General features: G+C 42.8%; 3 protein-coding genes and 2 long non-coding RNA genes across 11 annotated transcripts; 4 read left to right on the top strand and 1 right to left on the bottom strand.

Annotated features, from left to right (window-relative positions):
- Window positions 1–115,933: 115,933 nt before the first annotated feature.
- On the top strand, window positions 115,934–213,441 carry SNRK (SNF related kinase). 3 transcript variants are annotated; one of them, XM_030551038.1, is made up of 8 exons: window positions 115,934–116,112; window positions 125,604–125,746; window positions 126,483–126,484; window positions 138,846–139,537; window positions 183,713–183,854; window positions 187,927–188,139; window positions 196,825–196,959; window positions 209,555–213,441. In XM_030551038.1, exons 4-8 carry the CDS (start codon window positions 138,949–138,951, stop codon window positions 210,771–210,773), a joined length of 2,298 nt encoding a protein of 765 aa, XP_030406898.1. In that variant the 5' UTR covers window positions 115,934–116,112; window positions 125,604–125,746; window positions 126,483–126,484; window positions 138,846–138,948; the 3' UTR covers window positions 210,774–213,441. The 3 variants fall into 3 exon arrangements, with proteins under 3 accessions (XP_030406898.1, XP_030406897.1, XP_030406896.1); XM_030551037.1 differs by lacking the exon at window positions 126,483–126,484 and adding an exon at window positions 118,387–118,493; XM_030551036.1 differs by lacking the exon at window positions 126,483–126,484.
- Window positions 213,442–241,639: 28,198 nt separating this feature from the next.
- On the bottom strand, window positions 241,640–512,395 carry ANO10 (anoctamin 10). Of its 4 annotated transcripts, none has more exons than XM_030551033.1 (13): window positions 512,292–512,395; window positions 502,155–502,307; window positions 490,734–490,931; window positions 488,803–488,937; window positions 485,368–485,487; window positions 482,310–482,879; window positions 468,940–468,995; window positions 466,314–466,388; window positions 463,821–464,003; window positions 452,572–452,763; window positions 450,168–450,296; window positions 329,644–329,760; window positions 241,641–242,677 (listed from the first exon to the last, which is right to left on the bottom strand). In XM_030551033.1, exons 2-13 carry the CDS (start codon window positions 502,291–502,293, stop codon window positions 242,615–242,617), a joined length of 1,977 nt encoding a protein of 658 aa, XP_030406893.1. In that variant the 5' UTR covers window positions 502,294–502,307; window positions 512,292–512,395; the 3' UTR covers window positions 241,641–242,614. The 4 variants fall into 4 exon arrangements, with proteins under 4 accessions (XP_030406894.1, XP_030406893.1, XP_030406891.1 ...); XM_030551031.1 differs by having other exon boundaries at window positions 241,642–242,677; window positions 512,207–512,375; XM_030551034.1 differs by lacking the exon at window positions 329,644–329,760 and having other exon boundaries at window positions 241,640–242,677; window positions 512,207–512,376.
- Window positions 301,591–307,152, top strand: LOC115645854. Its single transcript, XR_003998845.1, has 3 exons — window positions 301,591–301,676; window positions 306,752–306,756; window positions 307,141–307,152. It is a non-coding gene; the product is annotated as an uncharacterized LOC115645854 (long non-coding RNA).
- On the top strand, window positions 444,334–454,058 carry LOC115645853. The gene is made up of 3 exons (XR_003998844.1): window positions 444,334–444,459; window positions 447,126–447,128; window positions 454,048–454,058. It is a non-coding gene; the product is annotated as an uncharacterized LOC115645853 (long non-coding RNA).
- Window positions 512,396–526,246: 13,851 nt separating the features above from the next.
- ABHD5 (abhydrolase domain containing 5) lies at window positions 526,247–560,002 on the top strand. Of its 2 annotated transcripts, XR_003998843.1 has the most exons (8): window positions 526,247–526,375; window positions 539,284–539,369; window positions 539,630–540,002; window positions 543,327–543,481; window positions 546,321–546,432; window positions 549,082–549,268; window positions 557,560–557,695; window positions 557,811–557,901. XR_003998843.1 is itself a non-coding variant. In XM_030551030.1 (7 exons), exons 1-7 carry the CDS (start codon window positions 526,260–526,262, stop codon window positions 557,898–557,900), a joined length of 1,119 nt encoding a protein of 372 aa, XP_030406890.1. In that variant the 5' UTR covers window positions 526,247–526,259; the 3' UTR covers window positions 557,901–560,002. The 2 variants fall into 2 exon arrangements, 1 of the variants encoding a protein (XP_030406890.1); XM_030551030.1 differs by lacking the exon at window positions 557,560–557,695 and having other exon boundaries at window positions 557,811–560,002.
- The last annotated feature ends 16,714 nt before the right edge of the window (window positions 560,003–576,716 follow it).

Genomic DNA, 576,716 nt, shown 5'->3' with positions numbered 1-576,716 from the left:
TGTATAGATATTTAGTTTCAGGCTGAAGCTCAGGGTCTGAAGCCCACCCCCTTCCCTAAGCTTCAGAGTCTGAGCTCCAGCTTCTTAAGACGCTGGCTGGATGAGTCCACAGCACTGATGCAGAAAGAGAACTGGCAAGCCATGGGATTTGTTTCCAATCTTAAATGAATACAAAAACAGTTTCTAGTTCACGTCTCTATCTCTTACATGTGTTATTGCACCCTTGCTAGTTGCATGCATCCTGTCCTGAAGAGAGCAGGAAAATAGAGCTTGGTCCTGCAAGGTGGCCTCAGTCCAGTAAAGTATATAAATCAATGGGGTTATTCATGTGCTTATAGTTAATATGTGCTTAATTGCTCTGCTGGATAGGGGCCAGAGTGCTCAGCACCTTACAGAATCGAGCCCATCATTCAGAAGTGGTTCTAGTTGACTCTGCAAACCATGTTTGTGAGGCACAAAGCACAGCTTTGCTTCCACATTGTTGCCCACCTTAAAGATGCCTTAAAGCTGTCTCTTTGGCCCGAGTCGAAAATCCTGGGAGGTATCCCTGAATATTGTAGCTTTTTGTGACTGGGAAACAATTTTCATTTGTCTCCAGCTGTGAGTTAGTCAATTCGGAAGTGTGGGATCAGAAGAAAAACAGAACCATATATCAAAACACCATACTTAAAGTCAAACCATTCTGGAAAAAAAAACAGGCATATTTAGATATGGATCCATTCCAAAAGGATATCACTGAACAATATTTTGAAGCTCTGCATCAACAAAGGAGCTATGTATGAGTAGACGCTCCAGAGGCAAAACAGCTCTCTACTCCCTCTATTGGTGAAAAGGGAAAAATGCTGCCATAGAGAGCTTCATTTGCTTAGACTACCTACCCACAATTCCTGCAGTGACACTTGGGGAACTGCCGAACCTATATATGAACTTGGATTTGGGGAAATAGTGGGCTCCCAGAAAGGCTCAAAGAGGGGGAAGAGGCTCTATTTTGTGACAAACGACTGGGTTTCAGACAGCCAGACATCTAATCAAGGGACCTAAGTGCTCTCGGGGTATGTTTATACTACCTGCCAGATCGGCGGGCAGCGATCAATTCACCGGGGGGTTGATTTATCTCATCTAGTCTAGATGCAATAAATAAATCGATCCCCGAGTGCTCTCCCGTCGACTCCTGTACTCCACCAGAGCAAGAGGCACAGGTGGAGTCAATGAGGGAGCATCAGCAATTGACTCACCGTAGTGAAGACACTGCGGTGAGTAGATCTAGGTATGTCGACTTCAGCTACGTTATTCATGTAGCTGAAGTTGCGTAACTTAGATCGATCCCCCTTAGTATAGACCAGGGCTTGGATCCCTTTTTGTGGGGATTCCGTGTCAAGAGAAATGCAGTGGCTAACAGCAGAGCTGAGTGGACTCTGATGGGGCCCTACTTCTGCAGCACCTTAATAAAACTGAAGCAGTAAGTTGGGTTACGGAGCGGTGCTTCCAGGCAAGCAGGTCCCCTGGGTCCGGACACAGACCCGCAAAGAGACTAGTGCCACCTACTGACCAAGCAGTCAGTGGGTTTTGTTGGAGGAGTGAGGTGATGCAGCCAAGGGACTATTTATTACCTCCAGTGGACAAGGGAGTTAGATGAATGACTAATGACCAAAGTTACTAGGGGGGGTGGTATTCTACTCTTTATCTGCATGTACAGTTGCCACGTTTCCTCAAGTCCATGACTGTTCCCCTTAATAAAGATTTTCTTGTTTGTACACCATCTCAGGATGCTTGTGAGTGGGAAAGATCTGCCTGCTAAGGGCACCCAGGAAGGGGGCGTTTAGTTTCCCCAGGTTTCTGGGAAGTGGCTTGAGCCAGTTTAGTTATTTGCCAAGAAGGATCCTAGCTATATTGAACCTGGCCCTTTTTGCTACCATTGACCACCTGGCAGAAAGGTTACACTACCAAGTACTGCAGTAACATACAGCAGCAAGTACAGGAAACATTTCAGTTTGCTGTTAGTGCTCTAGTAGGAAAAAAAAATCAGTATCCATTCACAACTCTCTCTGTAGATACCTATCCAGCCATTCCAACTGGTTTCCTATACTGTAGCCTTGTACGAGATTTTATACAATTGCAGTTAGGTTTAGCTATGCAGTGAGCGACCCATAGTGCTCTCAGTTTTCATCATTTTTGTGTCTGTTGCATGACTAACCGTTCTATGGGCATTTATGTTAAGTATTCTGTTAACCTCTGTATACATGGAGCAAATCTATCATCTGAAGCAGGTGATAGCTACAAATATGTCTCAGAGATTGAACCAATGGCTATTTAAAGTATCAGTCTTCTACATTTGTTGGATGGAAAAAAATCAAGGTATGCAATAAACTGTACTACACCACACCTATACTATTAGAGGTTTGAAGCCAACCAATCAGTACATATAAAGTGTAAACATTCAGGACAAGCACGAGAGTGAGTCAAGTCTTGTGAAAGGCAATAAACAAAAGTCCCAGGGCTCTGCTACTCTTTGATAAGACTACCAAAAGCACTAATTCAGACAAATACATATTGTACTCAACTGTAAATAAAGACAAAGCCTTAGAATGAGGGTCTTTACAAATGTGCTGTGCATAGATTTAGATTCACTCTGCCAGATGTGGATTAATTGGTCCAAATGGGCATATATTAGATACATGCATTCTAAGCCCACGTCCACACTACAGGGTAAAATCGATGTTATTAAAATCGATTTTATAAAGCAGGCTTTATAAAATCGATTTTGCGCGTCCACACTAGGGCTACTTACATCGAAGTTGAGCGTCCATGTTCCCTGGCGTCCATCTTTTCCCTGAGCGTTGCACTCTGGGTACCTATCCCACAGTTCCTGCACGGGTCCCTGCCCTTTGGAATTATGGGTTACTAGCCCAGTGCATGATGGGATCAAAGTCCCCGTCCTGGGTGGTTCTGGGTACAGCCCCCCCCCTTCCTGTAAACGGAACACAGTCAGTTCGCGCTGTTTTTACTGGCTGCAGTGAGGGAAACGCCATTTTGCAGCAAGCATGGATCCAGGTCTGCTCTTGTCCTTGATCGTGAATGCTGTAAATAATTCACGCATTCTCGTTCTATCACTGCTGACCCATGATGCAGAAATGCAAGAGAGAGTGCTTGAATGCGGGGACGACAGCGATGACGAACTGGAGAATGAGTTTTCTGACACCCCGGGCCCCTGCACGTTGGAGCTCCTGACGGTTATGGGTGAGGTTCTACCCGTTCCGCGCCACTTTTGGGCACGGGAAACAAGCACTGACTGGTGGGACCGCATAGTCCTGCAGGTGTGGGACGATTCGCAGTGGCTGCGGAACTTTCGCATGCGTAAGAGCACTTTCTTTGAACTCTGTGACTCGCTTTCTCCTGTCCTGAAGCGGCATAATACCAGGATGAGACCAGCCCTCACAGTGGAAAAGCGAGTGGCAATAGCCATATGGAAGCTTGCAACGCCAGACAGCTACCGGTCAGTCGGGAATCAATTTGGAGTGGGCAAATCTACTGTGGGGGCTGCTGTGCTGGAAGTATCCAAAGCAATCATTAAGCTGCTGCTTCGAAAGGTTGTGACTCTGGGAAACGTGCAGGCCATTGTGGATGGCTTTGCTGCAATGGGATTCCCTAACTGTGGGGGGGGCCATAGATGGAACCCACATCCCTATTTTGGCACCGGAACACCAGGGTGCCCAGTACATTAACTGCAAGGGGTACTTTTCAATGGTTCTGCAAGCCCTGGTGGATCACAAGGGACGTTTCACCAACATCCACGTGGGATGGCCAGGAAGGGTTCACGACGCACGTGTCTTCAGGAGCACTACACTGTTTAAACGGCTGCAGCAAGAGACCTACTTCCCTGATCAGAGAATAACAGTTGGAGATGTCCAAATGCCTATAGTTATCCTTGGGGACCCAGCCTACCCCTTGATGCCCTGGCTAATGAAGCCATACACAGGCAGCCTTGACAGTGCTCAGGAGTTGTTTAATTACAGGCTGAGCAAGTGCAGAATGGTGGTAGAATGTGCATTTGGCAGGCTTAAGGCGAGATGGCGAACGCTTCTCACTCGCTCAGATCTTAGCCAAACCAATATCCCCTTTGTCATTGCTGCTTGCTGTGTGCTCCACAATCTCTGTGAGAGCAAGGGGGAGGCCTTTATAGCGGGGTGGGAGACTGAGGTAAACCACCTGGCCACTGATTATGCGCAGCCGGACACCAGGGCAATTAGAAGATCTCACCAGGATGCTGTGCGCATCAGAGAAGCACTGAAAAGTAGCTTCCTCATGGGCCAGGGTACAGTTTGAATGCTGATTTTCCTTTCAATTGATTGCTGCCCTCCCCGTCTATGCGGTGTTGCTGCTGCAAGATACTTTGCCTGCAGCATTCCTCAATTGCTTGCTTAGGTTACTTGCGAGAGCTGTCCATTGGAAAACATATAATTCTGTATTTCCCAATTATTACCTACCTCCACCATTAGCTGCTTCCGTCTGCTGCTAGGCACAGGACCTGCAACCTTCCTTAACTGCTTTTTTATTGAAAATAAAGTTACTACTATGTGTTACAAGAATTGTGCTCTTTATTTAAAATCAGACCCTTTCATCAATCAAGCATCATGCTTGTTGTTACAATACTGTGCTTGAAATTTCATAACTCAGCGTTCTATGGGGGACGGAGCGAGGGAGGTTTGGAGGAAGGGGGAGGGAGGTTTGAAAGAAGAAAGTGCATCAGAGTAGACAGAACAAGAATTCTCATGGACCAGGTTACGGTATGGCTGCTTTCTTTGTTTTCCCTTTATTACCCATATCCCCAATTGTCAAATCCTGATGCTGATAACTAGCTTCCGTGCAGCTTTCCAAAGCTGCTTGCTTCAGTTCATTACCAAACTACAGTCACACTTCTTTAATAGCATGACCTGAGAGTAAAAATAGGCAAAGGTGCCATGGGAGAAGTTTGGATCATTAGAGGAGGGAAAAAACAGGACACAAAGGGCTTTTCAATCTAATGAAAGCCTTCTGGTTGGAGTGTCCGCAGCAGTGGAGGGGGCTGGTGTAGAGAGCCTTCCCCCACGCGTTCTTACACGCCTGGTTCTGGAAGGTGTGGGACAGGGTGAGTACTGAGGGAGGTTATACACGGGCTGTAGGGGCATTCTGAAACCACGGAGCTCTTGCAGCATATCACGGAGGATGTCAGTCTGATCACGAAGAAGATCCAGAGTTGCTGCTCGCCAGCGCTGATCTTCCTGCCACCTGACATCATTTTTGGCGTCCCTCCTGTCTTCGCGTTGACTGGCAGCCTCCCTGTACTTTGCGACCAATTGCTTCCAGTCTCCCTGCTGAGCTCTCTCTGTACGGGTCACTGCCATAATTTCGGTGAACATGTCCTCACGCGTCCTCCTTTTCCTCAGTCTTCTTATGATACCCCCCCCACGTGGATGAGAAGCGAGAGGGAGGCTGGAGAAATGTGCAGCTGTGTGTGGGGGGGTGGGGTTTGGAAAGAGTGATAAAAGAATCATGAGACACATTTCACACAACCATTCATACAGTCTTTCTCCTCACTGACCTGTGCCTGTTACCGAACCTTGAACATTTTACTTTACCACAAGGTCACCTTAGGATTCCTTTAATACTTATTGCTTGTGGCTGAGGACAGAGAGTTCTGCTCAGACGCAGGTCAGGGAAGCACACAGACCTTGTCCGGAGAAAATGGGAAGTTAATAATGGCTAGTAATCCCTGTAGTAGATTGTACTGGTAATCAAGCTACTGTCCTTCCCTGCTTTGCTCTCGCGTTCCCCGAACAAGCAGGTCTCCTTGCCTGCGGTTTGCTGGGTGGTTCGGGGAACCGGAGAGCAAACCGCGGCGAAGCTGGTCTCCTTCCCTGGTTTGCTCTCGCGTTCCCCGAACAAGCAGGTCTCCTTGCCTGCGGTTTGCTGGGTGGTTCGGGGAACGGGAGAGCAAACCGCGGCGAAGCTACTCTCCTTCCCCGGTTTGCTCTCGCGTTCCCCCAACAAGCAGGATGGAGACTTTTCTAAAAACCACCTCATGGGTCAGTGTTTTAGGAAAGGTAAAAAAAATTACACTCACCAGAGGACGGTCCCTCAGCTTCATTTTCTGGAGTACTGCCTTGAGATGGCTGGCAGGGAACCTCAGTAAGGGTGAGGAAAAGATCCTGGCTGTTTGGGGGGATAAAATGCTCTGTGCTCTCTGCTGGAGCCTCCTCCTCTTGGTCCTCATCATAATGATCATCGCCATCAAATAAATCTTCCGTAGTTGCAGGAATCACGACGCCCACCTCTGAATCAACAGACAAGGGGGGGTTCGTCGTTGCGCTGTTCCCCAATATTGCGTTAAGCTCGTCGTAGAACCGGCATGTTTTGGGGGCAGAGCCTGACCTGCCCTTTGCTGCTTTGGTCTTCTGATACGCCTGTCTGAGCTCTTTCACTTTCACTCGGCACTGTAACGAGTCCCTGGTATGTCCCCTCTCCCGCATGGCATTAGAAATTTTTTCAAAGGTTTTCTCATTTCTTCTGCTCGAGCGCAGTTCTGAAAGCACCGACTCTTCTCCCCATACAGCTATCAGATCCTGTAACTCCTGTGTGCTCCATGCTGGAGCTCTTTTCCTATTTTCAGGAGACTGCATTGTTCTCTCTGCTGCTGAGAGCTCCACGCTGTGCAAGCAGGAAATGGAATTTCAAAGTTCCCGGGGCTTTTCCTGTTTACCTGGCCAGCAGAAGAGTACCTTTACCTGTGTAGAGCGGCCACTAGAGCACTGTGGGATACGTCCCGGAGGCCATTAACTTCGATGGCCGTCCACACTATCATAAAATCGATTTTAAAAAATCGATTTTGGGGTTACTCCTCTCGTTTTGATGGAGTTCCAAAATCGATTTTAGGGACCCTTAAAATCGATTTTATGCACTCTGTAGTGTGGACGGTTACAGCTTTAAATCGATTTAAAGCTCTTAAAATCGATTTAAAGCTCTAGTCTGGACCTGGCCTGAGAAACAGCAGAATTCTCCAGACTTTTGGTTGCCAGTGTAACGGGTACAATGCCCTGCAATAGAAGGCCAGCATCAATCATACCCACTGCTGGATTATGCGACATCCAATCATAGTTGTGTCATCCAGAAAACCTGCACTAGAGTTTATGGATTATAGAATACTGTCCTGTTCTAGTTTCTGCAAAAGGTGAGGCCAGATGCTTGTGAGATTAAATCTACATTTGCTGCTCAACAACACCACTACTCAAGGTATGTCAACACAGCAAGAGCTGTGCATGAGTTAGCCAGTCTGAGCTAGTTTGAATCCAGCTGGCTGTGTAGACATACTTTAAGGGATTCCCAACTGGAGGAGACAAACTGTGCTAACACTCATTGAGCCAGTTTGCTAAAACCTGCTAACTGCCCAACTATGTACCAATGAGGCCCAGGCAGGTTTCTACTCAGGGAAGCCAGCGCCTCCCACTGCTCGCTGCTGCCCATGCCACCAGGGCTATACTACTATTTTTAGCATATTAGCTTGATGAGTGCTCATGCAAATATGTCTTCTCAAGCTAGGAATCACACCCCCATCTCCAAGTGTAGACTTTCCCTAAGGGTCAGATTGCAGCTGGCCCTATGTACACGTGCTAGGAAGGGGAGTGTACACAAGGTGCTATATGCACCAATGCAGGTGGCAACCATGATCCCAGTATTTCCACTCCCTGAGCACAAGGACTGAGGAAGTGTTAGTGCTGCCAAGGAGTATGAGTACACCCCTGTCCACCTCCCTGCTGGCTGGTGAAAACCAATTGATAGAGAGGGAGTTCACACTATACTTCCAAAATGAAATGCAAGAGCTGCCTCTGAGCTCCACCATCAGCACTCTGCCTCCCATGTGATCTGCAGGTAGAATACTTCCTGAGACTGCCGCTGGTCAATTTTGCCTCTGCACTTGCATTGCGAGGCTGGCTAAGGCTTGATACAGAGCCCAAAGCACTTATGTTAACTATCTGCTAAGGTGTTTATACCCCTCTCATTGGTATGGTATTTGAAATCCAACCCTTCAAACACCTCTATGAGAAGGGGTATATAAATATTTTTATCCCCATTTCAGAGATGGAAATACTGAGATAGAGAACGTAAATGAATTAGTAAAGGTCACATAGCAAGATGTGAAGGTGAAGGTGACAGAAGAAATCCACTTAGCCCCATATTCAATCCACTAAACCATGTTGCCTATGTATGACAATTTGTTCTGGTTCAATGGGCTATAGAAGTCAATTTCACATGGAAATAAATGTAAAAGATATATCAAAGATACCTCTTCAACTGCCATCAACAGTAAGTGATAACCTATGGTTCAGATTCCTCTAATGCAGAACAGTTATCTCCGTATGGTGCTTAAAATGGCTTCCCTCCCTCTGACCAAAAAAACAAAAAACAAAATACAGTAGGCCCTTACGAGCTGACTGGTCAACCACACACTTCATTTGGAACCAGAAATATGCAATCAGGCTGCAGAGATTTAAAAAAAAGCAAATACTGTACAGCACAGTATTGTGTTAAATGTAAACTACTAAAAAAATAAAGGAATGTATATAAAATGAAGATTTGACAAGGTAAGGAAACTGTTTCTGTGCTTGTTTCATTTAAATTAAGCTGGTTCAAAGCAGGATTTTTCTTCTTTATAGTAGAGTTTCGAAGCTGTATTAAGTCAATGTTCAGTTGTAAACTTTTGAAAGAACAACCATAATGTTTTGTTCAGAGTTACGAACACCTCAGGAAGGAAATGTTCCTAACTGTGAGGTTCTGCTGTAAGTGCATTAAACTCGGTTGTATATGCAATCAATACAGAGACATAAGAAAAAAGAATCCCCTGTCACAGAATCGCTCAGAGATTTACATGCTGAACCCTAAGCAGATGCTCCTTTTGGATACAGAAAGAGGCTTATATTGATCTAATACCATGACTAAGTAAAACTTTCCACAACCTAAAAGAATGAGTAGGTGGATGGTAATGACAATAAGCTAAAAAGACAGCAAAACTGAAAGACTCAGTGACAGTCTGCATCAACAGATGTTCAGTAACCCGGTGATAGACAGTATTAGAAGAAGCTTCACTGTGTAATGAAGTAACTGTCTTATGATATATTAGCAATTATTCAGAAGTATGAAAGTGTGAAAGTCTTGTTGCTACATAAATTATCTGAGATATTCTTGTCAATTATAGACTTGCTTTAAGGAGCAGACACTGGTGATCAGGACAATAACTATGTTTTAGTGTCATGTGAATATTCTCAGGCAAGCACACAAATCAATCCTTTCTCGTCTACTCTTAGCGTGTCACCTCATCCGGTGACTTAGCTGATGTTTCTTTACTATTTTTTGTGTTCATTTAAAAGGATGACACAATGATAGATTTAGTAACAGAGGAGGGAAACAGTCCAGTAGAATTTGTGGTACCACAAAAATAGGGATATGTTGATTTAGGACGCAGTGGATTCCATGAAATACAGCCTCTCAAGGCCTGTCCTATAATGTGCTGAGCACCCTCAACTCCCAAGGTCAGTTCTCATAGTTCTGCACATGCTCTGCTTCACACACTGCATTGGAAATTATATGAACTGCATTCACCACCTGCCTTGTTATGCCAAAGCATGCTAGGGTTGAACAAGTCCCCCATCACTGTCAACAGCCCTTAGTGAGACATGGACGAATGGGATATTCATGGGTGAAGGCATTCTTTCTTTCTTTCCAAGTTCCAGCTCCATCATCCTGTCCCGTGGTGTTCCTGCCTCCCACCATCTATCTCAATGAGGGGTTCTTCAGCCCTTTTCTGTCCTGTCCTATCTCCCCACATCTGGATCAAGGTCTCTCAATCTCCTGTTCTCCCTGGCAGGAGCTGCCTCTCCATCCCTCAGCCATTTGCACCAGTTGTGACCCATGAAGTTGTGACCCCTGCTCCCGCTTCCCAACCTGCTACAGTCTCAGCCTGTTTTACCTACTCTCTGTCTGACTAAGCCTGTCTGCCTCTATCCACCATTATTCTCCCCCACATCCAAGCCTGCCTGTCCTTGGATCCCCTATCCTCTGAGCCTCTCCTCACACATACTGTTTTAATAATAAGCCCCGCCGCTCCCGTGTCAAGTGGGGGAATGATTATACAAGAAACCAACCTACTGGTCTGCCAGGGGCCCTGGATGTTATTGAATTGACGCAGCTGAGCCCTTTGCAGGATCCAGCACCAATCTTTCAGTTAGGATTCCTGGGGAGCAATGAGGCTTGTTAACACATATAATTATTGTATATAGTCACTTGACTCTTACAGCCCAAAAACTAGTTGCTTGAAGCTGGAAGTGATGCACTCCTCCAGCTGCACTGGGATACACTGAAAAAATCCTGACTCCCCTTTACCAATGAATAAACTCTCCTTAAGCCCCCAGGACAAATTGCAGGACTTCACTGCCACCTGCACTCTGCATCATGACTCATGAGTATATTAAGAGTAACAACTTACGGACACAGGTACAGCCAAGGAATCACCTATTGTCCTTTTGTATAATACATCCCTTCCATTCTCTCCATCATGTATTGCAAGTTGTTTAGCTATCTTTACGTCCAGAAGAAAAAGTCAGTCATCCAGTGTGCGCAGTTCATCTCGTGCACTGAATGAGACAGGAGTCCTGAGAGGAAAAAATAGTCCATGAGCATGTAATTAGATACCACAGATGTACAAGGGGATGAATTAAGGTTGCACAGCAACCATAAATATAGAATTCACTTTCAAGTGCTTGACTTTGCAACCTAAATAATATTCTTTTAACAATTTTTTGTAAATAATTTCCTAGAGTTTTTTGTAAAGAAAAAGGGTAAAAACAACTTCCATTATTTGCAACTGTAAAAATCCCCTTCCCATCACCAGGAGCCTTTGAACCCTGAACATTCATCACTACCTCAGAGGCTGCTACTACTTGAGCAACAGGATTAACAGCATCAGTGGGTGATAGTCAAGAAACCAGAAATGGTGCTTGTTTGGGAGGGTTGGATTTTGGTTTTTTTTTAATAAAATCTTCACAAAGAAGATAAACCAATTTCTCTTTTCTAAAAGCAACTGCTTCTAGCAAAAGAAAAGGGGTGGTAGATCTTCTGCATAGTTATAACAAGTAAAGAAGGTGTGGTGCAATCCTGCTTTCATGCACTCCACCTTTTGTCTTCTTTGTAAGAATGTCTTTAGTTTATTCATGAGATCCCCAAGCACAGGATTTTACAACTGATTTTCTGCCAACTTGTGGTGGAAAAATATTTTTCTTCCAAAATAATCATGATTGTGCTGTAGCTTCTAAATACCCAGCTGAATCCTTTAGTAAAATTCTGTACAGCTTGCAGGCAAAACTATATTTATGGAAACCTAATTTTAATAGGTGATAGTGACTTTGATTTTTGAGCTTCTGTGGGAATTCTAATAAGAATAGTTTAGAACCATCTGGGGCTGACTGCTGCTGCATGAGGTAAAATATTTGCAGCACATCAAGACACAAAAAGCTCTTTAAACTATACTACTAACTATGGATAATTCAGGCTTAGCAAGACAGCTTGGGGATATACGATGTAGAGATCTCAGTGGTATTACAAAATAAATACTTTGTTTATTTTGACTATATTTTACTTTAAAAAATATAATATTCTGCCTGTGCTTTAAATGCAAACTAATAGTAAGGTAACCACAGAAGAAATATACCACATGCATTTACCATTTCACTTTTAGCTAAACACTTCAGTACAGATGGATGCAATACTGATGACATTGTTTCCAGCCATCACTTTAAGATCACCCACTTGTAATTCTGAGTGAACACTGAAGATGATAGAACCAAAACATTAGAGAGAATTTCATTTTTATTCTATTATAAGTATTTCTGCTGCAGCACATTGATCTTAGCTCCAAGGAACCGAGAAGCGATACTTCTCTGAATTCCCCCTGCAATTCCAGCTGACTATGATATCCTTCACTCATGTCAATTTGTTGTGCATTGCTAAACTGCTGCTTCATTCCAGCCAGACAGCCCTACCTTTTGGTTGCAGTAGAAATTACAGTTACATACAGTACTACTGGGGGGAGGGATAGCTCAGTGGTTTGAGCAGTCACCTGCTAAACCCAGGGTTGTAAATTCAATCCCTGAGGGGCCACTTAGGGATCTGGGGCAAAATCAGTACTTGGTTCTGCTAGTGAAGGCAAGGGGGCTGGACTCAATGACCCTTCAGGGTCCCTGCCAGTTCTATGAGATAGGTATATCTTTATTATTATTGTATACATAAGTGTTGGAACTAGGAGGGCTGGAGGTGCTGCTACATCCGCTGGCTTGAAGTAGTTCCCGTTTCATATAGAGTTTACAGTTTGGTTCAATGGCTGTTAGCTCCCCCATTATATAAATGTTCCAGCACCCTTGATCGTATACACATATTAACCATTTTGGGGTTCTCCAGCATTAAAATAGCGATGTAAATGTAACATCCCTACAAGCCCAATTTTTTCCCATAGATGGAAAAAAATGAGGGGACTGAAAACTGCAAATTTCAATTTCAAGATCCATCAATTGATTTTTCCATTGAGTGAGTGGTGTACCTGAAGAGGCATGGCCTCAGGAAGTCATTTTAGAGATAAGGGAAGCACTCCCCCTGCTGCAGGCTACCTTAACAAACCCCAGGGAACATGAGCCCTCCCAGTTCCCCTAACAGCAGTGCTGTCATAGGAACCCAGTCTACAGCTGTGCCAGTGTGCAGAACAGCCATATTCTTGTCCTCTCCAGCTTATGCATCCGATGAAGTGGGTATTCACCCACGAAAGCTCATGCTCCAATATGTCTGTTACTAGTCTATAAGGTGCCACAGGACTCTTTGCTACTTTTACAGCTTATGACAGAAACTCACTCCAGAAAAAGTGATAGAAGCAGCTATAGCCTGTCTGATCTGTTTCCTTCTTGGCTTCTGAAAGAGAGTGGGGAACATCTAGGACCAATCCTACCGGATATTGTCAATATCTCATTTTAAGATGGAATTCATTCAATGTACTTCCAGTTCTAGAGAAGCCCTCACTTGATGTCAGCAGCCTTGCAAACTACTCCCTTGTTTCCAAACTTCCATGTCTAAGCAATCCAATTGAGACACATTCTCTTCAATGCCACCTCTCTGCTGCCAACATCCTGAATCTCTCCCAATCCAGTTTCCAGGCCTGGGCAAAGGAACTAGATGCTGCTGATTGCACTGGTGGATGTCCTCCTCCTGTCCATTGACGAGGAAGTATCAGTGTGTCCATACTAATCCTGATGGCCCTCCCTTTGGCATTTGATACCACTTCTCTTCCCACCCCAAGAGGTGGCGGCGTGGATGGAACCACTCTACAATGGTGCAGGTCTTTCTTCTCAGACTGAACTAGAAGAGACATAATGGGCAACTGCTCCTCTGATTCCAGATCCCTCCCATGCAGGATCCTGTAAGGCTCATTTTATTTCTTCCATCCTTTTTAATGTCTCCATGAAGACATTGGCACAGCAAGTGAGATAGCAGAGGCTGAAGTGTCAATTGTATGCAAAAGACAAATGAACACAACATTATCTCCAAGCTTGGGCTGCTTTTCTGAGCCCAGCCCCTGAAATGAAGAGGGCGTGACTAAAACTGAACCTTGACAAGGCTGAGGTGGTGCTTGTGGGAAAGGGGAGGCATCTTTAGGAGCTTTTTTCTTCCATAACAATCCCATCCATTGAGGGCATCTGACCCCAGATTGTCAAATCTGCCGACAGGTTTGGGAATGGGCAGGATCCTGGAACAAACATCCCTGATCTTGAGGAAAGTGCCACTGTATCTTTAATTGCTTCAAGTGGTCAAGACCATGGTTTATGTCTCACTGAAAAGAGATCACCTCCAGCAGCAAGTTCCCCTGGGGATTTGACTCAGTACTTATTCAGAGAGAAGAGTGCCAGCTGCCAAATCACCACCACCACATTCTGCAGCACTTCAGTTTTTCTATATCCAACAGCCAGCTTAGCCTGGGAGATCTGGTGGGCTCACAGAACAAGGTGGTATTACTGCAGACTTTGCTTTTGTTGCTGGACCTTAAATACTGTATATGTCATTCCAAAATAGATACTTGCTTTGCACTTCTGCCTCATGTTTTAAACACATTAAACAATAATAATGATTCAGGTAACTGGGAGTGTTCTAATTATTCAAATGATATTAACTTGTCTCAGGCTTTCTGTGAGGATGTCCAGGGTTAAAGATCAAGTAATTCTAGTATAGCACTGAATTTACATGAGTGTGTTTAAAATATGTGGACTCACATAGGAACTTAGGGGAATCACTTGAACTTTGACATCAACGTTATTTATTCTAAGGCAAGAATGAAATCATGGACAATTCCGGAGTGGAAAAAAGTAAAAGGAACATGGTTTTCCTCTTAGAAAACATCACTCTGAAGCTGAAGCCTGAGTTCAGCATTTGAACACTCATGAAAGAATTTACACACTGAAATGAGAGCTTTCCATCTCAGCTGTTTTCTGGACACAGACTTTGGCTTCCTGTGGCCAAAACCAGTAACATTTTTGTCAGACAATGTCTTTCGGGTACAGCATTTGTCTCCTTGCAGCCAGCTCACTGAAAGGCAGAGCAGTCTTCACACAGCATCAGCTTCTTTTCTCTCATCTGTTACCTATTGTAGGTGAACACCCCCCAAACGCTGCCTATCGATGCTCCTATCCAAGAGGAAAATCATTCCCAGCTGAATCTACCCCCATTTCCTTCCAGGTAGGTCCCACTGCAAACAGGAGCCAGGGCACACAAAAGTGACCCTTCGTCCCTTACTCAGGGTCTATGCATCCTATCTCATTCGTATTATTACAATGGTTTCCATGGGATCACTTATTTTAACACAGTCCTTCTGCATCACCCCTGAAATCTTAGAAGCATGGAAGCAACTTTAATATTTCCATATACAAAAGTGATGCATCACATAAAGGATCCTTACATTGAAACTAGGGAGTCACACTTGACAGTTTCTTTGGCATTCCAGACATTTAATCAAAAATCCTTCATTGCAGATGAGTTTTTGCAAAATGTGTAATGAATGTTTAAGCATTGGATTTATTTTAAAAGTGTTACTCCCGTTATTGTACTTCCCAAGGTACAATGCTGTCAGAAACTACTGTTTACCACTCTGGGGCACAAACAATATAGTAACTACATGAACAGTTATTTTACAAGGATTCCTTTGATATGACTGTGTTTTAAATATATGAATTTACTACATCTCAGTAAAATTACTTGATTACTTCAACAATGGCCTTCCTTTCAGCAAGGCTGAACCAAGTCAATGTCAATTAGAACATCCACAGTTACATTAAATAAGATTTTTTAAAAAGAAGTTGAGAAGCTGTATAATCCCTTAGACATCAAGGCATAAGCCAACCACTAACAGGCAAGGGTTATTTATAAACGTCCTTATAAGCAGGTTGTTCTGTAATAATTAGGGCTGTCAAGCGATTAAAAACATTAACCACAATTGCGTGATTAATAGCACTGTTAATAATAGAATACCATTTATTTAAATATTTTTGATGTTTTATACATTTTCAAATATATTGATTTCAATTATAACACAGAATACAAAGTGTACAGTGCTCACTTTATATTTATTTTTGATTATAAGTACTTGCACTGTAAAAAAACAAAAGAAATAGTATTTTTCAATTCACCTTATACAAGTACTGTAGTTCAATCTCCTTAGCATGAAAGTTGAATTTACAAATGTAGAATAATGTACAAAAAATAACTGCATTCAGAAATAAAACAATGTAAAGCTTTAGAGCCTGCAAGTCCATTCAGTCCCACTTCTTGTTCAGCCAATCACTCAGACAAACAAGTTTGTTTACATTTGCAGGAGATAATGCTGCCTGCTTCTTTTTTACAATGTCACCTGAAAATGAGAATAGACATTCTCATGGCACTGTTGTAGCCAGCATCACAAGATATTTGCATGCCAGATGCATTAAAGATTCACATGTCCCTTCATACTTCAACCACCATTTCAGGGGAGATGCATTCATGCTGATAACGGGTTCTGCTCGATAATAATCCAAAGCAGTGTGGACTGATGCATGTTCATTTTCATCATCTGAGTCAGATGCCACCAGCAGAAGGTTGATTTTTTTTTGGTGATTCGGGTTCTGTAGTTTCCTCATCAGAGTGTTGCTCTTTTAAGACTTCTGAAAGCATGCGCCACTCCTTGTCCCTCTCAGATTTTGGAAGGCACTTCAGATTCTTAAACCTTAGGTCGAATGCTGTAGCTATCTTGCGAAATCTCACATTGGTACCTTCTTTGTGTTTTGTCAAATCTGCAGTGAAAGGGTTCTTAAAACAAATAATATGTGCCGGGCCATCACCCGAGACTGCTATAACCTGAAATATATGGCAGAATGCTGGTAAAACAGAGCAGGGGACATACAATTCTCCCCCAAGGAGTTCAGTCACAAATTTAATTAACACATTTTTTTAACAAGCATCATCAGCATGGAAGCATGTCCTCTGGAATGGTGGCTGAAGCATTAAGAGACGTACAAATGTTTAGCATACTGGCGCATAAATACCTTGCAACGCCAGCTACAAAAGTGCCATGCAATTGCCTGTTCTCACTTTCAGGTGACATTGTAAATAAGAAGTGGGCAGCATTATCTCCTGTTTGTCTTGTTTGTCTTAATGATTGGCTGAACAAGAAGTAGGAGTGAGTGGACTTGCGGGCTCTAAGCTTTACATTGTTTTATTTTTGAATGCAGTTATGTAACAAAAAAAAATCTACATTTGTAAGTTGCACTTTCACCACACAGAGATTGCACTATAGTACTTGTATGAGGTGAATTGAAAAACATTATTTCTTTTGTTTATCTTTTACAGTGCAAATATTTGTAAAATTTGTAATCAAGAATAAAATACACTTTGATTTCACTTACAACACAGAATACAATATATATGAAAATGCAGAAAAACATCCAAAATATTTAATAAATTTCAATTGGTTTTCTATTGTGTAAAAGTGCAATTAAAACTGATTAATCACAATTAATTTTTTTAAATACTATTAATTTTTTGAGTTAATCGCATGAGTTAACTGCAATTAATCAACAGTCCTAATAATAATCCATTTCAGAATATTTTGAACCATCCTCAGAAGCTACTGGTGCTGGCCACTGTCACAGATAGGCAGGGGTAAAAGTAAGCTAAAGGACTTACTGGTATGCCAGAGTCCTGGGCAGGGGCATGGCCTCAACCAGAAGAGGCGGGCCTGGAAGAGGCAGGACCTTTACAATCAAGATTCAAAGGCCCCGGGGCTCCTGCTGCAGCTGGGGGCCCTGGGACCTTTAAGTCACCCCCCGAGCTACCAGTTGCAGAGGCGCTGGGAGCCTTGGGGCTCAGGAGCGATTTAAAGGGCCCGGGGCTCTGGCTGCCGCTACCTCAGCAGAGCCCCAGGCCCTTTAAATCACAGCTGGAGCCCTGCCACCGCTACCCTGGGCTCCGGCAGCGGTGCTCAGGAAGCAATTTAAAGAGCCCTGGGCTCCAGCTGCTGCAGGGAGCCCTGGGCCCTTGAAATTGCCAGCCTGGGGAAGCTGGTCGGGTCCATCTGGTACACTGTACTGGACCACACTGGCTTACTTTCACCTCTGCAGATAGGACATTGGTAAGAGATGGACAACTGGTCTATTCCAGTATAGCAATTCCTATGTTCCCACATGTGAACCTGGTGTTTCCAACTCTACTTTCCAGCTTAAAGGGCAGAATTGCCCCCTCTGAATCCAGGGATGAAAGTAACTTAAAGGACTTACCAGTACTCCAGAGTCCTGCGGAGGGGGAGGGGCCTCAACCAGAAGAGGCATTGCCTCTATCAGAAGAGGGGGGACCTTTAAATCCCGGGGCTTTTAAATCATGATTTAAAGGGCTCGGGGATTTGTCTGAAGCTAGGAGCTGGGCCTTTTAAATTACCCCCGGAGCTACCAGCTGCAGAGGTCGCTGGGAGCCCTGGGGTTTGGGCAGAGGCGGAAGTAATTTACATTTCTGACCCATATGGTCCAATTGCAAGCAACCCACCTCCCTTATGTACTTCATGGATCCCTCCCATTGCATGACATAGATAGAGAAAATAAAGCTACTATTACTACTACCAATACTGTCTGTAATAAAACTTTACTATTGGAATAAGCCTGAAAAAGTGAAAACTCACTGTCACATTTTTCTTTGCGTCTTCCCTCCTCCTCCATCCAGGGTGCTGACACTAGGCTCTGTGTTTTCTCCCTGCCTGGCACTCAGCAGCTGCAGGGGGCTTCCCTCAAGTTTGCAGCAGGGAGACTGGCTAAGGGCGGGAGAAGCCTGCCTCCTGCATAAGAACAGTTTAAACTCAATTGTTCCCTGCACGGTTCAGTAACATTTCAAAGGGGATCTGCAAGCAGTTTGGACATCGCAACCATGATCCTCTGCTGGGGAGGGAATGGGATAGATTTGAACTTGGAAATGGTTCCTGATTTTGATTGTGTTTTTTGTATATATGAGATCCCCCTCATCCCGGGAGCAGAAAAGAACTACCCCTGCCATGGTCACACACACCCTCCCCCCTGCAACAACAACAGGGAATGAAATTAACAAGAATGCCAGAAATGGCTTCTAACCCTGGGGATTGAACTGCGCAGGGAACAGCGGGAGTTTAAACTGTTCTTATGCAGGCAGCAGCAGCGGGCATTTCAGCCAGTCTCCCTACTGCTAGCTATAGCCTAGAGGAAAACCCCTGCTGGGGCGGTGGTAGGAGGAGGAATGCAGAGCCTTTTCTGCAACCTGGCTGGAGGAGGGGGAGGGAGAAGATGAGAAACCAATGTGACAGTGAGTTTTCTCCTTCCACCTGCTTTTATTAGCTCTGGATTTAAGCTGTGCAGCCAAATGCTTGTATTTGTTGTGTATATTAGTATTGGAGAGAGATCCCCTCATCCCGGGAGCAGAAAAGGACTGCCCCTGCCATGGTCAAACACACCCTCCCCCCTGGTACTGTGAGTGAAATTAACAAGGATGCCAGAAACCACTCCTAAGCCTTGAGGGCTGAACCACTCAGGGAATAGCTGAGTTTAAACTATTCTTATGCAGGGGGCAGGCTTCTCCCTCCCTCAGCCAGTCTCCTTTTCTTACTGGTCCTCCGTACCGGCCCATACCGGCTTACTTTCGCCTCTGTCTGAATCCTACTATATGTTGTGTACATCTGGTACTCCTCCTCCACACTATTAGCAGAGCTGTAGCTATGCTCCAGAGAGTAGAACAGAAGAGGGGGCAAATTAACTTATTCTCTTCCCAGAAAAAGGGAGGATCAGAGAAGAAATTGTGACTGAGTCTCAGTTCCTTGCCTGTATCTTTTCCTAGGGCAGTACAGCTATGTGCTGCTCTGCACACAAGATTGAGTCTAATAAAAGACAAGTCTAGCCATTTGTGAGTAGTTTGCGGTAAAATATACTATTATATAATAAAATACTAGGGTTTGGTCTGATCTTTCCTGCAGCACAACTAGGTGACCAGACAGCAAGTGTGAAAAATCGGGACAGGGGATGGGGGGTAATAGGAGCCTATATAAGAGAAAGACCACAAAATTGGGACTGTCCCATCAAATCAGGAGATTTGGTCACCCTAAGCACATCTGTCTATCTGAAACAAACAAAAAATACTGGGGAAACTATGCTATGTGGTCTCAGACCCTAGAAAGAAGATGCAAGGTATTAGATCAGGCTTTTTGCCCTCATGGCTGACTACCTTGGTAGCAGAAATCTTAGTTTGGGAATTAAGCCAAAGTCACAAAATTCAGGTGTCACCTCAAAGGGTTAAAATCATGGGGTGAAATTCACCCCTGTTCAAAGAGCCCTCACCAGGCTTATTCGCCACTTATATCCTATTAGGGGGGCTTATACAGTGCCTACTCCTTGTGCTAGGTCCTCTGTATAAGAATGAATTCCACTCCTAGTGCGGGGCGTCATTACAATACCACTATGGGCCAGTTTTTCAAAGTTGCTCAATAGCCACAACTGGGGCCACATTTTCAGAACTCCACTTCTATTTAGACACCAAAATAAAGTGATTTTTTTAAAAAAAATCTGGCCAGAAGTGTCACAATGGGAGCTGCTGAGTACTGAGCACTTTTGAAAATCTGGCCCTTATCTACGCCTAACTGGGAGTTGAGCTCTTATACAACCAGATTTATAAGTTACAAGAATAATATTACAAGATGCCTTTCATCTGTTTAGAGGCCCTGATATGCTTTGTAGTTGGGACATGGCCCCATCAATCTTGCCACTGATCTAGCCTTGCACTGCACCATGGCGGATTTTTGTTTGACTGTTGCATAAATACTTCATATAATGAGAGATGCACTCAGGACTCATTTGCTAGTAAAATTGATCCATACATAAATTCTGATGACTGCAATTTTACAGATGATATATTTACTTTAAAGATATCACTCCCCATCTTCCACAAATAGACAGTAGACATGATGGACACCGTCTCTTGACCCATACTCCTGTAGCAGTCCCATTGAATCCAATTGGGATTACTCATATGGGTAGGGGATAAGCCACACAGGGGATAATGCTACATAAGCATCTGCCTGAAACTCTTTTTCTTAGGCTGTCTCTAGTTTTTGTTGTATATTATCTAAAACCTACTGCCGCACTGTGACTAATCATTTACAGCCAAATCCTGTTCATGAATACACTGGTGCAACTCACTGATTTTCAATAGATTTGCACTGTACTAACTAAGAAGGGCTTTGGCTCTTAGGTATTATTTGTTATGATTTATTATGATACAATAAGTGTTTGTAATGCTTCCCAGGGAAAAAATAAAGGTACATATATAATCTTATATGCTGTTCTTTCATACTACACAATTTTTTTAAACCCATTAATTATCAAAGAAAAGTCAGATTTCTCAGCAAATGGTTATTAGGTTGCCCACTTTCCCAGCCCCTGTAGGCACTATGTGCTTGGGCCATTAAAAAACCCTCAGCCTATCATCCATTTCTGATGCATCCACTGGAGACCTCTCCTCACCTTGGAGAACAATCCTGACAGACAACAGGAGATGGTATACAGCTAACCAGGTAATGTAATGCAAGTTGGTTCCCAAATCTCTTCAGCGGGAGCTATGTGTAGATGAACTTCAGGGTGCACCAAAATCTTGACTAGAGGCTACATCCATACAAGGGAACTGTTTTGTTGGGTATGTAATTTACCATGAAGCGGAACCCCTGTGTGGATGTACTAGAAGAGGGAGAGGCTGCTTTCCCCCTGCTGGCCTACCCATACAGGAAGCATCCATCATTTAGTTGCTAGCTTTCCAAACCTCATTAACTGTGGGAGCATCAAGGTGGAATAGGAGTATGGTCCAGCCTGAGTCTCTTTGACATCTGGCCTAAGCCTGTAGCAAGGGAAAGAGAGAACACAGGCAACACCTAAAGAATTAGATTGAAGTGAGGCTACTCCCAAGCTGAAAGTTAGGCACCTGCTTAGGAATCTTGCTGAACTGAGGCCTTAATGTCTCAGGAGCCCCATACAAGAAGTGCTGCTTCTGTCCCCTCTCAAGTAAGGGTCTCGCTCACAAAACCATCACACTACCCTATAGGTTAACAGTAGTAGTAATCAATGGGTTAATTCAAAGAAAGTCCCTTCAACATCAAGGGCTGAGATGAAGTCAACACATGGAAAGCCAACAGGATGTCCTTAGAGACACAAAGGAAGAGGTTTCATTCTATTACACTCCATCCTGAAGGTGTACCTATTTATCAGTGCCTTGAAAATGGTGTTTAGAAGGTGGAATTTGTGAATGACAGACCCTCTCTCTCATAACATGTGCTTTATACATCAGGATGTTAAGAGATTCACTCATTTCTTATAATTTGATCATTGGGATTTATGTCAGTGAAATGGCATAGATATGTAAATGATTATTTCTGTATTTATTATTTGTATAACTATAGCACCTAGAAGACCCAGCGACAGCCCAGGACCTCACTATGGTAGGTCCTGTATAAAAGAGAAAAGATGTTAGCCCCTGCCCCAAAAGACAACAGCTAGATACAGAGGGAAGAATACAAAGAAACAATGCGATGCTATTAGTCAGCATGACAGGCTGTGGTCTCAGCACACCAATGATCTAATCGTTGTCAAGGTTTTTGAAGGCATCAGGGCAAAGGAGATGTTTGAAGGGGAATTTGATGGTGGATAATGAGATAGAGATGCAGATGTTTACAAGGAGCACCTCCCAGGTGTGAGGGACAGCATGGGAGACAGCACAAAGATGTTTGTTTGAAAGTTTAACAAGTGGGTGATTGAGGCTGGCTTTATGGGCTGATCAAAAGCGAATGTCAACAGCTCGACAGCGAATGAAAGATGATAGGTAGGGGATAGGCTGTAAAGAGACTTGAAAGTGAATTTTTGCAACCACATTCTGAATGGATATGAATGGGACAAGCCTGCATTTACCAAGGCCAGTGAGAAGGCTGTTGCAGTAATCGAGAAGTGAGATGATGAGAGCTTGGGCAAGACTTTTAGTTGTGTGGATGGATCAAAAAAGCCATATCTTAGAGCTGTTGCATAGAATGAATCTGCAAGATTTATACACAGCCTGGATGTGAGGAACTAGAGAGAGGTATGAGTTGAAGATCTGAGTCAAAGATATGCCAAGTTTATGGGCCAGAGTGACAAGCAGGAGGGTGGTATTGTCCTCAGTGATTGAGGAAGAAGGTAGTGGGAAGAGCTTGAGAAGGAAAATTAAAAGCTCTGTTTTAGCCATGTTGAACTTTAGCTGATGGCTACAAATCCATAAGGAGATGTCAGAGAGGCAGTCCAAGATTTTAGTTTGGGCAGAAGACGGAGACAGATCTGGAGCAGAGTGGTAGGTCTGTGAGTCATCAGCATTGAGATGGTAGTTGAATCTGTGTCTTTCGATGAGATTAAAAGATTAAAATGATCATAATGTTTTCTTCATTTCCTGTCCAAAAATTCTGCATAGATTTGTATTTATCACCCATGGCAGGGATGTCTGCATTTCAGTGAAGAGTAAAATCCTGCTAATTATTAGTAATTAGTATATAGTGCATTTAGTATATATAAATACTCAGTACCTCTATACATACACATGCACATACATTAGTAATATTTCCCTCTTCACTAAACACAGGCATCTGTGGAAGAGAAGGTGATATATGCAAATCTATGCAGACATTTTAGACAAGAGATGAATACTACATAATGAGCACTTTAATTTATAAATCCATACTAGAATGCACATCATTGTGTGTATATAGCATGTGTGTATATATTATAAGGTTCTCCTTTGCGTGTGTATGTCCCTTAAAATATTAACACATTTTTGTACTTTCATTTTAAAATTCCTTTTCTTCTTAATCCAAAGTCAGCTAAATAGTTGTGCTTATAAGACACACAGTAAGGTCACAGCTCTCCTTTCTGTGCATCTGTAACCATGGCAACATTGTGGCTGCAGTTTGCCTGAGACTTAATTTAACTTGGGATGGGTAAAATAAAAACTAGCACCAAGTGCACTTCACTTGTCTGGTGGGGATGTCACGTATGGGATCTCTTAGGATACATTTTAATTACCATGTTCACTTAATTACTCTTTCTAATTTCCCTGGAGAGATGCTTTTCTGTAGCTTGAGTGGCATATTATGAAACTAAGACAAATCAGTTGCTTCTTTCGGCTTTTATTCTCTTTCATTGGAATTTGTCCCAGCACAAGCTCCAAGCATTACACCCCCCCACCACAGCACCACTTCAAGAGGGATTGTATTCTGAAAAATGTCATCACAAGGCTTCATATTTCTTGTCCCTCAGTGACTCCAGATCAAACATGCTTGCTTCACAAGTAACATTTTTCTTTTATCTGATTGTCAGCCCTGCACACTCAGCCAAGAGTCTTTCCTCCTCTAGCATTGCCTCCCCCATCCTCAATCCAAATTCTGCCCTCATTGACCATCATCTTCCAATTGACCACTGTCTTCCAGTTATACCCACTGAAACACCTGTGCAATCATATAGCCTTTAATGGGTTTCTACAGATGTGACTGATTCAAACTTAATAAAGAATTTTACTGATGATGCACAAAGACTAGACTCCAGCTCAAACTTTCAGATGTGTTGTTTCAGCAGGATTAGCTGGGAATCAAAGGCAGTAAAAACTTATTTGTGTCATTAAAATGATCAGATATGACTCTGAATTCACTCAAGGCACAATTGTGACTTGTTCTGCCAGACTATGCAGGTTAATATGGGGGTGTAAACCAATGGGCATAAAAGAGGCTACCCATATTACTGCTCTGAGCATGAGGGCAAAGTAGGTTCTGCAAAGATGCTTTTCCCCTTTTCCCTCAGAGCTGGGCATGGAACAGGGAAAGAGAGAGAGAGAGAGGTGGGGAATGAGTTGAGTCTTGACCCCTCCTGTCCTGTCTCAATTGACCAGCGGAGGTGAGCCCGAGAAAGTTATCTTTTGCTGCTCTAAGTCTAAGGCAGTGCCAGATTATTTCCCCTTGGAGCACTGTGAGAGCCAGAGAGGGAACTGTGACAGTGCCTTCCCAAGTAAGTTTCTGTGATGTCCTCCCTTACCCTGAGCTAGAAGCAGTGTCAGGGGCTAGCCCCCAGTGCCTAGATCTGTTGAGTCAGGGAGTGCCATTATACACAGTCATTTTTCAAAGTAGCTCTTCACTTTAAGCCTCACATTAAGGAGTAAGCTAGCATGAAGGGCCTTGTGCAGCCCCTCTGTCTGCACTGGGGAGAATCTCTTCCTCTCTCAGAGAGTCTTGCCTCAGTGACCTGTGCATAGTCATCAAGAAAGAGGTGGGGTTTTCCCGAGATATTTCACAGACACCTGCACTCATTCAGTGGAAGGGAAACATTCATATATGTTTCAAAGCCTCTCAGAACACATTGGGCAACTCCCACCCTAGGCTGCACGACAGGAATCCTGCTGTTTGGGCAGGATTCCACAAGGCAGGCTATAAGGAGCACTCTTTGCTGCTCCTCTGAGCATGAGCACAATGTTCACCCAGTTGGTGCTTGGCGCAGACAGAGATATGCAAGTTGAACTAAGCAGGACCTGGACAACTCCTAAGCTACAAAGCATGGCTCTCTGGGGATGTATCCTGGGGACTGGTGAATTAGCCACAGGAACCCTCTCTTTTGATCACTATAAGAAATTACGGCCTGCTCTTGTGCACTGGCACAACAGAGACCAGGGTTTAGCCCTTTGCTTCATGGATACAGGGCTAAGAGCCATCCTCAATTTCCTCCAAAGGAAATAATTTTTCCTGTTGTGTTAAGTTCTCCTCTGTGCAGAGGGTCAGACAGCACAAGACCTATGCTACACTAACCAGCAAGAGTCAGTCAAGTGGGACTTCAGCAGTGCACAGGCCTTGCTCCAGCACTCTGCCCAGATACCAGTATGTTACATTAACATCATAGCTATGGGGGGTTTGCCTCTTTCCCCACATACTGAGGAGGGCCAGCCTGAATTTAGCCTCTGTGAGATAAGAGCGCAGTTATCCTGAATGTCTGAATTTCGATAAAGAAAATTAAATTGCCAGTTATTTCATTAAGAACAGAAGCTAATGCATGTTCTCATTCATTCTTCCCAATTAATTTGAAAGGAATACAAGCATGACTGCGTCACATAGTTTTCCTAGGTAGTGATACTTTTTTAGAGCCTCTAAACCTCCTGTAACTTAGAAGCCCACTGTAAATTAACCACAGCCAGATCTGTTAGACTGCCAACACAAGCAAATGAGAAAATTGGAAGCATTCAAACAATAGTTAAATAGCCAGGGCTTAAATTCAGCTGGAGCTGTCTGGAGCAGCTCCCCTGAAGTCTTCATACTGGGGGTGAGTGGGGGGGCGTGCTGCAGGAAATGCTCTATAAGAATTTTAAGCCTGTCCATAGGTTTTATGTGCTTGAATATGAGATTAGGAGTGCTCAGCTGTTAAAAAAATAATGCAGTAATTTGATACATTATTGTAAAGAGAATACAAGTAGTTTATATACAGTATTAGAAAAAAATTACTTAAGAGCAGTACTGCTAGATTTCTGACAGAGGGCAGTATTTAGTCTTTTATCACAGCAGAAAGTATTTCTGAGCTCTTAATAATTATGCATTTCAAGATGAAATTGAAACAGGGATTTTAATCATGATAGAAGCAACATTTATATTGCAATCCTTACTTGTTGCCAACAGTGCCCACAAAGCAAGGCTGCCACTATAGTTAAAGTGGGGGAATGGTATTTCCATGCTAAATTCTGTTCAACAGAGATTAGTTACTCAGCTGTGAAAATGTGCTTTGTGTTCCCAGTAAAATTAGTAACAGTTTTGCCTTGGTCTTCAACAGGCACAGAATCAAGTCCAAGGTCTTTAAAGTGTAATTCAGGTCAAAAAAGCGGTATTGTAAGAACATCACTTTATTAACTCATGGATCAGTGCCCAGCCTGTACTCAGCAACAGCTTCTTAGTTAACAGAATAAACAAAGGGTTATTCTGTTGCTGTTTTACTACTATCAGTTTTGCAGAGCTAATACGAGGTTTGATTCTGCGAGGTACTGAACATCTGCTGCGAGGTCCAGAGTGCTCTTAATTACTGTCGACTCGCAGGGAATTATGAGAGCACCTCACAGAGGACCAGATCTGAAGCTCACTGAAGTCAATGGGCGACTTTCCATGGATTTCAGTGAGTACTGGATCAGCCCAGAAAGCACTCTGGACCTTGCAGGATAGGCCCATATTTAAATACATGTGAGCTCCATTCAATTGTAAATCACACGTCAACAGCCAGTGAGGTGATGTTTTATTTTGAAACGTTAAACTGACCACTAAATCAATTTAAAGCTATTCTCTCTGCTCCCTACCTTAGACTGGAGAGTTGTTTGGATGTAGGATGCAAGCGAGTGGCCTCCCTGAGCCTACAACAGGTGTGAGGGTTGTACGCCCCAGGCCAGATATATGTGCTCAGGGGCAGAGAAGGGGATATGTGCCAGCCATGAAAGCAGTTGCGCTGTGGCTTCCACAGTCAGCTCAGCACACACACATAGGCAGAGCTGCGTCATGGTGCTGCCGTGGTAATAGATGAAGCATAAAACATTTCATCGCTCATTTTAGATGCAAAATTTACTCCAACCCACACAAGCCTGGCATTAGCTCACTGTGCATTACTGTAAATTATTGATATCAGAAATGTTGGCTCTTGAAAGTGAAATTATAGGAAACTTTGTGCATGTTGGCAAAATGAATCCTACAGCATGTCAAACTTCTGGGTTCAATTTGCCAATTTTCCTGCATGGCCTCCCTACCACCCACTGTGCAATAAATCTCATTCTTGGCAGTACGACTGATATTAAGAAGTTGCTCTTCAGTCCATAACCACATTAAGCACAGCTTGTGGATAGATTTCCGGGGTTTGTTCTGTTTCTTGTTTGGGATAGAATAGAAAGATTTCAATACTTTTACAGTAGATCCAATGAAAATAAAATGGCTTGGATAATGAACTGATAACTGGCTGACAAGAACATCGGTGCATCCTCACCCCACCCCACCCACAAATCAGATTCCTCCCATCCCCTCCTCTGAATCCAGACCTTCTACGCCCATTCCCTGCACCCATCACCTAGACAGCTCTCTCTCATGAAACCTCACTGCTTCCAGATCCCTCCAGACAGTTTCCACATGGACTGCTCTGTTCCATGGGTTCCAGACCGTTTTCTTCCCACTTCTAAGTCCATCTGAGTAGCTAGCTCATTTCCATCTGCTAGCCCATTCCTTCTCACATTCCTCTTCACACACACCCAAGTTCTTCCTCCTGTTTGTTCCCACCCGCTGCCCAGGTTTCTCCCACCACCCTTCCCAAGTTCCAGATCCCCTGCTCCCTCTCCCTTTCCCTCTTCCTCCTGCTTCCTGTCTCTTACTCACTATTTGCATTTGTATTCAGAATACATGGTAAGTAATGCCTAGCTCAATGGGACCACTACCATAATAAGTGCATGGTATTCACATAACAACGTTTACTGTTCAGCCCCCAGTATCCTGTACAGTGGGCACAGTTTCTCACCACTACAGATCTAATTTCAAGCAGTATTTTTAATAAGCCATTCATGCAGCCATGTAAATTGACATTGTACAGACATAGGACCCATCCTGGGAGCTGTTGAGCCCCTCCTGTATGGTGCTGAGCAGAGTTAAGGGTGCTCAGCAACTAATAGAAAATCTTCAGCCAGTTCTCCTTCTAGATAAACTTTTTCCGAACAAAATGACCTCTTTTTTCTCCTCTCATAATACAAGTTTTTACAGCAAATGTTTAGCTCATCAGATGTTTGCCAATGAAAACTAAAAGTTTTTCAAAAACCAAAATTTTACCAAAACCTGAAAAGTTCAGATTTACTTAAATTTTTTGCTTTCTTTTGAAAATTTTCCACAGAAAATACTATTTTCTGGTGCTCTCTACACAGAAGACATTCAGCAGCTCCTTCACTCAGGCCAAGAGATAAATACACCTAACGGTAGATGCTACCACCTGACCCACTCTGAATGACTACCTAAGAAGAATTTGAATTTGACACTCAGACTTACTCCTTTGTTCCCCAGTTGTCAGAGGCCATGGGGAGCAGAGGATTATAGGGGCCCGAGAGAGCACTCTGTGTTGCTCTCTAAGTGATGCTCCCTCTGGCCATTTCAAGAACGTCACCAACGGACTCTAGAGGTTACTGTATCCAGCATTATACAATGAGAGCAGTAGAAAAATTGATGCAGCATAATGATCTAAAGGGACACACAGGGGAGTAAAAGTCAAATTGGGAGTGGAGACATCCTGCTGGACCAAGAGTCTCTTAAAAGAACTGTACTGGAGATATGGGGGCTGGCATAGTTCAGCAAGAATAGCAGCCTTTCTTCAGATAGTCCCTGGGCTAGAATAAAAAGTCTGTGCCAGGTCAGGACTGGCCCTCATGTGGCTAAGCTTGCATTGTGCAAATCCCCCTGCCCTCCTCTACATTTACACCAGGGCTTTGAGTTGCTATCTCTCAAGACCATTGAATTCACTCAGGGTTTTTATTAAAAGTAATAAAACAAAAATGTTCTCAATCAATTTTTATGAGTCTGCCTTACCCTTTGTGTACTAAAATCCATTGCTCAGTGCTCTGGCTCTGTTCCCCAGGCTGTCTTTGTGTATCTGTTTGTTTAATGGCAGAGAGACGGAAGGAAGGAGATTTGAAAGATATTTGGGCACAGTGAACATTGATAACATAAAAGGAAGGTTTTAAAAAGAGATCACAAGGCAGCATAACAATGGTGAGGCTTGGCTTGCTCACAGTTAATAAAAACCATAAATTCTGTAGGAAGATTATAACTGGGCTGGGTTCTTTATCAGAGATTAGACAGTCTATCTTCCTTAAGTACCCAGATCTCTTTTCTGGAAACAGAGGGAATCATTTCTTTTAATAACTGAATGGCATGCTTTATAGTTAGAGGTCGTCCTGAAGTACAAAATTCAGATCAGTGTCTGGACCTCAATTTTCCTGAAGTTTTGGGGTGTTTCAATACAGGGGTCCTCTACCTGCAACAGAAGTGGTGGATTGCAGTGACCTGGCAAAACAATGTAGAAACCCAGAGCTTACTGTTTTTCAGTGGGACAAGTATATTTAAAATATAAATTTAAACAAATGCTCTCAGATGAAGTGGGCTTCAGTATATTTGAGTGATCCCCAAACGACATACATGCATGTATGTTAATTGCAATGGATCCCAGCTCCCAGTGAGCGTTTTCATCAGTAAATTTCAAAAGGAATTGCTTCTTACTTCATTATTGCATTGTCTCATTTAAATGCATTCATTCTTTAATGCACTTAATGCTGCGCCCTGCACAAGAATGAATTAAAAAGCAGACAACACAATAATAGAGAAAAAAGATCATTCTTTAATCTTTTCTTGGTGGTGAGCACATGGTAAGTGAGGTAGCTAGCTGGAAATATTCAAATATCTGGAAGTGTGTCTATGAATTCTGACACCTTATTTCTCTTCGGGGACTGAAGAGGGTATCAAAACCACCAAAAACATCAAGCTGATTAAACAAACAAAGCTAACACACACAGTTTCAGAGACGATATCAGTCCTAGACAGATTAGTGGCACCTTTGAAAGTCATTGAGGGTTGTTTTATTTATCTAAAAACATGTCCGACTGTGCCGAAATATTTATATTCCCCCGCATTGCTTAAAAATAATATTTTAAAGGCCTTTAGTCACATACAGTAAAATTTTCAAAAGGAGTCTAAGTCCCATTTCAACAATGACATAGATGCCTAAATCCCACTGACTTTCAATGAGATCTGTGCTCTTAAATCACTCAGGTTGCCTTTGAAAATATTACCCTGACCCTAAGCAATGAATTCAGAAGATAGCAACCATCCGATCTGCATGGATATATGTCTCATAAGCATTGTAAAACTCAAAGACAACAGGGCATTCAGCCAATCAATGAGAAGGGAGGATATTCCTATCAACATGCCTCATTCTTCATGAGGGATGCCAATGTATTTGAAATTTTATTTACAAGTCAGTTTGAAGGGTCACATCATCCCATGATCCATGCGCCCATATTCTATTAACATCAGCAGGAACGGCATTCAGTTTTGACTGGAGTTTTTCTGCCCTGTGTGGACTGGCTGTTTGCTCCAGTGTTCTTCCTCTCCCTCCCTCCACCGCAATTTCATTCCACATCAGCCCATTACCTTCTCTTCCCCTTCCCTGTCCTTCTTGCCCCTTTCCTTTTCTTTCCTGATCCTCTCCCAATGAGAACTATCTCCTTTCCCCTGCCACAGAAAAAGGAACTAACATGTCATTTGCTGCCATCACATTTTTCTCCCTATGTTCTATACCTACCCACAACCCTGTGCCTATCTTGTCTATTGAGACTATAAGCTCTTGAGGGCAGGGACTGTCTACTCCCCTGGGTTTGCACAGTGCCTAGCAGAGTGGGGCCCACTTTTGGCTGGTACTTTCACACTACTGTAATAAGTGTGATTAATACATAAATGGCCAGATTCATCCCTGTGCTGCTGGTGCCTCCCCTGTCCTCAGGTTGCCAAAAGCCAATTTAGCTCCCCAGCGGAAGTTAGGGCAGCACCTGTGCTCTGGCTGGGATGGACCTTGCAACAGCCAGAGAATAGCTGGGGTGCATGGAGCTACCCTCCCTCCCACTCCCAGAACACTCTGCCATGGGACCTGGACTGGGGTTCTTGTGCGGGAGGAGCATGTCAGGCTCTGCACCTTTTGGGGAAGCTCTCAGAGCTGGGTGTACTCCCTGGAGGAAACTTATTGTTGCTTTGCAGCCACTCTACACCAGAGTGGTCGGTATGAAGTGGCCGCAGGGCACCTATGAATCGTACCCTTAGGGTACAAGTTGGCCCCTTCCCCAACAGCAACTAAATATGACACACATCTTCAAGAGGTTGCCCCTCCCTCCATTCTTTGTACATGGACAAACATGATGCTGTAACGTAGGCAACGCGTCCCAACGCTTGCAGGTTAAAATGGATCTAAACTTTGCTGGCTTAACACATTTCTCCTGCTACTTAAGCCAGCTTGGAATTTGTTTTATAAATTTCTCTCACACACTATTAAGAGCAACTGTAAAGATACAGGAGAGTAACCTTTCCTTTTTCTTCTCTAGCTGAGGTGTGCTATAGGTATCTCTAGGACACTTCCTAAAATTTTCTTCTGTGAACATTGCATTTAGGAGAGGGAGGGAGACCTATTAGTATAAGGGACATTGAATGAAACATTTTAGCCCCACATACTTGACTAGAACTGCATGGAAAATATAATATGCAACACACACTTGATTGTTTTCCCCTCACAGACATACACATACTAAGTTTGCCCTACACACACGGCCTGCCAAGGGAGGGGTAAACTGGTGCCCAGTCTGTCAATAGGAGAACATGGTGTAGTTTGTTGATGTGCTGTGAAAACGGCCATTTAACATGGCCAGGAAGAACAAACAGGCAAAGCAAAAGGAGGCATCAGTGGTTACCAAGACCTGACAGACAGGTCCAGCACAGCACCCACCCTGCTTACAGGCAGCATTTAACCAGAACGTGACCACACATCAGCAACAAATTGGCCTGGAGCAATCACACAGGCAATCTGGCATGGCAATGGTTTGGTGGGAAGTGTGGGATGCATGGCAGATTTGCAGATCACACAGGAACCTGGTATGTGAGGCAAGAGAAACAGCAGAGTGACGCTATGGGCACAACATAACATTGCTCATCGATGACACATTCTGGGAAACATGTTTGATCTGTGGTTAGGCAAGGAAGCAGCAGAGAAAACTACATTAGCTGGAATGGCAGAAGGCTGGCAGAAGGCAATGTGAGGAACAGGCACACAAATGTCACAGGAACAATGTTCATTGAAAGGAAGGCATATAAACCACAGGATGGCCCCGTGAGTTATTGGCATTAGTAATGGATTATTCTGCTAGCTCCTCTGTTTCAATCCTCTCTTCTAGCACCTCCTTACATTCACTACACATTCCTACTTAATGTATTCTATCTATTAACCTTGTGCTCTGCCACTCACTCCATTTTCTGCTGGGCCCTGCTGCCTACCTCATTACCACATAACTGTGCACTTGGCCTCTGTATAAGCTAAAGCATCCAGATCCTGCTCTACTTTACCCACTGATCGTGCATTTGGTAAACATACGCTGTTGGGAAGAGGATACAACATTAGGTTTTTCACAGGGCCATGCCTCCTTTTCATTGTGTCACTCCCACCTTGATGTTCTGTGCATCTCCTCAAAGCCCAGCATCCAGTGCGTAATTGAGGAATATAACATCACAGGAGTTTTGATGTAACTTCCAACGGCTTGCACATTTTGGACCAGATCCTCAGCTGGGTTAAATCAGCATAGCTACATTGACTTCCATCAATCTGGTCTTTTAATTTATTACAGGGATTTATATGGCGCCCAGCATTCCACGCATTTTATATGGCATAAAGTCACGTCTATTCATGTTTCCCAAGAAGAGGAGCAGATAGGCCACTTCAACCTTTCTCCTACCCTTTGTGCATTGTGCATGAAGGAGCAATCAGACTCACAAAGTGGTAATCAAACAGGGCATGAAACTATTTTAATGGTAACACTATGCTGCCATGTGACACACAAGGACAGAGCGTGCTTTAATAACTGAGATCAGAAGAAAGTGATTCCATCTATTCTCTGGGAAAGTCCTGGGTGTTGCGGTATCATAAATCTTGCATTTGGCACATAAAGAATCCTTTTAAAGTTAGCAAATATTCTGATACTTTGTTGCCAACATCCTCTTGTGACCTATAACATTCTATCGTTAGAGCTATCAAATTCCAGGTTACTAATCTGTAATAACTGACTCAAATGAGCTGTGGATAAGACAGCTAGCAATAGTACGATGTCACAGTGCAAATAAAGCATTAAAACAATGGGGCTGTTCAGACTGAAATATGTGTCACATTCAGAGAGGTGGTTACAGATTGACCATCCACTAACCACAAGTCCATGGTGCCATTCAAAAAGATGCACCTTATTTCAAGATGACTCTGCCATGTTCAGTCCTGGAATTATTAAGTAACAATAATATATTGTGTGGTGCTCACTATCTAGACAGGCCAGACACCATATCAGCTCTGATCCCAACAGAGGCATGTAAAATAATACAGTAGGTCAGGGATTCTCAAATGGCATTGCACTGTGACCCCCTTCTGACAAAAAAAATTACTACATGACCCCAAGACGGGGGACTGAAGCCTGAGCCCACACAAGCCCTGCCCCCTCGGGTCAGGGGCAAGCCCAAGGGCTTCAGCCCCAGCCAGGGAGCCTGTAACCTGAGCCCTGCCACCCAGGGTTGAAACCCAAGGGTTTCAGCTTTGGACCCAGGCACTGGGGCTTGGACTTTGGCCCTGGGCCCCAGCAAGTCTAAGCCAGTCTTGGCAACCCCATTAAAACAGGGTCACGACTCACTTTGGGGTCCTGACCCACAGTTTGAGAACTGCTGCAGCAGAGCAAAGGATACAGTGTTAAAAAAAATCTATATTGCATTAGCGTAATGTCATTATCAGTCACTAGGTGACTGGATTTGTCACTGGATTTGTAATACTATTTTACAGTTCTGTAGCTAAGGATCCCAAAGCGTTCAGCAAACTTGAATGAATCCACCTGTGAAGTGTGAAAGATAGCTTATTCTCCCCTCTTTTACAGACAGAGACGGGGGCACAGAGCATTTGAATGGCTTGTGTTGCATGATGACTGAGACAGAGCCCAGATCCCACTCCAGTGCATTACATCACTTTCATGCAACAGGAGGTGACTGACCCTGCTACAACCTGTCATTTCTTGCACATATCCCATGTATGATGAAGTGTGCATGCCCTATAGAAACATGGGATTTGCCACACTGAATTGGTTCATGGGTCTATCAAGTCCCCTGTCCTGCCTCTGGCAGCAGCCAGCGTGTGATGCTTCAGAGAAAGGGGGGGGGGGGGGAATTCTTAATGAATCCAGCAAACAGTACTGTGCATGGATATGCCTATAAAACATAAGGGAACATACATTCCTATGTAGCTGAAAGATACACAGAAACAATATGGATATAGATAATATAATCTGTGTGTATTGAAACACCAATCTTCCCTAACAGAAACTACAGGTGGAAGCTTTTAATAAGTAAGATGCCGAACTTGGCACAGGCCACAGAATTAATTGACTTGGTAACCATTAAAAGAGTCCCAGTAGCCGGTGAAGATTCCCATGTAGTGAGTTTCTAATTGCACAGAGAGAAATAAACTCTTCCTGTATTTATTTTATTATGACCGGCTGTTAGTTATGAAGATTTATTAAGCCCTGCTGAACTGCCTCCAAAGGCTGCTTTATCATTTGCTGCTACCAAAACGGTTACAAATGTAAAAATATTGAGCATATATGAAGTGACAATTCAAACATGGCATGTGTATGTTTTGTTACCATTACATGGTCCAACTTGGAGTGGCACATGCTGTCAGCCCAAGCACTAGGCCGGGGGTTATGTCATGGGATTTTCAAGATTGTGGCTATAACAGACAGTAATGATTCTAGAACAGGCCCCTAGCAGAGGCAGCACATTGTAGTTTGTTGCATTCCTAGCAAACTTCATATTTTTTTCCCCACAATTAACATTGTTTGTGAAAGGTGGCACACTGACGTTCTTCCATCTGCTTCTATCATTCCTATCACCATAGGGTCAGCACCTCACCACCATTAAAGAACATCACCCCTGCCATTTAGGGGAGTGTCATCTTCATTTCATACATGGGGAACTCAAGCACAGAGCTTAGTATGGCCCAATTTTCAGAGATACGGACCAGCTCCAAATACTGTTGAAATCAGTGAAAGCTGCTTTGCAAAAACATATGTATTTAAAATACAAATATGTTGGATTTATATATAGCTTCTTATGCATATTAGGCCCACAAAGCATATCTCTGGCTACACTTTCTGCATACACTATGTTGTGTTATAAATATAAGTTTTTCCTTCCATGACCTTGCCTGGATGCTACATGCTCCAACTCTCTGCATTTTTAAGCAGAGATTAATGTGCAGATGTGCTGGAGAACAAGAAATAAGCCATCACAACTAGGGCCCAGTGTTTTGAAAGATCCAGGTTGCGTTTATTCTTATTCATCCGCTCCACATTCATGGGTCACTGCATATTTATTTTCATGTCCTGAGGGAATCTCTGCATAGATCAGAGAACCTCAAATTCAGTCAGAGTGGTAACACAAGATATTTTATTTCAAACTTTGTTGAGAGAGAGAGAGTTATTGATTATTAGGAAATAGAACCAATGATCTTGTGGGTTTTAAATAGATGCTGCTAATAAGTGTAACCCTTCTGCCCATCTGAGTTGGCAGCAACAAGGGCCAGGTTCAGTATCTAGGGGTCCCGTTTCAATAACACAAAACAAATCCGTCTCAAGCCCCCACCCAGTGACCTGGGACAATTACATACCACCCCCCGGGCGCCTCTAAGAGGCATTATTTCCCCTCTCGCAGGCATGGAGTCTAAGTGTGGCAAATCCTTTTAATAAAGGAGGGAAACAATGTGGCATTATGTTGGGGAAACACCACAAACAGGATTCATAACACAAACCATGAGCAAAAGACCCACTCCCAAGTAAGTTTGGCAGTATCCTTTTCCCCTCAGGTTCTTAAGTTCAGCAACTTAAAAAAATCACCCAGAGTCCCAAAAGTCCAACATCCCAGAAGTCTCTGTCCCTGGTCAGTGCAGCCCCAGAGTTCAAAAGTTTGTCTGCAGAGTTTTACCTCCCAGCTGGGGTTGGGGGGGGCAGCGATGTTAAGGGGCACCTTACGTGGTCTGAGGCTGACTGCCCAGCCTCTCCATGGGATTCTGCTGCAGCCTTCAACGCAAGCCGCTCCACCAGCCATCCCGTGAGCTGCTCCTGCAATTCCACAAACTGCTCTGCTCCACTAGCTGCTCCGCTTCACCAGCTGTCCCGCAAGCCACTCCAGTCATCCCGCAAACTGCTCTGCTCTGCCAGCTGCTCAGCAACATAGTTTCAGACCCCCACACAGCACTCAGTGATTTCATCTCTTGAGTGATTTCAGCTTGTAGTAGGGGAGCCTCAGTGCTGGTGCACCATTGGCTCAAAGTGAATTCAGCTCAGCAGCCTGTAACTAGACTCCTAATGGAATTAAAATTAGCTCTGATATTTCACAGTAGAGAGAGGAGGATGTGCAGCTGGTATTTCAGGCCCTCAAAAGGAGCCCATACTATCAGGTACAAATGCCTGTCCCCAGCCTCTCTCAATTCACTAGGTTTTGGAACCCATGTCTTTTGTCTAGTGAGTGCTAATTAGTTGATGGTGAGTCCCTCTGTCATAAAATAGTTTAATAGAATCACAGAATCATAGACTTTAAGGTCAGAAGGGACCATTATGATAATCTAGTCTGACCTCCTGCACAATGCAGGGCCAAGAATCTCACCCACACTCCTGTATCAAACCTGTGTCTGAGCCATTGAAGTCCTTAGATCATGGTTTGAAGACCTCAAGGTGTAGAGAACCTTCCAGAAAGTGACTAGTGCCCAAGGCTGCAGAGGAAGGCAAAAAACCCACAGGGTTTCTGCCAATCTGCCCTGGAGGAAAATTCCTTCCCAATCCCAATTATGGCAATCAGCTAAACCCTGAGCACGTGGGCAAGACTCACCAGCCAGACACTAAGGAAAGAATTCTCTGTAGCAACTCAGATCCCACCCCATCTAACATTCCATCACAAGCCATTGGGCATATTTACTGCTAATAGTCAAAGATGAATGAATTGCCAAAATTAGGCTATCCCATTATAATATCTCTCCATAAACTTATCAAGCTTAGTCTTGAAGCCAGATATGTCTTTTGCCCCCACTACTCCCCTTGGAAGGCTGTTCCAGAACTTTACTCCTCTGATGGTTAGAAACCTTCATCTAATTTCAAGTCTAAACTTCCTGATAGCCAGTTTATATCCATTTGTTCTTGTGTCCACATTGGTACTGAGCTTAAATAATTCCTCTCCCTCCATGGTATTTATTCCTCTGATATATTTATAGAGAGCAATCATATCTCCTCTCAGCCTTCTTTTGGTTAGGCTAAACAAGCTCTTTGAGTCTCCTTTCATATAACAGGTTTTCCATTCCTCAGATCATCCTAGTTGCCCTTCTCTGAACCTGTTCCAGATTGAATTCATCCTTCTTAAACACAGAAGACCAGAACTGCACGCAGTATTCCAGATGAGGTCTCACCAATGCCTTGTATAACAGTACAAAAACCTCCTTATCTCTACTGGAAATACCTTGCCTGATGCATCCCAAGACCACATTAGCTTTTTTCACAGCCATATCACATTGGCGGCTCATAGTCATCCTGTGATCAACCAATACTCCGAGGTCCTTCTCCTCCTGTTGCTTCCAACTGATGCTTCTGCAGCTTATAACAATAGTTCTTGTTATTAATCCCTAAATGCATGACCTTGCACTTTTCACTATTAAATTTCATCCTATTACTATTACTCCAGTTTACAAGGTCATCCAGATCTTCCTGTATGATATCCCAGTTCTTCTCTGTATTGGCAATCCCTCCCAGCTTTGTACCATCCACAAACTTTATTAGCATATTCCCACTTTTTGTGCCAAGGTCAATAATAAAAAGATTAAATAAGATTGGCCCCAAAACCGATCCCTGAGGAACTCCACTAGTAACCTCCCTCCAGCCTAACAATTCACCTTTCAGTATGACCCGTTGTAGTCCCCTTTCACCAGTTCCTTACCCACCTTTCAGTTTTCATATTGATCCCCATCTTTTTCAATTTAGCTAATAATTCCCCATGTGGAACTGTATCAAATGCCTTACTGAAATTGAGATAAATTAGATCCAGTGCATTTCCTTTGTCTAAAAAATTTGTTACCTTCTAAAGAAGGAGATCAGGTTGGTTTCGCATGATCTACCTTTCGTAAAGCCATATTGTATTTTGTCCCAATTACCATTGACCTCAATGTCCTTGACTACTTTTTCCTTCAAAATTTTTTCAAAGACCTTGCATGCTACAGATGTCAAACTGACAGGCCTGTAGTTGCCTGGATCACTTTCTTCCCCCTTTCTTAAAGATAGGAACTATGTTAGCAATTCTCCAGTCATACAGTACAGTACAGTAAAACCCCTGAGTTTACAGATTCATTAAAAATTCTTGCTAATGGGCTTGCAATTTCATGTGCCAGTTCCTTTAATATTCTTGGATGAAGATTATCTGGGCCCCCTGATTTCATCCCATTAAGCTGTTCGAGTTTGGCTTCTACCTCAGATGTGGTAATATCTACTTCCATATCCTCATTCCCATTTGTCATTCTACCATTATACCTAAACTCCTCATTAAAGACTGAGACAAAGTATTTGTTTAGATATTGGGCCAGGCCTAGATTATTCTTAACCTCCACTCCATCCTCAGTATTCAGTGGTCCCACTTCTTCTTTCTTTGTTTTCTTCTTATTTATATGGCTATAGAACCTTTTACTATTGGTTTTAATTCTCTTTGCAAGGGAAAACTCTACATGGCTTTTGGCCTTTCTAATGTTATCCCTACAAGTTCTGACCTCAATAAGGTAGCCTTCCTTGCTGATCACTCCCGTCTTCCATTCCTTGTAGGCTTTCTGCTTTTTCTTAATCACCTCTCTGAGATGCTCGCTCATCCAGCTTGGTCTACAATTCCTGCCTATGAATTTTTTCCCCTTTCTTGGGATGCAGGCTTCTGATAGTTTCTGCAATTTTGACTTGAAGTAATTCCAGGCTTCCTTTACCTTTAGATCCCTAAGTTCTTCAGTCCAATCCACTTCCCTAATTAATTTCCTTAATTCTTAAAGTTAGCCCTTTTGAAATAAAAAACCTAGTCACAGATCTATTTTTGTTTATCCTTCCATTTAGTTTAAACTGAATTAGCTCATGTCGCTCAAACCAAGGTTGTCCCCTACAACCATTTCTTCTATGAGGTCCTCACTACTCACCAAAACCAAATCTAAAATGACATCCCCTCTTGTCGGTTCAGCAATTGCTTGGTGAAGGAATCCATCAGCTCTCACATCTAGGAAAATCTGAGCCCTATTATTATTACTAGCACTTGTCCTCCAGTCTATATCTGGGAAGTTAAAGTCTCCCATGATCACACAATTCCTATTAGTATTTACTTCATTAAAAACATTAAAAAGGTCTCTATCCATATTCAAATCAGATCCTGGTAGTCTATAGCACACCGCAAACACTATCTCAGGGGAGGCTCTAGTAGCTTTCTTCCCAAATGTGATTTTTGCCCAGACAGACTGTCTTATCCATTCCATCCCTTCTTATTTCTTTACAGTCTACCTCATCGTTGATATACAATGCTACTCCACCACCTTTGCCTTTATTTCTGTCTTAAACAGCACATACTCTTCAATACCTGTATTCCCGTCATGACTACTATTCAACCATGTTTCTGTTATCCCTATAATATCTGGTTTCACTTTCTGCACCAGTAACTCTAGTTCCTCCATTTTGTTACCTAGGCTCCTCACACTGGTGTACAAACATCTTAATTCTTGCTGTTTGGCTTCACTCACATTCCTTACCCAACTAGGCCCAGATGTTCTACCACCAGTATCACCTATTAGAATTGTATCTACAGTACCCTTCCTCCATATGTCCATTCTCCTACCTATTACAGTATCCTTTCTTGCTTCGTTTTCTTCTCTCTCAATGTTAAAATCTGGCGTGGAGATTACCTGGACATACCCAACCATCTCCTCCCAATTCCTAGTTTAAAGCTCTCTTAATCAGTTGTGCCAGCCTCTATCCTAGAAGTCTATTTCCCTCCCTACTGAGGTGAAGTCCATCCCGAGAGAACAGTTCCCTGTCCATGAATTCCTCCCAGTGAACATACATCCCAAAGCCCTCCTTATAGCTCCACTGCCTGAGCCATCTGTTGATCTCCATAATCTTGTCACACCTTTGTTGCCCTTCTCTAAGAACAGGTAGAATCCCACTGAAGATCATCTGAGCCTTGATTTCCTTAAGTGTCTTCCCCAGCCTGTCATAGTCTCCCTTGATACATTCAAGCGAAAATCTAGACATATCATTCGTTCCCACATGAAGGACAATCAGCGGATTCTTCCCACTCCCGTTAGGATCCTCTTCAGCCTCAGGTCCACATCCTGTATCTTAGCATCAGGCAGACAGCACAGCCTTCTGTTCTCTGGATCAGCTCTGGTTACAGGCCTGTCTATTCTTCTCAATAAGGAGTCCCCAATCACACAGACCTGTCTTTTCCTGGTGACAGTGCGATTCTCTGGTCTATCCCCTGTTCCCTCTGGCTGCATGTCAATTGATTCCTATTCACCTTGCAATCCCCTGCAACCCATCCTGTATTCTCCTGGGGCTCATGTTTGGTGTTGTCTCCATTGACTCATCCCCTCTCCTTATAGGGCTAGCTGCTCTTCTCTTCTTCCTTGCCCTCTCAGCTTCAGTGACACCTGCTGTGCCCCTTTTTTATTTTCCAGCTCCGCAAACCTGTTCCTGAGGTCTATTGTTCCTTCACTAGCCCATCTTTTCCTCTGCCTGGTTCACTTAGTCACGTGCTTCCACCATCTACTTTCCTCACCCAGCAGTCTCCCCTCAGAGTTCTTTGGTCCTGCTTCCATCTGCAAGTCTGAGCTTTTCCCTTCAGCATCATCATGTCTTTGCTCCCTCATCTGCTCAAACCCCCTTCTAAACTCAGAGTTTCCACCTACATCTCCAGTCCTCGGATCTTTTCTTCCATCAGCTCTATCAGGCAGCACTTCATGCAGACAAACCTCTTTTCAGGTACCCCCTCCAAGATCATGTACATGCTACAGCTTCCACATCTAGTCATCTTAATTGTGTCTTTCACTGCTTGGGTCACTACAACTGCTGCCTCTGTATTTGTCATAGGCTTCCCAACTAAATCCTGTAAATCTGGGAAACACAAGCCAACCCAAAAACATCACCACCCACAGCAAAACAAACCCCCAACAAGCACCAAGACACTGCTAGAACACTGCACACTCTCTTCAATAGCCTGTGTGTTCCTCTGCCTGCCTCTCTTAGTCTTCCCCCAAACTTCCCCTGTAAACTCCCACTCCCCTGTTTACAGCTCTGATTGCTGGCTCCTGTGCTGCTGCAGCTGTCTTGATTCACTTAATCAGGGTAACACCACTTTATTCTTCCTGCCCCAATAACAGAGAAACTGGGGATCCCACAGCAGCCACAGTGACCATTTGGGCTGCTGTGGGTTCATGCTAGGTGGGGTGGGTGTGCCTATGCAAACAAGATCATTCCCTGAAGTTCTTTTCCACAACTTGCCACAATTCACCACCAGATGTCAGGATAGAGCTCATCTTGACTGCTTACATTAGCATCTCCTCCTGGATCTCCTTTGCCACTGCTGCATCACTGCTTGTCTTTCCACAACGCAATTCGTCAATGGTCAGCAGCACATAAAGGACATTCTGAACCTTGCTTGGCAGTGCTCTTGAGAGCAGCTTTTGGAACTCAAATATAGTGTTAAAGGCCTACATCATTCTCTGCACGCAAGGAGAGGGTCTGGGGAGGAAATTCTTATGAAGATCCATTCACAGAGTTCCACCCCCTATCAACAGTCAGGGGTTGCCTCCCCTGTGGAATAGGTTTACAGTCATGTTTTGAGAGGCCATATTCCTCCACTCTGGCCCTCAGCAGGTCCTTGGCCTCAGTTGTATTTTCTTCTCAGCTTCAGTTCCTCAAGTCCCTGTGCAGATCCCGAGAGAGGTGTTCACTGGTTCCAGAAGAGAGAGCAGAGGACAGTGCTATGGAGGCAGATGAACTCTCAGATGGAGATTGGTATGTGGGGAATCCCCTTCTTGTGTGGCTCTTTGAATAGATGGTCCCACACACAGTGTGTGGTGCACTTTCTCCATAAAGAGGTGGGGGAAGAAGAGCAGAGAGAAAGCACTGGGCATTATGATGTATTGTAGAGGAGGGAAATAAGGTCCTCTTACTGATTTAAAGTGTTGGCTTTGCCTAATATGATTATCTTTTTAAGCATTCTCAGTAACTGGGTGGGGGCACCTCAAAGTGGATATGCTGGATTTAGCTGTGCCTTCTTTTCTAGGTTGCAGATAAAGCTGGCCCTGAAGTACACATTTCAAACCTGGATTCCAATCATTCCAAAGGCTGGAGGTGTTGGTTTGGGGGGGGGTTGGCTTGTTCCCACAGGAGGACAGGGGACAGCTTTGGGAAAATCAGATCCGGATTGAGATGCAGAATCCAAAACTCCTCCACCAAATTTTCAGAAGATATCTAGATTCAAGAGTATCAATTTGAGTCCATTGCTAGTTGCAAAGAGAGGCCCCAATCCTGACAAAAGGTAGCACATACATAAGTATTTGCAGGATTGAAGCCAAAGTCAATTCCCCTGTGGAAATTTAAATCTAAAACTGATTCTTTATTGCTTTCTTCATTAACTCAAAGGTGTAAAAATGTAGCTATAGAACAGGCTGCAGGGTAACATTTCAAAAGCACCTAAGTGACAAAAGGAGAGTTAAGCTCCTCAGTCTCTTTTGAAAGTGGGACTTAGATAGGTCTGCAATCCAAAAAAAACACCTGCAGCAGCGAGTCTCAGACCCGGGGTCAACTGACTTGGGTTTGAAGGGCTCATGCTATGAAGCTAAAAATAGAAGTGTAGATGTTTGGGCTCAGGCTGGAGCCTGGGCTCTGAAAACCAGCCCCCTCCAGATTTCAAACTCCAGACTTCAGCCCAAACCCAGACATCTACACTGCTATTTTTAGCCTCTTAGTGTGAGCCCAAGTCAGTTGGCCCAGGCTCAGAGACTTGCTACTATAAGGCTTTGAGGGGTTTTTTGACATGCAGTGGAGACCTACTCTGAAGCATTTTTGAAAGTTTTGCTTGTAAACTATATTCTAGGGCTAAATGAAAAGAAAGGCGTTGAACTGCCCTCGCACAATTCGTATTTCAACAACAGGCAACTTTGATCTTCTCTAAGTGCAGTACTGCAATCCTCAAGTTCTGGATTTTGGAACTAGTTACTGTAAATCAGGGAACAGTGTCCCAGTCACATACCCTATTCACAGTCTTGACTAATCTAATTTTGAGCTCTGTGCAAGTTTGTCACCTCAATGCTCACCTCCTTTTCCAGATTGTTAATAGATACGTTGACCACCACCTGCCCTTCCACTGGTTCTTGGGTCCAGGGCCGTCTTTAGGACGTGCAGGGCCCGATTCAAAAGAGCTGCCGCTGAAATGCCGCCAAAGACAGCAGCAGTGATTGAGCTGCCGCCAAAGATAGCGGAATCAATTCGGAGGCAGCTCAATTGGTTGCCACTATTTCCGGCAGCACTTTGGCGGAGGGTGTGGGGCCCCTCTTCCGGAGGCTGCGGGGCCCTCTTCGGTGCGGGGCCCAATTCCCAGGATCGGTGGAATCACCCTAAAGCCGGTCCTGCTTGGGTCATTCCCGTGGTTAGCCTTTTACCATGACGAAAAAGATTCCTACTCTTCATTATCTGTCATAGTTTCTCATCCAAAGCACTTTGGATTACATCCCATGACATGATGATACTTTGTCTTTCATGATTGGACATGACATGATAGCAGTCAAGGCTTCTCACTTCCTATGAGAGTCAGGATCTTAGTTTCCTTACTAGACTCCTGTGAGACTTTGGCAAAATCCCTCCTCAGCCCCAGGTGATTGACTTTCAGGTTATGTGGAAGGCTCATCTGTTTGTCCAAGTTAACATGGCAGGGCATGTTTTTGGGAATGATCTGAAGAAATAGAAACACTGTTAGTTCCACTGGGCCGGGTTAATAATGCTTAGGACAGGTTTTACCTTTTGTACTGGTCTAATCTGGAATTGTTTCATAAAAGATTGTACATATGCCTAGACCAAGGGATAGGCAGATTTTATAATCAAAACAAACAAAAACATCACACCTGCCAACTAGTTCTATTTACATAAATGTTCCTCCCTCATTATAATACCAGTCTGCACTGGGCAAGCAAAAGTAAGTGGTGGAACTATAACAAGGGAAATTATAAATAAAGTTGGAAGTACAGTAGCTGGTAGCCAGCAGTATTATTTTAGAGATAGTGTTGTCTCATGACACTGTCTTCAAATTACTCTTTTTTATTTTGTCCTGTGGGCAGCATGAGAGCCTAAGAGTGACATGGCAAGTCTGACTGCTGTAGCTTTTTGCATATGTATACCCAGCATGAAAATTAGGCATTACTCTCATAAGTAATACCACTAACAACCACAGCTACAGTACATTGAACAGCATTATAATACCACCACCTGCTTTCATGCTTCATATGTGCTGCATAGGAATTGCCAGAGTGGATCAGACTCGAGGTCCATCTAAGCCAGTATCCTGCCTGACAGTGGCCAGGAAGGTGCAAGGAATACTTCACAAGGCAGTTATGAAATCAATCATCCCCAGGGATAGTTTCCTCCGAACTATCATTAGTCTGAGTGTGGCTTATGTTCCAAAGCATGAAGAGTTATAGCCCTGCCAAAACTTTTGGATTTTTAAGAAATCCTTACCACTGTGAGTCTGGATGCTTCATCCATAGAAGAATTCACAAAAGGGACTGGACATTTATAAGCTTTTGGTTTCATTGATATCTTGAGGCCATGAGTTCAACTGATTCATTGTGAAATGTGTTTAGCCCCTTTTTCTTTTATAAATTTTAAATTTGCTGCCTTTCAGTTTCATTGACTGTCTCCTTGTCCTTGTAAAATGGTACCGTAATGAGGTACCACACAAACACAAAACACCCTTAGTTATTTTTGGGCTAGTGTGTGATAATAAATCTACTTGTGCATCAGTGAAACTTGTATTACTTACTTCAAGTTCCTTCTTGACATTTAAGTTTCTAGTTTTACCCTTGGTACTAAGAATGAATCTCTTATGAAACTGCTTGATGTGTTCCAAGTCTATAGGGATCCCTCACCTACCGATGTCAATGGTAAAACTCTCATTGACGTAACTGAGGCAGGATCAGGCACTTGTTGAACTCAATGGCAAAAGACTGAATTAAATAAGATTCTAGATAAGACTTCCAAAAAAATAATAATGAGCAAATCTCTGGCATATTTGCAGACATTGCCGTTTTCTGCCTTAGCAGGCCCATTGTTTATTTGGACTGGTGCCACCTGGCCATTTCTCCTACCTAAAGCTGAGGTGGCAGTTTGGAAAACTCCACTGAACCCAGACTAGGGCTTCTAAATGTACAATGGCAATGGGACAAACCTTTGAAGAGTCAGGGCAGCCCAGTGCCAGTTTTAGAAGTACTGCTATCACAGAGCTCCCTTCAACCAAATCTTTTAAGGTCAGGAATAAAACCAACTGATTTTTGTTTGTATTTTTGCCTTAAAATACAGTTTATTCTGAGACTGAATTTACTGTTTCCTCAGCCCTGCCTCACTTCTTGCAGACAGCAGACAGCAATGGGGAATGGATAGCTCAGAGGTTTGAGCACTTACCCCCAAATGTAGGGTTGTGAGTTCAATCCCTGAGGGGGCTATTTAGGGATCTGGGGTTGGATAAATGACTTCCTGAGGTCCCTTCCAACCCTGATATTCTATGATCTCTTATTGATACCTCCATCAGCATGACAAAATGGGCAACTACATTGTCCCACTCCCACCTTAATAGTTGGGACACTAAGACAAACAAACTAAAATCCCTCCCTATTGCCTCTGTCTCCAAAAGGGTGGCTACCAGATTCCCCACAGCTAAACTGGGAGCCAAAGAGCTCAGAGCAGCAAACCAGGCTGTTGTCTACCCTTAGTCCTGGAGCCATGCAGGCTGCAAGGAGGACATTGTATCACTATTGTTTATGGCAGGGAGCAAGCTTGCTGTGAAAAGGGAGAGTGAAGACAGTATCGTGTATTTATAACTTAAAAGTCCATACCAACTAATGAATTTGAATTAGAGTGAAGGGTGGATTCTCTGTAACTTACAGTCTTTAAATCAAGGACTTCAGTAATTAAGCCAGAAGTTATGGGTCTATTACAGGAGTGGGCAGGGGAGGTTCTGTGGCCTGTGATATGCAGGAGGTCAGACTAGATGATCATGGTGGTCCCTCTGTGAAGTACATAAATGATCAAATAAGGGCCAGCTCCTCAGTTGCAGTAAGTCAGCATGACCCCATTCAAGTTGACAGATTTGTACCTTTCTACAGCAGCTGAGGATTTGGCCCTGGGAGCAGAAGGGAAAAGCCAAAAATGTTTTTTCCAACCTTGTTCCATATCACGTATCTTATAATTTCATAAAACACTGTGACTAACTTTCCCTTGTGTATTAAAGAGGAATTAAAATGTGTATTAAATAGGAGTCAAAAAAGCCTTTTGCGATCTTCATCCCCGAGCAACAAGGACCATTTTCTTTTTCTAAAGAGCAATCACACGCCACTGCACAAAGGAGCAGCAGTAACACCAGCTCATTTGTAGATCCTGCATATCACATTTTCTTTGGATGCACTTAATGGAAAGTATTATCCCCACACACAAAAGTATTATCCCCACACACAAAACAAACTTTATGAGGATAGATCCAGATCCATAAGTGTGCCAAGAACTGTTGATAGAGACATATGCTCATCATGGGGGTATAACTACACAAGTTGTGGATTGAATCGCTGAAGAAAACCAGGTGAGCAGCATCCTTGCCTGAGTTGAGAATACATCAAGTCATATGGGCTGCAAGGCTAGGGGCTGGGTGGCTGGGTGGTGCACCTCTCTGTATAATTCATGAGTGGCTTAGAGAGCCTTCCTGCAATATAGCTGGGTGTAAGGCTCCACATGCTGATGTCTGAGTGATAACAGGGCCTGCAGGGGTTTGCTGTTTGTCAGGCTACGTCTACACTACAGCATAAAATCGAAATTACTAAAACTGGTTTTATAAAACCGATATTATAAAATCGATTTTATGCGTCCACACTAGGGCACATTAATTCGGTGGTGTGCGTCCATGGTCCTAGGCTACCATCGATTTCCGGAGCGGTGCACTCTGGGTAGGCACAGTAAAAGAATGAGACCAATAACTTCGATTTCCGTCCACACTAACCCTAAATCGATATAGTAATATCGATTTTAGGTTACTCCTCTCGTTGGGGAGGAGTACAGAAATCGATTTTAAGAGCCCTTAAAATCGATTTAAAGTGCCTTGTAGTGTGGACGGGTACAGTGTTAAATCGATTTAACGCTGTTTAAATCGATTTAACTGTGTAGTGTGGACCAGGCCTCACAGGCATAGCTTTGTGAGAGATTGCCCAGGCTGGAGATTTAAGGGGGCACAGCAGTCCCACAGTTCCAGATTGTACCACAGGGATCCCATCACAAGCACTAAAGAGAAAACATTAAAAACAATAAAAGAACCTACACTCATGCTAACAAGCTTACCAAGTATTACCTCACTCTTAGGGTTTCTTTCTGGTTATAAAGTCATTAGAGCTTCAGCTCAGAGCAAACACCCAGTCTTATGGGGCCTCAGTAGACCCATATCCTTTCAACCCTTCCCAAAGCATTGGGGCCCTCCCTGGACCAGAGGTCCTGTCCATTTGCTGGATCAGGAAGAAAGCCAGGAGTCAGGTTAAACTCCAGGCTTTTATGCAAAAGTATTTTCTTTGTCTCTGGAGAATCCAGGTTGAACTAGTATATGCATTTATCCCAAGGGGATGGTTTCAAAGGCTTTTGATGACAGAGGAAGTACATTAGCATCCCCTCCTACTGGAGACAGTACATACAATGCCGCATACACAATTTCATTTTTAATGCAATGCACCCCAAAGATATTAATCCTAATTCAATAGGTTTTAATTTAAATCAGTAAAGTTTATCTGAATTTTGCAAGGTTTGTTCAGGATATTATAGGATACTATCAGTCTGTCAGAGCAGGGACTATACCAAAATTTGCACACACATTTTCTGGAATTATCCTTATTTCCTGATAAGTCAAATGTAAAATGTGTCTGATGTTCCTAGAAAAATATCACTTCCTCCCTAACACCAGGAAAAAAAAAAAACAGCCTGGAAGCTTTAGGTGCATTATATTTAGGTGCATTATATCTACATTAACTCCATTAGGTTCATGAATAATAGAGTAGATTCCTTAGCAAATGTGAAGCACGTAATCTAAGGAACACATTAAGACATTTTCAGCAACGTCCTCTCTTTTGATTATTTTAAATAATCTGAATATGCATTGTGTGTGCACTACTGCTAAATCTTCCCCTTCCTTGTGTGACTTTAGCCCAGTGGTACTCAGACCTCAGTGGCTTAGGAGCCAAATTAGCGTCAACACTACCCAAAAGAGCCACAGTAGTGTGAATGACGGGAAATATTTAGTTTGTATATATATAATTCTCATAGGAAATAAGTTAACTTAGTGAAAATTGATAACTTAATTGGTTAATAACATAGTAAAAGCATCCTGATTGGTAATAACTTAGACTGGTTAATAATTAAATCCCACAATGTTTAAATATCATATGCTGCAAAGAGCAGCAGGAAACACTATAAAGAGCTATATGTGGCTTGCAAGCCATAGTCCGAGTATGAGTGTTAACCCTTTCTAATTCTGTGATGTCAGGTGGCCTGATTACACTCCAATCTCTGCCTTGGTGTATTGTAGTAGAAAAACAAAACACAAAAAGTTCTTCTCACGTAATTGACAAAGTCTTCCTCTTTCAGGTCTTTAAAACAATATAAATGCATGTTGATCTAAATTTTATGTTGGCAATTTCCAGTTACAATAATATTGAACACTCAGTCCTGAATATTGAGTCAGGAAGGCAGTTGAACATGTCCTTAACTTTAAACTTCTGCTTAAGTTCCATGTACATTAGTGGCTTTGGTGGCATTTAAGCACATGCTTAAAGTTAAGCACATGCTGAAGGCTACCCTGAATAGGGATGTTTTCCTGAATGAGGGCTCTGCTCCTTTCATGTAAAGATCTCAGTAGACTTTGCAGATATATATGTATAATGAAGAGGTCAGATCCTCTGGTCCTTTTCAGACCTCACTCAGGCCTTGGCTACACTTGGAGGTCTGCAGTGCTGGGAGTTACAGCTGTCTTCGTACAGCTGTGTAGGGAAAGCACTGGAGTGTGGCCACACTGACAGCTACCAGTGCTGCAGTGTGGCCACATTTGCAGCATTCGCAGCACTGTTGGGAGTGGTGCGTTATGGGCAGCTATCCCACAGAGCACCTCATCCCATTTTGGCACCGTGGGAAGGGGACGGAAGGGTGCAGGTCATTCTGCTTCCTGTCCCAATGCCCTCGTGATGCATCGCTTTGCATCCCAGCAGTCCCTGTTTTTCCGTCCACGTTTGGCGCCATTGTGACTCTCCCAACAGTTTCTGTGCAGCGTGGTTTCTGTGGGAAACGGAGCCCAAACTGCTGAGGACTTTGCTGACGAGTGTCGCCAGCACATCACGTTTGGCAGTTGAGCTATTTCTTCAGATCCAAAGTGATGAGGAGTCCAATGATGATAGCGAGTCACCTTACGCATACGACACGACATTGCTTGTGGCATTCACGGAAATGATCAGCACCGTGGAACGCCGCTTTTGGGCTCGGGAAACAAGCACTGAGTGGTGGGATCACATCATCATGGAAGTCTGGGATGATGAGCAGTGGCTGCAGAACTTTCGGATGAGAAAAGCCACTTTCATGGAACTGTGTGAGGAGCTCGCCCCCACCCTGCGGCGCAAGGACACGAGATTGAGAGCTGCCCTGCCAGTGGAGAAGCGGGTGGCTATTGCAATCTGGAAGCTGGCAACTCCAGACAGCTACCGATCGGTCGGGAACCAGTTTGGAGTGGGAAAGTCAACCATTGGGATCGTTTTGATGCAAGTTTGCAGGGACATTAATCGCATCCTGCTAAGAAGAACCATGACTCTGGGGAACGTGCAGGACATTGTGGATGGCTTTGCACAAATGGGTTTCCCTAATTGTGGAGGGGCGATAAATGGGACGCATATTCCTATTCTGGCACCACCCCACCTAGCATCCGAGTACATTAATCGGAAGGGATATTTCTCTATGATTCTCCAGGCGCTTGTGGATCACTGTGGGCATTTCATTGACATTAACACAGGCTGGCCTGGAAAGGTGCATGATGCACCCATCTTTCGGAACACTGGCCTGTTCTGGAAGATGCAGGCAGGGACTTTTTCCCCAGACCGGAAGATCACAGTAGGGGATGTTGAAATGCCCATTGTGATCCTTGGAGACCCTGCTTACCCGTTAATGCCTTGGCTCATGAAACTGTATACAGGGAAGCTTGACAGGAGCAAGGACTGGTTCAACTACAGGCTGAGCCGGTGCCGAATGACTGTGGAATGTGCTTTTGGCTGATTAAAAGGGCGCTGGTGATCTCTGTATGGGGGAAGCTAGACCTGGGGGAAAGCAGCATCCCTGCGGTTATATCCGCGTGCTGTACCCTCCATAATATTTGTGAAGGGAAGGGTGAAACATTCAGTCAGGCATGGACCTCCGAGGTTCAATGCCTGGAGGCTGAATTTGCACAGCCAGAGAGCAGGGCTACTAGAGAGGCCCAACACAGGGCTTCAAGGATTAGGGATGCCTTGAGGGAGGAATTTGAGGCTGAAAACCAACAGTAATGTTTGGTGCCTTGCACGGGAGTGAAGTGCAGTGGTTACAATGTTAGTAGGAATCTGTTTTTCCTGAGCTGATTTGTAGTGCCTGTTTCTTTCCTGGGCTAAGGTATCTTTGACTTTCTGCAATAATAAAGACTGTTTTCAAAGCCAAGAATTCATTTATTGAAAAGAAAATAACTTTATTGACAGACACACAACATTTTGGGAACCTGAAAGGACGGGGGGTGTGGTGGGGAACTGTACAGTCACAGGTTTGAATATGTCCTGTCTGGAGTGCTGTGCAATGACTGCTGCACTTCAGGATGCTTATACTGCATGGTGATGGGGGTTGAGTGCAGAGGGTAAGGGTCGTAGTTTTCAGGGCTGGTTGCTGAACGTACAGGTGTTGGAGGCAGCTGGTGGAGGTAAGAACCTGGATGCTGGGGAAAGGGGTTTGGAGCTGACATTGGGGCACAAGGGAAAGAGCTTTGGGACGGGGGGGTTGGCGCGGTAGTGCTCTGCCTGCATGGCTGCGAGTGCCTGGATAGAGTCCACTTGGTGCGCCAGAATGCTTATCAGCTGCTTTGTGCTTTTCTTCCTGGCCGCTGCATTTCTCTGGCGGATCCTGCTTTCCCTTTCCCTCTCCCTCCAGTCCTGCAGTTTTTTATTCTCTCTGGCAGAGTGATCCATAACTGCTTGCAGCAAGTCGTCTTTGCTTTTTAGCAGCTTCTTCTGCAGGTTTTGGAGTCTTTGAACTGTTGATAACACGGGCAGCTGAGAAATCAAGGTCGCTTGAGGAAAGGCAAAAAAGGCAACAGTTAACAGAGGCAGCATTGTTTATATCTCAGACAGTTATTCCCACACAGTGAAGGAGTTTATAGTCTTCACTTTAGCATAATTTTCCCATACCAAAGAGAGCGCACATAACCCACAGGAGCCCCGAAATGGTGAGTAAGGGGGACTGATTGCTTCAGGGCTGTGCAGGGGTTTCTGTGCACTGGGGAAAGCAAACAGCTGCAGGGTGCACCTACACTGAACACTATCCCAACATTATCCACAGGAGTTAATCCTGGAAGATATCTCGCTGCTGCGGGTCACCTGGGAAGGGGGAATGATTGCTTCAGGGCTGTGTAGGGGTTTCTGTGCATTGGAGAAAGCAAACAGCTGCAGGGGGCACCTATACTGAACACTCTCCCAACATTTTCCACAGGAGTTAATCCTGGAAGATATCTCGCTGCTGTGGGTCACCTGGGAAGAGCGGGAAGGTCTTCTACAACAATGCGGATTCTGCCCTGGTCCCTATGCAGCTTGCCTGTGTGAAGCAATGGTCCCCCTACCCCTCGCGGCACAGTGGCACGGACGCGTTAGCCTTACTGGGACAAGGACCACAATGGTTCTCCCTGTAAACTTGCGCAAGCCCATTGCCCACGCTCTGGCTGAAACTTTTGAAGAGATTACTGAGGCCGATTACCGCGACGTGATAGACCACATCAATGGGCTATTCCACATCTAGGCATGCATGCATGCAGCCCTAACCCTCCCTCCTCTCCCGAAACATTTCCATCCTGAAAATAAAAGCCGCTTACTGGGAACCCGCTCCTCTGCTTGTCCTTCACCAAGTACCGGTTGCTGCGACTGGCTGCCTTCCTCCTGGCTTGAGAAGACCTCCTGGCTGCATGCCTCCTGGGACTCCGGGGTGTCTCCCCCCCACCCCACTACCCTCACTCTTGGTTTCCTCCCCCCCTCCGCCTCCACCTCCCCCCCTTGCTCTGAAGTGTCCATCGTGGTCCTCGGATTGGCGGTGGGGTCACCTCCAAGTATCGCGTCCAGCTCCTTGTAGAAATGGCAGGTCGTGGGGGCAGCGCCGGAGAGGCGGTTTCCCTCGCGGGCTTTGCAATAGGCACTCCGCAGCTCCTTCACTTTAACCCTGCACTGCACCGTGTCCTGGTCATGGCCCCTTTCCAGCATGGCCCTTGATATCTGCCCATAGGTATCGTAATTCCTATGGCTGGAGCGCAGTTGTGACTGCACAGCTTCCTCCCCCCAAGCACTGATGAGGTCCAGCAACTCGCCATTGCTCCATGCTGGGGCTCGTTTGGCATGTGGAGGCATGGTCACCTGGAAAGATTCACTGATTGCACTGCACACTTGGCTGAGCAAACAGGAAGGGGATTTTTAAAATTCCTGGGGAATTTAAAGAGCGGGTCACCTGAGGCCAGGGCAGTAGAGTTCGAACTGATGAGCAGATTGGCTGAGCAGGCATTCTGGGATACCTCTGAATACCTCTGGAGGCCAATAACAGTGCTTTTGGTGGCCACACTGGTGGAGCAGCGCTGCATCACCAGTGCTGCAGTCGTTATTCCCCCGGCAGAGGTGGAGTACATGCAGCGCTGTAGTCAGGGGGATACAGCGCTGTATGTGCCTTGCAAGTGTGGACGGTGAGTAAGTTGCAGCGCTGTAAAGCCACCACCAGCACTGCAACTCTCCAGTGTAGCCAAGGCCTCAGGTAAAACTCCCACTGAAGTCAATGGGATTATTGCCCAAGAAAGGACCGTGTAAAGGCCTCAGACCCTAAGAAATTAAGGGTATGGCTACACTTGAAATTTCAAAGCGCTGCCGGGGCAGTGCTTTGAAGTGTGAGTGTAGTCAGAGTACCAGCACTGGGAGAGAGCTCTCCCAGCGCTGCACATAAACCACATCCTCTATGGGTGTAGCTTGCGGCACTGATTACACTGAGGCTTTACAGCGCTGTATCTTGCAGCGCTCAGGGGGGTGTTTTTTCACATCCCTGAGAGCGAAAGTTGCAGCGCTGTAAAGTGCCAGTGTAGCCAAGGCCTGACTCTCACTATAGCCTTTGGTGTAGGTGTTATAGCTCTTGTATAGCTGCAAGTATCTTCCTCCAGATTACACAGCAACCTGTTGACAAAAACCAAGAACAGAACCCATGAACCATATTAATCCCTGCACTGGAGCTGTGTTTTACACCACCTTTACCCCTTCCCTATCCAGGGCTGGCTGGGGGACAGCTTCAGCTGCCAAAGCAGGTTAGAGTGCTCAAGGTCACTCCATGCCTCTAATCAGAGGCAGCTTCAGGCACCAGCACGCCAAGCACGTGCCTGGGGCGGCAAGCCACGGGGGGTGCTCTGCTGGTTGCCGCCAGGGTGGCAGGCAGGTTGCCTTTGGTGGCATGCCTGTGGAGGGTCCGCTGGTCCAGCGGCTTCAGCAGACCTCCTTCAGGCATGCTGCCGAATCCCCGGGACCGGGAACCTCCCGCAGGCAAACCGCCAAAGGCAGCCTGCCTGCTGTGCTTGTGGCGGTACAATACCTAGAGCTGCTTCTGCCCCTAATAGTGCCTCTGCATGCTCCCTGTGACAGGCTCACCTGCACAGGGATCTTAGAGCCAATGCAGCCAGGAAGCCTCCTGGTCAGGAAAATTCCCTGATGACTGGATCCACAGGACTATAGTCCCTTTACAGCAACATTGTCAGTGTAAAGAGGCCAGAATGCAGGGCTTTATTGGGCCCCATAAATCCTCCCTCCCAGTCCTCTGCTCTAAAGAAAAATATCATGTAGGAAAGTGTTCTAATTTTTTTTCTGTGTGTATGGGTGGCTGTGTATAGGGGGAGGATTGCTATGTATTTATTATTTCCTATATTCCATGGCAAAATTATAAAAATGCATCCCAGACTTAGTGTGCAATGCAAATGTCATAGGCAGATAATTTAGTTAGTGTCACAACAGCAATAATGGAAGACAATGAAAACAACCCCAACAAATCTATTGGCTTTACATTTCACATTATGCACCCAATTTGCTCCTGATGGCACAAAAAATAATAGCTGTCATTAATACTTTGTACTGGAGCCAACATAATATGCAGACCTGCAGTAGTAGCCAGCTGATGCAGACTGTTTTTCTACCCAGATTAAGGATGGCAGGCAATTTATTTGCTAAAGGACAACAGAAAATGATTTTCTCCCTGTGAAGCAAATTTGACCAGCATGAGATGTGGCAGTGAAGCAATTAAGTATATTATTATTAAAGCAGAGGGAGAGATTGTAATCGCTTATATATCTTGAAAAGCAAACATGTTTTCCGTCACCTTTGGAACTAATATTCAGGTCTGAAATGTAAAATGATAGAAATTAATTGCTTATCTTCCTTTGTTAATGTATAATCTTTTTTCTTTAATCTTCTGCATTACTTATTCCATTGCAATAAATTTTATATTGATGAAAAGCAGGAAACTTAATTTTATTCTGGTTCATGGATTTTCAGATTTATTCAGATGTTGTGACTACAGGCTGCTTCCCTGGTTTGCCAGATGTTGTCCTAATAGCCTTCTGACCTCATGATCTGGGCTAATCTCTACTGACTGCCAGTTACTTAGTAGGAGCAACTCCTGCATATGGTTACAATGAGACATTCCATACTAGATGTTGTCTGTTGTCAAGGAGATAAATTGTTCAGAATATCAGGCTAAGGAATAATTTGATAAACCTTCAATGAAAACTGTGCTTCTCTTTAGAAAAAGGAATCTGAAATCTTTCACAACATTCATAGCTTTTTTTCTTACCTGGAGGTGCTAATGTTCATTATAAGGACAGTAGACTTTGCATTCTGCAGCAAAATACCCACCCAGACCAGAGAGATGTGCCACAAATGCCTTTAAAAATCAAGTATTAAAATAGAATATTTTGCTCTGCTATAGAAGCTGTAGCAGCAATAGCAGCACAAAAGCCCTAAATAAAATGTAAAATACACTACATTCAAGAAATGTGATTCTGAAAGTCTGTTGAGCAACAACTACTACTGTTAAGATCAATGGGAATTGTGGGTGCTCAGCATCTCTCCGGATAAGTCCCTACAAGACACCAGAGTATTATCTTCTGCAATATTAATTTCATTTTTCTCAAAATAAAGAGGCATAACTTTACAGGAAAGCAGAATGCAAAACTGTCTGGCGGAACAGGTGGTTAGAGTTTCACTAATCAAATGCAATGCCTCTGATACTGAATCCTTTGTTCACTTCTGCATCAGATGGGGTTAATTTAGCATTCAGAAAGAGCAAATTTAGAAATCCCAAAATTTCCCACTAAATGGGAATTCCAGTTTCTACACAGTTCTATTAATAAACAGACAACACTCTGGTATTATCTACTTACGTATGGTATTGGAGAATAAGGTTAAGATTCAAAGTAATAAACAGAGAGAGAGATACTACTCAGTTCTCTTTTAAACTGGGGCCAGTAACGTGATCACATGAACAGTAACAGATTCGACATTTGTTTTTTCATATTAGTGGGGACAGAAACTGAGGAGAATTTCTGTGACTTTGTCTACACTACAGAAAGCACTGTGCAGGAAACAGTTTTGGAAGCTATTGAGTCTTTTGCTCTTTACATATTATACATAATATGAAGGAACCTCACGGAAACAGTGGAATCCAAATAACTGTGTTTACTAAGCATGTTTAACATACAACATGCAAGGCCTACCTATCTATATATGCACTGGAGCTCTGCCAAGCTTCTGATGGCTTCTGAAAACAGTCAGGGCTACTAGAAGGCTCACAAACTATTTAAAAGGATATTACCCAATTCCTGTACTCTATGGATTGTTTAAAAATTGGGCTATGTTGCCTCCTCACCCAGTGCCACTCACATTTTGTGTAGGGATGATTACCCCCAACTTCTACCACCTCATGGAAGAAAGATTGCAGTCATTTCCAATTCAGTACTTCTCCCCAGCAGACTTTCTGATGCTCATGTCCTCTGCTAGGGACCAGCTAGCTGACTCTGTTCCCTAGGATCAAAGAGCATCATCCCATAATCTTTGCACACCCAAGTTGCCCACTGAATTCAAGATGTTGGGGTGTGTAAAGAACACTTGTTCAGGCACAGAATATCCTATCTTCACATATTGTAAATAAATCATTATAGTTTTATAGTCGCATACTCACGTGTCATCTTTTATGTCTTTTTGAATGTTATGTGTCTCATAAAAATGCAGTAGGTCATTAAGGTGAAAGAGAGTAATCGTGCCCTATTTTTAATGCTAACTGCAAACAAATGATGATGCTCAAATATCATCCATCATTCTTTAAAATGAAGTTTATTATGACTAATACTTCAGCTAAAACCTCAGGTCTTAGAGATTCAGGAAAGTATTGTATTAAGCACAAATCCACTCACACAGCACACAGCCTGAAAATAATGGTAAGCTCCATTGTGCAGGTGACAGGTTTGAGCAATCTTCTCTCAACCCATTTGTAAAGCTACTCCACAGCAATTACTACAGCCCTGAGGAAACCATAACCCTTCTGGCTGTTATGTGATCCTTTCACATGGAGAATGGTGAGCAGGAGGATCCACATAACAATGGATTTTTTGTCCAGCCTCATCCATCTCCAGGGAAGCCTCAGAGCCCACAATACATGGACAGAATATACCCCCAAGGTAATATTAGGAAGAGTGAGTCCCTGACCAATATTACAGAGATTCTAAAGGAACATCTTTTAATTGGCTTGCTTACAGGAGGAACAAAAAGTATCATTTTAGAAGCAGTATTGTTGTTATTATTGTTATTTATTATTATTATAGGCAGGTCTGGTAACAATGCCTGTTATTAAGGCTGCACCACACATCCCACTATCAACCCCTGATTTCTGGCCCTCTGCTGCCCCAGCTCCTGGGGACAGGGACCGAGTGAGACAGAAACATGCTGGGGGGAGAGGAGGCTCCAGCTCTCTTAGCCCCTGTCCCCAGCATCTGGGGTGGCAGAAGGCTGCCCCTCACCCAGGCTCTGCTGCAGGGACAGGAGCCAATTGAGCCAGAGCACCCCTCACCCCCGGCATGCTTGGCCCGTGTCCCTGGCAGCCAAGCCCAGGCAGGGAGCAGGCTGCTGCTGTCTCCCAGCTGAGCTCTCAGGCAGAAGTGATTCTGTACTGCTGCTCCCTGCAGGGCTGGGGGAGGCACGAGGAAAGAAGAACAGAGCCTCTCTTCCTCCCTCCCCTCAACAGGCCAATCTGTGAGGATACTTGAGGCCTCATGCCTCCCTGTGCATTGCTTCTGCTTACTGCTATCTGCTTACTGTGGTAGAGCTCTGTGTGGTGGGCCTAAAGGTTTAAACGCTGCTGATGAATCATGTAATTGTCAATATGATACCACATGATGGAATTTCTGTTTTTTTCAGTTTGTTTGGTTGTTTTTTTCAAACCTAGGACACCCGCCTTGTTCAGTGACCAGGATGGACATGCTTTGGGGATGTATCAGGGTTGTGTAGAGAAGGTGACTGTTTACTATAGATTCCTGCTTCATTTGCTGCAGAGTTGAAAGGTTTGCAGTAAATGAGGCAGGAATTGCAGAAAGAGTAAAGATGGTCTCATGATTAAGACAGTTGAATGCTGCCTGTGGAATTGAATTCTACCCCTGCTTCTGCACAGAGTCCCCATATGATGCCAGGCAAGTTAAACTAAACTTTTCACTGGGTAGTCACTTAATTGTGTGTTCCTCATTTCCAGGGTGCTTGATTTAAGATCCTGGGGTCTCATTTGCAGAAGGGCTTACAGCTGCAACTGAAGTCAATGGGAGCTCTTTCTTGAACATATAAAGTGCTGCATAATGCTACATACTTTGAAAAATCAGGTCCTAAATATTTCAAATTCAGCACCCAAAATTACTGGACAGTGTTACTGATTACTGGACTTTAATCATTCTATGTCTCAGTTCTGTATCTGTAAAATGAGGATAACACTTTCTCATCTCACAGGGGTGATATGTGTTGTAGCTGTATTGGTCCCAGGATAAGGTGAGTGAGGGTTTTTTTGTTTGTTTTTTTTGGACCAACTTGTGCTGATTTGAGAAACAAGCTTTCAAGCTTACACAGAGCTCTTCTTCAGGTCTGGGAAATGTACTCCGAGTGTTACAGCGAAATGTAAGGTAGAACAGATTTTTTAGCATAGGTAGTTAACACATTTCCAGGGACCATTCTAGGTGAAGTGGCCCATTAATGCTGCTCCAATCATAGTGGGGAAAGGGAAAAAAAAGTTGGGTGGGGAGTTAAGTGGGTTATAGATTGTTGTAACAAGCCATGAATCCCATGTCTCTGTTCAGTCCGTGATTTTTAGTACCTAGCAAAATTATGAATTTCAGGGTATGTCTACATCTACAATTTTGTAGCGCTGGTTGTTACAGCTGTATTAGTACAGCTGTATAGGGCCAGCGCTGCAGAGTGGCCACACTTACAGCAACCAGCGCTGCAAGTGGTGTTAGATGTGGCCACACTGCAGCGCTGTTGGGCGGCTTCAAGGGGGGTTCGGGGAACGCGAGAGCAAACTGCGGGAAAGCAGGTCTCCTTCCCCGGTTTTGCTCCAGTGTTCCCCGAACCCCCGAGCAAGCAGGTCTCCTTCCCCGCGGTTTGCTCTCGCGTTCCCAGAACCCCCGAGCAAGCAGATCTCCTTCCCCGCGGTTTGCTCTCACGTTCCCCGAACCCCCTGCAAATGGCGGGGAAGGAGACCTGCTTGCTCGGGGGTGCGGGGAAGGAGACCTACTTGCACAGGGGTTCGGGGGACGCGAGAGCAAACCGGGGAAGGAGACCTGCTTCCCCGCGGTTTGCTCTCGTGTTCCCCGAACCCCCCTGCAAACCGCTGGGAAGGAGACCCGCTTGGGGGGGGATTCGGAGAACACCGGAGCAAACCGCGGGGAAGGATACCTGCTTGATTACCAGAGAGGCTTCCTCAGGTATGCTGAGATACCTGCTTATTCCACGGAGGTCAAGAAATGTGCTGGTAAGTGTCTACACTTGATAACCAGCGCTGGATCACCAGCGCTGGATCCTCTACACCCGAGACAAAATGGGAGTACGGCCAGCGCTGCAAACAGGGAGTTGCAGCGCTGGTGATGCCCTGCAGATGTGTACACCTCCTAAGTTGCAGCGCTGTAACCCCCTCACCAGCGCTGCAACTTTGTGATGTAGACAAGCCCTAAGTTCCCAGGCTCATCTTCTGAAGGTGTTGAGCAGGTTTCCTTTGAGGATGAGGACTGAGAGGTCAGATATGGAGTGATTGTTTTATGAAACATGTTCACCCACAGGTGATTGAGTGGTTTTGTCTTTTATCATTTTTCTGTTAATTCATTCATTCAGGTAGTAATTGTCTCATTTCACGCACATAATTATTATTGGGGCATTTACTGCACTGGATGACGTACACCACATGTTGTGACAGGCATTTGTAGGATCCCTGGATCTTGAAAAGTGTGTTGTGGGGGTGCTGATCATCACAGCAGTGGAGATATGTCTGCAAGTTTTGCATCTGTTGTTCTGGCAGAGTCTGGTGCCACAGACCATAGTTTGAGAACTATTGCTTTACTGGGATATAATTTATAGTTGATGGGCAATATATGCTTGAAAAGGTGTCTATTTTTGAAAGAAAAAAAAAAGACTGTTTAGTAGCATAGGCCACAAATCCTGCAGTCCTTACCCAGACAAAACTCAGTTGCAGTCATTGGGAATTTTCCCTGAGTAAGAAGTGAGCATCACTTGACTCATTATGTTCACCTTCAGGAATGAAAAAATGGCGCAGCCTGCTGAAGATTAGTAGTGCATGACTCACATCCATCGATCATTAACAGTCAATAGGCAGATATTTCCCAGACCTTTCTCAACCAAATTGCCTTCTTATAATCAGTCTTATTTTACTGGAAGAACATAAAAAGTTGTCAAAGGAGAGTCTTGCTAATACCTTGTTAATCTCAATACTGTAGGATTGTCATCCTCTGAGGAAGTGTTATGAAGAATATGTGCCTGATTTACAAGGAAGTTTCGCTTACAAGTGGGCATATTGTGACTTTTGACAATTCCGTACCTTGGTCCCAGAAATCAGTTGACTGTAGTGATATGATTAAGCTGAATGACAGAACAAGGGAAATACTCGGAAACAATTCTAAACCTGTTATAATAATACAACTACTAGAGCCACACTTTTGATTGGTAGAATCTACTAGATAAGAGCTCAAGGCAGCATTTTCATTTGACCAAATGAAAGTAAACCCAGTCCTAGGGAGGTTCATAACCAGATTTATTCCAAATGACCTTTTTTTTTTGAGGGGAGAGAGGATTCTGATAACATTATTAGAGGGAAATTCTGCCTCATGGGCCCCAGATGGATTTCCCTGTCCTAGCAGAGGCCCCCACCAGGGACAGAACTGACTCTGACAGCTGTGCCATCTCTGCAGAAATCCCTGCACAGGGTCCATTCTAGAGCAGCTGTAACACTGATAGATCTCAGTTGTCAGCAGGTGGGATCAAACCTGGGAACCTCTGGAGCTAAATGTGTGAGCCTCTACTTCATGCGTTAAAAGCCATTTGGCTGTTAGCTAAGGTTGTAGTAGACTCAATCATGCTAAGTGGTCTCGGTGCCACTAGATGGGACAGAGCACCACACCTAGGAGGGGACAGGCCAAAAAAGAGGGAAAGCAAATTTTCTGTATCCCATTGACTTTAATCCCAGAGTGTCCATTGCAAAAGGGGTGCAAAGTCATCTGGAGCCAAATCACCCCCTGGCAGCCTCAAGACTGGGGAGGCATAAGTCACCTCCCTTTAATTTCTGCATTGGCACAGGGATGAATTGGGATCAATGGTCCTAATCAAAGCCAATGTAAGTTTTGCTACTGACTTCAATGGGAGTAGATCAGACCTTATCCCAGTACAGTGTCCACTGGGTATAGGTGGGCAGGTGCCCCTGAACAAGTGCTGTGCCTGCCAACTATTTTTCTGCCATATAACACTGTACAACCTGTAAAAGCAGACTAATGTTTTAACAGATTTAGACAGTCTCCTTTCCCAATCTCCCTTTACAGGAAGAGTTCACTGTAAGGTTAATAGGCTGCTGAGAAGAGAGACTGCTTAAAATTAAATTATTCAAAATTAAATTAGGTAAAGTCAAGCAACTCAATTGATTCATAAGAACTCATAGCAGTGACCTTAAAAAAAGGCTGAGATTAGAAAATGAAGAACCCGATCCTGCATGTGCCCAGTCCCACTGAATTCAATGGGACTACTCAGGTGCTCAAAATTACTTACACAAGTATCTGTAGGATTGGGCCTTAAATTGTAAACTTTTCAAGGCAGAGTCCTGGCTTCTGTGAAGCACCTAACACAGCTATGAGTGCTTTAAAATAATATGTAACAATAATTAATATGGATACATCAATACCAACTGCAATTAAAACTATTTTATGAAAGTGGAAAGGCTCCCCTCAGATACAAGTAAATTATTCTTTCCTCTGGCATACAGATTTGAAAGGATTTATGCTTCAAAATAGAAATATAACAGGGTGAAGTCTTTACTCAAGAGGTCATAGAATATTTGATATTTTAAATACAGCAAAGCTACAGATGCTATACAGTAGGGGCACATGTATACTTATGCAATACACTCAATGTACCAATTCCTCTTTCTCTCTTCATATAAGGTATCCTCATATTATTTTATAGTCTTCTCTCTTTTTTTCTGTTTTAAAAAACACGCTCTTTAAAGTGAATAAAGAACATAATCTCCTTGAAATATATTAGCCCCATCACTAAACTGAGGTATGTATATGTATACATAATAACTGAAATAAGATACTAATGCACATATTTTGGTGCACTAATTTGTGCCTGGCTGTGTTGACATGGAATAAATTATTGGACCAAAAATCACATCTGTTAAGTTTTATTGTTTAATTAAGCCATCTGCAGCTGAAAGAAAATAGCTTCTTAAAAGTACTTTTAATCTAACTCTACTGTCTGTGGTACTTATATGGTCCCCATCTATACAGTATCGGAGAGCTTCACATTCTTTAAAGTATTTATCCTTACAATACCCCTGTGATTAGAAAATTATTATCCCCATTTAAGGATGGAAACTGAGGTAGAGAAAGACATTTAGAACTTGTCTCTACTTAAAACACTACAGTGACACAGCTGTGCTGCTGCAATGCTTCAGCATAGACATCTACTGTGCCAATGGGAGGGACTGTCCCATTGGCATAGATCAGAGGTGGGCAAACTACGGCCCGCGGGACCCTCCTGCCCGGCCCCAGAGCTCTTGGCCCAGGAGACTAGCCCCCCAGACCCTCCCCCACGGTTCCCCCTCCCCCGCAGCCTCAGCGTGCCACCAGTGCAATGCTCTGGGCAGCCAAACAAAGCAGCTGCAGAGCCCAGCCTGACTCAGTGTTCTGTGCTGTGCTGTGGTGTGCTGGCTCCAGCCAGGTGACGTAGCTGTAGCGCTGCCAGCCACCGATGCTCCAGGCAGCGTGGTAAGGGCACAGGAGATAGGAGGGGTTGAATAGAGGGCGGGGAGTTTGGGGTGTGGATAGGAGTCGGGACAGTCAGAGGGAAGGGAACAGGGGGGTTGAATGGGGGCAGGGGTCCGACATAGTTAAACTAACCTAATTTTCTAGAGTAGACCAGGCCTTAGTGACTTGTATAAAGTCAAGCAGGGAATTGAACCAGGTCTCCTAAGACCCAGGCTAGCATCTACCCAGGGGAATCCAGTAGGGCTCAATTTAAAAAGGGCTTCAACCAGAGCTCCATCTGTAGATGTGTAACTTGGAAAGCTTAAATTATTTCCTGGGCAATTTCTGCATGCTATCCCTTGTGTACACGGACAATGGATTTTGTGTGTGTAAATTACACGGTTTGTGTGCACAAATCATTATGCATGCACACAAATGGAAGTCTCAGTCTGAAAATTTGGCCATGTAGGTTTCCTTGTACAAAATCAATCTGCTCTCCACTCCTGTACTACCCTCACCCCGCCTCACCAGCTATATTTACACAGACTTAATTGGAACAGATCATCCAGAAACTAAAATCAATATCTGAAAGACATTCAGTTCCTGAAGTCCTCATATCTGAAAATGGGCATCAATTTACCTTTGAAATATTCCTAGCATTTGCACAAGACTTTGCTCTTGCTAATACACTGTTCAAAACCAAAGGGGAGGTGGAGTGAGCAAAGCACTGTAAAAGACTTCTGTAAATATCAGTGGACCCATATGAAGCATTCCTGGCATATTAGTCAACACTGCTTGCACCTGGACTATCTCCAGCAGAACTTCTGATGGAAAGACAACTATGGACACATTTATCTGTTGCACTAATACAGATTAATCCTAAGTGGCCCAGCCTGAAGCAATTTTAGAAACAGAATGTTGAAATAAAAATTCAGCAACAACAAAACTTCACTGCTTGTCACAGAACAAAAGCACTATGCAAACTGAGACCTGGGAACAAGGTTTGGCTGAAAAGCTAGCAGAGATTTGTAACTGTTAGGAACTTGGCTCCTGAAGACTCCAGAAGGATTTCTTCAGAGGAACCAGATTCATCTTCAATAGTTCCCAACACTACAAAGAGAGAATCTGGGTCCTCTAGGTAGTCTGTCAGGAAGCGAGCCCCCTTCACAGAGAACTCCACATACATATTCAACAGAAGAGAGAACACAGTCTGGAAGACTGATCAGACCCCCTCCAAGACTTGATCTTTAGACTACTGCTCAGGATCATTTAAATGCAATTCATCAGGGGACATACTAGCATAAATAGTTTTGAGGAATTTGAAGTTTATTTTGAACTGTTGGGTGCATATACATCAGTTTACACAGGGCCGGCTCCAGGCACCAGCTCAGCAAGCAGGTGTTTGGGCAGCCAAGGGGAAGGGGCGGCACATCAGGTTCTTCGACGGCAATTCGGCGGCGGATTCCTCTGTCGTTCTCGGAGTGAATGACCTGCTGCCAAATTGCCTCCAAAGAAGAAAGCAGCGCGGCTGCTACCGATCACGTCTTTTTGTTTTTCCCGCCACTTGGGGCAGCAAAAACCCTGGAGACGGCCCTGGGTTTACAATTTAAGTTTTCATCTTTTATTATAAAGAAAAGGAGATGTGGAATGGTTATAGAGTTCCTGGTCTCCACAATTACCTGAGAGAATGTATTTCAGTGGGGAGCTGGGTAAACGTAGGAACTTCCTGTTTTGAGAGCAGTCTAGTTGCTGCTTAAAGCACGTGTTTATGTCCTCATATTATCAAGAAATTTCTACCCCTTTTGTACTCTTTTTTGTTCTCCACACTGAGTAGTAAAATCATAGACAGTACCATTATACTGTAGCAGCAGTTTAATGTTTGCAGTTCATTATATGACAAATACCTGAGTGACACACTGTAAATTAAAGTAAGATGGATTTTATTTTTTTTAATTAAAATAAAAAATAATTTTAATTCTAAGTTGTTAAGAAGATATCTATCAGGGCTGGATTCTGCTTTCGCTTACATCGGTGTAAATCAGGAGCAGCTCTACTGAAGTCAATGGAGCTATGCCAAAAAAAAAACAACACAGTGAAAATGAGAGCAGAATCAGACTCGTATATGTTAATTCATATGTACGGTAGGAACATGTTTTTATTGTACAAAAGGATCTTACAGCACTATTGAAATTATGTTACTGCCCATTAAAGCAGAGCCAAAATTGATCAAGATTTAGCCATAATACATCTCATAGTGGGAGATCACTTTTAGTGGACAGCCCCAGTAATTCTAGAAGCAATCACTGCAAAGGTTGGTCTGGTGAACTAGTGCGGCACAATGTGACATGCTGCCACACTGGGCCTGGCTTTGCTTCCTCATCTCATCCCCATGCTGAAAAAGGGTTAATGCTTTGCACAAGCCGTGTTCTCCAGGCATTGATCTGTAGGGAGCCCCTTTGGATGACAAAAAGAAGAGCACTGACAGACTCCAGATGATTCAGCTCTTCTCATCTGGAGCCATTGACTTCAGTGGGAATAGGATCAAGCCTCTAGAGAGAAGGTTGCCGTGTTATGGGATGCGTGTGGGTTTGCAAAGTAAATGGTGGGAAAAAGGAGATAACCTAAAGGATAGGATAATCTGAAAGGAGCCTCAATATTTGTCATAATGAAAACACAGACTAAGTGACAATGAGTCCCTCTGTCTCTGGAAGCCAGATTCCAATATTGTACTATTAGAGATGGCAGTAATTTGAAAGCCAACCAAAAGCTTTGCCAGTAGCCCAGAGTACCACATTAAATAATTGAAAATGAATAATTAAATCAGGAGGATTATTTCCCACAGACAAGCAGAAGAATGCAACCTGCAAGTCCTAGGATGGCGGCTTCTGCAGTTCTCGCAGCAAGCAGCATGGTGATATGAATCTCTTTATTGAGAGAACTCATGACTATTTCATTTTTCTGGCTCCCAGTTTATCTATAAACTGCTTTTCCAAATATTGATTTGGGGAAGAAGGGAAAGTAAACTGGTAAATACTATACTTTATTTTATTCATGAATACCACCCTGAGGTGTCAATTTATATATGGATGCATGAGTGATATACAAAGATAATTCCCATTGGCTTCATGTTAGCTAATATATATTTGTAGAATAAATTTCTGTTATTTCTCCTTGATTTACTTTTTTGCTGGATACAGAGATATGTGCACATTTTTTTCAGACACTACATAAGTACAATACTCTGTGGCATTAATTTTTTCCCGTAAGATGTATATATCTATGTTTGAACAGTGGAGATGACACATTGTGAAGTTCTGTATTTTCAGTGAGCTATAATTAAAAATGAATAGCACTTGGTGTAGGCTAATGATATGGCAATATACTCCAGTCTTCAAAGAAATGTAAGCAGGTGACATGCTGCTTGTGTAATGATATTACATTTATACAGCACTTATTTTTCCTGAGTATTTGAAAGCACTTCATAAACTGATGTACAAACTACACACATCATCACATCCCCCATTGAAATGCAGCCACCTCTGGGTTTAAACATATCCACTGTTAGATTGTAGCAACATTACAGAAACCCTCCAAATCTCCCTCACACCCAGGCCTCTTTCCTAACCATCTTATTTGATCCCTCACACTTTTTGCGCCTTCTTCATACTGCCTGGAATCTTTTTCCTTCCTTGGTGTGCTAGGCATCCATTACCTCATCTTCCAAATCTCTTCTTAAACACACTTCCCCAATGAAGCAACATTAATTCACCAAAGAATATTCATATTTACAACAAGCAGTTAAAAAAAATCTCACATTGCTTTGTGATAAATCCCTCTATCTAGGAGCTTAAATAGTCCCAAGCAGCTGAGCTCCTGACAATTATTAATGAATATATTCTTACAATGCTCCATTTTATAGATGGAGAAGTGAGGCACCAAGAGATTAAGCAGAATTCTAAAGGTCAAACAGGAAGTCTGTGAAAGAGATGCCAGTTTCCTGATTTTCCTTTCAGTGCCTTAATCACAAGACCAGCCTTCCTCTTCTGGCCATCAAGTGTGATGTGTTAGAACTGTATTGTTTGTCGTGTTAGACTGTAAGCATCTTGTGACGGGAACCATTTTTGCCATACATTTTGCATGACGTGCACAATGTCAGTATCAAATAAAAATAGTAAATGGAGCAAATTCTGGTCTCACATTTGAACAGTGGATTTCAGCTCAGATATTATTCATTCTCAATCGGAGATCTATGCAGATAGGGAGATCAGACCTCAAGAGTTGAGATTCACCATGCAAATATGAGAGTAGAATTTTGCCTTCAAGGACAAATTCACATCTGGGCAGAGGGGCATCACATGGTGTACACACCACTGAAGTGCCACTAAAGCCTTGTGCTGACTTTTTGCACAGGAGAAAAATGTCACCCTTTTTGAATTATGCAATGTAGTTAGAGCTGTGTCAGTCCCAGGATACTAGAAATACAAGGTGTGCGAGGTAATATCTTTTACTGGACCAACTTCTGTTGGTGAAAGAGAGACAAGTTTGCAAGCCAATAGAGCTCTTCTTCAGGTCTGGGAAAGGTACTCCCAGCGTCAAAGCTACATGCATGGTGGAACAAACTGTTTAGCACAAGTAGTTAGCACATATTGTAAGGGACAAATCAAGGGCCTGTTAACACCTCTGCAGTTATAGGATAAAAAATGGGGGGGCTAGTGGGTTACAGATTGTAATAAGTCATAAATTCAGTGTCTCTCTTCAGTAAATGATTTTAGGTGTCTTGCAGATTAATTTAAGATCCCGGCTTGTCTTTTGAAAGGGTTGTGCAGCTTTCCTTTGAGGAGGAGTACCAAAAGTTCAGATATAGAGTGATGGCTTTGTGAAAAGTGTTCACCCACAGGCGATGGGGTGTTTTTGTCTTATTTTCCCGTGTGAGTTCATCCATAATAATCCCTTACAATATGTGTAACTGCTTATGCTAAACAATCTTGTGTCACTAACACCCTTTCTGAAGTGAAACAAAGGAGAAATACATCTAGTGCTTAATTTGTAATTAAAGAGGTGCCAGGGCTCAAGTAATATTTTTACATTCATAACTGATGCAGCAACCAGAGGTGCCGGGTCTATGAACTGCCAAACCTAGAGGAATCGGGGCTTAGCCCTAGCAAGTCCTGGCACAAATCAAGCATTGGATACATCAAATATTCTCTACAGACAAAGCACAATGCCAACATGTGTTTTCAACTTTTCCTAATGAATATTGTTAAAATTGTGAATAGCAGCACAGTGCATATTGGTGAGAAGATATCCCAGTGTACCTTTTTAGCTTCTTACTGCTAAGTTTATGTTGGGGACTGGTAAATGCAACTACAATTATTGTAACTGATTATTTAATCAGCAACAGGCTACAGAACTGATTACTTAATCTATGCCAATAGTAATATTTGCACAAAAAATAGTACAAATGTACAATTTACTTCGTTGTATTGCAGAAAAAGTTGAAAGTTCCCTATCTATGTTAAGTGGCCTACCAACAAGGTCTTTATAGAAACATAACCTGAAGCCATATGAATAGTAAGTATAATGGACTAGATTCTCTTTTGCCCTGACATCTGCTCAGCTAAGTAGAGATAGAGAACTATCTTTGTCCTGCAGGGCTTCAGCTTCAACTCCAGCTCTGGCATAGGTTAGAAGAGCCTGCAGGATGCTCTAATTTATTGGTTTTAAAACTGTGGTCTGTGCACCCCTGTGAACATTTGCAGTGGCCATAGAACAGTGGGTTTCTATGTCTATATTTTTATGACTATGTTTAAGATTTTCATAGGGGTCCACACATCCCTTAAAAATTTGTAGGGGTCTGCAAATGAAAAAAAAGGTTGAAAACCACTGCTCTAATCTAAGCCATCTGGCAACAGTCCCTGCAGGACCATCCTCCAGCTTTGACTTGCCAGAATGCTGTTAGCTGAGAGCTCCCTGCTGTCAGAGTAATTCTCAGCTGGCCAGCTATGGCCAGATTCCATCTCCTTTGTGCTTCTAGAGTAGCCAAAAAGAGCTAGTTCAGAGGAGAGCATTTGACTCAGTATCTTTAGGGAGGCATTCACTTTACATGGTTTGTCAAAAAGCACTCAGCACTGGTTTTGCAAAGGTGTGTCAGGCACCATAATTTAATCAGTTAATACTGCATTTACATAGCACTTTGTATCTTCAAAACAGTTTAGTTTACCTTCAGTGGCCCAAAGACTCCTCTCATTAGTAACCAGGCAACTATACTGAAATCAATGGGGTTGAATAAAGGCAACCCAGAGCAGAATCTATCTCACTAACTAATAAATTAAACCTTGCAGCATCCATTAGGGGTGCGTACCAGTTTTATTATTCCCTTTTGACAGATGGGAAAATTGAGACCAAGAAAGACCACATGACTTACCCAAGACTTTCCTGCAAGTCATTGCAGAGCTGGTATTTGAATGAGTTTCTAATCCTGTCCTTAAGCCAATCTGCCAGGCTGACTTCCTCCCCAGTTCATTATATTAAAACATTTATATGAAGAACAAACAATTCCCCTCTATTCTAACTTCTACTGATAATCATTAAACCGTAGTATTATGCTTCTCGACTCATAGTGTGTACTGTGTAGAGCTTGAGTTGCAGAAAGGGAGACCTTTGATTTTCTTTTTTAAATCAAAATTTCCCTCTAAGCACCCATTTCCTTACCCCTACATGTCGTCACAAACAAAATGTTTTGTTAACCAAGAGTTAAAGTTGAAAGTGCTTCAGAGGAGTCTAGCTAACACCCTAAACCAATGGGTAATGAGAAATGCAGGAAAAAAACAACATAACCTTGTCCTCAAAATATTAGTCAGATTGAAATATGAGTCTCCCAACCCCTCAGGGCAAAATGCTGCTTTCGGAAGCACACGGCACATCTTGCCTCTAATAGACTGCCTGATGTCAATGGAATGAATCAATGCATTTAAGCCCAGATCCAAAGTCACTGAAGTCAATGGGAGATTTTCTATTGATTTCAGTGAGCTTTGGATCAGGTCCTTAGAGAGAGCATATTATCCAAGGCAAGATTTGCCATATGGCTAAGAACAGAATTTTGATGTATGGGCATGAGGCAGTGCTTTGAGCAGCCACTGAAAACAGAAATATGAACCTTTTGCTATTGATTCTCCATTCCACTCTGTGAAACTACTATAGCGCTTTGCACAATAAGTATAATTTACTGACGGATTTGTATCACTGCAAAGGTAGCAAGCTCGGATTTAAAATCTCTACACACAATTATTAATTATATGATTAATTTGAAACTGATCTGCTGCTAAGCTATTTCCTGCTGTACATACTGAAAAATATCTAAGTGGCTGATAAATTTGACACAGCTGATTTTATTTTTTACTTTTGGAAAACTCTACCCCAACAGATCTCAGAGTCAAGCTACACATCTGTCACTCCCTCCAGTCAAATCCTTGAAATCCTATATTCGTAGTCTTATTTCTTCTATGGTAGCAGCCAGATCCAATGCTTATTAAAGTCAACAGGAGTCATGCCATTGACTTCAATGGGTTTTTGAATTAGGACTAGAAGTGTTATGAAAGTGAAAATCATTACTGAAAAAAAGGGATAAAAAAAGTTCTATGTGAGACCCATCCAGTAACAGAAATATTATGTATTGTTATTCGAAAACATATTACATGTGTATTCCAGACCCAGCAAAGAAAGATCTCTGGACAAGGAGATTACTTGAAGAAAACATTTTATTAGTTATGTACAACACTTCACATTCCTTGAGCGATCAAAACTTCCAGTGAAGTCAATGGCTCTTTTAATTGTGCAAGAAATGTAGGTAAAGGCTCTGCTATATGCTATTTTTATGTTAAACTCTGGTGTATACGTTTATTATCTTTTATCACAACAAGCACTTAATCATGATCTGTGTTTAAAAACAAAACAAAAAACCACTGCAAGATTAAAAGCACTCAATTTGCCCTTTAGGTTTGCTGAGATTCCACAAACCGCTGATAATATTTCCCACAGAAGTTTTTGTACCAGTCAAATTTTCTTCAAAGATGGCAATAAAACATTATTCTTAGCTAAATGCTGGCAAAAATGTCTATGAAGCTTTTGCAGGACATTTTTATCTTTTGAGATGGGTTATGTTAGATTTCATCATCTGGCTGAAATTAGTCACCCTGTAGTCTGATATGTATGTGCCAGGGGTCACAGGCTCAGTTACCATGAAGGGAAAAGACAGAAAACCACTCAGCGGCAGCTAATATATAGAGAAAAAATAGTTTTCTAAAAGTATAAGACCTGTAAGAGATTAAATAAGTTACAAAAATTCACATAAACAACTTCATTACAGTTGTCAGATAAAAAATTTTTTAAAAACCCCAGGGGCTAGAAAAAAAACTTTGTCTAGGCTAAAGAAAATCTTTTCAGGCAGGTGCAAGTTCTGCTAGGCTTCTGGAGTAAATTCAGTCTTGAAAGACTGAAACAGGCCCCTGCCTAAACCAGCTTAACTAAGGCCAGGTCCAGACTAGAGCTTTAAATCGATTTTAAGAGCTTTAAATCGATTTAAAGCTGTAACCGTCCACACTACAGAGTGCATAAAATCGATTTTAAGGGTCCCTAAAATCGATTTTGGAACTCCATCAAAACGAGAGGAGTAACCCCAAAATCGATTTTTTAAAATCGATTTTATGATAGTGTGGACGGCCATCGAAGTTAATGGCCTCCGGGACGTATCCCACAGTGCTCTAGTGGCCGCTCTACACAGGTAAAGGTACTCTTCTGCTGGCCAGGTAAACAGGAAAAGCCCCGGGAACTTTGAAATTCCATTTCCTGCTTGCACAGCGTGGAGCTCTCAGCAGCAGAGAGAACAATGCAGTCTCCTGAAAATAGGAAAAGAGCTCCAGCATGGAGCACACAGGAGTTACAGGATCTGATAGCTGTATGGGGAGAAGAGTCGGTGCTTTCAGAACTGCGCTCGAGCAGAAGAAATGAGAAAACCTTTGAAAAAATTTCTAATGCCATGCGGGAGAGGGGACATACCAGGGACTCGTTACAGTGCCGAGTGAAAGTGAAAGAGCTCAGACAGGCGTATCAGAAGACCAAAGCAGCAAAGGGCAGGTCAGGCTCTGCCCCCAAAACATGCCGGTTCTACGACGAGCTTAACGCAATATTGGGGAACAGCGCAACGACGAACCCCCCCTTGTCTGTTGATTCAGAGGTGGGCGTCGTGATTCCTGCAACTACGGAAGATTTATTTGATGGCGATAATCAGTATGATGAGGACCAAGAGGAGGAGGCTCCAGCAGAGAGCACAGAGCATTTTATCCCCCCAAACAGCCAGGATCTTTTCCTCACCCTTACTGAGGTTCCCTGCCAGCCATCTCAAGGCAGTACTCCAGAAAATGAAGCTGAGGGACCGTCCTCTGGTGAGTGTAATTTTTTTTACCTTTCCTAAAACACTGACCCATGAGGTGGTTTTTAGAAAAGTCTCCATCCTGCTTGTTGGGGGAACGCGAGAGCAAACCGGGGAAGGAGAGTAGCTTCGCCGCGGTTTGCTCTCCCGTTCCCCGAACCACCCAGCAAACCGCAGGCAAGGAGACCTGCTTGTTCGGGGAACGCGAGAGCAAACCAGGGAAGGAGACCAGCCTCGCCGCGGTTTGCTCTCCCGTTCCCCGAACCACCCAGCAAACCGCAGGCAAGGAGACCTGCTTGTTCGGGGAACGCGAGAGCAAAGCAGGGAAGGACAGTAGCTTGATTACCAGTACAATCTACTACAGGGATTACTAGCCATTATTAACTTCCCATTTTCTCCGGACAAGGTCTGTGTGCTTCCCTGACCTGCGTCTGAGCAGAACTCTCTGTCCTCAGCCACAAGCAATAAGTATTAAAGGAATCCTAAGGTGACCTTGTGGTAAAGTAAAATGTTCAAGGTTCGGTAACAGGCACAGGTCAGTGAGGAGAAAGACTGTATGAATGGTTGTGTGAAATGTGTCTCATGATTCTTTTATCACTCTTTCCAAACCCCCCCCCCTCCACACACAGCTGCACATTTCTCCAGCCTCCCTCTCGCTTCTCATCCACGTGGGGGGGGTATCATAAGAAGACTGAGGAAAAGGAGGACGCGTGAGGACATGTTCACCGAAATTATGGCAGTGACCCGCTCAGCAGGGAGACTGGAAGCAATTGGTCGCAAAGTACAGGGAGGCTGCCAGTCAACGCGAAGACAGGAGGGACGCCAAAAATGATGTCAGGTGGCAGGAAGATCAGCGCTGGCGAGCAGCAACTCTGGATCTTCTTCGTGATCAGACTGACATCCTCCGTGATATGCTGCAAGAGCTCCGTGGTTTCAGAATGCCCCTACAGCCCGTGTATAACCTCCCTCAGTACTCACCCTGTCCCACACCTTCCAGAACCAGGCGTGTAAGAACGCGTGGGGGAAGGCTCTCTACACCAGCCCCCTCCACTGCTGCGGACACTCCAACCAGAAGGCTTTCATTAGATTGAAAAGCCCTTTGTGTCCTGTTTTTTCCCTCCTCTAATGATCCAAACTTCTCCCATGCCACCTTTGCCTATTTTTACTCTCAGGTCATGCTATTAAGGAAGTGTGACTGTAGTTTGGTAATGAACTGAAGCAAGCAGCTTTGGAAAGCTGCACGGAAGCTAGTTATCAGCATCAGGATTTGACAATTGGGGATATGGGTAATAAAGGGAAAACAAAGAAAGCAGCCATACCGTAACCTGGTCCATGAGAATTCTTGTTCTGTCTACTCTGATGCACTTTCTTCTTTCAAACCTCCCTCCCCCTTCCTCCAAACCTCCCTCGCTCCGTCCCCCATAGAACGCTGAGTTATGAAATTTCAAGCACAGTATTGTAACAACAAGCATGATGCTTGATTGATGAAAGGATCTGATTTTAAATAAAGAACACAATTCTTGTAACACATAGTAGTAACTTTATTTTCAATAAAAAAGCAGTTAAGGAAGGTTGCAGGTCCTGTGCCTAGCAGCAGACGGAAGCAGCTAATGGTGGAGGTAGGTAATAATTGGGAAATACAGAATTATATGTTTTCCAATGGACAGCTCTCGCAAGTAACCTAAGCAAGCAATTGAGGAATGCTGCAGGCAAAGTATCTTGCAGCAGCAACACCGCATAGACGGGGAGGGCAGCAATCAATTGAAAGGAAAATCAGCATTCAAACTGTACCCTGGCCCATGAGGAAGCTACTTTTCAGTGCTTCTCTGATGCGCACAGCATCCTGGTGAGATCTTCTAATTGCCCTGGTGTCCGGCTGCGCATAATCAGCGGCCAGGTGGTTTACCTCAGTCTCCCACCCCGCTATAAAGGCCTCCCCCTTGCTCTCACAGAGATTGTGGAGCACACAGCAAGCAGCAATGACAAAGGGGATATTGGTTTGGCTAAGATCTGAGCGAGTGAGAAGCGTTCGCCATCTCGCCTTAAGCCTGCCAAATGCACATTCTACCACCATTCTGCACTTGCTCAGCCTGTAATTAAACAACTCCTGAGCACTGTCAAGGCTGCCTGTGTATGGCTTCATTAGCCAGGGCATCAAGGGGTAGGCTGGGTCCCCAAGGATAACTATAGGCATTTGGACATCTCCAACTGTTATTCTCTGATCAGGGAAGTAGGTCCCTTGCTGCAGCCGTTTAAACAGTGTAGTGCTCCTGAAGACACGTGCGTCGTGAACCCTTCCTGGCCATCCCACGTGGATGTTGGTGAAACGTCCCTTGTGATCCACCAGGGCTTGCAGAACCATCGAAAAGTACCCCTTGCGGTTAATGTACTGGGCACCCTGGTGTTCCGGTGCCAAAATAGGGATGTGGGTTCCATCTATGGCCCCCCCTCAGTTAGGGAATCCCATTGCAGCAAAGCCATCCACAATGGCCTGCACGTTTCCCAGAGTCACAACCTTTCGAAGCAGCAGCTTAATGATTGCTTTGGATACTTCCAGCACAGCAGCCCCCACAGTAGATTTGCCCACTCCAAATTGATTCCCGACTGACCGGTAGCTGTCTGGCGTTGCAAGCTTCCATATGGCTATTGCCACTCGCTTTTCCACTGTGAGGGCTGGTCTCATCCTGGTATTATGCCGCTTCAGGACAGGAGAAAGCGAGTCACAAAGTTCAAAGAAAGTGCTCTTACGCATGCGAAAGTTCCGCAGCCACTGCGAATCGTCCCACACCTGCAGGACTATGCGGTCCCACCAGTCAGTGCTTGTTTCCCGTGCCCAAAAGTGGCGCGGAACGGGTAGAACCTCACCCATAACCGTCAGGAGCTCCAACGTGCAGGGGCCTGGGGTGTCAGAAAACTCGTTCTCCAGTTCGTCATCGCTGTCGTCCCCGCATTCAAGCATTCTCTCTTGCATTTCTGCATCATGGGTCAGCAGTGATAGAACGAGAATGCGTGAATTATTTACAGCATTCGCGATCAAGGACAAGAGCAGACCTGGATCCATGCTTGCTGCAAAATGGCGTTTCCCTCACTGCAGCCAGTAAAAACAGCGCGAACTGACTGTGTGCCGTTTACAGGAAGGGGGGGGGGCTGTACCCAGAACCACCCAGGACGGGGACTTTGATCCCATCATGCACTGGGCTAGTAACCCATAATTCCAAAGGGCAGGGACCCGTGCAGGAACTGTGGGATAGGTACCCAGAGTGCAACGCTCAGGGAAAAGATGGACGCCAGGGAACATGGACGCTCAACATCGATGTAAGTAGCCCTAGAGTGGACGCGCAAAATCGATTTTATAAAGCCTGCTTTATAAAATCGATTTTAATAACATCGATTTTACCCTGTAGTGTGGACGTGGGCTAAGCCTATGTCTGCACTACACTACAGATCTTACAGCAGCACAGTGCTGCAAGTGCGCTGCTATACGGTCTCCCATTTAGCCGCTCTATGCCGATGGGAGAGAGCTAGCCCGTCAACATAATTAAACCATCCCCAATGAGCGGCAGTAGCTATGTCAGTGGGAAAGCGTCAACACTGTGGCAACACAGCGCTGTCCACACCACTGCTTCAGTCAGTTAAACTTATGTCGGTCGGGGTGTGTTTTTTTCACACTCTTGACAGACAAACATTTTACCAACAAAAGTGCTAGTGTAGATGTAGTCTTAGATTTCCAAAGGCGGAGCAAGCCTCCTAAACTAAGGGCTTGTTTACACACACAGTGCCACGGTGGTGCAGCGGCATTGATGCCGCTGTGCTACTGGAGTGTGTCTGGTGATAATGCTGTGCTGTGCAGGTCTGCTCACCTCCAGCTCTGCCACCCAAATGAGCTAATTCCCTGTCTTTTAATTCCATCAGCAGATGGTGCATTTGCTGCAGGTGTGGCGGAGCGGGGCTGGCTGAGCCCCAAAAAATCCCTTAATCCCTTGTTGCTCAGTGTGAGGTGTGTACACCCCATCACAGATGATAGAAGGCCATGGAGTTTGGAGGGGGGCTTCCATAGGTTTGGATAAATCTTCTGATAAATAGCCAGACTTCTAGATGATTTTCTGAACGTTTAGAGGTTCCCTCATAAACTATCTTCTCCTTCCCGCACAGCACTGAGACTTGCTTATATTTTTCCATGTATCATGTGATGGGGAAGCTGTGTATTAAACCCTATTTCATATAGATGGGCAATACTGACAGTTTTTATATACAGGGAGAGGTTGACTTACCATGTGCTTAAGGAGACACTGTGCCCCTGAATTCCAGGAATGTCTATGCTAGGGTGCTTGATGGTTTTTACAAAACTCAGTATTTTGTCCCAGTTTTTGCAGCCTCATGAAGTCAGTGGCCAGCTGAGCCAATGAAATTAAGACTAGCCTGATTATGCCCATTGACTGTAATGGGGCTTTGCTGATTCGCACAAGCTGAGGATGTAGCCCATGTGTCTCAAGAGCTAAGGCATACAAAGCTTTTCACAAGACATCCTCTTGCCCTTTCACCTCTACAAGTGTGCTAGAAACCCTGATTGTTTAAAGAATATGCATTTTCATGCATTCAGGAAGCAAAGAGCTACACACACACACACACACACACACACATACACATACACACACACATCTTGTCTAGACGCGATACATCAGTTCCCGATAGATTGATCACTACCCGCCGATCCATAGTGTCCAATCCAGAGCATCCCTGCAGCAGAGTCAGGGCCTGAGAAGGAGGCCTGGAACCTACAAGAAACAGACTGTGAACTGCCCTCAAATTCCAGAGACACTGTTTGTGATGTTCCCTGGCACAGAGTGGGGTGATGTGTTTCCTTCAATCTTTCCCATTTTTCCTTATTCCTTTTAAAACGAATTGTTAATTAAATAAACTGTATTGCTTTAAATCATATGTAATGATCAGTGGGTCAGGAAAGCATCCAGTGCAGAGAGAGTACCCCGGAGTGGGGACACCCTAGCCCCTGACCTAAGTGACCACAGCAAGGTTGGGGGTCGACTCCCCTAGGAATCCTGGGCCCAGCCTTGTTGGGGTTACAAGGACTCTGCCAGACAGAAGAGTGGAAGGGAAGTCCTCGAGGGCAAGGAGGCCTCTGGGTAAAAGAAGGGGGAGTGAGGACTCAGATCCTTTTGCTAGCCTACTTCACCGGGGTAGTGCAGAAGCCAGGAAAGTTCCCCACAATAGTGGGACCATGCCCTCACTTACATATGCATGAGCATTCTGGTGGCCATCTTGCAGCCTTAGGGCAAGAGCAAAAGATTTCTTCCCAAGGAATACTTTTGTAAGAGATTAATATTAGAAATTAATATGTCCTCTCCCCACCTATAATGGCAGAGACTGCAAGTATATTGATGATTTTCAATAAACTTCATTTACTTTTGTGCAAAAGTATAAGAGATTGATAACCTATTTAAAGTTCCCAGTGCAAATTGGGAAATAATTTTCACTAGGAAGTGATTGGCTGATGAAAGTTCCAGTTGTGTTGGTACCTGGTAGAATTACAGCTGTGGGGATTGGCTTGTTAAAGGGCTGGAAATAGAACACTGAGCCCTACACTGCTGGATCACAGTGTGAATATCCCAGAGCAGCACTGATTGCAAGGCACCTTTTGATGTCCTGTATGAAACACGTTACTAGGGCTCATTCCAGTCCCTAAAGAGTAAGAGCCATTGAAATCAAAGGGAGTTTATCCCACTAGACACCTATCTGTATCTTTAGGCTAAAGCCCAGACCCACAAACGTAGTTAGGTGCCTAAACCTCAGATTTAGGCACCTAAGTCCCAATATTGGTTTCACTGCAATCCACAGAGTTCCCACTGAATGCTGTAGGGGCCTAAACTCACCCAGCACCCAAGTTTTCAAAGTAGGCATTTCCTAGATGCCTGAGTTTCAGCTTCTGGGCAAATGCCCTGCTGACCCACTTTAGGCATCAAGATACCTATCTCCCACTGAAGCCTCAGAGTGATCCACAGAGCAGAGAAAGCTAGGCATTTGGCCACCTAACTCACATACAGGGGCTAATCTGGGAGGTATGCCCACAGGCAGCCTACCAAATCAGGCCAAGGAGGAGGTGGTGACACCCACCATATTTATCCCAGCAATTAGAACACTTGCCTGGGAAATTAAGATTCAGCTCTCCCTCGCTGGGGGTAGGGAGAAAGATTTGAACAGGGGTTTCCTACCTCTCAGCTAAGTGCTCTAATCACTGAGCTATGGGACAGTCTGCTGGGAGAGTCCCTGAGTCCTGCCTTCTGCAGCTACACTGAGACTAATTAATGAAAGAGTAATTGGAGCAGAGGGACTGGCCCCAGGGTCTCCTACCTGGCAGGTGAGTTTCCTAACCACTGGACTACAGTGTCTCTCACTCTTGCCCCATGACTTTTCTACTGTGAAAAAATATTTCAACAGGCATTGGGCCAGAAAGCATGAGAGAAAATGACTCTGTAGTGCTAAGAGCACCCCCTTGAGAAGTGGGAGACCCTGAGTCCAGTCAATCATCCTTTTATTATTTATCCACAGTGAAACAGCTCAAATCATCCTTTTATTATTTATCCACAGTGAAACAGCTTCCACAATGGAAGCCCAATGTTAGATTAGCCCAATAGTTAGCAAGCTCTCCTGAGAGGTGGGAGACCCTTTGTTCAAATCCTCCCCCCAACCCTCTGCCAGTGAGGGGAATTGAACCTGGGGCTTCCACATCCCAGACTAGTGTGCTAACCACAGAGCTAAAAGTTATAAGATAGGTTTCCCCCACACCTATTTTGTGTGCAGCAAGGCAGGGACCAAATTCATTCCCTCAAGAAGTAGCTTAGGCAAATAAGCCACCTGAATCCAGGTGGTGGGTTCCCATTTGTGGATCATTAAGCACAGATAGGTGCTTCCCTGCAGCCCAGATTTATGTATCTATCTCCAAGAGAGGGGGTGGGCTTAGCGCACACCCTTGTTGTCAGCACCTCCCAATGGTTAACTTAGGCAGGGAGACTCCAAGCATAATAGCTTTTGTGGATCGCATTCTTAGGTGTCGGTCTCTCCCCATTCATAGCATAGGGAACCTAGATGCCTAACTCCGGCTTTGTGGATCTCAGTGTTGTTCCTGTGAACTTAGGCGCTGTGATATTCAGTGTTACAATGCTTTAGTCCCTTTGTGTATCTCACTCAAAGTGTCCACATCACAATAACCATAATTACAATGGACATTAACTGGCTCATTTGTTGGTCTAAGATGGAAGTAACATTAAAAACTAAACTACCATTTTATCACTCAGATACATCATTTATTCATGAACATTGATTTATTCATCAAGATGTCTGCCTTCAGTTATCATTTAACAGCTTTGCTAAACATGATGTTTCATTTAAATGATAAGAAACTCTATACTGGATCTTTATCTATCTAACAAGGAATGGCAGGGGCCTTATTAAATAAGGGCTACAAATGGACTAAACAGAATTCAGGATTTGATAGGCAATATTATATAGCAAAGAGTAATTAAGTCCACTGCAGGAATTATTGGGTGAAAATCTATGGCCTATATTAAGCAGGAGGTCAAATGGTTATAGTGGTCCTTTCTGGCCTTAAAATATATTAATTTATTCACTTTGCAGTAAGAAATAATTCAATCTATACCTATTGGATTAAGACCAATTAATTTGCTCATCAGGAAAGATTATTTTAGGCAAGTTTTCTTTATTTATAAAATGAAAATAATGAGTTTATAAATTACTAGTTCATCCCAGCTGTGAATCCCAGGTACATTACACAATGTGGTGGCAACCATGCAAAGAAGACTTCTTTTTTTTACAATTTTTTATATTGTGTTGTGAAACTGAACCACAAGAAGAATTCTCAGTCCAAGAAAACTAAAAGTAGCTATGTAAATAGAAAAACTCCTCCTATTTGTTGTTCCTGCCTATTAGAGAAATTAATAATATTGGATTTCTAGAACTTCAACAAGGGTCTTTGACAATGCAAAAGAAATATGCCGGTGGCAATACCCAGGGAATGATCGAGGAAAACCTGGATTTAAGAAAGTTGCCCCCTATATTGTCTCCTACAGATTGGACACTGTGCGTTAACTGATCAATCTACAAGTTTTGGGAAATGATGGAACAAAGTAAGATGGAACAAAGCTTATGCACATAGTAAATACACATGAACATTTGTTATACATCCTACCTTCTTAAAAATGCCAATGTCAATTTTTTAAACAATGGTTGGCATATTACCAAGAAAAAAAATGCCTACCATAATGTTTAGAGTGAGTAAGACACTAATCAAACATGCTGACATCAACTAAAAAGGCTAATCATCAACCCAACCCTGCCTTTTACAAGCCTTATGAATATAGTGTGTTGATGTGAGGCAATATTTCAAGAGATCCTGCCATCAGACAATAAACAAGATCCCAGGCAGCCCCTTTTGTGAACCATGAAGTTCAGGATTCTCTCTTGGTTCAGAAAAAATGTTTGCTGGTATGGTGCATGGAAGATAAATTAGACTATGCAGCATCTGGTGGTCCAAGCAGTGCAAGCGATGATGATAAACAAATGACTCTTCCATGTCCCTTCTTTTCTTTTTATATATTGTATTTTTATTTCATCCACAGTTGTGCAGTGACATTAAGTAGAACAACAGCATTCAGGTAATTGGTCTGCTTATACAGTACCCAATCCACGGAGACAGAACGGTTACAGATCTGTTTTAACAATAAAGACAGATTTGCAAACAGGCAAAACTGGTTAAAAGAGAGTGAAGGTTGGAAGTGTGCTCCATCTAATACCCAAAAGCAATATTACATCTGCTCTAAAACACTTTACACCTTTAAAAAATGAATAAAAACAAAAAACGTAGAATGTCTGGAAATGAACAACTAAAAGATCCAGTCTAGTCTCTGCTGTCATATAGCCTTTCATTGCTCATGTACACTATCCACTCAGATTTAACTTTGCCCTCTTATTTTGTTCTGTTATGGAAATATGCTGTAGGGTGTATACAGTAGATGCTGTTGCTACTGATGTTGCTGCTTGCAGGCAGGGATACAGATTGTAAAACCCAGATCTAAGGAAATATCTAATCTAACTATCTGCCTACTTTTCCCTCAGTTGTTCAGGTGAAATTGATGTCCCCCTTCAGGGAATCCCTCCTTTAAAAAAAGTCTTTCACATGAGCAGAGATCTGAAAATAGTTTAAAACAATAACAAACAAAAGCCTTAAATCAAAAGTCAGTACACTGAGAATGCAATCATACAAGAATGGTACAGGCTTTTATTTCTTTCCAGCCAAGTTTGACTGCTTATTAGAAAGAAATGTGGAGGGAAATGTTATTTCTATGAGGTATCACGCTGGGAGTTTCAACCTTTTAAGTTCTGAGCTCCCACTGTTCAGAAAGATGCCTTGCTAAGTGGAATACGATATATAGAGCTAAATTCCATTATCATGACAGGGACTGCATGTGTATAGGTGCGTGGAGAATTTGACCTACTGAGTGCGCTCTGATTTACAAACATTTAAGTGCCAAACTTTCTAACTATCCTCCAAAACCTAGCTTATGTAATACCCATTTTTACATCCAGAGAGAGTGAGTGGAAACACAGTTACAGGATTTGTATAGGTTGCACACATCAAATTTCATGTTCACATTTCACAGGTAGTGTTTGAAAATCCAGGCCTAAACAATCTGCGGAGACCTCATTTTAAAGAATTGTAGAAATGTAGAGCTGGAAGGGAGCTCAAGAAGCCATCAAGTCCAGCATCCTGTGCTGAAGCAGGACCAGGTAAACCTAGACCATCCCTGACAAGTGTTTGTCTATCCTGTTCTTTAAAATTTCCAATGATGGAGATTCCACAACCTCCTTTGGATGCCTATTCCAGAGCTTAATTCCCCTTATAGTTGGAAAGTTTTTCCTAACATGTGAGGTCTCCTTTGCTTGATTAAGCCCACTATTTCTGGTCCTATCTCCAGTTGACATGAAGAACAATTGATCACCATTCTTTCTGAATCAGCCCTTAACATATTTGAAGACTGTTATCAGGTCTCCTCTCATCAGTCTTCTTTTCTCAAGACTGAAAATGCCCAGTTTTTTTAACCTTTCCTCATAGGTCAGGTTTTCTAAACCATTTATCATTTTTTGTAGATCTCCTCTGGACTCTCTCCAATTTGCTCACATCTTCCTAAAGCGTAGACACAGAAAGCCAGCTGAGGCCTCACCAGTGCCAGGTAGAGCTGGACAATTACCATGACCCATGTCTTACATAAAATATTCCAGTTACTACATCTCATAATAATATTGGCCCTTCTCACAACTGTATAACATTGCGGACTCATGATCAATTTGTGATTCACCGGAACCCCGCATGCTTTTCAGCAGTACTACCGCCTGGATAGTTATTTTCCATTTTGTAGTTGTGCATTTGGGTTTTCCTTCCTAAGTGTAGTACTTTGCCCTTGTCTTTATTTAATTTAATCTTGTTGATTTCAGACCAATTCTTCAATTTTTCAAGGTCATTTTGAATTCTAATCCTGTCCTCCAACATGCCTGCATCCCCTACCAGTCTTCTGTCATCTGCAAATTTTATAAGCATACTCTCCACTCCATTATCAGGTCATTAATGAAAATATTGACCAGTACTGGATCCCAGACTGACTCCAGTGGGATCCCACTAGATATGTCCTCACAGTTTGACAGCAAACCATTGATAACTATTATTTGAATATAGTCTTTCAACCAGTTGTGCACCCACCTTATAATAATTTGTTAGATCACATTTCTCTAGTTTGCTTCTGAGAATGTCATGCGGGATGGTGTTAAAGCTCTTACTAAAATCAAGATATATCATGTCTGCAGCTTCGCCCCAACCACTAGTGCAGTAACCCTGTCAAGGAAGTAAATGAGGGTGGTTTGGCATGATTTGTTCTTGAAAAATCTATGTTGGCTATGATTTATTATCCTAGGTGCTTACTTCATTCCAGTATCTTTCCAGGTGTCTAAGATAGGCTGACTGGTTTTTAATTATCCAGGTCCTCTTTGTTTCTCTTTTTAAAGATAAGTACTATATTTGCTTTCTCCAGTCCTCTGGGACCTCACTGCCCTATACAATATAAGGTTTATGAAGATTAAATTGATATGCCAAATGATATAATAGGACAAGTCTGTTTGCAAAAAAAAGCCTTACAGGATGTAGCATCAGATCTGATGCTTCTGAGGCTTTCATTCTGGGTATGAACATTAATTCAGTGGCTACAATACATTTTTAGCCATTTCAGTTAGAAAGCTACAGAAAGTGCTCAATTCTTGACAGTTCTATTCTCTGGGAAGAGTAGTGTATGTAAACAGCTGGCCATTAGCTTGGTTTTAACCAAGACAAGTGACTATGGACCAGTCATGTGCTGTCCCCTGCCAGAGAACCAACCACCTTGGCACAATTTGCCCTAAGAAGGTTCCCTGATGAAAGGGAAAAGAAGTGAGTTCAGACCTCCAGAGGTTGTCCAGAGAGGCCTCCCAAGATCAGCTGAATGCAGAACTAGAGAGAGTTGGTCCTCTGGCACCTAGAAGGGCCAAGAGTAGGCAGAGCCAATCAGAGCCCAACAGGCGAGCTAAAAATGTTTGTTTCCTTTAACTAGGAGCCCTAGTTCTGGGTGAAGCCAAAACAGGACAGGGCAGCAGAGCCTAACCCAAGTTACCTGGCCAAGTCAGGTTCTTAATCTTGGTAACGTTGACCTTGCGTTTCTGTGAAGGACTAGGGTTTTTATTATGGAATTTAACACCCAAATGGCTATTTTGAGTTGAGATTTAATTTGTCTTCCACTAATCCTGGAAGAGGTCTGGACTGAGAGCTGATCTGACTGGAAAGTTAGACCATGGAGCTGGCAGACCAGTGTGGAACCAGGACATGAGGCGGTGCTAGAGAGGAAGAGTTCCTGTGATGCTGTGTCCTTCCACGAGGGGGTGCTGTGTTGGTCAGTGCACACTATAATAGGAAGCCTTTTAAAAGTTATCCCGTTAGTTGTCATTGCTTGCACTGAATATATGGAGCCACTTGAAAGCACGAGTGTTCTTGCCATCTCCATTGAGACTATCAGGTAACAAAACCATCAATATCACACTGAGCTAATTTGACAAGATAAGAACAAAGTTGAGTGTCAGTCAATGAGATGCTGGAGTAGAGATGTCTGTCTTGAATTACCCATTAGGTGCTTCTGTCCATTACCTGAAGAAAAGTGGAACATCTGTTTGGTATCAGACACACTGTCAGCAAAACCCTAAGGAAGTAACAGATCTAGTTCTGTGGTACTGCTGTTTATATTGCACAAAAATTTCTTTAGGGAAAAGTAAGTCACAATTACAATTAATTGAAAGATGGTAATTAATTGACATATTCACTCCTTTATCAGTGACAAAAATGTTGCAGTCTGGTATGGGAAACAGACAAGGATCTCACACATGATCACAGGTAATTTTAGAACTTTGTTAATCTTGTGCATTAACTCAAATGGAAAGTGTGTTTATTGCAAATACTTCAGTTCAGGCCTGCATAAATTTTTCTGCTCTGATTCCAGCATAGCCTGCAGGAGACATAGTCAGTGAGGGCAAGCCACATCTTGCAAATCATGGATGCACAAAACAATGTTGCTTGGCCACCTCTATCATGATCATTGCACAGTATACTGATACTGCCTTTTAATTGGGTGTATGCTTTGGGAATCCCAGTAACAGCTGTACAGTCAATAAATGGAGTGTTGAGTAGGCACAAGATTCAGTGCAAGATAAATGTTTATCACTGAACACATCCTTGCTGAGGTTTGCTGTTTGACTACAACTAACCCATTTCTAAGAACTGTTCTTGCTCTTTCAGAGCTTTCCACATATTTTGATGTAATCTAAGCATGCATTTTAGTGGAGTCCATATTTCAATAAACAAACATTTCCATTTAAGGCAAAAGTAAATCTCCCATTGGTTCCAAGGGGTGCAAGTTTGAGCCCAGGCTGTAGATGTTGTGCCAGCAGAATTCCAACAGATTTAGTTCAGATAAGCTGAAAAAAATTTCAGACACTTATCTATTTCAAAAAAGAACTAGGTAAGTTCATGGAGGATAGATCCATCAATGGCTTTTAGCCAGGATGGATAGGGATGGTGTCCCTAATCTCTTGTTTATCAGAAGCTGGGAATGGGCAACAAGGGATGGATCACTGAATGATTACCTGTTCTGTTTATTCCCTCTGGGGCACCTGGCATTGGCAGTCGGAAGACTGGATATTGGGCTAGATGGATCTTTGGTCTGACCCAGTATGGCCGTTTTTATGTTCTTATACTTTTGGGTCTGGAAACTAGGCTGGAAGTACCATGAGAATATCCTCTTTCACTGTATTTTGGCTCTTCTATTTCCATCAGGAAACTCTTATGTATCTTAGAAATAATTCAGTTTGGTTCAAGCTGTGAATGAGTGTTCAGGTCAGTGTTGATTTAGATGAACAGATTTTATCCTCCCTAACCGATGCATTTATAGGAAGAGAGACGTAAGCAGTGGGACTCAGATTCCACCTGAATTATAAGAGCAGCTCTGATCAGTTTTCTTGGTGATAGAAGGCCAAATCCTGTGCTCCCACGCACTTGTACAACATAATGGAATTGCCTGGTTGTAAATGAGAGGAGGATTTGACAGGAACTTTTACCTGATGTTCCTTATAATATTAAAGTTGTTAATGGAGGTTGGGGGAAGTTTTTATAATCCATACATTACACTAATGGCTGGTCTACATGGGGAGTTCATTGGGAATAGCTATTAATTCCATGTATGGACTCTCTTAATCTGCAATGAGTGCCTTGTTCCAAATTAGTTTACAGATTAAGCTAATTCAAAATAAGGGCATTCTTATTCCAAAATAAGCATCCATACATGGAGTTAATCAGGAATATTTAATCTACTTTAAATTCACACCCTGCCTGCCATATTCCAGATTAATTTTCATGTGTAGACAAACTGTCAAATATATCTGAGCCAAGATTAGAAAATCAGATTCTAGACTATAGTCGTGTTACCTCAAAGTTTAGATTGCTATTAGAACAAAACAGATCACTCTGTTCAACAGTAGCAGTAAAAAAGGCATGAATAACACTATCATATACTGTAACAAGTTTGACCATTACTGTTAAATCTTACAGTATTGTTATAAGGGATGGGTGATATTAGATTTAAACTCCAGGCTGAGTTGCAAGAAGCTGCTGTTCATACACGTGATAAACAACCACTAGCCAATATCATTTTTGGAGTGTTGCCAAGAAAAGCAGTTGCCTGTTCGAGCACATTAGCTTGAATGGGTGCAGACTAATGTACATCATCTGCTTAGCCACATTGTGAAAGGCAGGTGGGAAAATGAATATTATGGGATATATATTATGTATAATCAGATCTCAGCATATGTGGCAACAGAGGTGTATGTGTATATATATATATATATATATATATATATATATATATATATATATATATATAAAATGCAAAAGTAGTATATTATCCAATCAATAGGCATATTCTATTTATGTACTTTATCAGTATTATCTTGTATAACAGCTGCATCCCTTTGATTTTCTTTGGTTTGCATCAGGTTAAAATTTTTTAATCAACATTAAAAAAATGAACAGGAACTTTGATCCAGGCTTTCAGCTAAAAATATACAATTTCTGTTCATAAGGGCTGACGGTTTTCAAGGGTAGCCATTGATTTTGAATGCCCAGCCTAAGACATCATTTTCCAGTGTGCTGAGTACATGCAGCTCCCACTGACTTTAACTGGAATTGCAGATGTTCAGCACCTACTTGAACATTTGAATTTGGGCACCAAAAATTACTGTCCACTTTTGAAATTTTTGGCCTAAATCCTTTCTTCCCAAATTATTGCTTGTGTCTAAGGAAACAGTATAAGAAGTTATTTTGCAATTATTTACTAATGACTTAGGAAACCAAGCATATAGATGACTTAATCTTAATTGTACGGAACCTATATCTCTCATTAGCATATTGCCATTACCATATTCCATAATGAATAGGTAAAGGAAACAGAAAGCTTTGATTCGTTGTTCAAAAGGTTGCAACTCTCTTACTTTTAGCAACAAACAAAAAAACACTCTAGCCTGGCACGTATACATAACATACATACCTGCTTTAAAACAAGGAATTTATCTCCTAAACTAGAGCACTAGCATTTATCTCCTAGACTGTTCACTGTCCAAATCTTGGTCTTGGTCTCAGTCTGATTCCCCAGGCCAACAGTTGCTGAAAGTGCTGCTGAGTCAGTACACTGGTCAGCTCTGAAAAGGGAAGGCATGCCACTCAACGGCAGCCCCTCAAACTGACTAAACTTCGGGTGGAATCCACAAAGAGATTTAGGTGTTGCAATGATGAGCATTTTGATGCCTAACTTTTAGGTACCTCAAAAATCACAGAAACAACACAAAGCCAAATTAGGTGCCTAGCTTCCTACACAATGAATGGGGAGAGATAGGCACCTAAAGGCTGGTCTACACTGGGGAGGAGGTGGGATTGATCTAAGATACGCAACTTCAGTTACACTATTTGCGTAGCTGAAGTCGAAGTATCTTAGTTTGACTTACCTGGCCATCTTCATGGTGGCAAGTTGACCGCCGCGGCTCCCCCATCGACTCCACTTACTCCTCCTGTCCAGGTGGAGTACGGGCATTGATTCAGGGATCGATTTATTGTGTCTAGACAATCAATCCCCGATAGATCAATTATGACCTGCCAATCCGGCGGGTAATGTAGATGTGGCATAAGAGATCCACCAAAGCCAGCACACAAGGCAGGGAACCACCTAAGCTAGCTAAGAGGACTGCATCCTAAGCCCTACCCCTCTCTCAGAGAGAGATACCTAAGTCCACGCTTCAGAGAGGTGCCTAGCTCTGCATGTGCTCCATGAACTGGGAGAAGATAGACTGGCTAAACAGCATGCAGGACTTGAAACAAAACAGCTGGGGCATGGAGAGAAGCACTCTTATAACCTTTAGCCTACTTGGGGACACCTCAGGTACAGTCCCTCTCCTCCTGAGCAGAAGAAGGGATTTGAACTAGGTGTGCTACCACTAAAGAGCATGCTCTAACCAAGGCTATGAATACTCTAATGTGGGGTTCCTGCAATCTCCCCTACTGAAGTTGTTTCACTGTGATTAAACAATGGTCTACTTAAATGTTAATTGGGCCAATGAATGAGTTAGAATGACTCTGTAGCCTAGTGGATGCTGTGGCCTGAGTGATCCCAGATCAAATCCCCTTCTCCTGCCTTAAACTGGAGGTCTCCCACATCCTGTGTAAATACTTGATCCACTAGGCTAAAGATTATAAGGAAGGTCTCCCCATTGCCCCTTCGTTTTTTTGTGTGAACTTGCCTGAGGGCCTGATTCAGTAGGCACCCTCTGAGCATGACTACTAGATTGGGCCCCTGCATGCGATTTAGGTGGCCGAATGCCCCTCTTTCCTGGTTTGTGAATAGCTCTGGGGCTTAGACAGGAGAGAGGCATCTGGACACCTATCATGAAGCACCAGTGCCCATGCTCAGGCAGGAGATAGGTGCCTAGTATGAGGTTGCAGCATACATGCCCAGAGGAAAAAATTTAGGCACTAAGTGAGTTTAGGCATCTGCCAGATCAGGTGGCAGCCAAGCAGGAGTTTTGTGGATCGCAGTGGTGCAGTTAACATGGACGTAGGCAGGTCCATGTACCTTTGTGGACTTAGGCAGGTCCATGTACCTTTGTGGATTGCACCCTTAGCCTCACATTGCTTAAATAGCTCAGTTGACAGTCTCCAAGGCCCTGGCTACACTTACAGCTGTACAGCGCTGGGAGTTACAGCTGTCTTCGTACAGCTGTTTAGGGAAAGCGCTGCAGTGCGGCCACACTGACAGCTACTAGCGCTGCAGTGTTGCCACATTTGCAGCATTTGCAGCACTGTTGGGAGTGGTGCATTGTGGGCAGCTATCCCAGCGTTCAAGTGGCTGCATCATGCTTTTCAAAAGAGGGGAGATGGGGTGGAGTGTGACAGGGAGCATGGGGGAGACAGAGAGTGGATTTTTGGAGCTGACACTGTTGTCAGCTCCCTGCCTTGCAAGTTCTAAGGACTGGAAGACACACAGCACTTACCTTCCATCATTTTAAAAGTTTCGACCCCTTCCCCCACCACTCTCTTATTCATTAAATGCAAATTATGCACTCCTAAATAGCCTTCAGACCACATAAGCAGCTGCTCAGTACGGACTCCTCTCTCCACCTCTGCCGTGTGAATTCTCTCCTCAAGCAAACAGCTGTGAACATTCCAAAGCAATTCCCCTGCCTGCCTCCGCTCGCTCAAGCAAACTGGATCTCTGTTTGTTTTTTAGATAAGCAGCTCCGGGGAGCCCAGAGTTCAGCCACTCTTCCAGTTTGTTGTGAACAGGCATTCTGGGATACCTCCTAATACCCTGGAGGCCAATTACAGCGCTTTTGGTGGCCACACTTGACAAGCAGTGCTGCATCACCAGCGCTGCAATCGTTATACCCCAAGCAGACCAGGTGTACAGCCAGCGCTGCAGCCAGGAAGTTGCAGTGCTGGATATGCCTTGCGGGTGTGGACAGTTACTAAGTTGCAGCGCTGTAAACCCACCACCAGTGCTGCAACTCTCCAGTGTAGCCAAGCCCCAAGTGTAGTTTTGTTCAGTCCTTCTTGGATAGCAGAAGAAATGTGCGGTTTCAAGTGTGGTGGTGGAAAATGAAAGGAATGTTCAGTGCTCATCAGGGAAAGACCCAACTCCCAGGGAAGCTAAACATAATTAGTTTGAGACAGTTGTGCTGTATTATTGCATGAGATCACTAGTCGCTCTGTATTTGGATACAAGACAACACAGTTTTGCTACCTCCAGTTTCCGTTCTGTCTTGCCAGGGTAATTGTTGCCATTATATTCCCCATAAGACAAGCACTGGCAATCATGCCAACTAAACCAGATTAGTGTTCAGGGGTATTTGCTGTACATGATGCCAAATCCATCCTTGATCCTAATTATATGAAATATGCTCCAATAATTTTCCACTAGGTGAATAAAAATAATGCCAGAACTGTTGCCTTTTACTAAACCTCAGTTAAAGAGGCAATCACTAATCCCAAGACATATCATAGCTTCTTCCTTTATGATTACATTCCTTTTTTATAAAATGATGTTTCCCCCAAAGGCATAGGTGGCAGGTTTGTATAATTTTTGGTGGTGCCCAAAATGGTGATGCCTCTCCCCAACTCCCGCCCTGTAAGCCGATATATATATTTTATTAAATAGTGTAAACAGGGACTGGAAGCCATAAGCATTTAAGTTTCTCTTTATTGCACAATATCACTATCAGAAAAATCCATTGTTGATTATTAGTGGTCCTACAACATTCAAGAATTTGTTGCTGGGATAAAATGAATCTACAACACGTCGGCGCCACAAGATTACAAGCGTCAATTAAAAGTGGAAAGTCAGAAGCAGCACTTGCCTGCTTCAATATACTGTACTGTATTTTGTGGGAATGTTCTTAATGTTTTCTCTGAATACTGTGTGGATGCCTCAGCTTCCCCTGCAAGGTGCCATCTAGAGGTGTTGGGGACAAAGAGATCAGGTGGCCTCCTTGTCTGGAAGAGACACAAAGGCCAGAGGAAGGAGTGTCAGTTTGGAGCTGGCTGGAGAAATGGGGAGAGGCCCAGAACGTGGGTCTGGGCTCTCCACCCCAAAAGATGGATCTGGCTGAGGGGTCCTGTTTTCTGTACCTACAAACTCTGTTCTAGACTGTGATCCTGTTGTCCAATAAACCTTCTGTTTTACCAGCTGGCTGAGTCACACTGCAGGGACCTCTGGCTGCCCCAGGACTCCACCTGGGCAGACTCACTGTGGAAAGCGCACAGTGTGGAAGGGCATGCTGAATGCTCTGAGGTCAGACCCAGGAAGGTGTAAGCTTCTTGCCCTGGAGACAGTATGCTCAGAGAGAGGAGGCTCTCCCAGAGGCCTGACTGGCTTTGAAGGAGTGGTTCCAGAGCATCCCAGCATCCCTTTCCACACCATGCGCTTCCCAGAAGTCCGCACAGGCACTAACACTCCCTCCTCTGGCCTTTGTCTCTTTTCCAGGCATTAGGAGGCCACATGATCTCTTTGTTCTCCAACACCTTCAGTTGGCACCTTGCAGGAGAGTGGCCCATGCCACCAGTTGCCCGGAAACAGGGTTTCGGCCATTGTCTGTGCAGACAGCATCACACTGGCCCTCTAGGGCTCTACAACAATCACACCCCTTATCCTACCATCTAGATTGTTAAGAAATGCATAGGGGAAACTGAGGCACCCACACAGTATTCAGAGAAAACATTAAGAACATTCCCACTTCGTAACATCTGTATACAACTAGTTATATACTTTAAAGGGTGTAAAATAATCAAGTATTGTGCTAAACACAATGATACTAGTTAGTAGGAGAAGCAAAAGTGGATGGGAACCTGGGAGGCAGTGACCATGAGATGGTCGAGTTCAGGATCCTGACACAAGAAAGGAGAGCAGCAGAATATGGACCCTGGACTTCAGAAAAGCAGACTTTGACTCCCTCAGGGAACTGATGGGCAGGATCTCCTGGGAGAATAACATGAGAGGGAAAGGAGTCCAGGAGAGCTGGCTGTATTTTAAAGAATCCTTATTGAGGTTGCAGGAAAAAAACATCCCGATGTGTAGAAAGAATAGTAAATATGGCAGGCGACCAGCTTGGCTTAATAGTGTAATCCTTGTTGATCTTAAATACAAAAAAGAAGTTTACAAGAAGTGGAAGCTTGGACAAATGACCAGGGAGGAGTATAAAAATATTGCTCAGGCACGCAGGAGTGAAATCAGGAAGGCCAAATCACCCTTGGAGTTGCAGCTTGCAAAAGATGTTAAGAGTAACAAGAAGGGTTTCTTCAGGTATGTTAGCAACAAGAAGAAAGTCAAGGAAAGTGTGGGCCCTTTACTGAATGAGGGAGACAACCTAGTGACAGAGGATGTGGAAAAAGCTAATGTACTCAATGATTTTTTTGCCTCTGTCTTCACAAACAAAGTCAGCTCCCAGACTGCTGCACTGGGCAGCACAGTATGGGGAGGAGGTGACCAGCCCTCTGTGGAGAAAGAAGTGATTCGGAACTATTTAGAAAAACTGGTCGAGCACAAGTCTATGGGGCTGGATGCGCTGCATCTGAGAGTGCTAAAGGAGTTGGTGGATGTGATTGCAGAGCCATTGGCCATTATCTTTGAAAACTCAGGGCGAACGGAGGAGGTCCCAGATGACTGGAAAAAGGCTACTGTAGTGCCCATCTTTAAAAAAGGGAAGGAGGAGGATCCAGAGAACTACAGACCAGTCAGCCTCACCTCAGTCCCTGGAAAAATCATGGAGCAGGTCCTCAAGGAATCAATTCTGAAGCACTTAGAGGAGAGGAAAGTGATCAGGAACAGTCAGCATGGATTCACCAAGGGCAAGTCATGCCTGACTAACCTAATTGCCTTCTATGAGGAGATAACTGGCTCTGTGGATGAGTAGAAAGCAGTGGATGTGTTATTCCTTGACTTTAGCAAAGCTTTTGATATGGTCTCCCACAGTATTCTTGACAGCAAGTTAAAGAAGTACGGGCTGGATGAATGGACTGTAAGGTGGATAGAAAGCTGGCTAGATTGTTGGGCTCAACGGGTAGTGATCAACGGCTCCACATCTAGTTGGCAGCCGGTTTCAAGCCGAGTGCCCCAAGGGTCAGTCCTGGGGCCGGTTTTGTTCAATATCTTCATTAATGATCTGGAGGATGGCGTGGACTGCACTCTCAGCAAGTTTGAAGATGACAATAAACTGGGAGGAGTGGTAAATACGCTGGAGGGTAGGGATAGGATACAGAGGGACCTAGACAAATTAGAGGATTGGGCCAAAAGAAACCTGATGAGGTTCAACAGGGACAAGTGCAGAGTTTTGCACTTAGGGTGGAAGAATCCCATTCACTGTTACAGACTAGGGACCAAATGACTAGAAAGCAGTTCTGCAGAAAAGGACCTAGGGGTTACAGTGGACAAGAAGCTGGACATGAGTCAACAGTGTGCCCTTGTTGCCAAGAAGGCTAACAGCATTTTGGGCTGTATAAATAGGGGCATTGCCAGCAGATCGAGGGACGTGATCATTCCCCTCTATTCGACATTGATAAGGCCTCATCTAGAGTATTGCATCCAGTTTTGGGCCCCACATTACAAGAAGGATGTGGAAAAACTGGAAAGAGTCCAGTGGAGGGCAACAAAAATGATTAGGGGGCTGGAGCACATGACTTATGAGGAGAGGCTGAGAGAACTGGGATTGTTTAGTCTGCAGAAAAGAATGAGGGGGGATTTGATAGCAACCTTCAACTACCTGAAAGGGGGTTTCAAAGAGGATGGATCTAGACTGTTTTCAGTGGTAGCAGAGGACAGAACAAAGAGTAATGGCCTCAAGTTACAGTGGGAGAGGTTTAGGTTAGATATTAAGAAAAACTTTTTCACTAGGAAGGTGGTGTAGAACTGGAATGGGTTATCTAGGGAGGTGGTGGAATCTGCTTCCTTTGAAGTTTTTAAGGCCCAGCTTGACAAAGCTCTGGCTGGGATGATTTAGTTGGGAATTGGTGCTGCTTTGAGCAGGGGGTTGGACTAGATGACCTCCTGAGGCTCCTTCCAACCCTGATAGTCTATGATACTCTAAACTGACCACCAAACTTAAGTTGCATGTTTTTCCCCTCAGGTGAGGACTCTGGGGTGGGGCTGGGGATGAGGGGTTTGCAGTGCAGGAGGGTACTCAGGGCTGGGGCTCAGGGTTGGGGTGCTGGGGGCACAGGCTCTGGGGTGGGGCAGGGCTGGGGATAAGGAACTTGGGGTGCAGACAGGCTGCCCCAGGGCTAGGGCCAGAGAGGACTCTCCCCCACCCCTCCACTGGCAGCAGCAAGCTCCAGGGGAGGGACCTCTCCTCTCCCCCCACCCCGGTCACTGCACATGCTCCTACGGCTCCTCTCAGGTCCAGAAAGCCCACTTGCCTCCCCTATGGTGGGTATCGCGGGGGAGGGGGGGTTGCCATCACATGTGGCCTCCCCTGCTGCTGCCCCTCACCATAGCCTCACTGGGGATGGGGCTGCTCCTTGCCCAGCGTGGTGCAGGAGCAGGGACTGCAGAGTGGTGGCTGGAGGGGGCAGGGTGTCACAAAATTCACCCAAGCCCCAGCTGCTGAGGTCTAGGAAGCTCACCTCCCCAGTGGTGTAGCCAGGTTCTAACATCAGGAGGAGCAAACACATAAAAAAAGGTGCCACCTGACACATCCAATTACTAATCAGGTAGTAGTGTTTACAATGCTATAACAAGAGATTATGCTATTACCATTATCCAGTCAGCTTGCACACTACTATTTTGAATTAGTGATAATTCACAGAGAGAAAAAGAAGAAAGCTGAATTTAGAGAACAATTATTAACCAGATTCCTGGTTATCCACCAGCCATTTTGCTCCAGTCCATAGCACAAAGCACCATAAACCCAGTAGAATCTGGCCAAGAGACTATTCACTTCAAATTGGCATCTGCTACACTCCCCCCACCCCCCTGACCCCAGTATTCAGGAGATAGCTAAGTGAAAAGGTGGCATTGCTGAGGCATTTAGCAGGCAATTGAAAACTCTTACAGAGCACTGTACAGTCCCTGAGAACATTGCTGAATTCTGAGCATTGGGTCTGCAGCTAGTCAGCAGTGAGACTGAGGAGACATAACTGGCACCTTAAAGCACCTTTACCCCCCTTCCTTCACAAGCTGCACTAGGCACAGTTTCACAGCCCCAGGCACAACACTGGGGGGGGGTTAATTACAGGAGGGCAATAATCCAAAATCGCTCCTTTGCCTCCTGGTCCTGCTGCTCCCTCAGCCCCCTCCGCTGAAGAGAGACCACGAGAAAAAAACATCCCCCCTCCCCTTTTCCTTCCTTCTCCACCCGCACCAGCTGGGCTTCAGAGCCCCCTTCCCTGCTGCGCGGCCGCCTTGCTCTGCACGGGGCTGCCTGGGACCAACGGGGCTGCTGCTGCTGCTCCTCAGTCCCCCGCCACACCGGGGGGCTGCACTGCCACTCCTTCCCCTCCCAGCAGAGCCCACCCTAGCTCAGGGAGCCGGGCCCGGGAGCCCGGCAACCAGCGGACGCTGCCTGCAGCCCTGGAGCCAGCGAGCAGGGCTGGGGATGCAGGAGGGCGGTGCAGAGCGGAGAGCCAGCTGGCAGCCACATGGAAAACCCGGCTCCGGTCCCCAAGTCTGGAGCCCAGTGCTGGCTGCCTAGAAAGATGTGGATTTTGGAAATGTGCTCAGAGGGGAGCGGCCGCTTCCCCCACACTATGCTACTGGGTGGGAGGAGGGATGCTCCGGGGTGGGGAGTAGTGGTGGTGGCAGGGGCCAGTGCCCACTCCAGGCAGGGCCAGGAGAGAAATCCAGCTCCAGATATTGGTGGAGCACAGCATGCAGCCCTGAATATTCCTGGTGCTGGGGCACCTGGAGCCCATATAACCTGCCGCCTATGCCCAAAGGAGATGATTAGCTCTGTTCTTGGCACCAAAATTCTAGGGAGAGAGAGAAGGAAATTATTTCAAGCCTAATTTGTCTGGGCCAAATCCTGAAGTCCTTATTCAGGCAAAATCCCATTGACTTCAGTGTTCTTTTGTAGGTTGGTGTTCACATACAATTTAAACCAATAAAAATGTCAAGACACACTCCTCTATTCAATACTTCTTCCTGAATCAAAAGAAGGAAAAACACCTTAACTTGGGAAATAAAATCAAAATACACAAATTAGCATTTAGGACTTAGCATTGGTGAAATTGAAAATGCTACATGCTGAAGCCAATTCCAAAATTGTATTATGGAAATTATTTGCAGCTACTGACTAATAAGGACAATGTTTTTAAAAGCAAGTGTTCAGGAATAATTATTACAAAATATAAACTCATAGGCATTTTGGTTACACAATGAAATGCTTAAAATACCCCTTTATTGCCATTTGAAAACTTTTCTTTGGTACATTAAATGTTGCACCTGAAATAAACTTGCTGTGAGAAGGGGAACCCATTTACCAAAACAAACTGATAGCAAATTTGTTTTTACAATGTATAATCAACGTAATTACTACTGCTTGCAGGATCTGTGAAGAACAGTGCCTATTTAAGATTAAATGGGAAAATTTACCTTAAAGCTATTTACCATTCACTGCCAATATAAGTCTCTGGCAACTTGGAGGGATTTAACAGTATTTGACTCTCCTGTTCTTTAATTTTGCTATTACCCTTTTTTGTTTTGTTTTGTTGATAGTCTAATGAATGTAAAGTTGTTTTACTGACATAGACATCATGTTTTATAACTTCTTTCAAACCACTTGAAACAGCACAGCAGAAATAAGGTAAAGTCAGGAACTGATAAGTTAAAAAACAAAACAAACAAAAAAAGCCAAAACAAAACAACCCCCCAGAAAGAATAAAAACTCTTAGGCATGCGTAATATGATGTACTTGAGCAGAAGTATTGCCTGAACTAAAGAACAGTTTAAATGGCACTAAATTTGTTACTATGGTAGATGAAAATAGTCAAGGTATTGATAAATCTAACACTTAATTTTGCGTCTAGGCACAGCAGCAGTAAAGAAAGCTAATAGGATGTACATGTGACCAGTTTTGGTCACCATATTTTTAAAAAAGATAAAATTGGAGAAAGTACTGTACAGACAACTGCAGTAACATGAATGTAATGGAAAGATTTATATATGATATGAGACCAACAGAACTGAGATTTAGTCTTCAGAAAAGAAAACTAGGAGGTGAAATGACTTAAGGATTTAAATTAGCTGAAGGTTATAAAATTAAACTTGATGATCTGTTTGAGACAGCTAGGCAGACCTGAATTAGGGGACATAGCTTTAGGTTAAGAAATGGGCTACTCATTTCCTAAGTAGTGCATCACACAAAGAGCATGTATGTTACACGATTAGCCCATATTCTGTGTTGTGAATGGGTTTTCAGGGGGAGAGCTTTAAGGCTGGTAGTCCCATGATTAGCGTGGTAGCTTAGCATTTACAAGAGCTGGGTGCTCAATTTGCTACTCTGCTGCCTGTGTCCTTGTAACTATCAGCAAGTTACTTGGTCTCTATGTCCCACTTCCCCATCTGTAAAATAGGAATAACAGTACTTTCCTTCCTCACAATAATGATGTAAAGATAAGATTGTGAGGTGCTCAGTTGATAGGTACCTTAAATAAGCATTGGCTTCACTACATAAACCCCTAAATGGTTTGGGAACTAGTTACTTAGGAAACCTCATTTTCTCCACAGTTATGAGCACCAGAAGTCCCTGGTCTAACCTCCTCTCAGTTAAATGGGAAGAGGCTCCTGGTAAGACAATATCTGTGGAAAAATGCTTGACTTTGAAACTTGCTTCTCCCTGGATTGACCAGAGCCCAGTTTGTGAACTGTGAGCAAATAGCAAAGCCCACATTTTCTGGTGGACATCTGGCAAGAAGGTAGGGTTGCCAACTTTCTAATCACACAAAACTGAACATCCTATTCTGGCCCCTTCCTTGAGGCCCCGCCCCCACCTACTACATTCCCCCTCCATCGGTGGCTTGCTCATCCCCCCACACTCACTTTCACTGATCCATTGATCCACTGATCAGTCTTTCCATTGATCAGTCTTTTAACCCCTCACCAAGTTGATGAAAGGATTTTTGGCCTGGGAGTAGTTTTACCTTCTTCTCGCACTAAAAGAAAATATTTTAACAGCTTGAGGTTTTAAAATGTATATGTGATCGAGACGGGAGAGCCTCATTACATTTTTCCAAACAGAAAGGGTCTGGGGTCTGCTTCTGGTTCAACACCCATCCTCCTTCAGAGCCTGGGGCTAGACAGATGAGTCTTGTAGCATGCCTGGAGATCGACAGATTTGTACTGGTTAGACCAGGGATCTCTAACTCAAATGGCCATGAGGGCCACATGAGGGCTAGTTCATTGACCTGAGGGTCGCATCACTGACACACACCCCTCTCGCTGCCCCTGGCCCTGCCCCCACTCTACCCCTTCCATGAGGTCCCGCCTGTTCCCACCCCTTCCCTGCCTCCACTCCAACCCCTTCCCTGAAGTCCCCACCATAACTCCACCCTCTCCCTGTCCCCAGAGGGTGCATGAGGGATGTGGCAGGAGCTCACGGCAGGGAGTTGAGGTGCAGCAGAGGGCTCAGGGTGCAGAAGGGATGTGGGATGCAGCAGGGGGCTCAGGGCAGGGGGTTGGCATGTAGGAGGGGTGTGAGATGCGGCAGGGGGCTCAGGGCATGGGGCTGGGGTGCAGCAGGGGGTTGGGGTGCAGGCAGGGGGATCAGAGCAGGGGATTGGGGTGCAGAAGGGGTGTGGGATGCAGCAGGGAGCTCATGGCATAGGCTTGGGGTACAGCAGGGGACTCAGGGCAGGGGGTTGAGGTACAGCAGGGGGCTCAGGGCAGGGACTTGGGGTGCAGCAGGGGGTTGGGGTGCAGGCAGGGGGCTCAGGGCAGGGGATTGGGGTGCAGAAGGGGTATGGGGTGCAGCAGGGGGCTCAGGGCACAGGGTTGGGGTGTGGGGTGCAGCAGAGGGCTCAGGGAAGGAGGCTGAAATGCAGGTAGGGGGCTCAGGGCAGGGAGTTGGTGGGCGGAGTGCAGGAGGGCTTCAGGCTCTGGGGTGGCAGTAGCACACACCAGGGCCAGGGCAGGCTGCCGGCCCCAGCCCCACTCTGCTCCAGGAAGTAGCTGGAACCATGTCCCTGCGGCCCCTGGGGGAGGGGGATACAGGGCTCCGCGCGCTGCTTGCCGTGCCTCCAGGTACCTCCCCCAGAGCTCCCATTGGCCGCGATTCCCCATTCCCGGCCAATGGGAGCTGCAGGGGTGTGTGTGTGTGTGTGTGTGTGTGTGTGTGTGTGTGTGTGCGCGCGCAACACACAGATAGAGGCCTCTCCTCCACCCCAGCCACAGAGAGTGATGCCAGCCGCTTAAGGGAGCAATGCAGGGCTTGAGGGGGGCAATCCTGCAGCTGTAGTTTACCTACCCCTCCCTGGAGGTAGGCTGGGGGGGTGAGCGCAGGCCACTTGGCGGGCCGCAGGAAATAGCCCCGCGGGCCGTGTGTTTGAGACCCCTGATTTAGACCAAACAGCAGGCAAATTGCAAAGTTGAGAACTCCTCACAGAAAATATCCTGCCAATTTTGTACCAAGAAGGCTCCAGACCAGGCACCTCCATGGATCATAGGTAAGGCACTGCATGAGAAGAGAGGTGATCTCTCATGTAGGCATGTTCCAACCATTTAAAACTTTACTTGTCATAACCAATACCATCTGGAAACCAATAATAGATCCTGTAACACGGCTGTCATGTGCTCATGGTAAGAGAGTTGCTGCATTTTGCACTAGTTACAGTTTCTGGTATGATCTAAGGTATAACCCAATATAGAGCATGTTACAGGAATCTAATCCCAAAGTGACAAAATGCATGTATTTCAGTAACAAGGGTCTGCATCCAAAAGAAACTGTCACAATCTCCTCGTTTCACCACCGAGACATGAGTGGTCTGAACCATAGGTGCTGGTACAAGGGGGAGTGGCACTATATGTGAAAGAAAATGTAGATTCAAATGAAGTAAAAATCTTAAGTGAATCCACATGTTCCATAGAATCTCTACGGATAGAAATTTTATGCTCTAATAAAAATATAACATTAGGGATCTATTACTGACCACCTGATCAGGACAGTAATAGTGATGACGAAATGCTAAGGGAAATTAGAGAGGCTATCAAAATTAAGAACCCAATAACAGTGGGGGATTTCAATATCCCATATTGACTGGGAACATTTCACTTCAGGACGAAATGCAGAGATAAAATTTCTCGATACTTTAAATGACTGCTTCATGGAGAAGCTGGTACGGGAACCCACAAGGAGAGAGGCAACTCTAGATTTAATCCTGAGTGGAGCGCAGGAGCTGGTCCAAGAGGTAACTATAGCAGGACTGCTTGGAAATAGTGACCATAATACAATAGCATTCAACATCCCTGTGGTGGGAAGAACATCTCAACAGTCCAACACTGTGGCATTTAATTTCAAAAGGGGGAACTATGCAAAAATAAGGGGGTTAGTTAAACAGAAGTTAAAAGGTACAGTGACTAAAGTGAAATCCCTGCAAGCTGCATGGGTGCTTTTTAAAGACACCATAAAAGAGGCCCAACTTCAATGTATACCCCAAATTAAGAAACACAGTAAAAGAACTAAAAAAGAGCCACCGTGGCTTAACAACCATGTAAAAGAAGCAGTGAGAGAGAAAAAGACTTCCTTTAAAAAGTAGAAGTCAAATCCTAGTGAGGCAAATAGAAAGGAACATAAACACTGCCAAATTAAGTGCAAGAGTATAATAAGAAAAGCCAAAAAGGAGTTTGAAGTATGGCTAGCCAAAAACTCCAAAGGTAATAACAAAATGTTTTTTAAGTACATCAGAAGCAGGAAGCCTGCTAAACAACCAGTGGGGCCCCTTGATGATCGAGATACAAAAGGAGTGCTTAAAGATGATAAAGTCATTGTAGAGAAACTAAATGGATTCTTTGCTTCAGTCTTCATGGCTGAGGACGTTAGGGAGATTCCCAAACCTGAGCCAGCTTTTGTAGGTGACAAATCTGAGGAACTGTCACAGATTGAAGTGTCACTAAAGGAGGTTTTGGAATTAATTGATAAACTCAACATTAACAAGTCAATGGGACCAGATGGCATTCACCCAAGAGTTCTGAAAGAACTCAAATGTGAAGTTGCAGAACTATTAACTAAGATTTGTAACCTGTCCTTTAAATCGGCTTCGGTACCCAATGACTGGAAGTTAGCTAATGTAATGCCAATATTTAAATAGGGCTCTAGAGGTGATCCCAGCAATTACAGACCGGTAAGTCTAACGTCGGTACTGGGCAAATTAGTCGAAACAATAGTTAAGAATAAAATTGTCAGACACATAGAAAAACATAAACTGTTGAGCAATAGTCAACATGGTTTCTGCAAAGGGAAATCGTGTCTTACTAATCTATTAGAGTTCTTTGAAGGGGTCAACAAACATGTGGACAAGGGGGATCCAGTGGACATAGTATACTTAGATTTCCAGAAAGCCTTTGACAAGGTCCCGCACCAAAGGCTGTTACGTAACTTAAGCTGTCATGAGATAAAAGAGAAGGTCCTTTCATGGATTGAGAACTGGTTAAAAGACAGGGAACAAAGAGTAGGAATTAATGATAAATTCTCAGAATGGAGAGGGGTAACTAGTGGTGTTCCCCAAGGGTCAGTCCTAGGACCAATCCTATTCAATGTATTCATAAATGATCTGGAGAAAGGGGTAAACAGTGAGGTGGCAAAGTTTCCAAATGATACTAAACTGCTCAAGATAGTTAAGACTAAAGAAGACTGTGAAGAACTTCAAAAAGATCTCACAAAACTAAGTGACTGGGCAACAAAATGGCAAATGAAATTTAATGTGGATAAATGTAAAGTAATGCACATTGGAAAAAATAACCCTAACTATACATACAGTATGATGGGGGCTAATTTAGCTACAATAAGTCAGGAAAAAGATCTTGGAGTTATTGTGGACAGTTCTCTGAATATGTCCACGCAGTGTGCAGAGGTGGTCAAAAAAGCAAATAGGATGTTAGGAATCATTAAAATTGGATAGAGAATAAGACTGAGAATATATTATTGCCCTTATATAATTCCATGGTACGCCCATATCTCCAATACTGTGTACAGATGTGGTCTCCTCACCTCAGAAAAGATATACTGGCACTAGAAAAGGTTCAGAAGAGGGCAATTAAAATGATTAGGGGTTTGGAGAGGGTCCCATATGAGGAAAGATTAAAGAGGCTAGGACTCTTCAGCTTGGAAAAGAGGAGACTAAGGGGGATATGATAGAGATATATAAAATCATGTGTGATGTGGAGAAAGTGGATAAGGAAAAGTTATTTACTTATTCCCATAATACAAGAACTAGGGGTCATCAAAAGAAATTAATAGGCAGCAGGTTTAAAACAAATAAAAGGAAGTTCTTCTCCACGCAGCGCACACTCAACTTGTGGAACTCCTTACCTGAGGAGGTTGTGAAGGCTAGGACTATAACAGCGTTTAAAAGGGAACTGGATAAATTCATGGTGGTTAAGTCCATTAATGGCTATTAGCCAGGATGGGTAAGAAATGGTGCCCCTCGCCTCTGTTTGTCAGAGGATGAAGATGGATGGCAGGAGAGTGATCACTTGATCATTGCCTGTTAGGTTCACTTCCTCTAGGGCACCTGGCATTGGCCACTGTCGGTAGACAGACACTGGGCTAGATGGACCTTTGGTCTGACCAGTACGGCTGTTCTTATGTTCTTAAGTAGTAATAATAAACACCAAATACACGGCTTCTGCCTTCCACACCCCACTAGAAAAATTGTTTCAGCATCACTGGTCTGATCTAGTGGTCAAAGCAGGAGTCAGGCTGGATCAGATACTAGGAGGTCAGCATGCAAGACAGGCCAAAGGGCAAACTGAGAGTCGAGCATCAGGAGGCAGGCGGGTGCAGGTTACTACAAGATCAGCGGCAGAAGTCAAACTTGAGAGCAGAACCACTGATCAGTAACCAGAGCCAGGTCTGGTCAGGATACCAGGAAATCAAGCCAGGGGAGCAGGAACAGGAAGCACAAGGCACACAGTCAAGAACAGGGTGGATCCAAGATGAAGAGGGGCCTGGCAGCCACATGGGCTTCTGCAGCTGTGCTCCCCTGCCAGCCCAGCTCTGGAGGCCGGCGCCTGGGGTTGAACCTTGCAAGCACTGCAGAGTTCCCGCTCTTACAGCAGCTGCAGATGGCCTGGGGCCCCTTCACTGGCATCCAGGCGTTGCCATCTTGGCTGAAGGAGCAGGCTTTGGTCAAGGGATCTGACACTTGGGCGGCTGCCATGACCTTCAGGTGACAGGTGATGTAGATCACATTCCTGGAATCACCAGCAAATCTGAATGCGTCAGTCATGAACCAGAGGACATCCTATCAGGATTCGAGGGGTTAGGAATGCTGAACTCCTGGTATCTGACCCAGCCCAACTCCTGTTTGATCACTAAGTCAGACCACCCACATCCTAGTCATGACAGTTTACATGAACAACAGGTCTGGTCCTGTGCTGAGTTTAAACAGGAGCTTTGGACCAGTCAGGACCCCCAGCATCCTGCCAATCAGGTTCCAGGACTGGAGTCCTCTATCAGGTTTCAGCTTCTGTCCTAGCAAATGTTAGCAGGTTGCTGGGTGGCAGGTTGGTGCTTACTAACTGCTACAAGTTCTGTAGACCCACGTTTAAGACCTGCAGTCCCTGACATCTGGCTAGCAAAAGATGAGAAAAGGACTTCCTAGAAATTGCCACTCTTTGTGTAATGGCAAGTAGGAATTCAATAATAACCCTGAGACTGCAAACCAACAAATGGCAAGCACACATCCTCAGTATTAAGAGGAAGATATCTTTGCCATATCTTCTAGTTGCCTCCCCTAACCTGCTAGCATCACCTCACTCTTATCTGGCTGAGCTTCAGCCACCGAATTCTTGTCCAGGACTCATTCTCCCTCAGACATTCAGCTAGGTGTTCAACAGCACTGCCCTTGTCATGTGAGCTAGCAATGTAGAGCTGGTTGTTGCCAATAGACTAGAAACACTGCTGCAACTTACTCCTGCAAATCCTCCTAACAGCCCTGTGTACTAACTGAATAAGAGGGGAGGCAAGATGGAACTCCACATGATAGCATTCAGCACCACTGCTGAGAATGCTCAAAAAGGAAGGAGTGGAAGAACCTGGAGAGCAACTCCCTTTGCTCTTGTTGCTGTCCACAGGAGACTCAAGGTACTCCATGATCAGTGGCATTGTAGGCTGCAGATAATAAATATTTAATACACCTTTAACAATATTAGCATGGACACTGGAGTTTATGAAAAGTAATTCATTTATGTCTGTAAAGAGTTACAAGATCCTTAGACAAAAGGTGCTATAGAAGCATGAAGTATAGGTATTAAATATTACTTTTTACAATTGACTGTTTACCTCACACACTGTAATAACCTGAAGTCTGCCAGTGGAGGTGAACTACAGCAAAGATCAAAACAGAGCTGTCAGGAAGCAATTTTCCCCTGGAGAGAAGAGAGGAGCATTTCTTTTCTTTAAAATCTCCTTTCCTGCTGGCATCCATTGAAGCTTCTGTTGGAATGTTTGCACTTCAAATGCTGTATCTGGTGTAATACACTCTTAGGGCTTCCCCATGTATCGGACATGCTGGGTAAATCTGAAACAGTTAAAATGAAATTAAGAGTTTTATTTTAATCTGCAATGGCCATGGAATTATGGCCCAATTTTAAAACTTGAATGCCCAATGTTAGCCTCCTAAATTCATCTTTAGACTCCTAAATCTTCTATTTAGTAGCCTAACTTTAGGCCATCCAAGTTTGAAAATATTGGCCTGTATGCTTAGTTCACTCTGTTATATCTAGATGTTGCATGAGTCTCTAAACAGTGGGTGTTAAGAAATACCATATGCTGCAATACCAAGTTTCAACAGGGTGAGCTAAGGACAGAGCGTCATCCTTAACTTAGAATTTCCTTCTCTTTTCGGAATGGTGTTACAACTTTTAGCATTACTTAAATTCATGTTTTGTGCTTTAATTAACTTCAGGCACAAATGTTTTATCTAATATTAAAGCTGACATACAAAAAATAATGATGTTCACTGTCAGCACAAATAAAACTGAAAGACAATGAATCATTGACTTGTAAACTGTAATCAGTTAAAGTTATTTGCTTCTATAAACTTAGATCTTTAAAAAGCTAAATGTGATTTTAAATGGTTACAAAAAGAGAGTAGAGATACATTAAATATGGATGACAAAAATGAGGAATAAAACCAGTGAAGGAAAAGCCTGTATGTTCACCATATTCATAAAAGATTTGGAACAAGGAGTAAACAGTGAGATGGCAAAATTTGCAGATGATACAAAACTACTCAAGATAGTTAAGTCCAAAGCAGACTGCAAAGAGTTACAAAGAGATGCCACAAAACTGGGTGACTGGGCAACATAGTGGCAGATGAAATTCAATGTTGATAAATGCAAAGTTATGCACATTGGAAAGCATAAAATGATGGGGTCTAAATCAGCTGTTATCACTCAAGAAAGAGATCTTGGAGTCATTGTGGATAGTTCTCTGAAAACATTCACCCAATGTGCAGCTGCAGTCAAAAAAGCTAACAACGCTGGAAATCATTAAGAAAGGGATAGATAATAAGACAGAAAATATCATATTGCCTCTATATAAATCCATGATACATCTTGAATACTATGGTCGCCCCATCTCGAAAAAGATATATTGGAATTGGAAAAGGGTCAGAAAAGGGCAACAAAAATGATTATGGATATGGAACAGTTTCCATATGAGGAGAGAATAATAAGGCTTGGACTTTTCACCTTGGAAAAGAGACAACCAAGAGGGGATAGGATAGAGCCTAGAGGTCTATAAAATCATGATGGCTGTGAAGAAAATAAATAAGAAGTGTTATTTACTCCTTCTCATAACACAAGAACTAAGGGTCGCCAAATGAAATTAATAGGCAGCAGGTTTAATACGAACAAAAGGAAGTATTTCTTCACACAACACACAGTCAACCTGTGGAACTCCTTGCCAGCGGATGTTGTGAAGACTAAGACTATAACAGGGTTCAAAAAAGAACTAGATAAATTCATGGAGGATAGGTCCATCAATATCTATTAGCCAGGATAGGCAGGGATGGTGTCCCTAGCCTTTTTGCCAGGAGCTGGGAATGGGCGACAGGGGATGGATCACTTGATGATTACATATTCTGTTCATTCCCTCTGGAGCACCTGGCATTGGCCATTGTAGGAAGACAGGATACTGGGCTAGATGGACCTTTGTTCTGATCCAATATGGCCGTTCTTATGCTTCATTACACGAAACAGAAGTGACAGTGAACACTAAGCAAAGAAGTTTTTTACAAACAAAACCATGTCTCTGACCAAGTATCTCTGTCCATCACTATCCATCTAATGCAGATGCAGTATATCATAAGTATTACAACAACTTCAGAAACTTTTCATGTCATAGATTGCAAATGACTAGGAAATATATTGTACACGTGTCCTGGCTCCCATCTCTTCTTCAGGTGGAATCAGTAAAGCCTCAGTCTGTCTTGGTGAATGTATTACCTACATCTGTGACCAATAAGTGTAGAATTGACAACATGAAGATGCACATCAAGTCTATGTCTGTGGGGTGGGATCTCAGAGCCTCATCAGACATGTGAATACTATGTATTTAGGCTGATCAAAATGTTTCCATCACAACATAATTTCTCTCAAAAAGTGTCAGTTTTCTGCATAATATTTTGAGTTTTAGTTAAAAAAAACAAAAAACTTTTTGGCCAAACCCCAAAATATTTTGGTTTTTGAGGTCAAAATTTTGTGCAGAAAACAAAACCCATTTTTCAAACAAGTCTAGTGTGTATACACAGGAGGATGGATAGGGTAGGTTGAGTTCTCTGTCTCACAGTGGATGGGAAAGGCACTGTCTCCAGGCTTTCTACGGAACATAAGAAGTGAGTGATTGTGATTGCTGTTCCATATGAGGAGTGTGGGTTATGACGGATTTGGGTCTGTGGAGAGTAAAATACAAGATGTTGGTATCTCTGGCCTATAATGAGCAGGTGGTCAAGAGAAAGGCTGCTTGTACCTTGTATGTAGTGGTTGAATGGTGGTCTACAGGTCAACAGGATAACTGTGGGAGCAGGTAATAGGGTCTGTAGCCCATATTGGAAATGTAGAAGGATTAGCTTAGGTATGGTTAACGAGGTTTCTGGCTTACAGAGGAAGGCTCTTGAATGTTACAGAAAGAAAATCAGCTTTCTATGTTCAGTAATTTATTTTACTGCTTTAGAAATTTGAAAGACTAAGAAATGCAAATGTACTTTTGATGTGCTGATTACTTTGGGGTGCACAAAAACATGAAAAGTAACTGCAATGAAATATCTCCTGGGTGTCTTGGAACATACAAAGGGGATACAGGAGGAGTTCCCTAGGACACAAGAGATACACTCCCAAGCATTTTTAAGCTTGGACAGCTGACAGCTAGTCAATTGAGCTCTGAACATCATTGCTAGAAGGTATGTGATTCAACTGAAAAGTGTGGTTGGTAGGGTTAAATGTGGAGAGCCTTAGGTTTCTGAGAGAACCTACAAGGAAAGCAGGCTGGATAGATTAGTGTCCATAAATCCTTTCTGAAACCATTGAGGGATAAAAGGCTGATCAGTAGTTTATCCAAGAAAGATGGCACCTTGAATAACTCTAAAAAAAGATTGTAGGGCACAATTCTGCCACTTAGGTACAGACCACATTGGAAGCAGCAGAAGTCACACCATTTGTCCTGGAGCCCCCTGATACCCAGGGGGAGTGTGTCAATTGCACCATACTCTGGCAAGGTGTAATATGCTCTGCTTCCTGTAGCTGGTCAGCTCAAATCCATGCAGAGGGGAAGAAAATATCTTGCTGGCCAGGAAGAGGGTAAATACAACTTGTCCTCAGTAGTTTTCAAACAGCTGTCTGAGTGCAATCAGTGGTCCTTGGAGTCCCTCTTGGCAGTTCACAGTATGAAACATTTTAAGAATCAAGCAGTTGGAGTTTGGGATGTTAGGAGAGGAGGTGATCTAGGAGAGATGCTCTCATTTACAAAGGTGTCACAGAAGTGAGAAGTTGGAGAACTATTGCTCATAAACTCCCACACCTTGTTCCGTGATGGTTCCTGCTTAGAAACAGATGTGGCACTAAATCAAATACAAGTAATAAATGCATTTAATAGCTAGATCAGTATAATTGCTTGCCTAGTCAGCTAGTAAGCAAAGAGCACAAACAAGTACCATAAAAGTTTTACTACATGTTCATGCTTGTGTTTCCTTGAGACGGATGATGTAAGCAAACTGTATGATACAATACACTTCAAACAAGCTGTTAAAAATAAGAGTTCGCAACAAACAATTTAAAACAAATGTTGGAAGAATTAGGACTTCAAGAAATCTTTTCCAGGTTAAGCTCCAATTATATTTTACAGATTTGATGGGGAAAATAAGATGATGTGAACCATCATACAGGATATTAACATTTAGAAAGATTTCCTTTAAATATCTTTTCTCTTGTCTCCTTGTAAGATTTGTTTCAGCGAAGTAATATATACGACTATCTGTTAAATCATCAGGCGTGACTCTGTATGGAAACTTTTTGCATGAGTGATTGGTTGTGAAATATCTTCACTCTTTCTTAATTCAAGCAACATATAAGGAATGTGCTTCTCATTTCTCAAGTAGAGTATTTTATTTCTTGCAGATAAGAGTGTAACATTCTTTTTTAAGTGCTTGAATATTAGTAAGTTATAATTGAGATGTAAAATATATTTCTGACAATCTACTATGGTTTTAAAAATATTGCATCGGTTATTACAAGGGAATGCATCTTTGATGTTACATCAAGATATATTAGGCTGTTAAATCATGTAAAGTAAGCCCTTAGATTTTGTTCATTTTACAGCACAGCACATTGTGCGTGTTATGGTGTACTGTAGGGGAAGTGGACAAGAAAAGGCTGAAATAGTCTGCCAAAGTCAGATTTTTACTCAAACTAATGGGTTTTTACTGATGTGAGAACAAACGTTGACCCTGAAGACAGATCTTTGAGTAAAATTTCACCATCAAAAGCAATATAGCAAAGTTTAAAAAACAAATTCTTGTAAAATATTTCTAAAATGAATACTGTCATAGTCCTGTGGGACAAATACGGCTACACAGATGGTCATTAATTAATTATATATATATATATATAATATGACCATCTGATATATAAATAAATAAAGCAAGGGTTGAAATAGAGGGCCTGATTTTTCCACTCTTATACTGGCTTAAAACTGATGTAACAGAATGGAGAATGAAGCACTCAGATTTTGCTGGCTAAAACTAGTCATGGACTTTCTCTGGATCAAAGGCAGAGGAATTGCTTCATGCTACAACTTGCTCAATTTTAGCCCTCAAAGAAATTTTTCTTTTTGAATCATAGTTGTGTAGTTGTGGGGGAAAGAACTTATAGGGGCTCGGTATGATATCAAAGTAGTGTCAACATCACTTTTGAGACGTCAGTGATGCATGCATTTCAGATATAGAACAGTCATGCAAAAAAAAATTCACAAATTTATCTTCAAGCTTGACAACCCGTTAAAATGAATGAATAGCCCAGTTACGAATCAAAACATCCTGTTTCTTTTTTTATATCATAGCTGTAAATGGACAACAAATGCTAGTTGACAGTGATTGGACAAGAGGTTGTTACTGTTTTAAAGTAGAAATGGAATTTAAAGTTCTGTGTTTAATTAATTACTTTTGGCTTTGCCTTTTATTTTGAATTAAAAATGCCTTGCCTGGAGATTTAAAAGAGAAAATGTGTAGCTTTCACTATTATTTCACTTTGTAGAATGTGGGTGTTAAAGAATATACACAAGAGTAAAAGATTCTTTGAAACATAAGAAAATGTAGTTTTCTTTTAGCTGTTCAAATAAGAAGGTATTGTACAAGGTTAATTATTTTGCTTTGTTTGAATTTTCAACTGCTACAATGTGTGTCAGATTTTATAAATTAGAAGTCTCTGCAGTTGCATTGCTTTTCAAAAAAGGATATTTCTTTCCAGCAGTTCTTTCCTTTTTTCTTTTTCACTTTACTGAATGCCTACTCAGAATGTCAAGGCCATAGTCGCTGCAGTCATTTTAAGAAAATCGAATTATTCCTTTTCAGCCTGAATTGAGAAAATGTGTGTATCTACTGGCAACTTTGTAAACGAGACTCTTGCAGAGTAGGCCAACTGCATTCTTCTAATATCCCACACACCTAAAGGCACTTACAGAATGAGACAGAATGAAAGAAATGAAACTAACTAAAGGGCTAAATTAAGACACAGCCCAGCTTGGGAGTGAGGTGGATCTAATTCCTCCAGGGCTTCTAGGGAACACAGGCCACAGCAGGAGCTCTGCTACCCTTTTAGAGAGTGCAGCTAATGCCTCCTTAAATTATTGAAACTGAATACCTTAACTTGCTTTCAGCATTTCATTCAGTTTGGAGAATGAAACAATTTCACTTTCACTTTCTGGTTCTCATGCACTAACACTAGCTAGTCTCATGACTAGCTCTTGTGTTTACATTTCCAACACCGTAGGGGGATGTTTAGTTTTTTTTAAAAAAATGATTAAATATAAAACAAAGCAAACCTTTCTGTTTGTATTATGTTTTGTAAGCTCCCTCTTTTTTTATATTTTAAAACCTAACAGTTAAGCCTATAAATTACCTGATGCTGTCCCTTTATGGTAAATATCAGCTATATCATGAAACACTTTTTCCTGTGTAAGACATGATTACTGTTGCTGCATGACTATAATTACACTCAAAGACTCAGTTCCAGCATATCAAGCTTTCTTTCTAAGAAACTGCTCCTTTTTAAATCAATGATATTATGTTGTTTGTTGAGATGTGAATTACAAGGATTCAGCCACACATCTTCATGCTCTATCTTGTCATTTTCTACAGTGCACTGTATCTACTTAAAAGTTTCTGACAGGTCCAAAAAAAGAACTGATGCTGTTAAAGCAACCGTGGATCTTGGACAATGTCCTGAGGCCACTTCATTAATTAACACATGTTTCCTTATACCTAAAAATAAATAACACTAATAATATTGTAAAAGATTTTAAATATTTGCCTTAATAGGATATGTTGATCATATGTCATTTACAAAGTGCCACCGTAGTGTATATAGGTCAGATCTTAGCCACTAGCACTTATGCCTCAGTAACACACATTGGGGTTAAGTGACTTGTCATATGATCAGAATTCTAATTTTCTTTCTTTCCTGCTGTAGATTGCCACGTACTTTTAGGGGCGAAAGAAAAATGCAGAGCTGTTATTTACCAGGCTGCACGTGGCAAAAGACTGTATAGGTAAGGGATGCAGGGAGGGTCTGGGTCACGATGCAAACTGCAGGCACGCACACAACTAAAATTAATTAATTAAAAGTTTTATTGGGGATAGTTACAAGGGGTAGGGGAGCAGCGTATGATTAGCTAATAGGGTTAATGGAACTTAACACATACAATGGCTAAAGTATTTACTATCAAACAATATTTATAAACAAAGATGCAGTAAACAATATTTATAAACACGGATGCAGCATTTAGTAATAACCAATACTTAGGAATACAAACCAACTCATAACAACCGGCAAACGTAGAAACTCTGCTTAAAACACGTGAGCTGAGAGAGGCTTCGAGGTGATCAGGCTCGGTTACGGGTGTGTACAAGGTACACAGGATTCGTTTTTCTTTCTCCTCTTCTCCCTGCACATGGCAGACCAGCCTAAAATACCCACTATGACATCATAGAAGTGTCATAGGGGATGGGGCCCAAAAACTGTGTGTGTTCGTTTCTGATTGGTACAAGCAAAGTTTACACCAAGTAGGGGAGCAGGTGCCTGAAAGTCTGGCTTCGCCCCCAAAAGGTGAGGAAATGCATATAGTTCAGAATGTCTTTAACACTGACTGACAAAGGAAGAGGCCAGGGCAATACCGGTATGGGCAGGTCTTTAGGATGCAGACAGGAACTTATCCTAACACCTGCTTATACGAAAGACATTCACGTAAGCCTGATTAAAAAAATTAATTGCTATTGTTTGTGTTGGAGCAACCAACATACTATTGATTACTTCCTGCAGTTTAGTTTAGTCAACTATTATTTTACTAAATAAATATAAATAATCTTTGTCTTTGTTACAGTTCTTTTTAATTGTTATAGTTTATTTTTAATGGCTCCTGCATTTGCTCTTCAGAATCCTGAGGATTCACCTTAATTTCCTCTACTAATGTTATATTGCCTCCTTCCTTCAGAGTCTATGCTTTGTTAATCTTCATTCTGGCCATGGAGAACTAGATGGGAAATATTGAGGGGCACATTAGGAATCACTGAATAGCAATGTGTTATCTCCCTCAGAAGTCTTTTCAAACTTTCCAAGATCAGGAAACGAAAGACAGTACTCCAGAATCACACTCATGGCAATATATCAGTGTTGGGGAACTTCCATTTCCACAACTGGCCTCTACGTTTTCCTTAGTCTGACTTCCCAGGAGCGTTATTGGGAATCCTTCTTAAATAATTGGGGCCCAGCCTTAGATCATAATTGCAGTGAAATGCAAATTACCAACTACGGAACCATCCCTAACTTTACCATGTTTAATTAGTTTATCACGTCAAGCACTTTAAGGCATGCCTGTGGACACTGTTTTGCCGTCTTCCCTTAGAAGACCATATGCCGCAAAGCCTCAGCCCAAAGAGATAATGACATCATACTTCTGGGGTGAGAGTATTCTTCATTCTTTATGCATCTCATTTGCGGAGGCTACCAACCAAGATGCCAATTTGTACTATCTTATGCTGGTTTTGGTAACATGAACTCCTGTTAGCTAGCAACTGGACTGAGACTACAGGCTCATTTCACATATATCACTGAATGGCTGTCAGAGATTAATGACTTTTTGTGGTTACTCACCCCTAATTCAGACTAGTAACTTTGAGATGAAAGGTGGCCCATTTCCTGAGTCATTCAATTTCCACTCCCATTGTGTTACTTCATATCTTCTGTGTCTTGCAGATTTTCAGTATATATCCAAAAAAAGGCACTCTATGATTCTTTGGATATTTACTGCAGTTCCTGCTATGCCATTAAAGCCTGACATGCTAAGAATTAGTAGTTCTTGTGACATTTTCAAAGCTACTGTATGGCTGGGTGTTTTACTTATTATTTGCATACTTTGGTCATTGTTGCTGTGTTTTTCCAAATTAATACTACATTCCCTCCTCCCTGAATAAAAGTTTTCTTTGTATTACACTGTACTTGTGAGTGAGGAAGTATTGCCTATTAGGGGAGGTCAGGAGAGGTATTTAGTTTTTCCAGGTTTCTGGATGGGGGTTCAAGACAGTTTTGTTTTTCTAGTTTTAAGAACCCCCAGCTATTGAACCTGGCCTTGTTGCTACTGACAAGACCTGGCAGCAGGTTTACGCTTGCACACACTGCATCAGTGGCAAAGCTGAGAATAGAAGCTAAGGGTGAAAACCTCACCCTGACTCCAACTCCTTTACACCAATTAAAAGAGGGAGTGGCATGAAGGTGCCTCAAAACTCTATATCAGGGGGCAAGAACGGGGGAGTCTGGCTGCCAGTGGGTGCACAGCACCCACGGAGAAAAATTAGCAGGTGCTCTGCACCCACTGGCAGCCAAGCTCCCCCCTCCTTGCCTCCTTCTTCCCACCCAGTGCGCTGTATCCCCGCTTCTCCCCCTCCCTCCCAGTGCTTCCCACTCCACCCCTGCCTAACAGCTGTGCAACAGCAGTAGGGTGACCAGATGTTCTAATATTATTGGGACCATCCTGATATTAGAGGCTTTGTCTTATATACACAACTATACCCCCCCTCCCAAAAAACTCACCCATGGAGTCGATGCCTATGCATGACAGCACCTTCCTTCTAATCCCATGATCTTGTCAAAAGCCTTCTGAAAGTCCAAGTACGCTATAGCCACTGGATCAAGATGCTTGTTACCCCCCCCAAAGAATTCTAATAGGGATGGTGTCCCTAGCCTCCTGCTGTGGCCTGTTTGCCAGAAGCTGGGAATGGGCAACAGGGGATGGCTCACATGATGATTACCTGTTCTGTCCAGTCCCTCTGGGGCACTTGGCATTGGCCACTGTCAGAAGATACTGAGCTAGGTGGAGCTTTGGTCTGACACAGTATGGCCGTTCTTATGTTAAAAGATTGATGAGGCAAGATCTCCTTTTAGAAAACCATGTTGACTCTTCTCCAACATACCATGTTCATCAATGTGTCTGATAATGCTGGTCTTTAGTATAATTCAGGTGACCCCCAACGTGGTGCTCGCGGGAGCCCTGGCGCCTGCCGGGACGTTTAAGTGTGCCCGAGTACTGCCCTTCAGCTGAGAAGCCACCAAAATGCCACCAAAATTCGGTGGCATTTTGGCAGCGACGCCTCCGGATGACGCCACTCGTCGGTGGCATTTCGGTAGATGCTCATCCGCCACCACGGTCCTCCGCGGCTCATCTGGCGCCCGTCAAACAAAAAAGGATGTGACCACTGGTATAATTTCAACCAATTTGCCTCATACTGAAGTTAGGCGTACCAGTCTGTAATTGCCAGGATTACATCCAGACCCTTTATAAAAATCTGTGTTACCTGAGCTACTTTTTCTTCTAAAAGTCTCACACCTACTTTTAAAAACACACACACACACACACACACACACACACACACACACACACACACACACACACACACACTCTTACCATATTAAGTAAACGGACCTTATTCCATAGTAACGATCCAACACGTGGTAATACAATGCCGCAATGTTTGGCCATCTACAGCCCGCCCCTCCCCTAGCCGATCCTTTCCCCACGCTCCAGCTCCCACCACCCCTACCCCGCCCAACCCGCTACGGCCTCTCAGCCGGGGTGTGACGGCACGACGGTGGCACCTCCCTCCGGCGCATGCGCAGCGGCGACCCTTTCTCTGTGCCGGTTGCCCCTCCCCGGCCCCGCCCCCAGCTCTCGGGAGCTGCCGGCCGTTGTTGTCAGTGCGTCGCGCTCGGAGTCGCCGCAGCGGTAGCAGCCGGGGACGGAGCAGGCGGGCGACGCCGGGCGCGGGCACAGGTCGAGCCGCTCCCGCCGCTGTTTCGCTGCCCCGCGTCTCCCGGGGGCGCCTCCAGCTCCCAGCGGGGGGAGCGGCCGGTGACAGGGGCAGACGCCGCTGCCCATGTGGGGGGTGGCGTGCGGAGGAGCCGCTGCTGCGGGGGTAGGTTACTGGCGCGGCGCGGGGGGTCGATGTCCCGCGGCTCCCGGTCCGGCTGGGCTGGCGGAAAAGTGGGAGCCCGTTCCCCTGGGCCGGCCTTCCCGCCGGGGCCCTGGCTCCCTCCCGGCCGGGCAATGGCGGCCTCGCCCCGGGGAGGCTGCGGGGCCCAGCGGCGGGGCAGTTGCCTGCGCCTGAAGGTCGGTGCTGCCCGGGCTGCGGGAGCCACATCTCGTATCTCCTTGTCCCGGCTTAGGCCTGCCGGGTGCGGGTTGGTGCGGGGCTGGAAGTGCCTGGGCAGGCGGGTGTGTCACACCACGACCCCCCCCCCGTCCCGCCGCGCGCGTGTGTCACACCACGACGACCCCCCCGTCCCGCCGCGCGCGTGTGTGTGACACGATGACCCCCCTCCGTCCCGCCGCGCGCGTGTGTGTGACACGATGACCCCCCTCCGTCCCGCCGCGCGCGTGTGTGTGACACGATGACCCCCCTCCGTCCCGCCGCGCGCGTGTGTGTGACACGATGACCCCCCTCCGTCCCGCCGCGCGCGTGTGTGTGACACGATGACCCCCCTCCGTCCCGCCGCGCGCGTGTGTGTGACACGATGACCCCCCTCCGTCCCGCCGCGCGCGTGTGTGTGACACGATGACCCCCCTCCGTCCCGCCGCGCGCGTGTGTGTGACACGATGACCCCCCTCCGTCCCGCCGCGCGCGTGTGTGTGACACGATGACCCCCCTCCGTCCCGCCGCGCGCGTGTGTGTGACACGATGACCCCCCTCCGTCCCGCCACGCGCGTGTGTGACACGATGATCCCCCTCCGTCCCGCCGCGCGCGTGTGTGACACGATGACCCCCCTCCGTCCCGCCGCGCGCGTGTGACACGATGACCCCCCCCCCGTCCCGCCGCGCGCGTGTGTGACACGATGACCCCCCCCCGCCCCGCCGCGCGCGTGTGTGTGACACGATGACCCCCCCCGTCCTCACGCACGCGTGTGACATGACGACTCCCCCTTTCGCCCGCGCGTGTATGTCATTTGTGGTACTATCATCCTCAGCCTCACAACCTGTGAAGGACAGGGAAACCTATAGTGGTTTGCCTGTTCTCTGTTTTGTGTTAAAAGGGTGAAATCCTTCTAGCTAGAGAAATCCTTAAACCATAATCTTAGGCACATTTTTTGGGGATGATACTGCCTCTAATTCTTTCAAACCAGAGGCATAACCAACAGGTTTGTTCAGCACATGAGCTGGCATTCTTTCTTTGCTTAGAGGGAGTACCTCTGACAGACAGACAAACTGTAGCTGTCTCTTATCCTTTGGCAACAGTTGCATAGTCATGCCAATAACATTATTTCATTGAACTGCTGTGTCCAGTTTTCTGTAGAAATTAATTTGACAAGTAGCCCTGTCCTGGAGAATGGCTTTTATGGATCTTAGTGGCTAGGTTCTGACACCCAGAAGCCACCCCACTAACTACATCCATTGATGAAATGTGTCTTTTAAAATCTATTTTAGTGATTTCTGTTATTCATGAAGTCCTAGGGTAACTATGGTAAAATCCATGGTATCTTGAACATTGTGTGCAATTCTGATTTTCCCATCTCAGAAAGATGGAAAATGTTGCCCTTGTACAAAAATTATTACGGGTATGGAACAGTTTCTATATGAGGAGAGATTAAAAAGGCTGGGACTGTTCGGCTTAGAAAAGAGATGACTAAGGTCATGTCTACAATTACAAGTACAGCTGTAAGATCACTCATGCATTTGTGTTATGACTACAGGAGAGAGCTCTCCCACCGACATAATAAAACCAGCTCAACAAGCAGTCCAGCTGTGCCTGCAGAAGAGTGCCTTCTGCTGATGTAGCACTGTGCACAAGAGCACTTATGCTGGCAAAACTTATGAGGCTCAGGGAGTTGCTTTTTTCACACTACTGAGTGACAGAAGTTTTGCTGACATAAGTGCTAGTGTAGACATTGCCTAAGGGGAGAGGATATGATAGAGGTCTATAAAATCATGAATGGTGTGGAGGAGGTAAATAAGGAAGTGTTGTTTATCCCTTCACATAAAGGGAAATATTCCGTAGTGACCTGAGGGATGCTGGACACAAACCTGACTTATCTCCAACTAGATTTTTTTTACTGGTTCATATGATAACTGGAGCATCTGTGGAAGGGAGCTTTCTGCACACTCAAAGGTTACCAAAGGCAGAGAGGTTTAAATTGGAGTATAAAAATGTTTGCTCAATTTTACATCCTCCTCCCACTCTGTGCATCCTGTTAGAACTCAAGTGACTTCCTCAGTGGTACCAGAGCAGTTCCTGAAACAATGGAAGTGTGATCTAAGACTTGTAGCCATCTACTAGTGTGGATAAATTGCATCCAAATGATGTGAGTAGAGATCTGTTTATGCCCCCCCTCTGTGGTGTACCTGCTACTTAGTTGTATAGATTTTTATGGGGAATGCTTTTAGATTTTTTTTTCTGTTTAGGGGGAGCAAGAAAATAAGAATCTTAGTAAAGTGGAATTTAAAGATATGTGTTGAGACTGATTTATAGATTACAAAAGGGTTAAGTGCATATTGCAAGAAATGTGCCACCAAGGAATTGATTATTACTGAAATATTGTTGAAATCAGCTGAGTTTTTGTTTTATGTAATGTGCTCCAATTGTCAGCTACTGGGACTGAGGAGTCAATTGATTGTAGTGAGTAGCAGTGACTGTTAGTTCTTGTAGGACTTGAAACAGATCAAACATTAAAATATTATGCAGTAACATATGAGTCCTCAGAGCTGCCGACAAAGCCAAAGAAGACCAGATTAGACATTTCAGATATATTTAAGGTAATAAAAAGCTGGAAATCTTAAAACAAACAAACCACCCCCACACCCTTCCTGTATTCTTTGTATAACATAAAGCAGCTTTAAAAGGAAAAAAAAAAACAACCAAAAAAACCCACAGACCTAATTTATTTCCTTAATATGGTGGGTGACATAAATTGTATTTTAGTGATATTCCTTATATTTTAATCCTGTTAGAACTGAGGTGAACTTTTTAAGTGTGCCCAGTGTAGGTGACTTAATGCTTTCTTTTTTGTCTGGTTGTGCGGTAGTTCAAACAGTTTAAATTCTGGTAACTGAAGTGAATGCAGCGTGAAGACATATTGGTACATCATTTTTGAACTGGACATGTGCATTTGTTATACTAAAACCTCTAAACCTCACCTTTCTCTCCTTCAGTCTATTCATGATGTTACAAAGAGAATCTTTCTCACATACTGCTCTGACCACCTCATTTTCTCTTCAAATCCGTCTAACTTCCTGCCTTCTGAAACAAGTTTAAACAGCTCTTCTCCAGTCTACATCTTCGTTTGAATCTTGCTCCCTTCCCTCTTCAACACCTTGTGTCTGACCACTTTCTCTTTATCCTTCTTGCTTTTTTGTCTCTCTTTCTATGCTGTCCCTTATGCCTAGTATATCCTTGCTGTCATGGTGCTGCAAGCTTCATCTCTTTCCTCTTTCATATATGTCCTCAAAACACACTTCTTCCATGACACTTAGCAGTAATACCCCCCCAACTGTCCTGCACTCCAAGAAATTCCTGGATTATTATGGCATTATTATAATAATTTAAAAACTTTTTTGCTGTACTGCGGTGCATCCAATCAGCAGGTGGTTTGTGTTATTTTAGAGGGTAAGTTCCTGGGGCAGGGTTATATCCTTCTGTATGTTCTGTACAGAGCTGAACTTACTGTGTGCAGCAAATAAATAAATACTATAAGGTAAGTTAACAACTTAAGTGGTAGTTGTATTAGTATGTTACATTTATAGAGCCTTTCCAAATTACTTCTGAAATGTGATTAACATTGAAATGCAACCACATCTGTAGTGTAAAGTAGCTGCTGTTTAAAGAAGATGTGACAATAGTACACAACATCTCAAGCATGTGAAAATTTGTGTATTTAGTTGGAATTTCAGAGAATGCAGCTAGTCAAAATGTAGACACCCACAAAGAAATTTGGCCAGGATGATAGGGTGGAGAACCCTGTTGCAAAAAGAAGGTGGCATGCAATCTTTACTAATCACTAATGGAAAAGATGTCTCTTTCATCTTAAGCCTGGTCTACACTATGCGTTTATACCGAATTTAGCAGAGTTAAACCGATTTAACCCTGCACCCATCCACACAACGAAGCCCTTTATATTGATGTAAAGGGCTCTTAAAACCGATTTCTGTACTCCTCCCCGATGAGGGGAGTAGCGCTGAAATCGGTATTGCCATGTCGGATTAGGGTTAGTGTGGCCGCACTTCGACGGTATTGGCCTCCAGGCGGCATCCCACAGTGCACCATTGTGACTGCTCTGGAATGCTATCTGAACTTGGATGCACTGGTCAGGTAGACAGGAAAAGCCCCGCAAACTTTTGAATTTCATTTCCTGTTTGGCCAGCATGGAGAGCTCATCAGCACAGGTGACCACGCAGAGCTCATCAGCACAGGTAATAATGCAGTCTCCTGAGAATCGAAAAAGCGCTCTAGCGTGGACCACACGGGACGTACTGGATCTGATCGCTGTATGGGGAGAGGATTCCGTGCTAACAGAACTCCGTACCAAAAGACGAAATGAAAAAACATTTGAAAAAATTTCCAAGGCCATGATGCAGAGAGGCAGCACCAGGGACTCAGTACAGTGCCGTGTGAAGGTTAAGGAGCTCAGACAAGCCTACCAGAAAACCAAAGAAGTAAACGGAAGGTCCAGGGCAGGGCCGAAAAGGTGCCATTTCTGTGCTGAGCTGCATGCAATTCTAAGGGGGTCCTCCACCACTACCCCACTCCTGTCCGTGGATTCAGAGGTTGGGGAGGTAATCTCAGCCATGGCTGAGGATTCTGCGAACGGGGAAGATGAGGAGGAGGAAGAGAAGGACGAGCTTGCAGAGAGCACACAACACTCTGTTCTCCCCAACAGCCAGGAGCTTATTCTCAACCTGACGGAATTACCCTCCCAAGCCACTGTCCCACATAATGAAGCCATGGAAGGGATCTCTGGTGAGTGTACCTTTGTAAATATAAAACATGGTTTAAAAGCAAGTGTTTTTTAATGATTAATTTGCCCTGAGGACTTGGGATGCATTCGCGGCCAGTACAGTTATTGGAAAAGTCTGTTAACATGTCTGGGGATGGAGCAGAAATCTTCCAGGGACATCTCCATGAAGCTCTCCTGGAGGTACTCCAAAAGCCTTTGCAGAAGGTTTCTGGGCACGGAAGCCTTATTCTGTCCTCCATGGTAGGACACTTGACTACGCCATGCATTTAGCAAGTAATCGGGTATCATTGCATGACAAAGCTTAGCTGCATATGGTCCCGGTGATTGCTGGCATGCAAGAAACATCCGTTCTTTATCTCGCTGTGTTATCCTCAGGAGAGTGATATCATTCATGGTAACCTAGTTGAAATTCAGGAATTTAATTAAGGGGACAGAGATGGCCATTCCTACTGGGCTGTTTGCCTGTTGCTTAAAAGAAATCCTTCCTTGCAGGTAGACAAGCAGGGGGGTGGCGGGGGGATTGACGCTGAGCTTTTTCGCATTTGGCTAGCAGGGATCTTCCCTGCTACCAGCCACATGGTGGAGGGGGAGAAGGGCGGTGTTTAGCAGTGATTTTCCATGATACCAGCCACGTGGTGGGGGGAGCGGTAAAGCGATCATCCCAGAGAATTGGATGGGGGCGTGCTTTCTGCTGCTGCAGGTTAACAGGAAAGAAGCAGCACTGAACGGGCTTTGCTTGGTATTTGGGAAAGGAGGGCACTGTGTATATGAAGGCTGCAGAAGCCGAAAGACAATGGCTGCATGCAAGCTGAATTCTGCTGCCCGGACCTGCGTCTGTGAGATCTCTAACACCAGAGCCGCAGGCAGTCAATATTAACATGCAAAATGTGACCTTGTAGTGAAATCACATGTGCTATGTAAGGTGAATAGTGTTGTTCACTGTGAAAGAGTATAAGCATTGTTCTGTAAAATGTATCTTTTTAAACACTTCTCTCCCTTTTTTCCCTCCCTCATGCAGCTGCACATTTTTCAAGCCTCCCTACTCCATCCCGAAGGCTATTTCAGATAAGGTGGCAGGAAAAAAAAGACACGAGACAAAATGTTCTCGGAAATCATGGAAGTGACCCGCAGTAAAAGAGCTCATCTGAATGAGTGGAAGGATGTAGTATCAAATTCAGGAAAGATGCCAGTAAATGTGAGGACAGGAGGATCGCTCGAGATGAGAGGTGGCGGCAGGAAGATCAGAGGAGGCATGATGCAACGCTGGGGCTGCTGCGTGATCAAACTGACATGCTCTGGCATCTGGTGGAGCTTCAGGAACAGCAGCAGGATCACAGAGTGCTGCTGCAGCCCTTGTGTAACCACCCTCACCATGTTCCATATCCTCCTCACCCAGACGTGTAAGAACGTGTGGGGGGAGGCTCCATATGCCCGCCTGTTCCACCCCTGTGGACAGCCCAACCAAAAGGCTGTCATTGTTTTGAAAATTTTTTAGTGGCCTTTTCCTTCCCTCCTATTCTCCTCCCAAACCACACCTGGGCTGCCTCGTCAGTTCTCTCCCTCTTTTTATAATGCATTAATAAAGAATACATGATTTTTAAACGGTAGTGAATTTATTTCCTTAAGCAAGCTGTAATCGAAGGGGGAAAGTGGGTTGCTTACAGGGAAGGAGTCAATCAAGGGGAGGGGGTTTCATCAAGGGGTAACACAGCAGTCATACCGTACCCTGGCCCGTGATGAAACTCGTTTTCAAAGCTTCTCTGATGCGCACTGCTTCCTGATGTGCTCTTCTAATCGCCCTGGTGTCTGGCTGCGCGTAATCAGCTGCCAAGTGATTTGCCTCAGCCTCCCACCCCGCCGTAAAGGTCTCCCCCTTACTCTCACAGAGATTGTGGAGCACACAGCAAGCAGCAATAACAAAGGGGACATTGGTTTGGCTGAGGTCTGAGCGAGTCAGTAATATGCACCAGCGTGCCTTTAAACAGCCAAGTGCACATTCTACCATCATTCTGCACTTGCTCAGCCTGTAGTTGAACAACTCCTGACTACTGTCCAGGCTGCCTGTGTATGGCTTCATGAGCCATGGCATCAAGGGGTAGGCTGGGTCACCCAGGATAACTACAGGCATTTCAACATCCCCAACTGTTGTTTTCTGGTCTGGGAAGTAATTCCCTTGCTGCAGCCGTTTAAACAGAGCAGTGTTCCTAAAGACGTGAGTGTCGTGAACCCTTCCAAGCCATCCCACGCTGATGTTGGTGAAATGTCCCTTGTGATCCACCAGTGCTTGCAGCACCATTGAAAAGTACCCCTTGCGGTTTATGTACTGGGTGCCCTGATGCTCCGGTGCCAAGATAGAGATATGGGTTCCATCTATCGCCCCACCACAGTTAGGGAATCCCATTGCAGCAAAGCCATCCACTATGACCTGCACATTTCTCAGAGTCACTACCTTTCGTAGCAGCAGCTTAATGACTGCTTTGGCTACTTGCATCACGGCAGCCCCCACAGTAGATTTTCCCACTCCAAATTGATTCCCGACTGACCAGTAGCTGTCTGGCATTGCAAGCTTCCAGAGGACTATTGCCACTCGCTTCTCAACTGTGAGGGCCGCTCTTATCTTGGTATTATGGCGTTTCAGGGCAGGGGAAAGCAAGTCACAAAGTTCCATGAAAGTGCCCTTACGCATGCGAAAGTTTCGCAGCCACTGGGAATCGTCCCAAACCAGCAAAACTATGCAGTCCCACCAGTCTGTGCTTGTTTCCTGGGCCCAAAATCGGCGTTCAATGGCTAGAACCTGCCCCATTACCATCAGGATCTCCAAAGTGCAGGAGCTCGCGGTTTGAGAGAATTCTGTGTCCATGTCCTCATCACTCTCTTCGCCATGCTGCCGTAGCCGCCGCCTTCTCGCCTGGTTTGCAGGTCCTGTTTCAGCATAGACTGCACGAGAATGCGTGAGGTGTTTACAACGTCCATGATTGCAGTCTTGAGCTGAGCAGGGTCCATGCTTGCTGTGCTATGGTGTTTGCACAGTTCACCCAGGAAAAAAGATACGAAATGGTTGTCTGCTGCTTTCACAGAGGGAGGGGTGGGGCTGTACCCAGAACCACCTGCGACAATGTTTTTTGTCCCATCAGGCACTGGGATCTCAACCCAGAATTCCAAGGGGCGGGGAGACTGCCGGAGCAATGGGATAGCTATGGGATAGCTACCCACAGTGCAACGCTCCAGAAATTGACACTAGCCTCGGCACATGGACGCACATCGCCGAATTAATGTGCTTAGTGTGGCCTCGTGCACTCAACTTTATACAATCTGTTTTAAAAAACCGGTTTCTGTAAAATCGGTATAATCCCATAGTGTAGACATATCCTTAGACTGCATCTTTCAACTTCACAGTATATGCTGTTACCATGATGGGGCATTGGTATTATGTGAAGTTGTATGGAAAAGTTTCTATTTATTGATTCACGAACGTGACTCCTGCATCATCTTGTGTTTTCTTCAGCAGTCTTGCATCCCATTAGTGACCAGGCATAACCAAGCTCATCTTGAGATATAAGATTACAGCTCAGGATTTTATGGCTGCAGTTCATATATATTAAGGAATGATAAATTTCAGTTTTCTGCCAGTTCTTAAGTAACTTAAGATGTTAGTAATGAAGTTGTAATATACAGGAGTGGCTCTAGACATTTCGCCACCCCAAGCAGGGCGGCATGCTGCAGGAGGCGCTCTGCTGGTCATCTGCGGTAGGTCCACTGGAGCCATGGGACCAGCGAACCCTCCGCAGGCATGCCTCTGGGAGGTCCACTGGAGCTGCCTGCTGCCCTCCCGGTGACCGGCAGAGCGCCCCCCGCGGCATTCCGTCCCAAGCACGCGTTTGGCATGCTGGGGTCTGGAGCCGCCCCTGGTAATATAGAAGCTGAGTAACTGGGTGGGGAAGAACAATGTTATTGAACTTTAAGGAAAAGCAGATTTTAGCTACAGGTCTCTGTGGGAAGGTTCCAGTATTATAAAGGCATACGTGTCCAAGCCAAGTTGGTATTCTGAACACTTAAGGTATCAGACATTTATTAAACCAGTGATGCTCCAGGATTTAGTTCACATGCATACTGTGGAAATCTTTCTTTGACAGGTGACAATGTGGCTTACAATAGGTTTTATATGTATTTGTCTCCGTAGTCAGACATGGGACAGCATTTGACACTTCTATCTCAGTCTGTGTGGATAAAAAAAATCTTGATTTGTTCTTGTTTATTAATGTTACCTTTGTCTGAGTGTGCTTACAATAATGGCTTAATCTCATTTGATTTTTTTTTAAAATTGGTTCACAGTGAAGTATCAGCTGAACATCTGTTGAAATTCAAGTATTAGTATCTTTTATCTTCGTGTATTCAACAAATATTTAATAGCCTTCCAGTGGAGGGAAATAATGTTTTTTTTAAAAATCTCCGCTTACCTAGGAGCGAGGGAAAGAAGAATGCAAAACTGGCCTCAGTACCTGATATGGAAACATCATTAGACATTTGGAAAGGATGAAGAAAGTCTGAGACTTCATGAACAAAGAACAAACCCAGATGATATCTCTGAAAGGGGCACTGTCAAGGTTGGTGGAACCCAATTTTGATCAGTGGTTTCCTTCTGTTACAAAATCCTTACAATTAACTTTCTCAAAATAAATGTTTGTTTTCCCCATTTAAAAAATAATCAGCGCCACCATTCATGACCAGATCTACAATAATAAAGGATATGCATGTTGCAGAAGGGTAGACTTTCATCAGAGTAATACATCATTCCAAACAGTTATTATAAAATGATGGCTTGGGAGGAGGAAGAGGGAAGCTGTTGAGGGATTTATAATTCTGAAGTTTAGGGAAAAATACTTGGATAATGCCAATTAATCTTCAAAACAAATCTTGGTTTGAGAAGTTTATATGGTTTTATTTCTGGATTCAGGAAAGACTGACCAAAATGCTTGGTTTCTGGGCTTCTTCTTAGATTTGCTTTTTCTTTGTGGATGAATTGTTGTCAATTAATTGTTGGTTGGATTATGGGTAGCTGAGGTCTACTGTGGGTTTGTTGTGCTGGGGGAGAAGCTGTTTGCTGCTCTAGTGGGTATTATGGCATGCTGCAAAATATGTTTGAGTATGTGAACTGTCAAAATGGATTTAGTTTGGTACTATTAAGATTTGATATAACTGAAGAAACTTTATAGCTAAGAATTTCTGGGTCTGGCTGTTTACTAAATAATGGACCTTTATAATTATGTCATCCTGACTACAATCTTGCTGTCTCCCCTGCTCTGTTACTTTTGCAATTACTATCTTGAGAGGTTGTATTAGATGTTAGTAGTTTACACCATTAATGCTTTACTTTTTGGAAAGCTTTCCAACCCTTCTCTGTAAAAGTCTGTGATAAATCTGTCAAAACTGAACTGTGGAGAACAAATTATGATCAGAATTGTGGGTATTTTCTGGTTAACTTTTTCAGCACACACAGGGCGTATAAATGAAGGATATAAACTGCTGGAAGTTGAGATTCCGAGCTTTCCAGTGGTGGTATGACATTTGTTTCTAGCTGTGGTGGTCCATAAGATATCAAACTTTAATGTTTTCTAGATTGGGTGACCAGTGAAATAGAGTGGTGCTTGTCTAGGAAAGAACATAACAATTCTGAGACTTGCAGAATTTTCATTCTTTGCTGTTTAAATATAAGACTACAGCACTTCATGTGCCTAGGTTTGGTACTTGGAATTCTCTTCCCAAACCATTTGTATAAAGAGGGCTGGGTAGCAATGATATCAACTGATGTGCGCCTCCCTCTGTTGATTCCATGTGCTATTCAAAATATATTGGTGATCAGTGAGATCATGAAGAGTTGGACACTTCCCTTGTTACATCTAATCTGATTTAGTTCCCTGTGGTTGACTTTTGAATCAAATTTCACCTGTTGCTTCCTTCAGGTACTGTAAGAAATCACTTTTTGGGTGGAGTTGGCCATTGCAATGGCCAAAGGTGAAAGAGTGTTTCAATCAATTGGTTAAAAATCTCTAGTTAATCTTCCCCTTTTTGCCTTGTTGGTATATTTTGGGCTACACACAGTGGTCTTCCTGAACCTGCTATATCAGAGATACCTCTATTTCCATCCCTTTTACCCACTGAAAAATACCTATTAATGCTGTTACTTTTAGACTGAAATAAAAACTAAATACATAACAGGACTCAGCAGTGTTTATCCTGCAGGATAGTTCTCCAGTTTTTCAAACAAACTTGCAATCAGGAACATCTATTGGATGATATGTTTGACAGTCCTCTCTATTTCCAGTCAAAACTGGGTTTTGTTGAGCAAAAAATCCCTCGTAATTAAACATTAGCTTTGCATTTATGCCACTTTAACCACATAAATGTAAGTCATATTTTCTCTTGAGCTATCTTGAAAGCCATGTTTTGACCAAGTATATTTTTTGTGTCCCTGTCATAAACAGATAAGTAAGAGTTAATAAAACACAAGTACTTCATATCCCTTTTGCCTGTAAAGGGTTAACAAGATCAGTGAGCCTGGCTGTCTCCTGACCAGAGGACCAATCAGGGGACAGGATACTTTCAAATCTTGAGGGAGGGAAGTTTTTGTGTGTGCTATTAGTGTTTGGTGGTTGTTCTCTCTGGGTTCTGAGAGTGACCAGACGTGCAACCAGGTTTCTCTCCAATCTCCCTGATACAGGTTCTTATAGATTCAAAATAGTAAGTACTAGGTGATAAGGTGAGTTAGGCTTATGTTTGTTTTCTTTATTTGCAAATATGTATTTGGCTGGAAGGAGTTCAAATTTGTATTTTGCTGAAAGGATTTTAATTTGTACTTGTATACTTAGGCTGGGAGGGTATTTCCAGTGTCTATAGCTGAAAGACCCTATAACATATTCCATCTTAAATTTACAAAGATAATATTTACTGTTTTTTCTTTCTTTAATTAAAAGCTTTTCTTGTTTAAGAACCTGATTGTTTTTTTGTTCTGGTGTGAGATCCCAGGGAACGGGGTCTGGATTCACCAGAGACTTGGTGGGGAGAAAGGAGGGAAGCGGGAGAGAGAGGTTAATTTCTCTCTGTATTAGGATTACTTTCTCTCTCAGGGAGAGTCTGGGAGGGGGAGAGAGAAGGAGGGGGGAGGTGAATTTTCCTCTCTGTTTTAAGATTCAAGGAGTTTGAATCACAGTGATCTTCCAGGGTAACCCCAGAGAGGGGAAGTCTGGGAGAGGCAATGGTGAGGGAAAGGGTTTACTTTCCTTGTGTTAAGATCCAGAGGGACTGGTTCTTAGGAGTCCCCGGGCAAGGTTTTGGGGGGACCAGAGTGTGCCAGGCACTGGAATTCCTGGTTGGTGTCAGCGCTACAAGTACTAAGCTGGTAATTGAGCTTAGAGGAATTCATGCTGGTACCTCATCTTTTGGACGCTAAGGTTCAGTGTGGGGAATTATACCATGACAGTCCCAGTTAAGTACAGAAAATAAGACTTATCTGCTAATGGAAAGCATTATCCATTTCCTTTATCAAAGCACTTTACAAAGGAGTTAAGTTTCATTATCCCCATTTTGCAGATGGAGAAACTGAAGCATACAGTGGTGAAGTGACTTGGCCAAGGTCACCCAGCAGGCAAGTGGTAGAGCTGAGAATAGAACAGAGATCTCCTGAGTCCCATTCCAGTGCTCTTAAAAGCATTAATGAAAGAGTAGTAATTGCATTTTTCAAGCTTAGAATATTTGAAATTTTGGTGGTGCACACATGTAGTGATATTTGTGTATTATAATAAATAATAGTGTGCCTGTTGGCTACTAATGAATACTTTTCTTTTTCTGCCAAACCTTGTTAAGTTTACAGTTGATGTCCTATGTTTCAATTTTCTAAGACTTGGTTTAAAAATGTAGATTAAAAAGGTTGCTATCAGTTAGGAATGCATGACTTTAGATTAAGTTCACAATTTTGGGGTAATCTATTGCTGGATTTGCAACTCAGTTTTAGCTCGCCTGTTGTGTAAAAATAGGAAACAAAAATACAGCGTTAATATGGAAAGTCTTTGTTCTTCTTCGAGTGCTTGTTCATGTTGATTCCAATCGATGGCCGGAAGATTTTTCCCTTAGCAGCATCCGTTGGATTGGCCTGGGCTCCCCCTGGAGCTGCGCCTTCATGGTGCCTAATATATAGCCCTGCTGACCCACTACCCCTTCCATTCCTTCTTACTGCCAGTGATGGTGGCTGGGGTTTCCCTCGGCTCTTGCTCGGCAAGTTTCTTCGTTATTCCGCGTATATCGCTAATTAGTTGTTGGTAGTACTCCAGTTAAAGTTTAGTACAGTATAGTAGTTGGGGGAGGGCGGGGTTCCCCGCACCCAATGCGACCCCGGCACTGTGGCATGCTGTGGTCCCCGGGATTTAAAAACTGTGTGGCTTATGCCAAGCACATGCCTAAGAGTGATCTGGGGGAGACCCATCAGAAAGATCATTGCAAGAGCTGTCGCGAGTTCCGCCCGAGAACACTTAAAGAACGGGAACAGCAGCTAAAGGTGATCCTCATGGAGGTAGCCTTGCACGCGCCCCCCCCATTCTGACCGGGCTCGAGAGACTGACCCCTATGTCATCGTCCTCGACGCGGAGTTCCAAAGGCGCCAAGGAAGAACTACTCCAGGGATGCTCGGCACCGACACAGCTCCTCACGGGGGCCAATCTGATAGTAGGCACTGCTTCCACTCACCGGTGCCTCAAAAGAAGAAAAAGCCGGACGACTGTTCTCTGGCTAAGCCTCGAGAAGTGCGACCCCAGGTGGGCCACTCCTCGGCATCTCCTTCCAGGGCCCTATCGACTCCAGTCCAGGGGAGGCAGTCGAGTCTAGCCCCACCTCGATCTCTGGTGCCTACACAGCAGCTTCAGCGGCACCATTCTCGCCTGCCAGGGAGGAACCCTCAGCATTGATGGAGCCCCATCCTCTGGTGCATTCTAAGGGAAAGCCTGCTATGATGTTGAGGCACTCCCCTTCGCCTTGTCCATTGGCACCTACAGGCTCCGACAGAGAGCCTTCCCGCTCCCTGAGCTCTTGACGTTTGAGGCATCGAGGACTGGCTCCTCCATGGTCTTCAGTCTCTGAGAGCTCAGAGTTGGAGCCCAACTCCTACCGCTCAAGTAGGAGCAGAAGCCATAGAGCGAGGCTGGGCAGAGATGGAAGGGAGCAGCAGGCGTGGCCTCCGCAGTGGCAGAACCCGCCTCAATGGCCCTCCTGGACTCCCTGGGCTTATCACCAGGGCCAGGGAGGAACCCAGGGCCCACGCTTATCAACATCTTCAGTCGCTTCTGACACTTTTGTGCTGCCTTCCACGGTGCATACGCACCTGGCGCCTACAGTCCCAACGCCTTTCCCTATGGCACCGTCATCAACTCTGGTGTCATGCTCGGCTCTGACTTCAGCACCGGCCTTCGCAACGATGACACACTCGTCTCCCGCACCTACACCATTGTTGACGTCGACCTCAATGCAGGCATCTACAGCTCAGGTGCTGATGTTGGCACCTGGCCTCCGGACCCCGACAGCTTCTGTGAACGTGCCGATGCAGCTCCCTCCTGTGAGACTGATGCAGACGTTGACTACGACTCCTGCGGCCCTGGCACCGATATCGGCACCACCTCCTCCAACGCTGCCCTGGGAGTCACGTGACCTGTCCGGGGCAGATGGCAGGGAGCTTCCACCACCGACACACATTTCCTTGTCCTTGTTGCTGGATGAAATGTTGGCAGGGACATCCAAGCTCCTGTGTTAGAGGACAATAGAGTTCTGCAGCAGTTGCTCCGCAGGGCTGCCCAAAGTTTGGGCATTAAGGCTGAGGAGGTGGTTGAGGACATGGATCCCGTGGTGGACATCCTAGCACCCTTGGGACCTTCATGGGTAGCATTACCCCTCATAAAAATGGTGGTGGACACCACCAAGACTCCATGGCAGACTCCCTATCACCCACTGCCAAACACAATGAGCGCTGGTATTTCGTCCCTTCCAGAGGCTTTGAGCATCTCTATTCCCATCTGTCTCCGGACTCACTAGTTGTCGATGCGACTAACCAGCGGCCATTGTCAGCTGGCACTCTGTACTTATAATACCTGCGCTTCCATGGCAGAGTTCACAGAGCTCGTCCCTTTAGACTCTCGATCAGAGTTCACCACCTTGGTGGATGAAGGGAAATTAGTCTCCCATGCTTCACTGCAGGCAACCTTAGATGCTGCCTACGCTGCCACAAGAGTCATGGCGACAGGGGTGGCTATGCGGTGGGGGACCTGATTGCAAGTCTCAGAGTTACCCTACGAAGTCCAACAAACAATTCAGGACCTCCTGTTTGAGGGTGAAACTCTGTTTTCAGAGAAGATGGACAAACGGCTCCACAGCCTAAAAGATTCCCAAGCCACCCTTAGACCCTTGGGCTTGCATACCCCCGCCACACAGCGGAGACACTTCTGCCCACAACCTTCTCAAAGGTTCCTGTTGGAGAACCACCAGGACAATTCTAGAAGGAGGAACTGGAGTGGTAGGAGAAGGCAACATCCCTTTACTAATCAAGGCCAGCCCAAACCGCCCTCTGGCCCTAAATCGACCTTTTGAAGATGCGGTCGAGGACGGCGCACCAGACCAGAGACTGGATTCACCCTGCCTTACCTTTTCCTCCTGACTACCCTTTCTACCATGCATGGTCCCATATAACTTTGGACTGCTGGGTGCTTCACACAGTAGAGAGAGCATACTCCATCCAATTTTGTGCCCTTCCGCCCTTCCACCCCATTTCCCCGTCCCTCTTCAGGGCCCCTTCTCATGAGTAACTTCTCATTCAGGAGGTGCAATCGCTCTTAGCACTAAGGGCGGTGGAGGAGATTCCGGAACACAGGGGCGAGAGTTTCTATTCCCACTATTTCTTAAAACCGAAGGCCTAAGGCCTGTCCTCGACCTGCGCAATCTCAACAAGTTTGTGAGGAAACTCAGGTTCCGCATGGTCTCCCTGACTCTCGTTATCCCTTCACTGGATCCAGCAGACTGGTATGCTGCCCTCTATTTGAAGGATGCATATTTTCATGTAATGATTGCGCACAACCACAGAAAGTTCCTCAGGTTTGTGGTCAATGTTTCCCATTACCAATTACTGTCCTCCCTTTTGGCCTGTCATTGTCGCCTCGAGTCTTCACCAAGTGCATGGCAGTTGTCGCCACCTTTCTGTGGAAACATCAGATACAGGTGTTCCCATACCTCGCCAACTGGCTGATCAGAGGCTGATCGAGGGCTCAGCTGGAAGCTCAGGTGGCATTCATCAGAGCCACTTTCAAGAATCTAGGCCTCCTACTGAATGAAACGAAATTGACTCTGTGCCCCGGTCCAGCGGATAGAGTTCACAGGGGCGGTTCTGGACTCAGTCCAAGCCAGAGCATTCCTCCCGCAGGCAAGATTCCAGGCCCTTGAAGCCATGATCCAGTGACTCAAGCACTTTCCCACCACGAGAAATTGTCTCAAACTTCTCAGCCACATGGCGGCCTGTACATACGTGGTTCGGCACGCCAGACTCAGGCTTCGGCCGCTTCAGTCGTAGCTTGTGTCAGTGTATAGACCTGCCAGGGACAGCTTGGACAGGACTGTGACCCTGCCTTGCTCTATCCTCGACTTGCTCCTGTGGTGGACGGACACTTAGCAGATGTGCTCAGGAGTCCCCTTTGCTGCCCCACAACCATCCTTGACGCTAGTGACAGACACGTCAGACTTGGGGTGGGGAGCTCATCTGGGGGACCATAGGACGCAGGGCCTCTGGGCACAGACAGATCTCAGTCTTCATATCAAAGTCAGGGAGCTCAGGGCGGTATGCCTAGCATGTCAATCATTCCACCCATATCTAGCAGGCCAATGTGTATCAGTCATGACGGACAGTACGACCGCAGTATTCTATATCAACAAACGGTAGCGCACGCTTCTCTCCCCTATGCCAGGAAGCCCTCAAGTTATGGGACTTTTGTATAGAGCACTCAGTTGATTTAAAGGCATTTTACCTTCCAGGGGTCCAGAACAAGCTGGCGGATTGCTTCAGCAGATCTTTTCACAGCCACGAGTGGTCCCTTCGCTTGGATGTCGCATCTTCGCTCTTCCAGAGGTGGGGCTGTCCCCTGATCGACCTTCTTGCCACACGACTCAACAGGAAGTGTCTGCTCCTTCCAGAATCACAAACTGGGCAGCACAGTGGACATGTTCCTCCTCCATTATGGGGGACCGCTTCTATACGCCTTCCCACCCATACCACTTATCCACAAGAGCCTGCTTAAGATCCGCAGAGACCTGGCTCGGATCATTCTCATAGCACCAGCCTGGCCTTGCCAGCATTGGTATACGTCTCTCCTAGACTTGTCAATCAGAGCCCTGATTACCCTGCTGCTCTTCCCGGACCTTCTTACGCAGGATCACAGACGGCTCCAGCACCCAAACCTGCAGTCGCTGCATCTCACAGCTTGGAGGGTCTATGGCTGACTATGTTCGAGCTCTCTTGTTCAGAATAAGTCAGACAGGTTCTCTTGAGTAGTAGGAAACCCTCCACTAGGGCCACATACCTGGCGAAATGGAAGAGATTTTCAATCTGGTCAGCTCAGCACAACTTTCCCCCAGCACTAGCCTCAGTGCCCCAGATTTTGGATTACCTTTTCTACCTAAAGCAAGAAGGTCTCTCCTTGTCTTCCATAAGAGTACATCTAGCTGCCATTTCAGCTTTTCACCCAGGGGTACAGCGCTGCTCGGTTTTTGCTAACGCATTGGTCAGTTGCTTCCTGAAGGGCCTTGACAGGTTGTACCTGTGTTTCTGCCAACCGGTTCCTGCTTGGGCCCTTAACTTGGTCCTCTCTAGGCTCATAGGGCATCTGTTCGAGCCTCTAGCAACATGCTCCCTGCTCTACCTCTCCTACAAGTTCGTGTTCCTGGTGGCAATAACTTCAGCCTGGAGTGTGTCGAAGCTCAGGGCTCTAATGTCTGAGCTGCCCTACACCATGTTTTTGAAGGACAAGGTTTAGCTCAGACCCCATCCGGCCTTCCATTTGAAGGTAGTGTTGCAGTTCCACATCAACCAGGACATTTTCCTTCCGGTATTTTAGCCCAAACCTCATGCGACTAGCAGGGAGCAGAGGCTCCACAGTCTCGACGTCTGCAAAGTGCTGGCCTTTTACATCGAAAGGATGAAACCGTTCAGGAAGTTGGTACAACTCTTCGTCGCAGTAGCGGACAGGATGAAGGGCCAGATTGTTTCGACATAGTGCATTCTGTCATGGATTGTGGCCTGCATTACTGAGTGCTACAATCTAACAGGGATCCCAGTGCCCCCGATAATGGTGCACTCTACAAGGGCGCAAGCTTCATCAACAGCTTTCCTGGCTCAAGTCCCTACCCAGGAAATTTGCAGGGTAGCCACGTGGTCATCAATACACACTTTTGCCACACACTATGCAATTACTAGGTAGGCCAGAGATGATGCGGCCTTTGGTAGAGCAGTATTCCAGTCATTGGACAGCTCTGACCCTGCCTCCTAAATTTGCTTGGAAGTCACCTGATTGGAATTGACATGAACAAGCACTTGAAGAAGAAAAACTGGTTACTCACCTTCTCGGAACTGTTGTTCTTTGAGATGTGTTGTTCATGTCCATTCCAATACCCACCCGCCTACCCCTCTGTCGGAGTAGCCAGCAAGAAGGAACTGAAGGGATGGCAGGTCGGGAGGGCTATATATTAGGAGCCATGAGGGTGCAACTCCAAGGGACGCTCAAGCCAACCCGACGGATGCTGCTAAGGGAAAAATCTTCTGGCCATTGTGCACAAGCACGTGCACACACTTGATTGGAATGGACATGAACAACACCTCTCGAAGAACAACAGTTCTGAGGGAGGGATAGCTCAGTGGTTTGAGCATTGGCCTGCTAAACCCCGGGTTGTGAGTTCAGTCCTTGAGGGGGCCACTTCGGGATCTGGGGCAAAAATCAGTACTTGGTCCTGCTATTGAAGGCAGGGGGCTGGACTCGATGGCCTTCCAAGGTCCCTTCCAGTTCTAGGAGATAGGTATATCTCTTATTATTATTGTTGTAACTGTTTTTTATCTTCTCCTTGCTCTGACCCTATTTTTCCTTCCCTTTTTGTGAACATTTGTCCCATTGATTGTGCTATCTTTTGAATATTTCTCAGTAACTAAGGCATAGCTGACTTTTGATCAAAAGCTTTTTGTAACAGGTTGAAGTTTTAAAGAGAAACAGTCACCTTGTAATCAGATTTTACAAAAGTGAATAGTTGCAGGTACAACTTTTGTTCTTGAGCTCTTCTGCCAATCGTTCTCTTTTCTTTCTCTGTTGCTGTTAGTGAGATGCACAGAGATTAGGGGAAAATCTCTCTTCCTGTTTGTTCACTTTGTACATTTTCAGAACCATGGCATATAGTCAGTTTCCCTATTTTCTCCTAGTGTTTTAGTTATAGTAATCTTAAATGCAGTAGTACTTGTTGATTTAAGTCTCACCCTTGTCTTATCTCACTGTCTGCCTAGGTTTTTACCATGCCCTACCTTTGTGGTCTGAGCATTTCACACAATTAAAGTGTGTGTGTATGTGTGTGTGTTTGTTTAATGTGTATATATAAACTTCGCTTTCTCCTCCAGTGTGCAGAGAATGGACTTTTTTTGGATTTTTCTTGTTGATGTTAGTTCAACATGGATTTTGTATTTTTGACCTCAAGGTTAGCTTTACCTCATGCAGCACCAAGATCTAGTTTTATGGGCCGATCACCAAGAAATGTATTTCCCATGCACACGAGGCACATTCCGGAATTTGACATTACTAGTGGAATGTAGCTTAAGTGATGATCACTGAGTGAGGTGGTCAGATGATTTGAGCCAGTCACATGGAGGCTTTGGGGGAGGATGACCAAAACCTTGAGTCTTTTGCTATTTCATAGGAAGCCAGCAAAAAGAATAGAGCACTGGGGTAATGTGCTTTGGCAGGTTGTGTTGCTGAGCAGTTAGGTTGCTATGTTCTGAACCAATTTTAGCTTTTTTTTTTTTAAATTTAAGGTCATCAGTTTCAATCCTAGACATGAAGGAATAAAACGTTCTCTGTGGGTACGTTCAAATTAGATAGGAGGCACACAATGCTTGTCAACTGTATTTAGAAATGACATTTTTTTTTATGGCTATAGGCTATTTGCATATACACAAGCAGTGGTGGTGAGTTCTTTACCATGCTTCATTCTTCTTGTAAGCATAGCTTTAGTCTTTTTAGGATTTAGCTTCCGATAGCTGCTCTAACACAAGAACTAGGGGCCACCAAATGAAAGTAATAGACAGCAGGTTTAAAACAAACAAAAGGAAGTATTTTTTTTCCAAACAAAGCACAGTCAACCTTTGGAACTCCTTGCCAGAGGATGTTGTGAAAGTCAAGACTATAATAGGGTTCAAAAAAGAACTAGATAAATTCATGGAGCATAGGTCCATCAGTGGCTATTGGGCAGAGATGGTGTTCCCAGCCTCTGTTTGCCAGAAGCTGGGAATGGGCTGCAGGGCATGGATCACTTGATGGTTATCTGTTCTGTTCATTCCCTCTGGAACACCTGGCATTGGCCACTGTTGGAAGACAGGATACTGGGCTAGATGGACCTTTGGTCTGACCCAGTATGGCTGTTCTTATGTTCTTCATCCAGTTGCTGGTTGTGCTGTTTACTATCTTCATATAGATGTGCTTAATGGCTTCATATAGATGTTGAACAGATTAAGGGAGAGGAGGAATCCACATCTGAAGGCTATTGAGTTGGAGGAGCATATGCCCATCACAGCTTAGAGTTTGATATGAGATGAGCAGTTGAAGCCATCTGAAATCCAGAGCTGCTAACCATGCCCACATATGAAATGGGGAGCAGGATTTTTGATAGGAGTACAAATGTTTCTTTTTCCTGGTCAAGAAGAGCTCATTCATCAGTGACACCATCTCTCTATTCCATGTCCAGCCCTGAAGCTTAATTGTATGGGGCCCAGAATATTGGCAGAATCTAGGTGGAGTTGGAGGTGATCTCTGCAAGCTTCTCAGTTACTTTGTTCAGGAACAGAAGGCTAGATACTGGATAGTAATTTCTTAACTAATAGTCAGATTTTGATGTGATTCAGGAAGACTGTTAGGTCTCTTTTTAGAGGAGGTATTAATGAGCTCAGTTAGAGGGCAAAGACTTTCTCAATACTTTGACTATCTGACAATGACATGGATTAGGGTTGCAGCCTCCCTGATGGCTTAATTTTCTTGCAGTACTTCCTGTTTGTCTGTGAGCATAGACTGAATTTGGAGAGGGTTTCTTGTGTTTGATTCCTCATGTTGTGAATGACTTTCTCGAGAAGTAGGCTAATTGTTCTTTGAAGTGGGAGGTGTTGGTTCTGGAATTGAGTGGAGACTTTCTGGGTTAGAAGACTCCTCGTCCCCTTATTGACTATGTCCTTTCAAGACTTTCTCTGTTTCTTTTACTGTCCCATGGCTATGTTTTTGTTGTGCTTTTTTAAATATCCAAATACACTTGTTGAAATTCGAAGTAACTTTTTAAATACAAAAGGGACTTCCTTTGCAATAAAAGGAGATTTTACTATTGACTTAAATGGCGCTAAAGTTTGACACTTGGTTTTTAAAAGTGAAGTGAACTTGGAGTTACCTTTGGGGTGAAGTGCCTGAAATCCAGTGACTAAAGGAAAGCTATCAGAGGGGAGCAGCCTTTTTTTTTTTTTTAACCTATGGAGTTGGCACATCTACTTTTGAGCTTCAAGTTTGTCCTGTGGGTTGTTTCACTTGTAAGGTTTTAATTGAGAGCCAAGTGACAATGTCAGATTAAAAATTATTTTTTAAAAAATAATTGTCCTTTTTACAGTGCATAAACATATCAAACACTTAATCACAGCCTTTTAATTTTTCAATTGCTTTAGTTTGCATGTTGCTGTTCTATTGGTAAACAATCATTACATTTATGAGGTAGAAAGTGAAATCTAGGGCCTCATTCTGAGTTGTGGTAAATGGGAAATTTTACCCAACATATTTCAAAGTCACTGCAATAGAACATTGATCCAAGAAATGAGTGTGTTTCACCTCATTTTTTGGCATATTTTAACTCTTGTGTTGCAGCACATAACAGTTGTTGTGTGATTTGAAGTTCTATTGGCATGACTTTCAATTCTTATGATTATCTCCCCTGTTTTAACAAGAACATTTGGGCTTCTATAATTGACCATGTTTATACTGTAGTCATGTGGAAGAACTAATTTATCCAAACTACAGCTTCCTTGAAGTGTTAATCACACATTGTATTTTCCAAATCCAAGGCACATCAAGGGTATCCAGTTTTCAAGAGAAGTTTTTGGGTATCGTGAGGTTCCTCCAATGCCCTTCGAGTAAATTTCTCTTGAAATTCCGTTACTCTTTATCTCATTGTGCCTTTAAAACTCACTTTCTTCAAACACATTAATGGCATGGTTTTCTGACCGATGCTGGTCAGCAGTGCATTGCTTTAGTTAGGGTCTTGGCAAAACATTCTTTTTGAAGAACTCACTTGCTGAATAACTTCAGAAGTATTCTATAAAGCCCACGTTGCAATTATTTTTTAATGGCTTACACTAAGGAGCAAGTGAATATATGTAATCTTGTTTCTCTTTCTATGTTTTAGATGTTTGGCAGTGAACATGGATTACTTATTTGGAACAAATATTCTTATATGAGAAGATCCCAATTCCAAACAGTTTAAACATTATTCCTTCTTCAGGAACAGTATGGCAGGCTTCAAACGAGGGTATGATGGAAAAATTGCTGGATTGTATGATTTGGATAAAACCTTGGGCAGAGGGCACTTTGCTGTGGTCAAACTTGCCCGGCATGTCTTTACAGGTGAAAAAGTAGCAGTGAAAGTAATTGACAAGACCAAACTGGACACTCTGGCCACTGGACATCTTTTCCAAGAAGTTAGATGCATGAAACTAGTGCAGCATCCTAATATTGTTCGTCTGTATGAAGTGATTGACACCCAGACCAAACTTTACCTTATCTTGGAGCTTGGTGATGGAGGAGATATGTTTGATTACATCATGAAACATGAAGAGGGACTTAATGAGGACCTGGCTAAGAAATACTTTGCTCAGATAGTTCATGCTATATCTTATTGCCATAAACTACATGTAGTTCACAGAGACTTAAAACCAGAAAATGTTGTCTTCTTTGAAAAACAAGGACTTGTGAAATTGACTGACTTTGGCTTCAGCAACAAATTTCAGCCTGGAAAGAAGCTCACTACCAGTTGCGGATCTCTAGCATATTCTGCTCCTGAAATTCTGCTTGGGGATGAGTATGATGCACCAGCAGTGGGTAAGTCACTCTTCTTAAATTTGACTAGTAATATTAACTTATGTACCTCAGCATTTTACCAGTTAGATGCTTTCCCTTCCAAAATAATGCCATCCTTATAAGACAAGAAGTCATATAGTAAAGGTCAGATCACTGAGTCAACGTTGCAATAGCTTTATTTGAAGGAGACAATATGTAGCCTATTTAAGAAGAACTTTCAAACTGCTTGTTAAATCTTTTATTTTTATCTTAAAGCTCATAAAAATGGAATCCCATGCAATATATGCACTGGGTTAAAATAAGAATAGTAAGGTGTATGCAGTGTGCCTTCTGGTATATAGTGATTCAAACAAAATCCAGCTCCTTCCATAGGGAACAGAAAGGTAAAATTAAAAACAAAACTCCCCAGATCTAAACACACAAGAATCACTTACCTCACAAACAGAAGTAAAGTTTGAGAATGAGCAGTTCTTCTTTTGAGTAGTTGCCTGTGTATATTCCATTCTTGGCGAGCATTTGCTTGAAATCCGAGTCTCTTGGCCAACAATGTCTGAGTGCTCTCATGCAGCCTGAGGGCCTTTGTGCTCCCACACCAAGGGCATGCAGCATGGGACGTACTGCCACTCAGTTCCTTCTTACTTCCTGTGGCTTTGACACAGTGCACCCAGAGTCCATGATCACTTTCTCTCTTAATAAGGAAAATTTAGATTTAGTGTATATATTAGTACAGTAAACTTGGTTTAGTTAGTTGCCTGTTGGCACCACCTCTTTGATAGGTTTCACTTAGTTCTGAGAAGTCTTTAATACTTGCACATATTCCGAACTGGGATCTTTCAGTACCCAGTGCTTAAAGATGTTGCAGCCAAAGTCTCCCGGATTAAAATTTGCCCCATTGTGAGGCAGCACTTCCCATTAATGATGGACTCACAAGATCTCATTGTTTGGAGGAGTCAAATTTCCCCTTAAATGCACCATGTGCAAGTCTTTTTCAAGAGGACTTTGAAGCCTGAGAAGCGAAGCTTAAAATGTTTCCACTTTACCATTCCATGCAACCTGCCTCACATCCAGGTTGGTCTGACCCATTCCTGGTGATCAGTCTGTTGTGTCCAAAAGTGCCAGTGTCAGCTTGGCTCCAGTAAGCAAGCTGCAATTCCAGAGATTTTGGTAGGACTATCCTTGTTAATGTTCCGGAGGGAAAGGAACATTGCTCCTCCTCTAAAATTAGTCAGTTCTCATATTGCTAATGTAAAGAAGAGGTCAAAATGGCCTCTTCACTCCCGATCTAAGGAGTCTCCACAGCTTGAACTGAGTACTGGAGGAGATTCAAGGGAACAAGGTACTGGCTGATTGATACTGCACACTGCAGGTTACAGTGTTCTTGAGTAGTACCAAGACAATGGCTATTTAGGTTATTTCGGCACTGTGTGTGTCTTTATTGTTTGCTAACTCTTCAGCACAGATAAATATATCAGTACCAAGCATGTCAATACTAAGTGAATTGACTCTGGCTACCCTCAGGGCTGCACATTAGATTTGAGATTTGCAGCATCATATATCTTGGTACTGATGAGGTACACATAACTGAAGAACCTCTGCGTTATGGAGGAGCCTGAGTCTCTCTTACTGTCCCTTGAGCTTAATGTTCCATCTGTCCTCATGCCTGCTGCTTCAGTGGTAAACTGTGTCTTCAGTACCAATCTTGTCTTCAGCAGCACCCGCTACTGAGTTACAACCTATTACTCCTGCCTCAGCAGCCCCATCTTTAGCGATGAAATTTTTGTATTTTTCATCTGACTCTCAAAAAAATGAGGCGGTTTCTCCAACTGTTCCCCTAGGACTCCCTTTCCCAAGTTCTGTGGATCAGAAAGAGAGTCTAGGGTCTCCTGTGTTTAGATCTGTAGGAGTTAAGAGGGTAGCCTGATGCCCTAGTACCCTTCCCTTTCGGCCTATACTCCTTTTCCCTGTACTGTTCCTGCATGACTATACTGGAAACCATAGGGTCAATATTGGTGTATCTCTTATGCACCATCTCAGAGAGAGAGCTACTTAGAGGCAGAGATCACTGTAACCTCAGACATCCCCTAATGACCCTCTCCTGCCTGCAGAGGAAGAACTGCCCCAAGACAAGATTAGGACATGCAGGCACCGGTGGCTATCTCCTCTTTGTTTCCAAATGTGTCAGTAATCCTTTCATCTGGATGTCTATAAAGGCTTCCAGTATTTGGTGAGGAGGGTAGGTGAATCACTCAATATTCCATTTGAAGAGGTGGAGGAGACCCCTCATAAGTTATTGAACATTTTGCACACTTCGGTGCCATTAACAAAGCCCTATTGGAATCTCCTAAAATATCTGGCAGACACCAACAGCTGTTGTCCCAATTTCAGAAAAGCAGGTGAGAGATAGTATGTACTGTTGGTAAGAACAGAATATTTTTTCACATCTGCTACCAGGGTTTTTTAGTTGTTGCTGCTGTGAATTGAAAGCATAGGCTAAAATGACTCCATCTGAAATGGAAATGAAGTGTCTAGATCTGTTCAATTGTAAGAGTTACTTTGGAAAGTCTGAGAGGTAGAATTTCAAACTATCAGGCTCTGCTTGCTCTCTGATGTTAAACTACAGTAAGTTTAGGCTGGAGAAACAAACTGCCACAGAGAGCAGACTTCAGGTCCCTGATTGCTGTGGGGCAGTTAGATGCAAGTACATCTCTGCAGACAGCACTGAATGCTGTGGGTACCACTACTTGATTCACCTATAGTGACAAGGCGCTTTTCTGGGATCTCAAGAGAAGTACAGTCTACTGTGGAGGATGGTTCTGTTCATGGGCTCCAGTTTGGTCAGTGGAAAGATGGATGATGCTCTTCACATCTTGAAGAATTCCTGTGCCATACTTTGTTCTTTAGGAATCTGTATGCTGCAATGAAGAGATAAGAGCAGATCCCGTTCTTACTCTAGTCAAAAAACAGCACCAAGCACTATCCAAGGTCCTCAAACTTCCTTGAAAGTGTCAGTGACTTCAGAAGAGAAAATTTTTTATAGCAACTACTTCTGCCTCCCAGTTGGCTTCATCAAGTAAGCAGTCCTTTTGATGGGCTTGTGGAGAAATGCAGATTAATCACTTTTGATTTTTCTTCTTTGCTTCCATTTTGGAAACTATCTCTTCTTTTGGGGGGAAGGGGGAAAGGTGTTATGAAACTTGGTAACAATGAACAATTGGGTTAGACAGAGTGTTTAAACAGGCTATTCCATACAGTTCTATTTCCTCATCCCTATTCAGGAACCCTTCTCATAAGAGACTTACCTTGGGAAGTGGAGTCACTAGAGGTTCCTCGACATTGCAGGAGAAATGTTTCTACTATAATACCTCATACCCACACAGTTTGATTGAAGTCATTTATGAATTTGAGTGTGCCCAGTACCTACATTTGCCAGAAAAAGTTTAGAATGGTCACCATAGCCTCCACAATGCCCGCTCTAGATCCAGAAAATTGGATTGCGGCTCATGCCCTCTACAGTGCTTGCTTTCATATGGCCATACATCTTGCACACAAGACACATTAAAGATTCCTGGTAGGTCACAACCACTTCCAGTACAGAGTTCTACCCTTTTGCCTCTCTGTAGCACTTAGGTATTTAACACAGTCTAGTGGTAGGAGGTGCACATAATGGGGTATGTCTGTACTTTGATTAAAAATCTATGGCTGGCCCATGTCTGCTGCCTTGGACTCATGGGTAAAGGGGCTGTTTAACTGTGGTGTGGAGATTTGGTTTTGGGCTGGAGCCTCAGCTCTAGGACCCTGTGAGGTGAGAGGGTCCCAGAGCTTGGGCTGCAGCCTGAGACCAAACATCTACAATGAAATTAAACAGCGCCTTAGCCTGAGCCCTGCGAGCCTGAGTCAGCTGGCACAGGCCAGCTGTTGGTGTCTAAATTCAGGGTAGACATATGCTATTGTCCCCTATCTCCTTAAGGGTATCCACAACTGGCTTATCAGAGGGAAGTCTCAGCATCATCTGCAGAATTCCATCCAGTGCATTCTTCAGCTCTTCATGTCCTTCAGCTGAAAAATCCATTTTGACACTAATGCAACAGATTTTATAAAGATTGTTTTGACTCCAAGACAGCAAGAGCTTACTTACCCCAGGATAGGTTTGAAACTGTGCATGCACATCACATAAGTTCAGACAAATTCTCAAACAAGAGAAGAACTTGTCTGAGCCTGCTGGGGTCACATGACGGCCTGGACTTTTGCTTCACAGCAGGCTAACACGTATTCTTCGTGCAGGCCTTACTAAATCAGTTTACATTCTGAGCAGGCCAACTTGGACATGCCTCAGACATTCAGTAAGATGTTTTCTCCTTGTTGAGCTGTTAGGACCCTAGCAAGGTGTGCACAGGAATTCGCTTCTCTCCACTCTTCCAGCGGAAACTGTGGTGGCAGATGCCTCATGTCTGGGTTTGGGAATGTGCCTAGAATACCAACCAAGCATGAGACAAATGGACTCGCGAGGAGACTCATTCACACAACTATATTGGAACTTGGAGTTGTTTGCAAAGCTCACATACATTTCTTTCCTCTGATTCAAAGACCAAACATTCAGATCATGACAGATAGCACAACTGCCATGTTTTATGTAAACAGTCAGTGAGGGCCATGGTCATCTCCTCTGTGCCAAAAAGAAGTTCAGTTATGAAACTGTTGCCTTAGTTATCTTTCTCTGCAATTCATCTTCCAGGTCTATAGAACATTCTGGTGGATGACTTGAGCAGACACTTTGTTAGACCACAAGTGGATAGAGAATTCACAATTCAGTGATTTCAGTCAATTTTCAAGGAGTGTGATCGTCCATCATAAGACTTACTTGGGAGGGACAGGAAAAAGTGTCAAATTTTCTGTTCCAGAGGTGGACAGAGTTTAGGATCACTTTCACGTGTTTCTCATTTTGTGGTCCAATGCAGTGAGATGTGCTTATCCACTAATTCCACTGCTCCCAAGTGTACTTGAAAGTTCAGATAAGATGAAGGCAAAGTCATCCTCATAGTTTCTGCCTAGCTGAGATAGTTCTGTTGCACAGAAGTGATGCAATTATTTTTCTGTCCTCTGAAACTAATTCCAGACCTGCTGTCTCAGAATGAAGGCGCTATCCTCTGTTCCAACCTATCCACCCTACATCTCACAACATGGTTTCTGGATGGATCTCAGAAATAGAGGTTATGATCAACGGATGTACAGAACATTATAACAAATAATAGGAAAGACTCCGTTAGACAAACTTACTAAATGGAGATGATTTTTGGCTTGGTGTGAACATCATCACTGACAGCCTCTTGAGATATATGTTCCTGCAGTGTTAGATTATCTGCTCTCTCTAAAGAACTCTGGGCATTCACTTTGCTCTGTCAGGGTGCATCTTTCAGCTATGAACACTTACCATTCATCTACAGGGGTATTCTGTTTTAATGTTCAGATTTCTCAGGGGTTTAAGAGTTTTTCTACTTATAAGGGAAGGCAATCCCCACATGGATTCTCATGAGACCCCTGTTTGAGTCCATGGCAAATTCTCTTCTATATCTATCCATGAAAAGCTTCCTACTAGCAATCACATCAGTTAAGAGGATTGACTGGGGTGAGAGGTGCACTCAAGGCATACTCCGTCTGTCCTGTTTTCCATTCTGAACTGGTGTTTCTTAGGCCACATCCTAATTTCTTACTGAAAATATTGTCAGACTTCTGTTTTAAATCAGACTGTCCTACCTATCTACATTTTCCTCAGACCTCAGTCTAGTCAGAAGGACTCTAAACGACATACCCTTAATGATCATAGGGATGTAGCTTTTTACTTACAGAAAACAAAATTCTTCCGGGCCTCCCTAAGGCAATTGTCATTTGCCGAGAGGATGAAAGACTATACTGTTTACTTCCAAACATTATCTAAATGAGTTATTAGATTCTGCTGTGAACTAGCAACATTAGATTCTCCAGTTAATATTAGAACTCATGCCACTAAATGCAAGCAACTTCTGCTGCTTCCTTGAGAAGTAGTCCCATAATGGACATTTTGTAAAGCATCCACCTGGGATTCCATACGTACCTTCAGAGCAGATGCTGCTTTTGGCAGGGATGTTTAGAGTCTAGATAAGACTCTAAGCACCCAGCACCTTAGTTCGGGTTACTGATTGGGAGTCACCAAGAATGAAATATGTACATAGACAAGCACTCAAAGAGTTGCTTTACCTGCACAGTAACTAGAATTCTTTGAGATGTGTAATAATGTGTAAAATATATATATATGGACAATACAACCTGACCTCCTTTCCCTTTGCCAGAAGGTCGAGGTATAAACTGGATTCTGGGATTGGCCCTGCACTGCCCTTTGTGACCAACGGGATATTTGCCGCACATGTGGACCCAATGGGCACTACTGGCCAAAAGACTCCAATCTTGAGTGTGTGGGACATGTGCACCAATAGTAGAAAATATATATATATATATTGTGATATACCCAGGCCAGTTGGGAACAGCAGCGTAGTAGAAGGGAGATATACTGGCCACTGCATAAGCAGTTTTCTGTTCCCTGAGTGACCAGAGCAGGGGCTGCTCCAGGCTAATGAGAACTCCATTAACCTGCTAAAAATCAGATGAGGTGTAAAGCACCTGACTCTAATTAAGGCCTCTCTGACCCTATAAAAGGGCTCACTCTAGTCAGGCTGAGAGAGAGCCAGGGAGCCAGAGGAGAGGAGGTACATGTGAGGAACTGTGAGCAGGAGGTGTGCAAGAAGCTGAAAGTGAGTAGGCATAGTGCTGGAGGACTGAGAAGTACAAGTGTTATCAGACATCAGGAGGAAGGTCCGGTGGTGAGGACAAAGAACGTGTTGGGAGGAGGTCATGGGGAAGTAGCCCAGGGAGTTGTAGCTGTCGCGCAACTGTACCAGGAGGCACTCTATACAGCTGCAGTCCACAGGGCCCTGGGCTGGAACCCGGAATAGAGGACGGGCCCGGGTTCCCCACCAAACCTCCCAACTCCTGATCAAACACAGGAGGAATTGACCTGGACTTTGGCTTCTACCAGAGGGGAAGGTCTCCGGGCTTTTCCCTGACCCACAGAGTGAATCTGTGAGGCGAGCAAATCCATCAATAAGCGCAGGACCCACCAAGGAAGAGGAGGAACTTTGTCACAGTATGGACCAGTGTTTCTCAACACATGGGTGGAAACTCAAAAGTGGGCCATAAGAATGTATGAAAGGGTTGCAAACAAATTTAAAAATAGATCATATTTTGCGTACAACTTTTAAAAAATAGATGCCGCTTGTGCCTTACTGTATGTTAATGCTGTGCATAGCAATGATATTGCCACCCTTACTTCTATGCTCCTGCTGGCAGTGGTGCTACCTTTACTGCTGGGCTGCCGGAGAGTGGCGGCTGCTGGCCCGGTGCCCAGCTCTGAAAGCAGTGCCACCACCAGCAGCAGTGTAGAAGGAAGGGTGGCATGGCATGATACTGCCACTCTTACTTCTGTGCTGCTACTGGCTGTGGCTTTAACTTGTTATGGTTATTTGTTTGTTTATTTATTTATTATTACATGTAGTAGGTAATAAGTATTTTGGGACCAAAATACTTGTTTGTTTTCTACTTAAGCTATTTACTAGGTTGGAACTGGCCGTCAGTGTTTACAAATAGGTCCTGGTCCAAAAAAGTTGGAGAACCACTGACATAGACAACACACTGTAAGCTCCAGTTACTGTGTACAGATGAGAAATTTGTCTTTCACATGGTGACTGTTGTGATTTGTCTTGGAGCCTAATGTAATAAAATCTCTTTCTATTGTCAAGTTAGTCATAGAGAGTTAAGGAAGGAGTCATTGGATTCGTACTAATGTATCATAATTTCTGTGGTGTCTCTGTGGTAGGGTGACTCGCTTCCAGCTCTCGGTCGTCGCATTGGTGGAAATTTTGATAATGCAATGTCTTTGGAAATGGGTTGAGTTGGGTATCATCCAGCCCCTTTTCCCCTGATCATAGTGGTACCAAACATGACAAACCTAGAATAGTTACGTAGGTATATATTGGAGAAAATGTTTAAAAATTGAATTTTTAAAAAATTATACTTGAACACAGGTATACATTGCTTACATTAAAAGGACATTGATCTTGCCTAATCCTAGGGAAGTTGTCCTTGACATGTAAGACTGAAAACATTTATTCATCATTCATCAGTGACATCTGTCTGGGGCACCACTACTAGACATGTTGTCATATCAGTCCTTGTCCAAGCCGTACTTGCACATCTCCATACAAAACAGGGTGCCAGCCAGACATTTGCAAGATAGTGAGCATCTGGTCTTTGCACATGAGTGTTTGATTCACTGAAAGATTGATTTGGGAGTGCATAGTATTTCACATATAACTGGTGTGATTAATCCATCCTCCAAGACCCATCCATGTGCGATAGCGGAGGGTAATTTTGGATGCGGTTGATCATCCTCAAGCCATTCTGTTGCTTGATAAATTTCCCTCGTATTAGCAGCAATAAATGCACCTTTGTCCATGGTAACTTTTCTGCTTTTGTCTGCTTCTTGGAAAACATCCACCAACTCTGGCAGTGTGATAATGTTGGTTTTTAAATGGTAAACTTGGTATGTGAATGCTTCAAGTGCATTTATGGCCTCGTCAGTGACTGTCTCAGCCATTCCAAGCAGCCTCAGAGTGAGGAGAGAGTCTTCAGAGGCAGAATTGAATGCCTTTCAGAAAGATAATTTTGGTCTTTCCAGGCAACTTTCCAGTAGTGTCACATGCTGAAAGGTCGTGGAAACCTGGCAGTACGGTGGCTTTTAACAGTTTGAGTGATAGGAACACATCTCTGAGGAATATACAGGAATTCTGTTCCTCAGCAGCAAGCACAAAAACAGAATCTTGCAGAAGTCGTGGGTAGCATCTCAGAGAGAATACTGTAACATCTGTCTTGTACAAAAAATCTGGAGTTGAGTTGCACTTTTCTCTGTGGCATTGATAGCATGTGAAATAATTTTATCATAAGCCTCCTTATTGGAACTATGAGGAAACTCCGCTGATCACTGTGAGGCAGCAGCTTCATTATGCCATGTGACGATGAATTCTTTGCATGTTAGAGCATTTTTCCTGCATGGTGTGTAGTTAACTCATCCTTTGTGGGTATATGAGGCAGTAGCTTCTTCATTGTGAGATTGGAGAAGTTTGTGGAGTCAGTGTTTTTTTGTATTGGACAGGTGTAATGTCATGGAGTCACTACTTTCTGGTAATGTTTTTATTTGAATCCTCTGCATACATGTCAACTATGAGGTAGATTTTGTCGTAGGCCCAGTATTTTCTCTGTAGCCTCGGAATGAAATGTTCAGCCAAATCTCAGCAGTTTCTGATGTATTGAGAGCTTGTTCCTCAGCTATACTATAGATGATTGCTAAGTCCTCTGCTAGCACAAGGTACTGGTCACATTGTCAGTAAGTGCTGGCTTAGGAAGACCATGTAAATTGTACATTAGTTTGCTTTTTGCCTGTCACATGTGCATGCAACATATGTTTTGTCACATTCAAATGTCAATACTGGTGTCACAGATAACTCATAGTTTCCCAGAGTCTCATGTTGCTGAACAACATGCTGAGATCTGGATAATACCAGGAGCTGCGCCAAGAATGACCTGTCTGTGGTCAGCCCTATAATGGTCCCTGCCACCTTCACTCTGACATTCTTTGCATTCAAGCACAGCTATTCTCTGTTCTTCTTAATTGGAGCCCATAGAATGATGGAGCCATAGATAATTCTTTGGGTTTTGAAGGCTTCATACAATCATAGCCCAAAGTATTCATTTGACTGACATCTTAGCTATCTCATCACTGAAGACTGTTTTCATCATGATATTAATGAGCTCCAGTCTGTCGTAGGTGAATGGGTTGCTGATGCAACTAAGCTCATCCTGTATCTTTAAAATCACACCCCCGCTCCCAGCATTTAACACCACTTAATGAGTCTAGATGTGCTTGGTTACTTGTGAGGAAGTCGTATAAACTACATCCATATCCCAGAGATCATCTTCAATAAGTACTTTAAGTGCCTTTCTTCTAAGCGTTTGTTCCTCTTCAATCCTGATCAAAGCACATATTTCTATGTATTTAGCCTCTGTGTCAGTCATTGCCACTCCTTTAGAGCCTCTGCAAGAATTATGAACTCCAGCTGAGTCACACAGTTTGCAGTAGTAAAGTCAGTGTTTGTTTCTGTTGCTTCTACCTTTTGATGCATCACATTACATATGTTTATGGTGTAGCACTCAGAATGATATGGAATGTGGTATGTGTGAGTGTCTTTTGGGTCAGTTGCACCCGTTTTACTTTTCATGCATTGTTTTTGCTAAGAGTGACTGCTTCACAGAGTTTCTCACCCGTTGAAACCATATTTAATGAATGCTGTTGGGTTTCTGGGTTACCGCAGAAAGGTGGGGTTCTTCTCAAAATGCATGCCATGGGATCTACTATAAGGTGAGTCTCACCACAGTTGACACCTGTCCTGGCACTTTCAACTCTTTCCTGATGCTTGATGTACTTCCTCTCCAACCTTGCCAAATGCAGTTTATGGGTGTACTTCTTATCATGTAAGGTGCCACCAAGTGTTGTGTTTAACCAGGTCCTCCATGATGGTATTCTCCAAAGATTCAGCAACTAGTTCATCTGTTCATCTCCCCACTGATGCCTAAAAATGATCAAGATCAAAAAACCCAAGCATTTTCTAATAAATTACTTGGTAATCATAATTAATTGTTGTGTTATGTAACTGTGTATACCATTTGCAGATGTATTCCACTAATTTCTGCCCGGATACTGACTTCTTAATCACTCATTACAACTCTTTTACATCATAAAGCTGATAATCAATATCAGTGAGCTGCTTCTTTTTTGCTCATGAAGGCGAATCAGCTTGAAGCACACCTTCCATTTATAGTAATCTGTAACATTAAAAAGTTTGTGGATCACGTTCTGAGCATTAATTGGTAACACAGTACTGTCAATCAAGGACTACAATTTAATTTCGTGAAAGCTGCATATTTGACATGCCTGTGTTAAAGTATAATTAAAGTTGATGTTTAAACATTTTCTCAAATATATATCTACAAAATTGTTCTAGGTTTGTGTTGTTTGGTACCATTGTGATTGTGGGAGAATGGGCTTTCGAATGATATCCAACTTGACCTATTTCCAATGACATTGTAATATCAACATTTCCACCAACTAGAGGACCTGAGGGTGAGGTGGAGCAAGTCCCGCTGCCCATCACGCTGCAGAGGGTGATGCCATTGAAATTATAATTTTTTACGAATCAAATGACACCTCCCTTACCTTTATATCATTAACTTGCCCACAGAATTACACATGCTCCCAGACTGTATGATCTAATGGGAACTGGGAACCAGCAGTTTAAGGATGAGATGCTGACCTGACCTTTAAAAGTAGCAGTGCAGGTACAATTAACTAAAGAAAAACAAAAATAACAATGAGAAAGCACTAATGTCTAAAAACTGAACTATGGAGATGGTTAGTTTCTCCTACCTGCTGGAGGTGGGAATAATTGGAGCTTGCCAGGGTGTCAAATGCTAATTATAGTTACTGCCTTCGGAAGTTCTAGTTTTCTTGTTTCCTCCTACTGGAAGGGAGGGATCATGCTAGGTATCTGGACAGACATATTAAGAAAGGTCAGAGTTCTCTCACCCAACTTCTGATATTACTCCTCTGGGAATTCTGCGCCAAAAAAATAAAAGTTACGTGCACAATATTGCAAAATTCTGCAAATTTTATTTGTTAAATAAATGTGGCTCTAGCATGGCGATGGGGAGCCTAGGCCACTGGCTGCATTGAAGTGGGAGATCACCCTGAAACCCCAACGCCCCCGACACAGTGCAAGGGCTGGGCTGCCCCAGAAACACCCCAGATCCAAGTGTGGATGGGGCTCAGTGTGGTGGGATCCAGGTGTGGAATGAGAGGTTTCTTTGTGGGGCAGTCTGGATGTGGGCGACTCAGTGGGAGATCTGGATACGCAGAGGCTCTTTGGGGGATTCCGGGTGCAGGGGGAATGGGACTCTGCAGGGGATCCAGGTGAAGGTGTTTTGGGCTTGGGGGACAGTCTGGGTGTGAGAAGATGGGGCTTGATGGGTGGAGGGGGAATGAGTGAGAGGGTCCAGGTGCTGGGGGAGTGGAGCTTGATGGGATGGGGTTCCAGATGCAGCTGGTTGGGGATCATGGGGGTGAGGGTCTGGGTACGTGGGTCTTGTCGGAGGGTCCAGGTGTTGGGGGGTAGGGCTTGTCAAAGTTCAATGGGCCTGCATAGTGGAGGAGCCAGCTTCTGTCGAGAGGATGCCGCATGCTGGGCTCCTGTTTCCCTCCCACGATTCCCCTCTCCTTCTCCATTCCCCTCTCCCTGCCGTATTTCACCTCCCCTTCTTCCCCTCACCCTCCCTTCCCTCATTTTCTCCAGCCCCCTCCCTTACTCAGCCCTGCTGCGAGTACTCACTGTTGCACAGAATAGAAAACAGGAAGGCTCCCAGCACCTAGAAGGGGCACACGACTGGCACTAGGACTCAGGAGGCAGTGTTCAGCTGCAGAGTCAATGGAGCCCAGACACAGCCTCCTTCAGCTGGGCATCTGTGTGCTTGCAGAATGAGAGGGGGCAACGACATGTAATCTCTGTGCCCCCCCAGTGCCTTGCCTCATTTGGAGGGGGGCAGTCCCCCTGAAAATCTGTGCCAGTGGTCGCCCCCCACAACCCTCCCCCTGTACAGATTCCCTTTGCTTCCCTGCTGTTTTTTGCAGGGAAAAGAAGGAAATCTGGAGGGGTGGGGGGCGTGTTCTGCTGGCGTGCAGTCACTCAGAATCCCCCCAGGAGTAGATACTAAATGTACTGAACTTACTTGTCCTTTTTGGGAGATAAGTAACTTCTATAGCTGTATAACACCTTGGAAAAGGAGATCCACTATGGTTCACTGGGGTCAGATATAGCTCGTCCATGTCCACCATATGAAGCATGAACACTGGCTCTCTTTTTTTTTTTTTTTGACATGTTACTCTGAAATTGAGAACATCTGAAAAAGAAGGTTTGGCATATTTTGGATGTTTTGAAACGTATTTAATCATAGTTAAATATCTCCTGACCTTGCATGCCTGATATGTTACTTTACTTTTTTTAATAGTACACTGTAGAACTGCATACATAACCCAGCATAATCAAAGTTACCTCTTTCAGGGGTGAATTTGTGATGTTTGTAGGCAACAAATTGAAGGCTGCTTCACTGCTTGCTTTCAGAAATGTTGTGATTTTTTTCTGATAAGTAAAACTTGCATATTATCCTAGGTAAAGGAGCAGTTGCTGTAGTGTGATGGGGACATTATTGAAGAGTAATGTTTATAGGTCTTAGGACTGATTTTATTGATTATTTAGCATATCCGTATTCAGACTTCAGGGTAGTGTAGTTATTGATTTCCATCCTAGAGCTGGGACCCAGTTATTCAAGTTACAAATCCTGTTTGCAATTTTGGTAGTTACACCTAAGAGTTGATGACCAATTAAGGCCTTTCTTGCATAAGTCACCTCGTTAATTATCTGAATTTCTTGAAATACAGGTTGCAAGTAAGTGGTCAGAGTAGCCTGTGACAATAGAGGAAAAACTTATCTGTTGTGTAAAGTCCATTGCAGGACAGCTGATTTGAATCTAGTTTTTTTTTTTCTTATACGGAATGGAGAGAACAGAAGCCATACTGCAGATGATTGAGGAGGTAGTTAGAAAAAGAGAAGCCTGAGGCCCTTGCAATACAGCTTGTTCAAGGTTTTGGAGATAAAGTGGATGAAAGAAATGGCATGAGAGATGTGAGGAGGACTTAGAAATAGCAACATGCTTAAATCCAGAGGGAAAGGAAATGGTTGTTAAGAAACCATGGAGAAGAGTAAAGGGTAGAAGGTAAGGGATGAAGGACAAGAAGTTGGGGGTGCAAGTGTGACATCAACGTTCAGAGTTTGGGGTGCTTGACAATCTGAACAGGGCAAAGCCCTAAAAGAATGGAATCAAAAGATAGGTGCATGGTGCTGTTTTTACATGGCCACTTTTCTGACCATATTGGTAGTTTCTAGATGCTACATTGCTTTCATGTTTCATTACCATCAGTGTCCTTTTGCAGGCCCTATTGCATTTTTACAGTGCACTGGAAGAGAAGTAGTGACCAGCATTGAGCAAACAATTTGCAATGGTGGTTCAGTGTGGTTCGTAATGACTGGCTTAAAGTTCATTTAACAGAAGAAAGTGACTCAGAAGGGTTATTGGATTATATTTTGGACTAGATCAATATCATGGAATAAGTAGGGGATCAGATTGGGTTTAAATTTCTGGGCATTGCCCTTTTAGAAGCAGATATTGTAAAATCAGTATATTTACATTCTCTGCTCAAAACTTTATGTAGGAGGGCAGGCTAAGCTCTCCTGTAAGGTAGTCCATGAGCTACCTGTATCTCCAAGTTGATTGTCAGAAACGAAAATATGTTCCAGTGTTGTTTTGCAAGAGACTTTTTTTCTCATCTCCGAAGTACAATGTGGAACTTTTAAAATACAGTCTTTTTTTAAAAATACTTATTGGTGGTCTGATCCGACCTGCAATTAAAAATGTTAGGTGCATTGAATGACCATCTTCAGATGAAAATAGACCTCACATCTTGTATCTTGTAAATGCCATTGTACCACTGAAGTCCTATACTTGTACATTGTAGAGAAGTGCCTATATAACTAGCTATGCACATTATTCCTAAAGGGCAGTATGATATGCAACTGGTTGAGCTGATCCAGAGCAATGGAGAATCACAAAAACAAACCTTCAAGGATTATAGTTCCATATGCTAGAAGATGTGGCCAGAAGAAAACTAAGTCTATAGAAAAACTTGAGCAGGGAACTAGTTCTCATTTTTTAGTCTCAGGTTAATATGTCAGCCAGTTGGTGACCTAGGGATTTTAAATGGAAGTCAACAGATATTACTTATTGTCTGCCAAACTATATTTTACTTGTCTGGGCTGCTGGACAATAGGATTTTTCCTAACCTTGCAGAAGGATTACTAATTTTGTAATAAAAACTGTTCATGTCCCACTTTTCATCACTTTTAAAAAAGATTTTATAGTGCATTACAATGAAGAGTGCTGTCACTGATCTTTCCTGTATGGCAAATGAGTCTAGGTTGCCTGAGAGGAAATGCAGATTTTACCATACTGATTTTTGGATTGCATAGACCAGTATTTTGCCTCTGTCACTGACCATTAACTTGTGCTTCAAAGGAAGGTGTAAACCCCCAAAATACAACTGGCTAATTGTGCAACGCTGTGTGTGAGTGTGAGTGAGAGAGAAAAAAAATGGGGAGAACGTTCTTGACCTTTGCAGGTGATAAACTTTCATGAGACCAGCGTCCTGTTATGGTGACCCTAGAATTTACTACAGAATTGGTGAAGATTATTTTTTTAAAAAACCAAAAACTTATAGCCTTTATAGGTGTAAAGAGAACATCCAAATGTGAACTGAATGTGAACTAATGCAGTGTTATCTTTCTGAGTTTGCACGGAGCCTGAAACTATAGCAAAGCAGCGTGAACTGCTCCCATGCAATGGCAATCAATATCTAATTGTTTCACTGCAAATCAGTGTAGCAGAAAGTTCAAATGTTGGATACAGTGGTGACTAAGGGCAGTGGAGTATTAATAGTTCAGCCTCCTCTCTGGATTTCAAGTCACCTCTACCCCTGCCCATGATAGGGTTGCAAGAGGAGCTGCACTCCACCCCAAAACCTAAACTGTTTCCTTGGTGCTGAAAATCCAAGACTCATTTCTTGCCTTCCTGGATGTCAGAAGTTCAAACCGTTGCCTACTTGGCTGCCAAAACTTTCAATTCCCTCCACCCCTTCAATTTATACAGTGTGACTGAGTTCTCATTTCAAAATCTACAGTACAATTGGGGGGCAGTATAAATGAATGTAAAGTTAATAAAATAAAAGAGAAAATGAAATGGGGGTAGTATTTGTCTTCATACTTCAGTATAAATCCTTCCTCTTTGAATTTACCTGAAGTTGCTGTCAAATTTAGCAGTAATTTATGTAGACTTTGCCGCAGATTATATAAGGACTTAACTATACTTTATAAGCAATGCTGGGACTAATTAGTAAATAAAAGAAAAAATTATATACTTGGTGCAGTCTCTCACTGCCAAGAACAAAGTGTTTTTCTTGAGAGTAGAAAGAGGTTGTCCTTATATGAAAAATAAGCTGTGCATTACATAAAATGTTTACTTTTGCACTATTAAATATATAATAATTTTGGATTGCATAAGTAAACTGAATCAATTAGCCCAGTGGAGAATAATCTCCAGATCACTACTTTATAACAGTTGAAACACTCAGTTTGAGTAATGGCTTTTTTTCTTTTTCTTTCTTTTAAAGCGCGTACACTGATCCCTAGAGATATCAACACGTTTTCAAGTTAAGGTTGTTAAGGTATTGATTCTGTGAATCCAATAACATTCCCTTTGGTGTCTGAGGTTGCAAATACCTAGAAGAATAGAAAGCACTAGTCAGACCTTCTGTAGGATTACATCAGGATTTTTACTTGCTCATAAACTTTCTGAAAACTTTTCTGGGGCTAAAACTTTTCATGTTTTTCGTGTTTGCAAAATCTATGGAACTGTTGAGTCATGGAAAGGTGACTGAAAATTCTTTGCCAATGTATATGAAGTTTAAGGCCATTTCACACACAATGCAAATGCTAGAACTTTAGTTAAAAAATGTCAAGTTTTTCTATGAGTGTTGCATGTGTCTATTCCACTTCAGGTATGTTTGCACGTAGTGCATTGAAGCCAGAGATTTTTCCCACAGTGGTACCTGTTGCGCCGGCTCACGTGATCACTGCAAGCTCATGCTCTTAGCTGGCGGTATAAAGGAGTGGAACCACCCTGATCCTCCCTTAGTTCCTTCTCACTGCTTGTGGTTGGTAGTTGGAGCACATATGCTTCCTTGCACAAGTCTTCCTGTTTTTCTCTGAGTGAATTTCATAAAACTTTATAAATAAATTAGTTGTTTAGTGTTAGTTTAGATAGAGGTACAGTACTAGTTACTTTTATTTTTGTTTGATTTTGGACTTGCACTTAGGCATGCCTCAGTACCGAGCATTAACAACACTAAGTCCCTAGCCTGCCAGTCATGACCCTTACTCTTATTGTCTAAAGTGTTTGGGTGAGAGCCACATGCTATTTCCCGAGTATCAAGAGATAATGCCAGATTTGGGTGAGCTATGTTGCATTCTTTGTTCAGGCAGACTCTGAAACCCTCCTTGCCAAACTTCTTGTGAGTCACCTGAAGTGGATTGGACATATGCAATCACTTGAAGCAAAAATTGTTGTTAACCTGTTCTGTAACTATTGTTCTTCAAGATGTGTTACACATGTCCATTCCATGACCTTCCTTCCTTCCACTCCATATTAGAGTCTAAGTTATTGTTCTCTGGTAAGATGGCACGAGCGTGCAGAAGGTGCATGTACCACCTCAGTGGGCACTGCTGTGAGGAAAAAGGTCTCTGGCTTCAGAGTAGTGGCCGTGCACACACCTGAAGTGGAATGGATGTCCAGCATATCTCTTGTGCCCAAATAAATTTGTTAGTCTCTAAGGTGCCACAAGGACTCCTCGTTGTTTTTTCTGATGCAGACTAATACAGCTGCCACTCTGAAACCTGACTGGTCAGTGTAAGGTAAATTTCAGTGCTTGACTAAAAGTGATGGGAAGTAATAATAACAAATGATCAGATGCAAAATAAGAATATAATATGAATATTTTGAATTTTGGGAAGATTTTAGTGATTATGTTTGAAAAAGTGGCTATTATGGAATTTTAAAACATTCGTTGCTTTTGTCTCAGTTTTGAAATAATTTACATGTAGTATGTTTAAAAAAAACATGGGCAGTATTGGTATAGATTTTTTTTTTTTAAAAGAGTCAAGATTTAACCAGTTTCAGTACATAAACAAGTAATGGAATTGTTGGTCTGAGTGAAGGGGGAACCTAAATTTCACCTTAATACAGAAAACTCTCTTCTTTCATGCCGCCTTATCTGAACCTTCTTTATTGATCTAACAATGCTCTTTATACAGTTTTGAACAGTTTGAACCATTAAGGCAACAGATAATAGTGTCTAAGATGTATACAGTATCTTTTACTCAAATCACTAAAAAATGTACGTAGAGATCAGTCCATGCACCATTAAATTCAGCCATCATCTCCAGGGGAAGTGAAGAATAACTTATTCAAGTGAAACGCTAGAGGAAACTTTTCAAAGCCGTGTTTAATTACCAAAGTTAAATTTAGCCAGTACACCAAGGCAGTCCCTTCCTCTTGCTTATCTTGTACTAAAAAGGAGTTCTTCCAAGAGCACAATACATCCTCTTGCTATTGTGGAGCAGTGATTCCTTACAGAGAATACCAGATTAAATTGTATCTTGCAAACATACATTCTTATTATTTTATGTAAGACTGCTGACAACATGTTGCATATGTATGTCTGATAGTATTATAGAGCTTATAATTTGAATATTCATATTTAGAAATCTTAAATGTCTCTTTGTTTAATCCTTCAACATGTTTAAAGTTGTGCAATTGAGAATCACAAAAACAAACATTCAAGGATTATTGTTCCATATGCTAAATTTTTAGAAAAGAGTACTTTTCATATTTGTCACAAAGTCAAACAAATTTTCAAATTGCCTTATGATTGCTGTGAATAAGCTTATCTGAATCTTTCAACTAAATAACATCTGCTATATATGTTTATTTCTTAAGAAAAAAAGCCAAAATGAAATGTTTGCTCAAAGCTTTTCATATAACATGATGTCTTTTGTTATATCAGCTCAATATGCCTGGGGATCTACTCTTTTCCAAGGAAAAACTGCTCCCACATTTAGTTTAAAAATTCATATTCATAGAAAAATTAATTTGTGTACTGGAATAATAAAAGTAGCTGGAACATCATATAAGGTGAAAATTTGCACCTTTTCAAATTATTTAATTATTAATAAACTCAACATTGTGTGCCTGGACAATAAAAATCTATGAAAACTGTGTAGTTTCAACTGCAGAACTGCATCATGAATAGGAACAAACAAATACCACCACTTTAGTCTTGCAATGCGAACAGCTTGGGAATTAAATGGGGTTAAAAAAAAAAAAAGGCAGGCAAGTCCCTTGTGTAAGTTATTTTTGTTGATAGTTTTCTGTAAACATGCCCTTTATGGAATGTGAGCTATAGATGTAATTGGATTATGAGTCAAAAGTGCTTGAGTAAAAACATGAACTGTACTTCTCCCTGTTTTTAAACTAATGGTTTGATATAGGCTCTTTGATGACAATTTTAATTTTTATTTATTTTATTTATCTATCTACCTATTTATTTTTTCACCAAAGACAAGTAATGTTTGTCAGTTTGTACCGAAAGCAGGAGCTGCTTATAAAGGTGGAACTGATCACCTGGATATTCAGTCATGCGCTTCAATAAGTAAAAAAGTATTTTTGCTAGGGTACAGAGAAGCTAATCACCAAAAATATTAATCTGGTGAGCTTCAGTGCTTCTTTCCAAAGGGATTGTATCTCAGTTCTCTTGGCTACTAATCCAGCTAATAGTGATTGTTTAAATTGTAGCTTTTTAAAAAAGGAGAAAACCCTGCAACTGATGCCTTTTGAAAGTGTGTGTTAGAGTGGAGAACATACCTAACTTTCCATCTCCTCGAAAAAAACAATTTAAACCCCTGCCTTTTTACAGGGACTAAAATAAACAGCTGAGTTAAACATGAGACTGTCTCTGAATTATATTGATGTTTTGGTGTGTGCATGTTTGAAGCATTTTTAAACAAAGAAAATTCCTGCCATCTAAAGATTTTGTGTATTTGCAAAAACAGCAGTATTAGAAGTTGTTTAAATGGTGGTGTTAAAAAAGATGACATTTGAACTAATTTAGTCCTCTTCCCAAAGTTCATAAGCCAGCACACGTGAAGTCTGAGTATTCAGAGATCCTATCTGTGTGTGGATGTTATAGTAGAAAAAGCATTTCCAATGCATACTCATAAACTCATAGACTCTAGGACTGGAAGGGACCTCGAGAGGTCATCGAGTCCAGTCCCCTGCCCTCATGGCAGGACCAAATACTGTCTAGACCATCCCTAATAGACATCTATCTAACCTACTCTTAAAATCTCCAGAGATGGAGATTCCACAACTTCCCTAGGCAATCTATTCCAGTGTTTAACTACCCTGACAGTTAGGAACTTTTTCCTAATGTCCAACCTAAATCTCCCTTGCTGCAGTTTAAGCCCATTGCTTCTTGTGCTATCATTGGAGGCTAAGGTGAACAAGTTTTCTCCCTCCTCCTGATGACACCCTTTTAGATACCTGAAAACTGCTATCATGTCCCCTCTCAGTCTTCTCTTTTCCAAACTAAACAAACCCAATTCCTTCAGCCTTCCTTCATAGGTCATGTTCTCAAGACTTTTAATCATTCTTGTTGCTCTTCTCTGGACCCTCTCCAATTTCTCCACATCTTTCTTGAAATGCAGTGCCCAGAACTGGACACAATACTCCAGTTGAGGCCTAACCAGCGCAGAGTAAAGCGGAAGAATGACTTCTCGTGTCTTGTTTACAACACACCTGTTAATGCATCCCAGAATCACGTTTGCTTTTTTTGCAACAGTATCACACTGTTGACTCCTATTAAGCTTGTGGTCCACTATGACCCCTAGATCTCTTTCTGCCATACTCCTTCCTAGACAGTCTCTTCCCATTCTGTATGTGTGAAACTGATTGTTCCTTCCTAAGTGGAGCACTTTGCATTTATCTTTATTGAACTTCATCCTGTTTACCTCAGACCATTTCTCCAATTTGTCCAGATCATTTTGAATTTTGACCCTGTCCTCCAAAGCAGTTGCAATCCCTCCCAGTTTGGTATTTTCCGCAAACTTAATAAGCGTACTTTCTATGCCAACATCTAAATCATTGATGAAGATATTGAACAGAGCCGGTCCCAAAACAGACTCCTGCGGAACCCCACTTGTTTTATACTTTTCCAGCAGGATTGGGAGCCATTAACAACTACTCTCTGAGTACGGTTATCCAGCCAGTTATGCACCCACCTTATAGTAGCCCCATCTGAATTGTACTTTCCTAGTTTATCTATAAGAATATCATGCGAGACCGTATCAAATGCCTTACTAAAGTCTAGATATCACATCCACCGCTTCTCCCCTATCCACAAGGCTCGTTATCCTATCAAAGAATGCTATCAGATAAGTTTGACACGATTTGTTCTTTACAAATCCATGCTGGCTATTTCCTATCACCTTACCACCTTCCAAGTGTTTGCAGATGATTTCTACAGTGGCTGCTATTACTGTTACTATTAACAAAAGGTTTACAGTATATTGTCTCGATGTTCAAAAAGTCTAACAGATACTTCCTGCCAGGAATGCAACTTTTTTTTTTAAAGGAATGTGTTTTGAACAACGCATGATGCAAATATGCTTTCATTTTACTCTGAAGAATAAACTTACTTACAAAAAGCATATACCAAGCAGTATTTGTATATTTCAGTTCTCAAAATTAATCAGCATTTGTCCACATATTAGATTTTCTGTATTTTTTTTTAATGTTCTGTTCAGTTAGAAAGCTCTCACTTTCTACTGATTGGGATGCTAGGATCTAATCCTGCCCCTTTAAAGAAAAAAAACTCATGACATTTTGGCTGATCAGACACCTTAAGGGCAGTTGAACGTGCACCAAAATCTATCCTTTCCTTCATTCTCTTTTGCAACCCTTGGTTTGAAAAAGATTTGCCTGTTTACACTCCTTATAAATATGGTCAGCCATGCCCCCCCCCCATTTTCATAAGTTTTCAACAGCTGCTCTAAGACGCGCGCCTATGCAGCCATTCAGTATGCCACCAAGGGCCATTCACTTAACTCCCCCAGCCCTGGAGCTGCTGCGGCAGGGATCGGGGTGGGGGGAGTCCTCTCTCCCTGGCCCCACCCCAGAGCCTGCATCCCCAGCTGGAGCCCTCGCACCCTGCACCCCAATCCTCTTCCCCAGCCCTGAGCCCCCTCCCACACTCTGAACAGCTCGGCTCCACCCCTGCCACACATCACCTCCTTGTTGGTGCACATAGCAAAATTAATTCTGCACATGGATGGGAAAAATTAGAGGGAACATTGTTGCCAATCCCTGTGTCCAATTCTGGCTGATCTTTCTAGCACTAACTACCTGGTTATTTTTACTGGCCAAGGCCTGGTATAGTAACTGATTTAGCTAACAACTTTCAGCTGAAACTATAAGGTCTAAATTGCTTAGAAAAGCAGTTCCCAAACTTGAGTGGTTCATGTACCACTTTATTAAAAAAAAATGATGTTTGATGTACCACATGCAAATTTCTTTGTGCACATTTATTTTATGCCTTAATATCCTTGTGTATTTGCAGACTCATAGTAAAACAAGCATTTAAATTTGGCTGGTGGAAATCTACTTGGGAGAAATTAGATGGGATGGGAGTTTGGTTGGGGTAGTCCAGGTAGAAGGGCTAGAGAGTATGCGGTTTAAAGCTGGTCAGGGATCTTTTGATAAAACAAATTTTTGTTGGAAAATTCTGACTTACCTAAACTCATATTTTGCAGAAACCTACTGGCTTTGATGAAACTTTCATCAGGAAAGTTTTCTCAGGTGTGGAGGATGAAATTTTTGGTTGAAGTAGAGAGACTAATGCCAGAAAAGCCTGGTGGTAAGGGCACTCATCTGGAATGTGGGCCAGACCCAAATTCAAGGCCTTGATCTGTCTAATTCAGATGAGTATCCTGACAACCAAACCATTGGCAATTGTGGGGTGGATGGATCTCTCTCATTCTATTGCTGTTTTGTTGTGGAAAAACTTCAAAAGGTCTCAGTTGCATCCTGATGCAGATTGGGAATTCCTGAAATTATGAGACATTTCACAAGACAGGAAAAGAGTTTCCTGCCCAGCTCCAACAAGGTTAGACAGAGGGTAGGGATTGTGGCTGGGGTGAAGAGAGGATTAGAGAGGTGGGAGAGCCTTATCTGGAAGTGGGGAGTTTTACCTGGGCATTGAACAGTTTCCGTTCCAAGTAAGCCTTGTTTCCAGTTCTCTTCCTGTTCCCTCTGAACCATGGAGTTGTGTGTGGTTGCCCTGCACTCTGGCCTGTCTGGAAATTCTTTTCCACATTTCCTTCTGTCTTGGTCTCACAACGCTACAGGGCTTTTTCCTGGAGCTGCGCTCTGAATTAAGCCTTCCCAAGCTCATTAGTATCCAGATTCCAGCCCTATTCTATGGAGCCTCTTGGTCCTTGGACTCTCACATTTTGTCCTCTTGATTCTGGGGCCCTACAACCTTCCTTCCTGGGGTTGAGTTGTGATTCAGGCAGCCTTTCCCAGCACGCCAGTCTCCCTTCTGATTTCCATACCATGGTATGTGTGTCTGGCTTAATGTTGCCCTGCAATTCTGCCCTCCAGGCTGTCTGCCCTCTCTATTTTTAATCTTCCTGGAAGTCATCTTGACAGCTGGGTTTTATCTAACGGTGGGACCTTCCTCAGTTAGTCTGCTGTTCCCTTGATTATCTTGTTCTTTAAAGGGACCGTATAGTGGGGTTGGCTGGCCCCAAGTCCCTTATCTGTTAAAGGGGACAGACCACCTATTACAGCATACCATAAACTCATATACCGCAAGTGATACACATACTGCAGTTTCAGAATCTTAAACACCAGGAATGACCAGAAAATGTGAATATATTTGCTCCCATTTTTTACACTATTTCTAAGTGCAATAGCAAAATATGTAAAGTAATATAATGGAAGTATAATATACAACACAGAGATATGCAATGTACTTGACCACTATGTTGAGGAATTACATTTTATTGCTGAAGCCTCCATTTCACCTTCCCACTTCCTTTCAGAATGTTAGGATGTTCTGTTTCTATTGCCTGCCTTCTTTATTTTTCAGTCAGTAGTGCTCCCTCAGTTAGCCAGAGATGCTAGTTGGAGTGATTCATGTCATATCTTCTCTTTCTTCAGCCTTTCCCCCTGTGCCATGAAGGTAGAAAGTGCTTTCTGTACCGTGTTTCTTCTCTCTCTCCATCTGGAAGGAAGGGATTGAAATTGGTTAATTTGAACTATCATTGGACTATCTATACAGTTCTACTTCCTATTGTCTCAATAGCATGTGTTCATCTCCTCACACTTTTTTGTTCTTTCTCCACTCTCCTGTGTGTCTTAACCCCTCCTTCTACCTTTCTGGATCTCTGCTTCCTCAGGATTGCATCTATGCTATTGCCATTACTTCTATAACAGTGGTGAAGTGATGCAGTCAGTCCTAGCCAGTTTGCTGGGAAAGCACTAGGCAGGAATAGTACTGACATAAAAGCAGCCCTCCATTGCTGCAGGCCTACTGCAAGAGAAGGGGGGGATTGAAGGGAAAAAGGCAATATTTTGTCCACATTCCAAGAAAAGAACAGTGGGGAAAAGAGTACTTGTGCCATTGTCTACTACTAGCAGTAGGTGAAACTGACTGACAGTAGCTTCACTTTGCTCTTGCAGTACTGCTGCTGTGTGAAGGAGCAGAAACACAGCCGTGATTCTTCTCTGTGGAAAGAGTTCTGTAATATGGGATTTCTATGATCTCCATGCCAAGTTAAACCCTTGGTAGCTTACATCACTTTTGTAAACTCAAGTTCTGGTCTGCCTTTTCTCACATGAGCTGAATTAAGTAAAATGAATTGGTTTTTGTTGTTTTTTGTTTTTAATGAAGAATAGTTATTAATAAAACTGGTATGTATTTGCTTGCTTACTTAAAATTAATCTGAATGTTTAGTGTAATAGATGAGAACTTTATTTATAGACTCTGTTCACAGCTACTCCAAGTGTTACTGAGTAGTATATATTGGCCTTTGCTTTACCCAACTGAAAGTTTGCCTCTATCAACTATACATCTAAGGCAGGGGTGGGCAAACTATGGCCCGGGGGCCGGATCCAGCCCACTAGCTGTTTTAATCTGGCCCTTGAGCTCCCCCTGGGGAGCGGGGGGTCTGAGGCTTGCCCTACTCCAGTGCTCCAGCTGGGGAGCAGGGTTGGGGGCCGGTCCATGCAGCTCCCAGAAGCAGTGGCATGGCCTTGCTCCAGCTCCTACATGTAGGGGCAGCCAGGGGGCTCCACTCTGCATGCTGTCTCCTCCCCAAGTGCCACCCCTGCAGTTCCCATTGGCCGTGAGCTGCAGGGGTGGTGTTTGGGGAGAGGGCAGTGTGCAGAGTGGAGCCCCCTGGCTGCCCTTCTGTGTAGGAGTTGGAGTGGGCCATGCTGCTGCTTCTGGGAGCCACTGGAGGTAAGTGCTGCCCAGAGCCTGCACCTCTGAGCCTCTCCCCATGCCCTAGCCCTGATCCCCCTCCAGCCCTCCAAATCCCTTGATCCTAGCCTCCAGCATCCTCCTGCACCCCAAACCTCATCTTCAGCCCCAACCCAGAGCCCGCACCTCAGCCAGAGCTGCACCCCAACCCCCTGCCCCAGCCCTGATCCCTCTCCTGCCCTCCAAACCCCGTGGTCCCCATCCAGAGCACCCTCCTACACCCAAAACTCCTCATCCCAGCCCCACTCCAGAGCCTGCACTCCCAGCCAGAGCCCTCACCGCATCCCAACCCCAATTCTGTAAGCATTCGTGGCCCACCATACAATTTCTATTCCCAGATGTGGCCCGCGGGCCAAAAAGTTTGCCCACCCCGATCTAAGGTGTTGAAAGAGCATTGCCTGTTCCAACAAGAGTCTGGAATAAATTGCTTTAATAAACAGACTCCTGCTTCACTCATTTCATGTGGCTGAGTGGGAATAATATGACTGCTTTGGCTAACCTATGCCCATTTTGTGAGACCTGCGATCACAAATGTACCAATATTATATGATGGCCTATAACTTTTGAAATGTGGCAGAAATTCTAGCAGATAAGCTCTTGATACAGAAGCCACAGACAGCCTTTGTAAATCATAAACTGTTACTTTCAGAGAGCCATGGTGAGGACTAGATCATGCCCTCAGAATGGAATAAATGTTTACGTTAACTTTAATCAGATCCTGGAGTTCTGTTTTTAAGCAATATGAAAATGGATACCCTTTATGGATTCTATGCACTTAAATACAACAGATGTGCTCAACTTCTCTCTGGTGCTCACTTGATCTGAGGCAGCCAGTGACGTAGCTTGGTTTCCATGGCAGTGACTCTGTGTTATGTAAGGAAGTTGAATGTACACTGCCCTGGTTGTTATGGTTCTGAGAATCTTTCTTGGACAATCCTTTCCCGATGAACCTTTTAAAAGAGCATTAAAAGTATGTGGAGTGTTTCAGGATTTTTTTAAGAACTGGAAGGGACCTTGAAAGGTCATTGAGTCCAGCCCCCTGCCTTCACTAGCAGGACCAAGTACTGATTTTGCCTCAGATTCCTAAATGTCTCCCTCAAGGATTGAACTCTCAACCTTGGGTTTAGCAGGCCAGTACTCAAACCACTGAGCTAACCCTCCCTCCAATCCCCATTCTGTTAGTTGGTTAGTAATTAGAACCCCTCACTTCTATATTTATGTTAGTAATTTCAGCAGTGAATATTTAGGTCAGTGGTCCATGGTTCTAAAGGTCAAATCCGACCCTGAAATCTGCACTGTGGTTTTCACTAGAAAACCTTGATGACTGTGTGTACACCTTACAGGAATTAATAAAGATTTAGCTTCAGTCTACCTTTCTGAAATCAGTGTATATTTCCAGTCCTGTAGCCCCTGTATTAGTGCTGTAAGCATCAAAAGGTGCATCCTAAATTTCACAATTTACTCCCTCTACCCTCCCCCACCCCAACTCCTCTTCTCTTGCATCCATTTCTGAGGAGGGCAAATTAGTGTTAACTTGGAAATGAAAAATGTACTCATCATATATCCTTCTTTTGGCTCGTCACTAAGATGTTAACTGTTTTTGTATATCACAGATATTTTTTAATTTTCTTATTTAAAATTACAAATTTATTATAAAATTAAAATTTATTTAAGGCTGTGTAATGTGCAAGTATGGACCCGTGGATGCTACTAATTCAGATATCTGGTTGAGAGTGCACAGGTGCGCATGCATCCTACAGTGGATGTCCCATAGGAAGAAATGGTTACTTACTGTAACTGTGGTTCTTTGAGAAGAGATGCAGCTGTGTATTCCAGTTAATTGTGTGCACACCCAGTGCACCAGAGCTGGATAAGTTTTCCTAGCAATACCCATAGAGCGGCAGCACTTGCACCTCATGGCCATAGTGCCTCCTCTGGCTACGTGAGGTGGCACTTCTCCAGTCCTCCCTCACTTCCTTCACACCAAATGCTTGGAAACAAGACTCTGATGCAGAGGGGAAAGAAAGTGGGTCGTGAAATACACATCTGAATCACATCTTGAAGAGCCATAATTACAGTAAGTAACCATTCTTTTTCTTTGTCTAGATGCAGCCATTTAGTCCCCTTAAGTGACTCTCATAGTACTGCCCCCAGGAGGTCGGGTTCAGAGACTACCTGAACAAGGACTGCTAGATTGGTCCACCTGCTTCCTCTAGTGGGGTCTGTTCCCCTTTCTGGGGTAGTCCCGTTGATTTGGAGGAGGGAAAGCCTGGTAAATGTGCTGCAGACACTGCTGCTGCTGTTGCCATTGTTGAATGCTGTAGTGGCACCTCTGCACCACTGGTGTGTACATCCCTCCACCAGAACTGCAGGATAGCCCTGGAATCCTTGAAGAAGTATGGCATCTCATCAGTTTTGTCTGAGAACAGTGGTTGGCCACCAAAGGGCAAATCCTCAACGGCTTGCTGGACATCAGGGCAGTGCCTGAATTCCACAGCAAGAAAGCCCTTCTCATGGTGTGTACAGAGGCTGTCACCCTGGCCGAGGTGTCTGTGATGTCTATCACAGACCTCAAGGACATCTTAGCCACCAAACAACCCTCAGTGACAAATGCCCAAAATGCCTCTCATGAGGCCTCAGCAGCTGGTCTATGAACTTTGATGTAGCTGTCCAGTTAACAAAACTGTATTTGGACAGCAAGGCTTGCTCATTAGCAATTCACATCAGTAAGGAAGAGGAGGTGTAAATCTTCCTGCCCATGAGGTCTATTCATTTAGAATTGCTGTTCTTAGGGGTGGACTTAAACCTTCCCTGTTGGGCTCCATCATTCACTGCAACTAGGGAATCTGGGACTGGAGGGGAGTAAAGCCCCTCAATTTGTGGGTATTCTCCTGCAACAACTTTGCCTGGGTACCGAGGGAAGCAGCTACATGCTGCAAAAGATCTTGGTATTGGTCAAAATCTGCTGTTACAAAAGGGAAGGATGAACCAGGCAGCATGGAATTGTTCAGAGATGAAGGGCCTCCTGTTTTAGGGCTTACAGACCATGGTGGGATGGCCCTGGAGGCTTTGCAGAGAGAAGGTCCGTCAGTGCCTGGGCTTGTGGCAGATGGATGTTCACCACCACAAATGTGGCCAGCAGTCACACCTTAGAGCGAGACAAAGAGAGGGACCTCCATGACTGAGGAGCATCCCATGGATTTCGTGGAGGCCACTGGCACGGATAAGGCATTGATGGCCAGTAGGCACCAGGCCAAGAGCCTCTGTCCTGATCATGAGACAAGTGCCAATCCTTGTACCCATAATGGGCCAGTGGTCCCCGATGTGGTTGGGTGATGGAGAGTGGGAGGATGGTGACTCAAGTCAGATGCTGAGGAACTTGGGATCCTGGAGATAAGGGCAGAGCGAGACCAGAGGGAGTGAGTATCCAGTCGGACTTGTCCATCATCCAGAACAACCCTGAAGTCAGCTGCATTATTGGAGCACCTGACGGTACCAACATTGAGGGTGGTGAAAGCCATCATAGTAACATTTGCTGTGCCGACTGCAGGAGTGCCAAGGAAATTTCTAGTACTGAGGTTCCCCATGCCACTCCCAGTACTAGCCTTGCTTCTACAACCTGTGGAATGGAAACATTGGGGTGCGATGCTGACACACCATGGAGTTCAGCAGCTTATTCAGTTGATGGGGCTATAGATGTCACAGTCCTGGCAAAGTCCTGGACCAAAGGAGGTTGGGACTGAAAGGCACAGAAGGTCTCTAGCTACCTGGTAAGCTGCAGACGTCAAAACAATCGATGCTGACATCTTCCTCGTCAGTACTGGACTCAACAGACATCTGGGGGCTGGAACCAGAGTCAGTGTTACAGGGTTTCTAACCTCCTTACTCTGTATCGGGGAAGTGTTAGAGATACCTGCACCATTCTGTGTGCTGGGACCAACTCCATGCCTGTCCATGCAAGTGGAAGAGTGCCCCCTGAGACCTGGAGTGGTCTATATTGGTCTTTTCCTCCAGTTCTTCAGAGAGGCACCTGCTGCGGAATGCGAAGCGGCAGCACTCTTGGAATCGAAGGGCAACCTCTGACCCGACGAGGTCCTTGGTGCCAAACCAGACCCAATGGCCTGTTCAAGCTGGTGCTGCGTCAGATAAAGGTCTCAAGCCACTTGAGTCTGTCTTGAACATCTGCAGATTGCACGCTTCTTAACATGGGCCTTGCCGAGACAGAGCAAGCACGCTCCCCCACATGAAGGACAATGTTTAAACTCCAATGAGGGCATTACCGAGGAAAACGTAAACTATTACAACTAAAACTAATCTACCTAATACTAAGGGTACTACTAACTATATACAACAAGAGAAGACTAAACTAGTTGAAAGGTTATAAGGTTAAGACCACACAAAGCTCTGACTCCAGCTACGGGGGTAAGAAGGAACTGAGGAAGGCTTAGGGTGACACTGCCTCATGTAGCCAGGAGGGTGGCTATGGCCACAAGGCACGAGCACCAACACTCTACCTTTATTGAGTAAGCCTCACAATTTACTCATGTGCATAAAGTTTAAATAAGAGTTTAAAAATCTAGAGCTCATCTGTAGATTCTGGAAATCTTTGTCTGAAAAAGTGGGGGAAGAAAAAGATGGGCCATTTATTCACTTATATAACTTTTTTTTTTTTTTTTTTTTTTTAAATCCAGCCTTGAGCCAAGTCATTCCTAAAAGTATTCATTACTTTGGAGGAGGGAAAGAAACCTTTAATTCTGTTTATAGACAGTAACCTGTTACTGAAACACACAATGTTTTTTCTGTAATGTATCATTGTGCTGTAGAACAGTACAGTAAGCAACTGTCAGTCTTGAGGATAATAGAAAAAATATTTAAAGAAATTACAAGATTGTGTGGTAAGCTAATGTGCTATATGGAATGGTAGGCATCTGTAAGAAGATTCCAGAAAATGCGTAGCAGTGCATTTTGTCCGTGGCATAGAAAGGGCTGTTGATTTGATATTGCTGGCAAGCTGTGCTGTTATAAATATTTTGGGTTGTGAGTTCTAGTAAGAAAAAGTCTGTTTCAGCTCTTTTCGGGAAAGGTGTTTAATGGTGTGTCCCATTTCAAGCTATAGATGGCTAAAAAACAGGAAAGAAAAAACAAAACAAAAAAACCAAGTAGACCTAAAATCTCTAAATGTTGAGAGACCAGCATGAGTTTTACTCTATTAACTACCTGAAAATGGATGGCGCTGGAGCGTCGGGCCCATACCCAGCCGTCGCCGGCAACGACCTGGTGCCGCTCTCGGGGGCCCAAGTCCTTCTGAACTACACTTGATCTTAGCTGAGAACAGCTGAGAAGTGGTAATTTGTCCAACATTTCTTACAATATGGAAAAAAGGGCAGACATCTTTCTAAGCTGTGTGTGTGAAAAGATACCATTTTAACCAGAGGATCTTGTTTGATGTTGGGGTCATTCATTGCTCTTTGACTAGTTGTGATAGATTGAAATTAATTCAGTTCTATGCAACAGGCTCTTCCATTACCTATTTTGAAGTGTCTTTGTCTATGAAGTTACTCTGAAGAGTTGTTAAACATTTCCTGTTTTTCTTCAGTTTTTTACCACTTCCTTTTGCATTCTGCTAATCGTCTTTTACAAGGTGTTTGATGTGAGCAGTAAATATAATATTTGATCTGTTTAACTGTTTTCTATAACACACGGTCTTAGCCTGATTTGAATGGAATCTTTGAACTTTATAGGCTCATATTGCCTGACTTTTATTTTTTGCTGTGCTCTCACACCATTTATCTTTGCCAAATAGACATTCCTGTGATAAATGAACTGGGGGAAGGGATAGCTCCCCTTTTGATGATCATCCACTCAGCCAGTTAGCTGTAAAATCCCTCTTGGTAGCTGTTCTCTGCTTGCTTTACCAGTAAAGGGTTAAAAGACTCCCAGGTAAAGAAAAGGAATTGAGCACCTGACCAAAAGAGCTAGTGGGAAGGTAGAACTTTTTAAAATTGGGAATGGAACTTTCCCTTTGTCTGTTGTTCTCCGGAGAAGGGGACACGGAGCAGCAATGCTGTAAACAGGAATGCTGTGTAAAGTTTGAACCAGATATGAAAATTATCAGATCATATCTAGAACTACTTTTAGCAACCCAAATATGTAAGTAAATTAGGAATGTTTAGAAAGACGCGATTATGTTTATTTCTGTTTTATTTTTTAAGGCTGGTGGACTCCTCTGTGCTAACCCCAGATGCTTTTTATTTTCTGGTAACCTTTAAGCTAACCCCCAAGAAAGCTATTCTGGGTGCTTAATTTTTGAAATTGCTCTTTTAAAATCTTAGACAAAAGCCTAAGTTCCAGATGTATTTTCTTCCTTTTTGTTTTTAATAAAATTTACCTTTTTTAAGGACAGGATTGGATTTTTGGTGTCCTAAGAGGTTTGTGCATTTGCTGTTCGATTAGCTGGTGGCAGCAGCTATTTCCTTTGTTTTCTTCCTCAGCTATTCCCTGAATGGGGTGTGTGGAAAGGGCTTGAGGTACCCCACAGGGAGGAATTCCCAAGTGCTCCTTCCTGGGTCCAAGGTGTGGATGTTTTTTTGTTTTTTTTTTTGGCATTTGGGTAGTGGCAGCGTTTACCAAGCCAAGGGCAGAGAAAAGCTGTAACCTTGGGAGTTTAATACAAGCCTGGAGTGGCAAGTATTAATTTTTAGAATCCTTGCGCCCCCCCCCCCCATTCTGCATTCGGAGTAACAGAGTGGGGATTCAGCCTTGACAACTCCTAATGAAGCCCCATATACTATATTGGGGGCAAGAGAGGAAGAAATTCAGTGAGGTCTGTTACTGTTGAATAGTCTAGTAAGAGTAGTGGAAGTCTCAATGGTTATTTTAACCCTAAACTAAAAGCAGTCAATAGTATACTGTATGCAACAGTCCTTCCCTTTTGGAGATAAGTAAGGTAACCCAACTGGTGTTTTTCATCTGTGTAACTGTCCCAGTGATCCCATTTTTAATGTTTTAAATTATTCCTTTAATGGAAAGTGAAAATGAATCTGAAGACATAGCACTTTCAATAAATTACTGATGGATGGTATATATAACAATTTTAGATTAACGTCTGAAGCTTAGTCTTTTGTGGTCAGCCACCAGAAGCCCTAGTGGAATTATGGTATGATGAATAAGTAAGAATCATTCTCCCTTAATTTCTTTCTTGTAAAATGAAATCTGCATCATTGACAAGACCAGGGTTTCTCAAACAGGGGTTGCCGCTTGTGTAGGGAAAGCCCCTGGCAGGTTGGGCCGGTGTGTTTACCTGCCCCATCTTCAGGTCCAGCCGATCATGGCTCCCAGTCTGCCTTGCTTGGAGTTGGTTGTAGCAGCATGCTCCTGCTCCAGTGTGTCTTAAATTTTCTCTCAATCACAACCCAGAAAAAAATAGAAATGGGACAGGGAGAAAAGACTCTCAAGGTATTTATTCAGTCTGCTAAACAGTTAAGTGAAGATAGTCTGAAACACACTTGTTAATGTGGGTGTTTACTTCAAGTAGCAGCTTAGGCTATGTCTACACTACGGGATAATTTTGAATTAACATAAACCGGTTTTATAAAACAAATTTTATAAAGTCGATTGCACGCAGCCACACTAGGCACATTAATTCGGCGGTGTGCGTCCATGGTCCAAGGCTAGCATCGATTTCCAGAGCATTGCACTGTGGGTAGCTTTTCCGTAGCTATCCCATAGTTCCCGCAGTCTGCCCTGCCCCTTGGAATTCTGGGTTAAGATCCCAGTGCCTGATGGGGCAAAAATCATTGTCGTGGGTGGTTCTGGGTACAGCCTCACTCCTCCCTTCGTGAAAGCAGCAGACAACCATTTCACGCCTTTTTTCCTGGGTGAATTGAGCAAACACCATAGCACAGCAAACATGGACCCTGCTCAGATCAATAGCGCAATCGTGGACATTGTAAACACCTCGCGCATTCTCGTGCTGTCTATGGTGAACCATGAACTGCAAAGGCAGGCGAGGAGGAGGCAGCTACGGCAGCGCAGCGATGAGAGTGATGACGACATGGACACTGAATTCTCCCTAACCGTGGGCCCCTGCGCTTTGGAGCTCCTGCTGGTAATGGGGGAGGTTCTACCCATTGAACGCCAATTTTGGGCCCGGGAAACAAGCACAGACTGGTGGGACCACATAGTTTTGCAGGTGTGGGACAATTCGCAGTGGCTGTGAAACTTTCGCATGCATAAGAGCACTTTCTTTGAACTTTGTGACTTGATTTCCCCTGCCCTGAAATGCCAGAATACCAAGATGAGAGCAGTCCTCACAGTGGAGAAGCGAGTGGCAATAGCCCTCTGGAAGCTTGCAACACCAGACAGCTACCGGTCAGTCGGGAATCAATTTGGAATGGGAAAATCTACTGTGGGGGCTGCTGTGATGCAAGCAGCCAAAGCAATCATTAAGCTGCTGCTACGAAAGGTTGTGACTCTGGGAAACGTGCAGGTCATAGTTGATGGCTTTGCTGCAATGGGATTCCCTAACTGTGGTGGGGCGATAGATGGAACCCATATCCCTATCTTGGCACCGGAGCACCAGGGCACCCAGTACATAAACCGCAAGGGATACTTTTCAATGGTGCTGCAAGCACTGGTGGATCACAAAGGATGTTTCACCAGCATCCACGTGGGATGGCCAGGAAGGGTTCATGACGCTCGCATCTTCAGAAGCACTACTCTGTTTTAAACGGCTGCAGCAAGGGACTTACTTCCCAGACCAGAAAATAACAGTTGGGGATGTTGAAATGCCCGCAGTTATTCTGGGTGACCCAGCCTACCCCTTGATGCCATGGCTCATGAAGCCATACACAGGCAGCCTGGACAGTGGTCAGGAGCTGTTCAACTACAGGCTGAGCAAGTGCAGGATAGTGGCAGAATGTGCATTTGGCCGTTTAAAGGCGCGCTGGTGCACATTACTCACTTGCTCAGACCTCAGCCAAACCAATGTCCCCTTTGTTATTGCTGCTTGCTGTGTGCTCCACAATCTTTGTGAGAGTAAGGGGGAGACCTTTATGGCAGGGTGGGAGGCTGAGGCAAATCACCTGGCCGCTGATTACTTGCAGCGAGACACCAGGGCGATTAGAAGAGCTCACCAGGAAGCAGTGTGCATCAGACAAGCCTTGAAAACGAGTTTCATCACAGGCCAGGGTACGGTGTGACTGCTGTGTTTGTTTCCCCTTCATGAACCGCCCCCTTTATTGACTCCTTCCCTGTAAGCAACCCACCCTCCCCCTTCAATTACAGCTTGCTTAAGAAAATAAAGTCACTATCGTTTAAAAAGCATGTATTCTTTATTAAAAAGTAATTATAAAAAGAGGGAGAGAACTGACGAGGCAGCCCAGGTGTGGTTTGGGAGGAGGATAGGAGGGAAGGAAAAGGCCATTAAGCACATTTCAATGTAATGACAGCCTTTTGGTTGGACTGTCCACGGGGGTGGAGTGGGCGGGTGCACAAAACCTTCCCCCACGTGTTCTTACACGTCTGGGTGAGGAAGATATGGAACATGGTGAGTACTGAGGGTGGTTAAACATGGGCTGCAGCGGCACTCTGTGATCCTGCTGCTCTTCCTGAAGATCCACCAGACGTCGGAGGATATCAGTTTGATCACGCAGCAGCTCCAGCATTGCATCCCGCTACCGCTGATCTTCCTGCCTACACCTCTCATCTCGAGCGTCTCTCCTATCCTCACGTTCACTGGCATCTTTCCTGTACTTTGCTACCACGTCTTTCCACTCCTTCAGATGAGCTCTTTCATTGCGGGTTATTTCCATGATTTCAGAACACATTTCATCTCGCGTCCTCTTCTTCCTCCGCCTTATCTGAGCTTGCCTTCGGGACGGAGTAGGGAGGCTTGAAAAATGTGCAGCTGCATGAGGGAGGGAAAAAAGGGAGAGAAGTGTTTAAAAAGATACATTTTACAGAACAATGGTTATACTCTTTCACAGTGAACAACACTATTCACCTTACATAGCACATGTGATTTAACTATAAGGTCGCATTTTGCATCTTTTAATATTGATTGCCTGCGGCTCTGGTGTTACAGATCTCACAGATGCAGGTCCGGGCATCATAATTCAGCTTGCATGCGTCCATGGTAAGCCACTGTCTTTCAGCTTCTCCAGCCTTCATATACACAGTGTCCTCTGATGCTTCTTTCCTGTTAACAAGCAGCAGCAGATGCCAACCCCTCCCCTCCCCAATCCAATTCTCTAGGATTGCTTTACCCCTCCCCCCACCGCATGGCTGGTATCATGGAAGATCACTGCTAATCACTCTCGTTTTCCCTCCTCCCTCCCCCGCGTGGCTGCTAGCTGGGAAGATTTCTGCTGGCCAAATGCTAAAAAGCTCAGCGCTTTCCTTCCTCCCCTCCCCCCGCTTTGCTACGTGCAAGGAAGGATTTCTTTTAAGCAACAGCCCAGTAGGAAAATGACCATCTCTGTCCCCTTAATTAAATTCCTTAATTTCAACCAGGTTACCATGAATGATATCACTCTGCTGAGGATAACAGAGTGAGATAAAGAACGAATGTTTCTTGAATGCCAGCAATCACCGGGACCATACGCAGCTATGCTTTGTCATGCAATGATACCCGATTACTTGCTACATGCATGGCATGATAAAGTGTCCTACCATGGTGGACGGAACACCTTCTGCAAAGGCTTTTGGAGTACCTCCAGGAGTGCTTCATGGAGATGTCCCTGGAGGATTTCCGCTCCATCCCCAGACATGTTAACAAACTTTTTCAGTACAACCAGCATAGACTTCTCTAATAATATATAGGAGTCTCTCCTCTCTTCTTAAGTTGTCTCTGTATGATAGACCGTGGACACTCTTCTATGACAGACCTTGCTTTTCTAATCATAGCAGCCTTTGGGAGCAAGTTCTGAAGTCAGGCCCTCCTGCACAGTTTCTCCTACCTAAAATAAGTAAGCCAGCTGTGGCTTCTAAGGCTCCAGCCCATTTTTGTTCAGCCTGCCACGTCACCATCTTTAGGTCTGTTAGACTGAAAACAACAGATTGGTAGACAGAATACAGTAGAATCTGAGAGTTACGAACTGACCAGTTAATCACCTCATTTGGAACCAGAAGTACAGAGTCAGGTACAGCAGAGACTCAAATGAAAAAAAAAAAAAAGCAAATATAGTACAGTAGTGTGGTAAATGTAAATTACCAAAAAAAAATAAAAGGAAACCACAATTTTTCTTCTGCATAGTAAAGTTTCAAAGCTGTATTAAGTCAAGGTTCAGTTTTAAACTTTTGAAGAATAACCATAATGGTTTGTTCAGTTATGAAAAACCTCCATTTCTGAGGTGCTCAAAACTATAAGTTTCTATTGTACAAGATGGTTCTTGTTACTGGGAAAGTCATCATCTACCATGTTCAGTGAGGAGACTGAGTCTTTGTAACTGAGGCTTTGTCTACACTGGAACTTCGTTGGCAAAACTTTTGTCATTCAAGGGTGTTAAACGACAAAAATTTTATCAACAAAAAGTGTGAACAGTGCTTTGTTGGCAGGAGCGCTCTCTCCTGCCGACAAACAGCAGCTGCACTGCGTGCCTTTAAGCGGCACGGCTGTAGTGACACAGCTATGTTGCTAAAAGGTGCGTAGTGTAGACGAAGTCTAAAAGAACTACATTTCTTTAAGCTATTCATGTAAGACCATTTGATTTTCTTACGTAAAGTTATCACCAAAGCAAAATTAGTAGAATCAGATTGACTAACTCAGCCACTGATGTAGGGGGAACTTGCCTTTTGTTAAGTAACTGGAACTGGACAGTCCACTCTCACTTCATCACTTCTCTAATGTCATCAGTATGCCTGTGGCAGCACCTGAATCAGAGTTTTCACTACCCATCCATATTGCTAAGCTCCCTCTATCTCTTGAAGTACTTAATTGCCTCTCATTGCCATGGTATTTGAGTGCCTCACGGTCATTAATGGATTTTATTCTCAATGATCATTTTGTAAGTGGGGAACTGAGGCAGAGGGTAGATTAACTGACTTTCAGAGCCACACAGAAAGTCTGTGGCTAAGCTGGGAATTGAATTCAGGTTTCCTGAGTCCCAGTCCATGCCCTAACCACTAGACTATCCTTCTCTCTTTTTTCTTGTTAGGCAAAACTTTTGGTTGTAAAGTCTACTAATTGATATCTTTTTCATGAAAAGTATGCCACTCTGTAAGATTCCTGGAAAAGAAAACAGATGGGGCACTGAAAAGGTCTTCTGGATTTGTTTGTGGGTCAACTTACCACTTCTTTTCATTCTCTCTGTGGCATGATCACTAGTTGAGTGTTTAAGTGAAGGTTTAGCCACCTTAAGAAGGAAGCACTGAAATCCATTTTGCCGGATGTCCGCACTTTTTGATCGTTTCTTGCTACATCTCTCCATGTAGCCCACAATTCATTCAATGACTGACTATTACCCTAGTAAAGAGAGATTTCTAGTAATGTCCTTGCATTGGAGGGGCGCTTTCAACCTCTTAGCTCTTGGGGTGGGATTCCCTCCAAGGATGATTTTTCTTTTTTTTGTAACAACTCAGTTCTTCCAGCTCCTCTTGTCCTTGCAGTAGACTGATAAGAATTTTAAGCATTCTTCTAAAGCCATAGTTTTGGAAAGGTCTGCTCCCTCAACAGATGCATTACTTTCCCTGCAAAAGGCTGTAGACAAAAGGCCTTGCTTGTCAGTAAAGTGAGTTCAGGCCTCAGTTCTCTATACCATTAAAGGAGGAAAGTGTGCCAAGTTGTTCAGTGGTCTCGTATCTTCTTTTACGAGTTAAGCTTAGGCTTCCTTTCAGATATATTATTTCCATTTAGATACTGTTGCTAGTTCTCAGAAAACTCTTAAAGTTCAATTCAAGCATGTAATTTGTGTCCCTGAGACTCCTGGCTAAGTTATTTTGCCTGTAGCTTCTGATGTGAAGAGCAATGAGCTTTAAGTTCTGTCTCTTCAACCACAGTTTCTATAGAGAAAGAGGTGGGAGTGAAAACTGCATCTTTATTTCTACCCGCAATGATTTCCTGGTTGCATTAGAACACAATGTGTTACAAAACTCAGAGTAAAAAAGTACAGATTGTTATGAGGAAATAATATCACATTTGCCTGGAATATTTCAAAATACAGCATTGTTAATTAAGTTTGGTATAGTTTATAGTTCTGAACTTTGACAGCACAGAATTATTGCAGCTACCATGTTCAGAGAAAGTGTTAAAGTATCTCAGCAATGCAAAAAGTTTTCAAGCCCTGTTTTTGAATCTTTGTTAAACCTGTTCTTTGTTTCGTCCATATGTGAAAGTGATGGCTTCCTTAAAAACATAAAAGTATGTAATGCTAAAAATATTATGCAGGCAGTTCAGTACTTCATTGATGTTTGACTATGATCAAGAATTTGTCTTGTTTTTTTCATTTGATGGTATTAAAAACCAACCTTTTCCAACTTAATTACTAGCAGCTTTTATTAGGGCTGTCAATCACAGTTAACTCACGTGATTAACTCAAAACAATAAATTGTGATTAATCGCACTGTTAAACAATAAAATACTAATTGAATTTTGTTAACTATTTTGGGTGTTTTTCTTCATTTTCAAATATATCTATTTCAATTGCAACACAGAACACAGAGTATACAGTGCTCAATCTATATTATTTATTACAAATATTTGCACTGTAAAAATGAGAAACAAAAGAAATAGTATTTTTCAGTTCACCTCATGCAAGTACTTTAGTGCAATTTCTTTATCATGAAAGTGCAACTTACAAATGTAAAAATTTTTTGTTATGTTACTGCACTCAAAAACAAAACAATGTAAAACTTTAGAGCTACAAGTCCACTTAGTCCTACTTCTTGTTCAGCCAATTGCTAAGAAAAACAAGTTTGTTTACATTACGGGAGATCATGGTGCCCACTTCCTAATTACAGTGTCACCTGAAAGTGAGAACAGGCGTTCCCATGGCAATGTTCACATGGAGTCGCAAGATATTTACATGCCAAATGCACTAAAGATTCATATGCCTCTTCATGCTTAAGCCATCATTCCAGAGGACATGCTTCCATGCTGATGACGCTCATTCAAAATATAATGTGTTAATTAAACTTGTGATTGAACTCCTTGGGGGAGAATTGTATGTCCCCTGCTTTGTTTTACCTGCATTCTGCCATATATTTCATGTTATAGCTGTCTTGGATGATGACCCAGCACATGTTGTTCATTTTAAGAACACTTTCACTGCAAATTTGACAAAATGCAAAGAAGATACTAATGTGAAATTTCTAAAGATAGCTCCAGCACTTGACTTGGGCGGGGAGGAGGAAGATGTACTATTTGCTTAGCTCTCTTAAAATGCTAATGAAAATATAGAAATACAGAAAAATCGTAGATAGTGTGTTTTAAACAAGATTTTTAGGCAATGTTTTAATTAAAACATTTTAGTAGTACATTGAAGGCTCATGAAAATGAAGCAGTTGTCTGTTAATGAAACGCATGAACTGAATGTACTCTGTGCATAAATAGAAATGGGTTCTTACAATCTGTATTTGTGTGTGGGGAGAAGAATACTCCATGACGTCCTCTTCAAATTTATTGCAACTCAACTTTATTGTGAAAGAGAATCACTTGTTTAACTTACACTAGGAAAGCATTCACTACAAATATATCCTGTAGAACTTTTAGAGAAGTTAATGTTGTAGGGGTTGATCCTGCAAAGTACTCAACACTGAACCACGTTAATGAAATGTGGGTTCTCATTCATACGGAAAGGAAAGTTTGTTGCATAAATAAAGTGGGCAATTTTTTCATCAATTACCTTTTTGTAATCTGCTGGTTCTTATCACAAATTTATCTATTGTTGTTTCTGGATGAAGGAGTTCTTTTTTTCTTTTTGCTACAGGTGATATATACTGTGGCTATGTGACATACATGATGTGACTGAAACACTATCATTGGCAGATAACTCTATAACTATAGAAAATGATGGTGATCTTGAAGGTGGATAGTCTTCAGAATCCTGTATGTTGAGGATAGATTCTCCTAAACAAAATAAGTCAATTCCTTTATTTAATTATTATTACCATACTGCTCATTTAGTATTACTCATTGCATTCACTGAAACTCAGTACTACCTTAAAGGTGAAATTGTAAAAAGAAGATCTGCCTATTCCAGCTGTTTATTTTTTATCACAACTGCATCCAAAGTGATAGTACCGTAGAGTAACAACTATATTTTTTGCTCAAACATAAGAATTCAAGAATAGTCCAGAAGAAACACAGGAAGTCCTTAAGAAAGAAGTATGAAATAAAAAAGTTTACCAGCCTGAAGATCCTGCATGTTCAGACATGTTTCTTTCATCATCTTCAACGCAGCTTCCTCCTGAGAAGGAACACTTCTCATGATGTTGTTTCATTCAGACTGCCAGGCCTTGCATTTCTTTGTTGCACTATTTGCATTTTGCATGCATGCCTGTCTTACCCACTGTCAGGGTCTCTTTCCCACTTTGAACTTTAGCGTCCAGCAAGTGGGGACCTGCCTGTTCCCTTCTAAGCTTAATTCCTAGCTTAGATCTTATCACGCTGCCACCAACTCAAAATATAGTGTTTGGGTACACTCCCTGTCCCCCAGAACCTTCCCTGGGGAACCCAAGACCCAAACCCCTTGGGTCTTAAAACAAAGGAAAATAAACCATTCCCCTCTCCTTCCTTTCTCCCAGATTTTCCCCTCCCTGGGTTACATTGGGAGATCACTGTGATTCAAACTCCTTGAATCTTAAAGCAGAGAGGAAATTCACCTTCCCCCCCTTCTCTTCCCCTCCCAGACTCTCCCTGAGAGAGAGACACCGATCCCAACTCCTTGGATCCTAACACAGAGAGAAATTAACCTTTCCCTCCCTCTTCTCTCCTTTCCCCCACCAGTTCCCTGGTGAGTTCAGACCCAGTCCCCTTGAGTCTTACACAGGAATAAAAAAAAAAAATCAATCAGGTTCTTAAAAGAAAAGCTTTTAATTAAAGAAAGAAAAAAGTAAAAATGATCTCTGTAAAATCAAGATGGAAAAATGTTTACAGGGTCTTCAGCTATATAGACTAGAGGGACTCCCTCCCCCTAGCATAAAATACAAGTTACCGCAAACAGAGGTAATATCCTTTCAGCAAAATACACATTTGCAAATAAAGAAAACAAACAAATCTAATCCACTTTCTATCTATTACTTACTATCTGGAAACTGAGAGTCTGTTTCAGTAAGATTGGAGAAATCTGGTTACATGACTGGCTTCTCTTAATCCCAAGAGAGAACAGAGAACAAAGAAAACAGCAGAAAAAAAAAAGACTTCCCTCCACCCAGATTTGAAAGTATCTTGTCTCCCGATTGGTCGTTTGGTCAGGTGTCAGCCAGCTTCACTGAGCTTGTTAACCCTTTACAGGTAAAAGACACATTAACCTTTAACTATCCATTTATGACATCCACAGGTGGAGGAGCTTCATTAAAATATTCCCAGACTGGGTTTCTTTTATGGCCTGCTGCCATTACAAGTTTTCCCTTCTAGTGAGAGAATGGTATGGTAGAGCTCAAATTAGTGAAGGCTACACTCAGAAAGACCTGAAGACTTCTGGAATATGCTGCTCAAACAGTTCCACTTTTGTTTCTACTGCCTGTCTCTCCCTTCTCACATTTATCTCCTTGTCCAGATCTATTCCACCCCCAACAATCTTTTATTCATTGAACTTTTTGAAACTTTCCACTTGTAGCGAGAGGTAAGGGATTGACTCTGTGTACACAAATTTGCAGAGGGACAATAGCGTTGATGTCTGTTATTTCCCACTTCTATATTTTTATTTATTTAAAAACATTTTTTGCTGTTAACGAGCATGTTATCTCTGGAGACACAAATCCACAGTTTTGAGAACTACAAAAACTAAGCATCTCTGAGGGTATCTCCTAGACTAAGCACTGAGTACCATTGGGTAGATAGAAAGATTAACCTAAATAATCTATACAGAAGCCCCTGGAACCTCATAAGATTGGGTCCCTAATCCATGAACTACTGGAACTCATTTACAAAACTTTTCTTAATCATTACATGAATATATGGTCTCATACTATAGAATTAGAATTTATAATCCCTACTCCATGATGTATCTTTGAGCTATAATGTATCTTAATTAAAACTATCTTTAGATAGGTTTTTCCTCAAAAAGCATTTTATCAAAAAATCTGATTTAAATAACAAAAATCTGATTATTTTTTTTTTTAGTTAAAAAAAATTTGTTTTTTATCCACCCTGGTAAAGCTATGGGGCAAAAAATAGTTGTATAGATGTTCTTGCTTGGGCAGGAGTCTAGGCTCTGAAATCCAGTGAGGCGGGAGGGTCTCCGAGCCTGGGCCTGACTGGGAATGCCTACGCTGCTGCTTTTAGTCCCATAGCATGACCCTGTGTCAGTTGATCTGGGCTCTGAGGTTCACTGCTATGGTGTGGTTTTTTTTGTTTGTTTGTAGTATAGTCGTACCCGAATGAAGCCACAGAAAATGGAGCATTTTTTTGGAAATCTTAGAGTATTGCCCTCGCTCCTATGTATAATCTGTTAGCCAATACTATACATATCTCCTGTTTTCTATAACACGTCAGATCTCTTTGCTGACTATCATTTGTCTTGTGAAGTTTCTTAGTAGTGCTTCCTTCTGAGTTAACTTTTTAAAATTCACTCAATAGATTGAAGCATTTGCATGTTGTAGAAAAAAGTGACATAATGCTCAGATTTGCTACTATGATTACTTTTATTCTTTTGGTGTATGTCACCTTATCAGGAAATAAGAAAATTAATACTGTTTTTTCCTACAAGATGTAACTGGAAGGTGTTTACTAGAAATCCATGTGTTAACTGCATTATATGTTTGGCTGTTCCTAAATAATTTAGAAAAATTTAAACCCAACTGCGTAAAGGAGATGATAATACCAATTACAAGTAGTGAACTGGATTAAAATATTTATAATAAAATGAATAGAGAAATGTAATTTGGGATTTACCAGTAAAATAAAAAACATAATTCCTTATTATCCCCAAAATCTTAAAAATGAAGGTTGTTCCAGTGCTTCATCCAGTAACATGTAAATATTGAAAACTGTTTATTTCAGACCTCCGGAAGGGGCAGATACAGTAGCTACAAACTTGGTTTTCAGTAATCTGTACTTCTATAAATTCTCTAGTTTTGAATGGGCAAACTATTCTCTGACTTTGAATAAACATTTGCCGCAAAATGAGATGGGATTCTGTTAACAAATTCAGAAGTTTTACTCACAATTAATTGTAATCATGAGCAATCATAAAGCTTTAACCCATGTAAAAAAAAAAACCAACTTTTTTTTTGAAATTCAGTATTAAATGCAGCAAAAACTGAGGTGTCAGGAAATAGATATGTATTTAAGATTGTAATGCACTCCCATATTTTCCTGCATGGCTTTAAATCAGTTTTGGTCCTTCCATCCAAAATCATAAAGCTGTCAATAAAATGTAGAGCCTACTCTATTTTATACTTTATTACAAAGGAATTGTAAATTTATTACAAAAGGAATTGTTAATTCCTGTAAAGACAGTCTGATGATAATGTTTAAATTAGTTAGAAACCTTAATGGAAATTTAGCAAACACTTTACATTGGCAGTATTTTTTCTGTCTCAAGCAATAAGTTTAAAACATGTATTGTAATTTACAGATATATGGAGCCTGGGTGTTATCCTATTCATGTTGGTATGTGGACAGCCACCATTCCAAGAAGCAAATGACAGTGAAACACTGACTATGATCATGGACTGCAAATACACAGTGCCATCGCATGTGTCCAAAGAATGTAAAGAGTAAGTAAAATATTAAGTAATTTGATAGCATTCATAGAAATGTTGTATACTACCAACACATTATCTAGAATCTGGTTTCTCGGGTGCCAGGAAGTTTTTATTGATATTATTTTTACAGAGCTTCCAATGCTAAAATTCCCTGCTATGTTACCAGCAGTTTCCTTAACTTGTTAATTTTTCTGTTAGTACTGATTAAGTAGCTTCTTGCGCAGTGTTACTACGTCTTCAATCTCGTGGCCTCTTTCAGTCTTTATCAAAGTTGATTGAATTTGTTCCTTTGAAATGTTTTGAGCCTGAGACTCTCCACACATTTGCATTACACAAAGTTGTCACAGATTTTTGGGTTTGGGCGGTGGTAAATTAAACCATTATTTGAATAGTTGTTCAAGGATATTGTCACTAGTTGTTATGCTCAAGAAGACGGCATCAGGCTTTTGTTTATCTCCTACTAAGGGCTTGTCTACACTGGCAATTTACAGCGCTGCAACTTTCTTGCTAAGGGGTGTGAAGAACACCCCCCCTCCCCCCCAAGCTCAGCAAGTTTCAGCACTGTAAAACACCAGTGTAAACAGTTCACCAGCGCTGGTAGCTATGCCCCTTGTGGAGGTGTTTTTTTAGAGCTGTGACTACACAAGCCATGTTAAAGCGCTGCTGTGGCAGCGCTGCTGTGGCAGCGCTGTAGCGCTGCTAGTATAGACTAGCCCTAAAATTGCAATCTCAAAATCAACATACCAAGTGTCGAGGAAAAAATATCTATGCAAATAGCACATGCCACTTAGGAATCATGATTCATTTTGAGATGCTTATTCTGGAATATTCACTGCAGCTCTTCGATGATTTTGAATTGTTCAGTATTTCCCATATGTTGAAGTCAGGTTGATGCATGGAGCTTCAGCCCCTAAATGTTGATCCCCATGATGTGATTCCCTCTTTCTGAGTTAGAATCTTTCTTCAAGCATAGAGTTCTCAGTAAATGGCAGAATATTTTATCACTCCATACGTCTTGAATATCCTAGTGCAGGGGTGCCCAAACGTTTGCTTTAGTGTCTCCCCTTACCAGTAATGTAATGTGTTGGCGCCCCTCCAGGCCAGGAACAGATTCACAGGTGGTCTGAGAGTAGGGGATGGGAGCTGGGGCCAGGAAGGGACCTGGGACTGGGGCAGAGCAAGGCTGGATGGTGCTCTCTCCCCATCCCTGTGCGCACGGGGCTGGGCCCTGCTCTGTCCCCCACTTTGGGGACCACTGTCCTAGTGCCTGTATAAGATTCCAGGAGATTTCCTTCTATGCCAAACGCTGGAGCTCAAGCAGAGCCTGATCTTTTGTATGGACCAGATGAATGTCTTCCACTTTCTGGTGCCTGCTGTAATAGCCATACCTGTGTTCATATATGACCTGTGTAGTCTAGTGCATTTTTTTAGTGCTGCACTCAGTGTCATAGGTGAGCAATAGTTATTTTTTTTGTGCTCTGCTGATTCCACTGACTTAGCGTAATCAGCAATGCAGAAAAGCTGTTGCTTTACATGTTTTAGAAGTATTGATAGTTAACAATCCAGGAGAGGTATACAAGAAAGAATTAATCAGCTGAGCACTGCTAGAAGAAATCCCTTGAGACTCCATAAATCAATAACTATTTTTCCACCCTTCCTATGAATGTATTGAGTGAAATTGTCACTGCCAAAACCAGAATTGTTAGGTCTGATCATTCTGTGCACCAGTCTCTCCCGCTCCCCTGTCTTTTTCTTCCCCCAAAAGATAGGATTTGGTATGCCATATTTACTAGCCTCTGGTCAATAATCAGTATCAGGAAATACCGGGTCCTGCATGGGTGGGTTTCAGTTCTAAATGTGCAGTAAAGATTGTGATTTCTTTTTTTCACCACTTCTGCCCATTTTTCTTGGGGAAGAGATGTTAAGAACCTTAGTAAGTAATATAGAAAGCACAGCAAAATTGATGGATAAGCTCAGAACCCCTTTGTACCTGCAATACTAAGTAGAGTGAAAACTTTGTGAACCTACGATCTATGCATAACACATCTTTTGGAGACAGAGACCATATTGGCAAAGGAGAAGAAAGCTGTCCTTTATTCTCCTGTAGTCCACCCAGCTGTCCTTTTTGAGATTTAAAAATTAAAAGAGAAAAAGACAGACTAATGATATTCAGTATATATCCCTCCTTTTTCATGGCAGTTTTTAGGAGTCAACAGTGTAGGAAATATAGGACCTCCTCTTGCCTTTGTAACGCTCTTTTCTCTACTCATATTCCTATATTTAAAAAAAATAAACCTGTGGTATACATTGCATTATAACATGTAGTTAGATTAACCATTGTTGTCTTGCCTAGCATGCTTGCTACATGAGTTCAAGCATTCCTTCATAGCTGTACCCCTTACCTTTTCTGCTATAGTTCCAGTGGAGCATCAGCACTAAACATCCTCAACCACCATGTCCTGTGCAAAGCAGGTAATTTGGGGCAAATGCTGTCATTTGCCATGGCATAAACTGAAGTTCTGCATACATTACACAAGTAGAAATGTGCTAGTCATACAATATCCATTCTCTGTACATTCTGTGACAGTTTGTGCTTGGGTTACACTTCTGCCTGCCAGCACTTGGAGACATATCACTTGATTTAGCATCTACCCACAAAGAAAAAGCTTGTCATTGCAGAGTCCTCAGCTCTTTCTCTCTACAGATGGGACAGCTCCCCTTCCTCTTGCTGATACTTAAGAACCTAGAGCCTGGTTCCTACTTTAAAATAAATCACATTTTTCTTTGTTGGCAGTTTTATTGTAGCTGTGTTGTCCCACGATATTAGAGGCATCATGGTGGGTGAGGTAATATCTTTTATTGGACCAATTTCTGTTGGTGAAAAGGACAAGTTCATCTGAGAGCGTAGTGATTGTCTTGTTTCATCCACACAGTTGTTGTTGGAGCATTTAGTGTACTCGATGAGGTGCACCACATGGTGTGATAAGCACATATAAGACCCATGGATCTTGAAAGGTTTGTTGTGGGGGTATTGATCATTATAGAAGTGGGTCTATGTCTGCAAGTTTAGTATCTGTTGTTATGAGAGGCTGGCGCCGCTTAGAATTGTTATGTCCTGGTCTGTGGGTGACACGAGACAGTCACTATGCTCTCAAGTGAACTCACACAGAAAAATGATAAAAGATAAAAATGCCCAATCACTTGTGAGTGAACACTTTCTTCACAAAACGATCACTCCATATCTGACTTCCAAGTCCTTGTCTTCAAAGGAAACCTGCTCAACTCCTTCAAAAGACAAGCCTGGGAACTTAAATACATAACTTTGCTTGATACCAGAAATCATGGACTCAATGAAGACACTGGATTTATGGCTCATTACAACAATCTGTAACCACTAATCCTCCTTTGTCCTATAATTGTAGAGGTATTAACTAGCCATTTCACCTTGAAAGGTCTCTTGCAACATGTTACCTTCTTATCTCTTCCACCCTTGTATTTAGTTGTGACACTGAGTACTTTTCCCATATCTGAGGAAGACCTCTGTGTAAGTTCAAAAGCTTGTCTCTTTCACCAAGAGAAGTTGGCCCAATACAAGATATTACCTTTCCTACCTTGTCTTTCTTACATTTTTTGTAATTCCTTACTCTTTATGACAATAGCAAAAAATGTATTAATAATAATAAACAATATTTATATTGGAGTAACACCTAGATACCACCTAGTTTGGGGCATGACTGTGAAAAGTACTGTGCCAACCAAGAGAAAATGAAAGTCAGAAGAGTGTAGAGGTGAAAGAGCTCAAGTAAATCAAATGGAAATGGTGGAGTTTACTATGTCTGCAGTTTTTATGACTCAGTTTTATTCATTTCAGTTTTGCATTGTCATTTAGAATACTTTTGTGATTGCAGATTCAGTTTCCAGTCGCACTGTACTTGCATTATTTTTACTGGAAGGTCTTTAAAGAGGCTACTATGAGCTGATAGTAACAATATGAAAACAGTCCTCTTCCTAGTGTTGCTGTTGTGATGGCTACTTTCTGAACATATTAGTATGTTTTGTTTATAGATTTATTTTTTTTTCCTAGTTTAATTACACGGATGTTGCAGAGAGACCCAAAGCGAAGAGCGTCTTTGGAAGAAATTGAAAATCATCCATGGCTCCAAGGAGTTGACCCATCACCTGCAACGAAGTACAATATTCCTCTGGTTTCATACAAAAACCTTTCTGAGGAAGAACACAACAGTATAATACAACGCATGGTCCTTGGTGATATAGCAGATCGAGATACAATAGTAGAGTAAGTTACCAATTTTCTACATACAATTTGACACTTTTTTAACATTATATTTAACTTGAGAACTACAAAATTTAATGCAATCACAGAAAAATGACTTTCTGCTTCTTTCTAAATGCTGAGACAAAGCCTCACATTGAGCCTGTGATAGAGTTCTTTATTTGAAGTAGTGTAGATTTAATCTGATGAATTAATTTTAAGTGCAGTTCTACTCTGAAAAATAATTCTGTAAAGACACTATTGCAGGATTCTGTTTTTAATGTCTCACTTACTCCTTATCAAATCCATTCAGTTTACAAATAAAAAGTATCAAATTCACCATGAGTGCCAGGTAAATTGGGTTCCTCTTTGAGTGCTTGCTCATGTTGATTCCAAGTGGGGGTGTGCGCACAATGCACAGTCATCAGAAGGTTTTTCCCCTAGTGGTACCCGTCAGGTCAGCTGTGGAGCCCCTTAGAGTTGCATCTTCATGGCAGTGTATATAGGTCCCTGCTGACCCGCTGCCTCTTCAGTTCCTTCTGACCGCCAGTGATGGTTGTTGGAGCAGCTCTTCTCTTGCTATGGCAAGTGATCCCCTGGTGCAGTGTTTCCCAGACTTACAACACTTGCGTACCCCTTTTGAGACATTTGTCTTACCGGCGTACCGCCTTATCCAGTGAAGATAATTTTGGGGGGGACAGGACAGATGGTAGTCACATTTTTATAACACCCTCCTAATTTATTTAATTCTGGATTAAATGTTCATTAGAAATTAATACAAAATTATATTAGGTACAAGTTTAAACAAAAGTTTTAATAGAACTAATAGTTACATATAGAAATAGTACTAGAAATAATTAAAATAATAGAAGCGAATCAACAGTCTGGCAGAACAGTGTGTATGTATATATATATAATGGTGAATTCGTATCATGCTGAAATTAAAATACTCTGGTTTGGTTAGGTTAGTGAAGAAAGCACTAGTTTTAATACTTAATATTTCGGTATTGAAAAATTCAGTACAAACCAAACTATTCAGTGCGAGGGATGGAACTACTTTTGTCCAGACACCACTGCAGGAATATCTGGCTCAGTGTTTGTGATCTTAAGATGAAGATGGGGCTCCACGTCAATAAGACAATTTCGATTTTTTGTTTTGATGCCAATCAGCACAGAGAATCCAGTCTCGCACAAATACGAGATGGGAAAAGGCAGAAGATACTTGACAGCTTTGTCTGATAGAGCTGGATATTCAGAGCTAACTCCCAACCAAAATCATGTCAGTGTATTTTGCTCAAATTTTGTTTTCAGGAAGTTATCTGAAGCTAGCTCCAATAGCTGTTCTTCTGAAGCAGAGAGATTATTTGGCAGTGTTTGAACGTTGATGATAAAAGGGTTCCTTACCCATTCAAAGGTGCTGTCCAGTTCAGGGAAATATTTACAAAGATCTTTCTGCAAGCTTTCCAAATGCTGCTTCATGGTTTGCAACACATCACTATCGAGTTCGTTAATGGAGTTTATTACTAAGTCATGAAGAGATGGAAAGGAATCCAGTTCATGATGACTAAGACGTTTATGCACAGTTTCAATTTTGCGACCATGGTGCTCACTTTGTCTTAAACCTGGAATATGGATATGAGTTTCCCTTGCAAGGATAGACTGAAGTTGTTTAAATGAGCAAAGAGATCTGTAATATATGCTAGTTTGCATAGCCATTTCCAGTAGTGTATACAGTCTCACAGGTTAAAGGTTTCATCTAAAAAACCTTGCAGTTCTTCTCACAGCTCAAACAGGCGATTCAGAACTTTTCCACGTGAAAGCCAATGCACTTCAGTGTGAAATAGGAGTTGTGTGTAATCACTGCCCATCTCATCACTAAGCTGAGAAAACAGCTGGGCGTTCAGAGGGCGGCCTTTCACAAAATTGATTATTTTCACAGTTTCATCCAGTACTTGCTTTAGATCTGCCTGCATGTTCTGGGTAGCGAGTGCTTCCGTGTGAATGCAACAATGAGTTGATTTTGCTTCTGGCGCAACAGCTTGAATACGCGCAACATCTCCTTTCTTCAAACCAATCATGGCTCTGGCGCCATCCGTGCGTATTCCAACACAACTCCAATCCAAGTCACTGTTTTTGATAAAGTCATCAATATCTTTAAAAATAGCTTCTCCAGTTGTATGTGTTGGCATAAGTTGGCAGAACAAAATATCATCATGGACTTCTTTATTCAGCTCATATCTGACAAACAACAAAAGATTAGCTAAATTCACAACATCAATGGATTCATCCACTTGCAGTGCATAGTAGCAACTCTTTTTTGTACTCTTGACAATAATTGCTGCTTTACATTTTTGGCCATATCTGTGATTCTACGATGAACAGTGTTTTTTGAGAGGGGAACATGATGTATAGCTTTGCTAGCCTTGTCTCCAGTCATCACTTGCACCATTACTTTGGCTGCAGGTTTTACCAAAGTCTCGCCAATCACTTCAGCAGTTCTGGACTTTGCAATTAAGTACTCCACACTATATGAAGCTTCCAAAGCTTTCATATTTTCACCTCTCATCACATTATAAATTGTTTTCTGGGACTTTTGAAGATCTTTGCACCTATTTTCGAAGACTTCTACAGGTTTTCCCTCATATTCTTTGTTTGCTATCGAAATGGTGTTTTAGGTTGGATGGTTTCATACTTTCATTTGTGAGAGTCTCGTAACAAATCACACATAGTGGAACAGGCTCCACCTCTTCGCCAGTCCATGAAAATCCCAGTTTAAGATATTTTTCAAAATATTTGCGGGCTTTTTTTGTTTTCTTTGCCGCTGATACATTCAGTAAACTTACAGATGGTTCAAACGGTTCACTAATTTTGTCATCACAATTGTCTGATGTAGCCATATCACACTGCATTTTGAAGCATAATTATCACTACCATCCATATTTCCTTCATAATTTTCTTTTGTACATTCCAAACTTCCCGTTTTTAGCCAGTGATCCATTGTAAATGGGTTAAACAAAAAGAGAAATGTTGTATATTAATACACACCAAGTATGTACTTGTCAGGAGTAGTTATTCATTTTTATCCGTCAGTATGATTTCTGCGCATGCCACAAAGGCACGTGTATTGCCTGAGCTGTGGTTACAGTACATGCGTGGTTTGCGTCGGCACGCCAGCCGATTTTTACTGGCACACTGCCACCCGGGGTCCCAGCCGCTGGCCTGGCTCAGCCCGCTGCCGGCCCCTTGCCATCTGGGGTCCTGGCTGCCGGCCCAGCTCAGCCTGCTGCTGGCCTGGCTGAACGAGACCCCCAGTCGGCAGCAGGCTGATCGGGGCTGGCAGCTGGGTCCCTGGCTGGCAGGAGTCGGCGGACAGAACCCCAGACCAGCAGCGGGCTGAGCTGCTCAGCCCGCCGCGGGTCTGGGGTTCTGTCCACTGGCCCCACTCAGCTCACTGCCGGCCCCTTGCCAGCTGGGGTGAATGGGTTGCTTACCCATGGAAACCCTTTCACTTACCACCAGAGGTATGCGTACCGCACTTTGGGAAACACTGTCCTAGTGGAGTGTTTCTAGTGTTTCTTTATAGTTAAAAACTTAGTATCAGTTAGGGCTTTTTGGTGGGGAGCACACTTAGGCAGACTCAAGGCCTTTGGTCCCAGGCAGAACTTTTGTTGCAAATCAACATCAGGAAGATAAGTGCGGTCCACCTGGCTTGCCAGATGTTCCAGGCTCATCTGGAGTGCAGATGTGTTATTGGTCAATACCGATACACATCATCAGTGACATTCTATATAAACAGACAGGGTGGTTCTTGCTCCTCTCCCCTGTGCTGGGAAGTCCTAAAGCTGTGGGTCTTCTGCATTGCCCATTCGCTACATCTAGAGGCATTGTACCTTCCAGATTTCCAGAACGAGCTGGCTGATCATCTCAGCAGGTCATTTCATAATCACGAGTGATCCCTCTGCCCGGATGTTGTTATCAACATCTTACAATGGTGGGGGTTTCCCCAAATAGATTTGCGTGTGATGAAGTATAACAGGAAGTGTCACCAGTTTTGCTCCTTTCTGAATCACAGCCTGGGTTCACTTGCAGACACTTTTCTCCTCCCTTGGAAGTACCACCTGCTATATGCTTTCCCACCCTTCCCACTTGTACACAAGGTACTGCTGAAAATCAGAAGGGAGAGAGTGTCAATAGCGTGGCCTTGCCAACACTGGTTTACCATGCTTCTAGACCCGTCGGTGGACATGCCAATAATTCTGCCCCGGTCCTGGATTTGATCACCCAGGACCATGACTGCCTCCAGCATCCCAATCTGTAGTCGCTCAATCTCACGGCATGGAAACTCCATAGCTCCATAGCTGAACCCCTTGGAGCTTACATACTCAGATCCTCTTAGAGAGGTCCTCCTTAAGAGCAAGAAGCCATCCATGAGGGCCACCTATCTTGCCAAATGGAAAAGATTCTCCATTTGGGCATTACCAAAGCACACTCAGGCATCAATTCCCTTTATCCTATACTTTTTGCTGCATCTAAAACAGCAAGATCTGTCAAGATCATCAATAAAAGTGCACCTGGCCACTATCTCAGCTTTTCACCCCGGTGCGGCCGGTCGGTTGGTTTTTGCGAACCCAATGGTGGGCTGCTTCCTGAAGGGACTGTAGCCTCAAGTAAAACAGCCAGCTCCTCCATGGGATCTCAACCTTGTGCTCTCTAGACTGATGGGACCTCCTTTTGAGCCCTTGGCAACATGCTCCCTCCTCTGCTTCTCCTGGAAAGTAGCATTCTTGGTAGCTATATTTTCAGCCAGGAGAGTGTCTGAGCTTGAGGCCTTAACTCGGAGCCTCCATACGCAGTCTTTGATAAAAACAAGGTGCAGTTGTGACCACACCCAGCTTTCCTCCCGAAAGTAGTTTCAGAATTCCACACAAACCAGGACATTTTTCTTCCTGTGTTCTTTCCTAAGTCCAAAGTTAGCAACAGGGAACGAATGCTCTACTTCCTGGATGTCAGATGAGCATTAGCCTTCTACATTGAAAGAACAAAGCCGTTTTGAAAATCAACACAACTCTTCATTGCAATTGTGGAGTTTATGAAGGGGCTTCCAGTCTCGTTCCAAAGGATCTCTTCTCGGATCATGTCCTGTATCCGCGCGTGCTATGACTTAGCAAAGATACCTTCCCCCCTGCTGACAGCACACACCACAAGGGCACAGGCAAATTCAGCAGTGTTCCTGGCTCAAGTTCCTATCCAGGACATCAGCAGGGTAGCAATGATCCACACCTTTACATCGCACTACACCATTACACAGCAGGCCAGAGATGATGCAGCTTTCGGCAGAGCGGTGCTATAATCAGCGATCCTATAAATTCCAACCCCGTCTCCTAGATAAAGCTTGGGAGTCACTTGCTTGGAGCTGACATGAGCAAGCACTCGAAAAAAACAGTTACCTACCTCTCATAACTGTTGTTCGAGATGTGTTGCTCGTGTCCATTCCAATACTCACCCACCTCCCCTTTGTCAGAGTATCTGGGAAGAAGGAACTGAAGAGGCAGCGGGTCAGCAGGGACCTATGTACGCTACCATGGAGGCGCTACTCAAGGGGGCTTACAGCGACCTGATGGGTACTGCTAGGGGAAAAACCTTCTGACGACTGTGCATGTGGCATGCACATACCCACTTCGAATGGACATGAGTAACACATCTCAAAGAACAACAATTATGAGAGGTAGGTAACCGTTTTTTCTTTCTCTCTCACACGTAGCCAGTAAAATATTTTGTGGGCCATAGGATGTCCTCTTACATTTCTTAGACCCCAGTGAAGACTGATAGCGTACAGTGTAACTAAAGGCCTCATTTAAAGCCTGATCCAATACCTACTGAAGTCAATGGAAAAGACTGACTCCAAGTTAATGGGAAGACAAGATTCCTGTTGAATTCACTGAGGCCTTTGAAGATAACACGGATTGCACAAACGTTAACTGAAGGGAAAATTTGGCCTATAGAATGTGTTTTGGTGATGTGTGAGAAAGGAAGAACACAACTTAACTGCCAGAGCACGCAGTACATTTTCAGGGCTGGTAGTTAAATACAGTTGTTAAAATTGCTTGCCATCTGAGAGGATTTGATAAGCATTGATGAAGCAATTGGGTCACTTTTTGGAGTAGAACCACAGTTTAACTGTGGTGTCTGGTGCATTTCTTCAATTTAGGATTGACCATCTGTTCTACTTCCATTTTTCAGCCAAAGAGACAAGTTTTAAAATTATGCTGTGTTATGAACCAGTTTCTGACAAGTGAAATTTATGCATGTGACTGGTCAATAGAGTAAATTTGATACATGTTTTATTAGATATTTCTAATACTGTATTACAGTTTTAAGGTATCTTTCAGTTTTAAAGCTGTGTGATAGATGCTGCTATAAAACTTTTGTAGACACTTTTAAATTCTACTTAAGTCCAATTTAAGATTTCAAATTTTGATCACAAAAGCAAAATAAAGTATAACTTAGTTACACCACAGGAATTATGTACTGAATCTCTACAGAAATGCTTCTATCTAAATCTTAATATTTTTTATCAAAATGGCAGTCTTGCCTCACAAAACTTTTTTGTTGTCATAATTAATCTCTGGAGTTCACCCTGCAAATAATCTGTTTTGTGGATTTTTAACACTCTGGTTGTAAAACTAATAAAATATTACTTTGTACTTTAATGTCTAATTATAAAACAGTTTAGTTTGTTTGTTGATATTTTATATAATTAGTAATATTAAATACATTATGTGCTCACCATTTCAATGTTGGATGGATGAATAGATTCCATCCCTCTTTTCCCCACCACTATATCATATCATATATGGCATATTTTGTTGAGGAAAAATAACAATTAGAAATTTCTCAATGTTCAAACTGAGTCCGTAGTTATGTTGGTGCTAACGGTCTTGGGAGTGCTAATATAGACAAGCGATCAGCATTTTAAACAACATCTCATTTAGATCTGAATAGTGTTCAGTCACGTGGTATGCTGATGGCTGCCTACAGTACTGTCTACACTAACACTCCCCTGAGTATTATTACTAATGGAGCTTAACAAGTATTTATAACGATGGGAAATTTTTAAGAGAAAATGGCTACTATAGACACCGACTCAGAATAAAGATTTTAAAAAATCAGTATAAAAGATTTCTGTGGTTTTAAATAACTCTTAGATCTCTTTAAAATGTAAAATGCTTATTCTGATTTGTATTATATCTGTCACCTTAAAAAGCGAGGCTGTTTTTGTGCAACTAGTTTATTTTGGGATAAAAAATATAGCTTTCCTTCCAAGTAATTTTTGAAAACGTTGCTTTGTTATACAGTGTTACGAAAACTATTACTCATCTAATGATTTAAAATTAAAATTTTCTATTTTTTTTCAGAAATTATTAATATGTTATAAAAAAAATAGAATTTGTTATCCGGTCAAATTGCAGGAAAGCTATCTACTTTGCACCAGTAAAACTTTTTTAAAACAGTGAACGTTTAACAGCCTTCTAAGGGGCGCGGTGGGGAGAGGGGGACAGAAAGCCTAACTGGCTTCAAGACTGGGCTTGATAAGTTTATGGAGAGGATGGTATGGGGAGATCACCTACAATGGCAGGTTGCCTAGTGACAACTGCCAGTAGCAAAAATTCCCATTGGCCAGAGACAGGCACTAGATGGGGAGGGCTCTGAATTACTACAGAGAATTCTTTCCCAGGTGTCTGGCTGGTGGATCTTGCCCACATGCTCAGGGTCTAACTGATGGCCATATTGGGATTAGGAAGGAATTTTCCCCCAGGTCAGATAGGCAGAAACCTGGGCTGGGGGCTGCCTGCCTCTCCAGCATGGGGCATAGGTCACTTACAGGTTTGAACTAGTGTAAATGGTGAATTCTCTGTAACCTGAAGCCTTTAACCAATGATTTGAGGACTTCAGTAACTCAGCCAGAAGGTAGAGGTCTGTTAGAGGAGGAGTGGGTGGGTTAGGTTCTGTTGCCTGCAATGTGCAGGAAGTCAAACTAGATGATCATGATGGTGTCTTCTGACCTTCAAGTCTGAGTCAGAATTTTATTCATAAAAACAAAATGTCTTAAGGACTTTCCGGGTATTAAAAAAAGGCAAATTTAGGATTTAGAAGCTTTAAATGTTTTATTTCTAAAAATATTAAATGTATGCAGTAGCTTCGAAAAGGCCTCTTAAACTTTCAAGGGCCCTGGCAGACCCCATTATACTCATTATTTTAGATCTTCTGGTAGATTATAGCATCTAGGAAACTCCTTTAGTAACCTTAAAAGCTCAATTATGTTGCAAGTTTGCTATGACAACACTGGGGGAATGTGAGAGTTTACTCCAACTGCTTCAAAACTAAATGTTTCCACTTCACCTCAGCATTTATCTGTCAGTGGAACACACATTCATATTTGATTATTGTTATTGCTTAAATATGTGTAACAAAAAAACTTATTTAGCCTTTGGATGCTTTCCTAAATGTATCCAAATCTAATGATTGAACTTGCCATTTGGTTGCCCAGATTCTAATAAACCAAAAGCCGTGTTTCAAGATGTCAAAAATACTAATTTCTATTTTCAGGAACTTTTTTTTGTGGGAAGCACTCTAAGTTGTGTCAGCTATGTGTTCGGTTTTAGAAAATCACTGGTGTGTGATGTGTTCCATTTTTTTTGTTTCCCTTAGGGCTCTGGAAACTAACAAATACAATCACATCACTGCCACTTACTTCTTACTAGCTGAGAGGATTCTGAGAGAGAAACAGGAGAAAGAAATTCAAACCAGATCTGCAAGCCCTAGCAACATCAAAGCTCAGTTCAGGTGAGAATTTAGACACTTCAATGATTTAGTCAATTTAATCAGAATGTTTTGAAATTCCAAGATAATTTTGTTTAAAAAAAATAAATTCTTTCGTTGCTTGTTCCCAACGTCTTGGGAGAAGTGTAGCTGAACTATAAACAAGCTTCAGAATAGATGTTCGTATCTGCCATGGGAAGGTCATGTTCAGAGTGTCATACCTGTATTAGGTCTGATAGAGAAATGATTTGGTATGATTTCCTTCTGTTGGTGGTGTTTACACTTCATTAAATTCCATTTTGTAAAAATTATTCTGATGGTGTAATTCCTAATTGCATTCCAGTGCTGATGGGGATCTGTCATAAAGGAAAAGCTGAACTGACGTTTACATAAGGATTTAATTGTTAGGTTGTGTTCTGGGCTTCAGTAAATCTAGGTTAATTCAAGTACTTCTCAGGATGAAGCTCTTAAAAAGGACATCCGTTTTGAGAATTTTAAAATAAGTTAGATGTATTTATTGATTAAGGAAACATGTTGAAATGGCTGTCTTCAATCTACTTGATTTATTTCTTAGCTAAACTGATTTTTAGTAATAAAAATGTTTTAAATGTAGATCAGTAAGTTTAGTTTATCTGTCAGTGTTTCTCAACAGCTGTTTCATGGACGGGTGCTGGTCCCTGTGATTTACCTGACACAGTTTAGGAAGGCAGCAAGCCAGTCCCTGATATCAAAAAGGTTGAGAAACACTGATCTAAATCAGGCCTGCACAACATATGGCCCGCAGGCCACATGCGGCCCGCAGAGGCTCACTGTGTGGCCCACGGTGGGATTCAAAAGGCTCTGAGCTGCCCGCAGCGGCGGGCAGCCCAGAGCCATTTAAATCTCAGCCGCGGCTGGGATTCATAGGGGTCTGGGCTGCCCGCAGCGGCTGGGAGCCCAGAGCCATTTAAATCTCAGCCGCAGCCGGGATTCATAGGGCTCTGGGCTGCCCGCAGCGGCGGGGAGCTCAGAGCCCTTTAAATCTCAGCCGCGGCCAGGATTCAAAAGGCTCTGCGCTGCCTGCAGCGGCCGGGAGCTCAGAGCTCTTTAAATCTCAGCTGCGGCCGCGATTCAAAAGGCTCTGGGCTGCCCACAGCCGCGGGGAGTCCAGAGCCTTTTAAATCTCAGCCGCAGCCGGGATTCAAAGGGCTCTGGGCTGCCCGCAGCTGCAGAGAGCCCAGAGCCCTTTAAATCTCAGCCGCCAGGGCCGGCTTTAGGCCAATTCAACCAATTCCCCTGAATCAGCCCGCCCCTAAGAGGGCCACATGCCCACGCCCCAGTACGGTGTACCGGCAAAAGCCAGTGCGCTGTAGCGGGGTGGCTGAGCTTCCCCAGGGGGCAATTTAAAAGGCTTGTGGCTCCCAGACCCTTTAAATTGCCACCAGAGCACCACTTCTGGAGCCCTGGGGTAGGGCTGTGGGGCTCTGGGGGCTATTTAAAAAGTCCGGGGTTCCCGACGCTTCTACTGCCCCGGCCCTTTAAATAGTCACCGGAGCCCCACCACTTCCCCAGGGTTCCCGTGGCTATTTAAAGGGCTGGGGTGGTAGAAGAAGGGGAGCCACGGGGTCTTTAAATAGCCCCCAGAGCCCAGGGGTAGCGAGGGGGGGGTGTCTCCAGATGCCTTTGCTGCCCTGGTCCTTTAAATAGCCCCTGGAGCCCTACCATTTCCCCAGGGCTCCTGCAGCTATTTACAGGGCTGGGGCAGTGGAAGCAGGGGAGCCTCAGGCCCTTTAAATAGCTCCTGAGCTACGGGCTGCTACTGCTACCCTGATGGGGGAGGTAGGAGGAGGGGGCACTCACCATACAGGATGGGCTGTACCCCCTGTACCTGCACCAGTTGCCCGCAGCCAACCCCTGCCGCACCTCCTGCCCTGCCTGCACCAGTTCCTGTCTGCAGCCAGCCCTGCACCCGCTACCCACAGCCAGCCCGTCTCCTGCCAGCCCCTCACCCCATGCCTTGCCTTCAGCCCTGCACCAAGCCGTCTCCAGCCAGCCCTGCACCCCCTTCCCTGTCTCCAGCCAACCCCTGCCGCACCCCCCTGCCTGAAGTCAGCCAGTCCTGCACTCCTTTGTCTCCAGCCCTGCTAACCCATGCCGCACCCCTCCTGTGGCCCTGCCTGAAGCCAGCCAGCCCATCCCACATGCCGTCTCCAGCCTGCCCCACACCCCTTGCCCAGCCTGCAGCCAGACCCTACCTCCAGCCACCTCCCCCCCACCTCCAGCCAGCCCCATGTCCACTGGTGCCCTGTAGTTCCCAGGGAAGTAACCCTGCACACCTGCTTCAATGAGGTGGGCAGGGAGCAGCTGGGACCCACACGTGCATCCTAGCACACCTTCAGGGAGTGGTGGAGTTCATTTCTAGTTCAGACACATCTTTTTAAAAAAGAACTTTAGGTAGGGTTAACATACATCTGTACTTTCCCGGACATGTTAGGCTTTTTGGATCTTAAATCGCCATCCAGGAGGAAAATACGGACGTATGGTAACCCAATTGGTACAAAAAATACATACTGCGGCAGAACTTTTTATAGGGAACCGGTTGCTAAGAAATGAAAGGCTTTTTTTTTACATTTTTTTTTTCTTTCGTCATCCCTGCTGGGCCCCGCCGAAAATGTTCGAATTGGGCCCCGCACTTCCTAAAGCCGGCCCTGCCAGCTGCAGACGGGATTCAAAGGCTCTGGGCTCCCCACAGCCCTTTAAATCTCAGCCGTGGCCAGGATTCATAGGGCTCTGAGCTGCCCGCAGAGATTCTCGGCTGTGGCTGAGATTTAAAGGGTTCAGGGCTCCCCGCCGCCATGGGCAGCCCAGAGCCCTTTGAATCCTGGCGGCGGCTCCAGCGGATGCGCTGGGGCTGGGATTTAAAGGGCTTGGGCTCCCCTCAGCAGCAGGAGCTCTGGGCCCTTTAAATCCCTGCCCCAGCCCCACAAAGCTCTGGGTTCCTGCAGCCGCTGGAGCCCCGGGCTCTTTAATTTGACCCTGAGGGCTCCCAGCCAGCTGTTCAGCTGGGAGCCCCTGGTTGATTTAAAATCAAGTATCACCTCCCCACCCCCAACCTTCCTTTTTGGCCCACAGCTGTTTTGGTGGGGCGGCACTGGGAAAGGAGGGTTTGTTTCTGCAGGGCTGGGCGGTGCTGGGGCACAGTGTTTCCGCTGGGCCGGGGGGGGGGAGGGGAAATGTTTCCGCGGGGCCAGGTTTCTGCCCTCAGCTGTTTTCTTGGGAGTAATGTGGCCCTCGCCGCTTTACGAGTTGTGCAGGCCTGATCTAAATAATCCTATTAAAATTACTCCTGGGGGGATTCTGCAGGACGGTGCGCTTGCAGAAAACAGTCCTCCCCCCCCCCCCGCAGATTTCCTTCTTTTCCCTGCAGAAAACGGCTGGGAGGCAAAGAGAAGCCACGTGGGGCTTGACCATGTGCAGTTTTTTGGGGGGAGCGGGGGGAGGTTGTGTGAGAGGTGAAGCATGGGGGGGCACACGGGGTTATGTGCCACTGCCGCGTCCTCCCTTTCTGCAAACGCAGAGCTGTCCAGCTCTGAGGCTGTGTCTCTGGCTCCTCTGACTCTGCAGCTGAACACATCCTCCTGGGTCCTAGTGCCAGTTGGGCTCTCCATCTGTGTACTGGGAGCCTTCCTGTTTTCTGTGGAACAGTGGGTGCCAGCGGTGGGACTGGATAAGGGGGTGAAGGGTGAGGGAAAGAGGCAGTGGGGAAGGAAGAGGGGTGGAATAGGGCAGGGGGAGGGGAATGTGGCATTGAGGGGAGGGAGATGGAGAAGAAAAGGGGATAGGGGAATCAAAGGGGGAAGCGGGAGTCTGGCATGTGGCATCCCCTCGCCAACAGCTGGGACTCCCCTGTTAAGCAGGCCCATCAAACACTCACCCTGACAGGCCCTAGCCCCTACACCTGGACCCCTCCAATAAGCCTCTCATACCCAGACCCCCACCCCACTACGTCCTAACCAGCTAAACCTGGACTCCCACTCCCCCAGCATGTGGACCCCCACTGAGCCCAACCACTATCACCTGGATCCTCTGCAGAGTCCCACTTCCCCTGCACCCAGAACCCCCCAATGAGCCCCTGTGCATCCAGATCTCCCACTAAGCTTCCCGCACCCAGGCTGCCCCACACAGAAACCTCTCACCGCACACCCCCTTGATCCCCCCCACACTAAGCCCCTCCACACTTGGATCCTGCTGGACTGAGCCTGCCTAGCGATGCCCGGTGCACCTGGCACAGAGGGGCAGGACCCCGGGATGTTGCTGGGGCAGGCCCAGCCCTTGCACTGTGTCAGGGTCAGGTGCAGCCTCACTGCCAAGTCCCTGTATTGGGAGAGGTGGGGACTTCAGGGTGATCTCCCACCTCAATGCAGCCAGTGGCCTGTGCTCTCCACAGCCATGTTGGAGCCACATTTATTTATTGACAAATAGAATTTGAAAAAAATAGCAGAATTTTAAAAAAATGTACACTTAATTTTTTGGGGAGAATTCCCTCAGGAGTAAAAAATTTAATAACCTTCATAAGGCTTCTGAAATCTGTGATAGCTCCATCTCATGTGGCAAAGATAGGAGAAATCTGCTTCTGCTTTTGTGTATATAGCTGGTATCAGTTTGTTCACCCACCCTGCCATTTGCTGCAGACCTTCAAGTAACCTGAAAGCCTTTAATTCTTTTGCATTTTCAAGTTTAGGTTCAAATTCATGCTGAAGAAAGAAGCAGAGAGGATTTTAGTATGAACGTGCCAAATTGAAAGTTTCCGCTATATTTAAAATGTTCCGAGGGGGGAGGGGAATAGGTCCCTTCTTCCCCTAAGCTCTGAGTTTTGTTTGGTGGCATTAATGTGTTGGATGAGATTTAAGTAGCAAGCCTGCTGCTGTTAGGTTCCCTGAGCAAGGATCTGTTGACTTTGAGAATCATCTTTGAGTTATTGCCCTGTCTTGATTATCATTTTTGGAAAGATTACGGAGGTTGTGCTGAGGTAGTTCCATCAATATTTGTATTCTTTAAATCTTTGGTTCCCTCCCTTCCCCAGTGACTGTCTCTTTAAGGCTGAGGTATAGTAGAGAGTGGTGGTAGTTAACCTCCTTCCAGTGATGGATGAAAATCAGGTGCCTGTGCTGATTCTTTTTGATCTGTTGCCTGCCTTCAGAATTGTTAACCCAGGTCTGGACTCTAATGGGTGGAAATGAAAATACTCCTGAGAGGCTCCATACTTTTATCTCCAAGGATGATATTGGGCAATTGTTCTTCTGTTCCAAGGGTTTTGTCATGCAGGATTCCATTTTGTCAACATATATAGGGAGTCAATAGGAAGAACAATGGGGAGATGTGGATTGTGATATCTTTCCATTTTATATCCCCATTTCATTGAAGCCAGCTGGTGCAGTTGAGGGCTAATTAACTGAGACTCAACCCATACAAGGCTGAAATTGTAGACTGGGGGATACATTTGAAGAACTAGTTCAGTTCCTTTGACTGGAGGAGTTTTCCTGCTGTTTCTGATCTAGGTTTACAGTTTTGGTGGCACTACACGCTGTATGCAGCTTCTTCCAAAGCCTACTGAAAACTTCAGTGAGCTCGCTTAGTGGTCTTTGCTGCAGGAAACATGCTTGTACTGTATGGTCTGCACTGGCTGACAGTTTATTGCTGCATGCAGTTAAGTGTTCATTTTTATCTATAAACCCCTAAATCATTTTAATTTTGCTGATGAAGAGATTACTTCTCTCCTACTGTGGTACCATGGCCTTTCATTCTGACACTCCCAGGATACCCTATTCTTATTTTACATGAACTAAGATGAAAGAATCTGTGCATTTTTCAAAATAAATCCAAATAGAATACTCAATTTTTTCAGTGTTTACTGTTAGAACATTCAAAAAAACTTAACACCATAAACTGAAAGCCCTGAATATGCCTTCAAATGACAATGTTGTTAAAAGATTAAGTTTTATAGCACTGACTTTCAGACCTCCCAACAATCCTGGTTTTTGCAGGACTGTCCTGCAAAACTCCAGTCCCAGTTGAAGTGGCTCTTGTCCTCTGGAGCTGATGGGATTTGGTTCCCTGCTCCAGGCGTTGCAACCTGGATGTGGCACATGGAGTTGCAGTACCACTCACTCAGATTTGCCCTGGCCATATTTCTCTTTCTCCCCCAACACTCCCAGGCCAACCACTGGAGAGGGGAATTGAGCCCAGGCAGCCCCATGGAATGGGACAGCTGTGGGGTGAGTGCAGGATAGGCTTGCAGTGCAACCCCTCCTCCTCCGGCTGCAGTCAATTCCCCACCCATCAGAGGCAGGACCTGTCCTGCTTTACCAACCTGAAATGTTGGGAGGTTTGCAGTTCTGGAATTCTGAGTTGAAATATTTTTTTTGGTCCATATTAATATTTCATTATACCTGGTAGTGTCTGCTTAGATGTCAAGAACTGAAGTAAGTAAGGTTCTTTTATATCAAGACTGAGGTGAGTTGGTAGAAATGCTTGGAGTAGTTTGCTTAATGCCTGCCCTGCAAATATTCCTTTGCTCCATGTGACAAGCAGAGCTACATACTTTTACGGATAGTTGGCTCTTACAGTTCCAAGTAGTTTTGAGAGCGTTACTAGTTGTGTAGATATTGTCCTCGTTCCAAAAGATCTACCAAAATAAAGACCTTGTAGGGAAGAAGACAGACTGTTGCATAACTTAGATTTTGCATTTAAAAATGTTTCCAAATAACTTATCTGACCCACAGGCTGGAGCTTTTCTCTCATCTCAAACCTATTGGAAATCATAGAAAATAAATAAGAAAATTGTTGTAGAAATTATACAGTAGCTATTTTCCTGTTGTAATTCATGACAGTAAAATGTTGCCTAGTTATATGATGGTTATGATGATGTTACTATCAAGATTCCATTGTTCTCCTTTTTATCTTTATCGCTTACAACACACAATGTCTCAAAGCTCCTATTTCATTGACACCACAGTCCATTCTGAAATCACTGTATGTTTTTGCAGATATTTTAGATATTCGTTTTCTAGATATTCATTTAGATATTCATTGTCTCTAGTTTATATTTTAAGCTCTGTTTTGTAAACTAGTGCTGTTTGTAGAATAGCATTTTAAAATACCCTGCATGCAACATATCAGAACTCTAGCTTGTTCTTACTTTAATTAAAAGTTGCTAACAGAATGAATGGCATGTTACAGGCTAGAGGGAGACCTTGATAACACATACTAATACTAAAATTGTATTGAGGGCCAGCTCCCCAGCCAGCTCCAATAGTTCTCTGTTGAGGGAAACTTCCTAAATAGCGTGAAGCCAACATAGGGGTTGGGAGGAGGTAAGGCTGCAGCATGCTCCCCAGTGTGCTATTACAACCTGACACAACGTAGGGGGACTTTGTGACTGCGGTACTCAGGGCTCAGATTCAACTGTTACAATGTAAGGGCCCTTTCATACTGTCAAGGTATTATTCCCACTTTGAACTTTAGCATCCAAAAAAGTGGGGACCTGCATGTACCCTTCTAAGCTTAATTCCTAGCTTAGATCTGATAACGCTGCCACCAACCAAAACAGGGTCTTAAAACAAGGGAAAATAAACCATTCCCCCTCCTTTCCCCCTCCCAGACTTTCCCTGAGAGATCACTGTGATCCAAACTCCTTGAATCTTAAAACAAGAGAGGAATTAACCTTTCCCCCTCTTCTTTCCCCCCACCACTCCCTGGTGAGTTCAGACCCAATCCCCTTGGGTCTTACACAAGGGAAAAAAATCAGTCAGGTTCTTAAAAAGGAAAGCTTTTAATTAAAGAAAGAGAAAATAAAAATTATCTCTGTAAAACCAGGATGGAAAATGTTTACAGGGTCTAAGCTTATACATAGACGAGAGGGACTCACTCCCCCCTAGCCTAAGATACAAGTTACAGCAAAGAGGTAAAATACTCTTCCAGCAAAATACACATTTGCAAATAAAGAAAACAAACATAAATCTAATCTGCCATTTCTAACTAATACTTATTATTTTGAACATGAAAGACTATTTCAGAAAGATTGGAGAAACCTGGTTGCACGTCTGGCCTCTCTTAGCCCCAAGAGAGAACAAAGAACAAAACAAACAGCACAAAACAAAGACTTCCCTCCACCAAGATTTGAAAGTATCTTGTCCCCCAATTGGTCCTTTGGTCAGGTGTCAGCCAGGTTCACTGAGCTTGTTAACCCTTTACAGGTAAAAGAGACATTAACCCGTAACTATCTGTTTATCACACATACTTCCACCTTGTTCTTGAAAACATCATTAATGGGTAGTGACATTTTCCTAAGTTTGCAGATCCTGAAACAACACCTCTGAGAAGTCTGAACTGTCCCATTCATCTCACTGAGTGCTAACTCAGTTGCCAATCATACTTTAAATGTCAAAGTCACTAAAGTACATCAGAAAGGAGAAGATTCTAGTCTGAACATTTCCACAGGAGCACCCCCCAGTGAGTGGCTTTGGAAGACATCACCACTTTTTCTGCCCTCAAATAAAGGAGGAGTCTAGTAGAGCTCATTGGACCCCACTAAATGGAGCTAAGCAGAGAGAGCATGCATACACATAGTTCGAACATCTGCATAATCAACTGTGTCCAGTGTCTGATGCGGGTGGAGCACAGAAGAATACCACTACCTCCCCACCTCCCAGTTTGTGTCAGAAAGCCACAAATGTAACCCATCCTCAGGTGAACCAAGGACTGCTCTGATGCACTGAGAATCTTACTGGGTCAGACCAATGGTCCATTTCCAGTAGCCTGTCTTTCACCAGTGGCTGGTGCCAGATGCTTCAGAGGGATTGAACAGAACCGTGCACTTTACTGAGTGATCCACCCCTGGTCAAACAATCCCAGTTTCTAGCAGTCAGAGTTTAGGGACATCCAGTGCGTGTGGTTCCATCTGTGACCATCTTGGCTAATAGCCATTGATGGACTTATCCTCCCTGAGTTTATCTAATTCTCTTTTGAACCCAGTTATACTTTTGGCTTTCACAACATTCTCTGGCAATGAGTTCCACAGGTTGACTGAAGAAGTACTTCCTCATCTTTATTTTAAATCTGCTTATGAATTTCTTTGGGTTCTTATTTACTTTCTCCATACCATTCATGATTTCATAGACCTCTATTATATCTCCCCTCAGTTTTCTCTTTTCCAAGCTGAAAAATCCCCAGTCTTTTTAATTTGTCCTCATGTGGAAACTGTTCCATGCCTCTAATAATTTTTGTCACCCTTCTTTGTACTTTTTCCAATTCTGATATATCTTTTTTTCAGATAAGATGACCAGAACTGCATGTATTAAAGATGTGGGGATACAATGGATTTATAGACTGGCATAATATTTTCTGTCTTCTTATCTTTCCCTTTCCCACTGGTTCCTAATATTCTGTTAGCTTTTTGAATTGCCACTGCACACTGAGAAGATGTTTTCAGAGACTATGTATGATGACTCCAAGATCTTTCTTGAGTGGTAACGGCTAATTTAGACCCCATCATTTTGTATGTATAGTTGGGATTGTTATTTCTAATGTGCATTAGTTTGCCCTTATCAACACTGAATTTCATATGTCATTTTGTTGCTCAGTCTCCCAGTTTGGTGAAATCCCTTTGTAACTCTTCACAGTCTGCTTTGGACCTAACTATTTGAGTAATTTAGTATCATCTGCAAACTTTACCACCTCACTGTTTACCCCTTTTCTAGATCATTTATGAGTATGCTGAATAGCACAAGTCCCAGTACAGATCCTTGTGTGTGGGGAGCTGCTATTTACTTCTCTCCACTTTGAAACTGATCCTTTATTCCTACTCTTTGTTTTCTGTCTTTTAATCTGTTAATGATCCATGAGAGGACCTTCCCTCTTATCCCATGACTCCTTACTTTGCTTAAGAGCCTTTGGTGAGGGACCTTGTCAGAGACTTTCTCCACATCTCCCTTGTCCATGTGCTTGTTGACCCCCTCAAAGAATTCTAATAGATTGGTGAGGCATGATTTCCTTTTATAAAAACCTTGTTGACTTTTCGCTCACAGGTTGTGTTTATCTATGTTAATTCTGTTCTTGACAACAGTTTCAACCAATTTGTCTGATACTGAAGTTAGGCTTAACTACCTGTAAGTGCCGGGATCACGTCTGGAGTCTTTTTAAAATAGCAGTGTCACATTAGCTATGCACCAATCATCTGGTACGGAGGCTGATTTAAGCAATGGGTTACATAACACAGTTAGTAGTTCTGCAGACTCGTATTTGAGTTCCTTCAAAACTCTTTGATGAATAACATCTGGACCTGGTGACTTATTACTGTTTCATTTATCAGTTTGTTCCAAAACTTCCTGCACATCTATCAATGTGATGTATGCCATCATGTGCCAGCAATGTCCCTCTGCCATATACATTGCCCAAACTGGACAGTCTCTACGCAAAAGAATAAATGGACACAAATCTGACATCAGGAATCATAACATTCAAAGACCAGTAGGAGAACACTTTAGTCTCTCTGGTCACTCAATAAGAGACCTCAAAGTGGCAATTCTTCAACAAAAAAACTTCAAAAACAGACTCCAACGTGAAGCCGCATACTGGAATTTTAATTTGCAAACTGGATACCATCAGATTAGGCCTGAATAAAGATTGGGAGTCGTTGGGTCATTATAAAACCTAAACCTAATTTCCCCAATACTAATTTCTCCCTACTGTTGCTCACACCTTCTTGTCAACTGTCTATAATGGGCCACTCTCTTAACACTTCAAAAGTTATTTCTCCTCCCTTGGTATCCTGCTGTTAATTGATTTATCTTGTTAGACCGACCTCACACTTGGTAAAGCAACCCCCATCCTTTCATGTATTTATACTCGCTCCTATATTTTTCACTTCATACATCTGATTAAGTGGGTTCTAGCCCATGAAAGCTTATGCCCTAATAAATTTGTTAGTCTCGAAGGTGCCACAAGGACTCCTCGGTTTTTTTGCTGATACAGACCAACACGGCTACCACTGAAACAATCTGAGACATTTCCTCAACTTTGTCACATAAAATGAATGGCTCAGGTGTAGGTATCTCCCTCAGATCCTCTGCAGTGAGGACTGATGCAAAGAATTCATTTAGCTTTTCCGCAATGACATTGTCTTCCTTGAATGCTCCTTGACCGTTCAGTAGCCCCATTGATTGTTTGGGAGGTTTCCTGTTTCTGAAGTACTTAACAAAAGAAACTGCTATTAGTTTTTGTGTTTTCTTATAGTTGTGCTTCAGATTCTTTTTTGGCCAGCCTAGTTATACTTTTACACTTGACAGAATTTATGCTCCTCTGTATTTTCCTCAGTAGGATTTGATTTTCAATTTTTACAAGATGTCTTGTTGTCTCAAACTGCCTCTTTTAGCATGATGGCATTTTTTGATGGTCTTACTGTTTTGTTTTTTTATTTGGGGTATATATTTAGTTTGAGCCTCTTTTTAAAGTTTCTGTGCAGTTTGCAGGTATTTCACTCTTGTGACTGTTCTATGGTACTGTGATTAAATTAGGATTTTTACTATATTTGACTCTCTGTTCTCTTTCATATATAGTGTCACTCCCCTACCAGTGTAACTTACTCTGTCATTCCTATATATTTTGTACCCTGGCATTACTGTATCTCATTGATTATCTTTGTTCCACCAAGTTTCTGTGATGTCAAGTATATCAATATTCTAAGTTCACCCATCTTAATATTTATCTGTCTTCACGGGATGTAATTGAATGGGACTCTTTTTTCGTTGTTGACTGTTTCTATTGAGCTCCTACTTGTACTTTATCAACTTCTATCCTCTCTTCTTTACTGAAGTAACATCCATTAGAGGAGTATTTATTAAAGGGGTGTCTGTCCTGACCGTGTGCTCCTCTGCACTTGTTGGCTTCCCCCAACCTTTAGTTGAAAAACTCTTCTGCGACCTTTCAAAGTGTCAGTTCTTTCATAACTGCTTTGATTTGAGGTTCACGCTGAATACATTTGTTTTACATTCAAAGTTCCATTCACTTACAGATAAAATGTCTTTGAAAGTATCATATTTTATTTGGTGCCTGGGCTCATATGACTTGTTGGTTGAATATTGAAATGACTAGCAGAAATTGATTTAGTAAAACTCGCAACATGTCTGAGCAAATATGGCTTTTATATTGTTGAGTGAAAACTGGGAAGAATAAAAAAGCTCCAGATTAACCTTGTCTACAATACCATCAACCTTAGATTGTGTTTGAAAAGCTCCAAAAACAGGACCCTCCCTGCTTAGTCCCTACTGATTCTAGACCTCCCACAAACATTTGATTTAGTGTTTTCTGTGACTTTAAAGAAAGATTTTTTTCCATTTTTGTTTTCTGAGAGCTGTCATGGATTTTTCAGATCTCTAAATTGGCAACTTAAATTATACTTATCATTTTTCTTAAGTTTTCTTTAAAATAGATATTTATAAATTGTACTGGCTTGCCAAGTAGGATAATTGCTATGGCCTTTATGATCTCTATGTACTGTGAAGATTTGATATTGTGTATTCTTTAGCTGTCAATCAAATCTAATTTTACTCCTTTTTTTTCCCCTTCACAATCTCTTACCTAGGCAATCATGGCCAACAAAAATCGATGTACCACAGGACCTGGAGGATGACCTTACAGCTTCTCCTCTCTCCCATGCAACTGTTCCTCAGTCTCCAGCTCGCACTGCTGAAAATATTCTTAATGGTCACAGAAGTAAGGCACTTGGCGATTCAGCAAAGAAAGAGGATATCCCTGAATTAGCTGGGCCAGCACTTTCAGTGGTTCCTTCAGTGAGCTTAAAACCCACTACTAGTGGGCGGAAGTGCTTGTTTAGAGTAGAAGAAGATGAAGAGGAAGATGAAGAAGATAAGAAACCCATTTCTCTTTCAACTCAAGTTGTTTTGCGCCGCAAGCCTTCAGTTACAAATCGTCTCACTTCCAGGAAGAGTGCACCAGTCCTCAATCAAATCTTTGAGGAAGGGGAGTCAGATGATGAGTTTGACATGGATGAGAACTTACCCCCAAAGCTTAGCAGGTTAAAAATGAATATTGCTTCACCTAGCACAGTGCATAAGCGCTACCACAGAAGGAAAAGCCAGGGTCGGGGGTCTAGCTGCAGTAGCTCAGAAACTAGTGATGATGACTCAGAAAGTAGGAGACGGCTAGATAAAGATAGTGGGTTTACATACTCCTGGCATAGACGGGATAGTAGTGAAGGGCCACCTGGAAACCAGGGAGATGGTGGTGGACAGAGCAAACCAAGCAATGGAAATGGAGGTGTAGACAAAACAAGCCCTAGTGATAACAACAAAAATGGGGGAAGTCCCTCCACGGGCTCCGGTGGTAGCACTAATAACACTTCAGGTTCTACTCGTAGATGTGCTGGATCTGGAAACTCAATGCAGTTATCTTCTAGAAGTGCAGGCGACCTTGTTGAAAGCCTAAAATTGATGAGCCTTTGCTTAGGTTCCCAGATTCATGGCAGCACTAAATACATTATTGATCCTCAAAACAATCTGTCATTTTCCAGTGTGAAAGTGCAAGAGAAATCAATGTGGAAAATGTGCATAAGTTCTAGTGGGAGTGCAAACCCAGCTTCATCTTTGGGCAGCATAAAATTCTTTTCTGAACAAATGTCAGACACAGCAAATGAGTTGGAACGGATAAAGAGTAAGAACTTGAAAAATAACGTGCTACAACTACCTCTCTGCGAAAAGACTATATCTGTGAATATTCAGCGGAACCCCAAGGAGGGACTGCTGTGTACCTCCAGTCAAACTAGTTGTTGTCATGTCATTTGACAATGACCTGACTTAATAGCTCGATCTACTTGACAACACCATTCTTCCTGTTCAGAACTGTGAACACCTTATTTCAATGAACCCCATTTTTTGTCTTAATATTTTAAAGTGGGTTTTATGAGCAGTTATTTATTACATTTTAATTTTGTGTTTGCTTGATGGTATGACAATGCATGGTCTTTGTGCATGCTGCTAGCCAATACATCTTTCTTTCCCAACATAATAGACTATTTTATTGTGTAATTTTTACATGTATAATTTTACTATGGAAGATCTGGATTAAATTAATGTATATCTGGATCCTAATGTAAATTTGGCACTTGGAAATTTCATCTTCTGCACTTAAACTAGAGACAGAGAGAAGCTTTTGTTTGCTTGTGAAATGTTAATTCTTGTTCTGACCTTCTGTGATATCTAAAATATGTGGCATACTTCTGTGTGTCTGAAACAGAACCAAAGCAATAATGTTTTGATGCTGAAAACTCTTCAGGGAGCTTTCACATGTTCCAAGGCTTGTACAAAGCAAAGATGCACTGAAAATTAGTGATCTTAAACTATGATTTTAAACCCACACCTATTTGTCTTAAGCTATATGGTTAAAATTGTGGCTCAAAATCAAACTGAAAAGATCTTGTTTTTCTATAGGCAAGATTTTTTAAAAAGCAACTAGATTTGTAAGGCAGCTTTTTCCCATAGAAATATGTTGATATTACATGCAGACAATCTTTTTTAATATAACAAAGGTAAGTTATAAAGTCTACTTCTGAGTTTTTACATTCTAACTGAAAATAAATAGTTTGTATACATTATCTCCGTTATTAGTAGTCTATCATGACAATTACCTTAAATATTTTAGCATTTCTTATTCTAAGTGTGACTCTTAGATCTCAAAATGCAATAAAGAATGGAAAATGTTTAAATAATTGGATGCAGATTTAAATTAATCAGTATTGTCTGATATAAATTTTCCTCATCATTAGACTTTTTGGCCTTTGTCAGGACTTAATATGTTGTGTTGTCTCCTGTATTTACTATGTTCTGTTAATTTCCCTCAATAATCTTGTTTTCTATTAAAATCAAGTCCAATATGTACAAAAACTAAAAATTGGCACAGAAGAAAATATCCTTCTGCATTCTTTAAAGCTATTAGCTTTTCCATTTTGTGTCCCCATTGCCACTGAAATAATGGCAAATTCGTGCTTTAGAATATTTCTATACAAAAGATTACTTTTGACCAGATGAACTAACTTTTGTGGAATTTTATTATCTAGAATAAAATATATTGCAGATCCCTAATTTTGGGAAGGGCAAGAATGTTTGTTTTATTTTTTCATGCTGTGCACTGGGTCTTCAAAGCAATGCTAGTAAAAATTGGTGGTATTATGTAGCAGCACCCCAGCCAGACATTGAATGTCTGAAAGGAGTTTACACTGTTTAGCATATTGTAACATTTACGAAATGGTCAAATACAATGCATTTCATGTACACTGTAGAGCGAGTAGAGCACCAAAGAACTGCATTACATTTGGTCATCATTTCTGTAGTTCACACTGGCTTTTCTTAATTAGTATGATACATTTTGTTAGGACAGTCTACATCGCACAGGATACTTTTACTGCCTAGCCTAGCTAGGGATTATAGATTCTGCTCCCTAAACAAAACAAGTGATAAACATTTTACTTTATGGAACTTTTCAGTTTTAAGCTACAGTTGCAGTTCAGTGAGTGTGATATTTATAAATTGAAAGCTACAAGAAGAGATGTGTGGGTGAAGCCATAGAACACATTTGCTTGATATTTTTGAACAGGGATCTTATAAAGGGCCAGAAATAAGATGTGTGGTTCACAGACAGTGAGCATAACATCTTTATTAAAAGTAAGAGAGAAGTTTATAAAGGGCATTGGCAATAAACTATTGCAGCTTTTTTTTCCAAGTATTGTAAATACTTTCCTGATATTATGTACAGCCTTGGAATGGCACCTTTTAACTAACCCCAGGTGTATTTTGTTTCCAATGTTTTTATATACAGATGTATATATGGTGCTCACTTTAGAACAGCAGTGTTGACCATTTATGCTGCATAGCTGTATTAGAGCCTTATTAGTTGTGTATGGTTGGTTGAACTTCTGGGTGTACAGAAGTTAGTCTGAGTGTTGTCCTTTTATCCATTTGTTCATAGGTGAATGATTGTGCATGTGTTGTATGTTATATTATGTTGTCATGTAAAAGGAAGGGCGAGAATAACCACTACATTAAAATAATATTGGACCAAACTATTTAGAGCAAGTAAACAGTTTCTTGTACCCCTTAACCTGTCTTTAAAAGTTGCATATAGTTATGGTAGTGTATAAATTTAAATATTGTGGAAAAACAATTAGTCTTGTATTTTTCTCCGTGTGTATATATAAATGTACCTTTAGCAACTTTATCTGTATTTAAGATGTGACAATCTTGACACAGAATTTTAAGAGTAGCAGTAAAAATAAAATAGAACAGAATTAAATAACTTCTCACCAAGAAAGAATGTGTGTGTTAAGAGGGTACAGAAATATCAGCTGATCTTGTCGGTTGCTTCCAGCAATGTTTGGCTTTCTTCATTGTATAAACATTCATGATGTGTGACAGAAATGGAAAATCCAGTTAATAAAAATGACATCTTGATTGGTGCATAAACTTTGTTTTCCATGTCAACTTTATATACTGCTAATCAGACTATTCATTCTACACTGGGGGGTGAAATAAAATCTCTTCTGCTCTAGTATCACTTATCAAACAGTGATGGTGGTTGGTTGAAACAGATAGGAACGTTTTTTGCAAATCTAGCCTTAAGAAATAGTTAGGCAGTACTGACATTTACAAAACCATCACTCAGCTGCCCACTATTCCTCTAGGTGCCTAAATTTCTGCTGGTTGGGTATGCACAATGTCATCTAGCTGCTCAGCAGTGGAGCTCCTACTTAAGTCCTGACAGGACTGTCACTCGAGGCAGGGCCGGTCCCAGTAGAAGTGCTCAGTGCATGCTTAACCTGCACAAGAAACAGGGAATTTTTGGGTCTGGCTGGTGGCTGGGGTACTTGGGATGAGGGAAACCCAAGTTTGAAGCCCTGATTTACAACATGAACTTGAACCTCACTCTTCCCATAGCCAAAGTGAATGCCCTAACCACTAGACTATCAATCACTCACTTTTCTTCTGGCCCCATAAATACTTATTTTTACAGCACGGAACAGCTTCAGAAGAGACTGAGATACAGAGTAGCCAGGTGGTTGGGGCACACTCCTGGGATGTGGGAGACCTGGTTTCAAGTCCCTGCTTCAAATCAGGCAGAGCAGGGACTTAAAAACAGGTCTTCCATGTTGCAGGACACTACCCTAACTACTGGGCTGTAAAAGGGATAGGCTTTCATTCTCTATTCTCTCTTCCCCCTCCCCGTGCAGCTGAGCTGTCTTAGGTGCCTAATTTCAGCTGAGGATTCATGTCAGAATTCTGAGCAAAGGAGACGGCATCTCCCTCCAATTTGGAGTTAGGCCCTGCCCCTTGGCATTTCTTATTGGCTACTTAAGTGTTCACAAGCTGAGGGGGGAGCTGCCTATCTTATGTACCCCTCCCCACACAATGCATAGTGAGTCTGGGTGCTTATCTTGGATCTGTGAATTCCAGTGCATAGCAGGGCACTTGATGAGTTGCACACTGCACTTGTGTACTCTTAATATGGAACACCATTGTTAAGGCTATAAAAGAGGTTAGTTATAAATCCTTTGTTTTCACTTTGAGCTTCCACCAACACAGATGTGTTAGTTTAGTTACACTGGTGTAAATTTGGTGTGTAGACAAGACCACTATATTTTGTGCTTAAAATATCTATGGTTGCCAACAATTGAATGGTAACTTTAGCTATTTGAGGCTAAAGACAAACCCTGCAGGAGTAATGTGTCACCTGTGACAGACCCAGGGCAGTGTGGTACAGGAGTCTGGTAGAGGGCAAATATACTGGTCACTAGATAAGTAGTTTTCTGTTCCCTGAGTGACCAGAGCAGGGGCTGCACTAGAGTAATCAGGAACCTGCTAGAGTCAATTAAGGCAGACAGGCTGATTAGAAAACCTGCAGCCAATCAAGGAGGGCTAATCAGGGCACCTGGGTTTAAAAAGGAGCTCACTCCAGTCAGGTGAGGGAGAGCCAGAGGAGAGGAAGTGCCTGTGAGGAGCTGGAAGCAAGAGGGTGTGCTGCTGCTGCTGGAGGACTAAGGAGTACAAGCGTTATCAGACACCAGGAGGAAGATCCTGTGGTGAGACTAAAGAAGGTGTTTGGAGGAGGCCATGGGGAGTAGCCCAGGGAGTTGTAGCTGTCATGCAGCTATTACAGGAGGCACTATAGACAGCTGCAATTCACAGGGCCCTGGGCTGGAACCCGGAGTAGAGGGTAGGCCTGGGTTCCTCCCAACTCCTGATCCAACACAGGAGGAGTTGACCCAGACTGTGGGGAAGATCACTGAGGTGAGCAAATCTGCCTATAAGCGCAGGACCCACCAAGGTAGAGGAGGAACTCTGTCACACACCACACTCAAACATCTGAACTTTAAGAATATAGCACATAATTGTTGGTCTCAGATATTCTCCCATGAGTAAGTTTGTCAAAAATTGGCTAATGTATTGATAAATTGGAGAAATGGTCTGAAACCAACAAGCTGAGCATTAGTCCTTGTTTTGCTTGCCAATCATAGAAATGCAGGGCTGGAAAGGGCCTCAATAGATCACCTAGTCCAGTCACCCCCACACTGAGGCAGGAGCAAGAATACTAAGACCATCCCTGACAGTTTTGTCCAAAGTGCTTCAATGGTGGATTCCATAACCTTCCTTGGAGCATATTCCAGTACTTAACCATTCTGACAGTTAAAAGTTTCTCCTTGCTGCAGATTAAGCCATTTCATTCTTCTCCTGCCTTCAGAGAACTTGGAGAACAATTCATCACTGTGAACTGTCCTCTTTGTAACAGCCTGTAACATATTTGAAAATTTTATCAGCTTCTCTCCTCACTCTTCTCAAGACTAAATATATCCAGGATTTTTTTAAAAAAACCTTTCATTATATGTCAAGTTTCTAAAGCTTTTATCATTTTTGTTTTTCTCCTTTGGTCACCTTTGTGTTTGTCCACATCTTTAAGGTGTGGCACCCAAAACTGTACACAATACTCCAGCTAAGGCCTCACAAATACCAAATTACTGCCAATATCTTACATACAACACTCATGTTAATATATCTGAGAATATTAGCCTTTTTCATCTTCAATTTGTGATCTACTATAAGCCTCAGCTCCTTTTCAGCAGTACTACCATCTAGCCAATTAGTCTCCATTTTGTATTTGTGCATTTGATTTTTCCTTCCTAAATGTAGTTCTTTGTGCTGGTCTTTACTGATTTGATACCAATTCTCCAATTTGTCAAGGTCATTTTGAATTCTAATCCTGTCCTCTCCGAAGTGGTTGCACAATCCCTCCCACTTCTGTGTTATCCACAGATTTTATACTCCATTATCCAAGTCATTAATGAAAATGTTGAATAGTAATGGACCCAGGACGGACACCAGCAGGACCCCACTAGATATGCCCTCCCCATTTGACAGAAAGTTACTATATCTTTTCAACCAGTTGTGCACCCATCTTACAGGAATTTCATCTAGACCACATTTCCTGAGTTTGCTTATGAGAATGTAACCTGGGACTGTCTCAAAAGCCTTACTAAACTCAGGATCTGTGATGTCTACTGCTTCTCCCTGTCCACAAGGCCAGTAATCCCCTCAAAGAAGGAAATTAGGTTGGTCTGGTGTGATTTGTTCTTTACTAGTCATGTTGGCTATTATCCTCTAGATGCTTATACATCGATTGTTGAATAATTTGTTCCAGTATCCTTCCAAGTATCAAAGTTAGGCTGACTGGTCTATGATTACCCAAGTCTTCCTTCTTCAGTCCTCTGGGACCACACCTATCCTCCATGAGTTTTCAAAAAAAATAATTGCTAATGGTCCCAAGATTGCTTCAGCTATCTTCCATGGGCTCCTACCTTCCTGTCCTCTGAGTTAGTTAAATCTCCTTTTTGAAGACCATTGTCCTTATTCTGCTGCTCTCCTTCCTTTCTTTAGAATCATGAAAACCATCATTTCAGGATCACCTTTCATCCAAACTTCCTGGCACCTTCACATTTGCAACCAATTCCTCCCTGTTAGTCAGAATCAAGACTGGCTGTCCACCTGGTTACTTCCTCCTACTTGCACGCTGAGAGGAAGTAGTTAGTAAGAGCAGAAAAGAGCTCTGAAATAACGCTAGCAAAAATTAAAATGCATCTACAAATAAATACAGAATACAGATTCTATCTAAGATGGAAAAAAGAGGGACCAAATGTGAGTCCAAAAAGTGGAAGGAATCAGCCAACTTTTCCACCCTTCAAGAGATTTTAAATATAGCATTTCACTGTAAAATTAGCCCACCAAAGTACTGCCAATCCCAATGATCAATTTCAAGATATGTAGGCAATTAATTATCTATACCTATCTATATAAATCAGTAATTTAGACTGACAAAACTGTGTCTCAATTTCTATGTCTGAAGCCTAAATCTTGAATTTACTTTTGTAATTTAAGTTTAACAAGAGGCTGAGGCCTGTAACTGTTCCTATATTCAGTCACATCTTTTCTTTAGTAGCCTGAAGTATGAGTCTCTTCCCATTAACTGTTTTCTGTTAAAGATTCAGTTATGAGAAAGTTTCAAATCTAGAGCACATATTAATGTGCTTTATTTCATCACTGATTTAATCTTTTATCTAATGTGCACTATACTTTGATTTCCACTGTTAAGCTAACGAAGGATGCCAGGGGCTTTTTACTAACAAGGTAAATCTTTCTAAAAAGTTTAATTGATTCAATTTACTACTGGAACCTCTTCACAGTGCATGTAATCCCCAAAGCTGGGTCCCAAACTGCAGTGTGTAGTATCCCTGACATGTGGGAGAATAATTCTTCAGGAACAGCTGATCTAGAACACAGTAAACAAGCACTGAACCACGAGGATGATTGAAAAACTGAAATACTCAAGATCAAATACCATGATGGCTTGCATGCACTGTTGTGATTCACCAACTCATTTATTTACCGGGACATCTGCTTTAGGTTTAAAATGTCTGTTTCAAGTGTATTTGTGATCCTCGTTAAATGACAGCAAGTCACATTTATTCCTATTGTATCATCACGCTGAATTACACCAGGGAGGAATTTGGCCAATTAACTCTTCACATGTGTAACACAGAATGAAACTCTGACTTTGTTCACATTAGAAATCAATCTATTAATTGCTTTTCAAGCAGGAACGATTTAAAGATGTAGCTTGTTTTTTAAAAAGTGATTTCCAGTTTTGAGTAAAGCCTTGAGCATAAATTGACTCTCCCATAGGTGCGTCAGTGAGCTTCTGAAATGAACAGTCAGAAATAAATCAAAGAAATGCTAGTTTACTGCTGTCATGGTACAATTCCCCACTCTGAACCTTAGCATTCAAAAGATGGGGTACCAGCATGAATTCCTCTAAGCTCAATTAGGAGCTTAGAACCTGTAGCGCTGCCACCAACCAGGAATTCCAGTGCCTGGTACACTCTGGTCCCCACAAAACCTTGCCCGGGGACCCCCAAGACCCAGACCCTCTGGATCTTAACACAAGGAAAGTAAACTCTTTCCCTCACCGTTGCCTCTCCCAGGCTTCCCCTCCCTGGGTTACCCTGGAAGATCACGGTGTGATTCAAACTCCTTGAATCACAAAACAGAGAGGACAATTCACCTTCCTCCCTCCTCTTTCTCCCTCCCAGACTCTTCCTGAGAGAAAGTAATCCTGGCACAGAGAGAAATCGGCCTCTCTCTTCCTCTTCCCTCCTTTCTCCCCACCAATTCCCTGGTCAATCCAGACCCAGTCCCCTGGGGTCTCACCAGAATAAAAAAACAATTAGGTTCTTGAACAAGAAAAGCTTTTAATTAAAGAAAGAAAAAACAGTAAAAATTATCTTTGTAAATTTAAAAAAAAAAAGGAATAGGTACAGGGTCTTTCAGCTATAGACACTGGGAATACTCTCCCCAACCTAAGTATACAAGTACAAATTAAAATCTTTTCAGCAAAATACCAATTTGAACTCCTTCCAACCAAATACACATTTGCAAATAAAGAAAACAAACATAAGCCTAACTCGCTTTATCTATCTAGTACTCACTATTCTGAATCTATAAGAGCCTGTATCAGGGAGATTGGAGAGAAATCTGGTTGCACGTCTGGTCACTCTGAGCCCCCAGAGTGAACAACAACCAAAACTAACAGCACAGCACAAAAACTTCCCTCCCTCAAGATTTGAAAGTATCCTGTCCTCTGGTCCTCTGGTCAGGTGACAGCCAGGCTTACTGAACTTGTTAACCCTTTACAGTCAAAGAGATATAAAGTACTTCTGTGCTATTAACTTTTCTTATCTGTTTATGACAACTGCATTCAGACTTTCTGCTACATTCACCTCTGTTTATTTGTATACATTTTACCTATATTTTCCTTTCTGGTTTGGGGAATCAATTCCCCACTAAGGAATGGGTATATTCACTTGTTTAAAAAAGCATCTTTCCACTACCATCTAATCAATATGCTTATATTACAATGTATCAACTCAGATTTATTTTTCTTTACCACTATGAACTATGCTTTTGTAAATTAAGTAGTGTAGGATTTAGTCACTATATTGATGAGCTTTCAGGGATAACCAAGCTCATTGCCCAAAAGCCGACACTACTTCTGGCATCTCAGAATGGTGCTAAGGGGACACTGCTGGCAGACCAGGCATCTTGATGAAGAGATATAACAGAGGTCCTGATCATTTGTCTTATGAGACTGGTTTAACACCATTTTCATGACTAAATCCCTAGGGAGGCATCTACATTGGGCCATCCGAAGAGTTCCTTGTAGTTCCATCTAAATCAGTTTTTTCCTCAGATATCCTCCAGCCCCCACCCCACAACCATTTTGTAAGAGTGCTAGCACAGAGTATCTACCATGTTCTCATCCAAAGTCTTCTGTGCATTGGGGTGGGTGAAATGCCCCTTCTCCTTACATATTGGTTGATCACAGGATGACTATGAGCCGCCAATGTGATATGGCCGATAAAGAAGCTAATGCGGTTTTAGGATGCCTCAGGTGAGGTATTTCCACCAAAGATAAGGAGGTGTTAGTACCATTATATAAGGCACTGCTGAGACCTCACCTGGAATACTGTGTGCAGTTCTGGTCTCCCATGTTTAAGAAGGATGAATTCAAACTGGAACAGGTTCAGAGACGGGCTACTAGGATGATCCGAGGAATGGAAAACCTGTCATATGAAAGGAGACTCAAAGAGCTTGGCTTGTTTAGTCTAGCCAAAAGAAGGCTGAGGGGGGATATGCTTGTTCTTTATAAATATATCAGAGGGATTAATATTAGGGAGGGAGAGGAATTATTTAAGCTTAGTACCAATGTAGACACAAGAACAAATGGGTATAAACTGGACACTAGGAAGTTTAGACTTAAAATTAGACGAAGGTTTCTAACCATTAGAGGAGTGAAGTTCTGGAACAGCCTTCCAAGGGGAGTAGTGGGGGCAAAAGACATATCTGGCTTTAAGACTAAGCTTGATAAGTTTATGGAAGGGCTGGTATGATGGGATAGCTTAATTTTGGCAATTGATCTTTGATTAAAGACGATTACTCACTTTTGTAACTGTTGTTCTTCGAGATGTGTTGCTCATATCCGTTCCAGTTAGATGTGCGCGCTGTGCGTGCACGTTTGCCGGAAACTTTTTACCCTAGCAACTCCAGTGGGCCAGCAGGTCGCCCCCTAGAGTGGCGCCGCCATGGCGCTTGATATATACCCCTGCTGGCCCGCCCGCTCCTCAGTTCCTTCTTGCCGGCTATTTCGACAGTGGGGAAGGAGGGCGGGTGTGGAATGGATATGAGCAACACATCTCGAAGAACAACAGTTACAAAGGTGAGTAACCGTCTTTTCTTCTTCGAGTGATTGCTCATATCCATTCCAGTTAGGTGAATCCCAAGCCATACCTAGGCGGTGGGGTCTGAGTGAGAAGTCGCGGCATGGAGCACTGCTGAGCCGAAGGCGGGGTCATCTCTAGACTGCTGGACCAGGGCGTAATAGGAAGTGAAAGTGTGGACCGATGACCAGGTCGCTGCCCTACAGATCTCTTGGATCGGCACTTGGGCAAGGAAAGCCAGTAATGACAGGGTGCGGTCTCAGCTGCACTTTGTCCTTATGGAAGACCGTATACGGGGGGTCTACCGTGAGAGCCCGGAGTTCCAACACCCGTCTAGCTGAGGTGATGGCCACTAGAAAGGCTGTCTTCCAGGAGAGGTAGAGCAGGGAGCAAGTCGCTAACGGCTCAAATGGAGGGCCCATGAGCCGAGCCAGAACGAGGTTGAGATCCCATGAAGGGGCAGGGGAACGTACCTGTGTGTAGAGACGTTCCAGCCCCTTCAGGAATCTTGCCACCATAGGGTGGGAGAAGACCGAACGGCCATCTCCTCCCGGATGAAAGGTGGAGATGGCCGCTAGGTGAACCCGAAGGGAAGATATCGCCAGACCCTGGACCTTGAGGGACCAGATGTAGTTCAGAATATTGGCGATGGAAACCTCCATAGGGAGAAAACCCTTTTCCGAGCACCAGCAGGAAAACCGCTTCCACTTGGCTGAATACGTAGCTCTAGTGGAAGGCTTCCTACTGCCCAGGAGAACCTCCCGAACCAGGGTAGAGCAGCGTAACTCGGAGCTGGTCAGCCATGCAGGAGCCACGCCGTGAGATGCAGAGACCGAAGGTCCGGGTGACAGAGCCTGCCGTGGTCCTGGGTGATCAGATCCAGGTGAAGGGGCAGGGCAACTGGGTTGGTTATTGAGAGGTCCAGCAACATGGGGTACCAATCTTGCCTGGGCCACGCCAGGGCTATCAGAATCACGCGAGCCCTGTCCCTGCGCACCTTGAGGAGGACCTTGTGGACCAGCGGGAACAGAGGGAATGCATAAAACAGATGGGTCGCCCATGGGATAAGGAAGGTGTCCGCTAATGACCCAGGCTCCCGACCCAGAAAGAGCAGAATGCCTGGCATTTCCTGTTCTCCCTGGACACGAAGAGGTCCATCTGGGGATGACCCCACCTCCGGAAGAGTGAGAGGGCGACGTCCGGGCGAAGGGACCACTCGTGTGAGCGGAAGGATCTGCTCAGGCGATCCGCCAGAGTGTTTCGTACTCCAGGTAGGTAGGAGGCCGTGAGGTGAATGGCATGGCTATACAAAATTCCCAGAGCCGCGTTGCCTCCTGACATAGGGGAGGGGATCTGGTGCCACCCTGCTTGTTGATATAGTACATGGTCGTCGTGTTGTCGGTGAACACCGCGACACAGCGACCTCGAAGGTGACGGACGAATGCTTGACAAGCAAGACGGACCGCTCTCAACTCCCGTATGTTGATGTGAAGGTCCAGTTCCTGGGGGGACCACAGGCCCTGAGTCCTCAGGGTTCTGCTGTGCGCCCCCCAGCCCAGATCTGAGGCGTCCGTCATCAGGGACGCCGAGGGTTGGGGCGGATGGAACGGGAGCCCTGCACACACGACTGACTGGTCTAGCCACCACTGGAGGGAGTCCAGTACCCCCTGGGGGATGGTGACAACTGTGTCTAACGAATGTCTGGCCGGCCGGTACTGCGCGGTGAGCCAAGATTGGAGAGGCCTCATGCGGAGTCGAGCATATGCTGTCACGAACGTACAGGCCGCCATATGGCCCAGGAGGGTCAGACATGTTCTTATGGAGGTCAGGGGGGCCGCCTGCAAGCGCAGAATGATGGCCGATAGCGACTGGAACCTGGGCAATGGTAGCAAGGCCCTGGCCAAGGTGGAATCCAGAATGGCCCCTATGAACTCTATCCTCTGCGTGGGGAGCAGAGTGGACTTGTCCACGTTGACAATGAGGCCTAGGGCAGCAAAGAGGTTGCTCATCCTGCGGACGTGGTCGTGGACCTGCAGCTCTGATGTGCCTCAGACCAACCAGTTGTCGAGGTAGGGGAACACGTGAATGCGGCTGCGCCGAAGATGTGCGACGATGACTGCCATGCATTTCGTGAATACCCTCGGGGCCATAGAAAGGCCAAACGGGAGGACCGCAAATTGATAATGCTTGCGGTCGACCACGAAGCGAAGGAAACGCCTGTGCTGAGGAAATATGGCGATATGAAAGTAAGCGTCCTGCATGTCGAGGGCGGCGTACCAGTCTCCAGGATCCAGAGATGGGATGATGGTCCCCAGGGATACCATGCAGAACTTCAACTTCACCATATGTTTGTTGAGTTCTCGCAGGTCAAGGATAGGCCTGAGGCCTCCCTTGCCCTTCTCGCTCTCTGGAATCTCCTCTATAGCTCCCTTGTCGAGGAGCGTCTGAACCTCCTGACGGAGGAATTGCTCGTGAGAGGGATCCCTGAAGAGGAAAGAGGGTGGTGGTGGGGGGGGGGGGGCGATGAAAACTGTAGGCGGTAACCGGCCTGTACAGTGCGTAAGACCCAGCGGTCTGATGTTATTCGGGTCCACGCCTGGAGGAAAAACGAAAGACGGTTGGAAAACTGTGGGGAAGGATCCGAAGGGGAAACTGGTACTGCGCCCTCGGGTTCACCTTCAAAATGAAGGCTTGGGTCCGGGTGGGGCCTTGGAGGAGCCTTGGTTCTGCCCCCCTTGGCCACCCGACTGTCTGCACCTGATGTTCCTGCCCCGGCGCCTATTAAGGTCCTGCCCTGGGCAGAACTGGGGACACGGCCGGCGTTGTTGCTGCTGGTTTTGCAGCCGGAAGGATCTGCGCTGCGTCACAGGCGCATGCATCCCCAAAGAGCGCATGATGACGCGATTGTCTTTAAGGCTCTTTAGCTTGGGGTCTGTCTTGTCTGAAAACAGGCCCTGGCCTTCAAAGGGGAGGTCCTGGATGGTATACTGGAGCTCCGGTGGAAGGCCAGAGACCTGAAGCCAGGATATGCGGCGCATCGTAAGCCCTGAGGCAAGGGTCCGAGCGGCCGAGTCTGCAGCGTCCAACGAGGCCTGCAGCGAGGTCCTTGCGACCTTTTTGCCCTTGTCAAGAATCGCCGCAAATTCTTGACGTTCTTCCTGCGGCAACAGCTCCTTAAACTTGTCCGCCGCTACCCAGGAGTTAAACGAGTAGCGGCTAAGGAGGGCCTGCTGATTGGAGACCCTGAGCTGTAGCGCCCCCGCCGAATAGACCTTACAGCCTAGGAGGTCCATCCGCCTCGCCTCCTTAGATTTGGGCGCTGGGGCTTCTTGTCCATGGCACTCTTTCGTTCACCGACTGCACCACGAGGGAGCACAGTGTCGGGTGGACGTGCAGAAATTCATAACCCTTAGAGGGGGCCATGTACATCCACTCTACGCCTCGCGCGGTAGGAGGGATGGAGGCCAGTGACTGCCAGATAGTGGTAGCGTTGGCCTGAATGGTCCTAATGAAAGGCAGAGCAACACTGGTGGGAGCATCTGCGGATAGGATGCTGACCACCGGATCCTCGATCTCAGCGACCTCTTCTGCTTGTAAATTTAAGTTTTGCGCCACGCGCCTGAGGAGGTCCTGATGTGCCCTGAGGTCGAGAGGGGTAGGGCTGGAGGACGAGGTGCCTGCCACTGCCTCGTCAGGGGAAGATGATGAGGAGACCCCTGGCAGCAGAGCGTCCACAGGGGGTTCCGTCTGGACCCGGCCCTCTGGCTGCGGAGGGAGCTCTGGGTCCTGGTGGCTGGACATGTCCTCGCCTTCCGGAGAGGGAGGGGGGAGAGATAGTGTCGACTCTGGTGGTCGTCGGTCCGCTGCAGGCCGGGGAGAAGTATGTTGCGGACCCTGGGCTTGATGGTATGCCCAGGGAGTCCAAAATCCCCACTGCTGTGGCCCTTGGTCTTGAGGCGGAGGGTCCTGGAAGAGGGCCGCGTGTCTGTCCGGGCCCAGCGTATAAAAGCTGTCAGCCTGAGAGGAGACCGATGGCTGTCTCGAAGGCCATGGAGGTGCCGAACTTGGCTGATAGGCCTCCCTCAGTCCCGACGCCGACGATCCTCTTGGTGCCGAGGATTGGTACCGGGAGCCATACCGGTGCCGGGATCGGGACCGGGATCGGTCTGGTACTCGGTGCCGGGATCTGGACCGGGACCTGCCTCCAGCACGGTGCCGGGATCGGGACCGCGATCTTTGTCTGATGCAGTGCCGGGATGGTGCTGGGGACCGGGACCTACCACCGACGCGGTGCCGGGAGGTCGACCGGGACTTGCCACCGGCTCGGTGCCGGGAGGTCGACCGAGGAGTTGATCGCCAACGCAAACAGCTCCTAGAGACCCGGTGCTGGTATGGAGACGAGCCAGACCAGGACCGTACCGACATCAACCTGCGCCGCGAGTGCGACTGGTGCCACCTAGCAGAGCGGTGCCGGGACTGCGAGTGGCGCCGAGAGTGCAAGCGTCCACGTCGTCGGGGCCTCAAAGGCGATCGATGCCTGGATTCCAGAGATGGCGCTCTCAATGTCAGCTTGCCTCTGCAGATGACCGGTACCGGGGGTTGAGGCTGGGATGGCTCCGTCAGAGCTATCAAGTCCCGCACCGAGGCGAAGGTCTCCGGCGTGGACGGGACTAATGGCTCGACCCCAGATCTTAAGGGGGAGCTCGGAGGGGCCGGACTCGACGGACCTTCCGGGCCCGGAGTTGACGGCAACCCTACAGACGGTGCCGCGGCAGGGACAGGTGCCAGGCGCTCCACTCGAGCCTGCCGAGATGGTGTCGCAGACGTCGAGGGTTTTTGGTCAGATCCCGGTGCCAGGGATGGGCAGTGCCGGGGCGTCTTTCCGGTGCCGGCGCGGTCCGGTGCCGGTGTAGAGGTGGCCGGCTGCGCTGACGGTACAGGATTCAGTGCCGCTTCCATCAAGAAAGTCCGCAGTCTTTCATCTCTCTCTTTCTTTGTTCGCGGCTTAAAGGCCTTGCAGATGCGACACTTCTCAGCGATATGCGATTCCCCGAGGCACTTCAGGCACGTGTCATGGGGATCGCTAGTAGGCATTGGCCTCTTGCAGGCCGAGCACTGCTTGAAGCCCGGCGAACCAGGCATGGGCCCGGCGCTGGCGCCGGGAAGGGCAATGGCCCAACCCGCGAACAAGTTCTATAAACTATATACACTAACTACTAATTACTATACAACTCTAACTATATTATTAAACTATTTACAACTACAACTATTGACAGTAGCAAAGGAGAGCTAGGGACGTGGAGGACAGCAAGCCGCACTCCACAGTTCCAGCAACCGACACGGCGGTAAGAAGGAACTGAGGAGCGGGCGGGCCGGCAGGGGTATATATCAAGCGCCATGGCGGTGCCACTCTAGGGGGCGACCTGCCGGCCCACTGGAGTTGCTAGGGTAAAAAGTTTCCGGCAAACGTGCATGCACGGCGCGCACACCTAACTGGAATGGATATGAGCAATCACTCGAAGAAGAATCATAGGTTAGGGGTTTGTTATAGAAGTGGATGAGTAGGGTTCTGTGGCCTGCTTTGTGCAGGAGGTCAGACTAGATGATCACATTAGTCCCTTCTGACCTTAAAGTCTATGAGTCTATATTGCCTAAGGTGTTTTGGCATCATTCTGGAGAAATAATATAAACGTGAGGTAATTATGTAGGTTTTGTTCAACCTCAAAGTTTTTGCAAATGTTAACAGAAAGGGTTTGTGGAACAAGCATTGGCCCATACCAAGCTGCTTTTTCATAAAAACAGAAACAGCCCTTGCCCCTAGAGTAGTTTGCTACATGTGAATATTTTTTTAAAACGAAATACACCTCTCCTGCCGCAAATATCAGTTCTACACAGTGTAGGGATTTTTCATGGTACAATGCTATCTCCATTGCACAGCTTCTGCAGAGCACCGTTCTTTATGTCCTGGGATGGGTGGGATTTTCCTGTGGCTCACAGAACAGCTGTATATTTGGCGGAAGTTGGTCAGTGATGGTGGTATCACATCAATGTTCCAACCAAATATTTGGAATTGGACCTACTGGCATAAATTAGTGATTATTTGGCTGCTGCTACATTTTTCAATTATTTCTAAATTACATTTTTATGTAAAGAGCCAACACACATAGCACTTCAGCAAAATGATCCTGTCAGCAGTGCCTTCACTAAATTAAATTAAAACAAAACAAAGTAGAAATAGGAGGGACCAAATCCCCACAGTGTCTGTCCTCTGGCTCTTACAAGAAACTTCTCACATATATTATCTTTAGCTCCTCAAGTTGTATTCTTTTCCATGAGCACTAGACATCATTCAGACAGAATCCCTGTAATATCTTATGGGAGGGGGTCCCTTAGTTCAGGCCCTGTTAGTCAGGATTCCCCAATGCAGTAGGTTCCATCTTCCCTGTAAGGATCTCCATGAAATTCCTGAAGTTTAAGACTCTCAAATAGTATCTTTAAACAAGATTTAATTTAAAAAAAATCAGATTGAAGCAAAATAAATGGTCTGAATTGCACTGCTTTTACTCACTATGTGACTAGTTAAGCCAGACATATTCACAATGTGTTTAACTGAAGTTACAGGCTTACCTTTCTATATTGCATGTTCTCCTTTTCTGCATTTGGCTGTCCAGTGGCACATCTCTTTTGGTTTTGGATGTTTTGGTCTCCCTCCATCTCGGAGCCCAGACTACCACTATTTTTGATGTCAAAAGTACAAGAATGCATTACATCAGCACTTCCACAGTAAATTGTTTGATCAGGTATTCCATCTGGGAGAAGAGTGTAATAGTGCCTATTCTCTGTACAGAGGCCATAGTCCCTTGTATCATCTAACATCCTGCCATGTGGCTCTACTTCCAAATTTCCTTTCTCAAAGCCCTGGCATTTCAAATGTCATTTTGAGGTGTTAGGCTGAGTCAAGCTCCATCTATCTCTTTTTGTATAGTTTTCTCTCACCATTATTTCTATTCTATATCAGTTATGTTATTTGACAGATTAAAATCCATCTGCTACAATGGGAAAAGATTATTCCTGCTATTTTTTTTCAGAGGGAGGTACAAAATAACAACTATACCATGTGGAAAATGAAAGAACCGAACACCTGGGGCACTTTACAGAAAGCACAAAAGTCTAGGTATTCATTGGATCTTCAATAACCTTACTGTCCTCTAACAAATAGGCTGTTCTAGTGTGATTTTAATTAAATAAATAAATAAAACAAGCCTAGTTCCTATTTATATCATAGCAGAATTATGCTGGGTATGAAATCAGATCAAATGGATCATTGCTTTTTGTCAATGGCGATAACCAGAACCTCCATTTCTCTGCCCTACGTACCCAGAGAAATTACTAAGTGGGCTTCTAAGACATTTACAAAAAATAGATGTGATGAGATGACTGGGCTTTGTCGTTTACTTACATTTTATTTTTTCAAGCACAGTACTCATCTTCATCCTTTATCTCCATGCATATTTATATTGGAATTTTTTGAATGGATTTACCAGCCTGTCATATCTTTTGACAAAATCTCCCTAGCAACACTTTTCAGTGATCATATGGTAACCTTCACCTAGCTTCCCTCTTAATACATTGGATTAAAAAAAAATATTCATCCTAATATTTTTAGCTGGCAATACAACTTTATTTTGTTAGGAATTTTCATACAAACTGTCTTCCCAAACTGTTTACAAAATTACATGACTGTTATAAGAAAAATAAAAACAACAGAACAAGAGAGATATTAAGACATATAGGTAGAAAGTATTCTTTTTCCACCAGGTGAGGTATGGATGAAGTTAATGAGGCAAAAATGATACAGTTCCAGAGTTTGAGATGGAGAGAAACTCCTACACCAAAGGGAATGAGACAGGATAAAAGGACAGACTGCAGACTGCTAGGAAAGCAGAGGAAGGGAATGGAAAGAGGTCTATACAGGGCTGGCCTTACCATGAGGCAAACTAAGCCGGCCGCCTCAGGTGCCAGACTGGTGGGTAGAGGGGGAGGTGCCAGTAGGGCCCTGAGTGTAGAAAATTGTGTCTGGTGCTGGTGTATATGTATTCTCTCTGCTCTAGATGCACAGAGTGGTGGAGTGCTGTGCTGGAGGAAGAAGGGCACAAGAGACATAACAGGCAGACAGGAGAAAAGGTGAGAGGGAATAACAGAGAGCTGCAGGGAGAAAGAGGAGGAGCAGCCTCTTATGTACCTCTCTTGCACCCCCAGGAGCCTGGACTGATTAACACCAGCTTTTCATGGAGCTTCCTGTTTCCTGCTGCTTCCCTGAACCCACTTGAGGAGAACAGGCAGTCAACTGAAGTAGGAGGAGCCAGTTAGGCCCTTAAGACACTGATATCTTCCCTCACTCAGGCCCTGCTACCAGCCTGCGTATTTGTCCCCTTCAATTGAGTGTTGAGAGCCATTATAGCTGGCACAGAACAGCAGTTATGAGTGAAAGAAGAAAATGCCCCTCTGGGGCAGCATTCAGAAAAAGGAAAAAAAAAAAAAGCAAAGGAATCTTTTCTATCTAAGCAGGAAGGAGCTCTCCTGAGATACATAGACACAAATGTTCACAGTGACTCTTCTGGCCCCAGTGAGGATGTGAGTGGTGAGGAGATGCCTGATCTTCCAGTTAGTCAGAGTGCAGGTGACCTGGCAGCTACTGCAGCATCCATATCTCCATCTCAAATGGATGTGACCATGCATATTCCTGAAGAAAAGTGTAGATCAAAGAAGAGTGTGGTGAAGGCGCAAGAAAAACTGCTGCTGAGTTTAGTTCCTTAAGTCTAGGTGATCCAGGACCGTGGACCCACTTGAGCAGTAGCCTGAGGGACTTCCTTGGGCCACAGCAAGTGAAAAACTTCATGTTCCCCAAAGACAATGAAAATAGAAGTTTCCATCCAAGATATTACTGGTGTGAAATCCCCAATGGTGACAAAGTGGAGAGGCATCACTTATGTACTCAAAAACCCAGAATGTTGCATACTTGTTTTTGTTGCAAATTCTTCCAGTCTAATATTCCAGCCACACTGGGTTCTACAGGAACAAAGGACTGGAAAAATCTTGCTAGAAATCTGGCATGTCATGAGAAGGCAGCAAATTACCAGAGAGCATTCCACAGGTGGAAAGAGCTTGAGATGAGACTAAGGTTATAGGCCACTATATAGATGATCAGCCTCTTTACGGGCAAAATGTTCTGAAAAGGCTCATTGCCATTGTGAGACTGCTCGCTACCCAAACCCTAGCACTGCGTAGCACTTCAGATCAGCGGTATGTGCCAAACAATGGAAACTTCCTTAAAATTGTGGAGCTGATGACTGAGTTTGATGCTGTACTCCAGGAACATCTACAAAGAGTCACCACCCAAGAAATGTACACACAACACTACCTTGGAAAAATGAGATCATACAGTTACTGACAACAAAAGTCAAATAGAAGATTGTGGCAGACCTGAAGTCAGCAAGCTATTACTCTGTTATCCTGGACTGCACACCTGACATCAGCCATCTGGAACGAATGATTTTAATGGTGCGTTTTATAACAAGAATAGAACCTAGTGAAAATGTCCCTGCAATGGTGACTGTCAGAGAGCATTTTCTGGAATTTATTGACATTGTCATACCAGCTCTTGTAGTATCATCGAAGGTGCTTCTTAAAAAGCTGGAAGATACAGGAATTGCGATAGCTGACGTGAGAGGTCAGGGTTACGATAATGGTGCCAAAATGAAAGGAAAGAACAGAGGAGTGCAGAAACAGTCCGAGAGTTAAACCCTCAAGCTTTTTTTGTCCCATGCAGTTCTCTCATTCATTGAACTTGGTGGTCAGTGATACAGCATCAGCTTCTAGTGAGGCTGCTGAATTTTTTTAATGTAATTCAAAGCATCTATGTAACTTTCTCTGCATCATCTCATCGATGGCAAATTTTGAAGCAACATCTGGGAACATCCTCTCTGACACTGAAACCACTGAGTGCCACACGATGGGAAAGTTGAGTGGAGGCAATAAAGCCTATCAAACACCAAATTGGGAACCTAGATGATGTCATAGTTGCCATTATGGAGGATAATGCTATGACAGGAACTGTTCGTGGGAGAACAGTGGCAGACGGAAATGGAATACATAACTTCAAATTTCTGTGTGGCTTAGTGTTGTGGCATGACATACTGTTTGAAATAAATGTTGTAAGCAAGAGACTCCAAGGCGTTGACCTTGATATATCTGGAGCAATGGAACAAGTGGACAAAGCAAAGTCATACCTACAGTCTTATCGGTCAGATGAGGGATTTCAAAATGTTCTGAAGAGTGCTCAGAAGTTGGCAGAGGAATGTCACACTGAAGCTATTTTCCTACCCATTCAAGAATAGAGTCACCGAAGAAGATGACATTTTGATTACGAGGCATGGGATAATCCCATAAGAGACCCCAAACAACAATTCAAAGTTGAATTCTTTAACCAGATGCTAGATTGTGCAATACAGTCAGTTGAAGAACGTTTCATGCAGCTCAAGGAACACAGGAGTATATTTGGGATGTTGTATCACAGGGGTCGGCAACCTTTCAGAAGTGGTGTGCTGAGTCTTCATTTATTCACTCTAATTTAAGGTTTTGCGTGCCAGTAATACATTTTAATGTTTTTAAATAGTTTCTTTCTATAAGTCTATAATATATAACTGAACTATTGTTGTATGTAAAGTAAATAAAGTTTTTAAAATGTTTAAATTAAAATGGAGAGCTCCCCTGACCGGTGGCCAGGACCCAGGCAGTATTAATGTCACTGAAAATCAGCTCATGTGCCATAGGTGGCCTACCCTTATTGTATCATATTCCAAAACTCCTCACGATATCTGATGAAGACCTTCACAGGCAATACAGGGCACTAGAGACAGTGTTGACACATGATGACATGCATGATATTGATTTAGGTGAGGAACTGGAAGCCCTTTTAAAATACATTTCAGCAGGATCACTCCAAAGGCTGTTCTGGAATATATGTGCACAAATAAGATGACCACCCTCTTTCCAAATGCTTTTGTTGCTCTGCGCATACTTCTAACACTTCCTGGAACAGTTGCCAGTGGAGAACGCAGCTTCTTCAAGCTGAAGTTAATAAAAACACATCTATGCTCCACAATGACACAGGAGAGGCTGGTTGGCCTTGCAACCATCTCAAAAGAGCATGAACTGGCCCAGACTGTGGACCTTCAGGAAGCAGTTCAAATCTTTGCACCCAAGAAGGCACGGAAAGCACCACTTTGATTATTCAAACAGATAAAAATGCCAGTGTTTACTATGCAGACAAGAAAAGTTACATTTGCTGTTCAGATGTTTGAAAGTTAAGTGTTACTTAAAATTTTTAAACAAGGAATTTTAAGTTTGGTTCTCCTTTGTGGTACTGTTCAGCTACCTACCCCAATAAGAGGAGAAGAACAGGAAGAAGGCAGAAGTGAGACCTTTCAAAGTTTTGGCCCAAGCGAGGGGTCGTGGGGGCGTCATTTGAGCTCCCCACCTCAGGTGCCAAAAGGTTGCAAGATACTATTTGAGAGACAAGGTGGGTGAGGTACTATCTTTTGTTGGATCAACTTCTGTTGGTGAAAGAGACAAGCTTTGGAGCTACACAGGTGTGTGTTGGTCCAATACAAGATAGTACTTCACCCATCTTGTCTCTCTCTTAGCCTGAGACCAACACAGCAAACAAAACATAACTTAGCATTTTCTGGGGTAACTAATCCTTCACAGCAACTAAATTTAAAGCTCTTTTTCCACATTTGTATGGCACCTAGATGTCTGTCTGGGGACCCTCTGTGGTACTCTAATATAAATATTAATAATCCCTATGAGACAGGTCATTGTTTCTCAAGCTTTCCAATAAGGGAAGAGCAGGGAAGTCACAACCCCTTGATCCCTGCTCATGATTCCCAGGTTGAGAAACCAAGAGATAGATATTAACCCCATTTACAGATGGGGAAACTGAGGCAGAAGTGACAGGATTTGCCAAGGTCAGCAGGAGAATCCGTGTTAGAACCGCAAGATTTATAACCAACATGTACGCCTCCCCCTGGTGGGCTAGAGTAAGCAGGAGGATTTTAAAGACCAGAATGGCAAGTGAGCAATAGTCAAAAATACTCCTTGATATAAAATTCATCAATGAATATTTTTGTCATGTTCTCCAGGTGGCCAGACTCAGAACCTCCTTCCCACCCATGTATGCTAGAAAATCTGGAAGCTCATAGCCCGCTTCAGTGGCTCATCATCCAAGGTAGTGTTCTCCAGGAAGCCCAAGTCACTCACCCAGATTTCTGGTTTCTCTCCCATTACCACACTAGTTTACACGACTCAAACCCAGCAGAAGCAGGCTTGTGTTTGTGTGGAAGTGTAGAGGGATGGGAACGGAGGATACTTCTTGGCAATAAAGTCGAAATGGTTATTTACTGTAACCGTGGTTCTTTGAGATGTGATGCAGGTATGTATTCCACTTAGGTGTGTGCGTGCCCAGTGTGCCAGAACCAGGCACTTTTGCCTAGCAATTCCCTTAGAGCAGTGGTTCTCAAACAGGGGTATGTGTACTCCTGGGGGTATGTAGAGATGTTCTGGGGGAGTACTCAACTCATCTAGATTGATGTTTTTCAACCTGGGGGTTGCGATCCCCAAGGAATTCACAAGTGCAGTGCAGGTGTTAGGGGGTAGCAAGGACAATTGCCCAGAACCCAACACTATAGGGGGCGCCCATGAAGCTAAGTTACATGCTTCAGCCCCCGGTGGCAGGGCTTCAGACAAGGCTAATTGAAAAACAGGCTGAAGTATCACACAGAAACGTAAGCACAATATATATATTCCGATCGATTTATTTTATAATTATATGGGAAATATGAGAAAGTAAGCAATCTTTCAGTAATAGTGTACGCTGACACGTCTGTATTTTTATGTCTGATTTTGTAAGCAAATAGTTTTTAAGTGAAGTGAAACTTGGGGTACACAAGACAAATCAGACTCCTCAAAGGGAGACAGCAAAATCAGGAAAGGTTGCAAACCACTACCATAGAGGGGCAGTGCTCATGCCTCATGGCTGTGGCCCCTCCCCTGGTTATGTGAGGCAGTGCTGCCCTGATTCCTTCCCCGCCTCACCTCAGTTCCTTCGCATCAAAAGCTGGTAAGATGAGACTCCAGTGAAGAGGGGAATATACATTTGCATAACATCTCGAAGAATGACAGTTGCACTAAGTAACTCTTTCTTCCTGTTCGAGTAGATGCAGATGTGTATTCTACTTAGGTGACTCACAAGCAGCATCCCAATCCAGAGGCGGATCTTGGAGTCTACTGAAACAGGGATCACAGGACTGCCCTTTTGAGACCTTTGTCTGCTTTGCAAGATGCAGTAATAACTTAATTGTCTGTAAATATATGCATGGATGACCACATGGCTGGCCTGCAAACATCCATTATGGAAATGTCACTGAGGAATGCTACCGCTGTTGCTTGAGTCCTCATGAAGTGAGCCGTATTCGCTGAGAAGGTGTAGCCAAAGCTATTACATATGCGGTCTTGATTCAGGATGTTATCCATCTAGAGATGGTCTGTGCAGAGATCACTTGCCCCGTCATGCAGTCTGCATATGACACGAACAAATGAAGTGAAGCACAAAACAGTTTAGTCCTGGCTAGATGGAGGCACTGTTCTTCCAAGGAAGAGTGTGGTTTAGGGGAAAACACAGGTAAATACATTGCCTGACTCAGATGAAACTGAGAGACCACCTTGGATAAAAACTTTGGAATGGTCGAGCAAACACAACAGGATGTTGATGTGGGCAAGAACCTCCTCTCTGGAGCCACCCCTCTGGTAACCAATCATCAAGGAAGTTGTGAATTCCTTTCCTCCTGAGATATGCCAGGACCACAGCCATGCATTTGGTGGAGACTCAGGGGGCAGAAGAGAGGCCGAATGGGAGAAGCATATACTGAAAGTGATGTTCTCCCACTACAAACAGAGAAACTTCTTGTGGGTTGGTAGAATCACCTAGAGGTCCAGGGCAGCAAACCAGTCGTTATGAGACAGCATGGGGAGGACAACCAATAAGAGTGGATCTTGCAGAACCTCATGTATTTGATGAACTCATTGATGCCACAAAGGTTGAGGATGGATCTTATCCCGCCCTTGATTTTTGGTATCAGGAAATACTGGGAGTAGAAGCTGTGGCCGCTGTTCCTGATGTCAGCAGAGACCTGACCTGCTCAATGAGGAGCATCTCGTGAGAGCAGTCCATGAAGAGGGACGGGGACAAAGATGGTGGAGAAATGATTGGACCAATGGTCTGAACTAAGAAATCAAAATGGGTGCTTAGCAGGTGCTGGGGGAGGGTGCCCAAAGTCTGAGCCCAACTGCTTCCTCTTGTGGGATCTATCCCTTTTTCTAGGGTAGTCCCACTGCTTTGGGGTGTGGGGGGGGAAAGGCTGCACAAGGAATGCTGCAGGCGATATTACTGCTGCTGAGGCCCATAGTGGTGTCTTTCTGTGGATGGCATGTACATGCCCAAGGAGCTTAACGTAGCTCTGGAATCCTTAAAGTAGTGCAAAATATCATGTGTCTTGTCCAAGAACATCCATCTGTCGAAGGACAAGTCCTCAATGGCTTACTGGATGTCCAAACCTATCCTACACTTTTGCAACCAAGAAGCCCTCCTCATAATTAACATGAGGCCATCACCCCTGCTGTGGTGTCCACAATGCCAAGGGTGGACTGCAGAGATGTTTTGGCCTCCAAGCAGCCTTCTGCAACAAATGCCTGAAACTCCTCATATAAGGCCTCAGGCAACTGGTCCACGAATTTAGACATGGCTGACCAATTCAGAAAATCATACTTGGACAGCAAAGCTTGCTGATTCACAATCCTCATCTGTAGCTATGATGAGGTATAGCTCTTTCTGCCCAGAACATCCAACTTCTTGAAGTCTCTGTCCTTGGAGGGAGATTTGAACCTACCCTACCGGGCCTGTCATTCACCACCATTACAACCAGGGAATTTGGGGCTGGATGTGAATAGAACTCTTCAAATCCCTGCATGTGAACGAAGTACCATTTCACTTATCTACCAGTGTTACTGAAGCCAGTGTACTCAATAGGGCTCTCGCCAGCTCAAGGAACACATAACTAATTGGGAGGGCCACTCACCCAGGGATGGCGAGCTGTAGAACGTCTACCAGTTTGTGGGTGTTCTCCTGGATGCAGAGAAATGTGGCTACATGGCATAAAACATCCCGGTATGCCTTAAAGTACTCTGGAACAGATGGGGAGGACAAACCAGGCAGCATGGCATTGTCCAGCGATGAGGATGTTGCTCTCATTTGAGCCACAACTGGCTCTTGCTCTCCGGAGGATGAACCTGGAAGGTCGCACTCCATCGGCTCTGCAGGGAGGAAGACCACCTGTGCCTGAGCTTGCGGCTGACCCACAATCACCACAATCAGCATGGTGGGTGACTCCAGCTTTGAATGGGACGAGAAGAGGATCTCCGCAAGCATGGAGCATCCTACTGAGTCCAAGCAGGCCACAGATACCTGTAGCACATTGGTGGCCAGCAGGGGCCAGGACAAGGACCTCCATCCCAGCCATGAGGTGCATTCCAATCCTGGGAGCCATACTGGTCCATTGGTGGCTCTTGGAGCTCACCAGATGCTATCAAGTGGGAAGATGACAACCCTGACTCAGAAAAGTCCCAGGATCTCGGAGACATGGGTGGAGCGATGCCCTAGGGAGCCAATAGGTGACCTAATTCATCCATTGCCCCCAATGATGGTGGTACCATCAGTACCAAGCATGTCAGTACTACAGACAGTATCGGTACCGGTGCTAACAGTTGTACTGGAGCATCCAAGTGCATCAACATTGAGGGCAGTGAAAGCTGCCATGGGAGCATCTGCAGTGTTGAATACAGCAGGGCCAAAGAGGGTCCTGCTGCTGAGGTCTCCCATACTGATTCTGGTACTAGATCCTTCCCCACCACAGAGAAGGGAGCATCTGGGTGCAGTGCTGAGGGGCACGAAGATTCAGTGGCATCCTCCTTTGGAGGGACTGCAGAAGGCACGAGCCTCAGAAAGTCCTGGACCAGCAGCGAGGATGGGAAAAAAAAGCAGAACAGGTCTGCTGCGCCATGGTATGTTGACACAGCGGACACAGTCAGTATTGGCATCGCCCTTGTCAGTACTGGACTCTAGTGCCGATGCTAGCCCATTGAGGGCCCTAAGCAGGAACATTTTTGCCCCCTAACACATACTAATAATTAATAGGGGACCCCCTTTGAGCTGCTTGGGACCTTAAGCAATTGCTTAGTCTACTTATGCCTAGCCCTGGCTCAGCTAGACTCAGCGGACGACTGGAAACCAGAAGTAGAGTCAACAGCATGGGGTTCCTGCCATTCCTCCTCAATACCATGGAAGGGTCAGAGGAACACATGCTGTCTCATATACCAGAACCAGTCCCAGTCAAGTCCACCCTTTTCCTGGGGGAGGAAGAGGAGTCGCCCTGCACCCTGGAATAGTCCTGACTGGACTTATGAGGCTTCTTCCTTGGTGCTGAAGACAGAGAATGGCTCCTTCGCCTCTTTGGAGACATGCCTGTCCCGGAACAAAAAGTGACAGCACTCTCTCAGCCCGAGGGTCATCTTTGGCCCAAGGATGGCCTCAGTACCAGATCAGGCCATGTGGCCTGTTCAAGCAGGTTCTGTCGAGATGAAAGTTCCACATCAACTAAGTCCGCTTCTTGAATGATTTACAGATTGAACAACGCTCCTTGAGGTGGGCCTCACCAAGAGAGATCAAGCACCATGTGAGGGGGATCACTCTTCAGTATCGCTCCTTCACACAAAGGACAATATATAAATCCTGGTGAGGGCATCATTCAGGAACACTATCTACTGACTACTAACACACACTAACTAATTATATACAATGAATTAGGCTGAGACTAAATGCGAAGTTGTGAGACTACAACCACACAGAGCTCCGACTCCAGGCATGGGTGGTGAAAAGGAACAGAGGGGTGCAGGGCCAGGGAAGGGGCCACAGCTATAAGGCATGAGTGCCGCCCATCTATGGATACTGCAAGGCAAAAGTCTCCAGCTCCAGCATGCTGGGCACACACCTAAGTGGAATACATGTCTGTATTTCCTCGAGTAGTAGTTAACCACTGTAATGGAATTTAAGGGTTCTTGCTATAGAGTCTGGTTCCATTATGTGCCATGGAGTACACCAGTCTCTGATCAAAACACTAATTTTATTGTTGCAGTAATTTCACAAGACACTCAGTACTTCACCCATTTCCGACTTAGAAGCTATTTGAAAGAAGTACATTAATGTTTCATGTCAGAGCTTCAAACTCAGTTTCCTCATTCCTCTTCTTCCTTTCTCTAAAAGCAACGGAGGAGCTTAGTCTCCATCTGGTTAGTTTCTTGGTAACACAGGCTGTAGATTGCATGTTTCTGATGGTATTTACTATATATCTTTTCCCTCTACATGCATTTAACTACCATAAAAGTGCCTATGCCACACTCTAGGCACCCTTGCCATCAATGAAAAAGCTTTCCCTATGCAAACAAGGTAATATAAATAAGAACACAAGAACGGCCATACTGGGTCAAACCAATGGTTCATCTAACCCAGTATCCTGTCTTCTGAGAATGGCCAATGTGCCAGATGCTTCAAAGGGAATGAACAGAATGGGGAGATTATCAAGTGATCCATCCCACCATCCAGTCCCAGCATTTGGCAGCCAGAGGCTTTGGGACATGCAGAGAGATGGTTGCACCTCTGACCATCTTGACTAGTAGCCATTGATAGATCTAGCCTCACTGAACTTACGTAATTCTTTTGTGAATCCTATTATACTTTTGGCCTTCACAACATACTCTGGCAATGAGTTCCACAAGTTGACTGTGTGTTGTTTCCTTTGCTGGTTTTAAACCTGCTGACTATTAATTTCATAGGGTGCCCCCAGGTTCTTGTGTTATGTGAAAGGGTTATTCACTTTCTCCACACCACTCATGATTTTATAGACCTCTATCATATCTCTTCTTAAATCAACAACAAATCGCCAACAAACCACCACTCACAGGAACATATTCCAAAACAAAATTATGCATTCTAACATTCACAAAAGAGATCTATCCCTTAGATCTTCAACTCTCCCCCAAATGTCCGTTCAAAGAGCTTGACTTTGCACATACCAAAAACCTTAACAGATCTGGGCTATTTTAGTCCAAAGTGGGGAATAAATTCCATAGCTGAAGGGTCTTCATGGAGAACACCCTGCCAGCAGTTCCCTCTCTTATATGCCAAGGGAGCCCCATCTTCCACTCATCACAGCTGTGGCAGTAAAACAGAGGGAAAGAAGAGTAATCTCAGGTCATTTAGCACTTTACAGATCCAAAAATCAAAATCTTAAACCACACACAGAAGGCTCTATGTTAGCTTAATTGTGTTATTCTGTGATGAGTAACCTTTGTCACAAGTATCTGTCACTTAGGCCTGGTCTACGCTACGTGTTTAAACTGATTTTAGCAGTGTTAAACCGATTTAATGCTGTACCTGTCCACACTACGAGGCCCTTTATATCGATATAAAGGGCTCTTTAAATCGGTTTCTGTACTCCTCCCCAACAAGAGGAGTAGCACTAAAATCAGTATTACCATATCAGATTAGGGTTAGTGTGGCTGCAAATTGACGGTATTGGCCTCTGGGCGGTATCCCACAGTGCACCACTGTGACCGCTCTGGACAGCAATCTTAACTCAGATGCAGTGGCCAGGTAAACAGGAAAAGCCCCGCGAAATTTTGAATTTCATTTCCTGTTTGCCCAGCGTGGAGCTCTGATCAGCACGGGTGGCAATGCAGTCCCAAATCCAAAAAGAGCTCCAGCATGGACCGTACGGGAGATACTGGATCTGATCGCTGTATGGGGAAACAAATCTGTTCTATCAGAGCTCCGTTACAGAAGACGAAATGCCAAAGCGTTTGAAAAACAAAACTACAGGCTACACAGTGCTGCGTGACAAGCATAACAGGAAGCCAGAGACTCAAATGGATGCTCATGGAGGGAGGGAGGGGGTACTGAGGACTCCAGCTATCCCACAGTCCCCAGCAGTCTCCGAAAAGTATTTACATTCTTGGCTGAGCTCCCAATGCCTGTAGGTTCAAACACATTGTCTGGCGTGGTTCAGGGAATAGATGGTCAATTTACTCCCACGTGAAAGAAAAGGGCAAGAAATCGTTTCTTGACTTCTTTCAATGTCACCCTATGTCTACTGAATGCTGCTGGTAGACGCGATGCTGCAGCAGTGAAGAGCAGTATCCACTCCTCTCCCCTCCCTGGCGGCAGACGGTACATGCTTGATTGCTGAATACCCCTGGCTGGCCTCAGGAGCGCTGGGTAAAAATAGGAATGATTCCTGGTCATTCCCAGTAGATGGGACAGAACGGCTGGTAACCGTCTTCATCATAGCAACTGGGGACTGAGCTCCATCAGCCCCCTCCCTTTCCTGTGTAAAGAAAAGATTCTGTCCTGCCTGGACTATCATAGCAGCGGGATGCTGGGCTCCTCTCCCCAGCACCACTTAATATCCTGCCTGGACTGTCATAGCACCTGGAGGCTGCCTCCCCCTCATTTTATCTCACTAACAAGTCAGTGTTTCTTATTCCTGCATTCTTTATTACTTCATGACCAAATCGGGGGGACACTGCCACGGTAGCCCAGGAAGGTTGGGGGAGGAGGGAAGCAACAAGTGGGGTTGTTGCAGGGGCACCCCCCGTGAATGGCATGTAGCTCATCATTTCTGCGGGATCTGACATGGAGCAGCTGTGCTCTCTGATACACTGCTTCTCTAGTACACTTGCCCCAAATTCTAGGCAGGACTGACTCTATTTTTAGAAACCATAAAGGAGGGATTCACTCAGGGAGTCATGCCCAGTTTTGCTTTTGCGCCCCCGGCCGATCTCAGCCAGGGGCACCCATGATAGCAGCAGACAGCATAGAAGGACAGATAACCGTCATCTCATTGCCAAATTACACTGGCAGCAGACGGTACAGAACAACTGGTAACCGTCTCTGCTATCATGCAAAAGCAAATGAATGCTGCTGTGTAGCGCTGGAGTATCGCCTCTGTCTGCGGCATCCAGCACACATACGGTGACTGTAAAAAAAAAAAAGCTGAACGGGCTCCATGGTTGCCATGTTATGGCGTCTGCCAGGGCAATCCAGGGAAAAAGGACGCGAAATGATTGTCTGCCATTGCTTTCCTGGAGGAAGGAATGACTGACGACATTTACCCAGAACCACCCGCGACAATGATTTTTGCCCCATCAGCCACTGGGCTCTCAACCCAGAATTCTAAGGGGCAGGGGAGACTGCGGGAACTATGGGATAGCTACGGAATAGCTACCCACAGCGCAACGCTCCGGAAATCGATGCTAGCCTCGGACCATGGACGCACACCGCCGAATTAAAGTGCTTAGTGTGGCCGCGTGCACTCGACTTTATACAATGTTTTATAAAACTGGTTTATGTAAAATCAGAATAATCCAATAGTGTAGACGTACCCTTACAAATGTAAAAGTTTGCTGTGTAATGAAGTATTCAGGTGACAGGCTCTATTGTGGTAGAATTTTGAAATACATCCAAGTCAGTGCAATTATCTTCATCAGAGCTTTCCAAATAGGATTGCGTAGCTAACATAAAAGTATTTCACATCCAGGGAAGTTGGCTCTGACAGAGATGAAAGTTGTATATCAATAGAAAACAAATTGACTTGAGGCCACATGACCTAGAAGTGCAGATTTTGATCTTATTACTGTCAGAAAACCATTTAAAATTAGGAGAATTACATTTTCATGATATGCAAGAAACAGTCAAATATCTCAGTACATGTGTGAAAGTATCAGACATACAACTATGGAGTGTTCATTTTAATAGCCCTGTTACTATCATTTCAGTTAACAAAAAGATCCATTAATACAGGATTATTGTTCTGAAGAACCACCAAATGGTAATCAGAGTTAATGCTAAATGAAAAGAATACACAATTATCGTTCATCTTTATAAACTACTAATCAGTAATGCCTGTTCCATGACAAATGCTTTCTTACCAGCGTCTGAAAATAATTTAATTGAGATTCTTTATAAAATGAACATGTTGTAATCTCATTTTATAGTATACATTTCCAAATAACTAGCTTTCTGATTGGTCCTACGGGAAAAAAAATCAAACATCACACTATATAATAAACAAAATTTAGATTAATTTCCTAGTAAATGCTGTGAACAGTGTATAATAAGCTGTCTTTGAAAAAAAGATATGCCTTTGGAAATGATTAACTATTCTACTACAAGGACAAAAATGGTTAACAAGCATAAGGAATGGTACACTAAGAATTAAGCATACTAATATACCAGGCACACCTTCTCTTGAAAAGCTACAGATCAAAACTACATTTAGCATCAGGATACCTACACTCTTAAAGATCTGTTTCTTATAATTTTGATATAAAGTCCAGCTGGTTATATTTCAACCAGACCTAGCATAAACTGGAGTGATGCTCTGTATTCTGTCTCACCAGACCACTGTTGAATATTCCATATGAAATGAAGAGGAAAAGGAAAAGGGAAACAATTTTTCATTGTGTCAAGCAATCAGTGTTGATGACCAAGTACAGATAATAGATACTATCTATTGAGTAATACATTGTAGAGTGCAAATACAGTAAGATTTTAAATACTTTAAAAGCATGTTCACGTGCTAATGCTCAATTCATCTTCTTTTCTCCATGTGTTTCCTCCTTCAGTGACTCGGCTGCAAGTTTCATTTGCTGTGAGGAAAAAAAATGGTGTCACTTGTTGCAGCATAGTTTAAATTAAGCAAACAAAACAACGGACTCCAAAGGTAGAACTGAAAAAAGTATCACTTTGAATCTAATCAAATAATGTTTAAAATGACAAGAAATAATTTTAAATTAATTCAAACATTCCTTTGTAAAAAAATTTAAAACACACTGAGCTTACAGCATGCCTGAATTTTACAAGCGAGAGACTGGAAAATACAGTTTTTATTTGGTAACTGCCTGCCTTACCAGATCTGAACAATTGTTCTGTAAGGCTGAAAGTGTCTCTTCTCTCACCAAGAGACGTTGGTCCAATAAAAGATACTACCCCATCCACCTTGCTTTTCTCACCAAAAGACGTAGAGACTGACAGTTCAGCTTATATGTTAATTGTTTGCCTGGTGAACAATACTTATACAGGTCTATAGACATAAGCAAACTCCTTCAAATGGAGTTACTGAGACCTAGAGGTACCGCATGTGGAAGATTAGTAAGGTTGCAAGTTGCAACACTGGATGAGTATATCAAATTAAATCTATTATTTTAATAACTGGCCATGTTTTCAAAAGGACTGGGTGAGGAGTTAAATACAATTTTAATATTTACCTGCCATTTATAATTTCATTGATGTTTTGAACTAGCATTGCAGATTAACTTCTCTTTGCTATAAAGTCTATGAAAAAATATTTCATGGACGTATTGATAAATCACACATCTATAAAATTATATATTTTTAAATTTTAGACATTTTTATTCTTGGAGAATGCATTATCTTTTTAGGGTGTCAATTTATGGCCTTTCTTTGCAAAATTAAAATAAAGAGCGAAGCTAATAGAACCTCTTTCCATTTAAACTAATTAATTAAAAAAAAGCTGTCTCTCAACTGCACCTATGTTTTTTGGAAAGTAGGTCTTAGATCTATTGTGTCCCTATATTTAATAACAAGGTTTCAACCTGCTCACATATCTATAATAAGTAATAGTTAAAATCTTGTTATGTACCACACCATAATATTTACTTCGCTCACAGTATTTCTGGCATTCTGTATAGTTTAAATGAGGAATAACATAGTAACTAGGCACTGCAAGTGTTCCTACATTTCAACATTTGTTGCCCATTGTACAACTCATGCATTTTCTGTTTTCTGTAGTATGGTAAAGAGATTGTGTTGCTTGAAAGCTTATCAGTTTAATTGATTAAAGTCACTATTTTCAGGGAATTGCCAGGCTAGCACCTCTGCCTGCTGATAGCTCAGAACCCTGGGGAACCCGTACACTAAACTACCAGCAGGGCTGTTGCTAACAAGACCTAACTGTGCTCCCAGTTCTCCTCCTCCCATGAACAAGCCTGGCTCTTGCATCCTGACTCTATGCTGGCTTTGATTGCTTATTTGTTCACTTCTCCCACAGCTGCCTTTCTTCTTTCTCCCATGTAACCTCTACCCCATGGAACCACTCTCCCTAAACTAACCCGTAAAACCACCCCCCATCCTCCTTTGAACTCCTCGTCAATACTCACTTCTACTTGACTACAGAGATCTTTCAACTAATAATGGCTCGGCAGAGGGCCAATAGAGATTATGGATATTTTATTTATATTAATATTTTAATGGTATGACCAGATAAAATCTAAATGTGCACACAACTAACCTATGTAGCCTGGCATTTCGATCGCTGTTATCAGAAGTCCCTTAGTTCTACCTCTACTTCTGCCTGCGTGCGTTATAGCTGACGACTGTGTTGTTTGTGTTTACGTAGCCATCATATCCTATGAACAGAGGCCAGAGAGCATGCTGATATCAGGGTTGTAACCAGAGGGGTAGCTTTGGACCTACATAATTGATGAAGAAATCTCTCACATTTAGGAACCCAAACATGAAGCTTTGGTAGCACAGGGTCAAAAACTTATTTATTTTCCTTTTATTTTGATAGTTATATGATGCTTCTTCCTGGGCCATATTTTCAGGTACGTAAAATGGTGACCATGAAGAAGAATTGTAACAAAGTAATCTTAGGTAGGATGGAAAAATTAAATTCTTGGAACATATTCATATATTCTTTGTCATTACATGCTCCATTTAAAAAATGTGAATGGAATTTGCCTGTAGACTGTTAAAGAGGAAATAGCAAGCCTCACTGAATATAAATTTTACTGTTCTGAAGTGTCCTGAATATTGTACTGTATGTTTTTCTTGTAAAATTATTGAAGTTAATCTTTTAAAAAAAATTATTTCTAGTGATAGGCTTTTGAGAGACTCTAGTGCTCAATGCATCACTCACATTGGAGGGCTCCCAATGTCCCTTGGAAGAAGGAGTTTAAGTTCATTTTATTCAGTTCCTTTTCTTTGCCAGGCAATCTGCTACTAAAATAGATGACTCTACTCTTTTGTAAAAATAAAATCTGGAAAGAGGGGCAGGGGTGGTGATTTGTGTTATTCCTGAAGCTACAGTTAAGGTTTTGTCTCTATTACTAGAGAGGGCTCAACATGAAGCAAGGATGACAGGCATCAAAAATATCTGCTGAGGGAAGCTGAAGTCATTATGTGAAGCTTCTCAGTAACAAGACTGTATGCTCAATCAAGGGTCTGTGGAAGCAGGAGACTGGATGAAGCTGAGCCAAAGGAACTGTTCAAGTACCACCTGCAGTTAACAAGTAAAGGTCTCACAATATTAGAAAAATTAGAATTCACGCACGTATACTAAGGCAGTGAATATTGAGAATAAATTCCATAAAGATACACTGAAACAAGAAAGAAATAACTAGCTATTCTTTGGAGAGAAAGGGGATTGAAAGATATAGCCAAAGCAAAGAGAATAGATTGTGATGGACCTAAATGTGAGGAGGAAGGGGAGGGGAGAAGCTAGTTGTACTGAGTGGCATTTTTAGAATTCAAGAGTTCACAGCCTTGAACTTTGCATGACTTAATTCTAGACAATTCTACATACAGGGAAAGAGAAATAGACCCAAACGTTAAAATATGGAAAGCAATCCCACAAGAAAGTAACTTTTACACAATTTCTAAAAGATTACCTAGCCATGCACTTCCCTAATCGTTCGAGTGTTTTGAAAATGCCAGTGTCCTAAAGTTTAAGCTGCTTTCCTATTTTTTTTTTTTAATAGTGTTTGATTTTATCAAATATGTATAGAGTGATATAAAGGCAGGTGAACATAAAACTAAGTGTATTACAGTACTGTCACAAAAACTGGAAATGAATAAACTGCAATGTGTCTATAAAAAGCAAAAATGAAAAAAATTCTGCTCAAAGCTGTGGGGGCATCAGTTGAAAATGAAAGAGGAGAGAAGAGACCTAGGTGTGTTAGTTGATGACAAGATGACTATGAGCCATCAATGTGATAAGACTGTGAAAAAGGAAATGCAATCCTTGGATGTAGAAGGCAAGATATTTCCAGTAGAGATAGGGAAATGCTAGTACCACAGTACAAGGCACTGATAAGACCTAATTTGGAATATTGCATACAGTTCTGGTTATCCATGTTCAGCAAAGAGGAATTCAGGTGCAGGATGATCAGGGGAATGGAGAGTCTGATTATGAGCGGAGATTAAAACAACTTGTTTGTTTAACCTAGCAAAACAAAGGCTGAGAGGAGATTTGATTGCTCTCTGTAAATACATATAGGGGAGGGAGAAGGATAAATACCATGGAGGGAGAAGAACTATTTAAACTAAACAACTATGTTGGCTCAAGAACAACTGATTGTGATCACGGATGGGATGGAAACAATTTACTTTATCTTAAAACAGAGCTTGATAAATTTATAAGGTATTGTATGATGGATTTGTCTACCGTGGTAGAGGGCTGGGCTGGCCCTGGAGCTTCCTTCTGGTTCATGTATTATGTTCCTAAAATCTCATTCTTCAGGGCTTCAGCCCATCAACTGTAGGGTTCAGGAAGGGAACCCCTGAGGCGTTCAGAATTTTTTTTTTGGTCTTCTTTCTCTGAAGCTTTAGAGATGGCCACTGTGCCCTGGGACACTGGACTGGTGCTCTGAGGTGGCACTGAGTATTCTCTGTCTCAGATGCTTGGCTGGTGCTTCTTGCTCATGTACTTGGAACCTAACTGATCATGATCGCCATATTGGCGATCCAGAAGGAATTTCCCCCCATGTCAGATTGGCAGGTATCTTGGGTTTTTCCACCTTCCTTTGCACAACATGGGGCACAGATCACTTGCTAGGATCATCTGGATACAGCTCATGAAATCAATGCCTGCAGTGAAGGGTCCTCGGGCATTGGTACATCTCAGTCTCTCCTGCTTTGCCTGTGGCACACAATAGTCTCCAGAGGGCTGTAATACTTTGTTCTAATTTCGGTTGCTGAGTTTAGTGTGTGTGTGTGTGCTGGTGTTGTTTAGTAGCCTGTGATATACAGGAGGTTAGATTAGATGGTCCTGTCTGGCCTTAAACTCTATGCCACTGAAATTTTAGTTCACATTCTATCCAACGAAATTGGGAAGCCACGATTCATTTAATACAGAAGAACTTTCAAACTTTGCCTCTTCTCTTTGCCTCTTCTCTTTGCCAAATATGCTTAGCATGATATAAGCTAACTACAGTAAATGTATTTTTTAAAATTTCTATCTGCATTTCCATCTAACCTATAAGCAAAATAAAATTAGTTTGCTGTACAAATATGTATTTGTTTTTCCCTAGCAACAATGAAAGAAAGACCATAGCTGAATGATGAGATTCAGAGTCCCCTTCTGTATCCTTGCTGATTCATTTATTGAAATAAATGCCTGATTAAAATTAAGGCAACTTAATTAAAGTGACTTCTACCTCTAATGTAAAAGCATAAGAAAGATTCAGAGAACAGCAATTCTACTCAATTCATGACGCACCAAACTCAAAACTAATTCACTTACACTGAAGTGATTTTCTTAAATTCTCAGCGTTATTGACTCTAGTTTCTCTGATGAAAAAAAAATATCCAGGAGTGTTCGTGCAGTTCTGGACCTGTACATCCTAAACTTAGCTGAATGCAAACCTAATTTCAAAATGGGGACTTCAGCTCTTCTGATCTAAGATACAGTACCACCTCTGCCACCAGCTCTTTATATATTCCATAGATATCAAGACTGCTTAACTTCAATTCCAATACTTCCTGTGGATTTATAGGGAGATGTACTGAAGGGCACACTGAAGAGAGTTAAGTTCATTGATGCTCTAGTAAAGCCAGAGAGACCTCTCAGCTGATGTTGACTGGCTGGGAGAATAAGGCAGAGAAAAGGTACTGGGAACTAAGGCTCTCGCTGAAAAACTGGCCACTGTGGCAGCTTGCCGGGGGTCCTACATGGCACATATTTGTTCGCTGCTGACTGACCTGAGACATGCTACTGAAGAAGGAACTGAGACAGCGCAGGAACTATGCTGGGGGAAAATTAATTCAGGTATCTATTGATTATAAGCCCCCCAAACAAAACTGCGGAAAGTGCTTGGGGGAGGAAAGGTGATGGATGCAAGAAAAGGAGCCTTTTGACTCATATGGGTTTCCTCAAAGTGTTCCCCAAACACCCTCTCCCTGCCAGATGGAGATCAACCTGCAACAGAGGCAGACATGGAAAAAAATCCAGAGGAAAAGAGCCCTCAAGGAGCTAGTGAGGAAATCTCTGCCTCTGAGAATGGCCACAGGAGATAGGGGGGCAATGTCAATAAAGTTCACTGAGTTCACCTGCAGAGAGCAAAGGCAGGCAGACTGGACAGGAGGAGAATGGGGAGGAACTTCTTGCCCATTTCTGAGACTTGGAAAACATGGAAAAATCCAGCAGTTTCAAATCTGACTAAACAGCAGATTCCAATGATTGAGAAAATCACATCATGCTTGATAACTTAAAAATCATGAGCATTTAAAATGTAACTCTGCTCAAATAGTTAATAGCTGCTAATCTGATGGCTGTTAAATGGACTATCTGAAATACCTTGATGGTTTTCAGTTTCAGTTCTGTGATCCTGATACATAATTACAGACCCAAAACCACAGCCCATCTTAGCTTTGTTGTTTGCAGTGTTGTAGCCATGCTTGTTCCAGGATATAAGAAAGTCAAGGTAGGTGAGGTAAAATCTTTTATTGGAGCAACTTTCAAGTTGGCCCAATAAAAAATATTACTTCACCTACCTCGTCTCTCTCTCTCAGCTTTGTTGGCAGTCTCAACAGAGAAGCCATGATCAGTGTGAAGGCCCAAATTCCCTCTCAATCATAGACATAGTCCTTCCAGGAAGGGTAAGAGAGGAAGTTTGCAATCCTTCAGCCTGTACTGTAACTGTTGTATGGATAAAGAAAGTACTTAAGTCCTGGAGACTGCAAATTTGGCACATTTCTCAAGCATTACATTTCCATGAACATTTTAAAGGAAAATATATAAATAGACCAAGTTTATTACTCCATGGAACTGTCACTGAAGGTGCGATACTCTGCTGTGTAATCTTTCCCTTCCTTCTCTACTCAGCAAAGATCCAAGAATTTTGTGGCTAAATCCAAAAACTTTAAAAATTGTATTTAATTAAATTACAGACAGAAATGCTGACACGGTACAAAAAGAGTCTGGAGTTTTAAATAATGCTGTAATGTTGAATTTTCTTCTAGCCACAAATCAATTTTTTCTTTAGGCCAACTGGAAAGGCTTGGGGGAGGGGAATTGATTGGCTTGCAAGATTATTTTTGTACTAAAAAAATCCTTCTCTCCTCCAGGATCACTAATTGACTCACTAATAATCTTGCGAACTTGAATTAACCATTTCCCCCCTCAAAAAAGTGTGAAAGTGAGGAGATCAGCATACTTCCAATATCTGTTTGCAATCATCATCATACGGACATAAAAATCTTGATGCTTTTAGGCAAAGGTGCCAATTGTATTTGATTATAGCTGACTCTGAAAGAAGGGGCTTTTAAATTGTGTAATTTAATACTACGAATAATACAGTAAGTTGGCAAAAGGGAGACAGTTACAGATATAAGCAAATATAAAGAAAGGCACAATTACATTACAAACCTGGATTAAAGGAAAAAAATTGAGCTGCAGGGCATTTTATTACAGCAGTGTCCAGACTTTATCCACAAAAGGCTTCATTCGAAACCTATCTTTAATTTGCATGTTATGAATGGATTGCCGCCATCTTTATCTTTTATATCAAACAGATACTAGAAACAACAGGTCCCAATGTGCAAACTCCGGATCATGCTGTAGAGCAGCATATCCTGATCAAGATGGAATACAATGGGATCTGTAGTCTCATTAGACCACCACTATAGAGCTCTATGTGCTATACTGTGACTAACTCTGCATTACAAATACAGGAAATCTGTGACCTTGGTATAATGGGCTTCTATTTTTGTCAGTGTTCACACCACACATTTTTCACACAATGAGTATGTTCTGATAAACCATTCTCAGTGTTTCTGTGTGGTTTTACAAACCAAAGCTGCAATTTCCTTCAGAATGTTTAGATGCATTTTGTATATATTACTTCTTTTTTCCACTTGCACATAATGATACTGCCCTTGTGCATTTGTTGAGCTCTATGCCATAGCTATGTTATGCCTCATAGTAACATTACATTTTCCAATTTTCTTTTCGCTCTTATGTTCATAACTTATACTGTAGTCAGATTTCCTATAGTTATTGCTACCGAGTCTTACACATTTAAATAGAGAAAAAGGGGCCCCCTACAACAGTTCAGCAGAAGATAAAATTACCTGAAATAGCTAGAAAGAAGAAAATCAAACTGCTGAGCTGAAACTAGACTTCATTGATGCACCAAGTAAATATTTTTCAACACAAAACCACATATACAAATGACTTTAATGGTGTGTTTTGTAACAAGAACAGAACCTAGTGAAAATGTCCCTGCAATGGTGACTGGCAGAGAGCATTTTCTGGAATTCATTAACATTGATGATACTACAGAAGCTGGTATGACAAATGTGCTTCTTAAAAAGCTGGAAGATACGGGAATTGCAATAGCTGACATGAGAGATCAGGGCTATGATAATGGTGCCAACATGAAAGGAAAGAATGAGGAGTGCAGACACAGGTCCGAGAGTTAAACCCTTGAGCTTTTTTTGTCCCCTGCAGTTCTCACTCATTAAACTTGGTGGTCAGTGATACAGCATCAGCTTCTAGTGAGGCTGCTGAAATTTTTTAATGTAATTCAAAGCATCTATGTATTTTTCTCTGTATCATCTCATTGATGGCAAATTTTGAAGCAGCATCTGGGAACATCCTCTCTGACACTGAAACCACTGAGTGCCACACGATGGGAAAGTCGAGTGGAGGCGATAAAGCCTATCAAACACCAAATTGGGAAGATAGATGATGCCATAGTTGCCATTATGGAGGATAATGCCATGACAGGAACTGTTCATGGGAGAACAGTGGCAGAGGGAAATGGAATCACCAGAAACATACATAACTTCACATTTCTGTGTGGCTTAGTGTTGTGGCATGACATACTGTTTGAAATAAATATGTTGTAAGCAAGAGACTCCAAGGTGTTGACCTCGATATATCTAGAACAACTGGACAAAGCAAAGTCATATCTACAGTCTTACTGGTCAGATGAGGGATTTCAAAAGGTTCTGAAGAGTGCACAGAAGCTGGCAGAGGAACTTCACACTGAAGCTATTTTCCCACCCATTCAAGAATACAAGAGTCACCGAAGAAGACGACATTTTGATTATGAGGTATGGGATAATCCCATAAGAGACCTCAAACAACAATTCAAAGTTGAATTCTTTAATCAGGTGCTAGATAGTGTAATAGTCAGTTGAAGAACGTTTCATGCACCTCAAGGTATACAGCAGTGTATTTGGGATGTTGTAGCTGAAGGGTATGCTTGTGTTCATTTTGGATAAAATGTGATTTACAAGGTACTTATGCACAAAGAAGCATACTATGGGCTCATCACCCCAGGAACATTCTAGAAAAGGCCAAGGGGAGGGGGGTGAGCTCAACACGTGGAGTGGAGAAGTATAAGCAAGTGATGAACAAATCCATATACAGAAAGGTTAAATATGATTGGTTAGAGGCTTGTGTTATGTAATTTGTTATGTAAGTGCCATGTGCTATAAAATAGCAATGGGAGAAGCTCCTTGCTGCAGGGACTCTGCCTGATTTTTGTACCAGGGGCTCTCCCGTTGCGCACATTGAGTAAAGCTTTGTGTCCCTGCCTGCAGGTATATGGGATCTTGGGGAGCAATTACCACACAGGTGAGGTGCCAATTAATTTCTTTATTAAAGGAAAAAGGAAGTGGTGGGAATTTAACAATGAAATGCGAAGGGATGGGGTGTATAAGGTGTTTACAATAGACAATGATGGGGGGGGTTCTTACTGAACAGTGTAGGGAGTTTTAACAGTGAGGTACAGTAAGTGGGGTTCAGCACAATGGGATACAGTACAGTCAATAAGCAACTCAACTTTATATAGGAACAACTCTAGATACAGTGTGGAATGCAAAATAAAATGGTAGCTTCTATGTACAAATGGTATACAAAGTATATTAGAAAAATGGAGGCAACTAATGGGGTGTTATAACCACAAGTAAAATGTGAGTCACAGTGCAATAATACAATATGGGTGATAAGTAAAATTATGCAATGTAGAAAATTACTCACTTAATTTGTGAGGCTGTGATAGCAAGAGTGTACCTAAAAGCTGGGTCAAAAGAAGCGGGAGGGGGGAGGGGAGTGAGTGATTAGTGGTAACTAACGAGAGGAGAGTGCATCTGCAAGCTGCGAGAGACTCTGAAGCCCTATGGGGTGAAGCCCAGAGCAGTCTTCAGGAGCCTGCGGGCTGGAGGTACGGGAGACAAGAGCAGCTGGAGCGCACTTAAGGGGAGTCTGGGAGCAGCTAGAGGGGAGGGCGCTGAACATGTAAGCGATGGGAAGGCACGTGGAGAATGGGGGAGACGGCTGAGGGAAGAAGCAGGTTGCAGCAGCAGAGAGCACTTCAGGGAAGTTGTGGAGCAGCGGGGTGAAGACAAACGGAGCAGTGTGATGGTGATCTTCGGTAGGGGAGGGGCAGCGGAGGAGCGGGGGCACGAACACACGGGATACAGGGAGAGGCAGCAGAGAGGTGTAAAGAAGGGCTAGAGGGACACCCAAAAAAAAAATAGGGGAAGAAGCAGCAAAGGGTTCGGGAAGTTACACGGGGTGCGGGGAGCAGCAAGGGGTTACCACAGGGAGACACGGAGAAGTACACAGAGGGGGAGATTGGAGCCGGGGAAAACAGACACGGGAAAGTTCAGGGAGAGACTGGGACAGCGGGAAGACAAATTCAAGCAGTAAAAGCCTTATCTATCCTCTAACTTAATTAAACTTATATAAATTACAAGCAGCTTATACAAAGTAATAAAACAGGTATAGAATACAACCAGGCAATAGTTTTTTTAAATCTATCTTAATCAACAACTAGGCAAAACAACAAATATCACAATTCTAAGCAAACTATAATAAGCAACTATGCAGAGCAACAAAACAGCAAACTATAACAAGGCAGGCGAAACTTACAAGCTCTACAATCTTAGCAAACTATGACTTATTAAACCAAAAAGCAAAACCTACGGTGCACCTTATGCTATGGGGAAGTCACAGAGGGCAGAGTGGTATGTGCCCAGGATACAGCTCCCAAGGCAGCCCCCAAGGAAGCCAAGGGATGGTGGCTGCAGCAGTGGATACAGCTGAAAGCAAGGAGCAGAGCTTAGCAGCGGCACAAGCTTATTTTTAGCAGCAAAGCGACGTGCAGTTTAAGGGAGGTTTTAAGACACAGACCAAGATTTAGCTTGAGTCTGTATGCTAGAGAAACAGAGCCAGCAGCTAAAGTAATGAAATAAAAGTATGGAAAGTTTCACAGAGGGATTCTTACCAGTCCCCAAGGCAGCAGCAAAGGCAGAAGCAGCAGCAACATCAGAAGAAGCATGGAGGGCTCGGTACGGTCTTGATAATCAGGAGATCTCTCAGGCAGCAATTCGTTCTTCGTGGGGGGGGGGTTAAAAACTGGGGGTACGCTCAAAATAAAACGAGAGCGGAGAAAGGACCCTCCCCCCCAAACCCCTGGCTGATCAGACCAGGCAGCAATGCAGGAACCTTTCTGATGTTTGTTTCAAAAATGTCTGTTTTTAAAGGTAAACTTAGGCAGTTTCCCGCCAGTGATCCTGATGGGCTCCCTCTGTCACAGGGGAGAAGGCACAGGGAAAAACTGCAGGTGAGCACAGAGACATGCCTGGGCAGAGTCCTGTGCAATAGGTGACTCAAAAGCACATGAGGCCTATGACTCATGCCCAGAATCTTAAAAACTCAATAGGTCTTGCAGCTCTGGACATTGCCTGCCCTACACCAAGCCCAGGTTCAACAAGATGATAACAGGACTAACCCTTTGAACAGGGCAGTGGTCCCACTTAGCACGCAGCACAAGTGGCCATCCCTTTGAGAAGGGCAATGGCTCTTGGTAAACAACTTAAGGGGCCCTCCCTTTGAGAAGGGCAGTGGCCCTGGTAAACAACTTAACAGCCAGGGAAGGGCAGCCACAGGAGGAGAACAAAAACAAAATGGAGTATGGGGACAGCTGTAAGAAACAAAATGGAATAGGGGGATAGCTGTAACAGACACCCTGTTGAACTGAATCGAATTGAATTGAATTGAATCGAAGACCCTTGATTCTGCCCAGCATCTGAGTCATTGGGAACCACAAAATCCCAACATATCATATTCCAAAACTCCTCACTATACCTGAAGAAGACCTACAACAGCAATGCAAGGCACTAGAGACAGTGTTGACACATGACGACATGCACGATATTGATGCAAGTGATTTAGGTTACTGAACTGAAAGCCCTTTCAGGATATATTTCAGCAGGATCAACTCCAAAGGCTGTTCTAGAATATATGTGCACAAATCAGATGACCACCCTCTTTCCAAATGCTTTTGTTGCTCTGCGCATACTTCTAACACTTCCTGGAAGAGTTGCAAGTGGAGAACGCAGCTTCTCCAAGCTGAAGTTAATAAAAACACATCTATGCTTCACAATGACACAGGAGAGGCTGGTCGGCTTTGCAACCATCTCAATAGAGCATGAGCTGGCCCAAACTGTGGACCTTCAGGAAGCACTTCAAATCTTTGCACCCAAGAAGGCACGGAAAGCACCACTTTGATTATTCAAACAGATAAAAATGTCCAGTGTTTACTATGCAGACAAGAAAAGTTACATTTGTTGTTCAGGCGTTTGAAAGTTGTGTTACTTAAAATTTCTGAACAAGGCATTTGAAATCGTTAGTTCTCCTTTATTGAGTAGGTAGCAGAGCAGTACCATGAGAGAAGTAGAACAGGAAGAAGGCAGAATTGAGACCTTTCGAAGTTTTGGCCCAAGCGAGGGGTCGTGGGGGCATCATTTGAGCTCCTCGCCTCAGGTGCCAAAATGTTGTGGGCCAGCCCTGCAAAGGTGACATTTGTAGATTCCTAGACCAGTACACTAAGTCAAAACCCAGTGTCTTAGCTTAATTTCTAAAAAACACAGGGGAAATGTCAGATACTCGCCTGTGGAGTTACTATCATGATGTGTCTCTATGGTGGAAATAGGTGACATCAGAAAAGTCCTCTTGCTCTACTGGAGTTAATAGGAGTTATTGGGCGCTTAGCACTTTTGAAAATCAGGATATCTGTTCAGGACCTATATATGGAATTAAGAGCCTAACTATAGGCTCCTATTTCTTAAAAATTTGATCCCTGAAAAGAAACATGATGCAACAATCACGTAAGCTCAGAGGCTGGGCACAACCTAAACTGGTATGTGCTCTGTCCTGCCACTATTGCTTAGAAGACCAAAAAAATGTGAAGAGCTCAGGGATTTCCACCTGTCTTGCCCTAGGTGGTTCTCAAGAATGAGAACCACCATGTCAGATGGTATCTTTAGGGAGATGAAAACATTAAACAGTATAAATAGAAAAAAGTAAAATAAAGTTTTAAAATATTCTATTTTAATAATCTGAGACATTCATAGGTGAGCACATTTATTTTTACAAAGTATTATTTAATATCGTCAGTGCTAAGCAAATCTATAACAAAAACAACAGCCTAACTCTCTCCTTTTACCTTTGAGAGCATGACATTTTAAAAAAGTCATGTTACTATTAAAAGTGGTTTTAATTTAAAATTTCTATTACCGTAGTATTTTCAATATAAATTTTTATCATAATAAAGTAGAAGATAAGTATTTTAATAACACTTGTTTTAAACTATCTGGTGAACAAGAAATAGCATCATATCCATCTAAAAGTTACAACAGGCAAGGAATCATAAATTAGCAAAGAAAAAGATCTATTAGGTCATTCAGTCCTTTCCCCTTCCCTGTGCAAGCTTGTTTCCCATACTATATTTTCCCTAAAGCATAATTTTTAGAACTTTCTGCAGTCTATTTTTTTTTTTTGCCTCTAAAGGGACTATTCAACAATCTCAGGGCCACCCAGAGGAGGGGGACAAGTGGGGCAATTTGCCCCAGGCCCCGGGTCCCGCGGGGGCCCCCACAAGAGTTTTTCGGGGCCCCTGGAGCGGGTTCCTTCACTCACTCCGGGGGTCCCAGAAAACTCTCGCGGGGCCCGGGCCCTCGGAGCTTCTTCCGCTCCGGGTCTTTGGTGGCGAGTGGTCTTTCCGCTCTGGGTCTTCATGGCACTTTGGCGGCGGGTCCTGGAGCGGAAGGACTCCCTGCTGCCGAATTACTGCTGAAGCGGGGGCCCCCTGAATCCTCTGGGCAGCCCTGAACAATCTTAGAGCTCTCAGTCAGGAAAACTTTGGCTATTTCTAGTTCTTATATATTTTGCAAATTTTTGGAAGAAACCTATCTTAAAATTTATAAAATACAGCCAGGGGTTGGCTGCAACTGTTTACAAACCAACAACAGCACATCAAACACCATTCCTCCATTTCATCCAAGACACCTTCTACAAGGTGAGTTCCCACACTGCCAAGAGAATTCTAATCCTCAACTTGGAAAGACTACTCCCTCAACAGATAAGAGGTCATTTAGTCCCTCTCAACTAAATGCTGCAGTACTCAGTCCTAATCAGATATAGTCAGTTTATTCAAATTGGCTGTGGTGTCTTTATGATGTGCTCTGCATATACACAAGGGGCACATGTGGGGTTACCAAACTTCCCCTTTTCATGTAAAACATACAGTCAGATATGAATGGTATTCTTAGAGGAATATAGCATGGTGACTAAAAAGAATGTAGGAGAGAGAGAGAACAAACTTTGAACTGGCCTGCAGAGCAATTTTAAAAATAAGGTAAAATATGTGAACTTTGCAGTTTAAAACGGTTTCTTTTAAATGGCAAAATTTACGGATGCTAATGTAGTTCTAAACTATAGTATGATAAATATGTATGAAATTAATAGCATGTAATTTTTAAATATAATTTAAAATGACCAGTCTAAGGGTGAAATCCTGGCCCCATTCAAGTCAATGGCAAAACTGCCATTGACATCAATCCAGCCAGAATTTCACCCTGTTTACAAGGTTATATTAGGACAAAACACTTTGTGCATGTTTTCCAATAAAATGGTGTGAGGGAAACCTCTTTTGCAATAGGCTGCTAGCTTCTTTTGTTTGGAAGCTATGCAAGTGAAAGGATTTAGTGTTTTATTTATATTTGTAAAGCTCCTGTCTGCCTGAATCTTTCTAGAACTATGAAGTACTTTTGTTAGTTACTTGAATAAGGCAAAGTGCAGTAATGAAATGCCCTAGATACAAATACTGTTACTTGATGTGCCTCTTTCAGTGCTATTTCTGCACTGCCACTATGCCCTCTCTGTCTAGCACCAGCCACTATTTTGCAAAGTTTTAGCATCTTGGGAAATTATGTTCTAGGGAAGACAAGTGTTATGGATAGTTAAAGATTTTTAACAGCTACTGTCCCACATCAAATGAGTTTGCATTTTTTAAGTGACTGTGTAACATGAAGAACAGGCTGAATTAGGGTTGCCAGGAGTTCGGTTTTCGACCAGAATGCCCAGTCGAAAAGGGACCCAGGAGGCTTGGGTAAGCATCATTGACCAGGCCGTTTAAAATTCAGGCTTCCTGCCTGCCCTGTCTCCGTGCGGCTCCCAGAAGCAACCGGCATGTCTGGCTCCTAGGCACAAGGGCAGCCAAGGGGATCCCCACCCCAAGTGCCAGCTCCACAGTTCCCACTGACATGCTGGCTGCTTCTGGGAGCCACCTGAAGTAAGCGCTGCCTGGTCGGAGCCCGCACCCCAACCCCCTCCCACATCCCAAACCCCTGCCCCAGGTCAGAACCCCCTCCTGCACCCTAACTCCCTCCCAGAGCCCACACCCCGCACCCCCTCCCACACCTCAACCTCCTGCCCCAGCTCAAAACTCCCTTAGAGTCCAAAAGATGGGGTACCAGCATGAATTCCGCTAAGCTTAATTACCAATTTAGATCTGATAAGCTGCCACCACCCAAAAATATAGTGTTTTGGGGCACTCTGGTCCCCCCAAAAACCTTCCCTGGGGACCCCAAGACCCAAATTTCTTGAGTCTTACAACAAAGGGAAATAAACCATTTCCCCTCCCTTCCTCCTCCTAGATCTTTCCCGCCCTGGGTACACTAGGAGATCACCGTGATTCAAACTCCTTGAATCACAACACAGAGAAATCAGGTTTTTTTCTTCCCCTTCTCTCCCCCTCCCCAGCTTTCCCTCCCTGGGCTATCCAGGAGAGATAGACAGATTCAAGCTCCGTGAATCTAAAGCACGGAGGAAATTCATCTTTCCTCCCGCACTCCTCCTTCCCTTCTCCCACCAATTCCCTGGTGAGTACAGACTCAATTCTCTTGAGCCTCAACAAGGGGAAAAAATCAAACAGGTCTTAAAAAGCAAAACTTTTAACAAAAAGAAAGAAAAAAAGTAAAAGTTGTCTCTGTAATTTAGATAGTAAAAGTTACAGGGTCTTTCAGCTTATAGACACTAGAAAGACGCCTCCCCCCAGCAAAAATACAATTTAAAATACTTCCAGCAAAATACACATTTGCAAATACAGAAAACAATCAAAAAACTATAACCGCCTTTTCTACTTAATATTCACTATTCTGAATATATAAGAGACTGTAGCAGGGAGATTGGCAAGAAACCTGGTTGCATGTCTAGTCCCTTTCAGGACCCAGAGAGAACAAAACAAAACCCAAAAAAACACAAACAAAGGCTTCCCTCCACGGAGATTTGAAAGTATCTCGTTTCCTGATTGGTCCTCTGGTCAGGTGTCTCAGGTTCCCTGTTTGTTAACCCTTTACAGGTAAAAGAGACATCAACCTTTAACTATCTGTCTATGACAGCCCTCCTAGCTGCACTCTACTCCTAATCCCTTGTTGCTTCCTCCCAACTGCTCTGCTCTGCATCCACTTACAGTAGTAGGGAAGGATCAAATTATGTGGCATGAAAAGTACTGTGATCGCTCTGCCAAGCAGAACCCTATGATTCTTATCAATCTCCTCTCCACTGCACATATCTTCCTCTGGCCAGGCAGAGAGCAGAAACTTCACAAAGACACTGAACCAGGAAGTGACCGTACGCTTTTAAGAAGAAGCAGTGGCATGGCTAGCCGGAAGCTGCAGGGAAGAGAGATGCAGGGAGAAAGCCAAAGGGAATTGCATACAGAGCAGGTTGCTGCAGAAGTCAGGGAACTGCTGTGGAGTAGGATGCGTCTGTCAGACATGCAGGTTGGTGTGGGACTTATGGGGAGAAGCAGAGGTTAGACAGGAAGCCAGTGAGGGACCGCAATGAGAGCTAAGCCACTAACTGATCTTGACCTAGAAAAAGATGGTTACTCACCTTTGTAACTGTTGTTCGAGATGAGTTGCTCATATCCATTCCAATTAGGTATACGTGCGCTGCGTGCACGATCGTCAGAAGATTTTTACCCTAGCAACACCCGGTGGGTCGGCTGAGGCACCTCCTGGAATGGCGCCCTTATGGTGCGGGATATATGCCCCTGCCAACCCAGTGCCCCCTCAGTTCCTTCTTGCCAGCTACTCCGACAAAGGGGAAGGAGGGCGGGTTTGGAATAGATATGAGCAACACATCTCGAAGAACAACAGTTACAAAGGTGAGTAACTGTCTTTTCTTCTTTGAGTGTTTGGGAGTTTTGCAAGGGAGTTTGGAAGGGGAGTAGGAAGGGGGGGGTCCCTTGTCAGTCTCATCTGTGATCCATTGGTCCCCTGAACCCATAACCTGAGCCACATCGAAAACCTTTCTGTTTACAGCAGAGAGGAGCGGATAGGGAGCTGTAGACAGGAATTTGAGAGTGTTTGACAGAGGGAGGCTTACAATGGTGAGGAGGACCCGCAACACCTGTGCCAGCACTGCTTCTGTCTCCTCCACCTGCGCCTGTAGCCAGACAGATCACCAAAGCATGGATGCTTTTACCCAGATTCTGGTGTGGGCTTGCAAAGACTGTAATTTGCAATTTCCACTTACTGATATCCAGGCTGGGGGTGGCATCCAATGTGAAAGGTGCCTGCTGGTGGAATCTCTCAGGCAGCAGGTGGGAGAGCTACAGGAGGAGGTGGCCAGGCTGAGGAACATCTATGTCCATGAGCAATTCCTGGACAGTATCCATGTGGAGACAGCTGACGGTGCTGTCCCAGTTGACAGGACTACCGACACACCAGTGGAGGAGGAGGCTCAGGGTGGACACAGCCAGCTGGTTACTTCTAGCAGCAGGCAGTGCTCCACTGCTGCTGCGAACCCTCCTGCTGTGGTAAAAGATAACCATTATGCTCTTCTTGATACAGGAGAGAAGAAATCACCCCCAGCAGTTAAGGGGGTGAAGCCTCGTACCCCTAAGGCTGGGAGGTCTGCTGCCACCACTGATAAGAAATGTAGGGTAGTGGTGGTTGGAGACTCTCTGCTGAGGGGGACGGAGACACCCATCTGTCGCCCTGACCGTTCATCCCGGGAGGTATGCTGCCTGCCAGGGGCCCGTATCCGAGATGTTACAGAGGCTTTGTCGAGGATTATCCGGCCTTCTGACTACTGTCCCATGCTACTCATCCATGTGGGCACAAATGATACTGCGAGGTGTGATGCTGAGCAGATCAAGAGTGACTACAGGGCTCTGGGAGTACGGGTTAAGGAGTTTGGAGTGCAGGTGGTATTCTCTTCGATTCTTCCTGTTGAAGGTAGGGGTCCGGGCAGAAACAGATGCATCGTGGAGGTGAATGCCTGGCTGCGAAGATGGTGTCGCCAGGAGGGCTTTGGCTTCCTCGACCACAGGATGCTATTTGAGGAAGGACTGCTAGGAACAGATGGCGTTCACCTTTCGAAGCGGGGAAAGGCCTTATTTGCGCACAGACTGGCTAACCTAGTAAGGAGGGCTTTAAACTAGGTTCGACGGGGACAGGTGAGCAAAGCCCACAGGTAAGTGGGGAACAAGACCTGGGAGATGGGTTGGAAACAGGAGGGAGCACGGGCTATAATAGCAGAGAGGAAGGAGGGTCAGGGCAAAGCTGGGAGGCAAGATCAAACCAGTATCTTAGATGCCTTTATACAAATGCAAGAAGTATGGGTAATAAGCAGGAAGAACTGGAAGTGCTAATAAATAAATACAACTATGACATTATTGGCATTACTGAAACTTGGTGGGATAATACACACGACTGGAATGTTGGTGTGGATGGGTTTAGTTTGCTCAGGAAGGATAGACAGGGGAAAAAGGGAGGAGGTGTTGCCTTATATATTAAAAATGTACACACTTGGACTGAGGTGGAGATGGACATAGGAGACGGAAGGGTGGAGAGTCTCTGGGTTAGTCTAAAAGGGGTAAAAAACACAGGTGATGTCGTGCTGGGAGTCTACTACAGGCCACCTAATCAGGCGGAAGAGGTGGATGAGGCTTTTTTCAAACAACTAACAAAATCATCCAAAGCCCAAGATTTGGTGGTGATGGGGGACTTCAACTATCCAGATATATGTTGGGAAAATAACACCGCGGGGCACAGACTATCCAATAAGTTCCTGGACTGCATTGCAGACAACTTTTTATTTCAGAAAGTTGAAAAAGCTACTAGGGGGGAAGCTGTTCTAGACTTGATTTTAACCAATAGGGAGGAACTTGTTGAGAATTTAAAAGTAGAAGGAAGCTTGGGTGAAAGTGATCATGAAATCATAGAATTTGCAATTCTAAGGAAGGGTAGAAAGGAGTACAGCAGAATAGAGACAATGGATTTCAGGAAGGCGGATTTTGGTAAGCTCAGAGAGCTGATAGGCAAGGTCCCATGGGAATTAAGACTGAGGGGAAAAACAACTGAGGAAAGTTGGCAGTTTTTCAAAGGGACGCTATTAAGGGCCCAAAAGCAAGTTATTCCGATGGTTAGGAAAGATAGAAAATGTGGCAAAAGACCACCTTGGCTTACCCTTGAGATCTTGCGTGACCTACAAAATAAAAAGGCGTCATATAAAAAATGGAAACTAGGTCAGATCACGAAGGATGAATATAGGCAAATAACACAGGAATGCAGAGGCAAGATTAGAAAAGCAAAGGCACAAAATGAACTCAAACTAGCTATGGGAATAAAGGGAAACAAGAAGACTTTTTATCAATACATTAGAAGCAAGAGGAAGACTAAGGACAGGGTAGGCCCACTGCTCAATGAGGAGGGGGTAACAGTAACGGGAGACTTGGAAATGGCAGAGATGCTTAATGACTTCTTTGTTTCGGTCTTCACTGAGAAGTCTGAAGGAATGTCTAGTATAGTGAATGCTTACGGGAAGAGGGTAGGTTTAGAAGAGAAAATAAGGAAAGAGCAAGTAAAAAATCACTTAGAAAAGTTAGATGCCTGCAAGTCACCAGGGCCTGATGAAATGCATCCTAGAATACTCAAGGAGTTAATAGAGGAGGTATCTGAGCCTCTAGCTATTATCTTTGGGAAATCATGGGAGACGGGGGAGATTCCAGAAGACTGGAAGGGGGCAAATATAGTGCCCATCTATAAAAAGGGAAATAAAAACAACCCAGGAAACTACAGACCAGTTAGTTTAACTTCTGTGCCAGGGAAGATAATGGAGCAGGTAATCAAAGAAATCATCTGCAAACACTTGGAAGGTGGTAAGGTGATAGGGAATAGCCAGCATGGATTTGTAAAGAACAAATCATGTCAAACTAATCTGATAGTGTTCTTTGATAGGATAACGAGCCTTGTGGATAAGGGAGAAGCGGTGGATGTGATATACCTAGACTTTAGTAAGGCATTTGATACAGTTTCGCATGATATTCTTATAGATAAGCTAGGAAAGCACAATTTAGATGGGGCTACTATAAGGTGGGTGCATAACTGGCTGGTTAACCGTACTCAGAGAGTAGTTGTTAATGGCTCCCAATCCTGCTGGAAAGGTATAACAAGTGGGGTTCCACAGGGGTCTGTTTTGGGACCGGTTCTGTTCAATATCTTCATCAACGATTTAGATGTTGGCATAGAAAGTACGCTTATTAAGTTTGCGGATGATACCAAACTGGGAGGGATTGCAACTGCTCTGGAGGACAGGGTCAAAATTCAAAATGATCTGGACAAATTGGAGAAATGGTCTGAGGTAAACAGGATGAAGTTCAATAAAGATAAATGCAAAGTGCTCCACTTAGGAAGGAACAATCAGTTTCACACATACAGAATGGGAAGAGACTGTCTAGGAAGGAGTATGGCAGAAAGAGATCTAGGGGTCATAGTGGACCACAAGCTTAATATGAGTGAACAGTGTGATACTGTTGTAAAAAAAGCAAACATGATTCTGGGATGCATTAACAGGTGTGTTGTAAACAAGACACGAGAAGTCATTCTTCCGCTTTACTCTGCGCTGGTTAGGCCTCAACTGGAGTATTGTGTCCAGTTCTGGGCACCGCATTTCAAGAAAGATGTGGAGAAATTGGAGAGGGTCCAGAGAAGAGCAACAAGAATGATTAAAGGTCTTGAGAACATGACCTATGAAGGAAGGCTGAAGGAATTGGGTTTGTTTAGTTTGGAAAAGAGAAGACTGAGAGGGGACCTGATAGCAGTTTTCAGGTATCTAAAAGGGTGTCATCAGGAGGAGGGAGAAAACTTGTTCACCTTGGCCTCCAATGGTAGAACAAGAAGCAATGGACTTAAACTGCAGCAAGGGAGATTTAGGTTGGACATTAGGAAAAAGTTCCTAACTGTCAGGGTAGTTAAACACTGGAATAGATTGCCTAGGGAAGTTGTGGAATCTCCATCGCTGGAGATATTTAAGAGTAGGTTAGATAAATGTCTATCAGGGATGGTCTAGACAGTATTTGGTCCTGCCATGAGGGCAGGGGACTGGACTCGATGACCTCTCGAGGTCCCTTCCAGTCCTAGAGTCTATGAGTCTATGAGTGCTTGTGCATATCGATTCCAATTAGGTGACTCCCATGCCTTACCTAGGCAGTGGGGTCAGAGTGAGATGTTGCAGAGTGAAGGACTGCTGAACCAAATGCAGCATCACCCTTGGACTACTGCACTATCACATAGTGGGAAGCAAAGGTATGTACCGATGACCAAATTGCTGCTCTACAGATCTCCTGTATAGGTACATGAGCCAGGAAGGCGGAGGACAAAGCTTGAGCCTGAGTGGAGTGCGTGGTAAGGTACATAGTTGGGATACCAGCCAAGTCATAATATGCACGGATGCATGATGTGATCCAGGACAAAATGCGCTGGGTGGAGACCGGAAGGCCCTTCATCCGGTCTGCCACAGCTATGAACAGCTGGGTCGTCCTCCTAAAAGGTTTTGTTCATTTGACGTAAAAGGCGAGGGCCCTGTGAACGTCTAGGGAGTGCAGCTGTTGTTCTCGTCGAGAAGCGTGCAGCTTCGGATAGAAGACCGGAAGGAAGATGTCTTGGTTAACATGGAAGGCAGACACCGCCTTAGGAAGGAAGGCAGGGTGTGGTCACAGCTGTACTATGTCCTTATGAAACACCATATACGGTGGGGCCGACGTGAAGGCTCGAAGCTCCGACACACGTCTCGCCGAAGTGATAGTGATGGGAAAAGTTGTTTTCCAGGAAAGGTACAGGAGTGAGCAGGTGGCCTTCAGCTCGAAAGGGGCACCCATGAGTCTGGATAGGACCAGGTTGAGGTCCCATGTAAGGGCCGGATGCTGAATTTGTGGGTACAGACGTTCAAATCCCTTGAGGAACCTGCTGACCATGGGATTGGATAAGATTGAGTGCCCATTTTTGCCTGAGTGGAAGGCCAAAATCGCTGCTAGGTGTATTCTGATGGATGAAACCGATAGGCCCTGCTGTTTCAAGGACAAGAGAGAGTCTAAAATGATAGGTACTGGCACCTCCAGAGGGGCGGTATTACTTAGGGTACACCAGCAGGAGAAACGCTTCCACTTGGCCAAAACCATGGACCTAGTAGAGGGCTTCCTGCTACCCAAAAGTACATGCTGCACCGAGTGGGAGCAACGTAGCTCAGATTGAGTTAGCCATGCAGCATCCATGCTGTGAGATGGAGGGATTGCAGGTCCGGATGACACAGTTGGCCATGTTTCTAAGTGATGAGGTCCGGCCACAACGGAAGTGGAATTGGAGTGGTCACTGACAGATTGAGGAGAGTGGTATACCAATGCTGCCTGGGCTATGCTGGGGCGATCAAGATTAAGCGGCCTTGTCTCTGCACAGCTTGAGAAGGACCTTGTGGACTAACAGGGATGGAAGAAAGGCATAGTACAGGTGGTCTTTCCACGGTATCAGGAAGGCATCCTATAGGGAAGCCGAGGAGTGCCCCTGGAAAGAGCAGAACACCTGGCATTTCCGATTCTCGCGAGAGGAGAAAAGGTCTATGTGGGGAAACCCCCACTTCCAGAAAACAGAATGGATAACATTCGGGAGAATCGACCACTCATGAGCCAGAAAGAATCTGCTGAGGCAATCTGCCAAGGTGTTTTGGACTCCTGGGAGAAACGACGCCAAAGGTCGATCCAGTGGGCTATGCAGAATTCCAACAGGTGAATGGCTTCCTGACAGAGGAGGGATGATCACACTCCCCCTTGTTTGTTGATATAAAACATTGCCATTATGTTATCTGTGAAAACTGCAACACAATGGCCCTGAAGGTGTTTGCGGAACACCTGACACGCCAGGTGTACTGCTCTCAGTTCCCGTATGCTGATGTGCAGGAATCTCTCTTGTGTGGACCAAAGGCCCTGTGTGTGAAGGTCCACAAGGTGAGTGTCCCAGCCCAGAGATGATGCATCTGTGGTTAGGATCAGGGAGGGCTGCGGGCCATGGAATGGCATCCCTTCACATACCGAGTTGGGGTTCAGCTACCAGACCAGGGAGGTGAAGATTTCCATTGGTACCGTGAGCACTGTGTCTATATTGTTCCAGCCTGGGCGGTACATGGATGAGAGCCAGGCCTGAAGTGGATGGAGGCGCAGTCTGTTATGTCTGGTCACGAAGGTGCAAGATGCTATGTGTCCCAGTAGACAGAGGCACGTGCGTACTGTTGAGGTCAGGAAGCTTTGGAGGCTGTGGATAATGCTCCCCATGGACTGGAAGTGGGTGCGCGGGAGGCAGGCACAGGTGAGATTTGAATCCAGGACTGCTCTGATGAGGTCTATTCTTTGGGTTGGCTGCGAAGTGGACTTTTCGACACTGAGCAGCAGGCCCAGCTGTCTGAACAAGCTCATGGTGAACTGAACATGAGATTGCACCTGGACCTTGGTGCGACCCCGAATGAGCCAGTCGTCGAGGTACAGAAACACTTGGATCCAATGTTGATGGAGTGAGGCAGCCACGACGGCCATACAGTTTGTAAAGACCCTTGGTGCCATGGATAGGCCGAAGTGAAGGATGGTAAATTGGAAGTGTTGTTGGTTGACCACAAAGCGAAGGAAGCACCTGTACAGCGGGTAAATCGCTATATGGAAGTATGCGTCCTTCATGTTGAGGGCGGCATACCAGTCTCCAGGAAAGGAATAATGGTCCCCAGGGAAACCATGCAGAACTTCAATTTTACCATGAATTTGTTGAGTCTGCCCAGGTCTGCCCAGGTCCATTGCTTTGGGGATTAGAAAGTAGCGGGAGTAAAACCCCCTGCCCCTCAGTTCCTTTGGAACTTCCTCTATAGCTCCATAGTTAGGAGCGTTTGCACCTCCTGTAGGAGGAGTTGCTCATGAGAGGGGTCCCTGAAGAGGAAGGGGGTGGGAAGGGGGGGACAAAATAAACTGAAGGCGATATCCACTTTCCATCATACTTAGGACCAGTGGTCTGATGTTATGTGGGACCATGCAGGGAGGAAATAGGAGAGGCAGTTGGTGAAAGATGGGGAAGGATCCTGTAAGGAGACTGGTACTCCACCCTCAGGCACACCTTCAAAAATTTTGTTTGGGCCCCGCCGATGGTCTGGGGGGCCTGGTTCTGGCCCATCTGAGGACCAGATTGTCTCTTCCTACCACCCCGGCCGTGTCTTCTAGATAAGTCCTGTCTCGGCCGGGGGTAGGGTAGGTGCGCTGTGGTTGGGGTCGGAAGGGCCTGTGTTGCATCACCAGGATATGCATGCCCAATGAATGCATGATGGTCCGGTTATCCTTCAGACTCTGGAGTCAGTTTTGTCTGAAAATAGACGATGGCCATCAAAGGGCAGGTCCTGAATAGTTTGCTGCAGTTCCAGTGGGAGACCGGAGACCTGAAGCCACGAAATGCAGCGCATAGCTATGCCTGAGGCTAGAGTCCTAGCCGCTGCGTCTGCCACATCTATTGAGGCCTGCAAAGATGTCCTGGCTACTTTCTTGTCCTCCTCTAGTAAGGCCCTGAACTCCCCCATTGACTCCTGAGGAATAAGCTCTTTGAACTTTTCCATTGAGTTCCAGGTATTATAATTATAGCGACTCAAAAGGGCCTGCTGGTTAGCCACTCTTGAGTTGTAGGCTGCCAGTAGAATAGATCTTGTGCCTGAATAAATCCAGGCGTCTAGCGTCCTTGGATTTAGGAGTGGGAGCTTGTTGGGCGTGTCTTTCACTCTCATTAACAGACTCTACAACGAGGGAACATGGTTGGGGGTGAATATACAAGTACTTATAGTCTTTGGAGTGGACCAAGTACTTCCTCTCCACTCCCTTGAAAGTGGGAGGAATAGACACCGGAGACTGCCAGATTGTATTGGCATTAGCCTGAATGGTCCGAATAAACTGCAAGGCTATATGTATTGGTGTATCGGCAGATAAAATGTCCACTACCGGATGCTCGACCTCCACCACCCCCTCCACCTGGAGGTCCACGTTTTGTGCCACCCTGCGAAGCAAGTCTTGGCGTGCACGGAGGTCTATAGGTGGGGGGCCAGAGGAGGACGTATCCGCCACCACCTCATCAGGTGAAGACGAGGAGGATACGCCAGGGACTAACAGGCCCCGGGGCAATTCTTGCTGGGGGGGTGGGGGCGTCCGGTTGCCGTAGATCCACCATGCTAGGGGCATGGGCCTGAACTGAGGGTAGGTCCGTTGCCTCCAAACTCCCTGGGGGAGGGCAACTGACAGTGGCCTCCGGGACCCAGGGTTCTGAGTGGGCAGAGGGAGAAGTCTCCAAGGAGACACCTTAGGCCTGATGGTATGCCCAAGGGGTCCAAAAGGACCATTGTGGGGGTCCCTGAGCAGGATCCTGCCCCTTGTCATGCCATTGGCTAGCACTGTCCGCGTCCTGGTCATGGACATGGTGGCCACTTTCTGCTTGGGGCGGAATGGCCAAGGTGGAGCCGATTGCTCATGCTGGGTTGCAGTGTCCTGCATTGTCGCCCTGCATCGCGGAGATGGAGATTGGCGCCATGGTCTTGAGCGGTACCTCAACCTGGATCGGAACTGACAGTCGTATTGGTGCTGGGAGGCAGATCTGGATCTCACCAAAGATCTCTGGGCGGAGCGGTGCCAGGATCAACTCCGAGTAGACTGGCACTGGGATCGCTGCCAGGAGCTGGACTGGTACCAAATGTACCGGGAAGAAGATCTCCACAAGGCAGAGCGGCACTGCGAGTGCGACCAGTGCCGAGATGGTGATCGGTTCTGGGACTGCAAGTGGTGCCGTGGACGAGACCAGCGTCTGGATTGGGACTGTGACCGGGATTGAGGCCATCCCGTCTCGCTCGCCAACAGAGGGCGCATCACGGAGGGCTTTCCTTTTGAGGGAACAGCCTGCACCGGCGGTACTGAAGGTTGCGACGGTCCTGGTTCTGTGAGCGCAATCAGGTCGCATGTAATGGAGAAAGTCTCCGGGGTGGAAGGTAGGCTGAGCTCGACCGCGGTATGCACCAGGGAGTTTACGTGCACTGGACTCAATGGCGCTTCTGGAGCCGGAATCAACGGTGCTGGAGTTGGTGCCTTTGCGGGGCAGTCCAGCATGGGACGCTGCTCCAAGGTGGTGCTGGCAACTGCACAGGAGCAGCAGGTTGCTTGTGCTGCTTCTTAGGTCCCCAACACAGCAAGCGGTGCCGTGCTAGTAGCGGTGCTGGAGATGTCCGGTGCCAGGAATCTTTGCTGATACCGGGTCAGGAAGCTGTTGTTTCCGGTGCCGGAGGCATACTTTGGACCGATGGGGTCGGTGCCGGGTCTCAACTCAGAGCCAAGGACATTGGGCTAAGTGCCGCCTCCGTAAGGAGCTGCTTCAAGTGAAAGTCCCGCTCCTTTTTAGTCCGACGCTTGACTGCCTTACAAATGTGGCATTTATCTGATTGATGGGATTCCCCCACGCACTTCAAACAGGAGTCATGGGGTTCTCCCATAGGCATCAGCTTACGGCAGGCCGAGCACGGTTTGAAACCCGGAGACCTAGGCATGAGCCCGAGTACCGGGAGGGAGGGAAGAGGAGAAAAACCTTACCCACAATTACTATGTCCACTAACAACAATAACTACAACTAGAAACTACTAACAACTACTCTATAAAAACTATCTACAAGTATAAATGAGCTAAGAGCTAGGTAAGTGGAGATCAGCTAAGCCGTGCTCCACAGTTCCAATGGCCATCACGGGCAGTAAGAAAGAACTAAGGAGGCGCTGGATTGGCAGGGGCATATATCCGGCGCCATAAAGGCACCACTCCAGGGGGCGCCTCAGCCGACTCACCAAGTGTTGCTAGGGTAAAAATCTTCTGATGATCATGCACGCGGCGCGCACACCTAATTGGAACCTATATGAGCAAGCACTCAAAGAAGAACTTGCAAGTTCCTATTTGCTTTGAGTACAGCCTGGACTGGAGAGGGCACTCCAGAAACTAGGCCTTAAAAAAGCTCGAACCCTCAGATAGACTGCCCTCAGGGGCCCATAAAAGAACTGCTGTTGATCACTTTAACTTGTAACTATTTAAGCCATTGTACCCTAGAGTATTTGCAACCTTCCCTTTCTTGCCAGGCCTAGTAAAACCCTTTCACTTTAGCCAAGTGTCTGAGTGGTTACTATGACCCACCAGGGCTAGTGCTTACAAGGCCTAGTAAGCTGAAATGCTTTCAGCACTTGCTTTTGAATTGTGGTGCACAGTGCTGAGCCACTATAACAATTACAGCATAAACAACCCTCTCCCTGAAGCCTATGCACTACTCCACTTCAAAGAGTGAAAAACATTGCACTTTTCCTTCTCTTCTCACCGCTCTGCTTATTTGCTCAAGAGTAGTGAGAAGGGATGGAGGAGCAAAGTACAATGAAGATTTTTTACAAAACTAACCATCCACCCCCAAACCTTTTGCTATTGTATTGTTTGAGCACCTAAGGATACATATATAGAAGAAAGTAGCAAATTGGTGCCAAGAAACACTGGCTCAATCCAACATGTGTTCTAGACAAACTTTCTTCATTTACATTAGTATGGATTAGAGCTAGTGGTACAGTTTAGGTTAAGGAAGTAAGTATTAAGATCTATGTTCAAATGCCATAATAATTTAATGCTACTAGACCATGAAGCTTAGGTTTGAAAGATTTCTTATGGACTACAAAACATTGGCATTATATACAGACCTTGGCTTACAGATACTTCATTGCCGCAATTCCCTTTCATCACCTTTAACTTAAATATAGTAACAAATATATATCTAACAGGTGACATTAAACATTTGAAACTATCTGTTCAGCCTACCACTATATGACTGTTCTATGAATTACACACTGTAGGAAAACAGAGGAGACTCTACATTACAATTTGTGTTAGAAAATGTAACTCTTGACCTGTAAATTATGTTGGAAGAGCTATCTAATATAGGCGGTTTCATCTGCTAAAATTAAAAAAATACCAGTGTTTGCTGTCAGAGGACTTTAAATAAATGTTTCAGATGTCACATGAACTTGAATCAATACAGTGGATTAACATTATCCAGTGAATCACTTAGCTAATTCACTGTGAATTTATGTGTTGTTATAAAAAGGCAGGTGAATGAATATTTCCACGGGTCCTTCAGGGCAAATCACATAAGCAATCTGGGACAAGACAAATAATTACAAGATATTAACAAGCTGCGGAAATCTATTTTCCACACTTTGAGCCTGATAATACGTCAATGATCACATGTACAGTCTTCCTCTTTTGGCACTATTTAAGTATATTGGAAACAATCATAAATGAAGGAGTAAAAATTCCATGTACCATTTTAGAACCAATGGAACTCTTCAAAATGTGCCAGCTAATAACAACAAAACTTGACAGCTGTAGCCTGGACTTCCTTAGTAATCTCAGCAAAGCTTAACACTTCTCAGACGTAAAGGAAGAATGTAATATTTTCTTTATTAACAGGAAGTGAGAGTGACCAGTTAGAACGGCAAGTACAAATGCTAAAGAAAAATTTACAAAACCGAAGAGAAAGGGAGTCATAGGTGATGTTTAGAATATACCAATGTGAAAATGCAGTCACATTCACATACAAAAGAAACAATAACTAGGACACATGTAAAGATTGTAAGAACAAATAAGGCAGAACTTTGTTTATATGTAAACTGATCAATATTAGTTATTGTTTGCATTTTGGGGCCAACTCTCAACATTATGAATGAGAAATTCCTTACCTAATCATTTTCTATTAGCAGCTTCCCTCCTCATTCATCACTAATGTGATAATACATCCCCTCTGTGGAATTCGGAGGAGGTCCAGTGTTGCTGCTGGAGGCTCCAGGACTAAGCCCTGCTTGTCGCCTCAGTCCAACAGAAGAGTTCTTCTAAAGCTGCGGAAATTCATCAGCAACCAACAATTAACATTAAGACAACTTAATATACAAATAACCTTAAGGCAATCATATGTCCAAGACTCCCTTTGGACAAAAATTTCAATTTGTTATAAATTGTACTCTGGTAATTTACCAGACTACCAGAGAGGGTTGAATGAGGAGAGAAGCTGCTAACAGAAAGAAAATTATCTGACAAGAAATTTCTTATTCTGCTACACAGGTTCTCTCCTTATTCATCATTAAGGAGAAGAAGTGAGCAATGAATCACAAAGTACCAGGAGAGGGGAAGCAGTTTTAATTATAATAGAATAACAGGAAAAAATAGGAATTTCCCCCAAAAGAGAGCAAGAGCTTTATAATTTAAGGAATTATTTTGGGAACCAACCCAGCAACTTATTTCTCCCGATGACTGCCTCTGCAAAGAAATGGAAACTTGCTTTACAAATCTTTCTCAAATGAGGCTCATACACTTTTCCCTCCATAATGCCACTAAGACACATTGTAGAGGGAACCATGATTTGTTTGTAAATACTTTCCCAAGGGCCTCGCATGCCAATTGGTGCAGGATTTTAACATCTTGTCAGCAGCAACTTTCAGGCCCAACTTTGGCATTTTGGATAAAATAAGACGAACAGGGTACAACTGGTGCATATACTCCATATGCTTGAGATATAGCTTCAGAGTTCTAAGCATGTCCATTTCTGCCACAAGCATCCGAAGGAGTGTTGAGAACTGGAACAAAACAATGTGAGAACTATTTCTACTAACTGCGGAAAGAAGAACTTAATTGAACAAAAGTGTTTCTTGATCTACATGAATAACCTTTTCTTTACGACAAAAAAGTATGATTCTTGTATGGACAGAGGAAATAATTAGAAAGTCTGTCTTTTGGACGTAATGGAAGCTAGAAAGGTCAGCCACAGACTTATCTAATCTGTCAGTCTGATTAAACTTGACACATGGTGATACTTAAATGGGAAGTCAGCTGTACCTGCCTAAAGAACCCAGCTAGGGTTGGCTATTCCTACTTTTCTATACTGCTTAGTTGTAGGACTCCAATCAGTCCTGGAGAAACCAAGTGTAGTTGAGATCACCAGAACTTTGTGGTGGTGGTTATCACTTCTACTATCGTGGCATCAAGAGACCAGTACAACTAGAAAGATAGTCCTTGCCCCAGAGAGCTTTCTGTTTCCCCACAAACCAGAAATGTAATTTGACTAGATCAATAAATGCAACATGCTGGTTGAATTCTGTTAGAATATCAAAAAGTATTGATGAAACAAACGGAGTAACCCTGCTGAACTATACTTCTCTTCCAATGTTCGGGCTGTTAACAGCAAGTTGTCCTGGTCCAGATGGAAAAGGATTCCTTCCTTACAAAGTCTGGGGTTTTCTGTAGGTGTAATGTAAGTTTCTTCATCATCTATCAAGTCCAAAGGGCCTTCTGGGCCAGTTGCAGACTATAGAAGGTCTTTAGCTCTTCCTTTTCCTCTTTTCTATCTCCTTTATGTGAACTGTCTTGAAATGCAGCATATTCTTATCTGCCCAGGACATCAATACTTTTATTGCCACAGAGAAGCTCTGACCTCTGCTTATTCCCTGGTTTTGGAAGAGATTTCAACATATGTAATCAATCACAAGCAATATTCTTGCTTTCTTCTAATGGGAGGTAGGAGAAAGCTTTCTGTATGAGCACTATAACAGCTCACTACAGGTTTTTCTTGCACTTTCTTCTGAAGTAGTTGGCACTGGCCATTGTCACAGACGTGACATGACTTGATGCACTACTGTTCTGCAGCTGTGTGGCCATGTCTATGTTTTTGTTCAGACCACTGATAGAGCTATTGAAGTGAACTTAAAGGATATGTACTCTGAGGTTTGGGAGTTTTGTCTTCCAGGCATGCACCCTCTATTCCAAAGCTTGCTTCCACAGTGTGTATGCAAGAGTCTACAAAGGAAAAAATGTGTTGACTGTCAGCATGTTATTTGTACTTACCTGCCCACAAGGGACATTTAAATGTGATCCGGGAATGATACCTAATTTTCCATTGTGTTCAGTGAGTGGTTCCATGTTTTCCCAAAGGATTTCTGGAGGTGCATCGTTAAAAATCCCATTCAGGGATTGACACAGTGAGCGGCACCAACAATCTTGGGTGTTGGAAGTAACCAGCTACAGATGATCATTGCCAGAAAATGGCTGATGCTGTGAAGTTTTGGATCTTTAAAAATCTTTACTGTGGTTTAAAATTATGGCCAGAGCCCAGCCTATTCTGACCCAAGTAAGGAATTTTCTACAGCGATTTTAAAAGGTTCTTGATTTTGAAGAACTGGTGGATATGAATCCCTTCCAGGAGCTGGCAAGTGGGTCTGGGCACAGAACAATGATTAGAATGTTATCCATGAATGGGTATTGATGCATGATTTGTAACCTAAGCCTTGTGGTGACTACTAAAAGCCATTTTTTAGGACTCTGGGTGCAAAGGGTGAATCACAAAGAAGAGCCTTTTACAGGAATTGTAAACTCTGATTGACAAACATAAAAGAAGATTTGTGTTTCTGAAGATTTTGTTGAGGTTTGGGAAGAAAATATATATAGGCTTTGTTGGGAGTTTCTGCTCCAGATTTTTTCCTCTGCTTGGAGAACAGCCCCTCTTTTAATAGCCTTGGTGTTGGTAGTGACCAACAGATTGTTATGGTGGTTCTGACAAGGAGGGTTGAGCCCTCTCTGCATACTCAGCAACTAATTTCTATAATGTCCATATAGCTCCTTACCTGTAAAATTGGAATGTACAAGGTATAGGTTTAGGAAAACATGTTACCATTCATGGGTGCAACATAGCTTCTTTGTAGCCACTGACTTAAGAGTCATTGTTCTTATCCAAAGTCACATCAGAACCTAATGATCTAAGTGCAAGTTCCTTGCTTGTAATGAGCAAGCAAGGAACTTGCACTTAGATGATGAGCCACTTGCTTGCACCTAATGTTTTCCTTTGTAAGCTCAAGAAAAACATTTGGTGTGAATGGCTATTGCTGAGGCTTTGAAACTACTGTGCAGTGTCCTCACTCTTATGGTCTATGGGATCTTTTGGAAGGGAGTTCCCTTCTGAAGGTGTGATTTCATTTTTCATTGGTTGAACTACTGCTGCTGCAACCTTAGGTTTCAAAATGTATGTGATTTCTTTATGTCTTATATAACATTTTAATTTAGCATTTGTTTTTTGTCTGTGGGAGGTGTGGGTTTGTTTTCTTGTTTTTGTTTATTTGGGATGGTGAGTGTGTGTCACTTCCCCTAGCGGTTTGTAGGAAGTAGCACGCTGTTCATCCTGGGCTGGGGACAACCAGGAGTAGTGCTAGTAGGTATACCTCAGTTGTGGGAATAGCACACTAGATAGCCCTAGGAGCCTGGAAGGACCCTGCCTGCTTCCCCAGGCTGGTTAGCACCCATATAATAACTATTATACTAGGGCTGGGTTAAACCTTGTGGAAGTTGGTGGGTTTTATAGTCACCTTTTGTTCAGGATAAATATAAGAAGCATTTAACCACTTTTTTGGAGTAAGATAACTGAAACAGGAGTCACCACCCAAAACACAGGCCACATGAATGGTCAAGCAGGAGCTAAGTCTTGTGGGCAGAGGGGTTTCACTGGGGACTGGATGCAAATGCAGTGCGTTGGGTATTGTTCTGGTGGAACTGAGTGTGAGAGAGTGCAGATGTGGACAGAAATACCACAGAAGCAAACAAGAAGGCAGCCAAAAGCCAAGGATAGCCAGAGAAGCACTTGTAGTGTGACTTTGAGAGAAAACCAAGAGCGTTGTTTGGGCAGAGTGCTGGCGGGAAAAAGAGGCTTGGGCAAGGAAATGCTTTCCTGTTGTTTGAGTCCTACTATGTTCAGGAAACAGGACTTCGAGTACATTGTTTGTAAATAATGAAATTTTCACCAAAGAAATATCTCATTCTATCATCAATTTATCCTCCTAATGGAAACAACACATAAGACCCCAAATGTTACTTAACCACACAGATCAAAAGGCATAATAGTACTTGAGGAGATCTGATACCATTCAGTGCTTTACCTAGTAAAACAGGAGTCATTTTGAACCAGAGAGAGGATTTCTTATTTACCTCTTTGTAATCCCACAATGGTGCAACTGCGTGAGAAATGGAGTCCTCATATGCCTCTGTTCCAGCCACAAACTGCATGAAGTGCTCCTTATGTTTTACATGTGGATACAACCTTGTCATAAACAGATAGCTAAGGGTTAATGTCTCTTACACCTGGAAAGAAGTAATCTGAAACACCTGACCAGAGGACCAATCAGGAAACAAGACTTTTCCAAATCTGGGTGGAGGGTTTTTTGTGTGTGAGTTCTTTGTTCTTGGTCTTCTGCCTGTCCCTCTCAGCTATGGGAAGGATTTTTCTATTTCCTGCTTTTTAATCTTCTGTTTCCAAGTTGTGAGTACAAAGATGGTTTGTTGTTTTGTATTTACATGTCAATAGTTGCTGGAGTGCTTTGAATTGTATTCTTTTTGAATAAGGCTGTTTATTCAATATTTTTTTAAGCAAATGACCCTGTATTTGTCACCTTAATACAGAGAGACCATTTTTATGTATTTTTCTTTCTTTTTATATAAAGCTTTCTTTTAAGACCTGTTGGAGTTTTTCTTTAGTGGGGAACTCCAGGGAATTGAGTCTGCAGCTCACCAGGGAACTGGTGGGAGGAAGAAGTCAGGGGGAAATCTGTGTGTGTTAGATTTACTAGCCTGACTTTGTATTCCCTCTGGGTGAAGAGGGAAGTGCTTGTGTTTCCAGGACTGGAAATAGAGAGAGTGGACTCCCTTTGTTTAGATTCACGGAGTTTGCTTCTGTGTATCTCTCCAGGAACACCTGGAGGGGGGAAGGGAAAAGGTTTATTTCCCTTTGTTGTGAGACTCAAGGGATTTGGGTCTTGGGGTCCCCAGGGAAGGTTTTTGGGGGGATCAGAGTGCCCCAAAACACTCTAATTTTTTGGGTGGTGGCAGCATTACCAGGTCCAAGCTGGTAACTAAGCTTGGAGGTTTTCATGCTAACCCCCATATTTTGGACGCTAAGGTCCAAATCTGGGACTAGGTTATGATAAGCCTACAGAGAGGTGAAAGGGTGGAGAGAGACACTCCTCCTTGCCTTTCAGACTGAGCTCCTTTCCCTGTGAGGTTCCAGGGCTGAGAGCCAGACAGGTACCATTTCCATTATCCTGCAGTCTCAGGCAGAGTTTCACAAGAATAACAGACTTTTCTGCTTGCCTAGACATGCTGCAAGGTGGGGCAGGGTCAGTGAGCCTGATACAGAGCCTCTGTAAAGAAGCCCCAGCAAACACTCCCTCTGGGGGGAAAGACAAAGAAGAAAAGGTTCAAACCCTGATTTTACCCACTTGCTCATTAACACCACTAACCACTGCCTCAGGAACGGGATGGTCTTTTGGGGACCTAGAGTATTTTGAGGGAATTCTCATGTACCTAGTCGAGTCTCCCATGATGGAGTAATAGCATCAGACAGCATTTGAGTCTCTACATGCCTTTCTGACTCAAAGCTCATGCCCTGGCATAGTGAGTGTTGTCTGCTTCTGGCTGCAGCTCACCCTCTCAAGTTCTTACCCTAGCAGAGTGTGAGTTAGCAGCTTGTGGCTGCAGAGCATAGCTCAGCCTCTCAACCCCATACCGTGGCTGAGGGTTGTCAACTCATGTCTGCAAGGCATAGCTCGCCCTTTGAGGTTCCTCAAAGATGCCTGTAGAACCTTTTGGATTTATCCTGATGCTTCCAGGGCTTCTCTGTTGCTGTGTTGTGTGTGTGAGGGGGAGAGTAGAGGGAACCCACTCAATAAATACTGTCCCATAGATACCAGCAGGTGAGAGCCTCAATACTCTGGTAATTCCTCACATCAGGAGTGGGAGAGCAAAGCTAGAAGCCATTTTCATGCAATAGTGACTTCATTTCAAAGTGATACAACAAAATAGTCAGGAGACACTGAACCACCAATGTGTTCTGCTGCCACAAGGAAAAAAATCCGTTGGCATGAGCTGAAGGGTGGGCTTAGTCCCACAGCCTCCACCACATCATCTATCATCTGACTGCCTCTCAATTCCACAAGTTGGCAGTATTATCCATTAGTGATGGATGAGGAGAGAAGCTGTGCAGTCGAAAGTAAAAGTATTACAAAACTAAATGGAGATAAGCATAGTATTATCGTCAAATATGAGATCAACTTTCTTAGGCAGCTTCTGGGTACAGTACCCTTCGATAGTTATAGTTAAGAGTTGGAAGGATTAGATTTGTATCAGTAAATCTCAGTAAACATCAATTTCACCACACACACACAAACCAATAAAAAACTATTCCCAACAATAACTGAAATTTACATATAAGTAAAGTAAGAAAAATACTGCTTGAGAACTTTAGAATTTGATTTAAGGATATTTACTTTGTATATTTTGACATGGGATGTTCACAATTTGTGCTTTAATGGTTATAAACTTAAGCTTTTTGAATCTCAACGTCTACTATAATTAAATAATTATTGTGTGGCCAACTCATAATTTCCTGCAACTGTGAAAATTTAAATTGATAACTTTTTAAAAATAAAGCTCATAATTTTCTACAAGAGTGAAAATTTTAATTAAAAAAAGAGAACTGCTTAAACACTGATATCTGTGAAAAAGCTAAATAAAAAAACCTGATTTCGGTCATGCATACTTATAGTTTTGGTCAACTGAGCCACCTCTGTGGTGGTTTTAAAATACTGTGAAGAGTTCACTAGGAATTTCACTGATACTAGTAATGACAATCTGCTTGTGATCTTGTCATAAATGGATAGTAAAGAGTTAATAGAACAGAAGTACTTCATGTCTCTTTTGCCTGTAAAGGGTTAACAAGATCAGAGAGCCTGGCTGTCACCTGACCAGAGGACCAATCAGGGGACAGGATACTTTCAAATCTTGAGGGAGGGAAGTTTTTTGTGTGTGCTGTTAGATTTTGGTTGTTGTTCACTCTGGGGGCTCAGAGGGACCAGATGTGCAACCAGATTTCTCTCCAATCTCTCTGATACAGTCTCTTATATGTCCAGAATAGTAAGTACTAGGTAGATAAAGCGAGCTAGGCCTATGTTTGTTTTCTTTATTTGCAAATGTGTATTTGGCTGGAAGGAGTTCAAATTTGTATTTTGCTGAAAGGATTTTACTTTGTACTTGTATACTTAGGCTGGGAAGGTATTCCCAGTGTCTATAGCGGAAAGACCCTGTAACATATACCATCTTAAATTTGCAAAGATAATTTTTACTGTTTTTTCCTTCTTTAATTAAAAGCTTTTCTTGTTTAAGAACCTGATTTTTTTTTTTATTCTGGTGAGACTCCAGGGGACTGGGTCTGGATCCACCAGGGAATTGGTGGGGAGAAAGGAGGGAAGGGGGAGAGAAAGGTTAATTTTCTCTCTGTTAGGATTACTTTCTCTCTCAGGGAGAGTCTGGGAGGGGAGAGGAGAAGGAGCGGGGAAGGTGGATTTTCCTCTCTGTTTTAAGATTCAAGGAGTTTGAATCACAGTGATCTTCCAGGGCAACCCAGGGAGGGGAAGCCTGGGAGAGGCAATGGTGAGGGAAAGGGTTTACTTTCCTTGTGTTAAGATCCAGAGGGACTGGGTCTTGGGGGTCCCCGGGCAAGGTTTTTGGGGGGACCAGAGTGTACCAGGCACTGGAATTCCTGGTTGGTGACAGCGCTACAAGTACTAAGCTGGTAATTGAGCTTAGAGGAATTCATGCTGGTACCCCATCTTTTGGACGCTAAGGTTCAGAGTGGGGAATTATACCATGACAGATCTACAATAGTGACATGTTTATCTCTTGACTTTCCTTATAATGTATTATAAAAATGATCTGGCAAAGTAATGTCGTCAGGTACCAAACTTATTTTTCTGATAATTAACACTAAGTTGTAGATATCAACTTTTCTTTAGTTTCGTTTCCCAAATACAACAAACATACTCACATCTAATCAGCTCTTTTCCGATTTAGCTTTCCTTGAATACGGTCATAACATTCCTTTCTGAGCTATAGCACACATGGGTTTATGAAATATGCAGTTTGCCGCAGTCCATGCTATTCTATCACAAGATATTGTACTATGTGTCACACCTGTTCAGAAAAGAACTAAAGCTTGCAGTCTAGTCTGCAAAGAAAACAATTGAATAAAGAGACAGACAATGGCTTTAGATGAAAGTAGGAACTAAAAGCTATTTTAGAGTTGTAGGCAGATCTAGTATTTGAATTTCTTGTACCATATTTTTGTTTATGTCATGTGATTTACGGGAAGCTAATTATAGAGCTGAAACAATAAGAAGTCAATCTCACCTTTTCTTTCCCAGATAATAAGAAAATCAGTTTCCATTTTTTTTTTTTGGTTCCCCTATTTCAGTTCTTGCTTTCTTCCCTAGCTAGGGAGGTTATGGAATCTCTGTCACTGAATGTTTTTAAGATCTAGTTAGACAAACACCTGTCAGGGATGGTCTCTCAATAATACTTAATTCTGCCTCAAAGACCTATCAAGGTCCCTTCCAGTCCTACATGTCTATGATTCACTGTGTATGTTGGGGAGCAAATGAGGCAACCAAGCACAGTGAATGTGACTGGGATATGAAGGACCCCAGCATTATTATCTACTGTAGATGAAAAGCAAAAAAGAGTCCCAGAAAAAGAAAAGACGTATATGAAAAGAATTCCTGGACTTGGCTTGCAGTTTTGAGAAAGGTTCAAGGAATTAAGCAATAAAAATACAAAAAAAGAAGAAAATCCTGTACATGAGAAAAACTAGAGCAACTAAGATAACATGTTATCCAAAAAATCTGTTACAAAATAAAATCCTTCCTTTCTCGAATATATTTAATAGAAAATACAGCCATGATCAATGCCCATTACAGCATTTGTTATCGGCTGAACAATCTAGCAAATCACAAAAGAGTATCAGGTTCGTAAGTGATTTCTGAAGTTTAGACTGTCATCTACAGAAATGAATACAAACAGAGGTATAACATAGTCCCTGTACCTACAAAAGTATATTTTATTCATTTCCCATTCCATTGTTCTGTTTAATTTTCATATATTTTAATCAAACATTTAAAAGTGTATCTATCTGAATGCAGAGCTGCTGCTAAATTAGTTCTTTTGTCAGATTCTTCCTTCCCAGATTTCTCTAAGCAGTTGCTTATGAGCTGGCACCTTATAATGCAGGCTTTGGTATGCAAAGTTTGAACAGTACCATTGAAACTTCCCAACAGCTTACTTCTTCAAAATGAGTAGACATAAACCAACCAAAAACCTGCTTCACTTCTTTACATGGAACCACCTGTCACCATATGCCATGTTTCTTGCAGTAAATATAACTACACAAAAGAGAAGAACATGGATAAATACAATATATCTTATCGAGATCTACATATAGACAAACTGCTCCCCTGTGTAAGTACTCACCTATCTGTACAATATGAAGAAAAGCTTCAAGATGAACTTGTTTTGTGTTTAAATGAATCTGCTTTTGGTGAAACATATTAGCATCTCTATCTGGAGACTGAAAACCTTTATTTATAAATACAGAAGAGAGCAGCAATATGAGCTTGCCACAGTGCACAACCATAACATGCCTACTGCCAATAGCAGTGATGGATATATACCTATGTATAGAGAATTACACTGTGTCTAACAAGTGATTTCACAAAACACGTCAGAACAATACTACTGTCACTAGACAAAAATCAGTGTCAAGAAGTCTGGTTAAATACCTTCTTCAGGAAGGGAATGTTAAGCGAACAACTCCCCTGACTACTTCCTAAATAGGACTAAAGCATAGAATGCATTTTAATACTTCATAATTTGCCAAATATAAAAAAAAATTGCTTCAGATTAAGAGTACAATTTGCATTTCCACTTCAGGTGTGATTAAAAATGGCCATTTGCAGCCTTGCAAATTTATCCTTCCTTCTGTATTTACAGTATGCCCTATAGTACATTTAAGTACAGCAAGTGATAAATATCCTGTTTTCAAATGTCCCCAAGGCATGTTGAAAATGAAATTGCATGCTTAAATAAAGACTGCTGTGTCCATTGGTCCCCCCATTTCATTTTACTTTTCTTTGGAAATGCAACCAGGCTTGTGCTAAAAGTGACAATTGTTGCTTCTCTTCCATGCAAGCATGATCACCTACAGTTCAGCAAAAATGCCATGCTTAACTTGCACCAGATGGGAGAGAGAAAGAAGAGTCTTGAGGCTATCCTGGCAGACTCCACAAATTCCCACATGCTGTTGACGAAGAGCTCTTCAGGGGCTTTCTGCACAGAGGAAGACATGGAATTGGTTGTGCTGTGGATCCATGTGGGGATGAACAGTAAAGTGGGAAGGAAGGTACATGGAGAATTTTTGATGGGGGATGAGGTATGATGCCATATAAAAAGAAAGATGACTAGTTATCCTAATATAGTCACCACTGTTATAAAGTTGCAATAAATTGAATACAAAATATGTCATGTAATGTATCAATGGAAAATGAATTGCTAAGTATTATAATCCTGCTTATAAGATACATCTTTGTATCTGAAGTTATGAATATTGGCTGTGTATTTGTTTCTCAAATATGTGTTGTGTTCCTGGGTGAGAGCCCCCAGACAGACCCTCCAGCTATGTGCTGATGACCCATTAAAGACTCTCAACTCTGACTGTGGGCCATTGAAGAGACTAAACACACCCAATGGGCTTTTCCTGGAGACATTTCAGAAAGCAGTGAGGCTGCCCAGTGACTCATCATGGCATGTAAGTACATGTGACGAAGATATGTGCAATTTAAACAGGTTTAAACTAGTCTTTATTAGGAGTTTGCTGCACTGTAACTAGATAAATTGTTAGTTTTACCAATATAACAATTCTATTGTAGACCATGTCCCAGTTGCAACCATTACTGCCACCAAGCCTGCCAGCATTTTCACTAAGACTCCATCTTTTGACAGTAATTTTCCATGCATCTGTGCTGAAGGCATAAAAAGGAAACTCTGACATCACTTCTTTGTCTTCATTTCCTGCTTCACATCTCTGGACTGGATTTCTAACAAGGAAGCTTTAAACAAGAAACTGAACGACCCCCAAGCTCCTTAGGTAAAACCAGAAAGACTTTTTACAAACTAGCAAATTTAACATCACTGCTATGATCCTGACCTGCAAACTTTAAAAATCAATTGTTATGTATAATATTCCTTAACCATTTGATAATTCTCTTCTTTTCTTTTTTATATGAATAAACCTTTAGTTTTTAGTTACTAAAGGACTGGCTATCAGTGTGATTTTTGGGTAAGACCTGAGTTATATATTGACCTGGTGAAGTGGCTGGTCCTTTGGGATTGGAAGAAGTTTTAAAATGATTAATCTGGTTTTCAGTAACCTCTCATCATAAAGTCCAACTATCTGGCTGGAGTGCCTGGGGGAATGTTGTGGGGCTCTGTGAACTAGTGTAATGATACAGGAGCTCACTTTTGTTACTGGCTTGGTGAAATCTAATGATAGAATAACCACCAGTTTGGGGTACGTCTGCCCTGTTTCTCAGGAGTCTGTCCTGAGTTGGTATTCTCAGCTGTGACCCACTTTAGGCATGGTGACATGAGGTAGATGGGGATTTGTGGTGGAAGAGGGAATAGGCAGGTATGAGAGAAATATGAGATAAAAGATGCATGAGGGAGGTCTGGGGCTTCATCTGGCATGTGCATGTCTCATATGCCTACAAAGACTTTCTTCCTGTTCCCAAACCCTGTACACACTATGCCCCACCTTACAGGCTTTATGACATCTGAATAATGTTCCCAACTCCCTATGTCCTTGCTCAACATGTTCTTCCTCACCTATATCCCCACTCTCCAACAGGCATCCCTCTTAGATTCAGCTTTTCAATTTTGGTACCCATAAACATTTAAAAGCTAAATGTAACCAGTAACTAAGAAGGCACGGTAGGGATGGATATGTTGTGATACAAGGCAGTGGTGAGCTAGACTGAGCAGGGAGGGAGGAATTTTGGGAAAACTGGGAATGGGGAAAGACAAAAATGGGACTCTACAAGAAGATATCAGAGAAGAGTGAATCTCTCCAGGAGAAAGTAGAGTAAGAAGTATAGAAGTGGGAGGCATGGGAAACATTGAGGCTTTGACGAGGAGGAATATTACTTAACATTTATATTGCAGTAGTACCTTCAGGCCTTATGCAGGTCATGGCCCCATTGCCCTGGGCATACAAAGTATAATACCTATAATAGTTGATAGCTGTCAACTGCAACAACTACAAGTGATAAGTATTTTAAAAGATGGGAAATTTACAAAAATGGACAAAAAACCTTTAGGAGAGCTATACTGCAAACGTTATCATAGAATGGGGTGAGGTAAAAGCTTGGACTGTCATCCTGAAAGAGAAGATGGAGGATGGTCTGTCTGGAGGGTGATCAGCTGACAGACTGCAAGCTTGGTGAGGTAAGGGAACCATGTTTGTTGTGGCCACGTCATAACTACTAAAATAACCTTGACCTTGTATTTCATTATCTTGAACAGAACTTGGGATATCAAGAGAGTTGGGGGAAATGCATACAACAAAGATGAAAGGTATCCCCCAGGAAATAGTGGCCCAATCTGCCCCTTGAGCAAAACTGGGAGTACTTCTTGTTCTTGGCTGTGGCGAAAAGGTCTATCTGAAGGATGCTCCAACACTGAAATATGCAGTGGAGTGTAATGGGGTCTATCTCCTATTCGTGGTCTTGTGAGATGAGCCTATTGAGGACATCTCCTGTGATGTTTTGTACACCCAGAGAGTAAACTGCTGAGACATTGATCTGGTTTTGTATGTGCCACTTCCAGAGCCTCACTGCTTTGGCACAGAGAGAAGGTGATCTCACTCCCCTTGACAGTTGATATAAAACATGCATGACATGTCCGTCATGATCTGTCGAGGCTTTGCTGTAGGAGCGTCCCTTGAACAGGCAATTGTCGGGGCATGGGAAATCAGAATTCCTTGTCTATAAGGTGAACAGCTACCAGTGAGTGCACTCTTGAGAAATTCTGGGTACCAAGGAAAGACTCAATGGGAGCATCCTGTACTGAAAATGCTCTTGACCCAGACTGAAGCATAGTAACCTTCTGTGGGAGGGGTGAATCACCGTATGAAAGTAAGCATCTTGTAGGTCGAAGGTCAAGAACCAATCCCCTTGGTGCAATGATGGAATTATTGCTGCAAGAGTTACCATTTTGAACTTCTACATCTTTACAAATCTGTTGAGTAATCTTAGATCTAGAATGGGTCTCCATCCACTGTTCTTTTTTGGAACTAGGAAGAACCGGAATAAAATCCCTTTCCTCTGTGTTGTGTGGGAACTGGTTCTATAGCACCCAAGTTCAGAAGAGGGCCTATTTCCTGTTGTAGAAGATGCTTGTGAAAGGGATCCTTGATGAGGAAAGGGGGTGGGAGGGAGGTAAAGTAGATAGAGTATCCAGTTGAAATTATCTCCAGCACCCACTTGCCCTTAGTGATACGTTCCCAGTCCCAGCAGAAATAAAAAATGCAGTCACTGATGCAAGGGACACATACAGATTGATGCAGCAGAAATGAGTGGGGATGGTAACTCAGCACTTCAATCACCCCATCAAAATTGTTGTTTTGAAGTTGTGGGTTATGAAGTCAATGCCTGAGAAGTAGATGGCCTTGTCTTCTGAAACTATTGTCTCTTATGTTGTGGTTCATAATGTCTCTGGGAGGCAAGAAACTGGCATGGACAAGATCTCTACGCCATCTGAGACTTAATGAATTCTCTCTTTTGTGAAGGGATGTATAGTCCCACAGAATGTAGCGTGGCGCTAGAGTGTTTTAAGTATCCATAGACTCATCAGTTTTTTCCTCAAACAGCTTTGATCTATTGTAAGGAAGGTCCTCAACTGTATTTTGGACTTCCCTCGGAAATCTGGAGAGCTGAAGCCAGGTCTTTCCCATGATTACTACCATGGAGACAGAATGAGTGGCTATGTCAAGGGCATCCAGCAAGGCCTGCAGAGATGTTCTTTCCAGGAGCTGACCCTCTGCGATGATTGCCAGGAACTGTTTCATTTGCTCTGTTGGAAGATGCTCAATAAAGGCATTAAACTTTGAATGGTTTGTGTGACTCTATCACCATGACGACTTGGTATTTTGCCATCCTAAATTGTAGAGCAGCTGATGAATATGAATTATGGGAAAATAAGTCAAGTCACCTTTCATCTTTTTAATGTGGTGTCGATTTAGTGTGGCGTTGTCTTCCACATTCGTTCACTGCATCAACCACAAGAGAGTTGAGGGATAGGTGCAAAAATAAAAATTCCGAGTCCTTAGAAGGAACATAATATTTTTTGTCCAACCTCTTACAGGTAAGCAGTATTGTGTCCAGTGTACACCAAATTATTTTTGCAGGGTCTAACAGAGCCTCATTAATAGGCATTGCAAAGCAGGCAGATGATATTCTGTGCAGAATGTCAAAAAGTTTATGCCATGATTCCTTAATCTCAAGTGGAGTCTGCAAAGAGTCTGCTATTCTTTCAATAAAGGCCTGAAACTGTTTAAAGTTGTCAGCCAGTGATGGTGGAGGAGGCATCAAAACTTCATCTGGGGATATGGAAGAGATACTATTTGTTGGGGGGGGATTTCCTTATCCATTCTCGTTTCTACTCCTCAAATGTCTCCTCCTGTGGATCAAGCACCCTAGAGAGAGAGACTGATGGGCACTGTCTGCCCTTCTCCTCGCAAGAAACACTAGGAACCCTGGAGAATTGTTGGTGATAAGACGCCGATGGGTCCAAATACGGCCAATGAGGTGATGAATATGGCCTAGGTAGAGGCAGCCAAGGATGGCCACATAAGCAGGATGGAGCATGTCTCTCATGGGGATATTTCAACTCCCTGGAGGTCTCAGTGAAGAAGGTTCCCTGATAATGGAAGGGGGAGCCCTGGCTGGAAATCACAGAACTGGAAGGGACCTTGAGAGGTCATCTAGTCCAGACCCCTGCACTCAAGGCAGGACTAAGCATTATCTAGACCATTCCTGACAGGTGTTTGTCTAACCTGCTCTTAAAAATCTCCAATGATGGAGATTCCACAACCTCCCTAGGTAATTTATTCGCAGGCTTAATCACCCTGATAGTTAGGAAATTTTTCCTAATGGTCAACTTAAACCTCCCTTGCTGAAATTTAAGCCTATTGCTTCTTGTCCTATCTTCAGAGGTTAAGAAAAACAATTTTTCTCCCTCCTCCTTGTAATAACCTTTTACGTATTTGAAGACTGTCATCATGTCCCCCCTCAGTCTTCTCTTTTCCAGTCTAAACAAACTCAATTTTTTCAGTCTTCCCTCATAGACTGTTTTCTAAACCTTTAATCATTTTGTTGCTCTTCTCTGGACTCACTCCAATTTCACCACATCCTTCCTGAAATGTGGTGTGCAGAACTGGACACAATACTCCAGATGAGGCCTAATCAGCGTGGACTGGAGTGGACGAAATACTTCTCGTGTCTTGCTTACAACACTCCTGTTAATACATCCCAAAATGATGTTTGCTTTTTTTTCAACAGTGTTACACTGTTGACTCATATTTAGCTTGTGGTCCACTATGACCCCTAGATCTCTTTTCGCAGTACTTCTTCCTAGGCAGTCATTTCCCATTTTGTATGTGTGCAACTGATTGTTCCTTCCCAAATGGAGTATTTTGCATTTGTCCTTATTGAATTTCATCTTATTTACTTCAGACCATTTCTCCAGTTTGTCCAGATCATTTTGAATTTTAATCCTATCCTCCAAAGCACTTGCAATCTCTCCCAGCTTGGTATCAACTGCAAACTTTATAAGTGTACTCTATGCTATTATCTAAATGTGGGAGACAGATGAGAAGTCCCTATCATCTTCCTCCTCCTCATTGCTTGGTAGAAGTAGAACACTCAAAGAGATAGGCAGAGACTCCATCAGTCTCATGAGACTGTCCAAAGATTGAGAGGTCCTCCATACCAGGAACAGTTTGGCGCCAAATGGAAGAGATTCGGGTGTTTCTGTTACCTCCAGGTCCCAAGGAAATCAAAACTCTTGCAGTACTGGAACAAGTGGTGCTATCAATGAGGCAGGTTCAGGGCCAGTGTAACCACTAGGTGAACTAGGCGGCTGCCTGAGGCGCCAAGATTAGGGGGTGACAAAAAGTGGTGGCCAAAATTTTTTTTACACTGTTGCTTAGGGGCAGGTACCTGTCAGTCTCCAGCGCTCGGGCTGCGCCAGCAGCCTCTTCATCTCGGAGTCTCCCCCACTTGCCCAGGGGACACTCCTCCTCTCAGGCTCCCTGGCAGCTACCGCCCAGGAGGAGGCGGGCGGGGGGTGCTGCTGCACAGGAGACGCAAGTGGCCGGGCTTGGCTGGGGTCCTGCAACTGTCGGCCGAGAGCAGCAGGAACTGGGCGCTGCTCAGGGGGAACCAGATGGCCTGAGCCCAGGGCAGCAGCAGCCTCTGTGGCAGCAGGGGTAGGCAGGGAGCGTAGCCTGCCATGGGGCAGGAGAAGCTGCACTGTTGCTGCTGTTTCCCACCTACAGCTATCCTTTGACCTGGTGACTGTCTCTAATGTAGATTTCTCTACCTAGAGAGTTTTAAGATTGCTTTCTAGTGTCTTTTTGAGAGGATTCCTGAGATCTTCTCTTCAATGCTCTAGGGAAGCACTGTGCCAAGGAGGTCGAAGCAGTCGACTTGCTCAGAAACCATTATACAGGTTGGGTTCAGAAGTCAGTTGACGTGAACGCTCCATCCTAGGAAAAGAAAGGTTAGGTTTCCAGTTCTTTTTGTCTTTCAATTGTAATGCCAAGCAGAAATTACACCTTGGGAAATGTGTGACTCCCCAAGGCAACAGACACACTGAGAGTGCCTGTAACTGACTGAGAGAGCCTCTCACACAAAAAAGGCATAATTTAAAAACTGGAGAACCAAGCATGTCCTCACAATGTTTATGTTTCCCTAAAGGGAGAAAAATAGGTGAAAGGACAACATTTTAAAAAATAATATATTTTTAATGTATAGAATGACTATGATTAACTAACACAAAGGAAACACTAAGAACTAACACTGACTAGTAAGATACGAGAAAAAAATACGGTTGAGGTAAGTTCAACTTGGACGCTGCTCAGGCTCAGTCTCAGGCTGAGGCAGTTGAGAAGAAACTGAGGTTGGTTTGCCTGTGCAACTCTATATGGCCATAGTACAGGGCAAAAGGCTGCACAGTGTGCATACATGGGCCAAGTGGACACTGTTCCTAAAATCTCTGATCTGAGGTGCATGAAGCACATGTGCTCCTAGAGGAAACACCCATAAGAACACTATTTGAAGAAGAACACTAGTGCAGTGGTTCTCAAACTTCTGTACTAGTGACCTCTTTCACATACCAAGCCTCTGAGTGCGACCCCCCCAAATAAATTGAAAATACTTTTTTATATATTTAACACAATTATAAATGCTGGAGGCAAAGCAAGGTTTGGGATGGAGGCTGACAGCTCGCAACCCTCCAGGTAATAACCTGGCAACGCCCTGAGAGGTCCTGACCCCCAGTTTGAGAACCCCTGCCCTAGTGTCTCTACTCTGACTTCACCAGCACGTGGTATTTATTCTTACTGAAACCCAGAATAAAAAGTATTATTGCTAGAGTGTACTGCTGGTAAAGACTGTAAAACTGTAAACTCTACTGGGGAAAACCATTATACTGATATTAACAATAAAACTAATATGAGATTTTTACAATATTTTAAAAAATTAGGTTAAGCCAAATACACACCATCTTACAGAAAACCGAGCCCTAGAAGTATTCCGATATGTTCACAACTACTAGAACGATAAAAGATTTATCATGGGATTTTCAAAAGCATTCAGCATTTGCCTAACTCTGTTTCCTTTGAAGTCACTGAGAATTAGGCCAACACTGAGCACTTATGAAATTCCCACCCATAAAATCAAACGATTCCTGACACCAGCTTAGTCATGTCTTGTTTTGCAGTCACAGTTATCAGTACAGGAATGTGAAGTGTTTTTTACTTTCCAAGTTTTTTGTTCTCATTTGGGACTCCAACTGCACAACTTCCTACAAATGAAAATGGGAACAAAGATGATCCAAACCCGTATTGGCCCCAGGATTTTGGTCCAGAAGGAAACTAAATACCGTGGGACTGATTCAGAATTGGATTTCAAAATGTTACATATGGCTACATCACATTCATATTTTAAGTTAAATAGATATCAAAGAAAGATATTTCTTAATATATTATGGATTTTTAAAATAGAAATACATGCAAACAGGAAAGTTTCCTACTACCTTGCTGAAACCAGCACAATCTTCTTTGCAATATCTGCCTGCAATGACCTACCAGCATACAGGGATTTGAGAAAAGAACTCTTTGCAGATTCTCCACTTTTAATATATGCATTTATCAGGAAATTATGTCATTTTCATTAGACTCTTTATGCATCATACGCAGTAATTTTGCTTATATTCACCGATGTGGGACAATTATGCTTGAAATACTTTCTCTCCCTTTTTTGGCCCCATAATGAAAAAGATACTGTTCTAATTTGCTTAGAGTGTAGCCAGGTAATGAAAATTTAAACAATTCTAAAGAGTGCTTCATGAAAAGAAGAGAGGAAAAAATTAGGTGATCAGACTACAGAAGAAAGCTATTGGTGTAAAAAGCAGGATAACCATAGTTTGCTGCTGTGATAAACTTGAAAACATTCACAGTTTCTAGAAATGTAGCTCCCAGAGGAGCCAGAAGAATAATATCTCATGGCAACCAACCAGAGCCGTCTTCTGGCATTTTCTGAATGAGCATTTAGGAGAAGATTAATTCTATACACGGAATGATGAAAAAGCTCTTGAGATCCATAACCGTCTCCCACAAATTACACTTATAGTACAACTGCATGTTTAGAACAAACTGCACATTATCTATATTGAAACAGAACTTTCACAGCAAATTTATGTGAAACAGTTTAAACACACATGATGTGCCATGACATTTTCACCTTCTTTATTCACTATATTTACAAAAATGGGATATATTGTTAAACAGACCAGTGAAGTTTTGTGGGGTATATTTTTAATTTTTTTTATATTTAGAAGCTATTGTAAACCATTTTGCAATCTAACTGAAATCTCTCAGATAAGAGCCATAAATAATTAGACACTCAGATGCTATGATATAGTGTAAAAACAGATAGATATATCTCAAAAGCACTGGCACCTAATAGTTAAGATAAATTGTTAGCAATATACAAATATTCTTTTATACATGTAATTTGCACAGATATAATCAGATTCAAGTGATACTAAAGTACTTCTATTAATAATTATATATCCCTACTTATAACAGTAAAAACACCTTTTTCAGTAAAGACTGCATCTAGCAAGCACCATATAACTCACTTTAAAGACAGGTATAATCTTTAAAAACTGTGTTAGAAGAGTATATTAGGCATCTTACTGCTTCATCAGAATCTAAATCACATATAGAGCCTAATCTTCCATGCAAAAGTAAATTCACTACAGGATTATTTTATTTATGTTTCCATATATTGTGACTGATTATACTGTACAATTAATATCCAAAGTGAAATAAACTTGTTATAAGACAAGATTTACAAGTACAGAAACATCTACAGCAGGTGTAGGCAACCTATGGCACATGTGCCGAAGGCAGCATATAAGCTGATTTTCAGTGGCACTCACACTGCCTGGGTGCTGGCCACCAGTCCGGGGGGGCTCTGCATTTTAATTTAATTTTAAATGAAGCTTCTTAAACATTTTTAAAACCTTATTTATTTTACGTACAACAATAGCTTAGTTATATATTATAGACTTATAGAAAGAGACCTTCTAAAAACGTTAAAATGTATGACTGGCATGCGAAACCTTAAATTGAAGTGAATAAATGAAGGCTCGGCACACCACTTCTGAAAGGTTGCCAACCCCTGATCTACAGGTTAGTACAGCATAAAAGAGCTAGTTAGCTAGTTATATGAATGTAAAAGGGATGCATTCTGGCTCTTCTGAGACCACTAAAGCAGAGCACAGCATAGGAAGCCAGAACTCATGACTTCCAAAGCCAATGCTGCTCCCAACTAGCTCTGTGGCCTTGGACAAGTCTAGATCACTTTGCTTTTATGTCCCCATCAGTGGGGGTAATAATACTTCCCTATCTCAAAAAAGGTATGTGTAGGGGACCCCGGAAGACATTGTTACGGTTTAAGCTAGGGCTTGCGCTTTCTCAAGGAGAGGTTATTAGCGGACAGAAGTTGCTAGCAGCTGCTGCTTTTAACTGGTTAAAACTGCCCTGTGTGGGAAGCCTCGGTGTTTTGGGGAACTGCAGACAGTCTGCAGAAAGTCCCTGGCCCGAGGCCAGGGGAGGCGGCCATTGCTGATGGAAAGTCCCTTATTGCATATGTAAAGGCTAGTATGCATGCTATTAGCATGAGGCTATAATTGCTAAGGGCTAGAGCTTGCGCATTGAACTTCGCACCTGACCGAGCTGTTCGTACGTTGGACTCCCCAAGCTAGTGGCAGCAACGCGTGGAGTTCCCGTTGTGGGTGTGTCACTTAACCTTCATTAAAGCCAAATAATTCACCTGTGTGTGTGGGCCTCATCCTTGCAGAGCATCCAGGCACGTAACAGTATGAAAATCAAAGCTCTTTACAAACACTACCAAATGAATTAAAGATGAATGCTATATAAATGCTTACTATTGAAAGTAACAGCACATCAATGTAAACACAAGCGAGGTAAGATAAAATATACAAAGGGATCTAAAGAAATGATAAAAAGGGCAGGAAAAAAAAACAAAAAATGAAGTTCCACCTATAAATCCATAAGCTTCTAGGAAAAAATAAATCAAAATACAAATATTCAATGAGAGGAAGAAAGCAGTAGAATGAGCTAGGGTTAATAGTGGGTAGAAAATTAGACACTAGTTTGCAAAGCAATATGTTAGTAGATTGGACTATTGCAAGCTTAGGCCACATATGCAAAGCATGCACGGACTAGGAAAGTAATAATTCTTCACACGATTCTGGTCAAACCACATCTGAAATACTGAACAAAGTTCTGGATTCCTCATTACAAGAAAGACAGTAATAAATTGTATGGAGCTCAAAGAAGAACAAGAAAAGCATTATGGAATTTAAATGATACACTTAGTAAAAGATCTCGACTAAACACAACTATATGAGATCTACAGAATAAGAGCACATAAATATCTCAAGGATGTACGCATCATGTATTCAGAAGGATAATATGGCAGATACACAATGTGGTGTATACAAGGAGCAATGGTATGAAATGAACAAGAGATAGTGAAGATGTGAAAAGGTCTTTCAAGGAAAGAGATGGAGTGCCCATTGCTTGAGACATTTAAGCTAAACTAGACAAAACACTAAAAATGTACTATAGAGAACAACTGCACATAGGTAATCTACTCTGTCTCTTGACCAAACAGATTTTTTTTCTCTTGTACTCCTCTGATTCTGTGATTACACTCATTTGAGGAGGACTGTATATAGTACGGAAATAGGCAGTATACTAGTACTGGGATGAGCATCAGATTTGCTTATATCTAGTTTACGATGTAGTCTGGCTTTGTGTTTTCCCAACCTAGCTACATTTGAGAACTGCCATATTCATTGTTGTATTAAATGAGTAGATTTCTAGTAGATGGCAATCATTCACCTGGTACCTGGACCACACAAAAGTGTAATAAAGGAGAAATAGCTAACCAGGTTAAAAATAATCTCAATTAGCATTGATGTTCTGTGTAAAATGACGTAGAAGATTATCTATGGAGTCTGCATTTGGCAGCTTGATCACAGCAATCTTAAACTACACTCGCTGCACTAGTACTGAGTCCTTGTCTAAGACCAGGAGCCAGGACTCTATTTCTGTAGCAAATACTTCCACGTTATAGAATGCCTGTTTTATTATTTTTCTTTTAAAAATTTAAAAATTCCATACAAAGAAGCACAGTAAAAGAATAAAGCTCACAAAGCACTCAAAATCAGTAAATGTCAAAATAACCCTAATACTGTTCTTTTGTATATGCATTACGATAGAGGGTAGGATTTTCAGAAGAGCCAAAATGAGATAGCTTTTTAACTCGTATTTACTTTCAATGCAAGTTAGGATGCCTAACTCACTTAGGCACTTTTGAAAATCCCATCCAAAGTATCTGATTATATGATGACATATTACTGTTTCTGCAGAATCCTTGCTTCATTCATTGCACAGCATAAATGACGGTAGTGAATGAAGCAGACAGGTATTGAATGAAACAAAGGTCTTCTGGATCCATGGCTTATGCTGAGCCAAATTCTATCTGCAAGTGCCACAGTGGACTTAGTCTAAATTTAAGACTGATTTAAGTGAAGTTTTGGATCCTCACTGCACAAGATGGAGAGCGTATTCTGAATAAGTCAGTGTATGTGTGGCAAATAAAGCAGGGGCTCGGAAGATCTGTCATTTAGTGCAAAGTTTAGATTGTGCGCAATAAAATAGGTATGGGTTTGGCCATTAAACACTTAGGATAAATAAAAGCAGAGCTCACTCAGCAGCCTCATTCACTGTGCATCATCCACCTTGTGCGTGGACTAAAGCAGGGGTCCTGCAGAAATAATAGCATGACCTCAGGCAATTCAAGATTGCATTATAATGCATAAACACAAAGGAGCAGAATTAAGGTTTGTCAATAACCTTAACTTTGTCATTTCCTCACTTTTGAATGCTTCACTTTGCAACCTTAGCATTCTTATAATATATACTTTTTTTGTATTGAAAATAGATTAGTGCCATTTAAAGCTTATAAAGTCCTTCAAAATGTTAGATATTGATAGAGTGGTATTGCATACATGAGATGTAAATTAAACTGTAGGCCAGATCCTCTTAGTGTAAATCAGCAGAGCCCCACTGAATCTAACAGGGCTGCACAGAGGATTTAGGGGGCCTGAGGCAAAGCAATTTCAGGAGCCCATTCCATAAAAAAAGTTGCAATACTATAGAATACTATATTCTCGTGGGGGCCCTTGCAGGGCCCGGAACAAATTACCCCACTTGCCCCCCCAGGCAGCCCTGGAATCTAATGGAGCTATACTGATTTACTGCAGCTGAAGATCTAGACTTCTGAGTTTCTGGATTCTTCTAAAAGATAATAAAGTGGAACACCTTTGTATAATTCATCACTTAGATCTCAATGAGAAAACTGCATTTAGTCTTAGTCCTCATATTGTAGAAAAATACTGAGGCTTTCAAAATTATTGAGATGCCAAGCGGAGAGGTATTTTTTGCTGATTACAAAAAACAACAACAACAAAAAACCATCAACTTCTCTCTGTAGAATAAAGAAAATTAAATGGATTACAGTTTTCAAGGTAGTGTACCTTCAGAAAATGAGAAACAGTAATTTGAGAATCTAGTCACTAAGAATTTGCACAAGTACTTACATTATTTAGTAAATTTTCTCTCTATAACACCATCTCAGAATCATTATCTCCCGCACACTGCCCCTGCCCCTACTGCCAGCTCAGCAGCTCCAATTGGTCGGGAACTGAAACCAATGGGACCTGCGGGTGTGAGGACAGTGTGCAGAGTCTCCTTGGCCACCCATGCTCCTAGAGGGCTGCAGGGATCTGGCAGCTGCTTCCTGGAAGACACAGTAAGCCCTGCCGAGACCCCACACACACCCCAACATCCCAACCCCCTGCCCCATCCTGGAGTCCCCTCCTGTACCCCAAACCCCTCATCCCCAGCCCCACCCCAGAGCCTGCACCCCAGCCCAAGTCCTCACCCCTCAACACCCCAATCCCCTGCCTCAGCCCAGAGCCCTCTCCCACACCCCAAACCCCTTATCCCTGGCCCCACCCCAGAGCCCACACCCCCAGCCAGAGACTTAATCCCCCTCCTGCACCCTAACCCCCTGTCCCAGCCCAGTGAAAGTGAGAGAGGGTGGGGGAGACCAAGCGATGGAGGGAGGGGGGATGGAACGGGCAGCCGTGGGGCCTCGGAGAAGAGGCAGGGCAGGAGTGTTCAGTTTTGTGGGAATAGAAAGTTGGCAAGCCTAATTTCCTGCTCATCTGTTTCTCTCACAAGAATCTTTGTTTTTCTTCCAATTTGCCCCTCATGCGTGCGCAAGTTCCCAGTCAAAATCCATAAAGTCAACATCTTATTTTCCACGTCCCACCTTAGAACTCACCTCTACTGTAATGCATACAGAAAACCGACATATAATAATAGTTAGGCAGGTAGTGAGTGGCAATTACTGTTACTTGTGGGCTATGAGTTGTGCATACAGGTACTCTGTACTAAAATATCTCATTATTTTTGTTACCTCATACTTCACATGATCACCTGTTATATCTTGTCTTTTAGATATAAAGGAAAAGGGTCTATAATGGAAATGTTGGACATCCTTAACTATACTCATCACTACTTGAACTGCCATAATCATCATAATAATAAAGTGGAAGTACAGAAGCTGGTAAAGATCTTTATATTTTTGCAGAGATGTGTTTTTGGGCTGTATTTCCTAGGAGTGATTTCTCACTCATATTTGTTTGACTGAAGATTCACTGCAGAACAGCAGATTGTCTGTGCTGTAAAAGTTTTGTAACTCCAGATATTTTTGAATGGCCCAAAATGTTAAATATAGTAACACATTCTCCAAAGGCAACCTTGCCATTTAAGCACTCTCCATGTTCTGAACACAATAGCTGATTGTTGCCATGCTAACAGAGGCTGCTCAACATTATCTTGTAAAGCTAAGTTAAAGGGACCTGGTAAACTTGAAAAATAACAATTCCAGCTGAAGCTTCTGTATTCATTACAACTACAAATAACACTTAAGATTAATAGACTAGAAAGCGATTAGAGGGAAAATATTTGTCTCTATTGTTCCAGTTCATTTACTGTGTGCATTTGACAATGAGCACATAATTAGTTTCACTGCTTTGTTAATGGTCAACTGCATCACTCATACACTGCTCTGTGGGGTGCTCCAATGTACTTTCCTCTGGTTATGGTCCCAAAGGCAACATATCTGAAACTGAAAGTGAAGATGAAGAGGTAGCAGGCATGTGGGTGCACAGAGGAAAAAAGGATGTGTGTGATGTTTCCCAGGTGTATTCAGGGCTGTGAAGCACCTTGCTGCTAACTGCCCTTAGCGCGAGGAAGCCTTGTCTGTACCTACTGGGTGTCAGCTCCCTGACTCCCCCGACCATGGACAACACACAAGCACTTCCCTCTTAGCCTGTGCAGGCTCTTCTGTCCCTCTGAGGGTAAACAAAGGTGTGTTCCAACTCCCAAGTCCTCTGAGCAGATCATTGGAGTGTCCAGCCCCTGCTCTGCTGGACACACAGAATTCACAGATCCACTGCTCCCAAAGGAACAGTATCCCTCAGCTTACCAGTTGCACTTTAGATCACAGCTCTGCTTAAAACACAGCACTTAGATACGTTTATAATGAAAGCAAGTAAAGGTTTATTTAACAAAAGTATAGAGATGTGAGAAGTAGCAAGTAAAAGTATTGGAAACAAATGGTTACATGTAAAGTAAAATAATAACATGCATTCCAGAGCGTAGACTTAATGAATAAAATATTTTTCTGTCTAAAGTCTTTGCAGCATTTTCCAGCCAGGTTGGCTGTAACCTTCCTTTCATAAGGCAGAACACGCTGACACAGTTCATCTCCTCAATGAAGGATCCTGGGAGTCCCTCAGTATCCCCAGTCATAACCCAAAAATCCAGCATCTTTACTCATAAACAGGATACCCCGTGGTGTTTTTGTTTTTTTCCTGAAGCTTTCCTCTCCTTGTGGTTTCACACTTTTTTGATTAGCATCATGCTCAATAATGCAAATATGCCTTCATTGTGATACATACAATGTACAATACATGCTTGACCAGATAGCAAGAAACAAGCATCTCCTACTCTCTGCCTGAACAGAATCTCTCCAAGGCCTATCACCTCCATGTGACTTGCTTTTAACTTCAAGGCTTTAAGAACTTAATTTCCAGTATAAATACATAACTTCTTAAATATTACCTGTGGTGACAGTAAGCTATTGACTCTTAGTAGATACCTTATATGCCACCCTTTGGTGAATTATTATGCCTGTACCTGATCCAGGGGATCCCTGTAAAACCCTATGCATCCCCTCTGTACCTTCTGTCAATTGGCATCAATAGGTCCTAAGGAGAAGGGGTGGGTACAATCATATGAGGCGGTGAGGTTTTTAATCCTAGGCAAAAGACTTACATAAAATGACCAAGGGAACCGAAATACTCATGTTTTTATAGGTGTATGTTTGTTGGGGGAGAACGCATAGATACACACACACATATTTAACAGAATTTTAAAAAATCAGAACATATTATTTTAAAAGAGTACTCTACCAGAAAATAGAATTTTTAAAAATAATTTACAAACAATTCAAATTATGAGCATCCCTTCACACTTTTAGTTCTGCTTATTTTAAATGGGAAGTATATTGATATACTTTGATATACTTTTGTAAATATTTAGATCAAATTCAGATGGCATAAGTTATTCACAAACAAGCCAATTATAAAAGAGCTAATTCTATCCCTTATTTGCTCAAAACATAAATTCATTCATTTTGGTAGAGGGATAGATTTATATTATGGGTCAGATCATCAGCTGGTGTGAACTGGTGTAGCTACACTGTATTCAATTTAACTATGCCAATTTATACCAGCTGAGGATCTGGCTTTCTAACTCTACTATGTCAGGAGTCTTATGGAGCTTTGTTATACTACTTTTGTGTTGAGCACCTTGATCCTGCAGACTGATCTATGAAGACAGTTTCCCTGAAACTTTGTGGAGCCCCACTAATTTCAGTGATACTTCAGATGGATGATACAGGGGCCTCCCACCCGGATCAGACCTCAAGACAAGAATTAAAGTCCCACTCACCCTTCTAAGACTTACATGCTAGTGTATATCTATACTCTGAAGCCAGTGCGACTGTTCATGTGTTAAAATTGTGCATGTGCATAAGTGTTAGCATGATCAGGGCCTTACTTGTACATGCACATAAAAGCAACAATTATGAGTACTTTTTTAAAAACTTGGGGGCGGGAATTATTAAAACACAAAAAGTAGCCTTAATTAATAAAATGAGCAATTAATGTTCGTATTTGTAAGTTTGAGGATTTTTTAATTTTTAAGCAGAGCAATTACACTGCTTGTACTTTTTTACTTTTATCAGTGCTCCTGTCTTTTTCGGAGAGGAAAAAACATCAAAAGGCCTGAAACTGTAAGTACTCATAAAATGCTTCCTTTTAATATTATTTTCACAGTGTAATAATACTGTTAAATAGAATTACTCCATTATTTTATTAATTATTGCATTATTTCCTCAATTTTTTTTGTGACTGTCCTTCTCCTTCCTTTCCAATTGCTCCTTCACAGTGTTAGGATGATACATCCCTCCTCAATTCCAGCTGTCTCTGGGATCCCCACTGGGCTCTGACCCTGACCCCCTCCTAAGAGCCCTGCAACCCTACCTGAACCTGACATTGGGTCAGGTAAGAAAACAACCAGACCTTCTCGGCCAAGCTCTGATCACCTCTTGCCCATAGGGTTGGCAAGGCAGCAGCTGTATAGCCTGCTCCTGCCACTTTGCACTGTGAGAGTGTGCTGACATACCACAGCACCTTTCACTCTGCAGCACACACAGTGCATCAACGCACCCATGGATGGCAGGAGTGGAGAATGCAGCCGGGCTGAGCTGACCCCATAGGCAGGAGGTAGCTGGAGAAGGATTGTGGCCATGCAGTGTGGGGAGCAAGAAGCTCCCACCAGGCCAACCCCAAAGGATGAGGTGGCAGTGCTGATACAGATTATGGGGGAAATGTCAAGCTCGGGTCAGGTCAGAAAAGGATTCGATCACCATACTTGGGTCAGGTTTGGTTCAAATGTGCCAGGGATGAGTCCAGGGCTGGGCATTAAAATTAGGCCCAAGGAGACTTCTACACCTCTTCTCTCTCTCCATTCTATTTCTGGATAACCTCATTCAATTTAATATAAAAGGAGGCCTTCCATTTTGTATATTTAACTGATTTAAGATACAATGCCAGAAAATATTCTACAAAAAGTTCTCCAGGTATATTTTGCTGCTCTTCATTAATGTTTGTATTGCTCCACTGGGTTACCCATATGAATCCCATGGTAGGAAACAGCATTGCTATCAGGAAGTTTAAAAAAAAAAAAAAAAGGAGGTCTGAAAATTGAACACCTTTTATAAACTGCAAATGTCTTCTTTAAATGATTGGACAACTCCCTTTAAAAACAGGCAACAAGTTAGACTCATAGCCCAACATCAGTTTTCCCAGGGCATTATTATTTAATTGCATGGTTAGTAGTATTATTTATCTAGCTGCTGTGTAATTTGCTGATCATCTAGCCAATAATAAAGGCTTTCCTAAGGCCACTGAAGAATATCACCACCTATACGACTGTATGTTGCTTCACTGCATAATTTAAAACAACTGACAAATCTAGATGGTTGCAGTTGTAGCCATGCCAGTCCCAGGATATTACAAAGACAAGGCAGATACGGTAATAATCTTTTATTGGATCAACTTCTGCTGGTGAGAGAGACAAGCTTTCGAGTCACATAGATTTCTTCTTCCAGTCTGGAAGAGATACTCACAGCATCACAATAAAATTCAAGATGGAACAGATTGTTTAGCATAAGTAGTTAGAAGATATTGTAAGGGACCATTCAAGGTAGAGTGGCCCATTAACACCGCTGCAGTCATAGGACAAAAAGAGGGGGTTAGTAAGTTATAGATTGCTGTAATAAGCCAGAAATCCTGTGTCTCTGTTCAGTCCATGATTTTTAGTGTCTAGCAGAGTAATGAATTTACGCTGCCAGGCTTATCTTTTGAAAGTGTTGTGTAGGTTTCCTTTGAGGATGAGGTCAGATATAGAGTGATTACTTTTTGAAAAGTGTTCACCTACAGCTGACAGGAAAATGATAAAAGACAAAAACACCCTATATGTGAGTTCATTTGAGAGTATAATAATTATTTGGTTCCACCCAAATACTTGTTATTGGGGCATTTTGTGCACTGGATGAGGTATACCATATGTTGTGACAAACATGTGTAGGATCAATGGATCTTGAAAGGTAAATAGTAGGGTTGTTGATCAAGGAAGTAGTGGAGATATATCTGCAGGTTTTGCATCTGTTGTATCTGGCAGGGTCTGGTGCCACTTTGAGTTGGTGTGTCCTGGTCTGTGGGGAGCTTACTTCTGATGATGAGCTGGGAGAGGTTTGGGGGTTGTTTGAAGGCCAGAAGTAGGGGTTCAGGAAAGATTTTTTTCAGGATGGGGTCCCCACTGAGTATGGCAGGTAGTTTTTTGATGCTACCCTAGATGGTTCCAGTGCGGGCTGGTAGGTTACGATTAGGGGTGTGTGGTCAGAGGGGTCTGATTTCTGTTTTGAAGCAGGTTGTCTCAAGGTATTTAGGTTGCCTGTTCCATGATGCAATCTCCTTCTCTGGTGGAGTGTCCACATTTGGCGAAGGCAGTTTTAAGTGTGTTAAGGTGTATATCCTGGTCTTTCTCCTCGGATCATATTCTGTGATATCTGAGTGCCTGGCTGTAGATAACAGATTTCTTGATGTGTTTAGGGTGGATACTGGATCTGTGAAGACAGGTGTAGTGATCCGTGGGTTTCTTATATATGGTTGTCTGTAGGGTTCCATTGTTGAAGTTGATTGTGGTAGGGAAGTTGATGCTAGTGTGGGAGTGTTCCAGAGAGAGTTTGATGGACAGGTGGTGGTTATTGAAGTAGTAGTGGAAATTTATGAGGCAGTTTAACCCATCTGTCCAGAGGATGAAAATACTATCAGTGTATCTCAGGTATATCACTGGGTTCATGGTGCATTTGTCCAGAAATTCTTCTTCCGGGTGACCCAGGAAGAGGTTGGCATATTGAGGAGCCATTCTAGTACCAGGGCTGTTCCAATGGTTTGTTGCTGAATGTAAAATTATTATGGGTGAGAATGAAATGGATGAGTTTGACGGTGTGTTTAGGGCAGATATCTGAAGGCTGTCCATTGTTTAGTTTTATAAATATATGAGGCAGGCAGCTATGCCATCATTGTTAGGGATGTTGGTATACCGGAAAGTGACATCCATGGTGGTGAGGATGGTGTTCTGAGGAAGATTGTTTATGTTGCAGAATTTGTGAAGAAAGTCTGCTGTGTCCTGGAGGAAGCTGGCCCTCTGAGTGGTGAGTGGTTTGAGGATGGCTTATGCTAAACAATCAGTTTCACCTTGCTTTTTGCTGTGATGCTGGGAGTACCTTTAGCAGAACTGAAGAAGCGTGCTATGTGGCTTGAATACTTGTTTCTCTCACCAAGAGAAGTTGATCCAATAAAAGATATTACCTCACCCACCTTGTCAAATAGAGATGGGTTCAGCCAAACTTTCAAATTGGGACATTCATTCTGTAAGTGAACTGTAGAGTTACTATGTTACCAAAGTAAGAAAAAACAGCAATACCACCAGCATTCCCATAAAGTATTTGGCACCTATAAGAATTCAGCACAATCAACACTTGCACACAATATTTAGACTACATCTACACTAGAGAGTTTACAGCAACACATCTGTACCAATACAACTGCCCCGCTGTAAGATCTCTTGTATAGCTGCTCTATGCCAACAGGAGAGAGCTCTCCCATCGACATAATAAACCACCCCCAATGAGTGGTGACACCTATGTTGGCAGGAGAAGCTCATAGTGCTGTGCACACTACCACTTATGCTGGCATCACTTATGTCACTCAGGGATGTGTTCTACTGATGTAAGTGGTAGTGTAGACATGGCCTAAGTAACATGATAAAATGCATATAACCACAATACAAAGTCCACAACTGCTCTCTCTTTCTACAGATGTTTAGAGATCCTGATAAAAACTCCAGACAACTTATGTGACCTTTCCTTTATGACTATCTACTGACAGCTGCTGAATGGTTTATCTGCAATGATTTAACATCACAATTACCGCCAAAATCATCACTAGTTCAACCTGCAAACTGATTCAGTAGCACCAAAGAAACAGTAGTTAAAAAGGGAATTAAATATTACACACCTACACCCAGGTATGTTTTGTAAAGTAAAAAACAAAGATGTACTTTAAACAGCAGATATAGTTTCCAGCAAAAGAGTGGATCTGCATTCTCATTATATTTTAACTGCTTAACTGGCATAAGCAAAGGTCGTTTCTTTGTTTTTTAAACAGAAAAGGTGTCAGTACTGCATGACTTCAACATCAATCCAAAATGTAGCAACATTAAGAATCAAGCCAAAGCATATATCTTATGATGGTGCCATACACAACAACCTCTAGCTTCACTCCTCCACCTTTTTCAGCTTTCGTTTTCAGAAGCTTTCAGCATTCAGTTTTGTTTGCATTAGGCTTTCCTCCAAAATCGCACAGTCTGTTCTCACTGTACTACTATTCTTGAGAATCAAGCATTTTGAATGCTATAATGAAATCTGGATATAATGAGGGTAAATTATATACAGTTTAATCTAGTTAGGGGACTAGGAGATTGTGTTCAAACAGAGAATATTGTGATGAAGGCTCAGCACAATTCAGAATAGTCTCAGTCCTTCCTTAGCTTTTTATTTTGATTCCAATAAAATCAATGTAAATGAACTGCATAGGGGGACAGGGTTGGCATTAGTACTTCAATGACTTTTTTAGACTGCTTGTTTTCCTGGATAAATTCCTTTGTTGCTGTATTTAGAGCTATAAAACATTATAATGGCAAGTAAACTGATGTTTTCAAAATACTCACAATACAGGGCCATTTTAAAATGCCTAACAGCTGTTTACAGTTCAGGGTAAAGTGCAATCAGACAAATACTACATTTACTAAATTAGATTTGTGAAACTGGCTGCATATAACCTAACTATCTCTGCTATCAAAGTCATAAATATTAGGATTTAAGTAAACAAGCAAGAATGAAGGAATACAGAATTGAAAAGATTCGATTTAGTAAGAAGTTATTTACAAGAGTCAAACACACCGAAGAGAAGAGAGCAAAAACAAAAGAAAACGAAAACCAAACAACTTAAAAATAAAATGTAACAAAATGTAATAAAAACAAAAGATTGCCCATGCAAAACTCTAAAAAGACGGTTAACTAAGGGGAATTCGTCCAAAAACAATTCCTTGGGGATAAATTTACTCTTCTGTCATCAGCTTTGTTTTTGTCGTCAATCAAAGAAAACTATCCAATATGAGTGATATACTGGGCTAAATATCAAGCTAATTCCCTGCCTCTTGTTCACTTAAAAGCTGCACATGAAAGAATGATTACTTATCTTACAGTAACTGGGGTTCTTCAAAAGGTATTCTTCACATTGTCCCCATAAGCACAAAATTGGATTCTTTTGGTTAGCAGTGTTAGCAGCCACACCTGCAACCTGGATGCTCTACACCCTCAGATGGGGGACACCAAAGGGTGGAACAGACCCAACTGCCATTCAATTCCTTTGCCAATACAGAATCCCAGAGCTATAGGACTGTAAAAGCAGGGTGAGTCATGGGATCTATGTCGACAACAAATCTCAAGAACCAGTTACTGTAATGTAAGTAACCGTTCTTTATTCTTCAAGTAATTGTCTACATAGATGGTGACTAGCAAGCAGTTACCTCTTGGCTTGGAGGTGGGTGCTAGGAGACCCATTTAAATAAGGATTGCAGGACAGCTCTACCAAAGTGGGCACCTGATCTGGAAGCCTCAACTAAGAAATAGGGCTAGATGAATACGTGGACTGATCCCTACATAGCCATCCTGCAAATTTCTGATATAGGGATGCTTCTTCGAAGTAGTAGAGGCTGCCTGAGCCCTGGTGGGCTGCAATAAGCACAGGTGCATCTAACCTGGCTAACTGATAGCAGGATCTTACTGAGTTAGATATGCATTTATATACTCTTAGAGTGGATATGGCCTGACTCTTAACTCTGTCTGCAAAGTCAAAAACAATCTAGGGGAGTTCCTGAAGGGCACTGTCCTATCAAGATAATAAGACAGTGCCCGCATCCCATCAAAAGTGCGTAGTTTAACTTCCCCTTAATTTGAATGGGGCTTGGAGAAGAAGACTGGGAGGTGAGTATACTGATCCAAATGAAATTCAGAAATAATGTTGGTCAGAAACTGAAAGGAGGTATCAAAGTCATCTTATCTTTATGGATCTCTGTGTAAGTTGAACTAGCCTGAGACCCAGAATCCCCTCTACCCTCTGAGCTGAAATTTTGGTACTACGTATTTCATGGACACAAGATATGAGAACAGGTCACTAGGAGCCCACAGGGGAAATATATGTAAGAGGCCCTTGAGGAATCTAGCAACTAGAGGGTAAGAAAATATGGAATAAGGCTCTGAGTAAGAGGGTGATGTGCATAAATTGCTGCTAAATGTACCCATACGGAGTTGATGGAAATCCCTGATTGTTTTAGGGCTGGCAAATAGACCAAAACAGCAGAAATGGAATTTTCAAGGGAGGCAGGTGATGTTAGGATTTCCAAACAAAATACCTTTCCCTTTTGCTTTGAAAGCCAGCCTAGCTGAGTGTACTGGTTTGCGGTTTTTGTTTTTTGTTTTGTTTTTTGTTGCTATAGACCACAATGATCTGAATTTTAGCTGAACCACTCCTTTCTATGGCAGTTCTATAGCATTCAACATCCAGCCTACCACATGCAACAGTTGCTGATTCTGGGTGCAGACAGTCTGCGTAGTTTGATAGACTATGCTTGGCAAAGCAGATAATGCGACCAGAGGCTGCACGACAGGTTGATGAGATCAGAGTACCAGAACTGTCTGGGCCCATCCTAAGTTGATCAAGATCATCAAGCCTCTGTCCTAGCTCATTTTTCTCAGGATTTTTTATATCAGTAGGATTGAGGGGAATGTGTACATCAATCCTTGTGTTCAAGAGACGAGGAAGATGTCTGATCTCCTAGAATTCTGAGTGTCTGGCAGGTAGAGCCATGACATAATCTGATCATGAAACTACCAACCTCAATGTGCCTCGGACTGAGTAGCCATGACCATGCTCTCCCATTTGATGAAACAGTACACGGCCTTGGTATTATTTGTCAACACTTGGATTGTGGATCCCTGGAATGATGGGAACGGGGTGTTATGCTTTGCAGAACATTTACATGTATACAAGCTTCGGGCAGAGACCACATGCCCGGAGTTTGAAGGTGCTCTAAATGAGCTCTCAGTCTTTAAGCATCTTTCATCACAGCCTTGGCTGGCAGAGGCAAGAAGGGTATTATCATCTGTTATTTGTATTAAAGTCATGCCTAGAAGCCCTAGTCATGGACCAGGATCCTATTGCACTAGGCACTGTTCAAACACAGAACAAAATGAGACAACAGGTAGATATAGACATATCGGGGAGTATAAGGAAACAGCAAGACAATACTGGCCAGCATGATAGGCCAGTACACCAGCAACTTAAGTGTTGTCAAAAATATTTTTAGGCATCACAGCAAAGGAGAGTTTTGAGGAAGGATTTGAAGGTGAATAATGAAGTAGTGTTGTGGATGTTTATGGGGAGTGCCTCCCAAACATGTGTGGGATAGCATGAGAGAAAGCCTGAAGCCACAAGTGAGCAATGGGGGCTGCTGTCATGAGCAAAAAACAAACAAAAGGAAGGATTTCTTCACACAACGCACAGTCAATCTGTGGAACTCTTTGTCAGAGGATGTTGTGAAATCCAAGACTATAACAGGGTTCAAAAAAGAACTACATAAATTCATGGAGGGTAGCGCCATCAATGACTATTAACCAGGATGGGCAGGGACAGTGTCCCTAACCTCTGTTTGCCAGAAGATGGGAATGGGTGACAGGGGATGGATCACCTGTTCTGTTCATTCCATCTGGGGCATCTGACATTGGCCATTGTTGGAAGACAGGATACTGGGCTAGATAGGTCTTTGATCTGACCTAGTTTGGCCATTCTTACAAGCCAATTGGAGGCAAGCATTGACAGCTCAATAGTGAAAGAGATGATAGGTGGGGTGGGGATTGACTGCGAAGAGCTTTGAAAGTGAAAACAAGCAGCGTATGTTTGATGCAGTAGAAAACAAGGATCCAGAGGATCCAGAGTCAGAGATACAAAGATAGGCGTGACATGGTCAAAGCAACAGGATAGGAAAATGATCTTTGCCTAAATGGATATGGGCAAGCCAAGACTGCATTTGTCAATTACTACTTTGCAAACCTAACATGGGTCTTTTCATGATTTTAACAGGAGTTATTCTTGTGAGACTGTCGCCTATATGTCCATGTGATTTTTAGGTGAAGTTGGGCAAATTGAGTTATGTAGGTGCAGAAAGCCATATGACTTAGAAGTGTGAGGCACAGTTTCATTAACATCTTTGGACCAGCCTGGAGGTGACTGATAAGATCCAATATAGTTTGTAATCTTTCTTATTGGTGATAAGACCTCACTGACCTTGTTTCTAACACGGCTCCTATGAACTCTAGACTTTGAGTTAGATCAAAGGTGAATTTTTCTCTATTTTGAGGCCTAGAGTAGCAAAGAACCTTTGGATTACATAGATCAAGCTGGTCACCTGCTGGGGTGATTTCCCTCAGATAAGCCAACTGTCAAGATACAGATAGACCTGGATATCTTGCCATCTCAAGTAAGCCCCCATGACAGCCCTCAGTGCTGTGGAAAGACCAAAGGGTGGGACCCTCTATTGGTAGTGAGCATTCCCTACCAGGTATCTGAAGTATTTCCCAATGTCCTGAGTGTATGGGCAGGTGGACACAAGCATCCTGTAAATTAAGGGCCACAAACCAATCTTGATGCTCTAATAAGGAGATTATGGAGGCCACAGTCACCATCCTGAACTTGAAACAATGGACAAACTTCTTGAAATGTCAAAGGTCTAGGATAGGGCACCAATCCCCTTTCTTATTTGGCATTAAGAAAATAATGGGAGTAGAATCCCTTGCCTCTGAACCCAAAGGGTACTTTCTCCACTGTTCCAAGATGCACAAGAGAGTCCATCTCCTACGGGGAGGAATGGGGAACGAGGGTGGAGAGCATGGAACTGTATGCAATATGATTTGCTGATGAACTCTTAAGTCCATTGGTCCTTGATGATGCCAGTCGAGGCCTCCTGAAAAAAGGCAAAACAGTTGTCAAAAAAGAGGGGGGAAATGGGTAGAGATCCTCTGTAGGTTCTGCCAGGTTCTTGACTATGGCATCAAACCTTTTGCCAAGAAACAGATTTGGAGTGCACAGTAGCTAAGGAAGTAGCAGAGGGTCATCAGTAGTGGAATCACTTCTTCCTTGATGGTTCTGGCGCCCTGTGTGGATTATAATACTGTAATAAGACAGCTGATGGCACCTAAATGTGAGCAGCCAAGTCCTGGAGGATCAATGGCCTAGAGGGGCAAGCTAGAAGCTGGAGGATTCCATAACAGTTGGGAAGAGTTGGAGAGTAGTGGCTGACATTTTAACTGTAGCATGTGCGGGGGAGGGCTCCGTGAAAGGAAGAAAAACAGTTATTTACCTATATAGTAACTGTTGTTCTTCGAGATGTGTTGTGCACATACACATTTCACTGCAGGTGTATGCACGCCCAGTGCACTCAAGTTGGAAACTTCTGCCAAGAGTATCACTAGGCAACTTATGTGCCTCTTCACTCTTCATGCACTCGAGTGAGGGCAAAAAAGGGGCTTGGTCACTGCCTCCCTCTCTGTTCCTTTGCACCACTGTATGTAATGTCTGAGGTAGCAAGGAAGGTGGAATGGTCATAGAATGTATATGTGCACAACACATTCAAAGAACAACAGTTACTATATAGATAAGTAACCATTTTTTCTCCTTTTATGCCTTTTCCAGATAGCAGGGACACATGCATTGCCTAGTGGTACTGCCGGCAAAAGTCTCAGACTAGAGTGCACTGAGTTGCACATACACTTGCTGTGGAATATATATGTGAACAATCACTCAAAGAAGAAAGACTGTTTCTCTGGTATAGAGGAGCATGGGCCTGGGAAAAGGACCTGTGAAGGACACTTCTAGCTTGGGACCTCTTGTGAGCACTCTTGATTTAGGTTCACGCATCTTCTGAGAGAAGATGATGGCTGAGTAGCTGAGGAGTAACATATCTCACCAGGCTGGACATCCAGACTGAGCAGACACCAGAGGAGCCTCCTCTCACCAGGCCAGCACATCTCAGATTTATGTACACTTAGGATCAGAGGCCTAAGTGAGGGTGTAAAGATTTTTGGTACCTCCTCAGATAGGGGAAGGAACTGTGCTATTGTTTCACTGTTGTTGAATTCCCTTAAATTTCCCTTCCCTATTACAGCCCATTGTACACCCATTCCCTTGCCTAATATTCTTTCATAAAAATGGTTTCAGGACTCATGTGGGTGTGATTGGGTTTTGGTGACAGGGACTTCTGGACTCACTTAAGCAAAGGGGGCCAGTGCCCAACCCAAAGAGGAACAGGTGCAAAGCTCATTACCTTCGGACATCTACCAGCATCTATGTCCAGCACGGGTCGGGGGGTGGGGAGGGAGAAGTGTTGGAACCCAGCATAGGGCAGAGGGACACTGCCTGAAAGAGCTTTCAGGTCTAGTTTGTTTTTTTCCTTGGGACTGGGGTGCACAAGCCCAGAGAGTGTAAGTTAGCCCTAGAATCTTAATAAATGGAGATCTTTGTCAATCTTGGAATTGAAGAGGTCACAGACCTCAAAAGGCAGATCCTCTATTATTGTTTGAACTTCCCTGGGTACCCCTGATGACTGGAGCCAGAAGGATCTTCACATTGCCCCAGATGTGGCCATAGTGAAGGCAGCAGTCTTAGACACATCCAAAGCAGTCTGCAGAGATGTTCAGGAAATCCGATGCCCTAGAGCAGGATTTACAGTAAGTAATCCTGGCACCAGGTACATGTTTCCTCTTTTGAATGTAGTTGATATTGATGCTGGAATTTGTCACAATTCCTTTGCATGGTCCAACAATCCCTCATTAATAGGCATGGCAATCCTACGAGGCCTGAAAGGATGCAGAAAGTGTAGCAGCTTGTTCTATTTCTCTTGCAAACTACCTCCAGTGGTTTCAGCCATGTGTTTCATCAAATCTTGGAATGCCTTAAAGATGTCCATGAGACAAGACATGGAGGAATTTCCTGCCTCACCAGGAAAGAAGGATGAAATTATAGCTGAGATCAACAGTTCCTGTGTGTTGGCATGGTGATCATCATCACTCTCCTCCTGTTTCTCTAGGATCTGTGACTGCACCAACTGACCTGATTGGGAAGGTCTATACCACCACTTAAACAAGAAGAAGATCTAATCCTATAAGGAGGCGACAGTGAATGCTGGCTTGTGGGAAAAGGGTAGCATACCCTAGGGTTCCGAGTAGGGCCATGATTAATAACCATATGAATACTGGACTGATGGACCCTGGAGGAGGATACGAAGGGGGCTTGTTCATTGTGACACTCATGCATTTTTCTGCTTAAAGAACTATTTCTTGAGTTCCTCCCTAATGCCAAATGTGATACCTACTAAAGAGGCTAGCAAGAGATGATTCCCTGTTACATACAGATGGAAAAATGAAAAAGAGTACGTCTCCTCCATTAGCAGGTCTATTATTTTTGATGTGCTAGGGAGCACTTGGATCCTTTCTATAAGGGCAGGGGAGGGAGTTGTTACTGATGTCATTGGAGAACTCTGGCCAGATCTTTGGAGGACTTTAATAGTGATGTCAGACAAGGCTATATAAACTCAACTGCAGCTCTCTCAATTCCAAATTAAAGGGAAAGGGATACTGAATCAGATTGTAAATAAAGAATGACTTTCTTCTTCCAGTGACTCCAACATAACACCATTTGAAACAGGGCAGTGAAATACAAATATTGTGCTGTACTGTGAGCTTTAGTCTCTGATAAGCCCTTTTTAAACTCAAATTCACTTTCAGTCTAAATGAACTTTTAAAATTATTGATGTGCATTCAACTTTGTTCTTTATTACAAACCATCCTATTACTTTTAATATATTCATAAGAATGATCACTCATTCAAAACTGCTGCTGCTACTTAGGGTGACCAGATGTCCCAATTTTATAGGGACAGTCCCAATTTTTGGGTTTTTTTCTTATATAGCCTCCTATTACCTCCTACTCCCTGGTCCGATTTTTCACATTTGCTGGTCACCCTACTGCTGCTACTACTACTACTGTAGACATCATTTAGGATCATATTTTTTCAGTACATTTTTCTAATATTCTTTAATACTCTAGATGTAATTTGTTTCAAAATAACAGCTAGTGGATTGTAGCACTGGAGAGCACATATATAATATACTTATACATGTTACATAACTTTCACATATTGTGACAGCCAAATGATCTCCAGGATTTTTGACCATCAAAATGCACCTCCCTTTCCTCAGCCTCCACTTTAACTGAGGGATATGAGATGTAAAAAAACAACTGTAAGTACAAATTCAATCTCTCATCAGCCTGGAATCAGAGACGATTCTGATAACAGACTAACCAGGTGAAAACATATTGGGTTGTTGGCTCTGTGTGCAGGAGCTCTTAATCATAGCACAGCCATTGGCTAGAGTTAGAAGAAATCCCTGTTTTTCACAAATGTTTCTTCCCCTTATTTATTAACAATGCAATATTTAGCTGAGTGGATGATAAATATTTGCTAAGATTTGGGGGGAAATCCTTTGTTTGTAACCACTCTTTTCAACAATTAAGGAACAGATTTTGAAAATATCTTTGAGGAAATATATCTTTTTAGTTCAGTTAGTGCTTTTCGCGTTCTGCATGGATATCAGCCAGGTTCATTACTTTTAGCAAAAAAAAAAAAAAAAATTAAATAAAAAAATTGGCTTTTAAAGAGTGACCATAATTGTATAGTATATAATGCTTATTTTTAAAACCATTTCCCCATTATAATCATTCCTTTGAATCTTAAAAATAGCTTTTATTTCCCTACTCATTCATAAAAAATAATTTTTCAGGAAACTGATTTCTCACACATGCCATGTCTACAGGAACTGAATTTTTTTTTTTATTTAACAAAAACTTGAATGTCTATCTTACTTCACTGTGCCAAAGCATTTTTCATATTTGCACCAGCAACATTACATTGATCTCAATACAGTAGAAAGAGAATATATTGCGTTATTGTTATGGGTCTAACAAAAGCAGCATTTTTTTAAGATGTCATTGATCAAGTATAAGAACAGTAAAATCTGGAGGAATTTCAGATTCTAAGTGTCTTATGATTATGTCTGAAACTTGGGCTTTAACTACTACGTATTTTCTCTTTAACTGTGGCAACAAAAAGGCAACAAAGCATCTGAACTAAAAAAAAAAAAAGTGACATTTTAGTTCTAACATGCATGCAAACATGATCACAGGACATGAGATAATTTGACCTAAAAAGCTAAGAACCTTTGAGCTTTAAACCAGAGTTTCCAAAATTTTTATCTTAATGTAACAGTTTTGTCCTCAAAACTATCCAGTATGATAAATGTTTGCTGAAAAACACATAGTACACCAGTAAATAGATACACTTTTAAATATACCTATACCAGGGAAAAGTAGCTGCTAATAATCAGTTGAGCCTTTAAAAAACTGCCTGCTGTGAGTAAAAATACAAATAGTAGTTACACATCAAATTATAGCACAGAATTGTGTCTATTATTCAGACAGTGTGGATTGCAGAGACCTGGCCACAGTACTATATACCATGGAGGTGCTGGTCACAACTTCATAGGTAAAGTTTTCTACTTCAAGTAAGGATTTAACCACTTTGTATTTATATTATAATCTTAAACTTGCAACACTTTATAAGGGATTGAAGTCACAAGGTTTCTGCAAGGAAACAAATACAGTATATAGTCGTTCATAAGCCAATTTTTTTTAGTCAAAAAGGAAAGCACCAGAGAATGGGGTCGGCTTATGAACAGGTATAGAGAGGGAGGAGTGGGACATAGCCCCTCCCCCCAATAGAGGGAGGAAGGAGAGGCAGCAGTCAGAAGAGAAGAGGCGGTGCCAGAGTCTCCCCGCTTCTGGCCATATTGCTCTCCCCCCAGCCTCCAAAGCAGCTGCAGCTCCGGGGCTGGCAGGCTGCAGCCATGCTGCTAGGCCCCACCCCCCTGGGCAGCCTGTGGCCACTCTGCCCCGCCCGCTGGAATGTGCTGCAGCCGTGCTGCCCGGCCCAGCCCGCTGGAACATGCTGCGGCCGTGCTGCCCAGCCCAGCCCACTGGAATGTGCTGTGGCTGCTCCGCCTGGTCTGGCCCGCCGGAGCAAGCTGTGGCCGTGCTGCCCAGCCTGCCGGAGCAGCTCCAGCCAGGCCAGAGACATCCTCCCCTGGCCCTCCCTAGACAAGGTGGGAAGAGATGGATAGGGAGAGTGGGAGGGTCCCGGGCTAGGAGTGGGGTCATGTGGGGGGTGGTCATTGTGGTTACTCCCCTGACCCCCAGCTTCTTCCCTCCCAAAAATTTCCCCACAGTTGCTGTCCTGGCCTGTCAGGGTGAGCAGTGACACTTTGTTTACTTAGATTTACCTCCGTGCCTGTAGATGCTAGAGGTAAACAAACCATCTCGGCCCACTAATGGCTTATCCTGATGGCCCAGGAGCCAAAGTTTGCTGATCCCTGAATTATAGGGTCGTCTTATGAACGGGTCATAAAAATTTTCCATTTTTACTTATCCATGTTGGAGGTGGGAGGGGGGTCGGTTTATAAACAAACCAGTTTATGATCGAGTATATACAATTTTTCTATACATACATACATACATACTATTTCTAGAAAACATTATTACTGATTTGGTGTGAGATACTTAGACACCCAATGTATTTATTTTTGTAGGATAATAAAAGTTAGAGATGGACAAGATTGTATGAGGTCATATAAGCCATCTCCCTACCAATGCAGTATTTTCTCATTGTATATAGTTATTGGTTTTATGTAAATTATACATTTAAATGTCCCAACACCAGCTGATAGGACTTCCGCTACTTTTTGGAAGACTCTTCCATAACCCAATAGATGCCATTGTCAGGAAAGATTATCTGATATGAATTTTAAATATTCTCTTTCTTATTTTCATCTATTTCTAGTTATCCTTCTTGTGCTATCCTCCTCTCTTCATTCTGGGTATTTACATCTTTCAAGTATCTGAAGACAGTTTTATTATGTTCCCCTTAATCTTTTTGACACATTATGTAAGATTAATTTATTTACTTTTTATAGATCATAGTTTTTAAGACCAGAAGAGACCACTATAACCTGCATAACAGAGGCTTAGCATTTCACCCAGTAATTCCTGCATCTGGCTCATGATTCCAGTTGAACTAGAACTTATCTTTTAGAAATATAGTCAATCTTGATATCAAGACTTCAAGTGATGGCGAAGCCACCACATACCTAAGTAAGTTGTTACAATAGTTAATTATCCTTAATGTTACATTTTTACTCTTTACTTCCAGTCTGAATTTCTCTAGCTTCAGCTTCTAGCCATTGTATCTGGTTATGTCTTTACTAGATTAGATTATGAACCTTCCACTACCAGAAACTCTCCCCCCACATAGGCACTTATAAACTAGGATCAAGTTACTACTTCACCCTCCCTTTGATAAATTAAATAGATTGAACTTCTTACATCCCTCATTGTAAGACAGGATTTCCAGAGTTTGAATAATTATTTTATCTCTTTTCTAAATGAACCCTTTCCAATGTCTTCAACATCCTTTTATTATTATAGGGCAATTCTTCCAGCCCTTCTTTTCTCTGAAATCCCACCAATATATCAATATCCTTTTAGTAAAGTACTATCCCAAATTTAATATAGTATTCCAGCTGGGATCACACTTCCTGTTTTATGATGTGATAGCTACAAAATACGAAGTCCTATATTGCATTGGACATATCACATTGCAAACATGTCTAATTTGCTGTTCATTAGCATTCCTAAGTCTCCTTTAATATAAAAGGGTGATGGTGAGTTTTTTTCCTTTTTAATCTTAGATCTATTTTCTAGGGCAGGAAAATCTCAAAACTAGTTTTAGCCTGTGTTCTAGAGAGCAAAGAATAAATTAAATATTTACTTTTATAATCTTCTAAAATAGATAATGAAAAAATAGCTTCCAGCTTTAAGAGAATCAGTGAAAAAATATTTTGCTGTCCTTAAAGAAGTGACCTTTTGTTGCCTACAAAGTAACCATGTCCGTTGTAAATTTAAAACTCTTGAAAGTCACACCCAAACTTAGTGTAGATATCAATTCGGCCACTGGCACATTATTTTTTAAGATTTATTTAAGACGACCTAGTAAAGGACTTTTGGGACATCTTTAAAGTCTCTGTTCACAAAGGACAGTGGTTTGTTAACTGATCTATAGACAAGTGGGGGTCTACAGTGCTGTTTCTGTCACAATGGAGATGCATGTCAGTGATGATTCCTGCTAGCTGTAATACAGATAAAGGCTTTTAGGGCTACCAGAGCTTTTTAAGCCACTACATTTAAAAACAAAATCAGACAAAATCACCTTCACTGCATCATACTACTTCATGTAAGTTTGCAAGTTTTTCTCTGGGGCAAATTCCACAACAATCAAATTTGCAACTGATGCCAGCTTCAGAGGAATAGCAAAAACACAGCAAGGGGACAGAACTAAGCTGTCAGGTGACTCTGAACAGGTTCCTTCAGCGTGGAGGCAGGAAAAGAGTGGAGAATTTGTATTAATAAATGGCTAGTCCTACCCCGAGAGAGAAGAAATAAACAGCACAGATTAAAAAAATAGTGAACATAGTATGGAAGTAACGTAACCAGCCATATCCAAAGTGAGCTTATTTTTATCTTTTCTTAATGTTGTCCTAACATTACTATTTTCAAGTAACCAAGCTCTACAGATATTGCATGCAAGGTAAGGAATTGGATATTGGAGAGTTGGAAGAGAGATGGTCCATAAGAGGATTCCACCATTAAGAAGTGATCCGCAATGAGAGTTTGAGAAATATTTGCATAGGGAATGTGATCCTCAATGAACAATTTGTTAATATTTCTTCGACTGACAACTGAAAACAAATCTAACGTGCTACACGAACTCTAGGTCCTGTGCATAAAGCAATGCATGAACACAGAGTAAACGTTACGCTGTTATATACACAATACATTGTCACTTTTTATTTTTTGTGTTACTTGGCAATGGAATTACATATAATTTCAAAGGAAAGACACCAACTGAAATATATCCCATTCTTGTCGTACTGCCAGGTATAACATCACTGAAATGAAAGCACAAATCTCAGAGTGCTACCTCTTATACAACAAAAATTATACATATCCAGAGTGTCAGTGGGCAAAGCCAGTTTCTACCTTTAAAATAGTTAAAATTATGGTGCCTGCTTTTGCATCATCTGAGATACTAGTTCTTGCCACAATAGTTGGGCAGTGCACTCCTGCTTCTTCAACACATGCATGGACTCAGTCATTATACAAGTGTCAGCACTAATGTAACAGTGATTTTTCTGGCCCTCTACCTTAGCTCTCCTATGGTGACAGAATCAGATAACAATGCAGTGACACCAGGGATTAGCAGAGGTAATTTACATAGAAGGATGAGATGTTTGAACTCTGCTAGGCTAATGTTATTCCCCCTTTTTATAGCATTCTTTTTTTAGGAATCCTGAGGCTTCCTGCTGCTCATCCTCCTGCTGTTTCTGAAGGGGGATCTGCCAGGAAAATGGAGGCCAGGGAAGCAGACATAAAACAGGGAAAACAGGACATTTTGGAAAAAGTCGGAACAATACTGAAATTTTGATAAAAATCCAGGCTCACTCAAATTAAATGCCTATTAATAGTTGGGTGACAACAGTCACTTGAAATCAGAATTCTTGGTGCACTTTATGCCATTTTTATGTGAAATGGAAGAGTTTGCTCCCACTGTGTTCAAGACAGTCAGAATGTAATTGGGCATCCCTGTGGATTCTTAACCTATGAAGTCTGCTGTAACTGCAGAGTGTTTAGGTTTAAGAATAATTTTCACCTAGTCTTACTCATTTTACTCCGCATTTCCTTGTAGATATATTACCAATGCTCTGGGATGTTGGGGGGATGCAGAGGAAAGAGGCTTGACCTTTGTTGAATTCCATTCCTAGGATCTAGGTCAGAGGCTAAAAAAGGTAAGACTGAGGTTTCTCTGCAAGAATGGTTCGCTGCTGTCAATGTGTGACATTAGGAACAAATTTAACTTTGGCAACTATGAGAAAAAGAGCCAATGGGTTGTTTAAAAAATAAAACTAAATTTTCTCGTGAGTCTGCCCCCCATCCCAGTTAACAGCATGTAATTAATCACAATCACATACCATTCATACATATTTCTAATTCTATGCTTATGCAAACATTCTCTCATTACAAATATAAATTTACCTCTATACCACATAGACTCTGTGTCATCTCACTTTTTCAGTTATCAGAAATAGAGAATCATGAAACTGATATTACAGAAAATGCTATAAAGGCTAATGAAGTTAACCCCACAATTTATTTTGGGCTCTCGCCCTGCCCCCTTCCCACCGTTTCTACATTTAGGGTGGTTCCTCCAACGCTTTTATATTGACAGGTTCAGAGGGATGCTCTCAAGAAGGGCTCAACTTTAGGGCATCAAGAATGCTTTGGATTAAAAGTATATTGGGAGAACTATGTGAGCAAGTTTGTGTGTTTCCGCTATGACTGGTTACAAATCTCTCACTTTCAAGAGTGATAACATTTACTAAAAATATATATAAAAAGATAATTATGTTATGAAAGTCTAATACATTTTATGAATAGTCTATCCCTTCTGCTAACAAACACACACAAACCTTGTATTAAAGGATGTCCAGGGGCAAGAGATTACTCATTAGTAATAAACATAAAATAAATAAACAAGGAGAAATTGCCTTTTCAAATTAAATTTAAACAGGTTTGGGTTCTTTCTTTAAAAAATCTGACAGACAAAAATAATTAATAACCATTTTATTTGAACACCATGTATGAGTTTGTGCTTTAATTACATAATCAACATTTGCCTGTATCAGGAAACTAGATTTTTCTCAGAGTACTCCAATATCAGCATGAATCTTTTCAGCATCTAAGACAATAATTCACCATAAGGAAATGCTCACTGAGCTGCAACATCCCCCCACCCTTACTTCACTGTATGCAAATTTTATCTACATCAACTAACATGAGAGTTACCACCAGTAATATACTGAGCTCAGATGACAGCTTTGAGTGATAGTTAGATTTATAAATAATTTGGCTGCAAAACAACATGGCAGCTTTCTAGGTTAAGAAAATATAATAGATACCAATATCAGGTACTCAAACAGTTTGCATAGCAAAACAAATGAAAGAGAAACAAACCAATAACCAATTCTGCCCTCTCCCTCTCCTTTCCTCCACTGTCCTTCACATTCTTCCCACCATCAACAACTCTCTACTTACTATCTATAGGCAGGCAGCACAATGTGTTAACTGCAGCATTGTTGCTGAACGTGCCAGTTACATACATACGTCCAGTAAACACACACCTCCTGTGCTAATGGACATACCTGACACTCTGATATTCTGTTGATTTCAGTGGAATAGAGCACAAACTATTTCATGATTCTGTTTAGTCCCAGTGTCACAGAGGCGGGAATGTTTCTGTTATCCTTTCAATATATTTATTATTTGTCATGGTATAATTCCCCACTCTGAACCTTAGCGTCCAAAAGATGGGGTACCAGCATGAATTTCTCTAAGCTCAATTATCGGCTTAATACTTGTAGCGCTGTCACCAACCAGGAATTCCAGTCTGGTACACTCTGGTCCCCCCAAAAACCTTGCGCAGGGACCCCCAAGACCCAGTCCCTCTGGATCTTAAAACAAGGAAAGTAAACCCTTTCCCTCACTGTTGCCTCTCCCAGGCTTCCCCTCCCTGGGTTATCCTGGAAGATCACTGTGATTCAAACTCCTTGAATCTTAAAACAGAGAGGAAAATCCACCTTCCCCGCTCCTTCTGTCTTCCCCCTCCCAGACTCTCCCTGAGAGAGAAAGTAATCCTAACACAGAGAGAAAATTAACCTCTCTCTCCCCCTTCTCTCCTTCCTCCCCACCAATTCCCTGGTGGATCCAGACCCAGCCCCCTGGGGTCTCACCAGAATAAAAAAAACAATCAGGTTCTTAAACAAGAAAAGCTTTTAATTAAAGAAAGAAAAACAGTAAAAATTATCTTTGTAAATTTAAGATGGAATATGTTACAGGGTCTTTCAGCGATAGACACTGGGAATACTTTCCCAGCTTAAGTATACAAGTACAAAGTAAAATCCTTTCAGCAAAATACAAATTTGAACTCCTTCCAGCCAAATACACATTTGAACTCCTTCCAATCAAATACACATTTGCAAATAATGAAAACAAACATAAGCCGAACTCGCTTTATCTACCTAGTACTCACTATTCTGAACTTATAAGAGCCTGTATCGGAGAGATTGGAGAGAAACCTAGTTGCACGTCTGAGCCCACAGAGTGAACAACAACCAAAATCTAACAGCACACACAAAAACTTCCCTCCCTCAAGATTTGAAAGTATCCTGTCCCCTGATTGGTCCTCTGGTCAGGTGACAGCCAGGCTTACTGAACTTGTTAACCTTTTACAGGCAAAAGAGATATAAAGTACTTCTGTTCTATTAACTCCTACTATCTGTTTATGACATTATTAAAGGCACTTATCTGTCTTTCCCTGTTATCTAATGAGGAGTCTTAAAAATGAGAAACAATTCAACAAGGAAGCTGTCTTCACTGATTTTTCCCCAATCCATACTTTCTTGCAGTTTTATCCTTTTTTAAGATAATAGGTGGAGATTATGGCCACATAACAAAATAGAGCACACCACCTCAAATCCCTCTTCCTCACTGCTTTGGAATACTACTTTCAGCAAGGAACATCGGACACTAATTGTGCAAAATCATTGTCGAAGAGGTAATCAGCCAGCAGATGGGTCTGAACAGAGAAGAGCTGGAATCCTCCTCCAAACCTAGACAACAAGCAATATACTGGTTCTTCAGAGTGATGTACATCTAGTACCTATTATCTCAAGGGAACAGAAGTCCCAAAGCTATTCTCAATCAGGATCTTCTGCAAGAATGGAAAAACAGACCCCTCTTTTAGCATCTCTCATGCATTAAAATAAACGGGGACAGGTCCTTGTGACAGTAGTCAGAAGAGGGATTTGGTATGCACTTAGCACAGCAGTGAGGAGGAGGAAGCTTCCCTGTGACATATAAGCCTAACATTTTTTTTGCTTTTAAAAAAATGTTTTTAGAAAAATCAATTTTAAATTTTGAAGCTAAAATGAGTTAAATTACTAAGATGATGTTTATTGCCAGAAGGTTTATCTATGATTATCTTGACTATTTGAAGCTGAAAGAACTTGAAAATATGCTTTAAAAATAAATGCCTCAGTATCTTTTCATGTTGTCAATGAATTATTTTGCCAGCTGACATCCAGAAAACCAAAGCTGTTTTAATGTGACATTAAAGAATAAAGGCAAGTCTCCACATGAGAGCATTCCATTTCAGTACACTACTTAATACATGACATGTTCAAACTATGAAAGACATAACATGGAATCAGCCAAGGAAAATCTGAAAAGGTGATGGTACTTATTTGTGCATATAATTATAGGTATGCTAAAACTAGCAAGGATTTCTCTATCCTGTAAGAAGATGGAAAATGAAAAGAACTGGAGGGTTTTAGTTCCCCTGAAATGCAGAATTCCCATCTCTCAGTAGGATTAATAAAACAAACCCTGAAGACTTGGGGCTCAGGTACATATTATGGTAATTAATGCATAGATGTGAGGATGAAAGTTTAAGTTTTAACTGCTGACAAATATATTCATATTGAACCACATTCAGTAGATTCCAACTGGCATATTCTAATCAAAGGTGGTTTTATTCACTTGTGCTTAAGGTTTCAGTGGATGAACTAGTTATGCCTGTCTACAAAATGAAAATACAGAAAAGGAGCAACTAAAATAGAGCAGCAGCTCTGCTCTTTAAAATGTTAAGTAGAGGATATGTAAGACTACAGTCAACTCCTGGTAACTTCACAATGAACCCATTAGAGAATTACAAAACTATATTGCGGAGCCTTAGATTCAATTTTAATTTGGATTTTATTTTTTATTGTTTTATTGTGGAAGATTGCCTTGACCTGGATAGGGACACACATCATATAAGACCATGTGTTTTTAATAGTGATGGCAATGTAATATTTCAGGAGTCAGTTTGACTGAAATGAATATAACATTTTGCCAGATATCACAGAAGATTTTTTTTTCTTGTTAAAGTGTATTCTCCAACTTCATTTGAAGATCACAGAGTACGGATGATTACTCACCTATAACTGGTGTACTATAAGTATATTGCCTCTGCAAATCAGTAGTGACCACTGAGACAATGTGAACACTAATGTTGTTTTGATATGAACATTTGATGCTGCTGCCCTAATACATCCCAGTTCATTTCCACTGTATAAAATACCATCTGAGGACTTTGAAGTGGCAGGGAAGAGAGATGAGAGAGTATGAATATGACTTCAACTCTGAAATTTTGGGGGTTTTCCTAACATTGGTTTTGGGTATATTTTTGAGAAGTTTATGCTTGTCTTGTGCTTGTTTCTGTGAAAAGTTATCACATTCATGCACAATCACAGTCCAATACATGGGACAGACAACACAGGGTTAAGTGGGGCTTTTGTTTGTCTCGCTTGGTTTTGCTTTAAATCCTACTCTTAGTCTGACAGAAGATGAGGAATGAAATCCTGTCCCCAGTAAGTCAATGGTAAAAAAGACAGTTACTCACCTTTGTAACTGTTGTTCTTCGAGATGTGTTGCTCATATCCATTCCAGTTAGGTGTGCGCGCGCCGCGTGCACGCTCGTCGGAGACTTTTTACCCTAGCAACACTCGGTGGGCCAGCAGGTCGCCCCCTGGAGTGGCGCCAGCATGGCGCCTGATATATACCCCTGCTGACCCGCCCGCTCCTCAGTTCCTTCTTGCCGGCTACTCCGACAGTGGGGAAGGAGGGCGGGTGTGGAATGGATATGAGCAACACATCTCGAAGAACAACAGTTACAAAGGTGAGTAACCGTCTTTTCTTCTTCGAGTGCTTGCTCATATCCATTCCAGTTAGGTGATTCCCAAGCCTTACCTAGGCGGTGGGGTCGGAGCGAGATGTTGCGGACTGCAAAACCGCTGCGCCAAAAGCGGCATCGTCTCTAGTTTGCTGTACCAGCGCATAGTGTGAAGCGAAGGTGTGCACAGAAGACCATGTGGCCGCACGGCAGATTTCCTGTATGGGGACATGAGCCAAAAACGCGGCCGAGGAAGCCTGAGCCCTGGTAGAATGGGCGGTCAGGGGTCCCGTTGGCACACTCGCCAAGTCGTAACATGTCCTGATGCAGGACGTGACCCAGGATGTGATACGCTGGGAGGAGATTGCCATGCCTCTCATGCGCTCTGCTACTGCCACAAACAATTGCGGTGAACGCCGGAAGGATTTTGTTCTCTCAATGTAGAACGCGAGAGCTCTTCGGACGTCCAAGGAGTGGAGCTGTTGCTCTCTTCGGGATGAATGCGGCTTTGGGTAAAAGACTGGCAGGAAGACGTCTTGGTTAATATGGAAGGCGGAAATGACCTTAGGGAGGAACGCCGGGTGCAGTCGCAGCTGTACCTTGTCCTTATGGAACACCGTGTACGGAGGGTCCACGGTCAGAGCCCGAAGCTCTGAGACTCGCCGGGCCGATGTAATAGCGACTAGGAAGGCCACCTTCCAGGATAGGTACAGCAGCGAGCATGTGGCTAAGGGCTTGAAGGGGGGCCCCATGAGCCTGGTTAGAACCAGGTTCAGGTCCCAAGTAGGGGTAGGCCGTCTGACCTGGGGGTAGAGCCGCTCCAGGCCTTTGATAAATCTGGACACCATTGGGTGAGAAAAGACGGACTTGCCAGCCTCGCCTGGGTGGAAGGTGGATATAGCCGCGAGGTGGACGCGTAGAGAGGAGATCGCCAAGCCGTGCTGCTTGAGAGACCACACGTAGTCCAAGATAGTGGGAATTAGTAGGGCGAGTGGATCGTGGTCGTGTTGACTGCACCAGCAGCAGAAGCGTTTCCATTTCGCTAGGTAGGTGGAATGCGTGGAAGGCTTCCTGCTGCCTAACAACACTTGTTGTACTGCATCGGAACAGCGCAACTCGGCTTGGCTTAACCAACCAGGAGCCATGCAGACAGATGGAGGGACTGTAGATCCAGATGGCGCATCCTGCCGAAGTCCTGCGTGATCAGGTCCGGCCAAAGAGGTAGGGCAATCGGATTTGCCAGGGAGAGATCGAGCAGAATGGTGTACCAAGGCTGCCGCGGCCACGCCGGAGCGATCAGGATGAGGCGGGCCTTGTCTCTCCGGACCTTGATCAGGACTCGATGGACGAGAGGAAATGGTGGGAAGGCGTAGTAAAGGCGACCCATCCACAGTATGAGAAACGCGTCCGACAGGGAGCCCGGGGAGCGGCCCTGCAGAGAGCAGAACACCTGGCATTTCCTGTTCGATCTGGAGGCAAACAGGCCTATCTGGGGAAACCCCCAACTCTGGAAAATGACATAGAGGACGTCCGGGCGGATGGACCATTCGTGGGACAGGAAGGATCTGCTCAGGTGATCCGCCAGGGTGTTCCGCACTCCCGGGAGAAAGGAGGCCACTAGATGAATAGAGTGGGCTATGCAAAAGTCCCACAGACGTATTGCTTCCTGACACAGCGGGGAGGAACAAGTCCTGCCCTGCTTGTTGATGTAATACATGGCCGTTGTGTTGTCCGTGGATACCGCAACACAACGACCGTGCAAATGGCGTTGGAATGTCTGGCATGCTAGGCGAACGGCCTGTAGCTCTCGCACATTGATGTGAAGAGTCAACTCTCTCTGTGACCACAGGCCCTGTGTACGCAGGGTCCCCAGGTGCGCCCCCCAGCCCAGCGATGATGCGTCCGTTGTTAGGGACGCTGATGGCTGTGGGGCGTGAAACGGGAGGCCCGCACACACTTGGGAGGGCATTGTCCACCAGCCTAGAGAGCCTAGAACATTCGGTGGAATCGTTACAATTGTGTCTATGGCATCCCTGCGTGGTCGATAGACCGACGCGAGCCAGGTCTGCAACGGGCGCATGCGGAGTCTTGCGTGTCTGGTAACGAAGGTGCATGCGGCCATGTGCCCCAGGAGAGCGAGGCACGTTCGAGCAGATGTGGTCGGGAAGGCCTGCAGGCTTGTGACCATGGACACTATGGCTTGGAATCGGTGCTGGGGGAGGCTGGCTGTCGCGAGGTTGGAGTCCAGCACTGCCCCTATGAATTCTATGCTCCGCGTAGGCACCAGAGTGGACTTGCCCGGATTGATGGTCAGGCCTAGGCTCGCAAACAGCTCCGTGATGATGGCGATGTGTCCGGTCACCTGCTCTTCCGATGTGCCTCGGATGAGCCAGTCGTCGAGGTAAGGGAAGACATGGATACGACGACGACGCAGGGCAGCAGCGACGACCGCCATACATTTGGTGAACACCCGGGGGGCCGATGAGAGCCCAAAGGGGAGGACCGTGAACTGGTAGTGGTCCTGATTCACCATAAAGCGGAGATACCGTCTGTGCGGGGGGGAGATCGCAATGTGGAAGTACGCATCCTTCATGTCGAGAGCGGCGTACCAATCTCCTGAATCCAGGGAAGGAATGATGGTTCCTAATGTTACCATGCGGAACTTGAACTTTTTGATGAATTTGTTCAGGCCTCGCAGGTCCAGGATAGGTCGTAGGCCCCCTTTTGATTTGGGGATTAAGAAGTACCGGGAATAAAACCCCTTGCCCCTTAGCTCCCTTGGCACTTCCTCTATAGCCCCAATGGACAGGAGCTTGTGAACCTCCTGGATGATAAGTTGCTCGTGAGAGGGTTCCCTAAAGAGGGACGAGGAGAGAGGATGGGAGGGGGGTGGAGAAACAAACTGAAGATGGTAACCAAACTGCACCGTGCTCAGGACCCAACGATCCGAAGTCAGCTGGGACCAAGACGGTAGGAAGTGGCGGAGGCGGTTGCGGAAATGGAGTGGATCCAGAGAGGGGATTGGTAAGCTGCTCTCGGGAGCACCTTCAAAAGTTCGCCTTGGGTCCCTGCGGTGGCTTCTTGGACCAGGAAGTGTTACCCCTTTGAGGACCTGACTGTCGCCTGCGATTTGGCCGGCCTCGCCTCCGGTTGAAGTCTTGTCTGGGTCGAGGCGGGGGGTAAGTGCGCTGATGGTAGGGGCGGAATGGCCTTCTCTGAGTCTGGGGCGTGTGCATTCCCAGAGAACGCATGATGGCCCGGTTATCCTTTAGGCTCTGTAGCCTGGGATCCGTCTTTTCAGAGAAGAGACCCTGCTGGTCGAATGGCAGGTCCTGGATCATGTATTGCAGCTCCGGCGGTAGTCCGGAAGACTGCAGCCATGATATACGGCGCATGGCTACGCCCGACGCCAGAGTCCTCGCTGCTGAATCTGCGGCATCTAAGGACGCCTGTAGCGAGGTTCTGGCGACCCTCCTGCCCTCTTCCAGGAGAGATGAAAATTCCTGGCGTGAGTCCTGAGGGAGCAGCTCTGCAAATTTGCCGACAGCCTCCCAGGTGTTGTGGCTGTAACGGCTCAGGAGGGCCTGCTGGTTCGCCACACGGAGCTGAAGGCCTCCAGCAGAATAAATTTTACGTCCCAGCAAGTCCATGCGTCTGGCTTCCCTGGATTTTGGAGTAGGAGCCTGTTGGCCGTGGCGTTCCCGGTCATTGACTGACTGTACCACCAAGGAGCAGGGTGTACGTAGAGGTACTCATACCCCTTGGATGGTACCATATACTTCCTTTCCACACCTCGGGCAGTGGGTGGAATGGAGGCCGGAGACTGCCAGATGGTGTCCGCCTTTGCCTGGATCGACTTAATGAAGGGGAGGGCTACCCTGGTCGGTGCCTCCGCTGAGAGGATGCTTACTACCGGGTCCTCTACTTCCGGGACTTCCCCTACAGGAAGGTTTATGTTTTGGGCCACTCGCCTCAACAGGTCCTGATGTGCCCGGAGATCGATCGGCGGGGGCCCTGATGAAGATGAGCCCGCTACCGCCTCATCCGGGGACGAGGACGAAGACACCCCAGGGAGAAGCGGTTCTTGCACTGAAGCCTCGTGCAGAGGGGCCTCCGTTTCCCGGGAATCCTGCTGCCCCATGGTATCCATGGGGTCTTCCTCCGTACCTGGGGGGGGGGGGCGACTGATTGTGGCCTCTGGTGCATGACGCTCCGGTGGGTTGGAGCGAGCTTGACCTGAAGGTTCGCCCTGGGCTTGGTGGTATGCCCAGGGCGTCCAAAAGGACCATTGAGGTGGACCCTGGTCCGTGTGGGCGTGCACATCTGAACCCTCGTAAGAGGCGCTGTCCATATGGGACGAAGCGGACGAGTGCCTCGAAGGCCAGGGAGGAGCCGCCGATGACTGTGGCAGGCCTCTGCGCATCCCAACTTCGCTGCGCGGTGCCGGTGAACGGTACCGGGAGTCATGGCGGTACTGTGATCTAGACCGGGACCTGCTACCGGCTCGGTGCCGGGAGGTCGACCGGTGCCAGCCGCTGCCGTGCCGGGATCGGCTGCGGTATGAACGTCGGTGCCGCGATCTAGACCAGTGCCGAGAGTAGTACGACGGCGACCTGGATCTCGAACGGTGCCGCGAGTACGACCGGTGCCGCAGGTAGCGGTCCCGGGACTGCGAGCGGCGTCTAGATCTCGAGCGGCGATGCTGTGAGTGGTCCCTTGATTTAGATCGGGACCGCTGCTCGGTAGTGCCTGGCGAATGCGGCCGTACCATGGCGGGCTTGCCCAGCGATTGTATAACCCGCACCGGCGGTGCCGGGGGTTGGGGCAGCTTGGGCTCTGTCAATGCGATGATGTCGCGTGCCGCTGAGAAGGTCTCCGGCGTGGAGGGCGCGACGAGCTCGACCCCTGTCCTCACCGGGGAGCTGAATGGCACCGGACTCAACGGCCTCTGAGGGGCCGGAGTCGACGGTGCGGCGACGCTCGGTGCCGCGGCAGATGACGGTGCCGGGCGGTCAGATTTTGAGGCACGCTCTGACTGTGGTGCAGTTGCAGGCACCGAAGGAGCCCTGTGCTCTTTGCTCCTCGGGGAGAGGGAGCGGTGCTGGCTAGGGTGCCGGGCTGGTGCCGAGCGGGAAGTTGGAGCCCTCGCCGGCGCCGGGCGGTCCGGAGCGGAGGCGACACTTGGTCCCGGTGCCGGAGTCGGTGACGACGGTGGGGGAGTCAGCGCTGCCTCCATCAGGATCTGCTTCAGGCGACTGTCCCGCTCTTTCTTAGTTCGGGGCTTGAACGCCTTGCAGATCCGACACTTGTCCACAAGGTGGGACTCGCCTAGGCACCTCAGACAGGAGTCGTGCGGGTCTCCTGTTGGCATCGGCCAATGACAGGCCGCACAAGGCTTAAAGCCGGGTGAACCGGGCATGGGCCCCGGCACCGCGGGGAGGAAACAGGGGCGAACCCCCAATCCTCAGTATAACTATTTACAACTATACTTACTTAACTTTATAACTACAACTAACACTATAATAACTAAACTATATACACTAAACTACAGAAGAGTGAAACGCTAGGGAGGTGGAAAACGGCTAGGCGTGCTCCACAGTTCCAACGACCGACACGGGCGGTAAGAAGGAACTGAGGAGCGGGCGGGCCAGCAGGGGTATATATCAGGCGCCATGCCGGCGCCACTCCAAGGGGCGACCTGCTGGCCCACCGAATGTTGCTAGGGTAAAAAGTCTCCGACGAGCGTGCACGCGGTGCGCGCACACCTAACTGGAATGGATATGAGCAAGCACTCGAAGAAGAACTCTCATTTTACTTTAATGGACCATGATTTCACCGAAGATCTCTAAGAACAGCCAAAAATTAACAGATGAAAGCCCACCACCAGAATGAAAATACTCACATGAAAAACCTAAAATTCATCATAATTCACATGCAACTTTCTGGTGGCTGAGGACCCAGCAGTCCCAAATCCCTATTTTTATGGATAATTGGCCTCTGAAATACTTTTAATATTGGCAATTATGAAGGTTAAGATGGAAATCCCCATGTTCAAAAATAAAGCAAAGAAATAAAAAAAGGGTTATTTTCATAAATGATTTCACGCAACATTAGTTTAATTCAGTGTAGACAGACAGCTATGTGCATAATGCTTATTGTAATCAGCGACTGCAGATACTTCACATTTTAGCTTCCAATATTACAAAATTACATTATTTGGTAATCTTTACCCTGGAAGTCTGCTTTCTGTAACTGGATCATTCAGCTAAACATCCTCAAGTCAAATATTTTTCAGAACCTATGGAGGTCCACCCAGTTCCTCCCTCACATAGCTATTCCTCTTTCCACTAGGTCATGGAGTTTCCCTCATGATCTACTTTCTTTGTAGAGGGTAGCCATACAGGCATGTTCTACCTGAGAGATCTCTTCCCACTGCTTGAGGTTACCACATACTAGTTACTTTCAGTTGTGATTTCCGCTACTGTCTCCTTGTATGCATTTGCCTCTATAGATTCTGCAGTACAAAAATCTAGCTAATTGTTTTCCTAAGGGATACATGTTACTTACAACTGAAATGTAAATTATATTAAAAAAAATAATAATGCTAAGACTGTGGTAATACAATGTAATCTAGTTTACCTTTTTCACATAATGTTCATATATTTTTTTGGTAACCTTCCCCCAAAACAAATATTGAAATGATTATTTAAAAAAAAATCCATGCCAAGAGCGCTTACAATAACAATATTCATCCATATAGAGGCCAACTACAATTTACATGTGATGCCAGTACAACGAACACCATTTCTTATAGAGAGCTTCTCATCCATAGATTTCAAAGCTCTTTACAAAGGAAGGAAAGTATCATTATAAACAAGAAAGTGGGTTGTTTTTTTTAATGAAAGATACCTGACCTAATCTGGCAAATTCAAGAGCTGCTGTCAGGTTAAAAATGTTGATCTCTCTGTTACTAAACAATAACTGAAATTATTAGAATTTAAAGTACTTTTTAAAATTTAATTTACTTTTCAGCATTAATGCTGTCTGCTTTTTGCTTTTCAATTGATGTGATTAAAATATACTAATCAATTTCATATTTATTGATAGGCATTTTCTTCTGTTTCTGTTAAACATTGCTTTATTTTGGCTAGAAACAATACAGAAGGATAGTTAAACTCCAGCCAAAAATTGTTTTAATTGGAATGATCAATGACTAAATCACTGAAAGCTTTTGCATCAATAATAAGGTTTTTTAAAAACAATTTGTAAATTATTTTACATTTTAGATGAATACTATGTATGTTCCTTTAAGATGCTAATATTGAATACCAGGCAATTGAAACAGAAGGATAGTACTGGCAATTTCCATAATTTACCTTTTCGTTTGGTCCCCCAAAGTGGTACATTTGTTTCCCCAAGTGAGTTGCCCATACCTGCTGTTTGAGAGCTTCTAGTGATTCAAATTCCAACCTGGCCAGTTTTATCTGGATATCCCGTGGTTTATCAGGAATCACAAACGCCATGACAAACTTCAATGCCAGTAGAATATGCTGGGGAAAAAAACAAATTCAATACTCTGTTGTACAGTTTCTGGCAAGTAAAGAAGAGTAATACAAAAGCGTTCTGCAAATTTTAATTCCAGGATGCCTAAAAATGATTTATTGTTAATTGTGTCAGAAATAGTGATGGCATACTATACCACAATTACGCCTGACTTTTCCAGCTCAACAATTATTTATACTTTGCAAATAAACACGTATGTCCATTAGGTTTGTTTTTATTATAATCTTATATTTTCATTATGTACTGTATCATTCTTCTTTATTTATACATTTGTGATTCCTGATTAAAATCAAACTATTCAGATTGATACTTACCTGGTTGGAATTTGAATCTAGGATAAGAACTGTAGTACATAGTGAAAACATAAGATGTATATGTCACAATAGATTTACATGACATAATATAATGGTAAAATGTGCCAAACAAAAATAAATAACAGAGTTTCTGCCCCAGAAAGAGTATAATCTATAAGTCCTAGTGAGTGGACTACAAAACAATACAACACAACAGGAGTTTAGATTTTACAGCTGGAATGATACACAGAAGCGGTGAACTGGCCAACATTAATTGGGAGGATATTCTAAATATAAGAAGTGGAAGGAATAGACCACATTAGCCATAATTATATAGCAAAGGATTATATAACACTTAACCCAATGAAGACCAGAAAATTCAAAGTTAAATTTAATCCTTGTTCATCACTCCTTGTATTTGACATAAAGATACAGCACACCCTTTAATGCCTGTTCAAACAAGTTCCAAGCTATCAAGACAGGTGTTTATTTGGGGGGGAGGGGTACACAGTTGTTTGCATGAGCATCTAAGCCAGAGTCCCTCAACATTTACCTTACTGAGGACTGGACTGGCAACTTGCCATGAGTCTGATGGCAGCAACTTGGCCCTGATTCAAAAAAGCATCTCTATACAGGGAAATTTAACTTTAAGCACATGCTCAAGTCCCACTGACATCAATGGTTCTTATATACATGCTTTAAATCGTATTTATATACATGTATGTCCAACTTTTTTCCTGAATCAGTGCTCTAATTGTCATAAAATGGAAAAGAGCACTGACTCTCATTTTTCTGAGAATACAAGTCCAAGAAAGTAATGGAACCAGGGCCGGCACTTCCATTTAGGCGACCTAGGCGGTCGCCTAGGGTGCCAGGATTTGGGAGGGCAGCATTCTGCAGCCCTCGGTGGCAATTCGGCGGCGTGGGGTCCTTCCAAGCTCTGGGTCGTCGGCGGCAATTCTGCAGTGGGTCCTTCACTCGCTCTGGGACCCGCTGCCAAGTGCCCTGAAGACCAGGAGCGCGGAAGGACCCCCCGCCGCAGAATTGCCGCCAACGACTGGGAGCGTGGAAGGACCCCTGCCTAGGGCGCCAAAAACCCTGGCACCACTCCTGAATGGAACGCCACTAGCCGTCACTTTCAGCCTCCAACTAAAACCTCTCCAGCGCATCATCAAGGATCTACAACCTATCCTGAAGGATGATCAGTCACTCTCACAGATCTTGGGAGACAGGTCACTCCTCGCTTACAGACAGCCCCCCAACCTGAAGCAAATACTCATCAGAAACCACACAACAAAAACACTAATCCAGGAACCTATCCTTGCAACAAAGCCCGTTGCCAACTCTGTCCACATATCTACTCAAGGGACACCATCATAGGACCTAATCACATGAGCCGCACCATCAGAGGCTCATTCACCTGCACATCTACCAATGTGATATATGCCATCATGTGCCAGCAATGCCTCTCTGCCATGTACATTGGCCAAACCAGACAGTTTCCACACAAAAGAATAAATGGACACAAATCAGATGTCAAGAATTATAACATTCAAAAAACAGTTGGAGAACACTTCAACCTCCCTGGTCACTCAATTACAGACCTAAAAGTAGCAATTTTTCAACAAAAAACTTCAACAACAGACTCCAACAAGAAACTGCAGAAACTAGAATTAATTTGCAAACTGAACACCACTAAATTAGGCTTGAATAAAGACTGGGAGTGGATGGGTCATTACACAAAGTAAAAACTATTTCCCTATGCTAATTTTTCCCCTACTGTTACTCACACCTTCCTGTCAACTGTTTGAAATGGGCCATCCTGATTAATACCACTAAAGTTTTTTTCCTCCTGTTGATAATAGCCCAGTTTAATTGATTAGTCTCATTAGAGTTGGTATGGCAACACCCATTTTTTCATGTTCTCTGTGTATATACATCTTCCTCTTGTATTTTCCACTGCATGCATCTGATGAAGTGGGTTTTAGCCCATGAAAGTTTACGCCCAAATAAATTTGTTAGTCTCTAAGGTGCCACAAGTACTCCTCGTTCTTTTTGTACATACAAAGTTAGAGATTAAGGAAAGAGTTAGCACATCAGCTAAGAGATGGCAAAGAAAATATTTATTTATTTCAACTTGTGCAATCCCACCATCCTTGACAGTAAACACAAGCAATTCAATCCTTAATACTACATTACAAAAAATTCTACTTTGACATCATGTCAACACTGAAACACTCCCTAAATGCACACATTTTCCCCCTTTTCTCACTCAACATGGAAGAATCCATTCCTGAGAAAGTCTAAGTAAACACATAGGTCTGCTGACAGAGGAGGTAAATATATTGGTAAATATATCGGTAAATATATCATTTTTTTCCTAACAAGTTTACGAAGAAAAATGAGGGACAATGCCAGATGAATTCCTTCCAGGGAAAGATGAAATATTAAAGGAGGATAGGATCAGCTAGAACAAGAATTATGAGAGACAATACTCTAGAGCGAGATAAAATCCATCCCAGTACTCAGATGTGACAAGAGATACATTGGAAACATTCAGCTTCGTTATATCTAAAACCATTTTTTGAATACAGGAGAGTTATCAGGGAAGATGCAGAGAAATTACAGACTTAAAATCTTAATAGCAGTAATAGAAAACACACTTGAAAAAAACAGGTATCAAACATAATACAGTAAAAGCTGTGTTATCTGTGTACCAACCGGAAAGCTCTACAAATCAGTATTTCTAATCTTCCTAGAAAATCCGGTTTATAGTGCAGTTGGCGTGGGGCCAGCAGGCTCCCTATCTGGCTCCGTGTGGCTCCCCAGAAGCAGCGACATGTTCCTGATACTCCTATGTGGAGGAACGGCCATGAGGGGTTCGGAGTGTGGGCGGGAGTGTGGGGTGCGAAATTTGGGAGGGAGTTTAGGTACAAGGGGGGTGTAGGGCTGGGGATTGGGGTATGGAAAGGGGTGTGGGGCACGGGCTCTGGGAGGGACTTTGGGAGTGGGCTCAGGGAACGGGGTGCAGGAGGGGGTGTAGGGTGCCAGATCCAGGCAGCGCTCACCTCCGGCGGCTCTCCGTAAGCGGTGTATTGTCCCTGCTGCTCCTAGGTGGAAGTGCGGCAGGTGGCTCTGCAAGCTGCCTCCTCCTGAAGGTGCTGCTCCCTGCAGCTCCCATTGGCCATGGTTCCTGGCCAATGGGAGCTGCGGAATCAGCGCTTGGGGCTAGGCTACAAGATCTGTCTGCTGTGCCTCCGCCTAGGAGCAACAGGGACAGTTTGCCACTTGCAGGGAGCCCCCAGAGGTGAATGCTCCCACAAATCCTGCACCCAAAACCCCTCCCGCAGCCCAACCCCCTGCCCGAGCCCCCTCCCACACCCAAACTCCTTCCCAGAGCACGCGTCCCACACCGCCTCCCACACCCAAACTCCCTCACTCCTGGTTAACTGGAATTTTTCAGTTACCAGCTCCCGATTCCCCCAACATACCATATAAAAAGCTTTTACTGTATGTAACAATTTAGTTAACAGCATTGGGCTAAATTCTGTTCTCAGTTATACTGGTGTAACCTGGAGAAATTGAGTGCCAAGTTACAAAGATCATACCTAAATTTGATCACCATATTTTTAAATACAAAAACATGTATCAGCAGATGAATCTTTTAATAAATGGAACTAGGTTTATAGTCTAAAAATTTCACAAATGCATTTTTACAAGGACCTTTATAATTCATACCTGAGGAAAAAAGTTATTCCTCAAAACTGGAAGACTAAGTACTACTAACTGATGTATTATCTATTTTATACAATACAATATAAAACATATGAGCTTGATAGCGCAGTATGCATAGCAATTTATGTCTTTTTTTCATTTATGGATGACCATTGAGATCATCTAGTCTGACCTCCTGTGTAACACAGGCCATAGAATTTAGTAGCATTTTTCTTTCCTCTTAAAAACAAACAAACAAACAAACAAAAATAGTGAGAGTCTAGAGCAGTGGTTCTTAACCTTCACTGCAGCCTGCACCCCTTTGGGTCTCAAAATATGCTCTCACACCCTTATCAAAAATAAAAATATTGTCTCATAGTCCTTATAAAAATTGTTGAAGTAGGTCAGTTCTTTAAACCTAGATGTATTTTTGTTTGTATATTAATAAATACATAGGTTTGATGAAACAAAGTAGCTGTACTTACACGTCTGGGCTTAATTTGTGTTTTCGATGATTTCCCTTCTAAAAAAATCTGGCATGTCTCGCACCCCCAGGGGGTGCGGGCACCCCAGGTTAAGAACCACTGGTCTAGAAGATAAGATTATTATATCAATTTCCCAACCTGAGAAAATGAGCCACCGTGGAGGACTATTTTTTGAGGGTGCAAGGAGATTGGGGTAGAGGAAAGTAGTGGAAAACGAAAAGCTCCACAGCCATGGATTTTCTGCCATCATCACTCCACACACGGTCTAAGCAACCTGCTTCCACAGCTACAGATAAAGCAGCAGGTGGTTCCTTCAACTTACATGTATAGAGTCAGGTTCATGGCACTTATGCAGCCAGCCCAAACTATCAGATGATGTTTCACACCATGAGCAGTGAGTAGTCATAGATTCACAGATTTTAAGGACCGAAAGGACGTCTATAAACATCTAGTCAAACATCCTGCATAACACAGGCCAAAAATCCCTCACCCAGTAATTTCTGTATCAAACCCATAATGTCTCTTTGAGCTATAGCATATCTTTTAGAAATACATTCAATCTTGATTTAAAGACTTTAAGTGATGAAGACTCCATCATATCCCTATGTAAGTTGTTCCAATGGTCAACTACCCTCACTATTAAAAATTTGTACCTTATTTCTACTCTGAATTTGTCTGGCTTCATCTTCCAGTCACCGGATAACATATTTTACAGCTAGATCAAAGAACCAGCTCCTACCAGAAATTTCTTCCCTAGATAAGTACTTATAGACCATTATCAAGTTACCTCTTAACCTTCTCTTGGATAAACTAAATAGACTGAGCTTTGTTAGTCTTTCACTAGAAGGCATTTTTCCAGAACTTGACTAATTCTTTTAGCTCTTTTCTGAACCCTTTCAAGTTTGTCAGCATCCTTTTTGAAGTGTGGACATCAGAACAGGACACAATATTCTGCAATGGGCTCACTAATGCCACATGCACAGGTAATCTCTGCTTCCACTCAATATGTCCTGCTTATACATCCAAGAACCGTATTCACCCTCTTAGCTACTGCATCACACTGAGAGCTCATGATTAACTGGTTATTTACCATGAGCCCTAAGTACTATTCAGAGTCACTGCTCTCCAGGAGACAGTCCCCTATCTTATAAGTGTGACTTATATTCTTTGTTCCTAGATGTATGACTTCGCATTTGGATGCATTAAAATGCATGTTGTTCACGTGTTTTGCTTTCTGGAGGGTGGGGAGAGGGACAGAAAAGTGGGAGAGCCTAGAAGGCAAAAGGGTGAACAAGAAAAAAAGAGAAAGAGAAGGTTATTAGAAGAAGAACTCATGGAACTAGGGGACATTGATGGATGCAGGCAGGGGATTCATTTGCAAGTATTACAATTTCAGTAAAAAAAGTTTGGGCACCAGCAGGGCTAACGTTTGGGTGCCTGAATCCAATTGCTGTAGGCCCCCTCCAAGGGGTAAACTAGATACATGAAAAAGATAACTATTTTTCATTGTAGAAAAGTAAACTTCTAGCCATTTCCTTGTGAACAGTCTTGAAAATCTAAACCACCAACCGCTAACTACACTTCTACAGCAGGAAGCTGAAAGGTAACCTAAATTTCCTCCCTCAAAGTCTGCACACTTTTAATGTAAGTATGTCAATTAAGTTTGAGGGCAGCCAAAGACTAATCTCATAGTGATTTGATGAGGAAGGATAGGAATTGATTAGTGGGCTTTATAGACTCAGACTTTATGGTCAGAAGGGACCATCATCTAGTCTGACCTCCTGTACATTGCAGGCCACAGAACCTCATCCACCTACTTCTGAAACAGACCCTAATCTCTGTCTGAGTTACTGAAATCCTCAAATTATGGTTTAAAGTTACAGTTCAAGTTACAGAGAATTCACCATTTACACTAGTTTAAGCCTCAAAGTGACCCATGTCCCATGCTGCGGAGAAAGGTGAAAACCCCACAGGGTCTCTGCCAATTTGACCCGGGGGAAATTTCTTCTTGACCTCAAATATGTCTATCAGTTAGGCCCTGAGTATGTGGGCAAAACCCACTAGCCAGACACCTGGGAAAAAAAATTTCCATAGTAAATCAGAGCCCTCCCCATCTAGTGTCCCGTCTCCAGCCACTGGGAACTTTTGCTACTGGCAGTCGCGGATGGGCCACATGACATCATATAGAGAGTCCCATCATACCATCCTGTCCATAAACTTACCAAATTCAGTCTTGAAGCCACCTAGGGTTTTTGCCTCCACTGCTCCCCTTTTTTATTTTGGTTTGGGTTTGTTTGTTTTTCTAGGGAGTGGAGAGAACTCATAGACTCATAGACTCTAGGACTGGAAGGGACCTCGAGAGGTCATCGAGTCCAGTCCCCTGCCCTCATGGCAGGACCAAATACTGTCTAGACCATCCCTAATAGACATTTATCTAACCTACTCTTAAATATCTCCAGAGATGGAGATTCCACAACTTCCCTAGACAATCTATTCCAGTGTTTAACTACCCTGACAGTTAGGAACTTTTTCCTAATGTCCAACCTAAATCTCCCTTGCTGCAGTTTAAGCCCATTGCTTCTTGTTCTATCATTGGAGGCTAAGGTGAACAAGTTTTCTCCCTCCTCCTGATGACACCCTTTTAGATACCTGAAAACTGCTGTCATGTCCCCTCTCAGTCTTCTCTTTTCCAAACTAAACAAACCCAATTCCTTCAGCCTTCCTTCATAGGTCATGTTCTCAAGACCTTTAATCATTCTCGTTGCTCTTCTCTGGACCCTCTCCAGTTTCTCCACATCTTTCTTGAAATGCGGTGCCCAGAACCGGACACAATATTCCAGTTGAGGCCTAACCAGCGCAGAGTACAGCGGAAGAATGACTTCTCGTGTCTGGTTTACAACACACCTGTTAATGCATCCCAGAATCACATTTGCTTTTTTTGCAACAGTATCACACTGTTGACTCATATTAAGCTTGTGGTCCACTATGACCCCTAGATCTCTTTCTGCCATACTCCTTCCTAGACAGTCTCCTCCCATTCTGTATGTGTGAAACTGATTGTTCCTTCCTAAGTGGAGCACTTTGCATTTATCTTTATTGAACTTCATCCTGTTTACCTCAGACCATTTCTCCAATTTGTCCAGATCATTTTGAATTTTGACCCTGTCCTCCAAAGCAGTTGCAATCCCTCCCAGTTTGGTATCGTCCGCAAACTTAATGAGCATATTTTCTATGCCAACATCTAAATCATTGATGAAGATATTGAACAGAGCCAGTCCCAAAACAGACCCCTGCAGAACCCCAGATTGGAACAGATTGGAACAGATTGGAAAAGGGCAAAAAAATAAATTAAAATAAATTTACAGACCTGCTTAAAAATTCTAAAGTCAGCTCTGAAAACCACTAAGTAATTGTATTTACTTTTAACATTTGAACAGTTAAGATTTTTGTACCAGCCAAAAAACCCCTATACTTAAACAAAACTCTAATTTATCAAGAGCTCAGTCTCCAGTCTTACTCCATTTGTAACCTCTTAAAAACAGGAAGTTTTGTTGTTTGTAAACTGTGTAAAATTAAGTGAGAGGTATTTATGATGTGGGTTACTGTCCTTTAAAAACTATTTTAAAAAGAAACAGAAAAGTTTGTGAGCTTAGTTAAAATGTCCTGGACTTTAAGATGGTAATGTCAAGTGCAATTCCACCCTACAGAACCTAGTGAAAATGTTTTAAAACATTCAATACTACCAAAAACTATTTTAGGAGCTACAGCTCCACTTATAACACCTTCCCCCAAAATAAATCCACTGGTTACTGTTAAGCCTACTTATTCCTCCTACTGCAGTCTCCCCACTTCCTAATACACAATTCAGAAACAACATTAGTAAAGAATATGGGAAAATATCTGATAAATCTAATCAAATCCACCACTGTGGGTAGGTTTGAGCCAAGAGAACATTTAAAAGAAAGTGTATCTAATTTCAAAATCTAATCCTTGAATAGAACTGCAGCTAACTCAGGAAGACCAAAGAACGGTTCTAGAAATTTTCAGAAGAGTAAAAAGAAATAGGATGCAGTATTCATTTTATAAAAAGAACAGGAGTACTTGTGGCACCTTAGAGACTAACAATTTATTTGAGCATAACCTTTCGTGAGCCACGGACACTCCTGTCTTTTTTGCCGATACAGACTAACAAGGCTGCTACTCTGAAACCTATTCATTTTATAGTCCATTTTCATTTTAGCATTCCTTAAACAAAACTAGTATAATTTTACAAATCTGACTCAAATACATCCACTTTCAGAAAAACTGTCCCAAAAATATGGTAATAGGTCACACCTATAAACACAGCAAAACCCTTCTTAGCAGTTTACAGTGATAAAATTAAAACAAACCAGGGATCTAAAACTATCACAAATAATGAAACAAAACAAGAAGAGAAAATGTATACTCTGATGAAAATCTGCTACAGAACTAGGCAGAGTTATAGTAACCTCTTTAAAGCATTTATTTAAGTAGCTTCCTAATAATCAAAATTGTTTACAAATGAAAAAATTACAAAACCAAACTGTTATTTTAAAATGAAACTATTAAAATAAGTTGTTGTTTTCAAAAACATATCCCACATAATTATTACAGGGTGAGTGTGTCTTTGTATGAAAAAAACAGGATAATAGTAACACAAGCTGTATACTCCCTAGTGCCAACAGTGAAGTACTCTCCTACTCTGCCATCTGCCAAGCGGGTGAGAAGAGAAATGTCAATGTGTCTCTCACCCTTGATAATTGCAGCACCATCAAACTCTTTGTGGTCTCGTGCCAGGTGCTCAGAAAGCTAATGGAACTGTTCTACTCTGCAAAATCTAGTGGCATGAGCTACAAAGGCAGCTGTGTTTTGCAGCAGTGTCCCCCCAACCTTGTCTCTTCTAAAACAGGAAATGCAAATTAGGGCTGAATTCTTGGCATTTTAAACAGCTAATTTAATTTCTGCAGTGGTATGACTGCAGTAATGCTGTGTTCCAGTCAGAATCTAGCCACCACTGAACAAAGAAATATATGCAAAAGCAGCCTTTTCTGACAGATTACATGACAAATCCCAATTTGGAAAGAGTTTAATGAAGTTTTACATCAAAAATTTGTCCCAGAATGTACCTGTTTATCAATAAATTCCATTAAAATCAGAAATCTAGTAGTCTAGACCTCCAGAACCAGTGTGTGATAGAACAAGGCATTCATTAGTTATACATTAACTGGGAACCCTACACAAGATTCCACCCATAAGGTTAGGTGACTTCAAGGTATTTCTCCCATGAATGTTCAGTACAGAAAATCTTTGGGAGTGTTAATGAATGCACCAGAATATGATCATTTTACTGTCAAAGTACAGAATATGTCATAAATATAAGGAAGTCATGTGATCGTCTACTGTTGCTGCGTAAAACTCAACTAAAATCAGGGCTAAGAACTGATACAGACCAGAGAATAAATTAAGCCCTTTCTGTGGCTTTAAAAATCTGATGACTGGGCTCCAAGTTCTCTTAACTATACTAGATAAGGCTGATATTTTGAAATGCCAGCAAAAAGTTTAAAATAATAAAAAAGAAGTATTTGTGCTTAAAAAAGGAAATCCAATTAAAAGTATAATACAAGCAAAGATTTAATTTACAAACTCCAGGAGTTGGATTACATTTAATTGCTTGAGTAGACACCAATAAAATAAATTTATTAGAAAACATTTTTTGTAACGCATAAAAAGAAAGCATGACTAACCTTTTCTCCCTGCTTTTAAACTAAACTACATTAATTAAAGAGTATTGCTAATTGAGTAGAATTATCACAGCAGAAGGACTCTAATAATAGGGGACTGTCTTCCGCTTCAGTGATAAATGCTGCTTTTAAAACCTCACATCCCCATACATTATTAGAGAATCTTTTTATAAAATGTGAACTGAATCTGCTTTGGTAAAACGGCATGTTCCTCCTTTCAGACCTGCAGCTTATGCAGGAGAAGTTACTTGCCTAATGCAGTAACTGTAGTTCTTTGAGATGCGTTCCCCTATGGGTGCTCTGCTTCAGGTGCGCATGGGCCCAGGTGCCTTTGATCAGAGATTTTTGGTAGTCAGTGTCCATTAGACCTGTGCATTTGCTCTATACAGCTAGTGTCCTGCACCAAAGCTATAATATGCTAATATGCTATAATATGGTATGCTTGAGCATACCAACCTCAGTTCCTTCTCCACTGCAGAGTCCCATAAAGGAAACTCTAAAGCAGAGGGGAAGGAGGGCAGGTAGAGAAACACCCATAGGTGGACACATCTAAATGAGCTAGTTATTGCACAGTGTGAGTAAGCTCTCCTCCTCCTTCAAGCACTGTCTCTAGAGGTGCTCCACTTCAGGTGACTACTGAGAAGTACCCTCATCAGGGAAGGGGTGTTGAAGTCGAGTCTAATACTTTAGATCAGCGATTCTCAAACTGTGGGTTGGGACCCCAAAGTGGGTTGCGACTCTGTTTTAATGGGGTTGCCAGGGCTAGCATTAGACTGCTGGGGCCCTGGGCTGAAGCTGAAGCTTCCCCCTCAGGCCCAAAGCCAAAGGCCTCGGGCTTCAACCCTCAGCCCTGGGCGGCAGGGCTCAAGTTACAGGCCCTCTGCCTGGGGCTGAATCCCTTGGGTTTGGGCTTTGGCCCCCTCACCTGGGGCAGCGGGACTTGGGCGGGCTCAGGCTTCGGTCCCCTGTCCTGGGGTTATGTAGTAATTTTTGTTGTCAGAAGGAAGTCGTGGTGCAATGAAGTTTGAGAACTTCTGCTTTAGATAATATTGCAGAGCCAAACACAGCATCCAAAGCTGTATTATTGATTACTGCACAATGTTTTGGAAAAGCATGTATAGAGATCCAAGCTGCAGCTCTACAGATTTCAGTGATGGAAAAAATCTTGAGAAAAGCCACTGAGGTAGAGACAGACCTTGTAGAATGGGATAATATCCTAGGAAGAGTTTGAATATCGTTAGATGCATAACAAGAAACTACACATTCTGATACCCACCTACAGAGTATTTGGTTGGAAACTGTAGATCTCTTAAATCTGTCAGCAATTGATACTAAAAGTCTGTGAGATTTTCTAAATGAATTACCAGTAAGTTATGTCTAGGTAAAAGGCTAATATAATGTTGACATTGAGTGTGTGTAGTGCAGCATCCTCTTTAATCAAATGTGGCTTACGGGAGAAAACTGGAAAGTTAGTGACTTGGTTAATACGAAATTCAGTTGAAACCTTAGGTAAGAATTTGGGGTGTGGTAGTACTAAAACCTTATCTTTGAAAAATATCATGAAGGGGGTGTGTGCCTTAAAGGTCCCTATCTCTTCAACAATTAGAGTAGATGTAATGGCTACCACAAATGCCATCTTTGCTGATGCATTTAGTAGAGAAAGGGTCACCCCTTGTTCAAAGGAAGGTCTCATAAATAGGGTCCTACCAAATTCACAGTCCATTTTGGTCAATTTCACAGTCATAGGATTTTAAAAATAATCAATTCCACTGTTTCAGATGTTTACATCTGAAATTTCATGGTGTTACAGACCCAAAAGAGGGTTGGGGGGGTTGCAAGGCTACTATGGGGGGGGTCACACTATTGCCACCCTTATTTCTGCAATGCTGCTGACAAAGGCACTGCCTTCTGAGTTGGGCAGCATTGAGAGCAGCGGGCAGCACAGATGTGAGGGTCTCATGATATGAAGGAGCATAATCACTTTGGGGGAGGGGGCCAGGGCCAGCCTTACAGGTGGGCAACTGCCCAGGGCCTTGTGGTCAAGTAGGTGCTGTAGTCCTCCCCTGCCCCCACAGACAGCCCAAGGCCCCTTTTAATCCACAAGCACTGGGTCCAGAGCCAGGGAGGGGCAAGGCTGGAGGGCAAGGGTGCTGGAACCTTTGTAGTAGTGTGTGGGTGGAACTGGGGAAGGCCAGAGGCCATGCCCCCCACTTTTTAACATGGGCATATTTTGGGGTGGCAGGGGATGGCATTGTCCTCCCAAACTGCAAGCCTCAGGCAGGCACGGAGCAGTGCCGGCAGGGGCTGCGCTTCGCAGAGGGGGAGCTGATAATAGTGATCAGTTTCCCCACCTTGAAGCACATCTCCTGCTGGCGCTGCTCCATGCGTGCCCGAGGCTTGCAGTTTGGGAGGACAACACTGCCCCCTGCCACCCCAAACTATGCCCATGTTAATAACTGAGGGAGCATGGATCCTGGCCCTCCTGGTTCCGACACAATTGGCTGGGAGTGCCCCAGCTGAGGGCTCTTACCATGTGCAATTGAGAAACCAAGGATTTAGCTCCCATTCAAAATCTTGTGAGAAACATCTGCTGAGAGCATCTGATATGATGTTCTGATTGACAGGAAGGTACACTGAAAATAGGTGAATATGACTGTATGCACCAATTCCATAGTCTTATAGCTTTGTCACACAGGGAAGATGGTCTCATTCCTCCTTACTGATTGATATAAAACATGTGGGCCACATTGTCCATCATGATCTTGATACATCTGCCTCTGTTCAATGGCATAAAATGGAGACAAGTATTTCTGACTGCTCTGAGCTCCAGTATGTTGATGTGTAAGGTGGTCTTGTGGGGTGACCACCTGCCCTGAACAATATGAGTAACCAGGTGAGCTCCTCATTCCCACACAGACGAGGATCTGTTGTTATTAGATAATAAGTCTAGATAATATGAATGGCCAATGGACTGGACTCTATGACTGAAATGGTCCCTTCCAGTCCTATGTTCTTATTCATAAGCTATACCAGCAAAAGCATTTTTTTTTGCCAATATAAGCTGTGCTCTACATTAGGAGGATTTGCTGGTATGGACATAACTAGAGTGGCAAGCATTTTGAAGCATAGACCAGGACTCAGTCTCCAAGGTTGTCAATCTGGTAATTTTTACAAGTACTAAATTTACTTTAAATAACTATGACTAGTACAACTAAATCAATTCCAGCCCAGCACTCTTGAATAACTGCATCGTAACAAACCCGTGTGCATGAGTGATGAAATAAAAATAGTTTTGAGAACTGGTTATGTTCCTGGTTTATATTTCCAGGAAGTTACTGTAAAAACAGAGAAGTTATTTTTTTAAATGAAAAACAAACACTTTAATATTAGCCTTGTAAATGAGAGGATCTTCTGTCTGCACTCACTTCCTGTTATTAAAAATTTCTAAAAGTGACTATTAGAAAGGAAACAAAACAAGATAACACTTTTTCTGCAACTTATTCCTAAATTTAGAAATCATTCAGAAACATTTCATTCATATAAAGGTTTAACAGACTACATCTGGTGATTTATATTTAAATTAAAATGCATTCCACCAAATGCATGTCAGTAGAGTCCAAAGCATGGATAATCTGACCAATACAATTGTGAAAAGATTACTGCTTTTTCTTATGTTACATCATGCATGCTGTTACTGGGATGGGATGGTTTAAAAAACCACCCATACTCTAAAAAATACAAAGTATTGTAAATAATTAATCAATTGACAAATGTTTAAATCAAAGTTATTGTACATTATAGTCAATCACTCATGAATTAGAGGAAGAATATGGATTTATTAATATTTTAAAAATATTTCTGTGAGCATCGCTGACCTATGATTTTCTCCTAGAGCTATCATTGAGAAACTACCCATATCTGACCTGATCTTCCACCATTGAAGTCCATGTGAATTTTGCCACTAATTTCCTTTGATGCATCATAAAATCTGTAAGACCCTACTTTTCCAGGATTTATACATTTGTTTTTTTAAAAACAGAATCACAGACGTGCAGAGCTGGAAGGGACTGCAAGAGGTCATCTAGTCCATCCCCCTGCACTGAGGCAGGACCAAGTATACTTGGACCATTGTGACTGATGTTTATTGAACCTGTTTTTAAAAACCTCCAATGATGAGGATTCCACAACCTTCTTTGGTAACTTATTCCAGCACCTAACTATCTTTATAGTTAGAAACATAAATCTTCCTTCATGCAGATTAAGCCCATTATTTCTTTTCTTGCCTTCAGAGGGACATGGCGAACAACTGAACACCATCATCTTTATAACAGCCATTAACATATTTGAAGGCTGTTACCAGGTCCCCCCTCAGCCTTCTTTTCTCAAGATTAACATGCCTTATTTTTAATCATTCCGCATAGGTCACATTTTCTAAACCTTTTATCATTTTTGTTGCTCTCCTCTAGACTTTCGCCAATTTGTCCACACCATTCTGAAAGTGTGGTGCCCAAAACAGGACAATTCTCCTGCTGAAACCTCACCAGTGCCAAACAGAGCAGAACAATTACTTCCGCTTTGCACTGGAGTTTTTCATGCTTATTTTCTGCATCAAGATACATCTTTTCAAGATTCTGATGGAACTCCTTTGGTGCATTTTTGAGATATCTGAATATGCAACAAAAGAAAACAGGTTGGTGGTAGAGGAGGGGATGGGCTTGGGAGGCTGGCAGCTTGCTTGTTTGTTTTGATTTAACCAGCCCAGGTATTTTTCCCCCATCCCTTTTTTCATGCTCTGATAACTGAGAAGTGGCTTTTAAAAATCATTAGTAACTGACATATTTGTAAAAGTTTTAATAATAATGAAATTATACTGGTGAATGAACCCTAACCAGATCAGCCACACCATCACTGGTTCATTCACCTGCACATCCACCAATGTAATATACGCCATCATATGCCAGCAATGCCCCTCTGCTATGTACATCGGCCAAACTGGACAGTCTCTACGGAAAAGGATAAATGGACACAAATCAGACATTAGGAATGGCAATATGCAAAAACCTGTAGGAGAGCACTTCAACCTCCCTGGCCACACTATAGCAGACCTTAAGGTGGCCATCCTGCAGCTAAAAAACTTCAGGACCAGACTTCAAAGAGAAACTGCTGAGCTTCAGTTCATCTGCAAATTTGACACCATCAGCTCAGGATTGAACAAAGACTGTGAATGGCTTGCCAACTACAGAACCAGTTTCTCCTCTCTTGGTTTTCACACCTCAACTGCTAGAACAGGGCCTCATCCCCCCTTGATTGAACTGACCTCGTTATCTCTAGCTTGCTTGCTAGCATATATATACCTGCCCCTGGATATTTCCACTACATGCATCTGAGGAAGTGGGTATTCACCCATGAAAGTTCATGCTCCAAAACGTCTGTTAGTCTATAAGGTGCCACAGGATTCTTTGCTGCTTTTACAGATCCAGACTAACACGGCTACCCCTCTGATACAAAATAAAAAATGGCAGTTAACAAGAAGGTGAATTCCATGATTATAAATAGCAATTTATTACACAAAGAAAGTACTTGCTGTCAATCTCTTCACCCACTCAGATTGCCCTCTTTGGATCTATCAACAGGAACCTGACATTCAGCAAGGTCCCAGAAACACCTGCAGAAGCTTATAAAGAGAAGGACCCCAATATCAACGTCTGGTATGCAGTTTTATAATTAATTGCAAACTGGCAATGAAGTTACTCACAGGTATATACACTCAAAATCAAAAAATACTATTTTGCAATTCAACATATTTATTATATTGCCAAAAATATGCCATACTACAGCACATTTGTTAAATAACTGTTCTCTTAAACCCTCTAAAATACATGAAATACACACGAGAACTTTAGCAATACTTTAATACCATATTATTTTCTTCACTTTGATTCAGAGTACGGCCAATTAAAAACACACAAGAACAAAGCACAGTAGGTGTATATCTTTCATCCTTGAAGCTTCTCAGTATTTGTTAACAGTAAATCTTGCAGCACAGCAGTCTATAACACAGTTTGATAATGCACTCAACAGTATATTGCAATTCTATAATCCTGAAATGTTTTGGCACAATCCTTATCTCAATTTATGGATGGTGTTTAATAGGAACCAGGATATGGGTTGCCAAAAGCCAAATTAGCTAATGCTGAATCTAAAGAAGAATAAAGCTTTGATCATGCTCAGAAATAAATTCTAAATGAAAACTGGACAGAAAGATGCCCATGCAATTGAATTTGACATTTGATTAATACCATGGCTCACAAAGTGCCTCTTAGCTGATTGCTAACATTACATATTGGATCCTATCTTGACAGGCATTGTTTATTTTTGAAATGCCCTAATGCTCCACATCAGAAAAAAATGCTTATTGTAGCCTATTAACCCATAACATTTACACTTTCTTCTCTCTCAAACCACACGCCTTGCAATAAGAAAAAAGTATATAAAAGGTAAGGTAAACTACAGTATACTTCATTGTAGTTATCTACTATAAGGAATTCAGTTTGTCCAGATTCAGAAATTTAATCTGACTGGGTGACTCAGGGGATTAGCAAATGGGTTATAAAGCTCTTTATCTCTATGTCAGTAGCTTGAAACTGATACAAGTAGTAAACAAAATTTGTCTTCTAGTGCCGTTTTGGTGGCTTTTGTAAAACAACAAACACACACACACACACAAAGAAAAAACCCCAAATCATTGACAACATCTTAAAGAACCATGTATCAGAGGGTAGCCGTGTTAGTCTGGATCTGTAAAAGCAGCAAAGAATCCTGTGGCACCTTTGCCACAGGATTCTTTGCTGCTTTTAAAGAACCATGTTACTGTAGGGAAGTAACCACTCTTTCTTTGATGTATGTGTCAGCGTGGATCCCATGCAGATGACTGAAAAACAGTACTTCTGAATGATGGGATGAGGACTATCAACTGCATTAGCTGAACACTGACTGTAGTTCTGCTTTCCTGAACTTGACATCTGTTCTGGCAGCTACATCCGAGGTATAAAATGCTTGACAAAAGTCAGTGGGCTAGTCCCCATCACTGCCTTGCAGATCTCAGATATTTTTCTGTTTCTGAAGCAGGATGTCCCTGAAACTCTGACAGAGTAAGGACTTGGCTACACTTAAAACACCACAGCTGCAAAGTTCTAGTGCTTCAGCGTAGACACTACCTATGTCGATGGGCGAGATTCTACCATTGGCATAGGTAATCCAACTCCCCAAGAGTTGGTAGCTAGGTCAATGGAATAATTCTACTTCCATTGATCTCAAGAGGATTGCTCAAACAGCTGTAACTTGAGCCAAGTGTCCCTATACTTGTAGGTCTTGGAGGAAAAAAAGACCAGCACACCAGGCCTCTGTCTGAGATATGGCTCTCCTCTGGACTGAAAAGGCAACAGTGGTATTCATCAGTGAGGGGGGTCTGACCATCATAGGAAAGGCAGGATTTGAACCCTGACAATTTGGTACCTTAACCTTCTGTACAAGGGAATGTACAAGGGGTCTCATTTTACTTTGTATTTTTATATATTTATCTTTTGAAACTAATTTTTCTTGGAATGTCCAAAATAAGGGAGAAGGGTGAAAATATATTTTCTTCACCAACTAACTGAGAAAAGGATTAGTTTGAAGCTCTGTAGACATAGTGGTTTTGACACTAACTGGATTCCATCTTCCTGACATGGGGAGTAAGAAGGGACTGAACAAAGGTCATAGCCACTCTACCATTTATGCCCTCACATGGGAGCTCAAGAAGCCACAGGGTACAGACACAAGCCCGGACACTACTATTCGAAAGAATCCAATTTCATGGGAATTAGGTACATGCATACGTACTGTGGGATATACACTGGCACATACATACTCAAAGAAGAAAAATAAGGAGTTTGTTTTTAAAAAAAAAACAGTTTCTGATCAATTCAAACAGTTCTTATCTTAGAAAAAAATATGTTTCTAAAAGTCAAATTTATTGAGGAGTATAGACTTTCAAATCCTCTATCCAAATATGGACTTCCTAAATGGAAGAAGATTAATCTTAACTAAAGACGTATTAATAGATTGCACAGTGCGAGAGCCATATGATTAGTGGAGTTTTCTGTACATTGTTAATCTCTGTGATACATACTTTTCCCTCTCTTACAAATTCCTTTGCAGCTGTTACTGAAAAGGAGAAATTCCTATAATCTCTTAGCCAACATTTTATCTACTTAATATCCCAAATTGAATAGTCTTTGACATGAAAATTGAATCTTATAGAATCACAAAAATGTATAGCCGGACAGGACCTCAAGAGATCATCTAGTCCATCTCCCCACACTGAGGAAGAATTAAGTATTCCTACACCATCCCTGACAAGTGTTTGTCTAACATGTTCTTTAAAACTTCCAATGACTAGGATTCCACAACCTCCCTTGCTAACCTGTTCCACTACTTAAGTATCCTTATTGTTAGAAAGTTTTTCCTTATATCCAACCTGAAACTCAGTCGCTGCAAATTAAGCCAATTACTTCTTGTACTATCCTTGGTATACATGGAGAACAATTGATCACCATCTTCTTTATTAAAAACATTAACATATTTGAAGACTTATCAGGTTCACCCTCAGCTCTCTTCTCCAGATTAAACATGCCTAATTCTCTCATGTATTATATAGCATATAATTTCTTCATATATCATGTTTTCTAAATGTCTCAGTTTTGTCCTTTTCTAGATGCTCTCCAATTTGTTCATGTATTTCTTGAAGTGTGGTGCCCAAAACTGCATCCAGTACTCCAGTAGAGGTGTCTCATGTTTTAAACACAGTGGAACAGTTATCTCCCTTGTCTTACATATAACACGCCTGTTAATCCCAGAATGACATTGCCTTTTTCACAGCATCGGTGTTGATTCATTCAATTTGTGAACCATTCTAACTTCCAGATCCTTTCTGCAGTATTGCTGCCCAGTCAGGTATTCTCCATTTTGTAGTTACACATTGATTTTTCCTTCCTAAATCTAGTGCTTTGCACTTATTGTTATTGAATTTCATCTTACTGATTTTAGACAAATTATCAAAATAATTTTGACTTCTAATCCTGTCCTCCAAAGTGCTTGCATCCCCTCCCAGTTTGGTATCATCAAATTTTATTAGCATGCTCACCATACCATCATCCAAGAGATTAATGAAAATATTTAATGTATTGGACCTAGGACATACCCCTTCAAGATGCCACTTGATGTATCTTCCTAATTTGACACTAAATCATTGATAACTAATCTTTGAAAATAGTCTTTCAATCAATTACATATACAATTTATAGTAATTTCAGCTAGGCAACTGTGATGGGGTGTCGACCCCACACTGGCCCATAGGGGGTTAAAGCAACACTTTGGAGGCTGCACAGGAGGCAACCAATCAGGAGAGGGCTTATAGGGCAGCCGATGAAGACCGGGCTGTGCCATATAAGAAGGGCTACTAGGCAGAGCAGCTTTAGTCACTCCCTGGCGCTCAAGGACCGAGGACTGTCTGCCTCGCAGAAAGAGGGAAGATAGCACCTGGGACAGAGCAGTGCTGGGAAGGATCAGGGGAACAAGGGTGAGCTCTCATCTGACTGCTGACGGGCTGGGGCCCTGAGACAAGGGTGGAGAAAGTGCTTGGGCTATGTGGAAGTGGCCCAGGGAAGTAGACTGCGAGGTTGAAGGGGACACAGCATGTGGCTGCCACCTACAGGGTCCCTGGACTGGGACCTGTAGTGGGTAGGCCTGGGATCCTCCCCCCCACTTGCCACTGAGGAACTAGCTGGACAGCGGGGAGAACAGAGTGTGACACAGCCAGAAGGCTGTGTCCTGAAGAGGACACTGTGTTCGTGGGGACAACTTGCTTCCTGGAGAAGAAGTGAGGGTGGCGAGACATCACCAGATGAGGGCACATGGGCAAACTAAACTAGTTCCCAGGACAGCCAGCAGGAGACACCACAACGGTGAGTCGAGTCCCTTCACAGCTTGGGGGACTGGGACAAAAGTCTTACTAAAATCAGATATACATCTACTGCTTTCCTTTACTCACAAGGCCAGTTAGCTGATCAAAGGAGGAAATTAGATTGGTTTGGCATGATTTTTTTCCTTGACAATTCCATGTTGGTTACTACTTATCACCTTATTATCCTCTAGGCTGGAACAAAATGATTGTTCATTTCTGGGTAACGAAGTTAGGCTGACTGCTTCATAATTCCCTGGATCCTCCTTTTTCCCCTTTTTGAAGTCAGATACTATTTTAGCCCATCTCCAGTCCTCTGGGACCTCACACATCCTCCATGAGTTCTCAAAAATAATTGCTAATGGTTCACAAAGTGCTTTGGTTGGTTCAACAAGTACTCTAGGGTAGGCTGAATTTCATCATGCCATGATTACTTTAACACATTTAAAGATCTTTAATCTATTCTTTCCCTATTTTGGTCTGAGATTCTTGCCCCTTGTTAATACTGTGTTAAGCATCTGGTTACAATTAACCCTTTTAGTGAAGAATTAAACAAAAAGGGCATTAAATGCTTCAGCCTTCTCTGGGTCATATATTATTTGCTTTCCTTCCACATTAAGTATTGGAGCCACAATTACATTCTTCTTTCACTTATTTCTAATCTATATACAGAATCTCCTCTTATTGCCTTTTATGGCTCTTGCTAGTCATAATTAAGGCTACAATTTAGTCTTGGATATTTTTAGTAAACACCATGGACAGGTCACGGGCAATACACAAAAATTCACAGCCCCATGACCGGTCCTGACTAAATACCCGACTAAATCTTGAGGGGAGGCACTGCTGATAGGGCGCCTTGAGGGGCCACTGCTGGGGCAGGGGGCACCCAGGGACTGCTGAGCAGCGGCTGCTCTGGCCACCCTAGGAACTGCTGCTCGGCGGTCCTGAACCCAGCTGCCTGGGTCCACCTGAGAAGGGGATGGTGCAGCTGGCTGCAGGGCCGCTTCAGCGGCAGCCGGTGTGGCTGGCTGCAGGGCCGCCTGAGCAGCTGGCTGCAGAGTTGCTCCAGCAGTGGCAGGCATGGCTGTCCCTGAGGCCATCTGAGCAACGGGCCCCAGAGCCAGTTACTTCGGTGACCCTGGGGTCAGCCACACTGTCCACTGCAGAAGTCAAGGAGGTTGCGGAAAGTCATGGAATCCGTGACTTCCACGATCTCCATGACATACACGGAGACCTAGTCATAATGCATGTGCATTAACTTTTGTCATTTTGTCCCCACATACTTGTGCTATTCTTTTATACATTGTTTCCCGCTGATATTGCTGATTATTTTGTGCTTAATGTGGATCTTCAAATATGGTCATTTGTACATAAGCCATTGGAAATATAAAACTCATGGTAGATAGTGAACGTAAAGGTTGGTTTTGCCACTGAAAATTATTGCCTAGGTCTTATCTAATATGTTTCCAAGGTACACAGACAGAGCTATTTCTAAAATGATCACTCACACTTCCCCGCCCAGACAACAGTTAAAAGCAAGACTTGCTTTAGTGTTACACACAAATGTTATAAGGAAAAGGTTGTATAAAGTAAATTTTTACTTTAAATCCAGAAGGATATTACCTTGCTTTTATGGGACTGATTAATCTGGTTAGACAACATGGCTGTGCTATGTATATAGTAATTTAAAATCCATTTATATTCTTAATCCTCTTTTGGCATAATAGAAACTTAACTTTTTCAAGCCGGAAGCAATGACTCAGAATACTATATTAGGTAGTGGAGTTGTGGAAGTCAGGTTATAGGTTTTCCATCTACTATTTCATTTCAAGAATATGTTCTCACTGTGCAATGTAATCTCATCATCCTCCCTGTCTCAAAGCAATTGTGGATATAACACTATCTCAATTACTGGGAAAGCAATACACTTCTTTATTGATTATAAAACACAATTCTACAAAAAGCTGCTACGAGATGCAAAAACAGCAAACTAAACCTGCACCTTCAGCACCTATCTGTGATGTTCTCAATCTAGTTCTGGCTAAAGGAGCAATTTCTCCCTGTATCCTTTGGGTCCCTAGCATTACAACACAGTGTACTGCAGAAACAGCTATGACACCGGATACACACATGGTTTCCTACTCTGATGTGGAAAAACTGAAAGCACCTTAAGCCTTTTCAGAATCTGCAGTAACTCCAGATGAAAACCAAAGAAATATCACAAATTGAAAACCCTTGTATTTATTGCTTCTTGCTTTAAATTTTTGTACAGTCACTTCTGCTATTGATCTGTTTTTGTTTCAATGTTGTTATTTTAAAATGAGTTACAAAACTCCTAACATGGTATGTTTAAATGTGAATCCATCCCACAAAACTATTTCTCCTGCCGCGGAGCCCCTTGATACGTTTTTTTTTAAGTTGTCCGGTGAATCTTTCCATGTTACATTTGTTATATTGATCCTATCTCACACACACAATAAATAGGATAAGTCAATATGTGCCAAAAGAGGAACATTTAGCAAGATTCTCTCTCAAGATCTAAGCCATCCACTATTCTTCCATTCACTCCATTTCTGATGTGAAGGCTGTTTACAACTATCATTGGTGACACTTTGAAAAAGTCAGACAGTTTTACTGGCCAGAGTCTGAAAATGAGTCCATTGTGAATCCTCCTTTGTAAACTGCAGTTACTTAAAGAGAAAGGCAAACAAGAAACATGTGGAAGACTTACTCAATTAATAAAGGAATGAGCCACGGTGATGGGGATCGACGCCTGCGGTCCAGGTACCAGGGACATTCCGCTGCTTTAGAGGGTGGTCCAATAAACTCCCTGCCCTTAGATGTCAGGGTCCTTAGTCAGGACCATCGCCTGGCTTGGCATCTAAGGTAGTGGCAAGCCTACTTGCTCTTTGGCCACCGGGCCCGCTTCGGGCATAGATGGCCCTACAAGGGGCTGGGATCCCCTGCTGCTCCTGGGAGTCAGAGGTGGATCCATGGCTGGGCTAGGGGTTCAGACCATAGCAGTGCTCCTGGATAGCTCCGGGGTGCACACACAGGTCCTCTGTCTGAAGCCTCCTTTTCCTGCGGTGCAGTGGGCCCTTCAACTTCTGCTGCTTCTTAGGCACCAGTGAGGGGGAACTGTGCCATGCAGATTCCAGTGCTGTCAGTGCACTGCCCACCGATGCCAAAGTGACAGGCATAGAGTCCAACTGAGAGACTCCCGAGGCAGGACGAAGTGCAGCCTCCATGCAAAGGGCCCTCAAGCAGATATACCGCTCCTCTTGAGTTTGAGGGTGACATTTTTTGCAGATCCTGCACTTGTCCTTTCTGTGGAACTCCCCCAAACACTTCATACAGCTGTCGCGGGGTCACTAATGGGCATCAGCCCGCTGCACGATGAGCATGGCTTAAAGCCTGGTGAATTGGGCATGACCTGCTCCGAGGGACTCTAACTCTTAAACTACTACTCTAACACTTAACATAATGGTCTAAGTAAGTACCTATCAACTAAATACAAAGAAGACAGAACAATGGCTTGTAAGAACCATTAATGCTCTTGTGATGCTTTGACCAACCATCATGGGTGGTAAGAAGGAACTGAGAGGGCTTAGGGTCAGAATATACCAGCACATGAGTGCGGCACTCAAGGGGGCTCCACAGCTAACCCTACAGATACCACTAAGGTAAAAATCTCTGACTGTGCACGTGCACTGCGCACACACCTGGAATGAAATCAACATGAGCAAGCACTCAAAGAAGAACTCATCTTTTTTCCAGAGAAGACAAAGCCAGAGTGACAGAACTGCTTGCTAGCCACACGTGTATAGTTCTAACTTGTATTATATTAAATTTTACAGTGTTTTGTATAGCTCTTCATGGTTCACTGGGAAAGAGAGTAAAAATCTTTATAGGGATGGACTGTATTGTGAAAAAATCCTTCTATTCTCAATTCTCCTGGAAAAGGAAGTGGGGGAAACTTTACTGAATTCTTCACAGATTGCTAGAATTTGTTTTGATCTAGAAAGATAAGGTTCTTTAACCAAAAAGAATTGACTGAATTGTCTAAAACTAAATGAGTTCAGTATTAATTTCAGAAGCTGGAAAAAATATTCATCCTGCAATTATACTGTGTGGTCTAATGATTTATGTAGTATCTGCTTTTATTCTTCCATTCAGTTGCAGGGAAATAAAATATTTAGATTTTGGATGTGTGTGTGTGTTTGTAAATTAACTACACTATACTATATGCAGCTTGAGCTAATTTCTTTGTAGCAGTATCTAGGAACCTAGCAGTTGCTCCATTTTTCTCACGTCTTCCTTGTTATGATTTTTAACTATTGAAAAGTACAGTTTTCGCCTCAGAATATAAATAGAAATTGTAGCAAAACCTTTGGGCTATCAATTATAATATACCCTTATTGAGCCTAAATACCTGAAACTTAATTAAGTTTACAGCCTTTTTAAATGATCAATTTAAAGCCTGTTGAATACGATGAACTGAAGGCTTACATTCTCTTTAACTAGTAGTACAAGGCAAGTGCAGTAGACTTTTTTATGGCATGCATGTATGATTTTGAAAAATCTAATGAGCATACATGCCTCTAAAGGGCAAGCTAGTATAAGATTTGGTAGAAACATCCTGCTGTATCTAGAAAGTACATGCTAAATGCCACTGGAGTTTTCTTTCTTCTTAACATTGATAAACAAAGACGCCTAAGATGTCACTAGTATATATTTCCTCCTGTTGATTTTTTTTTTCATTTACCTGATGGTTACATTTACATACATGCATGTGCACTCTCTCTCTCAACATTATCTTAGAAGCTCAACAAATGGAAAATGCCTGTTTGAAAAGGTAATAAATAAGCAGTACTGTACTTAAATCCTGACAACTTCAACAACATTTGAAGTAAAAGCAGTTACTATATCATATTATTAGCACTGGAAATATTTGGAACACTTCTCCGGTAGCACAATGCAATACATTGCTGTAGATAAATAAAATGTTGTGAATACAACTCAAAACTGTCCAAATTGTTATTGCTGTTGGTAAATTAAAATAAACACATAAGGGGACTGTTTAGTCGCTTTCAGCATTGATCAGGGCTTGTGTTTTATTTTTGTTTATGTATCTACACTACATAATTTCCTGTTAAAGATGGATTTTTGTACTGAAGATTTTATTTTAGTTAGTTTATGACAATAAAACACAGTAATGCACAACGTTGGCAACACCCATATCTTGATGGTCAAGTGATGAAAAAAGTGAATAGTTTTTCCTGTTTAGGCAGTGTAATAACATCAGACATAAGATGAGATGAAGAAATCAAGAGAAGGATACAGCCTGCAAAAAATGCATTCAAAAACTTCCAAAGACTTCTGTATAGTCAGAAGTTAAAACTACAAATCTGCACTAGATTACTGGAGTGCTACATATGGTCAACCCTCCTGTACATACAGATGTGGGAGTTGGAAACTTAAAAAGGACACAAAGATGACTCAGAGTATTTGAGTTTTAATGTTATAGAAGAATGTTAAAAATTAGTTGGAAAACTAATACTTTGAATGACAAGGTGACAAGAAAGATGCATTTAAAAAGAGCACAATTAGTTGAAAACCTATCTTGGAGAACATTTTTCTGAAGACAAGTTGATCACCGATCGCAGAGTGATTTGATTCCAGTTCTTGTACTATCAGGCAAGACCATAGGCAAACCAGGAAGAGGAAGAAAGAGAGCCAGCTATGTTGGAAACATTGCGAGTGTCAAGCATATATCTGAGGGTAGACGTTGACGCTTAAAATATACAAAATCACTTTTAAATCCTCCTACTTTCTATGGCTGCACCCTCCCTTCCTAATCTATATACACATACAGTTCCCTTTTAGAAGAGCATGCACACTTTCTTCAGGCGATAAGATCTGAAGCTATAATGCTGTTTACTGTGACTGCATGCGAATCAAACCACAGTTTTATCTGAGTGTGATAGAAATCCCATGAGACAGGATGAGCTCAGTGAACCATCATGCTCTTCTAATGAGTAAATACTTTTTCTGTTTGTCCTAACCTCTACAATAAATATCAGTCAATCATTATAAACTCTCCCCTTAGCCGAGAATAACACACAGTTTCAAAAAGATTACTTGTTATTCATTTTAAGGAACAAAAACAAAAAAGGACTAATATCAGTCTTCCTATGGTAAATCAAAACCTTTTCATAATTCCACCTTTCTTCCCTTATAGATTCTTCTTCTTCAAGCAATGTCTCAGATACACAAGTTATTGACCACCACCTTCTTCCTTTCACAGACATGACACAGTTATAAAATTTTCTCTCTCCTTTGGATACTAGTCAACTGGAGTTTTGTTTATGAGAGCAGAAACTGGCAAATTGGCTAACAGTTGTGACTGGTTTATTATACAGGTGATATAGGGATGTTGCGTCTCTCTGAGTACGTGTAGAGGAGATAAGAAAATAATTTATATACTTTGTGTTTCTTGTGTTGTTTACTGAGTTGGGTATTTGCCCTTTGCCACCTTAAATGTTTTAAATGATTTTTTGATATATTTGTGTGTATGCATGCATGTAAATGTGCACTCTCACATGTGATGAGAATATTAAAAAACTTATTTAAGTGGCAATTCAGTTCTCACGGTTTATTAAAAGAGTAAAAAGAAATTTAATTGTAATTTTATAAACTAGACTTTTAGGGTTTTTTTCCTTTGGATTATTTGCTCTCAAACCTCTCTGCCACTCTCTTTCTTTGCACGAATAACTCCTTACATCCATGGATCTCATGGCGTTGAGAGGCTATTTGCCCACAGTCATGTAAAGAGACTTGCAAAGCTGATCCAAGACTCTAAATCTCCTTAACTTTCAGTCTTTTTTGACTACTCGATCATACTTATTTTTTTTCTCTGCTTTCAGACAAGCAAGTATGTATAGGAATAATTTTAAAAGTGACTTCTAATGTATCAAACTTGAACAAAAAGAACACTTAAAATAAAAAAAGCAATTTTCTTGGCCTTTCCTCACCTATATTTCTCTACTTATTATTTCAGATATTTCAGTTTGAACAGACTTTCACAACCTAGCCTCTTTATATGAATGATCCTTCAGTGAATTAATCCTGTGTTTATTACATCAGTGCATTGCCATGGAAATGCCATGTCACAAATTCAGCATTCTAGCTTTTGTGAAGGAGATAGTAAGGGGAGAAGATGGTTATGAGACAGGGAAAGTCTTGCCTAAGCACAAATATCTTTAAATATTAAATAAAATTCCTTTTGTGCAAATGATTTTTTAAATTTAGTATGCAAATCTGATGTGGCTCCTTTGAAGGTGACTTCAAAGTATTTAATTCTATTGATAACAAACAGCATAGCAACACACAGTTTTTATTTGCCATCCAGTTGGGTAGTGGGCTTTTTAATCTTCATAATCTCCCTCTCAGACTATGGAAATGACCTATGTGGATCTGCAATTTTAAGTAAAACAAAGGACATGAAAGACTAATTTAATCTCTCTTGTTGTTGGGAAAATCCAGAGATCATCACTCCCTCATTTACCTGAATGCATTTAATATATTATTGGCTGATTAACCTGTACAATTTAAAATGACTATATAAAAAACTCCTTACAAAAAAGTGAGGTTCTCTCTGTGCTGCAGGGTCATTTTAAAGAATGCCTATAAATGCTCTAATAATGCTTAAAAAGTGGTTCTCAGCCACCACTAGGGGTACAGTACTGATACTTTTAAGTCTTTGTAACTAATAGTCTAGGCTAATTACACACTTTGGGTACTTGGAAAGAAAGCATAGTCTGGGGAACCAGAAACTTTGGAATTTTAATCTCAGTTCTGCCTGTGATTTGCTGCACATCCTTGGGCAGGTAACATAACTTTTTTCTGGCAATAAAATGGGGAAAACTAAACTTAAACTTTCTCCCAGTGGAGGAATACCTACTTCATGGTGATGTGACGGTTATTTTGTGCTTGTAAAGAATGTCTGGATTGGAGGAAGACACTTAAGAGGGAGAAACCTCTTGATGGCAGACCTTTGGTGGTCAGCTCCTGGACAGAGGGCTGACTGAAGGCAGGAGCTCCCCAGACAACCACTGCCCAGTGCACCCTCCCTGAAGGAAGGAAGGGCCAGGTGCTAACTCACCTTGAGAGGGAACCACTCTGCTCTGTAAGCTGTGGACTCAGTTTAGGGCCAGAGCCCAACAAGCACCCTCTGAAGGAAGATAGCCATAACCCAACTTTGGTACAACTGATTTGTATTAATTTCCCTTGTTTCTGTTTATGGACTACCCTTTAAAACCAGAAATTTTAAAGTGATCTGGCTGGAGGGCTAAGTCACAAGAAAAGACAGACCACCACAGTGCTGGAGTGGCTGCTGGCAGAAGGCATGAGTACCTGACAGGCCAAGAATTGCCAAGCCATGCCTGATCACAAGGCAGTACCAGCGGTGAGTTCAATCGCTTCCTCAGGAGTAAATTGTGCAATTGCAATTTAGGACTGCTGTTTATGATTGGTGATAGAGCTGGAAAAGAAAGTTTGAGGTCAAGATGACTCCACCCCACAGTCTCTAGGTGACCCCATAGGTCTCCACCACACTCCCCACCCACCCTGCACATTCCCTGCAGCCTCTGTTGGGTTCAGGACAGCACTTGCCAAACTGACTTCAGGATGGCCAATGTGCATGTGCTGCAATTTGATGTACAAATATTAGCATGGAGAGCTTGAGGATGCAGGCTGTGTGGAGGGATCCAGGCCCCCTTCACACTGTGAGGCATCCAGCTCCCAGCATGAGGGGCTCCTCTCTTGCTCTGTCTGCTGCATTCTCTAGCCTGATATGAAGCGCAACGAGCATGGGAGGGGGATGGGGGGGAAACTGCCCTTCACCTGCTCTCCTTAGCTGGTGTCCCTGCCCTAAAAGTTCCTTAATTTATTCCATGGAAGCTGCTGTCTTCCTGCTAAAACAAAGGGGGTTTTTTTTTGTTTCTTTGTTTTTAAAAGGGTCAGGAAGGAATTAATTGTTCCTTTTTGAACTACAACTTTAGAGGGAAGAATTAGAATTTGAATGCCAATTTTATAAACAAAGTTTAGGTAAATGTAGTTTTGCTTAAATTTGTAATGATTATTATTAAACTAGCATCTTGAAGCTGCAGCCATTTTTTGGTAGGTGCTGTATAAATGCAGTCCCTGCCTTGAAGAGTTTAAAATCTAAATAGGAAAGACAAAGAAACATTGTGAGGGGGAGCAGAGGTGCAGAAAGGGATAATGATCTGTACTAGATCACACTTGGTCAATGGCGGTGGCAGAAATAGAACCCAGATCTCCGGATTCTCTGTCCAGTGCCTTGTCTAAACCATATGACGATCCTGTGCCCATGCCCCCACTTTGAGAAATTGTGTGCATTTTATCTATTCCATTCCCTCCTGTTTCAGTTCAGTACACTTGGACCAGACCACTCTCTTCCAGAAGATAGGTGGAGTGTAATCTGAGGTCAGACTGCAGGGTGAGGAAAGAATTACTCTGTGGTCTGAGAGTTCTTAGATTAAGTACAGTAGTAGATTATGGGGAAAGAAATCAAAAGTATGGCATCTCACAGGAGGTTAGAAGCAACAAGCTATCTATCTTAATCTGGAAGGTAAACTGAAAATACTAATACAGTACTGTAGTGCAATCATGAAAGTTGAACTTACAAATGTAGAATTATGTACAAATAAAACTGTTATTTTTGAATGCAATGTAAAATTTCAGAGCCTTCAAGTCCACTCAGTCCTACTTCTTGTTCAGCCAATTGCTCAGGCAAACAAGTCAGTGTACATTTGCAGGAGATAATGCTGGCCGCTTCTTGCTTGCAATGTCACCTGAAAGTGAGAACAGGAATTCTCATGGTACTGTTGTAGCTGGTGTTGCAAGATATTTATGTGCCAGGTGTGCTAAAGATTCATATGTCCCTTTATACTTCAACCACTGTTCCAGGGGATATGCATCCATGCTGATGACGGGTTCTGCTCTATAACAATCCAAAGCAGTGTGGATGAACACATGTTCATTTTCATTATATGAGTCAGATGCCACCAGCAGAAAGTTGATTTTCTCTTTTCGGAGTGTTGCTCTTTTAAGACATCTGAAAACATGCTCCACACCTTGTCCCTCTCAGATTTTGGAAGGCACTTCAGATTCTTAAACCTTGGGTCGAGTGCTGTAGTTATCTTTAGAAATCTCATATTGGTACCTTCTTTGCATTTTGTGAAATCTGCAGTTGAAAGTGTCTTAAAATGAACATGTGCTGGGTTATCATCCAAGACTGCAATAACATGAAATATATGGCAGAATTTGGGTAAAACAGAGCAGGGGACATACAATTCTCCCCCAACGAGTTCAGTCACCAATCTAATTAATGCATTTTTTTTAATGAGTGTCATCAGCATGGAAGCATGTCCTCTGGAATGGTGGCTGAAGCATAAAGGGCCATACGAATGTTTAGCATATCTGGCACCTAAATACCTTGCAATGCTGGCTACAAAAGTGCCATGCAAATGCCTGTTCTCACTTTCTGGTAACATTGTAAAAAAGAAGATTTTTATCTCACGTAAATGTAAACAAACTTGTTGGTCTTGGCAACTGGCTGAACAAGAATTAGGACTGAGTGGACTTGTGGGCTCTGAAGTTTTACTTTTTTTTGTTTTTAAGTGCAGTTATGTAAAAAAATCTACATTAACATTGCACTTTTATGAAAAAGATTGCACTGCAGTACTTGTATGAGGTGAAATGAAGAATACTATTTCTTCTATCATTTTACAGTGCAAATGTTTGTAATAAATATACACTTTGATTTCAATTACAACACAAAATACAATATATATGAAAATGTAGAAAAACATTCAAAATATTTACATTTCAATTGGTATTCTATTGTTTAACAATTAAATTAAAACTGCAATTAATCGCAATTAATTTTTTAAATTGCGATAATTTTTTGAGTTAATTGTGAGAGTTAACTACGATTAATCGACAGCCCTAAAATTAAGTAAAACTTAAAACATGTTTACCTGGAAAAAATGTAAAATAGATTTTGAGACTGATGTTCAAAAACCTATCACTTTCTTTATTGTTTTCAACATAGAATGAATTTCTTAGACCTAGCCCCCAATCTTGCAAAGTCTTATGCACTTGCTTTACTTTACATACTAGTACCCCAGTTCAGTACAGTAGCTAAGCATGTGCCTCACTTTAAGCATGTGTGGTACTACTCACATAAATAAGACTACATGTGCTTATAGTTTGTTTGTTTGTTTAAAAACAGTACCTCACTGAACTGGAGTTCAGAATAGCCCTGTTGAAGCCCGTGTCGATGGCAGGACTAGACAGTCACCTCAGAGAACCCTTTTTGTTAACTAACATATACATTTAAGTTTTAAAAGATGGTTGTTTACAGTATAGTCAGTTCTGAATTTTGAAAAGAAAAACCTCCAACATTTTCCTTTCAATAAAAAGACATGTCAACAGTCCAATACAAATAAGCAATAACTCTGAAAAAAAAATTGGGGGTCAAGGTGGATAATCAGCTGAACATGACCTCCAGGTGCAATGCTATGATGCAATCCTTGGATGCATAAAACAGGGGAATCTTGACAAGGAGTAGAGAGGTTGTTTTACCTCTGTTTTTAGCACTGGTGTGACTGCTGCTGCAGTCCACAATTCAAGAGGGAGGCTGGTAAATTAGAGAGGGTTCAGAAAAGAGTCACAAGGATGATTAAAGAATTAGACAACACGGGTTACAGTGATAGACTCAAGGAGCTTAATCTATTTAGTTTAGAAAAGAGAATGTTAAGGGGTGAATTGATTGCAGTTTATAAGTACCTATATGGGGAACAAATATTTAATAGGATCTTCAGCCTAGCAGAGAAAGGTATAATGTGATCCAATAGCTGGAAGTTAAAGCTGGAGAAATTCAGATTGGAAAAATTAGGCATAAATTTTTAAAACTAAAAATTAAACTTTGGAACAATTTACCAAGGTTTGTGGGGGACTGTCCATCACTGACAATGTTTAAAATCGAGCTTGGATTTTTTTTTATTTTTTTTTTTTCCAAAAAGATATGCTCTAGGAATCATTTGGGGGAAGTTCCTTGGCCTGTGTTATACAGGAGATCAGGCTAGATGTCCCTGTCTGGCCTTGAAATCTATGAATTAGAATGTGTAGTATATGGTAAAAGTTACATCAAACCAATTATTCACCATCATTCAGATCAGGAAAGAAACTATTCAGTGATGTGGACTTTCTTGCACATAAACTAATGGGAATTGTTTATAGCATCTAATCTTGGGAGCTTATCCCTTTTACTTCTATCCTGCTTTCCTTCTTAAGACACTTAAGGGAGTTTTAGGTGTGCACCAAAGATTTGGGCCATCCATTTTCATGGTTACAACTGAAATTGACAAGATACTCCAATAATTGACTAGAAAACCTCTCTCTCTCTAAATCAGTGTGCCCAAATGCTATCAAGACAAATAACATGTCGTTTTTTCTGAAGGGTTTTGTTCTATCTAGATAGAAGGCCAAAGCTCTCCTAACGCCCAAGGTATGCAGCAGTGCACTATGGGGGATTCAGATGTGGTTTGGGATAGAAAGATAGGCAAGTGAATGGTCTGATGGAGATGAAATGCAAACAAAACCTTAGGTAAGAATTTGCAGTGACTCCACAGCGTGACTTGTCCTTAAAAAGCACTGGTGAAGCGGGGTATGCCCATAATTCACCAACCCATCACGATGGCTATCAGGAATGCCATCTTCATTGACAAATGGAGCAGTGAGCAAGTAGTCAAAGGGCGATCTGTAAGGCATTTAAAGACCAGGTTGAGGTCTCATATTGGAATGGGATATTGGACTGGGGGATAGAGGTTCCCCAGCCCTCTGAGGAATCTCACTGTAGTTGGGTGGCTAAATATGGAATAGCCCTTTATTGGAGGATGAATGGTTGTGAGCGCTTGCCAGGTGGACTCTTATCGAGGCCCATTGATAAGCCTGAAGTTTTCAGGGCTAAGATGTAGTCTAGTATATCTTGGAAGCAATGCAGTCATTGGTGAAAAGTTGTCTACAGTTACACCAACTGCAAAATGAGTCTATTTTTTAGACTACAAGCAGTGAGTAGATTGTTTCCTGCAGTATAGCAGCACCTCATTTTACCTCCTCTGAGCAGACTGTCTCTACTCCCATGAGATGAAGCACTGGGATGAAAAATCTTCTCGCACTTCTGAGAGAGGAGATGGGGAGTGCTGCAAAGAATGATTGCAGGGCAAACAGCTAGCTACAGGTGGTAAGGAAAATACATTTGCCTGGGCCAGGTGGCAGATATTAGAATGACCCTGGCTCTGTCTTTACTTTGAGCATAACTTCGGCCATCAGGGGAGTCAGCAGGAATGCACACTGTATGGTTGATGACCACTGAAGGTGAAAATCTCTCCCTAGGGATTGGAAATCTAATCTGCTTCTCGAGCAGAAGTGAGGGCATTTCTTGTTTGCCTGTGTGTTGAATACATCTATCTGGGGGCTACTCCATTGGCAGAATATGTGAAGTAATATGTTGGAATCTATTTCCTACTTATGGTCTTGGAAGAAGTGTCTGCTGAGTGCATCTGCAATCACATTCTGAATACTAGGGAGATAGGCTGCTGTGCTAGTAATCTGGTTTCATATGCACCAGTTCCAAAGTCTGACAGCCTTGGTGCAAAGGAAGGAGTATTTTGCTCCTCCCTGGCAGCTGATATAAAACATGCATGAAATATTGTTGTCATAAACAGATGGTTAAGGATTAATGTCTCTTTTACCTGTAAAGGGTTAAGAAGCTCAGTGAACCTGGCTGACACCTGACCAGAGGACCAATGGGGGGACAAGATACTTTCAGATCTTGGTGGAGGGAAGTCTTTGTTTGTGCTGTTTGTTTTGTTCGTTGTTCGTTCTTGGGGCTAAGAGGGACCAGACGTGCAACCAGGTCTTTCTCCAATCTTTCTGAAACAGTCTGTCATGTTCAAAATAGTAAGTACTAGCTAGAAAAGGCGGATTAGTCTTATGTTTGTTTTCTTAACTTGTGAATGTGGATTTTGCTGGAAGGATTTTTACCTCTGTTTGCTGTTACTTTGAATCTCAGGCTAGGGGGGAGGGAGTCCCGCTAGGCTATATGAATCTGAATACCCTGTAAACATTTTCCATCCTGATTTTACAGAGATAATTTTTACTTTTTTCTTTCTTTAATTAAAAGCTTTCTTTTTTAAGAACCTGATTTTTTTCCCTTGTTTAAGACCCAAGGGAATTGGGTCTGAACTCACCAGGGATTGGTGGGGGAAGGTTAATTCCTCTCTGTTTTAAGATCCAATGAGTTTGGATCAGTCTAGCCTCTCAGGGTAACCCAGGGAGGAGAAAGTCTGGGAGGGGGAAAGGAGGGGGGATGGTTTATTTCTCCTGGTTTTAAGACCCAAGGGGTTTGGGTCTTGGGTTCCCCAGGGAAGGTTTGGGGGAACAGAAAGTGTGCCAAACACTATATTTTGGCTGGTGGCAGCGCTATCAGATCTAAGCTAGGAATTAAGCTTAGAAGGGTCCAGGCAGGTCCTCACTTTTGGACACTAAAGTTCAAACTGGGGGAAAAATACCTTGACAATTGTCCATCATGATTTTTGCGTGTTTGCCTTTGATTAGCAGTAGGAATAAAAGATAGGCATATTTGACTACTCTGAGCTCCAGGACATTGCTTTGTAGCATTGTCTCTTTTGTGAGTATCTAGATGTGCTCCCCACCCTAGCAGAGAGGCATCCATCATTATGACTACCATTGGGGAAGGATTTGTGAATGGAACTCCTGTGCACATGTTGTGAAGGTTCTTCCACCAGTTAAGGGATTATTTCACGAAGACAGCTACAGAAAGAAGTATATGTTGACTGATGGGTGAATAAATGGTTCTGAGCCATCCTTGGAGGCAACACATTCAAAGTCTGGCATATTCTTTCACAAAGGTGTTGGCCGCCATACAACCCAGTAGTTGAATGCAATTCCTGACTGTGGTTTGTGGACTGCATTGAATCATGTTTGCTCCATTGGAGAGAGTAACAAACCTGTGCCAAGGAAGGTAGGCTTTTTCTGTCACTGAACTGAGATGTGCCCTAGAACTCAAGACTCTGTTCTGGGGTCAATGTGGATTTTTGTATATTCAGTTGTAGGCTCAATTGAAGAAAGAGGCCTATGGTCTCAGAAGTTGCCCAAGACATCAGCTCCAGGGAGTGACCTTTTAGCAACCAATCGTTCAGATAAGGGAATACTAAAATATCTTTCCTGCAGAGCTGTGCTGCTACCACCGACATGATCTTTGAAAATACACTTGGATCATGGTAGGCCAAAGGGGAGCACTTGATATTGGAAAAGATCCTGGCCAACAATGAAACAGAGGAATTGTTTGTAGGATGGATGGTTAGCAATATGGAAATACGCATCTTGAACATCAAGAGCTAAAAACTAATCCCTTTGCTTTAGTGAGGGAATTACTGCTTCAAGTGTCACCATTTTAAATTTCTGCACCTTCACAAAAGTGTTCACTAGTATCAGATCTAGGATGACCCTCCAATATCCACTCTTTTTTTGGTACCAGGAAGTACCTTGAATAAAACCCCTTCCCTCTGTGCTGCATGGAGACAGGTTCTATAGCTCCCAAGTGTAAGAGAATACCTATTTCTTGACAAAGCACACTCTTGTGACAAGGGTCTCTGAAGAGGGGACGGATGGGATGGGGGGATCATTGGTGGAAGTTCAATAAAAAGCCACTTATCTGTGGTGATCAACTCCCAGGTTTGCCTGAAGTGGTGAAAGCTGTCACTGAAGGGAGGAAGACTGATGAATCGGTGCCACAGGACAGGATGAGGATGGCAATTCAGACCCTTGACCAACATGTCAAAATTGCTGCTTGGAGATGGAGGGGAGTGAGGTGGAAAGCTGAGAAGCATACAGTTTCCTCCTCTGCCTTCTTTGATATGGCTTATATGTCCTCTGGGAGGGAAGGAAATGGACAGGGTGGGATCTCTGGGCTGTCTGTGACTTGCTTAGCTTTCTCCTGTATGTAAGTGTGTAAATGCCGAGAGAACGCAAAGTTGCTCTGGAATCCTTCAATGTTCACAAGACTCTTCCATAATATTTGTGAACAACTTAGATCCATGAAAAGGAAATCTCAGCTGTGGTCTCAACCTCCTTAGGGAAACAGAAGAGCTGGAGGTAGGAGGCTCTTCTCATTTTCCACCGCTCTGGTGATCGAACAGGTGATGGTGTCAACAGCATCAAGGGAGGCTTCAGATTGTCCTGGCCAGTAGCTGGTCCACCACCACAATTGTTTGAAACTGCTCCCTGTGCTTTGCTGATAGGGGGTCGACAAGGGAGGGAGTTTGGTGTAGTTCACATGGTTATATTTTGTTATCAAAACCTGATAATTTGCAATTCTGAACTGGAGGGATGTTGAGAAGTAGAACATTTTCCCAAGAAGATACAGCTGCTTGCAGTCTTTATCATGAGGCATGAATTTATCATGGTGCCGCCTGCCATATTCGTTCACTGCATCCACTACTAAACAGGGATGGGATGGGATGGGAAAATAAAAACTCTGAGTACTTATCAGGGACATAATATTTATTGTCTACTCTTTTACATGTAGGTAGAACAGAAGCTGGTGTATGCCAAATTATCTTTGTTGGATCTAAAAGAGCTTCACTGACAGGTAAGGCTATATGGATCACTGAAGGTGAATGAAGGATATCTACCAGCTTATAATGATACTCCATAACTGCCTTGTAGCAGAGTGGTGACCCGCTCCTGCCCTGAAGGGCTTGAAATCAGCCCTGGGAGAGGGCTGAGGCAGCAAGAGGGCTGCTGCTGGGGAAAGCAGCAAGCCTGAGTTGAAAGGGGAAACAGCTACAGCTGGGGCCATGCCCCAATCAGGGCTCAGCTGGCCCCTATAAGAGGGCAGTGGGCCAGGAGCACAGAGACTCTCTCTCTCTAGCCTTTTGAGAGGGAGGGACCTGGCTGCTGGGAACTTAACAGGGTACCTAGACTGGAGCAGGGCTGGGGGAAGGCCAGAGGAGCTGGGGAGCTCCGGCCTGGAAACCCCACCAGGCTGCAGCCTAGTGTAAGGCCAAATAGACACTGGGGTTGCAGGGGGCAGCCCAAGGGTAGGCAGAGGCAGCAGGTCCAACCCCCTCTTGCCAGTAATGAGGAGCATTGACACTGCAGTCTGCCCCAGTGAATGGGGGCTAGATCAAGACTGGCAGTATCCATAGTCTGAGGAGAGGTGGGGATAGAGGGTGGGGGTTCCCCAGGGAGTGGAGACCCAGATTTGTGGGAGTACTGCCAGGGGCCAGCACCTCAGCCTGAAAGGGGCACCGGGGTCGAGGAGAGACTCGGGCCCAGCGGCAAGCAGGACACCGGCCTGCAGAGGGGTGTTCCGGGGGCTGGAAATGCTAATTCCTTGGATGACCAGCAGGAGGTGTGGCAGGGGTGAGTCCCACCTCATTACACTCCCCAAGTGGAATTTGCAACTCCCTTGATCAGATCCTGGAAGTGTCTAAAGTTATCCACCAGGGATGGAGGAAGAAGGCATGACTGCTTCATTGGGGGATGAAGAGATGATGTTGGCTGCAGGCAAAACCTCAGCTCTAGCCTCCTACTCCTCAAAAAGATTCCTCCCGGGGTCAGGTTTCCTGGGGGGAGTAGGTGACATTGATTGTTCTTGTCTCTGGTGAGTAGTACTGGATGCTCTGGAGAATTGTTTGCGATAAGCAGCCCAAAGGTCCCAATATGGTCAAGGAGTAGGAGTGTAAGGGATAGGTGGAGGAACCCAAAAGTGCTTGCATCACCAAGGTGTTGGTGGTAATCGTGGGCTGTGAACATTCAAAGCTTCAGTTTAAGCCTTCGGGAAGGGACCTCTGAAGGAGTAAGGTGAGAGCACTGGACAGACACTTGAGAGACCAAGGCAAGGTTTTCATCAGAATCCTTTCTCTGGTTCACTCAGGATCAGAAGAGCACCTAGAGAAATGGGGAGTGAAATAGCACCAGGCACACCTCAGCTGATCTGGATGTCCTCGGTACCGAGAGTCCATTAGAGCCAAGGAGCGGTGAGTCAGGAGTCTCAGATATGGCGAGGTCCAGAGGAAAATGGAACTCTTGTGGTGCTGTGAGAATCATTGGTACCAAGGTTGATGAGTGTGCCGAACTAGTTGTGGCAGGGGTTGTTGATACTGCAGTCTTTGATGGTGCCAAGTGTTTTGTGCACTCTGAGGGAGGCACAGCTGGAGTCCAAGCGGGCTTCTTTGGAGCTGAGGGAGCAGAGGAAGAGCTCTTCTTGCCATCTCAATCAGAGGATGATACTGAGGCTTCTCTCTGGGGCTGAAGCCTTGCCGCCATGCTGTCTAGCTGTACCCTGGATACCAAAGGAACCGGAAGCCTCATCAGTACATGACTGGAGAGTCAGTGGTGCTGGGGTAGTTAGAGAACAGGTGACCTCAGCTTTTTAGAGGTAGAATCTCTATCTGGTGAACCCAGGGCACATTCCTTCGAGAGCCTGTTTGAGGAGTCCTGTACCTTCCTCTTGGGCACCCTGGAACTATGGGGCTCCAAGACAGCAGACTTACTTGGGGACTGGCATATTGGGTGGGAGTCTGGAGTGGTCCCTTGACCTGGACCAGAGGCCCAGTGTAAAGAGTTCTCCATCACAAGGAAACAAAACTTTATTTTTTTGGTTTTACCTGGCTCTTGATTTTAACACCAGGCAAAAGATGCACTTTTGAGTGACCTGCGACTCCTCAACGCAGTGGATACATGAATGTCTGTCACAGACCAGGCTGGCCTCCTGGCACGAGAAACAGCATTTGAAGCCAAGAGAATCAGACATCACCTCAGACAGAAAATGACAAACTATCTAAATAGTATATAGAAAAGAGATTTTTTAAAAAAAAGAAAGGACAGAAGCTACAATAAAGGGAACTATTGACTATTAGAGAATTAACACTACAATTAACTAACAGTAAGAGAAATTAGGAAGGACAACTGCTAGAGGTCTGTCTCAGACCAATGTGGTTGAGAAGGACCTGAGGGTGGTTCAACATGCAGTGCTATATAACAACACAACAGGACAAGAGACTGTCTAACACTCATGTGTGGGCCGAATAGACACTGCTATGAGAAATCTCCAAAGGCGCAGGGGGCACTAGCGCACCTAGAGTGGAGCATCCGTAAGGCCAATACTCTAAGAACTACTACAAATTATCAGTATTTCTGTAGTCTCCATACATTGCTTGGTCCCTAGTTATCATGGACTGTACTTCTATTCAAAAGAGAAGAGTGGCTTACTAAATTATCTTTCTCCATCTACCTGTCAATACAAAATTATTCCCATTATTATATTATCAAATGCTTTATTCAAGTTTTAATGACTCATGCTATGGAGTTTTCAGCACTTTCGATGGACTACATTAGTCCAAAATAATCTGACATACCGGTATATATCACATTTTTTATCTGAGGACTGTCAGCACCTACAAAGGCTGGAATTAGCATTTCTACTGTGTAAAAAAATTGCAGTTTGGATTTTTTAGAGACTTGTTTGTGAATTCAAAACTGATTTTTCTTTGCCTATTTTACAGTAGAAAGAAGGGTTTTGAATCAGTGAAGCTAGACAGCTTTGTGTGATTTTTTTCTCTATTGAGGTTTAAAATAAGAAAAAGATTATAATTTTCTCTCATCTGATATTACACTAACACCTAATCAGAATATAATAATTTTAAAATGACTGAAACTGAGTACATCAAAATATATATCAAGCCTGCTTTCCTAAAATACTCTGATCTCTATTTTGGTCTCAATGTTCTTTCTGTACCTGAAAATATATCACAAGCCTCTTAATATTGTCTCTTGTACAGGCTAAAGGTTTCCTGAACATCTATTCAGTACTATTATTATTATAAATTTTTGAGTGCTAACATTGTGCCCAGGACTATTCAGAAACACAGAGGAGACGTGGTCATTTCTCTGAATTGCTTAAATTCAAATGGTCTGTATCTACAGCCCTTGCTTTTGAGTAGTCTTACTGAAGTCAATAGCTTGCAAGGCTCAGTTTTTCAAATAATTTTTTACTATAAATAGTGCTGGAATTACCTACAAAAAGAAACAATGCCTCATATTTTATACTACATTGGTTCACATTCGGAGAGATGGGGCTTTTGCAACAATAAGGCCTACACATTTTTTTTTTAATTAAAGTTTAAATTTTGGAGAAACTGAGGGTGTGACCACAAAAGTATTAGAATACTGTTTCTGCTCACTTTGACCCTGATTCAGAAGAGCATCTCTGTGCAGGACTGCCCTTAAGCATGTGATTAATTCTAAGAAGGTGCTTAGGTTCCATTAAACCCAATTTCTGAGATTTTTACAATTCTCTTAAAATTAGACACATTTCTATATTTTAATCTATTTTTTAAAAAATCACTCCTGCATCTAACCATGAATGTCTAATCATAATCTTGAGTGTATGTGTAGAAAATTAAAGGGTTAATAGTGTCTGTCTTATCCAGTGACCTGAGTGTCTGAACATCCCTAGGTACTCTCCAACAGTACAAACAGAAATGGAAAATTTCAAATTTAAGTGCCTAACTTCAGGCACCTATGTCCATATTTACACACCTTAACTGGCTTTGGCCTGTTTTTCAGAGACACTGAGCACTTCAAATGAAGTCAATAGGAGTACACCTTATTTCCAGTCAGAATGTATCTAACTTCAACTTCCAGACATTGGATTTTGTTATACATTTGTCTACAAGATTGAAAAGCCCATTAGCAAAATTCTGTTCCCCATATATGTACTTACAAATTATGATAGTCACCCATTATTCTTCTCTTTGTTAAGCAAATACACTGAGTGCCTTGAATCTATCACTATAAGGCATGTTTTGCAATCCTTTAATCATTCTCCTGGTCCGTCTCTGAACCCTCTCCAATTTATCAGCATCCTTCCTGAACGGTGGACACATTTTTAGTTTTGTTCTATCAAAAATTTGTTTTAATTATCAATTTTGGGGGAATTATTCCTTTGTTGAGGGTGTAGGAGAAGTACCGAATTCTTCTCACTCTACATCTGCTATCTCAGTTATTTCATCTGTAAACACAAATTCAACTACCATCTCTAATATGGGCAACTCGCAGACCTATCTCCTTCCAACTTTAGGCCTGTCTCCTTCTATCCAAACTAAAATCTCAACTTGTCTCGGTGACATCTTTTCATGGATGTCTAGCTATCAGCTCAAGCTCAACATGGCTAAAACAGAGTTCATGCTTGTCCTTCACCTGTCCTGTTACCTCCTTTCTCAAGCGCTCTGGACAACACCATTATCCTGGCAATCACTCAGGCCCATAACCTGGATGTCATCTTCGACTTGAACCTCACTCCAGGTCCTCAACATTCAGGCTATGTCAAAATCTTGCAGATTCTTCCTACATTACACCTCTAAGATATGGCCTTTTTTACCGACCCACCCAGCTAAACTCTCATCCAGGCCCTTCTTGTGTCATGTCTTGATTACCACAACCCCTCTCTATGCATCCCTCTACTGGCTCCCCTCTATCTATCCTATCATAGAATCACAGAACTGGAAGGGACCTTGAGAGGTCATCTAGTCCAGTCCCCTGCACATGTGGCAAACATAAGCTGTCTGTATTCACTTTCAAAGCCCTTCAAGGCTATCCCCATGCTACCTCTCTCTCATTCGGTATTGGAAGCAGGAGCTGACCTTTCAATCAGTCTGTCTCAGCCTTGACTACTTGTTAAAATTTCAAACATGCATCTTTGTGCTTCTCCCATGCTGCCCTCACATTTAGGAGGTACTATTCCCATAGACATCCACAAAGCTACTTCATTTTTCCCTTCAAATCCTTCCTACAGGTTTTTTGTATATTGCCATTTCCTAATATCTGATTTGGGTCCGTTTATCCTTTTCCGTACGACTGTCCTGTTGGCCGATGTACATAGCAGAAGGGGCATTGCTTGGCATATGATGCGTATATTACATTGGTGGACGTGCAGGTGAATGAACCAGTGATGGTGTGGCTCATCTGGTTAGGTCCTGTGATGGTGTCGCTGGTGTAGATATGTGGGCAGATAACACTTCAACCTCCCTGGCCACACTATAGCACAGACGTTAAGGTGGCCTTCCTGCAGCAAAAAAAACTTCAGGACCAGACTTCAAAGAGAAACTGCTAGCTTCAGTTCATCTGCAAATTGGACACCATCAGCTCAGGATTAAACAAAGACTGTGAATGGCTAGCCAACTACAGAACCAGTTTCTCCTCCCTTGGTTTTCACATCTCAACTGCTAGAACAGGGCCTCATCCCCCCTGATTGAACTACCTCATTATCTCTAGCTTGCCTGCATATATATACCTGCCCCTGGAAATTTCCACTACATGCATCTGACGAAGTGGGTATTCACCCACGAAAGCTCATGCTCCAAAACGTCTGTTAGTCTATAAGGTGCCGCAGGTCTCTTTGCTGCTTAAACAGAATAAATACTCTTTTAGTGCATAACATCATGTTTTACACAACAAATTCTTTCTGAAACAAGTTTATAATGCTAAAAGAAGAAAAGGGAGAGAAGCAGCTAGAGAAGGAACACTATGCAACATGATCCCCTAACTTCTATGATACTCATTTTGTATACAGTGTCAGCCACCTGAACCTATTTTAGAAGTTTGCAGTTACTTAATAGGTTTTTACTTAATTCTATTTTTTTTTCACACTGAACTGTATTAACGCTATTATGATTTTATTTAAGATGAGACAATTTCACACTGGCAAAATAAGGTGTTTTAACTTCATCAGCTTGCTTCCTGTGTCAGTGTCTAATGGGAAATTTCCACCAAAGAAGTATGATTAGCAGCAACGTAAGAGAAAAGAGTTGCATAAGCAACTAGCAAGCTCATATTTGATTACATCTAGAAAAGAATATTTACAGTGCAACAGAATTTAATTGAAATGTGTTCAAAATTGTAAGTAAAAATAAAAAGGAAGGAAGGAAACAAGGAGATCAGAAAAACACCCCAATGCATTTTAATCCTGTAAAAATTAAGAAACTCAAGTCCAAGTATACTATATCCACTGGATCACCCTTGTCCACCTACTTCCTGACATCCTCAAAGAATTTGAATAAAATCTATCATTATAAATCCAGACTGATGGGGAAACTGGGGCATTGCCTTAATAGCACCAAGCTTTGGAATTTGATATTTACAGATCTAATTATTCTATTACATACCATCTGCACAGTTAATTCAAGAATTTTATATTGCTTCTACAAAATAGTGAGGTTGACAGCTGATGCCAGCCAATCAGGTTATGTGTTCATAAAACTTTTGCATACATATAGACCTTGTTTAAACTATTTAATTCACATTTTTCAATTCCATATATTCTTTTTAACAACTTCTATAATTTTCATTTTATTCCTATTAAATTAATGGAACAGTATAGGATCCCTCTAGTGGTCAAAACACCACCTTTGAATTCCAATGGAGGTTAAATAAAGTCTCTCTAGCCTAACTGGATAAAATATTTGCCTTCTATTTTAAAGCTAGAGAGTTCAAATCCAAGCGAGGTTGTATCCATATTAAAAATTCTTCACACATTTTCTCTCAGTGGCAAATGAATTACTATGTTTTAAAAAAATTATCATTCAGAGACTGTCTGAATATATTACAATACACCAAAATCTGTTGAAAAGGCAAAACATACTATAATATCCTTGGGATGCTGGCATTTTTCAGACTACCAGCCACACACACACACACTCTCCCCCCTCCCGAGGGTTGTTAGTTTTTGGAGGACAAATTTTGCTTAAGGAACATTTATGGCCAGAAACTTATCATCAAGAATTTGGAGCCTTCAGATTAGGAAAATTTTGATAACTGACTTTAACTCTGTAACACTACAGTTTTTATTTCCAGTGTGAACATTTCAATTGCCTTGTGAAAATGAATGGTCTCTGTCTCATGGCTAATTTTAGCCCTGCAGTTTCCAACCATAAATTGGCACTGTGTTTTCACTGAATTTATAATAGTTTTATTTAATGCTAGTGTAGACTAATTCTTAGCCCCTTTCTGAAGCAATTACAAAAATTATATCTGATCAAAATGACTTAATAGGCACAAAAAGCAAATTATAAAAATAAAGATGTATCATATTTATATAGCTGAACCTATAAAATGGCATGTTAGAAGAGTTTTAGCAATTCAAAAATTGCCACATCAGAGATAATTAACACTAAAATTTTCTTGACCCAATCCTATGACTATTACTGGGTGTAGTGCTTAGTTCTGAGGGTAATCTTACCATGACTACTCTATAGTAAATCCTGTGGCCCTATGTGTAATCATGTCTGTAGGATCAAGCCCCTAGTCCCACACCTCAACTCAGAACTGCCATGCTAAATGAAGGGCAAGACAACATTCTCTTTCTAAGGTGACTGTAGAAACCCTGTCTTTGTTTAGCTGAGTTTTATTTATATTCTTTTAACTGTGGCTTTTTAAAAATATGTTACATATTTCTAGTAAGCAATAACTTAACATTAAGGGACAGATTGTTTCTTGGGTAAATAATGTGCTTTTTATATCATTTCATGCTAAACAGCAAGACCAGGGACTCAATGGGTATGTAGATTAAATTATTTTCTAACCCCTCAAAGTGGTCATTCCAGAAAAGAGTTGAGGCATGGACACAGACTGAAGTGCAGGAAGGTTACACTGCTGTTGTTTGTGCTATATCTGTTGTGCACATAGACTACTGTTTTGAATGCTATCAGTTAATAAATTCATATTTAATACCAACCATCACAGGTTTATGGAAAATAAATCTGAAACCAACTAGATTTTTTTTATGAGATTACAAATTTAGTTGATAAAGATATTAGGGTTGATGTACTATACTTCGACTTTTGTTAGGCATTTGACTAGGTTCCGTGCACGAGTATGATTAGGAAACTAGAATGATACAAAATTAACATGGTATATGTTAAATGGATTTTAAAATGGCTAACTGATAGATCTCAAAATGTAACTGTAAATGGGGAATTATCAGGAAGCAAATGTATTACAGCAGGATTAGTTCTTGGCCCCATACCATTAAAGATTTTTTATTACAAAAGATATTTTTTACTGACACACTTTGCAGATGACACAAGATTGGGGGAGTAGTAAACAATACAGAAGACAGATCACTGATGTAGAGAAATCTGGATCACTTGCTAAGCTGGGCACAAGCAAACGATAGGCTTTTCAGTACAGCCAAACGTAAGGTCATACATTCCTCTGTTTCTAGATATGGGACCCTTCTCTATAACATAAGAGTTACCAGAAAAAAAGTCAATCTGTATGAGGTTAGGCTCTGTTGAAAGAAAGACCTGCGGTAAGAAGGGTCTAGTAAAGGATCTTGTTCAGAGTTGTAGGTTTTGTACAGCGTTTAGAGAGTTACATGATTATTTAAAATCTTTTTATCTTTCTTGTGACTAGTACAGTGGGATTTTTCCCTTGTATCCCTTGAGTCTTCGCAATTCTTAAAATCCTGAATCAGATGTGCCAATTATAAACATTAGAACACTAAAAATTATCAGCAATTACATTCAATAAGCCGTTCTAAGAGCAACAACCCTTAGTTGATTTTTTTAAAGTTTAAAATAAAAATTAACCTGGACAATGTTGAACCCCCATTTTCACACTATTGACCCAAACAGATATTGTCTAAAGAGTGCATTACAGTATTTGCCAATAGAGTAAAGAGCTAATTTTGAACAGAGAGGGGAATGAATCATTGCAGGAGACAGTTTCCCTACCACAATGGATATTTACAAAAAAAATCCAGTAAAGTATTCCTCTTTCAACTACGTATCACTTAATCATTTAATTTAGTTTGTAACAGCTAGAAGAAAGTCTCATTTAAAAGGTTATGTTTTATCAGAAGTTTACTCATTACGGATTAAACAAGAAAACTATGAATGTTCAGTTTCTTCCAACTAAGGCGAAAGTGATACTAAAATTAAACTAAAGTCTGCCAAGTTTTCACTATGTAAGATGGTATACTGGTGGATATAAAATAGATCCTTCTTCAAACTACCCTAATAGATTCATAAGTTCTAGGGCTGGAAGGGACCCTCGAGAGGCCATTGAATCCAGTCCCGGCCCTCATGGCAGAACCAAACACTGTCTAGACCATCCCTGATAGACATTTATCTAACCTACTCTTAAATATCTCCAGAGATGGAGATTGCACAACCTTCCTAGGCAATTTATTCCAGTTTTTAACCACCCTGACAGTTAGGAACTTTTTCCTAATGACATAACAATTGATCTGAAGGAGATATGCAACACCTGATGAATGTAATAAAGTAAAAACTGACAAGCAGGCATGTTCCCTTTTTTCCAGATATGTTTTTCCACAATAATGCAATAGCTAACATTTTTGATGTATTAATTTTGGTTTGTAATTCTATTTAGGTGCATATGGACTCTCTCTTATTCTAAGAGCAGAAAGTGTACAGGCATATCAATATATACCATTCAGCTAATTAAAGACTTAGCTGAATGTAGACTTCTTATTTCAAAGAGGAATAAGCAATATATGATGCTTTTAAGACCCAGAAAAAATAATTTTAAAAATCTACTTTTGAAACCAAACTGTTTATATTTCAAACGATGGATAAACCATCTTATTAGCATACAAATACACACACTCATTGGTATGAAACTTAAAAAACATAAAGGAATGAATATCATGGCAATGGAATGTGCAATATTAAAGGTGGGGGGTGAATAACCAGGGAAGATGTGGGAAGCCAAAATACTCAGGGCTTCTTTCATTTAATGATCCTTAAATAGGCTTCTCGTTTCCGATGGCAGCATCTTCTAGGTTGCAGAGAAGAGTTTCATTAGGAACGTAGATGGAAGTTCCATATTCAACATGCAAGTGGAGAAGGATAGTTTCTTCTTCCATGTGCTCAGAATGATTCTTTCATATAAGCTGAGGACTTTTTAAGGTTTGATGGTATGGAGTTGTGCTTGTTATGACAGCTTTCAGCTCCAGTAAGTTTAGATGTAGCTGAGTCTCTCATGGGGTCCAGATACTCTGAGCCGTGTGACAATCCAAGTGAGCACCCCATCCTATAAAAAAGGCATCTATCAAGATGGTAGCCTTCAGTATGTGAGGGCTCAAGGGAGTCCCCAGCATAACTTTATTTGGATTGGACCACCAGGTGAGGGAGGTGAGAACTAAGGAGGAAGCGAAGACTTCAAAGTCTATGTAATCCCTGTTCGGTTGGTAGGTTGAGTGGAGCCAAGCTTGGAGGCACCATAGGTGGAGTCTGGCAAAAGGTGTCAAATAGGTGCATGGGGCTACAAAGCATGACAGAGGGAGTCACTGATGTACCATAGTTTGAGGTCTGCAGTTGATGAGAGAGATGAAGTTATTCAACATGTAAAATCTTACATCAGCTGAGTACAGCCATTCTCCTATAAATTGTCCTTGTGGGTGACAAAACGGACTTCTTTGTTTATGCAAACACCCAAGGTGGCAGGCAAGGAGGCGCCAAAAATTTTTTGTTGCTGTTACAACTTCTTGTCAAGATTGGCCTACCAAAAGCCAGTCATGCAGATATGGAAATACAGTATATCCCTGATATCTCCTCTGGGCTGATACCACTGCAAAAACTTTCATGAACACCCTAGGCACCGACACAAGTCCAAAGGGAAGGACACAAAACTGGTAGTGCTCTTGGCCAGCCATGAAATTCAAGAACTTCCTGTGTGATGGTTGAATATCTACATGAAAATATGCATCCTTCATGTCGAGAGTCACAAAACACACTCCCTCCTGAAGGGAGGAGATTATAGATGCCAATGTAATCATCCTGAACTTCAGCTTTTGGATAAAGATGTTGAGTTGTTGAAGGTCCAGGATGGGTCTCCACCCTCCATCTTTTTTCAGGATTAGGAAATATGGGGAGCAGAACTCTCTCCCCTGGTACTGAGGCAGGACACTCTCTATTGCTCCCTGGTGTAACAGGAATTCCACCTCTTGCTGAAGAATCAATTGGTGAGACGGGTCCCCGAAGGTAGGGTTGAGAAGGTGTTTTGTGAGTATCCCTGATGGATAATCTCCAGAACCCAACTGTCCGTGCTGATCTTATTCTAACTGTGGACAAAGAAAGTAAGCTGGCCTCCAAAGATGACAGGAGGATAAATAAATGACACGGTTAGTGGTATGCGGATCTGGATGTGCATGTCAAAAATGGTCTTTGGCCTGCAGTTGAGATGGAGGGTGCAGCAGCAAAGGGAGACAAGAAACAGGACCTCTGAATCCTTGTTGCTTACGAGGAGGTTCAGGAGGGACACTGGTAATATGGGGTATGTGAAGGGGTACTTGTGGTTGAAAGGGGCTGGAGTATAAATCCCCAAGGATCACAGGGTGGATCTTGAGACCTTTAGAGAATGTTAAAATTCATCTGTCTTTTGATTAAACAGGTTAGACTCATCAAAGGGGAGGTCTTGGATAGTATTTTGGACCTCTTTAGGGAAGCCTGACAACTTGAGGCACAAGTCCCTTCGCATTACCAATCCTGTGGCCAAAAATCTGGATGCTGTGTCTGTGTCACCTTTGCTACCAACTTCCTCTTGGACAGAGAGGACTGGAACTGGGCTTGGTCTTCCATCAGGAGTTTGCTCTTTAAATTCCATGAGCTTGAAGTATGTGTTAAAATCATATTTTGCTAACAAAGCTTGGTAATTAGCTATATGAAACTGGAGGCCTGTGGAGGAGAAAACCTTCTTATCCAGGAGGTCCAGTCTCTTTGACCCTTTATCTTCCAGAATTGATTTTTGGTAGCGTGGTCAAACTCTCTCCATAGCCATCTCTACCACCAACAAAATAGGGCAAGGTTGGGAAAACAAGAAATCAGCACCCTTAGCTGGTATAAAATATCTTTTCACCTTATTTTTTTAGCAAAGGGTCACAAGATGCTGATGTGTGCCCAATTGCTCTGGCTAGTTCTAATATGGCCTTGTTGACTGGAAGGGTCATGCTGGTCAGTCCCTGTGGTTCTAAAATATCCAGGAATCAAGTACGATTCATAAATCATTAGTAACCTTGTAAAACAACTCCTGATATTGCCAGTGGTCATCCAGCGGGGAGGGTGACAAAAAAGTGATGGCATCATCTGGAGATGAGGAGGCCCCCATCAGAACCAATTCTGGTTCTTCCTTCTTGTACATCAATGGAATTTGTTAATGAGAGAGGGAGGAGCAGTACGATTCCTAAGAGGGGTCTGGGTGCCTGTCATAGGGGTCTCAGACCCTAATAAAGCCAGAAGGAAGGATCCATTGGTTATGATGGCCCCCACAGGAATCAATATCAGGTTTCCCCAGGGAGGGGAAGGGGGGGTCATAACTGAAGGGATAATAATATTTTAGATGTGTCAAGACTCCTGTGCCTTTGAAGAGATACTGGTGCAGCTATCTCCTCCAACTCCTCTGATTCCAGGGATGATTCCGTCAGAAACGGTGGTACAGTTAGCACTGAGGTGCTCCTGCCTGATGGATGAGGATGGATCACACCTGAGACAACTGTAACGATTCCTCCTCCAGGGTAAGGACAAGGGTAAGGACGTCTCTCAGGAGAGGAGAGCCTGAAAGGAGTGGAGACTGCAGGTAGGGGAGGAAGATATCCTCTGGCATTACAAAGGTTTCTGTATGTCCCAGGAGCTCCAGTTGAGAGGCCTGAAGTACCCGATTCACCTGAAGCAGCCAGACACTCTTTGGATAGTTGGGGCATACCGATGAAGAATCTGGACCTGCAGTTGTAGATAGGACTGGTGAGTGTCTATCTTTCTGACTCAGTACCGAAGTCACCATCAGAACCCTCTTTCTCCATGCCTTATCCTCCAGCCTGGGGGTTGTCATAAACAGATAGTTAAGGGTTAATGTCTCTTTTACCTGTAAAGGGTTAAGCAGCTCAGTGAACCTGGCTGACACCTGACCAGAGGACCAATAGGGGGACAAGATACTTTCAAATCTTGGTGGAGGGAAGTCTTTGTGCTTTTTGTTTTGTTCGTTGTTCGCTCTCGGGACTGAGAGGCACAAGACATACACTTAGGCTTTCCCAATTTTTCTGAATCAGTCTTTCACGTTTCAAATATAAGTAATAGCCAGGCAAGGCGGATTAGTCTTATGTTTGTTTCCTCAACTTGTAAATGGTCTTTTTGCTGGAAGGATTTTTACCTCTGTTTGCTGTAACTTTGAATCTCAGGCGTGGGGGGGGGGGGGTCCCTCTAGTCTATATGAATCTGAGTACCCTGTAAAGCATTTTCCATCCTGATTTTACAGAGATAATTTTTACCTTTTCTTTCTTTAATTAAAAGCTTTCTTTTTAAGAACCTGATTGATTTTTCCTTGTTTTAAAATCCAAGGGATTGAGTCTGAACTCACCAGGGATTGGTGGGGCGAAAAGGAGGGGGATGGTCAATTCCTCTTTGTTTAAGATCCAAGGAGTTTGGATCTGTGTGAGCCTCTCAAGGTAACCCAGGGAGGGGAAAGTCTGGGGGGAAAAGGAGGGGGATGGTTAATTTCTCCTTGTTTTAAGACCCAACGGGTTTGGGTCTTGGGTTCCCCAGGAAGGTTTTGGGGGAACAGAAAGTGTGCAAAACACTAAATTCTGGCTAGTGGCAGCGCACCAGATTTAAGCTAGTAATTAAGCTTAAAAGTGTTCATAGCAGGTCCCCACTTCTTGACTCAAGTTCAAAGTGGGGAAAAAACTTTGACATGGTGAGCAGCGGTTTGGGATTTTTAGGAACCAAAAAGCAGTAGGATTTTTTTTCTCTCCTTTCTAGCTGCTTGGAAAGCACCCTGAGGGCAGAGGTGTTAAGTTTTTTAACAAGGGTCTTTGTTAAGAGGAGGCTTCAAGCTGTGAGCCAGACAGCCAGCAAAAGGCATTTATGAGTTGAATTTTTTTTTCTTTCTACCTCTTCGGCATAGCTAGTTAGAAAATCTCTGTTAACCAAGCAGCCCTGAGCTGCAGAGGGGTGTGGCCAGCACAAGAAAGCAGAACAATGAGTGCCAGTAAAGCAGTTAAACAGGAAATGGCTAGGCTGGACGCAGAAGAAAAAGCCAAAGAGGCTGCCCACAGGAGAGCTATAGAGAAGAAAGAAAAAGAGCTGGAGATGAAACAAAAAGATATAGAGATAAAAGAAAAAGAGATGGAAGAGAGGGAAAGAGAAAGAAAGCATGAACTGAACTTAGCACAGGCTAAGCAGGACGGACCAGCCAACCCTAACAACCCTTCTCCAGGTACTGCTTCCCATCCCAGAAAACTCCCCACCTACAAGGCTGGTGATGACACTGAGGCCTTCTTAGAAAATTTTGAAAGGACCTGCCATGGGTACAACATCTCTACACACCAGTACATGACAGAGCTGAGGCCGCAGCTCAGTGGACCCTTAGCAGAGGTGGCGGCTGAAATGCCTAAGGAACACATGAACGATTATGAACTTTTTCAAACCAAGGCCAGAATCAGAATGGGGCTAACACCTGAGCATGCCCATCGGCGGTTCAGAGCCCTAAGGCCAAGAGCGCCTGGGAGCTGTTAACTATCTCATAGCATTCCCCATCTCCACCCTAAAGCCTAAAGTGTACCATGTTAATTCTCTCAAGCCCTTTTATTCCAGAGACTTAAAGGTTTGTCAGTTTACAGCCCAGGGAGAAGATGACGTTGAGTGGCCTGAAGGTGTCTACTACGAAGGAAAAAGTGAAGTGAACCTCTCCACAACCTTGGAACGTCTGCAGCAGCAACAGATCAAGAAGCTGTGCGCTAGCTTCGCCCCATTGTTCTCAGCCACCCCAGAATGGATTGAACGGGCATACCACTCCATTGACACAGGTAATGCTCACCCAATTAGAACCCCACCCTACCGGGTGTCTCCTCATGCCCAAGCTGTTGACAGGGATCTTCAGCAGAATTGGTTCCATAGGTTCTATATGCAGCATCTCACTAACCTGGAATGGCTTGGGGAGGAAACTTGTTTCTTTTGGACAGTTCACTTTGGGGATCTGTCCTTATACCAATCTGAGTGTCTCTTACTCTCTCATTGGAAGCCCTGTGTGACGAGTCCTTGGGCTTTGATATTAAGGGCTCCACTCCAAGGCTCATGGCTGGATTGGCAATATTGACTGGCTGAGGCCAAAGTGGGGGGGGGTCTCCCAGGCCCTCACAATCTCTTCCATCAGGAACTTTTTCAGTCAGAGTTCTCAGGACTATCTAGTTCTGGGACAGAAAGATTTACAGATACTGCAGTTTGCAGAGATATATGCCTCACCCAGACAGTAGACACCGGTGATGCTTGTCACTGATGAGAAAGAACAAGGTTAGGAGATTGCGACAGGAGGCTCCCTCCTGGTAGTTCTGGGGATTAGCTCCATGAGGCCAACACCCTCTACTCTAGGTTCCAGCCCAGGGATCCTACAACACGAAGCTAAGTTCTGTTCAGTCCCCAACCTTGCTACTAACTCCCTGGACTGCTTCCTCCCCACCTTCCCCAGGCTCTCTTCTCCCTGCTCTCTTCAAGGCACGCTCTGCCTCTGGGCCAGCCCCCTCCCCTGGGTTCTATTCTTTCCCTGGGTTCCCTCCTTCCCTCTCTGCTAAGCACAGAGTGACCACAAACTTCCTTCCAGCCACCCATGCTACTGCCAGCTTACTGGATTTATCCTAGCCCAGCCCACCTCAGCTCAGATGAACTTCCTTCTAATCAAGGCTCTCAGACCAGTCTGTATCTCTCTCACTTGATGCTTAATAGGTTAATTGGCCCATCTGGCCTCCATTAACCCCTTCAGGGCAAGTGCAGGTTGACATGCCATTATAACTATTTACAATTAATTTTACAGGATCTGCAATAGTGAAGGACACGATTCTGACTCAGGCCATGCAGCAGCAGAAGGAACTGGAGAGGCGCTAACCTGCACGGCCTCTTATACTCTCGGTTGGGAGCATAAGGAGCTTTACTGCGCATGTGCAGGTCAATGGACACTGCTTTGAAGAAATTCTGGACTCGATCTCATGATGTGCATATGTACCTGATGCATGGAATACACATAGGGACCATCACTCAAAGAAGAATGATTCAGTTTGTAAATGGCACCAACTGTGCATATGTACATATGAAAGAAATACTCAAAACTTTATGAAGGATAATAGGTTTCAGTGTGGTAGCCGTGTTAGTCTGAAGGATAATAGGATCACTCAGACCCTGTTCTAAAAAAACAAACAGCGCTCAAGCCATAAAAAAATTAAGCAAGTCTTTGTCATCCCCAGATTAGTCAGCTTCTCCTAATGCACCATTATCTATCTGTAAATTACTAGTACCGTAAAGGAGTAAGTTCAGAGTCAGAAAATGTATTTGATCCTATTGACTTTTAATTAAAATCAACTAAACTTACATAAGACTTCACAAACAACCTTTACATTACCTTTTCAGAAGTTTAAATTATGTTATTCATATATTTAGCAACAGTAGAAGATACATTCTTTGCATGAAATAAGATAATCTTCTTAAAAAGAGGAAGCAATCATATTTTAGATGTAAAATACCCATGCACATCTTAACATAACATAAATTAAGTTTTCTTAAATACTTCACCTTTATGTGTTTTAATTATACTTTTAATAAGTATTCACAGCATACTTGGGGGTAAGAATGTTAAATTAAGTGATCTAATGCTAACTATCCAGAGTTTTACTATGTGTTTTTTTTCTTAAAGAACTCCTGTTTTAATCAATACATAGACACTTAAACAAAAAAAAGTCTCTGTATGATGAAATAAGACAGAATTTATGCATGAAGCCCAGAAATAAGATCATTCTAATATTGTGAATGAAATTTAATTTATTTTGTGATTATTCAGACTCAAAGTCTTATTGTTGTTTGGCAAAATAAACTAAACTGAAAAAATCCACATAATTTATTTAGCAATTTGACAGTATTTCACAGAATCATAGAAATGTAGGTCTGGAAGGGACCTTCAGAATTCATCAAGTCCAGCTGCTGCAAAGAGGTAGGACCAAATAAACCTAGAGTATCCTCGACAGATGTTTGTCCAATCTGTTTTTAAAATCCTCCAATGATGGGGATTCCACAACCTCTCTTAGAAACCTATTCTAGATCTTAACTACTCTTGGAGGGTGTATCTAGAATCCTTCCCACAACCCTGGGTTTAGCAGGCCAATGCTCAAACCACTGAGCTATCCATTCCCCATGTAGTAGGTAAGATCAATATTTTATAAGCCTACTCTCCACTCCATTATTCAAGTCATTAATGAAAATATTGAATACCACCATACCCAGGACTGACACTTGTGGGACCCCCACTAGATACACCCTCCTAGTTTGACAGTGAACTGTTGATAACTATTCTGAATGCAGTCTTTCAATCAATTGTGCACCCACTTTATAATAATTTCATCTAGACCAGATTTCTCTAGTTTATTTATAAGAATGGTCTGTGGAACGGTATCAAAAAAGTCATAGTAAAATCAAGATATGTCTACTGTTTCCCCCCCCTCCTCACTAGGCCAATAACTCTGTCAAAGAAGGAAATTAGGTTGGTTTGGCATGATTTGTTTTTGACAAATCCATGCTGGCTATTTTTTATAATCTATTATCCTCTACATGCTTACAAACTGATTGTTCAATAATTTGTTCCAGTATCTATTTGCAATGCTTCAAGCATATCTTAAAGGTACTGAGGTTCTAGCCTGACATTTCAGACTCTGTTAAGATTGGAAGTACATATGCATTACCACAAATTAAATTAATAATGGTGTAGAATCCAGTTCAACTTTTTGTCTGGATGTGTTTTAAAATAAAACTATTCAAAAACAGAAACTGAGCAAACAGAACACCAAGAATGAGTAGGGAAATGAGACTATTGTTATTTGTTCATTTAAAAAGAAATTAAAAAAACACAATCCTTCATTTTTGACAGCCACCACTTAACCATTTCACCTGCAGCCTCAAGGATGAGTGAGCAGTCTTTAGTGACTGACGCATTAGCTATTCGTGGATGGCAGACAATGACAATTCAGTTTGTTCTCTTCTCCCCAAAGTAACAAGCATACCTTCCTCAGACATTTTCTATCTCCATATACTTTAGGAGCAAGAGGCTCCTAAACTTCTGATTCTGAGTTTAAATTTAACTCCCACAAACAGCTGGACATGATTCTAAGGAACCAGAAGGTTTTCCACTAAAATATAAGTATTTAAAAAGTTCATAAAAAGCAACAGAATACTAGCAAATCCATGCTATTCATACATACAAAATCAACAAATATTCAGTATTAAAAGACAATGCTAAAGCAATGCTAGAATTTGAGATTTTATATCCACAAAAGTCAGAAATTCAAAGTTAATTTTCCCACAGAATTAAGCTTAACATAACTCATGTCTTTCATATTACACACAATATGTTTAACAGGCAAAGGAAGAAAAGAAAAGAAAAACCCCACCAACACTGCAATAATGGATTATATCTCAAACCCTGGTTTTATAGTGACAATTTCCAAGTCTGAAACAATGAAATAATCTAGCTTACACTCTGTGTCTCCCTGCATAAGTCAATAAAGCCACTACTCATAATATGCTGCTATATAAAATAAAGGGCTACAATATCGTTGTTTATACTTATTTCCTTCAACTCATTTACTTTTCCATAAAGAACATTGTTATTTTGGGCAATTGACTGTTTTCTTTTTTATAAAACTATTTCAACAACAAAGTAAAATACATACTATTTAAAATGTCAAGTTGTAATTTATAATATTATGGTACTATTTTTAATGTAATGCATATTTTATGATTTTTTTATATTTAATAAGCCTTTATGTAATGTTCACTGCTTTCAGATTCTATTTTGCACCCCTAATCACCTCCTCCATTATACATGGAATAAGATATTAAGTTTTCAAATACAAAAGGCCATCCCAGAAAGTGTGTAAAAAACAAACTAACAATATACATATACTATCACAATTATAATATATGGAGAGACCACCTTAGATAACAGAGATGAACAAAATTCATTGGACTTGCTTAATTAGGATCCACCTCATTAACCCTGGAAAGCAAGTATGAAAGAGGTTGCTAAAAGCTGTATAAATGTTAAAAGCTGAGGACTTAATGTACTGGAAAGTGGTAATAAGTTATTGCGACCCTTCAGATGTGGACAAACAATCACCTTTCTCTCTACTGTACTGCTTACAATGGCCAACATAGCATGTGCAGTTTAGGATCCTGATATGATCCCCTAATCTCTGTCATACATCATTGATTTTGAGCCCCTCCCAATACTTGATTTATTGCAAGAGTTTGGTATATTTACAGTGAACTGCTGATCGGAGGCAGAACATGGCAGTAAAAAAGCAGCCTATGAAGTGATTCATCACAGATGGAAGGATAATAGGATGCTCAAAACTGTGTGTAAGACATGAAGGATGGGAGCGAGAGGGTGAGAAAAGTATATGGAGAAAGAGCCAGGAAAACTAGTAGCTAAGAACTAATATGTGAAAGGTATATGGCAAGCAGCCAGGGAGAGGAAAGAGGAGAGATCTACTTCAAGCAGAAGAGAAGACAAGAACTCAGCAACTACAGAAGGACCAAAGCAACTACAGAAGGACCAAAGGAAGCTCAGAGTCAGAGGCATTATAATTTAATATAATGCTTTGACAGGAATGGCTAAGAGAAATTAATTTGGGTTTTGTTCATATGTAAGGTGGCAACTCTAAGCAGCTAAAGAATTTTCAGTTTACACAGAAAATCATGTGGAATTTTTTTAAGCATCCGTGACATGTTTTATTAAACTACAGCAAAATATCTTTCTTCCTCTAGCACATTATTAAGCTACTGTACAGGAAAGATCTTCCTCTGGGATTTTATTGCATTTCTCAGAGCATAAGTCTCTGTGTAGCAGTCTCCACTCTACCGATGCTGCATTAGAGTCACCATCTTTTTGGCTAAGGAATACTTGATGAGATTCCCTTCAGAGCCTCTCAATACCGTTTACTTAAGGAGCTGCTCTCTTCCCACAGATTAAATATGTTACCTCTACAGTGCTCCCAAAAAAATTCTACTTTTTATGTTGAATTGCCTTACCTCACATTACAGATTTCATTTTACAAGTTCTGAGAGTTTTAAGTTACAGGAAATAAGAATTTTGAAGCATGCCAAAATGTTGTGTATACCATTTGAATGAGTTGACATGGATCTCATGGGATTGCTAGAGAAGAGCTAAACAGGAACTACTTTATCCTCATACTTGTCGATTATGCGACACGGCCCCTAACATTGCGATGGAGTTAGTGAAGACTTTTGCTTGGATCGGGATCTCCAAAGAAATCCTAACCGACCAGGGCACTAATGTGTCCTCCAAATTAGTAGCTGAGTTGTACCACCTGCTGTACATTCAAACTCTCAGGACCTCAGTGTATCTTCCACAAACTGATGGGGTAGTCAAGCGCTTTAACAGAACTCTCTAGTCAATGCTGCACAAGTTCATAGAAGATGATCCCAGACATTGGGACTCATTGCCAGCTCCACTGTTCGCTGTGTGGGAGGTCCTCCAAGCCTCGACTGGGTTCTCCCCCTTTGAACTCCTGTATAGGAGACAACCTTGGGGCATGCTCAATCTTCTGAGAGAGGACTGGAAAGCACAAGAGACCCAGGTCCTGGGGACTACCCATTATGTGTTACAACTCCATGAGCATCTACAGGCCTTGGGGGCTTTCGCTCGAGAGAACCTGTTATGAGCCCAGCGAACCCAGGAACAACAATACAATAAAGGGACTAAGGTGCACAGCTTTGAGTCCGGTGATCAGGTTCTACTCTTATTGCCTTCCGCCGAATTGAAGCTCTTAACCAAGTGGCAAGGCCCCTTGGAGATGACTTGCCAGGTTGGACCAGTAGATTACGAGATCAGGTTGCCAAGTCAACAGAAGGAAGTATGCATGTATCACATCAACTTGTTAAAAGCCTGGAACGACAGAGAGGCCTTATTCATTGCTCCTTCACCCCCAGAGCCAGGACTGGGACCACTAATGGGAGAATCTCTGGATCCAAGGCTAGTGGTAATGGGAGAAGGCCTTAGCCCTGCACAATAAGAACAGTTACATCTCATACAGGACTTCCTGGACATCTTGTCACACACTCAGGGCAGACTGATATCATAAGCCACCACTTTGCAACAATCCTGGTACAGAGGGTGAGGGATGGCCACCGGCCCCTTCCCAGGAAGCTGTGGGACACCATCCACCAGAAATTGGAGTTGATGCTTGAGATGGGAGTGATGGAAGAATCTCGATGTGAATGGTGAAGCCCAATCATATTGGTCCCGAAACCAGACGGGGCCATCTGATTTTGCATTGATTTTCAAAAGGTCAATGCCATCTCCCAGTTTGATGCATACCCAATGCCACGCATTGAAGAGCTCCTGGAATGGCTAGGGGGAGCCAAATATTTGTTGAAGCTGGATTTAACAAAAGGATATTAGCAGATCGCCCTGGAGTTTGGCATCAGGGGTATGACTGCTTTTCTCACACTATACAGTCTCTTCCAGTTGATAACAATGTCTTTCGTGCTACATGAAGTAGCCGCTACCTTCCAGGAGTTGATGAACAGGGTACTACAGCCTCACAACCAGTACGCGATGGCTTACACAGATGACATCGTGATTTACAGCGGCAGTTGTGAGGACAACCTTTGACACTTGGCCAGTGTTTTCAAGGCCCTTCGGGATGTGGGCCTCATAGCCAACCCTGTCAAATGCCATCTGGGGCAGGAAGAGATGACATACCTCAGATATATGTAGGAGGCAGCAAGTTACGACCACTGATCAATAAAGTGCAGCCTCATCCGATACCCCAACACCGACAACAAAGAAGCAAGTATGCCAATTCCTGGGATTGGCCAGATACTATTGGAATTTCGTGCCTGGCTTCATGACAATCGTGGCCCCCCTCTCTGACCTAACCAAAAGTTCCCAACCCTGGCAAGTGCAAGTGCAAGTAGGCTTTCCAGATATTGAAGAAATGGCTAGCACAGGAATAGTCCTCATACATCCAGACTTCTCAAAAGACTTTATTCTGCAAACAGATGCCTCAGAAGTGGGGCTAGACGCCATCCTATCCCAGGAATACCCCATTTTATATATATAAGCCATAAGCTGTTCCCCAAGGAGACATACTATTCGATGACTAAAAAGGAGGCCTTGGCAGTGAAGTGGGCTGTCGACGCCCTACATTACTACTAGGCTGCACAGCCCTGACTCCAAGGGAAGCCACATGGACTCTGGCCACTAAGCAACACAGCCCTGTACCCGAGGGCCGTCGTATTGACTCCAGCCTCTGGGCCATGCTGCTTTCGACCTAAGGACAGTCCAATAGAGTGTAACCATGGTGGTATCAATACCCCCGACTCACTCTTAAGGAGGACAGGGTGTGCATACTGAACAAGGATGATGGACAATCCTAGCACAATAGTGTGAGTAAAGACCACCAGGTTATATTTCAGGCTGAACCACTAACAAAATGTGTGACATAAAGCAAGTAATTTCACTTCACTGTGCCTCAAATTTCTCCAACTACAAACAGGATTGCCATTTCATTAGTACCTATTTAACATCGGAGTTCTGAAACTTAATTAGTAATTGCAGAGCTCTTAGAACTCGTTGGTTGCATGATGCTGTTGAAATTCAAAGTGTTATAATATAATGGTCGAGATTAAAATATATTCAATGAAATATAGTGTAAAGTTCTCATTAACTATTAAAATTGTGGAGCAACATTTCAAACTTGCTCTTTCTCTGAATTTTTTTCACATCATGATAAATTATGAAAGATAAATGATTGCCTGGTTCTTTCAATAATCTCAGTTTCCTTGGAATTATTCCTGTTTAGCACCAGAGTAGAACATGTTGCCATCCTCGATGCATTAACATCTTCTCTTTCCTTTGACAGATGCTGAGAATTTATTTTGTGTAGGCTGAGACACAGTACGGTAATCACTTTTATCTTAAAGTCACACCATTAAATACAGTAATACATTTGCATTATTCACTCAGAAAGTATTATGTAAAAAACAGTCCATCGAATCAGAAAATTCAGAAAATAAACTCAATTCAGTGATGCAGCATTAAAAATGCTGTCATCTTATATCTTAGTCAGGGATATGACTTAACATATGGACTGTAAAATTATCTCACTCATTATAGACTCCATTCTCATAATTAGCTCTGTACCATAAAGTGGCTCCTCAATCCCACTTGCTAAATTTCCAGTTCTACTAACAGACTGTAAACACATTACCACCACATTTTATTAACCTTGGCTAATTAACCATCAGCTCAACAGTGTCTGCATCTGTCTTACAGATATGTTTGTTTACGGGGCTTTTTTTATATACTGATCTAGAAACAGTGACTCTCAATGAGGTAACATCAATTACTGCTCTCTCTCAATTGGGCAGCCAAAGCTTTAAAATTATGATGGTTGCATTAAATGGAAATTAGAGATAAAGGTGGTACATTTTTAAAAGTTACGCTGAAAACTGTTGCTATAGTTTGGACTGTGTTTCTAAAGTTTTGTCAGTACATCTGTAATTTTGTTTTTCATGTACAGAATTTTTTTTTTATAAATGTGTTTACTGATGGCATGTTATTTTGTATAATTCTATTGCAAGACTTTAGTGTTTGCAAGAATTAAGTCTGTAGTGGATAAGTCAGAAGGGAGTTAATCAATTCAACATAAATGACCAATTTGCAAAAACAAGGATAAGCATCATAGCTACCATCTTAGATAAATATATTTCTATAGATCCTGCAAAAGAAGATCTGAATTAAACTAGGTTTTAAAATGATAAATTAGTCTAAGAAAACACATATTGTAGCTTTAATAAATTGTTTCAGTGCAAATCCAAAGGCAAATAAAATGGATTTTAATTCTTAGGGTCTAATAACAATGATATAATTATGTTATCTAGCTATATTCCATGCTTCTTTGGTTTATCATGTCTTATGGTCATGAACATAAAATCATAGAAATGTAGGACTGGAAGGGACCTTGATAGGTCAACTAATCCTGTCCCCTAACCTGAGGCAGGATGAAGTATTATCTAGAGACCAACCCTGGGAGATGTTTTGAAGAACAGGTTAGACAAACCTTCAACAAGGGTGATTCCACAAGTTCCCTAGGTAATGTGTTACAATGCTTAACTACCCTTACAGCTAGGAAGTTTTTCCTAATGGCTAACCTAAAACTCTCTGGCTGCAATATAAGCCCATGACATCTTGTCCTGTCCTCAGTGATTGAGGAGAACAATTTATTCTTCTCTTTATAACCACCATTTAGGTACTTGATGACTTATGTCCCCCGTCAGTCTTCTCTTCTTCAGCCTAAACAACCCCATTTTTTTTTTCAAACTTTCCTTAAAAGTCATATTTTCTAGACCTTTAATCATTTTTGTTGTGCTCCCCTAGACTCTCTCCAGTTTGTCCACATCTTCCCCAAAGAGTGCTGCCCAGAACTGGACACAGTGCTCCATCTGAGAGTACTGAGTAGTGCTGAGTAGAGTGGAAAAATTATTGCTCGTGTCTTGTTCACAACATCCTGCTAACACATCCCAAAATGATGTTCGCTTTTGTTGGCAACTGTATTACATTGTTGATTCATATTTAGTCTTCGATCCTCTATAACCTCCAGATTCTTTTTCTACTGTACTCTTTCCTAGTCAGACATTTTTCATTTTGTATTTGTGCAGTTGATTATTGAACACGATCCAAATGAATCTGCATAGTGCATCACATGATAATAAATATACTTTGATATAAACCTTTAGGGTTTACTCTGTTCTAACTTTTGTTTCCACCAATTTCCCAATATTACAGTCAAACTTTTATTTTTACTCATTTTCAAATAGACATTTATACTGAGGGTACATCTATACCAGATCAGCGGGTACTGTTCGATGTATCAGGGACTGATTTATCGCATCTCATCTAGACATGATAAATCGATCCCCAAATCGATGCCTGTTCTCCACCTCGGCTAGAGGAGTACGCGGAGTTGACGGGTAAGCCGCGGCGGTCACCTTGCCACCGTGAGGACGGCCTGGTAAGTCGAATCAAGATACTTCGACTTCCGCTACGCGAATAGCATAGCTGAAGTTGCGTATCTTAATTCATGACCCCCTGCCAATGTTGCCCAGGCCTTAGATTTTGTTAAAAAGTTTCCAGATACAGCTAGAATATACACGGTTTAGTACAGTTTGTGTTTTAATATATAGCACTCTTACCACCAAATCACTACTCAAAAATTTATCAGGATGGTGCTAGGAAGGTCTTTACTTCTAATGTGTATGACGTGAACTAAAATCAAGGTCTTCATCATTTGTGATCAGAGATCCCATTCCAATGCAAGAACAGAGGAACTGAATGTTAGCATTAGTAACAAAGCCAAATTTCAAAACGTGTACTTATCTACATTTCCCCTCGCTTCCTATCTGCAAATGTGTTAGTTGATACTCTGGTAAAAATATGTTCTATATTCCACCCCAAAAGAGATGAAATTTTAGTTGTGGTTTAAATCAGTTTTATGGACATACAGCACATATTTAATATTTTATAGAAACATATACATTCAATTATCTATTTATATTGTGCACTTCCCTGTCGTATATACACAAAATCAAAAGTATCTTGGGGCTGATTCTTCTAAATAAAAGACATACATTGGGAAAACATTATCAAAATGTAAGATGTGCTACATTAAATTCAGTTTTCTTTTGTGTTTATTCTTCTGTTCATCCCAAGTATTTCCAGCTAACACTCCAAAGCATGATAATTTTAAATACAACATGGCAATTCACCAGGAAACAAAAATATCAGCAGGGACAAGGCAATCAGTATCTTCCTTTACAATGTGTGAATCCCTAAAGCAAGAAAACCAATCATTAGATAAAAATAGATCAACATAGAGCCAGGATGGCTTCAGGCTTACTCATGGTCTGAATGAGCACAGATGAAAAAAGGCAGTGGCAGAAGAGGTGTATTAAAATAACAGAAATTCTGAATGCATGCTTTTAATTTGACATGGTTATAAAGTGCTCCCTGGTAAGCAGCAGGGAGTAAGAATAATGGAATGAAAAAGCAAATGCACAAAGAATAATGAGTGAGTGATGTGTGTTTGGTCAGTCCAACCCAATGCCAGGAGATCCACCCACTCTGATATAGCTTTCATTTCTGCTACTTATAATACAGTTACATAGCTGACTGGATACGGTCTATGGAAAAAACTCACTTGTATTAAACATGACTCATACTTGGATTACATTCTGTACTAATTTGGTTCACCTGTTTCCACTGGCTCAGGTTGACAACACAATAAACAAATCCCAGTGTATGGAACTCTTTCCACTTTTCTCAGTGAGCAAGTATTTTTATACAGGAATATCAAAACCATGGGTCAGAATGAGAAAAAAAAGTTGTGAATCCACTTCCCCTTTGGGCTGGGCTGACTCAGCAGCTCTTCCTGTGCAGGCTGCGGATTACAGCTGGGCTTAGGCTCAGTTAGATTCTCCTTTACTTGTTCCTCATTTCCTGCTCCAGACCCACATTATTCTACTACTTGTCTCCTCTCAGGCAGGTATATGAGAAAAAGTTTTCAGGTGGGGCTACTATATTCAGGAGTTAATCTACCCTGCCAGGCAGTGGTGGTAGAATCTGGGGCATATGAGGCAGCAGCAAGACCCAGGGATGCTGAACTTTCTGTTCCCAAAGCAGCTAATTGTAGTTTCCTACAGGGATTTTATATTTTGGGTTTGACACCACTTAAGGTTTACGACTCATCAGTTACCAGCTACACAGCAGCGGTGAGGACCCAAGAATTGGAAGCAAAATGGAAGACGGCCAAAAAAAAATACATGTTCATTATATGGCTGCACACTTGCCCAATCCAACTCCTGATCAGAATCTAAACACTATAGTTTTGATGGTTAGCATTTTATATACGGTCACACTAGAGGTTATATACGGTCACACTAGAGGCCCATCGGTGCCAGCTGGCAAAGGGTTCACTACTCTGTGTCAGCAACTCCTAACAGGCCTGACAAACTCCCTACACCTAGCACATGGGCTTTCATAATATTTATCCATAAAGAATATCAATAAGGTACTTAATAAAAGCTTATGTCATACTGATTCACATAATCATTGTGAGATGTATGTACAGATAATATTTAAGGAGTTGTGTATTTGTACTGAAAAGATGTTTTAAAGTCTGTCCCAGGAAGTGTAGACAAACAGATTTCGGGTCAGATAAAGGACAATGATTCACCAGTCTCTCTGTGGCTATGTAAATTAAGCATTGTAAACCAACACAATTAAAGCCAAATCTCCATATGGTGTAAAGGAAAGAGGGGGATGGGACTACATCAGAGACTAAACCACAAAGTCCTGTCCTGTCTCTGGGGTGCAAAGACAATGAACTCTGGGAATATTAGTAGAAGGCAAGAAGTTTTATAGAGCACAGACTTCTTGTATTTTGGGTCTCCTTTTTTTGTTTATTTCACTAGAATATTTGGGTGAGTAGGAGGAGAAAATATTGACACACTCACATCCCAGTACATTGTAAGTACAACAGATCCACACTGTTTTTCCCCATCAACAAATTTAATTAAAATGATCTAAAACAGATTAAGTTCTTTTATTCAATATTTATTACTCTTTCATCCACTTTAAAATGGAACTATAGGTAATTTGATAAATGGACTGAGCAGTTATCTAGTTACAACAGCTTTTCTAAAATGCTTCCATATAATCTCCTGAAGTATCTTTAAAAGAAAAAAAAAAAACCTTCTTGCAGCCATAATCTTAATTGAGAGTCTTTATCCTACTCCTACTCAAGTCTACAGAATTTTGCCTTTTTGTTCAATGGGACTACAATCAGACTAATCACAGATATACCTTCAATTTCAATAGCCAGTGTAGCTGATAAGGAGTAATTTCCCCCTTCTCCAGTCTATGGCTGAGTCTACACTTGGATCTGGGGTTGTGATACCCAGCTTGAGCACACATACTCGCACTAGCTCTCGTGGGACTACTGTGCTTAAGATAGTAATGTAGCTGAAGTAGCAGGAGCAGCAGCAAGCAGCACTGTGGGCTAGCTGCTCCAAGTACCAACCAGCCCAGACCAGGTGGATACATACTGGGAGGAGGGGAGAGGAAGCAGGTCATGCCATCACTTGCCACTGTCTGTGTTACTGCAACTACACTGCTATTTCAGTAGGATAGCTCAATGAGAGTGAGCACGAGTAGGCCTGCTCAAGCTGGGAATCACATTCCCAGCACCAAGTAGCCTACACGTGGGTGAAGTAAAGGAGATGGGCAACAGAACAAGAGTTAATATGGGACAAGGTAAGACAGAGGGATACAAGAAGGTTGTACGTGGGAAATCAGGAAAGTAAAACAAAAGGAAGTGGAAGAGGAAAGATGTCAGCTAAGTATTAGTAGGGGAAGAGGTTAAGAAAATAAACAAATGAACAAAGAAAACAAAAAACAGGAAACCAGAGAGGGGATAAGATAAAAAGAAGAGAAAAATATAAGGATGACAATCACTACGACCAAAATGCCTGTCAGAAACGAGATGCTGCTTCAAGAGCTGATCCAAACATCAGACAGTGCTGGTGGCCATGTTACATCGGTATAACTACCTTGTGCAGGGGTGTGAAAAAGCCACACCACTGAGTGATGCAGTTATACAACCTAAACCCCACTGTAGACAGCCCTATATTGATAGGAGGGCTTCTCCCGTCGACATAGCTACTACCATAGTTGGTGAATAAACTATGCCGACAGGAGAAGCACTCCACTAGGCATAGCAGTGTCTTCACTGAAGCATTACAATGGTGCAGCTTCACTGGTGCTGCGCTGCTGTAGTATTTTAAGTGTAGATCTGACCCAAGTGATCGGGACAGGCCAGTTCATCTGGTTTAACTTCAGAAAACTGGGGAAAAAAAGTCAATGTAAAGTAAAGAAGGAAGTAACTATTTCATTTGTTACATTGCTTCAAGTCTAAGAGACTTAATAATTTGCGATACTAGTAATTTGATACTGAGCCCTTTCACCTCTAGGTTTTTGGTTCTAATGTGACTCAGATAAGTAATGACCCAAAAAATCACTTGATGACCGCGCATTGCTCTGAGTGAAATGAGCAGATGGTATCATCATAATAGTGCAGTGGTCCCCAAACTTTTTCAAACATGCCCCTCTCTTATCCAGTTCGTGCCCCCCCTGGGAGCCAGGGCGGGGTGAGTGGGGCAGGACTATCCCTAGGGGAATGCAGGGTCCGGGACATAGGCGCTGAGTTTCTAATCTGCTGTGAGGGTGCTCCCCCACCGGCTCTGCCCAGGCCCCGCTCCCGCTCTGCCTCTTCCACGCCCAGTTCTGCCCCCTCCCCCGAGCATGCTGCACCCTCGCTCCTCTCCCCTCCCCACTAGCACCTCCTGATGCCACGAAACGTCTGATTTGTGGCAGGCGGTGAGAGGGAGGGGGAGGCGCTGATTGGCGGGACCTGCCAGTGGGCAGGAGGCACTAGGGGGAGGGGGAGGTTTTGGTAAGGGGCTCCTCCCCGCCTGCCGCTAGCCTCCCCATTTGCCTCCTCACCCCGCGTCACCGCCCTACCCACCTCCTCATGATTTTATAGAAGCACGGGATCCGGGGCAGTCACCCCAATTAGCCGTACCCAAGGGACGGCTCTGAAGACGGGATGGGGAGCCACACGGGATGGGGGGTGGAGGGGTGAGTGGATCAGGACAGGGAGGGAGAGCTGTGCTCCGTGGGTGAGGAAGTGAGTGGGGTAGGGTGGGGGATGGGCAGCCATGCTTGGGGCAGGGCACGGGAGCCACCAGTATCTCTCTTACCGGAGTTGTCCCTGAGTGCTCCTCCAGGCTCCAGCAGCAGCACTGCTCTTTCTGCCCCTAGTGGCGGAGTCTGGTTAATGCAGGTAACCAGATAGTGTCAGGCTGACTAGGACTGGGGCAGAACTGAGGGCAGAGCAGGGCAGGGTGGCGCTCCCTCCCCAACTCCCGGGGAGCTGGCCCAGGCCTACCACACAACCCCAGATATTCCTTTGTGCCTCCTTAGGAGGGCACATCCCACAGTTTGGGGACCATTGTAATAGGGTCTAAATGGCACCCTGACAATTTTAATAAATGTACCAATGACTTAATATGTCTGGAGACTGAGATACCCTCTCAAGCTCTATAGACAACCTTTCCAGGACAGCATAGGTAAGCTTGTATCTTTACTATACAGAATCCAGTTTTCAATATCCAAGAATTTCAAACTGGCATCTTTCACAAGCAAGTTTTTTATCAATAGTTGCAAAATTCAAATAATGTTTTCAGGGGGAGGACCTGTGGCTCTCCCATGCACATTGGGCTCAAAACCCTTCAGCAAGTTCATCTCTTGGCATCTGTACACTATTCCCTTTCCACTTTAATATTAATCAGTTGCCTGAAAACTGCTAATTTCAAGGACTTTCCTATGAAATGCAAATGAGGCCCAAACAACCCTCAACCCACTCCTGCCATCTCTGGTTCACCATTTCAAAAATGTGGATCAAGTATTCCTGCAATTCACCACTGCTTCAGGCTTTCAAAGCCCATCATGTCACAGCTTATCTTTACCGCTGTACATCAGTCACACTGCTTTATTTGGTCTTTTCCAAAAGAAAATTAAAAAATATAAAAACAATGGTGTAAAGAAACAGAAAACAGTTTTGATGTAATTTAACCATTATCTTATTTTAGAAGTAATATTAACACAATATTATTATCAAAAGATCAAAGCTATGACATTAATCCTATAAACGTCTGGAATTAAATTAAAGATTACAATCTTAAACCTTCCCTGTATTGCCTCAGATTTGGAGCCAACCTACTCCCCTACTTACTCAGTCATATACCCCTACCCCCATCCTTTCTTCACACTAGATCTTATTTGACACTATCAAGTTTAAGTTTGGTTTTAATAATAAAAAATATATTACACTATGGGGTTTTGGGAGGTCAATATTTTCTTTGTTGAAACAGGATATTATACTTTTTGAATACTTCCTTGGTATGGATTTCAGCTGAACTAAACAAGAGTTCAGAGGCTCTTTACACAGCTCATCATTGCATACCCGTGTCTCTATTCCTCCCTTTACCCATATAAATCCACCTTATGTCCATATCAGAAGACTCACACAACTAGTGGCTACTGATCTCAAAAGTTTGAATCTGTGGTTTGAGGAAGAAGGGACATACAAACACACAGTTCTTTTCAGGTACTTTAGCCATATTCCCAGACAAGCTTGCCTCTTACAAACATTTAAAAGACGGAAATATTTTATAAAATGGAGATGTTGACTACTTTTTTTAAAAAAACAGAAAGTTAGTGCAACATAAAAAGGTCTGGGGTGGGGAATTTATATAAACACACCAAATACTGTATATTTTTACTTCAAACAGAAATAGGTGGCAAAATACTTTCCATTTGCAATAAGGGAGCTTCATACATTGATTTGTATTTAAAGAATACTACTCTCAGAATATGTTAAAAACAAGTGGAATACTTCCCTCTAAGGTAAGTCCCCAAAAAATGCCATGTGCCAACAATAAAGCAGATTCTGAACAAGCCAGCTTTGTATCTCCTCTGTAGAGTATTCTGCAGCTTCTGCAGCAGCCAGCAGTGGAGCCAGCTAAGAGACCAGAAAAGAAGCCAAAGAAGAGGTCAAGGTTTGGGAGCCAGATCTTGGCATTTGGATTCTGCAGCTGTCAGGCACACTCAATGAGAGGCCTCAGTGTTGTCTGCAGCACTTGCAAAATTTACAATGAAGAAAAAGGAAAAGTAATCTACATCAACATTAAGAGCCAAGTTACCGCTGAAAAGGGATATATGCCACCATTTGCTTTGTCACTGCGCTGCAATTCAAACATATCTCATCAGTGGCTAAAGCACTGCCGGCAAATTTACAATTATGTAGCAGTTTGGACCATTAACTTCACCAGGAGATGTACCACTGGAAAAAGCAGTATCAGTGAACAAAGTGGTAATTGAAAAACTAGACAGTTCTTTAAACTATTATGCAAAAAATACAAATACTGGTATTTATTTTGGGTTTCATACACACAAACAAAAGAGTTAGCACGCTGTTGGCTGTCACAACCAAACAAAAGATGGTTACCCAACTTTTAGTAACTGCTGCTCTTCGAGATGTGTTGTTCATGTCCATTCCAAGCAGGTGTGTGCGCGCCGTGTGCACGTAAGCCGGAAGATTTTCCCTTAGCAGCGTCCGTAGGGTCGGCCCTGGTGCCCCCTGCAGTGGCGCCACTACGGCACCCTATAAAGGGGCCCACCGATCCTCCACCCCCTCAGTTCCTTCTTGCTGGCACACAGACTGAGGGGCAGGAGGTTGGGTATTGGAATGGATATGAACAACACATCTTGAAGAACTACAGTTACTAAAAGGTGGGTAACTGTTTTTTCTTCTTCGAGTGGTTGTTCATGTCCATTCCAAGCAGGTGACTCACAAGCCTAAACCTAGGTGGTGGGGTTGGAGTTCACTGCTGACTGGAGTACTGCACGGCCGAAGGCTGCATCATCCCTAGTCTGGTGCGTGATTGCATAGTGCGACGAGAACATGTGGATGGAGGACCATGTGGCCGCTCTACAAATCTCCTGAGTCAGGATCTGAGCCAGGAATGCCGCAGAGGAGGCCTGCGCCCTAGCAGAGTAGGCCGTGACCGGAGGGACAGGGGTCTTAGCTATGCGGTAGCATTCCCAGATGCAGGTTGCGATCCACGAAGAGATTCGCTGAGAGGAGACCAGGAGACCTTTCATCCTATCCGCCACCGCGATGAAGAGCTGAGTCGAGCATCTGAACAGCTTGGTACGCTCGATGTAAAAGGCCAAGGCCCTGCGGACATCCAGGGAATGTAATCTCCGCTCCTCACTGGAAGGGTGAAGTTTCGGATAAAACTCCGGGAGAAAGATATCTTGTCCCATATGGAACTGTGAGACGACCTTAGGGAGGAAAGCCGGGTGAGATCTAAGTTGGACCTTGTCCTTATAAAAGACAGTGTATGGGGGCTCGGATGTTAACGCCCTGAGCTCAGACACCCTCTTGGCTGAGGTGATCGTCACCAGGAAAGCCATCTTATATGACAGGTACAACAGGGAGCACGAAGCCAGAGGCTCAAAGGGAGGTCCTGAGAGGGCGGAGAGGACCAGATTCAGGTCCCAGGCAGGAGCCGGCTTACGAACACGCGGAAATAGCCTGTCCATACCCTTGAGGAAATACCCAACCAGCAGGTTCACAAACACCGAGGTACCCCCCTCTCCCAGATGGAAAGCCGAGATGGCTGCCAAGTGAACACGAATCGAGGAGAGGGAGAGGCCCAGTTGTCTGAGGTGGAGCAAATAGTCTAAGACAATGGGGATTGGGACCCCCAGTGGATTGTGACCTCGCTGACCCGACCATATTGAGAAGTGCTTCCATTTGGCCAGGTAGGTGGCCCTAGTTGATGGTTTCCTACTACCAAGCAGCACCTGTCTGACCTGCTGGGAGCACTGCATCTCCACCGGGTTCAGCCATGGAGCATCCAGGCTGTGAGGTGGAGAGATTCCAGGTTCGGGTGGCAGAGGGAGCCCCGGTCCTGCGTGATCAGGTCCAGGAGCAGGGGCAGCGTTAGGGGCGCCTGAACGGACATGTGCAGGAGCGACGTGTACCGATGTTGGCGCGGCCACGCTGGAGCTATCAGGATTACCCGTGCGTGGTCCCTGCGAATCTTCAAAATCATCCTGTGTATCAGGGGGATCGGAGCGAAGGCATATAGCAGATCGACCCCCCAAGACTGGAGAAAGGTGTCCAACAGAGATCCCTGACTGAAGCCCAGGAGGGAGCAGAATCGTCTGCACTTTCTGCTTTCCTTCGAGGCGAACAGGTCTAACCGGGGAAAGCCCCAGAGCTGGAAGATTGAGTGTACCATGTCCCGTTGGAGGGACCACTCATGACCCCGGAACAAGCGGCTGAGGGTGTCCGTCAGGTCGTTCTGCTCCCCCGGAAGGTAGAACGCCGTCAGGTGGGTAGCATTGTGGACGCAGAAATCCCACAACGCGAGGACTTCCCTGCACAGGGGAGAGGAGTGTGCACCCCCGTTGATATAAAAGACCGCCGACGTGTTGTCCGAGAGGACTGAAACACATCTGCCGGCCAGTTGGGACCGGAAGGTCAAACAAGCTAGGCGAACTCCTCGCAGCTCCCTGACATTGATATGCAACTCGAGGTCCTCCAGCGACCACAAGCCCTGCGTCCTGTGGTGTCCCAGGTGCGCTCCCCAACCTCGATCAGAGGCATCCGTTACCAGGGAGAGGTACGGTTGAGGGCCAGTGAAGGGGACACCCATGCACACTTTCTGCCAGTCGAGCCACCACCGTAGCGAGTGGGGAATGGACACCACTGAGTCCAGGGGGTTCCTGGCCAGGCAGTATACTGTTGCTAAGCAGGACTGTAGCGGGTGAAGCTGGAGTCTGGCATGGCCGTCATGTGACCCAACAGCCGGAGGCAGATCCACGCCGTAGTAATTGGGGCGCGGTGCAGTCTGAGGATGAGCCACCAGCGCCGAGGAGACCGAGGCCAACCTTGATCGAAGACCAAACTCCTGGCCTACCGACTAGTGGTAGGCCCAGGGGGTCCAAAACGGCCACTGCGAGGGGCGGATGCATTGCTGCTGCCACTGTGGGTAATGCTGGTGGCTAACCCCCGAACTGATCTCCTGCTCCGCAAACTGGCTGGAGTGGTTAAGAGTCTGCCTCTGAGTCTGAAGTCTCTGAATAAGAGGACCTGGGGGGAGCAGCACCCGGTGCCGTTGGAGAGTGCTGCTGAGGCAGCGGGAAGCCTCTTATCTGGTCCGGTGCCGCCCTAGCGGCGCGGTGCAGGGAGGGAGGTGACAGCATGGCCGGCTTGTCCCTCGATGGTGTCTGTTCCATTTTGTTTCTTACAGCTGTCCCCATACTCCATTTTGTTTTTGTTCTCCTCCTGTGGCCACCCTTCCCTGGCTGTTAAGTTGTTTACCAGGGCCACTGCCCTTCTCAAAGGGAGGGCCCCTTGAGTTGTTTAACAAGAGCCATTGCCCTTCTCAAAGGGAAGGCCACTTGTGCTGCGTGCTAAATGGGACCACTGCCCTGTTCAAAGGGTTAGTCCTGTTATCACCTCGTTGAACCTGGGCTCGGTGTAGGGCAGGCAATGTCCAGAGCTGCAAGACCTGTTGTGTTTTTAGGATCCTGGGCATGAGTCATAGGCCTCATGTGCTTTTGAGTCACCTATTGCACAGGACTCTGCCCAGACATGTTTCTGTGCTCACCTGCAGTCTTTTCCCTGTGCCTCTTCCCCTGTGACAGAGGGAGCCTATCAGGATTACTGGCGGGAAACTGCCTGAGTTTGCCTTTAAAAACAGACATTTTTAAAACAAACATCAGAAAGGTTCCTGCATTGCTGCCTGGTCTGATCAGCCAGGCGTTCTGGGGGGTCCTTTCTCCGCTCTCGTTTTATTTTTGAGCGTACCCCTGTTTTTTGAAACCCCCCCCCGAAGAACGAATTGCTACCTGAGAGATCTCCTGATTATTGAGACTGTACCGAGCCCTCCTTGCTTCTTCTGATGTTGCTGCTGCTTCTGCCTTTGCTGCCGCCTTGAGGACTGGTAAGAATCCCTCTGTGAAACTTTCCCTACTTTTATTTTATTATTTTAGTTGCTGGCTCTGTTTCCCCAGCACACAGACTCAAGCTAAACCTTGGTCTGTGTCTTAAAACCTCTCAAACTCCCCAGCGCTTTGCTGCTAAAAATAAGTTTGTGCCGCTGCTAAGCTCTGCTCCTGTGGGCTTTGCCTCGGGGCTCCCTGCTTTCAGCTGTATCCCTTGGCTTCCGCCACCATCCCTTGGCTTCCTTGGGAGCTGTATCCTGGGCACATACCACTCTGCCCTCTGTGACTTCCCCATAGCATAAGGTGCACCATAGGTTTTGGTTTTTTTAGTTTATTAAGTCATAGTTTTGTTAAGATTGTAAAGCTTGTAAGTTCACCTGCCTTGTTATAGTTTACTGTTTTGTTGCTCTGTATAGTTGCTTGTTATAGTTTTGCTTAGAATTGTGATATTTGTTGTTTTGCCTAGTCGTTGGTTAAGATAGATAAGGTTTTTGCTGCTTAAATTCGTCTTCCCGCTGTCCCGATCTCTCCCTGACCTTTCCCGTGTCTGTTTGTTTTCCCCCCGCTCCAATCTCCCCCTCTGTGTATGTCTCCATGTCTACAGACAAGGTTTTTGCTGCTTGAATTCATGTCTGGTTTTTCCCCTGCTCCAATCTCACCCTCTGTGTGCTTCTCCGTGTCTCCCTGTTATAACCCTTTGCTGTTTTTTCCCCCACATCTGCACTCTCTCCAAACTTCCCGACCCCTTGCTGCTTCTCCCCCTGTGAAACTTCCCAAACCCTTTGCCGCTTTTTTTTCCTTTGTTTTTGGTGTCCGCTTGTTGCTTAAACCTCTCTCCAGCCCTTCTTTACACTTCTCCGCTGCCCCTCCCCTACCGAAGATCACCATCACACTGCCTCCGTTGTCCTTACCTGCAGGGCTTCAGAGTCTCTCGCTGCTTCCAACCGCACTCTCCTCTCATCAGTTGCCACTAATCATTCATTTCCCCACCTCCTGTTCCTTGACCCAGCACAAATTAAGTCATTAACTTTTCTTTTATACCGTTTACGTTGCATAAGTTCACTATATTCACATTTTACTTGTAATTATAACACCCCCATTGGTTGCTTCCACTTTTCTATATACTTTGTATTGCATTGATACCATTGTGTTACATTGTGTATAAGGCCACCAACCACTTAATACATTCTGTCTAAGATTGTTGACCATTTTATACAGAAGCTACCATTTTATTTTGCATTTCTTTTTGATACGCTTATTGACTGTACTGTACCCCATTGTGCTGAACCCCACTTACTGTACCCCACTGTTAGAACTCCCTACCACTGCTCAATAAGAACCCCCCCATCATTTGTTCTATTGTAAACACCCTATACACCCCATCCCATCATATTTCATTGTTAAATTCCCACCACTTCCTTTTTCCTTTAATAAAGAAATTAATTGGCACCTCACCTGTGTGGTAATTGCTCCCCAAGATCCCATATACCTGCTGGCAGGGACAGATGGTATTAGGGGACGGGTCATGGAAGGCAACTCCCTACTACGGTGCGGGGAGGCCAGGGACGGGAGTCCCATCAAGTCTGAGGCCGCCTCGAATGCCTCCGGTGTCAAAGGGAGGCGCAAGTCTCCACTGAGGTCTGGGGATCTAGGCTAGTCTGGACTTGACCACCCTCTCTGCGGTGCAGGAGTCGACAGAGCAGCCGAGGGCTATAGCCCAGCCTGTCCGCTTGCACCCGCGGACGGCGTCGGCCTCTGAGGGTCCTGGTGCGGTGACTGGTTTCCTCTTCTTAGTGGGCACCGAAGATGGTGAGCGGTGCCGCACCAAGGCCGACTTCCTATGACCCGACTCTGTTCGGTGACGCGTCTTAGATGACTTGGGCTGGGCCCTAAGTCCTGGTGCCAGTGCCAGGGCACTCCACACCGAGGAACGATGTTGCTTGGCACCACCTTGGCCGGTTCCAGGTCCGAGGGTGGCCGCAGGGCCAGCCTCCATCAGGGGGACTCTAAGTCTTTGAGCTCTGTCTTTGAGAGTTCTCGGGCGGAAACCCCTGCAGATAGAGCACCGGTCCTTTTGGTGGCTCTCTCCAAGGCACCTTAAACAAGCAGAATGCGGGTCACTCTTGGGAATGAATTTCCCGCAGTCCTTGCAGAGTTTAAACCTCGGGGACCCGGGGGATGCCCCAACGGGTGATGAGAGCATGGGGGGGGGACCCCCCCAACTACCAAGAACTATACACAAATGACTTAAGTAAACTAAACTATATACAAACTATATACACGGGACTATACACAAGGATAGGACATTGCTAACGTGCTACGCAAGAGAAGTTCCAGCTAGCCATCACTGGCAGGTAAGAAGGAACTGGAGGAGATGGAGAGTCAGTGGGGCCCCTTTATAGGGTGCCGTGGAGTGGCCGCCACTCCAGAGGGCACCAGGGCCAACCCTATGGACGCTGCTAGGGGAAAATATTCCGGGCTGGTGTGCACGCGGCATGCAACACCTGCTTGGAATGGACATGAACAACCACTCGAAGAAGAACAAAATGTTTTTTTTTCTTGACACAGTATCTATGCCCATAGAGACTATTAATAACACCTATCACAACTAACCATACTAATAGCTCCAACTGACCAGATGCAAAATAAAATTGTTATATATAATGTAATACTTTGAATGGTTAGCATCATAGCAGCGTCTCACCACCCCCTGCCAAAGGCAAGAATTAAAGGACCAGTCTAACATTGTAATAGCTCTCATAAGGGATTAAAGTTAATATCTGAGTTTGATTTTCAATTCCGAACCAGCAACATGATTAATCCCCTATCGGATGCAGAAGGAACAGATGTCTGTTGCCTGTTCTGCAACAATAGAATGGCTCTACTGGACTTCTGACAGAGCTAGATACAGGCCTCACCTACAAGGAAAGTGCCTCAATCTCAGAAGAAAAGAGGTGCACAAAACAAACAATAGAGATAGCCAGAAGAATAGTACCACTAGATCCAAGAGATTTTGCTATAAGAATGAAAGATAAGAATTATCTTTCAGCCAAATGGCATAAGAAATTACTGCCAAGCTAATTAACGAAGCAAGACATATGAGAGCCTTATTCTCAAGTCCAGAAAATAGCATTCACTCAAGTGAGGAACACTGCTGTCTTGGAGAGACTAATCACAAGTCTTCAGGGAAAAGATAATAATGTGATCTTCAGCAGTCAGCATTCTGGGACTATATTAAACTCAAGAAGTCACTTCTACCTTGAAGGTCTGGCATCTGTTCTGCGTGTCCCTTTTTGCTATTTTTGTAATTTTATTTTCTGAGGCTACCAGACCCAGTTCATTCCCTTTGTCCAGAATGCTGGGTATGCTCCCTACCTGCCTTCAAAATCAAATATATTTGCATCAATCCTTTTCTTAGAACTCCACGCCATTCCACTGAGATCAATGATAACAGTAGAAGATATAGTGTGGAGCCACCATCATTTTTGTCACTATGGTGTTGTGACAAAGTACCTCCTCTACCTTGGTGGGTCCTGCGCTTATTGGCAGATTTGCTCACCTCAGTGATCTTCCCCACAGTCTGGGTCAACTCCTCCTGTGTCTGATCAGGAGTTGCGAGGTTTGGGGGGAACCCCAGGCCCGCCCTCTACTCCAGGTTCCAGTCCAGGGCCCTGTGGATTGCAGTTGTCTATAGTGCCTCCTGTAACAGCTGCATGACAGCTGCAACTCCCTGGGCTACTTCCCCATGGCCTCCTCCAAACACCTTCTTTATCCTCACCACAGGACCTTCCTCCTGGTGTCTGATAACACTTGCACTCCTTAGTCCTCCAGCAGCACACCCTCTCACTCTCAGCTCTTTGGGCCTCTTGCTCCCAGCTCCTCACACACACTTCCTCTCCTCTGGCTCCCCCTGGCCTCACTGGAGTGAGCTTCTTTTTAAACCTAAGTGCCTTGATTAGCCTGCCTTGATTGGCTGCAGGTGTTCTAATCAGCCTGTCTGCCTTAACTGGTTCTAGCAGGTTCCTGATTACTCTAGTGCAGCCCCTGCCCTGGTCACTCAGGGAACAGAAAACTACTCATCCAGTGACCAGTATATTTGCCCTCTACCAGACTCCTGGGTCTGTCACAGTTGTATACACTTGTTTTGAGCACAGTTAGATGACACGGAAGTAAAAATGCTGGTGCCTTCGCTACGCTAGAACTCCCACTGTTATCATCACTGCTGCAGATGCACCACTCATAGTGCAATAGTGGGAAATTTTAAGGAAAAAACCCAGGATATACATAGACCAAGGGGTATTTACAAGACCTCTAAAGGGGAAAAAATACAATGAATAAGAACAATTCCCTCACCTCTCCACTTATTCCATTTTAAATGTACATGAATACAAAGCCTAAATCCAATATCAATTTTCATGAAACCTATCTGCATCCAATCTGTACTGACAAAGCAGGCCACTGCCAAAAAAAATGTTTAAAAACAAAAACATGCAATCAAAAAGTGCCAAGAAAATATTTTATATCCCCCAATTACTATTAAGGCTTTGTGAACAGGAAGGAGAGGACACTTACACAGGAATTCTGTTAATAAGGCATATTTCTTACTAAAACTCATTCATTGGAAAGTGTCCTGACACACAAAAAAGTGCTCCATAAAATATTTACAACTAAGGAGGATGAATGTGTACTTTTTCATAAAATGGGAGAGATGGAAGCAAAGATAATTGGAGTTCGTCAAAAAGTGGATGTTGTGTTTGCTGAAGAGATGTGTCAATCTTACTTTTTGGAGAAAGTTTCTGCATTTAAAGGATTCACATAGCTTTATAATTCAGTGTTTGAGGAGGATTTATTTCATCTTGTAAAATGCAATTTATCTGAAGCCTTGTGCTCTCTAATATACCTTACCTCCTAGGTCAGAATTATGCAGGAAGGTAGAGAGGAAAGTGTCTTATGAAATGGTCTGCTTGTTCATAATACCTCCTTCATTTGCAACTTGATTTTTTGGTTCCTAGCAGTATGTGTCCCTTCTCTTGTGGCACACATGGAATTACATAGCTAACAATAGTATCCTGGGGGCTAATATTTTTCCTGATGCTAATTTACACCCGATCATGGGATAAAAAATATTTTTTAAAAAATATGCTGCATCAGACCATCCTCACTGGAGCAAAAAAAAGATAACAATTTTAAACATAATTTGATGATTTTTTTTTTTTTGTATTTTCTCCATATTCCCTCACTGTTTACAAGACTCATGCTATGGATTGTTCCAGCAAACTAATTTTATTCCCAAAATTCAGAAAGCTAGTGATTTGAGATTTACTAGGTTATGAAACACTTAACATGGGAATTTTTGGCTTTACTGATACCAATGTTTTTACTATCTCATTTCCATCTCTGGCATTCTTCTCAGGTCCTGTGAATCATTAGAAGGCTCTAAAAATAAAACCTCCTCTCCAATGCACTAAGTTATACAAGTAAACTAAATATTCATGTGCCCTCTAGTGGCAGAGTAACCTTATTTTAAAGTTACTACACTCAGGTTTTCGACCCACCTCCTCTCTAGACTGACGGTGCTTTCCTAACATATCTAGAAGTGAACACTCAGCTCCAGCACCACACTTTTAACTCTCCGCAAAGGTATCCATCTAAGATGACAAGCTTACACTTCAGTTGATTTAAAAGACAGTTACCTTCTTCCATAACTGGTGTTCTTCTCTGTGCTAATCCCAGATGCTTTTTGTTTTGCCTGTAACCTTTGAACTGGACCTCAAGAAAGCTATTATTGATGCTTAAATCATTGTAGTGTTTGGGTTTTTTTTAAATCTAGCAAATGCCCAAGTTCCCAGATGTATTTTCTTTCTTTTTATCATTATTAATAAAGTGTACTCTTTAAAAAAAAAAAAACTGGTGTTCTTCGAGATGTGTTGCCCATGTCCATTCAGTTTAGGTGTGTGTGCTTGTCACATGCACTGATGACAGAAGTTTTTCCCTCAGCAATATCTGTAGGGGACCAGCTCTGGAGCCCTCTGGAGTGGCACGCACATGTCATGGTATACAGAGCATCGTCAGTTCCCCGCACCCTCAGTTCCTTCTTGCCAGAAACTCTGATAGTGGGGAAGGAGGGCAGGTTGTGGAATGGACATGAATAACACCTCTCAAAGAACACCAGTTACAGAAAAGGTCTTTTCTTCTTTCAGTGCTTGCTCATGTCCATTCAACTTTTGTGCTGCTTGGAAGTCACCTCTTGGAGGTGGGTAGGAGTTCATGGACGTGAAGATTGCAACACCGCACTGCCGAACCCAGCGTCATCTCTGGCCTGCTGAGTGATGGCATTGTGAGCCGTGGTCCTTGATGCACATGTTCACTTCACAACTTGACAGATGTTCTGGATCGGGAAGTGTGCCAGGAAGGCCACTGAAGATGTCTGCACTTTGGTCGAGTGGGCTCTGATGATCAGCAGCAGAGGGACTCCCACCAACTCAGAGCAGGCCCGAATGCAAGAGGTGATCCAGTTAGAAATCCTCTACATGAACACCAGGAGACCCTTCATCCTATCAGCTGCAGAGATGAAAAGCTGAGTCAATTTACGGAAAGGCTTTGTCTGATCTAGGTTGAAAGCCAGGGCCCTTCTTACATCCATGGGGCTTAGGGCAGAAGACCGGAAGAAAGATATCCTGGCTCATGTGAAAAGTAGATACCACCTTAGGAAGGAAGGCCAGATGGGGGCTGGAGCTGGACCTTGTCCTTATAGAAGACCATGTACAGAGGTTCTGAGGTCAGGAGTCGCAGCTCGAAGACTCACCAAGCCAACGTCACCAGGAAATCTACCTTCCACAATAGGTGAGACAGGGAGCAAGAGGCCAAAGGCTCAAAGGGTGGGTCTGCAAGCCGGGACAGAACCAAGTTGAGATAGCACTGAGGGACCGGGGACCGAACTTGTGGAAAAAGTCTCTCAAGACTTCTGAGGAACTTGACCATCATGTCAAGGGAGAACACCGTCTGCCCCTGGATTGGCAGATGAAAGGCAGAAATGGTCACCAGATACATCCTGATAAAGGACTGTTCCAGGTTCCTCAAATGAAGTAGGTAGTCTTAAGATTGACTGTACCAAAGAATGCAAAGGGTAGATGCCCCATTCAGCCACCCATGGGAGAACCTCATCCACTTTGTCGGGTAGGTCTGTCCAGTCGCTGACAACCTGGGTCTCCAGACGGAGTTGCTCGAGGAGCCTTCTTCCATGTCCTTTGCTTCATAGCACCAGCCAGGGTGGCTCTGCCCCTTCACGATGGGGTCTCTAAGATCACCACTAATGTCCTCTGGCAAACTCCCTCCTCCCTGCAACCCATCTCCATCAGGGTTGAGTGCAAGTACTTTGTGCCATCCAAAGGCCACAAGTACCTGTACACCCACCCTGCTGTTCCTGACCTGGTCTCTAAGCCAAGATTATCAAATATTCCAAACTTTGTGCTATTTCTGACATAGTCAGAATGACTAGGATGAAATCCCCATACAACTTTGTGACCTACAGTAAGACAGGATAAATATATTTTAGACTATGCAGTAATATCCTTTCCTCTACATATTTATACCCTGCCCTTCATGCTAGTATCCAAGCAACTTCATACTCTATCAGTAATGGCACACAGATGATGAACATACATAAAAAAGACTAACGAAAACATGTTTTAATCAGAAGCAGCTTTTATCACAATTTGTTTTCGCAGTTGTCCTGAAATAAGACTAGTTTGCACATATTTAGCACTCCCTGGGAAACAGAACATCCCACAATGTTTAGCCATATCAGACCTTTCTTTATACTCTGACAGAGTCATTAGACAGACAAATGACTTCACTAGCATGTGGGTGCCATCTTGGAATATATGCATTAATGCCACATTAAACTAGCACAAATGCAGGGTGGATGAAAACCAATTTCTTGAAAACATCAAAAATCTCACTTTTTATTTTGTTACTTGAATTATAAGTTTTTCTTTTTAAAACTAAAGCTGTTTAAAATTAAATCTGAATTTAATAAAAAAATATGTTAAGGCCTAAATTTATAGTCTCTTCAAACATTTAAATAAAAAAAAAGAAATATGCTGAATTCATGAGCCTCTATCAAAAACTTTGAGTTAAAGGCTGCTTTTCCATATAAAGAAAAAAATCAACGGAAAAACATCTAACTTTTGAGGTCAAGCTTTATAAATATGGCACAACAGATCATGTATTGTGTTAAAGGCTTGATCCAGTGGGGGAAGCCAGGGGTTGCACTACTTGTGCAAGAGACCACAAAAACCATCACAGGTGTTAGAACTCAGCTTCTAACTCTAGGAGACACCTGTACCTCATCAAGATCATCTACTGAGCCCACTTGGGTGATCTCAAACTCTTATTTTATAGGTTCTTCTTACCTGAGCTCTGATTGGCTCAGTTCTTGCATTATGAATATTTATGATCCACCCACATGGAAACCTACTCTCCAGCTCATGGAAAAACACTGATCTGCCCAGTAACTACCAAACCTGGCTTCTGGATGGCTCTGGGCACTTCCAGTGAATAACTTTGCTCTGTCTCCTTGCATGTGTATGCAGAGGAACAAACAGAAATCCATTAATTTCTCAAATGCTTCCCTCTCTGTCTCTTAAATAAACACTGTCGTCCAAAAGGCATGTGGGTTACAGTAGCAGAAGTCTTGGATTGTTGTTAGTTCTTTTGCTTTTCTGGGAGTAAGGATGGGGGAGTTACATAACATGGAACAAGGAGCAGAGTATGCAAACAAAGGAGCAACACTGATGTCAAAGCAGGACACTATGGGAAGAAGTGACAACATTCTTTAGGGTGCAGTCTCTAGCATGGATTTCAACACCTGGGAACTGAAGAAAAAAAAACTATCATTGCCGTAGCTTTTAAAATAGACCCTATTGGGGAATATGTTTAAAAAATTCCTGTATCTCTGGGTAAAAAAGGAACATGTGCCAAATGTAAACAGTGCAATAAAGAGATGCAAGGCCTGATTGTCAGAATGAAACGACGACAAAATACCACCCGTCAGAAGACAATGACTTCGAAGATGATGTGGCGATGTCTGAACGACCTGGATCAGCTGGTCAGTAAACTTATTTTTGAACCATTCTTATGGACTGGCTACTGTGTCTTACTATGCTAGTAAATTATCACAAATTTATTACAACAATATAAGTTTTTTGGTTGGATTACCAATGAATTTCAAAATGTGTATGTTCAAAATACAATTGGTATGTTAGTTGTTGGAGTATTTATCAACTGCATTTTTTCCTGTTACTGATGAAATTCTACAATTTTTTTTTTATTGCTCAATATGATCAAACATATTGGAGAGGATTTCCTGATTACATGTAAAGTTCTATAAGCATTTATGAATTTTAACATTTAAACAAATTTTTGTCAAGTTGTTTGGTATGTTGCTAGAGATAAGGGTTTAGATGTAGATAATCCTTCTGATTTATTATTTCCCCTATAAAATTGGGTTTAGAATAAATGATGATATTTAAACAGTGGTAAAACAGCTGCAGTAGAAGGAATCTTTCATTTACAATCTCACTTTTTTAAAGCAGTGAACTGAGTACTACTCAATGAGTGAGTGACTTTCTTTTACCATTTTATTTCATGGTCCATCTTACCCATAAGGGGTTTTGAATGTTCATCACTCTACACCGTCTACAACTTCAAAGTCATCTGCTGGTACCACCAGCAGTGCTGCAACAAAATATATGTCAGACAGCAAATTACCTGTACCAAAAAACCTTCTTCATCATCCAGTAAAACCACTGATGAGTTTGTAATTAGAACCAGCAAATTCCAGAAAAACAGCATAGATGAAAAGACTGGATATATAAACTTCTTGAATCAAGCAAAGTATTTAAGGTTATTTTCATTTTATAAAAATAAATCTTTATGCTGTTTTGTATATTTAATTAAATTCCAGATACCATCCTAATGCAGCCTGACACAAATCATAAGCAAAAAGTTAATTATCTAGTAAATAAGCAATATATCATTTACCATTTTCTAACAAACTAAAAATGTATAACAATCAAGGATCTGAAAATGTTAAGATATATAATTACTTAAATAAATGCATATAGTTATAGTGTACCCTGCTAGGTAGCAAAAAGACAGAGCCTTTATACTAGATTTGGTATATTTAGTTGTAAATAAACACGGTTTAATGGTTATATCAACCAATAAGAACTCATTTTCAGAAAGGAGCTGAAGTACAAATAGAAAAGTTGATTTTAGAAAAATAGATTACTTACATTGAGATTTTTCCACTTGGTGATTTAAATCATGATTTAAATAGACTTGACTTAAATCAATCCACCTGGCACAATGTCATAAGGGAAGAGGAAATACTGAACAGATACACAACACCCTCAACAAAAAAAACTTTGAAACACCCCATAATTTCCTATTTTGGCCTCTGCTCAGAACAGGTAGATATGGGGTATTAAACTACAACCATTACTTCAGAGAGCAGATCCCTATATTTTGTTGTTGGAGTAGGCTCAGGGTTTAATCAGCTGTGATTTGAAATGCAGAGTTCTTCCTCAGAAATGACAGCCACTATGCCACCACCCTGGTTTTTTCCAAGACCAAAAGCAAATGGTGAAATTGTTGACCTGTGTCTGATTATTCCAACGTGACTTTCTATTTCATGCATTTACTCCCGCCATTTCAGTCTGAACCCATTCTGCCACAGCATCAAAATGGTCTTTAAAAACTAACTTTAAAACTTGGTGTGCTACTGCCATACAGTCTATGCAGAAATGAGAGAAATAGGAGTACATACATGAAAGTGAGGTAATAGACAAAAAAAGAACAGAATGTACAATAAAAAGGAATACAGTTTACAGCTATAACCTCTGTATCTTTCTCCACTGTTATGGGCAGCAATTCATTTCACAAATTTGGGTCACCTTTGACTCTTCTTTCTCTCTACACATGCAAGCCTTTACTAATACCTTGTCTACATTTTTTTGCACCGGTATATCTACATCAGTAGAGAGGCACCACTTCCAGTATAGATGCATTGCACTGGTGTACAAATGACTTGTACTCGGGCAGCTTACCTTGGTTTGAAAATCTGTAAAGCCCGAAAGCTGCAGGGATTTTTGCATTACCTTTAAAAAGAAGACCTCATCTACCCTTCCATATCTTAATCACACCACCTTTGTGTGATCTAGTGAATATCCATGTTCTTGTTCAGTGACTTTTAAGATCATCTTCCATAATGTGTGTCTACAGCTCAGATGCCTTCAGAGAGGTCCTGAGTAAAGCTAGATATAACCGTGATTATTAATACACTGTAAAGTAGGTTGGCATTTAAGACACATTGTTTACTGATAGCAATTTTGTTAATGTTTCCCTACTAGAAGTTTTATAAACATTGTCAAGTAGCCATGGATACTTTTATACTTTAGTTTGGAGGAAACATTTCCAGCAGCTATGGCATTAATTGCTGAGGTAGCCCAATGACCCCAAATATGTTACTTTAATTATAAAAATGTGTCCAATTACAGGTCTCAGATCATATATATTTAAACAAAATTTATTTACAAGTGGACAAAAATCAAAGTAAGCCACCAGCATTATCATCCACCCCGCCCTCAAGAATAGCCTGAGAAAGAGATGGGAATTTCAAAATGGCCTAAATCTCAGCAAATGGGACTTGCAAAATAGCCTAAATATCAGCAAATACTGGCTCTGTCTTTGTGAACACAGTAATTACTCTGCAAAAAAGGGACATTAAAGTGACTTCTGAAGTAGTCAATGAAACACAATCAATAAGTGATTATACTCCCTGTGTTTCTCACTGATATGACAGATATTTGCAGTTTGAGCATGTGTGCCTCATTTCTCTCTGAAACCAGTTTCTTGTGGTGATAATTCTGCTTCTATCATTGCCCTCATGCAATCCTGAATTATGCAGAGCAGCATTTTATTCACATGCAGTATCAGAGAGCTGGTAAAATAGTTACTGCACTCTGTTACACCCCCTTTCCCTAGTAAAGGCAAAAAGATTTCCTTTGTCCAATTGTCTGGCCAATTTCTAGTCATCGCTGCAAATTTTCCACGTGAAATCAATATGACCGTCACCAATTGATTTTAGTAATGCCGCTAGTACATTATCTACCCCTGATCTTTTACTGTGTTTCAATTTCACAATAGCACTTACAACTTCAGACCTTGAACTTCAGAAAGCAGACTTTGACTCTCTCAGCGAACTGATGGGCAGGATCCCCTAGGAGGCTAATATGAGGGGGAAAGGAGTCCAGGAGAGCTGGCTGTATTTTAAAGAAGACTTACTGAGGGTGCAGGAACAAACCATCCCGATGTGCTGAAAGAATAACAAATATGGCAGGCAACCAGCCTGGCTTAACAGAGAAATCTTTGGTGAGTTTAAACACAAAAAGGAACAGATGACGAAGGAGGAGACAGATGACTACAGAGGAGTATAAAAATATTGCTCGAGCATGCAGGATGTAATCAGGAAGGCCAAAGTACAATTGGAGTTGAAGCTAGTAAGCTATGTGAAAGGTAACAAGAAGGGTTTCTACAGGTATGTTAGCAATATAAAGGTGGTCAGGGAGAGTGTGGTACCCTTACTGAATGGGGTAGGCAACTTAGCGACCAATGATGTGGAAAAAGCTGAAGTACTCAATGCTTTTTTTGCCTTGGTCTTCACAGACAAGGTCAGCTCCCAGACTGCTACACTGGGCAGCACAGAATGGGGAGGAAGTGGGAAGCCCTCAGTGGTGAAAGAACTGGTTAAGGACTACTTAGAAAAGCAGGACATGCACAAGTTCATGAGGCCGGATGCAATGCATCCGAGGGTGCTGAGGGAGTTGGCTGATGTGACTGCAGAGCCATTGCACATGATATTTGAAAACTCGTGGCAATCAGGGGAAATCCCAGATGACTGGAAAAAGGCAAATATAGTGCCCAGCTTTAAAAAAGGGAGGAAGGAGAATCTGGGGAACTACAGTCCAGTCAGCCTTACCTCAGTCCCCAGAAAAATCATGGAGCAGGTGCTCAAGGAATCCATTTTGAAGCACTTGGAGGAGAAGGTGGTGATCAGGAAGAATCAACAAGGATTCACCAAGGGTAAGTCATGCCTGACCAACCTGATTGCCTTCTATGATCAGATACCTGGCTCTGTGAATATGGGGAAAGTGGTGGACATGATATACCTTGACTTTAGCAAAGCTTTTGATATGGTCTCCCACAGTATTCTTGCCAGCAAGTTAAAGTAGTATGGATTGGATGAATGGACTATAAGGTGGACAGAAAAGCTGCCAAATTGTTGGAGTAATTATAATGAGCTTGCTCAAGTTTGAGTCAACAAAGCAGAAATGTCTACCCACAAGACAGACTGTAAACATTTGTTTTGGAGATGATCTAATAGACCACAATTCCACCTTTAAAATGCAAGTTTTATCACTGGGGACATCATAAAACTCTTGCCTATTTGGTAGAAGGGTGCTCTCATAAACACCCTCCATATTGTCATGGATATGCCCTTGAAGAGGAAAATTACTAACCACAGAATTGTGAAAAACAACTTGAAAAAAACTAGATGAGCTAACAGTACCACATATGAAGTGAAAATACAGAAAAATTTGTTTTTGTCACAGGACAAAAATAGTAAACTCAGATTTATTAAAACACTACACTCTGTTTTCAGACATGCAGGTGCGCACGAATCAGGTGTGTGCGTGTGTGTGGGGAGATAAGCACAACACTTCCTGTTTTTCCACTTAGTAATTAATTATATGAACTATTTCAAATGGTTCCTGGATGGAAAAGTATAACTACTCCCGTCAATCATTTCCCTGTGTTTTATTTTAAATTGTCATATAAAGTCTGACAAAAAAATTATTTACAGAACAAAATCTTTCTGCACTCAACGATATGCTCTTCCAGCCTTGTGTATTTTTGAGACAAGAATTTCTCAAGTTTTATTGTAATATTGCTTTTTCCTAAAACTAACTGTAGGATAACTAAGCCCCTCACTTTTTGGGTCGTAGTATTTTCTGTGTGTTTCACCATATTCAAAAGCACAGCTATGAATTTTGAATACTTAAGTTAGAGGGATAAAAGGCTACTTATTTTCAGACTCATTCAAACATTTTTAGACTCTAATATGCATATGCTGATATGATCCTTAAGGCTCCATCCTGTCTGTTCTTTCCTACCCACACTGAGGATGAAATCAAATGATTCTTGATTCCTAAACTGTTAGGCACCATTACAGTATTTGAATTCCAGCTCCACTTACTGATTCAAGTACACATAAGGCTTGAAGGGGGCTTGATGACCTGGGGCTGTGTAGCTAGTGGGGAAAAACAGAATGTTCTGAGGCTAGTTGGAGAGGGGAGAGCAGATGGTCACTTGCTGAGAGGCCAGTGATGCAGCTAAATCTAAAGAAGCATTGAACAATCTGAAAACAGAGAGCATTGTAATGACCACCTCTACCCATGGAATATTTTCCTACATGTTTTCTGCTTTTTGCAAGACAAAAGGCCATTTGAAGTGATGCTGCAATACAAACATACAAAATAAGGATGCACAAACAAGGCAACTGATTTAGTTTGCATGTCAGATTGGAATCAAAACTCTTATTAGTCTTCTTTCTAGATTTTAAACATGTGTATTTAGCAATGCTGGCACTTGCAACTTGAGAAGCTTCATACTAGACCTGTCACTCCCCATTGGGCCCACTAAATTTCCTCTAACCTGGTTGAAATGGTTAATTTGGTGCTCCCTGACTAGCAAATTCAAACCACTTCTCTGTTTTCAGGTCACTTCTACTCGCTAATATTAAAATACAATTCTGTGCTCCCCTAAAAGGAAATAACAGCTTCACAAGTGTATTTAAAAGGAACATTGTCAATCTGAAAAATCATACTTCTAATTTTTGTTTTTGCCTGCTGTTATGTGTGTCCAGTAAGGCCCACAAGACTCTAGATACGTTCCAAATATAAAAGACAGCACAGTCATTGGCCTGAATAGCTTGTATTAAAAAAAGAAATGATACAGAGAATAGGGGAAAAAGAAATAAGTAAGGTAGCAACTAGGCACTTTCTCGTAATACAAAGATTTAATAAACGAGTTTAAAATATATAGGGTGAGATTTTCAGGGTTTAAGGGAGCTAGTCTCCCAAATCCCACTGAAATTTGGTATGATTTGAGCACCTGGCTCCCTTAGCTTTCTCTGACAATCTCAACCATAACTGTACAATATTACAGTTAGTCACAAGTAACAGCTAAGGTTACTATAACTGAAATATTAGAGAAAAAGTTTTCTCCATTTTTTCCCCATGTACTTATTGTGTTTTACAACACTTAAGCCAGATCCTCCAACAGTGCAGCAGCATTCTCCCACACTTCTCATGAAATCTTTTGTGAATGTCAGCATAAGGATAGGCTTAACTGCAGCAAGGGCAGTTTAGGTTGGACATTAGGAAAAACTTCCTGTGAAGGTAGGTAAGCACTGAAATAAATTGCCTAGGAAGGCTGTGGAATCTCCAACACTGGAGATTTTTAAGAGCATGTTAGACAAACACCTGCCAGGGATGGTCTAGATAATACTTAGTTCTGTCATGAATACAGTGGACTGGACTAGATGACCTCTCAAGGTCCCTTCCAGTCCTTTAATTCTATGATTATCTACCACAACAGAATCACTCTTGTTTAAGAGGGATCTACTGAAGGCCTTAAATGGCTCCAGTGTCATCCTCTTTCTTACTGGCTGGATAGGAAGAATGGCTGGAGGAAACAGGTCATGGCCATGACACACTAAACTGCACCAATCATCTTCTGTCGCTTTCACTTTTAAAGGCTGTTGGCAGTCCTTAAGCTGCTCTAACTACAGCTGGAGACTGGCCCTACATAGCGTACACAAGATTATGCACATGCAGATGTGAGTTCTATGCTACAAGTTGTGTTGTGGGCTCCTTAGACATATTTAAAGATCTGACCCTCCAGGCTTGTGTACACACAGTTTCAGTACCAATTTAACTAAATTGACTTTCTACTGATTTAGTTAAATTGACACACTAACTGTGTGTAAACAAGGCCTTAGCATAATATCTGTATTCTTAGTTTTTCTTTTCATCTGACTACTTTTCACAGCACCACAAGAGAGAAAATGTGACTAAACTATTTTTGCTATTTAAAATGTTTATTAATGATTTATTCTCTCTTTCCAATATATAATTCTCAAGATGCACAAATGCATTAATCCATATTATGAACTACACCTCTCTCTTTCATGCCTCTCTAATCTATGTGGAAACAGGGTCCTCACCACTATTGTTCATCTACACTAATAAATTCATCTTCTAAAAAATGAAGCCTTTTTAAAGTTAGAGCAGCATAATAAAGTGTCTGAATTCAGTAGGTGTTTTGCCTGCCCTGCTATAACTGTAAAAATGTCAACATATTTCTCTTTCAATATTTAAAAGTATTTATTTTCTCCATCAAGGCTTTAAACAAAGTTTCAGTTCACAACAATAGTTTACAATAGTTATAAGATCCTGAAAAATTAATTTAATGAAGATGTAGATACACCCTAAGTTATAATAATTCTAATAAGTCTTGCGATAATGTTCCACATCTAATAAAAGGTTTTAGTATTGGTTTATCCCCTAAACACACACACACACACACACACTTAATTTCTTGTGATAATTTCTGAGATTAACCTTGACCAAACACATTACAGTATATGAATTCTAAGTCATTTCTAACTGTGCCTGCTTTGTATTATCCACTATATAGATTCAGCTGATTACATGCATGCATTTTGAATCTCCTGTGTCTTCAAAAGGACTATTAACTGTATTCATACCTAAAGCAGCTGCATATCTTGTGCTTCTTGCACATTGACACAGTTAATGAAAAATGCCTTTGAGAACTGCACTTCACTCCACTAATTTCCTCTGATCAGAGAAGTGACTTTCCGGATTGACACTTCCTTCAAGTACAGAATGAAAACAGAATTAAATATATCCTATTTCTTTTGACATTTACTTTACAGCATCACTTGTGATGCTATATTAGTCTTTATTGTATAAATCCCTTTTCACAGAGGTTATAAAATCAGTTCTAGAAAATTCACTCTGAACTGTACTCTCTCGGTCCAAAACCCAGTTTAACAAAATTAAATTTAAAAAAAATAAAGTAGTTTAGCAGTTTTAAAGCTCCAGAAGGTGGGTTTTTTTGTTTTGTTTTGTTTTTTATTATTTCATAGGCTTCTTGACACCTAAATAAATCAAAAAGGGATTTTTTTTTTAAGCTGAAGTTTCACAGGCCATTCATTTATAATATAGTTGATGCTTTGGGATTTATTGGGAAAATCAAATTAAAGCAATTAAGATCATTTGTTTCACTTTGATAAGAGGCTATGCAGTAAGTTTCCAACAAATTTTTCATATTTTTAGTATATCTACTTAGCATATATACAATATCATCAGCATGATAAACAGCAATAACTGAAGAAATGCCAGGAGGTTATACTTTGGTAACAGTCTACCAAATTATGAAGTGGTGGAAGCCACTACACAAATGAAGTTGCAACATTTTTCTATTTTAGGCCTTCCCTTCAAAACATGCAAACAAAGAAATGTTGTACTGTAAGTTCTGGAGCCGAAGTGGCTGGACCCATAGTAATTGTATAATATCAAGCAAATGCGTCAAATGAGGACCACAATGCTGTTCTACAAATGTTGACAATAAAAATGTTTCCCACAAATGCAGCAGAGGCCGAATGCACCCTACTTGAATGTGCTGACAACTTCTCAGGAGGTGTGATATACCTTTAGCAGGATAGCACTCCTGAGGGAATTATGAACCAAAAAATTAAAAATTCTGCACACAATATTTTAAAATTCTGCATATTTTGTCAAAACAACACAATATAATCATGTCAGTTTCCATTATTTTGGTAATTAATTTCAGAAATCTGTCAGCAAGTATGTCTAACAGTACAAACTACAAAAAAGATTCAGGAAATGTTTTTGACAACTAAATTCCTTAATAGGCATATTAATACAGAACTCTAGGTAATAATTCATTAAAACTACAATATTAAAATGTATTTCCTGCACTCCTCATAAGCAGTGCAAAAGCTTGAGGAAGTCAGGGATAAAAGAGGAGCTGAGGGAGAGAGAAGTAATTGCTGGGAAGGAGCCTGGGTGTGAACTTGGAGGATTGTTGGGTGTGGGTGGAAAAGTACGGAACAGAGGTTTTTTTGGTTGGGGAGGGATGGTTAGGGAGCCTCCACCATGCAGAACCGTCTGACCCCCTAGCCTCTCTCATTCAGTCAAGCACATCTGCCCATCTCCATTCCTCCCTCTTCCTCTCCTTCCCCCATCCCCCTGCACCCTCCTCCCTGTCCCCATGTGTCCCTGCACCCCCTTCCCCTTCCCCATGTGGTCCTGCACCTCCACTTCCATTCAGCCCCTGCCCCACTCTGTTCCCCCCCACTAGCCCTTCTGAAACTCAGACTGTGACACCCCCCCAGCAGCTCTATGTGCCCCACACTGTCCATCCTCCCATATCCTATGCCCCTAGACAAGGCCCTGTGAGGAAGGCAGCAGCAGGGGCTGTCCTGGGAGCTGCTGCTCTCTGTTCTAGTGCCACAACGGCCCTTGGTGAACAAAGGCATAACTGGAGAACCATTTCAGCAGAATGTAGTTTCTGCAGGGAAAAATTTCTGCACAGCACATGAAATCTGCACATGCGCAGTGGTGCAGAATTCCCCCAGGAGTAACATAATGCAGCTGGCAATCCATTTAGAGAGCCATTTACCATAATAGGGTGGCCTCTCATTAGTTCTGTGTAGAAAATGAAGAGCTGGGAAGAAACCCAAAAGGGCTTTGTTCTACCCAGGTAAAAGAGCTAGTGTTAAGTGCATATCTAAAGTGTGCAGCTTTTGTTCATCTTTGTGAGCATGTGGCTTTGGAAAAAGATGAGTAAGTATACTAACTGAGATGAATATCAGCCGCCACTTTGGAAAAAATCTTAGGGTGCAGCCTAGACTGCTCCTTCCCCTTGTAGGATATAGTATATAGAGGATCTGTTACCACAGCATGTAACTCCCTCACTCTCCTCACAGAGGCAATGGCAACCAAAACCAAGAGGTGTAACATTGAGCAAGAGGCTAAGGCTTCAAATGGCAGTTCCATAAGAGCTAACAACTAAATTCAAGTCCCAAGGCAGAGCTGGATCTCCAACAGGGGGGAACACGTTTATTTAATCCTTTTAGGAACCTGGTTGTCATAGGATTACTAAAAACAATCCTTCCAGCAACATAAGGATGAAAGGCTGAAATGTCATCCAAATGTACCTTAATAGAGCTAACCATTAGACCAGATTCTTTGAAATGTAAAAAAGACAGTCCAAAAACCTTCTGAATTGTAGGCTGTGTAAAAGTCACATCATGACTAGCTGCCCAGATGGAGAAGCAATTCCATTTACTATATTAAGTAGCTCTAATAAATTCTCATGAAGTAGCTCTCATGATTTTCTGCTACTGAGAAGAATATTCTGAACTGCTGCTAAAGAGTGCATCACCACAAGATTTAACCACTGAGGAACACTATCATGAGCTGCAGTACCTGTTGGTACGGGTGCAATACTTGTCCATGATTCTGAGAAATCACTAGTAGCAGAAATAAGAGTTTCCTGCTAGACAATCTGCACACATCTCAGTGCTATGGGAGCCGTTGCCAGGATGGAGCTAGAAGGATCATTCTGCCTCATACTTGCTTCCTACGACTCTGAGAATATGGGGTATTGGTGCGGATGCATACAGTAGGATTTTTTTCCCCATGAAAACAGAAAAAAAGTATCCAAGATGAATCCCAGACTCCAGAACAGAAGTGGGGTCATTTGTATCTAAGTGATTAACAGATTTCAGAGTGTGGCTATGGCTCAATTGGCACGGCTCAATCATATTTATATTGCAAGTGATTATTCTTCAACTTCCATCATGCTAAACAGAGAAGCTTTAATAGAAAACGAAAGCATGGGGGAGAGACTATTAAGAAAGAAGAGCAGATGTTGCATATTTAAACATAAGTTTCATGTGTTGTGAGACTTTTGTTCATGTCCATTGGACTCTTTAGAAGCAGAAGCTGGATGATGAGGGGAAAAAATCTTTACACTTGAGTAACAAAGCAGAATTTCAGCTTGCTTATGCCATAAAAGAGTACTACCAACTGTAAAAAGGTCTGCTTAGCATTCTTTAATACTGAATCTCCTCTTCATCTGGGCAACCCTGTGCCCTCAGTTATTACTATTCAAACTCAAAATAAACAAAAGACCAAAATAAATTGGCATGAATATCTCTAAAGAAACACTAGATGGCAGTGAAAAGATCTAAGATACACCCTTGAATACATTTATCATCAAAAGAAACGTAATATAATCCTAGTGAACAATCAGAATTATTATTTTGATTGTCATTTTTGCCCTTGGTGATATGGCCCCTGAAATTTGCTTCAATGGGCAACAACTTGTTGATCAAATTACATGAACAGATGACAATTTTGACTCACGTACACAAATCTTCCCCAAATTTGAAGAGGCCAAACTTCTTACTGAGGTGATTAAAAAAAAAAAAAAAAGGGAACTGAACAATCTGTCTTCCTCTAATGTCTATAAATTCATATTAAATCCAAGATTTAATAGGTGTTCTGAGTATAGTACATGCACACTATATACATTACACACACACACACACGCGCGCGCGAATTATTGTTTTGGCTTCATTTTAACTGAATCACCCATTGTTATAGAATAGTAGTTTAAAAACAGTACCCATTATTAAACCTTTATATTGCAATAGCACCCAGAAGATTCAACCATGCATTGTATAAATACACAGTGAGTGACTGTCACTCTTTCAATGTTATAACCTTACATAAAATCTCCATATATAAAGTGATTGTTTTTCTTTTACCTGTGTTCAATTTTCTCAAGTTTGAATGTTATGCACAGATTGCTTGGTCTCTGTTCTTTCCTTCATCCTCAGCCTCACAGCTACTATTTGTCTCCATAATAAAAAATGGGTGGGAGGGAGGATTTCTTCCCTACTCTCAGCTAGCAGTGCATTGTAACTTTACTATGGCCCTGATCCATATCATTCAAGTTAATGAGAGCCTTCCCATTGACTTCAATGAGCACAGGATCTAGCCGTATGCACTAACTCAAGAAATAAAAATGAAAAATTGCACAAAGTAGTAGGTCTCACACTCAAAGAACCTTAAATCCCACATTTTATTTTTACCCATTTTAAAGTAAAGAAGATCTATTTTTGCCTTTTCAAGTAGAAATTTCATATACATTAGCACATGTTTCTTATATCATTGTAAGAAGTTTTATTTCTACTTTACTGGCATTTGAAATAAAGGGGAAAATACTCTCATAAAACATTATTTTTGAGGTATTTCAGTTATCAGGATATCTGCCTTGCCAATGGTATTCAACAAAATCTCAGTTTGAAAATATTAGTATCAGTAAGACATATTTTCTATTGCCCATGATTGTTCATTGAGGGGAAAAACCAGCAACCCAGAACTGCAATGGTCTAGCTATCCAGCATAGGGTATGAAAATTTAAATATTTTGTTTTGTTCCATACAGAAAGCATCTGAAAACATGCACATTTTATGTTTTAAAGCAGGACTTTGGGGGTTGATTTCTTAGGAAAATGACATTTGCAGCTGAACTAGAAGGAACTCATAAATAGAAACAATATGTTAATTGAAATCACCAGTGGCTTTGATTAACCTTCCTTAACATTCAGAATTAGTAATGTTGTAGAATTATTTTACATATGTATGTCACTGAACCGTATAATTGCACAATTTCCATAAACTGCATTTTTCTATTTCTCTGCCTAAATTTTACAACTTTCATTACATTTGCAAGCACAGATGTTTCTTGACTCAGATACCTGCTATACTAAGAGTAAAACCTATAGCTTCCTAAAAATTATTTCTTCACTAAGTATGAAAAGTGGAAACACATAGCTGCTACTTTTAGATCATTTTCCATATTTAACTTGTCAAATCCAAATCAAACTAAAATCAGTACAAATAAGAATGAGGTACAAATTTAACTAGCAAACTGCACAGATAATTCTTTCCTACTTTTAAGTCAGAAAATTGAAAAATTAGTAATTTTCAGATATTTAAACCCAGCCCAAAACCATTTTTATACCATTTAAACAAATAAACAAGAAACATACAACCTGCATGTCACAGGGTGGCACTGACGCTTTAGAGGAAAGAGACACCTGTAACTGGTCCAGAAGGCACCCAGGCAGTCACAAGAGTATCGGATAAAGCAGACATGGAGCTCTCTCTGCATACAGCGGGATTTTTTCCCCATGAAAACAGAAAAAAGTGTTCGAGATGGATCCCAGACCCCAGAACAGAAGTGGGGTCATTTGTATCTAAGTGATTAACAGTTTTCAGTGTGTGACTATGGCTCAATTGGCACGGCTCAATCATATTTATATTGCAAGTGATTATTCTTCAACTTCCATCATGCCAGAAGCTAGGAGGACTGGGAAGTGGAAACAGGAGAAATTCCCTAGGAGTGGCTGCCAGAGTCCCCTGGTAGGGAAGGCAGTAGGAACCTCCTGGGGAAAAGCTCAATTAACAGAGCATGGGAAAATCCTGCAATAGGCCCTAAGGCAGGAGGAGTTGAGAGAGGCAAAGGGGAAAATCCCTTGGGAGCTAGTCTCAGATCGGCTGAAGAACAGTGTGGGTTTTGTTGTTGTTGTTGGGGTTTTTTGCGCCTATGTTTGAGAAATGAAATTACCTGAAAAAGAAACTATGGGGTGGCAGTAGGTCCTTCATAGAATGGGGGCAAGCCAGAGCCTTGCATTGTGAGAATATGTACACTGACTGCCCCATGTCACAGAAAACAATGGGATCAGCAAGAAAAGCAAATACTAAGATACCATTGCTGGGGGGGAAGAAATTGTAAAAGAATGGTGCCCCCCTAATTCTCTCCAGAAATGGTCACAATGATTCTCAATTATGATGGAGCAGGTAGAGCAATAATACAGAAAGAACTTGTACTGATACTGAGAGGAAAAAGCAGGGACAATTCCATAATTATATGTGACAAGCGTTGTTCTTGTATCTGAAAAGCGATAGTGGCAACTTGTTAATATACATTTACAGCTGAAAAACTTGGCTCCTACTTAGGCTAAGTCTTCACTACCGCGGTAAGTCAACCTAAATTACGCTACTCCAGCTATGTGAATAATGTAGCTGGAGTCACCGAGCTTAGGTCGACTTACTGTAGTGTCTACACAGTGCCGGGTCAATGGGAGACGCTCTCCCATCAATTTATCTTTTTCCTCTCATTCCCAGTGGAGTATCGGAGTTGACCAGAGAGTGCTCTGCCATCGATTTAGCAGGTCTTCACTAGACACACTAAAGCGACCCATCTAAATCGACCCCTGGTGCATCGATGACAGCAGCGATCCATCCTGCGATAGTGTACACATAGCTTATATATAAGGCTTTATTCACCTCTGTGTTACTCCAGTTTTGCACTGGTGTAATACCATTAATATCAATGGAATTACACAGGTGTAAAACTGAAGTAGTGTTGAATAAGGCCTACTATCGTTCTCAGTTTTTCCTGTTTCCTTCCTTTGTCATTTAATAGAAAGGAGAGGTTACTCACTTTATGCAGTAACTGGAGTTCTTCAAGATGAGACCCATATGAGTGCTCCACTTAAGGTATACATGTGCCCCATGTGTCTGTGATTGCAGATTTTCAGTAGCAAAGCCCGTTTGGCCTGTGCACATGCTCCAGACATCTTTGTGCCTCATCCTGATGATATACAGAGCTGCACAGGCAATCCACCCTCACTTCATTCTCTACTACAAAGTATTGTGAGACAAAACTGCGAAGCAGAGGGGAAGGAAGTCAGATACTAGAGCATCCATAGTGACACACGGCTTGCATACTCTAGTTACTCCACAAGCTGAGTAACCTCTTTTTCTTCTTCAAAGAGTGTCCGTTTGGGTGCTCCACTTCAGATGACTCCCAAGCAATATCCCCAGACGAAAGAGGGAGCTTCAGAGTCAGATCTAACATTGAAGATCTAACACTGAAGACAGCCAACCACAGCACCTAACCTGGAAGCATGAACCATGGCATAGTGTTTGGAAAAGTACTCTAAAAAGAGAATGAATGTTAGCAGCCTCATAACAAGAGATAATACACCCTGATATCCATCTTGAGAGTCTTTGAGCGGAGATGTGGACCCTTAGGATGTGTCCACAAATGAAACAAAGTCTTGGAAACTTTTCAGAATGGTTTGGTTCAAAGACTGACATCCAAGCTATGGAGGGCAGCTTCCTCCCTGTTCTGGTGTGGCTTTGGGAGGAAAAAAAACAGAAGTTGAATAACCTGGTTATAATACAGAGGGTATGTGCAGAGACAGCCCTTCATCAGTGAGGAGGCCATCTCCTAGAGAGAATGAGGACCCAGTCCTCCATTTCTTCTTCTTCTAGCTTTAGCCTGCCCACATTGGGTCAGCTCTTTGAGTCCTTCTGCTCCATTCCAGTCTGTCTTGAAGCAGTTCCTTAGAAACTCTGCAGCTACCCAAATTCTTTTGTATGACATCCATTTATCTAGTTTTGGGTCTTCCAACCCTTCTCTTACCCTCCACTTCCAAGTTTAACACTGTTTCCTATATATTCTTCTGATCTTATTTTCACATCCCCAAACAATCTAAGCCTGGATCCCCCAGGCTTTTTTATAATTGGAAACACCTTCAAACTTCCCCTAATTCATTTGTTCTGAACATGGTCTATTAAGATGGTCCAAGCATCCATCTTAATATCTTCATTTCTATTGTATTCAAGATCTCCTCCTGTCTCTTCTCTCAGTGCCCAGCATTCAGAGCCATTCAAAAGTACAGGCCTAATTACTATCTTGTAGATCTTACTTTTCAATTTAATAGGCATTCTCCATACAGAAGATCACTCTGCTCACTTCTATCCATTTAGCCCATGCCTTTACTGTGCTGCTTATAAGTTCATCACTGAGCTCACTATTATCCTGCACTAAGGAACCTAGATATTTGAACTTCTGTAACGTTAGTAGTAGCTGGCCCTTCAGACTTACAGTCTGCTGGTATTCCTGCAAAGCACCATCAAATCTACAGACCATATACTTAGTTTTATTTCATGCCAGCTCTTTCATGTACACACACCTCTCTCTCTCTAAATCTTCTTCCACTTTCTCTTTTGCTCTCCCCTAGAAGGCTACATGACATTGCAAAAAAAACATGCATCAGGGATGCCACTTTCTGGATAGGAAGTGAAGAAAAAAAAGTTTAATGATGATGTCACTATGCATCAAGCCACCGTAACTGTTTTATCTAGAGGTTGATAGGACCCAGCATCTCTTTGATTGGGGTTATTCAGAAAGCCCAACAGGATGTAGTCAAGATCCTCCTGATAATCTCATACTCATCAATCTTGGTTCTCCAGCATACTAGAACCAATATTGGAACCCACAAGTCCTATTTCCAAGTCTACCATCTATCAGCTCAGAATTGGGTTTGATTCTTCACCTACATCAAAAGTCTCTCAGGTTTACAGTTTGCTTCTGGATTGTTGAGGGCACTGGATCTGCAGTGTTCTGCAGAAGTTCAAAGCCTTTACTGTAAACTGAGGAGGCCTTTGAGAAGGAAGATCTGCTGCATGAATGGAAGTGGACTCCATTTGGAAAACTCAGACAGGAGTAATCCAAGATGGTTCTCAACCCCTTTGATTATCTGCAGCACTTAAAACAGTCAAAGGGTTAATTTTGAGCTTTATTAACTAGCTAACGTTACTACTGCTTTTCAACCTCTGGTGTATGGATTTCAGTTTGTTTCCCCTAGAGAACAATGTCTAAAAGGGTAAACTTCATATATTTTCCAATGTATGAATCAACCTCATCACAGATCTGAAAGTGGATTTTTATGAAGTTTACTGGAGCTATGGTTGGACCCTTAGTATTATACCATCTCACCATTATACCATGGCATTCCTTATAACTATGTCCGCCTAGAAATTAGTGACATCTAGTTCCTGCTACCTGATCCTTTATATCACGTTCTATAAGGACACGGTAAGCTAGTCCTGCAGCCTCATCCCAAATTCCTGTCTATGGTGATCTCTAATGTTCATCTTAAGACAAATAGTTAGGTGTCTCCATTTTTTCCCAAACCACATTCATATACTTGGAAAGTCAGGCTTGATACTTATAGAGGTCATACTATTAATTACTAATATGGCTAATCCACACCACAAATCCCTGGAGTTTTTGTGATCCAGAGATTAGATCAAAGATGGGTCCATCTTCCATACAAAAGCTGTCTAAATGGATTCCTAACATTTGTCTGCTACAGCCTGACAGATGTTTACCTGTCTGTAGAGATTAGGGTACATTTCTTTAGGTCTAAGGTAGACGCCACAGCATGGCTTCACAGTATCTTCATTAATGAATTATTCAAGGATGCTTCTTGGAGTTGTATACACACCTTTATGCAACCATAATTCCTATACTTAGTTCCTTCTTTGGGGGCGGTGGGGGGGATAGTACTGCAATCCAGTTTTCAACTAACATTCTTCACACCTCCTAGACTAGTGATCAACAGTGGAAATCCATATGGAAAATTTTCAAAGAAAGACAAAAATGTTACCTAACATAGTAACTGTAGTTCTTCAAGATGATTGTTCCTATGGATCCACAAACCCCACACACTTACCAAACTTCTTGAGAGTCATTTCTCAGATATTCCCAAATTAATCTAAGAACAAGACGGAGTTTGGGTCCAGTCCCCTTTTGTGTTTGTGCGTTTCTGCACAAAAAGGAGAAGGTGGCTGATGCACTTGGGCTCAAAGGACATTTGAAGGCTCGAAATGTCCAGGATTGCACACCAGGGGCACGTTGGGCACGTTTCCCCAAAGAATGTAGATGGACAAGAGGGATCCAGCGGACATAGTGTACTTAGATTTCCAGAAAGCCTTTGACAAGGTCCCTCACCAAAGGCTCTTATGTAAATTAAGCTGTAATGGGATAAAAGGAAAGATCCTTTCATGGATTAAGAACTGGCTAAAAGACAGGGAACAAAGGATAGGAATTAATGGTAAATTCTCAGAATAGAGAGGGGTAACTAGTGGTGTTCCCCAAGGGTCAGTCCTAGGACCAATCCTATTCAATCTATTCATAAATGATCTGGAGAAAGGGGTAAACAGTGAGGTGGCAAAGTCTGCAGATGATACTAAACTACTCAGGATAGTTAAGACCAAAGCAGATTATGAAGAACTTCAAAAAAATCTCATAAAACTAAGTGACTGGGCAACCAAAATGGCAAATGAAATTTAATGTGGATAAATGTAAAGTAATGCACATTGGAAAAATAACCTAACTATATATACAATATGAGGGGCTAATTTAGGCTACAATGAGTCAGGAAAAAGATCTTGGCGTCATCGTGGATAGTTCTCTGAAGATGTCCAAGCAGTTGCAGAGGCGGTCAAAAAAGCAAACAAGATGTTAGGACTCATTAAAAAGGGGATAGAGGAATAAGACTGAGAATATATTATTGCCCTTATATAAATGATTGGTACACCCACATCTCGAATATTGTGTACAGATGTGGTCTCCTCACCTCAGAAACAATATTCTAGCACTAGAAAAGGTTCAGAAAAAGGCAATGAAAATGATTAGGAGTTTGGAAAGGGTCCCATACGAGGAAAGATTAAAGAGGCTAGGCCTCTTAAGCTTGGAAGAGAGGAGACTAAGGGGGGATATGATAGAGGTATATAAAATCATGAGTGACGTAGAGAAAGTGGATAAGGAAAAGTTATTTACTTATTCCCATAATACAAGAACTAGGGGCCACCAAATGAAAATTAATAGGTACCAGGTTTAAAACAAATAAAGGAAGTTCTTCTTCACACAGTGCCAGTCAACTTGTGACTCTTACCTGAGCAGGTTCGGAAGGCTGGGACTATAACAAGGTTGTAAAAGGGACTGGATAATTCAGGTGTTAAGTCCATAAATGGCTATTAGCCAGGAGGGTAAAGAATTGGTGTCCCTAGCCTCTGTTCATCAGAGGATGGAGATGGATGGCAGGAGAGAGATCACTTGATCATTGCCTGTTAGCTTCACTCCCTCTGGGGCACCTGGCATTGGCCACTGTCAGTAGACAGATACTGGGCTAGATGGACTTTTTGTCTGACCAGTACAGCCGTTCTTATGTTCTTATGTTATGTTCTTATGTGATATGGGCATATCCATATCACAGCTTAAATTTAGCTGTGACACTCGGGAGTACCTTTCTGAAACCTGAAGAAGAACTCTGTGTAAGCTCAAAAGCTTGTCTCTTTCACCAACAGAAGTTGGTTCAATAGAAGATATTACCTTACCCACCTCGTCCAGAGAACTACAGTTATTATGGTAAGTAACTGTTTTAAAGATGTGTTAGGGAATGGCTGACTTTATCCTGCTTGAAGATATTTACTTTTACTCCTTTGTTTGAAAAGTGCACTTGCAGCACTCATTCAGCATCTATCCACACGTGAAAAACAAGACAGACTTTCAATAATTCTGCTGCTGGCTGCTAGTTCAAATCATGTTGCCATGGAAGCAGATGTTGGATTGATGAAAATGGGTCAGCTGCTTTAAAATCACTGCTTCAACACTTTGGAAACATTGGATATTTTAATTCCTTTACTCTGATTTTGCTGATACGATGTTTGTTCCCATAGAAACAGCAGAAAGCAGCATAGTTAGTGGTTTTTAATGTAAAACACTTTTTCTTTTCACAAATATATAAGGGTCTGGTACAGAATGCTTACAATGGTGTCCTGCAACACTGCCTTTAGTATTGAATACTGCCAAATGTTACTATATAAACAAATGAGTTCAGTCTGAAGAATATTTGTTATTCCACTAAAATAAGAACACTTTTTGGGGAATAAAAAAAAAATTTTTTTCTGGTTGCTTGGCTCTAGCCAAAAAGTACAATTTCTTTAGCTTTTAATTAAATTTAATTTTATGAAATAAAAGAAGAACTATTTGACCAGATTCTCATTTACGACATATACACAAATTTTGTTTAGCGACTGTTAAGGTTGAATCTGGACAACTCAAATCTGAAAAGCGTAGAAATACAAATTAAGGGAGAAGTCTCTTGCATTCCTTTCACATTGCCCATCGCACTGGTAATAACACTCCAAATGCCATTAGGCTTTCACTTAGCATCTGTTGGAAATGGAAACAGTAATATATACTCCAACTCTATCAATCACTCTAGCACAAAACCTTAACACAATGACCTCAGATCCTCTTAACAACAGATAGGCACTTCTGACACATTTGGGACAGTTTTCTGCCTTAATGTTGCTGAGATCCCTTTTAAGATTTTCTGCTACAGTGTGAATTTGATGGGTGCTGGTCCTTGACTGCTTTTTAGACAGAGTTCATGGATTTAGTCAATAATAAGGATAATGAGGTGTATGGGACTATAAACTGACAGTAAAGGTGAGATAGGAACTCATAGTTTCCTCATTCCCATCCCAGCCCAAGAAACTTTTCCCTGGATTCAGGAGTATTTGGCAGAGAGTCAGTCAGTCAGTCCCCCTTTTTGCTCTCTCTCGCAGTCAATGAGCAGATGACATTTCACAACATAACTGCTAATAACAACAGTTTGAATTATAGAATCATAGAATCTCCGGGTTGGAAGGGATCTCAGGAGGTCATCTAGTCCAACCCCCTGCTCAAAGCAGAACCAATTCCCAACTAAATCATCCCAGCCAGGGCTTTGTCAAGCCTGACCTTAAAAACCTCTAAGAAAGGAGATTCCAGCACCTCCCTAGGTAACTCATTCCAGAGCTTCACCACCCTCCTAGTGAAAAAGATTTTGCTAATATCCAACCTAAACCTCCCCCACTGCAACTTGAGACCATTACTCCTTGTTCTGTCATCTGGTACCACTGAGAACAGTCTAGGTCCATCCTCTTTGAAACCCCCTTTCATGTAGTTGAAAGCAGCTATCAAATCCCCTCTCATTCTTCTCTTCTGCAGACTAAACAATCCCAGTTCCTTCAGCCTCTTCTCATAAGTCATGTGCTCCAGCCCCCTAATCATTTTTTTTTGCCCTCTGCTGGACTCTTTCCAATTTTTCCACATCCTTCTTGTAGTGTGAGGCCCAAAACGGCACACAGTACTCTAGTTGAGGCCTCACCAATGTCGAATAGAGGGGAATGATCATGTCCCTCGATCTGCTGGCAATGCCCCTACTTATACAGCCAAAAAAGCCATTAGCCTTCTTGGCAACAAGGGCACACTGTCGACTCATATCCAGCTTCTCATCAACTGTAACCTCTAGGTCCTTTTCTGCAGCACTGCTGCCTAGCCATTCGGTCCCTAGTCTGTAGCAGTGCATGGGATTCTTCTGTCCTAAGTGCAGGACTCTGCACTTATCCTTGTTGAACCTCATCAGGTTTCTTTTGGCCTAATCCTCTAATTTGTCTAGGTCCCTCTGTATCCTATCCCTACCCTCCAGCATATCTACCACTCCTCCCAGTTTAGTGTCATCTGCAAACTTACTGAGAGTGCAGTCCATGCCATCCTCCAGATCATTAATGAAGATATTGAACAAAACTGGCCCCAGGACCAACCCTTGGGGCACTCCGCTTGATACCGGCTGCCAACTAGACATGGAGCCATTGATCACTACCTGTTGAGCCCAATGACCTAGCCAGCTTTCTATCCGCCTTATAGTCCATTCATCCAGCCCATACTTCTTTGCTGGCAAGAATACTGTGGGTATTCTTTGGTGCCTTTCTTTTCTATTATGAAGTTACATTGCCAGAGCAGTGTAAATTATCTTATGTAAATGAAAAGTAAGTCCATTATGTTTGTCTCTTTCAATACAATTTAAAAAAAATAAAAATTTACCAATATACACATCTTTGTCCCACAAAGATTTTATACCAGCTAGAGAAAAGACTTTCTTTTAACTCCACAGTCTTCATATAATATTTCTCAATAACTTGTATTATAGAAAATATTGCAAAAGTATGTGCACGCTACAATTGCCTGATTGATATGGCAATGGACTCTTCCTGAGGGTCGAAATGACAGTCTGGACCTATACATTGAATGCTTCCGCCGACATGCACGGGCAGAAATTGTGGAAAAACAACATCGCTTGCCTCATAACCTAAGTCGTGCAGAACGCAATGCCATCCACAGCCTCAGAAACCACCCTGACATTATCATCAAAGAGGCTGATAAAGGAAGTGCTGCTGTCATCATGAACAGGTCTGAGTACCAAAAGGAGGCCGCCAGACAACTCTCCAACACCAAATTCTACAGGCCACTTCCCTCAGATCCCACTGAGGAATACACTAAGAAACTGCAACATCTACTCAGGACACTCCCTATACTAATACCGGAACAAATCAACATACCCTTAGAGCCCCGACCAGGGTTATTCTATCTACTACCCAAGATCCACAAATCCGGAAATCCTGGACGCCCCATCATCTCGGGCATTGGCACTCTCACTGAAGGACTGTCTGGATATATGGACTCTCTACTCAGACCCTATGCCATCAGCACTCCCAGCTATCTCCATGACACCACTGATTTCCTGAGGAAACTACAATGCATTGGTGACCTTCCAGAAAACACCATCCTAGCCACCATGGATGTAGAGGCTCTCTACACGAACATCCCACACACAGATGGAATACAGGCTGTCAGGAACAGTATCCCTGATGATGCCACAGCACAACTGGCTGCTGAGCTCTGTGCCTTTATCCTCACACACAACTATTTCAAATTTGATGACAATATACACATCCAGATCAGTGGCACCGCTATGGGCACGCGCATGGCCCCACAATATGCCAATATTTTTATGGCCGACCTGGAACAATGCTTCCTCGGCTCTCGTCCACTCATACCCCTTCTCTACCTACGCTACATTGATGACATCTTCATCATCTGCACCCATGGGAAGGAGACTCTGGAAAAATTCCACCACGATTTCAACAACTTCTACCCCACCATCAACCTCACCTGGACCAATCTACACAGGAGGTCCACTTCCTGGACACCACAGTGCAAATAAGTGATGGTCACATTAACATCACCCTATACCGAAAACCTACCGACCGCTATGCCTACCTTCATGCCTCCAGCTTCCATCCTGGGCACATTACACAATCCATTTTCTACAGCCAAGCACTGAGGTACAATCGCGTCTGCTCTAACCCCTCAGACAGAGACCAACACCTACAAAATCTCCACCAAGCATTCTCAAAACTACAATACCCGCATGAAGAAATAAGGAAACAGATCAACAGAGCCAGATGTGCACCCAGAAGCCTCCTACTGCAAGACAAACCCAAGAAAGAAACCAACAGGACTCCACTGGCCATCACATACAGTCCCCAGCTAAAACCCCTCCAACGCATCATCAAGGATCTACAACCCATCCTGGACAACGATCCCACACTTTCACAGGCCTTGGGTGGCAGGCCAGTCCTTGCTCACAGGCAACCTGCCAACCTGAAACATATTCTCACCAGTAACTGCACACCGCACCATAGTAACTCTAGCTCGGGAACCAATCCATGCAACAAACCTCGATACCAACTCTACCCACATATTTACACCAGCGACACCATCACAGGACCTAACCAGATCAGCCATACCATCACCAGTTCATTCACCTGCACGTCCACCAATGTAATATATGCCATCGTATGCCAGCAATGCCCCTCTGCTATGTACAGTGGCCAAACTGGACAGTCGCTATGGAAAAGGATAAATGGACACAAATCAGATATTAAGAATGGCAATATACAAAAACCTATAGGAGAACACTTCAACCTGCCTGGCCACACTATAGCAGACCTTAAGGTGGCCATCCTGCAGCAAAAAAACTTCAGGACCAGACTTCAAAGAGAAACTGCTGAGCTTCAGTTCACCTGCAAATTTGATACCATCAGCTCAGGATTAAACAAAGACTGTGAATGGCTTGCCAACTACAAAACCAGTTTCTCCTCCCTTGGTTTTCACACTCAACTGCTAGAACAGGGCCTCATCCTCCCTGATTGAACTAACCTCATTATCTCTAGCTTGCTTGCATATAGATACCTGCCCCTGGAAATTTCCACTACATGCATCTGAGGAAGTGGGTATTCACCCACGAAAGCTCATGCTCCAAAACGTCTGTTAGTCTATAAGGTGCCACAGGATTCTTTGCTGCTTTTACAGATCGAGACTAACACGCTACCCCTCTGATACCTGATTGATATTGATAATTTTGGACTCAGAAGGCTGTAGAGTTCAAATCATATAAAATTTAGTATTTTTTTAAAAAACTGACTACCAAAAAAATGTGTGTCGGGTGTCTGGAAATGTTTAAAAAAGTTTTTAAACATCATTTTTAACATTCTTTTCCTTCTGCTCTTTTGCAGTGGGAGTTGGAGATGACATAACTAACAAAAATCCACATAAACAATCATTAGTTGATTTACTATGCTTTGTTTCAAACTTAAGAAAAAGTACATTCTTAAGCACTTGTGAAAGCTGGCTGACCCCCCCTTAATAGATTACAAGCGGCCAATAGATGGGGGGGGGGAGTAAGTACTGCTCATGGACACAGTAGCTTGCATTTTTGCACTCTCTCTTTTCCTCTGCCTCAAAGCAGGAAGATCCTGCTTCAAACCAGTTAGTTCTACTTAGATAATGGGAACATGAGATTTTAAACTTACCAATCAAGTATTAACACGCAAGGTTCTTTGTCTGAATGTGTATAAAAGGTTTGTGAAATTTGTGTAAGACAGTCTTTTGTACCAAGGTACAGGCTCTCCTTTTTCTGCAGAATAAAGCATTTTTCCTTATCCCTGTCAGGCTGTTAATTGGCTCTCAGCTAGGCAGACCCGATAGTTCAGTAACAGTTTCTGGCGACTCCAGACGGGACTCTCCTAGCTCGGACATTGGACTCCAGATGGCTGCGGCGAACTAGGAGCGGCGCCACTGGGGGGCTTAGCCCCTCTTCCTCACTTCTCCACAGCCCCTGGGGTTCATGATCCGATAAGGTGAGCCCTAATAGGATAAGGAAATACTATCTGGTTCTGGTTAGAGGCGGGCCTCTTATCTGGTTCTGGTGTACTATCTGGTTCTGGTTCTGTTCTGTTTAACCGGTTACTGTTGTTTTTCTGCTCTGTATACATTTGGGCGTTAGGAGTGTGGACGGAACTGAACCTCTCGTTCGTAATTCCTCGGAGTGGAAGCCATGCGTGCGAGGAAGCTCTGAGGTTGTATTGAGATCCTTCTGTCCTGTCCCCTGTAGCATTCAGTGTAATAGAAGTAGGAAAACCTGGATTAGACTGTAATTCCTTCTGCCGTCTGTGTAATTCTCTTTTCTGTTTGAGTGTCAGCAGACAGATTGGTGGGTCTCTGAGTAAACCCTCTAAAGGGGTTTGGATTATATGTTAAGTAAATGGCCTTTACCTGGTGTTCAGAAAGGAATGTCAAGAGGAAATTGAATAGTTAAACGCCAATGGATTATGCGTTTTTGCCCAGGTGGCAAGCCTCACGAGGGAGTCTTGTGAGTAAGAATGTTTAAGGGAAGAGACCAGGAAGCATGGGGGCTAGTTGAGAAGCCCATCCTCCTAACTAAACTGGTAGTGGAACAAGTTGGTGCCCATGGAAGGGGTGGTTCAGCGAGAAAAGCAGGATCGGGCCCAGGCGGGCAGGCAACAGACAGAGAGATTGGAAAACAGGTTGGAAATTCTGAGGGTATAGTGGAAGGAAGGAGTAAGTAAGTGTAAGCATGGGGATTTCAAATACCCAGGACAATATCTTGAAATGGTGATTTGAGTTGATAAAAGTGGCTGTTGGGAGACAAGCAAGTGATTTAAGGAAGAGTGAGAAGTTAACTCTGTAGTTGCTGGAGGGAACAGCAGCTGAACTTTGTAAAATGCTAAAGAGGAAAGTTCTTGGTGTCTTTGAAATGTTTGTAAATAAATTCAGGCAAAGAAATTATTAGATTGCAATCATTTGGCTATGAACAATTTAGCTGAATTAGCTAAAGAAATATATACAGTGCTATGAAATTGAAATTTAATTAGGCTCTAAGGGGCACTATAAGTAGTGATGTTTTCTTTCAGTGTTTGAAAGCAGGAGTTAAAAGTAAAAAGCAATGAAAATTCTGGTAAAGTTAATTGTGTCCCTTTTAAGGCAGGAACCTTTAAGCTGTGGATCGGTTTGGGTCCAAAAGGAAGCCAGAAAGCATCTGTATTAATGCGAATTATCTAACTGATAAGGTAGAAGCCACTGAAACCTGGGCTGCCTATGAAACTAATACAAGAAAATATGGGGTAATTCCTCTGTTTTGCCTGAAATCAACAAGGGTATTTGTATATTTAAGTAATGATTGACTGCCCAGAAGGGGTAGACCTCTGGTTTTTTGTCTTTCAGATAATCAGAGAAAACTGATGCCAGCTGAACAGCATTCAACATATCATGCATTTACTAGCACAATAGAAATTACGTTTTGTGTTCTATGTTCTGTCTTGTGGTGTTTGTCTCGTGGCCGGAATTATTGTGTTTAATGTTTTCATGGGATGGTCTGGTTTGAAATTAGGCAGAGGGGTTGGATTGGAATGCAGATACTTGTTTTATTCAACTTGGAATACAAAGTGTTTGGATAAATCAGGAAAATGTGACATACTAAAGTCTAACACATTTGCTTAAGTAAAAAAAAAAAAAAAAAAAAGAAACTTCATTGGCCAAATCTTTTAATTAAAAATTATTAAAATTTGCATACCAACAGTTTTTGGGAGCAAGGACATGAAAGGTTAACCCACTCCCCATATTGTACATGGGATCCTTCTGGCTACCTCAGATTTCTAGCCAGAGGGCTGGGGATGGTGGGAAGCTATTGGACTAAAGGTTGTACTGAATGAACTTCTCAAAGTGGGTGTGCTTGTCCTGGCTTGTTGCTCCAAAGCTCTGTAATAAAGTTATTTTAGTGGAAGGGTATATGTGGCATACATTAAATAATAAGACTAATGTACTGTATAATGGCAATGTTTGTGTGTTCGTTGTTGGGAAAAGGTATATGAGTGAAGAGTGAAAGTTTCCTTTGTAGATTAAAAGAAGCCAAAAAGGGAGAAGGAAAAAAGAACAGAATGAGTTAACTGGAAAGAAAAAAAATAATAGCTAGCAGACTGAAGATAAGACACTGGCTCCATTCAAGGACACTGCTCACAGCTAAGACTTGGCTAATAACCAAGAAAAGGGGGGGGGGCTTGAATGTGCCCAAGCAGCTATGAGATCTGCAAAACACTGCCAGGCACTAATGAAATGCGTTAGGTTTCTTTTCTCACAGGTAAAGAAGCGCTACCCAAAGACCCTAGCAGCCCTGCCACTCCTTGGAATCAGGAGACTGGATCAATGTAAAGGTCTACCAACAAAAGACTGCTCTGGCTCCACGCTGGAAAGTCCTGCTAACTACCAACACCGCTGTGAAGTGCCAAAGACTGACTGCTTGGACCCATGATTCTCACTGCAAAAAGACCCCTCCACATCGGGAGAATTCTCCTACTGATGATTAGCCTATTTCTCCTGCTAGCTCCACTGTGCCTTCTGGACAGCAGGTAAAAAGTACAAGGTGAAGTGCTAGTAACTTCTCCCTTGTCCATTGACAGATCTACTGTCCTTTAAATTTTTCTAGAAGAATCAAAACCATTGCAGGGTAATGTGCTGGTAACCTCTTCCCTGTAGGATGCTGAACCACGACTGTTTCGGGGAAGAAGGAGGAACACTCACTCCACTAAAATTGCCAAAGTCCAGGGATTCCTGACTAGAAAGGACATTAAAAACTGACCCTGGTGAAGAAACAAAGAATTACACTCTGGCAGAAAAAAAAAAATTTGGGACCCATGCTTGGGATTGTGATATTAATTGGATTTTGGGATTTGTTCTACAGGCTGCGCCCTGTGTTCTGGATAAATCCTTCAGTATGTATTGCTCTCCCTAATTGGATTTAAATTGACAGGTACCACAGGCACCTTGTTGCCCCTGCCACCTCCCCTGTTACTCTGTAATACACCCCCTCCTAGGCTATTAATGTCAATGCCTCTTGAAAGTACCTGAGATTAGTTAAAGGTATACAACCAACAGATGTAATATAATACTACACCAAAAAGATATGTATTAGGATATCAATGGACTGTGATTAATACAACACTGGGGGCTGCCATTAGATTAGCACAACAGAGGGCCTGGGTTATTTCCTCTGGAAGAAGAGGGACCTGACCAGATCCCTATGGGATGGGGCCAATAGTGCAGCAGCCATATGGAATATTATTAAAAGCCAAGAACATGATAAGAAATTGGGCCAACTAGAAAAGGCCACTAGCCTTATTTCTGGAGCTCAGCTAACCCAAGTACAGGCTAGAGTTGGTGAGTTACATGTTATTTCCACCCTTAGTTCTATGACCCAGAAGTTACTAACAGAGATGGTATTGAATATCACCGAGGCTGGGAAGGCATTGCAGTGGAATCTAGTATGTTTAGAAATTCAGGATTTCCTGAATGACCAGCTGATGGCCATTCGGAGTGATCTTGAGCACCAGACTTGGCCCACTGCCCTTACAGACACATCAGGAGTACCATCTGATCTGTGGTCATGGAGAGATATTTGGACACTTTCTGAGTGGAAGTGTGGACATTCACAGTGCTCCTTCCATGCATTTGGACCAGTTGGGGGGTGTGCGCGTCCACATACCGAATCCTGATGGGTCCATGGAGAGGATGCATGTGGGACTGGATTATTCACCAAGACATCTGGGAAATTAGACCACCTGGTATACCTAACTGATTTATAGTCAGTGCCCCAATCCCTTAGTTGTCAGACAAACAGGATTCCATTCTTTTGTCCGTGCAATCATTCCTGAGTTGGGGGTAGCTGAACTAGAGAGAGCAGTTGTAAATAGTTCTGAAGGGCTTAAGAAAGCAGCTAATGCATTAATAGACGCTTTCCAAAAGTTGCAACGAGAGATTGATGAAGTAGCAGAAGTAGCTATGCAAAATAGATGTGTCCTAGATGCCATGAATACTGAATTAGGGGGGGCTTGTGCTCGCATCGGGGAAAAATGTTGCTTTTCTGTTAATCACTCTGGCTTAATTGAACAGGATTTACAGGCTATTAAGAACGCGGCTGTTGTTTTTCATGCTGTATCTCTTGATCATACCTTTAATTTTGAGGACCTTCTCCCAGACCTTAGGTCATGGTTTACTGGCCTTTTCCGTAAAATTGTTAAATGGATTATTTTCTGTCTGTTCTTCCTATGTATTGTTTGGATAGTAATACAATGCGCAAAATATCTGTATAATGCTGTAACCAAAGGTTCTGCTGTCCGTAAAACAACTCAGTATCTGTCTCTTCAGCTTGATCGTAAATTACGTAACGGGCCTAGCAATCTAGGCTTGCCAGGCCCGAAGGGGGGATTGTGAAAGCTGGCTGACCCCCCTTAATAGATTACATGCGGCCAATAGGTGGGGGGGGGGGGGGTAAGTACTGCTCATGGACACAGTAGCTTGCATTTTTGCACTCTCTCTTTTCCTCTGCCTCAAAGCAGGAAGATCCTGCTCCAAACCAGTTAGTTCTACTTAGATAAGGGGAACATGAGATTTTACACTTACCAATCAAGTATTAACATGCAAGGGTCTTTGTCTGAATGTGTATAAAAGGTTTGTGAAATTTGTGTAAGACAGAGTCTTTTGTACCAAGGTACAGGCTCTCCTTTTTCTGCAGAATAAAGCATTTTTCCTTATCCCTGTCAGGCTGTTAATTGGCTCTCAGCTAGGCAGACCCGATATTTTGGTAACACACTGACAAAAGATTTTTAATATTTTAATTTTCTTCTTGTATTTCTCAGACAGTAAAACAATTTGTAGTAATGCAATGAAAAAAACTAAGGGAACCATGGAACCAGTTTGCAGTGATACTTTCAACATTAAAATTTTAAAATGCACAGTTTCTGACAGGCTTTTAAAAAGACGATTACTCATCTTTGTAACTGTTGTTCTTCGAGATGTGTTGCTCATATTCATTCCAATTAGGTGTGCGTGCGCCGCGTGGACGCTCGTCGGAAGATTTTTACCCTAGCAACACTCGGAGGGTCGGCTAGGCGCCCCCTAGAGTGGCGCCGCTATGGCGCTGGATGTATACCCCTGCCGACCCAACGGCCCCCTCAGTTCCTTCTTGCTGGCTACTCCGACAGAGGGGAAGGATGGCGGGTTTGGAATGGATATGAGCAACACATCTCGAAGAACAATAGTTACGAAGGTAAGTAACCGTCTTTTCTTCTTCAAGTGCTTGCTCATATCGATTACAAGTAGGTGATTCCCAAGCCTTAGCTAGGCGGTGAGGGCGGAGCGAGATGTTGCAGAATGCAAAACTGCTGAGCCAAATGCTGCATCATCTTTGGACTGTTGAACCAATGCGTAATGTGTGGCAAAGGTGTGAATCGATGACCAGGTAGCTGCCCGATATATTTCTGAATGGGGACATGGGCCAGGAAGGCAGCAGATGAAGCTTGCACCCGAGTAGCATGGGCGGTGAGGTGGCTAGCCGGAACATGAGCCAATTCATAGCATGTGCGAATGCAGGATGTTACCCAAGATGAAATCCGTTGGGAAGAGACTGGTAAGCCTTTCATCCGGTCCTCGACAGCTACAAAGAGCTGAGGTGACCTTCGGAAGGGTTTGGTTCTCTTGATATAAAAGGTTAAAGCCCTGCGGACGTCCAGGGTGTGTAGCTGTTTTTCCCAACGCGATGAGTGCAGCTTCAGGAAGAAGACTGGGAGGAAGATGTCTTGGTTGACGTGAAAGGCAGACACCACCTTAGGGAAGAAAGAGGGGTGAGGTCGCAGCTGTACCTTGTCCTTATGGAATACAGTGTACGGGGGGTCCGCTGTCAAAGCCCAAATACTCAGATACTCATCTCGCCGAAGTAATAGCGACGAGGAAGGCTGTCTTTCAGGAAAGGTACAGCAGCAAGCAGGTAGCCAGTGGTTCGAAAGGAGCACCCATTAGCTTGGCTAGCACCAGATTTAGGTCTCAGGTAGGGGTCGGGCATCTAACTTGAGGATACAAACATTTCAGTCCTTTGAGGAACCTTGAGACTATAAGGTGAGAGAAGATTGATCGGTCATTTTCCCCCGGATGGAAGGCAGAAATGGCTGCCAGATACACCTTTATGGAAGAGACCGCTAGGTCCTTCTCTTTTAGGGACTAGAGGTAGTCCAGGACAGTGGGAATGGATACCTGCCTGGGAACTAAGTTATGCTGAGAGCACCAACAGGAGAAACGCTTCCACTTGGCGAGATATGTCATCCTAGTGGAAGGCTTCCTACTGCCCAAGAGCACCTGTTGGACTGAGGAAGAGCAACGCAATTCAGACTGGCTCAACCATGCAGCAACCAAGCTGTGAGATGAAGGGACGGCAGGTCTGGATGGTGAAGCCTGCCGAAGTCCTGTGTTATGAGGTCCAGCCAGAGTGGCAGGGAAATCGGGTCTGCCACTGAGAGGTCGAACAATGTGGTCTACCAGTGTTGCCTTGGCCACGCTGGAGCAATCAGGATCAGGTGGGCTCTGTCCCTGCGGAGCTTGAGTAGGACTCTGTGGACGAGCAGAAACGGTGGGAAGGTATAAAGTAGATGCCTCTTCCACGGGGTCAGGAATGCGTCTGAGAGGGAGCCCAGGGAGTGTCCCTGGAAGGAGCAGAACACCTGGCATTTCCTGTTCTCTCAGGAGGCGAATAGGTCTATGTGGGGAAACCCCCACTTCCGGAAAACAGAATGGATGACGTCCGGACGAATTGACCACTCGTGAGACAGGAAGGATCTGCTGAGGTGATCTGCCAGGGTGTTCTGGACTCCTGGGAGAAAAGACGCTACCAATTCGATGGAGTGGGCTATGCAAAAGTTCCAAAGGTGGATGGCTTCTTTGCAAAGAAGGGAGGAGCGTGCTCTGCCCTGCTTGTTTATGTAAAACATGGCCGTTGTGTTGTCCATGAACACTGATACACAACGGCCTTGGAGATGGTCTTGAAACACCTGGCATGCTAGGCGAACTGCTCTCGGCTCCCGCACATTGATGTGTAAAGCCAGTTCTTGAGGCAACCAGAGGCCTTGAATGTGGAGTCCTCCGAGGTGTGCATCCCAACCCAGAGATGACACGTCTGTGGTTAGGGCCATCGAGGGTTGAGCTGGGTGGAATGGCATCCCTGCACAGACTAGAGTGGGGTCTAGCCAATAGGTTAGGGAGCCCAGAACCTTCCTGGGGATAGTGAGCACCGACTCCAGGCTGTCTCTGCGTGGTTGGTACATTGAAGCAAGCCAGGCTTGGAAGGGACGGAGGTGTAGCCTGGCGTGCTTGGTCACGAAGGTGCAGGAGGCCATGTGACTTACTAGGCTGAGGCAGGTGCGCACCGACGTTGTTGGGAAGGTTTGAAGACTTCGGATTAATGAAGCCACTGTCTGAAAATGCGACTGCGGGAGGCAGGCTCTGGCCAGATTGGAGTCCAGAACTGCTCCAATGAAGTCTATTCTGTGCGAGGGCATGAGGGTAGACTTTTCCGTGTTGATCATGAGACCTAGGCTCCTGAAGAGGTCTCTGACGATGTGCAGGTGCTGTAATACTTGCCATTGGGAAGTCCCTCGAATGAGCCAATCGTCAAGATACGGGTAGATGTGTACTCGACGACGGCAGAGGGAGACGGCAACTACCGCCATGCACTTTGTGAAGACACGCAGAGCTCTAGAAAGGCCAAACAGAAGTACAGTAAACTGGAAGTGTTGGTGGTTGATCACAAAACGGAGGTACCATCTGTGTGGTGGGTAAATTGCGATGCAGAAATACCCGTCCTTCAAATCGAGGGTGGCATACTAGTCTCCCGGATCCAGGGATGGGATAATCCAGGGATACCATGCAGAACTTCAGCTTTATCATGAATTTGTTGAGTTCTCGCAGGTCTAGGATCGGTCATAGACCTCCCTTTGCCTTGGGGATTAAGAAATAGTGGGAATAAAACCCCTTGCCTCTCATGTCCTTTGGCACCTCCTCTATGGCTCCCACGGCTAGGAGTGACTGGACCTCTTGTAGGAGGAATTGCTCATGAGAGGGGTCCCTGAAGAGGGACGGGTAGGGAGGGTGGGAAGGCGGGGTTGAGGCAAACTGGAGATGGTATCCCTCTTCCACCATGCGTAAGACCCAGCGATCTGAAGTTAGCTGGGGCCAGGCAGGGAAGAATCGGGAGAGGCGGTTGAAAAAGGGAGGAGAAGGATCCGGTGGGGTAACTGGTGGGCCATCCTCGGGCGTCCCATCAAAAGTTCTGCTTAGGCCCCACTTGTGGTTTAGGGGGCGCCTTGAGGGCCAGACTGTCTCCGACGATTCCCTCTGCCACACCTTCTAGTAATGTCCTGACGCGGCTAGTCTAGGAGTAAGGATGGTGTAGCTGGGGTCTGAAAGTCCTGCGTTGGGTCACTGGTGTGTGCATACCCAGTGAGCGCATTATAATGTGATTGTCCTTCAGACTTTGCAACCTGGGGTCAGTCTTGTCTGAGAAAAGGCCCTGGCCTTCAAAGGGTAAATCCTGAATAGTTTGTTGCAATTCAGGGGCAAGGTCGGATACCTGGAGCCAGGAGATATGCCTCATCGTTACTCCTGACGCCAGAGTTCTGGCTGCAGAGGCCGCTGCATCCAGAGAGGCCTGGAGGGAGGTTCTCACTATCTTTTTACCCTCCTCAAGTAGGGCCGTGAATTCTTGACGGGACTCCTGGGGAAAAAGCTCCGTAAACTTCCCCAGGGACACCGAAGTGTTAAAGTTATACCTACTTAGGAGGGCTTGTTGGGTCGCCACCCTAAGCTGGAGGCCCCCAGCCGAGTATATTTTGCAGCCTAGTAGGTCCATATGCCTAGCCTCTTTTGACTTAGGAGCCGGGGCTGGCTGACCATGACGCTCCCGTTCGTTCACCGATTGGACAACTAGAGAGCAAGGAGGTGGGTGAGTGTAGAGCTATTCGTACCCCTTTGAGGGGACCATATATTTCCTCTCTACTCCCCTTGCTGTAGGTGGAATTGAAGCTGGAGACTGCCAAATGGTGTCCGCATTACCTTGTATAGTGTGGATTAACGGGAGAGCGACTCTAGTAGGTCCATCAGCTGATAAGATGTCCACGACCGTCCTCTATTTCAGGGACCTTCTCCACCTGCAAGTTCATATTCTGAGCCACTCGACGCAAAAGGTGCTGATGGGTCCTGAGGTCAATTGGTGGAGGGCCTGAGGAGGATGTCCCCGCCACCGCCTCATCAGGCGAGGAGGAGGAGGAGAAGAGGCCCTGGACCAAATGGTCCTGTGGTGGCTCCTGTATTTGATGGGCATCATCTGCATCCGGTGGAACCTCGGCGACTGCAGATGGTATTGGCGCCTCGTTCATGCCTGTGGGTGGGGGGCGACTTAGTGTCGCCTCTGATGCCCCGTGTTCTGATGGGGCCGACCATTGAGCCACTGATGGTGCACCTTGGCTTTGGTGGTATGCCCACGGTGTCCAGAAGGACCAGTGATGAGGCCCTTGCTCGTGGCTCTGCCTCTCTGAGAATATATGGCTGGGGACGTCAGAGTCACACTCCTGATGATAGGATGCGCTACCAGCCTGCGATGACACCGATGTGTGTCTGGAAGGCCACGGCGGTGCCGATAGGCCCTGAGAGAGCACCACTGATCTCGACCCTTGGGCCCAGGGTGGTACCGGGGAGCGGTACCGGGAGCTATAACGGTACCGCGAGCGAGACCAGAATCTTCTACCGTATCGGTGCCAGAAGGTCGACCAAGATCTCAAGCCCCTTTATATGGCGCGACTGCGGGATACACGGTGCCAAGATCGGTGCCGTGAGCCAGATTGGTACCAGGAGTATCTGTCCGGTGAACAAGATGTCGAACGGTGCCGCAAGTGCGAATGCTGCCGCAATGGAGAGCAGTGCTGGGACTGTGAGTGGTGCCGAGAGCGGGAACAGCGCGATCGAGAGCGTCTGCGAGACTGGGATCTTGAACGACGTCTCTCTGGTAGACCAACGGAAGGAGGTCTTACCATGGCCGGCTTGCCGATGGATTGTATGACTCGCACCAGCAGTGCCGGGGGTTGAGGCCGTGTTGACACCATCATTGCGATGAGCTCCCTTGCCGTGGAGAAGGTCTCTGGCGTAGAAGGGAGGGCAAGCTCTACCACAGCATGAGCCGGGGAGCTGTTAGGAACCGGACTCAATGGCTTTTGTGGGACTGGAATCGACGGTGCCGAGCTTGGCAGAGCCGCAATCTGTGGAGTCGCAGTCGACGGTGCCACTGCAGATGACGGTGCCGGACGAGCCGTCTTGGAAGAGCGATCCTTCCGTGCACCCGAAGTTGAAGCACTATGTTGCTTCCCAGGTCTCAGGGACAGGGAGCGGTGCCAAGCAGATGTTGGTGCCGGTAAGGGTCAGTGCCAGGACTCCTTCTCGGTACTGGAGCGGTCCGGTGCCGGAGGAACGCTCCTTACCAAAGCAGTCTGTTGGGCGCTCAGCGCCGACGCCACAGGACTAAGTGCCGACTCCATGAGGAGCTGCTTCAATCGAAAGTCCCGCTCCTTCTTCGTCCTCGGTTTAAAGGACTTGCAAATACGGCACTTATCAGGAAGGTGAGATTCCCCTAGGCACTTGAGGCAGGAGTCATGGGAATCCCCTACTGGCATTGGCTTTTGGCACACCGAGCACGGTTTGAATCCCGCTGCCTTGGGCATGGGCCCGCACTGGGGTGGAGGAAAGGGGCTAATCCCCGATCCCCCCTGAACTATATACACTAACTATAAAGATAAGGACTAACTATAACTAAAAGAACTCGAACTATAGACACAGTAACAGTAAAGAACTACGAGTAGCTAGGGATGTGGAGATCAGCAAAGCCGCGCTCCACAGTTCCAACGACCGTCACGGGCAGTAAGAAGGAACTGAAGGGCCATTGGGTCGGCAGGGGTATATATCCAGCGCCATAGCGGCGCCACTCCAGGGGGCACCCAGCCGACCCTCCGAGTGTTGCTAGGGTAAAAATCTTCCGAAGAGCGTGCACGCGGCGCGCGCACACCTAATTGGAATCGATATGAGCAAGCACTCGAAGAAGAATAGTATGTCCTGATTTTTTAAAAATCCTCAAAACAAGTATACGGGTTTTCATTCTCCTCTGTTTGTAAGGGTCTAATCACAATCATGCAAAGTCCAAAAGCACTTTCAAAATTAGATATTCCCTATTATCAAAGTCAAATATCCTATTTTCTCAATTTGTAACAAATTGAGAACATAAATCAATAGACTTACAATGCTAAAGAATGCTATACATTACACAACAAAGTAAAAAATAAGCCCACTTTAACCTTCTCAAATCCTAAGTGACCATGTGTAATCATGGCTAGCCAGTTAAGGGAAACAAATCACGACTAGCCAGTTCTATAAAATGATTTCAGTGTTAATTAAGTGTAAAAAGATTACACTATGCATTATTTACATGCATTATTCCAACATCTTTTATTAATAAAGTCGAAAACAAACAAAAACTAAAATCAATTTACAAGTACAATTACTCTGTTATAAACTTTACAGCACAGAACCAAAATTTACATTTGTATATGAAAAGCAAGAAGAAATAACATTTTCTCTTAAAACAGTTGATCTGTCCTTTTCTGAATGGCTTTCTTCCCTCTGGGAATAAACTTTCCAATCTTAGGACAAGTCTACACTATAACACTACATCAGCGCTCTCCCATCAGAATAATTACTCCACCTCCATGAGAAGTGGAAGCTAGGTCAGCTAGAGAGCATCTCCCACCAACATAGCACCAGTGTGGATAGCGCTTTGGTTGCTATAACTTGCATTGCTTGGGGAGGTGTCTCTTTTTCACACCCCTGAGTGATGTGATTTATAACAACATAAGCAGTAGTGTAGACCAGCCCCCAGTGTCTTCCTACTTCTCTTCTCACTATTTGTTCATCCAGCATCAATCTGCACTCTTACCTTTCACATAATCTGGCCAATTCTAGGATTGGTGCTGCTACCCCAGGACCCTAGCAGCTATCTAAAGGGTCGGGGCCGTTGAGACAGCTGGAGCCCCAGATCCTTTAAATAGCCCCCGGAGCTCTGGGATAGCAGCGGCAGGGCTCCAGCAGCTATTTAAAGGGCCCAGGGCAGTAGAGGCAGCAAGAGCCCCAGCCCTTTAAATAATCCCCAAAGCCCCACCGCCGCTACCCCAGGGCTCCAGCAGCGGGGCTTTGGTGGCAATTTAAAGGGCCTGGAGCTCCAGCTGCTGCCGGGAGCCCCAGACCCTTTAAATTGCAGCCTGGGGAAGCTGAGCCACCCCGGTACACCGTACTGGGCAGTACCAGCTTACTTTCACCTCTGCTTTCATGGTAGGAGCCATGAAAGTGACAAGAAAGCTGGGCAGCTAGAGTCCTGCTGCCCCCACTCCCCTGGAGAGCTGGGCGGCTTCGGACCCTGATCACAGCTGGGGTGAGAAGCCCAGTGGCAGCCCCCCCAACAAGCTGGGCATCCTTGTCAAGTTCACAGATCAGTGAGCAGTGAACTTGACAAGGCTGCCTGGCTTTCCCCTGCTCCACACAGGAACAGGGGCAGGGGGCACTCCTGGTGAGGACACAGTCCACCAACCCAAGGAGGGTAGTGTGAACAAGCACCACGGCAGTCGTTACTGAGGTAGCTGCAAGTCAACCTAATATCTGTCAACGGTAAGTCTGCATTACAAACCTAAGTTTATTCTTGTGTTAGTACTTGTGTTAGTACTATTAAATCCTTCTTGAAATATATAATGCAACATACACTCAGCGCATAGGTGCAACATCCATAGTAGATGAAAGTGCCAAGAATAAAAATTTAAGAGTAAAACAATGAAAAACCCATTCTGATGCTAGAATTTCCATTTCCTTGTAAATGAGAGAAAAAGATGTGAAAAATGACATATTAGAAATTCCAAGTGATGTAAATGCCATTTGCTACTAAAAAAACATGCAGATATTTAAATCTCATACTTACCTCCGCTAATACCACAATCAAAATAAGGTCCGTTTTTGAATCTGGAAAAAGTGCATTTACTTGTGGAGACAATCCAATCAGTGCACAGTTAGTAACTACTGATATAATACTCATAGTTTCAAAAGCCAACTGAAATAAAAGAAAATTGAATATAATTAATACCAATATGTCTACTTCCTCCAGTCCTCTTGGGACAAGGTTTCTCCCACATGTACCAATTTCTGACAGATCCAACATTTTTACCCTCCTTTTTCCTTTAAATTTGATTTCTACTGGATGAGAAGTTGAACAGATTCTATCAGGAACCTATCAACATCTCTCTTAAATGGGTAAGCAGGGTTACACCATCACAAAACCCATTGTTAGCACCCTCCAAACTGTATCTCTACAGCTATGGCTGCCTCTTCTTTGTGTTTGCTGGGGAAAATTCAAGCACTGTTCGTCATAATATGATGACATTTCACATGCCCTGAAAGTTATTTTGGACCATTTACATCTCATAAGCTAGATTTGCAGGATATGAATTCATTTCTTGAAAATCAAAATGAACTAAAAAAAATGGCTGAGTGGCATCCCTATCTTTAGTACTTTCATCTCACCCAAAACGTGAACGTGCAAATGGTAGCACATACTCCTACACATAAGCCATTTGACTGACTGGTATACAGTGTGGTCCTAAGGAAAAGCTACCTCCAACATAATCAGTGTCAAAGGGCAAAATTTTAATCAGGGGTATTTTAGCATTTAAATCTGACTTTAAAAAGAAATATTCTGGTGTTCTATGCTGAGGTTTTTACTGCACCTTCAATATTAAGTACTGGAATATTACATATATGAGAACACCAGGGTGATTCAGAATAAGATTTTTAAACAACTTATTCTGCCAGCCAAAACTTGTTGGAATAAAATGAGACATGTTTTTAAACTCAAGTACAGAGAATCATACGCTTTCATCTGTACATCAAGTATTTACATGTGCATGCCAGCAAGACTAGATGATCATATTGGTCCCTTCTGACCTATGAGTCTATGAGGTGACTGACTTGTTGTGTGCATGTTCCCAGACACCTGGATTTACATAGACATAAATGGATGTGTGTGTTATTTTTTATTTACAGTAGCATACACATGCTAGGTACTTTATATACATTCAAGAAAGATGAATCCTGCACTGAGGAGCTCATAGTCTAAAAAGCATGCATAAGATAGGTACATGCAAATATAACTCCAATACTGTGCATACCTTTGAAAATCTGATCTATGAGAAATCTCCCTGTGAGTAAAGGAGACTGGCAAAACATAGTGTCTGCCATGATGAATCAGCAGAAACTACATTCACAATGACAATAAATCATTGACTCAGCTTGGCCAATACAATAATTCAAATGTTCTTTACATAGAATACCTTTTATCTAATCTAACACCTTACTACTGCACCTCATACACAAAATTGATTACTAAAAGCCCTGAATTTAGTGTTATATTCATAAAATTAAACACATTCCCACAATTAACTGAAAATAATTATATTTAAAAAGCGTAAAAAAAAGAACTAGTCATTAAATTCAATAAGACTTCTAAGAGATCACCTACACTGGGGAAAGGAACAGTGACTTAAAGTGTATTAACTAACATGTTTTAATTTACACATTTTCAAAGACCATTAAACACCTAGTACATACAGAGACAATAATGTTTTAAAATGTTAGCTGGTTGTGACTACTTCTTTGTGGTCAGCCCAAAAGGCATACTGCAAATGTATACCATGTGAAGTTGCTGTCTAGCATCACCCCTTAGTGTTATCTAGCATTATAGTGCTTCGAAATATAACTCTATCCCAGTGAATATCTGTGTGCGTTTCTAATGATTTTTTTCTCAAAATGATTTATTTGCATTTTTTAAAGATTAATCTCCTTTGTTGTTTCCTATTCATATATCTAATTTCTGTCATTTTGCATTCCCCCCCAATATTTTCAACACCTCGCAATTTAAAATAATATACTAATTTAATTGTTGTGCTCTTTGTCCCCCCTTCCACATTATTAGGGAAGATGTTAAATAAAACTGGGTCTAACAGAGACCACGCACTTGACACCACCCATAACCTATTTCATGCTCACTAACAACTTATTACTGCAGTCTTAAAAAGAAGTTGCTGTCTCTTGCAACTGCAATATGAATGTAATATATGTAGTCCAAAAAAACCAAAGGAAGATGGGATTAAGAAAGGTAACTCAGAATGGCAGGTAGTTGCAAATCCTACTAGAAATGGGTAAGTCCCAAGGCACTGAAGAGGAGAGATGTCTCTAGTACACTTTAACAGCAATAGATGGAACAACAAGCAGCCTAAGCTTACGGTGACATACAAGTGCAAACAAATAAAGAAAAGTGAAAAACGGGTTACCTGCCAAACTCCAATATTTGCTGTGGGTTGTGAAAATGGACGTTTGAAGACCCTGCATATTTTTAAGGCATCAGAATACATCTCTGTGATGTTGTTTAGCACTGCAAAGACAGCTGCTAAAGGATACACACATGAGAAAAGACTCACATAGCCGAACTGTAAGAACAACTCCAAGTAATCATCAAAGGTGCCCTGAAAAACAGAGACAAAATAAGCACATTTTATCCATATCTAAATACATGCTGAAAGGCAGAATTAACAATATGGTAACCACATGCTTTCCTCCCCAGCCCCACTCAATTTTTTAGGAAGGAGCAGCAGAGGAACCCAAAGCACTTATCCTCTAAATTACTTACTTTTGGTCTAATCTGGAGTTTATTCTAATCCTATTATGATGGCGGCAAGAGTGTTCTTTCGGTCAAAAGGACTTTCTACAATATTACTCATAAATAACTTTATTATTGGTATAAAACATTAAAAGACATGAACTAATCCTACAAACAGGTTTAAATATTCAATCTTCCCTGTACCACGAGGTAGTAACTACAGGCAAACCACAGTGTAGGTAAGATGTTGCCATGACTTTAAATAGTATGACAATCTTCAAAGAGCTGCATAACAAGCTGTTTGTAGCGTTGTTGTAACAGTATTAATCCCAGGATATTAGAGAGACAAGATGGGTGAGGTAATGTCTTTTACTAGACCAACTTCTGCTAGAAAAAGAGAAAAGAAGAGCTCTATGCAAGTTCAAAAGCTTGCATCTTTCCCCATCAGAAATTGGTCCAATAAGACATATTACCTTACCTACCTTGTCCCTCTAAAAAAAATGTTATCATTTCAGATTGCCAGTGTGAACGATAAACAGAAGCAACTGTAGGCTGATGTACATGTGAACTTTTTCTTGTTTTTCTGAGCTATACCATATTAAAATCAAAAGGCAAAGTTAGTAGCCTGCAGCCTGCTTGAGAGGACAAACACTGAAACTACAGTATGACAAGTCAGAAGCAGTTCTGGCAACTGAATACCAAATGCATGCAAAAAGCGTGTCCTAGGCACATCTGCAAAATGCCCATCAGCTAACCTTTAAACCAACAGTTTGGACAGTTAATCAACCCTTTTATTGTGACAAATTTCACAATTAATAAAATGTTTTTATAAAATATTTTTAAAAATAAAAAATAATAATTTTAAAAATAAAAATCTATCGAAACTATTTTTTAAAAATTAAAAATCATCTAACATTACAAAATAGTAAAATATATTTTAAGAAAAAGTGTCCATTGCATAAGAGAACAGTTATGTTTGCTTCCTGACCATGAAAAGCCATCAAATGGACTCCATTTTAACTATTTCGTGCTATGCAGTGTTCCCTCAGACAGAGACGCATTTAGAATATTTCATTTTGAGAGGGGGGAAAATAAAGATTAGAGAGTATTTTAAATAATTACAGTGAGGATCATGAAAAAAGTAAAAAAGCTATTTTTGGCTCTGTATCAGTAGCATGGCTCTTTTCAGTCTGACTGCTGAAAGTTGAGCTGTCAAGTTGGCTAGCCTCTCTAGTATCTAATGTATTTTCACCAGCAAAACACAGAGAGGCAGTAGAAGCCTACAAGCTCAGAAATCAGCTCATGGATATGGGAGGAGGGGGCCATTTCAGCTACATTCCCCAGTCAAGCTCACTGTTAAGCAGGAGAGCATAGCTGTGTCTGATAAGCTATTTAATTTACAGATTAGACCCCAGGGGAGCTAACTTTTAAAAACCCTGAGATATACCCACAGAAATATTTTACATAAACTCTGAATTTTACTTCCTGCTTGTTTAAGGATACTTGCCAAGTGTCACTCAACTATAGTGGCAGTAACACATTTGCCCCTGTTGTCACAATCACTCAAACAGGGCCGCAGGCAATGAGCAAAGTTTTCCTTTCAGCTCCTCCTCTTGATTACTGCAGGTTACTCCTGGAGCTGCTCCCTCACCCCATCCACATTGTGGCTATGTCTACACTACAGCTTATGTCGGCATAACTTGTTTTGCTCAGGGCATACGTTACACCAACATAAGTGCCAGTGTGGACAGAACTACGTCAGCGGGAAAGCTTCTCTGCCAACATAGCTTCTGCCGCTCGCTGATGCAGTTTTATTATGCCGATGGGTGAGCTCTCACCTGTCGGCATAGGGCGTCCTCACCAGACGCACTGCAGCAGTGCAGCTGTAGCCCTGTACATGTAGATATACCCTTTTAAGACTCACAGTGCAGCACAGAGGGGAGGAATAGGTGGCCACCACTACTACTTCCTAGCTCTAAGCTGCTATGTTTAAGCATAAGAAGATGGATTTTCAGAAGTCTTCATACTGTACACTATTACTTAAAATAGAGATCATCTCAGGGATAGCTCCACTCCCAACCTCCGAGTCTTATTTTCACAACTTTCTTGTGAAAATTACAATAAGCAGCTATATAAGGTAGTAAAATGAGGCAAGTATTAAAGAGTCAAGATGCACTTTAGTGCAATGGGTGTAGCAGTTTGAGTAGGACCGTCTTCCCCTTCCCTCCTATTTTTATATCTTCAACCTAACATAAAGCCCTACACTATTAGTATTTAAGTCTCCTCTTATCCCAACAGCACTCAACAGTTTTACTCTCTCCATGTTGCAGTTTGGATCCGTCTTGTTTGTTTGGTACCCTTCCAATTTTGGATCTGAATGATGAAATTTATGCCTCCAAAAATCCAACAAATATAAGTATGAAGTAACCTGGCAGAACTAAGACATTGGGGTTGAGGACTGTTCTGCTTTTTTTAAGTGTAGCTGGTTGAAAGTCACTGGAAATCCTACAATGATTCTATGCTAGACTCCTGGAAATATCAGCATTTAAAGACAGACAAATGTTTCTCCCTTGTGAAAGATGTAATTCTAGAAATACTCTTGACCAATAGTTCACTGTTTGAAAACCACTGGTGTAATACTGCACTTTCACTCTTACAATACAGATCTATTGTTAGTTTTCAGATGAGAAGTAAAACTGAACCCTTCAGTACATGTAATCTAGTGAACTGAGACTGGGCCTGTGTGCATTAGGGCAAATTACTTAATCTCTCTGAATCTTAGTTTCTGCATATGTAAAATGTGAATAATAGTTACCTTTCTGCCAAGGGTGTTGTGAGGATTAATACTTATAGAACTTTTAAGATGTAAAAATACTATTTAAATATTCTCCTCCTGCTTCTAATTCTGGAGCATTTTATGCAACAAAAGGAGCATTTGATCTGTTGTTCTAGGCAAATTCTAAATTGTATCATGAACTACTGCCTACTAACAGATAAATTACTTAACTGTAATACTTATTCTCTGAAACTATATATTATATAATGCATTAACATTTTTGGTTCTGTGCTTCCAGCATCTGACCAGGCAGGAACTCCTACAAGAAAAAGTTCTGAGCTTCTGGGGGACCCTTAGGGACAACTCACAGAGTTCTGGGGTCAATGCCCTATGCTGTCCTGTCAGTTCCTTACAAAAAAAAAAAATAGGCAGAGGTAATTTCCAAAAAAAAGTCAATTAAAATATAGTTTAAAAAAATATGCAAAAAATTACTGAACACTCTAAACAATGAGAAGAAGGTGGGGCAAGAGCAATCTACTGGGAAATTTCATATATATCTTCAGAGAAAAATAATTACTGATAAGTAATTTTATTTTCTCGAGATGAACTTTCTCCCCGTGAACTCCCACACCCAAGGAGAGTAGAAAAGTTTGAAGGTAGTTTATAAGATTAAAGAATGTATCAGAGACAACTGTCAACAGAACAAGAAAGCAATGCCGTAGACAATGACAACAGCAATAAAGGGAGGAGACTTTCCTGTTCTATAACTAGAGTTCTTAGAGATGCATGGTCCTATCTGTATTCCACTTTGGGTACGGATACACACCATGCACTTGAGATTGAAATTTTTTGTCCAGCAACATCCGTTGGTCCACACCTCTTTGTGCACTGATCCAAGGAAACAATGGGCAGTGAGGACTGACTGCCTCTCCGGTTTCTTCCCCACCACAAATCAAATCATCATATGAAGCGGAGGGGGGGGCAGAATTACAGAAGGGTCCACATATCTTGAAGAACTCTAGTTACAGAACAGGTAAGAACTTCACTTTCTTCTTCAAGTGCTGTCCCTATGTGTATTTCACTGTGGATTACTGAGGAGCAGGATCTATTATGGAGATGCATGCAAGCATAACTGGGGGAAAACAGCCAACTGGAGTACAACAATATTCAGGGAAGCTTCAGCTGTTGAGGCCTGAACTATGGCTTAAATGGCTGGAAAGGGTATGTGTCAAGCTCCACGTGGCAGCTTTGCCGATTTTTCCAATGGGAACAACACTGAAGCTGCCTGGGCTCTGGCAGAGTGAATTCTCACATCTTGTGGTGGGCTAGTGTGGGCTAGCTCATAACACAAGAGGTTGCATCCAGAGATCCATTCAGAGAGCCTTTGGCATAATACAGCTTTACTTCTCATCTATTCTGCTAAATGAAACAATAACCTAGGTTTCTTTCTGAACAGTTTTGTCCTCTGCAGACAGAAAATCACTGCTCTGGGACTATCCAAGGAATGTAGACATATGTCTTCACTAGAAGTGTATGGTTTCTGAAAGAAGGTAGGTAAGTTAATACTTTGAGGTGAAAGTCCGAAATTACCCTGGGAGTAAACTTAGTTGGCAGTCTCAATGTGATCTGATATTTGTATAAAACTGTGTATCATTTATCTGCCATAAAGATTCCTAGTTCTCCCACCCATCTCACAGAGGTGGTGGCTATTAAAAAGGCTACTTTCAAGGAGAGATGCTATAGCAAGCTGGTTGCTAAATGGAGTTTTTGTGAGTGCTGACAGGACAAGATTAAGGTCCCACATTGGAGGTGGTTTGCTTACAGGTGGAATGGTCTGAAGCAAGCATTTTAGGAAGCAGAGTGTAAAACAATGGGCAAAAATTGAGTAGTTATTGATCAGGGAATGGCAGGTACCAATAGGTACAAAGTGAATGCATATTGAGTTGAGAGAGAGTCCCGAGGTCTTTAGGAATAGGAGGTATCCAGGATAGCAGGGATGTCTGATTCCTCTGAAGAAGTGTGCTGGTTATGAGCTCAGATGGAAAATCATTTCCATTTGACTGCATAACTGCAATTTAGTAGACTCCTTTCTACTATTGTTGAGAATAGCCTGGACATTTCTGGATATCTCTCAAGCACTTATTCTCTAGGCTCAATGCTCGTGTAAACACCAGGTTGGCAGGTGCAGTGAGTCTGGATTGGAATGCTTGATTCTGCCTTTGTGTTGGGTCAACAGGTCTGGTAAGGTTTGGAACGTTGTCATGTGGATGAGCTTACAACTGAAAAAGGCTAGGAAACCAGAACTGCCTTGGGCCACTTAGGAGCGGAATCCTACTGATCACATCTTGCCCTGCTGGATTCTTCTTATTACCGCATGTCCTGAGCAGATGGAGGAAAGATGCATATTAGTTGTCCCGACCAGTGAAAAAGAAGCACATCTCCCATGGAGTTCTGACCCAACCCGCCCCTTCCCCCTCACCCCTTGCAATATTTCAGGCACTTTTTGTTCTTGCAGGAGGGGGACCCCCTAAAGATGGAATATTGTCTGTATTACTGAGTTGTGACATTCCCACTCATGGTCCTGAGAGAAGCACCTGCTGAGGCTGTCCACCCAGGTGATGTTTATTCCTGTTAGGAGCACTGCTGATGTTTCATAGATTTCATAGAATATCAGAGATGGAAGGGACCTCAGGAGGTAATCTAGTCCAACCCTCTTCTCAAAGCAGGACTAATCCCCAGGCAGATTTTCGCCCCAGATCCCTAAATGGCCCTCTCAAGGACTGAACTCACAACCATGGGTTTAGCAGGCCAACTGTCCTCTCCCACCCCAATTCCATAATTTTACAGCATTAGAGTGGGTTGGCTCTCATGCCTCCCTGTTGTTTATACAAAACACAGTGGTAATAATGTCCAACATCATTAGAATGTGGCAAGACTATATGAGCGTAAAAAAATGTTTGAAAGCCACCCAAACTGCTCTCAATTCAAGCTGCTTTATGTCCATTCTGTTTTCTTTTGCTAACCATGTGCCTTGAACTGAGTGTTCACCCAGTGAACACCCTAGTCAAATATGGAGGCATCTGTGATGACAGTCTTCTGTAGCAAGGTTAGAGAGAACGGGACTCTCACACACATGTGATCTTCAGTCTCCCACCAACTCAGGGAGGCCCTAACCTCTTGAGGGAGCGAGGTTTGTTCATGACGACTCTGGCTAGTAATTAAACTGAGCAAAGCTGGGCCTGTAGACAGCAAGAACATAACTTCACAAATGGAGTTATGTAAGTACAAGATGACATATGACCCAGAAAGATGAGACGGGCAGATTTGCATCTGTGGGCTCAGTCTGAGTTGCACAGCAAGATGTTTGATAGCCTGGAATCTGTCCTGCAGGAGAAATGCTTTGGCTCTGATCAAGTCCAAGGTTGCTTCTATAAGTCTACGGACTGGGGTTGGCACCAAAGTGGAATTTTCTAAGTGTATGCGCAGTCCTAGTGACTGCTGGAGATTGATCAGTTGGTTGGTTCCTGAAAGCATCTCCTGGCAGGATTTCATGTCAGTAGCCAGTTGTTTAAGCAGGGGAAGACTGACGACCCATGACAATGGAAGGGAGCTGCTATGAGCAAGAGAACTTTGGTAAATTTACCCTTAGTGCTGTTGGCAGGCAAAAGGAAGCAACTTGTATTGGAAATGTTCATTCCTTAAGATGAATCTTAGGAACCATCTGCGAGGGGGTGGATGTCTATGTGAAAACAGGCATCCTTCATATTGTCAGCTGTGAACCAATCCCTTTTGGACAATCAGCAGACAATAGATACCAAAAGTAACCATCCTAAATTTCAGCTTGCAAAGAAAGATATTGAGTTGTCTTCAGTCTAAAACGGATCTCCAGTGTCCTTTCTTCTTTGGTATTGGGAAGTAATTTGAGTTCTATGGCTTCTTGAGAGAGCATCCTGTTGTGAGAGGGATCCTTGAAGAGGGAAGGGAAAGGGGACTTTTGGAGGGGAAAAAGAGAAGCAGCCAGTGATGTAGCCTGAATGTATTGTATCAAGTTCCCATTTGTCTGTTTTGATGGCCTTCCAAGTATGGAAAAAATGGGCCATCACAACAGACAAATGGGTACTTGATATAAAAGAGCAGACTTGGGTAGTGTGAATGGCATCTGTTGACCTGCGGTTGACACTGAAAAGGCATTGCTGGAGGAGTCATTTGTTTACTGTGCTGTATTTTCTGCCTCTTTGGCAGAAGCTCTTAAGCCCATTGATGGAAGGAGGACTTGGAGCACTGTAGGAGATCTCCAGGATGTGGTTCTCTCTTTTCAGGCCTTCGCTGTCAATTTCTAATGAGCATAGGGTTGCCCTTGAGTCTTTTAGTGAGTGCAAAGACTTGTCTTTTTTGTCACTGAAAAGATTATTCTCTTCAGAGGGCAGATCCTCCACTGTAGCTTGTAAATTGCAAGGAAATCGCAAAGAGTGAAGCCATGATGCTCTGCACATAAAACTACTGCTGAAGCCATGGCTCACGATGCTGCCAGCTGCATCTGCGGAAGACTGCAGGGTTGATCTGGATATCAGCTTTCCTGCCTCAATCAATGCCTGGAACCATACTTTGTGTTCCTGTGGGAGTTTGTTTGCAAATCCTTGGAATTTAGAACAATTAATAAAGTTGTATTTTGAAAGCAAAGCTTGTGTGTCAGCTATTCTAAATTGCAGGGTGGCTGATGTAAAGGTCTTCCTGCCCAACAGGTATATCCCTCTATTTGACGAAGGAGATTTGGCATGGTGCTCTCTGCTCCTTTCCATCTTGGCCCGAACAACTGGGGAGTTTGGGGTCAGGTGGGTATACAAAAACTCTCTTCTCTTGATGGCACTTAATATTTTTCTCATTTCTTTTAGGAGGTAGCAGCCCAGGTTGCCAGCATGCGCCAGATAAGTTTAGCTGGCTCCATAATGACTTCATGGACTGGAAGCATGACACTGCTTGGTCCTTCACTTTGCAGGATGCCAAGAAGTTTATGAGGAGTTAGTTGAACTCCCAAATGGTATCTGCAGAGTGTCAGTCACTCTCCTCAGGAAATCTAGAAACCACATGAAAACATCAGCTGGAGATGGTGAAGCCAGTGCCATGGCTTCATCTAGAGACTATGAAAACACTGTCAGTGCTGGTGGTACCTTCAGATCCATCTCTCCTAGTTCTTCCTCCTCCTCAGATGGTAACTGCAAGAGGACTGGTTCCTCCCTGGGTAGAAATGGCTGACTCACACTGTGAGCGAATCAATTCATGGTACCATGCATACAAATCCCTGGTCACCAGTATGGCCGGGGTTTTGGCTTATACACAGGTTGCAGAGGACCCTAAGGCATGGGGTATTACTATTCTGGGCTCAGTATGTCACTATGTGAATGAGAAGGATCCCTGAGGTTTTGGATCCTCTATTCAGGCTGAAGTCTTGTTTCTAAGTGTGGCAGGCAGGTTCTTCACCCACAACTGACTTTCCCAAAGACAAAAACATGGGATGCACCTGTATCCGTCATGCTGTCGGGACAGTAATGATGATGGATCCCACTTGGTAAAATAGATCAGAAAATGGCTCCTGTCACTCCAACCAAGAACCAATGGTGTCAAAATTTCGCTGATGAGAATTAAGTTTGAAATAATAGGAGACTCCTGATCAGGAAGTATAATAAAACCCTCTAGTGATGTGAAACTTTCCTTAGTTTCAGAAAGATGAGGGCTTCTTTCTTTTTGCATCATCAGGAGAAGAATATCAGGTTGTTTTAGTATGTTATTTTCATTGCTGGAGTCTGGCAGAGCCAACAACGTATGACTATCTTTGGACAGTGCTGCTCATTGCTTGGACTTGTGGTCTCGGTGCTTACATTCATTTGGTGCCAGTGGTAGGATTGAGCCCACTGGTACCATCTTGTCTTTTGGAGCCTGCAGATCTGCTGAGGCCTCCTTACAGATCTTCAAAGATCCACGAGCATCTCTTGACTGAGATGGTGTTAGAGAAAAGGCTCTCTTCTCAGGGGGATGAGCTGAACGCAGGGGGTCTCCCCAACTTGTGAGAGTTTTGTACTCTCATATGCAGATTTATAGGAGGAGTCCTTGTCCCTACTTCTGCCTGCCTCCGCATCCAATACGAGCTTGGCAATGTGTTTCTTGGCACTTCTAGCCACTCAAAAGGGAGGGGGCTGTCTAGGCTGGGTCAGACTGCAGCCTCATGGCATGCTCCATAAGGTGTTTCTTGAGTCTGTCTGCCTTTCCCGGTTTGGAGCGGCAGTCGCAGCTGGAAATGACTAGGGCTTCTCTGAAGCAATATAGACACTGCTGCTGGTCATCTGAAACTGGGAACATCCGAGAGTAGGACAGAGATTTCTTAAAGTCGGGATTTGGGACACAATAGACCTAGTATGGAGGATGAGGGGAAGGCCCTCCATCACAGATTTCCATCACAGACTATACTAACTAATGATATAACTCTAATACTATACTAAACTAACAAAAACTATTTAAATGCCCGAAAATTAAATATTTACAATACTTACTGCTCCAAAGAGAAAAAGACTCAGAGGACACTGGAGAAGTTCTGTCTCGGATCATGCAGCAGTAGAGAAGGAACTGGAGAGGCATTCAGTCTGAACCGCCCCTTAAACCCTCAGATTGGAGCACAAAGAGTTAAATGGTATTGGCACAGACCAAGAGGCAGACACTGCTGAAAAAACTCCTCCAGTCTCGGGCACCTGGTAAGCATGCGTACCCAAAATGAAATACACATAGGGACCAGAATTCGAGAAAGTCTTCTTTTAATTAAGAATCTGACCAACAAGGATATGGAAGACCCAGAAATGCTGCAAATTTTGAGAGATGCTGTGAGCCAGACCAACTGCCAAAGTATTGATAAGTCACAGTAGCAGCTCTACTGAAGGCAATTAGAAAGGAATTGACTTTAGGAAAAGGGTGCATGAGGTGCCTTGACAGCTCAGAATATTTGAACTATGGGAGTTCCTTCATAGGCTTTTGTTAGAAGCGAAAGATTCATGAGCAGGAAACCACTGGCACAGGTATTTTTGGAGAATATCATTGCACTGGTGACAGGGATGAGTGCATCGTTAGTAAGCATAATCAGGGACATAGAACAAGAAAAAGGTGGAAATAACTAAAAAGTAAAGAAGTTTTAAATTATGAGATTGGTTACACTTTCTAGACCAGAGTTCTCAAACTGTGGGTCAGGACCTCAAAGCGGTCAAGGCTGGCTTATACTTGCTGGGGCCTAGGGCTGAAACTGAAGCCCAAACGCCTCACCATCCGGGGCTGAAGCCGAAGGGTGTCAGGACTCAGGTTACAGGCCCACTGCCTAGGGCTGATGCCTTTGGGCTTTGGCGTTGGTCCCCTCCATCTGGGGTGGTGGAGCTTGGGCTTTGGCCGCCCTGCTTCCCCCCCACCCTCAAGGGCGGCAGGGTTCAGGCAAGCTCAGGCTTCGGTCCCCACTCCTGGGATCATGTAGTAATTTTTCTTGTCAGAAGGAGTTTGCAGTGCAACGAAGTTTGAGAACCCCAGCTCTAGACATAACCTTTGATTTTTAACAGTGGTAATTATGAAGTGGTAGTAATTAGAACGTTCGTATTCCTAGAGTACACACAAGTGTACTGTGTACCAAAGGCACCAAAAGAATTTAGTATAATGTATTCTAGAATCATCCCTTGGCTATTTAAAATTGCAACATGATTTTTTCAATATCTATTCGCACAACACATCTTAGACTAATAAGTTATTTTACGTACTGCTAGTAAAAAAGTGACCAAATATTTCTGATGCAGCAACTTACTATCCTACTTTATGATGAGACAGAACAGACTGAAGCAGTTGTTACATTAGCAATTTAGCTTTCTCCATGGTTCTATGGTTTGTTTGTATGGGACACATCATGACTAATGCACAAAACCAAAAATGTTTACATCTTCAAATTCCCTTCTAAAATAAAACAGTTCCTTCTCTTCACAAGCCACTACACTACAGTTATCTAAAATTAACATATGGCCCCTTTTTTGTTACCAGTAAATGTCAGAAAAGTTGTACCAAAGCAGCATATGTTCAACTTTGTTGCTTTTACAGATCCAGACTAACACGGCTACCCCTCTGATACTTACAAGATAGGTGCCCATTTCTTTTTCCAGGTTGACTTGCTCAAATAATGAAAGATCGGTATCCACTTTTATGGAGTACACTCTTTTCTTCGCTTTCTTATTATGTCTCTTTTGGAGCCAGTAAGGAAGTAAGGCTTCTACAAATTGATTAAGGATCTGTGAAGTTATCAGCAGAGTGGCCAAGCTCTTAAGAAAATTAAACAAAACAACATTTATTTAACAAAATTGTGATATATCTTAAAATTATTTATTATTTTGGGCATTTAGATAACATTGTCAATGGTTATTTATAACAATAAAAGCAAATATCAAGCCAGTCTAGTGGTCTAGCAATACCACAACACACATGAGGTGGATCCAATTCCCAGTCTTTGCCATGGGCTGGTAGGGACGAAGTGCTGAGCAGACTGTACACTCAGTGCCATGTGGGGAAAATGAATGCTTTGCCAATGTGTAACAACCCCACTGACAAAACTAATAATGGAGCTTAATGGGCTCCAAAGCAAGCCAAATTGTGGCCTTTTCGGACAATGGGTCACTATAACTAGAGTTTGGGAAAATAAAGAGAGGGAAATGGAGGAATTATTGTAGCTCCAAGGACAAGCAGCTCAGAAACCAACACACCAGGAAAAACAAAGGACAATTTCAAACACAAGAAAATCTTAAGTGACACTGTAATTAATGAGAGCAGCATTCCATTTCCAATCTCCCATTAGCGGGGTGAGTAGGAACTCCTCAACTGCAAGAGCCAACAGTTTTCAATATTGGCCTTTGTTTCTTCACTTTCTGCTTTTAAGCTGTCTGCAGACATTTTCTAATTTGTAAGTTTAAACTGTTGCTTAAAATTTACTTACCCACTTAATTACCCACAAAGACAAAAAAATGTTTGTGGTTCTTTATGATATACAGTAACTCCTCACTTAAAAGTCATCCTGCTTAATGATCAATTAGGGAATATACTAATTTAAAGTTGTGCTATGTTCCAATCTTGCATTGTTTGGCTGCCTGCTTTCTCCATAGCTGGCAGCCTCCCTATGCTGCCCCCCCGGACCCTGTGCCTCCTGCCCACCAGCAGCATCCCCCTCCTCCCGCCGGCAGCAATCAGCTGGCTTGCAGTGTTTTGGAGGCAGAGGGAAGGAGTGAGGATTCAGCACCCAGGCTCCCACTCCCTCTCCGGGAGAACGTGGTATGCCAGCTGATTGCCCCGGGAATGAGGGAGGAACAAGGACTTGGCGCACCTCCCACCTGAACACAGCAATCAGCTAGCTTGAATCATAGAATATCAGGGTTGGAAGGGACCTCTGGAGGTCATCTAGTCCAACCCCCTGCTCAAAGCAGGAACAATCCCCAAATTTTTGCCTCAGATCCCTAAATGGCCCCCTCAAGGATTGAACTCACAACCCTGGGTTTAACAGGCCAATGCTCAAACCACTGAGCTATCCCTCCCCACCCTTGCACCATTTGGAAGTGAAGGGAGGGGAGGGAGGGGGAGGAGCCAGGACGCAGCATGCGAAGTAAAGGGGGAGGAGGTGCAGGGGAGAAGAGGCGAGTCAAGGATGGAGGCTTGGGGGAAGGGTTGGAGTTGGTGGGTTGAGGGTTGAGCCCCTCACCCCTGGTGCATGCAGACTAGGGGAAGCTGCCCTGGAACCTAACCCCCGGCCCCATTTACATTAATTCTTATGGGGAAATTGGATTTGCTTAACATCGTTTCACTTAAAGTCACATTTTTCAGGAACATAACTACAACATTAAGTGAGGAGCTACTGTATAAAGAAAACCTAAAATTTTGATTGGATTTATTTTTGTTTTGTTTAATTTATTTTCCACTTGTTTTTAACATTAAAATATCAGCAATATCAAGTCTTGTCTTTCCTGGTTTTTCTGGAGGTCTCCTTGGAGGACCAGAGAACTCAAGTTCAAGGGTTATTAGCTTTAAATCAAAGATTTTTAAATTTTTAAACAATATCTTTTCTTCTAATTTTTCATGCATTTAAGTTAGATAGCTATCAATAAAAACAGAGTGAGTTTTAAAAAGTGACTAAAAATGATTTCCCCCTCAATTCTTTCCAAATGCTTGGTTTTTATGGTAGTCGTAATCCTACTGTTCTCCAGTCATCAACACAGTCCCTCAGGAAAGACAATGCAGACAAGATTGAAAAGTCTACTGCATAACAAAAAAAAAGGCAAGAGAAAAAGGGTTTCAGGCCTTGTTTATATATCAAAAAAAACATTAATCTCCCACCTATCTTTTTCTTCTTTGCAGGTCAAATTGTTTGAAAATATTTTCTTATTTGTAGGTTTTATTTGTGCCTCTTTCATATTGTTTTGATTTTGCAAATAAATTAGAGGCATGGAAATACAGATAACTGGATTTGCCAGAAATTATTAACAGAGGGTGAACATATATCCTATATTAGAAAAGCAATAGAACCCCTCTGAATTCTTATTTCAACTAACCTTATATTTCTTAGATATTTTACAATTTCCAGAACTCACCTGTCGCAGAAGTTTCATATCAAAAAGGACAAAAGCAATGTAGAAGAGGGAGGCAAAGCAGTTTAAAAAGTTGAACTGCAAAGAAAAAATGTAAATAGTATTATTGAAAAGCAAGCTCAAGAGAGAAAATGTAGACTATGATCAATAAATAACACCCAACATAACAGTAATAATTATTTAATTGAATTGTTCAGATAAAAATCTTTATTTACAAAGTTCAGTACCTGTATTACTAACAACTTAGATTTTCTAACCTACTTTTCAATGCCTACATTACTTTTGCATTTTTCTCAGTGAGACTAGACAGCTCAATTTCACTTTAGGCTACCTTGAAAATCTGAGCCTGTTCTCAATGTGCTAATTCCTAGACGCTCCAGTTGTACAAACACAGAGTAAGAAGGTAGCTTCTGTCCCAGACACAACAAAGGAGTATAAACAAACAACTCAAAAGGAGAAGAAACAGTAATAAAAGCATGATGTTATAAATCCCAGCTTTTAGCCTTTTTTTTTTTTTTTTTTTTAAGCTTTTCAGGAAAGCATCCCTATTCAGAAAAGCACTTAATGTGCTTACATGCTTTCCTGGTTTACGGCATATATGCACAGCTATTTTAAACTTATAGAACGTAAGTAAATAAATATAGCAGATAAACATTAAATCCCTACAGCCATCTACATAGCTTTCATCAGTTGGCAGATTCACATAGGCACAAAAATAAAAGAGGGTCTTGAAGAGAGATTTGAAGGACAAATTTTGGTTCTAAACTGAAATGACAATGTTTCTTTAAGTTATGTCACAATGGTGGAAATATGTTAGAAACATATACCTGCTGGGTGTATGTACATGAGATATACAGCAGTTGCACTCTAGGTTCAACGAGTTTTAAAAGATTACATGAGTTTGACAGATATTCCATATATTTAAAATTGGAAATACCACTGGAATTAATATTGGCTCTAAAATAAGAATGAATTTTAAAAGGTGACAACTGTATGCATGAATTTGGAACCTTACTTAAATGAAAGGATATATGTGGCAAGAAGGATACATTTTCTGGATATATATACACAACTCCCAATGGATTGCCCAGCAGATCATCTCCCAAAAATATATCCTGTTTGCCATCAGTGCTGGCAGAGTTCGGGGAGAAAAGGGAGGTCTGTTTATTCCACCCCTCTTCTGGAGCCCCCTAGACTCTCTTCCTTCTGCAATTTGTAAGTACCAATCTGCCACAACAATTGTCATCTGTAAATTTTGCAAGACAAGAGAATGAATCTGTGGAGGGTTCTGTATAGGTATATGGTTGTACATTATTATATAAACTAAATATATGCACACACAAATATAAAATGTAATATTTATTTTATTTTGTGCACACATTACACAAAATAGCCAACATTCCTATTTTCTGACAAACACCTGTAGAAGTAAAACTATATCTGCATAAATGTGATTCCTATGTACAATAAGGCAGCCAATGGTTGTGTATAATATCTTTTTGGTAAGTCTTTCATTAACCAAAGAAAACTAGCCATCTCTAGCTGCATAATGTAACAACACAAGAGTGACCTCCATCAAAAATACCAGAGCTGTATTTTAGGCTACAGAAAAATAAAGAACTCCTACAAAATTAGCAAATGTTAACTGAATTTTTTAAAAACCACAAAAATCAAAACTCACTGTGACGTTCACCTGGTGTTATTTGGACCAGTGATCTGATAGGTCACTCCAATTCTTGACTCTGGTAGCCAGCCTTGCTCTGCTTGGCTGTGAGAACCCCCACTTCTGGGCTGTTCATGCACAGCCTTTGGCATGTAAGCTGCTCCTTGGATTGTGCAACCGAATGACACTAGCCAATATCTCTGGTCCCAGACACAACCCTAGGAACCTCCATCTTGCAGTGTCCAGTTATGCCCGCTGAACACTGCAAGCTTATATGAGTTTGTCAATTTAACAAAGAAATTGATATGCACCAGGCTTTTTATCCCAAGTGGAGTCTCTGACACACTTCAAACCAAATACATTGCTTCAGGTTGAATAAACACATAAAACGTATTAAATACAAAGATAGATTTTAAGTGATTATAAGTCAAAGCATAACAAGTCAGATTTGGTCAAATGAAATAAAAGCAAAACGCATTCTAAGCTGATCTTAACACTTTCAGTAACCTTACAAACTTAGATGCTTCCCACTACAGGCTGGCTGGTTGCCCTTCAGCCAAGCTCTCCCCTTTGATCAGCACTTCAGTTGCTCGGTGGTGTAACTTTCCAGTGTAGATGTGCCCTTATGCTCGTTAATAACTACACTCCTATGACTGCTTATGCAAGTACATTAATGTATTTGAAAAGTGTTTGCACAATCAGCCTCTATATCAAGCATTTGGTAATATTCTTGGATGAATGAATCAGTGAAAACAAGAACTTCTTGATACATATATTTGAACTTATCCTTTTAAAGCAATAGTTTCCAGGTGCAGCAAGGATCACCTAAAGAAAAATCTACACATTTAGACTCCTGAAAGGAAGAAATTCAATATGGGAAAGCTGAAAGCTGACCATTGTGGAAACAAGGGTCTAACACATTATACATTGCCTCCTTAAATAAAACATTACACTAAACATACCTACCACTAAGACCTTCAAAATTAGATGATTCTGATGTGACGATTCCAGTCTATGATTTTCTAAAATATTAAAAACAATCAGTTGAGATACAATACAAAACACAGAACACATATTAGACACTATTGTGTAATAAAAACAAACAAGCATTTTTTCCTCTAGTTAGAGAAATATTTAAGCAAGAGCCTGTGGTGAAAAGTTTGGGCTGTGCCATACCCACCTCAGTGTTTAGCCCATCTTCAAATATCCTGATGCGTATCAAGTATATTAGTATTTTTTCCTATTACAAAAATATTTCTGAATCTCTCTCTCTTTTATGAGAACTATTTTATAACAGAAAAATAGGAGGAAAATTGCACTAAGTGTTAAGCGTGATTGAGGCTCTGATCCTGCTCCCATTGAAATAAATACAAAACTAACTGAAATGCAATGTGAAGCAAGATTGGACCCTAATGACTTGGTACTAATCTGACGCCCATAGAAGTCAATGGAAAGGCCCTCGTCGACTTCCACAGGGCTTTGGATTTGGCTGTTAGAGCTCAAATGGGACTTCGTCTGATACATGAAGTTCTGCACATACACAGTCATAACAGAATCAGGACCTTTAAAGATTCAGGCTTCAGAATTACAATACAGCCTAAACTCTCTGGATGCTTTTTATTTTGTTATTTTAACCATTTTACAAGCTCCTTCCCTTTATGAACTCCACCAGAGAGGTCCTTTGGGGCCATCTGCCTGTCCCAAGTCAGGATAAAGGAGGAGGGTTGGGCATGGAGCTAGCAACTCCACCTCGTAAAAAATCATCCTGCTATAGAAACGCCAACAATAGAGACAGAGACTTTTACCCTGGAAAAAGAACGATCTTCAACTCGAAGATGCATGACGCTGGGTGGTAAAAGCCGTGAGGAAGCCACTAAGCCGATTACTCTTCTTGCAACCAGGAGGATTACCATAGGCACATGGAACGTGAGGACCATGTACGAGTCAGGAAAGACGGCGCAGGTTGCAGCAGAGATGAGGAGCAACAACCTGACCCTATTAGGCATTAGCAAGACAAGATGGACGCAAGCAGGACAGAGACAACTGTTGACAGGAGAGCTGTTGCTGTATTCAGGACATGAAGAGAGCGACGCACCTCACACACAGGGAGTCGGCTTCATGTTGTCCAAGCAGGCACAGAGAGCACTGATTGGTTGGGAGGCACATGGTCCCAGGATCATCACAGCATCCTTCAGAACTAAAATGAAGAGGATTAAGATGAATGTTGTTCAGTGCTATGCTCAAACTAATGACAGCGAAGAGGAGGACAAAGATTATTTTTACAACAGACTCCAGAAAATATTAGAGATTCTCCCAGACAAAGACATCATCATCCTTATGGGAGACTTTAATGCCAAAATTGGACCTGACAACACAGGATACGAACAAGTCATGAGGACCCACGCTCTGGGAGAGATGAGTGAGAATGGAGAGAGATTTGTGGATCTGTGTGCACTTAACAACCTGGTCATAGGAGGTAGCATCTTTCCTCACAAGTGGATCCACAAGAGTACCTGGGTATCACCAGCAGGCATGACAGAAAATCATATCGATCATGTCTGCAGTAGCAAGAAGTTCAGAAGATCCTTGAAGGACGTTAGAGTTAGAAGAGGAGCAGACGCGGCGTCCGACCATCACTTAGTGGTGGCCAGATTGAAGCTGAAGCTGAAAAAGAACTGGATAGACGCGTCAGACAGAAGAAAGAAGTACAGGACCATAAGACCAAGGAAGATTTTGGACTGACGCTGACGAATAAGTTTTCAGCATTACAGGATCGGTCTGAGGAAGAGGAAGACAGTGTACTAAACAGATGGCACAAAGTGAGAGAGACACTTAGGTCAGTATGCCAGGAAGTGCTTAGAATTAAGAAACACCAGCAGAAAGAGTGGATCACAGCAGAGACCTTGATCAAGATAGAAGAGAGAAAGAAGAAGAAGGCAGCAGTCAATAACAGCAGGACTAGAGCAGCAAAGGCCAAAGCTCAAAAAGAGTATGCTGAAGCCCATAAAGCAGTGAAGAGGAATTTATCAGGAACGACAAGAGAGAGTATGTGGATGAACTGGCAGCAGAAGCGGAGCAGGCAGCATACAGCGGTAATATGAAACAGCTGTATGATACTACCAAGCGACTGTCTGGAAAGTTCAGCAAGCCAGAACGTCCCGTTAAAGACAAGCAGGGAAAGTCTATAACAGGAATAGAACAACTGATGAACAGATGGGCGGAGCACTTTGAGGAACGCCTGAACAGACCAGCACCACCAAATCCACCAGATATCAACCCAGCCAACGAGAACCTCCCAATTAATTGCAATAAACCAACCAGAGATGAGATCAGAAAAGCCATCACCATGATGAAGAATAGGAAGACGGCTGGACCTGATGACATCCCAGCAGAGGCCCTGAAAGCAGACCTGGATGCTTCAGTGGAAATGCTGTACCCCCTCTTTGAGAAGATATGGGAAGAAGAAGTGATTCCGGTAGACTGGAAAGAGGGATATCTCATCAAAATCCCCAAGAAAGGAGATCTTAGCAACTGTGCCAATTATAGAGGAATCACACTCCTGTCGGTGCCAGGGAAGGTCTTCAACCGAGTCCTCTTAGAGAGGATGAAGGATGCTATCGATCCACAGCTACGAGATGAACAGGCAGGTTTCTGGCAGAATAGATCATGCACGGACCAGATAGCAACGCTTCGCATCATAGTCGAGCAGTCTATGGAGTGGAACTCCTCGTTGTACATCAACTTTGCTGATTATGAGAAAGTGTTCGATAGCGTGGATCGAGAGACCCTCTGGAAGCTCCTTTGGCACTACGGCATCCCAGCAAAGGTGGTCAACCTGATCAAGAACTCATATGACGGTATACACTGTAGAGTGATCCATGGAGGGCAGCTTACTAACAGCTTCCAGGTGCAAACTGGAGTCAGGCAAGGATGCTTGTTGTCACCACTTCTCTTTCTCCTTGTCATCGACTGGATTATGAAGACATCCACGTACGAGCATAGGAACGGAATCCAGTGGACGTTGTGGACCCAGCTTGATGACCTGGACTTTGGTGACGACCTTGCGCTCCTTTCGCACAGTAAACAGCAGATGCAAGAGAAGACCAACATAGTGGCAGCCACGTCATCACAGGTTCGCCTCAACATTCACAAGGACAAGACCAAGATCCTTAGGATTAACTCCACCAGCAATGACCCAGTCACAATGAATGGAAGCCCCCTGGAAGAAGTGCAGTCCTTCACCTACCTAGGTAGCATCATCGACCAGCAGGGTGGCACAGACACAGACATCAAAGTAAGGATTGGTAAGGCAAGAGCAGCCTTCTTACAGCTCAAGAACACCTGGAGCTCCAGAGAGCTGTCTTTGGCAATAAAAATTCAACTGTTCAACTCCAATGTGAAATCAGTTCTACTGTATGGAGCTGAAACCTGGAGGACAACCAAAACAACCATCAGGAAGATCCAGACCTTCATTAATAGCTGCCTCAGAAGGATTCTCCAGATCCGCTGGCCAGACACCATCAGTAACATCCACCTCTTGGAGAGGACCTGTCAACTTCCAGCAGAAGAAGAAATCAGAAGGAGAAGGTGAGGTTGGATAGGACATACACTACGTAAGCAGCCAACTAACATCACCAGACAGGCACTGCGGTGGAACCCCCAAGGCAGGCGGAAAAGAGGCCGTCCAAGAAACACCTGGCTATGCAACCTTCAGGCTGATAGCAAAAAAGTGGGCTATACCTGGAACCAGCTAGAGCGAATGGCCCAGGATAGAGGACTCTAGAGATCTGTGGTTGGCGGCCCATACCCCGATTGGGGTGACGGGCGTGAGTGAGTTCCCTTTATGTTCATTGTCCCTACCTAAACAATAATTAAATAAGGTGATGTATTTGTACATACTCACTTCTCAGAGTAGAAATTCATTTTACAATTAAAGAGTGGCTATGCATGAATCATCTGAGGGTTTTTTCTAAATCTGAAGCTATCGTTTTTGTTTTTTTAATTATGCAGGCTCAATTGTGGTTTTCAGTAAGGACAATAAAATGGATATTCTCTACAGAAAGGTCACAATTCTAACATTTTTATTTTTTTGGGCAGGCATTTTGTGAGGGCTCAGATGGCTAGGGAAAGAGCTCCTTTGAGGAATGGGGAGATTTTATTTGATTTGTAATATTTTTGATGCCTAGTGATTATGTATGTGGGGAAAATGTGTTGCTATTTTGGTTTTCTATTTATTTTTCTACTTTTAACAGATGGCAAGGGTCCCTGATGGTCAGAACATGCATTCTTGTATGTGTTTGTTTAAATCTGCATAAATACAGTGTACACATTACCTAATTCTGGAGCATGAAGAGATGGGTCAGAAAAACAAAATACAAAACATTTTACTTAATAGCAGTATTGATTACAAAACATCAGGTCCACTTTATTAAAATAATCACCTAAACACAAACTTCATCCTCTATGATACTCCTCTTCTCAGGCCTCTAAATCATCGTTAATTCAATGTAAACCCTCTCAAAAAATCATTCAGTTTTCTCTGTTCATAGTGCAACCCTTCCCCCAAACCATCGTAATCTACTGGAATTATTTTCCTTCTCTAGCATTGCTGCTATAATATTTTGACTCCTTTAAAGATTTCCGTAACTTCCAATCTCTTGAAGGCTCTAGAGCAGGACACTAAATATTTCTTAGCATCTGACATTTCTAACAAATCAGCAGCATTCTGGGAGGCAGCCCACTGGAGAATCTCCTGATAGACAAGTGGAATCTTGGTCTGGACCAAATAGCCCTGTGTAAGATTCTGTTGAGCACCCACCACCTTACTTAGGTCACTGCTTTGGAGTCACCAAGAGTGGAATACATACATATGTATGGACAAACACTTGAAGAAAAAGTTATTTAAGAGGATTTTTTATTGATGGTGTCATTCAAGATGTAGTCCATATATATGTGTTCCACGACCCACCCTTCTTCCCCTCTGCTTCAGAGTCCTATTGTACAGCTGAATTATGTGGTGGAAAAATAAATGAGCTGTGGTTGGCCCTGCACCACCATTTATGGTCTTGGAACAGGAGCATTAGGGCATTTGGGGTGCATGCGCAGACTCAGTAGATGCAGCTGTACAAAAGACTGATCCCGAGTGTATTGGATGCTCGCACATCAGGAGTGGAATATTATATATAACACAACATCCAAATTTCCCAGAACTTTGGTTGCTGTATAGGTAATTTTTCTTGTTCAGTGGAATACAGTGTATGTATGAGATTTTTCTGAAGTAGACTTTTACCAATTGTATAGTAAAACTAAAAAGCATATATTTCCTAAACTTTTTCTTCAGATGTTTGTCCATACATATTGTGATGGGGCAAGGCCAGATGGCTACAGTAAAGTACTGAGGAACAGGTATGTTAGCCCCAGGCTAAACAAATCCCTAGGACCGTGGTAACCAAATGGTAGTTACTCCAGGTTAATCAAGGCACCTGGGGCCAATTAAGATCTTTCTAGAAGGCAGTGGAGATAGCTACATTGATTAGAACACCTGCAGCCAATCAAGGCAGGCTAATCAGGGCACCTGGGTTTAAAAAGGAGCTCACTCTAGTCAGGCAGGGAGGAGCCAGAGCAGAGGAAGCGCGTGAGAGGAGCTGGGAGCAAGAGGTGCAAGGAGCTGAGACTGAGAGGGTGTGCTACAGGAGGATTGAGGAATTATCAGACAATCAAGCATTATCAGACACCAGAAGGAAGGTCCTGTGGTGAGGATAAAGAAGGTGTTTGGAGGAGGCCATGGGGAAGTAGCCCAGGGAGTTGTAGCTGTCATGCAGCTGTCACAGGAGGCACTATAGACAGCTGCAATCCACAGGGCCCTGGGCTGGAACTCGGAGTAGAGGGCAGGCCCGGGTTCCCCCCAAACCTCGCAACTCCTGATCAGACACAGGAGGAGTTGACCCAGACTGTGGGTTCCACCAGAGGGGAAGTTCACTGAGGTGAGCAAATCCGCCAAAAAGCGCAGGACCCACCAAGATAAAGGAGGAACTTTGTCACAATATGTATATATTCCATTCTTGGTGACTCCCAAGCAGTGACCTAGATAAGGTGGTGGATGCTCAACATTTCTTGTATACTGTAAAACAGCTCTGCCAAAAGAAGTGTCCGCTCTGGATGCTTCTGTTAAAGCATAATGTCTAGTAAAAAGATGTATTGCCAGGTGGCAGCTTTACAGATGTCAATTATGGGCATGCTTCTCAAAAAAAAACAGCTAAGGCTGCCTGTGCCCTAATGGAATGAGCTTTAGTACTGTTTGGTGGATCTAATTTGACTAGTTCATAACAGAGTCTAAAATGCCCTGAAACCCACTTAGGTAATCTTTGAGTACAAATGGGGTAGTCTTTTAACCTCCCAACAAAGAACAAGAATAACCTAAGAGAGGACCAAAAACATTTCATTTGCTGATAGTAAAAGGCTAACATTCTATGCACTTCAAGGGTACCTAGCTTAGATCATTAGAATAGGGCTTCACGAGAAAACAATGTAGGTAAAATGCAGGACATCATTTAAATAGACTACTACTTTTGACAGAAATTTGGGCTGTGGCTAAAGAAATACCGTGTTAAAATGGAAAATAGTAGACAGGAGGTCATCCATAAGAGCCCCATGATTCCCACCCTCCCAGCTGATGTGATTCCCACAAGAAAGGAGGCTTTCATAGAGATAAGTAAGAAAGAACATGATGCCATGGGCTCAAATGGGGTATCCATGAGACCTGCCAAAATAAGACAAACATTTTCAACAAACCCCTATGGAATCTGGACATAGTGGGATAAGAAAAGATGTTATACCTCATAAAGATTAGTGATAAGTGCTAATAAATGTGAAGTGCACCCTGACAGAACTAACTGAAACTCTCAAAATTCTTTAATGCAAATAGACAAGAGTGTTAGGATCGGCATCTCAAGAAGTTCATGGTATTCATACCAAGTCAAAAGTGTTCTCCATTTAGTAGATCTTTTTCTGGTGAAGTTTTTTCTGCTGTTATTTAGAGTTCTCTGTATAGTAACTGAACATAACCTCTGTATCTCTGACATCCATTCAGAAACTAACCTGTTAAATGAAGGGTGACTTCATTCTAGGATGCAGGTGTGAGGACAGTGGAAGAAGTATTGGGGGACAGCTCAACAAGCGCATCAGTTCTAGATATCAGAATTGCCATAGCCAGGTGGGAGACATCAGAACAACTCTGGCTGCATTTTGTCTGATCTCTCCAGGTATACCCAGGAGCAAAAAAATCAGTAACTAAGCATACAACAGTGCACAAGACCAATGAATGAGGAACATATCCAATAGGGATCCTGGATTCTGTCCCACTCTGGAACAGAAAGTGTGACATTTCTAGTTCATGTCCATCACAAATAAAAGTCGTCTGATGGATGACCCCATTTCTTGAAGATCAGTTGAATCACTGAATTATCCACTCATGTTCTGATTAAAAATGCCTGCTCAGACTGTCTGCCAGAGTGATTTGCAGACCTGGAAAGTGAACTGCTATGAGTGTTATCAGATGTTCGATGCACCAATTCTATAACTAAACCACGTCCCTGCATAAAGGAGATTATCAACCTTCTTTCCCCTGAGTCTGTTTATATAAAACATGGCAGTTGTCTCGTCTATCATTATATGAATGGAGTGTGCTTGTACTAGACGTAAGAACTCCATGCAAACTTTGCGAACCGCTCTGAGTTACAGAACATTGTGTGCAAGTGGCTTCCCTGGGAAGTCCATTTGCCCTGTACCTGTAGTGATCAAAGCCAGTAGTAAAGCATTCATCAGTATCATCTTGGTTGGAAGGGGTGGGAAGAAAGTTGCTCCCATGGATGCTCTGTTGGTGGTCTTTCTGCCAACTCAGGGAGGAGGGAACATCCTCAAACCATCAGAGCCATATATAAGTTATCTTTGCTCAGAATGTAGAGATTTCAGCCAGCCTTGCATGCAGCATAAGTGTCTTCTGGCATGACAAAAGTTCAGGATGCCATATGACCCAGCAGATGGGACTAGTTCTTATTGTTGTTCAAGGTTTTGTCCGAAGCTAGGAGATGAGCAGTCTCAAACCTGCCCTGAGGAAACTATGTTCTGGTCATTCTGGAGTTTAGAATGGCCCTTAAATATCTATCCACTGTGTTGATAACAAGATAACAGAACAGACTTTTCTCTGACCTTTAGGCCAAGCAACATAAATAGTTGAAAAATAATTTGGATGGAGTTCTGTACCTTCTCATCAAGTAAACGGTCAGTATCCAGCTCTTGATCATCCCATCAAAAGGACTGTTTGCTAGAAGATGCTGACTGAGAGGCCAAGGTAGGTGCCAAAAAGGACTCTCTCTTTTCGAGTTATTAATTTCTAGGCAGTTGTGCAGGTCTTCCAAAGTTGAAAGTGCATGAAGTATTTCTCTGCCCTGAGTAAGTGTGGGTTCTGTGTTTTCTTTGTTTGCAGGCATGTACGCTCCCAGAGAGCACAATGTGATATGAGAATCCTTCAAGGAATGAAGGGCAACATTTTCTGCACCAGATTAATTCCATCTCTCAGATAGAAGATCCTCCACTGCAGAGCGTACTTCTCTCAAGATCCCAGAACTCTAGAGCCAAGTAGAGCACCTTATTACCACTGATGTTGCCATCATGAGGGGATATATGCAAAGCACCCAGTGCCACCTGCAGGGATGTTCTTGCCACCAACAGCACTTCAGTAATTAGGGACCTTAACTACTCTCTATGTGCCTGTGGTAATTTTTTAACAAAGGTTGTAAACTTAATTATAATAAAGGAAATCACATAAAGCAAGTATGACTTGATAGTTTGGAATTTCAAAGTACAAGCTCATACACAATAATTCTTATTATCAAACAGACTGAAACACTTTGTTCCTTTTCAGATCAGGTCATTTTAGATAGGCACTATTTTTCTTGTTTGCAGCAGCCACAACTAGAGAGCCCAGAACCAGATGAGAATAAAGATATTCCACTCTCCAAGAGGGTACATAATACCTCAGGAATAGCTCAGTGGTTTGAGCATTGGCCTGCTAAACCTAGGGTTGTGAGCTCAATCCTTGAGGGCGCCACTTAGGAATCTGGGGCAAAATCAGTATTTGGTCCTGCTAGTGAAAGCAGGGGGCTGGACTCAATGACCCTTCGGGGTCCCTTCTCGTTCTAGGAGATAGGTATATATCTCCATTATTATTATTATAGGGGGAGGGATAGCTCAGTGGTGTGAGCATTGGCCTGCTACGCCCAAGGTTGTGAGTTCAATCTTTGAGGGGGCCATTTAGGGATTGGTCCTGCTTTGAGCAGGGGGTTGGACTAGATGATCTCTTGAGGTCCCTTCCAATCCTGATAATCTATGGAAAAAAAAAAAAAAAAAAAAACCTCATCGGGGGGGGACGGGACATGAGCCATTATAGCAGGGATAAGGGAGACAAGAGAGAACAGAGGGGAAATCAAATCAGTATCTTAGATTTCCATATACTAATGCAAGAAGTATGGGGAATAAGCAGGAAGATCTAGAAATAATAGTTAATAAACACAGCTATGACATTGTTGACATCACAGTGACATGGTAGTACAATACACAATTGGAATATTGTTATAGAAGGATACAGCTTGCTCAGGAAGGACAAGCAGGGAAAAAAGATGTATACAGTTGAACTGAGGTTGAGATGGAAATAGAAGACAGGCTTGTTGAAATCTCTGTGTAAGGATAAAAGGAGTAAAAAATAAGGGTGATGTCATGGTAGAGGTCTACTATAGACTGCCTAACCAGGAAGAAGAGGTGGATGAGGTTTTTTTTAAACAGCTAACAAAATCACAAGCACAAGACTTAGTGGTGATGGGGGACTTCAACTACCCACACATCAGTTGGGAAAATAACACAGCAGGACATAGATTATCCAACAAGTTCCTGGAATGTACTGGAGACTATTTTTTTTATTTCAGAGATGGAGAAAACTACTAGGGGAGAGGCTGTGTAAGAAAGATAGGAAGTATGGCAAGAGACAACCCTGGCTTAAACAGGAGATCTTCAATTATCTGAACAGCAAAAGATTCCTACAAAAAGTGGAAAATCGATCAAATTACAACGGATAAATATAAACAAACAACATAAGCATGTGGGATTAAAATTACAAAGGCCAAGGCACAAAGAAAGATTAAACTAGCTAGAGACATAAAGGGTAACAAGAAAACATTCTATAACTACATTAGAAACAGGAGGAAGATAAAGGACAGGTTAGGCCCGTTACTCAACAAGAGGGGAAAAACAATAACAGAAAATGTGAAAATGGCAGAAGTGCTGAAAGACTTTTTTATCTCAGTTTTCACCAAAAAGTTAAGTAGCAATTGGACATCTGACATAGTGAACACCAGTGAAAATGAGGTCGGATCTGAGGCTAAAATAGGAACAAAACAAGTTAAAAAATATGTAGACTAGTTAGATGTCTTCAAGTCGACAGGGTCTCATAAAATACAACCTAGAATACTCAAGGAGCTGACTGAGGAGATATCTGAGCCTCTGGAGATTATCTTCAAAAAGTGATGCAAGATGGGAGAGATTCCAAAGGACTGAAAAGGGGCAAATATAGTGCAAATATATATAAAGGGGCTAAAGACAACCTGGGGAATTACAGGCCACACAGTTTAACTTCAGTACCTGGAAAGATAATGGAGCAAATAATTAAGCAATCAATTTGCAAACACCTAGAAGTTAATAAGATGATAAGAAACAGTTGGCATGGATTAGTTAAGAACAAATCATGTCAAACCAACCTAATAGCTTTTTTTGAAGCGTAACAAGGCTTGTGGAGGAAGAGATGGGGGGGCAGCGGTAGATGTGGTATATCTTGACTTTAGTAAGGCTTCTGATAGTCCTGCATGACCTTCTCATAAACAAACTATGGGAAATACAACCCAGATTAAGCTACTATAAGGTGGATGCATAACTGGTTGGAAAACCATTCCCAGAGAGTAGTTATCAGTGGTCCACAGTCAAGCTAGAAGGGTGGGGTCCCGCAGGGATTGATCTTGGGCCCGGTTCTGTTCAATATGTTCATCAATGATTTAGATAATGGTAGAGAGAATACACTTATAAAGTCTGCGGACAATACCAACCTGGGAGGGGTTGCAAGTGCTTTGGAGGATAGGATTAAAATTCAAAATGATCTGGACAGACTAGAGAAATGGTTTGGTCTGAAGACAACAGGATGAAATTCAATAAAGACAAATGCAAATCAATTGCACACACAGAAAATTGGAAATGACTTCCTAGGAAGGAATACTGCAGAAAGGGATCTGGGGGTCATAGTGGATCACGAGCTACATATGAGTCAATATTGTAACACTGTTGCAAAAAAAGCAAACATCATTCTGGGATGTATTAGCAGTAGCGTTGTAAGCAAGACACACTGATTCTTCTGCACTGATACGGCCTCAAGTGTCCAGTTCTGGGTGTAACATTTCAGGAAAGATGTGTACAAATCGACAAAAAAGTCCAGAGGAGAGCAACAAAAGGTCTAGAAAACATGACCTATAAGGGAAGATTGAAAAAATTGGGTTTGTTTAGTCTGGAGAACAGAAGACTGAGGGGGGGACATGATAACAGCTTTCAAGTACATAAGAAGTTGTTACAAGGAGGAGGGAGAAAATTGTTCTTGTTAACCTCTGAGGGTAGGACAAGAGGCAATGGGCTTAAATTTCAGCAATGGAGGCTTAGGCTGAACATTAGGAAAAACTTCCTGTCAGGATAGTTAAGTACTGGAATAAATTGCCTAGAGAGGTTGCGGAATCTCCTCCACTGTAGGTTTTTAAGAGCAGGTTAGACAAACACCTATCATGGCTGGTCTACATAATACTTAGTCCTGCCATGAGTTCAGGGGACTAGACTAGAAGATCTCTCAAAGTCTCTTCCAGTCCTACGATTCTGTGACATCTCATGTGCCCATCAAGAACTAGAACTGTTGCGTCGCAAGAGGGGTAGTATTTGAATCCAAGTGACTTTCTATGTGACTTCCTAAAAAGTCCTGGTACCAGAGAAAGTCTGGTGGGAAATGTATGCAAGGGAAGGAAGAATTAATAAGACTTCCCAAAAACTAACTATAATTTATCATAAAATGGGGAGGTGCCAATGGTCAACTAACTAACTAACTAAATAACAAACACTAACATATAATTGATTCCAAAAATCATTAATGAAGAGAGAGACACTGGGAGGTCCATCTCAAGCCACACAGGCAATGAGAAGGAACCAAATGGCAACTGGTCCTGCACTGTCCTTTATACCATTGGTACAGGAGCACAAGGGAACTCAGGGAACATGAGTGGATCCAATGGACACTTCTGGCCAAAAGTCTTAAGTGTGGGAGGCAAATGCACACTAAGACTGGAATGAAAATTTATATACATGATCAAGCATCAGAGAAGTCATCCTGATAACATATCCTTGTCTCAGGGTGCAGCTCCCATCACCAAACTGGTGCCTCCTCCTGGTCATGCTGGAGATTAGCTCAAGGCCAACACCCACATCCACAATTTGCACACCAGCACTTGGTCTCTGCTCCTGCCTACGGCTCCTCTCTCAGCTCCCCAAACCGCAGGGTCTTCTTCTTGACTCAGCCCTTTGGCTAAGTCGTCGTCTGTGCTTCCCCCTTTCAGGGGGAAGGTATCACTGTCCAACAGTTCAGACACTTCCCAGCAGCAAGTGGGGGTGGGGAGAGAAGAGTGAGACCCAGGGCCACTCACTACTCTGATTTCACCCCAGGAACCCTGTATCTAGCAGCCTCTCCTTAACATCTCACCAGTGCTGCTTCAATTCCATGGGCCACTTTCCCACGGCTCCACTACCTTCTTCCCCCTTTTCTCAGGGCCTCAAGCCTGCAAGTCCCAGCAGCCAGCCAGAAGCTCTCTCTTAGCTCCCCTGGTCTCTGGCAGCAGCTACCCTGTCCAAGGTGCTAGCCCTCCTTGGGCTTCCTGCAGCACCTCACAGCATCTGGCCCTGCAGCTCTTTTTATATGGGCATGCTGGGCCCTGATTGGAGAGCAGTTGCAAGGAGCACCCAATTGGCTGCTCCCTGTACAGCCTCCCTAGGCTGCTTTTAACTCCTTCTCTGACACTGTGGGGTGGATGCTCCTTCACAACTAAACAGTGGATTTGTCCAAAGAGTTTTCTTTATGTACACAGCAGTAAGCTTAGGAAATGCCTTCCTCACTAGGAAATGTGTTTATATATATTTATTCTAAATGTTTGGGCTTCTTACTTTCTCATTTAAAAGAAAAGTAGAAAGAAAAAAAAGACAAGTCTTACCCCATGATGTTAAGAATTCTGCAGCATAACGGTAGATGCGGTTCATCATTTCAATCACAATAGCATAGATTATGCTGGGCAAAAATAGCATTAATTTGCTAAAATAAGACTCATTCTCCTCATGAAAATCCAGAGCCCAAGTCTCCAACTCAAAGTAAATCATCATGACATACAGTGAGAAATAGAGGCAAAGGCACACAAATGGCAAGGACACCAGATAAATTCGTATCTGTCTTTTAATACTTGAGTATACCGGCTCCTCCCTGCCAGTGACAGGATTGATTCCCAAAACACCATGAAATCCTGGCCTCGGTTCCTCAAACTGCCGCTTCATCAACAGTGTCCCCCATCTGTAAGTCATAATAGCACAGCAGCGCTTCCAAACTTCAAGGATCACTGTAGACCAAAGCAGATTGAATGAGGCAAACATCACATACTTGTCATAGTCTTCCCATGCAAACACATAGTAAGGAATCCCAATGAAAGCCATAGGAACCAAAGCAAATGTGAAGTATTCCAAGAAGCCAAAATACAGAGCAATCGTTTCACCAAAATAGCAACGGATTTGGTCTGTGGAGAGAGAAAAAAAAACCTAAGCCAAGGAAAGGGGGAAAACACCAAAAGAACTTATTTTTCAAAGCACACAAAGCTTTTTAAAATATTCTGAGACAGAAATACTAAAATCTTCAACAGGAACTGCATTATCTTATAAAGACACAAAAGAGTTATCTGACTGGCACACTAAAAGAAGGAGTGAACATTAGGTTCCCATGTCATACTGGTTGCACTGAAGACAAAATTTCCTTTCAGATATGACCACTAAGTAAACAACTTATCCATTTCACCAAACCATCAGAGGGTTTGTCTACACTACCCGCGTGATTGGTGGGCAGAGATCAATCAAGCAGGGGTCGATTTATTGCATCGAGTATAGGCACGATAAATCGACCCTCGAGCACTTTCCCGTCGACTCTAGTACTCCACCAGAACGAGAAGCGCAAGCAGAGTCGACAGGAGAGCGTCAGCTGTCGACTTACCTCAGTGAAGACACCACAGTAAGTAGATAAGTATGTCCACTTTAGCTACGCAACTCACGTAGCTGAAGTTGCATATCTTAGATCGACCCAGAGTGGTAGTGTAGACAAGCCCTTATTTGATTATGTTAAATAATTCCCAACATAGATCTCAGTGTAATATGAAATGAAGTTTCAGATTAAGACAATGGCCCAAATTTCAGTTTCCTAAACAGAGAAAACCAGTATCATTACTTCTATGTAATTCTTACCACACCTCCAAAACTACCAGAAGGTATATTTGAAGAAAAAAAAAATTGTAGGAAAACCGTAACTACAACTTATCTCAGCATCTACAACTATAGCATTAAATATCTAGTAGAAACAAAATGCTAACATCAATTAAAACACTGTGTTATTGCAAAATTAAGATTGAAGAGTTAGGCATTCAAAAGAAATGCCAAAATTACGGCTAATGCAGAATTTTAGCAGAGCCTCTGCTTACATGTATTAAAATATTGTCTTTATGAAATGACATTTTGACAGAGTGACTGCTGACCAGAGTCTAATGTGTGTGTGTGGTGGGGGAGTTTGCTGGAGTTTAGTGGGGAGCAAGACTTAGAATCTATAAAGCTTGACTCATCTTTGCAAGAGCCTGTTAGCCTTGGACTGAGGTTATCCTAGAAGCCTGTCCAGCTGGAAAGATTTGCTCCAGCCCTGAAAAAGACTGGAAAAAGCTTAGCCTAGGCAGAGGCCTGCTGCAGCTATGAAAGACTGAGCTTAACGTGGAAAGATCACTGAGAACCACCCAGCCCAAAAGATGTTCTTTAGCCTGGGCAAAGACTTGTTCTAATTATGTGGATTTTTTTTATTTTAGTTGAGAGATTAAATGTTCTGAAGCAATCATGGGAATTTCTGTCATTTAAGTTTCTTCAGTTCCTGAGGGACCTTCTTAAGCTTACACACCAGTCAACTACTCAAAAGTATAATAAAAATGTTGAATTTAAAGAATGGATATCCAATCTTCCATGACCCCATGTATTTGCATGTATACATTACAATTTAATCTTTTATTACATTAGCATATAATTTCTCAAATATCAAACATTTTTTCTACAATCTTAGATATAAATGTAGCATCTTCTATTTTGTAGTATTCTGTGTATGCCAGAAAAACAAAGTCCATGACAAACCTTTGTCTCATAAAATTCACACCTTATAACTATAGTATCCAACTGAAAGAGCATTTTTTCCCTTCTCAGTACAATATGTAGTTATGTTTCCATGTATGTATAAACAGTATTATGCATCCATCACTTAAAAGATTGGTAAGGAATGCTAAGTAATGCCTGAAGTACAATTTTCAAACCCTCATAACTGGGTGCTCATATACCACTGTGATGGGCATGATTAAAAAATCAGAACAGAATAGCAATCAAAAACAGTTTTCACCAGAACCGATTTTAACTTTCTCTCCTCAACTACACTGGCACTAGAGTTGTTAAAAATACACTTGCAAGAATTACTTTTTATGATGAAGAAAATGTTTTTCCCCCAACATTCTCCTCATACTCAAAGATTGCTCAAACTAAGCTATAATTAACTACGGCATTTCCTGACTTTTGAGTGTTTTAACTGTGAAACTTTAACACTGCATTAAATATATTCTTTCCTACATTTAATTTTCCAGGTTTTTTTTCCCCTGAGGTGGGTGGGAGGGTGTTAAAGAGGGATACAAACCAGAAGACCTTCTGTTGCCAGTGGGTTCAATCTCCAAAGTCTTGGCTAATGGACTTTGGAAGTTCATTAACCCAAAGAAAATTACACTTTTATAACTTCCCTTAACCTGCTGCTATGCAACATCAATTATCCAAAAGTTTCAGGGAAATAGTTCAGATAAAGGGAGTCAGCAGGATCAGAAGTCTATACTCAGAGACAGCTCTCTTGATTAGAAAAGGACTAGCTTCTCAAAACCTCACTACCACTGGAGCCACTTCTGATTTCAAGACATTTTATTTTTTTCAGTGAAATAAGTGCTAACATACCCAAAGGTTGATAACTAATTTTAACCTGGCCATACCAGGTGTCCCGGAGCTTCTTCAATTCTTCTGTATCATGAAGTGGGAAAATCTGAAGTAGGATACCACTGGTCATCAATCTTCTCACTGAAAGAAAATGGGGAAAGCTATGCTTACATGGCTCCTGTAAAGTCATAGTACAGTTAGCATGCTTGCATTGGGTTACATTATAACTAGCAAACCTAAAAAAGTTTGAAAAAACAACTAATTTGCTACTTAAATCCTTATAATAAACATAATATGTGCATTTAAAAGTTCTTATATATTAATATAACATTATACAATATAGAACGTGCATAATTGGTTAATGTCCCGACAAAGACCTGGACTTAAATGTTATCTCTAAGAGAAACTTGATAGTCCATCTCATCATACAAACTACTCTACAGGCTGGCAGTTTCTGTGGCTTCAACAGCAGGTAGTGTAGCAGGTCAGAACTGAAATGCAGTCATACACCCATGTGGGGAAGCTTTAACAACACCTGCCATTGTGCCTGGTTCTAGCTGATTAACTTATTATTTTCATGAGCACCAAAATTATTAATATTTTTAAAAAATTAAGTCTATCAAAACAAACTAAAAGAAATAGTTGGGGGGGGTTAACTATTATTCCATTGCTTGTGGGAAATTTCCTCTTAAATTGCAAAGCAGCCAAATACAAATGCTCTCTTCATTATAGAAAAAATCTCATATTATGATATCATAAATTTGTCTTCAATTTTGATGACAGAAAGCAAATACTATTTATGTTATGTGCACATCAATATAAGGTGCTCAGGGGGTTGGAATTTTAGAATGAGACTGTGAAAATGGATTTAAAGGCAAATAATTATTCCATCGACCTAGCTACTACCTCTCTGAGAGGTTGATTACCTACATTGATGGAAAAACTCATTCTATCAATGGAGGAAGTGTCTAAACTATAGCACTACAGCATCACAGCTGTGTCACTGTGGAGTAGACATACCCTCAGACTCACCTCTGATATTTGCAACTAAACTTTCTATACATATTTCTTGAGCTATTAAATGACACAAATCTTTCTATTCTGTAGACATTAACATTGAAATATAAAAACAAACTCTAATGATCCACAGATATTAAAAGATATGGTACATTCTTTAGAAAACAACTTATGTGCCAATGGGCTAGTTCCAGCTTTCCTAAAAATAGTACACTCTTATTGCTCCCTTCCCCCATAAAATAGAAGAGCTCCCAAGTCAGAGGAAAAATGATCTACCAAAGATGATTTAAAGAGTTGCAAATGAAACCAAATTTCCTTTCTCAGTAATATAGTACTAGTGGTCTGGAAAAACTATTACTTTTTCTGATACTTTCATAAGGAAACAAACCAAACACATCATTATCAAAAGTGAACCACATCAAATAAGATGCTTTAGCACACAATCCTTCCAAAGCAACAACATATGACATCTATTCCCTGGATAATTAACATAGTTCACATTGTCTGCAATTTGCTAACAAAAACAGAAAGTTACAAGTTGTCATCTTCTACACATAGAGCATGAGTATTTTTTTGTAAATGGTGAGTAAATTAATTAATGTAAATAGATGCTATTCAATGTGCATCTGCTAGCTTTCCCACTAGTGTGCTTTGTGATGGTTCTTGTGGCATGCAAGACTGAAACATGCCATAGTGGCTGGGTGTTAGCTTCCCAATACTAGCAGCCTTTCAGCTACTCAAGCACTCTCCTTTGGGCTATGGCAGCCCTATCTTTGCCTTGCAAGCTAACAATAGATGCACCTCCCGTCCCTGAATCTCTTTGAATTGTTCCCCTGTGATATCCTACCCAACACTAGCTACTCAGAGAAATCCCAGATCCTCTGCCCCAAAAGGACCAGCGTACCCCAAAAAGCAGTCTTACCTTAAATCACTGCTCTTGTAAAATTGCACAGCACTTGTGAGCACTTATAATAAAACAAACATAGCTCTCCATTCTTTCTTAAATAAACCTAACTAGAAAGTATGGTGGAAACAAACGTTATAATACAAAACAAAATCATAAAACTTGAACATGGGTCTACACTTATTACTAGTTAAGTTTCTACTTAATAAAGTAGGTTTCCCCTCATAGTTCAGTACGCGGCAGAGATGGCTGGCTACATAGGAACGAGGATCCAATTTTTCCTGAGATCATCCCTGCTATCCAAGACATCTCCTCAGTGAAAGGATACAGAGTGCCTTTTCTGACTCTCTGTTATACTGAAACAGCATTCTGTCTTTACTCATAGGTAGGGTGATTCTCTGTTGTAATGAGAATTCTCTGTTGTAATGAGAAGCCCTCCAAGAGGCCTAGACTGGTTGCGGAGAACCAGTCAATGAGAGAGTCTGCAGAGAGCAGCCAACCAGGGCCCAGCAGGGCCATATAAAAGGAGCTACAAAACAGAGTAGTAGTCAGTTGCTGCCTGAAGCTGGACGAGAGAGAACTGCATTCCTAACTGGCTGAAAGAGCAGCAGGACCACGGACAGCTCAGTGTGATTGGGAACCTGAGAAGGAAAGGTGCTCCTGGTTGGCTGCTGGGACTGAGTCCAAGACAGTTGCCAGCAGGGACTGGGGGAGCAAAAAAAGGAGCTCCTGGCTGGCTGCTGGGACTAAGTAAGGACCAAGCCGAGGGAGGGCCATGAGAAGACAATGTTTCCAGGGAGGATGCCCTGGGGGTCCGGCCCCATACTAGAGCCAGGATAAGTTAAAGACTGTACATCTCAGAAGGGGGGGTGTTCTGTTTCACATACAATGTGTATGACTCAGCCAAAAACCACCTGAGAAATCACTGACAGGGTTCACCATAATCTGAAAGACTGCAGACATACTTGACCAGAAGGGGGCACTTGCAAGAGGTGGATGCCATCCTGTTACAAATCCATTATGCTTTGCAGACATTTGGGAAAATTTAACATTTCTGCATGCAGATCCTCAAAAGGCAAGAATTTGTCTCACCACATATATATCTTCAATATGCTTTTAAATTCTATTTATTGTAATACTCAAATTTTTCCTGGTAATAAGGTTTGCATATTAAACTAAAAAGATTAAAGAATCTAATCACTAAATTGATTAGAAATGTGAGTAATTAAAAATTTGCTTCCCAACTATCATCCAGCATTTATCCATCCATTTATCTTTTCAGAAGACTACTAGTTGAAGCTTATAAAAAAATAAACAAAAACCCTTCATTTCTTTACACTACTCCAATTCTTAAAGATGAAGAAAAATAAAAAGATACAGTGGAGTAGTACTGGAGTCCTTTTAACTTTTGAAGGATTTCTCATGGCTACAGGAAGTTGTGAACATCCCCTTTATCTTACATATTCACGATGAGCAATATGTTTCAAATATTAGTCAAAGCAACAACGAAGGATACTATAAACTAAATCACTTACTAATTGATTTTCCTGGATACAGCTTTGCCTGCGGGTACCCAGGAATCATTCTTTCATCTTTGGCTCTCAAATTTTCAAGTTCGTGCTTGATAATGTACTGACGCTCTGCCATTGTAAGGAAATCGTGATTGTCCTCTAAATAAGAAAAAAAAATGGTTCATAATACCCTTTCCTTAGCATACCAAAAAAATGTAATGGAGATAATTGCTTAGAACACTAGGGACAAAATAGGCATTAATGACTAACAAGTTCAGAAAAGAAATGCTGTACACCAATATTATTCGATAACACATTTGTGAGAGAAAACTCCTGCCTCCTAAAAGCCTTCAATGATAAGAAACACATTTCAGCTACTGCATATTTAATCTATCTATATGACTTGAGAATGTCAAAAGGGAGAATATTCCCCACTTGCAATTATGTTTCTCTGAAGATATAATTCTGACAATGTCTCACTCCCAGGTTTTAGCACCATAACGAAAGATCAGGCAGGACTTCTCAGCTCTTACAGAATTTTGATCTCTGAGGGCAGCAGTTGTATGTTAGCACACAAAAAAGGCCCCCTAACAACTATTTCACACCAATCCTGCTGGATATAAATACTACCTTCTATTGCACAGCAGGTGAATGTAACAGAATGGTGAAGCAATTCAAAATAACTAAATAATGACCAAAGTAATGAGAAACCTTAAAAAAAAAATCCCAAACTCTAAGGGGGTTTAGTGGGAATCCTGTTGGTACTATATCTTCAGAGAAGCAGAATTACAAATAACTTTCCCTTCTTTGAAGATTCCATCCAACTGCATTTCTAATCTATGTTCATGCAAAGTAGGTACCTTTTAATTCATGCTAGCATAGTCTACACAGGGCAACTGAAGCACAACACTTCAAATCCTCTACAATTCCCAGCTCCATAGTCCAGACTATGGCACGGTCTTCCAATTTCAGGACAGACCGACCATAAAAAGAAATACACTGTAAAAACTATTTGGACATGGTCATCTTGGTAACAGCATTGTCCAGCAAACTGGCATCAAAACATGCAAACAATTTAAAAACGTTTAAGGGCTTCAGTGAAGCCAAACAGAACCCCAAGAGCCTTTTGACACAGAAAATACAGAGAAGGGCCTCACTGAAATGGACAGGTGAAAAAATGCTGATATGACAATAGGCTAATTTAAGATGGAACTCTGGTACTTCCTTGGAAAGCAGGCATTCTGCCAATCTCGCACTATGGAGCTAAGACCCCCTGAGAAAGAATCACTGCATGTGGTATCCTTAAAACAATGCATTATTATTCTTGGTAGTGCCCACAATGTTCAAACACAAAGGAAGGAATGGGCCTTTCCCTGATTAACTCCCAATCTAAAAAATACAACCATGAAATCTATCATTCCCAAGCTAGTGACCAACTGCTTGATGTACAAACATAATGGATCAAAATAGTTTCATTTTTTTCCAGCTAAATGAGATGCAGTTAACCCCAAAAATTTGCTTTCCATGTTTTTTTTAATCAGAAAAGGAGGCAATAATATTAACTAATACTTTAGATAGTGTTAATCATGTACATATTACTAACAAATTTAAGGTTCTTGTTAACTTAATTATAAACTTTCACATCAATAAATGAACATAGAGATACATCAGGCAAAAAAGCATGAAGTAAAAGCACAGGCACATTACAAGATGTGATTCATCCAGAGATAGGAAATACAGATTAATTCCACAATGAAGTCTGAATGTTCAAAGGTCCAAAGGATTACATAGACAATGGCTTATTCTAGCTACTTCCGTTAGCTTTTACTATTCCAAGAAACAGAAAGACAATAAAATATTTGACTAGATAAACTGTGTACTTATGTACTTACAATCTCTGACCACATCTTTTTAAATGATTCAGGAATAGTTCTAAAACGCTTAAGGTACTTTACCTGCAAAATCTTTGAAGGTGTTTCTACTGCTATATGTAAAGGTTCTCATTGAGTTATCATTACACTCTTTTACCAATCCCACAGTTTCAGCTCCCAGCAGCAGCCTTATGTGAGAGGCTCCAACAAGATATACATTTTGATTTCCATCTATTTTTCCTCCATCTTCTTTTACCAAAGGTTTAACCAACAGCTGGGCACCTTTAAAGAAAGGCAACATAAAGTAAGGAACATATAGAAGGCACATATTAAACATTATGATTGTAACACTTATCACCCAGTAAGACCCAATTCTGTGAAGTGCTGAGAACCCACAGTTCTCATTATAGAGACAAGGTGTATGAGGCAGTATTTTTCATTGCACTATCTTCTGTTGGTGAGAGAGAGAGAGAAGGTTTCAAGCGAGAAAAAGATGGCATGCACATTTGACTTTTCCAAGCTGCTTTTCACCCATAACCCACTGCGACTATTTGCTCTGCTATACATAAATATAACTTTAAACCATTTTTATGCAACTGGATTTCTACTAAATTTATATAGTACAAGGGAAAGGGGTTGGAAACAGGGACTTTATTTTGCTTTTTTACCCAGGCAGAAAAATCCAGCTCACATAGCTAGAACACTACTACATACAATTCTCATTATAGTCAGTGGAGGCTAAAGAGCCGTAGCAACTCCTAAGAGGTGTTAACCACTTTGCAGGATTGGGCCCTCATTTAATTTAGTTTCTATAAACACCTGATCAAGTGAGACCAGCAAGAGAATAAACACTGCAACTGACAGCCTGGCACATGGAGGACAGTTAGCACGTTTCAGTCTACTCCTATAAAACGCATACTTACAACATAAGTAATCCTTATTTATGCAAATAGTTCCACTGACTTTAGCAGGCTCCTCATAATAGTAAGGCTTGCAGGATCAGGCCTTTTGACATAATGATCTACCTACATGTGACAGGCCTAGAAACTAGTTTGTGGCCACAATCCAACATCAACTCAAGTCTTAACGATCAATTGATTTTCTACCTGTGTCAAAAGCTAAATGAAGTCCCTGTTTCCAATCTTTTTCCCCGTATCATATACATTTAATAGAAATCCAATTGCATAAAAATGGTTTAAAGTTATATTTATGTATAGCAGAGCAAATAATCACAGTGGGTCATGGGTCAAAATGTACCTTGGGAAAGTCAAATGTTTGTGTCACCTTTTCTAGCAATACAGAAGGTAGATATTTCATATCATATCTAAAATCCCGTGAATACAAATTCTTTCAACTCATAATTTTATGACAGAGCTATTACTATGCTACTGATAAATCTGTTTTAAAGTTGAAAAGTTAATGTTCCAAAAAAGATATTGAAATAATTAGAGCATTATCCAAAAGCTTTAGCTCAAATCTCGCTTTAATAATAGTTATAAAAATGATGCTAAATGCAAATTACTTAGTCCAACATTACTTCACTAATTTTTATTTGCAAAATACACCACTTTTATCCATTGCTTAGAAAATGTTTCAGTGAAAGAAATGTCCTAATTTTAAGAAGTTTACTAAAATTTCCATTCATTTCTGAAATCCTAATGATTCTGTTGCCTACCCTATATGTGTTTATAATAAACTACAGCAGTTTTCCTAATATGGGGAAAGTAAGAGCAACAAACTTAAATGTTGAACTCTGGGAATAATATTTGCATCCTCAATTTTTAAAGTGACATGCTATCTACACTATTAATTTTGACTACAAGGAACTGTTACATTAAAATATTGGTTTACTGTCTGAGTATTCTCTTAGTACTTGGTTACTTGTATTAGATAATCAAGTTGCAAACGGTACCTAACATTCTAATACTTTCTTCCTTCATGTCTCATTCTTCTTCAGATTCTTACTGTTCCCTAATCTCTCTCTTCAATGATCCACTATGCTACCAACAACTATCTTATTTCTCTTAGCCCTACAGTGAAGTTTTGCAGTCTAATATCATCAAGTGTTTGGGGGATTCTGTGGTCAGCCATGTCCCCAACCTATGCGATATGTTAATAAACCAATATGATGGACACATCATAAAAACTTCAAGAACTCATGAAAGGTAGGGGATCCACCTGACCTGTAGGGTTATAACAAAAAAAAGGAGGAAGTGATCCCTCTCCAAAGGTACATTTATTTTTAATTTAAAAGTTTCACGCTGGCACGGGCTTTCTTAAAAAAAGGGAAATACAATCACTGGAGTTTTTCAAGACACGTTATCCTTGTGTGTATTCCACTTGCAGGTGCACATGGGCCCAAATCAGAGATTATTTGCTAGTAGTGTCTGTTTGGTCCAAGCATGTGCCCTAACTATCCTTGTACCCTTTACCGAAGGTCTAAAGGGCAGTACAGGCCCAACCACCACTCCAGTTCCTTTTCTATTGCAGATCACAGAGAGTAAGGAAAGCAGGCCATGGAACACACACCAAGCCAACACATCTCAATGAACTTCAGTTACTGTAAAGACAAGTAACTTTCTTGTCTTCTTTTGAGTGCTCGTCCCTGTGCATACGCCACACTAAGTGATTCGCAAGCTGCCATCTAACTATGGTGATGGGTGTTTGGAGTCCTGTTTAAGACAAATGAACAACTACTCCACAAAAGTGATGTCTGATGAAGATGCCTACATCAAAACATGGTGTCTTGTAAAGGCATGTATTGAACTCCATGCGGCAGCCTTACAGACAACACTTTTCAGAGAGGTCACCGTGTCATTTGAGCTCTTGTTGAATGAGCATTAATATCGGTTGGAGGAACTAATTTAGCTAATTCATAGCACAGAGTAATGCAAAATCCACTTTGCCGATTCTGTGTGGATATCTGAACTCCTTTCATTCCTTCACCATACAAAATGAATAATTTTGGGGACCTAGAGTATTATTTCCTTCTCCAGAAGTAAGTTAGCGCCAATCTAAAGTACGTAACTTGACTTCATCAAAATGAAGGGGAAGCGGGGGTTGGATAAAATTCCAGTAAAATGTATATTCCAATTCAGGTGGAATTTGGACATTATTTTGTGTACTAAGAGAAACTTTGTCCCAGTAAAAGACTGTGTGACTGGGGGTGGGGGATAAACTCAGCCATGAGAGACCCTAACTCTCCCACCTCTTCTCACAGATGTTATTGCTACAAAAAAGGTTTTCACAGATAGATATAGAAAAAAACATGAAGCCAAGGGTTCATACAGACCTGTCAAAATAACATTAAGGTCCCATATTAGGGCAGGTTCTATTATGGGTGGAAATATTTTCATTAAACCTCTCAGGAACCTACATGTGGAAAGGTAGAAAAATACTGGACAGCTATCCAAGGTGAGGGGGAAGGCACTAATAGCTGCTAGATGTACCTCAGAGAGCTGTGTGAAAGACCTGAGGTCTTCTGCTAAAAGATAAGAGTCTACAATGTCAGGTATCTGAGACTCTGGAGGTGCCAGTTAATATTGGCAAATCTGTTTTACTTTGCACAGTACACTTTTCTTGCAGAATCTTTTCCACTGCTGCTCAAGATGGTTTGTACCTCTGAAGAACATGATCAATCCAAAAACCAAGCAGCTAAATGGCGGGAGGGCAGATCAGAATGATGGGTCACTCCCTCATTCTGAGACACAAGATCCAGCATGAGAAGCAATCAGATAGGATGATCAAGTGTCCCGATAAAATCGGGACTGTCCAGATATTTAACCTTTTGTCCTGATCAATGTACCATCGGGATGCCACTTGTCCCGATATTCAGGTAAGGAGGTGAGCAGGAGGGAGGCCCTGACTCTGTGAGTGCTCCTGGGTTGGGGAAAAATTGCAGCCAAGCTGCCCCACTCCTCGCCTCCTTCTCCCCCCGCAGGGCGCTGCATCCGCCCCCCTCACCCAGCACTTCCTGCCATGTAACAGCTGCTTGCCGGCACTCAGCGCTTTCCAGGAGGGATGAGCAGGGATCTGGTGCACTCAGGGAAGGAGGCGGAGAAGAAGCAAGGCAGGGGCGGGGACTTGGGGCGGGACAAGGGCGGAAAGAGGAAGGGGATGGGTGAGCACTCAGCTGGCAGAGGGAAAGTCGGCACCACAGGGGTGAGTGGTGGGCGGGGGGGGGTGAAGAGGTGAGCGGCAGGCGAGCAGTGGGTGGGAGACTGAGGAGGGACGCAGCAAGCCAGAAGCAGGCTGAGGGATGAGGAAGGGTGCAGTGGGGGAGGAGCAAGGAGGGGGCAGGACCCGGGGCAGAGTAGAAGCGGAGCCTGGGAGGAACAGGGGTGGACTATAGGCGGGGCTGATGGCACTCCAATGTGTCCCGATATTTTAGTGTGATGATCTGGTCACCCTAAATCAGATTGGAGGGCAAATGGACAAATGAAAAAGCTGTGGGGAACCCTACTGCCTCAGCCACACAGAAGCTTATAATCTTTGCCTTGTCTTGTCTGATTTTCCTTAACACCCTCAGAAGCAATGGAATTGGAAGATAGGCATATGTGAATATGGGATTAGGAATGCATCTGCCAGGGAACCTGGGCTTTGACCTCATCTGATACAAAATATCCGACATCTCTTGTTCTTATTTATTCTAAACATGCCTCTGCTGACTGGCCCTTCTGGTGGAAAATGAACCAAATCACCAATTTGTGGATTTCCCATTCATGGAAAAGTGCATGCTGAGATTGCCTGCTTACGTGTTCTGGATAACGGCTAACAGGCTGCTGCAATATAGTTTGCACCAGTTCCAGTACTCTGCACAACACAAGGAATGATCTCACTCCATCCTGCTTGTTTATGTAAAACACTGCAGTTGTGTTCTCTTGACATAATCTGAACAAACTCATGAATTATCAGCAAGAAATGCACTTTACATGGCTCTCAGCTCCAGGCCATTACCCTCTGATCCCACTGAGGGTTACCAAAAGAAACCACACCATTTGCTCAAGAAACCCCCTGAAAAAACACAAGAACAAATCCGCACAGACACACCACGAAAACCCCAATCAGGGGTATTCTATCTGCTATGAAAGATCCATAAGCCTGGAAATCCTGAATGCCCCATCATCTCAGGCATTGGCACCCTGACAGCAAGACTGTCTGGCTATGCAGACTCTCTCCTCAAGCCCTACGCTACCAGCACTCCTAACTATCTTTGAGACACCACTGACTTCCTGAGGAAACTACAATCCATTGGTGATCTTCCAGAAAACACCATCCTGACCACTATGGATGTAGAAGCCCTCTACACCAACATTCCACACAAAAATGGACTACAAGCCATCAGGAACAGTATCCCTGATAATGTCACGGCAAACCTGGTGGCTGAACTTTGTGACTTTGTCCTCACCCACAACTATTTCACATTTGAGGACAATGTATACCTTCAAGTCAGGGCACTGCTATGGGTACCCACATGACTCCACAGTATGCCAACATTTTTATGGCTGACTTAGAACAATACTTCCTTGGCTCTCGTCCCCTAACACCCGCTACATTGATGACATCTTCATGATTTCAACAATTTCCATCCCACCATCAACCTCAGCCTGGACCAATCCACACAAGAGATCCACTTCCTGGACACTACAGTGCTAATAAGTGATGGTCACATAAACACAACCCTATACCGGAAACCTAGTGACCGCTATACTTACCTACATCCAGCTTTCATCCAGACCACACCACACGATCCATTGTCTACAGCCAAGCTCTAAGATACAACCGCATTTGCTCCAACTCCTCAGACAGAGACAAACACCTACAAGATCTCTATCAAGCATTCTTACAATTACAATAACCACCTGCTGAAGTGAAGAAACAGACTAACAGAGCCAGAAGAATACCCCGAAGTCACCTACTCCAGGACAGGCCCAACAAAGAAAGTAATGGAACGCCACTAGCCGTCACCTTCAGCCCCCAACTAAAACCTCTCCAGCGCATCATCAGGAATCTACAACCTATCCTGAAGGATGATCCCTCACTCTCACAGATCTTGGGAGACAGGTCACTCCTCGCTTACAGACAGCCCCCCAACCTGAAGCAAATACTCACCAGTAACTACACAACAAAAACACCAACCCAGGAACCTATTCTTGAAACAAAGCCCATTACCAACTCTGTCCACATATCTATTCAAGGGACACCATCATTGGACCTAATCACATAAGCCACTCCATCAGAGGCTCATTCACCTGCACATCTACTAATGTGATATATGCCATCATGTGCCAGCAATGCCCCTCTGCCATGTACATTGGCCAAACCGGACAGTCTCTACGCAAAAGACTAAATGGACACAAATCAGACGTCGAGAATTATAACATTCAAAAACCAGTCGAAGAACACTTCGACCTCCCTGGTCACTCAATTACAGACCTAAAAGTCGCAATTCTCCAACAAAAAAAACTTCAGAAACAGACTCCAATGAGAAACTGCAGAACTGGAATTAATTTGCAAACTGGACACCATTAAATTAGGCTTGAATAAAGACTGGGAGTGGATGGGTCATTACACAAAGTAAAAACTATTTCCCCATGCTAATTTTCCCCCTACTGTTACTCACACCTTCTTGTCAACTGTTTGAAATGAGCCATCCTGATTATCACTACAAAAGTTTTTTTCTTCTGTTGATAACAGACCACCTTAATTGATTAGTCTCGTTAGAGTTGGTATGGCAACACCCATTTTTTCATGTTCTCTGTGTATATACATTTTCCTACTGTATTTTCCACTGCATGTATCTGATGAAGTGGGTTTTAGCCTACGAAAGCTTATGCCCAAATAAATGTATTAGTCTCTAAGGTGCCACAAGTACTCCTCATTCTTTTTGCTGATACAGACTAACACGGCTACCACTCTAAAAGATTCTTCTGGAATCCATTTTCCCTAAGCTAAATGACCACCCAGATGAACTTCTCAAATCAATAAGGATGCACCTATCATTACTGTTCCTACTTGAAGAGGGAAAGCCATCTTTCCACCAATCAAGGATGCATAGGATGTTCTGTGGAACTTACACAAGTACATCCAGACTTTGTATGATCAGGGTGTATGGCGTCTTCAACCCAACTTGCATACAGGGGAGATGTAGTTTTGCATGCTGCATCACAAAAGTGTAAGAGGCCATGTGACCCAGTAGACAGAGACAAGATCTTACTATTATTCAACAGCTCACTTTAGGCTGACTTATCAGACTAGACATAGCCTGGAACATTTCTTGAGGTAAGTGCACTTTGGCTGTCCAGGAATTCAGTTTTTCTCCAATAAAACTCTGTATACTGTATTAGTATCAAAACTTTTCTTAATTTAACCTATGATCAAGCGTCTGAAAGAGTTGAACCATTGTCATGGAATTGTGAACATCTTGCGAGGACACTCCTTTGACTAGCCAGTGGACCAGATATAGATAGACCACTATAATTTGTTTTCATAGGCATATCGCTACCATTGCTAACAATGTCATAAATATCCTTGGTGCCACAGACAGACCAAAGGGAAGAATCCTTATTGATAGTGATTTGGGCTTATCACTAATCACAGGAATCTCTTATGTGCAGGATGAATGTCAATGTGGAAATAAACATATTTGAAGTCAAGAACAACAAACCTACCTCCCAGATATAGCAACAATATACTAAAGGCTAGGGTAATCATCCTGAATCTCAAATAGCTAATGAAAGTGTTGAGCATTCTGAAATCCCCAGCTTCCCATCTCCTTTTTTTTCCTTGGATATGAAGAAATATACTGGGGATAAAAACCGCTCTCTCCATACAGAGGAGGAAGAGGTACTATTGTGCCCAGTTGTAGGAGAGTATCCATGTTCTCGATGAGAACCTTCTCGTGAAAGAGATCCTTGAAAAGGGACAAGAAGGTGAGTGGGGATGGATACAGTGTGAAACTAAATCACAATCAGTTGTAATAATTGCTAATGCCCATTTCTCTGATGAAATAGCATTCCAAGCGCCCTGAAAATGGGAAAGAAAATATATGAAGGAAATCGGGGAAGAACGGGGGAGTAAAATCTGGAGGGATGGTCATTCTGTAGCTCTTGAAAATCCCATCAAAAGGGATGCTTGCTGGTGACCGCTGTGATGAGAAAGTAGAAGCATCAGGTGGTCTTCTCTTTTGTGCCTTTTGACATTTCCTAGTATACAGTGCAAGCAGATGGTGATAAAAAGAGGGTGGAGTTAACCTCTGTCTTGGGTAAGATTGAGGCTCACTGCGTATTCTTTTCATTGCAGAGCTGTAAATACTTAGAGAATATCAAGTGGCCTAGAAGTCTTTAAAAGTGTGGAGAGACTCTTCCATTCTCTCACTGAAAAGATTATAAGATCATACGGAAGGTCCTCCACTTTGGCCTGGACTTCTCTTGGAATGCCCAAGGATTGGAGTCAGGACAAAACTCATTACAGTGGAAGTTGCCACAGAGTATGAAGCTGTATCTGCAGGGTTTAATGATGCTTGTAATAAGGATCTTGCCATTAATTATCTTTACATTGTTAGTAATTAAAATTGTTTCCTATGCTCCCGCAACAACTTGTCTATAAAATCCATTAATTTATTATAATTGAAATAGTCATCATTTGCCATATGAACTTGGTTATTAGATATATAGTACTGCAAACTTGCAGAACCATTTTTCCATCTGAATAGGCCTAAACATTTTGAATCATCATAGGGGGTTGAATAAACAGTACCACTAACACCCCTCATTAACTGCAGCTACTACAAGGTACAGGGAGAAAGTATCTGGCTCCTTTAACAGAAATATACTTTGTTTCAGTCTTTTTTGAAGTCCGAAAACAGAAGTTTTTGTCCAAAAGATCCTCATTAATAGGAACAGCAATCCTTCCCAGCACAGTATTGTGAAGGACATCCAATAATTTGAGTCTCTTGAATCTCCTCTAAAGGAATCTGAAGTGAAGCTGCTACTTTTTTCTATAGCCCCTGAAAGTTTTTAAAGTCATCAGGTAATGAAAGTAAAGCCGGTGTCACTGTCTCATCAGGAGAAGAGGAGAAAGGATATATCCATGCCTCTGTGGGTCACAAATGAGGGTGCCTAATTCAGGATGAACTGCTGAGAAATAGGGCAGATACACCCCAAGACTGGTGGCTAATCCCCCATAGGACATACCAAATCAGCCACAAAAGTAAACTTCTGTTTCACCACACTGGCTAACAAAAAGTCATAGAAGTTTCCTTAGGCATTCCAGTCCTTGTATTACCACCAAAAACACCAGACTTAGAGATGAGTGGTTCCTTACAACCAATCTAATCAAATAAAAGGTTCTTCTGAACCCAAAGGACCAACCACACACCCAGGTCAATATACAACTTACATATTACCCCAAAAATCACACTGTTGCCAGTCCTTTAGTATCTAAAATTTAAAAGTTCATTCATAAAAAAAAGAGAGAAAGGTGAGAGTTAAAATAGGTTAAAGGAATCAAATACATACAGTAATTACAAAGTTCTTAGTTCAGGCTCGTTGCAGTGATAGAATAAACTGGTGGCTTAAGACAAGTCTCTGGCTGTTTCCAAATCATTGGAAGGTCCTCAGTCCATTGGTTAGAATGCTCCTATTAGTTGAAGTTCATAGTACAGAGGCTTGAGCAGTAAAGAAGCTGGAGCAGGAGAGAGGCAAAATGGAGAGGTTTCCAGGGCCTTTTATATTTTCTGCCATGTGGAGGGAAACCTATTGTTTTAAAGAAAAACCTCAGAACAGCTAGTGGAAAATTACAGGTGACAAGACAGTGTTTGGAGACACATGGGCAAGTCACATGTCCATGCATAGTAGAAGCCATTACCTCAAACAGCACTGTTTGAAGGACATTCTGAGTAGATGGGCGTCTCCCATGGTCCATTGTCAAGTCAAGTGTTTCTTGATGAGACACTTAATTTGAATAGTCCCTCCAAGATGTGCTGGCTAACTACTTTGCAAGCGTTACCCCAGAGGCAAACATTTGAAATACAGGTATAGAGCCAATATTCATAACTTCAAGTACAAAACTACATGCCACATTTTGTACAAGATTTATTGCAAATATACAGCAGAGGTTGCAACAATGATCTATATGGTCATACTTTAATCAGATAACCTCACAAAGGACTATGAAAACTGAACTTTCTCAACAGGGTTGATCTTGCTCTTCTGAGGCCTCTTCGTCTTGTTAGATCTGATCAGGAGATTCATATGACCAGATTGATGTCTCTCTCCTTTACTGTCTGGAAGGGTACCTGGGAAGGGTGCTTGTACAGGAACCCTAGTATGGCTCCTGAGGGACATTGTGTGAGTGGAAAGAAGGCTCCCGGGCCATATGGGAACTCTATCTCTAAATGATAGAACAACCTAGACCCTCTACCAGAGCTTAAAGTTGTGGAATGAGCTCTAGAAGAGTATGTGGGTGAGTCACTCTTGCTATGCTGACAGTCAAGTGATGTATATGATACATCAGACTCCAGAGAAGGATCAGCAGGGATATGAGTGGTATGAGGCTGATCCTGTCTTACAGTCAGTACCAGAAAGGAAAACAGTGCTAAGGGAGGCATTGATTCTAGTACCAGAGGCAAATTTAAGCCTCCAGATAATAAGGGGCATTCAGGTTCATTAGAAACCCTCAAATCAGTGTATCAAATCAGCACTGAAGGTTGGAGAGCATTATAACCATGGGGCATACTTGACACCATCAATGTAGTGCTCTGTACCAACCTGTCCTATACTGCAGAAACAGTCAGTGCCAATGATGAGGAAGCAATCAGTGCACACTGGGAGGGTGCCAAGGGGAGCTCAATACCAAAAGATTCAGCGGCAGGCACAATTACAGAGCCCTTTGACATCGAGCCAGTACCCTGCTCCTTCAATGCAACATCTGTACCTGTACCAGGATGTGGAGTCTTGCTTGACTTGGAGGAGAAAGGCAATTTTGACCTATTTTTTAAAGAGTATTTATGAGGAGATGTATCCCTCTTTTCCTTGGGAGGATGCTTAAATTTTCCTTTAAACACTTTACCATGGCTCTTCTTACCAAATTCTTTCAATGAAGGCTTAATTGCATGCACCTTGGAGCTAACTAATTCAGGCCAAGGGTGAAAAGAAGGAACTGAATTACCAGTTGATACCACACTACCTTTTCTGTGTTGGGTATGGGACACAGGGATAGTTAGGGAACATGCACAGACCAAACAGACACTGCTTACCAAAAAGCCTCTAATCTAGGCACATGCACACCTAGAGTGGAATATACAAAGGGACAAGCACTAAGAAAAGAAAAGAAAAAAAGAAAAGTTTATTCTTCCTTTGCTGCAAATCAAATATATTGCTAAACTTGTTTCTCAACAAGTCACTAAGAATTTAACTTTACTATAGCATCAAAACATTTATTTACAATAGACTACCATCAACCAATACAATTTCAAAATCTCTGAAAAGGAACTATTGTATTCACCTCCATTTTTCTTTTTGTCCACAATTCTCTGAGTGAGCCATTCTTTGGTTTCCTCTTTGGCGTCTTTTGCAAGCTCAATAACTACCAGAGGCCTGAAATGATGCTCAAACGTGTCGAATGCAGACCAGCTTTCTTTCATCCTTTGACAACTTGCTAAATGCAAAAGACAACAAACACAACAATGTTAAAAATACTACAGGATACACTCTGCAAAAAAAGGAACTTTGCTACAAGTTACCATTTGTTTGTAGTTAGCGTGTGAATGGAGGCATACTGTGGGTAACACGCTCAGTGCCTGGTGGAGGGAAGGGTTATGTAGCACTTGAATAAACTCCACAGGCTGTCACTCAACATAATGTTGCCAGTCTTTGGTTGAAGCTATATCCCATTCTCTTTATCTAGGATGACTGTTGCCACCATGTATAGCACATTGCTTCCTCACCACCGAAAAAAAAAAATCAAAATAAATGGAAGAGAAAAAGAAAGGAGGACACCTCCCCTTTCCCAACAGAGTAAAATCAGTGACAACTGTTGAAGAGACATTACAAGAGCCTGAAAATGTTAATTTTGCACATTTGTCAGAGAATTTAAAATGTTAATAAAAAGAACACTAATGCGTTTATTCTGTAATACAGTATATTTTGCCCTTACCCAGCTGAAAAAAAAAAAATTGACAGACAGGTGATAAATAACATCACTTGATTTTTAATGATCTTGATAAGGGTGAGTAAACAGACTATGATAAGTTTTCATGAACATTTTGCAAGCCTTTTTTACAAACACTAATTAAAACTTCACAGCACCTCTGTTAGGTAAGTAGGTAAATAGTATTCCCATTTTACAGATGGGTAAAGTAAGGCGCAGTGATTAAGAGACTTGCTTAATTTCACACAGCAAGTTAGTGGCACAGACAGGAACCTAAAGCTAGGTTGCAAAGAATTAAGCACGTGCACAGCTTTACATGAGTAGTCTCACTGACTTGAACTGAAGTTTTATGTTGACATTATTCCTTAAGCACTTGGATAAAATGTGCTGCAAGAATATATCTTTTTTCTATATGCTTCACAGAGCAACTTAGGAGTCGCTGTCAAAAGAAAAATTGGTCATCTGCCTGCTCAGTACATGAGAACAACAGACTAGATATAACCTCATTGGAGGAAATTTTGTTTTGCTACTGACTTGAATGGGGCCAGAATTTCATCCATAGTCTTTGACTGAAAGTACTGTTTCTCTCTCTCTCTCATTCAAAGTCAACAAGATTATATCAATCCTATGCAGAATGTCCATTTTGCACAAAAAGAACAGGAGTACTTGTGGTACCTTAGAGGCTAACAAATGTATTTGAGCATAAGCTTTCGTGGGCTACAGCCCACTTCATCGGATGCATGTAGTGGAAAATATAGTAGGAAGACAGATATATACACAAAGAACATGAAACAATGGGTGTTACCATAAGGAGAGTGATCAGTTAAGGGGAGCTATTATCAGCAGGAGAGAAAAAGAACTGTTTGTAGTGGTAATGAAAATGGCCCATTTCCAGCAATTGACAAGGAGATGTAAGGAACTGCAAGGGGAAAGGGGGAGAATAAACATGGGGAAATAGTTTTACTTTGTGTAATGGTCCATCCACTTCCAGTCTTTATTCAAGCCTAGTTTGATGGTATCCAATTTGCAAATTAATTCCAATTCAGCAGTTGGAGTCTGTTTTTGAAGTTTTGTTGTTGTAATATTACGACTTTTAGGTCTGTAATCGAGTGGCCAGGGAGACTGAAGTGTTCTCCAACGGGTTTTTGAATGTTATAATTCTTGACGTCTGATTTGTGTCCATTTATTCATTTACGTAGAGACTACGTATGTACATGGCAGAGAGGCACTGCTGGCACATGGTGGCATATATCACATTGGTAGATGTGCAAGTGAACAAGTCCCTGATGGTGTGGCTGATGTGATTACACTCCAAACAGAGACTGCTGAATTGGAATTAATTTGCAAATTGGACACCATCAAACTAGGCTTGAATAAAGACTGGGAGTGGATGGGCCATTACACAAAGTAAAACTATTTCCCCATGCTTATCTCCCTCCCCACCCCCAATTCCTTACATCTCCTTGTCAATTGCTGGAAATGGGCCATTTTCATTACAACTACAAACAGTTCTTTTTCTCTCCTGATGATAATAGCTCACCTTAACTGATCACTCTCCTTATAGTGTGTATGGTAACACCCATTGTTTCATGTTCTCTGTGTATATATCTATTTTCCTATTGTATTTTCCACTACATGCATCCGATGAAGTGGGCAGTAGCCCACGAAAGCTTATGCTCAAATAAATTTGTTAGCCTCTAAGGTGCCACAAGTACTCCTGCTCTTTTTGCAGATATAGACTAACATGGCTGCTACTCTGAAACCTGTTATTTTTCACACTAGCTTCTCTGGATTTCTCCATGAAGCATACAGAAAAGGGTATTTCCAGTATAGGTACAGCTACAAATTATAGAGATGAAGTCAACACAGCTCAATTTAAACAGTAATTTGTTCCCTATCTTTTTAAAATATTAAAACTGAAATCATGTTTAAAAATCTAATTTATCATTTATTAGCCTGGTCAGTTTCACTTGCGTTTGAAGTCAGTTTCACTTGCTAGTTCTCATACATGGCATAATCCTGCTGTATTTGGTGTTCACAATGTTGAAATAAAATGTGTACATTTTAAGTTAATATATTATGAATACTAGATTCATAAAAATGTAAATCTACATTTTAGATGTAAATCTGTACAAACAGCATGCTCTAGAACAGGGGTTCTCAAACTGGAGGTCAGGACCCCTCAGGCGTCACGAGGGTATTACATGGGGGGTCATGAGTCATCAGCCTCTACCCCAAACCCTGCTTTGCATCCAGCATTTATAATGGTGTTAAATATATAAAAATGTGGTTTTTATTTATAAGGGAATCTCACTCAGAGGCTTGCTATGTGAAAGGGGTCACCAGTACAAAAGTTTGAGAACCACTGATCTAGAAGAATGAGAATAGGACTGGAAGTCAGGAATTTTAATCTTGGTTCTGTGAGTAACTCAGTGTTGTTTTAGACAAGTTACTTCAACTCTCTGCCTCAGTTTTCCTATTTTTAAAATGGAGGTAATACTTGTCGGTCCCCAAGGGATGTTGTGAAAATTAGTCAATGTTTGTAAAAAGCTTTCAATATGATTAGCACTGGAAAAATGGTAAGTTTTATTAGCTGATAGTATATTTTATTGAAGTACATAGTTCTGCTCCAAAAGTGTCCTGCATAAAAATGGCAGCTTCTTATTCAAAAAGATCTGCTCCTTTTAAGTATTCAGAGTTGTATTTTCTCATTTTAGTCACAAAAAGGATTTATTACATTTCTCAGTTCTGTAATGTAATTAGCATTACAGAACTGAGTAAATAGGAAGATTCTATTCCATACTGTGCTTTAACAAAACCATTGAATAAATTCCAGTCAGTTGCTCCTGTCTGAGATTGCACAAGTGTCACCAAGGAGGTTATCTGGAGGCAACAGGGTTACACAGATGTCACAGAGTATAACCTGGCCCGCAGAACCTTTACTATTTGTGATGACGCACAACATAGGGGAAAAAAAAAACATATTTGATCAAGAAACTAGGGACATACAAATATGGAACTCCCTTACGCTATTTTACAGCCATCCTTCCAAGCAGAATTGCACTCAGTTTCTGTGCAATAGGTGTGTGCACAGCAACTGGCATGTTAGTCTCAACACAAATAATAAACATCCTTCCTACATCAACTACTTGATGGTCCAAGGGGTACATCCAGAAGGTAGTATGGACTACAGTTGACATGCTCCAGAAAGGCATGCCACATCCATTTAGACATGTCACAAATGGTAGCACTCTACGGGTAGGGTGACCAGACGTCCTGATTTTACCGGGACAGTCCCGATTTTAAGGGACTTGTCCCGTGTCCCGACCTCACACTGGTCGGGACATCTGGTCACCCTATATGAGGGGGACCGCGGCAAGCCGGTGCCACCGGCACCACTCACCTTTCCTCCCTGGGCCCTGGGGCAACGCGCAGCTGAGCTCCCGGTGTGGTGGTGCCACCCCACAGGGCCTGCCGCCCGGCCGGCAGGAGCCTGCAGAGCACAGTCCTGCTCCTGTCCCAGGCACACAGAAAGGCAGCGAGGAGGTCTCACTCCACTGCGTGCTGCAGCGAGGCGAGGCTTGTAGACGTGGGCAGCGGGTGCCAGGCAGAGAGCCCCCCCGCCTCCCCTCCCCTCGACCCAACCCGACCCTAGGAAGGAGCCAGAGGGACTGGGAGGGACCTGCCTGCTGGATGCTGGGAGCCGCTCCAGGTAAGCACTGCTGGGCTCACCTGGCCCCCTGGCAGGTCCCTCTGGGGGGGGGCTCCCCTTAGACCCACTGCCCTCAGCCCACACCCTGACCTTGTTCCCTCAGCCTTCCCCGCAGTCCCCCCTGTTCCCCCCACCCTCAATCCACTGCCCTCAGCCCCCCGACCCTGTTCCCTCTGCCTCCCTCACAGTCCCTCCTCTCCCCCAGATCATCTCACCCCATGGATGTGGAAATCTGTCCCAGATTCCAGGCTGTCATTAGTCCCTGGGGCAAAAGATCAGCAGAGGTTTCCAAAGAGAAGTTTGCAGCCTTTGCTCAGACCCAAACATTTTCACTTAAAAAAATTAATTAATAAATACCCAAACCCATCCTGACACCCATCTGGCTCTGTCCAGATTTGCTGTTATCCCTGTTGAGGCCGAAGTGGTTTGAAAAATTAAAAATCCATGACACCATTGTGTTGCTTCCCCCTGCGTTGCTTGTTAATCTGATGGACCTGCCGATAATAAATAAAGATGAATGCCCTGGGAGCAACATATCAGGCAGATAGTTTGTCAAGTAGGAAAGTGAATGCTGAAGCCCTCACAAAATGCAGAGGCTTTTCTTAACCTGAGAACTGAAAAAGAGCCAGACACCCTGCATGGGTTTGAAAGTGATAAGAGCCTAGTGACTGACCAGAGCAGTGCCTGGTTTGAAGTGATGAGGAGGGTCTGTGTCATGAAGTCTGCATTTCCACTGAGGACTCTTCCATCGCCAGCATAGCACTGGTGCAGGTCTGCTGCCCAGCACAGCAATGCTGAGAGGTGCCAGTGCCCATTGCCCTCAGCACCCACCCTGACTCTGTTCCCTTAGCCTCCCCCGCAGTCCCCTCATACCTCCCACCCTGAACCCACTGCCCTCAGTCCCTGCCTCCATTCCAACAGCCTCCCCCACAGCCCCCCTGCTCCCCCCAACCCACTGCCCTCAGCCTTCCCCTACCCCAAATCTCTTCTTCAGCCTCCCCCGTCATCCCACCCCCATCGCTCCCCCTGCTGTCCCACCCCCTCAACTTTTCCCCATTCCAGTCCTGCTCCCCTTTGTCTCATCCCCTCCAGATCCTGTCCCTCTCCCCAACCACCCCAGCCCAGCCCCATTGTCTCCCCCGCCCCACCCCATGCTACACAGCTCTCTCTACCCTGTCCCATTCATGCTCCCCTCAGCCCCTACCCTACTCCCCCATCCCAGTCCTGTCCCATCCCCCTCAGCCCCCCCGACTCCCCCAGTCCAAGTCCTGTCCTCTTCAGTTCCTCCACCGTGCTTCCCCTAGTCCATCCCCACACACCTACCGACTCCCTTGACCTCCCTCCCCACAATCTCACTGCCTGGACCCACCCCCGTCCCAGTCAGGACATGCAGGAAAAGAAGCAATGGGCTTAAACTGTAGCAAGGGAGATTTAGGTTAGACACTAGGAAAAACTTCCTAACTGTAAAAGTAGTTAAGCACTGGACAAATTACCTAGAGAGGTTATGGAATAGCAGTCATTGGAGTTTTTTACAAGGTTAGACAAACATCTGTCAAGGATGGCGTCATAAACAGATAAGTAAGAGTTAATAGAACAAAAGTACTTCATATCTCTTTTACCTGGAAAGGGTTAACAAGATCAATGAGCCTGGCTGTCACCTGACCAGAGGACCAATCAGGGGACAGGATACTTTCAAATCTTGAGGGAGGGAAGTCTTTGTGTGTGCTGCTAGTTTTTTGGTTGTTGTTCTCTCTGGGTTCTGAGAGTGACCAGAGGTGCAACCAGGTTTCTCTTCAATCTCTCTGATACAGGTTCTTATAGATTCAAAACAGTAAGTACAAGGCGATAAGATGAGTTAGGCTTATGTTTGTTTTCTTTATTTGCAAATGTGTATTTGGCTGGGAAGAGTTCAAATGTGTATTTGGCTGGAAGGAGTTCAAATTAAAATCCTTTCAGCAAAATACAAATTTGTACTTGTATACTTAGGCTGGGAGGGTATTCCCAGTGTCTATAGCTGAAAGACCCTGTAACATATTCCATCTTAAATTTACAAAGATAATTTTTACTGTTTTTCCTTCTTTAATTAAAAGATTTTCTTGTTTAAGAACCTGATTTTTTTTTTATTCTGGTGAGACCCCAGGGGACTGGGTCTGGATTCACCAGGGAATTGGTGGGGAGAAGGAGGAGAGAAAGGTTAATTTCTCTCTGTGTTAGGATTACTTTCTCTCTCAGGGAAAGTCTGAGAGGGGGAGAGAGAAGGAGGGGGGGAAGGTGGATTTTCCTCTCTATTTTAAAATTCAAGGAGTTTGAATCACAGTAATCTTCAAGGATAACCCAGGGAGGGGAAGCCTGGGAGAGGCAACGCTGAGGGAAAGGGTTTACTTTCCTTGTGTTAAGATCCAGAGGGATTGGGTCTTGGGGGTCCCCGGGCAAGGTTTGGGGGGGGACCAGAGTGTACCAGGCACTGGAATTCCTGGTTGGTGGCAGCGCTACAAGTACTAAGCTGGTAATTGAGCTTAGACGAATTCATGCTGGTACCCCATCTTTTGGATGCTAAGGTTCAGAGTGGGGAATTATACCACGACAGATGGTCTAGTTGTTATTACTCAGTCCTGCCTCAGTGCAGGAGTTTGACTAGATGACCTGTTGATGTCCCTTCCAGTCCTACATTTCTGTGATTCACACTGAATTGCCTTGTGCCACTGTCTAGTAGTAGTGACACACAGTTCTCTGACATGCAGGTTTATAAAACTGCAGTTTATACAGTTTAGAGCATAGCGATTTTAAAGCTCTGCATGTTCAGACCAACTGAGCTGAAAATTGTGATCTACAGTATTCAAAACTATTAAGATGTGGGCTGAAATAAAATCAGCATGAATAGCTCAACAATATCAACAGAATCAGCATTGCGCTGCTATATATTGTAAAACGTTACAGTGAAATCTTGCAAGTATTACATAGAATGCCCCCTTGGCCAAGTGGTAACTAAGCGTAACGTCTTCCAGTTTCAACATTCTTAACTTGTATCCCATAGCTCCTATAAGTTGTTTTTTTTCAAACACTGAATGCTGCTAAGTTATGAGTTTTAACAGGTTTTTTTTCTTTTAAACCACAGCACCGAATGTTATTCTAAAATTGTTTTCCAAATATTCTTAAACTCCCAGTTTATCCCCCGCTGATATTCATTGTGAAAAGTATTGCAGGTCTAATAATAATATTTGCCACTTTTGTAATTCACTGTCCAACATGAGTTTTGTGCCTTTCTCTGGCGGATTTTTAAGAGGATAATTGTATAGCTACCAGCTAAGGGAGTTATATCTTGAACTCAAGTAGTAGAAGCTCATGCTTTTAAGTCTGGATGGCTCGGGTTCAATCTTTGGTGACTAGCTATGACGGAGGTTGCTACACTTATAATCCCTTTAATCAGAGGTTCTGAATATGCTTTGTTGTAGGCAAAGCTAGCCTATAGTTAAGCAACCAAAAATTTAGAATGGGAAGTATTGAAATGTTAAGAAGCCTTATAATTTTCCCAGTCTGGAACAAACATCGCATCTGAGGGATGGGAGCAGGGAGATAGGAGAGAGAGACAGGACCAGGAAACTGGGACAAGGAATCCAGAGCAGTAGTGAGGAGCGGTTGAAATCAGATGAGGAGCTGAGGGGGTTAGACAGCAATAGGATAGACATAGACTGGAGGGGATGGGGAAGAAGGGTCTTTGACTACTAGAGACCACTCCGTTCAGGAGCCTGGAATAGACCCAGGATTCCTGAGTTTCACAGTTCCTCTTCTGTCAGTAGCAAATATCTGTGAAACCCAGTGGCAAAAAAAGTGTCTCATCCCCCTATAGAGCTGATCTATCACATATAGGATGACAACCTACTGCCTCTGCCATCACTTACTCCATTAGCTCAAGGGGCAGAAGTCTGTGCAGTCTATCTAAAGGTTCATCTGCAGGGTTGGAGCCATGTGAGTTTCACAATGATTCCACATGACAGAATTTCTGGGGCAGTTCAGTTTTGATTTTTACAAAAAAAAGCTGGGGAAATGCATACAGAAATAGGGTGACCAGATGCCTAAATAGGGGAATCTCAAGCAGGAGTAGAGAGGTTATTTTATCTCTGTATTTGGCACTGGGTGCAACCACTGCTGCAATACTGTGTCTCGTTCTGGTGTGCACAATTTAAGAAGGATTTTGATAAACTGGAGAGTGTTCAGAGAAGAGTCACAAGACTGATTAAAGGATTATAAAACATGCCTTATAGTGATCGCCTCAAGGATCTCAATTTATTTAGCTTAACAAAAAGAAGGTTAAGAAATGACTTGGTAATAGACTGTAAGTATCTACATGGGGAACAAATAGTTAATAATGGGCACTTCAGTCTAGCAGAGAAAGGTAGAGCATAAGCCAACAGTTGGAAGTTGCAGCTAGACAAATTCAGACTGGATATAAGGCATACCTTTTCAATGGTGAGAGTAATTAACTATTAACAATATACTAAGGGTCATAGTATTTTTATAAAAGCTTTTTCTAAAAGTTATCCTCTAGGAATTATTTTGGGAAAGTTCTATGTCTGTGCTATACAGAAGGTGAGACCAGGTGATCACCGGATCCCTTCTGACTTTATAATCTCAAAACTAGGTACATCAATTCACATGCAAAATTCTCATTGAATTCAATAGGTGTCCTTGCCCTGTGGTGCAGGCTGCAGCAGGGGCTGTACAACCCCTCTCGCAGCTTCCTAGGGGCCCCTCTCATGGCTCTGTGTGCCTGTGTCTGTCACTGTCGTCCTCTCTCCCCCCCACTCGCCCAGTGTGTCCTGATATTTCACTCTTGTGATCTGGTCACCCTATCTACAGGTAACAGAAGTAGAAATGCAATTACTGTTTAGCTGTTACATGTAATATAAAGGTTTTCAGGCCAAAAAAAAAAAAAAGTATTTGTTCTCCAGTGAAAGGACTTTGTTTACATTATCTACTTCATGATTTTATTTATAAAGTGCCATCAGTATGCTTAGCTTCCAAACAAGCAGACATAACTTTTGCTCCAAGGAGAAAGGATGATCTAAATATTATCATATTGTAATTCAGAAGATACCATTGTACAGACAAAAGGCAGCTGTGAACGGCATCAAAGTATATCTTTCACACTTCAACACACCTGTGAGCGATTCAGGCATGGAGGAGCAAAAAGTGCTCTGGTTATCACAAAAACTAGCAAATCCTAGAAGCGGTCTAATTCACTTGCTCACGTTCAAATTCCAATTAGCACAAACCAATTCTGTGATGTAAAAAAAACCATGGGACCTACTTCGAAAGGAAGACATTTGACAGTTATTAAATGTAGGTAACAACTGATGAGCTACTTCCTTTACAAATCTGAGCAACTCAGCCCTGCCCCACCCCGATCACAGCTCGAGAGCGACAGAGGAGAAGGCAAAGTCGGAGCAACTCCGCAGGGTCCTAGACGAGAATAAGCGTAATGCACAGAACCCTCACCAACGCCCCACGACTCCTGCACCCCTGACGCCTCAGCCCCCTCACCCGAACCCCCTCCCCAGTGCCCAACGTCTCTGGGGTCCCAGCCGTGAGCAGACCCCGGGTCACTCAGGGATGGGCCAGGGAGGCACCGCCTCTCCTGGCGGCGCAGACACGCCGGGGCGGCAGGACTAGCGGAGAGCAGGGGGCTCGCACTCACCCGCTGCCTCTTTATTCCACGTCCGCAGGGAAGGGAGGGAGGGAGCAGAGCGGCTGTGGCTGATGGGAGGGGGCGTTAGACCCACCGTAACAACAGGGAGCGTGCGCCGGTGATAGGGGCGCGGCTGCTCGCGCCAAAAGGGCGGGCCCAAAAGGGGCGCGAGGCGGGGCTGAGGGTAGGAGAAGCGCTCGGGGGAGGCCGCGGGGGCGGTACGCGCCGCGAGGCGGGAGGAAAGCGCTTGCGCGCGTTCGGAGGCAAAGGCGGAGTCGGGGGAGAGAAAGGCTCGCGCGAGCCAAAGGGCGGGGCTATAACGTCTGAGAGCTGCCCCTCCCTTTGCGTAAGAGCGTTTGGCCCTGGCGGAGCTTGTTTAGAGCCCCCTCGAGCGTCTGTTCCATGCAGGGGCCTTACAGGCCTCCTACATCCATGACCAATGGTCCTGCGCCTCTCCCCGCCCCCCATTACCCGTCACGCCTTGGCTTGGCCTATCTGGCAACCGTGTAAGGCAGCTGCTGCTGCTGCTAAAAGTGGCAGTGCCGCGGGGAAGGCAAAGGCTTTGCATGGGAGTGTACAGAGCCACGTATGGTACACACACGCCTAGGCTGCTGTGTGTCTGTACGCGCCCAAGCAGTGCCTCGCTATCCCTGTAGTTGTACCCGTACTGGGCTGGGAGGGGGGGTGCAGTGTCCATATGCCACATGAGGCTGCCAGCGTAGACCTGCTGCATCTGAGTGTGGGGAAAGCACCAGGGTGCTGGGAGTGTGGCAGCACCCCCAGCTTGAAGTGGTTTTCATCAGATGGACAGGTTACAGTTTTGTTTAATGGCTTTCAGTATCCCCACTATACAAATTGTTCCAACGCCCCAGCTCCCCATGCAGGCATCAGAGATCTACATGTCATTTGTGCCCATCTGCTTTGCCCTTCTGTCATGCTGCTCCCTGCCATCCCGTATCCTGCTTTTCACCCTGTAACTCATCCGATATCATGGCTTCCAACAGCAGTAGCTATTCTGGGCTCCTGTACTTTCAGCAGTATCCATTATGCAATAAGAAGTTAAAGAAAACAAACTACTTCCTAATACATACATGAGTCTCCCACTAGCCCACAAAATCTTATTTTCCCCTCCCTTATCCTACCTCTCCTTGCTTTGTTGCCTCCTGTTTGTCCTAGTCTTAATTTAAGGACAACCCCTGCAAACCTGTATTACAGGGTGTAGTATGTACTTACAACCCGTTGATTTCAGTGGGATTATTCACAATAGTAAATGCTAAATCCATTTTATTTACCTATTGTATAATTTCCTGCAATCTGGAAAACACTTTCTGTTTGTACAGGCATCTAAAGAGAACAGTACAGAATACAGTTAATTTTCTAATATTTCCAGTATCAGACTTCAAAAAAATAAAATAAAAAGGAATTGTCACTCTTCTCTCCCCCAAATCCTCAGGAAATTAATACACACACACACACACACGATCATAACAGATGAGTACCAATGTTACAGAAAGAAAAAAATTGCAAGGTCCTTGTCCAGAGAAAACTATTTCCTGACCCCAGATTTGGCATTCAGTTTAACTCTGGGCATATGAGAAAAAATCAGTCATTAAGCATGTAATTCTGATGATACATCAAAATTACTAATTTTTTCCTTGAGTCCTAGTAAAAGTGGATTATTTCAATATGTCAAGGTTCAATTAAAAGAAAATGTAATATAAAGGCTGAACTGGCAAGAGTCACTCCATACAAGCAGGAATTGTTGCCAGTAGCTAAGGATAACAACAGTCATGTTTAAGCCATCTCACACATGAGAGAGACAGTTTAAATAGTTACAAAGAGGATTTGGTTCTCCTTTGTTGCTACAATGTGGTAAACATTACAAGAGCTGTTGACCCTAGGTCCTGCTCAGGGAGGGAAGGTTTAGCTTATCAGAACTTTTTCTGGTCCCAGTCTCTAAGTGGACACCAATGTGTTGAGCCTTATATAAGTACTTTTCATCTGTACATTACAAAAGAAGGTAAACACTTATTACTATCTTCATTCTACTGATGAGGAAACTGAGGCACAAACAGGTAAATTGACTTGCTCAAAGTCATACAGCAAGCCAGTAGAAGAGGACGGGATAGAATCTACATTCATTACCACAGCATAGAGACCATTAGGTCAAATCTGAATCTTATTATAGCTGTAGAGGAGATTACTTTTCCAGTGATATGTAGCCCAATTTTCACAGGCTAGCAGTTGTATTTTCCTTGATATTATAGGGGTTTACAAGAAGCAGCACCCATAGACAGACAGCAGTGCAGAAACAGAGGCTGGGAAATGGAAAGTGGCTACCTATTGTGTATGCATGACACCCACTGGGTGTTTGGCCAGAGAAGAGGGGAAGTTGCTGGGACAGGAGAGTGACTGATACTCCTCGTCAACCAACTGCACCCAAAAATGTCTGCACATGGCTGAGACTCCCAGTTATGCGCATCCAGCCCAAACATTGTTTGGGGGGAAAGTAGGGGAGTTTACTTTCAGAAGTAGAGACAGGTGAAGTTGTTCAGTTGCTCTCTACATGGTAGAAAAGAGGTAAATCCCTTTTAACTCCTCAGTCAGCTATTCCCAAAACAGCTTGGCTATAGCAGGCATTGGGCAGAGAAAAGTCTGTCCCTCCACTCAAGCAGTCACCAGCCACAACATAGAACCAGCAGAAAGAGAGGAGGCCAACCTGCCCACGTGTGGACAAAGGGGAGAGGAGGGAAGCAGCTCTCAGATTACACTGCTCTACAGCCAAAATGCTTCTGAAATAAATGTAGTCCAACTTTACTAATTCTGGGTTACTGAGAACGAAAATGAAGCTTAAAATTGTTGATTGGCTCTAGTTTTCAAGATATGCTATTGGGTCAGTATATACGACCCTTGACTTGGGAATGGCGAAGGATAAGTGAGTTATAAAGGGAAGGGATCTCAATTTAAACCAGAAATGACTAAAATACATCTTTGACTGGATCTCTGAATAAATCTATGACTGGGTTTGGACAGTACTTGCTTTTTAGGCAAAACAATGAATGATGCAATCTGAAGCTGGTATTGCGTCATACGTGATATGAATTGCATCATGTTATTCCTAGAAGTCATGGATGATGCAATCATAACAAAGCTTACATCACTCTGCTGAACAAATTGCCCTATATCAGCTCTAGTAATCATACAGTGTCGTGCTCTCTTATTTGTCAGTGGTTGATTTTGCAAAGGGACACATTTCTGTTTAGCCAAAGTGAGCAGAGATGCTTCGTACTTGTGTGAACAGTGCAGATAACTTCTGCTATGTCTGTAGTGAAGTGACTTTTGCATCACAAAAGCGCAGTATAACTACTCTGGTTAAGAAAGCCTATCACCTTTATTTTGGCTGCAAAATTGGAGATCAGGACAAGAGGTGGGCCCCACACATATGCTGCAACACTTGTGCAACAAATCTTCGCCAGTGGTTGAACAGGAAAAAGGAAATCTATGCCTTTTGCAGTGCCAATGATTTGGAGAGAGCCAACAGATCATACCAGCAATTGTTACTTCTGCATGGTGCCTCCAGTTGGGAAAGGTCTGTCAAAGAAGAAAAAGTGGACTGTGCATTATCCAAACATTCCATCAGCTATACGCCCAGTACCCCACGGAGAAGGACTGCCGGTTCCTGATGCACCAGAATCATTCTCACTTGAGTCAGACGAGGAAGAGGAAGAGGATGAAACTTCTGGTCATGAACCATCAGTGTCACAGGACCCACATTTTCTCCCATCCTCCTCCTCTGAACCACACCTCGTAACACAAGGTGAACTGAATGACCTTGTCAAGGATTTGGAACTACCCAAGAGTAAGGCAGAGCTGTTGGGCTCCAGACTACAGCAGTGGAATCTCCTGGCAGGCTATCAGGGCAAATGGAGCCCATCAATGCTTGCAGACTATTGCTGGACAGGGACAAGAGATGCTACATTTAATGAATACCAGAGACAAGCCAAGAAGCGCCAAGTAGACACTGAATAGGACTAAGCTATGTACATAATAGTTTTTTGCCTTTTGTTTCATAATACATTTTATTTATATAACCCTTTTGCTGATTTTTAAAGTGTTACATAAACAGGACAGGTGAAATATATCATGTAAAGCAACCATAAACACATGAAAAGACCTAGGTTTACAATTTATGATTAAAACTCTACTATCTACACAATATAGATAGACATAAAATGTAAAAACTTAAATATCTTAGAAACAGTAGCCAGATGTTTTAATTGTCATATTTGAATTCAGCACATCAAAATACATAATAAATATCACCTTTTATCTCTGAAGCAGATGACTTCTCAAAAATTGTAGATCAGTGTTACTATCCAGAAGGAAGAGAGAGAATGCCAGCCTCACTTACTAGACCTCCCTAGCACAGGATGTCAAGGGAGGATCAGTATTTTAGCAACACAGAGACCTGCTCTCCAGTCCAGGGAGTAATCTGCCTCACAGTATGTTACTGTACCAACACTGGGTGTGTCTATACTTTGGCTGGAGGTGTAAATTCCATTCTGACTTTGAGGACATATACCTAGATGGGTACATAATTGGAATGGCTAACCCATCATGCAGCTGCAGCTACATTCTATTTTTAGCATGGTAGCTGGATCAGACAGGTACATCTACTCAAGCTGGAATTTATACCTCCAGCTCCAGTGTAGATATACCCAGTGAGTATTTTCACTCTACTCTTAGGGAAATACGCAGAGGTCATTCAAGACCTTGTCTAAGAGACTCAATTAAGTACAGTGTAAAGACAGGCAAAGGAATTACAGAGAGGTGAAGGATAGCGTCAGCACCCAAATGATGGTCAGGGCTCTGACATAAAAACAACTGCACGTTTACTTTTCTTTAATCAGTCTAAAGAGCTCTAACACAACTGACAGTGTGTACATACTGACCAACTGAGATCTGTGGGTAGACTTTAGGGTTGGACCCTCTTTTCTTTTATATTCTGTTTGTAGAATTCAGACTGTATTTAATTATTGGAAAAGATGTGATTATTTGAGGGAAGGGGTGTTTGATTATTGTTCTGGAGTTAACACTTTGGTATCTCTGTTCCCCTTGATTTCCCTGACCTTTCCTTTTATCCTTGGTTCCTACTTATCCCTCTTGACTTCTATTAAAATATATTGTTAATGTCCTATGTATCAGATTGTATATAAGCATATATTCACCTGACCACTAGATGGAGGCACTATGCATTCTATAGATCAACAACCTGAGGTGTGCCATTAACCCAATGGTCCTGTGGTGAGGCAGAGAGTTGCTTAGAAGGGAAAAGCAAGTGGCCTCTTTGGGCATGTCTATACTGCAATTAAAAGGCCCTGGCTCAGGCTAAGGAGCTGTTTAATTGTGGTGTAGATGTTCAGACTCAGACCGGAGCCAGGGCTCTAGGACTCTGCAAGATGCGAGGGTCCCAAAGTGTGGGCTATAGCCTGAGTCAAACATCTACACCACTATCAAACAGCCTCTTAGCCTGAGCCCCATGAGCCTGAATCAGCTGGCATGAGCCAATCACAGGTGTCTAATTGCAGTGTAGACATAACATACCCTTTTACTCTTAAGGACAAGGGGTGCACTAGAAGAGGGCTGCACCAGGAGTTGAAATATTGTAACAAACCCATATACTGCAATCAAAAGGTAATTATTATATAAATAATCCCCAGTGGTGAGCTGTGACTAGATCTCTCATTTTTCAGCTATTAAAAAAAAAAAGAAAGCTTTACCATTTAAATCCTAATAGATTCCTTATCCACTCTGTAAATTGGCCTCTAAAGGGCAACATCTAATGACCTTTAATGGGCAACAAAGTATGAAGTGCCTAATCCTGCAAAAAGGTGAGTACCTCCTAGAAGGTTCTGTGTTTTCTCACTGAGTTCAATGGAGAAGAGGATACTCTGCTCCTCTTAGGTGGGACTCTATCTCATAGGATTGGACCCAAAAAGCAAGTATATTATAGTCTGGCTATTCATACTGACTTACATCCAGAATTCCCCAAATTGTAGTTCTCACTGGTTGTAATAAATCTTACTGGTGAAAGGAGATGGTTTGGTAAAGGTTGCTTTATTTTATTCTTCTAGAGTAGACTTTTTTAAAAACTACATCAAATCTTGCAAGAAAATCTCACAGAAATGAGCACATCAAATTGGTTAAGTGTACATAAAATAATGGGCAACTTTTAGCTAGTATTTGTATAAAAAGTTTTAAAACTTTCTGTACCAATCATCAATTATATTTTAGAGTTATCAAATTAAAAACAGAAATTTTATTTTCTACCAAACAGCACATGAACATTTTGCTTTCCAGACTTTCTTTCTCATTATCTTATTTTTGTTACTGTTGCAAAAAATGACTATAGTAGTTCTAGTTAGTGTAGAAGTATTTTGCGAAAATAAAGAATTTTTTTCAAGGGTCTGTTATATACTGTGTGTGACCAAAGGAAGATCAGCTGCAATCAATAAAATAAAAATTGAAACTTTTACTGATAGATCTTCAATAGCCATCAATTCAGAAATACTAAAGACCACATATTTGTAGATTTAATTACATTTTCCATAAATTCTAATTTATCTTTCATACTGCTAAGTGGTCCACTTAGAATATTAGTACTATCTTTCTGTACAGCAAAATCTTTAATCTTGTCATTAAGTTAATTGACTTTGTCTTCTACATCTGGAGTGTGTTATTCTAAAATCTTATTTGAAATAGAGCATAATTTATACACAAATGTTTCAAACTTAATTTGAAGAGCTTTTATTCCAAACTGTAAACCCTGTACGTGATGGAAACCACTTCAAGCCAGGGGGTGTGGTAGCATCCTCAGCATCCCTAGTTCCAACACCTATGGGGTCTCCCAAGAATCTATACTGGGACCTGTGTTGTTCAACATTTTCATAAATGATCTGGAAAAGAGGGCAAACAGTAAGATGAATAATATTTTATCATCAGTAATCTTTGCCAAGTCCAAAGCAGACTGTGAAGAGTTTCAAAGGAATTTCACTAAATTGGATGACTGGGCAACAAAATGACTGATGAAATTCAGTCAAAAAAGCTAAGAAAGTTAGGAACCGTTAGGAAAGGGATAGATAATAAGACAGAAAATGTCATAATGCCACTATATAAATTCATGTGACGCCCCTGTCTTGAATACTGTGTGTAGTTCTAGCCCCCACCTTCTCCCCCCACATCTCAAAAAACATATATTAGAATTGGAAGAAGTACAGAGAAGGGCAACAAAAAGGATTAGGAGTATGGAACAGCTTCCATACAAGGAGAGATTAAAAAGACTGGGCCTGTTCATCTTAGAAAAGAGATGACTAAGGGGAGGGGAAATATGATAGAGGTCTATAAAATCATGAACGATGTGGAGAATGTGAATATGTGAAGGGGTAAATAATGCTTGCCTAACACAAGAACCAGGGGTCACCCAATGAAGTTAATAGGCAGCAGGTTTAAACCAAACAAACACATAGAGCACAGTAAACCTGTGGAACTCATTGCCAGGGATACTGTGAAGGCCAACAGTGTAAGGGTGTTTTAAAAAAAATGCAGCAGATGACTGACACCCTTTTGGAGGAAGAAATAACACCGGCAGGGATTCAGGTGGACTGCGGAGCTGCATGGAGAATGGAAGTGTGGGAGCACTGGAGGAAATCAACAAATCCCCTTTGTCTAACAGTAATGTAGCTAAATTTGATCCTTTATTTCTAGTTATTAGTCAACAAATATAGTCATATGCTCAGTATTACATCATAAACAACTGAAGAGCAAGTGAGGGCTGGGGAATCAAACTTACAATTTATATTGGTTACTGAACATCTCCAGAAATGTCAGTAACAAACAGTACATGGAGCACATTTTGATAGGAAAATTTTCCAGTCCAAAAATTTAGACCAGTTTTAATCACTAAAACACCATAAGCATTTATACGGCCATACTGTCATTTAGAATAAGACTCCTTTACACCATTCTGGCAATCTAAAGGAGCCTTAAAACTTTTACACCTGTTTTATACTCATGGGGGAATTCGTGAAGAATAATGTGAACAATTCACTAAGTAGGCAGGCTGATATATTCAGCTCTGGCTGAGGGGACAGAGCTTGCCCCACACCTACCTCCTCAGAAACACTCCAACGCCCTGCCTCTCCATGCAGGGTGCACTGTGATAGCAAGCGAGAGGGCCAGAGTCTCTCACTCGCTCACAAGCTCCACCCTACCCAACGCTACTCCTCCGGTGATGATTTACGTCTCCCTCATCTGCTCCAGATGCCCAAACAGATGTGCCCACCCTGCCTAGGAGGGGCATGTGACCGCTCTTGCAGCTTCCTTTTGCTTCCCTGTCAGAATTCATTTTTCTGCAGGGAAGCAAAAAAATCTGCAGCAGACATGAATTCTGTGCGCATCCAGCGGCACACAATTCCCCCAGGAGTACTGTATGGTCATTCTTATGGAGAAGGGTTAATATATATGGTTACACTGAGAACTTGAGTTTCATGTGAGTGGAGTGAATTTTACCCAATACGAATGAGGCTGTGAGGTTGTAAGGGCTTGATCCAAAACCAATGAAAGACTCCTTCTGACTTCCCTGATCCTTGGTTTAGGCCCAGATCTTCAAAAGCTTTTAGGCTTCTAACTAAAATCAGTGGTAATGAGGCATCTAAATACCCTTGGAGAATTTGAGCCTACACCTACTCCTGCTTTCACTACCATCAGTGTCAAATCTCCCATCCACATCAATGATGACGTATCGTGCCCTTAGTGAAGTGTGGATTGTGTTGAAATCATAGATTAAGGCCAGAAGGGATCACTAAAGCATCGAGTCTGCCCTCCTGTAGTCATAGGCCACCAACACCAAACCAGCACCTGCATATTAAACCCAACAACTGAAATGAGACCAAAGTATTAGAATGCTCAGGAGACTGGACTATTACATGTCACAGGACATACATGCCACCCAGTTCTATATTTGATTCATTGGATCAAGCTGGTGCAGTTCAGTGACTTATTCACTGTGTGCAAGAGAAGGAGGAGTTGATGAGGGCTAGCTGGCTGAGTCCCAACCTTGTTAAGACTGAGTAATGCTTCTGCCTGGAGTGCAGGAACCAGGAGATATCTGATCCCCCTACTGAGGAAGTACATATGTCAACTAATCCTTACTTGTTGAATCTTGCTCACATATGTCTACATACTCATTTTAGTTATAGAACTTCTTAGAGCTACTGCCATCTCTTTAAGTGGAGCAGCTTTCCCCATTCACAGCATAATCAGAAAAGAAAGTCAAGAGATCAGATAGGAGTCCCTAAATGTGTATTTTAAACAAAGTATTAAAATACTATGCACAATGTTATGCTAGAGGGTGGGCACCTCCATGAGGGTGTATATTTGATCTATGGGTCATCACAGATCTCAGTGAAACTGGTGGACATGATAGCACCTTCCATTCAGACTAACTGAAGCAGTAGTTAAAATTCCTCTTTTGAAGTGATAGATGAAACAATAAAATGTACAATCTTTGTTTAAAATGGTCATGCCTGACTGTCTCTGAGTCAGGACCTTCCACAGAAGCACATGATGCTGATTCCTCTTGTCTTTCTAGGAGAAAGTTAACTTGGGGTTCTTTGCCCCTCTCATTTATAGTCCAGCGAACGTTTGAAATGGATTCTTCTGAAGGTTACCCCCACAAAATAAAGTTCATTCAAGTTGTGAGAAAGCAGACATGGAGTCTGGTGGTAAAAGAAGTTCCCTGCTGATTTCTTCCCCACTGGTGTTTGGTAAATTGCCAATTGGTTTGTTCCTGCCCCTCCAATGCAAATGAATGGCCACCTGACATGTGGTTGCTAATTGATTCTGACGACACCTGACTGGAGGCATGGGCTTGTCCTTTGTCTGAGAAAAACCTGTTTACCTGTTCCCCAGACTTGTCCGGTAAACATATTTTAGTTCCACATTTCTTTCCTATTATGTTTGCTTGGGTGTTTACTTCACATAAATCACACAAGAATATTAATCATCAGTGTGTTATTAGTTTTCCAGTGATACCTTTCATGACACATCATGTACAATTTATGACATCAATGATCTGGGTACGCTGAACTGGTCAGATCAGTGGAAAGTCACTACCAGATACCAGTGAGCCCTTTTGCCCTCTTGCATTCAGGTGCTGTTAGGGTCACATCCACTCACCAATCCATAAAAATACAAACAAGCAGATAAACAACCAAAACTATAAGTAGGCTTGTAAGGATTAGATTTTTATCAGTAAAAGTCAATCAACACGGAGTTCACTGCACCCATGGAAACTGACAAAAACATTTCCATTGATAATCAAAATTTACAGATAGACAAAGTAATAAATGCTACTTGAGAACTTTAGAGCTTTATTTAAGAATATTTACTTTGTGTATTTTGACATGTGATGTTGAAAATTTGCGTGTTAAATGTTTTTAAAGCTTCAACATTTTGAATCTCAACATATACTGTCATTAAATAATTATTGCCTGATTTCTCCCCCACTATCTCAACTCCCCCCCATAATTTCCTGCAACTATGGAAATTTAAATTAAAGTAAAAATGCCCCAAAATAAACACATATCAGTCAAAATTATAAAAAATAAAAACTGAATTCTGCCAAGCCTACCTAATAAACTAATAAAGCTATTTCTCCTAGATACTGGGAAAGACTAACACATGGAAGGCATTCAGACACTACAGCAAGGGGGGCTATCTAGAGATAATGAAATAGTTAATGTTAACAATTAAGGCTCCAAACTAGCAAACACTTACATACATGCTTGACTTTAAGCATGAATCATTCCACTGAAGTTCCTCTGTGTGCATGTGTGTAGAAATTATTGAAGTCAATGAGATTACACATGTGTTGCAAGATCAGGACCTAAATGATCATAATTAGGCTTTAGACTTAATTTACCATTTAAATGATGAGAAACAACTTGCAGCAGGCAGAGTTCATTTTTGGTTGTCTGTAGATGCAGGCAGACATCACTTATGTCCATTTATACTCTGTTCACATATCTTCATAATTGTAAAATCTAGATACTTAATTTTTTTATTGAAATAAAAGTTTCCACAGCACAAGCAGGTATCCTCCAAAGAAAAGTACTAATTTACTATGCCATTTTAAGGTACTCCAAATAAAACCTTGACTAAAACTATTCTGTGATCTTGACTACTGCATTTGCTACCAAGTACATACTATACACTTGTGCTGTATAGCTGCTTTCATCCAATGATTTCAGAGTGCTATACAAACAATAATCTTGATTATAACCTGGTCAGATATTATCTGTTGTCACCAATACCAAGTAAAGTACGAAGACTTGCCTTATACCATACTATCTGAAAATAGAAGCTAAGACTTCTGAACCCTGCTTCCTACTCACTGAATCATGCTGCCTGACTTCAGGTACAATGTTTATGTAAGTTTAATAATAATAATTAGGTTTAATATTAAAACTGTTGTTTTGCTTTTATGGTTGTATACAGGGCTGGCTCCAGGCCCCAGTGTGCCAAGCGGGTGCTTGAGGTGGCATGCCCGGGGGGGGTGCTCCGCCGGTTGCCGGGAGGGCGGCAGGCGGCTCCTGCGGGAGGTCCACCGGAGCTGCGGGACCAGCGGACCCTCTGCAGCCACATCTGTGGGAGATCCACTAGAGCCGCGCGAGCGGCAGAGCGCCCCCCTGCAGCGTGCCGCCGTGCTTGGGGCAGCGAAATGGCTAAAGCCGGCCCTGGTTGTGTAATGCCTAATAATAAGCCTCTTCCTCCCCCTAATTACTCACCTCCACATGAGGGAGGTGAAACTTAGTGTACATGTGTTGGATTAAATTAATGCTTGTGTGGCACTTTGAAAATGCAAAGCACAATATAAAAGCTAGTTAATCATTATTATGGTCAGAGTTCAATACTTTTCCAATTACACATGTAATAATTGTCAGAGTTTACTTTAAAAAACAAAACTAGCCCAAAAATCTAATTCTAAGCTGCCAGGTTGCTGTTGCCTCTCCTGGCCTCTAATAAACATGCTGGAGAATGCTTTTTCTTGTGAGGGAATTAATACCTCAGTCTGGTGCTGCTGCCTCCCCAGGAATCAGCTTCGGGCTGTGTATGTAAGGGGCTCTAATAGCTTTTCACTGATATTTCCTGATCTATAAGCTTTTGCCTCTTTATTTGATTAACATAAATAATAGCTAAGTGTGTGTGTGTGTGTGTATGTATGCATAGACCCCCTGTTGGTGCTTTTTACCATCTGTGTCTAGCTAGGGTGCCATAACCCTTCTTTTTAGATATAGACATTTTCACTGTGTTACCCATGCCTTTGTTGTCTCAAAATTAGACTGCTGCTAGTGCTGCAACATGCTCTACATGTGGCTACATCTGAAAATCATTTGGGAACAAGCTGGTGCAAAAAGCAGCAGCTTTCTTACTGATCTGGGTAAACACTTAAGGGTGTGTGCTCTGACCTATAAATCCCTAAATGGCTCATGACCCATCCTCCTGAGAGATTCCCTCACTCTTGTGAAATGCTATCACACCTGTGGTAAGCAGAGGTATTTGAGCTGGATCCCACTCATTATAACAGAGGTTGGTGCTTAAAGGGTGTTTTCTGCAGGCTTACTCTGTGCTTGTTTTAACCCCAAACTGCTACCATCTATGCACAAAACCCTTAAACAGATGCTTATAAAAGCCTCAATTCTGTGGTTGCATGCATGACTGGAAGTATGGGCTAAAGTATGTTCACTTTAAGGCATGTTCCTACCTGCCCTCTTTGCAATAAAGATGCATTTTAAGTATGTGTAGCTGACCTTTGTTTAGATTGTCCTAGCTAGACCCCCGATGCCATCTCACAATTCCTGGGTCCTGTATGTTCCCATCCTTCTACCTGCTCACTTCCTAAGTACTAGAACGGGGTTGGCAACCTTTCAGAAGCGGTGTGTTGAGTCTTGATTTATTCACTCTAATTTAAGGTTTCGCATGCCAGTAATATATTTTAACATTTTTAGGTCTCTTTCTAAAAGTCTATAATATGTTGTATGTCAAGTAAATAAGGTTTTTAAAATGTTAAGCTTCATTTAAATTAAATTAAAATGCAGAGCCCCCCAGACCAGTGGGCAGTACCTGGGCAGTGTTTGAGTGCTGCTGAAAATCAGCTTGCGTGCTGCAGGTTCCCTGCCTCTGTACTAGAAACTATTAGCTGGTTTATAGGCACCAGGTCAGCTTTTAACCCTTTGTTCCATGTAGCCTGCTCCATTTTCTGCACAGGGCTCTTGGTCCCTCATTTTGGTCAAAAATAGGCCAGATTTGGAGATCATCTAGGCATGCTGCAAAAGACATCTGTTTGGTAGGGTTTTTGGAGAAGGCTGAGAGTATACTTCCCAGAGAGATGAAGGTGGCGGAAGGGAGTATTCCTGTAGGTGCTTGGTTAGCATAATTCCAGTTTAAATGATTTTAATGCTGCTGGAGGGTTGCTGTAGTACTAATCAGTTATGTAAGGCTGCCTAGAGCCTTGTACTAGACATCTTATTATTTAAATCTAAATAAATATGCATATTTATATTTGCACATCTATGGTGCATGTGAATGTGTCATATTTACACACATAGTGTAGTATGTATTATGTATCACTATGGCCACAGTATTTTGTGCAACCAATACTTTTAAATACTTTTCCCTGAATATCTTTTTAGACATTTTCTTCTTGATTTAATGAGGCACTAATCCTCATCCCTATTCTTCTAATGGTCCCAAATGGAAGCACAATAGGCATGGTGGTTCTTAACAAAATGAAACCAGAAAATGCTATAACATCCAGAGCCGTGCTCGTGAGCACTACAAGGCGCTCGCGGGGCCCTCAGCCCACAGTGCGCGAGCTCCCGCTCAGCCGCGCGCAGCCTATTCCCCTAGTCCGCCCAGGGAGGGGCGAGTCCCCGGGACGCTCTAGCCGCGCGCTCTGTGGTAGGGCGGCCCGGCCGGGATGACGCGGCGGGCGGGTCCCGTGATGGCTGGTCGTGTCGCCCTCGCGCTGTCACTCGCTGCCGCCTCCCCGGCACCAGCTCGCGGCCGCCGAGCCCCCGCCATGGCCGAGGATGGGCACCTGGAGGCCTCGAGCGAAGGGTGAGCGCGGGGTGCGAGGGGGCGGGGAGATGGTGCCACAGGCAGGGGCAGCAGTTGGGGGACTCCCCCCGGCCTATGTACACCTGCCAAGCCGCATAAACCCCCCCTCCAGCACCGCCCTAGAGCGGATCCTCACATCCCAGCTGCTGTAGGTTCTTTGTGTGTCACTTCCTCCATGTTCGTACTGCAAAACCACTGATGTCTTTTGCTTCAGCTACAGCAACTTCCTCCCTCCCGGTCTACTCACATCTCTCGTCTCCTCCCGCCTATACAAACGGCTGTTGCTAAACAATCATTTTCCTCTTCTGTCTCTGTCGCTCCATCTCTCCACTGACTTCCACTTCCCTTCAGCATCAACTTGGAACACAGCCCCTTTAAACCACTGTGCAAATTGGCCTGACCCATATTTCTGCTACTTTTCCTTCTCTTCCCAGGCAGCCCTTCAGAATGATTTAATCATTGTCTTCACGCTTTTTATAATGCTGCACCTTGTGTTTGAAACTATCTTCCACTCCATTGTAGTTTGTGTGCCAAACAAACCTCCCTATCCTTTAGAGAAAGACAAGGTGGGTAAGGTAATCTTTTATTGAACTAACTTCTGTTGGAGAGATTTCGAGTGAATAAAAGATATTATCTCACCCACCCTGTCTCCCTGATGCCGTGGGATTAACACAGCTATAACAACCTATAACATTCTTCTTAAAATACACAATCTGTGAAGCCTCCAGTTGATGATTTACCAAATGAGTTTTAAAATATCCATGCTTCATCCTCTCAAACTTGTTCAGTGCATTGACTCTAAACTGCAATAGTTGCTTAACTTGGCGTGTTAAGTGCTTCTTTGATAGTGTTGAACTTTTGTCATCACACAGCACATTTCAGGATCATGTTCTTAATATAAAGTCCTTGGGGTAGGAAAAAATGGTCTAAATTTTCATAAGGGATTATTGATTATGGGTGCCCAACATGACATCTTTTAAAGGGGGTGTGATTTTCAGAAAGTGCTCAGCATCCACCCTCTGAAAATCAAGCCCTTTTAAGGCCTTTCAGATTGGGCATCCAAAATCACTAGTCACTTTTGAAAACAAAATCCTAAGTCTCCTTTTTGTACATCAAAAAGTGCATGGACAGTGGTGAAATGCTAGTGCTTTGAACAGTTAGCACAGAGTATTTGCATTACTGCATTCTTAATATTGGCCAGTCTTAAAGCTTGGTCATCCTTTCAAGGTGAACAAGCCTGATTAGAGCTAAAGAAAATTTAAGTTGTATAAACTAGTGAATTACACTAATTACTTTCAGATTTAAAATTGGCTTGGTAGAGAAATACCTACATGCTGTTAAAATAGCAGATTGGATACAGTTCTAAATGACATATTAAGTGTATATAAAGGAAAAATCTAAAGTTAATCTTTTTAAAAACAAATACATCAGATAGTAATTCACCTAGTTACATAACAAGTTCAACTAGTTGAAATCTGGCAACATGAGCATTCTGGAGAGTGTAGTGATCACTACAAAATCTATTAATCAAAACATGCTAAATCATACAGCTGTAATCCATAGTCTAATCTGAAGATAAAACTAAATATATTTGGATTGTCAGTGTGGAACAAAGTGTCTAGAAAGTTTGTCAGCGTTCCATATAAAATCACTAAGTACTGCTCAGTTTGCATAAATGTGGGGGAAAGTTTCAAGGATTGAAAACTGTTTTGTCTTTAAGATAGGTGGTAAATTTCTCTAAAATAACTTTGGGTGGTGTTTTTGATGAAATTAGATGGAATGACTTGCAGCAACTAGTTAAAACTAAGAGTGCCTTGGAATAATATATACAACTATTTTGTAGGAAACGTTGCATCTTCAGGATTCATAACTGTTTTTCCATTATCCTTCGAGACTTTTCTGAGTTTGGGTTTTCATTCGTGAGACATGTTGTTGGAGATGATAGACTTTTTACAGTCTCAGAGTGAATGTAGTTTTAAAATCTGCATTGATGAATTCAGTAGGTTTGAACTCATGAAGCACTTCTAGTAAGACACTCAGGGTACTATACTGCATAACATTCGTAATAATTGACTTGCTCTTTACACAGACACTGTCAACTGCAGATTTGTCTGAGTATTTGGCTGACTCACACCTTAAAATTTAAAACAAAGCATAAGCAGGTAGGGTAATGAAACCATACTCCAAATATCTGCACAGTTACAGTTCCTTTGCTCAGTTTTCTTTAACTTAGAAATGAAGATTCAGAACAAATCACCTCAAAACAGTGTCACTGCCCTGCAGGGTCTTGTCTTAGCTCTTGTCTCCCTTGTCACTCACCATCAGCTGAAGCTTGCTCCCTCCCTCTCTCCCTTAAAATGTCTTCCTCTCAAGCTTTCTACCTGATAGTAAAGAGCTCTATGCATCTATGTTCCTCCATGACCCAGAGTCTCTCCTATCTGCTCCCTCCCTAAAACTCTATAAGACTTTTATGTAGCTTCTTGTAAGTCATACGACTAGCAGAGGCTTCCAGTTTTAAAGGGAACAAGGGCAAAAACAGGTGCACTGGGAGGTACACTTTTACTTCAGTGCCCAGTGTGCTATTACACACAAACTAAAGGAAATTTCCCACCTCTTTTTCAGTTTGGCCTTTTACATTGATAGGAGTTTGTGTATAGGCAATTGCCTTTCTATGTCGATCATCGCTTTCACTCTCTGGTATCACGCACTTGCATCATATTCATGTATTGTCCTCAAAACTCACTAATAAGCTTTATTTCAGCCACTCTAGAAGCATGTTTTTATGAAATTTCCCTTCCTCTGCATAGATTTGGGAAGGGGAGCACTGCAGCTTTCACTGAGAAGGTGTCTTTTCTCTGCCACAATGGGGTAGAGCCACAATGGAGACACTGTTAGGAGGCTGTCTCCTCGCCCCTTCCCTGCAGCTGAGAGGAGAGGAGAGTTGATCATGATAGTGTATTCCGCATCCCTGCAGATGGAGGCCTCCCATCTAGAAACTTCCCTGGGAGGAATGATTAACAAAAATAGGCACTAGAAGAGTGATATCCAGCCTTTTCAGTCTGAGGGGTGAACAGATTATTTGCTGCAGTCAGTACTGGAGATGGATTCTCTCTGTACTGCTCTCCTTGTACCACTTAAGCCAATGCTAGAGATTGTCCTTTTGGGGGAGGACTTCCTAGGCTCCTTTAGCCTATGCAGGGGTTGAGGCAGAGACCAGGGATCCATAAGGAGTAGTTGATTCTTGGTTTCTCTTTTTCCCCTTTCCTGAGCTGCCTTTAATGGCCATGTAGGGGAGGAGAACTGAGCCGTCCTTGCTTACATGTTCTTCTAGGCCAGGGGTGGCCAACCTGAGCCTGAGAAGGAGCCAGAATTTACTAATGTACATTGCCAAAGAGCCACAGTAATATGGCAGCAGCTCCCCCATCCCGCTCCCACCACCTCCCATCCAATGGCAGCCCTGCCGATCAGCGCCTCACCCTCCCTCCCTGCACCTCCCCATAGCTGTTTCGTGGTGTGCAGGAGGCTCTGGCGGAGGGGGGAGAAGTGAGGGCACGACAGGCTCAGGGGATGGGGTGGGAAGGGGTGGAGTGGGGGTAGGGCCTGTGGCAGAGCCAGGAGATTGAGCAGTTAGCTCTCCCGCCTGGCACATTGGAAAGTTGGCACCTGTAGCTCCAGCCCTGGAGTCGGTGCCTATACAAGGAGCCACATATTAACTTCTGAAGAGCTGTAAGTGGCTCCAGAGCCACAGTTTGGCCATCCCTACTCTAGGCTCAGGCAGAGCCAATCAAACTTCTTCTATCCTGTTGCCCTTCAGGCTTGCAGAGAAGCAGTCAACAGAGCAGCTGAATTGCTCAACAGTTACAGGAGGAAAGGGACAGCAGCTGCTAAGAGCATTCTGGGCTCACATCACAGCTCCTCCCTGAGCTGTAGGTGGAGCAATGGAAGGCAGTACTTAATTCCTCCTCCCTGTAGTGATGAGTGTAACTTGAATATGCAGTTTAAAAACTGCAGGGCATGTTACACTTCGAATTTGTAATCAAATATTCTATTCTTAAGTCTCCCTCAAGTACTGCAAGGTAGACACTGCTGGGCTAGAGGTTTTCTCCTCCCTCCCTTCTCAAGCCCAATCATGGGCTTAGTGGATGGAAGGGCAACCCCCAGGCTCCCCCACAGGGTTGCGGAAGGCATAAAGGGTCGACTGCCCTTCTTCCCCCACCCTTCAGTAATTCTCTAGTGAGTGCAGTAGTAAAAAGAAAATATTCACATACTTTCAAAAATTTGTCAATTTAAAAAAAAATTAAAGTGAAGTATGTCTTTAATAATCAAACATACCACACTCAGTACTCCGTGCCAGCATGGTACATTTGTGCACAGAGGTATAAAGTCAGGGTGAGATTACAGGGATTGCATACTTTTAAAGTCCTACCATTATGTCAGGTGGAGGATCCTGTTCTCCATGACTAGTTGTCTGAGTCCCTGCTGAGTTGTGGCAGAAATCCTCCACCAGCTTGCTTGGCCAGTCAGTCATCTGGGCTTTAGTCCCTCCCTTCTCAATAAAGTGTCCAGATGGGGAGAGGAAGATGATAGTCATCTGTTAACTCTTGAATCATGTTTAAAATCTTGAATAACAAGGGTAATAGATATTTGGGAGGTAGTGTTGGGAAATCTGCTACTGCCACCCATACTGTAGATAAAATGATGACTTCTGTTCACAGGGCTAGCAGCTTAGCACAAACTTTTCATTAGTACTACACTCACAATTCATTCTGTGCTCAGTAGGGCCATTTATGCAGCAAGGAGCTGCACTAGGAGGAATTGTGCCTTAGGTCCTTTTTGTGATGCAGTATATTCACTCTTGCAAACTGGTCCAACTCCCTGTTGCACTGGGAGGAACAGCATTTAGGCACTGTGAGCCCAAGAGGGTCACCACAATACAGGGCCTTTGGTGGGTGAACTAAAGGGTGGAAAACTGAAAACACAAATGAAGAACCTGCCCATTTAAAAAAAAAAATCTGTAGTCTCTCCTGATTATTCCCTATGGTTACATTTGCAACCTTATTTTCTGGCATTCTTAACTTTTGAGCGCTTGACTTTGCAAATTTGACATTCCTTTAGCATAGCTTTTCAGGGTGTCATTGGTATTGACAGCAAGGGAGAAGAGGGGAAGGAAAGATGGATGAATAGCTCAGTTTTTGCCTTGTTGAGGTTGAGCAGGAAGTGGGAGCTCCAGATGAGAGATTTTGATAACAGGAGAGGTCAGGGTAAGAGAGGTAGATTTGTGAGTCATTGAAGCTGTGTAAGGGGAAGAGGTCACAGTGGGCTAAAGTTAAAGGGAAAAGAGGAGGGATTTAAAGACAAAGTCCCGAGTGACTGACAGTGTGGGAGGAGGAGAAGCAGGAACCTGTAGTGGTTAGTGATAAGAAAATCTGGATAGCATGAGGCTACAGAAGTGAAGGAAGGCTGTAGTTCAGTCCTGTATAATAAGTACTTTCTCTTACTTACTAGTATAAATTTTTTGTTAATGTTCTCAGTTAGATTTATTTGGATTTCAGTGTTGAAATACAAGTGTAAAATAATGTTTTATTAGACAAGATGGGCAGAAAACATAATCTTTATTTCTTATTGCTGGTGCTGTGACTGCTTTGTAAATTACACCTCTATCCCAATATAACGCTGTTCTCGGGAGCCAAAAAATCTTACTGCGTTATAGGTGAAACCACATTATATCGATCTTGCTTTGATCCACTGCAATGCGCAACCCCGCCCCCCTGGAGCGCTGCTTTTACCGTGTTATATCCGAATTCATGTTATATCGGGTTGCATTATATCGGGGTAAAGGTGTATTTTTTTTTAAAGGAGAAGCGTCTGATCTTGAACCTTGTATGTTTCTGCGCCTCCAGAGTTGATAAAATCACAGCAGGAAAGGACTGGTTTCCTAGCCTGTTAGAATTAATTGTCCTCCATGCCTTTGCAGTACTTTGACATGTCTTTTAGATGAAATGTGAGGCAATAAGGCAGTGTTTCACAAGCTGTGGGGGTGGGGAGAAAAGGGATACCAAGCATGTCTGGGGATTTGGAGCACAGGCAAAGGAAAGTGGGTGTGGTCAGGAAAAGCTCAATGATCCCAGATATGTAGGGCCCTTCCAAATTCGCAGCCATGCAAAAAGTGTCACGGACCATGAAATCTGGTCTTTTGTGTACTTTTACCCTATACTGTACAGATTTCATGGGGTAGACCAGTGTTTCTCAAATTGGGAGTCCTGACCCAAAAGGGAGTTGTAGGGGGGTCGCAAAGTTATTGGGGGGATTGCAGTATTACCATCCTTACTTTTGCACTGCCTTCAGAGCTGGGCGGCTGCATGGCGGCAGTTGTTAGCCAGGTGCCCCACCAGCACTAGCACAGAAGTAAGGGTAGCAATACCATACCATGCCACTCTTACTTCTGCCCCACTACTGGCGGGTGGCTCTGCCTTCAGAGCTGGGCTCCTGGCTAGCAGCCACCACGTTCCAGCTGCCCAGTTCTGAAGGCAGCGCCGCCACCAGGAGCAGAGCAGAAGTAAGGGTAGCAGTACCACAACTCCTCCCAACAATAACCTGGTGCAACCCCCCCCCCCCAGCTCATTTTTGGGTCAGGACCCCTACAATTACAATACTGTGAATTTTCACATTTAAAATAGCTGAAATCATGAAATTTACCAAAATGGACCCTGAATTTGGTAAGGCCTTACAGATATGCCTCTCTCATGACCGCAGATGTGCTTAGTGATCTCGTGTTCTCTTATGTCAGCCTGTAGTACTGGACGGCCAGTTGTGTAAGCAGCCTGAGTGTACTGGGATGCAGGCTCAGGCAGCAGTCTGATCATTTAAACTTTGCGCTTGTACTCATCTTAGCTGCAAGAGCACATAATGGTTGAACATATGTGCATCAGTGAATGCCCCCTCACACACCCTGGAATGGAGGGACAGGGAAGTGGCAAAAGAAGGCATCAAAATTAAACAAAAATTAGAAAACAAAAAATACACAAGGGGCGGAAAAGGATGTGAGGAATTGCTGGGAGACAGAAGAGAAGAGGGCTAGGGACATGGTAGGCGGAGTGAGCTAGTACCCATCTGCTGCTCCATTTCAGGTAGGGGAGCTGCACCAAAATTGAGTACCAGTATAACGTTGATCTTCTCTCCTGCCTGAATTTGCAGCTTGTTCCAGCTATTCCTAATGTCATGGTGTACTAGAATATCACTATACTAATCAGAAAAGATTCATTGTGTATGACTTATCTTGTTTACAATCTCTTCTTAGTATATGGGAAGTCGGGGGGCCAATGTAACATGCTGTTTATATGTACATGGAACTTCAAGTGGCAAAATGCAATGTTTCTAAATAATTTAACATTGATAAAGTAGGTACTGACTGTTCTAAATACAAAGTTCAAGACACAGTAAATATACAAGGAAGGCGTTTTTACCTCTGACCTAATGTAGCAATATTCTGTAATAAGCTACCAAGAGACTCTTGTTGAAATCAGGAGGTATGATGTACAGGATGCTTCCTGGAAATATTGTGCAGTAGTTTTCAAAATATTGTGCAGGACTTTAAATGTTGCAAAACAGTTGGATAATTCAGTAACACTAAAGTAATCACAGAATGTTTTGGCCTGAAATTCTTCTGAACAGCTTTATAAATAGGGTGATAATCCAATTGGAAGGGGAAAAAATTGGCTTCCAAGTTAACCATGAAGCAGCTCCATAAAACTGTTGGATCTTGTGGAAAATGCCGAACTGGTATTTGCAAAGGATACTGTCCACCAGGGTTCTCACTTTTTGTGTTTTAAGCTTTCTAGTGTGTTCTCCAAGGCTTCACACTCTTCAGGATTTGTAGTCTCTGAGGGTAGTGATAGTAGGGTAGAACATGAGCTGTAATCCATTCTATCAACATTCATGTGCCACTTCTGGAGCGTATCTCCTGTCCTTGGAATCTCTCATCGAAATTGCATCTGTGGTCACTACATCTAACTTCCAGTCCACATGGGTTAAAAAAACTGGGCATGCTTCGGAAAACAAGACTATGTGGGGGGGCAACCTAGTAAGTGTTCATATATGTTGAGGACTGTTATGAAGAAGATGAGGATCAGTTGTTCTCCATGTCCACTGAAGGTAGGACAAGAAGTAACGGACTTTATCTGCAGCAAGGGAGACTTACGTTAAATATTAGGAAAAGCTTTCTAATAATCATAGAATATCAAGGTTGGAAGGGACCTCAGAAGGTCATCAAGTCCAACCACCTGCTCAAAGCAGGACCAATCCCCAATAAGGATGATTAAGCTCTGAAATAAGGTTCCAAGGAAGGTTGTGAAATCCTTTTGCAGTTTTTAAGAATAGGTTGGACAGACTCCTGTCAGGAGAGGTCTAGGTTACTTGGTCCTGCCTCAGCACAGGAGACTGGACTTTATGACCTGTCGAGGTCCCTTCCAGTTCTACATTTCTATGATTCTGTGTATATAAACAGTCAATCACCCAGGCTGTTGAGGGATGACAGAAGAGGTAGGGATGATATTGTGTCTATGTTGACCTCCATGGCCACCTCAACCACAGTGTACTCCAGAAAGGTGTGTTGGAGCTCAGCTAGTTTGTTTCAGATTCTCTACCAACAAGCATCAGTGCATGTACAGAATGCAAAGTGGATCTGCTGTTACATAGCTAGTTCTGAGACCCTTTGCATTGGGAGTACAAATATTCTCAAACATGTGACTTTGACAAGACTATACATCCCCACTCACTTCTCCATATGCATCCAATCTTGATAATAAAAGTAAGAAATCCCCAGGGAAATAGCTAAAGGAACCTTTGCAGTGCCAGATTATCTAGTCACCCTGGATATTCCAAACTTGTGGCTGTTGTAAAATCATCTTTTCCCTAACCTGAGGATGGTATCTCCTGTTTCAAGTGGTTCAAACTTCCAACCTCACCTGTATTTTACAGCATGAATACTGACAGGTGCACCTAATTTGGGAGGGTGTCTCAGACAGTAATTGTCTCCACACTGCTCCATTCTTAGGTGGCTCATTAGGTTGTTTATTAGATGATATGAAGAACTTTTTGACTTTGATGCCAGGAAAGATGTTAAACCAGGGATTGGGTTGGCAATTAACTTTTCGTAGAGATGAGCTAGATAAAGAAGCTGTTTGAGCTTTCTCTGGGTTCAAATTTGTACTCTTTTGAATGAGACTTACTTATGCTGTGGTTAATGGAGTCCTCATACACTTAATTTTGTTCTTTATGGCAACCTAGTTACATTTCTTCTGACTCATGCGCTGAACATAGTTTTGAAAGCTCTCACGCCTTTCAAGCCCTTAGAGAATTCCTCAAGTTATTTTAAGGTGGTTGCTGGTAAACCTTCACTTGCTTGGAGATTGTGTGAACTGTAGGTTCTGTCCTGCATGGAACCGTATCAATGTTCTATCAAATCAAAGATGTCATTAAAAGGACATTGTCTACTTAAAAAAAAAATACTTCACTGGAATTCTTTTTGCCTATTGGTGTTACAAGGGTCATCAAAAATGAGTACAACTGAAATATTAGAGAGGTTATTTTCTCTTTCTTCCTTTTTGGTTACTTAGTGTATTTGATAGCACTTTGTATAGTGAGTGTTTCTCCTTATATAGACAATATCGGTTGATTTTTGTTTATTTAGTAGCTTCACACAGCAACTGAGGAATGAAAACACTTTTAAAAAAAATGATTGTAAAGCTATATAAATTGACAGGAAGATTCTGGGGAAAGTGTAGGACCTGAAACCACTTTAAACTTTGACTAGATTTCAGATTGATTGTGTCCTTTTAATACATGCTCACTGTTGCCCTCCGCCTGTTGCAGTCAGGATTACATACTCTACGTGTCAAATGGCCTTGTGTGCATCGCTTCTCAACCCCAGCAGTGTTTAATCTTGATAAGTAGATGATAAAGCTACCCTGGCCATTTGCCTGCCTGATCTGGGGTCACCTTTTACTGCTCTGCAGTTAGCTGCTTGTCATATCAAAGAGTTATTCACTCTTCAAAAAAATTTTTTTTAAAGGCTTGAAACTAAAAATCTGGAATGAAAAGTATGAAAAACCTTTAGTTCAGATAAATACAGAGATATACTTGCTTAGTTCTGAGAACGCTAAACACTGAATTTCCTTTAATAATTAATCCACCTGTTGTAGGGTGGAAATTTATTTATCAGAAATTAAAATAGGCAATTAAAAATAAGGCTCCTTTTAGTCATTTAAATATGACAGATTTACCACAGATAGAGGAAACTAAATACTTGTTTTCAGAAGACTGAAGTTTGCCCGTCCTAAAGAAAAGATACAGGTAACAAACAGTATGCTGGGTGTACCAACCCAGCACTGGGCCACTGGGGCCTGATCAATCAGGGAACTAACGCTGAAATCCATCAGTTGGGACAGGAGACCACACCCCTTTACCCCTGCTGCGCATGCTTCAGGTGGAAGGGACAGATAAAAGGAGGCAGCCCAGCTCAGTTTGGGCTGGCTGAGCAGTGGGGAGGATGTGTGCTGCAGGCTCCTGTAGAGGCAACTGTGACTCTCCAGACCATGGGAACTGGGGATCTGGACAACTTGGGGGATAACCAGCAGACCTGCACTGCCACCATTTTGAAATGTTTGTTACAACTGTCTTTAACAGTAGAGAAATTTCCTTATTGCGAAAAATGTTTTTCCCCTTAAAAAAATGTTGAGGTTTTTTTTCTTTAATCAAGATATGACTTAGACATTTATACAGTATCAGTTTGAGGGGGTGGGAAGAAAAGCGATTGGATCATGTGGTAATATTCTTTAGCTTAGTATATCATTAGAAGAGACATTTGACTTAACACGATGGCCCAGCTGATACCAAGGTGTTGTTATAATCTGTTTTTAAGACATTAATTAATTAAAACTAAATTGATTATATCAATTGATAATTTTCATTAAACTGTTTTAAATTTCATGGTACAAGTTGATGGTCAGTGGTTGGCCAAATTGCTTTGTGGAAGAATACTTGACTAGACTCTTCATGTTGGTATGCATACTTCCACCTTTTCATGTTCTCTGTATGTATAAATATCTCCTGTCTGTGTGTTCCATTCTATGCATCCGAAGAAGTGAGCTGTAGCTCATGAAAGCTTATGCTGAAATAAATTTGTTAGTCTCTAAGGTGCCACAAGTACTCCTGTTCTTTTTGCGGATACTGACAGGGCTGCTACTCTGAAATTGACTTCAGTGACATTTGGAAGAGAGCCTTGGGGTCAGATGCAACTTCTGTGACTTAAAATGAGAATCTTTCCATTGACTCTTTTAAAGGGAATTGGATTGGTCCCTTATAGCATTAAGGTGATCCTTGGGTGCAGTGTTCTACAGTCTTTACCATTGGTAGAAGAAATATTTAATTGCTTTATTTTCTTTCACAAATGCCAAGAGTCTGGGCAAACAAAAAGGTGGAAACATAAAGGGGGGAAAGCATAATTGAGGCAAAATGATGTTAAAAAAACCCTGACATGAAAAAGAGTTTTAACTGAGATTTTAAGAGAAAAAGGTTTTTGAAAATGTGTAGTCTTTACTTTGATTTGAAATTCTAATTTAGCTCTGTTGTGTGTTTCTTCCTCAACTGTTAGTATTTAAAAAAATCAACATGCGAATGTATGGCAGACATGTTCGGACATAGGCACCGACTCCCTGGGTGCTCTGGGTCTGGAGCATCCAAAAATGATGGGTGCTGAACCTCAACCCCTATATCAACTCCCTCCCGCCCAGCACCTCTCGCCTGTCAGTGGACCCCACAGATCAGCGCCTCCCACCCACCGTAATCAGCTGTTTCATGGCGTGGGGGGGGGAGCGAGGGTGTGTAATGGGGTGGGGGTGGGGCCTGGGGGAAAGAATGGAGTGGGGGCGGGGCCTGGGGCAGTGCCAGGGGTTGCGCACCCCCCAGCACATTGGAAAGTTGGGGCCTGTGTGTTGGGATGCCAATGTCTAATGAGCTGACTTAAGAGGTAGAATTTGAAAAGTCCACTTGACATAGGGAGTTTGGGAATTTTCCCAGGAGGGTGCCATCACTTTCTGCAGACTTTGACCTTATTTTAAAATCAGTTAATTAATTAATTGGAACCTTGGAAGTTTCTAACCCTTGTGGGTGTAAAGAGACTCTTCCAAACAAAAATTGTAGTTAAAGCAATGTAGTGCAGTCTTCCTAAATCTACAAACTTATGCCATTGCCTCTGCTGCCGTTCAGAACTTCCACAATATGAAACTTGGGATGTGGGATGCACGTTTTACTTTTATTTAACATTTTTTTTAATGTTCTTAAGAGTCTGCTCCTGCAAGATGCAGAGTGCCTTCAGTTCACTGATAGAGCTGAGCACCTGAGAGGATAATATAGTATTTGTTTTGAAACGTGTTTATTGAGAAATTGAACACAACTCCTAAATTCTGATGGTTTAAGCAAATCACTTTTTTACACAGAAAGGTCATGATTCAGAGTGACTGTTGTAAAGGTAACTAAATATTATTGAATGGCAATGGACACAGATTATCAAATCTGAATCCTGATTGACTGTCTTTCCGCTATAATCACCTGCTCTGTGTGTATCTGATCTGTGCTATCTGCAGCTTCACCAGGCACACACATCAGACTTTCCCTGTTGTGTTACTGCTTAAGCTTATGACACAAACCAATAAGTCAGGAGAAGGTAAAGGCTAAAACTCGTGTCATGCTCGTGGTCCTTGTACATAATGGTCTAGTGTACATGTGTGCTCTACTTGGGGCAATACTTGAAGATAATTAAATCTTCAGCTAATGCAGAATGTAGGTCATTTGTTTATACATATTCCAATTTATTTATAAATCTATGTATTTTGTGTTTACTGCGGCTGTAGGTCAGGATGGCTATCTAGTTGGCTTCCTGCATGGTGCCCCACATCACTGCCGCATCTTAAAGAAGCTGAGGAGAAAATACTGAAGTGTAAGTATTTTTTACACATCTGGCGTATACCCAGATCTCATGTAATTTTTCATCATAAACAAGCATTGCTATATTAAATGCATTGCAATGAAGCAAATATAACTGTAATATAGATTCTCAGTGTTCCCTTATTTAAGATCTTTGACCCTGATCTGAAAGATACCTAGTATCCCTGCCCTGGGCTTCCACTGAACAGACTGCTAGATATGACTAACAAAATAAAAAGTATCTGAACTGTTTTTTTTTTTTTTTTCCTTCAGGTATCACAAGCACATACAGTAAACGATATGTCTTCATATCCAATGGAAATAAAATATGGACGCTAACATTCTCTCAGGACTTCTCATATAAAACTCCACTTGTTCTCCTCCATGGGTTTGGAGGAGGTGTTGGACTTTGGGCTCTCAATTTTGAAGAGCTTTGCGAAAATAGGACCGTTTATGCATTTGACATCTTGGGATTTGGGCGTAGTAGTAGACCACAGTTTGACACTGATGCAGAAGAAGCAGAAAATCAGTTTGTAGAAGCTGTAGAAGAATGGAGACAGGAGGTAGGGCTGGACAAAATGATTTTACTTGGCCATAATCTGGGTGGATTCCTGGCTGCTGCTTACTCACTGAAGTACCCATCAAGGTATGTGAAAATAAAGGGATAAAGGAAATCTTTGCTTTCTCTTACTAATGTTAATACTACACATCTGTATTCATTTGAAGTGCAGCAGAATGTAAAACCAAGTTCTTTCTGAATTAGTTTTAGTTGTAAAAATTAGCTCAAGACTTGATTTAAAGAGACACTATCTAGTTTAGACCCCAAATGCAAATTGTTTTTTGTTCTGAGTAGAAAAATATGACTACAATATGAGTAGAAATTCTTTGTTTACATTCTAACCCTCAGCCATTTTTGTTAAACATCCTCTTGCAGTGCTCTGAACCCGAACAGAAGAATCAGTTAATGCATGAGAATCAAAAAAGCAAAACTGCCATCCTGAAGCACGTCTAGTTAGACTTAAATATTATACTATTAATAATCTGCCATAACATAACTTTTAAAGTATATATTTACAAGTTGTTCAGACATCAAAAGCTGAAGATCTATTTGCATAATAAAAACATTAATAACATAACTCCCATAGTAGGTAGGATGAACCAACAAATTAATGACCTCTAGATGATTTTTCTGATTTTAGGAGTCCATTGCCATCTCCTGTTTCCTGATCCTTGTATAAATAAGGGTATCATATGTCTCTTTTTCTGTTTTTAATCAGACTGTGATATTATAGTCAAATACGTTATATTTGAGTATTATGTGTCCTTTTAAAAGTAACCTACGTTTCTGTTTTAGTATTTTTCCCTCTCCCCACTCTGGTAGGTTAACATTAAGGTATAGGGATGGCTGCATTTTTCTCTCCAACTTATCGTTAGTAATCAGAGATTCTTAGCCAATAGGAGATAAATACTTGCTTGGTTTAAACACACAGATTTAACAAGTAAATTACTTTTTAATTTAAATGAAAATACAGTATATTGTTTTACCTCTTCCAATGGGTGAATCTCTTATAAGGGGGATCTTAGTAGGGATGAATCTAGGAAGACAGACCCCACACTCTAATACAGTGCTATGCATATCCCTGGGGGTATGCAGAGGTCTTCCAGGGGTTACATCAACTCATCTAGATATTTGCCTAGTGTTACAACAGCTACATAAAAATCACTAGCAAAGTCAGTGCAAACTAAAATTTCATACAGATAATGAATTGTTCTATATATTATACACTGAAATTTATATTCCATTTGATTTATTTTATAATTATATGGTAAAAATAAGAAAGTAACAATTTTTCAGTAATAGTGTGCAGTGACACTTTTTTGTATTTTATTTCTGATTTTGTAAGCAAGTAGTTTTTAAGTGAAGTGAAACTTGAGGATACACAAGAAAAATGAGACTCTTGAAAGGGGTAAAATAGACTGGAAAGGTTGAGAGCCACTGCTCTAATGCATGTCTAGTGCTGCGGAAACCTGTAATTTAAAAAAACAAATGCTACCGAAATTATTCCAGAGCTGCAGTTATTAACGTTTGGGTGGGAGGACTCTGAAATATTCCTTAGATTAATGTTTTGAGAGGAGTTTTTTTTGTGGTTATTCTCTAGCATCTCTGGGTATCTCCTGGGTTTGTTAAGTGGCTTATTTAAAGGTATCAGAGGGGTAGCTGTGTTAGTCTGGATCTGTAAAAGCAGCAAAGAGTCCTGTGGCACCTTATAGACCAACAGACGTATTGGAGCGTGAGCTTTTGTGGGTGAATACCCACATGCATCCGACGGAGTGGGTATTCACCCATGAAAGCTCATGCTCCAATATGTCTGTTGGTCTATAAGGTGCCACAGGACTGTTTGCTGCTTTTATTTAAAAGTAGCCAAGTTATCAAACACCTTAAACACCAGATCATAGGGTTAGAAGGGACCACAAGGGTCATCTAGTCTAACCCTTGCCAAAATACAGGATTTGTTGTGGCTAAACCATCCAAGATAGATGGCTGTCCAGCCTCCCTTTTAAAGCCTGAGTGGAAGAGCTTCACAGCCTCTTTAGACAGTCTGTTTCATTGTCCTACTGTTCATACAGTTAGGAAGCTTTTCCCAAGATTTAATCCAAATCTGCTATGCTGTAGTTTGAACTCATTGCCTCTTGCCCTGCCCTTTCTGGCAAGAGAAAACTTTTCTCCATTTTTTATGGCAGCCTTTCAAATATTTGAAAACTGCTTTCATGTCCCCCCTTAATCTCCTCTTTTCCAAACTAATCATACCTAGTTCCTTCAGCCTTTGTTTATATGTATTCCAGCACTTTGATAATCTTTTTGTCGCTCATGTCTGAATCCTTTCCAGTTTCTTTACATTCTTTCTATACGTTGGTGACTGAAATTGGACACAGTACTCCAGCTAAGACCTAACCAGCGCTGAGTAGAGTGGTATGGTCACCTTGTATGACTTGCATGCTATGCCTTTGTTAATACAACCTAAAATTGCATTTTTTTGCACTGCTGACTCATGTTTAGGTTGTGATCCACCACAACTCCAAGATCCTTCTCAGTAGTGCTGCTGCCAAGCTAGTTATCCCTCGTTCTGTATTTGTGCATTTGGTTTTTCTTCACCAAGTGTAGCACCTTACATTTGTCTTTGTTGAATTTCATTTTGTTGTCTATAGCCCAGTTCTCCAATTTATCAAGATCTCTCTGAATTTTAGCTCTGCCCTCCAAAGTGTTGGCAACCCCTTCCTCCCCCTTCCAGTTTTGAGTCATCTGCAAATTTGATCAATATGCTCTCTATTCCTACATTCAGGTTATTAATAAAGATGTTAAAGAACACTGGACCCAGCACAGATCCCTTTGGAACCCCACTTGAGACCTCCAGTCTGACATCCTTTCATTAACAGTTACTCTTTGTGATTGTTTAACCAATTGTGTATCTGCTTAATGGTAGTTATGCTAAGCAGCTATTTCTCTAGCTTACTTACCAGAATGTCATGTGGGACTGTGTCAAAAGCCTTGCTGAAGTCCAGATTCATTATGTCAGTTGCATTTCCCCTATCCACCAAGTCAGTTAGCCTCTCACGGAAGGAAATCAGGCTGGTTTGGCATGATTTGTTCTTGGAAAATCCATGCTGGCTGCTAGTGATTACCCCTTCTGCTATCCCCTCTACCTGATTTACAAAGACAAATCTCTCATCTTTCTCTCACAGAATACAGTGCCTAATAGCTGGTTTTGTGTTGATTCTTCTCTTCGATTTTACTTCTTTATGCTAATTTGGGATCAGAAATTAGATCATAGTATATGACAGTGGTGGTGAATAATGTAGATTATTTAATTTTCAGATAGCTAGCTTTAATATTTCTCATTCCACAATAAATTGTGAGAGACTTCAAACCATTTTATATACACTAAACCTCCCAAACCTCTTTTGCCAACAGGGTAAAGCACCTTATCTTAGTGGAGCCATGGGGTTTTCCAGAGAGGCCTGACAATGCTGAACAAGAAAGACCAATTCCAATCTGGATTAAAGCACTAGGAGCTATGTTGAGTCCATTTAATCCATTAGCTGGGCTCAGGTTAGCAGGACCCTTTGGTGAGTGCTAATTAATATTTGTTAAAGTACTATTTCTGTTTGTTTTAAATATGAATACAGAGCAAACACTTCATTAAGATGTTGCCTTCTTATAATTGCTAATTGCCTTCTTATAAGTAGTTTTTGGCCCATCATTTATTTCATAAAGTATCTGGAGCCACATCACCCATCTATCATGAATTTAAAAAAAAAAAAAACAAGTGGACTATCTAGCCTTTGTTTACATTTGAACTACCTGTATTCTTTAAAATATATATAATATAATTTAATATGCAAACTGGAAAGAGGCTTTTGTGTGTTTTAAAAGCTTGACTAAGGTGATTAGCCTTTTGGACATATTAATTTGTTACTTTGCAAACAAGATTATTCTTTGAAGTAGAGGCTTTTATAATTTACATGATAGGACTATTCAGCTATCAAGTAGTTGCACAGAAATAAAGCTAACATGATGCCTCTAACTTAAAAATTCAGTTTAGTTATTCTTAACAGTATTCCACTCTTTTTGGAGAATGTAGAAATTCTAATTTAAAAAAAGATTGCTGTGCCAAAGAAAATTTTCTCTAAAATGCAACCGTTGTTCATCGTCTTTAATAGATGTAAAAAAACCCAACAATCCTAGCTTCTGTTGTAAATCTTCATGAACATCTGTTCAATTTTTTCACATAAGGAATGGGTTTCCTTTCTTCCTATTATATGTGGATTAACTGTAGATTCTGACTTTCTGATGAGGGAGTGAGATTCTTTCTGGTGAGGGGATGAGAATAATTAAATCCATTTATAAGATAGAAACTCCATTATTTGATTTAATGTGGAGTATTCATTTTTTAAATTATCTGGACAGCATGCACAAAAAAGCCTATCCAAAGGTTCAAGTTGTCTTTGATGAACATTAAAAATACAAACCAACTTGATCAACAAAAGCAAATACAGCAGTCTTCTTCAAACTGGAAAGGGAGATGACCCTCACACTCCAACCACTGATCTCAGCACACACCAATATATCGCAGCTCTTTACTTCCTTCTCTCACCCTACATTCTAGGAAAAAAAGATTTGGCAATGTCACCTTAAGATCAATAAACTTGGACTTATGACAGAGTGGAAAGTGTATTCCAGAATTGGGCTTCCCACAGAAAATGCCCTGCTTGTAGTCTCCACTTTATTGAAGTGCAGGCACTTCATTTGTAGCAGCATGGCATACAGAAATAAGCAGTCTCTCAAATACTAGGTCCAAAAGCCAGTTTTGGTGTTGTAAATCTAAAACAGCACTTTAAACTCTATGTAGAATACGATGAACAGCCAGTGTAAATAACCAAGCATTGGTGTCATGCTCATGACTAAAACCTCCACTTAATAAGTGAGCTGCAACCTATTGCATTAGGTTCAGTTTCTGAACTGATTTAAAGTGTAACCCTACATAAAGTATATTGCAATAGTTTGATCTCAAGGTTATAACAACATGGATCATGGTGACAAGGTCTACATAAATGTTCATAGCCCTTTGGCCAGAAACAGGTGGGGGAAGCAGCATTATGATCACTGCTGTTGCTGTGACTGTTTACCAGCATTTGAGGATTGAACCTTACCTCCAGATTATAAACCCAAGTCATAAATGGTGAGGTCACATCTTCAGTTAAAGATGGAGATATAGTCTTCGACTGTCTTCAGTTTGCTACCCCCTTTTACTAGCACCAATTCTGTCTTATCTGGGTTGACCTTCAGCCAGCAATCTCTCATTCATGCCCCAGATACTGGATAAGGCATTTAATAGTGGATTATGGATAGGATTTTCAAAACAACTCAAGTGTCCTAACTTTGCTATCATTGAAGCCAATGGTAAAATGATTATTGGCTTCATTGAGAGTAGAGTTAGGCTAACGCTGTCTCATATGATTACATATACAAAATATGTTAAAATAACGTTCTTTTAAGGTTGCAAAGTTAACCACTTGAAAATGAAAAGAAAGCTAAAAACAGTATCTTAATGTGTAGAAAAGGACAGAATGAGGATTGCATGGACAACTTTAATCGACATTCCCTAATTTTCAAGAGCTTAGTTTGCAACCAAAATAATGTTGTTCATATAATGTAGCTTTTGTATGTAATTTCCTAGAGATTTTTTTTTTTAAGAAAAAGGTTTTTAAAAACCCCTTAAATTCAACTACTATAGTTCCCACATCATCTGTAGGGTTCAGCCGGCAAACCTCCAGCCCAGACATCTGCATCTTGAGCTACAGGACTAAATAAATCAGCTGGCAACAGGAGAAAGGCTGTTCCTCCAAGAAGGGTTTATGAGCCACTCAGGCCATATGCAAGGTCCAGGAGTTAAAGAAAGGAACCTGGCCTGGCTATCTCCTCCAGCACATCCTCCCTGCCAGGAGTTGGGGTGCTCCTACCCCATGTAGAGTCCTCAGGGTGGGGAATGGTTTGTTGGAGCCATGTGCTGGGTCTGGAGAGTTGGCTTAGTGGAGTCTGACCCAGCCCAGTTCCTCTATCTTGACCCCTTTACTCCCTCTCTGCTGCAGCTGCTCTCGGGCCTTCCCCATACAGCGTGTGTGTGTGGGTTGGGGGAATGCAGCTGCTGCTCTGATGCACTGTGGTGCCCATTCTTTTTAGAATGTTTGTGTCCATTTGTTTTGATATGCATGGTTCCAGAATTTTCCTAAGGAATACCAGATGATGGAAGGGGAGATGGTGACTTGTCCAAAGTTATCTCAGCCACAACCTCCAGGACCTTTTTATAATGGGAAAATGTTGGTCAACCTAAATAAAGGAGGTCACTACTAGCTCCCCCATAATTATTTTTTAAACTTCTTTTTTTTCTTTTTTCTTTTTTTACAGGATTAAGCCTTGTACAGCGTTTAAGACCAGACTTCAAGCGAAAATATTCCTCTATGTTTGATGATAACACTGTGACTGAATATATCTACCACTGCAATGTACAGTCACCCAGGTGAGCATAAGTTTGCCAAAATATTTTTGAAATTAATCTGTTTCATAATTCAACAGCCATCCTTCTCCTCCTCCCTCAGTGCCCCCATTAATGCATGCATCCTGGCTTTTTTATTGTAGGGTTGTTTGTTAGGCTGCTAGCATTTAATGTGTTAAAAGCAAAACAATATTGAACTTTGCTTGTTCATTTATCTATTTGCAATCCTAATTTTAGGTCCACCAAGCCTGATTTTGTTTCTCTCTTTTTTTTTTTTTTTTCCCCCTTTGAAATTTGGCTGAACACTTGGGAGCTAAGTTTCAATCGATAGGCTGTTCTCATAAGAACACCCCCACTGGGTCAGACCAATGGTCTATCTAGCCTAGTATCCTGTCTTCCAACAGTGGCCAGTATCAGATGCTTCAGAGGGAATGAACAGAACAGGGCAGTTTTGAATGATCCATCCCCTGTTGTATAGGCCCACCCAGTCAGAGGTTTAGGGACATCCAGAGATGGGGTTGCATCTCTGACCATCTTGGCTAATAGCCATTAATGGACTTATCCTCCATGAACTTACCCAATTCATTTTGAACCCAGAATCTCGTGTTGCAGGAAGTCACCAGGGTCTCACAGTCACAAAATCATTCACAAGCAGCTCAGCAGTGTTGCACACCAAGTCAATATCATTATGTCTCAATTGAATATGTCATCGGAAGGAATCGCTTGCTAGGGATGCTTGGGCTGAGATCACTATAATCTGGCGAAGAAAAGAAGTTTATGGAAGCTAATTAAATATTTTGCTAAAGCCAGGCACATTTCAGAGAGAGCAGCCCATTAGCCAGCACTTGATTTTACCCAAATGTGTTATTTTTCACTGCTCCATAGTAGGCAGTGCATCCTGTGATGCAGAGGAAGATTGCTAATAAAGCGGGCAGGGCGGAGGAGGCAGATTAGTCAGTGAGGAATGCCACACAGATGGAAGGTGGGGTGGGATGAGACAGGACCATGTGCCCCAGTGAGGTGCTGGGGGCACCGTGCCTCCCGGGATGAAGCACTTACTACAGGATCAAAGGTGGAGCTTGCTTGATTTCGTCTCCCCTTTATTCCTTCCCTGGTTTGGCCTGAGGTTAGCAGCCCAGCTGTTTTCAAAAATGAAACCCTGGAAGCGGTGGGATTGGGAAGGGGTCTGGCTAACAGATTTTTGTTTTTAATTCTTCTTTCTTGACTCCCTGCAGCATCGAGCTCAGGTCAGGTGAATGCCCTCTTCCCTCTGGCTCTGGGCTCTTCCTTTCACTAACCTGTCAACTCAAATCAGGGCTGGCAAGAAAGGGAGACTTAGTTGAACTTAATCAACCCCAGCTGACCTGGGATGTGCTACCTACTACAGAGCAGCAAGAAAGAACTCATTTGGGTAAAAACAAGTCTGGCTAACGGGCTGCTCTCTCCAAAGTGTGCCTGGCTTTAGCAAATTATTTAATTAGCCTCCACAAACTTTGTTTCCTCACCTGCAGATTATAGTGATCTCAGCCCAAGAAGCACTGGAATGCAATTCCCTCTGAGGACATGCTCAATTGAGACATAATGACATTGACTTGGTGTGCAACAGAATGTAGTAGTTAAATTTATTAATCTTATTTGGGTTATTGCTGATTATGTACTATATATATTGTATTACTTTTAAACCAACATTTGTACTTTTTAATAATTTAATCATTATACCAGATGTACGGACACTTTCATAACCGATGTATTACATAATTTTAACATTAGCTTTAGTAAAAATTTTAAATCTGTTAAAAATAAATAAGAGCATGGATTGGATTTTATTAACACAATTGAGCTGCTTGTGAATGATTTTGTGACTGTTCTTTCTCTGAATGTCACTGCAATTGGCAGTGAAAGTCACTAGAGTTGTCACTGGTAACTTTGAAACTTATTTTCTCACTGGGGAAACCAAAAAGTCGCTAAATCTAGTGACAGAGTAGCTAAGTTAGCAACAACACTGGTTATACTTTTGGCCTTCACAACATCCCCTAGCAATGAGTTCCACGGGTTCAGTGTACATGAATGAAGAAGTACTTCCTTATGTTTGTTTTAAACCTGCTGCCTGTTAATTTAATTTGGTGATCCCTGGTTGCTGTGTTATGTAAAGGGGTAAATAACACTTCTCTGTTCGTTTTCTCCACACCACTCATGATTTTATAGATCTCTATCATATCTCCCCCTCCTTCCTGCCCTTCCTCCCCAAGTCATCTCTTTTTAAAGTGGAGCAGTCCCAGTCTTTTTTAAATTTCTCATATGGAAGCTGTTCCATGCCCCTAATTATTTTGTTGCCCTTCTCTTGTACTTTTTCCAATTCTATTGTCTTTTTCAGATAAGACTACCAGAACTGCATGCAGTATTCCAAGTGTGGGTGTGCCATAGATTTATATAGAGGCATTACGATATTTTCTGTTTTATTGTCTATACCTTTCCCAATGGTTGCTAACATTCTGTTTGCTTTTTTCACTTTACTTCACATTGAGCAGATGATTTTCAGAGAACTCTCCACAATGACTCGAGATCTTTCTTGTGTGGTAACAGCTAATTTAGACTCCATAATTTTGTATGTATAGTTGAGTTCATTGTTTCTAATGGGCGTTACTTTGCACTTATTTCATTTGTCATTTTAAGTGGTGAAACTGCTTTCAAGAACATGACTGTTCCTTATGGATGGGCAAAAAGGCCAATGTTACAGCGGATCGCTCACATGCATCAAGATATACCTATCACTGTGATTTATGGAGCACGTTCTTGTATAGATGGCAATTCTGGTAGTACCATCCAGTCTCTGCGACCAGATTCATATGTAAAGACAATAGTAAGTGAATTTTTCTAGCCCTTGTTTTTCCTTTTTATAGGTTTGTGTAGATTGTATCCATTCTTTGTCCTATTTGGTGCCAGCCCTGGAATGATAGTCTTACGATTTAAAACTCTGGATAGGATATCTGATCTGATTTCTATACCAGAAAAAGAGTAGGAGAAAATAAGTATTCTTCAAGTGCTTGCACATGTTCATTCCAATGTAGGTGTGTGCACGCCCCAAGCAAAGTTGCCGGATATTTTTACCTTAGTGGTATCTGTTGGATTGGCTCTAGCACCCTCTGGTGTCGCACACTCATAGCACCAGGATAAGGGGCCCTACCCTGCTTCAGTTCCTTCTTACCGCCTGTGACGGTTGCTGAAACCTCTCATTGCTTAGGCAATCTCCTCTCTTTCTTAACCTTTGAGTGCTCATAGTTTTTAGTAGTTAGGTTTTACATAGATTGAACATCTCTGCTCTTAGATAGCAGAGTTATTTGTCCCAGTGCTGAGGCATGCCTCGGTCACCGGGGTTTAAGCCTTGTGCATCATGCAGGAAGTCTGCCTTTGAGCGACCCGCACTCGAGCTGTCTGACATGCTTAGGGGTAGCTCGTAGGAAAGACCGTTAACAAAATTTGTAAAGAGTTCAAGCCCCGGATCCAGAAAGACTGCTCTTTCAAAGGTCTTTCTTATGGAGGCAGCTTAAGAACAGATTCAGAGCCACGCTGAGACTCGGCACCGAGTACCTCTGTCTCAGTGCAGGGTGTTTTTCCATCAACACAAGTCCCTCAACACCGATCATCTTTGCTGGTGCCAGGAGAAGAGCCGGTCTCTGGTGCAAAAGGACAAAGGAGACAGGGAGAGGGCGAGACGTGTCTCTTCATCCCTGGTGCCACATCACCAGGTGCCCACAGTCCCAATATCGGCATGTCCTACGACACCCACTCAGTACCACCAGTACCGGATATTTTGCTATCCCATCGACCTCCAAAGCCTTCACAGCTGCAAGGGATCTTTTAACTCTGCCAGTACTAGGCTCCCTGGAGGGTCAAGACTTGGCATCGTCAGTGCCCCCAAGCAGCAGGGAATTGACGTCAGCATCTCAACCAGAACCATGTCAGATGTCCAAGGGGGAACCCTCGCTGAGACCCTCAAGGGCCCCTAGGCAGCCTTCTCTGGGACCCAGTGGCTTGGCACGGCCCTGGTCTCCCCAGCACACCTCTTAGTCCTCAGCAGACTCAGAGGAAGAAGTGTTCACCCCACCAAAGCAGCTAACTCTCTGCTCCCTGGGCCATTCCCACTGCACCATGGCACTGAGTTAACTGGGGCCTTCGGGTGCATGGCCACCATACCCAGGGGGCCCAGCTACCACACAGTGGCCTTATTGGAACTGTTGGGGGGTTCACCCACCTCAAAGTACCTTTCAAGACGCTCTTATTCTGTCATCTCGGAGGCTAGAGCACCCTGGTACTGCACAGATACTCTGGTACCAAACACTGCGCCAAACCCTAAGAGGAAGCCCTGCAAGCTTCTGCAGACACTGAGCCCAATTGAGACTCCCCATCAGGCTTTAGCCTCCTCATCTTCTCTGGGTGAGGCCACAGTGGCACCCAGGGTCTCTCCACCTCCAGATGACCATAAAGTGTATCAGCACCTGCTAAGACAGGTAGCCTCAAGCCTAGAAGTCCAAACAGAGGTGGTTAAAGAGGTGACACACGGTCTCCTGGATATTCTGTTTCGAGCGGGCCCATCCAGAGTGGCTCTGCTGCTACACAATGCCATCATGGACTCTATTAAAGCCCTGTGGCAAACCCCTGCCTCCCTTCCACTGATGGCGAAATGCTCAGAGCATAAATACTTTGTTTCGGCCAAGGGGTGTGGGTTCCTCTTCTCCACCCCCATCCCTCCCAGGATCATTGGTGATTGTGGCGCCCAATGAACAAGACCACCAGGAACAGCAGATCTCTGTGCCCAAAGGCTAGGACCTAATAAGCTAGACCTCTTTGAGTGCAAGGCTTACCCATTTGCAACTTTGTATTGCAAACCAGCACATCCTGCTGGGGCACTACAACTTCAACATGTGGAAATCCTTGATTAAATTTAAGGATCTTCTCCCCCTAACAGGCATTTTCCTCCCTAATTGAGGAAGGGAAAACTGTAGCTCGGGCCTCCCTGCAAGCAGCCCTGGATGCTGCTGACTCCACAGCCAGATCGAGGGTGACTGTGGTGACAATGCATAGGAGCTCCTGGCTGCAATCTTCTGATCTCCCTCAGGAGGTACATCCAGAGCATCCAGGACCTCCCATCTGAGAGATCGTCGCTCTTCTTGGAGCAGACGGATGCTAGGCTGCATGGCCTCAAGGACTCCCATGTGACCTTGAAATCCTAAGGGCTCTGCATACCAGCAGGTGCAAGGAAGCAAAGGAGGCTGCAGCAGCCAAGCCGTTACTTCCCTCAAGCAGCCTGTCAGGGCCACCAGAAGAGAAGGAATAGAGGGTTTGGGTGAAGGCTGCATCCTCAGTCATCCTCAACAGGCCCTACTCAGTCAGCCTCCAGGCACCCCAGGTTGTCAAAGCATTACTTTTGATGAGACAATCGAGGTTGACATCACAATCTCTTCTGCATCGGATCCAGCTTACACCACCACCACCCCCTCTGTTTTCCAACCAGCTTTGCTATTTTCTGGTTGCCTGGACCTAAATTACTTCAATCGGATAGGTCCTCAGCACCATAGGACTGGGTTATACCATCCAATTCCTGTCCACCCCACCTTCCAACTCCTCCCCTCTGTCCCTCTTCAGGGACCCTTCTCATGAGCTCCGGTTGGAACAAGAAGCCCAGTCCATCCTTTGGGTGGGAGCTGTGGAACAAGTTCCCCCTCACTTGAGAGGAAAGGGGTTCTATTCCCACTATTTCCTAATTCTGAAAGCCATGTGGAGGTGTCTCAAACCTATTTTAGACCTGCGCAGTCTCAACCGATTTCTAAAGAACCTGAAGTTCTGCATGGTCTCCTTGGCCTCCATCATCTCTTCACTGGATCCCAGGAATTAATATTTCACCCTCAATCTAAAGAACGCTTACTTCCACATTTCTATCTTCCCTGGTCACAGACGTTTCTTAAGATTTGTAGTGAACCAAAGTCACTTCCAGTTCATGGTGCTTCCTTTTGGCCACCTTGCAAGTTTTCACAAAATGTCTGGCAATATAGAGTCCATGTGTTTCCATACCTGGACGACTGGCTGATCCAGAACTCAAGTAGAGACCGACATCCATCTCCTTCAATTAGCTTTCTATGTATTGAGCCTTCTATTGAACTTTCCTGATCCTAGTCCAAAGGGTAGAGTTCCTAGGAGCAAAAGTCGACTCAGTGCAAGTGAGGGCTCTGCTTCCAAATGACCGGTTCCTCATGATTGCATCCCTGATGCGATCTTTCCAAAGCTATCCAATCACAGCTGTATGAAAGTGCCTGAGTCTCCTGGGACGCAGGGCATTGTGCACATATATGTGCAGCACGCAAGGCTAAGACTCAGACCCCTGCAAGCCTGGCTAGCCCTGGTCTACTCCCTCTCTCACCATCACCTGGACTCAGTTTTCACGGTCCCAGCCTCATCTCATGACTGGACAAATGCTGACTGGACAGCCCCATGGTATGCACGTGGGTACCCTTCTCAAGACCTTGCCCATTCCTGTCCCTGGAATGTGACACATCAACCCTCTGTTGAGCAGCCCACTTAAGACACATCAGAACCCAAGGCCTTTGGACCCAAGAAGAGCTCTCCCTGCACATCAGTGTCAGGGAATTCAAGGCAATATGTCTAGCGTGCCAGGTGTTTCTACCTCCCTTGACAGGCAAATCTCTTTCAGTCCTCACGGACAATACGACAGCTGTGTTCTACATAAACAGGTAGGATGGTGCACGTTCTCCCCCTCCCCCCCCCGTACCAGGAAGCATTCTGCCTGTGGGTACTCTGCACCGCAGTCTAGAAGCATCCTACCTTCCTGGGACTCAGAACCAGCTAGCAGATTGCCTCAGCTGGTCTTTCTTCTCTCACCACGAATGGTCTCTCCATCCAGACATTGTAAGGGACATCTTCTGATGGCAGGGGATTCCCCAATAGACCTATTTGCTACCCGATCCAACAGGAAATACCATCAGTTCTGTTCCCTGAGGGGCCACAGCCTGGGGTCTCTCGGAGGTGCGTTCCTGTTACCATGGACAAGGCACCTGCTTTTCTTCCTATCCCGTTGATCCACAAATTTCTGATGGAAGATCAAGTGGGACTGAGCATGGGTTATCCTCATGGCCCTGGCAGCATTGGTTCTTCATCCTGCTAGGTATGTCCATAGAGACATCCCTGCAACTCCTGTCGCACACAGACATAATATCCCAGGATAATGGTCGACTGCTGCACCCAAACCTCATGTTGCTGCACCTATCTGACTAGAAGCTCCATGGCTGAATCCAGAGGAGCAAGTTTGCTCGAAGCAAGTCCGCAAGGTCCTAATGAGCAGTAGCAAGCCTTCCACAAGAGCTACTTTCCTGTCAAAATGGAAGAAGTTCTCTAGCTAGTGTTCACAATGACAGGCCCTGGCTCTGCAGTTCTCTCTGCATCTCATTCTAGACTACGTGCAGTCACTAGGATAGCAGGGGCTAGCCTTTTCCACAGTAAAGGTTCATCTAGCGGCCATCTCGGCCTTCCATTCCACGATTGACAACTGTTCTATCTTCTCCCATGACATGGTAGTCTGGTTCCTCAAAGGCCTGGAGATGGTATTCCTCCAAGTTAGGAATTCCCCCACCCCCCAAATGGGACCTAAACCTAGTCCTGTCAAAACTCACAGGACCCCCATTTGGACCACTGGCAACATTCTCACCGTTACTCCTCTCTGGGAAAGTAGCCTCCCTGTTAGCCATTGCTTTAGTCAGACGGGTTTCAGAGAAATGAGCTCTCACTTCAGAGCCCCCATACACGGTCTTTTTTAAGGACACAGCCCAGCTGCCACTGCATCCATCATTCGTCCTGAAAGTTGTATCACAGTTCCATTGGAGTCAAACAATTTTCCTGCCAGTGTTCTACCCCAAATGACATGAGAGCAGGAAGGAATAGCGCCTCCACTCATTAGATGTTGGGTGTGCCCTGGTCTTCTACAATAGCATTCTGCAGATACATTCAGCTGTTCATAGCAATAGGAGAAAGGATGAAAGGTCTCCCCATTTCTGCACAGCGAATCTTATCCTGGATCACTTAGTGTATCAACACATGTTACACCCTCATGAACATTTCGCCCCCCCCAGCTAACTGAATGGCTCACTTTACAAGTTCTCAAGCGTCTTCTGCTGCTTTTTTTTAGCACATGTTCCAATTCATGACATCTGCAAGATGGCAACCTGGTCATCAGTTCATACCTTCACAATGTACTATGTCATTACACAACAGGCTTGAGGGGATGCCAACTGGACATTGTTACAGTCCAGCCTGCACTTGATTTCCAAACCCATCTATGGGACAACTGTTTGTGAGTCACCTACATTGGAATGGACATGTGCAAGCACTCGAAGAAAAAAACTGTTACTAACTTTTCTGCAACTGTTGTTCTTCGAGATGTGTTGCACATGTCAATTCCAAAACCTACCCTCACTCCCCTCTTGAGAGGCAGTTGGCAAAAAGAAACTGAAGGAGGGCAGGGTTGCCAGGGCCCCTTATACCTGCACTATGAGCACCTGATACCAGAGGATGTTAGAGTCGACTCAACAGATACCACTAAGGAGAAAATTTCAAGTAACTGTGCTTGGGGCACACACAGACCTACATTTGAATGGATATGTGCAACACATCTCGAAGACAAACAGTTACAGAAAGGTTAACTCTTTTTTATCTCCATTTTTTTCATGTCGGGGACCTGGGGCTCAACAGAGAGCAAGTGACTTGTTTCAAGTCAAAAGGAAGTTCGGTTGTGGCATTCAGAACTGAGCCACATTTCTTCCTTTATTTCCAGTCCAGGAACTTAACCATAAGGTCATCTTTCCTGTCTAAAAAAGTATGAACTCCATAGTGTTCTAATGAAATGTATTTTGTAAAGAAAAAAGACTTAGTCTAAATTTACATACTACTTAATCAAGGACTCTTCAATGTGATAATTGTTCCAATCATTGTGTGGCGTGTACATTTTTTATAAGTGGTAACTCTTTTCTGCTGAAGTTTTGGAAGTCCCCTCATTTGAATCATTGCATAAATATTCAATTTTGTCTTTCCCCAATGTGGCTTTATTTATATATGTGAGGAGAGCTACTCTTTTTCAGATGTGTGTGCTTACATCCTACATTAATATTTACACACACACACACTGGCCACTTTTCTAAGTACCTAAATAAAATTTACTGTTATCATTCATATTCAGAATCATACTAGACAGCTGTGATGGTTGAATATGGATGTATGAATTACTTTTATGAGTTGGTCAGATCTTGGAATATGCTGGATATTGTATTACTGCTATGTGGTCTTCTGGATGTGATTGACCAGTAACTTGCCCAAATATGCTCTAGACATAATATGTTGTAGGTCATTAAGTTGAACAAAAGATGATAATGCACGTTTATCAGAAGTAGGTACGGGGAGAAGGGAGTGTGGACAAGATAAGATTTTTCTCTTAATTTCCTGGTTCTATAATTCACTCATAAATAGCACCCAGTACTGTATAGGAGGATTAGGGAAAGTCAAATCCTTTTATAGAGCATTTCTACTCTTCCTGAAATGGTGACAACTTTTGATAAATATATTTTTATTCACAAACATATCTGTTATTGCTTAACAAGCAGACTTCCTATAACAGAAGTTCAGTTAGGGAGTGGGGAGTAGAAGGGTAGGACATGCGTGAGTCATTCGAACAGATATAACCAATCTGGTTTGGGTTTTCTGAGGGACAGGAGAGCTAATTTAATGTCCTATTCTAATTCAGGTTAACATTTTGTCAGCCAAGAGGTGGGTTATAAAAGGCAAATGCAACACAGAAAGAAAAATGGGGACACTGAAAGGCATCCTTTAGGGTGAGAGAGAGGCTTCTTCTAATGTCTCCCTGTAGGTGGTATTCCCATTCTTGGTAAATTGTCTCCCTAACAGTGCTTATTCTAATATCTAACTAGATCTCTATATTTCTAATTAAATTTTATTCTGTGAGTTTCTGTAGCTTCTATTATTTATCTTCTTTTAAGATAACTTGTCTCGATTCCTAGAGAGTTAAAAATTCCAAAACAGTAATTATCCCTCTGAAGTGCAAGTGAATTGTAATTTCAGGGAAGAGAGGCTCAAAAGAGGATAATGGCTTCAATATAAAATTAAGTGGAAATTGTTCAGGTGCCTTTCCCATAGAGTACTGTAAAATAGCCTGCTTTATCAGTCTGGGCATGGAGAGAACTACATTACAGAAGTATCAGGTGTGGTTGCAATGGTCCTTAGACAATTTTACAAAAAAAAATGTAACTATTCAGGAGGGTGCTAGCAGACATGATTTTCAGCATCTGACTTGACTTTTCCTGATTATCATAGCAGTTAATTTAGAGGGTTGAAATGACAAGCAAGCTGTTGCCGTAGTCTAGAAAATCCTCAGCAATTAAAGCCCTCAGTCAGTTCTTAATAATCTATTGTAGTGCGCTTTCAGTCTTTCCCAGAGCATACCTTTCATACGAGATGAAAAACATTCAGACATTCTGTAAGTGTTTAGATGGGAAGGAGCCAAAGAACCACTGTCGGATTTTTTGGGGAGAGCTGGAGCTGCATTTTGTTAGAAAGCTTCACATATAAAGCTTGTTTACATGTTAAGTTTGTTTTGCACTTCTACTTAAACTTTGTTGGCAATAAAGCAGGTTATTGAATAAACAGTAGTTTTACTCTCTTTTTTCTTTTGTTTATTCCTATGTAATGATGGTTCCTCAATAGAAAGAACAAACTTTCTTCCTATTTTCCCCCCAGTTTACACCTCCTTTGCAGTTGCTTGTTACCTCCTCATACTGGAAGCCAGTCTCAGCTGAATCAATATGGATTGAGTACAAAAGGCTGTCAGTTTTTTAATCAATGTGCTCATCTAATGCACATTCTAACACGTTAGATTTGTCTGATTTTAATATTAGCACTAGTAATGTAATGTACAGGAGCTGGTGCCAAGATTTAAAATAAAGGAACCTAAAGTTACATAAGCTTCTACATCCACATTTAGACATCTTAAGTAAGTATTAGGGATTTTCAAAAGTAATGAGCACCTACCCGCTCCTATTGATCTCCATCCTTTTGAAAATTAAATCTCTGATTTAGGTGTAAAAACCTGTTTGGAAATCCTGGCCTGGCGTTTTTTGTTCAGAGTGACCAAAGGAACTTGCAGTATGACCAGACATGGGAGACAGTATGGCCTTTTCAGTATGTCATAATAGACTCATGATTATGTGTGAAGGTTTGGATATTTATTTATTTTTTATTTTTCCTAATGTATGTTTTTCCCATGTCCTAATGTTTCAGGATTTGTTGACATTCTTGTTCTGACTTCTCTTTCTACTTCCTCCTCCCAGGCTATACTTGGGGCTGGTCATTATGTGTATGCTGATCAACCTGAAGACTTCAATCAGAAAGTAAAAGAGATATGTGATTCTGTGGACTGACTGAATTCAGCTCTTGATAAAGTCTGATCATACATACAGTTTACTAGCAATATTTTGTAGAACATTACAAAAATTTAAAGACTGCAGAGCTATTCAAGCCGGCTCTGTTTGCACACAGTTTCTTCCAAGAAGTCACCTGCACACTTAAACCACTTAGTGCCTTTTGAGTGGGGACTATTTTAAATGGAAACCTTGTACAGTTTACTTTGAGACTTGTCTTTAAATATTTAGAGATGTTGTTTGCTTGTCTGATATAGTGAAAATATAAATAACTAGTTTTTAAACTGAAAAAAAAATAATTGATTGAAATTTGGAAAATTTCAAACACTTTAAATTATTTTGTATTCTAAATCTACCATAAGAATGTCTATACTCAGCCATTATATAAATAATATACTGTATAAAGATATGACTTGGTTACTTTATAAACATTTATACTTGGTAGGCCAATGCATTCATAGTAAGAATGTGAAATTAAAATATTTCTTCTCTTTCAATCCCAAGACTTTATGTACAATATTTTAACATTGTATTTTGGCATGATGACAGGTTATGAAGTGGGTGTTTGGCAGTTGGCAGGGCCAAAATAATTAGCACGGCTTGTCATTGGGCATAAGGTGCGTTGATGCTTACAGTGCTTTTTTGCCTATTAGATTCTATTATATTCTTCACAAGACATTCTTTCATGTGTCTAATCTCCTAGGGGACTTCAGTTTTAAGAGACAATGGTGTTGCTGACACTCATACTTCCATGAACATGTTTTATCTGTAGAATTCCATGGCTTGAAATACAGAAGTGGCCTGCTAGTTGCACAACCTACTTTTATGTTGATACAATTATCACAAGGCCTGTTGCCAGCCCAAATCTAATGGTTTTAGAAATGCCCATTTTGATTAATACCAGGAAATAACTGTCTGACTAAGATTAATCCTGATATTTTGCTTTCGATATTAAGCCTACCATTTTCTCACAAATATATATTTTTTGAATATTGAAACTAGTCTAATTGGAAATGCAACAGAATATTGGATCTTAGTAGCATCCTTATAGGAAGGGATATTACTGGAATAAATAGTATCAATGAAATAAACAGTAGCTTGCTTTGGGAATTCCTTCTGCAGTTTTTGAACAATTCGGTATTTCACAATTGGAGCAAATCTACTCTCTGGTTCTTTACAGAAGTGTACTGTAGTTTGACATTAGTTTTCAGGTGCTTAGTAAAACACATTGAACAAAGTACTTTGACACTTTAAAGCCAAATTATGTGGTCCTTTACTTTTTTTAAAGCAAGTTTATGTAAAACTATTGATTTTCCATTTGATTGTTGGAATAACTACTGAAAGTGTCTTGATTCTTTATATAAAATATTTAATGTTATCACCTTCTAAAGGTTTAAAAAGAATTTCTGGATAGCTTTGCTTTCCATATTATGATTACATATAACAAATCTTCTCATAGATTGTTTTCCAGTAGAGCACAGTCTTTCTCCTCAAGGAGATGTTTACTTACATGGTGCTATGAGAACATCAAACAGTCCTTGCGATTGCCTTGACTGGTGGTACTTAATACTATACATCTGAATTATTTAATTGCAATAAATTAAGTAAATGAAATAGCATCTTTAATTAGCATATCCAGATTTATATAAAATAGAACAGTATTTTCTAAAATTCGGTGTTCAAAATGGAGATACGGAACACCACATACATTTTTGTACATAGGTCATAAATTAAACGGCAGCATGACTGATTGGTTAATGAATGCCTTGTTAGTGAATTGTTTTTTCCTTAATTATCAGTCTAATTTGCATTGATTAACTGAACTCAGCTGAACATTTGCAATTACGTACAGAAAATGACACCAAAATATATGTATCTCTTTTCTAACCAGTTAATGGTGGAACAAATTTTTAATACTTTCAGATAGCATTAATGTAGGGCGCTTCAGTTTGTCACATCGAAGGATGTAAGGAAGGGGAGAAAAGTTTTATGCCAAACATGAAAATTTCCCTAAATAGCCCTTGTTTTTCCAACTCACTGTGCTAATAAAAATCACTGTTTTATGTAAGTTTTGCACTATTAAAAAAATTGCATTAAACGTTTGTGTGTGTGTTTCTGCTAAGAATATTTCTATTGACAGTTGCTTTTCTAAAGATACTTGTATGACTACTTTTGATTTCCAGAGGTTAATTACAGAAATTGAGCTAAAATGTCCAAAAATATGTAAAGAGGAAATGTAAAGGATGTGTTAATTTTTTACACGTCTCAAACTTCTTAGCATTACTTGGTGCTGAACTGGACACTTGAGTATAGGTTAACAGGTAACTGAAAGGTTCCAGAACTCTAGGTATGCCAAAGGCTATGCCTTTGTTTGTGTGTGTGTGTTCTTAAATGAAAGGAAATGTTTGATCTCCTCCTCACGAAGATGATTACTGCAGGTTTGAATGTAATCCTATTCTGATAATATCTTACCACATGTTGAGACAGTACAGCATAATCTATTAAAGTACTGTATATGAACCTTAAAGAGAGGCTTTTTAGATTATGAAAGCTCATATTTTGGATGATTAGGAGCTAAAACACTTGTAATGAGTTTCTCTCTTGTCCCCTTACAAAGTGTAAAGCTCACCTCCTTCAAAAATAGACTTTGCTTCAATATCTTGAGTAGAGGTTATACAGTAGCTTTAAGTATGCTGTGTGGGGATACTGTACAGTGATAATGCTATTTTTATAAGTGCTTTAAAGGAGCACAAGCGCCACAGGAACAAACACAGACTTTTCTCCTGTAATAGCATCAAAATTAGCACAGACTGCTTACAGCTGCCAGGGTATAATTTTTGACAGTGAGATGAATTAACCATTGGAACATGGGTAGGGAAAAACTACACAATATAAAAACTACCTGTTACAATACTAGTTCTGTATACAAAGCAGTGTAAAAATTTGGCATGCCCACTCTTCTCTCATCCATGTCAGGTTTCACAAGCTAAAAAGACTTGTATCAGATTAGTACTTAAGGATGAACAACCTGACTAGTTTTAAGATAGAGCTTGAGAAATATATGGGATTGTATGATAGGATTGCTGGCACTGATGTGGGGGCTAGGCACAATAGCCTTGAGGGTCCCTTATGGTTCAAGATTTGTTCCTAAAACTTCGTGCTGTGGGGTTCAGTAGCGGTCAGAAAAGAATTTATACACACACCTGCCTTTTTTTCGTCTCCTTCCACTGAAGCATCAGAGATTGGCCACAATTGGAGATGAGGTGCTGGATGGAGTGGATTAATGTTCTGAAGAGGCACTAATAATTCTTCAAGTAGGGTCCCAAATAGATGTCCAATAAAGTATCCAAGTAGCAGGCTGAGATCAAATCAGAGTAGCACCCTTAACCTGGGGAAAAAGATTACCCAGACCCTTAATAAATCTCAAGGACATAGGGTGAGCAAAACTAGAAAACCCCTCTAGTGGAGAATGAAGTACTGATATTGCGATGAGATGACTCTTAATAGAGCTAATTGATAACCCTGATTTTGTTTTTTTAAGTCCCACAGATAATGTGAGGCAAACTTGCAGCCAAACCAGGGTTGCTTGTTTGGGTGCTGCGGTGAGTCATCCTTCATGTATGTAGCAGCAACCTATCAGCTGCTATATACCTGAGGGATGACTCACCTATCTGTGAGAGTAAGGGGAAACATTTATGGCGGGGTGGGAGGTTGAGGCAAATCGCCTGGCTGCTGATTACATGCAGCCAGACACCAGGGTGGTTAGAAGAGCACAGCAGGGCACTTGCGCATCAGAAAAGCTTTGAAAACCAGTTTCATGACTGCCTAGGCTACAGTGTGAAAGTTCTGTTTGTTTCTCCTTGATGAAAACCTGCCCCCTTGGTTCACTCTACTTCCCTGTAAGCCAACAACCCTTCCCTCCCTCCTTTGATCACCACTTGCAGAGGCAATAAAGTTTCAAATTCATGCATTCTTTATTAATTCATCACATAAATGAGGGGGTAGCCCAGGAGAGGTGGGGGAGGAGGGAATGACAAGGCCACACTGCCCTTCAAAACTTATTTATTGAATGCCAGCTTTCTGTTGCTTGGGCAGTCCTCTGGGGTGGAGTGGTTGGGTGCCCAGAAGCGGCCCCCCACTGAGTTCTTGGGGATCTGGATGAGGAGGCTATGGAACTTGGGGAGGAGGGCAGTTGGTTACACAAGGGCTGCAGCGGCGGTCTGTGCTCCTGCTGCCTTTCCTGCACCTCGACCATACACCGGAGCATATCAGTTTGATCTTCCAGTAACCTAAGCATTGCTTCCTGCCTCCTCTCATGCTGACGCCACCTATCATCTTGATCCTGCTACCTCTCCTCTTGCTCCCGCCACCTGTCCTCTCACGTGTCCCTCCTGTTCTTGCATTCGTTTTGTGCTTTTCTGTACTCTAACATTGCCTCCACACATTCTGCTGGGCTCTTTCAGTGAGAGAGGACTGCATGAGCTCAGAGAACATTTTGTCGCGAGTGTGTTTTTTTCGCCTTCTAATCTTCATTAGCCTATGGGATGGAGATGATACGGGGAGCGTTGAAACATTTGCAGCTGCAGGAGGAAAAAAAAAGAGTAGTCTTTAAAAAGACATTTAGGAGAACAATGAGTAGACTCTTTCACCGTGAGCCAAGCTGTTAACGTTACATAGCACGTGTGCTTCCTTTACAAGGTCACATTTTGCCTCTTCTATTGAGGGCCTGCTGGTTTGGTGTGAGAGATCACACACACAGAGCTGGCGGGCAACATAATTTGACTTGCAGGCAGCCATGGTAAGCCACAGTCTTTTGGTTTCTTTAACCTTCATAACATGTGGGAATGGTTTCAAATAGCAGTTTCTTTCTTTCTACTGCCCATGGTCTGAGATGCAACCTCTTCAGCTTTAGGTTTGTTTTCTAGTGTAAATAGTTATAAGTAGTTTCACCTGTCTTTAGATAAGTTTGATAGGTTAGCAGGGGCATGTGCAGAAATTTAAATTTGACCACCTTTGGAGGGGCATGTACTGTGGCCCCGCTGCAGCCCCAGCCCCAGGGCGAGAGGAGCGTTTCCCTGCTGTGGCCATGGAGCTGGAGGAATTCTGTGCCTCTGCTTGCTCCCCCACCCGCCTTGTGCACACCACCGTAGATTAGTGTTAATTTTAGAACCAAGGGATCTGCAGGTACCCCTGACTCCTCTACCTTTTTTACAGGGTTCCTAATATGCTTGAGCCCCAGGATTCAAGACTTGCGTGGTCTGCCCCCAGGCCTTCACAGTCAGTGACAACCATGACACTTATCTGTATTGCCTCAGGGAAGCTCACATCTCCTCCTAGCATACTATCTGCAAGTCTTTTCCTTAAATTATTCCTGATGGATCATTCAATCCCAGCCCCTCAGGCCCCACCCCCACCCCCTATACATTAAGCAGTGCCCTTTCGAACACAGTTGTCTTCAGCTCTGTAGTAGCAGAGTTAAGGACTTTAGCAAACAGACATGAGGAAGGTAAGGGTAAACACTCTCACAAGAACAAACACGAAAAATCTTAAATCCTCATCTAAGAAGATAACTTCTTCTCAAACTCACTCTAAGTCAGGTGAGGCTCCATGTCCCAGTACAGGTGAATCAGGAGTTGATTGGGGGCATGGAACCAGTTCCTCGGCTCTGAGATCCAAAAGTGCCTCATGACCATTGACCACCAAAGGAGTGGGACTGACCTCGTCACCAACAAGGGAGAGAAGCAAGTGCATGCCTCCTACACCTAAAATACTCAATACTGTCTCTCATGGAGGAGTCCTCAGTACTGAGAACCACTGTCCATCCAAAGCTGGCACTGCCAGTGCCAGGAAGGGACAGAAGCCCCATTTGTCTACCAGCAACAGGGGTCAATACATTATCCTGGAGGATTTTACTATTTATGCTGGCCCAGAATCACCAAAATCTGGTCCTAGCCAGAGAGGTCCCCACACCATCGGTGTGACATTCACTGGTACCGTCTACCAACTGAGGCAGAGTAAGACTACTTTCTTTGCCAATGGCCCATCCATCAACCCAGAGGCCTCATACTCCGATGAATCCAGGCTCAGTGGGAGAACTTCACCAACCTTATCAAGGTGGAAATCATTCCCATCCGAAGTTCTGAGATTTCTTGGGCACCTTCCCACTCTCACAGGAGAAACTATACAGCTCAGGACCAGTGGTATCCTTCCCTATGGGCACGACCCCATCACCCCTCTGATCCTCTCAATGGCCTTACTGGGGTCTCTGGGATCCAAACATGAGACATCTTGAATACAGACAGACAGACACATAGGAATCAAGGCATGCACCCCCATGTGGGGAAGAAACTCAACCCACAGAGGAACACTCTGACCAGGCAGCACCACTGGTGTAGACCGGCATATCAGCAGCCTCATCAGATGAGGTAGTCATGCCAGCCTCATTGTCACCACTTGATAACTATAGACAATTCTAGGGTCTTCCAAGAACCATTGCAGACACACTCCAGATCCCCCTAGAAGAAGTGTAGGATACCGTTGACCCTGATAAATTACTGGATATGCTCCAGAGCATGTGTCATAGTAAAGTGATGTTACCAATCCATGAAGCATCTTAGAACCATCCAAGATGGTCTGCCACACTCCAGCCACTGAGCTGCCACTGAGAAAAGAATGAAGAAAAAATATTTTGTACTGTTTAAAAGGGTGGAATACTTATTCTCACACCCTACTCCCAACCCATTAGCAGTGCAGGGCCATCACAAAAGAACAAACAACATCAACCCATATCTACACCATGGATAAGGAGGCCAAATGTCTAGAGCTCTTTGTGAGAGAAAACTTCCCCCTCAATGGCAACATCTGTAGTCATGAGATGTGGCTTCAATCCTCCAGATAGCCCAAGGAAGTCCGATCAATTGTGGATATATGCCTTTTGAGGAAAATAACCTATTCAGTTAAAAAAATAGATGAATCATTATATATTCTCAAAGACTCAAGAGCAACACTCCACTTTCAAGTGTCTATACCAGGGGTAGGCAACCTATGGCACGCATGCGGAAGGCGGCATGCGAGCTGATTTTCAGTGGCACTCTCACTGTCTGGGTCCTGGCCACTGCTTCAGGGGGCTCTGTATTTTAATTTAATTTTAAATGAAGCTTCTTAAACATTTTAAAAACCTTATTTAGTTATATATTATAGACTTATAGAAAGAGACCTTCTAAAAATGTTAAAATGTATTACTGGCATGCGAAACTTTAAATTAGAGTGAATAAATGAAGATTTGGCACACCAGTTCTGAAAGGTTGCCGACCTCTGGTCTATACCCTAGCACCATGGAGAAAATAAGTTTCAGTCTTACAGACAATGGTCAGCTCCTCAATGCTTTTACCATCAGAGGGCTTATGAGCCTCTTTGATAATACCAAATAATGCAGCACAGGAGGCAGAATGGCCACCCAGTCTCCTGTCAAGAAATCCTTCTGATGAGACCTTTTGGAGCTACAAACTAGTCCTCCCAAATCTACCTGGACGGGATTCCCCAACCCCTTTGATAGCTGCTTAGCTCGCTTTCACTCAGCATGGCACCATATAATGGACAGATGGATTATGGAAATTATCACCACCAGTTGTGCAAGAGTTCTGTTCATCCTCCCACTCCAAATCCCCTTTCCCCATCCCTTTTCAGGGATCCTTCTCACAAGAGGATGCCCAGACAGGAAGTAGACTCCCCACTCCACCTCAACACAGGGGAAAAGGTTTTAACTCAAGATATTTCCTCAATTCAAAGAAGAAAGAAGGTTGGAGCCCATGCTAGATCTCCGACAGCTGAACAGCCTCATATGCCATCTGAGGTTCAGAAAGATCACACTGCCTTCTATAATTCCCTTGCTAACAAAGGTTTACAGGTCTAGATTTGAAGAATGCTGATTTCCATATAGATCTCCACCCTGCACATAGGAGATTCTTCCAGTTTACTTTAGGCCTGGACCAGTGGTTTTCAACCGTTTTTCGTTTGTGGACCCCTTAAAAAATTCAAATGAGGTTCAAATCTCGTTGGAAATTGAACCTGTGGTCAGTGGACCCCTGCCACAGAAGTCTTAGACTGAAAACTGACTGAACAGAATTCAACTATAAATGCTGCATGTGCTCAGCACAGCATTTGATGCAGTGTGAGAAAGAGCACTGAACTGTGGGCTTCTATGGTAATGACAACTTCCGGGATCTGACCTGTAGATGGGGATATTCACATACTTTTGATTGATCAGAAAAACTGAATGCCTTTTCTGGGATCTGAAACTCTATTTTCATAGTCACCTTTCACAGACCCCTTAGACATAGTCTGTGGTCCCTTGGGGTCCATGGACCAACCATAGGTTGAAAACCACTGTCTTAGACTATTACAAATACAGAGTGCTCCCATTCGGCCTTTTGACAGCACTGAGAGGGTTCATGAAGGTTTTATCAGTAGTGGCAATCTAAGTTCCCTGTAAGCCACATGGCCGTGCAGGAGCCTATTTAGCACTACATAGGCTCTCAGGTAACCCACCCAGGAACCTGCTGCGGCTGGAGGAGAGGCCCCTCTCCCCCAGCGCCTACCTAGTCTGGCCCCCAACCTGCCGTGGTCAGGGACCTCTCCCCCGGCCCCAACTCAGCCTCTGCCTGGACCTGCCATGGCCAGGTCACCCAGACCAGCCAGTGTGGTCTAGCTGGAGCAGCCTGGCCCCAGGCCTGGCCTGGTCCAACCCCAGAGCAACCTGGACTCAGCCACAGCTCAGGCAGTGTGGCCCAGGCTGGTTCCAGGTGTGGCCGGGGTGGTGCGGTGTGGCCCAGCCTGACCCTGGAGCGGCCCGGACCCATGCGCAGCCAGGGAGGCCCAGCCCAGGTGCAGTCAGAATGACCCTTTCCCGGCCCAGACCTGCTGGGCCTGGGGGAGGGGCACCTATCCTGCAGCCCCAGCCCCAGAGCTCCCGTGGTGGGGAGAGGCACCTCTGCCCCCCAGCCGAGGTGCTGCTATGGTGAAAGAGCACTAGAGAGAGTCCTCTCTCCCCACTGTAGCCCCAGAGCACCCTCCTGCACCCCAAACCCCTCATCCCTGGCCCCACCCCAGAGCCCTTCCCCCCCTTGCACCCAATCCTCTGCCCCAGCCCTGAGCCCCTCATCCCTGGCCCCAGCCCAGAGGTTGCATCACTAGCTGGAGCCCTCACACCCGTGCACCCAACCCTCTGCCCTAATCCTGAGCCGCCCCATGCACACTCCGAGCCCCTCAGCCCCACCCCCACCACATGGATTTTTGTTATGTGAACCATATGAAGATGTCTCACATCACCTCCATATTGATGCACCTAACAAAATTCATTCCGCACATGGGAGGGAAAAATTAGAGGGAACACTGGTGGCAATGCACCTTCACTGTCAGGGTACATCAGTGTTCCCCTATCTTGATGACTGGCAGCTCATTAGAAAATCAAAAAGTGAAACTCTATCCTTATTCCAACTCCTACAATCACTAGGACTCTAAGAAAAGCACAGTTTAGCTCGCACACAGATTATAGACTTTATTGGAGTGACCTTGGATTCTATCATTGCCAAAACATACTTATTTCGGAACAGATTCCAAGCTATGAATCATCTAATCACTCAGCTTTGACTGAGCCTTCAGATGGCAGTGTGATCCTGTCTCATTCACCTAGGCCTCATCTATTTATGTGATGCTTGGTTGTAGACAGTCTATGTGCCAAGCAAGTGAAGTCTGTACAAGCTGGTCTCGCTCTCCCAGAGTTCTGACTTCACTAATCTGGTGGGAAAATGTGAAAACAGTGTGTGTAGGGGTTCCCTTCGTCCCTTCTCCCATCCATGAAAAGATTGATTACAGACACCTCTCTGCTAGGTTGGGGACCCCATCTGATCAAACATGTAGAACAGGTACCTCTTCCTAGCAGGAATCCAAGTTACACATAAACTTCCTTGAACTGTGAGCAGTCCATGAAGCCTGCAAATGGTTCTTGCAGTTTAGTATATCAACAAACAGGGAAGGGCAAAGTCCATCCTTCTTTGCACAGAAGCTGCCGATCTCTGGAATCGGTGTATCCTCCACCAGATCTCTCTCAGCGGTGCACTTTCCAGGGTACACAACACATTAGCAGACAGACTCAGAAGACACTTTGCTAGACACCATGACTGGGAACTACATGATTCTGTGATACCTTTCAACAATAGGTGTTCCTGTTGTGGGACTTCGTTGCACTTCAAGAGAGCAAGAAATATTTAATCTGCTACTATCAAGTAAACTGGGGCCACAACTCCAGAGGGGATGCATTACTAGGGATGCTATTGTAGCATTCTTACTTGTCGATCTCTTACTACAAGTCCTGAGGAATACTGAACAAGTCAAAGTGTCAGTGATCCTTATGGATCCCATATACCAAAGGCAGTTCTGGTTCACCAGTATTCTCCAGATTGCCTCATGTCTGTGCATCCACCTTCAGTTCTTACCAGATGTACTGAATCAGGACAGAAACACAATCCCCCATCCCAACTCTGCAAATCTGTCTAGCAGCTTGGTATTTGGACAAGGAACCTAGAAATAATCATGCTCTTTATGGTGTCAGCATTGTTGGCTATTCCCCAGAGGATTCTGAGGTCCCTACAATTCTGGACTACCTCCTTTCTCTGAAAATATCATAGTTGTCTCTCAGCTCTTTGCAAGTGCCTTTGGCAACTATTAATATCTTTCATACTCCAGGGGACAACCATTCAGTCTTCACCCATCCAACTGTAATAAGGTTTCTGAAGGGACTTGTCAGAACCTTACCTCCTGTGCTAAAACCCACCCCACTATGGGACCTCAGTTTAGGCCAGTGGTTCCCAAACTTTACCATGCTGCAACCTACTTTAGGCTTACTACTGTTAATGCAAACCTTCTCCCCCCAGTACTTAGTATTCTGGTTGGATTTGCATAAATTAACGCCACTTTAACAGCCTACTTTGAAAACTATGCGTGGATAGCCGAGCCTGGATTAACCAATGTGTACTCAGTGCACTTGCACAGGAGCCCAATAGCTGGGGGACCCAGTCCACTGGATTAAAAAAAAGAATTGGCAACTGGTAGCCTGGGACCACATCCCACCAACCAGATCACTTTATTTGGCTCATCACCCTATCTGTAGTCCATTATGAGCCCTCCTTCATGTCTGCTTTGGATCTCTATCCTAAGGTTATTCATGGCAGAGCAGGACCTGGAGAGGTGGTCACTCTGTATGCCCCAGTCTGGAGCATGAAAAGGAAAATGGGTCATACATGGACCAATGGGCATGGCTAGTGAAAACTCTTCCTGTCCCAGGCACATGGAGCTCATGCTCACCTTGAGTGGAATACACATAGTGATCACACATCTCAAAGAACTCTAGTTACTGTACAAGGGAGTAACCAGACTTAACTTTTATTGAAAGTGGGAAGAGGGTGAGAACTGTGAGGTAAGAGCTATGTTACCATAACTGCAATGCCTGATAGATATTTTCCCCCAAACAAATGTTTAAAATCAGTGTTGCAGTGAAGGGCTATGTTTCTGCACCCCTCTCTTTCAGTGTATGTAAAGTTACCCATGGAGAAAGGTGAGGATCTAACTTTTTTGTAGAGGCATGATATTAGATGCTTTTCTAAAATCAATGTGCTTTCAACTTTAAAATATTCCTTTGCTATGTTGATTTCATTTAGTATGTACATCAGTCGCTGCTGTTAGAAAACTAAAACTGAGATTGAGTAGATCACAATATACAGCTCCCCAAAGCGCACACATCCTGATATGACAAGCCTACTCTGAAAAGAGTCTCTCTCACTTTTGCCTTAAAATCTCTTTGGGAATTTTAATATTGTCACAGAGCTGTTCAAACTCCCCCTACTGGACACTCACCCAGCTGCTGTGTTTGGATCCAAACCCTGGATTCTGTGCGCTTCTAAACCCATAGAGCTGAGTAGCAAGCAAACCCCACAAAAGAACACAAGAATGGCTGTGCTAGGTCAGATCAGTGGTCCATCAGCCAGTGCCAGATTCTTCAGAGGGAATGAACAGAACAGGCAATTATCGAGTGATCCATCCTCCGTCATCCAGTCTTAGCTTCTGGCAGTGAGAGATTTAGGGACACCGAGAGCATGGGGTTGCATCCACGACCATTTTAGCTAAAAGCCATTGATGGCCCTATCTTCCAAGAATTTATCTAATTCTTTTTTGAACCCTTACTTTTGGCCTTCACAACTTCCCTGGGCAACATGTTCCACAAGCTGATTCTGTGTTGTATGAAGTAGTACTTCCTCCGCTCATAAGCAATTATTGGGATTCTCTCTGAGACCTCGTTCCACTCAACTTCTGAAGGATTCAGTTTGACTCCCAATTTTGTCACTTTGGTATCTTTATCTGGCATACAGCGAAGCTACACTGAGTTAATAAGGCTTAAGTGTAACAAGTGGGTATAGGGCATACCACATATCCAAAGCTGCACAGAAAACCTCTTCCTTTATATACATTTACACATGACATTGCATTTACTATACACTGCATCACGTTTGAGATTGGCTTGGTTTCTTTGTAGGAACCAATCCCTGTACTGCATGCTCTATTCATGTATAATCTGTCTTCTACCTTGCATTTAGGCTTGTGTACTAATTCCAGGATGTTGCTGCTGATCTTAGCTAGCCATCTTAACTCCAGCATGCAGCTTATTATGACAACTTAACCTTCCATTCTCCTTCCTAATCATGCCCACTAAGAAATGAGGCAAGTTACTTATGTCAAACCAGGCCTATAGCAATCAAAATGCCTGATTCAATACACACTGAGGGTTAAACATAAAGTTCGTAAGATTGATCAGCATTAATAAATTGTAAGTAGACATTCTCCAGTCGGTCACAAATATACATTTTATTATTCAATTATAACAGCAAATCAACCATTTAACTCCTTTAAAAAAATAACAGTATTTTACAGTAATTAGACAAAATCTACACTTAAAATATCCACACTGCAGTATTTGGGGTGATTCTCTATTTACTGGAATAAGTGTAATAATATCTTTACAAAGGATTTTATTGTGGAATTGGTTTAAATGCCACAGAGCTTTGCAAGAAGATTTTTTTTAAGCAATATCCTGGTACAGTAATGAAAATGCATCCAGCTGAATGATTCTTAACTCCCATCAAACCAAATCTTTAATAAGCAGGCTAAATAGTTACAAAAGCTTCCCACTGGCCGCTATTATACAAACCAGCTCAGATATTGCAACTATGCATTCCCCTCCAGTAAATTCTACAATATGTGTGCCTTAAATGATAAACCATGCAGGGATGCTGGAACAATTTGTATAGCGGGGGAGCTGAGAACCATTGAACCAAGCAGTAAACCCTGTGTATTATGGAAACCACTTCAAGCCAGGGGGTATGGCAGCACCCTCAGTCCCCTTAGTTCCAGCACCTATGAAACCATATCAAAACCCCAAGTGGTGAGTTAGACCTGTAGGCTTTCAATTCTTCTCAATTCAATTCCTTTCTCTGCCCACCAGAGGGAGAACCAATGCTCTAAAACATTTCCACCCTTTCTGATTGTTGCTTCTGTATGGTACTTGTAGAAAACCTCTGCATTGCAATTCCTTCTTTCATGCACAATATGTTGATAGGTAAAAATAACAGGGCTGGGCAACAAAGAAAGTAAGGAGGAAGACGAAGCTGGGGTTTAATGTACTTGAAGTGACTTTTTTAAATATGGGGAAGTGGGGATGGGAAGTGAGAGCACAGTCTGGTACTATAAAGTTTACAGATATGTCACATTGTACCTTTGTTTTATTTATTTAAATTTCTTTTTAGCAGAGGAATGGAGCTCAAGCAGAACATCTAGACATGGGAAAAGGGGCTGGAATAGAAAAAAGAGTCCTCCTATATTATGACAGACCAAAGCCAGACTGATGGAAAATGAAGATATAGGTAAAAATAACTACTATATAATGAATCACTAAGGACCACCTTTTTAAAGAGTCACCAGTCTGGTTTCTGATTTTGTTTCCATAATTTGATTGTGGACACAGAGGAGACTATTTAGACATTAGCTACTTGATATGCAAGCAACAGCAGGTAGTTAGCCCTTAAATACCTATCACTTGTGCCTGCAGTTGATTTGTGATAGATTCCCCAGGGCATTAGGTGCTGGCTTAGAACAAGTATCATATTTGATCTTTCGGTTAATGATGCATTTTTGACTCCTGGCCCCAGAGTGGAGTTGGAACCTGACTGTCTTACTGAACCTGTCTTCAGGGATGGCATTAGACTCACTGGGGCCCACGGCAGAAACTAAGGGGTAGGCTCCCACTCTGCTTCCCTTACCTAATCAAGCATTAGATTTCTGAAATGTTTTTGAAGCTGAAATCTGAGCGCTGCCATGCAAGGCTGAAGCCAAACCCCAAGCGCCACCGGGCTGCCTGTGGCATGGGGCCCCAAGTAATTGCCCTGCTTACTACTCCCTAATACCAGCCCTGTCTGTCTTTTGGAATTGTTACTGAACCTGATTTACATATATACAGAGTAGCTTCATAAAGGGGTTCGAAAAGTCTCACACCCCTCCAGAGAAAGACTGTCTCAGTACAAGCATAGGGGTTGTATAGGGTACAGAAGGTCTGTCAGCAGTGGGGGCAACTGTATGTAGCACGTATCAGGAGACAGCCATGTTAGTCTGTATCCACAAAAACAACAAGGAGTTCGGTGGCACCTTAAAGACTAACATTTATTTGGGCAAAAGCTTTTGTGCTTAAAAAACCCTCACTTCTTCAGATGCATGGAGTGAAAATTACAGATGCAGGCATTATATATATGAAGAGGAAGGAGTTACCTCACAACTGGAGAACCACTGTTGACAGAGCCAATTTGATCTGGGTGGATGCAGTCCACTCCCAATAATAGATGAGGAGGTGTCAGTTCCAGGAGAGGCAAAGATGCTTTTGTAATGAGCCAGCCACTCCCAATCTCTATTCAAGTCCAAATTAACGGCGTTAAATTTGCCACGAATTTTAGTTCTCTTTGAAGTCTGTTTCTGAAGGTTTTTTGTTCAAGACTAGTTACTTTTAAATCTGTTATAGAATGTCCAGGGAGATTGAAGTGTTCACCTACCGGCTGTTGTATGTTACCAATCCTGATGTCCTATTTGTGTCCATTTATTCTTTTATGTAGCAACTGTCTGGTTTGGCCAACGTACATGGCAGAGGGGCATTGCTGGCACATGATGGCATATATAACATTAGTAGACGTGCAGGTGAATGAGCCCTTGATGGTGTGGCCGATGTGGTTGGGTCCTCTGATGGTGTTGCCAGAGTAGATATGGGGACACAGTAGGCAACAAGGTTTGCTACAGGGACTGGTTCCTGCGTTGGTGTTTCTGTGGTGTGGTGTGTAGTTGCTGGTGAGTATTTGCTTCAGATTCGGGGGTTGTCTGTAAGCAAGGGCTGGCCTGCCTCCCAAGGTCTGTGAGAGTGAGGGATCGTTTTCCAGGATAGGTTGCAGATCATTGATGATGTGCTGGAGAGGTTTTAGCTGGGGCCTGTACGTGATGGCCAGTGGTGTTCTGTTATTTTCCTTGTTGGGCCTGTCCTGTAATAGGTGATTTCTGGGTATTCATCTCACTCTGTCAGTCTGTTTCCTCATTTCCCCAGGTGGGTAATGTAATTTTAAGAATGCTTGATAAAGATCTTGTAGGTGTTTGTCTCTGTCTGAGGGATTGGAGCAAATTGGGTTGTATCTTAGGGCTTGGCTGTAGACAATGGATTGTGTGATGTGTCCTGGATGGAAGCTGGAGGCATGTAGGTAACAATAGCGGTCAGTGGGTTTCCAGTATAGGGTGGTGTTCATGTGACCATCACTTATTTGCACTGTAGTGTCCAGGAAGTGGATCTCTTCTGTGGACTGGTCCAGGCTGAGGTTGATGGGGTAGAAATTGTTGAAATCCAGGTGGAATTCTGTGTAGCACTGTGGAGATTCCAGGCCATACTGCGGCCCTGGACAAGCCCCCAGGGCTATCTAAATTACACTGCTTACTGTGAAACATCCAAGGATTCAAGCGAGTGCAAAACTGGCTAAAAACTGCCTTAGTCCCTTCTTCCTCAGGGCTGTGAGCTCTGTACTGCCCTGAATCTCAACCAAAATCAGACAAGTAGAGAGGGATAGCGTTGTGAAGGGCCTTGAAAGTGAGAGCGAGAAGATTTAACTTGATATGGTCAAGGAGGGGGAGCCAGTTGAGGGATTCACATGGTGATGGTAATTGGTGGCATAAACTAGGGCTTCCAACATTGTTAACATTGATGGAATTGAACCAGAGTTAGCAATTCTTTAAACATTTCCACACACATAGATAGGGCCCCAGGAACAGGCAGAAAAGAACATGTGTAGTTTAATCTTCATTCAGACTCTTATGCAAGCTTCTCATTCTGTGCTACACTCCACAAAGAAGAGTTAAATGTCATGGGCAATCACTAGATCAGCACAGCTTTATAGATTATTCAGTGAGCACAAGGCATACACAAAAGGGAATGCTATGATCTTACATTGATAACTAAAGTTTTCATAGTGGTTGAACTTTTTGGACCACCTTCCCTCTCCCTACCTCTGCTTGCTGGGGCTGTTGTAGTAGAAAGGCAGAAAGTTTTAGCTTGAGTCCTGTTCCATACAGGTCCCTGAGTGTCTCTCTGCTCTGCAGTACAGGCATGCACTAGAAGTTTATACTTTAAAGAATTCTAAAACATTTGTTGCCTAAAGATAAAATGATTCAAAATACTAGGAATATGTGGTTACAGGAAATAAATTACACTTTGTTGTTTTTCTCTGGGTTAGGCACTATGTACAGTAAAGGAGCCGGAAAGCTTAGACCATGTGGCTCACTGGATTTTGCGGGAGGGCGGGGGCGGTTAGGCTTGTCAGGGGGTTGAAGTGGCGAGAGTCAGGGGCCAGGGATAGGGAACCCAGGCCCTCTCTGCTCCAGTGAGTTCCAATCCAGGACTCTACAACTAAGAGTTCAAATACGTGGCCTAAGGGCAAGCACCCTTATGCCTGTTCCCTGGGCCACATCCTACCTCAGCTTTAGTGCCTCCGTCAGTGCTCCAGGTCTGTTTCGGGATTCCCTCAGAGTTCTCTCTGATCGCACCCTCCAGAGGGCCTTCGTTCCCAGCCACAGCCCAGCATTCCCAGCCTCTGTGGGGTGAGGGGCCTGTGGCAGCAGGGCCTGGTGTGGGCCACAGGGAGTGCCAGCAGCTTCTCTGCAGGAGCTTGCAGCACACAACTACTTCCCTGCTCCGTCCACATAGACTAAGCTGACCCATGCCCTTTTGAGCCCATCCGCCAACGTAAGCATGCCCAGCAGGTCTGGCTGGGTGGGGCCTCCCAGAGCTGTTCTTTAACCCTTAGTTCACCAATGTGGGGCTAATACGCCCCATCACAATGCTACTGAATTCATGTTAAGCTGTGTTTAAGACATTTTCATTTGAGCCCTGTTTCATACAGAACCGAGTCGCTCTCTACTCTGCATTATAGCTGTTTGTACTGTCTCTAGTAATAAAGAATCCTGTGCCTTCAAAGAACAGAATCTGCATAGTTTGCACTCTGCATGTTACCTTAATTTTCCCTAGTGCACACACAGCTACAGAGCAGGAATGACAGGCAGCTAAAAGGAAAAGTACTACAGCAAGCCCCCTAAATCCATGCGTAAGCCTCTGAATAAATGGCCTGATATTCGAAGGGGCCGAGCACATGCGGTTCAGGTCAAAGTCAATGGGACTTCTATGTGCTCAATATCTCTCAACATCAGGCTGCTTATTTAGGGGGCCTACCTTTAGAGTTCCAAGTGTGAACATTTTGGCCATTGTACAATATCAGCTGTTCTGCAGGTTTAGAGTGGGGAGGAGGGGAACCATTTAAAAGAAAAGTCATTTCTTTGGGCTGGTCCACACTAGGGTGGCGGAAATCGATCTTAGATACGCAACTTCAGCTACGTGAATAACGTAGCTGAAGTCGAATATCTAAGATCGGATTACTCACCCGTCCACACCGCGCGGGATTGATGTTCGCGGCTCTCCCTGTCGATTCTGGAACTCCGTTGGGGTTGATGGAGTTCTGGAATCGATATAAGCCCGCTCGGGGATCGATATATCGCGTCTAATCGCGATATATCGATCCCCGAGCAATCGATTTTAACCCGCCGATACGGCGGGTAGTCTGGACGTGGCCATAGTGTAGTAACAGGAATCAGGACTCCAGCCACACAGTAAGACTGAGCACAATAGCACTAAAGGCAATCTAAGTGCACATACCCATCTAAGTGTTTAATAATATAGCACTTTTCTTCTACAATCCAATGTACTAACATTAACTAAGCACTGCCTCATAGTTGTGAGGTAGGTAAACAAGCAACTGTCATTGACCTCACTTCAGAAATGCGGGTGATGAAGCCCAAAGATGTTGACTTGCCCAGTTCTGAGTGGAGTCTGTGACAAGATTAGAACTTGGGAGCTCCTAGCCTCAGGCTACCTTCCAAGTCTCAAATGAGGCAATGTTGCATCATTTGGATCAGTTTCACAACTGGAAAGTTCATTCTCCCTAAAGAATTAAGTATTAAATGATTTTAATGAGGAATGGGTGCATACTTTTGATTTTAGAACAATCTCTAGAATCTTAAATTCTGAAAAATTACTGTTAAGCTTTGAAAAATGGGTATAGCTTGTAGAAAGGAAAGCAATATGTGTTCAATTCTTTTACATAGAATAGTTGAAACTAGGCCCAAATTATGTCTTGCACA

Source organism: Gopherus evgoodei, chromosome 2 (assembly GCF_007399415.2).
Source record: "Gopherus evgoodei ecotype Sinaloan lineage chromosome 2, rGopEvg1_v1.p, whole genome shotgun sequence".
NCBI lineage: Eukaryota > Metazoa > Chordata > Testudines > Testudinidae > Gopherus > Gopherus evgoodei.
Note: the sequence above shows the minus strand (reverse complement) of the source record. Positions and strands in the feature narration are given on the sequence as shown.

Bases quoted from the DNA above. Each gene is read 5' to 3' on its own strand.
- SNRK (XM_030551036.1), top strand. From the start codon at position 138,949: ATGGCAGGCTTCAAACGAGGGTATGATGGAAAAATTGCTGGATTGTAT. The intron at 139,538-183,712 runs GTAAGTCACTCT...TGTAATTTACAG, and splicing joins GTATGATGCACCAGCAGTGG to ATATATGGAGCCTGGGTGTT. The intron at 196,960-209,554 runs GTGAGAATTTAG...TCTCTTACCTAG, and splicing joins AACATCAAAGCTCAGTTCAG to GCAATCATGGCCAACAAAAA.
- ANO10 (XM_030551033.1), bottom strand. From the start codon at position 502,293: ATGAAAGAAAGCTGGTCTGCATTCGACACGTTTGAGCATCATTTCAGG. The intron at 466,389-468,939 runs GTAGGTATGTTT...TTTTCTTTGCAG, and splicing joins TAATTTTGAAGGTCTTAGTG to TTCAACTTTTTAAACTGCTT. The intron at 242,678-329,643 runs GTATGGGCAACT...TTTTCCTCACAG, and splicing joins TAGAAGCTCTCAAACAGCAG to CAAATGAAACTTGCAGCCGA.
- ABHD5 (XM_030551030.1), top strand. From the start codon at position 526,260: ATGGCTGGTCGTGTCGCCCTCGCGCTGTCACTCGCTGCCGCCTCCCCG. The intron at 546,433-549,081 runs GTGAGCATAAGT...TGTCATTTTAAG, and splicing joins TGCAATGTACAGTCACCCAG to TGGTGAAACTGCTTTCAAGA. The intron at 549,269-557,810 runs GTAAGTGAATTT...TCCTCCTCCCAG, and splicing joins ATTCATATGTAAAGACAATA to GCTATACTTGGGGCTGGTCA.